Source organism: Prionailurus viverrinus, chromosome D4, assembly GCF_022837055.1.
Source record: "Prionailurus viverrinus isolate Anna chromosome D4, UM_Priviv_1.0, whole genome shotgun sequence".
Classification (NCBI taxonomy): domain Eukaryota; kingdom Metazoa; phylum Chordata; class Mammalia; order Carnivora; family Felidae; genus Prionailurus; species Prionailurus viverrinus.
The window spans coordinates 69,002,044-69,407,134 of NC_062573.1; the positions used below are offsets into that span (position 1 = coordinate 69,002,044).

Genomic DNA, 405,091 nt, shown 5'->3' on the forward strand with positions numbered 1-405,091 from the left:
ATACCAACATTCTGTGTATTGACAAATTTATGGATACATTTCATAATTTATGGAAGCATATGCTGCTTCATAGTACAATTTTAAAGTGTGGTACAAGACGTTTACTAACAGACCCAAATATGTTTAGTTTCTCTACAATAAGCCAAAAGTAGATAAAGCTACATGCAGTAAGTAATGTTTCAGTATGTTATCATATTTAGAAATTTAGATATTCTAATAAATTTCTATCATTTCACTTATGAAAATTTTAGCGTGTAAAGTTACCAAAAATATTTTGAAAGCTATTTTAAAGTAGACACATTGTCTTCATCATTGTTGAAAATTTCACGTATACATTTTAATCCCACTTATATCTACTTAATTCACTTCTTCTTAATCATATCGAGGTTACTTCTAAAAATTTCATGAGGCATTAAAGCCATCCTGTTATTTTTCTTGCTGGCAAGTTTTGTAAGAGATCACATGAACTCATTTGTCTAATAAACCAGGTAGAATGAAAGTTGTGTACCTGCATTATATCCACGGACAACTCTGAAGACAGACCTGATGAGGTAGCATAAGGCAAGCTGAGGGCAAACACAAGCTGGCAAACTGCACCCCCTCCCCCCCCAGCCTTCCGGGTGGGATATGCGTGACTTCCTCAGGCATTTGTGGTTGCCCTAAAGCTAAGAGGAGAAAACAAATGGTTAACTGATAGAGATCACATTCATACAGGTCAGAAGTCTCCATCAGTTTACAAATGTCTTAGTAAATGATAAGAAAAAGGCAGTCTTATCAATAGCCTAATCTCCAGAAACCTATAGACTCCGTTTTTTGGAGCCCCAACATGGCCGTCGCCTCCATAGTGATGTGGGGAATGAAGACAAGAAGTAAATGGCAGGTAAAATTAAATTTCTTTATAACCTGCAGCCCACTGACAAATACTTGAGGCAAAAGCAGAGTAGAACATCTTCCCAGGAACTCCCTACTGTCTTCATGTTAGTGCCTTACTAGAAGGAAAACCACCTTAGCTTCACAGGTATCTTACTGGTCCTCTTTAGCACATGGAAGTCCCTCTGGAGGCCTCCCTTTGCCTTTACCTCCCCCAACTCCATTGTACATAACCAGTCACTCTTCACAACTCCACGCAGCTCTGCCCACAGGTCCTGTCTCCATGTTTTCATAAAATCACCTTTTTGCACTGAAGGCGTCTCAAGAATTTATGGCCATCAGCTCCGGAGCCCCCCACCCCATTCCAAAACCCCATCAATACCCATTTCAATTAAACCAAATTAAAATAGCTTTTATTTACCAAATATATCCCCAGATTGCATGAACTTGCAAAACATTTGGGTGAGTTTCTGTATTCCTGAGTCTAGAAATGCTTAATTCATATAAGCAGTTTTTTCTGAGCCAATTAAATAGAGCTGATTCACAAATTAATTTTGGCAATACTATCTGGAGGTGGAAAATTATCACATCTACAACATACATAAATAGACATACACATAGATATAAACAGAGACCTTAGACCTAGCATTGTAACATTGTAACCATGAATCAGATATAGTAACATGAAACTCAGTACTTTATAAAAGAAACATTGGACCCAAATTGTGTTTCTAGCAGATGGAATGCTTTAAGTTTATTTATGGCTAACTCAGATGGCTAAAGCTTTTTTATCAAGATTTGTATGAAGGATACTTAAGGTTTTTTTTCTTTTTTTAAAAATTTGCCCAATTTCCAAATAGCTCCTTTTCCCTTCTGATGATTCTCATCATCTCCCTAAAGTCTTCATTTCAAAGAGATGGCTCTTGGCTCCTAGAGAAGATGGGGAGAGAAAATGTACATCTCACAAGCACAGGGAAAGTGTCCAAGTTTTCTCCAAAGAGTTTCAGATATATTTGTCTATTATCAGAACTCTAGAGTAATTGTGATTAATTTTTTTCCTTAGGTGCAGGACAATTCTATTTCTAATATTCCAATCTTATACAATATCTGTAAGCATTCTGAGATGAAGAGGGGAGGCTTTGGGATTGGTAAAGATAGATGGACTCTATATTGTTTCTAGAATTGCATTTCTAATGTTGTAAAGATTTGTAAGACAAAAGATAGTATTTCTAATTCCACAAGGAATTAGGTGAGCCTGAATGATACTCTGTAGCTGACCCACCAAGTACATTATCTTCAATTTGCCTCTTTACATCAATATGGGGGAAATTTTCCATTCCGATTAAGATGGCAATCAAAACATTCCTATGGGGGTGCCTGGGTGGCTCAGTCTGTGCCCGACTCTTGATTAGGGCTCACGTCATGATCCCAGGGTCATAGTATCAAGCCCTTTGTTGGGCTCTGTGGTGACAGCACAGAGTCTGCTTAAAATTCTCTCTGCTCTCTGCTCTACTCCCCTAATCATGTGCTCTCTCTAAAATTGAACACACACACACATTTTTAAATTTCTATGTCCAGGAACTTCAGGGTTAAATGCTGTATGCCTTTGTTTTATGTTTTTATTTTTTTAAGGCATTTTATGTATGTATGTATGTATGTATGTATAATAAATAACTGAGCTGTCAGCACAGAGCCTGACTCAGGCTTGAACTCATTGTGAGATCATGATCTGAGCAGAGATTAAGAGTCGGATGCATAAGAGACTGAGGCACCCAGGCACCTTTTTGTTTTGTTTTGGTTTTGGTTTTTAGAGACAATCATAAACAGACTCCACACCCAGTGTGGAGCCCTATTCGGGCTAGATGCGGGGCTTGATCTCACGACCATGAGATCATGACCTGAGCTGAAATCAAGAGTCCAGGCTCAACTGACTGAGCTACCCAGGTGCCCCTATGCAGCATGCCTTTGTAAAATGTATATAAAGTGATCAGCAAGAACCTTCGAATGCTCTCATTTTTGAGTGTGCAATCCAACCTTGGACCAATTCACTTTAGGGAGAAAAGACTATACTACTGTTTCTATCAGGCCCTGAACAGCAGCCTTAACGAATCCACTTCCTTAATCATTTGCAGGAGGGCCCGGGAGAAATTCTGGTCATCCATTTCCTCTGTGAGGGGAGTTTGCCCCAGAGGGCTGTCCGGCTTGTCTCATCACTGCAGTGTACAGGGGTGGGAAGAAGACCCCTGAACAGCCAATCCAGATCCCTGTGAGTGTGGTTGTGAATGGCCACTGATCTACTACTTCTCTAAATCTGGGAAAATCTTCTGAAGGCGGAGATGAAAAGGGCTTTGTAATTTCATTTTGTTAAGAAAGTTCTTAAGGCCAAAGGCTATATTCCTTCAAGTCCTCTTTTCAATTTGATCATCTGTAGATGTGTAAGGCAACTGTGTAGATTGAGAGATAAAATTTTTTTTTCATATATACAAGTTCGTCCCATTCAAAAGATCATCTGGCTATTGATGAGTAGAATCTTATATTAATCTCCATAGGGACTCAAACCAATAAGCCTTTTTATGGTTTAAGCGTGGATGCAAGAGGTGTCCCCTTTGAGCAGACAAGAGGCATCCAACCCTTTGTTGGAAATGATGCAGCCCTTACAAGATCTAGAAAGTTTGCTCTTAGAGTTGGCTTAAGACAGCAAAGACTTTGCTTGTCACAGGCGGTAAGAATGGTGCAGTGAAAGGGTATCTCTTGTTTCCCAGGAGAAAGTGAGACATCTCCAGTCCCGGACCTGCTAATCTAGGACACCAGACAGATACTACTGGAAAGGGACTCTTCTGGCACTGAGACAATGAAGGTTGAGGGGACAGGCCCCGTGTATACTGGGAACCCCTAAGACAAACTCCCCTGAGAATGGGCACAGTAGGATATGGAGAATGCTGCCTCTCACTTCATGTCTTGGATCCCCAGCCTGTTTGGCTGGCTGCCACATATAAAACCATACCTGCACGTTCCCTCCAGTGGAGACCAGAGAAAGTACTCTCATTGGTAAAAAAGCCAAGCTCTCAAGACATAGAACAAAGATGAAGGGAAAACCTCTGGCCTATGGTTCTCCTCCTCATGACAAATGACACAGAAGAAACAACAGAAAACAAAGACTGTCTCTGGGGGGAAAGGGATCAACAGAAAATAAGGGTACTCATAACGAGAATCTTTATAAGAGTCTCTATACACAAGGAACTGTTCATACAAATATTTTTTCCTGCTAATCTAAATTATTAAAGGATGGAAGAAGGTGAAATTTTCCCTTCCTGTCTCAGGCACAGAGAAAGAGCTAGGAGAGTAGACATTGGTTAGTATTCTTACCCTCTGCCAGCTTCTGCCAGTTTTTCAGGATACTTATCTGCAGGCTCCAGAGGGAGTGTGGTATCTCAGCAAGTCCCATCATGAGTAGCCAAACTGTAGGGGAGGAAAAATAATTTTCCCTTTCCCATTCTAGGTTCTTGGGTGGGATCCCACCCCTGTAATAAAAGACAGATTAACAGGAGAAAACCACACAGTTTAATAACATGTATAGCTCTTGTAAACATGGGAGAAACCCAGGAAAAGTAACTCCCTGAGATGGCCTAGGCTATCACCTTCAATACTTTTTTTCCCACATGAGAAATATGTTGGAGGTGGGAAGGCCAGTTATGGGAGGTTACCAGGAAAAGCATAGTAAGGCTGATATGCAGATTTAAATTGAGCTTCGTTTGCACTGATATGAGTTTGTGATTGGAAGTCATTCCTCTTTTCCTAATACATAGAGGGAGGCACCGTTACAAAAGAAGATTTTGCTTATTCCATTACAAAAGGTACCTTCTGCTTTTCCTGTCTGTTGTTGCTTAAAAATCCTTATGCCAAAGAGGCATATTTTGGGAGTGGCATATTCTACTCCCCTTCATGCTTCTTTTTGAGGTATTCTGTATTCATGTTGTGTTGGATTCCTTTAGTAGCTGGCCCAATAAAGCAGCAGCAGAATCACCCGGCAAGTGCAGAGTGCTTCAAATGGCAGGCCCGGTATGGTTTTGTTTCTGCTTTTTATTTGAAGGTGCAAACACACATACAAATACACACAAAATCACATCACTTAGGGATTGAAGGTGTGACACCTCCAGTCTGCAAAACCTACCCAGATAGTTCCATATGTTAAGGAACAATGTGTCAGCATTCCTGTAACTGAACTAAGCCTTTTTTTTCAGCCAGTTAAAAGGTTCTCATTCAGCTGGAACATTTCCTAGCGTGAAGCTTTTAAAGAACCGGAAGAGCAGGGGCACGAGGGTGACTCAGTTGGTTAAGTGTCCAACTCTTGATTTCAGCTCAGGTCATGATCTCATGGGCCATGAGATCGAACCCCCCATTGAGTTCTGTACTGACAGCGTGGAGCTTGCTTGGGATTCTCTCTCCCTCTCTGCCCGTCCCCTGCTCAGGTTCTCTCTTTCTCTCTCTCAAATAAACGTTAAAAAAATAAATAACTAAAAAACAGAAGAGCATTGATGCTGGAAAAGACAGGAATTACTCATAGAGCTAGTGATTCTACTATATAGCAATATTAAGTTTTAAAAACGAACTTGAGTCATTTCCCTCAAGAAATGACTGCTTTTGCATTCATTTTCGTGGACGCTGACAAAACATTAAAGATTAGCTGCAACAGTTGAAGGCCCAAGAAGAAAATAGCCAAGATAACTTTGTCCAGGAGACCAAAGAGATGGGGAAGTAGGTCTTAGGGATATCTAGGAACAAACAAAAAGCAGAGCAATAGGGAGGAGGGGAAACACACCATGCACTAAAGGTCAAGAACTGCTTCTGATAATTGGTTAACTTACAAAAAGTGCTCATGACAATCAGTAATCAAGGGAGTTAAACAATGCAGAATTTTGTTTAAACTCTTGCTAGCGTTATTATTAAATTTAACTTACCTTTGACTGACAAAGCATCCCAAAAAACGATGGGTTTCAATCACTTCTAGTAGCAGGAGGGCTAATAAATCATAACAAAAGGTAGTAACAACAAAGTATTTTATCAAGTCACGTAAAGGCTGAACTCTCCATAACTGAGGTAAATTAATCATCTCTGCCAACATTAATTCTGCAAGTAAAGAAATTCTCTCTTCGTCCTTCTAATGAGGCATTTGAAGTTTGATGAAGTGGAGAGGCACATTCTTGGTGCTTTGCTTAAGAATTTACGAAGTATTCAAATCTCTAGGAGCAGGCAGTGAGGCCCGAGGGATCTGTGGGCCACATGGGGAGAAGCAGTTCCCCTGCTTAGAGGGCATTTGGTAGAGGCCATACGACCTCCCCACAGGCAAAAGTCCCAGTGGACCCTGGAGAACGGCCGCATTTGCTGGTATTAGAACAAAGACACCAGAGTGCAGTGAAACCTGGCATTGGCTGTGTGTTGTGATTTGCCATAATCTCTGAACCTTTGTTGCTGCGCGATTGCACAATTTTTTTCTGGGGCAGCTGCCACCTGGCCATTGCTCAGTGAGACCCTCTCCCAAAGGGTTGGAGCAGGTGCATGCTACAGGGTTCTCAGAAGTGAGGGGTTTGGAAACACAGCCCCATCTGAGGCAAAATTTGGGAGGGAGGTGCCACCTGGCAGGCTGATGGCTTGGACACAGTCTAGAAGTGGGAACTAGATGGAAGCCTGAGACAAAGAAGGGGTGCTTAATTGTGGGTGGGTGAGAGTGCAGAGTTCCTGTGCCAGAAACTAGGAAGCTGGGTGAGGCCATTTTCACCTCTCCTGCACATGCACATACACGTGTATGGTGCCACACCAACTCGCCCCAGTAAGCTTTGCAGCTCCACCTAGTGGAGAATGGAGCCCTTATGCCAAGCCCCGCGCAACTGTGCCCTCCAAGCACATGCCCTAGAGGACCACCACATGTCTCTCCACCTGTTTATTGCATGGACTATAGAGTGCTTCATAGTTTGAATTCTAGGGAAAACTGGATGTAACTTCATTTGGGTTTCATTCTGTTTGCTTGCTGGTTCATCTATTCATTTTGTTCTGTTTTGCTTTCCTCTAAATTAGCTTTCTCTTTTTCTCCTGTATCCTTTTCTTGGATACAGAAGGAGAAAAAATTTTTATTTCCCTTTTTTTAAAATTCTTTTTAATTTTTTGTAAACTTATTTTTTATTCTATTTTACTTCATTTCACTTTCTTCTATTTTATTGTGTGTGTGTGTATACATATACACACACATATATATTTGAATACATTTTTTAATTATTAAACTTTTCTTTTGTTCCTTTTTTAATCCATTCTGTCAAGCTTTCAACAACCAGACTCAAACACACCTAGGATCTAGCTTCATTTGATTATTTGTGCTGTTTTTAACTAATTTTTCATTTTTATTATTTTCCTTCCTCGAATTCACCCCAAAAGAAAGAACAGGAAAAAATGAAAGCCAGGGGCTTAATCAACAAAGATATAAGCAAGATGTCTGAACTAGAATTTAGAATCATGATATTAAGAATACTAGCTGGGGTTGAAAAAAGCATAGAATCCCTTTCTGTGGACACAAAGGAAGTAAAATCCAGTCAAAATGAAACTAAAAATGCTATAACTGAGATGCAATCTTGAATGGATGTCTCACGGCAAGGATGGAAGCAGCAGAGCAGCAAACCAATGACATAGAAGACAAAATTAGGGAGGATAATGAAGCAGGGGAAAAGGGAGAAACTAAGGAAAAAGAGTACAAGAATTAGAAAACTCAGTGACTTATTAAAAAGGAACAACATCCAGATCATGGAGTCTGAGAAGATGAGGAGAGAGAAAAAGGGGTAGAAGGTTTACATGAACAAATTACAGTGGAAAACTCTCCTAATCTGGGGAAAGACACAGACACCAAAAATCGAAGAAGCACAAAGAACTCCCATTAGATTCAACAAAAATTGACCATCAACAAGGCATATAATAGTCAAATTCAAAAAATACTCAGGCAAGGAGAGAATCATGAAAGCAGCAAGGGAAAAAAGTCCTTAACCTATAAGGGAAGACAGATCAGGTTTGCAGCAGATCTATCCACAGAAACTTGGCAGGCCAGAAAGGAGTGGCAGGATGCATTCAAAGTGCTGAATAGGAAAAAAAAAAATGCAGCCAAGAATTCTTTATCTAGGAAGACTGTCATTCAAAATAGAAGAGAGAAAAACTTTCCTAGACAAACAAAAACTAAAGGAGGTTGTGACCACTAAAAAGAGCCACGCAAGAAATTTTAAGGGGGACTCCTTAAGGGAAGAAAAGATGAAACAAAAGAAAAAAGACCAAAAGCAACAAGGACTAGAAAGGACTAGAGAACACCACCAGAGACTCCAACTCTACTAGCAACACAATGGCAATAAATTCCTATCTTTCAGTACTCATTCTATACATCAATGCACTAAATGCTCCAGTCAAAAGACATAGGGTATCAGAACAGATGAGAAAACAAGATCCATCTATATGCCGTTTACAAGAGACCCATTTTAGACCTAAAGACACCTTCAGATTGAGAGTAAGGGGATGGAAAACCATCTATTATGCTAATGATGGCCCAAAGAAACCTGGAGTAGCCATACTTATATCAGACAAACTAGATATTTAAATAAAGACTGTAACAAAAGATGAAGAAGGGCATAATTAAGGGGTAAATCCATCATAATTAAGGGGTATATCCATCATAATTAAGGGGTATATCCACCAAGAAGATCTAACAATTACAAACATTTATGTCCCCCATGTGAAACACACAAATATGTAAATCAATCACAAACATAAAGGAACTCATTGATAATAATACTGTAACAGTAGAGGACTTCAACACCCCACTTACAACAATGGACAGATCATCTAAACAAAAACTCAACAAGGAAACAATGGCTTTGAATGACACACTGGACTGGATGGGCTTAATATATTCAGAACATTTTATCCTAAAGCAGAATACACATTCTTCTCGAGTGCACATGAAACACTGTCCAGAATAGATCACATACTGGGACACAAATCAGCCCTCGATGATTACAAAAACATTGAGATCATACCATGCATTATTTTCACACCACAATGCTATGAAACTCTAAATCAACCACAAGAAAAAATTTGGAAAGACCACAAATACTTGGAGATTAAAGAACATCCTACTAAAGAATGAAAGGGTTAACCAAGAAATTAAAGAAGAAATTAAAAAGTACACAGAAGACAATGAAAATGAAGATACCACAGCCTAAAACCTCTGGGATGCAGCAAAGGTGGTCCTAAGAGGAAAGTATATAGCAATCCAGGCCTTCTTAAAGAAGGAATAAAGGTTTCAAATACACAACCTAACCTTGCACCTTAAAGAGCTGGAAAAAGAAGAGCAAATAAAGCCCCAAACCAGCAGAAGATGGGGAATAATAAAGATTAGAGCAGAAATCAGTATCTAAATAAAAGAAAAAAACAACAACCATAGAACAGATAAACCAGGAGCTGGTTCTTTGAAAGAATTAACAAAATTGGTAGACCACTAGCCAGATTGATCAAAAAGGAAAGGACCCAAATAAAAGCACGAATGAAGGAGGAGAGATCACAACCAACACTGAAGAAATAAAAACAATACTTAGAGAATATAACGAGCGGTTATATGCCAATAAATTTGGCAATCTGAGAGAAATGGACAAATTCCTAGAAAAATATAAACTAACAAAACTGAAACAGGAAGAAACACAAAATTTGAACAGATCCAAAAGCAGTAAAGAAACTGAACTGGTAATAAAAAAAATCTTCCAAAAAACGAGAGTCCAGGCCTGGATATCTTTCCAGGGCAATTCTACCAAACATTTAAAGAAGAGTTAACACCTATTCTTTTGAAGCTGTTCCAAAAAAAAAAACAGAAATGGAAGGAAAACTTCAAACTCATTGTACGAGGCCAGCAGTACCTTGATTCCAAAACCAGACAAATACACCACTAAAAAGGAGAACTACACACCAATTTCCCTGATGGATATGGAGGCAAAAATTCTCAACAAGATACTAGCCAACCAGATCCAACAAAACATTAAAAGAATAATTTATCACGATCAAGTGGGATTTATACCTGGGATGCAGGGCTGATTCAATATCTGCAAATCAATCAATGTGATACATCACATTAATAAGAGAAAGAATAAGAACCACATGATCCTCTCAATAGATGCAGAAAAAGCATTTGACAGAATACAGCATCCTTTCTTGATAAAAACCCTCAAGAAAGTAGGAACAGAAGGAAGATCATAAAAAGCCATATATGAAAGACCCACCACTAATATCACCCTCAATGGGGAAAAAACAGAGCTTTACCCTTAAGGTCAGAAACGTGACAAAGATGTCTACTCTCACCACTATGTTATACAACATAGTGTTGGAAGTCCTAGCCTCATCAATCAGATGACACAAGAAATAAAAGGCATTCAAATCTATAAGGAGGAAGTCAAACTTTTGCTCTTTGCAGACGACATGATACTCTATGTGGAAAACCCAAAAGATTCTACCAAAAAACTGCTGGAATTTATCCATGAATTCAGCAAAGTCACAGGATAAAAAATAAATGCACAGAAATTGATTGTAATGCTATCCACCAATGATGCAGCAGAAAGAGAAATCAAGGAATTGATCCCATTTACAACTGTACTAAAAGCCATAAAATATGTAGGAATAAACCTAAAAAAAAAAGAAGTGAAAAATCTATACACTGAAAATTATAGAAAGTTTATTAAGGAAATTGAAGAAGACACAAAAAATGGAAAAAATATTCCATGCTCATGGATTGGAAGAACAAATATTGTTAAAATGTTAACACTACCCCAAACAATCTACATGTTCAACGCAATCCCTATCAAAATAACACCAGCATTCTTCACAGAACTGGAACAAACAAGCCTACAATTTGTATGGAACCAGAAAAGACCCCCAGTAGCCAAAGCAATCCTGAAAAACAAAACCAAAGCTGGAGGCATCACAATCGGGACTTAAGCTGTATTACAAAGCTGTAATCATCAAGACAGTATGGAACTGGCACAAAAACACTCAGATCAATGGAACAGAATAGAGAACCCAGAAATGGACCCACAAACGTATGGCCAACTAATCTTGGACAAAGCAGGAAAGAATACCCAATGGAATAAAGACAGTCTCTTTAACAAATGGTGCTGGGAGAACTGGACAGCAACATGCAGAAGAATGAAACTAGGCCACTTTCTTACACCATTCACAAAAATACACTCAAAATGGATAAAGGACCTGAATATGAGACAGGAAACCATCAAAACTCTAGAGGAGAAAGCAGGAAATAACCTCTTTGACCTCAGCCACAGCAATTTCTTACTTGACACATCTCCAAAGGCAAGAGAATTAAAAGCAAAAATGAACTATTGGGACCTCATCAAGATAAAAAGGTTGCACAAAGAAGGAAACAAAAGGCAACCAATGGAATAGGAGAAGATATTTGCAAATGACATATCAGATAAAGGGTTAGCATCTGAAATCTATAAAGAACTTATCAAACTCAACACCCCAAAAACAAAAAATCCAGTGAGGAAATGGGCAAAAGACATGAATAGACACTTCTCCAAAGAAGACATCTAGATGGCTAACAGACACATGAAAAAATGCTCAACATCACTCATCATCAGGGAAATAAAATCAAAACCACAATGAGATCCCACCTCACACCAGTCAGAATGGCTAAAATTAACAACTCAGGCAACAACAGATGTTGGTGAGGATATGGAGAAAGAAGAACCCCTTTGCACTGGTAGTGGGAATGCAAATTGGTGCAGCCATAGCCACTCTGGAAAATAGTATGGAGGTTCCTCAAAAAATTAAAAATAGAACTACCCTATGAGCCAGCAATTGCACTACTAGGTATTTATCCAAAGGGTATAGGAGTGCTGTTTTGAAGGGGCACATGCACCCCAATGTTTACAGCTGTGCTACTGACAACAGCCAAAGTATGGAAAGAGCCCATATGTTCATGGACATGAATGGCTGAAGATGGGGTATACATTTACAATGGAACATTACTTGGTAATCAAAAATAATGAAATCTTGCCCTTTGCAACAACATGGATGGAACTTGAGTGTATTATGTATGCTAAGGAAAATAAGTCAAGAGAATGACAAATATCATATAACTCCACTCATATGTGGAATTTAAGATACAAAAGAGATGAAGATAAGGGAAGAGAGCCAAAAATTGGGAGGGGAACAAAACATAAGAGACTCAAATACAGAGAACAAACTGAGGGCTGCAGGAGGGTTTTTGGGTGGGGGCATGGGTTAAATGGGCAAGCGGCATTACGGAGGATACTTGTTGAGCACTGGAGTGGTAAATGTAGGGGATGAATTAATGGATTCTGTTCCTGAAATCATTATTGCACTATATGCTAACTAACTTGGATATAAACTGAAAAAAAAAAAAAAAAAAAAGAACTTGCTAATTATTAACCATAACCCTTTAGTTCACAACAACCATGCTGGGGTGGAATGCTGTCTTTAACTGAAAAAACAGGACTTTGGGCAATCCATTATCCACATTTATTTAGGCCCCCAAAAGGGTGGAGTTTAGATAGGCAAGAACACTTACAGGTACTCTTTCTGGTTCTACTCAACAACTAAAAACAGAGACAGACTGAAGATCAGAAATCTTTGGGGGCGCCTGGGTGGCACAGTCGGTTAAGCGTCCGACTTCAGCCAGGTCACAATCTCGCGGTCCGGGAGTTAGAGCCCCGCGTCAGGCTCTGGGCTGATGGCTCAGAGCCTGGAGCCTGTTTCCGATTCTGTATCTCCCTATCTCTCTGCCCCTCCCCCATTCATGCTCTGTCTCTCTCTGTCCCAAAAATAAATAAACGTTGATAATTCTATATTTAAAAAAAAAATATTTGATTCAATTTATTTGAAAAAGTATACATACACTGAGCAGTCATCTGACCAAGAAATCTAATTCTACCAAGAGCAAAAAATAGTGGTTATTTAGAATAGAGTCATTGGTGAGCATGGCTAATCAATTTTCAGGAAAAAAAAAAAAAAAGACCAAGGTCAATTTCAAGAGGAAGAACTTCACTATACACATTTGTGTTTATAAATTGTCAGAATAAATAAAAAAAACAAGACAGAGACTGTAATAGGCAACTGGGTCAGACACCCACATAAGAGGTATAAGGAACACAAAAATGAAGGAAATATTGTGGTCATGCAGAAATAGATAAAAAATTAACATCATCAATAACCATGTTTTTATCAAAGAATGATAAGCCTATTCCAAAGAAGCACAGACTATTTGGTCAATACAAAAATTAGTAAGAAAGTATTTTTCAAGTGCACATTCCCTGAAAATTTCATTCTCATATGTAATATGCATAATCGCAGAGATGATCATTTTTTAAAAGTCTGTAACGATCTATTTGACCTTGAAAAAAGCCCTAGATACAACTTCTAAGTTTGTGATTGTGTATAAAACTATTGACACTGGGAACTTATCAATGTAATCTACATTTCTGAGTGGTTTTTAAGCCCCTCAGTTGAGAACTTTTGGGTACCCAATTGAACACTGACAAGTAAGGATGGAACACAGGGTCTGCTTTAAGTACACTTCTGATTATTAGATTTTTTTATTATATAACTTTCACAGGATTTCTTGTTACAGGACTCTACTAGGAGGTAAAGGTATCAGAGAAATACTTGATGGTGTTCAGTGACAGGGTTTTCAGATGGACAGATATCTATCATAGTGGATATTAAATTATAATACATATTAATTTGTATTGTATGAATAAAACCTTTAAGTATACACTCGTATCAACCTACAAAATGTGAAGTTATATGTCTTATGTAGCTCTTTGGGTACCAAAAGTATCAACTTGTTTTGAAAATGCTAGAATGCTTTAAAAAAAGAATGCATAATTCTAAAGTAAAACTTTTTTTTTTTCTAATGCCATGGAACAAGTTATTCTACAAAAGAGGAAATTTTTAAAAAGGTAAAAAAAGGAAGTAAAAGAAAAACGTTTCAATTAAAGAAACACAAAGGAGGCTTGCACAAGGTTAGGATCCAGCATCTTCACAGTCCATGTGCTGGCCTGCTTGTGGGATAATCCTGAATCAAGTACTACGGGACACCAATTATGGCAGAAAGAAAAGAAGCATGAGCAAAAGTCTGCATTAATAGCTGTATTGGCCAATGACCAAAACTATCGGGTACAAGAACCATCAAGGTTTTAACTTGATTTAGGCTAACTTGATTTAGCCTTAAGGCTAACTTGAATGCTCAGCATTAGCAGTAAGGTGTAATTTCAAAAGCGTATTTCAAAGGATTGGGTAGGAGGGTGAAGGGCCTGCTTTTAGGGTATGTATAGGAGCTACCGGTGATACTGGGTAGTAGCACCAAAGAAAATCAGATGGAAGAAATTTTGTCCTGAGCCACGCATAAGGAATGCAGGTTATCTACATTTTCTCCTTGAATTCTATAGAAATGAGGAAATCTAATTATTTTAGTCAGGTACACTGCATTAGCATTTGTACAGTACCCTCCAGAGCATGAGAAAGTGTGACCTATATATGAGCTCCCTTTTTAATTTTTTTTAACGTTTATTCATCTTTGAGAGACAGAGAGAGACACAGCATGAGCGGGAAAAGGGGCAAAGAGGGAGACACAGCATCCAAAGCAGGCTCCAGGCTCCAAGCTGTCAGCACAGAGCCCGACGTGGGGCTCGAACTCACGAACTGCGAGATCATGACCTGAGCTGAAGTCAGATGCGCAGCTACCCAGGAGCCCCTAAGCTTCCTGCTTTTAAGGGCCTCTACCACGTGTACAATGAATCACACCAAAGGCAGATAGAGCAAGTTCATAAAATTGGAGAATTTTTGTCCCCAGTCCTAGGGGGAAAGAGGTTGACTTATCTCTAAATGACAGCCTGTGGCATTTTTTGGGGTGCTGCTTGCAAATGTAACTTTTCTCTGCTTTTTCTGATACCTGAGGGAATCTGAAAGGTACACCAGGAAAGGAAAACATCTTACAAAAACCAAAACAAGAGCCAGCCTATCGTCTCACTCAAAACAAAATATAGTGATCACAATCTGAAGATTTCCTGAGTTGTGGATCTGCTGTTCCTTCTCTAAGGTCAGGCTCCACCCAATCCAGATTGTTCCAACTATTAGTAGATAGTCCATGCCTCCCACAGCAGTGGCTCTCAAGGTTTGTTTGCTTTTTAACTGCAATTCACAACAGGAAATAACATTTTATATCGTGACACACAGTATACATAAAGTAGGCAACATTTCAGGAAACGAAATTTAACTTTGTTATGTGCAATGTTCTCTTACTTTCATTTCTTTTAATTTTTTTTTCAACGTTTTTTATTTATTTTTGGGACAGGGAGAGACAGAGCATGAACGGGGGAGGGGCAGAGAGAGAGGGAGACACAGAATCAGAAACAGGCTCCAGGCTCTGAGCCGTCAGCCCAGAGCCCGACGCGGGGCTCGAACTCATGGACCACGAGATCGTAACCTGGCTGAAGTCAGACGCTTAACCGACTGTGCCACCCAGGCGCCCCTTAAAGGGGTTACTTTCATTTCTATTCCACTTTCAAATATGCTGGTCTTGAGGAGTCAAATTGCTTTTATGGCCCTCTAATCGATTAAGACCTACAGCTTGAGGAGCGGCGCCTGGGTGGCTCAGTCAGTTAAACGTCGGACTTTGGCTCAGGTCTGATCTCACCACTTTCGAGTTTGAGCCCCACACTGGGGTCTGTACTGACAGCTCAGAGCCCAGAGCTTGCTTCAGATTCTGTGTCTCCCTCTCTCTCTGACCCTCCCCTGTTCGCACTCTGTGTCCCTTTCAAATATAAACATTTTAAAAAAAAATTAAAGAAACAAAGACCTAGAGACTGAAAAAACACTGTTCTTGAAGATTTTAATTGATCTTGAGAAAAGGTAAAAAGCAATGGCCTTGGAACCCAAATGTCTCTGAGTTGTGTTGGCAGGAACATGAAAACATCCAGTTCCAAATGGCTACTTCTTTCTATCGTCCATGTATTCGGCTCACATTTTCTACTCCTACAGGCAAACTAGCCTAGTATCTTGTACCAATCTTTTTAATACAGGGGTCTTGGCTTGGCCTGAAAGATCACTTAACACTGGCAATTGATGACTGAATAACCAAGGTGCAGAAAATTGAGCACTGAGTAGGGTCTTTATTTTTTACTAGGTAGGAATAAAATACTAGCATATTTCTAAGGCAGAAGCTAGATGCATATATATTCACTGGGAAAATATTACTGTTAACTATCATCAGAAAAAATGAGAAAGATAATTATGATAGAAATGATAACAGAAGAAGAAATTCTTATTTATTTGGAGGCCATAGGACAGTTTTGTCATGGGTTAGGATTATGGAGGAGGATTTTCCAGGCCCGGACGGCCTACAGCAGATGATGATTATTTAGGGACCAGAAAATAACCTGGGCTGTATGAAACTGAACCTGGAGAAAATCCTAAGGTCTTCCTAACACCAGGGAAGAAGTAGCCGATACATACACAGTAACAGGGAAGCCACTGGAGAAGTGCACGTGCTCTTGGGTTCAGACAGTATTTTGTAAACGTGAAGAAATCACAAGCTGTTTCTTGTACCAGAAATCAAAGTTGCTATTTCTAATCATAGTGTTTTCAGCGGAGAGTTAGCAGGGAATAGACACTCTGCCTTGGGCTTTACACAACTACCACAGAGCAGAAAATATACTGTGCTAGAATTAAGGGGCTGGGGCTACAGCTAACAACACAGAGACATAATCCTCAGGATCTCATTGGGTAGTAGCCACCAAACAACTAAGAAGCTTCAAGTTTTCAAACAGAGTCATTCAGTGTTAAATATAATTCAGGGAAGATGATTTTCAAATACAGTTAAGATTCTGGACTCTCTAATATTCAAGAAAAAATAATATAGAATCAAACACATAATTGTAAAATGTTATGCTAAAAAGACGGACACGTTATGTAGTGATCTGCTGTTCTTTATTTAGATGAAGACAATCTTCTAAGACAAGTGATAAACCACTGCTCTTGTAATTGGGGGTCTTTCTACTCCAGAAACAAAGGCAGTGATAAGAGGTGCTGATGGGCAGACGACTACTGAAGAATAAGAAAAGATATCTGTAGGTCCTCATTGGTAAGGGAACAGAAACAACAGGCAGGCTGGCAGTGCATGTGTACTAGGTACAAGACCCATTCCCTGCTGCCCTCCAGAGGATCCTAGAAAAATATGTTTACTCTTTCACCGTGGGACACCCAAGAAGTTTTGCGCCTGTATGTTTTGAGAATGAAATCATGAAACTGTAGTATAACAGGGAAAGATAGGATAAAATAGGCAGAGAGAGAAAGGTTCGGACCCGAGCTCCCTGGATGGGGAAAAACACATTATTTTGGAAAAACGCTGGGAGTGTTTGACTACAGCAAACCCCCTCAGGTGTAAGGTCCCTCTTAAAAATGTAACAGACACACCTACTCCCCCTCAGATTCCCCCTCAGGAATTTGACATTCAAAATACCTAGCTAAACCATAAAACTTATGTTATACATGGGACAGTATGAACATTCTGACTCCTCACACAATGGAGTCGAGCCAATCAGGAATGGACAACCCAGCACCTAGAGTTGTCTAGTCACTAAGGGTAGAATCTGAGAAGGGACAAGGGGAAAGGGAAGGGGACGCTGACCAGAACCTTATGAAACAAGGACCCTTGACTATAGTCTGCAGGCATTTACTTTCGAATGTCCCCTCTCTGTAGAGAGAGCTTTCATACTATTCTTCCTTTCTGATCTCATATTCCAATAAACTTTGCCTGCTGCTCATTTTGTGTCCACCTCCTTGATTCTTCGAAGCGGCAAAACAACGAATCCCTGGTACTGAGATAAAAAATTCTGCAACAGTGGTAGGTAATGAGGTACTTTGTTAGTGGTCCTGAATGGAACTCCAGTAAAGCAACATTTCGGATGAGGACAATCTGATCAAAGTTTTCTGGCCACTACTCTTAGGCTTAATTCTAACGTAAAAGTGGAGGAGCTTGGCAACAGAGACAATGTGTATGTTACTTTGAAGAAAAGTCATCAAGGGAGCGAGCACACTCTACCATGGGATATGAAATCTGTCATCTTTTGATTCAATTTATATTCAGCAAAGAAAAAAACATACTGGGAGACTACTGATAATAAACAATGTGTTTTTATAATCAGAGGAAAATCAAAGTATTTAGTAGCAGGATAGGGTCAGGAAGAAATACAATTACAGTCTGGCATGCTGTTTATTTTAGCTTTTACAACAAAGCAAGGGTTTGAGGACCCTGAGGAGAATTTCACAATTATTACTATCCAGAGTCTCCAATCCCAGAAACAGTTTATATTCATTTCATGGCACATACGACATGCATCAAATACTCTGTATTATTCAGTAACGAAATAAGACACTGCATTGTTCTCTTCATGGTTCGCAGTCATGTATTCAACCCCTTTCACTTGAAAAAGTACATTCATATTATATTAATTTACAAGATCTTGGACAAAAACCAAGAACCCCCCCCCCATGACCTTATTTTTATTAATGTGCAGTCCATGATTTTTTTTCTGATGAGCTTTTAAAAGAGTGATTCTCATTTCAATAACTGTACAGAAAGCACAGCAGAAATTCCCAATCTTTTGCCAACAGAACAGGTAATTAACACTTTAGGGTACATATATTTACTTACAAGAAGGGCTGTCTGTTCTGAAGCATAACTCACATCTAAGATGGTGGGAATTTTATTTCATATTTCCAATGAATGGAGAGTTGTTATTTTAAGGCTTCAGGGATTTTCCTGTAAAGTCAGCAATGTTAAAAACGTGACTTGGGTAAACCGAGTAGATCCCATGAAGTTGGCTTGAGAAAGTATTTCTAAGGCTTCAAGCTTGAAGGGGTATTACTCAATCTGTATTATAGTATATTAAAAAATGTTTTTCATAGTCATGCTATGGAAGTATAATTCAAACCTATCCTTTATAAAAAAATAAGGAAAATAATACCAAAATATTTATCTGTAAAAAGAACTTCATGTTTCTAAAGAAACCACCACTAAAATTTTTGATACCGAGGCAATGTTTGATTTGATCATTTACCCATCACTGATTCAGGGAGTCTGAAGATAGAAGTTATAAACTTCATGACAGAAGTTTAAAATGTGAACTAGAAACATTAAATTTACCTCCACGTGGGGTGAAATATGGGCAATTTCTCTACACTGCAGAGAATTACTTGGAGCAAGTATTTAAGGTTCATCAAATAAATGTTTCTTTTGTAAAGTAATTAGAATTTTAACCATATGCATGATTCAAGTTAGAAGACCAAATGGATCTCCAATGAGTTGAAATATTTTAACCACCTGATTGTTTTACCTGATTGTAACTGATTTTTTTTTTTTTTATTTACTTGAAATTACTTCTGTACTGTACTTCCCAGACTGGTTTTGAAAGGTACAAGGTAGAAACTCTAATGATTTCTCGTTGTCTCTCTTCAGGCAGTATTCTCCATCAGAATCTCGGGGAAGGTTCTCTTGCTTCTTCTAGTTTCGTGAGGATCCACTGTTGTGGGGAAATAAACCAACATTTGCTTATTTCAAGAACTCGCAATGAAACTCAAAATGTAATCAATGTAAATCTAGAAGTTGGCTTTTACCCTAGCATCTTCTGGGGTCTTGAAGTTAATTATTTTTCCAAACTCTTTGGCATGAAATACAGACTTCACTCGTTCCTATAAACAGAATAACTTCATTAAAATGAAAATCCAGTTGCAGAAATATGATTTTAAAGTGCCACAGTTTTATAAATCTGTGCTTAAAGTGTCCACCTTACACAAATTATGTACCTAAAAAAACAAACATAAAAAAGCCAAGAATGAAGAATCCAAGAAGAATCAAACACAAATGGGGCAGGGAGGAGGGGGGGAAGGGCTAAATTCTAACATATCCATTATCGCTAAGCTTAAGTTACAAAGCTTTGAGATTTGAATTGCTAAAGTTCTGTAACTTAAGCTTAATGACAATGGATATGTTAGAATTTAGCTCTCCCCCCCCCATTTGTTTACTCAAAGGATGAGGAGATAAGTCTGGGAGCAGTGTTCCTCCTCCCCCCCCGCCCAAAAAGTTTCTCAGATAGTTCTTGATATATGGCCATGAAATCATGATGAGCTCAGCTAAAAAAAAATTATCTATATGTGTGTACATACATACACACGTATGTGTTGTATGGGGTGTGTGTTATGTATGTAACTTCTGACATTTTAAATTGGTCATATGCAATAAGAATGTAGCTTAAGCTTAATGTCCTCTGCTTTTTCTTTTTTTTTTTCTGATGGCCTCTACTTTTAACATTCTTTAGGCACTCTGTTCAATGTTTGTGGGGAGAGCTAATAATAGTGGATGGTAAGCATGAGAGAGTCAAACAGAAATAAAAGGATTATTCAGGAGGAGGGCAGTTTACTTCCATTAACTATAGGCAGAGCTACAGAAGAAGAAATGTGGGGGTCTCACAGGTTGAGCAATTTCTCTAAGTAGTTCAAACATCCATGTAAATACAGACTGCAGAAGAAATCAGATTCTTTTACTTAAAAAAAAAAAGGATATACACTGATAAAAGATTTCAAGGAAAAGTAGAAGGAAAAGAAACCAAGAAGGTAAGAAGAAGGTTATTTTTGGAGAGAGAAAAAGGTATGAAAAAAGCCAGGAAAGCAGTACAGGCTAGAGCAGAAGGTAATAGCCACTATCCATTACTTTGTATAATAAGGCCACAGGGCCTTTCATTTTCTGAGTGAATCAGAGAAATTCTCAATGTGTAAGTTGGTCTAAGATCCTCAAGAACAAGTAGCCGGTCTACTCTTGAGCTGTTCGTGTCTTTGGAACGAGTGGGAAGACTAGAGAAATGGTTTTCAATGGTTAAATACAAGGCCTAGGGGCAGTTCTGTTCTACAGACTAGCCAAGAAAACATCTGTTGTTTTTGCCTGCCTGTGTCTACTGCCCTTTCTTCCAGCAACAACTTTTTGTGAGTCTTTGGGTAACTACTTCTCACCTTCTCTCACTCCAAATACTTCAGATAGAGTTGACCCTTCCTTCTTGGTAGCATCATGGTGATCCCATGACCCTCACCTGGCCAACTGGCTCACACCCGCTCTCTGACCAAAGAGATTAGTTCAGGAATAGGCATGTGACCAAAGGTGGCCCAGTGAGACCCAGTGAGATGCTTTCATTCTGCTGAGCTAGTAGGATATAAACCTGGAACTTCTGCTGGCCGGCTTGACAATGAAGCCAACACTGAAGAAAGTAGGACCTAGAAGCAGGGGTGGTGAAGAAGGAGAGAATGGAGGAGAGGAAGGGAGAGAGAATAACCGCTAATGACACCATTGGAGCATATCTAAACTAGCAGATAAAGACCTAAGACTTTCAGTTACAGGAGCCAATTAAATTCCTCAAAGTCAAAATGCAACAAAAATAACAAAGAACAAAACTTACTTTGGTTGTGTCACTTACAATATTTCCTACGCGCACAGCCAATGCCGAAGTGCCCCCTACACATAGGTATCTGGTCAAATACCATGAAGCCAAATACCTTGTATTTCTTTGTATCACATATAATATGTAGTGCAATCTTTACAACTTACAATGTATAATGAGTCTCTGCTGATTTGCCAAAAGACAAGCAATTCATTTTATCTACATCCAAGTACCAGGCACTGTGCTAGTAATCAATGCAGAGTGAGAAATGGTATCTGCCTTCAAGATTATAACTGAATTGGGAAGATAATATCTATAAAAAGAAAAAGAACCACCAACAATGGTCTATTAGAGAGACAGAGAACTTTTTAAGTATCTTTTTGTAAGATTTTCAGGGAAAAACATTTTGTATGGAACTGCTGGAGATTCTGACGTATACAAATGGATTTCTCATTTGAGTGTCTTGGACAGCAGTGAGAAAGCGGGGTTCTGTTACTGAATAGAAAATGAAATCTCAGGAACACTGTTGTCCATGTATTAGCACATAAAGTATCACATTTTTTCTTGGCCTAGCTTTCTTTTCTTTAAACATGCATAAGACAGAAGGTGTCAAGGAAAACCATAGTAAGACAAAGCAATGTCTATAAAAGAGAAGGGAAAATTACAAAGGAGGACCATTTCAATTTATTATCTTCAGTTCCAAGTTTTCAAAAAAAAATCTATTCAACATACCTTTGCTTCAATGCGTAATCTTCTCCCATGAACAATGAAGGGCTCTTTAGTAAACTCATCAAAACTATACTGCCACTCACATGTAAGCTGTCCAAATGTTCCTTTTGTTACAAACAAGACACCGCTGGGGGGAAAAAAAGAACCTACTGTAGACATAAAGGCACTTATATCCAGTAATATAATAATAGCAAGATATACATTCATTGCAAGTGCACATAATGCAAACAGAGACTGTATTATGAGTCATAAATAACCTTAAGGAATTTAAAAGAACTGAAATCATACAAAGTATGTCCTCAGATCATAATGAAATTAAACTAGAAACCAGTAACAGAAACAATTATTTCTAAATGCTTAGAAATTAGCATACTTCTCAATAATCCATGAGTCAAACAATCTCAGAAGAAATTAGAAAATGTCTTGAACTGAATGAGAACTAAAATATAACACAACATAAAATTTGTGGGAGGTAGCTAAAGCAATGTTTTGTGGGAAATTGGTAGCACATAATACCTAAGTTAGAAAAAATGACGTACTTCTAAATTCAAATATGTAAGACGCTTTATACAAAATAAACTTACAGAGACTATTATTAACCAATATTTTGGAGAGCTTTTGTGTAACTAATGCTTTAGAATAAATGTTTTTATTACCAAAGCTCCATGCAATAGGCTTACCAACCTACCTCAGAAAGACGTTTTTAAAATTAATTCTTGTTTTCCCATTTTTGAGGGGGGGGGGGAAATCAAGAAATGAAAATGCATTGTCTATAATTCTATTTAATCCTTCATTCAAAGGCTTTTCTTCCCCAATTCTTTCTGGTTGAAACATCAACTCTAGGTGCAAGCAGATTATTTTTTTAAGTAATACATACTTAAAGTCAAGGGACTGCAATAAGGAAAAGAGCTGGCTCCCAGTTGGGACAACTAATCAGGATTTACATCTATCACTTCAATCTTCTGTCTCTGCTCCCCTTTCTCACCAATCCTGGATGACAGGTACTGGTGGAAAAAACTGACTGGTCCTCTCCTAGGTCCTCAACCACGTGAAAAGTCAAAGACAGGCTCATCTCGTAGTAGGTTCCTGGTACTCCCTTTCCTGACTCAAAGACCTGTTCTTCTTTTTTTAAGTAAGTAAGTAAGTAAGTAAGTAAGTAAGTAAGTAAGTAAGTTAGTTTAGTTAGTTTAGTTAGTTTAGTTAGTTTAGTTAGTTAGTTAGTTAGTTAGTGTATGTATGTATGTATGTATGTATGTATTTATTTGTTTGTTTGTTTGTTTATTTATTTATTTATTTATTTATTGAGACTGAGTGAGAGCAGGGGAGGGACCGAGAGAGGAGGAGATGGTGGATCCCAGGGAGGCTCCACTCTCAGCGCCAAACCCAACACCAGGCTTGATCCTTCAACTGTGAGATCATGACTTAAGGTGATATCAAGAGTTGGACACATAACCCACTGAGCCACCCAGGCGCCCCTCAAAGACACTTTAATTCTCAAATATGAAACGTGGAAATAAAGGAAATCCTAGGTACGAGTATTACCTTTCACTCAACTGCAACTAACTTCCCTTACTTTATCAGGGTTTATATGACTTCCTTTAAAGAGATCCATTATGTTGAAAAGTTTTTTAAATCTTGCAAACTAATCTGTAAATGGACTCTTGTTTAACTCTGATGAGTCATACAGTTTGCTTCGTCAGTGGGGGAGAGGGTTAATAAAAAGATGACTGAAAATCGCTAGAACAAGAATGCTTGAAGCATTGCCCCCCAATTATAAAAGTTTACTGACTTAGATGTAAAATTTAGTACATACCTATAAATGCTAAAGTAGTCCTTTACAAGTTAAGAAAGATCTCCATATGTTGATATGGAATAATCTTCAAGACATAGATCTTAAGCAAAAAATGAAAGTACAGAATGGTATGTGTAACAGATTCCCATTTATGTTAAGATACATATGCATGTATGCTTGTATAGGCAGAGAATACTTCAAGGAGGAAACAGGTAAAAATGGTGGCCTGAAGGACCGGGAAAAGAGGGACTGGTACCTAGGATGGAACGAAGATTAACTTTTACAAGTATACCTTCTAATACCACGTGGATTTTCTACTTTGTGTTACTTTTAAATAAGAAAATTAATTTAGTGTTGTAAATTCTAGACTCGGAAGTGGTTAGTATGAAAAACGTTAGAAATGACTGCTAAGTTCAACAGTGAATTTGAACTAACAGGTGCTAATACAACTTCACCCTTCTCAATAGTGAACGAAACCAGAGGTTTATTGACAATTTCTTTCAGTTAGCCATAACTTCTCCCCCTCAGTCACATTTCACTCTGTGCCATCCATCCAAAACCCCCGTCTTAATACTGCAGCAGCTGACTCTTTCCCGCAGTTTAACAGTAACTCCTGCAAAAACTAGCCCCTCTGAAGCTATGCTGCTGAGTAATTTTGCATGTACCTCTATCTACAGGTCTACTTGAGGATCTGGTTGGAGCTGGGAGTATCCACGAAAGAAATCACCTGTCTCCAGTGATGTATTTACTTATGTGACTGAATCTCTATGTATGCTAATGGAGAGATATCACTAGAAGACTTCTGGAGTAATCTGAAACTGTGCACTTTTTTCAGAGCGGGAAGAAATGGTACTGTGAGGACAGTTTTATGGGAATTTCTATATTATTCAAATTGGTTGAAAAAATACTAAAAAATTTACATTTGTGCATGGCTATGACTTATCTGCACTCATGCACAAAGGTGAATATAAATTTATGTAAGGTTTTCTGATGAGGCTTGTAGAGCAAGAGGACCAGAGTTAGCAGGAATCGGGGTGACTGTGTGCCAAAAATGGTGAACGTCAACTGCTTCCCTTCATGAGTGGCTCTCAGTTAACCTCTTACCAAATTACATTCAACAAAGTTACCTTTTAGTTATCATTAACATATCTGTTTTGTTGATCATGACATGGGTAAAATACTTATATTTTGCAAATCTTCCATTTTCCATGACCTAAAAAAAAGGTGAGAGAGAGTGAGAATTTCATTAGTATTTCTATTCTAATGCAAGTAATGAATGCATTGTGATCCTCTAAAAGCCATTTCTCAATGGGGGCAAATTATTAACATATTTATACAGTAAATACATCATATAATTGAATATTCAGAAAACTATTGCTGCTTCCTTTTTTAAAAGCACCTATTTGTACTGATTTATGCAAGATGACTCAATTGCAGCTATATCAATGTTTAATGCTGGATTTTTGGAAGATAATGTCATGACCTTACAGAGTTTAAATTGAACCTGTTATGGTTACTATTAAACTATCACATTCATTTTTTCTTAAAAAACATACTAGTATTTGATCACCTGTGTACAAAAACACATGTAAATGCTAACACATTGTAAACATATGTATCACATAAATTAGTATTGGCCCCATCTTGCATCTTCCCTGGAATTTTCCTATCTGCCTTACAAACATGCTTTTCTTTCCCAGTCTCGTAACTCATTCACAAATGAGGAGCAGAGTGTCTCTGGACAAACATGAACTGTGGGACCTAATTAGCATATACAACAACCTTTATTTTCAAGACTGTGGAAACACTGTCTATCCATGACATTGTCAACAATTCTTTGTCCCAGAAAATATAAAAATAATTATATAAATGAAATACACATCATTTTTAATTCTGTTCTAAATATCATTTACTCTGAGGACAGAGTTACTTTGGCTACTTAAAATATATTGTGGGCTAGCCTACTTTTTTTTTTTTTTTTTTTTACTTACTTCATTTTTTTATTACTTTTTAAGGGCAAACAGTGTAACTGTGACTAAGATCCCTCAAAAAGAGGTATGTTAAGAATTCAGCCAAAATGTCAGATTTCTTGAAGAAATCCAAAAGAGATAAAAAGATTTCAGAAAATTGTGTTCCATTAGGCTATGTCTAAAACTTAAAATTAAAAGCTAACAAGTGACTTCAAAATAATCTTAGGTCATATTCTAAGAAAATATAAAATATTAAAAAGTATCAAATTGCATAGGAAGAACAGAAATTTTTTGCAGATGACAGTATTGTCTGGAAAACCCAAGTATATAAACCCAGTAACTTTGTTTTATAAACACAGTATCAAATAGAAAAATGTAGGAAAAAAATTCTGTTTATCAGGATAATAAAAAATAAATATTTATGCATAAACTTAACAAATAACATGCAAAATTTATGTCATAAAAGCTATATCACTATTGAGGGGAATAACAGAAAACGTGAAAATGGAAATCCATGTCGTATTCTAGACAGAAAAATTCATTACAATAGTGATGTTATTCCCTTCCCCAACCCCAATTTTTACCACCCTGCCAAAACAATATGACCCCTGGATAGGGTGTATTAGTTTCTTCTGGGGAGAGAAAAGGAAGTGATTTGACAAAATTATACTAAAATTTCTCTAGGAGAAAAAGTGTTGATACCCAACAAATTGTAAAAGCTGAGTGAGAACTAAGCTAGCAGACATGAGCACAATTGGTGAAACGGTTAAGTGCTCACTGGCAGTAATACACAGATGGGTCAACAGAAAGAATACAGATTCCAGAAACTGACCAAAATGTACACTGGGACGTTATAAAATACTACATATCCAAAAACAGGGATACATAAAATCCAGATAGCATTTTAAATTACTGGGAGAAGCATGTTTATTAAATGGTGTTTCAGGTAACATGCTAGCTAAAGCTGGGTCCCCATTTCTCTCCATACCAAATCAATTCCAGGGGGCTCATGGATTTAGGCATACAAAATGAAACTATATAAGTACAAGAAAAAGTAACATTTTAATAACCTTAAAGTCAGACAACCTTAAATATAAAACACAAAGTCTATAAAACAATATAAAAAATTGTTAAGTACTCGGAAATTAAGCATTACTGGGTGGCAAAACAGTAAACAAACAGAACAAAGAAAAATAACATAAAGATTACAGAATAAACTGGGAAAATATCTGTCAATCCAGAGATATGGAGCTAATTTCATAACAGAGAATTCTAGGAATATGAACAATTCAACAGAAGAAAACTGAGTAAACCAATAGGAAAATGTGTTAAGTGCAACAGACCTGACCAATAAACATATGAGAATATGTTCAACAACTCAAAATCAAGAAAATGCCAATCAATTAAAAATACCCTTTAAGTGAGGAATTTGACTGCTAGGATTTATCTTATGCAAAACTATGCCAAGATATACATTATAGAATCTTCACAGTAATACTAAGTTAAAATCATACAGGGAACGGTTTAAATAAATTACAGTATAGCCATACAATGTGACATTATGTGGTCATGAAAGAAAAATGCAGATGTGCATAATGATATAGAAAGATGTGCAACATATATTAAATGAAGAGCAATTACATTGCTGGGAATGAACGGGGATAATAAAAACATACATGTACACTTATTTATATATTCACAAGACATATCTGGAAGGGTTGGTGATAACACACTACACTGTAATAGCACTTATCTCTGGGCTTGAAAAGGTTAATAGTGGGGGCAGAAGTGAAACTATGATTTTTAATTTTATACACTTTTCAGTTATTTTTTGTATTTGAAAAGAAATTAGCTTAAAGGTATTGTTTTCTTTTGTTCTGTATAACCAAGTTTAAATATCAAGAATTCAGGGGCACCTGGGTGGCTGAGTTAGTTAAGTGTCTGACTCTGGATTTCGGCTTAGCTCATGATCTCAAGGTTCCTGAGTTTAAGCCCCACACTGGGCTTTGTGCTTGCAGTGCGGAGCCTGCTTATGATTTTCTCATTCTCTCTCTCTCTGGCCCTCCCTTGCTCACTCTCTCTCAAAATAAACCTTAAAAAAAAAAAGGTTAAAAATCAAGAGTACACATGCTGATCTCAAGAATATCACCACTACTGTAAGTCAAGAGTCTATATGCCTCATTAATAGACCACAACCTTCGGGGCGCCTGGGTGGCGCAGTCGGTTAAGCGTCCGACTTCAGCCAGGTCATGATCTCGCAGTCCGGGAGTTCGAGCCCCGCGTCAGGCTCTGGGCTGATGGCTCAGAGCCTGGAGCCTGTTTCCCATTCTGTGTCTCCCTCTCTCTTTGCCCCTCCCCCGTTCATGCTCTGTCTCTCTCTGTCCCAAAAATAAATAAACGTTGAAAAAAAAAAAATAGACCACAACCTTCAAACAGCTTAAAAGCTATGGTTTACCTCTAGGTACCTAGCTTCTATTTTAATGTTTTAAATTTGGGCATTGTAGATGAGCCTGCTTCGCAATACTTTCCACTTTTCACACCCAACTTAAATAAAATGTAACCTGTGCATATAAGCAATTAAACCAATGTCAAACGTCACAGTAGCATCTGGTGGAAGTAAAAGCTAGAAATCCCCCCCAAAAGTCACTCATGCTATGTTTTCTGGAGCTCACCAAAAACCTTAGATGCAACACTTGAAAGACAAATGGACACGATTGTCATATAGCTGCCTATTTTCAACATACACTGAACTGTGCTGTTATCAGAATGGACATATTTGAATAAATATCAAAGATAAGTCCTTATATAGCAAAACTCATTACAAACAGGTGAAGACAGAAGAATAGGGAAACCAGTCCCATAGAAGCATGGAGTGAAAGAATATGATGGCTTATCAACCATCATCTTCCATCATGCCATAAAATCTACAAACATCATGCCTTTGGTTACAATTTCCTAATTATTTCACTTTATAAGTTTTCTATATATTTAGACTTTTACTTTTCATAGCATCATCATAAATCATTTCAGAAAAAAAAATTTTTTCAACCTAAAGCAAAGTTACTGTTCATCCAAACACGAACTTATATACACATGAAATAATGGAGAATCAGATAAGTGTCTTACCCACCTACTCTTCAAAGCAACCTCATATGTGATTAGCTAAGATTACAGTTAAGTGACTTGCTTGGGGTCATACTGTCAGTTGCAAAAGTGGGCTCAGAAAAGTGGTTTCTTCCCTTCTAGTTCCAGTGCTTTTCACTATACCATGATGTTTCCTCTTATGGTGCCAGTCACACATTTCCCATGGTACCTCAAAAGTGTCTTCAATATCCCTGATGCTGGATGTTGCTGAAGCAGGCTGCTAAAGCAGTGCAGGCAGGCTGATTTTTTTTTTTTTTAGGTTAGTAGGGTTCAAATAGTTCAGTGTTAATATCCTGTCTTCCTCTTTCCCAAACAGATATTACGTATCAATGTTTCTGCTGAAATAATTTGTGATACCCTTTAAAATAAATGAAGAACTACAAAACTAGGGTTAGGAATCACTATATAGAGCCTTTGCATAAAGACAAAAATTTGGCTGAAATCCAATAATTAGGCTGAAGTATCAAGTACATTAGCCAGTATGTTAGACATGTTAGCCTCATTTAACATGCGGTGTAAAATAAAAAAAAACAAATTTTGCCTTATTCATTAAAATACACATCATCATTTGAGAACACAAAGGAACTGTTACATATAACTGTCAAAATTTATAGATAATTAAAATGTATGGTTACTGGTAAAAGGGTTCTTTTTGCATTAGAAGAGGATGTAGACCTTAGTTTATTAGATACAAATAAATCCAAAGTGACTGCAAACCTAGAAATACACTGATGGTAGGAACCTATAAGATAGGGGCCCTCGGGGCACCTGGGTGGGGCACCTGGGTGGGGCACCACGACTGGGTGGTGCAGTCGGTTAAGCGTCCGACTTCAGCCAGGTCACAATCTTGCGGTCCGTGAGTTCGAGCCCCGAGTCAGGCTCTGGGCTGATGGCTCAGAGCCTGGAGCCTGTTTCCGATTCTGTGTCTCCCTCTCTCTCTGCCCCTCCCCCGTTCATGCTCTGTCTCTCTCTGTCTCAAAAATAAATAAATGTTAAAAAAAAAAAAAAAGATAGGGGCCCTCTACTAACATCCACATTTCATATCAGGTAATTCCAATACTTTAGAAAAAGAAGAGATGCTGAAAATTATACTGCTAACACGTTCAAGTCGTCCAAATGCTATGAATCAGCAAAGTTCTATAACAAAAATATTTCTGAAAAGAACAAAGCAAAATATGAAAACACAGATATGGGGAATAAATCACAAACATGGAAGGCTTTAAATCCCAAACAATCTAAAGTGCTAATATTCATGGGAGATTTACTTCAGGAAATTGGATAAAGGATAAGAACACACAGTTCAGCAAAACAAAACAAAACAAAACAAATCAAAAAACCCCCAAATCTGATCAGTACCTGGCTCTTTTGGAAGACCACACAGTCTCATGGAAGTATAAATGGTTTTTGTTGTTTTTTTTTTAAAAGACAGAAACATGAAGGATGAGAGGAAAATGAAATTCATCTAGATGATAAATAAAGAGTAAGAATGCTATCAGACAAGACAATCTACTGGACAACAAATAAACAGCTTTATACACTGGCTAATTTGAATAGTCAGCAGATGATGGGGAAAGAGGAAAGGCCTATTAACAGATTATACTAAAAAATTAAGCTTGTTTTTAAAAACAACAAAATGTAGGTAGGTAATCGTAAATTGAAATAGTAAAGGCTATCATTTCTCAATTATTTAAGAAATAGACAACTTGTTCAAAACAATCGTATCTTTAGAGAAAAATGTGATCAAGAAGCATAACTTTCCTAGAGTTATTGGATTAAAGGTTAGAGATAAAAACTGTTTTACTAATTCACTTCAAACATGAGAGATTTCAGGGCCCTAGCCAGGAAACACAAGGCATTCAACCATGCTTCATGATAAAATGTAGTGGAAATTCATTACCTCAAAGCTCAATAATTTCATATACCTAACACAATAAATGTAACCAACAGTGAAGGAGTGTTATTTGGCCTATTCTGTGAGGCAAGTTGATGTGAAAAAAAAAAAAAACAAAACAAAAAAAAAAAACCTTCAAATCTCAGTGACAGTCATCAAATCTGGTAAGGAATCAGGTCTTTCTGAATCTCCCATACCTCTGTCTCCTCCCAAGCTAATGAGCTATTCTGATTGTTAATCAAAAGGGTAAATTCTGCTAACAGTTTAGACCAGGAAGGAAAGTTGAGTATAACCCCGCCAACTTAAAAATCAAATCAAGTAAACTACAACTACCTTAAGAGATATGAACGATCATCAACTGGTTCAACTCAAAGACTGGAGAAAGGACAGAATTATGCTCATGACATAATTATGTGCATTGATAATAAAAGACCATTAAATTGGCCCTTCGAGAAGAAGGGCCAAAAATAATTTAAGTGGATAGTTACAAGTCTCTCTAAACACAGTTCCAGCAGAACCTCTGCTGAGCATCATTTATTGACCCATCATGCTATACATACTTAAGAACAACTTATTTTAAACATTTTAACATTTCTTTCAAAATAGTATGTAATTCAGAGCAGTCCAAATTACTGAGGATTGTTTTTATTGTTCATCAATTAGTGTGTGGAAATGGTTGTGATATTTTAATTACAGTATTCTATTAATGTTGAAAGGAAGAAAAAAGGTAAGATTTATTAATGCTTTTATCCTGATAAAAAGGAGACAAATGTAGAACATAAAATTTATATAATGATGACCAAAAACTAGCATCAACTGGTATTCACCTGGAATAATGAAAATACAAGGAGTTCTTACTATACACTGTACTAACAATCACATACATTACCTTACTTGTTTAAATCCTATCAACGCCACCAAGGTTACTATTATCTTGGTACTATGTTACCAACACCAAGGTACTGTTAACACCAATTGTTAAGTAGTAGAATTATCTCCATTTTATAGTTTGGAAATTGCGGCCAGGCAAGCAGACTAGAAGATTATAAAGCTAGTGAAAGGAAAAGCTGGAGCTGAATTCAGGTTTACTTGGTTCTAGAATCCAGGCCCTGAGCCACAAGATACTGCTACAGCTCAGATAATTTTTATTGTCAAAATGGGTTAGCCCAAAGAACTACATATAGTCCAGCAGATACAGTGAGCTGCCATTTTAACAGCTCACTGTAATCTGGATTCAGATATCCTACAAGCTGTGCCGTATCTCTTACAATGCTGCAGTGTCATATAATACCTAGGAATCATTATCTTCTTGGATGGTTGGGTATATCTTGTCTCTTTTGATTCCTACAGTTTCTTAGAGCCTTGCATTTAGTAAGCAGCTCAACAGCCAATAGGAATGAGACTGTGAAGATCTGACAGGACAGGGTTGGCCTCTAACATAGCTTTTGTTTTGTCCCCAATAACTAGAATAAAGTTCACTACGGTTATAATCTCAGAAAAGATGAACGGCAATGTTGACTACTCTCTTCAGACCTGTAATCTTAAGATCTAGAAGAGTGTCCAATACAAAACTAGTAAGAATTTAACAAAATACTTGTATGAATACATGACACTGTTTCTTCTTGGTATTCATATAACCTATACTACCAGATCATCTAGCAAAAATTCAATTACACGTATATAATTATACATTCACTTTTTTGGCAATTTTAAAATTTGAAATAGCCTGCCAATTCTATACAAGTTAACTTTACAAGAAACATGCAGCCTCCTATACTTATATATTCCACCACTGGAGCTTCATGAGATCTTTAACTGAAACAACTACCTCAGACTGGAAGTGCCACAAAATGCCTACTGTACATTTTTCTCCACACTGCTTCCTATAGGGTTCTTCACAGTGGTAATTTTTCACAGAAAATTTGACATTAAAATTCATTAGAGTCATCATCAAAAGTAACTGGGACATCCATTTCATTTGAATTTGTAACTAAAGACTGATAGAAAAAGTACACGGTGCTTCCTTCCATAGATGACATGAAAGTTTGTTTTTGGATGAATCAAAGTGGCCTCCAATTTAATTCTGCATGAAAATGAATTGCTTCATTTGGAAAGAGAACACCTTTCTTTCATAGGACATTTGGCCAATAAAAAATAGATTTTTCATAACTTATACCAATGTTTTCTAAGAACACTACTGTTAGAGCACACACTAAAAAAAGTCTCAAATGAGCTTTCCTAAGCTCAACTCATGCTGAGACTCTGGGTGCTGTCCACAGTAACCAGGGGAAGTCATATGAGGTAGAGCTCTAACACAGAAGTACAGAGGTCATGTACTGAGTTCCAGGTTACAATTTAGCACCTATAGCTAAAACAAAGGCTAAATAGCTTCTAAGCTAATAACTACTGCAAAGTTGAAGCTCTATTTGCACATCTTTGGGAAGAAGAGAGACTCCAGGTGAACCTACCTGAACATTTAAGGATTTATTTTAAAGTTAAATGTACTAAATTTTCTATTTTAATAGTATTTATCCTTGCCTAAAAGATTTAGAAATTGAATTGGTCTCATTCAGGTTACTGAATTAAAAAAGAATCAAAAAAATCATTTTATAATTGATACAAAGAAAAAACTCAAGTAGAATCATTACCTCCAGAAAAAGATATAATTTCAAAGTCTTATTCAAAAGGTATTGTTATGTAATACTGGAAGGTTCTAAGTGGAGTGAATTACTCTTCTGGTGCAAAATAAAGTCAGTGGGACTTACTACTAAATGTTGGAAAGAACAGGCCTTCTAAAATGATGTATCAAAGATTCTCTAAGAGACCTCCGCTAAATTGATAAATGATGTATCAGAATGTATCTAGGTTAATCTCCTTTCTCATAGGATCTGCTTTAGTTGAGGTGCTAAGAGCTCTAACTTGCCTAGATAACAGGATTTGGCTCTCTTCAGTTGTCTCATCCCATTCAGAAACTGGCTTCTGGAGGGGAAGAGTTACAAACTCAAGAGTAAAATCCAATAAGCATCTGTCTCCTGGTTCTTGTCCACTTACTCAAAATTTCAGATGAAGCCAGGAAGAGTGTTCAGCACTACTCTGGTGATCTGACTGCCTATGGTAAGCCCTTTCTTCCAGATCAGTTGTAATTCTCCTCCAGAGGTAAAGGGAAAGACCACGTCGGCTGAAGGCAGTTATCTTCCAATTGCTATTAGGGCAGTGTTTGAGGCTAATTATAAACATCTGTAATTTCTGAAAGAAAAGAAATATACAACAAACAAAAACAGCCTCCCTTCTACAACAACTCACATAATCGCAACTATGATATTAAGGTAAGAGATGTAAGAGATTCAAAGACAACACAGATAAAGGTTTAAAATATCTGAAAAGCCTAAGAGTATGCTACCCTTGTGGAATAACCCAGCTGACAACATTCCTACACGTGAAGGACATAAGGATCACACACACTCATTTTAAGAGGATGTTTATTTAAGGGATGGAAACTTTGTAAAAAGGTACAAACATGTTCAGTTAAAAAGAAAATAAAACTTCTATAACTACAAAAAATTATAAAAATTGAGAAAAGGTTCTGCTGGCTTTTATGTATTCTAGAAATAAAGACCAGTTTCCCACATTGGGGATTATTCCATGGATAGATCACTTTAATTTTTAGAAGTTAATAATTCTGCTTATAAAAATTTATAACATAACAGAAATTTATGTATTTGGATCACAATCACGTTAATAAAAAATTTAAAAAGGAAATATATCATAAATGGTGGGGAGATAGGATAATTTTTATTTCTGTAGTTTGACTTTTCTTCACTGAGCATGTACTACAGTTGCAAAGTAAAAAAAAAAATCTAATTTTTGAAAATTTTCTTATCAATGTTAGCTAGCTGATTCACAAGAGGAATTTAGCTTTTTCCATGGAAGTATGGGTCTATCAATTTTTTAATTCATAGAAATCCCAAGTTCTACATTCAGAAAAATCTTTGTAGACGTATAGTTAAGCATTTTCTACTCTAAATGATAATCTAAATGATAATTTAGAAAAACACAGCATACCCAATCAAGAATTACGTGTTTAGCTAAGTCTCTAACTATCCTTTGTTTTTCAAAAACACTGATACTGACTATACTATTTTGAACAAATATTTAAGCATCTCTAAGATTCAGAAAATGGCATAATGCAATTTAGCACATATCTTTGTTACCATTTCATTGCTTAGAATATACATATGTAATAAAAAGGCTATATTAAAAACCAACTTTACAAAGTTATTAGACATTTAATTTAAAGCTCATTTTAGAGGTACACTATTGCTCAATAATTACTAAATAAATTCATCACACTGAGATAATGGACATGAAAATGGTCTACTGCATTAAAACTAACCAACCACAAACTGCTACATGTGAAAATTTTAAATTATTCTAACTAGCTCCCTAATAGAGACCAATTTGAAATCATGTGTTTTATTCTTCTTGGATTCAGTACTTTCGATAATGTTTTACATAGTACTGTTTATACTCACTGCACTTCATGAATTCAAACATTCATCCACTGAAATTAAAGATTAAGTTAACAACCTAAACATTTTTAATCTCCATTTATCTCAAAGGTGCAGGGATAAATTAAAATTGACATTCTTTTTACATACCCATTACAATTACTTGCTATAAATGAATAATTTATGTATCTTATTTAGACCCCATAAGACCTTTAATGTTTTTTGACCATTATAAATTAATAATAAATTATACATTTGCAAGGAAATCTACAAAAACAAAACCAAAGGCTTGAAGGGGTAGTAGAAAAGTACTCAGTAACACTTCTGTTTGTCTCTGGTCCTCCTCCCATTACTATAGGATAGTATGATGCAAAATTTCACCACAGGGGTTAAATCAGACCAACTACTACAGCAGCTATTGTTCTTCAGGATATATGACCTTGGGATGTAAATACAGTATCATGTATTTCATGTTGAATATTGATGTCCTAGTCACAAATTACAATGGCTCTATTTGCAAATTTTAATAGCATCACTTTAAAATCAACACTTAACACTGATATGTTTTGAACAATTTCGAAATGTAAAATTTATAAAATCCAGATTATTTTAAATATGGAAACAAAGTGAAATTTATTTTTTTATAAGGAATATTGACAGCAATATTATTCTGGATTTACATTTGTTATATCCAATTCATCTTACTTCACTTATAGGCTGCTCTTATAAATTTATCCACGGTAAAGATGTCCACAATTTCAGGATTTTTATGAGTTTTTCTTCCTGCCAGTTTTCAATGTTACTCAAGTGTCAAGTAAATACAAAGGCAAAGAGAGAATGAGTGATGACTCCCTTAGAGATGATAGAAGAACCCCTCCTTTCCTTTTTCTATACATAAGCAGTGATCATATAGAAATTTAGAATATAAATAAAGGATATGGAAAGGTGTGGTACGACTTAATCTTTCAGATGTAGCTTTCTACACTTTCTCATTATAAAATACTTCCATTTTAAAATTCTAATTAATTATAAAGCCTCTAATAAGCATCTCATAAAAGTGCCAAAGTTGAACTTATTTTCTATATATTTGGTGAGGAGTAAGAAGATATTTTTGTTCATGTCCTATATTTCCAACATGAGCACATTGGTGTAAAGTAACAGAGGAATCTTCAATCTTGAATTTTTCTGTAATAAAAAGCAACTTTTTTTTACTGGAAAAATAGTATTGGTGGTCAAAGCAGCCTGAAAAGATTTTTCCCTGGGCATGAAAACAGAAAGAACAAGGGCAGTTATTCTGTTAAGAACATATTTCACTTCTAAGTATTAAAAATTTAAGAATGCTAAATCCTTAAGACTACATGAACTGCATGACAGCTTATTAGTTACTAGAATATGGTTTTAAATCATTGCACTGTTTAAGGGATCTTAAATAAATGTAACCCTGTCTACAATTTTCTTTTCATTAAAATGGCAAGGCAATGCTGAAATATCCAGAACTTTTCCCGATAAATTCTTACGAATCTTTATGAAACCTATACCATAGCATTAAGTGTCACAGACCAACCACAGGAAAGTCAGTAAATGCCTTGTAATCAAGAAGTTCAGTAGTTTTCCCATTTAGAAAGGCCCTGTGCCTCGCTGAAGTGTAAAAAGTCAATGAAGACATTTCCAGGCCTTTCCTAAGACATACGCAATACATAATAATAGGTTGTGCTCTTTCTAGCTCCTTGTAGAAGGAGTAGGTTTTGTTTGATTTTGGCCAGGGGTGAGAGACCAATGGCGATAAGACGGATTTACACCGTCTCTGATACAAGTCATGACTATTTTAATGGTCACTGTTCTCATGTATTTACTCATCCAAAAAGAGAAGAATACTATTTTGGTGAAAACAATAATTAAATTATTTGGCACTCACATATTTCTTAGTCCTAGTATATACAACCTTGATTTCTATTTAATTTAAATGAATGCTAGGCAGGTAGAAATTTCAAAAGACCTTATCATTTTTTAGCTTCTTTTTTTGTAAGCTCAATACTAAATAATTAAACTAGTCATTTTCTAAGAAATAGAACAATGATTTATAGAAAATCTTGGTAAACTTAAGAATCAGAAGAGATTCAGAAATGTTGAAAAAGTTGATTAAGCAATTATTTACTACAATCCAATTAATAGAAGCTCAATATAAACTGATTAACATAAGTCAAGGTAAACGTTTCTCTGTTGATCCAAAAACACAGCAGTCATAGGGATTACCATTTAACTAAAAAAGAATTAGAAGAGAGAGACAAGCAAACCGAGAAACAGACTCTTAACTATAGAGAACAAACTGATGGTTTACCAGAGGGGTGGTAGGTGGGGGGATGGGTGAAATAGGTGATGGGGATTAAGGAGTACACTTGTCCTGATAAGCACTGGGTAGTATAAAGAACTGGTGAATCACTATATTGTACACCTGAAACTAATACTATACTGTATGTTAATGAACTGGAATTGAAATAAAAACTAAAAAAAAATATATTACTACTAGTCATTCACCTTTAGACAATTTCTTTTGTACATCTAACTGAATAGTGAATTAGGACAAGATAGGGGTGCCTGGGTGGCTCAGTCAGTTAAGCATCTAATTCAGGCCACGATCTCAGTTTGGGAGTTTGAGCTCCACATCAGGCTCTCTGCTGTCAGTGAGGAGCCCGCTTGAGATCTTCTACCTCTCTCCACCCCTTCCCACTTGTTCACAAGTAGGCGTGCTCGCTTTCTCTCTTGAAAAAAAATTTTTTTTAAAAATGGGACAAAATCGTTCAAGTTGAAAATTAAAAAAAAAATACTATAAAAATACTATAAAAATTCTTCCAATATCCTGAATTAATCTGTAATATTTTATAATAGGGATATAGCATATGGATATTTAGGTTAACAAGTAAATATAATGGCTATAAAACCAACTTTGTTCCTTGTTTCACAAAAATATACATATAATGAAATAAAAAGTGAACCAAAGAACATTATTTTTCATTCTAAGACTACACATTATGTCACCACCTAACCATCCATGACAAATCATGAATGTTCCTTATGAGAGTGGTACAACCTATATGATTTTGGAATAGAACAACACATTCATGTTGAAGTTACATAAGTTTATTATTATTAAAAGAAATTTGACAAAAATACTTTTCAAATGCTAAATATAAAATATTGACTTGGTGTTCCTATTATTTTTCTTTTACACAATGGAATTATAGCCCAGAAAATTTACAGAGAATATTAGAAATGGCATTTTGCTAATAAGCAGATAATTTAAAAGAAAACTAGTGAACATTAAAGAAATATTTAAGTCTACCTTTAAATCGTAAAGACAAACTCTGCGTTTTATAAAGCCACAAAACATATACAAGCAAATGGTAGAAAATATAATATGCCCCACTTTGGATGTAAAATACATTTTTCTGTGCTTAATAATGCAATTACTTTGCTTTCTGAAAATGTGTAAAAACACATTTTCAAAGGAAAAAAGTACTTTCACTCCTTACAAATGGATATATAGGCATTAGGGTAGCAGTCATACAAAACATGTTAATGAAACATTCCAAATAAAATGACAAAGAACACATGAATTTAACATTTCAGATCTGACTCATCATCATCATCATCATCATCATCATCATCACTACTGCTACTGTGAGTCATGATCCACTCCCTGTAGACCTGAATTTTCTGTAAGCATGGTAAAGGAAAAAAAGAAGCACAAAGGTTAGTCAGGCATGGCAAAATGCTTGCAAACATGTAAAATTGTGAAATGTTCGAGTCAGAATGATTTTGAAGCAGACTTTTCAGATGAGTAGGGCAGTAATTATGGATATATTCCATAACTTAAGAGACCTAAGACTAATAAGTTCCACTGGTTGGTACACTCAATGGGTAAAATAATTCGGTAATACCAGTAAGGTATTTCGTGAATATATTAGAATTGTTATCCTATTTCTCTAGCAGGTAACTTGAACTGACTACCAGGAAGCACTGTAATATGGCACTTCCTTCTAGATGCAAAGGCATACAGAGTATTATTTTATATTTAATGATATTTTGATCCATATAATTTAGTGAACACCAGAGTACCTTTTTTTGGAGAATTAGAAAAAGAAAAATGAGGAACATTTCAAATATTAAACATTTTCGAAGGGCACCACTGTCAAGTCACTTAGATGAAATCTTGGCAGATGAGATTTTAAATCCTGTTTCTATGTCATCTACTTTTTTTCTATATACTGCCATTCATGGATTTTAAACAGTTTGCTAATAACAGACTTGTGATTAAAAAAGCACCATTACCACCAAACCAACAACCTGCTTCTTACACCTGTGAGAGATAATGCTAACCAAAAACATCCTAAGGCCTCTGGTGAATTCCTACAGGTGTTCCAGCTACTACTGTATTTATGCTCTTGCTGAAAAACAAGTAAAATGGCTGACAAGGATCGTGAGGTTTTAGTCCTTTAAATAGCTCTTTTAGCAATTAATACTAAGACTGGCCTACTAAAAATAATACACACCTTTAAAAACACACAGTCAAGAGTCCTGACCTTTAAACCCCAAAATTTAAAGCTTCAGTTAACAATTAATGAATGTATAAAATACATTTACTTGTCACTAAAATCAAGTTATCAGCTGTGAGAAATTTTTGGTATCTCATGTCTCTCTCCTTTTGTTATAATCTATTCCCTGATAATGAGGATGTATTTCTAAATTCTCCTCACTACTCACACTTCCTTCTTACTAAATTTATTAAAAATTTCTCAAGAAATATTTTTAGTTTTTCAATAGGTGATGACTAGGCACTCCAATAATATGTTAGTACTATGTTATTAACATAAGTTACTAATGTAAGGTACACGTTACTTCCCTAACAAGGGAAGGCAGCAACTGAATAGAAGTATATTTTTCAAATGTATTCACCGTAGGTGACTTCTGCACCATTTGCATCTTCCAAAGAATGATACACTGTCATTGCAGAGATTGTACGAAATGCCTTTTAGAGCACAACCTCTCACTAGATTGCCAGTTCTACCCCATATGCAATTATTTTGAGGCTTTAAAAACATTTTAAATACAGTATCACTTTATTAAATAATACACATTAACTCAATGGTCATGTTTTACTATATTAGATGGAAGCACCTTTTATTCAAAATGATATTCTCTACATGTAGTGGGTAAAATACTGAAGTTTTAAATATTTACCATGGTCATTTTCAACATGAAAATATTTAAAATATCAAGGCTATAAAGGAAGCACCATATCCCTACAGGTTATTATTACTACGAATATTTTCAAGTCTACTTAACATAACGACTCCTGGTTTGTTTTCAAACAAGTGATTTACTTTAGTACTCCACATCTAAACCACAGATGAAATAACTTGAAATCGGTATAACCTATTATGTATGCTACCTACACCATAATCCAAATTTTAAAAAGGACAATTTTCAAAGTAAGAAAAGTATCTAAACTGGTAAAATATTCTACCTTCAAATGGTCTACTGTTTCAAAAGCCAATTTTCCTTTCTAAAAGATGTTGGCTTTCGTGTGAACTGCTTATCAGATTCCACAGGTTTTAAATAGACTACACAAGCATAAGGCAGGAAGAAGGTCATGGCCACTTGAATATTTTCCAAAGAAAAGCCTAAGAAACTCAAGAATTCACAATAGCAGAAGTGATTTTTCCCTTATCCGTGCCCAAGTGGACAGGAGAATTGTATTAAAGCTACCAGTGGCTTGATATGCAGAGGGAGTCCCCTACACAGAAATGGTCTAACTGGTTAAGTAAGTACCACCAATTATGAGGGTACAAAAGGCATGATGGTTTGCAACAAATCTAGCAAATCCAGTACAGAACTAAGAATACCCTATAACGAGATCAGATTCACTAAAATCCTATACAAAAAGTTACCAATATGAAAGCTTTTCTTTGTATTCAAAATACTGAAACAGCTGTACGTAGTTTGTAAATTTTAAGACTAAAATCTACTGCTGGCTTTCACTTGCAAAGTCATGCATTAACTGTTTTCATATCAAACTTTTTGATGCCTGTAAAAAAGAAAAAAAAATCTTATAGTAAATAAACGTACATTAAAACCTAAGTAAACATAAAAAACTTCTAAACAGAATTAAGCAAAACATCTAAAGCCCAAATAACCTAATATATTGGAATCATTATATAGATACTTGTAATAAAGCAAACTTGACTAAATTAATCTTAGTGTGTAAGATACTTCTTCACCCACCTGTAACATTTGGTTGCCAGTCCCATCCCTCAACCTGTAAGGTCTGATAACTCCATCCTCATTAAAGAATCGAGGGGGTCGCAGGCTCTCCACTTCATCAGAACTCTCTGTAGCTCTACAGAGAACATATAGCTTGAGTATAAAAACTATTCAAATACTCTTAATGTACAATTTAAAATGCAACTACTGAAAAGAATGTTCTTTTGGATAAGACTCTCACATCACTCCTCTATTTTAAAATTTGTCTTTATGACACCAATAAATGTAAGTTCTCTAGAAAAATATAGACTTGAAGTTTGTTTACAGATTGTCTTGGACTTTCTTTGTACACAATAATCAGAGAATCAGCAAATGATGAGTACTGCTTTTTTCTTTTTTTCTCTGCTTTAAGGCTTTTAACTTCTTTTTCTTTTCATACAATACCGTTTGGTTCCTCCAATACAATGCTAAATATAAGAGGGGACTGTAGGCAACCTTGTCTCATTCTTAGCTTTAAAGGGAAAGCTTCTACTGAGTTTTCCATGAGGAACCAATATTAACAATAATTTTCTTTTTTAAAGGCACCTTTTGCCAAGCCAAGGAAGTTCATTTCCACTCTTAGTTAGCATATAGTTCTTGTTATTGTTTTGGAAAATTTTGAATGGGCAATGAATTTTAATTAAGAAATTCCTGTCTGGTCATTGCTGTGACCTTTGGTTAATCTCCTTCAATCTATTATTGCTATAAGTCAAATTACATGTATGTTGTTTAATGTTCAAATACCCTAACATATTCCTACTTGGGCTGATATGCATTGCTTGAAATACATACTTTGCTAAATCTGGTACTGTAATAATTTAACATTTTTGACTGTATGGACCTACATGAGAATGGTCCATTTGTTTGTTCACTCATTCAACAAATATTCAGAGATTCAATAAATATTAAGAACTTACTACATAACGTACCCATATATATAAAACACATACCATGGGGTAAATTCATCAGTTAAAAAGCAGATTGGCAGAATGGATAAAAAAAAGTTGATCCAACTAAATACTGTCCAAAAAAGATTCACTTTAGAATCACAGACACAAATAAGTTGAAAATAAAAGGATGGAAAAAGATATACCATGTAAACAGTAACTAAAAGAGAGGTGGAATAACCATATTAAGATCAGAAAATAATTAAACTTTAAACAAAAAATTCTCAGATACAAAGAACATTTTAGAAGAAAAGGGTTAATACATCAAGAAGATGTAAAAATTTTAAACATATAAGTACTTAACAAGAGAGTTCTCAAATACATGAAGCAAAAACTGGCAGAACTAAAAAGAGGAAAAAATCTACAATTATAGTTATTTTTGTATCCTACTTTCAGTAGTGAGTATCATATAGACAAAAGATCAACAAGGGAATAGAAGATATGAATAACACTATAATCTAACTAGACCTAACAGGCATCTATACAGAGAACACTTAATTCAACAATAGCAAACTACATATTCTTCTCAAGCACACACAGAATACTTTCTGGGACAGACCATGTTTTAGGCCATAAAACACATCTCAGTAAATATAAAAGTTATACTAAAACATGTAAAGTATGTTTTTTTCTGGCCACACAGAATAAAATTAGAAATCTATGAGAGAAGGAAATTTGAGAAATTCACAAATTTGTGGAAATTAAACAGCAGAAGCCTAAATAGTTAAAGGTCCAAGAAAAGTAACAAAGGAAAGTAATTACTTTGAGACAATTGAAAACAAAAACACAACAAACCAAAACTTATGGGATGTAGTGAAGACACTGCTCAGAAAGTAATTTATACTGTGAGTGCCCAACACTTAAAAAGAAGAAAGATCCCAAATCAATCATCTAACTTTACACCTTGAGAAACTAGAAAAAGAAGAGCAAACTAAGCCCAAAGCTAGCAGAATTTGGAGGGAAATAAGAAAAATTAGGGCAGAAAAAAAATTAGAGGAAAGAAAAATACAATAGAAAAACAATGGAGGGAGTCAATAAAACCAAAAATTGGTTCTTTGGTAAAGTCAACAAAAATGACAAACCATCAGACAAAGGAAAAAAGAGAGGGAACTTAAAATGACTGGAAAGAACAGACAATATGATTAAGACTTAAAGAGACTGAATGAGTAGTCAAAAAATTTACCAGAAATAAAGGTCAAATCCAAATGGCCTCACTGGTGAATTTTATCAAATGTTTGAAGAAAAATTAATGTAATTCTTCCACAAACTCATCTCAAAAAATGAAGAGAAGGGAATACTTCCTAATTATTCTAGGAAGACAGTACTACCCTAATAACAAAACCAGGCAAAGACATGACGAAAAAACTACAGGCCAATGTCCCTTGTAAATACATACGCAAAAAAACTCAAATAAAATTTTAGCAAACTAAATCTAGCAGCTCATAAAAAGGATTATACATCATGACCAAGTGGGATTTATCCCAGCTATGCAATGTTGGTTCAACGTATGAAAATCAATTAATGTAATACACTATATTAATAAAACAAAGGAAAAAGAAACAATGTCAATTTAATTATATTAGAAAAGCATTTGACAAAACCCAACATCCTTTCATGATAAAGGCACTCAAACTCAAAATAGAAAGGAACTTCTTCAACCTGATAAAGAATATCTACAAAAAAAGCCATGGCTCATATCATAGTTAATGGTGAAAGACCAAAAGCTTCTCTCTAAAATCAGGAGTAAGACAGGCATGACTGGTCTTGGTAATTCAACACTGTACTAGAGTTTTAGCCAAGGTAATTAAGCAAGAAGAAGAAACAATGGCATTCAGATTGGAAGGAAAAACTAAAACTACTTTTACTTTTATTTATTTAAAAAAAAATATTTTGGGGGGGGGTGAGGGGTAGAGAGACAGGGCGATACAGAATCTGAAGCAGGCTCCATGAGCCACCCAGGCGCCCCATACTACTTTTATTTCTACATGGCATGATATTATATATACGAAACCATAAATAATCCAACTATTAGGGGTGCCTGGGTGGCTCAGTGGGTTAAATGTCTGACTTCAGCTCAGACAGTGATCTCATGGTTTGTGAGTTCTAGCCCTGCATAGGGCTCTGTGTTGACAATGCAGAGCCTGCCTGGGATATTCATTCATTCATTCATTCATTCATTCATTCTCATTCTCTCTCTCTATCTCTCTCTCTCTCTCTCCCCCCCCCCCCACTTCTCTGCTCCCACTCTCTCTCAAAATAAATAAATAAACTTAAAAAAAAAAGAATCCAACTATTAGGGCTAACAAACAAGTTTCATAAGGTTGCAGAATAAAAGCTCAATATACAAAAACTAGTATTTCTATATACTAGCAATACAATCCAAAAATGAAATTAAAACATAACAGCATCAAAAAGAATGTAATACTTATGAATGAATTTACAAAAAGACACAGATATTGAAAACTACAAAACATCATTGAAAAAAAAATTAAAGACTGAAATTAATGGAAAGACATCCATTTTCATAGATTGGGGAGGCTTAATACTGTTAAGATGGCAATAATCTCCAAACTGATCTTGATTCAACACAATCACTATTCAAAATTCCAGCTATCCTTTTTTGCAGAAATTAACCATATGCTAACTGAAGTGACTCCGAATATCTAAATAATCTTGAAAAAGAAGAACAAAGTCAGAAGACTCATACTTACTGATTTCAAAGCTTACTTCACAGCTACAGCAATGCAGTGTGTTACTGCATTAAAGATATACATACAGATCAATGGGACAGAACTGAGAGTCTAAAAATAAACTCAAATTTATAGTCAACTGATATTGGACAAGAGCTTCAAGACCATTCAGTAGGGAAAATGTAGTCCTTTCAAAGACATGGTGTTGGGACAACTAGATTTGCACATGCAAAAGAATAAATATGGATCCAAACTCTCATCACATACAAAAATTTAAAAAGTTTTTTAAATGTTTTTTTAATTTATTTTTGAAGGAGAGAGAGACACAGCATGAGCAGGGGAGGAGCAGAGACAGAGAGAGGGAGGCAGGCTCCAGGCTCCGAGCAGTCAGCAAAAAGCCCGATGCGGGGCCTGAACCCACAAACTGTGAGATCATGACCTGAGCTGAAGTCAGACGCTCAGCCGACTGAGCCACCCAGGTGCCCCATCACATACAAAAATTTAAAAATTAAAATGAATCAAAGACCTGAACTTAAGAGGTAAAATTGTAACTCTGCTAGAAGAAAATATAGGTGTAAATCTTCATGACCTTGGACTAAGTAATGCTTTCTTAGGTATGAGAGCAAAAGCACAGCAACCCCAGAACATACAGAGAAATCAGACTTCATCAAAAAGCACCGGCAGAAAAGATAAAAGATAATACATAAATAGGAGAAAATGTGGTCTAGTTTCCAGAATATATAAAGAACTCTTACAGTTCAACAGTAAAAAGATAATCAGCTCAATTAAAAAATGTAAAAGATATTTTACATGAATAGACATTTCTTCAGGAAAGATATACAAATGGCAAATAAGCAAAATGATATGAATGTTCTATATCATTAAGAAATAGCAATCAAAACCACAATGAGATATTACTTTACACCCAATAGATTAGCTATTTAAAAAAAGCAAAATGGCCGAACTTTGGCAAGATGGCGGCGTAGGAGGACGCTGGGCTCACCGCGCGTCCTGCTGATCACTTAGATTCCACATACACCTGCCTAAATAACCCAGAAAAACGCCAGAGGATTAGCAGAACGGGGTCGCCGGAGCCAAGCGCGGACGAGAGGCCCACGGAAGAGGGTAGGAAGGGCGGCGAGGCGGTGCGCGCTCCACGCACTGGCGGGAGGGAGCCGGGGCGGAGGGGCGGCTCACCGGCCAAGCAGAGCCCCCGAGTCTGGCTTGCAAAAGCGGAGGGGCCGGGCGGACTGTGTTCCGACAGCAAGCGCGACTTAGCGTCTGGGAGGACATAAGTTAGCAGCTCTGCTCGGAAAGCGGGAAGGCCGGAGGACAAAGGGAGGGAGAGCTGCTGAGCCCCTGGACGACAGAGCTCAATTTGGCGGGGAACAAAGGCGCTCGCCAGTGCCATCTCCCCCGCCCATCCCCCAGCTGAAATCCCAAAGGGAACCAGTTCCTTCCAGGGAACTTGCTCGCTCCTCGCAAACACCCAACTCTGTGCTTCTGCGGAGCCAAACTTCCGGCAGCAGATCTGACTCCCTCCTGCTGCCACAGGGCCCCTCCTGAAGTGGATCACCTAAGGAGAAGCGATCTAAGCCTGCCCCTCCTGCCCCCGTGCACCTTGCCTACCCACCCCAGCTAATACGCCAGATCCCCAGCATCACAAGCCTGGCAGGGTGCAAGTAGCCCAGACGAGCCACACCACCCCACAGTGAATCCCGCCCCTAGGAGAGGGGAAGAGAAGGCACACACCAGTCTGACTGTGGCCCCAGCGGTGGGCTGGGGGCAGACATCAGGTCTGACTGCGGCCCCGCCCACCAACTCCAGTTATACACCACAGCACGGGGGGAAGTGCCCTGCAGGTCCTCACCACCCCAGGGACTATCCAAAATGACCAAGCAGAAGAATTCCCCTCAGAAGAATCTCCAGGAAATAACAACAGCTAATGAGCTGATCAAAAAGGATTTAAATAATATAACAGAAAGTGAATTTAGAATAATAGTCATAAAATTAATCGCTGGGCTTGAAAACAGTATAGAGGACAGCAGAGAATCTCTTGCTACAGAGATCAAGGGACTAAGGAACAGTCACGAGGAGCTGAAAAATGCTTTAAACGAAATGCATAACAAAATGGAAACCACCACAGCTCGGCTTGAAGAGGCAGAGGAGAGAATAGGTGAACTAGAAGATAAAGTTATGGAAAAAGAGGAAGCTGAGAAAAAGAGAGATAAAAAAATCCAGGAGTATGAGGGGAAAATTAGAGAACTAAGTGATACACTAAAAAGAAATAATATACGCATAATTGGTATCCCAGAGGAGGAAGAGAGAGGGAAAGGAGCTGAAGGGGTACTTGAAGAAATAATGGCTGAGAACTTCCCTGAACTGGGGAAGGAAAAAGGCATTGAAATCCAAGAGGCACAGAGAACTCCCTTCAGACGTAACTTGAATCGATCTTCTGCACGACATATCATAGTGAAACTGGCAAAATACAAGGATAAAGAGAAAATTCTGAAAGCAGCAAGGGGTAAACGTGCCCTCACATATAAAGGGAGACCTATAAGACTCGTGACTGATCTCTCTTTTGAAACTTGGCAGGCCAAAAAGAATTGGCACGAGATTTTCACGGTGCTGGACAGAAAAAATATGCAGCCGAGAATCCTTTATCCAGCAAGTCTGTCATTGAGAATAGAAGGAGAGATAAAGGTCTTCCCAAACAAACAAAAACTGAAGGAATTTGTCACCACTAAACCAGCCCTACAAGAGATCCTAAGGGGGACCTGTGAGACAAAGTACCAGAGGCATCACTACAAGCATAAAACATACAGACATCACAATGACTCTAAACCCGTATCTTTCAATAATAACACTGAATGTAAATGGATTAAATGTGCCAACTAAATAATTGATTAAACTTTCCCTGATAATAATAATGATAATAGTAACAATAATAATAAAGCTAGTAGTACACACTATCATTTTTGTTTTACGGCAGAAGACAATGGAGAAGAAGGAAGACTCAGAAAAACTAATTTTCTTATCAAAATAGAAGTTTCAGAGACTTTCTCGTTAATCATGAAGCAGTTACTGGGCAATAAGGTGACCTTAATTTTATTCATGTCAGCTCTGAAGATGATCAGGATGAGATCCAAACAGTACCGTGCACAGTAATGGTTCCTATTGATTCCAGAGTAAGGAAGAAATTCAAATTGCTAATTAGAAGACTGTTGAAGCATTATTTGTATCTTAAAGATTTATTACGTCTTAACCACCCCAAGAATAATTTTCTTTGTGACGTGGGCTTGTTTTTGTTTTGTTTTTGTTTTTGTTTTCAATCCAAGAAATGAAATAGCTAATGAAAAGGCTGACAGTATATGCTAGTGAAGTAACCTCACCAGACACTTGACTGACAGCCTCTATGTCCATCTTGGGCTATAGAGAACTCGCTGCTTCCCTTCCCTACCACCATCACCCACTGTTCTGAAGGATTTCCTAATCAGCTGTAGTTACTCAGAATTTTGTGCATGTTTGAGAGTAGAAGGTCAGATAAGGGCTCAAGAATTGTATGTATAAATGGTAATTCCTTTTGTTTTCTTTTTAAATTTTTTTTAACATTTATTTATTTTTTAGAGACAAAGAGAGAGAGACAGAGAGAGCATGAGTGGGGGAGGGACAGAGAGAGAGGGAGACAGAGAACCTGAAGCAGACTCCAGGCTTTCAGCTGTTAGCACAGAGCTCAGACTCACAAACCCCGAGATCATGACCTGAGCTGACGTTGGATGCTTAACTGACTGAGCCACCAGGTGCCCCTCCTTTTGTTTTCTTTTTAAATGGAAGTGTGGTTGATATACAATGTTACATTAGTTTCAATTGTATGACACAGTGATTCAACAATTCTATACATTATACAAAAAAAGAGAAATCTTACCATTTGTGACAACATGGATAGACCTAAAGGGTGTTATGCTAAGTGAAATTAAGCAGACAGAGATAGACAAAAAGTACATGATTTCACTTGTATGTGGAATTTAGAAATGGTAAATCTTTTTTTTTTATTTTTTTTTCAACGTTTATTTATTTTTGGGACAGAGAGAGACAGAGCATGAACGGGGGAGGGGCAGAGAGAGAGGGAGACACAGAATCGGAAACAGGCTCCAGGCTCCGAGCCATCAGCCCAGAGCCTGACGTGGGGCTCGAACTCACGGACCGCGAGATCGTGACCTGGCTGAAGTCGGACGCTTAACCGACTGAGCCACCCAGGCACCCCATAGAAATGGTAAATCTTGATGAATAAGTGGAAGTTTACACAAGGAAACAAAAGTTGATTTAGGCAAGAAAATTATTAATCTGAGGGAAGTAAAGACTTCTTTGATGTTACCAATGTGAAAGACTCTTGTGAAAAGGTCTGACTTTCAGGTTGGGATTAAGTTGGGAAGAATTGACATTTTAACAATCTTGATCCTTCCAATCCATTAGGATGGAATAGCTTTCCATTAATTCAGATCTGCTTTGATTTTTTTCATCAGTGTCATATGAAGAAAACCCCTATTTTTTATAATTTTCTGGATAAAAATTCCATAAATATTTTGTTAGATCTAATAGCTAAGTATTTAATTTTTCTGAGAGCAACTGTAAATAATGTTTAATTTCAAATTCTAATTCTTCATTGCTACTGTACATGACAGCAATGGACTTGTCTATCTTGTTTTGCAGTTTATAATCTTATTGTAGTAACTTTTTAGTTTAAGGAATTTTTTGTTGGTTTTTGGGGGGTTTCTGCATGAAGAATTTTATTTCTTCCTTCCTAATCTGAATACCTTTTATTTCCTTCTTTTCTTATTGCAGTATTGCAAATATAGTATGATGTTGAATAGCAGTGGTAAGAGACGAAATCCTTGCCATTTTCCCCCTCTTAGTAAACCACCCAGTTTCACAATTAAATATGTTAGCTGTGTATTTTATCTTTTTTAAAATCAAAGTCAGAATATTTCGCTCTATTCTTAGCTTGCTGAGAGTTCTTATCTTGGATTGTTGTTGAATATTATGAAATACTTTTTTTCATCTATTGATGTTATCACATGACTTTCCTTTCGTTTGTTGATATGGCAGATTACACTGATTCTCAAGTATTGAACCATCTTTATATACCTGGAATAAATCCCACTGGTCATGGTGTATACGATTGATATATATTGGTGGATTTTATTTACTAATACTTAGTTGAGGATTTTATAGCTTGTTCATGAAAGATACTGATGTGTTATTTTCCATTCTTGTAATATGTTTATCTAATTTTGTTATTAGGATAATCCTGCCCTCTTTGAAAGACTTACGAAGTTTTCCTCTGTTTCTATTTTCTGGAAGTGATTGTTAGAATTTGGTATCATTTCTTCCTTAAATACTTGGCAGAATTCAAGAGTAAAACCACGGTGGTCCCTAGAAGTTCTGCTTCACATGGTTATTAATTATTGATTTAATTTTTAATAGATATAGGTACATTAATAGTATCTATTTCTTCTTCTATTTAGTATTGCTAGTTTAGTATTGCTAGTATTGCTATTTAGACAAACTATAATTGCTAGTTTGTCTCTTTCAATAATTGGTCCATTTCATCTAAATTATCAAATTTGTGGGCATAATACTGTTTGTAATACTCCTTTATTATCCTTTTAATGTTCTGTTACAACATTGGTGACCCTCTATTTCATTTATGATAGTGGTAATTTGTTTCTTTTCCCGTGTTTTCTTGGTTAGCTTGGCTGGAAGCTTATTAAATTTATTAATCATTTCAAAGAAAATAAAAAATTAAAAAAAAAATTAAAAAAGCAAAATGGAAAATAACTAGTGTTAGAGAGGATATGGAGATATTAGAAACTTCTTCACTGTTGATGGGGATATAAAATAGTGCAGCTGCTGTGGAAAACAGTTTGGTAATTAATTCAGTAAGTTAAACACAGAGGTTATCAAACTGACCAAGCAATTCCATTTCTAAAGAAAAACTCAAGAGAACTCAAAGCATATATCCACATGAAAACTTAAAATGTTTTCAGCAGCACTGTTTGCAACAGAGTAAAAACAACCTAAATACCCATCAGCTGAGAAACAGATAACCAAAGGGAGTCTATCCATACAATGGCATATTTACTCATAAAAAGAAACGAAGGTCTCATTTATGCTACACGGATGAACCTTGAAACATCGTAATTTTAAGTGAAAGAATCCAGGCACACAGAGGCTACATACCGTATGATTCCATTTATATGAAATGTCCAGAAAGTGTAAATTTACTGACAGAAAGTAGAATAGTTGCCATTGGCTGAGAGGAAAGAGACATGATAACTGTTGACAAGTGCAGGGTTTTCTTTGGGGTGATTGAAAATGTTCTGGAAATAGTGCTGATAGTTGTACAACCTTGTGAATGCTAAAAGTTACCAATGCATACTTTAAGACGGCAATCTCTTATAGTGTGTGAATTATATCTCAATTTTAAATAGACTATATTTGGGTATTTAAAGTAGTATGAAAGATTTTGGGGGTCCATGGGAGGGAGGTAGATGGAGTTAGGAAAGGGCAACAGGAGGTATCTGTGTGGTGAACTACTTACTACCCTGACTGGTGGATACATGAACATAACACAGGTGATGAAACTGAATGGGATGAGGGCACACAGAAGCAAGTGAGTCCAAGTCATGGTGGGAAATCTGAATAAAATTGATGGATTGTATCAACATCGATATCCTGGCTGTGATGCTGTACTATGGATATGCAAAATGTTACTACTCTAAAATCTAGGAAAACATGTAGTGGCCTGGATGGTGGTTCTCAAAGAAATCATGCTAGATCCTTGAACTTCTGAATGCCATTTTACAGGGTCAAGTCTATGAGGATGAGGTGAATTTAAGGACTCTGAGATGAGGCGGTAGTCCTGGATTATCTGGGTGGGACACGTGTCATCACAGAAGAGACCCAGAGGGAGAGTAAGCATACAGAGGAGGAGGTGATACAAAGATGAAGGCAGAGGTTGGAATGATGTGGTCACAAGTCAAGAAATGCCTGCGGCCACCCGGAGGAAGAGGGAAGGTGCAAATTCTACCTTCCAGAGGGATTGCAGCCTTGCTGGCACCTTTAGTTCTGACTTCTGGCCTCCAGACCTATAAGAGGATGAATGTTTAGCATTTAAGCCACCAAGGTCGTGGTCATTTGTTACAGCAGCCAGAGTAAACACAGTACAGTGTACAAACAAGGGATCTCTCCACGTTATTTCCTACAATTGAATGTGACTCCACAGTTATCTCAATTAAAAAACAAAAACAAAGCAAAACTCCCACAGGTCAAGCAATGTTTTAAGTCATGTGGAAATAGACAAGAGCCACTGCATTCATAGAACTTACGTTCTACCAGGAGAGACAAGCAAGGTAAAATTTATAGTGTATTTAGTGATGGAAAGAGCTAAAGGGGGCGGGGGAATCAAGGAAGGAAGAGATATATGATGTATCTGGGGGCAGAATAGGGGATAAAATGAAACTTTAGGGTGGCCATGGCAAGGCCTCACTCACTGGGAAAGTAACTGTGGAATAAAGGAAGCAACCATGTAACAGAAGAAAGAGTATTCTAAGCAAAGGTTAAGGAGGGGGTACCATACCTCCATTGTAAGTTCCACACCAGTTTTTAGAACAAATTTCTAATACTCTTACATGATGCTGAATGGGGAAGTGAGGATTTCCCTTTCCTCTTAAACAACAGTACAGCTGGGATTGTTTGTGTCTTAGCTTTCGGAACACCGCCCTCTCGATTATCCCCCTTACTTTAAGGGCCATTCCTTTCCAGACTCCTTTGCTGGGTCCTCCTTAATTTTCCCAACTTCTCAGTGTTGGTATATCTAAAGCCAAGTCCTTGTATCTATTTTTTTTCCTCTTTTCTATTCTCATTCCCTAGGTGGTCTCATACAATCGCACAGCTTGAAACACCCATTACAGGCTCACGCATTTCAAATTTTTAACTCCAGCTTGCACCTTTCTCTTGAACTTCAGACTCTTATACTCAGCAGCTACCTGATGTCCCCATCTGGATGTCTAAGAGATAGTTTAGACTTAATGTATTCAAACAAACTTCTAATTCCCCCCTCCCCTAAGTGTAATGACAATATGGTATTTCCATCATTTCAGAAAAAAACTTTAGAATTATCCACAATGATTCTCTTTAATGGCCGACATCCAATCCTTTATGTAATCCTGTTGTCACTACGTTCAAAATACATGTAGAACATGATTCCTTCGTACGAACTTCTAGCCTATCCAGGCCTCACCACCACCACCTCACATCTGTATTACTGCAAAGGCCTCCTAAGTGTTTCACTGTGTCCCCCTGCAATTTACTGTCGATATATATAGAGATATATATCTATAGCAGCCAGCTCACATCATTTTTCTTGGCCAAAACCATCCAATGATTTCTTATATCAAGAAAAAGCCAAAGTCCTTACAGTGGCTTACCAACCCCATATGATCGGAACCCCTAGGCATTCTCTAATATCATCTTTTCCAACTCTCTCCTTGGATTCACTCTACTCTGAGCACACTGGTCTTGCTACTTCTCAAGCCAAGCATACTGCTGGCATCGGGGCTTCTTACTGGCAGTTCCTACTGCCTGGCACCTTCTCACATGGCTCACTCCCTTACTTCTTCAGTCTTTCCTCAAATTTAATCTTACCAGGGAAACTTCCCTGAATACCTTACTTACATTTAAGATGGCAACTTTCCTCCCTACCACTTGGGATGCTCTTATCTCTTTCACGGTTTTATTTTTTCCTCAAAGAATTTTTCACCATTTAGCATATTGTATATTTATCATATACGTATATAATAAATATTCACTTATTGCTTTCACAGCAGAATTAAGTCATATGAGGACAAGAACTTTGGCAATTATATTCGCTTCTGGTTTCTTGAGTGATTAAAAGTATCTAATTGATACATATCTATAGAAAATATATAGTATATCCTCTTCAAAAATAATATATTAAAATGCTTAATGCCAAATATTCACTTCTCAAATTGTAACTTATTCCTTTGTAAAGTTTATTTATTTGAGAGAGAGAGAGACAGAGACAGAGAGAGAGAACGAACCCCAAACAGGCTCCTTTCTTTCAGTAGAGAGCCCAGTGGAGGGCTCAATCTCATGAACCGTGAGATCATCACCTGAGTCAAAATCAAGGGTCAGATGCTTAACCAACTGAGCCACGCAGGTGCCTCTGCAACTTATTATTGTTAGTATTTTGGTTCCAATGTTGTTTCTATACAGTTCAATTAGATTTATTCACTCATTTATATTCTTTTATTTGATTCTCATAATCCACTTCTCATCTCTGGTTTTAATATCCTTCTTCTCAAGTATATTTTTAATAGTTCTTAGTCTTATTTTTATTAAAAATGTTTTATTTTGCCCTTAATCCTTAAAGGTAGCGCAGGTCAGTACAGATTACAAAGTTTTAGAAAAATGGAAGGTTATTCTAGCAACTTTGGGCATATACCTGCATAGCTGTTGATTTTGAATTATTTATGTTTCACTGAGTTTGAGCTTCTCTGATGACAACTTAATACATTCTATTTGTGAATCTAAAGTTATAAGGAGAAGAGACCTTTTTTCCCCTATCTTAATACTAAATTACAAAACCAGAAACACCCAATTATGGTAAACAGTAGGAAATACTAACTTAAGAGGAACAGTTAAAAAAACAAGAAAAAGGAGCAGCTCCATATAATGACAGTACTTACCTCAATAAAGCAGGAAGCAAGAAATAGACTAGGGAAATGTCCATATACCTACTTCCTGTTAGGTCTCATTAGCATGAATTTAATCCATTGTTGTATGGGTTACAAAGCTCTAGAACAGAGATAATAATGCAACTACCAAATTTCAATCTTAAGCTAAATTTAACTTGGAGCAAGAGAGGATGTTTTAAAATTATTTGCACAAATGAAGAAAAATAGAGGAAATGGATGTAATAGTTTCATAACAAAGTAAGACCATAAGGGGAGGGGGAACACAAGCTGAGTTTAAACCAGGAATATAAAATGCCATTCTTTATTTCTTAAAAGGAGAGAGAATATTGTATTTGCTAATTTTAGAACTAGCGTGCGTGTGTGGCATTACATTATTAATAATGCACCTCACTCAAGGCAACTGAAGAGCCTGCCTAACCTGCTCAGCCTTTCCTGACAAGGCTGCTGGGAATGAATGACCAATGACCAATAAAGGAGAACTCCATAAAGTTGAACTGATGCAAAGGCAACAACTTAAAAAGGAATTAGGAAATCATATGTAACTTGCCATACTGTAAGGTTCATAACTAAGTGCCTTGAGGCAAACAGCAGATTTATTTTATTTCTCATGGTTTAAGAGTTTTACTCCTATCTTCCGCCAAACAGAACCTACCTTTTTATTCCCTGAAATGTACTGCTAGCCATGTCTATGATGCCTCCAGTTGGCCTTGCCACTGCTCCAACTAAACCTTTCCCAACACCTTTGAAGAAACCAGCTGCTCCTTCTTTTTGAGCTCCTAGAAAGAGAAACAACAAAGGTTTAGGCAAGTGAATCATGAGAGAAAACAGAATCAATTTGTGAAAGACCTGGTAATACACATCACCTAAAAGAATATACTTGCCTTTGATTGGTTTTGTAACAATTCCTGTTATGCCACTTACGAAACCCTAGAGGAAAAGCACAATTAAAAATTTTTAATACTTTCAACATGATGCTTTGAAAAACCAAGTCTGGCTTACAAAAAAAAAAAAAAAAAAAAAAAAAAAAAAAAAAAAAGAGAGTTTTGCTCTCTAGATACTGTAAGAATCAACACACTGTCCACGTATTTTAGTTAAACAGAATGCTTTTGGAGGCTATGGACATATTTTATATAGGACACAACCCCCTGCTTCTCCGATATCTAAATAACACTTGAAGGAGTGCAAGTTAAATGTCTATTTAAAAAAAAAAAATTTTTTTTTGATGTTTTTTTTTGAGAGAGAAAGACAGACCGTGAGCAGGGGAGGGGAGGAGACAGAGGGGGAGACAGAATCTGAAACAGGCTCCAGGCTCCAAGCTGTCAGCACAGAGCCTGACGCGGGGCTCGAACTCATGGACCACGAGATCATGACCTGAGCCGAAGTTGGACATTCAGCCAACTAAGCCGCCCAGGCGCCCCAATGTCTATTTTCATATTCACAGAATGTGGCCTTATTTAATGGTCCCTGTTGTGTTTACAACCCTGGGAAATTTCTTACAGAAACTAAGCCTTTTCCTCCACGAGTGATGCCTTCTCTAAGACCCGCTGGTTGCTTATTCATGGCTTCTCTTCTCTTCTGTTGGTAGTCTTCATCCATAGTCATAGCTGCCACCCCTTTCGCCATAGCATTGGTGATTTTAGAGGCAGCACCAGCTAATCCACCTGGCAGGAATTATAATATTTTTAGTGAAAGCAAAGGAATCATTGCTTTAGCATAATCATGCCTGGTAGGCATTCTGTTTCTTACCGACAGCTCCACCAACTAGTGCCTTCAGTCCTAGGGCCATGCCCTCCACAAACTCTTCAGGACCCTGGATGGCTCCCTAAAGGGTCAAATAATAACAAAGAAGGTTATATTTTATTTTAAAGGTGAATTTGTTAATATAAATTAATATATGCCTAGAGGAAGTGACACCAGCAAAAAACTGAACATTATAACAGAATTCTCAGAGATACTTCACGACGTTGAAAGTAACAACAAGTTGATCCAAATGCAGGAATAGGACTATTCACCAAAGTGTACAAATGATGTTTTGCTCTGTAATGTAAGTTATGAGAACATAACCACAAACTACTCCTGATAATTTTTGTAAAAGAAATAATATCACTTTAATTCTTAATATTTCTTATGTTTTAAATTATACTGTACAATATAATAATACAGTAATAGTTTTACTTTTTGATTGCCCTCTCATTTAAAAGTGAAAGTAAGAGAGTTTTAAATGTTTTAACAGAAGATTTTAAGGGACACCAAACAATAATAATTTTTGCCACCGATTAACATTGCTGTGTACAGTGTCCACCTGCATAGTTATTTGTACTGTCCCCACAATTGTGCAAAGACTGCCTGTCTATGGTGATCTTCCTTCTACTATAGAGTGAAGTTTATTGACCTTTAATATTCCAAGAGAACACTTAAAATTCAATGTATCTTAGGAAAGTCTTAAGTTTAAATTTTTAGGGAAAAGGTAAACGTATCCCTCCAAAATTTTCCAGTATCTCTTACCATTGTTTGCTGCAAAATCATGTCCTTCTGTTGTGCCTCTCAAAATCTATTTACACACACACCTCAAGTTAACAATTGGATGCATTATTTATTCAAAGTATTAGTAATATGTTGCACAATGCAAGAATAACTATTTTATTACCTGGTAAGGTTCATAAAAAAATGCTTCCACACCTTCAGAAAATTCTCTAATCAAGCCAAAGGGATTTCCCAAAACTTCAAGCCCAAGAATGAGTACGTACATTTGCTTAATGGCCTGAAAATGAAATACAGACTTAATCAGATATTCAGGAAATTTTTTAAACTCAATGTTTTGTTTGTTTGTTTGCTTTTAGGTCAACACCCTCATCACCAATTTTAACACCTAAACTGTATCACCCTATTCATCACTAGTTTTGTTTTTAAAAAGTGATTTGGTGTTAGAGTTTTAGAAATAATATATTTACATAAAGCTTTAGAATATTCAAAATTCTTTCACTTTTACAACTATGTCTGATGGTTACTATTACCACCATCATTTTAGAGACTGGAACAACATGCAGACCAAATGATAACCTGGGTCACATAACAGGTAAATGGCAAAACTGGAATCTAAACCCACACATCTTGACTCAGGCTTAGTGATCTGTGCATGATAAGACAGCTGTCTCAGATGCTGTAAGTTATATCATAAGATACGGGAGTCTTTCTAAAGGTGGAAAAAAATCCATTAAAGTAATATATATAGCTGACTCAACAATACAATTACATTAAAAATAGCCTGTGTTCACCAGCTAGTTACTAATAAACAGTTTCCCTTGAAACTATTTTTTTAAGTAAGTTTGGTGAATTACTTAGTTAATATTTTATTTAAAAATGTCTTAAGTCCACAATGATCCAGAAGAGACCAGTCAGTGGAAAAACAACAACAGGAGGGCAAAAAATTGAAATGGTGATAGGGCTCAATTTCTTTCTACAATTCTGAGAAAAAAAGTTAAAAAATTTTGAACATGGCTGCTCACTTAGCCTTGTCACATCTACATGTAAGACACAAAATGTTTCACTATTTTATATTAATCTGTCCCTTTGTAAAATAATCTCAGACAAACCTGTTTTGAATAGTGTCTTATTACTTCAGATTGTAGTTCAGATGCTGTATGGAACTGATAGTTGAGTTGAAAAAATGCAAGCCTGAAAAACACATAAAGATGTGTGTGGGTACGTATCAAGGGAGAAGAGGGAGAGAGGTGAAGAGAATGCTTGTAATATTAACGAGTGGTTTCATTTTCTTTAGAATTTTTCTCCAAATCTTTCCTTTCAATACAGTCCTGTGCCAATCAGAAAATTTCCTCTTTCACATGTATCTCTGCTTATTCTTGTCAAAGAACATCTAAGAATCTTATGGAAGCTATGGATCTTAGCCTCAGAAAAGCCACCTACACATACTTTCACGTAATTTAGGGGATTCAGAGACCCTCTGAATTCCATTCATACATATAGACTCTATTACTCAACTCTGTCCTATCACGGCCCATAAAGCAAATGTCTGACACCTGAGACAAGTGGAGGAGGATGCTCAAGAATGGCCAGGGTTCAGTCGCTGCAGGTCCTGCCTGATCAACTGACAGGTGAGGAATCCAGGTCAGTTTACTTTTAACCTAGTCACAGCATATATCAGATCCATGACATGGGAAGCTCTGTGTTAGCAGGTAAGACAGCAGGGGGATTAGAGATTCTACCCTATTCCCAATGTCTTCAAACCTACGTTCTTTATGTCCTATGTTCTTTAATTCATTACCTAACTTTATCTGGATTTAGAATTGCATCTTGCTGGGATCACTGATTCTTACCGTTGTTCTTCATAATCTTTCTAGGTGCTACCTGAAAAGGTCCTTGTCATCTGAAATGTCCACTCAGGCTTCCTGTCTCTTTGGTCAGATATTCTGATAGCTTCCATGACTCCCACTAAAATGTAAATTCTTGGCTCCCTTCATTTCCGCTACCATGGCATTCATTTTGTTCTAGCCACATATGCTTTAAAGAGTCTTGATCCTATTAAATCTTGAAACCACATCTTTGAAGCACCATACCTTTGAGCACACACGGCTTCTTAGGAATCCTCCCCGAGGCCTGAAAGGCCTTATATAAAGCACAAACTTGTATGGCCTCTGTCTCTCTTTCTTAAGGAAATTATTTAATAATTATTCTGTTTCTTAACAGTTAGGGCCTGGCAGGTAATATGTTAAATTATATTCCATTTAACAGTAAAGACCGTATTTGCCTCTGATCTGCAATGTCCTTTACACACTTTTCACTTATAAAGTTTTTACATAAATATAAAATGGGCTTTTCGTCAATTTACAGATTTGAATATTACACATACTTAAAAACTACATCTTGTACATCTGTAAGAGTCGCACCAATACTCTTCAGCAGAAGATTTAAGGAATGAACCGCCATCAGTCCTTCCTGTTTTTCTGAATCTTTAGCTTCTTCTCTACCCGAACGCAGTGAAACACTTAAGTGCAACTAAAGAGATAAAGAGAGAAATATTTCAAGCACTATTTTCAAAATGACAATTTTAGCTTTTAAAATTCAATCTTATTTTAAATTTACTACACCATAAAGAAGATTTCAAAATTATCTAGATTATATCAAAATTATTATGTAAAAAGTAAAAGGAATTTAAAATTGAACACAATTCTTTTTAAATTTTAAATTCAGCAATACAGACTAATATGGCATTTAGGTTCAATCCGATTCTTTTGGTACACCTAGGAAAATAGTAATTTGTATATATCTTTAAATAATATTAATAATCTAGAAGTTGAGGTTGTTGAAATGACTCAAGTATCACCAAAAGTAAGTGTTTCAACTATTACAATTAAGTTAGCACATTGAAAACAGTTAAAACACACTTTCGTATCATATGCACATACACGGTATACATACATAGCTATACAATAATTTTCTTCAAGTATTATGTAATTCAGAAACTTTGTGTTAAGAACTTATATTTAGTTCCATTCAACTTCCAGTTTTTAAATCGAGGATACTTTATGAATTTAAAACTTAAAGACTATAGTTAATAATATTATAGTGCATTATTTGAAAGTTGCTAAGAGTAAATAAATCTTAAAAGTTCTCACACAAGAAAAACAAATTTTTAACATGTATGGTGATGGATGGTCATTTGACTTATTGTGGTGATCATTTCACAGCGTATATAAGTAATGAATCATCACCTTATACACCTGAAACTAATGTATGTTCTATGTCAATTATAATTCAATAAAAAAAATATACAATCATACACACAATTTTGAAAACTGTCATTAAGCATGTTAATAGAAAACTAAGGTAACATAATATTAGGTCAAGATATAAACACGTAAGTTCATGTTTTACGTGGGCCCAGTATTATTTCCACATGGTGAAAAATTGTTGTAAGTATAAATAAAAATTTTAAAGGATTGTTCCTTACTTTTTACTTTATTTACAGAATTTATATACTATTAGAGAACATAATTTACATGCTCACCTCTCCACACAGATCAAGTCAATTTGCTATTACCGAGATTATCAAGGATAATAAAAAAGAGACTTTTCTCCTACCTTGATGGGAGATATATGAAAGTATTCATAGAGACTGACTTGTGATGAATCTACTAATGAAGCTGTTTTATATTCTTCTTGGAAAGATTCTATATCTTTATGAAAAAGTTCAACCTATAAGAAACAAAAAGTATTAAAAACTTAAGGGATTCATCTGTACGAGTTCATACACTGCAGAACACTTCCTTATAACATCCAGATTCAACATTCCTTGTGATTGGAAAGTTACTACATCAAAAGGGAACCTAACACTTCTATTGTTAGTAAAGCTCTGTCCCTTCCTCACAAACTGATAAGCATATCTTCTATGTTTCCATCTAATCCATTAAAAACATTAAGCTTTTACTCTTGGGACTACAAAATTTATCCCAAAAAGCTACTATAATCCAACTCACCAATACTTTTTTTTATGTGATTTATTTTTGGGGGATGGGGGTGGGGGTGGGGCACCAGCCCGTGTCCGAGTAGAGGAGGGGCAGAGAGAGAGAAGAGAGAAAGAATTCCAAGCAGGCTTCACACTCAGTGCAGAGCCTGACACAGGGCTCAATCTTACAACCTTGAGATCATGACTTGAGCTGAAATCAAGAGTCAGACACTTAATGGATTGAGCCACCCAGGTGTCCCTCCATCAACACTTTCTTAGGAATATAGATTTCTTAAATATAATCACATTCCACTTGTAGCTTTTTGGTAAATACTGACATCTACAGAGGCCAGTAATATAAATCAAAAAGGGGACGGTCCTGCAAATGACGTTGCATAAAGTGATAATGGCTTTCATTTCTGATAATCGTTAATTCTCTTCCAAACACTCACAAATCTAAGTTACTTCTATGTGTTGAGAAATAGCCCAACATTCATATTTAACCCATCATTAAAAATATCAAAATGACAGCCTTATTAAAAGTTGAGTATCTGGAAACTACTTCTGGGATGACAGTGTGAGGGGATCTTTAGATCAGCTTCCCCAGTGAAACTGGTGAAATTTAAAAAAAGCAAAAAAACCCAAAAAAACCCCCACTTATTTAAGGCCTCTACGAATGAACCTAAGGGTATAAGCAAATTAAACATCTCTTCAAGAAAATCTACAAACATTTGGTAAGAAAAGTGAATCTGTGTTATCTGAACAAGGAATACTCTCTTAGTGCCCCCTCCTAGTTCAATAAGCCGTAACACCACTGTAGACTGCTATACTCAAAAACACAAAGCTCCCTTTCTGCCTAGTCTCCCTCAATGGTAGACTTTCCTCCTGGGAGGCATAAAGGTGTCAGCATTTCTCATCCTGCCCCCAGCTACCAGCGCTAATGTTACATTACAGGGATGGGAGAGCTTACATTCCCTGCCTGGCCTCTACTCATGGAACAAAGACTCTAATTGTGCGTAATGTCACTGAGAATACTGGGTTCTGATCACTCTTGTTCCTCCCCCAGCTCTGAAGCTCTGGTTCAGATTTTACCTGGGGTGTAGGGAGGAGGACAGCAAAGAAACTTTGAAATAGTTCCTAATCTTTTCCTGAAAAAATTGCCTTCAACTACAAGAGAGTGTGAAGCAGTTCAAGCGTAGGCTTTGGGAAACAGTGAATGTCATGGTGAAAGTCAATTAAACAGAAAACCATTGATTCAATGAAGATACAGCCTAAACTGTAGTCCTGTTAGTTTTCATGAGAGAAATGGGCAGAGACAGTTTAGAGGGGGTCTTCCCAGCCTCAGAACAAATATGATCTCCAGATCAATTCCTTCAAAAAACCCCTCAAGTTTGATTGGATTAGTCTGCAGAGCAATTTGTGGCCTAAGGTACTGTTGAAAAAAATAAAGCAATCAGCTGGCAATTGTGGAGTATATATAACAGCAGGGTGTGGTTGTGGAAAGAGAAGAAGGCCCAGCCCCAAAACCAGTTATTCCAGGATGACAGTGGGTGTTGCAAATCTTCACCTTTCTGAGCAACACCAAAAGCTGAACACCGCAGGGAAAGTCAGGGGTGTGGGTGGGATAGACTTCAATATAAAAATCTAGTCACTAAATGAATAAATAAGCTAGAAACAATAATAAACTATGGAGGAGAGGGCCCAGTAGCCAGTTTTTATAGTATATTACTTAAAATGTCCAGTTTCTAACCAAAAATTATGAGATATGCAAAGACATAGCAATGTATTAACCATACACTGGGAAAAAAGCAGGCAAAAGAAACTGCCTGTGAGATGTGACCAGATTGGATTAAAATACTTCAAAGTAACCACTGTAAACATGTTGAAAGAATTAAAGAAAACCATATTTAGGAAAGTAAATTATGATGACAATGTCTTATCAAATAGATTATATCAATACAGAAGGAGAAAGATTAAATTAAAAAGTCCTATGAGAAATTCTGGAATTGAAAACTGTAACAAATGGAAAATTCACTAGAACGAGGTAACAGTGGATTTGAGTTGATAGAAGGAATATAAATATTGTATGCTAAATTAGATGCACTGCTTCATTAGTGAACTTGAAGATAAAGTGTTACAGATTATGCAATCTGAAGAACAGAGAAAAAAGAGGAAAAATGAACAGTCTCGGAGAAATGTGGGGCACTGTTAAGCATACTAACATATACACTATGGGAGTATAAGGAGGAGGAGAGAGAAAAAAAGAAAAAAAAATATTTGAAGAAATAATAGCTGAATACTTTCTAAAATCACTGAAAAACACTACTAAACTATGTATCCAGGAAGCTAAATGAACTCCAGGTGCATAAACAGAAAGAAAGTCACAATAGATACATAATAGTAAAATTACTGAAAGTCAAAGACAAGGAGATAATCTTAAAAACAAGAACAGAAAAGCAACCCATTATATAAGAAGGATCCTGATAAGATGAATGGTTGACATCCTGGCAGAAAGGAGGCAAGAAGGGAGTGGGCTAACATATTCAAAGCACTAAATGAAAAAAAAAAAAAAAGCCAACCAATAATCCTATACACAGTATAGCTACCTTTCATAACAAAGGGACATAAAGACATTCCCAGATAAACAAAAACTGAGTTTACTGCTAGCAAGTGTGTCTTACAAGAAATACTAATGAGATTCCTCAGGCTGAAGGCAAGTGACCCCACGTAGTAATCAGAACTCAAATGAAAAAACAAACAAACAAACAACAGCCAGCACTGGTGTGAAGATGATTATGCAAGTATAAAAGATGGTAAAAATATATAATCTTTTCCTCTTCTTTTAATTCAAAAAGCAAATGACTAAATTACATATGTATAAAAAATCTGTTGGGCCGATGACAGACCAATATCCCATGAATGTAAACACAAAAATCCTCAACAAAATACTACCAAACCAAACAAATATTTTAAAAAATTATATATGTGGCCAAGTGGGATTCATCCCAGGTATAGAAGGTTGTTTTAACATCCAGTATAATATAATCAATACAACGAAAACCATACGATCATCCCAACAGATGCAGAAAAAACATATGACAAAATGTGACATACTTTCATGATAAACACTTAAACTGGCAATATTAGCGAACTCAACCAGATGAAGGGTTATCTGCAAAAAATCTACTGTTGATACCATAATTAATGGTGAAAAACTGAAAGCTTTCCCTTTAAGATCAGAAACAAAGCAAGGATGTCTGCTCTTGACACATCTATTCAATGCTGTACCTTGTACTAGAGGTTCTAGCAGGGCAATTAAGAAGAAACAAAAGTCATCCAGATTGGATCAGAAAGGAAGAAGTAAAACTATTCTCAAATGGCATGATCTTATATAAGGAAAACCCACAAAACAACTAGCAGAGCTAATAAATGAGTTCAGAAAGACTGCAGAATACAAGATCAGTATAAAAACATTAAGTGTATTTCCATACACTTGCAATAAACAAACCAAAATGAAATTAAGAAAACAATTTTGTTCATTCTATAAGAAAAGAAACATTCAATAATGAATATAACAAAAGCCAAATTTACACGCTGAAAATCATACAACGGTGTTGAAAGAAAGTAAATCTACATGAAATAGAAGACATTCAGTGTTTAAAGACTGTAAGACTCGGGGGTGCCTGGGTGGCTCAGTCAGTTAAGCGACCGACTTTGGCTCAGGTCATGATCTCACAACTTGTGAGTTCGAGCCCCGCATCAGGTTCTGTGCTAACAGCTCGGAGCCTGGAGCCTGCTTCAGATTCTGTGTCTCCCTCTCTCTCTGCCCCTCCCATGCTCATGCTCTGTCTAATAATAAATAAACATTAAAAAAAATTAAAAAAAAAAAAAGACTGCAAGACTTAATAATGTTAACGTGTCAAAACCCTAAGGCTAGTATACAGATTCAATGTAATCCCTGTCAAGCCCCCAGATGACTTCTCCAAAGAAATTGTCCAGCTCACTCTCAAATTCATACGGAATTGCAAAGGGACCCTAAATAGTCAAAACAATCTTGAAAAAGAAGAAAGTAGGAGGATTCATACTTTTCAATTTCAAAACTTACTACAAAACAGTAATAATCAGGACCGTGCAGTATTGGCACAAAGATGGACTTAGCAATGGAATAAAACCATCTATTTATGATCAACTGATTTTTGACAAGGGTACCAAGACCATTAATGAGGAAGGAATAGTCTTTCAACAAATGGTATTGGAACAATTGAAGAGCCAAATGCAAAAGACTGGTGATCCTGGACTCTTATACCACGTACAAAAATTAACTCAAAATATATGAAAGACCTGATTGTAAATAATGCTTAGAACATAGGGCTAAGTCTTTATTACCTTAATAATCTTGAATTTCACTAAGATGACACCAAAAACATGAGCAACAAGAGAATTCAGACTTCATTAATATTAAACTTTTGTACTTGAAAAGACATTAGGAAAGTAAAACACAACATACAGAATGAGTCAAAGTATTTGCAAATCATAGATCTGATATGGAACTCAGAATATATAAAGAACTTTTACAATTTTTTTTATGAAATTTATTGACGAATTGGTTTCCATACAACACCCAGTGCTCATCCCAAAAGGTGCCCTCCTCAATACCCATCACCCACCCTCCCCTCCCTCCCACGCCCCATCAACCCTCAGTTTGTTCTCAGTTTTTAACAGTCTCTTATGCTTTGGCTCTCTCCCATTCTAACCTCTTTTTTTTTTTTTTTCCTTCCCCTCCCCCATGGGTTCCTGTTGAGTTTCTCAGGATCCACATAAGAGTGAAACCATATGGTATCTGTCTTTCTCTGTATGGCTTATTTCACTTAGCATCACACTCTCCAGTTCCCTCCACGTTGCTACAAAAGGCCGTATTTCATTTTTTCTCATTGCCACGTAATATTCCATTGTGTATATAAACCACCATTTCTTTATCCATTCATCAGTTGATGGACATTTAGGCTCTTTCCATAATTTGGCTATCGTTGAGAGTGCTGCTGTGAACATTGGGGTACAAGTGGCCCTATGCATCAGTACTCCTGTATCCCTTGGATAAATTCCTAGCAGTGCTATTGCTGGGTCATAGGGTAGGTCTATTTTTAAGTTTCTGAGGAACCTCCACACTGCTTTCCAGAGCGGCTGCACCAATTTGCATTCCCACCAACAGTGCAAGAGGGTTCCCGTTTCTCCACATCCTCTCCAGCATCTATAGTGTCCTGATTTGAAGAACTTTTACAATTTGATAAGGAGCCAACCTATTTAATAACAGGCAAAAAATCTGAAAGACGTTTCTCCAAAGAAGATATGTAAATGATCAATCAACACATCAAAAGATGTTCAGTCATTACTCATCGGTATATGCAAATCAAAATTACAAAGTTATACTTCACATCTACTACGATGGCTAGAATTCAAAGGACAGATAATAACAAGTGTTGATGATGACACTGAAATTAGAATCATACATTTTATATGATTTTAACTTGTACACATATTCACAGCAGTATTATTCATAATAGCCTAAATGTGGAAACAGCACAAATGTCCCTACCTGATGAATGGATTAACAAAATGTGGCATATCCACAGAGCACTGGCTATATACAATATGGAATGCATCTATAACAACAGAGTATTCGTTGGCCAGAAGTACTGATAGATGCTACAACCTGAATGAACCTTGTCAACATCATGCTAAGTGAAAGAAGCCCCTCCCTTCCAAATAACTACGCAGTGGATGGTTCTATTAATATGAAATATCTAGAGTAAGAAAACCAACAGACTGAAAGTATATTATTAGTGGTTGTATGGGACTGGCATGGTTTCTTTTTGGGATGATGAAAATGTTCTGGAATGAGATAGTAACGCTGGCTGTACAATTCTGTAAATATATTAAAAGTCGCTGAACGGTACACTTTGATTAAAATATATGGTATGTGAACTATATCTCAATAAATTGCTATTAAAAGAAAAAAGTATATATTCTTTTACCCATATAATTTGTCTTATCTTCAGAATTCTTATGAAGACAGCTGAAAAAGAGATCATATATGATCTACTCTATCACTGTGATTTTATAGTCTTTCTATCAGTCACAAGTAACATACTACCTTTTATTTTTACCTTTTCCTTCGCAGAATATCCTGGTCACACCCAAATTTCTCAGTTACTAATTAAAACAAAAGTAACCCAGGAAAATAAAATAGGAAAAAACAGTGATGTGAACATGACTACTAGCTAGTCACTACTACTGGCTTAAAACATTTCCTCCTGTTTGCTAACACACCTTAAACAGGCTATTTTAACTTGTCTTACACGTCATCTACAATCTGAAAATGTGACTTCTACCACTTTACCCACCAGTGGATTAAAACCATATTAATACATCAAGAATTTATAATTGTTTAGTCTTCCTCTTCCCAAACCCTTCCCATCAATGCTATCATTTTAAGACTTACCTCTGTTTTTTCAGTCACTTCTGCTTCTGTCATAAGTTCTGCTAAAGCATAGACAAACCCAAGATCTAACCTGAGATCCATTTCTTGGATCAACACCTTGAAGTACCTATTATTACAAAGCAGAAAACATAAAATCATTGATTAAGTGCATTAAGAAAATTAGCTAGAAAAAAGCATTAGATAACTATTAGAATGTTGAAACTGATTTTCTAGATGAATAAAAAAAATCATGGCAACACATAACAGCAACAAACTCAAAATGTAAAAATGCCTATAGAGAAAAAACTGCAAGTAAATTGTGCTATACAGTCATACAGAATATTATACATTAGTGATAATAAACTCTACCTACACAGAAAATAAAATTTAGTAATAGTTGAATGAAAAAATCCAGTCCCCAAAAGTCTATGTTCAGTTTGAAAAAAATTTTTTTTAATTAGGAAAAAAAGGGAACACAAAGAAGAATATTTAAATACATATATTTAATAGAATTATATTTTAAAAAGGGATGAAGATAGTTCTTGGTTGATAGGGTGGAGAACACAAGAAATAGGAGAGTAAATACAGATGGATGTTTCTGTCAATGTTCTACTTCTTAGACTGGATAGTGACTTAATTTTAAGATACTATTTTCTTTCTTTTTTCTAAAATGATATGCAGTAATTAAAGAAAACCTATCAGAAAACAAATGATAAAGTAGCAAAATACTCACAGTTAATACCTAAGTATATTTCATTCACAGCCTCTGACTCTCCAAAATTATAAAATAGATTTTTCCTAATGATCTGTATAATTTAGTATTTTGCATTTAAACATTTGACTCATCTGAATTTTTTTTAAAAGAGTACAATTAGCTCACATATTTAAATCGAAACATTAAATAAACACACAAGAAACATATTAAGACACTTACTTAATACGTGAAATCTGGGAATGGCCTGCAGATCTCATAACAATACTGACATCTGTGAAGGGTTTTGGAGCTGCAGAAGTAATAAATAGGATTAATCCCACGATGCTTTAAGCGGAAGATAAGCACTTTCTTGCAATTTAATACACATTACAATGGAGACCTAAATTATTTACTAAATTATGAGTATCAATTAAAATTGCTATTTGCAAGATCCATTACAGTCTTAATTTCAGACTCTAGGATTTTTTTTAAGTTATCTGTATTCACTTTAAGGATAACTAATCCTTTAAATTAGTGAGTGAGAAGTACGCATTAGAATCACAAGGCAAACACTGTGAAAACACAGATTTCAGGGTCTCGTCCTGGACTTCTGGGTGGAGGGGCTTGGGCATGGACAATGGTCAAAAGCTTCCAAGAAGATTATGAATACCACCTTAGAGAGTTCAAAGCCAGTGGTGTGGAGGTAGGGGTTGGAAGGCAAGGGCAGGGGTAGCAAAGACAAAGTGAGGGTACGAGGGATAGAAAAGATAGAAGTGAAGGGGAAGAGAATGGAACAAAGGACTTGTCATCACACTGACTTGGAGAATACAGGACAGTTTTCATGGCTGGAAACCACTCTGAATTTAAATTCCTTCAAAATTTATTCAGAGATCCTACTGGTTTTTAGATCAGAGGTTTACAAACCAGCAATCCATTTTTTAAGTAATATTTCTAAATATTTAATGTTTCTAATTAATCTTTTCTTCAGAATTCAATATTGTGTTGACCTTGAGTACCTGTTGTTCCTTTTCCATGCTATTTAATTTTCTAATGATCCCATAGAAACTAAACTTGAGAATGGTTTCATTTCATATTTTTATAGTAAAATAAACCATACAGCTAATACAAACATTTTCATGGCAATTTAAAATACATACAAACCTGAATCCATGGTGACCGACTTGGGAGGTTTAATCGGATAAAACACAAAAGGAAATATAGCACCATGTATCTGGTTTTGGATCTATGAAAATAAAAAAAAACCAGGTTGGTATATTAACATGTTAATTACAGAACTTGACTAGAATAACAGGATTTAATAAGTAGAAGGAATCAGCAGTCTAGTTCAACACTGAAATCAAAGTACTAGAGTGACCATGGGAACACATTTGGTTTATTGCTATGTTCCTTATGAACACAATTTGAGTATCTTTTCAGACTCACCTGTATTCTGTAAATTTGAATTCTAAATGATGACTGATGTGCAGATGTGCTATATTCTACTTTTAATGCTGGAAGATAATTTCTTCGTATGGCTATTACATGTGGTTGCAGAATTTTCATGTTAGTGCCACTAGGTGTGAAGCGAACCTGAAAAACATGCCCCCCCCCAAAATACAATTTCTCTGAATTAATAAACTGATTAAAATCCGAAATTTGTACCAAAAACTTTAAGATAATATTAACTGAAGTAATAGGCTACATAGTTGATTAGATTAGACATTTGCAATTTGATTAGGTTTAGGTTGGATCTTTAAATACAATTCACAAAAAATATTCACTTTTTATTGTATCACTTTTTATATAAATTTACTAAAAAATGATAAAAAAAATTTAACAAGTAACTAAAATAACATATTCGCTTCTTAAAAGTATGAGTTGCTAATATAGACAACTTTCCCTTTAAAGCATTTTATATAAAGTATATATGGTATAATTGTTTTGTAAGGAAACCAGACTTTCCTTAAAAATTCACTAGTGAGGGGTGCCAGGGTGGTTCAGTCGGTTAGGAGTCCAACTCTTGGTTTTGGCTCAGGTCATGATCTCACAGTCAATTTGTGAGTTCTCTCCCTGCCCCTCCCGCATTCTCTCTCAAAATAAATAAATCAACTTAAAAAAAATCAAAAGTGATTCATCTATTTACAACAGGTACAAATTAAAACCGCACATCATTACTTAAAAATATTACCGGAATGTTAGTGTCCAACTCAATAACCTTATCTTCTGAAGGTGAAGATTCAGTATATTCCTTAAATTCTTTTTCTAACTTCTCAGTGTGCTTTATACTCATTGGCTTCCATCTTGCCTTCTTCTTGGGCTTTGTCTCCCAAACCACATCAGAACTTATATGAAAGCAAAAATCATGGTACTCATTTATAAACATTTCCATTGTAGCTGGTTTATTACATGAGTTCCAAAACTTTCAGTAAAATTTTACAATATCCTCAGTTATATGCAAACACACTACAAGTTTAAAAATACAAATTCATTCTATTACTACTTAGACTTTTACTAAGACACTATTCTAGGTGGTAGGGATATTATCAGTAAACATCTTTGCATACTGGAGCTTTATCGTAACTGAGTGACAGACAATAGTAAATATAATAAGTTAGAATATTTCAACTAGTAAGAGGTGAAATGCTTTTGAAAAAAGAGTAAGTAGACAGGGTGAGATGGATGTGGAGTACTGGGATATGCCAGTAGTAAAACAGCATGGTCACTGGGGCGTGTCACTGAGAAGATGAGACTTCAGCAACCTTACAGGAGGTAAGGGAATTATCCAGCAGACAACAGAGTAGAGCATTTCAGGGAGAGGGACCATTAAGAGTGGAAGATGAAATAAGACAGATGGTGGGAAGCCACGTAATATAAAGCCTTACAGATTATAGACTTTGAATGTAAAGCCTTGTAAGACACTGTAAAAACTTTGAGTTTTATTCTGAAATTAGGAAAGAATTGAAAGATTATGAGATCAGCCACATCATCTGACTTAAACTTTGTAAAGAATACAATGTGTGTTGGGACAGAGGGGGAAAGGATAGGAGTAAAGGTTAGAAGCTGGAAACTTGTTAGGAGTTTAATGGAATAAACCAGGAGAAAAATGGTGATGGCTCTACCTAGGGTGGAACAGTGAGGCAGTAAAAACTTGACCAGTCTGACGGACTCTGTGTCTATTTTGAAGGTAGAGTCAGCACAGAACTTGTAATTATTGTATTATTACATAGGTATGGGGTATATACAGAGAAGAATCAAAGATGATCCTGCAGCTTTTGACCTGAGCAACTAGAGGGAGGTAGTCATTGATTCCAATGGGGAAGGAGGTTTTCGTAAAAGGACATTAGGATTTAGGTTTTACACATATGAAGTTTAAAGAAGTCTCTTAGATGTAAGAGTAGCTATTTTGTGTCGGCAGTGGATATACAAGCGTGGAGTTCAGGACAAATGTCTGGTTAAAGATATACATATTGCTCAAATTTTTGGCATATATGTGGTATTTGAAACAGAGAAAAGGACTCATGTCTGAGAGCTTCAAGGCACCCAATATTAAGCAGTTGAGAAAACAAGGAATCAACACATGAGATGGAGAATTCTGGCAAAGAAAGAAAAACAAGGATGGGAAGGTATCCTGGAAGTCAAGTCAAAGAAAACTATCAAGAAGGGATCTGTGTGGCAGTCCTTTCTGTGCTTTAATAAAACCACATTTGGGGCGCCTGGGTGCTCAGTCCGTTAAGCGACTGAGTCTTGATTCCGGCTCATGTCATGATCTCACAATTCATGAGATGGAGCCCCATGTCAGACTCCAGGCTGACAGCGCAGAGACTGCTTGGGATTCTCTCTCTCTGCCCCTCCCCCATTTGCATTCCCTCCCTCTCTCTCAAAATAAATAAATGAAAAAAAAAGTTTTTAAACCACATTAATGAGAGAGAGAGAGAGAGAGAGAGAGAGAGAGAGAGAGAGAGAGAAAAGGGATCTCTGTGTTACAAACTTAAGCAACATGAGGACTGGGAATTACACTGGACCTGGCAATACATAGGTCTCTGGTGATCTTGACAAGATCAGTTTCATGGTGTGTTGAAAGTAAAATCCTGTTGGCAGTGGTTAAAAAAATGGGTAAAAAAACGAATTAGGAAATAATGAGTATATTACACTTTTTTTTTTTTTTTTTTTTTTACCAGATGACACTTTTGACAAGTTTGGCTATAAATGGAAAGCAAGAAATGCACAGTAGGTAGCAGGGAAAGTAGGCTCAAGAGAATTTTTTATTTTGAAGTAACTAATACTGATGGGAATAATCCAACAGAGACCCAAAAATTATTACATAGGAGAAAGAAGAGAATTGCTGGATCAATGCCTCAAGAAGGCAAAAAGAAACGGAAAAGAGTGCAAAGTTGAAAAATTTTTTAATAGTAGCACATGTATTAGTGTAATTACTGTGGAGAAGATGTTGGTATAGGACATGGGTAAGAAATGCTCATGGGTAGGAAGCTGTGATTTTTGGAGGGGTAGGTCGCTGGAAGTTTCCTTTTCATTAATTTTCTCAGTGAAATGGGATACAAAGCAGCAAGATGAGAGAGAGAATGGGGTTTTAAAACAAGACAAAGTGTGAAACAGTAATCTAAGAGAGCAGGGAACAAGTAATTTACTGAAAAATTGCTGAGAGACCTGTGTACAGAATAGAAACATTCTAAAGTTACTTCACCCTGTTTAAGTATGTAAGTTAATTAATAATTCTATCATTTCCCTCTAAAATTTGTATTCACTTAAACAGAATGGTAGGAATCATGTATTATCCCCCTTTGCATTCACACAATGTAGCATAGCACTTAACAAATAAACACATTTTGGGGGAATAAAAATTCTTAAGAAAATAGTTTTTAATATTCCTTTTTAAATGGCATGGATTCCATTCATTGAAAAATCAAGGGCATTTCTAGATGAATTTATATAGAAAAACAAATTTAAATCTGTACCAATTACCTTTAATGTATATGTTTATTTGAGAGTTTAAGTCAAGGTCAAAACTACACTTTCCTGCTGGAAATCTAGAAATGCTCTCAAAATCAGGCACTAATATATACAGATTAATTTTACTTGAGGTACTTATGAACAGGAATATTAAAGGAATAAAGGAAAGAATAAGTTTTACTCTAAAATGACTTACAGGGGAAATGATAAATTCAGTATCACTGTATTATATCTTAAAGTGTCAAGGTCAAATTAAAAAGTGATTGGCTTTATTCCTCCAACAACTATTTATGGAGGATCTATCCTGTATCTTACACTGTGGTGGGTGGTAATGGAAAATTAAATTCTTCCTTATGACATGTTACATAAGGTATACCTTTGATAAGCTGAATAAATATAACTTTTTGGAAAGGTGAGAGAATCATCAACATAATACAGGATTTATAAAAGTGATTTCTGATATATCTTTATCTCAAAAGGTAAAAAAAATAATCTCAAAAGCATGTTTACAAAGCTTTACATTATTTTAGATTTTACAGTCACCATTCTTATTAAGAACTAATCATTTAATTTTACCCAAATTTTAATGCATCTAACCTTGTAATGCCAATATAGGCTACTTCTTGCTTTGTGTAATTGTTGACGAGGGAAATTCCAACATCTTGTAAGGCCAACACAATTTCTTGCTCCGCTAACTCTGCTTTCTCACTTTCATATGTTGCTTTAAATACCCTTGGATCTTCAGTGAATAAAATAATGCGCTGTAAGCCTTCAAAGAATGAAACTAAATAAATGGTCTTTTTCCCCAAATTTATAGGTGTCATCATATCCTGAAACAAAACAACCAAAAAATAAAAAATTAGAGTTTGCTCTTAACAAACAGGAAATCTAGATTCTACAACTGAAAAATGAGAATGGTGACAGCAGCTCTTTCAAAGAACTGAATAAACTAAATGAATTAATATTGTGTAACATTTGGAAATTTACATAATTAAAATCATTTGATGTTAGCTCCTGTCATTATTATCATGAAGTTATTAATCAAGAAGATAGATCAACTATTCTTTGAACATCTTAATAAAATCTAACTAACTAGTCTTCCTTACAGGCTAATCAATAACAAAAAGTATTATTTTCTCTGCTTTAAGATTAATCAATGTGTTATATGTTAAAAAGTTGTTCAGTCAGAAATTTGTATTTCCTTACAGAGCTGAATGAAATAGGATAAAAAATGCCTGAGACTTCAGTTGCATGCTCTACAAAGCAGAGATATTCATCACAGGGTTAATTCTGCAGGAGGCCCTTATACATAAGCACTGTGTTGTTATCAGGGTCTTGAGGTTCAGTGACAAGATGAATACAGCAAATTCTAATAATTAACAGTGAGCCATGAATTTCTAGTCAGTATTCTAGTGAATATTCTGATTAACAGGAGATTTTAATATACAGTAGTCCCCCTCCTCTGTGGCTTTGCTTTCCACAGTTTCAGTTACCAGTGGTCAACCGTGTATTAGAAGCAGATGATTCTCCTTCTGACATATGGTCAGAAGGTCAATAGCAGTAATCTAATACTATGTTACACTGCCTACATCTTCCATTTCATTGTATCATGTATGTATTTTATCATCTCACATCATCATAAGAAGTGGAGCACAAGATATTTTGAGAGAGAGAGGGACCACATTCATATGACTTTTATTACAGTAAATAATGGTTTCATTTTACTAGTTTTTGTTGTTAATCTCTTACTGTGCTTAATTTGTAAATTAAATTTTGTCATAGGCATGTATGCCTAGGAAAAAGCATGGTTTATACAGGGTTTGGTATGAGCAGTGGTATCAAGCACCCACTGGGGGTCTTGGAATGTAATCCCCACAGATGGAGGGGGGGCAGAACACAGAGTATGTACACATTCATGTTATAATGCACTGATAGTAAAAACTGGAGTTACCATGAAGTCAATACTCAGGAAGAGTCCATCTACTTATAATACTTTCTAAAATAAAACATACAGCATTAAAACTACATTGAGAAATAAGAAAACTAATTTATTTCCAAATAATTCTGAAGTCCACATTTCCAAATTTTCTGTAGTGGGTTTCAGATATATCTTTATAAACTTTAGCTATCACTATGATATAAATATGCAAAAGTGCTAAAAGGTCAAATGAGATTATTTATATAAAAATACAGTATTGTTTCCTGAATAAATTCTAATACCCAGGAATAAAAAAATTAAAATTAGGTCAATTATAGGCAGACCTCTCAAATACATTAAACAAAAAACAAGGCAAAACAAAACAAAACCAAACCTACGCTGGACACAATAGAAACACATAAGATAATGGGAAAATGTATTAATATGCTAAGAGAAAATAACACTCAACCCAGAACTCCTTACTCAGCAAAAATATCCTTCAGTGAACATAAGAGCACAAAATAAAAATGCCTAGAGACAGTAACTACTACATTTTACCATCAACAAGTACTCACTCAAGGACATTCTACAGGAGGAATGAAATACTGACAAAAAGTGATTCAAGATGGATGTCTAAAGCAAGAAGAAAATGTTATGCAAATAAAATAGCACCTATTTGGAAGAAAGCATTTTATAAAATTCAAAATCCAATCATAAAAACCTTTAGTAAACAAAGAGTAGATGAGAATTTTTTTTTCATGTTCATTTTTATTTTTGAGAAAGAGAAAGCATGCACATGAGCAAGCAGGGGAAGGACAGAGACAGAAGGGGACAGAGGATCCAAAGCAGGGTGTGAGCTGACAACAGAGAGCCTGATGCAGAGTTTGAATTTATGAACTGTGAGATCATGATCTGAGCCAAAGTCAGACACTTAACCAACTGAACCACCGAGGTGCCCTGAGAAGTTCTTTTTAAACCTCTTATCAAACTGTCCTCCAAAAAAGGAAATACCAAATTTTGGTAAAGATTATATTTAAAGGTGAAATGTTGAAGGCATGTAATTTAAGGTAAGACAGAAGGCAAAAATATGTGCAAACACCACTTCAATAGTATACAAAGATCCTGGCCAGTCCAGTAAGGCAAAAAGAAATTAAAAATGAAAAGATTAAAAAAGGAAAAACAAAATCCTTGTTATTTGTGTATGACTGTCCATATAGAAAAATAAAAAACAAGTAATCAATATTAATAATTTAGTGAGTTTTCGGAATACAAAAATCAATACACAAAATGCCATGACATTCCCATACACTAACAAGTTTAATTTTGAAAAATTACTATAACTTACTGCCTTAGAAATTGATGAGCAGGTGGTCTTGGCCCAACCCTCTTGCTAAGAACAAGGGCTTTTTGCCAGACAAAATATAAAAAGGAAAACATGTCTGAAAAGACATAAAAGCTACCAAGGGAGTGAGAATTAAGACCTGCAAGAGAAGGAAAGGTAATCAAAATGAATTTTATATTTGGACTTGCTTTCTTAAAAAGTCAACTGCCATTTCTAAAAGTAGCAGCAGACACTAAGAAGTTAAAATCAGAAAAATACTGTGAAGCCTCATAGAAATGCAGAGACTAAAACTGGAGTACAGACACACCAAAAAAAAAAAAAAGAAAAGAAAAAAAAGGGGGTCAACAGCTTAGGCTTTTAGTTGAGGCCCCAGGGGCTATATTCTAGGCAGCAGGGGAAACTCAAAGTAAACCAGTCCTTTCAAGGACTGAAGACTAGATGCAAATCACTTCAACCCCCACTTAGAGTATGGTAATCTCCCCCTTGACTAGCCACCTGACAAAGGCAAAACCGTAGCTTCTCAAGAAAAAGCTAACACTGTACAGAGCCTTAAATTGTCTACGTCCAGCACACAGACAAAATTAAACATGCATAAAGAATAGATAGGAGTGAAAACTAAGAAAAAAGGAGAAAATTTAAAAGCATCCACAAGAGATCAACCAGATAGGCTTTCAAGTAGTTATGATTAACATAATCAAGGAATTATGTAACGAGATAGAGAATTTTGAAATAAAAAACTTCCACAGCAAAAATCCTAGAACTGATCATTTCAATGAATAAAATTAACTCAATGGATGACTTCAAGAGTCTAGACATCGCAAGAGAAGTACAAAGATAGGTTGGAAAAAATATCCATACTGAAGGTCAGAGACAAAAGGATGAAGCAATACACAATGTAACAAGGGAGATGGTAAAAAGGTCTAACATTTACATAATACTGGAGTCCTTAGGTGAAGAAAAAACAGAAAGGCCAACCTTGAAATCTGACATCCAGCAAAAATATCCCACCAAAAAAAAAGGGGGGGGGGGAGGGCCAAAATAAAGACATTTCCAGACAAATGAAACTGAAAGAGAATGTGTCAGCTGTTGACCTGCATTAGAAAAATACTCAAAAGAAGAAAAATGAACACAAATGGAAACATGGAGATATGGGTTGGAATGAAAAATCAAAAAAAGGAAAACATGAGTTAATTTAAATGGATTGTTAATAAATAAACTTTAAAAAAAGGAGCGGGGTAGAAGAAGCCTGGGTGGCTCAGTTGGTTAAACATCCAACTCCTTAACTCAGCTCAGGTCATGATCTCATGGTTTGTGCATTGATGGCACAAAGCCTGCTTGGGATTTTCTATCTCTGCCCCACCCCTGCTCATGCTCTTTCCCTTGATCTCTCTCAAAATAAACTTAAATAAATAAATAAATAACTGGACGGGGCACCTGGGTGGCTCAGTCAGTGGAGTGTCCAACTTTGGCTCAAGTCATGATGTTGTGGTTCAGGAGTTCAAGTCCCAAATCGGGCTCACCGCTGTCAGCCTGTCAGCACAGAGCCTGCTTCAGATCTTTTGTCCCTCTCTCTCCCCCTCCCCTGCTTGCACTCTCCCCAAATGATAGTAAATATTTAATTAATAAATAAATGGACTATTAATTGCAAAAAGCAATTAATAATACATCTTACAGTATTTAACACATATTTAGAAATAAAACACGTAAGAGTAATCTGTAAGACGATAGGAGGTAAATGGAGTAAGAGGTTTTTGTTTTTGTGTTTTTTTAAAGTGATTGAGTTAGAGAGAGACAGAGAGAGACCGAGAATGTGTGCATGCAAGTGAGGAGGGGAGGGGCAGAGAGAGGGAGAGACAGAATTCCAAGCAGGCTCCATGCTTAGTGCAGAGGTTGATGCGGGGCTCGAGTCTCAGGAACTGTGAGATCATGACCTGAGCTGAGATCAAGAGTCTGACGCTTAACCAAGTGAGCCACCCAGGCACCCTTGAAGTAAGAGTTTTAAAGTCCTCATGTTATTGGGAAACTGGTGCAAGTATTATTTTACAGCAGGTTTTACAAAGTCAAGAACGCATGTTGTGAGATCATAGGAAGCTATAGGTTTCTTTTAGTATGATGAGAACTATATGTTCCTTGCAGAACACCTGTAAGCTATGCTCATGGTCTGTTACAAGAGATACCCGCTATTGTGGAGTAGCATTTATAAGTCAAAAGTGGCTCATAACATACCCAAGTGAGCCTTGTTCTATCACAACAAAATGGTCATTTGAGCCAACCAAAGAGAATGCTTCCTAAACTGATGTGGAAAATGTCTGATGCTCCCAGCTGGCACACTGGGTCTCCTGGTCTGAATCCTTCGGAGTAGGTGGGGAGTTGCAAACTGTGGCCTATGATAGTTTTGTTAAGTTTAAATGTTTAAACCTAACAAAGATAGAATGGTAGGCATTGCAATATTATATACTAATGATGCATGACTAAATACTAAAATGATCAATCTACCAGGAAAATAGGACAATTCTAAATCTGTATCAACCTAATCACATACTTTCAAAATATAACAGCCATATTTAACAAAACAAGAAGATAAATGTATATATCCATGGAAGATTTTGAATACAACTCCACAGTAATGTACAAGCAAACACACACACACACAAACTAATGAGCTAGAAGATTTAGAAATTAATAGACTTGAACAAAATGACTTATACAGAACACTGTAACCAACCACAGGATACATATTCTTTTCAAATATACATGAAATAGTCACAAAAACTGACTACATGCTAGTCTTCAAAATCCATCTCAATAAATTTCAGAGGACTGAATCAGAGTGTGTTCTCAAATCACAGTGGAATTAAGTTAGAAATCAACAGACATTATTAGCAAGTTCCCATATTTTTAAAAATCAAGCAATGACCTAAGTAACCATGAAACCAAAATATAAAATATATTTTTGAAGCAAAATATTAAATATATATAAATGAAATTTAGGAAATTTTGAACTAAAGGACAGGAAATATAAAATACGTAAAAATTTGTGCAATAAAACTAATGCTGTTTTTGGAGGCAAATCTGGCATTTTTTTTTTTTTTTTTTTTTTTTTTGGGACAGAGAGAGACAGAGCATGAACGGGGGAGGGGCAGAGAGAGAGGGAGACACAGAATCGGAAACAGGCTCCAGGCTCTGAGCCATCAGCCCAGAGCCTGACGCGGGGCTCGAACTCACAGACCGCGAGATCATGACCTGGCTGAAGTCGGACGCTCAACCGACTGCGCCACCCAGGCACCCCAAATCTGGGATTTTAAGTGACTTCATATAAGAAGTGAAGAAAATCTGGGGCGGGGGGGGTGGCTGGGTGCCTCAGTCAATTCAATGTCCCACTTCGATTTCAGATCAGGTCATGATCCCAATGTTGTGGGATCCAGATTTGTTTGGGGATCCATGCTCAGTGTGCTTAAGATTCTCTCCTTCTCTTTCTCTCTCTCCTTCTGCACCTCTCCCCAGCTCATGCTCTCTCTTAAAAAACAAAAAAAAGCAGGAAAATCTGAAAAACAATGATCTAGGGGTCTGCTATGAACTCAACTGTGTCCCCTCCCGCCCCCAAATTCATGATATTGGAAGTCCTAACCTCCAAACTGACTCTATTGGATACAGGACCTTTTGGAGGTAAAGTTAAATGACATCATAAAGGAGGGGTTAGGGTTCTGATCTAACAGGATTAGTATCCCTATAAGAGACACCAGAGAGCTCACTCATTCTCTCCTCCACTATGTTGGGACACAGTGAGAAAGTCGTCATCCACAAGCCAAGAAGAGTCCTCACCAGCTTCACCAGAACCTCACCACATTGGCAGTGTGATCTCGGGCCTCAAGCCTCCTGAACTGTGGGAAATACATGTCTGTTGTTTAAGTCCCCCAGTCTAAGGTACCTTGTTAAGGCAGCACGAGCAGACTAATGGCTATCTATCCCAAGAATTTAAAAGAAATTTATCAAATTAAAACCAAAGAAAGATGAAAGAATATAATATAGATCAGAGAAGAAATTGGTGAAAATGAACAAAAATGTGCAACAGAGATCATCAAAAGAGCAAAACAATGGTTTTCTGATTAAAAAAAACCATAAGAATAAAATTGATAAATCCTAAGTAAAACTTATTGAGGAAAAAGGAATTAAAGCACAAATAATCTATACCAAGAATTAAAAAGAATCACTATAAAAAAAAGATAAAAAATGGGTGTTATAAAAATATTGTAATCAACAGATCAGAAAATCAGATGAAATAAAACACATTCTTAGAAAACCTCTAACTAAAATGACAGAAGCAGAAGTAGAAAACTGGATTGTCCTATATACAGTAACAATAGAGAATTCATAATTTAAAACCTTCCTACAAAAACAACTTCAGGCAGAGATGGCTTGGCTTCACTGGTGAATTCTAGCCAACATTCAAGGAACAAAGCATACGCATCTTACATACATTCATTGAGAAACATGCGCTTCCAAACATGTTTTAGATGTCTGCAAACTTTAACATCAAAATCTAGTACAGACAGTACTCTCTTGTGAATACAGGCAGAAGTAAAACATTAAAACATTAGCAAGCCAATTCCAGAAACGCAAGGTTAGTCTAATATTTAAAAAAATAACCACATAATTCATCCCCCCCCCCAAATATGATTAAGTCCAGTTATCTCTTTAAAGAAAAAAATTAAAAGCATAACAACTGATAAAAATTCAATACTCATGGGGCACCTGGGTGCTCAGTTGGTTGAGCATCCAACTCTTGATCTCGGCTCAGGTCATGACTCAACAGTTCATGAGTTCGAGCCCTGCATTGGGCTCTGCACTTTTGGTGTGGAGACAGCTTGGGATTCTGTCTCTCCTTCTCTCTGCCCCTCCCCCATTTGTCAGTGTGTGTGTGTGTGTGTGTGTGTGTGTGTGTGTGTGTGTGTGTGTTGTGTGTGTGTGTGTGTGGGGGGGGGCTCTCTCAAAATAAATGGATAACCTTTAAAAAATTTTCAATACTCATTCCTTCATACATACACTCACATATTTTTATAAACTAAGAATAGAAGGCAACTGCCTTAATTTGATACAGACTATTAAGCAAAACCAAGCCTATAATAAACGATTAATGATTCAGTTTTCCCTCTAAAATGAGAGTGAGATAACCTCTGGCCCATCGATAAGAAATAATAATCAGTGCTAAGAAAAAAGACATTGGAGTAGGTGTCAAATTAAGATGAATTTTGAAAGAGTAATAAAATTTTAATAAAAATTTCTGAAGGTCATTCAAAATGTTACTGGGAAATGTTTACACATAACGTTACCATTATAAAAAAAAAAAAACACTCAAAACCAAATTCTTCCATGGATCCCTCCCTAAATGATGCTCACAGAAGCCACACTGACCTAAAATGACTGTCATTACAGATAATGTATCTGTTCATGAGGCGAATGCTGAAAGCACCGACCCAACCCCAGTTTACCTTTTATAACATACCAGCGGCGAATAATGATGTAGACAAAATAGGACCCCTTCCGATCTTCAACATTTTTCATTAAAGTTTGAATGCTGCTTTTAAAATCTTTCGCAGTTTGTTGTTTTTTTTTTTTCAACGTTTATTTATTTTTGGGACAGAGAGAGAGCATGAACGGGGGAGGGGCAGAGAGAGAGGGAGACACAGAATCGGAAACAGGCTCCAGGCTCTGAGCCATCAGCCCAGAGCCTGACGCGGGGCTCGAACTCACGGACCGCGAGATCGTGACCTGGCTGAAGTCGGACGCTTAACCGACTGTGCCACCCAGGTGCCCCAGTTTGTTTAGAAGTACAGACACAAAACAGTCCTTAAAACTAGCAAGGCTGACAGAGAATACCTTTAAAAAAATTAAAAACAAACAAAAAAACAAAAAAGAAGGTTGCTGAGAACACCATAATACTCAACCCAATACGTACATCCTTTTGTGTTACTACACCGTGGCTTTTTCCACATATCCACGTCAGCCTTCTAGAGCCCACTGGATCAGCCCATGTATAAAATACTGCTTTTCCAGGAGGGAGGGAATCTTCTATTTCACTGAGAGAACTGCCAAAAATAGTAAAAATATGCATTAAGTGCAAATATATGAATATATAAAGAACCCAAAATAATTCTGACTCCAGTGAGATTTGTGATAGTTCTGATTAACAGTAGATTGAAATTTTTTCCTTATACAATGAAAAAGAAGTTTTCTAAGAAAATAATGAGAATATTCCAGGAAAAGATTTGTCTCACTTAGAAAATAAAGATTTTCACGTTTTTGAACCTTCTTTGTGAACTTTTGTTTTAACACAAATGAACTGTTGGAGAAAATTATTCCAACTATTACCTATACTAAATCTGAGAGAATTTAATTGGTACCTCTCCCCTAAGTACTGGTCATATTCTGGCAAAAACAAGACAGCTGAATTATTTTTTAAAAAATCTTATGACATGGCATGTAATTCTAAGAAATTCAATCAGCTCACAAAATGATTCCCAGAAAGAAAAAAAAAACTGGAAAAGTTACAAACCAAAGAAATAACATAATATAACTTTTCTGAGCTGAAGAAGGAGCTGATTCTGCAGGTTACGTGACTGGGCATTGCACAAAATTAATTAAAACAGAGTATCATCCCACACATCTTTGTAAAATGTTGAATTTTTAAGAAAATAGAGGGAAACCTGCGCACAAACATGGAGGAAAATCACAGTTACTCAGAAAGGAATAAAAATAAGACTGGTCTCACATTTTTCTCTAATGGTAAATGCCAGAAAACAATGAAGCAGTGTCTATACAATTTTGAGACAAGAGGTTAGGACTTAAAATTTCATGTCAAATTGTCATTAATTTTCAAGAATAAGGCATTCTCGAACAAGCAAGAGCATAACATTATTATCCACAAACCTTTTCTGAAAAACTAACTCTAAGACTTTTTCCAACCAAGCCAGGGATGGCTCAAAATAAAATCTGGGAATTGAGATGTAGGAGCACCTGACCGGCTCATTTGGAAAAGCGTCTGTCTGGCTCTTCGTCTCAGGGTCATGAGTTTGAGCCCCACATTGGATACATATACTTAAATAAATAAAACTTTAAAAAAAAGACTTGGGATGTAAAAATATTAAGCAACTAGTCAAATAAACTTGTCAAATGCCCCAAAAAAGCCCTGAATAAACACATTTTTATTTTTTATTTTTTTTTATTATTCTTTTTTTAAATTTTTTTTCAACGTTTATTTATTTTTGGGACAGAGAGAGACAGAGCATGAACAGGGGAGGGGCAGAGAGAGAGAGAGGGAGACACAGAATCGGAAACAGGCTCCAGGCTCTGAGCCATCAGCCCAGAGCCCGACGCGGGGCTCGAACTCCCGGACTGCGAGATCGTGACCTGGCTGAAGTCGGACGCTTAACCGACTGCGCCACCCAGGCGCCCCGAATAAACACATTTTTAAAAAACTAATCATTTCATATTAATTTCAGTCAAAAATTCCAAATTATATGCAGAAGAAACTGGGAATTTGGAAAGAGAAGCTGAAAATACAAAAGTATTCCATATTTTGATGGATAAATTAGAAGATATTGTTTCACTCTCAAAATTTAAAATGCACTGAAATCTTCAAGAGAAAAACAAAACAAAACATGTATTTTCCAAATCATCACGAGAAGAAAATAATCCATATAACAAAAAAATAGCAAGGAATCTTAATTTAGTTATTAGAAGGACTAGGGGCACCTGGGTGGCTCAGTCAGTTAAGCAGCCGATTTCGGCTCAGGTCATGATCTCACGGTCCATGGGTTTGAGCCCCGCGTCGGGCTCTGTGCTGATAGCTCAGAGCCTGGAGCCTGCTTCAGATTCTGTGTCTCCCTCTCTCTCTGACCCTCCCCCGTCCATGCTCTGTCTCTCTCTGTCTCAAAAATAAATAAACATTAAAAAAAATTTAAAAAAGAAGGACTACAAATGGGTTAAAGATCTTTATTAAAAAATTATAAAATTAGACAATAACCAAAATTCTCAGTAAAAGAGTATTTAGTTATAGTGCATCTAAATGATGGAATATTGTGCATTAAAAATGGTGTTTTAAAGCAAACTTACATGCTCACAATGCTAATAAAAACAAGAGATGCAGAAATACACAGATAATAAATACACAGATACACAGTAAAATAGTGTGTAAAGAAATGCATCAAAATGTTGACAGTGTTGGGATTTCAGGATCATGGTTTTCTTTTCACAATTTTTCTATGGAATTAAAAAAATTGACCGTTATAATTTTTATATGCAGGAAACAACCATAATAGTAACAACAAACAGCAAAGCCAAGAGAGGAAAAGCAGAGGAGACAAGTCTTATAGTTTTTGTTTGTTCCATGAAAAAAAAAATCAAATGTAAATGTAAACAGGATAAACTTAGTTTAAAATATTTAGAAATGCTTTTAATTCATACAAATTTTAATCTGTTTAACTCACTGAAGAATATTCTTTACAAAAAACTTCATCTCAAATTTACCTTAGATAGGAAATTGTAATTCAAAGAAAATAAAGTAACCACAGTCCTCAGAATGTTAACTACACATGCACAGGCACACAGTTTTAAACTCACAAGACAATGCAATGTGACAAATGCTTTAATCTACATATGTAAAAGTACAATTGAAAACTGGGTGCAGAGAAGCACTTGGGTGCCTCAGTTGGTTAAGCATCCGACTTTGGCCCAGGTCATGATCTCCTGGTTTGTGGGCTGGAGCCCCACATGGGGCTCTGTGCTGACAGCTCAGAGCCTGGAGACTAGATGTCAGATTCTGTGTCTCCCTCTCTCTCTGCCCCTCCCTTGCTTGTGAACTGTCTCTCTCTCAAAAAACAAATAAACATTAAAAAAAAATTAAAACAAACAAACAAACAAAAAACTGGGTGTACAGATTAAGGTAGTGAGGGAAGAGATCACCGGCAGTGAGAGTTTTTCTGGCAGAAAGGAGTACCAAAAAGGTGAAAACCTATGGAAAGGACCCAGGGGATTCAGGAAACAAAGACTTCAACTGGTCCTAAATATAGGGAAAGAGAAATGTTTAGAAAGGTAGCCTCGAAACAAATTTTACTGTAAAAGATATGGTAAGTCACAAAAAACTTTAAACAAGAGAGACAGGATTATATTTAGTATTTTTGGAAACCTACCTCTGGTGGCAAATGAGGGTTTAGTAGGGACAAGGCTACAGAGATGCAGATAAAAAAAATCTACTTGAATAAGAAATGTGGGAAGGCTGAGCGAGGATAATTAAGGGAAAGATTAGACAAGAGGAGATCTTTAAAAAATAGCTTAACTATGTGATTTATTAATTATGTGCTACTATTAATTATGAGACTATTAGAACTATTAGTTATTTGATAATTAGGAGAAGGTGGCAGCCTGAAGCTGAAGAGAAATCTATGTTGGAGTAAAGATTTGGGGATCACTGGCACACAGGACTCTGGATTCAATATTAAACCAAAGTCTGAGGTTCTTGATTTAATAACTACTTCAAATAATTCTAAGTTTAAATCCAGTGTTCATTACTGCAGATTATTAATTTCATAAATTTCCATGAAGACTGCAGTTTTTTTTAGCTATCAGAATTTCAATATAGGATCACTTACTTTTAAAATTACAACAGTGCAGTAGATAAGATTTCTAAACACTTTATATCTGAACTGGATAGAGATAATTGCAAGGGCAAAGCCACAGGACAAGCCTGAGAAGTCTCTATTCAGCTTCAGCCAGACTCAACCAGTTGTCAGAGAATTAAACTATGATGCCCTACATCGTTCACAGCATATAAGGAATTACTAACTTTGCTCCTGTGTATGGATCTAGAATGTTACCAGACATACACCATCCTTGAATGGATAAAGGAGATACTCAAGTCATTCTCTGTAGATTTTAATTCTATTAACACTGTATGGGCAAGGCTACTTGAGGGTACACGGATTGGAGGGCAAATGAGAAATTGTTTCTATTTCTTTTTGTCAGCTTTGATCAATCAAATATATATATTTTTAATAATGTGGATAATCATAAAAAAAAACAGGGTTCCTCTCTCTCAACTTCTTCCACAAATGAGAGAACTGATAGGGCAGGAGGAGTTCTAGATATTTGCCAGTCCAGTCTTGGGCTCTAGACTCAATGCTTATTTGATTTAATCAGTGGTTAGAAGCATACATTTAAGCAATGAAAGGAAAGCATAAGTGAACTCAAATATGGACCCACTGACAAGTGACAGCTGAAAACAAAAAAGCAGACAAAATGAATTTGAGAGCCTGGGACCAGTAAGAGAAACAAACAGCAAATTGAAACAAATGATACTAAGAGTAGTCTTGGAAAACCAAGATTTAAATCTAGTCTTTAAGAAGCTTAGAAATGTAGCAGTCCCTTCCCACACCCGTCAGCAAGAAGGTATCTACTGTTTGCAAAAATCAGACATTTCAATATTCACATTATGTTCATTAAAAATAAGAAAAATGTGGGGCGCCTGGGTGGCGCAGTCGGTTAAGCGTCCGACTTCAGCCAGGTCACGATCTCGCGGTCCGGGAGTTCGAGCCCCGCGTCGGGCTCTGGGCTGATGGCTCAGAGCCTGGAGCCTGTTTCCGATTCTGTGTCTCCCTCTCTCTCTGCCCCTCCCCCGTTCATGCTCTGTCTCTCTCTGTCCCAAAAATAAATAAAAACGTTGAAAAAAAAAATAAGAAAAATGTGAAAAACCAAGTTCTTGTGATAAACCCTGACATTTCTTCGCCAGATTCTACAATGACCAAATTTGCCATATTTGCTTCAGTTCTTACATTTTTCTTTTTTTGAAGCATTTGAAAGTAATTTATGCCACTAATCATCAGAGAAATGCAAATCAAAGCCACAGTGAGCTGTCACCTCACACCTATTAGAATGGTTATTATCAAAAAGACAAGAAAAGAAATTAAGTGCTGCTGCTGATGTGGAGAAGAGAACACTACTGTGCTGCTGGTGGGAATGTAAATTGGTGCAGCCGCTGTGGAAAATAGTATGAAGGTTCCTGAAAAAATTGAAAATGTAACTATATAATAAGATCTAGCTATTCCACTTCTGGGTATTTATCCAAAGGAAATAAAAACACTAATTCAAGAAGATACAGGCATCCCCATGTCACCACAACATTATTTACAATAGTCAAGACATGAAAACAATGTATGTGTCCATCGATGGATAGAGAAACTATGGTGTATAAATACAAAAGATTATTATTCATCCACAAAGAAGGAGGAAATCTTGCCATTTGTGACAACCTCGAGGGCATGATGTTAGGTGAAATAAGTCAGAGAAAGACAAATACTGTATTCATTTACGTAAGGGATCTAAAAAGCCAAAAACACAACCATTAAACAACAGAAAAATATAAACGTGTAGATAAAAAGAAAAGAGTGGTGGCTGTTAGGGGTGGGGATAGGGTGTGGATAAAGTAGGTGAAGGTGGTCAAAAGATGCCAACTTCCCAGTGGTAACACAGGTCATGGGATGGACTGCACAGCATGGAGACTACAGTTAGTAATACTGCATTGTACCTTTGAAGGTTGAGAAGAGAGTAAATTTATCAGGAGAAGAAATCAGAAGAAGTAAATCTCATCAGAAGAAAAAGAATTTGTAACTCCATGTGGTGATGGGTGTTAGCTAGACTCATTTGTACATATACAAATACTGTATCATGATGTTGTGTTCCTGAAACTAGTATCATGTATAGGTCAATTACACCACAATTAAAAAAAAGTAAATTATAGATATTATGTCAGTTTTACCCCTTTATATGCCAGTATACCTTTTTTTAAAAAATGAGAACCTTGTTTTACATAGCTGTAATGGCATTATCAGTGCTATGTTGTTAAGAAATCATCATAAAGTCACTGTGTGATAATCTTCTTACCTTTGGTTGTACTGAACAATGTCACTCTTGGTGTGATTTATTAACAGGAATGTAGCTGCTCCATCATGATAATCTGAAAATCTAATAACTGTAGAATGTTCAGCCAAATTAACCTCTGCTATAACACCTCCAAGCTAGCAAAAGAAAAAAGAAAATATTCTCTTATGTGACCATTTTCCAAAGAATATTAACCAATAACGTTTAATAAGACTAGTCATAACTTAATACACTTTTGATGATTAAGAAAGAAGTTCAGGATTCTCTACTGCATGTGTGGGAAACCAGGAACCATCAGTACATCAGTATGTACAGATGGGTCAAATTCCAGATGTGGTACATTATAGCATTCTGGGCACTCTAACTTCCGGCTTAACAATGAAATTGTTTTATGTCTCCGTTTCCTTTTAGTACTTTATCCTTTTACAAAAAAGCAATGTTTGTTCATTTTGGTGAAAGGGAAAAAAACTCAGACAAATAAAATTACTAGTAAGTATATAATAGCTTCTCTAATCACACACACATGTGTACACACACCACCCACCTCATCATCCAGACGCAATAAAATACAATTTTCTTGCTTGTTAAAATGTATCTTTTTGGGAGGGCCTTGATTTCTTTCAACTTGAACAAGCAGTGCATTAGAAGCATCCTCAGGCCAAAAGGGAATACACTAAAACATATATTACAAACATTTATTTTTCTTAAAAAGGTTTCATAATAAAGATTTCATCATTTTAATAAACCTATCAGAATAAACTTAAATCTCTTTCCACAATGCTCTGGCTGTTGCGTTGCTCGGCTAAACAGCCATCAACTGCCAACTTAGAGATGGGTCACCACCTCTGGGCACTGTGGATACAAGCAGTGAAGGGTGCTAAGTTGAAGAGGTATGGTAAGTGGAGGGTTGGCAAAGGGGCTTCAATGTGGTCCAGAGATCCGGAGGAGGGTTGAAAAGTCAGCATGTAAGCTGACCTGAGAAGCAAGTGATTGGCTTAAAACAAAGGGTACATTCAGTTCCTAAAAGTCATAATCAGGTTGTGCACACCATTTGGTAATTAAGCAGTAGCCAAAGTACACACAAAGGGTGAATCAGGTCATGTATGAATCCAAAGTCCTGGAAGTCAAATAAGAGTACAAAAGTAAAAGGGTTATCTGAGGTTTACATTAGGAAATAGGCTCAAAATCTTAAGGAACAACAGGGGCATCAGCGATCTGGAATCCAAACTAAAAACAAACAAGAGGCAAAGTACCGTGAGAGAAGACCAGACAACATGAGCAGAAACAAAAGAGCTGGAGGACAGACAAGGAGAACCAGCACTGTCTCAACTATTCTGTAAACCCTGTCCTTCTGTGATAAGCCCTAACCAGACTGATGACTTCACACATTTCAATGAGACTGTTCATGTGTCACACTCATCATCATGACATGACTTGCAGCAAAGCAGGCGAACCGGGATGTTAAAGCCAAGTGCATTAGCTTGTTAAGTCCATTTTATTCAACCCTAAAAATTAATTAATGGAACTAGACATGAGACAGGATTAAGGCTGTAAGAGGCTTAGAATGTTACCACCCAGGGCTTTTGCAACCTAGCAGGCACTTACATAGGAGAGTCAAAAGAGCAGCAATACTTCACCGAAGCGTATTTCCCATGAGGAACGGAGAAGACAAAAAATGATGCACTCTGAATATCCTCAAGCCTATTTTCTGGTAGACTTGGCTTAAAAATGTATGCTTTATGTTTACAAATAAACACCACATCTTTTTAAAGAGTTATGTGCTCAAAATCTTGAGATTAGAGCAAGTGCTAATGCACTTGTCTTTTGTAGTAGGAAAACAGTGATCTAAGTTAAGTTTAACAAATCAACATAGGTAATAACCATGAGCATGCATCTTAAGGTTGACCACTTTAGGCCATAATTATGATGTAAAAAATTTAAACTAACAAAAAAAAATTTATCTCAAGAAAAGCTGAAATTGAAAACAAAAAGAAACAAAGGGGGCACCTGGGTAGCTCAGTCAACTGAGCATCCAACTTCAACTCAGGTCATGATCTCATGGTTTGTGAGCTCCAGCCCCTCGTCGGCTTGCCACCGTCAGTGTAGAGGCTGCTTCGGATCCTCGGTCTCCCTCTCTCTCTGCCACCCCCCCCCCTCTCTCTCTCAAAAAATGAATAAACATTAAAAAAAAGAAACAAAGTAAAATAAAAAGTTAGGCAATTAATGTAAACATAAACTGAACAAAGAGGGTGTAAAAGTTAGGTTTTTAAAAAAGCTAAGACCCAACGATGTTTTCTGCAACAGACACACAAATCAAGACATAGAACTGCTGTAAGTAAAACTACGTAAGAAGCTACACCTAGAAAACATCTAAAGGACAACAAATCTGGAGTTGGTCATCTTAGCATCTAGACAGAAGGGCTCTACATCCAACAAATCAAGAACCTTAGACTTCATGAGCACATGTGAAACATCTGCAAAAATACATCATATATTCATTCAACAAATATTTGGCAAGAGCTGGTAATCACTGATCACTGCTCGGAACCTGCTAACTGCTCTTGATTTCACTCAGAGCAAAAGCTAAAACCTTTGGAATGGCTCAAGAAACTCTCCATGATTGCTCTTCACTCCTGTTACACCTTGTTCTCCACTACTTCCCCCTCTCCAGTCATATTGGCCTCTTTTGCTACTCCTCAAATATGCCAAAAATCCTTCCACTTTAGGGCATCTTCCCTGGCTGATCCTTCTGTCTCTAATGCTCTTTCCCAAGATACCCACACGGCTGAGGATTTCAGTTCCTGGCTAAAAACCTAGGTGCAATTTTGCAGGTCACACCATAGGCAATTACAAAGGCCTCATCTGGCAGGGCTACACTGCCCTCCTCTTGGCTGAGTAGGAGCACAGTCAGCATACAGCAGTATCAAGGACCCAGCCCTCACCTCCAGTCATGCACTTACACGTGTCGGAATTCCCACCTAAGTTCCCTTTATTCAGAGGCCTCTTTATATGGCCTGTGGCAGAGGCCTTTTTGAGGACCTCCCTCCAAGACCTCTCTATCAAGGACAGAGGGGGAAGCCTGCAGAGGCTTTCTCTCTCCTCTCAGTGTTCAGTACTTTTCTACTCTTAGCTCTTCCCCCCTTGTCATGGCTCATCCTCTAAGTCCATAAAAGTGTAAGAGCCTTTTGTTCCAGGCTCCCTTGACAGCCACGCGACCCCAAGGTCTGTGCTGATCCACCCGAACCCTGACCAATGCTGCTCCACACGGAAAGTGGAAGGGGGAGAGTGGGCACTTTCTCCAGGTTAGCCTCTTGCTTACACTATGGGAGGAAGTGACTAAGGGCTTGACAGTCATTCTCAGTTTGGCTTGCTGTCCTCCAGCTGCTCCAACACCCGGCAGCTCAGCTGAGCTCTTGGCAACTGCTACCTCCCACACTGCCTACATGTCTATTCAAATATGACCTCAATGAGTCCTATCCCTTGACCACCTTATATAAAACTATAGCCCACTGTGTTTGTTAGAACTCTTAATAATACTTCCTGTCTTATGCTCTGTCTTATTTTCTTTTCCCTGATTAGACTTTTCACCTTTAAACATACTATATATTTTACTGATTGATTATACCATTATTAATGTTTCTACATATCCCCAGTGAAATGAGGGACTTGTGGTTCTGTTAACAGATGTATCACAAGGCACATGAGAAATACCCACAGATATTCATTAATGAATGAACAGGCAGACTTCAAAAAAAGTGGAACTGCTCAAAGAAACATAATTATGCAAATAAAAACCTGAAAACTTAAATAGCAGTTTAGACACAGGAAAAGTAAAACGTTATTAAAGCTATACATTTAGAATTTATCTAGAATGCAGCAAAGAGAAATACATAGAAGGAAAATAGAAAAAAAATATATATAAAGAGATATGGAAGAGAGAATATGGAAGTCCAGAACATACTGATTAAAGGCCAAGAAGAAACCAATGGAAAAACAAAGGAGATGCAGTATTTAAAGAGAAAACAGTTGCAAATTTTACAGCAAGTACGAAATAGATCTACAAATCTCAGAGGAAAGCATCTCAAGCAGGACATATAAACGGAGCCCACACATGGACAAATGGTAGTATGACAGCAAAACAGCAAAGACAAAGATCATGAAGGCAACTGGGAAGAAAAATAACCTCCAAAGGAATAACAGAATCACAGCAGAACTTTCAACTATAGTGGAAGCCAGAAAATGGTGGAGTAAAATCTAGATATGTTGAGAAAAAACAGAATTCATTAGCAAGAGAAATTATCATAAAAGACGATGGTAAAAATGTTTATGGATAAACACAAACTAATGGCATTAGCTCCAAAACAAGCTCTAAAGGAAAATCTACAGAACATATGTCAGGAAGAATGGTCCCATCAAGATGGTTTGAAAGCAAAAAAGCAGAGTGAATAAAAACAGCAAATAATGTCTCTTAAATCCTAACAGATTTACAATAAAATTTCTTCAAAAGCAAAATATTCCATCAGGCAGTCTTTTTAGAAAGCTTTTATGCAGAGGTCTAATAGCTAAACATGGAACCGAATAAAAATTTCACTCCTAAGTTACTACCGTCTTCTTAAAATAACTGGCTTAGCTTACTCTATAAAGGCATTCTTAACAGCTTTATGGAAAGAACAAATCATTTCCTACTTTTCACTGCATTTATACTTTATCTAGTCTTCTTCTGTGTGCTTTCACTGTTTGGTTACTAGTTGTTAAATATCTACTTCCCTTATCAAGCAATACATTCCTAAATGACAAGGTTTGGTTTTTAAAAATTAGGTATCTAGAGCCTGGTACAAATAAAATGGAGTGTGGGGGGGCAAATTAAAAACTTACAGAGTGGTTTCAGGTATTTAACTTCAAGTAAAACTCAAAATCCAAAGAGGTACATTTTTGACATTCATCTACCCACCTGCTCTAAATCAAGAGAGAGCCATTTATCATTTCCCTCTTCAGCCACTGATATATGGTATTTGCTTTTGTTTTCAATCATATAAAGAGGGGTAAAAGTCACAATTCTGGTAATGTTAAAACTGCTGAGGTCTATAGTGACACCAACCTAAAGGGAAAAAACAGCATTTCAAAAACTGTTACATTACCACAACATCCTAATAAAAATTAAGTATTTGATAGATATAATTTACATACAAGTTTCTTGAGGAGCAAAGAATGAACTTACTTGATACTCCATTTTCAGGCCTTTACATTTAACAGCTCCATGACTCCCAACAGTATCAATTGAAAACTGATCTGACAATTCACTATCAGTTACCATAAGCTGAACCTAGAAAAAAATTTCCAAATACATTACAATTTAGATATCTTTAAAAATTCCTAGGTAAATTGATAAATTTTTTGCTTGTTAGCATAAATATTACATTAATGCACTAAACGTTTCTGCATACTAAAATCTAACATTTTAACCTCAAACATATAAATGTTATTCTAACCTGTTTCATAATGTTCTTCACAACTTTAAAAAAGGAGTGATAAATAGCTGAAGAAAAATGAAAGTTTAAAAAATCTTACATACCTTATTGTTATTAAAAAAATGCTTTGGTTGAAAAGAAAAAAGAATGGGTTTTTTGTAATTAGGTGGATGCTTTCGATGAATTCCATCTGCTTTATACTGTAACATTCGACCAGTTTTATTGACCATCCAATAAGGACTATGAAATGCCACAACGGTCTGGCCAATATTGTAAGTTACATGGATAGCAATATCTAAATCAGTCTTTTCTATTTCTGTAACACAGGTGAAATTGATGAAACTAATATCTTGTTGATTAGGTTTTATACAATATTCACTTTTCCAATCATGATTAAGATAGTCAAGTAATTTTAAATGTAGTCTGGCTTTATCCAACTGCGCAGTACAAATATGGGCTGACTGTCCTTCATTTAGAGTATAAACTCTGTGTTCAATCCCCTGTAATAAACAAAAATACAGTAAAATTTTAAATGTGTCAGAATAATATGCCAAAAACCTCTCTTTAATGATTGCAAATGGCATACACATAATGCTTCTGAAATACCTCTGTCAGAACAGGTCAGAAGACTTATATTTGACTTCTAACTCTGCCAAATGTGTAAGCTTCTATAAATTATTTAATCTGAGACTTGAATTATCATATTTATAAAATGGTCTAAACCCTCAACTTCAAAGAACTATGAGGATAAAATTAAATAACATAATAAAAAACTATGCTGAAATAAACATTATAAAGCACTATAATTAGTAAAACATTAAAAAAATCTTATCCACTAGTGATTTTAGTTTTGAAAACTACCAAATAATGAAAAATGAAAAAAATGATAGTAATCCAAAATAAGCAATCCTAACTAATTTCTATTTCTGCTTTTTAACAATCCCTCATCACCCATTTCCAATCACTGTTTATACTACACTTTACGTCTCAAAACTGTTCATTTCTCTCTGTCCACCCTTCCATGACCTTATTAGTTCATGTCTCTCGCTTTAGTCTCTTAACCGTTCTTGTCCCTTGTAATCCTCCCTCCATACCACAGCTAAATTCTCTTTTTAAAAGTTTATCATATCCTTTGGAAACTAGCAAACAAAATGTGATCCCCAAAAGTACCAAATTAAAAGTCTTTGAGAATGGAACACACATAGATAGTTCATCACCAGTTTTTCCATCATCTCTAACCTGATTCCTTAGTGTTGTTATAACAAAGGAATCTCTTAAAGATTTTTAATTACTTAAAGCAAAACTAATGCAAATTACTCATGTCTGACATCTTAGTTAATATTCCACAAAATAAGAACAGTAATGGTTGGTGGTGATGTGAGAGAGGTAAATAAATTGCAACCATAGGCCTGTCAGGCATTATGCTAAATCTTTTACAAGCATTATCTAATTTCATTTTCCCATATACCCATTATACAAGTTTTATTAATATCCCTATTTTATGGACTAGGACAAATGATATAAAAAGATAATACAACTTGCTTAAAGACATAAAGCTAGTAAATGAAAGAGGTAGGATTCAATCTCAAATCTATCTTACAGCAAAGTACAAATTGTTAACCACTATATTATCTGCCAACCATATGGAAGAGATATCCTTAAACCATAGATCTGTTAACTCTGCCCCCCCCAATTTATCAGACAAGTATAAACATATAGTAAATCGAACAATTATTAATAGACCACTACAAAAATAATTACTAGACTACAGTAAAGAACTACCTTCTTATATTTGATAAGCATGGCAAATAGAATGTTTACTTAAAAACTACACTGTTGGTGGAAATGCAAACTGGTGCAGCCACTGTGGAAAACAGTGTGGAGGTTCCTCAAAATTTAAAAATAGATCTACCCTATGACCCAGCAATAGCACTGCTAGGAATTTACCTAAGGGATACAGGAGTGCTGATGCGTAGGGGCACTTGTACCCCAATGTTTATAGCAGCCCTTTCAACAACAGCCAAATTATGGAAAGAGCCTAAATGTCCATCAACTGATGAATGGATAAAGAAATTGTGGTTTATATACACAACAGAATACTACGTGGCAATGAGAAAGAATGAAATCTGGCCTTCTGTAGCAACGTGGATAGAACTGGAGAGTGTGATGCTAAGTGAAATAAGCCATACAGAGAAAGACAGGTACCATAAGTTTTCACTCTTAGGTGGATCCTGAGAAACTTAACAGAAGACCATGGGGGAGGGGGAAGGAAAAAAAAAAAGAAAAGGTTAGAGAGGGAGGGAGCCAAAACACAAGAGACTCTTAAAAAGTGAGAACAAACTGAGGGCTGATGGAAAGTGGGAGGGAGGGAGGAGTAGGTGATAGGTATTGAGGAGGGCGCACCTGTTGGGATGAGCACTGGGTGTTGTACGGAAAACAATTTGACAATAAATTTCATATTAAAAAAAAAATGGAAAGATCCCTGTTATAACAAAAGAATCAGATGTAATCTGTTAAAACAAAAAGTACTTAAAAGAAAAAGCATCTTTATAGAGCATAATATTCTTTTTAGAAAACAAACATAAGAGGGGTGCCTGAGTGGCTCAGCTGGTTAAACATCCAACTCCTGCTCAGGTCATGATCTCCCGGTCCATGAGTTCAAGCCCCTCATGGAGTTCTGCGCTGATAGCTCAGAGCCTAGAGCTTGAGAGATTCTGCGCCTCCCTCCCTCTCTGCCCCTCCCCCACTCACATTAGTGCACACGTACGTGTGTGCATGCACTCTCTCAACAATAAAAACATAAAAAAAAGTTTAAAAACACTAGCATGAGAATAATATAATGTAGGCTGTTGTTTCTATTTGTCTAATATTTTAAGATGAATTCTCACACTTGTTTCAAAAGTTAGTGTCCATCTTTTAAACATAATAAATGAGATACACATGAAAGAAAAAGATTAAATATATATACACAGGCATACCTCAGAGATAATGCAAGTTCAGTTCCAGACCACAACAATAAACCAAATACCACAACAGAGCATGTCAAATAAGTTTCTTGGTTTCCCAATGCATATAAAAGTTATGTTTACACTATACCGTAGTTTATTAAGTATGCAATAGCATCATGTCTAGAACACCATGTACACACTTTAATGCTTTATTGCTAATAAACATTAGTTATCATTTGAGCTTCCAGCAAGTCATTATCACTGATCATAGATCATAACAATTAATAATGACAAGTCTGAAATGAAGTGAGCAAATATTGTGGGACAAATGGAGCCAAAAGACTTGCTTGACATAGGGTTGCCATGAACCTGAAATCTGTAAAAAAATGGTTTCTCTGAGAAGTGTGATAAAGTGAGGTATGCGTATATTCTAAACCTGAAATGATTATCTTCACCTGAACCACTACTTTCAGATGATGTAATTACAGGCAGTTTTTATTATCTTTTTTTCTGAATTTTCTAGTGTATATATATATATGTATATATATATATATATATATATACACACTATTTTCATAAATGATTTTAATTTTTTAATGTTCACTTTTGAGAGAATGGTATATCACATTTGTGCATGTAACATATTCAATTTAGCAGCCATATTTCTAAGGTAAATCATGGCAAAAACCCTCTTTTTATACAATATGATTGAAGCATTTCTTTTCCATTTGAAGGACAGCTGGACTGCCCATTCACCAGTACTATTAATTCGTATGAGAACATTTAAACATTGTTTTGTTGCTCATAATGTTAAATAACCAAAGCTACAAAATCAAAGACGGGAAGGCATTAAAAAAACTCTAGAATACCTCTATATAATAAGCAATTTTGTAAGGAAGAAGATTTCGGAGGAGGATAGGCGGCCACAAATGCATTATGTATGGTAAGTCCCAACCATCTTCTGAATACACAGAGAGAGATGCCAAATTATCTTTTTCTGGGACAACATTAATAATAAATGGTTTCTTAGCAGCGTTTGTAGATCTACATATCTTCTTTAGAAGAGTGCCTTCATTTTTTATAATTTCTTCAAAGTCAATTCTTTCACACACTTCATAGTCCTCATCTTCTGGCTTCAGAGAAAGAGGTGATCTGTGTAAAGGATTAAACAGTATGCTTTAAAATGCTTTAAAAGAAAACAAATTAAGTGATTACTACTTAGGAACAATAAAATTACATCACTCCCTGCTCTTGTAATAAATTTTTATATTTCCCATTCTTCTTAGAGATAGGTAAGATAGACCAATGAATGGATGTTTTCATAACTTTCTAAAACTTATCAAATTAACTGGCTCTTAAGAGGAGAATATTTTTCAGGGTACCTGGGTGGCTCAGGTGATTAAGAGTCTGACTCTTCATTTTGGCTCAGCTCATGATCTCAGTTTCTTGAGCTTGAGTCCCACATCAGGCTCTGCGCTGACTCTACAGTTAAAATTAAATCACTACCTTTTCAATGTTAATCACATGAAAGCTTTCAAATAGATACGTAATTGCTGAAACACTGGGCATAGTTGCGGAAATGGTTGCAAGAAAATCATATGATTAATCGTTATATTTAAACATCACATTCTGTTTACATTTGAACTATACTTTAGGCTTCATCATTTTTCAAACCTAACCTGCCCAAATATAAACACCTAAATGTTTCTGTACTTCTAAAACCAATCACCTGTAATTTGACACTATCCCTTGCAGATGAGCAACTTGTCCATACTATCTCCAGACCAGATTGTCTGAAACTCCAGTCCTGTAGTTTTAAATATCCAGCACACCCTTCTGTAATGATGTCTGATGATGACTTAAATTTGCTAGATTGAACCCTAAACTGTCCATACCACTTCTCAGTGTGTTCCTTTCAAGGAACTTCCAACTACTAGCACTCTGGACTATAAAATATTAGACTTTTCCATCTTCTTTGACATACACATAAATCTAATGATCTGTCAAGCCCATTATCAGATTTAACCTGTTTTATTTCTACATTCTCTATGACTTTTATTCTCTTTTCTAGTCTTTTAATACTTAAAAATAAAAACTTTAATTTTCTCTAAGTTAAACTAATGCCAATAAAGTCATCTGGATTATCAAAACCTTTATTGGACCTATTATTTACGAGACAGTAAAACTGGAAATAAACAAATGAATAAGTCATTCTTTACTCTTAAGAGATCCCAATCAGGTGGGGGATGTAATGTTAAAAGAAAACTACTGCATTGTGATAGGTACAAAAACCGTATGTACACAGCAGACTGAGGGCATGCGAGTGTGGTTAAGTCTTTCTAGACAGTTGCAGAGCATTTTCCAGAGGTGAAAATTTTGCCAAAATGCTTTGTTCTGAAGAAAAGACTTGAATTGGAGAAACACGCAAGGTTAAAGCAAAGTTTAAGAAATGAATAGGAAGAAAACACCAGAGAAAGATGATCAATGGTGAGAGGTTCTGAATGAGAAAAGCTGATGGGGTGAAAGGTCTTGAAACATTAGGGTACCAGATGTTCTCAGAGAAGAGGGAAGAAAAAGATGACATGAAAGATAAAGATGGGGCGCCTGGGTGGCTTAGTTGGTCAAACGTCTGACTCCTGAACTCGGCTCAGGTCATGATCTCACAATTTGTAACTATGAGCCCTGCATCGCCTCTGCGCTGATGGCACGGAGCCTGCTAGGGATTTCTGTCTCTCCCTCTCAAAATAAATAAACTTAAAAAAAAAAAAAGATTAAGATAAAATTTATATAAATGAGGGAGCAAGTACCTCAATGTAAACTTAAACAATGTTTCAAATGTTACATTACAACACGTATAGGACAATCAACTCCCAACTATTCCTTACAAACTCTGTGCTTTCAGGCCTCCTTACTTTTATTCACCCAATTCCTCCCACTTAACACTGCCCTTCCCTGCTAATCTGTAATTATATTTTATCTTTAATGCATGTATCTCGCACAGGAGTCCATCATTAAGACCTTCTTTGTTTTCTGTCGTTTTCTGCAACTCTTAATTGTTCTGTATCTCTACAACCCACTGTTTGCTTCCTTCTGTATTTACATAATGTATCAATCTCTCAAGGGTAGTAGCAATGCCCAACTCATCGCAGCATTCCACACCAGTGCCTTATACACAGCAAAACACTTGACATTTTTTAAATGAATTAAAGAATCAGTATATTTAAATTCTCCAGGGAGAGGTAGCCATTTGTTAAAGACCTCATAACTTAAATGTAAGTGTACCTTTGTTAAATATAAGACCTCAAAACTTAAATGTAACTGTACATCTCAGAATTAGATTAGACAAATACCTAATGTGAAATACAAGCTGGTTCATCACTAATAATTTTAATTAAGATTAATTTCCATTTGACAAGTTAATATTTTACTCCTGAACCAGAAAGTGTAAAAATACTCTAAAACACTTTTTATGGATAGAGTCACAAAATATACAGCAATCATTTATTAAAAATAAAGCAGAATGCCATTACCTTTTCTCATTCAAGGACAAAAGGAGTTGAAACTTTTTACAGAAATTTTTAAACATATCCTACATGCTATCTTTAGTCTCATAACCCACCCAAAATCTTTCCTAGAATAAGGTCAGATACTATGAACAACCATTTTGTTGTTCACTCAACAAGAGAACTCTTGCCCTCAGCAAGTCTGAACTAAGCAATAAAAGGCTCATTAGGGCTGAAGGTGTAAGCAATAAAATACTTTTTAGTAGCAGGTCTACTAACTGAAAATATGTGCCTAAACCTGCTAGATTGCTTTCTAAGCATTAGGGAGTCAATAGTGAACTTGGCATGGATCAGAAGGACTAGAGGAAGAGCGTGTTTTGGCACTGCTTGTAGTTTTGCCTCCACCCTTCCATAACGCAGGTCTGGGTCCAAGGCTAGCATGTGTTCTGAAATGGTACTTAGACAAACCATGATGATTATTCTCAGGAAAGTTCTACTTTCCAAGAGAGTTCAATACCCCTAAAAGAGATTATTTTTTAATTCCTGATTATATAAATATACTGAATATCTGTCCATTATGATATTAACCCTAAAATTCTAAGACTAATACATCATCAGCATCCTGTAAGAATTTTTACCTATAAAATTTTGTATCAGGTTTAATCTAATTTTTAATATTTAAGATCAATGTACCGCGTATCACAATTTATACTATAATTCTACCACTGAACAATACATAGGTAAAAAGATGAAATATTTTATGTTTCTAAAAGGATTTTTTAAAAATTCTATTCTAAAACATTTCAAAGGTAAAAATCTCTTCATAATAGTATATTTAAATCTAGAAGCTACCAATCGTGCTCAATTCATCATTTTGTAAAAATCATGAAAAAATGATATGGTTATGATGGCTATACTGTAAGCATGTAATAAATGTATTTACTAGTAAAAGCATAAGTAATTTACATGGTATAAATTAAACACATTACATTTTCCTTTAAAAAAATTTATAACACCTTTTAAGCACCCTGAAACTTAAATAAGGTAGACAAATTATTAACAGAACAGATTTGATTAAACTTTGATCACTTAAAGACAGATATCCCTACCAAATCAGAAACTAAAAATTCCATGGCACCTTAGAGCAAATAAAAAAGAAAGAAAAATCACCGGTAAGATGTTAATGGTATGTTGAATTCACTTCCAGGTGAAGCTGTTCCCAATGAAGTGTCCCCTTCATAAACAGAAAGTGGAATTGAAAAATGATTTTTAATCTGAGAAAGAAAAACAAATCATATTTAGCACCATTAATCTCAGAATTTAAAGACATTTAAAAAACATTCCATCAAAATATCCCAATAAAGAAACTAGTGGGAGATATTTATCTTTCTTATAGAAGTTAGAAAAGAAACAAACATGCTATTATTTATCCTAAAAATTACAAGGAAAGTTGCCACAGTTTTATAGAAAAAAATGTGTCAACAATAATACTTTAAAAATCCTCAAAAAAGGTCACAGGCTGGGTAATGTGTACTTTTGTAAATCACTGTTGTATGCTCCTGATTGGATAAGGTACTCTCTGAAGTGTATGGAGACTATCTCATCCAATAAGTAGCATACAACAATGGTATAAAAAGGTAACATCACTGAGATTACTATATGTTATCAGATAAACTTCCAAACACTTATATTTATCCTTGGGTTGGATAAAAACAAACTAGTCAGTAAAACCATTTTATTATAATCTTTCTAGATCTCTAGTAAAATTGTCCTATTAAAAAAAAAATAATAATACCCAGGGACACCTGGTGGCTCAGTTGGTTAAGCATCGGACTCCTGATTTTAGCTCAGGTCATAAGCTCATGGTTCACAAGTTTTGTGTTAACAGAGCCTGCTTGGAATTCTCTCTCTCTGCCCCACCGTTCTCTCCCACTCTCTCTCTCTCTCAAAATAAATAATAAAGAAACTTAAAAAAAATCATACCAAAACAGAAAACATACTGAGAACTAAGAATTGATAAATGGATAATCTTAACTACACTATGTTTTTTTCTTGGTAAATCATTGGCTCTATTTGAAGCAACAGGGATACCTTCAAATTTCTATAGTGTCTTCAAGAATTTTAAAATTAACGTATAACTATTTAAAAAATAAAAAAAAAATCAATAATAGGTAGAGCAGGACAACAGTCATCTTTTAAAACAGTTAACTATAAATAAAAACTGAAAGAGAAGAATTTCTGTTTTCAGCCATGGTGGAATAATAGGGACTATACAAACATTCCCAATGTAAACAACCAAAACACAGGAAAAAGAACCTACATTAAATAATGGTTTTCAGATACTGGGCAGCATATAGCACAGGAAAGAAAAAGAATAAAAAACAAACCACCAAATTATGCAGTAAGACTACCCCAGCTTGCTGCCTGCCTGAAGTTTTTAAGAATATTGTGGGGGGCAGAAAGAGAGGTCAAACAGAGCTCTGTCTGCTGAAGTCAAAGAGACAGATATGAGAATCTGGGGAAGCCAATGTGCCTTAAATGCACAGCACGTTGAGGAGCGAGTAATTGGAGAGGCAAGAGTTGCAGATTTAAGAGTGTCCCTATTGTCAAAATTTCACTTCATTACTGACTGGAACATGCACATGAACATGACTGAAACTACTGAAGGCTCAGTAAAGATCAACCTCCAACCCACCGTCAACGGGAGTTCTCTAAAGCAGCTCAGGCCTCCTCCCACAGCAGATCTGAGCAAACCTTGCTATGACCATGTGCCACAGTTGCACGTTCTCCTGTAGCAGGAGTCCATCCAAAGTGGTGTCACAACCCTGGCAGTGTGCAAGGAGACCCAACAAGGGCCAGCATCACTCCACAGTGACTCCTGTGATGGGAGAGGGGGAATAACCACACACAGCAGTTCAACTATGGCCTGAGCAATGGGCTAGGGGCAGACAATTGATCTGACTGCAGGCCTCACCTACCAATGAAAGCTTCTTGGGGACGGACTACAGTTCTGGCAAATACAGTCTGAACCAACTCAACCTCAAGGCAGCCCCAGACTGGACCACTAACAACACAGGAACTAAACCCTGCCCCCAACAGGCAAAGAGAGCCATCTCAGGCAACTGAATCAAAGGCAAACTCAGCTAAGCCACGATAGCAGGATATGTGCAACACACATAGGACACACATCTGAACTGCCACATTCTGGGGAACATGGGACATTACAGTGTAGGATGCTACAGAACCTCTTCTTCATAAAGCTATTACTTTCAGGAGCAGGAGATACACTTGACTTTCCTAACACATAGAAACAGACACAAAGAATTAGACAAAATGAGGAGACAGAGGAGTATGTCACAAATGAAAGAACATGAAAATCATGGTAAGAGACATAAAATAAAAATGGAGGTAAGATGCTTGATAGAGAATTTAAAGTAATGGTCATAAATATGCTCACTGGACTTGAGAAAAGTGAGGAGGGTCACAGTCAGACCCTCAAAAAAGTGACAGAAAACATTAAAAAGAAATCATCAGAGATGAGTAACTCAATAACTGAAGTTAAAAATAGTACACTAGAAGAAGCAGAAGAATTTATCAGTGATCTGGAGGACAGAGCAAAGGAAAGCAATCAAGCTGAAGAGGAGACAGAAAATAATAAAAAATGGGAATAAGGGAACTTATTGACATATATGATTATAAAGATCTAAGAGGAAAAGAGGAAAAAGGGGGCAAACATTTATTTGATGAAATTAATACCTGAAAACTGAGGAAGGACAAATCCAGATCCAGATGGTACAGAGAGAGCCCAACATAATCAACACAAGGAGGTCCACACCAAGACACAGTAATTAAAATGGGAAAAACTGTGATAAACAAACAATCTTAAAAGTAGCAAGAGAAAAAGGAAACAGTTACATACAAGGGAAACCGCATAAAGCTATCAGCTGATTTTTCAGCAGAAATTTTGCAGGCCACAGAAGAGTGGTGATATATTTAAAGCGCTGAAAGAATAAACCTGCAACTAAGAATACTCTATCCAGCAAGATTATCATTCAGAATAGAATGAGAGATTAAGAATTTCCCTGATTACTACGTGGCAATGAGAAAGAATGAAATATGGTCCTTTGTAGTAACGTGGACAGAACTGGAGAGTGTTATGATAAGTGAAATAAGCCATACAGAGAAAGACAGATACCATATGTTTTCACTCTTATGTGGATCCTGAGAAACTTAACAGAAACCCATGGGGGAGAGGAAGCGGGGGAGAAAAAAAAGAGGTTAGCGTGGGAGAGAGCCAAAGCATAAGAGACTCTTAAAAACTGAGAACAAACTGAGGGTTGATGGGGGGTGGGAGGGAGGGGAGGGTGGGTGATGGGTATTGAGGAGGGCACCTGTTGGGATGAGCACTGGGTGTTGTATGGAAACCAATTTGACAATAAATTTCATATATTGGGGAAAAAAAAGAATTTTCCTGATTAAAAAAAAAAAGTTAAAACGAATTCATCACCAGTACTCAGACTTACCAGAAATGTTATATGGGACTCCGAGTGGGAAAGAAAGACCATAAGGAAGAGTAAGAGCAGCACAAAAACAGTAAAATTAAGTGATTCGAAAATAATATAAAGTATGACTCACATACTTAAAACGTGGGAGGGGGAGACAAGAGTTAAAGCGCTTTTAAAATGAGTTCAAACTTAAGAGACTATCAACATAATATAGACTGATATATGCATAAGATGTCATAAATAAATTTAGTGGTAACTACAAATCAAAAACTGATAACGGATATGTAAAACATAAAGAGAAAGGAATCCAAGTATATCACTACAGAGAGAAGAGAAAAAAGGAAAATAGAAGGACTACAAAAACAACCATAAACCCATTAACAAAACTGCATTAAGTACATACCTATTAACTGCTTTGAATGTAACTAGACTAAATGCTGCAGTTAAAAGCCACATGGCAACAGAATGGATAAAACAGCAAGATCCATCCATATGTTACCTACAATAGATGTGTTTCACGCATGAAGACATATACAGAATGAAAATGAAAGGATGGAAAAGCATTTATCATGTAAATGGAAGTGAAAAGAAAACCAGGATAGCAACACTTACACTGGACAAAACAGACTTTAAAACAAAGACTGTAACAAGAGACAAAGAAAGACACTATATAATCGCACAGGGGAAAAGCCAACAAGATATAACTGTAAATAGTAATGCACCCAACATGGGAGAACCCAAATACATTAAGCACCTATTAACAAATATAAATTAAGCAATTGATAGTAATACTGTAATAGTTGGGGACCTTAACACCCCACTTACATCAATGGATAGATAATCCAAACAGAAAATCAAAAAGAAAATAGCAGCTGTGAATGACACATTGGAAGAGACAGATCTAACAGATATATTCAGAACATCCCATCATACAACAGCAGAATACACATTCTTTTCAAGTGCACATGAAACGTTCTCCAGAATATATCACACAGTGCCACAAAACAATATCAATGTCAATAAATTCACAAAGACTGAAATCATACCATGCATCTTTTCTGACCACAATGCCATGAAACTAATCAACCACAAGAAAAAATCTGGGAAAAATACAAATACTGGCAAAAAAAACAGACACTCAGATCAATGGAACAGAATAGAGAACCCAGAAATGGACCTACAAATGTCTGGCCAACTAATCTTTGACAAAGCAGGAAAGAATATCCAATGGAATAAAGACAGTCTCTTCAGCAAGTGGTGCTGGGAAAACTGGACAGCGACATGCTTTCTTATACCATACACAAAAATAAACTCAAAATGGATGAAAGACTAAATGTAAGACAGGAACCCATCAAAATCCTTGAGGATAAAGCAGGCAAAAACCTCTTTGATCTTGGCTGCAGCAACTTCTTTCTCAACATGTCTCCAGAGGCAAGGGAAACAAAAGCAAAAATGAACTACTGGGACTTCCAGCACAGTGAAGGAAACAATAAGCAAAACTAAAAGGCAAATGACGGAATGGAAGAAGATAATTTGCAAATGACCTATCAGATAAAAGGTTGGTATCCAAAATCTATAAGGAACTTATCAAACTCAACACCCAAAAAACAAATAATCCAGTGAAGAAATGGCAAAAGACATGAATAGACACTTCTCCAAAGAAGACATCCAGATGGCCAACTGATACATGAAAAAATGCTCAACATCACTCATCATCAGGGAAATACAACTCAAAACCACAATGAGATCCCACCTCACACCTGTCAGAATGGCTAACATTAACAACTCAAGTAACAACAGATGTTGGTGAGGATATGGAGAAAGAGGATCTCTTTTGCACTGCTGGTGGGAATGCAAACTGGGGCAGCCACTCTGGAAAACAGTATGGAGGTTCCTCAAAAACAAAAACAAAAAGAAAACAAAAAAAAAACTACCCTACAACCCAGCAATTGCACTACTATTTATCCAAGGGATACAGGTGTGCTGTTTCCAAGGGACACATGCACCCCAATGTTTATAGCAGCACTCTCAACTATAGCCAAAGTATGGAAACAACCCAAACATCCATCGATGGATGAATGGATAAAGAAGATGTGGTATATCTATACAATGGAGTATTACTCGGCAAACAAAAAGAATGAAATCTTGCCATTTGCAACTATGTGGATGGAACTAGAGGGTATTATGCTAAGTGAAATTAGTCAGAGAAAGACAAATATCATATGACTTCACTCATGTGAGGACTTTAAGACACAGAGCAGATGAACACAAGAGAAGGGAAGCAAAAATGATATAAAAACATGGAGGGGGACAAAACATAAGAGACTCTTAAATATGGAGAACAAACAGAGGGTTACTGAAGGGGTTGTGGGAAGGAGGATGGGCTAAATGGGTAGGGGGCATTAAGGAATCTACTCCCGATATCATTGTTGCACTATATGCTAACTAATTTGGATGTAAATTTAAAACAATAACAAATTTTTAAAAAAGAGAAATACATGAAGGTTAAATAACATGCTACTATAAACAATGAATAGGTCAACCAAGAAATCAAAGAAGAAATAAAAATCAACATGAGGACAAATAATAACAAAAACACAAAGGTCCAAAATCCTTGGGATGCAGCAAAAGCTGTTCTAAGAGGGAAGTTTATAGCAATACAGGCCTATTTCATGAAGCAAGACAAATCTCAAAAGAAAATGCAAGCTTATAGCAAAAAAAGCTACAAAAAGAACAAACAAAACCCCAAATGAGTGAAGGAAGGAAATTTAAAAAAAAAAAAGGAACCAATCAATGAGACCAGGAGCTGGTTCTTTGAAAATCCACAAAATCTGACTGTTAGGCAGACTTACCAAAAAAAAGAGGACTCAAATGAACAAAATCAGTAATGAAAGAAGAGAAACAACGACCAACACCTCAGAAGTACAAAGGATTATGAAGTACAAAGGATCATGAGAGAATATTATGAAAAATTCTATGCCAACACACTGGACAACTTAGGAGAAATGCATAAATTCCTAGAAACATATAACCTACTAAAACTGAAGCAGGAAGAAACAGAAAATTTGAATAGACCAATTACCACTATTGAAACTGAACCAGGAATTAAAAACACCCTAACAGGGCTCAGTCAGTTAAGCATCTGACTTCAGCCCAGGTCATGATCTCATGGTTTGTGGGTTCAATCCTGTGTCAGGCTCTGTGCTGACAGCTCAGAGCCTGGAGCCTGCTTCAGATTCTGTGTCTCTGTCGCTCTCTGCCCCACCCCCGCTCACATGTTTTTTCTCTCTCTCCTTCTCTCTCTCAACAATAAACATTTAAAAAAATTTTTTTTTATATGCTCCAAACAAGATGGCATCACAGGTCAATTCTACCATTTAAAGAAGAGTTAATACCAGTTCGTCTCAAACTATTCCAAAAAATAAAAGAGGAAATTAAATTTCCAAATGCATTCTATTACACCAGCATAACACTGAAACCAAAACCAGATAAAGACACAACAAAAAAGGGAACTGCAGGCCAATATCTCTGATGAACATAGATGCAAAAGTCCTGAACGAAATATTAGCAAACTGAATCCAATAATGCATGGCGAAAAATCATCTACTATGATCAGGTGGGATTCATTCTGGGGACACAAAAGTGGTTCAATATTCACAAACCAATCAAAGTGGTACATCACATCAATGAGAGAAAGGGTAAAAACGACATGATCATTTCAATATATGCAGAAAAAGTACTTGACAAAGTACAACATCCATTCCTGATAAAAACCCTCAACAAAGTTGGTTAAGAAGGAACATACCTCAACATAATAAAGCCCATACACGGGAAACCCACAGCTAATGTCATTTCAGTGGCAAATAACTGAAAGCTTTTCCCCAGGATCAGGAATAAGACAAGGATGCCCACACTTACTACTTTTATTCAACATAGTACTAGAAATCATAGCCATTGCAATCAAAGAAGATAAAGCTTTCACTATTTGCAGATGACATGATATTCTATATAAAAAACCGTAAAGACTCCAATGAAAAACTACTAGAATTGATAAATGAATTCAGTAATGTCACAGGATAAAAAAATCAATACACAGACATCTGTTGCATTTCTATTCACGAATAATGAAGTAGCAGAAAGAGAAATTACGAAAACAATTCCATTTATAATTGCACGAAAAATAATAAAATGCCTAGGAATAAACTTATAATCAAGGAGGTAAAAGGCCTGTGTTCTGAAAACTATAAAACACTGAAAGAAGAAATTGAAGATGACAAAAACGAATGGAAAGATACTCCCTACTCATGGACTAGGAGAAAACATATTGTTAAAATGCTGACGCTACCTAAAGCAATCTACAGATATAATGCAATCTGTATCAAAATACCAACAGCACAATGTATAGAACTAGAACAAATAACCTAAAATTGATACGGAACCACAAAAGATCTTGAGTAGCCACAGCACTTTCGAAAAAGAAAAAAACTAGAGCTATCACAATCACAGATTGCAAGATATACCAAAGCTGCAGTAATCCATGACAGTATAGTACTGGTACAAAAACAGACATGTAAGTCTATGGAACAGAAGAGAAAGCCAAGAAATAAACCCACAATTATATGGTCAATTAATCTATGACAAAAGAGGCAAGAATGTGCAATGGGGAAAGGACAGTCTCTTCAACAAATGGGTTGGGAAAACTGGCAAGCTACTTGCAAAAGAATGGAAGTGGACAGGGGCTCCTAAGTGGCTCAGTAGGTAGAGCACTGGACTCCTGATTTCAGCTCAGGTCATGATCGTGCAGTTCATGAGATTGAGCCCCATGCTGGGCGTGGAGCCTGCTTGGGATTCTCTCCCTCTCTGTGCCCATCACTGTACTCTCTCTCTCTCTCAAAATAAACAAACTCAAAAAAAATTAAAAATAAGGTAACCAGACCACTTTCTTACATCATACACAAAACTAAACTCAAAATGGATCAAAGACTTAAATGTGAGACTTGAAACCATAACAACCCTACAAGAGAGCATAGGCAAAAATTTCTTTGACATTGGCACTAGCGACATTTTTCTAGACTCCTGAGGCAAGGGAAACAAAAGCAAAACTAAAATAGTGAGACTACAGCAAAATAAAAAGTTTCTGCACAGCAAAGGAATCAGCCAACAAAACTAAAAGACAACCTAGTGAAGGGGAGAAGGTATTTGCAAACGACATAGCCAGTAATGGGTTAGTATCTAAAGTATATAAAGAACTTATACATCTTCAGAACAGAAATAAGCAAATAATCTAATTATAAAGTAGGCTGATGAGATGAAAAGATGTTATTCCAAAGAAAACATACGATGGCCAATAGACACATGAAAAGATGCCCAACATCACTAATCATCAGGGAAATGAAAATCAAAGCCACAATGAGATATCGCCTGACACCTGTGAGAATGGCTAAAATCAGAAACACAAGAAACAGTAAGTGTTGGCAAGAACGTAGAGAAGAAGAAACCCTTGTGCACTGTTAATGGAAACACAAACTGATGCAGCCTCTGTGGAGAACAGTATGAAGGTTTATCAAAAAATTAAAAATAGAATTACCACATTATCTGGTAATTCCACTACTATTTACCCAAAGAATATAGAAATACAAATTTGAAAAGATATATGCACCCCTATGTTTACTGTAGCATCATACAAGCGCCAAATTATGGTAGCAACTCACGTGTCCACCAATAGATGAATGGACAAAGAAGATGTGGTATATATAAACAATGTGACATTACTCGTCCATAAAAAATAAGGAAATCTTGTCATTTGCAACAACATTTATGGAGCTGCAGAATCTAAATGTTAAGTGAAATAAGTCAGATAAAGACAAATACCATATGATTTCACTCTTATGTGGAATTTAGGAAACAAAACAAAGAAAAAAAGAGAGACTCAAGTACAGGGAACAAACTGGTGGTTACCAGTGGTGAGGTGGGTGGGGGGATGGGTGAAATATATTTAAGATATTAAGAGTACACATATCATGATGAACACTAATATATAGAACTGTTGAATCACTATACTGAATCTAACCAATTGTAATTTAATACAATAATTAAAAAAATTCAATTCAACATATTAAGTATGTTTTAAAACACCTTTCACAGTAGGGGCCCCTGGGTGGCTCAGTTGGTGAAACATCCCACTTCAGCTCAGGGCGTGATCTCACAGTTCATGGGTTTGACCCCTGCATTAGGCTCTGAGCTATCAGCCTGGAGCCTGCTTTGGATTCTCTGTCTCCCTCTTTCTGCACCCCACCCCCACTTGCTTGCTCGCTCACGCACGCGTGCTCTCTCTCTCTCTCTCTCTCAAAAACAGACATAAAAAAAAAACCCTTTTAATAAACACAGAAAATCATTGGACAAAATCCAACATCCAGTTCTGACCAAAACTCAGTAAACTAGAAACATAAGGGAGCATTTTCAACCTAAGAAAGGTCATCTACAAGAAAGCGACTCAAAACTTAATGGTGAAAGAATGAATACTGCTAAGATTGAGAACCAGGCAAAAATATCTGCTTTCAGAACATCTATTCATACTGTACTGGAGGTTCTAGCCAGTGCAACAGGGAAGTAAAGGTAAAATAAAATAATACATATCCAGATTGGAAAGCAAAAAGGAAAAATCTTTATCTGCGGATATCAAAACTATATCTACGAAGAAGCTACTACAACAAGTGCATCTAGTGACATTACACAATATAGGTTAATATAAAAATTAGTGGTACTATCATGTGCTCGCTTCGGCAGCACATATACTAAAAATTAGTGGTACTATCAGCAATAAAAATCAGAAATATGTAAAAATACCAACTTAATCATAACTTTTCAATCAACATTGAAAACCTAAGTCTAAGATTTAAATGGAAATAGAATGGACTCAGAATAGCCAAAACAACTTTGAAAATGAACTAAGTAGGACAACTTGTACTACCTGATTTCAAGACTCAGGATAAAAAGGTAATGAAGACAATGTAATTGTGGCATAAAGATCAACAAATAGATCAATGAGATAGATGTTAGAGTTCTGAAATAAACCCCCAAAGTTATTGATGAGGGACCATAAGGCAAGCTGATGGCCAAGCACAAGCTAGCAGAGCTCCTCCCCCTCCCCCAGTGAGATATGTGTGATATTCCTCTGGCACTCCTGGCTGCCCAAGAACAAAGCAAAGAACAGAAAACACATGGTTAAACTTACAGAGTCTCCATCAGCTTACAAATATCTTAGCATAATTCCAAGAAAAGGGCAATCTTATCAATAGCCTAATGCCCAAGAACTCCCTACCGTCTTAATATTAATGTTTTGCTAAAGGGAAAAACAACCTTAGCAAAACAGCTAGGCCTCTAGCAACCTGTGAGTCTTTGGCATATGGAAAATCCTTTAAGAAACTTCCTCTTGACTCTAATTCCCCCAGGCCCATAGTATATAACCAGTTACTCTTCACAACCCCAGCACAGCTCTTTCTGCCCATGAGTCCTGTCCCCATGCTTTAATAAAATCACCTTTTGGCACCAACGATGTCTTTAAGAATGCTTTCTGGGCCATTAGTTCTGAACCCCATGATCGCCCCACTTCATCGATATGATCAATTTTTTTTTTTTTTTTTTTTTTTTTGCACAAAAGCACCAAGGCATTTAATGGAAAAAGGATAGTCTTGGTTGGAACAACTAAATAGCCACATGGCAAAACATAAACTTCAACCCTTACACCATATACAAAGATTCATTCAAAATGGTATTTGGAACATCCATTCAAAAGATTACTAATCAACAACAACATGTAACTGCATATAACATTAATACACAAAAGCTGATACATGCAAAATTATGCTGAGTGAAAGAAGTCCTATTCCTTTTTGTACTCTGTTTACATGAGCTTCTCTATGTGCAATACACAATGGGAACTTATCAGTGGATGCGTAAGAATGGAGAAGTAGGGAGAGAGGACTAACTTTTTGGGGTGATAAATATGCTCATTGTGATGACGGTTGCACAGATGTATTTTGTGCCCAAATTCATCAACTTTAAATATGTGATGTACATCAGTTTAACCTCAATAAAGATGTAAAAATTTTCCCTCACCATATTTTCTAATTAAAATCAAAGGACGTACACATACTACTACCAAGTCCAAAACAAAATATTGATGAGGCATTTAAAAGTAACAGTCCAAAAAGATTTTACAAAGAGTCCTAAAAAAAAGTTATGAGAAGTATTGAACAAAATCCTACCACTGTTCATACTAGAGTAGCACAATTACTGGCAATGATTCTTTTTTATATTAGTTATGATTTTACTGCAGTTTATATTCTTTTGGTATTAATTAGCTTTAGTTTTTTTATTAGCACACAAATGTGCATAATATGACCCCACAAAAAAAATGGATCATTTCGTACCTGCACTGGAGAACGAATTGTTACCTTCTTACTTCCTTCCACTCCATCGACTTGACAAACAATAGACCTTTCAACCCCAGACTCTCTGTGTCTTACGGTGTATAGTCGTCGTCCCACTTTTGTTAAGGGAATCTTATCAGCAGTAGAGTGGTTAGTGGGTGCTAAATGGAATATGTATGTTTGTAAGTTTTTATTATAAATCATCATATATTAATTTTAAGTAAGTGCTAAATACCAGATAGATCATTTTTTAATATCATGAATAATAATCACTGAAGTTTATATATAATAAGACTATAAAAAAAGAGAGATTTCTTTGTATAATCTACAATCAAGGGGTATTTTAAGAAGCCATGATACATTCCCAAAGCATTCATCTAAAACCTTCAAAGTATTTTACCAAAAAAAATTTTTTTTAATTGAAAAAAATTTTTCACTCAGTAGTTTAACCTAAGACAATAACATAAATGTTTTCAAACTAACTAACGAGACAAGTCATAAAATACAAGTGTACTGAATTGTGGTTTGTTGTCATCATAACCAGGGCCTAATACCTTTAGGCAGTCACTGGCGATTACCAAAAGTAGCTGTAAATTTTCAGTTTTTCATCATTCCAATAACGTGTGATACTTTATGGTGTCTAGGACTTGATTAAACAAAATTTTATACATACATACATTTTATTGGAGTATGACTTATATACCCCTCCAATTCTGTAAAAATGTTAGTTCAAAAACAAATGAGGTAAAAGCTAGAAGAACAATTAATTCACTGACAATGCTGGGTCTACAACTGAAACCTAGCCACCGTTAAGCATCATTTTCTGACTAAAAGCACTAGCCGTTAGTCTTAGTACCCCTCCCCCACATCTTAATTAATACTCTCCCTCCTCCATAATGATTTAAATGTCAGAGTCTCATAAAGGGGTGTGGGTGAGGTTTTGGGACTAATTAACTTTACAATGAATAAATATTATGACAATTAAATTTTTTTTTTAACTTTCATTTCTCATGAAAATGAGAATCAGAAAGGACAAAAAGAAAAACCTTCAACCTCAACAGGCAGAATATATAAACCATTTACAAACTCCAAAACCATTCCAGTGTGCCATTGTGAATTCAAACTCTATTTCTAATTCATTCAGCTGTAAAACTAGTGGAGTATTACTGAATTATACTAAATGTGGTTAAAGCAACAAATACCAACACCTACAGTCTGAAAAGCTGGGTTAAGGAACAGATCAAATCTTTTTCCTCCCCAGCATAGAAAAAGTGCTGAATTACCATGCCCTGGAAAATGCAGTGGACAAAGGAAGTCACAATTCACAATACAAATATATAGTGACAGTAAGCAACCAAAGTCCTGCAAAAGAAAAGGCAAAATTCCCAACCTATTTGGAAGATTAAAAAACCTGCAAAAACCACAAATATGTAAAATAGGAAATAAAAATGCAACTTAAAATAAAGACCCAGGAAGATAATTTATAACTTACTAAGAAGAATAAAGAAGAGTTTACTGCTTAGGCTGGTCATTGCATTGAAATGATCATTGTCTTTAGTTCCCACATAATCCATACTTAAACTCTCTTCATTTTTCAATACATAGGATCTTGCCAATGGAACATTGAGTACACTAAAAGAATCACTTGGTGAAACAGAGACCGGAAGTCCAAGAGAATTTAAAATCATAAATGGCGCTAGATCCCGTATGATGACAGCTGAAGCTCCAGTGGCGGCTTCTGTAAATGCCTATCAAGAAGAATTATCGTAAATAAAATGACATAAAATGACTAACAGAACACTAATGACCATAAGACAACTAAGTTAACAAGAAACTTCTTATTCAATTAACAAAAAGGGTTAGCTCAGACGACTACACCAACACTTAAGGTTTCAAATTTCTTTCCTTACCTTGGCTAAATTATTTAACATTACAAGGCCGCATTTGGATAACGTAATATTTAGTTGGTCTTTTGAATGGAAACTGATAACAGTTTTATATTCTGGCACTTTGTAATTTTCTTCTTCGGTATCTGACTCAACAATAGCCATTTTTGCTTTCTTTTTCATCTAAAATGATACACAAATTATAGAAATATAAGGAAATTTGTTCCTAGGAACACACATTACTCATTTTGCAAAGAAAAAAAAAAAAAAAAAAAACTAGACAAGTCCCAGTAATAACATTAGAGACAGCAAGTTTTTTCAATTCCATTCCCTTACTGGAATTACTTGGGTATCAGCCAACTAAGGTCTTACAGGACAGGGGCAATATTAGAGGAAAAATAGTTCTCATCCTCAGTGATAGTAAAATGGCAAGCACAATTCAAAAGGAAAAATACACACTAAAATTACTAAATGCGTGTGGCATCTGAATCAAAAGTAAAAGCACACACTTCGTAGCGCATGGGCACTCAGAGCAAGAGAAGTCATTTCGTTTACTGGTTATGGAATAAAGAATAGAAACCCAGGGATTTAGAAAGTCCCAACAACATTGCAGAATAGTGTCCTACAGCTCCTAAAAATCAATACCATCTACAAATTTTTAGGATTCACAGATCCACTGCCCACGTATCTTCTGATCTAAAAACCACCAAAGAAGTTCCTTTATCCAGTCCTTTATCTGAAAGATGTACAAAATAAGTGCAGTAATCTAATACAAAAAGTTGGACATGCTAAGCTAGTCACCTTTGTTGTTACATTAACTGGCTTTCAATCATTGAAAATCTGTCTGCAGGTGACAGAATCATTACTCAGAGGGAAGCCATACTAGAAATTATTCAGTCTCCTGTTTTGAAGCACAATTTCATCTAAAGGCCCTGATTCTTATGATTACATAAATGTATTGTAATATATCTGAAACAAATAATAGAATACTTTTTTCTATATATATGCACCCTTCAAAGGACAAAGGAAACACAGGGTAGACAACAACGTACAAGAAGATGCTAGAGGCATTGGACGTGGCAGTTCTGAGCTGGAAACCTGCAGCCAGAAATGCATCCCACCTCTTTCACTGAAGATACTACTTTAGGGAAGTCTCTTAAGCTCTCTAGTCTCAGTTCCTTCACATGTTAAAAAGGAGTTAAAAACTCTAACTTCAGAGGGGTGCTATAAGGGGTCAATCAAAAGTACATTGTTTAGAACAGTGTCTAGAACACAATAAAAGTTACATAATTATTTGTATTAACATAGGAGGCACTGGCCTTGGGGATGAAAATTACATTCACAGGTCCAACAGGGAAGCATGCGTCAAGGTTCATAATGAGAAAACTTGAACTTTGTTACTAAAATTCAAGTGTTTTGTGTGGTGTGGACATTCTCAATTTTGGAAAGAAAAATTTCAGACTTCCAATGTACCTTGATTCCAAGATTCCATGGTCTAAAATCCTCAGTCTGATCAATTTCTAAAGGTTCAAGCAAAGGCTCCCATACACCAAACATTTCATTGTAATAATGGACCTATAGAGAAAATCAAATTTTGAATAAGGCATTCTTATACTTTTGAAGGTGATCTTCCCTGTTTCCCACAACGATTTCTTTTGGCTATGTTATTTCTTTTTATGAAAACTGTTCCACATGCCATTTCTTGGTTTCCTGCACACACTCCCTCAGCACTTTCCTCACCTGGCTAACTTCAGAGTCTAGTCTTCACAATTTAATCCGCATAAAACTCTCTTTTAAGCATCTCTCCTTGACTTCCAGACTGGGCCAACGAGCAAAAACTGTGTCCATTTACCATGTATTAGTGACATTTTTAAACAGACCTGCCTACCTCCACTGATTTTTTTTGAAATCTCTTGATGAATAACCTACAATTCAGTAAGTGTTTATTTGAATTTTCAGAACTTCCTGGACATCCTAGATCATATGTTCTCTGCAAAATATACAGAATCTAGCCAGAATTTCAGAATCTGACATCTAGTCAGTCAGTTCTACCTTTATTAGTGTATATTTCTGTATGAACACACAAATAATAAATCAGCTTATAAACCTTCATGTTTATTGATATAAGCTAGAATATCCAATTAGTTTCTACTAGATATAAACTCATAATTAAAACCAAAATATCTTTGGGGATAATTCTCAGTAGATAAATTGTGAAGCAAAATATATGTTGTTTCAAAACAAGCATTTCCTTTATAATTAAAGTACTCTCACAAAAATTTCAAAGTCACTAAAGATAATGCATTCTATAGAAGTATAAGGTATATTCTTCTAATTCCTATTACTTTAACTTTTTTATTATATTTTGTTTTTAAGAGATAGACAAAGTGTGCAATTGGTGGGAGGGAAGGGGAGGGAAAGGGAGGGAGAATCTTAAGTAGGCTTTACACTCAGCATGGAATCCAGGGTTCAATCTCATGACCCTGGGATCAGGACATGAGTCAAATTCAAGAGTCCGATGCTCAACCATCAACCACCCGGCACCCCACTATTACTCTTTTAGAAGAGATTCAGAAATAATCTATTATCCTTTTAAAGGATAAAAGATATTCCATTCTTAAAAATAAGAATTTTGACTCTATTCAACATTACTAATGTATCACCTTTAAACTGATAAAATTCAACTGAAATATCCAAGTTAACTTTATATTTCAATAAAAGTAATATATGCATAAGAGCAACTATATCAAGGTCATAAATTTGTGTACTTTCTTCCAAAAGTATTGTGAGCCAACATCATCTTTACAATAAGCCTAATGAAAATATTTACATAATACTTCACAAATATTCCACATGCAGAACTATTTGTTATAGAATCTAGAAAAATACTACATATGCTTACTTCTAATTCAAGCTGACAGTATAGATTTATCAAGGAACTCCAGTTTTTGCCTTCCCCCGAAAAACGTGACTTTGCTAACAGCATAGGCACTGTTCTGTGACCAACTCCAGCCTCAAGAACTATAAAAATAGAATCAATGTTCACTCTTATGATCTCTCCTCTGAGAATCAATTCAGTTGTGGGAGCTTTGTTTTCAACTTCATTTGGTTCTTCAAGAAACCACATTTTTAAACTCTTAGTATCCTTCTTTTCCCATAAATGTGCTGTAGAAGAAGCAGTATCCTCGGGGATGGTTTCCTTAGATGTATAAAGTGCTGACGTTATGGTAATCACAGTATTTATGATAACTGGTGAAACCTAAGGGGAAAAATTAAAAGTAATGAAAAATCTACACATAACACTTTCAAAATTAGGTATTTAAAAAAATATTAGATAGACTCGAAGGATCATGAAGAATATTAAACTAACATCACTACCCAGAGAGTAGATATAATTTATTGCCTACAAAAATTTTATAATGATTTCAATTTTTAAAATACTTACATGAATCTTATAGATATTAATATTAAACTGATCAAGTGGAAGTTCAACTATATATACTATAGGAATGTTAGATGTTATCCACAGAAGGAGTCAAACACCAATAATAAAATATACAGCATTCGTTATAAAATGTGTATTAAATAATACATCACAAATAATGTGTCACATAAAAATATTTTCAGAAACACAGCTGCATTTTTGATTATTTAACAATTAAAAGGCAATATAATAATTGCTTACTTCTAGGTTTTACTAATTTTTTAAAGGGTGCATTAAAGATATGAACAACTGACTGCATTTTAACTTACCTTCAGTGTCAAGGATTTTACTGATATATCAATCACTTGTGGATTTGCACTTATTTGAGTAGCTTGATAGAATAAGTCACAGGGCTGCAAAACCTATGAGAGATAATTCAATCCCACCAAATTAACACTGTTCTAAAACGGTTTTATTTATAGATATTTCTAGTAATAGCTAAGTGAAATAAGTTAGTCAAAGTAACTTTTAAAAACGTGACCCAATAACACAATTATCTTTTATACCTATCATTTATATTAGAAATTATTAACAATAGCAACAATATTAATTAAACATAGTAAGTCAAAAGATACATTAAATATATGAAAGCCCCATAAAACCTGATTTTATATACTTTATTTTACTTACTACAATAAAATTTTTTCACGGTATTTTTTCATTATAAAATTGAAACAAAATTATATAGGAGAACTACCAAAGATGAAGAAATTATAAGTACATTAGATTTCCTAAATAAGTCTTAATGTAATTATAAATTAATTGAGCTTCCTTTAGGTGTGGTAGCAGAATTCTGCCCTCTAGCCCCCAAAGACTCAGGCTCCTCTCAAATGCATAATATATTCATTTACCTCCTAAGGTTTCTAATAGCCTCATCCCAGAAGTCTAAAATCTCATCATCTGTATCTTTTATCTTATCACACATGAATCTTCTCTGTATCTCTCACTGATTCAAAAATCCCCAAATCTCACCTCTTTTTATCTTTTTAGCTCAAGGTCTAAAATCTAAATTGGGTACAGGTACTGATGAAGTACATGGGTATAATCTATGAAGTATAACGGCACAGTTTCCCTTTTGTGGATCTGTGAAAGGAAGAGGAGTTATTTGCCCCCACCCTCCCAACACAGAATGGTGGGGCAGACATAGGGTAACAATTACAGATATTCTAGTTCAAATGGGGAAAATGAAAGGTACAAAGAAGTTACTAGCCCAACGTAGCTTTGAACTCCACCCAGGTCAATGAGTTTCTTGATTAGGTTTCAAAGCCTAGGATCAATTCTCTGTGGTGCTCATTTCTACCCTGAGAGTCATCCTTCCATTTCTAGAAAAGGTAGCATAAATTTGCAACTGAGTAGTTTTACCATCCTGCTTCTTGCCAGAATTTTGGAGATGCAAAGAGTCTCTCTTCATTTTGTTCTCTCTGTCCCTCTCAGTCCATCCTCACAGTGTTTCTATTAAAATACTTTTCTCAAGAACCCTGAGGGCATTCTGTAAATTTTGAGGTTTCATTGCATTAGACAAAAGCAACACCCACTGCTCTTTTTGAGATAATCATGGCCTCCTGTTGAAATGGCTAACAGGTGATACCTTTATAATTCCTAGACACTCTCTGTTTGAGAAGATCTGTGAAACACACATTAATCCTTCAAAATCTCTTGAAAGGGCCCTTCCTGTGTATGAACACTGTGTTTTTTTATCCTGAGATTTAGCAAAAGTTTATATACACAGTCTTTTCTCTATGCCACACTTTTGGGAGCTATTTCTGACTTTTAGCATCTTCTGCCATTTGAAAAGCTAAGGAATTATCAAAATCATAAAGTTCTGGTTCTTTTTAACTGTTCTTCCTCAATTTAAATTATCCCTCTGGTCTAGCATTTTACTATAAACAGTAAGAAAACAGGCAACATTGGGGCATCTGGGTGGCTCAGCCTGTTAAGCATCTGACTGCAGCTCAGGTCATGATCCTGTAGTTGGTGAGTTCAAGCTCCACGTTGGGCTCTGTGCTGTCAGCTCAGAGCCTGAAGCCTGCTTTGGATTCTGTGTCTCCCCCTCTCTCTGCCCTCCCCTCCTCCCTGCTTGTGTTCTTTTTCTCTCTCTCTCAAAAATCAATTAACAAATTAACATTAAAAAATGCAAAAAGAAAGCAGCCAACATCTTCAAATCAGGCATCTTAGAAATCTCCTTAGCTATATATATATATATATATATATATATCTCCATGTTTTCCACTCATAAGTTCTGCTTTCCAGACAACTACAAGACAGTTTTGCAAAGCTCTTTGTATTGTAACTCAAGCCATCCTTTCTGCTTCCAATAACATGTCTTTCACCTTCTTTGTAGGCCCTTTGGGCAGCATATTCCAAAAGAGTCTGTTCAACACACTTGAAGCTTTCTCTACCATTCTCCTTAAAATTCCTCCAGATTCTGCATGCTCCCCAGTTCCAAAGCTGCTACCACATTTTTTTTTTAATGCTTATTTTTGAGAGAGAGAAAGAGAGCGTGCACAGGCACCTGCACGGGAAACAAGAGACAGAAACAGAGGGAGATAGAGAAACCCAAGCAGGCTCCACACTGTCAGCACAGAGCCCAGTGCAGGGCTTATCTCACAAACCATGAGATCATGACCTGAGCCAAAATGAAGAGTCACACTGAGCCACCCAGGCACCCCTGCCACTCCCACATTTTATAGATTAACTGCTTGTTTCCTATTCCTGCATAACAAATTTCTACACACTTTGCAACTTAACACAAATTTATCATTTCCCTGTTTTCATGGGTTAGGAATCTTGATGAAATTAGGGGTCAGCCAGCCAGTTATGTCATCTGAAGGTGTGACCAGGTAAAGATTTTCTCCCAGACTCCTTCAGGTCGCTGGTAAAATTCCTGTCTTTTCGGCCCTATGACTGAGATCTCCATTTGCTGGCTGGCTGTTGGCCAGGGACTGCCTTCTACTCCTACTGTCACTCACAGGCTCTTGCCATGTTGCCTTCTCCCCAGTTTGCTCCTTTAAAGCCGACAGGAAAACATTATTCTGATGTTTCACATTTTAAAAATTAGGTTAGGCTCACCCAGAATCTCTCTTTGATTAACTCAAAGTTAACTAATTAGTGACTTAATTATAGTTATTAAATCTACCCACACTCAAGAGAAAACCATACTGGGCACATGCAACAGGGAATAGAAATCTTGGGGGCCATCTTAGAATTCTGCCTACACTAATAATGAAGAATAAGTCAGGAAGAAAAATTGACATCCTAAACAATTTCCCAAAGAAATCACATTAAAATCTACCACTATTCTAGGGGCACCTGGGTGGCTCCTTCAGTTACGTGTCTGACTCTTGGTTTTGGCTCAGGTCATAATCTAACGGTTTGTAAGTTTGAGCCCTGTGTTGGGCTCTGCGCTGACAATGTGGAGCCTGCTTGGGATTCTCTCCCTCCCTTCAGTGTCTGCCCAGCCCTCTCCCTACCTCTCTCTCTCTCTCAAAATAAACAAACACCAAAAAAAGAAAAACTACCACTATTCTAATAAAATCATTAGGAACAACTGGTACACGACTTTAACATTCAGTATATTACGTCTTTAAACTTCACAAACAGGAATGATAACATTACAATACATGATCCAAGATTTTCAATATAAAATTTGTGTTATCTCTTCATCTTAGGGAAGACAAAACAAAACCAAAAAAAAATACCATGATACATACATATACAAGTTTCTCTATAATTTGGAAATTTTTTAATAGCCCCTTCCCAAAATAAATACGAAGGTACATGTTGATCCTTGCCCAATTCCTTTATTTTCAAGTCTAGTTACTGAAGATTAAAAATGCAGCTGGTCAGTAACGGTAAAGGTGTTCATGCCAAAACATTACTGTCAAGTTGTCCACGATCCAGTCCATATAGATTAATTTAATGACGCAGAAACAGTTCTGAAAATGGAATTGTTTTCCTACTAGTATTTGTCTCCAACTATATCCACTGTGATTTCAGGGGTATTTCTATCATTTTTTTCTCTTTCCTACTTTCTCACCAAACTGCTCCCAGTCTTACACGAAAAGACTTTCCTGCTGCTACTGCTTCCCCTTTGAAGAAGCAATCTTGAGCTACACAACATCTACAAAAACCTGTAAGAGTTCACTATAAATTCTCCACTTTACAAACCTTATCTTGGTGGTGGGAAGGACTGCCCCACACTGAAGAACTGAATGACAAGAGAAAAAGGCAGAGTATAAGAGTACAGATGCTGGTGTGCGGGTAGGTGTGGGGTGGGAACTTGTGCTCTCTGGAACCCAGGTTCTCTGCATATGCTATCCCTTTACCCTGAAACATGCTCCTGTTGCAGGTGAATTAGATAATACCTACTCATCCTACAGGCATCAGCATAAAGGTCATTTCTGCTGAGAAGCCTCCCCCAGCTACTCTTCCAGGAGAGTTACAGGCTTTTATTATAGATTCCACGAAGGTACTTTTAACAAAACAGAAGAACAAATTAAAATAGTCTCCAATTTGGGGTATTTTTCCCACAAATGTAAGGCTCACATGCTATAGGAAAAACTATTAATGTTATTTATTATAAGAATAATAAAAACTATTATGCTTTTTTCAGCGGATAGTAGTAAGCACTCAATAAAACATCATATATGGGGCACCTGGGAGGCTCAGTTGGTTAAGTATCCAGCTCAGTTTCAGCTCAGGTCACGATCTTACAGTTCGTGAGTTCAAGCTCCACACCATGCTCTGCGCTGACAGTGATGGAACCTGCTTGAGTCTGTCTGTCTCTCTCTCTGCCTCTCCAGTGCTCTCTCTCAAAATAAAAAATTAAACTAAAAAAAATAAAACTCCACACTTATTCATGATTAAGATTCTTTCAAAATTAGATATGGAAAATTTTCAACATCTCAAGGTTGTATGTATAAATTCACAAGCAAATATTAAAATTATAGTAATATAGTAATAACTGAAAAATGGGAATGCAATGAGGATGAGTCATTATTGTCATTTAAGGAACAAAGAATGTTACTTTTGCAGGTAATTTTTAGAAAACCTAACATAATTAAAAATACTAGAATACGTAACAAGTTTAGTAAAGTTACAGAATAACACAAATTCACTTAAAAAAGCTGACAGCCCAGCCATAAAAAAGGATGAAATAGTGCTATTTACAATGAGGTGAAGAATATTATGCTAAGTGAGATAAGTCAGTCAGAGAAAGACAAATACCCTATGATTTCCTCATCTGTGGAATTTAAGAAACAAATGAGCAAAGGGAAAAAAAAGAGAGAGGGGGCAAACCAAGAAACAGATTCTTAACTGCAAAGAACAAACCAATGGTTAGCAGTGGGGAGGTGAGTTAAATAAGTGATGGGGATTAAGGAGTGCACTTGTGATGAGCATCGAGTGTTGTTGAAGTGTTGAATCACTACACTGTACCCCTGTAACAATATTACACTGTATGTTAACTAATTGGAATTTGAATAAAAACTTAAAAAAAACTTACAGACATTTGTTATGATATAAATTCAAAATCTGGATCATGATTTAGCTTTTATTACGATTTAGGAATTTATTCAAAAATTATAAAATCTTAATGGGTGAAATAAAGTCAGACAAATATAAATTTATACTCTACAAGGAGCAAAGATGAGAATATCCAATCTGTTAAAACTTCTAAAAATTTGGTGTTGTGTATCCCTTGAAAAGTAAATTCGCATTTAAAAAAATCCATGTAGGGGCGCCTGGGTGGCGCAGTCGGTTAAGCATCCGACTTCAGCCAGGTCACGATCTCGCGGTCCGGGAGTTCGAGCCCCGCGTCAGGCTCCGGGCTGATGGCTCGGAGCCTGGAGCCTGTTTCCGATTCTGTGTCTCCCTCTCTCTCTGCCCCTCCCCCGTTCATGCTCTGTCTCTCTCTGTCCCAAAAATAAAAAAATAAACGTTGAAATGTCTAGTGTTTCATTTAAAAAAAAAAAAAATCCATGTATACAGCATTTTTAAAAATCCATGTATACAGCACTTTACAAGGTTCATGAAGTTTTAATAAGCATCTATGGACCCCAATTAATATGATTAAGAAACTGGGATTTCTTAATCTGGGGCACCCTGGGGTGCCAGGGTGGCTCAGTTGGTTGGGCATCTGACTTTGGCTCAGGTCATGATCTTGTGGTTAGTGGGTTCGAGCCCTGTCTCAGGCTCTGTGATGACAGCTCAGAGCCTGGAGCCTGTGGTGGATTCTGTGTCTCCCTCTCTCTCTCTCTCTCTGCCCCTCTCCCACTCGTGCTCTCTCTCTCAAAAATGAATAAATGTTAAAAAAAATATATTAGATTAAGAAACTTTAATATTAAATAAATACAGTATCAATTAAAGTTCCACTAACTACAACTTATCCAAATGTATGTGGCCAAAACTGCTGGCTGGCCATAAATAATAAATACACTTTTCAAAATCCCCCCAAATCACAGAAGTTTCCCTTAAGACATGGTTACCCAGCTAAAGATCTCCTTTTCAATACTTTTTTTTTTTCCTTTTTAATGTTTACTGATTTTTGAGAGGGAGAGAGACAGAGTATGAGCAGGGGAGGAGCAGAGAGAGAGATACACAGATTCTGAAGCAGGCTCCAAGCTCTGGGCTGTCAGCACAGAGCCCGACATAGGGCGAGAACTCACAAACCATGAGATCATGCCCTGAGCCGAAGTTGGACACTTAAAAGACTGAGCCACCCAAGTGCCCCATCCTTTTCTATACTTCTGTTTCCATCTATGAAGGAAGCCACTTGTGGCAGAGTAGAAATCCATCTACAAGTTGAAAGTCATGTTAAAAACATCTGCTTGGAAGTATAAGCAAGCTACCAAGGTAACCCTGCAAAGTTCCCAAGGGGAAGAAAAAGGAGCAGAGGAGTTATCTCAAAATTTGGAGGTGATTTACCTTCTAATTATTTGTCAAATTAGTTATGTACTAAGCAGAAGGCTATTGCTAAGTAGAGTGGAGTGGTCAGCAATTTCTAAATGGTCAGCAGAATGGGACTAAGAGGAAAAAATCTATTTCCTTGAATAAGCAGATTAAATTACATCCTAGGAATAGCAGAACAAGATGGAAACAATCTTTTAAATGTGGTTAAGCCATGCTTTAGCTACTTTTTGGGAGGCACTGCTTGTTACAGCACCTAATTAACATCCTAACTAAGCACAGAATTTCATTCAGAGAAGTTGGCACTTCAGCAAAGTTCAAAATATCTGTGACTGATTTGCCAATTGAATGGACAAGGGATATTTCAAAATGAAAGAGGCCTTCAACTACCTCCACTGTGACCTTAGTCTGTACTTTCTAACTGATTAAGTTTTTCTTTACAGCTTATTACTTAACACGGGCAACAGACCCTATGGGCAAAGCATCCCCTGATGGGAGCTGAAACTACCCTTCAAGCAATAAGCACTGCCCTAAGCCAGCAAGACCCCATGTGACTGACCACAAGACAAAGGTCCACCTGACCTTTACTGCCCACCTGCTCACACCCACAAACCTTTGCCCCACATTTTTTTGAAGTTTATTGTTTTATTTTCAGAGAGAGTGTGCAAGCATATGTGCACCAATGCGCACTCAAGCAGGGGAGGGGCAGAGGAAAGGAGGAGAGAGAATCCTGAGCAGGCTCCTGCTGCCAACCCACAGCCTGACATGAGGCTCAATCCCACAGACCATGAGATCATGACCCGGGCTAAAATCAAGAGTCATATGCTCAACCAACTGAGCCATCCAGGCCCCCAACCCACATTCTCCTCGTATAAATCTAGACCCATTTTCGGTACTTTGGAGACAGTCTTTGAGATATTAGCCTGCTGTCTTCCCCGTGTTGGCCTCACTGAAATAAATTCCTTTCCTGTTTCACCACCACTGTCTCTCTGCCTTTGGATTCTGTCAGCAGCGATTGGCCAAACCTGGTCTATTTGGGACCCCAGGGCCAGGTGCTCTTGCCCCCCTGTACCCCAGCTACAAAAATACAAAGCTGATGACTTTAACAATGCCATAGCAAAATATCTGGGAAGACTGCTACTGGTGATACCTAGGAAGGCAGACAACGTACTCTGGAAAAAAACCTGACTTCAGCCAGACAGGCTTGGAATATTGAGAATGTTGCTCTGTATTAGCTCCTTCATTCTGCTGTCTGCAAAGTCCTATGAGAGACAGGAAACCACTGAGGAGACCCCGGCTCTAAAGAGGAGCCTCAGCGAGAGAGAAGACTGCACTCCTAGTCTTTCTCTAGCAATTTTTGTTAAAATCAAATATGGAACTAGCCCATGGCAAAAATAACAACAAAAATTAGATTACAGATGGTGCTTGTCCCCCCTGCCCACATCTATTAATTATTAAAGGAGCCTTTACTAAATCAGGATGGAGGCAGAATAGACAAAATATAAACATCAGTAAGTAAAACAGGAGTTTTCTACAGTGAGTGAATGAATGCATGCTTTGGTTATGGCTGCTTTTACCTGGAACTACCTAGATGTAAACTAAATGTTCAAGGAATGAAGGACTGCCAAAGAAACCATTATCTGTGATGCAAAACCCTCTTATTCAACTGCTGAGTAACCAACTCAGGAGGAAGCTGTGACAACTGTGGGGTTCCCCCAAAAAAGACAATAGCCACCTCAGAAGTGTCTACAGAGAATAATGGCAAAAAAAAAAAATTCTTTCAAAGGGGAAGGCCAGAGCCATCTGAGAAAAAGACAGCAATGCTCTTCCATGAGAGTAAAACGGAAGGCACAACACATGCTCTCCCAGGAACCGGACTCCACTATAGGAGCTGCAAGTTTTCGCATTCCCACTCAGAAGGATATGACAGTTGTTAAGGATAAGTGACTACCAAGTGTTCCCATTCTTTCTTTTTCTGAACCGCAACTACCCTGTCCTTACACCACAAGTATGTGGTATTTGTGTGTGTGGTGATGGAGTGCTTGCTGAAAAGCAATAGAGTATTTGTCTGTTAGTTAATAGATGGTCTAAAAGAGAGAAGTCACAGCAGACTGAAAAAAACTATCACCCAAAGATCCTGGACTTTGAACTTGTACCCCTTAAGGAAGAGATGGAGATGTTCTCTGGATGAGAAAAGACAACTATGAATTATACGTGTGGACACAGGAAAAAACCTCTGAGTGATCAATAGGGCAGGACCTCTAACTGTCACCTTGTATCTCCTTTTCTCTCCTACAGTAATAGAAGTTTCAGGTGAGCACACGGTAGCTCAGGAAAAAAGAGCACACACTCCAGTCCTTTTTGAAGAGAAGTGTGGTCCTACAACTAAGTTCAAGCTGGTAATAAAAGGAAAAACCACAGGATCAAGATGAAGTCACTTACTTATGCTAGGCTAAATTGGTAAACCAGGGCTTAATACCTAACCTAACTGCAGTTTCAACCTCCCCCCAAAATGTAGTCTTAATCAGGAAGTTTTTGGTCTGCACCAATGAGGTAATCTGTCATATGGACCCTTCTCCATCCCCAAAAGGAAGAGGAGTTAATCTACCCAACAAGCCTCTCTCTTTTAAAAAAATATGACCTTGTCTGAGACAATCCTTTCTTTTGCTAACAACTTCCCTGCTCCTTTCTCCTTCCTATTAAAAAAAAACCTTCCATTTTATATAACTCCTAGGAACTTCTTTCTATTTGCTAGATGGGATGCAGCCAAATGCATGAAATGTTTAATAAAGCCAATTATATCTTCAAATTTCCCTGGTTGGATTTTGTCTTTTAACAAGGCCAAACAGATGTAAATAGAAAAAATATATGTAAAATTTCTAAATTATAACATAAAAGAGAATCACCTTGCCCTCCAGTTGTTGTTTCCTCTCTTTTGTTAGTGGTGAGCCATCAGCCTTGCAAACTAAGAAAAGAAACTCACCTGTATCCTAATTGACATATATGTATTGACTTATCACAAAATTACAGTTAATGTTTCTATGTTGACTATTAAGAACATTTATGCTTCTACTACTCCTTGTAGAAGCCTACACAATTTGTGTTTTATACGAGTACTAGGAGTAATAGTTAACTTGAAAAAGATGTCTTTAGGGGCGACATCTATGGGTGGCTCAGTCAGTTGAGCGTCCAACTTCGGCTCAGGTCATGATCTCACGGTTTGTAAGTTCAAGCCCTGCGTAGGGCTCTGTGCTGACAGCTCGGAGCCTGGAGCCTGCTTCGGGTTCTGTGTCTCCTTCTCTCTCTGCCCCTTCCCCGCTCATGCTCTGTCTCTATCTCAGAAATAAATAAACATCAAAAAAAAAAAAAAAAAGAAAGAAAGAAAAAGATGTCTTTGAAGAAACGGACTTTCCTCAGTTATAAAGAGTGGACGGCCAAGAGGCTACCACAGAGTAAAACACAAATGTGAATATATATCGAAGCAAATGACTCAAGGGTCAAATAAATTACAGGGAAAAAAGAAAAAAAAATCTATCTGAGCAAAAGTGTCCAGATGGGAGAAAAAAATCAAAGATCAAAGATAATAAAACTGAAACAACATAGCAAATGACTGGTAGAAAGTCTCAAAGAGCTAAGAGCAGTGTGAAATTGACATGGTCAGAAAGCCAGAGTGAGGTCTCCTAGAAGCGTCCTGACGAAAACAACTTGTTGGTGAGACTATTCCCACAAATACATACAACACTGTGGAGCAACTGGGGAATGAAAAAGAGCTTCAAAGCTTGTGTAATAATAATCTAGACTAGGCTCTTCAAGAAAAAAGAAAGGTATTTTACAGAAAAAGGCTGAGAAGTACGTTAGTAGTTTTCTAAAGAGGCATATGGCTAAATCCGAAATAGTGTACAATTAAGCAGATAAGGAAAGAGTAAACTCACCGTAGTGATTCTGCCTTTTCTCTTGACTGGAAGAAATGGGCATGCTCTCACTTGAAGATCTTTAATGGCAGCAGTCATTGTACTGTTCTCACGGTCACCTTTCCAACAAATTTCACATTGTGTTGTAATGACTAAGGCAGGAGCATCACTTCGTGTCATATCAGCCACAAACACAATTTCAGGATTTTTAATAATAATATTAACTTCCCACTTCTCTTTTTCCTGTACAGGTACTAAATAGAAACAAAATAAGTTCACATTTTTTTTTAAATTTTTTTTTTCAACGTTTATTTATTTTTGGGACAGAGAGAGGCAGAGCATGAACGGGGGAGGGGCAGAGAGAGAGGGAGACACAGAATCGGAAACAGGCTCCAGGCTCTGAGCCATCAGCCCAGAGCCCGACGCGGGGCTCGAACTCACGGACCGCGAGATCGTGACCTGGCTGAAGTCGGACGCTTAACCGACTGCGCCACCCAGGCGCCCTTTTTTTTTTTTTTTTTAATAAGTTCACATTTTAAAATATTTCTAAATATTTGTTATACAGATTATTTATGGATAAACTTGTTACTTGTGAGAAAATGGTTTTTTCATTCCAAGGAAAAAAATACAAGAATCTTAGATCTCAAAGGAATCTACTGTAATTCTTTTAGTATAAAAGTTGAAGATGTATAGTCTTAAGAGCATTTTAAAATGTGGGGGAAAACCCCTTTCATGGCAGAGCTGGGAACTAACCCAATCTCTGACTCTCAACTTGGCACTCCTTCTGCTACACCACAATGAGCCACATATGTAAATGATAATGGAGAGCTGTAAAAATAACAAAAATAAAAGAGTACATTAAGTAAAAATACTGTCTTTAAATATGAAAAGGAATAGTTGGTTCATTATTCCTCCTGCTTGTTTTTGTCAAAAAAATTCTTTTAAATTACTGCCTGTAGAGAAGCATATTTGCTTATTCTAATATAGGTCCCTTAATTATTGAACCCAATATATATTTATATGTAGAAAAATACACAAACTGCACATCCTACAGGAAAACACATTTAAGTTTTTCACTTACCTCTGAAAAATATTTTACTTTATTAATTCACTTAGCCTCATCATCTAGACAGATAATCAAGGCAAGTGCTATTGTAGCATTTCAATAATACATATATTAACTATTTTAGCCAATAACTAACCTTCTTCCTTAGCAGTCCATGTTTGAACGCTGGTTTCTATAGCCGTGCCTGTGGTGAAGGCCTCAAGAAAGACGTTTGCAACTGTCAGCAGAAATTCTACACTGGCACAAATATACATTTCTTGAAGGACTAAATCAGTCACCAAACCATCTCTGACTTTCCTATACTTTACATCCATCATGTCCTTTTTGTCAAACCCAACTGTCAGTCCTATCATTCTGAAAAATACAATAACAATTCCTGTGAGTATCTTAAAAATAACCAAACACACCAATACAAGTCAAAAGACCTCTTATTCATTTTACTAACAGCAAACCAACATTCTGAAGTCATTTTTCTTGGGAAGATCACAAAGTACTCCAAATAACAGACTTAAGAACTTCTGGAGCACAACTGTTTCATAAACTAGTAAGTGTAACTTTAAGCAATTGGCAGAACTTAAATGTCTTCTCAATTTTTCATGTTTTCCCATTAGAACTTACAAAGATGAATAATAATTTAGGAAAAAAGAGATTCATTTAAAAAACGAGTTTAACTGCATTATTTCTTTTGAACCATTCCATCAACCATCCAGTAAGAACAGCACGTAACTGAACGAGGCCATTTGCAATGCTGAAAACCGTGACTCCACTAAATTGAAACTTTGAAGATCTTAGGATGTACCCAGAAAACAAACATGCAACTTTGGGATTAAGTTTTGTCAAACAATTCAAACATTTCTCAACGTTTATTTTTATTTTTTATTTTTGGGACAGAGAGAGACAGAGCATGAACGGGGGAGGGGCAGAGAGAGGGAGACACAGAATCGGAAACAGGCTCCAGGCTCTGAGCCATCAGCCCAGAGCCTGACGCGGGGCTCGAACTCACGGACCGTGAGATCGTGACCTGGCTGAAGTCGGACGCTTAACCGACTGCGCCACCCAGGCGCCCCAATTCAAACATTTCTCAAATAAAAACTAAGCACACTGTTACCTAGGAGTTGCCTTCTTGACATGAGGTCTTTTATCATCTAAAATACAGTTTTTTAATGAGAAGGAAGAAAATACTGAGTCATCTGTATACATCTTTGCAGTGCTTACAATATTCTCCAACTTAAATTCAGCAAGTTTCAGAGCAGGATCACGAACATCTGTAAAGGAAGTCTGTGGAAGAGGAAACCAATACACATTTTACAGAAAAACAAAGTCTAACACATTTTAAGATATGAACTACCACATTCTCTATCTCCACAGCGCATGCTAATGAAAGGCCAAAAAAGCCATTTAATTTAAAAACTCTTTTTTTTTTTTTTACATCACTACCTATAGGAAAGAAAACTTATCTTAAAAGGGCAATGGTTAAATTAATTTTGTTATTAAAATGAAATAATCAGTAACATTTTTCAGAGGAAAAGATAATCCAAAATACATATGAAATATTAACAACTTATTTTTTTAAATATTTTTAAAATGTTTACTTATTTTTGAGCAACAGAGACAGAGTGTGAGTGGGGGAGGGCAGAGAGAAAGAGGGAGACACAGCATCACAAGCAGGCCCCAGGCTCTGAGCTGTCAGCACACAGCCCAGTGCAGGGCTCCAAGTGAGGAAGTGCAAGCTCATAACCTGAGCCAAAGTCGAAGGCTCAACCAACTGAGCCACCCAAGCACCCCAAAAACTGTTACTTTAATAAGCACTCACATATCATTTTCATCAAGTGAGAAAATATTTTTTCTTCCTTAACTTACCTGCTCAGGACTTGGACTATATAGTACCATGGTGAGATAATCAGTTTTGAAACTCATATTTAGCGTTGTCTTAACTTGAGAGGCCTGTGAATGTATTTCTACCACAGCAGCTGTCACTACAGTTGTTCCTTGGAAAAATGAAAAGTTATTGGACAAAAAAGTTAAGAAAAGTAGAAGTCATTAAAACAGGCTTAAAATAGGCTTAAGAGAATTATCCACTAAACAGGTATAGTATAATGACATTCAAGAAAATAAAAAAAGATTAGAAAATTCAGATGCTGACCTCAGTAACTACTGGCTTAAGATTCTATCCATGCAGTAACTTGGAAATATTAAACACTGATGCTGTTTCCATTTTTGTAAAATGAGAATAACAGAACTAACCACTGGGTTTGTTTTCGGGATTAAGTAAAAGAGTATGTGTAAAATTCCTACTAGAATACCTGGCACCTAGTTTAATATTCAAACTTACTTCAAAAAACTAAAACCAAACAAGATCATCTTAAATGATGTTTAAAAAACTGTTCCACTGAAAAGAAGGAAACAAAATTCATTCTTTCCTGCATTTTACATTTTGAGCCAAGGCATTTATGTACATGGTATATATTAAATGGGCTTTTACTAAACGCACAGCTCTTGCTAATTCTCATTCTACCCAACCGCAGAGACAAGTACCACCACACTACATAACTTATTTTTAATGAAGTTAAAATTTACATCAGTGAAATACATAGATCTTAGCAGAACAATTCAATGAGATTTTATATATCCATGCCACAAACACTTCAATTAAGATACTGAAGATTTTTTACATCTTGGGTTAGGTTTACTCCTAGGTATTTTATGCTTCTTGGTGCAGTTGTGAATGGGATCAGTTTCTTTCTCTTTCTGTTGCTTCATTATTAGTGTAAAAGAATGCAACTGATTTCTGTACATTGATTTTGTATCCTGCGACTTTGCTGAATTCATGTATCAGCTCTAGCAGACTTTTGGTGGAGTCTATCGGATTTTCCATGTATAATATCATGTCATCTGCAAAAAGTGAAAGCTTAACCTCATCTTTGCCAATATATGTATGTTTTCACTCTTATGTAAATCCTGAGAAACTTAACAGAAGTCCATGGGGGAGGGGAAGAAAAAAAAAAGAGGTTAGAGAGGGAGAGAGGCAAAGCATAAGAGACTCTTAAAAACTGAGAACAAACTGAGGGTTGATGGGGGGTGGGAGGGGTGGGAAGGATGGGAGGGTGGGTGATGGATATCGAGGAGGGCACCTTTTGGGATGAGCACTGGGTGTTGTATGGAAACCAATTTGACAATAAATTTCATATTTAAAAATAAAATAAAAGTTTAATTATTTACAAAAAAAAGATACTGAAGATTTACATCATTCCAGAAAGCTCTCTTGTAACTCTTTCTAGCTAATCCTCAACCTCCCTACCATTCTAATTTTTAATCACCAAAGGTTAATTTTGTTTGTTTGTTCTGAAATTCTGCATAGTCATATTCAGAGTAAAACCTCTTTCCTGTTTGGCTTCCTTCAGTAAACATGTTTCAGAGTCATCCATACTGTTGCAAGGGTCATTCTTTCTTCTGCAGTCTATGAAAATGCATTCTACAGAAAATATAGTTTATCCATTCTAGGACTGATGAACATATGGGTTGTTTCCAGATTTAAGCTATTATGAATCAATCTGCTACAAATACTCCTGAATAAGTCATTTTGTAGATATATGCACTGATTTTGGAGTGGGTTAGGATAAATACTTAGACCCTAATTGTTTGTTACAAGGTAGATCTATGTCAACTGCCAAACTCTGTTGAAGTAGTTATAGTATTTCACATTCCCAACATTTTCCCAACTCATTCACATTCCCAAATCACATTATGTGCATCTCCGCTGTTTCATATTCTCATCAACATGTGGAGTTGTCAGTCTTTTAAAAACTGACTCATCTGGTGAGTTTTCCAGATAAATAACTATATTAGGACCTTTTCACCTGCTTACTGTACATTTAACGTATCCTCTCCTCTCCCATGTATCCAATTTTTTTGGTAATTCTTTTGGTTTTATTTTTAAAGTTCTTAATTTCAAGGAGTTATCAGGTATTCTAGATATGACAACATCATATACATGTATCATGAATATGTATCTCAGACTGAAGCCTCACTTTTCACAATCTGATACCATCTTTTGATAAGTATAAATTAAAAATGTTTATGAAGTGTCCTTTATAAAGTTTTCAGGATTAGTGTTCTATCTGCCTAAGAAATCTTTGGCTATCCCATGATGATGAAGGTATCCCATGTTGTCTTTTATAAGCTTAAAGTTTTAGCTTTCAAACATAGGTCTTTCATCCATCTCAAATTAATTTCTATATATGGTATAAAGGGACAAGGTTCAATTTTTCCTACATTTATCTAGTTGTGACAGCACCATTTGTTAAAACGTTTATCCTTTCCCTATTGACTAGTCTTCATTGAAATCAGTTGACTCTATCTGTGTGTTTTCTGGACTCCTGGGCTTTACTATTCCATTTATGTTATGCCAATAGCCATACTAACAAGATTTGTAGTTTATTCCATGTTTTGAAATTAGACAGTATAAATCTTTGTTCTTCTTTTGCAATATATATACATATATTTTTTTGCCCTTTGTTTTTCGGTTTTCTGGCTATGTGGTCAAAGGCATTTTTACTTCTTTCTACTCTTTAGACCTATTAATCCTTCTCCTGGCCTTATTACTCTATCAATGACTACCAATTAACCTGGTATGATGATTATGGACACTTCTAACTTGTGCCTACTTTACAGGGAAAAATTTAACACTTCAGCATTAAGTATGCCTTTTAAATATTTCTAGTTTTCTTCACAAACAGGTACAGAATTTTGTCAAATGCTTTCTTTGCATCTGCTGAGATATAATCTTTTTCTTCTTTGTTAATTTGGTGATTTACATTCATTGATTTTTGACTGTTAAAACCAACTTTGTTATTTTGGGCTAATTCTCACTTGGTCAAGGTGAAGTATCCTATATCCTTATTGTTGGATTCAGTATACTAATATGTTGTTTAAAATTTCCGTATCTGTGTTCATGAAGTATTTGGTGTGTGATTTCTTTAAATGCTTATTTATGCGGGGGGGGGGGGGGTAAAGAGGGGGGGGGAGAGGGAGAGAGGGAGAGAGAGAGAGAGAGAGAGAGAGAGAGAGAGAAATTTCCCAAGCAGGCTCCATGCTGTAAGCGCAGAGCCCAACATAGGGCTCAATCCCACAAACTCAAGATAATGATTTGAGCCAAAACCAAGAGTCAAACGCTTAACCAAATAAGCCACCAAGTACCCCGAGATTCTTTTCCTGAACTGGCTTTTTCTTTTCCTTGTTACCAGAGTAATGCTTGCTTTAAAAAATTGCTAAGGAAGTGATCCCCCTTCCTCTATTTTCCAGCAAAGTTTGTGTAACACTGGTATTATTTCTAACTCAAATATTTCAAAGAAATCACCACTGAAATTGAAATCCTTTAACAGACAGAGAGCTACTCAGATTTTTTATTTCTTCTTATGTCAGTTTTGGCAATTTTGTGTTTTCCAAGTAATTTCTCCATTTCAAACAAGTTGTAGAATCCAGTCACAAAATTATTCATAATATTTCCTCATTATCCTGGTAGTGATCTGCAGTATCTATCTAACTCTGATACTGCTAATTTTTTTTCTTTCTTTCTTCCATCCTAAGAGTTTATCGATTTCACTAGTTTTTTCCAATGAAAATAATCTCTGACTTGGCCAATTTTCTCTATTATTTACCTGGTTCTCTTCCACTGACTTCTACTCATACCTGTATTACTGCTCTCTTGTATTTACTTTGGGTTTAATTTGCTCTTTTCTACTTTCTTCAGGCAAAATATTTAATCTTTTAAACTCGTTTTTCCTAATCAAATCCTTTTCAGCTACAAAATTATTTCAGCACTGCTTTAGTTGCATCCCCAAATTTTGGTATGCTTTATGTTCATTATCTTCCCGTTTAAACACTTTTCTACTTTCCTTTGTCTTTTCTTTAAAAAAAAAAATTTTTTTTTTTAACGTTTATTCATTTTTGAGAGACAGAGGGAGACAGAGCATGAGCGGGGAAGGGGCAGACAGAGGGAGATACAGAATCTGAAGCAGGCTCCAGGCTCTGAGCCGTCAGCGCAGAGCCTGATGCAGGGCTCGAACTCACGAACTGCGAGATCATGACCTGAGCTGAAGTCAGACGCTCAACCGACTGAGCCACCCAGGAGCCCCGCATCTTTTCTTTTTTGACCCACAGGTTATTTGAAAAATGTTTAATGCCCAAGTATTTCAAGCTTCTCTGACATCCTACTTCTACTCATTTCTAATTTAATTCCATGTGGCCAGAAAATTTTATGGCCTCCCAGGATGGTCTATCCTTGTGAATATTCTAAGAGCCCTTTTAAAAGAAGTACATTCTGCAATTGTTGAATGTAGTATTATATTAATGTCAATTAGGTCAATTTTGTTAACAGTGTTCAAATGTTCTATATTCTTTCTGATTTTTGTCTATATTCTATTAATTACTAAGAGTGGTGTGCTAAATACACAACTATGATTCTGTATAGGGGTATTTCTTCCTTTTGTTTTGTCAATTTTTGTTGCAGACATTTTGGAACTCTGTTATTGGGTACAACAGATTTAAAGTTGTTAGAACATCCTTGCAAATTGGTTCCTTTACCATTATGAAAAGAAAAAAAAAGCATTTATGAGACAATCAGGAGAAAATGAAGCCTACCAGGATATTTTCATGGTTTATAGGGAGTATAGCCATTTTTTAGGGGTGACAATGTTACTCTGACTACATTTAAAAAGTAAAGTTCTGGGGCACCTGGGTGGCGCAGTCAGTTAAGCGTCCGACTTCAGCCAGGTCACGATCTCGCGGTCCGTGAGTTCGAGCCCCGCGTCAGGCTCTGGGCTGAGAGCTCAGAGCCTGGAGCCTGTTTCCGATTCTGTGTCTCCCTCTCTCTCTGCCCCTCCCCCGTTCATGCTCTGTCTCTCTCTGTCCCAAAAATAAATAAATAAACGTTGAAAAAAAAATTAAAAGTAAAGTTCTTACTGCTTAAAAACCAATTGAAGGTAGACCATCTAAGATTTTCTTTAAAGTCATTTAGTGGGATGGCAGTAGGGGGAAGAAAAAGCAGAGTTACAGCAGTAATAAAGACAGTCACATGATACTAGTTGTTGAAACTGGGTTGATGAGTACCTAAGAGTTGTTTACCTTATTCCTTCCACCTCAGTGTAGGCATAAATTTCAAGAAAATGATTAAAATAGTAATATATTCACATGTCTATTTTTTGTTTCATTTTGGACATGATCTTTACACTCCCCACTATTTTAAGTCCTTAACCACTTCCTCTATCCGTCCCATCTTCTTCTTTTCCTGCTTTGATCAGTTATATCTCCATTTCCATGTTAACAGAGTTAATAACATTTACATTCTTACTTACATAATTAAGTCTTCAATGTGTTAACTATGGCTATGTGGTAATTTTCAATGAAGAGAGTAATAGTATATTATTAACACTTCCTCTACTGCTATATCACAACTAGTTCATCTCTCAAAAAAGAAGACTCTTTTCTCATATTCTAACAGTGGCTCAAAATCATGCAAAATGTAAATCCACTTCACTTCTGGCCCAGACTGTATAGTAGAGGTATCTCCCTTCTTAAGAACCAAAAGCATGTCTTCCTTTCCAAATATCACCTATTTATCTAATTAAGCCCTCATTCTATACACTATATGAAATTCATGCTGTTTTTTCTTTTTTAAAAGACATTCTGCTATTTCTTACAATTTTTCTTAAGGCATTCTGAATTCCCCTTTAATGAAAACCAAGAACTTCCTAGCCCAATCAAACAGATAATTTGGGGATTCCTTTTCAATGTACTCCTGAGTAGGCCTATTGTTTTCAGATTCCCATGTTTTCCTTTTTCCTGGATTCCTTGTTTGTTTTGCTAGATTATATTTCAAAGTAATTTCTTGATGAATGAGAATGAAGTAAACTTTGAGCCACTAGAAATTTGAGAATTATTGTGTTTTCACATTTCAAGGTTTGATCATATATAGAATCCTAACTTCAAAATCATTTTTCTTAGATATAGGACTATAGTACTTCATTGTCTTTTATCATCCATCTACCCCATCCCATCCAGTTTTGTTCACGATAATCTGATTCCAGTAACTCTTTTTCCAAGCCCCTAATAAACAGCCTGCTTTTTTTCTGAAACTATAAATCTTACCTTTGTGGTTGTAACATTTCATAAAGATATGTGTGCATGGGCAGTCTTTGTTTATTCAATCTGCCTGACAGTTGTTATGTTTTTTTTATATCCAAGAATTTATTTCACTATTTATTTAGCTCTGGAGATTTTCTATTATTTCTTTCAAAGGTTCTTCTCTTTCATTTTCTCAGTTCTTCTCCTAACATACTTATTATTCTGGATTGCAACTTTTGACTAAAGGTCTTTTTTTTTTGAAGTTTATTTATTTTGATGGGGAGGTGAGGGAGGGGAGAGAACGAGTGAGCACGAGCAGGGGAGGGGCATAGAGAGAATCCCAAGCAGTCTCTGTACTGTCAGCACAGAGCACAATGTGAGGCTCCATCTCACAAACCATGAGATCATGACCTGAGCTGAGATCAAGAGTCAGATACTTAACCAAGTGAGCCACCCAGGCACCCCAAGGTAATTAAAGGTCTGTCCTTCTTAAGTTTTATCTCATTTTACATTTCTATGGTTTATTTTTCCTCAGTGTCATGGGAGCTGATTTTACATCAACTATATATTCCAACTCAGTACTTGTGTTTTAAATTCATGCTTAGTGCATTTTTTCTGTTTCAAAATTTCACCATATTTTTGGGTTCCAAGAACTCTTTCTTATCTTGAGATGGGGGCAGGTCGTGATGGTAGGATTCAGTTTCTATATTCTCAAAATCCTCTGATTATGAATTAGAGTTTGTTTTCTGTTTGTTTACATTCTATTCTGTTACCTCAATTATTTCTCTTTCACTCAGAAAATAGTTGTCATCTTTGTTTCCTTTATGCTTTGGTTCTTGCTATTTCCTTATTCTGACTATGAATATTTTAACAACAAAGGACTAGACTGGTTATACTACTCAATAAGGATAGAGTGTCCTATAATGTTATAAATGTAGGGTTGTTTTTGTGTTTCCCTGACTGGAAAAGTTGTGTATTATCTCAGGGCTTTGCAAGAGTGGATCTAGTGGACTAGTAGGTTCCATTTTGAGGTAGGTAGGTTTGAGGACACCCCAAAATGCCAGAATGTGAACTTTATTCTTGTGAAGCATATAATCATCCCAGCCCTATAAGACCCAGTCAGGTTCCACACAGCACATTAAATCCAACATTAGATGCAACTGAGTTATATTTCCCTCTGCTCTGCTCCACCTATCTATCTTGCAGATATCTGCTGAAATTCATCATTTATCAGTGACTGTTCTCTCTCAACATCCTAATATTTTGATACTAATATAAAATATCCCATCTGGGATATAGGCTGCACTAGGAATAAGGGAAAAGAGGAGGATGGTGAGAAAAACTGAAAAAAGGACATATAGGGCAGTAGGTATAACAAGAATAAATACTAACGAATTTTGTCACAACACGATTAGGAATTTTGATTCAAAGAAAAAAATCAACAGAGTGTCTACTAACAGACAATTTAGAGATACTCAATTTAGAGAACTTAGAAAAGATCTATAAATCTTGTTTTCCAAAAACTCAAACTAGAGAATGGAAAGAAGGATAAAAGACGAAAAGTAGGGGTTGGACATGGGGAGGGGAGGGCTAATCTGAAGTTAAGAACATACCTTCTAAATGGTGTGAAGCATTACTAGCTCCACTAGTAATACTATGTTCATCTTTTACTCCTGCAGGTGAGGCACCATAACCTTCTTCATACCATACATTGCCATGTAATGTCTTAAAAATAGTTGTTAAATCTTCTTGACTAAGAATGAACTGTGAAGAAAAGATTTGCTTATTTTAACATTACTACTTTACGTAGTTCAAAATTCTCTTCCACAGAAAAGCCAAGTGTTTCATTTCAATCCTCTACAAGCCAATTTTTTAATGCATTAGATATTTGTACTAACCGAATAATACTGAGTTTCCTAAATGACCATGTGGTTTTTAGTACCTTGTGAAATATGGAAATTAGATGTCAATTCCAATGAAATTATGAATAAAAGTTTTTTGTTAGGCATATACCAATTAACCTAATAATTTAAAACCTTTAAAATGAACTTTCACCTTTACCTAGATACTCTGCATTTTTTGGGTTACTAAGCACCTGTATTTACAAATGCAATTTAATCAAAAATACTGACTTGCATCATGAAAAATAGTTCAGTGTTTTACATGAATTATTTCCTTTGAACCTAACAAAAGTCCTCGGTATAAAAAATATATCCTGACTTTATATAAAAAGCTGAGGTTTAATGGTCAAATATGATACTTAAATCCACTTAAAGAACTCATGCAGTCACTCAAAACCCCATGTGTTGTGAATTTAGCCTAATATCACCAACGTAAGATCTGTATTGAAAACTGTTAATTCAATGTCAACTTGGCTAGGTCACAGTATCTAGATATTTGGTCCAATATTATCCAAGATATTACATATATGGTATGCATATAGAATATGTACCTCATGCACAGACCATCTATAAGTGCCCTGCTGCCTTCTGGGGCAGACCAACCAGTATGAAACTGGGTCTTCATGATCCACCTGAATAGTTAACAACTGTTACAGTCTACCTCAGGGGACCACATGTTTGACCCCTCATGAACCTCATTCTCTGTGTCAGGGAGAGGCTAAAATTGAGTCATCAAGAAGTCAGTCTACCACATCCAGACCAAGTGTAAACACACACACACACACACACACACACACACACACACACACACACCCTTTGATTATGTTTCTCTGAAGAACTGTAATACAATAGCAATTATGTAAAAAAAAAAAATCCCTTTGAGTTTTAAGTTGATATACTCAATCACCTCAAGGAAATAATTTTAACACCACACAATTTAACACTTTTGTTTGTACTAGGATTCCTTTGACTGTATTTCAAAGATGATATGCTAATCTAATGTTTTAAGATTAAGTCCATGTGTATCTTATTCATGCTATTTATGCTGTGCTTTTCTTTTTCATTTATTCATGACATCTTGTGTTTATTACATACCTGGCATTACAAAAATAGTATGTTCATATAAATTAATAAGCTGAAGTTAAATATGACCACTACATCTAAACCTCATCTTTCAATTAGTACATGTATATATCAAATGCCCCCCAAAATAGTGGTATTTGCAATCTTCACTCTTGAAAACAGCTCAGTGCAGGAAGTCAGAAGAATTACAAGGATTCCAGGACCGCTGGACTATGGCTCCTACATGTCAGGACAGGCTATCTTGCCACCCCCAGAAGTCCGAGAAGTCAAAAATCAGAGGCTGCAGTACTTAGTCTAGATGTATAACAGTAACTGATTTCAACCTTTCCCTGAACGAGGAGGGGTCAAACATGTGGACCCAGGGCCATATCTGCTACCTATTCAGGTGGATCAGGGTAGGGGAAGACCCAATTTCATCTGCCCTAGAAGGCAGCTGGGCCTTTACAGATGGTCTACAAAGGTTCATCTGAACATTCTGCATGGATCTTCCTAGAGAAGAATGGAACAAAATGGTGTCCCTGCTGCCCTCCAGAGATCTAACTAAGGCCACTCGCAAGATCTGTGCAGTAAGCTGGGTGAACCATGCTACTTAATGTTTTAAAAGTTTTGATCTGTTGTCTTATCAATACAGAGAGACTTCAATTTTCATCTTAAGAAAATACTTTCCATTTGTAACTTAGGGAGTCTATATGATCTTATACACTACGAGCATAAAGATTTTTCACTTGAGATGATCATGTTTTAAACTCGAAATGTATTTCTGAAATAAAAATCTGAAACCTTTAAAAATGATGATTTTCTCTTTTTGAATACAATTTTTATAGGGAAAAATAGAAAGGAAATTGGAGGAGGAAAGAGGATTTGTTAACTAGGTTTCTTAAAGTAACCTTCCAGACAGAGTATTTGTTGCCGTCACTTCAGCAAAGCATGTGATACAGTTGACTTCCATCCAGCCAAGAGGGAAAATACAAATTTTGGATAGTTATATTAGAGAGCTGTGAAGCACTATCAATCAACAGGGAAGTAAAGTTATGCAAATGACCCATTTGCCATTTTCATTATCAACCTCTTCCATTTCTTCTAGGACTTTCTCTAGGCTATTTCTTATGTTGTCACGGCTTTAAATACCATCTAGGTGCTGATGACTTTAAATTATTATTTCCAGCTTAGACTTCCCCACTAACTTCTAAATTAATATACCCAACTGACTACTCACCATATCTAATATTTGTTTTCTTTACAGAATTTACCACAACTTATAACTATTTTAGGTACATGCCTATGCACTTTTTAGAAGTTTAACTATCACACCTCTAGGTCACCATGACCACAGACCCTTGGAACTAGTTAGGTTCCACGAAGCCAACGACAATGCCATAGCTTCTTTGCCACTGTCTCCCCATATACAGCCTAAAACCTAACACAGAGTAGTCACTCAAATGTTTGCTGAATGAATGGAGAACATTCAATGAATTCTAATATAGCTACTATTACAACTTTGACAAAGTTGGTCAGTATGTAATATCTACAACCAAAATACCTTATGTTCCCAAGAAATATTTTTAACACACAAAATGGAAATAAATAAGCATCCAAAAAACTCACCTCCATGGGCTTTAGCTGAGCATTTACATTAAAACAAGGAACTTCCTGGTACCACTCCCAAGATAAATTTCGCTCAACAATCACCTCAAGATTTAATGGCAGTAGCAGATCCAGTACTTCCTGGTACGTATCATCAATAAATTGAGACCTGTAAGTAGAAATAAAATTATTTTGTTTCATATATACTCAGAGGAGTAAAAAATAATTTTTACCATTCTATATACAAATAGAAAAAAATCAGTAATTTGTGTATGAAGAGAATAAAATCTACCCAGCTCTCCAAGTCAAAATGACAGTACATCCCACTGTAAACATAGATGATTTTTTTTGAGCTCAAGTGTTCCATATTATAGAGAAATGTATTTTTAAAATATGATTTTACAATGTTAAAAAGTGCCAAAATATATGTTGGTATAGTAAACCCTTAAAATGAGAACTATCTCCATATGTTTTTAAAATTATTTTTAGTTAAAATTCCAGGATCATTAACATACAGGTATAAATACAATACAGGGATTCAACAATTCTATATATGACTCAGTACTCATCATTTTAAGTCTACTCTTAATCCCTTTTGCCCATTCCCCCATCCATCTCTAGTAACCATCAGTTTGTTCTCTACAGTTAAGAGTCTGGTTTTTTTCTTTGTTTCTTGAACTACAGGAGCGAAACCCTATGTGTTTGCCTTTTGCTGAATGACTTCACTTAGCATTTTCTCTTCTAGATTCATCCATGTTGTTGCAAATGGCAAGATTTCAGTATTTTTATGACCCATCTTCCACCATACACACACACACACACACACACACACACACACACACACACACCACTTCCTCTTTATTCATCAAATGATGTACATTTGAGCTGCTGCCTTAATTTGGCTATTATAAATAATGCTGCAATGAACATAAGTGTATCTTTTCAAATTCATTTTTCATATTGTTTGAGAAAATACCCAGCAGAATTACCAGATCATATGGTAATTCTTTAATTTTTTTTTAACATTTATTTATTTTTGAGACAGAGAGAGAGAGACAGAGCATGAACAGGGGAGGGTCAGAGAGAGGGAGACACAGAATCTGAAGCAGGCTCCAGGCTCTGAGCTGTCAGCACAGAGCCCGACGCGGGGCTAGAACTCACGGACCGCGAGATAATGACCTGAGCCGCTTAACCGACTGAGCCACCCAGGCGCCCCTCTTTAATTTTTTTAAATGAATCTCTATATTCTGTTTTTCACAGTGGCTATACCATTTTGCATTCCCACCAACAGTGGACAAAGGTTCCTTTTTCTCCACACTTTCACCAACACTGGTTGTTTCTCGTGTTTTTGATTGTTACCATTCTGACAGGTGTGTGGTGATATCTCAATATGGTTTTGATTTTCATTTCCCTGATAATGAGTGATGATGAGCATCTTTTCACGTGTCTGCTGGCCATCTGGATGTCTTCTTTGGAGAAATGTCTGTTCATCTCTTCAGCGAATTTTTTAAACTGTGTGTGAGAGTGTGTGTTGAGTTGTAGAAGTTCTTTATGTATTCTGAATAATAACCCCTTACCAGATGTGTCATTTGCAAATACCTTCTCCCATTCATAGCTGGTCTTTTGGCTTTCTTGATTGTTCGTTGGGAAGATTTTTATTTTGCTGTAGTCCCAATAATTTATTTTTGCTTTGGTTTCCCTTGTATGTAACTGTTTTTTCTTTCTGCTTTTAAGATTCTCTATCACTACTTTTTCTCCATTTTAATTACTATGTATCCTGGTGTGCGTCTCCTGGGGCCGATTTTGTTGGGGGCTCTCTGTGCATCCTGGATCTGGATTTCTGTTTCTTTCTCCAGATTTGGGAAGGTGTCAGCTATCATATCTACAAATTTTCTGTCACCTTTTTACTCTCTTCCCCTTCTGGGTTCCCTAGGATACAAATGTTATTACACTTCATGGTGTTACTGAGTTCCCTTAATCTACTTTCATTTTTCACTATTGTTTTGCTCTGCTTGATTGCTTTCCATTGCTCTGTCCTCCAGGTTGCTGACCCATACTCCTGCTTCCTCTAGTCTATTTACTCCTCATATATTTTAAACTTTAGTTATTGGGTTATTAATCTCTGATTTTTTAAATGTTTTCTTCCTCTTTATTAAGAGTCTCACTGAAGTACTCTCCTTTTTTCTCAAGTCCAGTGAGTATCTTCATGATCATTACTTTCAATGGCATGCTCTTTCAGGCATATCATCTCCATTCTGTTTAGCTTTTATGCTGTGATTTTATTCTATTCTTTCATTTGGGACTTACTCCTCCGTCTCTCCACTTTGTCTCTCTGTTTGTATGCATTAAGAAAGTCAGCTGTGGGGCACCTGGGTGGCTCAGTAGGTTGGACGTCAGGCTTCGGCTCAGGTCATGATCTCGTGATCACTGAGTTCAAGCTCTGCGTCGGGCTCTGTGCTGATGGCTTAGAGCCTGGAGCCTGTGTCTCCCTCTCTCTCTCTCTGCCCCTCCCCCCGACTCACACTGTCTCTTGGTCTCAAAAATAAACATTAAGAAAAAATTAAAAAAAAAAAAGTCAGCTGTGTCTCCTGCTCTTGAAAGTAGTGGCTTTATGAAGACAAGGTCCACATGGTGTCCGGCAGTGCAAGGTCCCCTGTTCATCAGAATGTGGTGCTTAAGGAGTGTCCTCTATGTGTTGTATGCCCTACTACTGCTGAGCTGTGTTTGCCTTCCATCCAGTTGCCTGAAATGGTGCTCTTTGCTTGTTGTGGGCAGAGTTTGGTACCTGTGTTGTTAGCGGTCCAGTATGGGGCCACCCTGGGGTTGAGGTGGGTCAGACCAAGTGTCTGGCAGAACAGTGGTAGCACTGAACCACAGGGGCCTCTCCCTGTGTTGTCCCCTGACAAGTTTTGTTAGTGGGTGGAGCCTGCAGTCGGACCAGATGTCTGTGCCTGGCCCACTGCTGAGGCCAGAGTTGAACTATGTGGTTATTTCCCCTATCCCCGTCACAGGAGTCACTTTGGAATGGGGCTGCCCCCCGCCTTCAGGGCTGCTTGCACAGTGGCAGACCTGTCCCACCTCTTTGGATGGACTCCTGCCAAGGGCACGCTGGAGGGGGCAGGTCCTCGGGAGAATGTGCGGGCAAAGTGCGTGGTGTCAGCAAGGTCTGTGCTCATCTGCTATGGGAGGGATCTCCAGCCAACCAGGAAAACTGCCCAGCGAGGATGATGGGGGTGGGTCTACAGAAGCGTGTGGCAACAGGACACACTATAAACAAGCTAGGTGGGGAGTGCTTGCACTGTGCTGGTTCCCACAGGTGCTCATGTATCTATCAGGGGAGGGTAAGGGCAATGGTCAGCTTTTCTGTTCTTGCGGATTCCCAAAAACTCCTATCCCTTCTGCACAAGACTTGAGGTTAGTAAATAAATCTCCTTCCTGTTTACCCTCAGTGTTTTTCAAACTGCTGCTTCTGTGCAAGGGGGCTGTTTGTTGTGCTGTCTCTTAGAGGGTGGGTACTCCATTTCCCATTGTGCCCTGGCTCTCCCAGAGCCGAACCTGAATTTTTAAAGTTCCAGGTATTAAGCCCACTGATAGTAAGAACTTGCTAAATTTACACCCCTGTGGTTTTCAAAGCCAAGTGTTATGGAAGATCCATCTTCCCGGTGCCTGTGGAGGTACCTGCTCCTTTCCCTTCTCCATGCCTACAGGTGTCCCGCCCTCCTACTGACAGCCTCATGGCTGAGTCTGGCTCCCCACTTTGTCTCCACCCTCTTTGACGTGGCCTCTTTTCTACATTTAGCTGTGGAGAGTCTGTTCTGCCAGTCTTCAGGTCTTTTTCTGGGTTATTTATACTGATGTGGGTATTATCTAAGGGTATCCATGAGACAAGGTGAACCCAGATCTTCCCCCTCTGCCTTCTTCTCTGGAAATTCCTCATATGCAATTTTAATAGGTGCATGTTATATGACTATAATATAGTCATATTTAACCTTCCATTGTTGAAAGTTATGTTGCTTTTATTTTTTCAGTATAAATAAATACTTGGATCAGTACTTTGTACCTATTTTTGATTAACTTTCTTGTTCTGGACAAACTGTAAGAAATTAACATTAATTGCTGTGTCAAAAGATTACCTCCTTAAAAACATTTGCCTTATCAGTGTTACTCAGTATCTGGGATAGATACTTTTCCTATGTGCTCCCACATTCTATTCTATATACTGTATTTTAATAGTTTATTGTCTTGTCTATAGTTTCAGTTAGAAATAAAAGCTTCATGATGGCGCCCCTGTGTGGCTCAGTTGGTTAAGCATCTGACTCAGGCGCAGGTCGGGATCTTGTGGTTCATGAGTTTGAGCCCCACATTGGGCTCTCTGCTGTCAGCATGGAGCCTGGAGCCTGCTTAGGATCCTCTGTCTCCCTCTCTCTCTGACCCTTCCCCGCTCATGCTCTGTCTCTCCCTCTCTCAAAAATAAACATTTAAAAAAATAAAGAATAAAATCTTCCTGAAAAAAGGGGACTACTTCATCTCAATCTACGCTGTATTGCCAGTCCTTGGCTTAGATAATTGCAGTACGTCATATGCTATACAATTATTTGCTGAAATAAGAAGACAGAGTGCCACTTTGTCTGACACCTTAGTTGGGAACACAGGTTTTGGAAGATCAACACTTCTCATGGATATGCACACGCAGAAATAACTGCAAAAGTGTCATGTTTATTGATTTTGGGGTTACATATAACTTTTAGCGAATGGGCAAGTTCACACATATGGTATCTAAGAATACTGCAGACTGACTGTATATGTATGTATGACTGTAATACACATACGTGCAGATGGTCAATTGCTGCTTACCTTTCTATTCTCTTTATTTTAATCATTGTAGTTTATAATACATTTTAGAAGTATTTAGTACAATTCTATATATTTTAGTAGTACCTCTAATGTTATGATGTCTCCATTCCCCGCCTCAAAATCAATGTATACAAACTGACATCTTTATAATATTAGATCGAGGAAAATATTCTCTCGACATTTATTCAAGAGTTCTTTCTGGTCATGGGTTAAGGTCTACAACTTTCCTTATAGAAGTACTATAAGTATCTTTGTAAAAATTTTACATTGTGATTAGTAGCTTTGCAACAAAATGATTTCAACACAGGTTGTCACAAAAATAAAATACTTATTTGTCTTTATGTGCTTTTCTATGAAGCTGAAACCAAACTGAATTTCCAAATATCAAGAACTTGAAAATTATTTCAGGGAAAACCTGTAACTGTATAACTGAGTAATTCTATTTCTAGAAATTCACTGCAGGAAATGAATTATCCTAACGACATGAGTAGGATGTCATGATAGGAATAATTGTAACGTTATTTATAACAGCAAAAAAACTCACAATCAAATTAACTTTTAAACAATAGGCAACTAATTTTTAACAGAATAAAATGAAGTATTTAGAAATAATTTTGTACTCAAAATAATATGGAAAAATATTTATAGCATACTGTTAAGGGAAAAAGTGTATTTATGATGCAAAATATATAATTCTTCTTTTACTTAACATATATGTGCAGAAATAATGAACTAGAAGAAACATACCAAACTATTAATAGTACTTACCTCTGGGTGGTCATATTTTTCTGTTCATCCTAATACCATTTTATGTTACGTCTTCAGTAAAAAGTTAACTCATTTTTGGACATAAAAATAAATATTTTTAATGCTCTAAAGATATTTAGTAAACTCTTTTCAAAGCAGATAATCATTTTGTAATATAGATTCACACCTGATTTACATGTACCATTTCTTGAAATCAGGCAAGATGTGATTTTAGATACATATTCCCTTTTAGTAAATTTAGACTTTTATACAGTTTAAAAGTTAATGAGCCATCTGAAGTTTAAAGTGTCTCTATGTATCTATAGCCTATTATTAAAATAAAAGTCTCTCACCTCAATATTTCCCTGTGATTTTTGAATTCCCTGGGCTTGGCCGAACAAATCTACATTTTCCAATGTCTTCACTAAATGTATCACTGTAACCGAAACCTGGCTTTCCATGGAGCTCTATTAAATAGGGGCCAATTTTTCTCCAACATCCTATTCATCTCAGCATTAAAAGACAGAAGTCATTTTCCTTAGTTTGTAATGATATTCAATTCTCACTCCTATCCTTTTAAGAATATCATCATCCAGACTTACCACTTTCTACTCTTGCTTTCCTGTATCAACTAGTCAGTGCTTATTTTTGAATACTTTAAGATTGATGAATTTCCAGTTTATAAACCTCTCTCTACATTCTTTTACTCTTTATGTACCCTCTTATCTTTGATTTCTTCTGTCTCCATTATCCATCAACAAGACTCTCAATATTTAAAAATCCTGTCCCACTTTAGTCACACCTGCTTGTTAAAAGTTCAGTCTTGCCTGAATCCGACACCAAATATCAAGTACTACATGAAAAAAATTATCATGTACTCTTAATTCATGGTTAACAATGTCAACAGAGTCCTCAACATTGTCTCAACATATCTTCCTGGAATGCCTCCCATCTCTCTGCCTGCCATTTCTTAGTCTCTTTTGAGAAATATATATGCCTTGTGTATTGGCATTCATCAGGATTCTGTCCCGTTATGTCCCACTCTACAAACTATGTGATATCACTTGTTCAGTGACTTTAATAGATAGCTAAATATTACTAAGGACACCCAAATCTGGAAGTCCAAACACTCTCCTAAAATCTACACACATACGTTCAAGTGCCTTCCAATCTTTTTCTATAGATCTCTATACCAAAGTCAGACAGCAACTTCCAAGTTACTTTACCCACGAGAGAACTCAATGTCTCCACTCAACTGTTTTTTCTGCATTGTTCTATCTTATCTCAGTGAACTGCATTATTACCAAATAACAAATTTTGTAAGCCAGCAATCTGGAGTCAAATTTCTCTCCTCAAACTCTGACATCCATTCAATAATCTCTTACTATATATTCTACTTTTTAAATTTCTCTTAACTGGCTAGTTCTCCACTACCTCACTTCCCTACCCTACACAGCATCACATATAATTCTTATGGAAATCACACCAGTAGTAAGTAAACCACTCTTTCAACCTCTAGTGTTGTCTCCTTTTGACCTGTTTTCTACAACCCTTCTAAAATCTAAGTGTGATCCCATTTTTGTGCATCAGCTCATTACTTTCATTAAAGAACAGCTACCTTGACAATGAAGTAGAAACTGTTTATTCATCCTTTGTAAAGATTGTGCATTATAATACGTCTTGTTCCCAGAAGAGTGCCTGGGATACACGAGGTGCTTAAATTTCTCCTTCCATCCAACATGAAATAATATAAACCGAATTTATCACACTGCCTGAAACAACTCATCCCCTTCACCAAAAAAAACTCACACAAAAAACATTTAAAAATGATTTTCAAGACACAGAACATCAGACAACAGTCACTCCTGAGAGATAAATTGTTTAGTCTTCCTGGCTACCTAAGGAGCATTTTTCAAATACTATGTAGGTTTTCAAAAAACTTGCGCAAGAGAAATTCTCAAAATTAGTATAGTTATAATAAAATAAAATCTCCCTGTAGATAGAAGACTCCGGATACCAAAACCTCTCATGTAAAAAGTCTGAAAAAGACTGCATTCTCCACAAATGTACCTAAGAAAAGCTTACCTGTATAGTCGCATTTCACTCAGCCTTATTGTTATCAAATCAATAATGGGTGGGGGGTTGCTCTGGCTCTCTGTTACTATATGGAATGTATTTGTCATTGTAATTAGCCCAAAATCAGCAACAAAAACATTTTCAGAAACTGGAGACTGTGGGATGACCACCACTGGGGCTTTGATGTTAACATCCAATGACATTCTAGAACTCCTCTGTGCCAGTTCTTTTACACCAGTAGCCGCCATTCCTGCTGCCTGAACAGTAGCCTCAGCCAAAGCTTGTTTAGCCGCTTGAAAATTATCTATAAAAGCCTAAAAGGTAACAGAATTTTATTATTAAGGTTACCATTAATGAATGTTAATGTTAAATGCACACTGATATTGATGATCTTACTTCCATGAGAAAAATTTTTTCTCGGTACAACCAAGCATTCTTTTATCCAAGTCTGGTTATCTGTACTAAATCTCAATATTCTCCACTGAAAACTGAGAAACAGTAAGATACAGATACAGAAACACAATAAAACAACAAAAATTTTGTCCCGGGGAAAAAAGTTAACATGTAGATATTGCAAGGTTTCAGTAATATACCTATTACCCTTATTAACATACTTTCCCTAATGGCTAAGCAATCACACTGTATTCTCCTATACAACCTCAAAGGACAGACAGCTTATTTAAGTTTGTAAACTACAAAGTAACTTGAAAAGTAATAAAATGTCAAGAACTCTGTAGTTTTTGAATTCTGACCTCTAGAAAAAATATTTCAGTGACATAAAATGTATCTAGAATTATACCTAATTTCCAAACAATTTGTTTTCAGTAGTTGTTTCCAAACAATTTATTTTCAGTAATTTTTTTTAAACAGAAGGGTTTTTTTTAGCTTATTTATTTTGAGAGAGGCAGAGCCAGGGTGCACAGGGGAGGGGCAGAGAGCAAGGGAGACAGAGAATACCAAGCAGGGTCTTCACTGCCAGTGCAGACATTGAAGCAGGGCTCGAACTAAGGAAACCAAGATCATAACCTGATGCTGAAACCAAGAGTGGGACACTCAACCAAGGCACCCAGGCACCCATATTTTCAGTAATTTAAGACTAAAAGGCCATCACAACAGGGCTCAGGGACATAATGAGGCTGAGTTATAAAGATAAATTAGAGGGGCTCCTGGGTGGCCCAGTCAGTTAAGCACCCAACTCTTGATTTCGGCTTAGGTCATGACCTCATGGTTCTTGAGAGACCAAGCCCCGTGCTGGGTTCTGTGCTGACCGTGCGGAGCCTGCTCAGGATTCTCTCTTTCTCTCTGTCCCTCCCTTGCTTGTGTCCTTTCTAACTAAATAAACTAACAAACTTAAAAAATAAATCAGAAAAAAAAAATTAGAACAGGAATGCTTGTTCATATTTACTATTTGAGTATGAAAACACACTACAAGCTACAGGAAAAATTGCACTGTAATCTCAAAAAGATCACAGGGGGGCCTGGGTGGCTTAATCACTTGAGTGTCTGACTTTGGCTCAGGTCATGATCTCATGGTTCGTGCGTTTGAGCCCCATGTCAGGCTATGTGCTGACAGTACAAGAGGCTGCTTGGGATTCTGTGTCTCCCTCTTTATCTCTGCCCCTCCCCAACTTGAATTCTCTCTCTCTCTCTCTCAAAAATAGATATTTAATCAAAAAAAGGTGCGCTTGGGTGGCTCAGTGCATCCCACTCTTGATTTCGGCTCAGATCATGATCTCACGATTTGTGTGTTCGAGCTCATAGGGCTCTGGGTTGACCGACTAGGATTCTCTGTCTCCTCTCTCTCTGCCTCTCCCCCACTCATGCTCACTCTTATTCTCAAAAATAAATAAACTTTAAAAAAATTTTAAAAAGATCACAAAAATAGCAACATTTATTTAGAATCAGGTAATTACCTAGTTTATACACCAAGATTTAAAGACAACATTTTTTAAAAAGTGAATACTGAAGTCCTAAAGACAGGTATGATACAGGAAAAAAATAACTAGGAAAAACAGAAAAAGAAATCAAACATCATACGGTGGTATCATATAGAGATTCATTCTAAAGCCTTTACACCCCAGATAGAACAGGCAATAGAAAACATAATTTCCATAATGATTACTTACATGAGACCAAAACAAACTTCAATCATAGAGTTTTTTTTTAATTAATTTATTTATTTTGAAAGAGACAGAGAGGCAGAGAGAGAATGGGAGAAAAAGAATCCCAAGCAGGTTCCACCCTGTCAGCACAGAGCCCAACAAGGGGCTCAAACCCACCAACTGTGAGATCCTGACCTGAGCCAAAAGCAATAGTTGGATGCTTAACTAAGCCACTTAGGCATCCTTATATTTAGTATTTTTATTTAGAGTTGGAAGTCAGGTAAAACAAAGACTTAAACCAATTATGTACGAAGAATTCAATGAACACATATAACAAATCCATGTATGGTTTACGTACGTACATTTAATACATTAATATGTATGCTTGAATTAACTGCACTATTCTCATATGAAAATGATATTATATAAATAAAACACTATGTATTTCAGCATTGATAAAAGATACCCAGAAAATTCTGAAAAATCAGGGGAAAAAAATCAAGTGAGGAATTACTGCTCTTCACCTAACACACAGCAAATAACTTCCAAATAGTAAGAAAAAATTAAAAAATCGATTAGTATACTTACCAATATAGAACATAGAAATTTTGTGACAAAAACTACTTCAATGCAACCAACAGTTAAAGTAACTTGAACATCAACCACGTTCATATCTGTGTATGCAGAACCAGCAGTTGCATCCACAAAAGAGACCATTTTGAAGCTGAAAACTTCTTTTCCAGTGATGTAAACGGCCTTAATGAGAGAAAATCCAACTATCAAAATCCACTTTTGAAATGTGTTTTCAGTACAAAAGTAAAGCACAAAATAATAAAATATACACACATATTTTGAAAATCTTTCAAGTATTCAAGCCAAGTACAAATAAAATAGTAATTCTAACACCTCTATTGGAACCTACACTGCAAGATTTTTCAATGTGGTGGTGGCAGCTCCCTTTGTGGGCCATGAAACCAACATAGTAGGTCTTCCCAACATTTTTTTTAGTGGGGAAAACAGAAGAAAAATGATCAGATCATACGAACATTCTCATTTAGTGTGTATATTTGGGTACTGAGAGTTGCCCAATGAACATACTCTTTGGTCACTGTAAAACGTATGAAAGACGCTGTACCTCTACAACTTAATGAAAACTACTTCTATTTTAAATATGTCAACAGGTTTTCCAGATCCTTCAAAAAGTCTCCTATATTTCTCTTCCTAATTTGCTTGTGACGGGTCATCTCAACTGCTGAACAAGACTTACGTACAGCAGTTTATTTACTTAAAATTTTTTTTTAATGTTTATTTATTTTTGATAGAGAGACAGAGCACAAGTGAGAGAGGGGCAGGGAGAGAGGGACACAGAATCCGAAGCAGGCTCCAGGCTCTGAGCCGTCAGCAAAGAGCCTGATGCGGGGCTCGAACTTGTCAACTGCGAGATCATGACCTGAGCCAAAGTCCGATGCTTAACCAACTAAGCTACCCAGGCGCCCCTACATACAGCAGTATGCTCTGCAATACTAGCGAAATCTCAAGCTCTGCAATACTAGAGAAAAATGGTGGAGAAAACAGCGCATGTGAATTGTCAAAAAAATTTTGTAAGCTGGACGTATCACCAACTAAACTTAGTTTATAGCTTTCCTGACCCTTCTAAATGCTGGAAGGTAGAAAGCTGAAGAGCCATCAACAAGCTAATGAATTCCAACATGGTACAAAGAAAACTTCAGGAACCAAAGATATTAAGGACCTCTGAAGGCTGAGGCGCAAGATGAGGCTGAACAAAGTCTACAGGAATTCTGCTTCTGCCCTGAATGTACAATGCTGGGCAGAGGTCCACTCCAAACCTTGGCAACAACAATAGCAGCAGCAGCAGCAGCAAAAACAACAACAAAGATCTAGATGACCTATAAAAATCACAACAGTGCTTAAAACCACTAGAAATCTGAGGCTACAAGCCAAGGAAGCAGCCCAAAATGTAAGGATAAAACAGTCCAGAAACAAAATCCCCCATCCTCAGCACAAGATAGAGCTGAAAGAATCTGAAGCAGTGGGTATAATGAAGGCAATCATATTAAACAAGAACACTCAAAGCCAACTCAACTCTCCGTTAAACTGACTCAACCTCCATGCTAACTGCCTGGCAGAAAAAAAGACCCGTTATCAGACATAAATACTATTCATTTCAGTATCTACTGTTCCATACATGATCTCTTACACTCAATCAATAAGTAAGATACACTGCAAAAAGCAAGGAAAAATAAAACCCATCAGGTGACATAGAAATCAAGAGAACCAGGTTTGCTCATAACACAAATATTGGAAATTTCACCCAGTGAATTTTAAGTTCCTATGATTAATACGGTAAATGCTTCTAGTAGAAAAAGTGGAAAATATGCAAGAACAGATGAATATCACCAAAGAAACAGATGAAGAAATGAGAATCTAAGAAAATATTAAAGATTAAAAAAAAAAACAGTAACAGAGATGAAGAATACCTTCAATGGGTTAATAAATAGATTCAAAAGAGCTAAGAATAAAAATCAGTGAACAGTTAAGCTATAAAAATAGCTTAACAGGGGCACCTGGGCAGCTCAGTCAGTTAAAGTATCCCACTCTTAATTTGGGCTCAGGTCATGATCTCACAGTTCATGAAATCAAGACCTGTGTAAGGCTCTGCACAAAGCCTGCTTGGGTTTCTCTCTCTCCTCCTCTCTGTCCCTTCCCCACACTGTCAAAATAAATAAAGAAACATTAAAAAAAAATAGCTTAACAGAAATCATCCAAACTAAAACAGGGGAAAAGAAGGGGAAAAAGTTGAACAGATGATTCAAAGGTTGTGAGACAATATCTAACAAGAATCTAGAAAGAATTTTTGGAATCCAAGAGGAGGAAGTACAAGGAGCAGATGAATAAGGGAGAGGAGGGGGAGGACAGAGAGAGACAGAGAGACAAAGGAACTATTTGAAAAGGTAATGAAAAATAACACACTTACATATTCCTAGAAGCACCATACACAAATCCTGAAAGAAGTCAGATAAAAATGAGAAACATGTATAAAGGAGCAAAGATACATTGATGACTTCTCATCAACACCATGTCTAAGAAAGAATGCTGGAGCTACATCTTTAAGAGTTTGAAATGGGGTGGGGGGGGTGGGGCGGGAACCCTGTCATCACAGAATTCTATACCCAGCAAAAACTTCAAATGGGAAATGAAAATGAAATGAAAGTGGGTTCTTTTCCAGTTCTCATTCCTCCTTGTGCCCTAAAGCTGAGAGAATTCATTACCAGCAAACTTGCACTATAAGAAATGAGTAGAAACAAAATAACAAGAAACTTGAAGCTACATGAAGAAATTAATTCCAGAAATGGCTAGAAGATAAAAAGAGCTTAAAAAAAAAACTGCTCTAAAGAAAATTGACTAAACCAAAATCAGTACGTATGTATTATAGATTTTCAGCATACACAATATCAAAACATATTATGGTAATACCATGAAAGACAATAAATAATTAGGGGTTGATAGTAGTATTGTAAGGTATACTACACATGAAGCAAAAACATTATTGGAAAGTAGACTATGATTGAAATTATGAATCGTAAGCCCAAGGGAAACTGTAAAATTAATGACAATCCAAAATCAGGTTAAATGTGGGGAGACAATACAATAAACAGAATAAAACAACTAGAAAACAGAAAACAATTAGAGAGAGAGCAAATTTTAAAGTTTATTATTTGAGAGAGCAGAGGGGAGAGGGGAAGAGAGGGAGAGAAGTCCAAACAGGATCAACGCTGTTAGCTCAATCCCATGACTGTGAGATGATGACCTGAGCTGAAATCAAAAGTCAGACGTTCAACTGACTGAGCTACCTAGGCACCCCAAGCGATAACAAATTTTAAACCAACTATATCATAATTGGATTTTTTTAATGGCCTAAACACAATTTAGAAGTCAGAGATTGTCAGACTGGATAAAAAAGCAAGATTGAAATATATGATGCCTCTAAAACACTCACTTTAAGTATAAAGACATAGACTAAAAGCTAAGACATAGAAAAAGATCTACCATGCAAACACTAATCATAGAAATCTGGAGTGGCTATATTACTACCAAAGCAAACTTCAAATTAAGGGTAATTACCGGGTTAAAGAGAGATATTACATAACACAAAGGTTCAATTCACCAAGGAAGTATAAAAGCTCTATGTAGAAGATCTCTGAAACAATGAAGCAAAAACTGAGGTAACCGAAAGGAGAAACAGACCAAGCCACAGTTGAAACTTCAACAACAGAAAATCAGTAGCCTGTAGAATTCTATCAACCAACCTAGTGCTCTGACATTTGTGGAACATTCAACCCAGCAACACCCAAACATACACATTAATCTCAAGTATACTTGGAACATTCACCAAAGTTGATGTTTTATGGTCCATAAAACAAACACCAACATGCTTAAAAGAACTAAAAAAGTTTTGGCTTAAGAGGGATATTTAAATTGGAAATCAGTAACAATAAGAGATCTGAAAGGAATCTCAAATATTTGGAGGTAAGAGGTGGGGAGTTAGGATGGAGAAGTAGGGGGACGGGGATTTCCCTCATCCCTTAAACACAGCTGTATGGAGGTCAGATCACTTGCAACACCCAGGAAATCTGGGCAGAAAGATTTCCACAGGTGGAGGGAGACAGCCTGGTGGATTCCGGGTGCGTGTATGTGAATTGGGACAGAGGAAACAGAGGAGGCATACAGGGGAGGGAACCCCTTCTGTGGAGAGATAAAAGGGAAAGCCAGAGAGGCTGTGGAATTGTGGTACTGACAAGGTAAAAAATCTCTCTGTGCAACTGTGGTATCGACAAGGTAAAAAAAAATCTCTCCGGACCACGGACTGAGGAACAAGAATTACAGAGAGTGCCAGTTTCTATTTTGCAACATCTTTAGGAGCTGAAGATCAGAGTTTTCAAAAGTGCTTGACTTTCTGCAGACTGAAGCTGCGACGTGCACGTGCCGAGGGTGGGGGGGTGGGGGGGGGAGGCGAAGGGAGCCAGGCCTGGGGCCGGGTAGCGATCTCAGGGGTGCACCGGGAGAGACAGTCCCCTTCCTCCAATACTGTGGGAAAAGAGTTTACTGCCTCCCCAAGGACAAAAGACCCTGTAGGCGCCAGCCAGAGGCCTTCTATCAGCAGGGTGGAGTGGGGCTACACCAGAACAGGGTCCGTAGGGTGCAGGGCCCTCTAAGACATTGGGTTTTGAATCCCAGCTGAGCGCCTCTGGCACTGGAGACTGTGGAGCAGGGCAAGCCCACCTCTGGCGCCACTACGTGAGGGCTGCCTGAGCGGTGTGGCTTGAGACCCCTGTCTGGGGAGGAGAGATTGGGGTGTCGCCATTTTTCCCCCATCACCAACAAGATAGGGCTTCAGGGAGCAGCACAGGGGCCCCCAGTGGAGGTGGGACCCCCCCTACACCAAACCCTCCCCCTCCGTGCCTGGCAACTGCGTATCTACCTAAGCAGAACGGACACTGACCAAACCAGAGGGCCTGTCTTCCAGACCAGCACAGCCATGGGTCTCAGGCACCAACAGACAACTGTTTTGTGGTTTTGTCTGTTTGTTTTTCTTTTCCTTTTTTCTTTTCTTTTCTCTTCTCTTTTCCTTTTGGAATCAGGTTCATAGTTTGAGTTGGTTTTTGGTCAATTCTTATTTTTTATATATATAAGTTTTTGTTTGTTTAATCAGGCATTTTTACTCTTTTCTCTTTATACCTTTTCTAGATCTCCTTCTTTATTTTCCTTTCTCTCTCCTTGAATTAAGCCTTATAGTTTTTTTGATTCTCCGCTTAAGTCTTTTTTTTTCCACCCCTTTCATTTTTCTCTTTATATGGGATCAGACTCCCCCTTCCTTTCCTTTTTTCCAGGGTTACTCCAGCAAACAATTCAAAGCACACCTGGTGGAAGGTCCCAACACTCCACAGATACAAGCAAGGCGGAGCTCTGCAGTGGACTGACCAGTGGGATAGAGCAGCCAAAACGCAATCACAGAGTGTACGCTCCACACTCCAAAAGCACTTCTGAAGGGCCAGGTCCTGGACAGCGTACAACACCTTTTTAATATAGTACTACTTGCAGGTGCAGGACACATAACAAGCTATTAAAACACATAAAAGACAGAAACCTAGCCAAAATGATGACACGGAAGAACTTTCCTCAAAAGGAGATCCAGGAAGAAACGTCAGCCAGAGAAATGCTCCAAACAGATATAAACAATATATCCGAACAAGAATTTAGAATAACAGTCGTTAAGACTAATAGCTGGGCTTGAAAAAAGCACAGAAGACAGCAGAGGCTCTACTGCTGCAGAGATCCAAGACCTAAGAAGTAGTCATGATGAATGAAGAAATGCTATAAATGAGATGCAAAATAAACTAGGTACAGTGACAGCAATTATGGAAGGAGAGAACAGAATAGGTGAAACAGAAAATACAATTATGGAAAATGATGAAGCTCAACAAAAAGAAGGGAAGGAAATCAAAACGTCTGGAGGTTAAACAACATATTTCTAAATAAACCATGGGTAAAGGAGAAAGTTGCAGGACAAAATAGAAAATATTTTGAATTGAATAAAAATAAACATATCAAAATTTCTAAGATACAACTAAAGCAGTGCTTAAAGGAAAATTTATAGCAGTAACTGCCTGCATTAGAAAAATGTCAAATCAGTAACCTAAGTTTCTACCTTAAGAAACTAGGAAAAGAAGAAATTAAATCCAAAGCGAGAAGGAAGAACATTAAAGAAAAAAAGAGAGAGAAGACATAAAAAAATTTAAATAAACAACACTCAATTGAACCAAAAGCTGATTCTTTGAAAAGAATGGATAAATCTCTAGTTAGACTGTTGAAGAGAAAATCAGAAAAGACAAAAATTAAAATCTCATATGCTAAGACAGAATCAGACTAAAAAGGTTATATACTGTAGTATTCCGTTTATTCAACATTCTGGAAATGGCAAAACAGTGACTCCTAGGTGCTAGGGTCGGGAGAAGGGATAACTACAAAGGGCAGGAGTAACCTTTGGGAGGTGATAGATATAATCTATTATCCTTAAGATGTTGGAAGTTACATAGCTGTAGGTGTTCAACAAAAATCAAGGAACTATATGCACTAAAAAGGCTAAATTTTACTGAATATAAAGTAAACCTGACTTCAAAAAGAAAAAAAAAATAGGGGGGGGGGGATGGAAACCAGTGAAGAATTCTATAAAAGGATTACTGAGGCCCTTTACGACCTCCCAAATGTGCCCAGCAGCTTGCTGCCACAAACCTTTTATAGTTGCTACTTCCTCTACATGGAATGCTCTTTCCACATTGACAACTGATTCAGATTTCACTCTGATGTTCAGAACAGGATTTCCTGATAATCCTAAAATGTTATTAGAATCTATCATATTATCCTACTTTATTGGTTTTCAAAGTACTTATTCTCCCTAACATAATTTTCTATTATTTACTGTTTATTATTTACCCCAGGAAACAGACTTTGCATCTTTCGCTGACCATAATATTCCAAATATTATTAATAAAAATACAGAATATCTTCCACAAGGCACCTGAGTGACCTTGTGACTATTCCCCTAAAGCCCAAGAAAATAATTTTGTTTAAGACAGAGTTTAGAGTAGAGAGGATACGGCATAAGACACACCAGGTGCAGAAAAGGGGTAAATAAAACTAAAAAATGGGTATTTTAAGCAAAAATCTGTAAACTGAAGAGGTCCCCAACATTCTTCAACCATTCTGGCTCCCAGAATTTAGACTGTTAGGCTTGTACTTACAGTACTTTTCTCAAAGGAAACTGACGTAAGAGGAAAAAAAGCCTTCACTCTCAATTTTTGAGGCGATAAAATTACTCTATCAGTGCCTCATCCACTCTTAGGTCTATCTGTCTAAATCCAACAATTAGAAATACTTATGTACCTACCATTCATAATAAGCAATAATAATTATTAAGGGGATAATTCTTGTAAACATTCACTTTTGAAACATTCTTCTATAAAGAAGACATAAGAAATTTACAATGAGATCTTATTTCATAAGAAAGTCAGATCAGCTAGAATCCCTTTCAGATTCTACGTTAGTTATGATACACAAAATTAACGGTCATCTATACAATGGTTCTCGGGTAAACAGAGGATGATGCTCCAGGACAGATTCAAAGAGTCTGAGAACTCCAGGTATCCTTTACCCAACTGCCCAAAAAGCTAAGAAGCTAAATACATTATTATACCCCAAACCCACTCAGGGCACAATAATTAGGAAGTTCTGATCTGAGGCAAATAGTTGTCCCTCTGCTTCCTAAACATGTGGAGTTACTGAACCAAGGCAGTTTATTTAAAAATCATGTACAGTATGGGTCGCCTGGGTGGCTCAGATGGTTAAGCGCTGGATTTGAGGTCAGGTCATGATCTCATGGTTCATGGGTTCGAGCCCCGCATTGGGCTGTTAACAGCTCAGAACCTGGAGCCTGTTTCAGATTCTGTGTCTCCCTCTCTTTCTGCCCCTCTCACTCCCCTCTCTTTCTGCACCTCCCCCACTCACACACACTCACTCTCTCTCTTTCTTAAAAATAAACATTAAAACATTTTTTTTTAAAAATTAGAAGTAAAATAAAAATCCTGTACACTAGAATCAAAGTGAAAGAATAGCAAGGGGAAATGGGGTGGGGCAAGGAGAAAGAAACTTTTCAGTTTGTAGCTTACGTTGAATTTTTAACCTCACAGATGCATTAGTTATAAAATTAAAAAGAAAAAAAGTAAATAACTTGGATTATGTTATCAGTTTCATTACTAATTATTTGTATGACTTTCAGTAGATGCCTTTATTTATGTGAGCTGTACTTTCTACACAGGGCAAATAAAACCAATAATCTTAAATGTGTTAGTACTTTGCTTTTTGTTTTTTGTTTTTTTTTTTTTTTTTAATAAAAGCAAAAGTAATACATTAAACCATGGCTTCTAGAAGATTTCTTGTTCCTTATTACTATGGACCACGCACCTTTAATGCTCTGGCACTCTTGTTATTTCACGCTAGCAAGCCACAATAAGGAAATATAAAGAGTAAGGATTTTCATTTAACATAAAAATCAGGTCATCACTGTATCTCATTGGTATTATTGCCACATTTTCCATTCACACTCCAGACTCCGACTTCCTGACTCAAGAATTAACTCAGCCTTTTCTGACCCTACTACTTGATGTTCTCTTCACTCCCTTAAATACACCCTCCTACCTATATGTTCCACTGTTCAACAATTACCTGTCCAACTCGACAATGGTATCTGGTCCAAGAACTTCACCACCTCACACCCAGTACTAACACCTATCCTTTCAACCACTAGCCATCGGGTTCAAAGGACTCTGTTAACATTGTGAACAGGTATACTATAGTAAGCACCCATGAAAATAAACTTAAATAATTTCATCTGCTCAGTCTGACTTCATATCCACTGCTGTTGAAATCTGAAATGCATCACAAGATTCACAGTATTTGAAGAGAAGAGCAAAAAGAAAAAAAAAATTGAAAAGGCATTTACTAATTGCCCTCCCCCAGTCTCCAAATATGTTTCAGAGTATGATATAAACTTCTTTATGAGATACTTAATCCTCATTTTACAAATAAAAAGCATCTGAGATTAGGTCACACAACCACTAGGGAACAGAGCTAAAATACAAACCCAATTAGGCCTAACTCCAAAACCTGTCAACTTAATAAGCCACACTGCTAAAATGCAGACAACTAATTTATACCTATGACCAACCTTAAAGGACACTCGTATTTAATGATGTACTATTATTTAAGAGAAACAAGTCCATACCTTTTTGTATAAAGCTGTTTTATCAGAATCCAAGACAATTATATTCCTTAGCTTTGCATTTATTTCAGTGGCTGAAGTCCTCATTATTATCTCAGAATCAAGCCCTAAGGAAATAAAAGGAGGAATGAAATGGCTGTTCATTTCATAGTTCTCATTTTTTTTTCTGAAATTTTATTACCTTCAATCTTAATTTCAGAAATGTTACGTTTCTGATCTTGAATAAAGATCTGTAAACAAGATAATTCTGCCAAAATCTGCAAGGTAATAATATCTTCGTTCTTGGGTAGTTTTAAAGCTGAAAAAAAAAAAAAAAAAAAAAAAAAATTATAAAACATAAGGAAAAACTTTCAGTAGTTACCTCACTACCCTTATAAAGTAATTGAAGTATAAGATAAATTAATAATACTAGAGGAAAACCTGATTTTCCATTCAATTGAAATTAAGATATTCCCTACTAAATTAGGAATTCTAAAAAAACAATCAAGCCTAATGAAAACAAAGCCAAACAAATCAAACAGACACAACCAAAAACTATTCCTACATGAGACTAACAATTTAGTTTCATCCTGGATGACACGAAAAAAAACTGTAGTTGCAATATCATGAATCATTTGAGACACAATGATTATGAGGTGGTATTTGTCATGGTCAAACCTGCAACTTTTCATTGCTTAAAAAATATGTGCTTAAAAAATACAGTCTGATAGGATTAAAATTTTCTTAGTTCTAAATTTCTAATCCAAAATTATGATATCAAATGCATGAATTTTAATTCAAATACTACTACTATATGATATTTGACTAAAAAGAGTGACATGATAAATAAAAACCGCATTTTCTCACTGGTAAATACTTTCTTTTGCTGTTATTTTCTAAAATTTACCTGGTACATAATAATCTTTCTAGATGCTAATTTAAGCAACAGAATTCTGGAGCCAATATTATATATAAGAAAACAAAGAAAAAGCTAAAATTTATTGATCTACATGGTAAAAAACCTTGAAGCTGAATTTCAAACGTACACATTTTTTTAATGACCTCTCCTTTGTCTTCAGTCTCCCCAACAGACACAGAGGCTCGTTTTTCTTCTAGTTGTGGGAGTACGTTATTAAAATAGTTTATTGTATTCAGAAGTGCTTCAGTATGTAAATGGATATCCAAAGAGGAAAAATTCACCTAAAGAACAAAGCTGATTTTAGTAACAGGTCAATAAATACCTGTCTGTTGCTCAGTATAAGGCACTATAATTTGTGGTAATAAGAATAAAATTCATGGGGCACCTGGATGGCTCAGTTGGTTAAGCTTTCAACTTTGACTTGGTTTCTGATCTCGCAGTTCATGAGTTCGAGAGTAGCATCGGGCTTTGCGCTGACAGCTCAGAGCCTGGAACCTACTTTCTGTTTTGCGTTTCCTTTGCTCTCTGCCCCTCCCCCACTAGTGTCTGCGCACATACACGCACTCTCTCTCTCTCTCAAAAATATTAAATATATCTAAAAAAGGAATAAAATTCATAATATTCCATTTTTATCCTCAAGGATTGTACAGTTCTAGTTATAAAACAATTTCCATAATATAGTTACTTAGAAATACAGTATCTAATTAAAAAATAAATTATTGTTCATTCATACCTTAATTAGTTGCACAACATTGTTGTAAGTACTTTTCAAATTAGGTAGATTCTTTTCTGCCTAACCAAAGAGAAAAAAGCAAATCCATTAGTATCTTATGAAGTCATATGTACATACAATTGTAACTAAGGTTCTTCCTAATTCTTTCCCTTTGTGAAAAAATTTGTGATAGAATTGTCTACCAAGTAGCCAAATACTGTGCATGATATCTTTAGATCTGGAATGCTTTTGTCAAAAAAAAGGCTATTTAACAATGCATAAACACCACCACAAACCCTAAAATATCTCCATCAATAGTAAAAAAAAAAAAAAAAAGTCTTAAAAGTGGTAAAATACTCTATCAGCATTGTTATTATAAAGTAATTATTAAATTAATGTGGCACTTACATAAAAATAGGTCAATGAAAACGCAGAATAAATCTTAAGTAGACCACAGTACATATAAAAACTTAATAAATGATGAAATCAAATGAAAGCCTCATCTCATATTGTATACCATATTAAATTCCATCAAGATTAAAAAGTTTGTTTTTGTTTTGTTTTGGTTTTTGGTTATCTGATGGAGGGAAAAAAGTCAAACTTCATGTCATTTCTACTTAGAACACAGGCCTGTTATTTTTCTATACGAAATGTTTAGAATTTCTATACGAAATGTTACTAAAGGATGACAAAACAAGAAAAGCTTACAGTTGTAGGAATTTTAGAAATCACGTTATAATGAAGATTAAACGAAACCTACCTAAATTTACAAAACTTGATTACAACATTTCAGAAGCACACTCACCACAGCAAGCATACAAATGGAAGTGCTTACCTTCACATACTCCAGTGTTAGCAGATCTTCCATCGTATTATCCAGCGTTGTAATCAAATAAACTGGTTTCTTGTTTTCATCTAAAAATAATGTTTTAAATTACTCTTTCACAGAAAAAACTTAGGGAAAGTCAATAGCAGCAACATTAATAAAATAGAACTGGAAAAGAAGAATTTCCTGTGGCAGTTCTGAGCCTTCAATTCTGTCTTACCCAAGTCAGATCCCTCCTCCTTTATTTTAAACTCTAAAGCTGTAGTTTCTCCCAATTTCCTTCCCTTCTCTTATGGCACAAGGTTCAACAATCTTACCCTTTTAAACCCAGATAGGAGGTAAGGTAAGAAGTAGCAATCAGTAAAAGAAAAAAACAGAGTTATTAGGACCAATGAAAGGACATGAAGAGAACTGCAGCCCTGAGCCACAGAAAAACCTAGAAAGAAAATGACAAGACTCCCTGGAAACCTATTGTCTTTAAGAAGACAGATCAGGTATGTGATGAGAAACTAAGTTCTTCTGTGTATTAGTTTAGATTAGAATAAATCCCCTGTAGTTAGTCTTCACTAGTTGTATTCTGGCTTCTGATTAAAACTTTGGAAAGTAAGTGGGAAAGCTGCCGTAGAGAACAGTATTTTGTATAAAGGCTATAAACTATCATCACCAAATTACTATGACTACTAGAAATTACCATCTAGATACTGGAAGAAAGAACTACAAATTAATCGTAAGACTTTTGAGGGAAAAAAGTAACATATTCCACAGACTCTTCCAGATTTAAAAGCTTATTAGCTATTAAGCCAACCTCCTACTGCACATGCTACTCACATTTCAATCTTTAAAAAGGTCCAATTTTTCTCACACGTTTATCCACAGAACTATTTACTGATCATTTATGAGAAACTGTGCGTGCTATTCACTTCTTCCCCCCCAACTAAAAAAAAAAAATTATAGAAATAGATGTAGTGACAACTGTGTATCAGTACCCCTGTGTGCTGGGGGGGTTTTCTTATCCTGTGGTTTTAGAAAAACAAAAAATCAACAGAATAATTTACAACTGCTAGAATACTTCTGGATTACTGGAGAACACTAAGGAAACTGGTTCACTTTTCTTTCCAATCACGAGAGCAAACTGTTTCTTGATGTAAAAAAGCCTAATAAGGTAAAACTCTGTATCTGCTAGGTATGATGGTTTTCTCAGCACAAGATAATCATAATAAAATCTACCACACTCCAGTTCTCAAGGGCTACAGAACAAGTGTAGAATAGGCAACTATAATGTATGAGTAAATCACATTCAGTGATTAAGGTTTCAGGCTGCCAATACTTTATTTGATTTCTCAAATACAAAGATCACATTCAATCCAGGGCTCGACAAAGGGGAGGGTAGTTTTCATGACAGTAGCTAACTGACAGCTTTGCCTGGGAGTAAGTTCCTAGAGATGACGACCTTAAATCCTTGATACGGATACAAGCATATCTTCTGGCTTTCTTAATTCCCATAGATAGATCTTGGGATCTATTAGATTCTAGGACTGATTCTTAGAACATTAGATTCTAGGACAGCCAAAGTACCAAAATACTTACTTTTATACACATGTAAGCAGAATACATTTTTTTAGAAGTGAGTTCTATACCTGTTCTGGGGCTTGAACTCACAACCCTGAGATCAAAAGTCACATGCTTGGGGTGCCTGACAGGCTCAGCTGGTTAAGCATCCAACTTCAGCTCAGATCATGATCTCGTAGGTTTGTGAGGTTGAGTCTTGCATTGGGCTCTGCACCGTCAGTGGAGGATTCTCTCTCTCTCTCTCTCTGCTCCTCCCCCCACTTGTGCACACACACTCTCTCAAAATAAACTTAAAAAGTCACATGTTCTACCAACTGAGCCAGCCAGATGCCCCAGATTTATATGGTCTCAAAAATAAATGTAAAGCTCTACTACTTTTAATTACAAAAATTTTAAGCCAACTTGTACTAATAATCAGTTTGGACATCAACGGTCTAAATACATCCATTAAAAGATGCAGGTTACCACAGTGGACCAAACAAACAAGACCCAGCTATATATTGTCCATAAGAAATAACACTGTAAATAAAAGACACATACAGATTTAAAGTAAATGGATGAGGAAACCATAGCATGTAAATACTAATTAAATGAAAAAAGGGATAGCTATGTTAATTTTCAGACAGAGCAGACTCCAAAGCAAGAAAAGTTATCAGGGGAAATGAAAGTTATTATATAATGATAAAGGGGCCAATTCTCCATGAATACATAACAATCCTTAAGCTGTATGCATCTTAACAACAAAGCATCAAAATATGTGAGGCAAAACACTGATAATACTGAAAGGAGAAACAGATGAACCCACTATCACAGTTAAGACTTCAACATTCCCCTACCAGAAATGGACAGATCCAGCAGACAAAAAAACCAGTAGGGACATAGTTGAAATCAGTAGTAGTACTATCAGTCAACTGGACACAATGGATATCTATAGATTACTTCCTCCATTACTTGCAGAATACACCTTCTTAAGCTCCCACAGACTGATCAGCAACATAGACAACATTCTGGGCCATAAAACACACCTTCCTAAATTCAAAAGATAAATAAAATAAAAACCACACAGTGTCTGCACTCAGACCACAATGGAGTTCAATTACAAATCAAATAATATATTTGGGGAATTCCAAAATATTTGGAGAATCAGCAACACTTCTCGTAACACATGAGTAAAAGAAGAAATCTCAAATTGAAAACATTAGAAACTGAGTATGAAAACACACCTCATCAAAATTTGGGACTAATAGTAAAAGCACTGCTTACAGGGAAATGTAACACTGAATGCATATGTTAGAAGATATAAAATCAATAATCTAAGCTTCCACCTTAGGAAAGTAGAAAAAGAAGATCAATTGATGTAAGCAAAAGGAAAGAAATAAAAATTAGATCAAAATCAGTGAAACTGAAAATAAAAAAGCTTTAGAAAAATTGAAGAAACCATAAAAGATTCTTTGAAAAGATCAATAAAATTTATAAGCCTCTAGCCAGGCTAACTAAGAAACCAAGAGGACACAGATTACTAGTATCAGAAGTAAAAGAGGAGAAATTATGGTATCATTAACTTAAAAGGATAATTTAAAAATACTATACACAACTCTGCCCACAAAAGTAGTAACTTAATGAAATGTACCAATTCCTTGAAAAATATAACCTGCCAAACTCACACAAGAATCAACAGACAACCTGAATAGGTTCATATCTATTAAAGAAATCAAGTCAATAATGAATAACCTAAAAAAGAAAACACCATGTCTAGAAGGGTTCACTGGTGAATTCTAATAAACATTTGAGAGAAAAATTGTAACAATTCTTTATAATCCCTTTCAGAGGATACAAACAGAAAGAAAGCTTGCTAACTCATTCTATGAAATCAGAATTACCCTAATACCAAAACCTTACAGCAAAGGCATTAGAAAAAAGAAAAAAAAAAAAAAAAAAAGGAAGAAAGAAAAGAAGGAAAACTACAGACTAGTAACTCTCTTTAAAATGTATATAAAACTGGAGAGTGTTATGCTAAGTGAAATAAGTCATACAGAGAAGGACAGATTCCATATGTTTTCACTCCTATGTGGATCCTGAGAAACTTAACAGAAGACCATGGGGGAGGGGAAGGAAAAAAAAAATGGTTAGAGAGGGAGGGAGCCAAAACAGAAGACTCCTAAAAACTGAGAACAAACTGAGGGTTTATGGGGGTGGGAGGGAGGCGTGGGTGAGTGATGGGTATTAAGGAGGGCACCTGTTGGGATGAGCACTGTTGGGGTGTTGTATGGAAACCAATTTGACAATAAATTTCATATTAAAAAAATTAATACAAAAATCTTCAACAAAGTACAGTATTAGTAAATTGAATCCAACAAAGTGTAAAAAAACAATATGCACCATGACCAAGTAAAGTTTATCCCAAACTTCAAGGCTAGCTCAACACTGGAAAATCAACTGATGTAATCACATCAACAGGCTTCACAAGAAAAATTACATGATCACATAAACAGATGCAGAAAAAGCATATGACCATATCCAATAAACATTCATGATAAAAACCCTCAGTAAACAGAAATAAGGAACTTCCTAACTTAAGAATATCTTCTAAAAACCTACAGCTAACTCCATGCTTAATTGTGAGAAACTCAAGGTTTTCACACTAAGGAACAAGGTAAGAGGTCCTTCCCTTTTTACTGATGTCAACATCATACTGTTAAGTGTCAGAAAATGCAGTGAAAGAAGAAATAAAAGGTATTTTCTTTTATTTCTGGGAAGGAAGGCATAAAATTGTCTTTGTTCACAAATGACATGATCATCTATGTAAAACTTTTGGAAGAATCAACATCAAAAAAACCCTCCTGGAACTAATAAGCCATTAGAGCAAAGTTGTAGGATACAAGGTTAATATACAAGTCAAAAGCTTTCCTATGTACCAAAACTGGATAACTAGAATTTGACATTAAAAACATAACACCAAAAACAAACAAACAGTACCATTTACATTAGTCTTTTCAACAAATGTTGATGGAACAAATGGACATCAACAGGAAAAGAAAATCTAGACATAGAGATTATACCCTTCACAAAAACCCTTCACAAAAATCAACTCAAAAAGGACCACAAATGTAAATGTAAAATGAAGAACTATAAAACTTCAAGAAGGGAGCATAGGAGAATATTTAGATACCCTTCATTCTGGCAATGACTTTTTAGATACAACATCTAAGGCATGATGCATGGGGAGAAAAAAAAAAAACCTCATAAAGGACTTCATTAAAATATTCTGTTCTGCTAAGGACAATGTCAGTAAAATGAAAAAAACTAGCCATAGATGAGGAGAAAATATTTGCAAAAGATACATATAAGGGACTGTTATCCAAAATATATAAGTAATTCTTAAAATTAATCAAGAAAAAACAAACAGCATTAAAACAACAGACCAAAGGGGCGCCTGGGTGGCTCGGTCGGTTAAGCATCTGACTTCGGCTCAGGTCATGATCTCACGGTCCGTGGGTTCGAGCCCCGCAGCAGGCTCTGTGCTGACAGCTCAGAGCCTGGAGCCTGTTTCCGATTCTGTGTCTCCCTCTCTCTGTGACCCTCCCCCGTTCATGCTCTGTCTCTCTCTGTCCCAAAAATAAATAAACGTTAAAAAAAAAATTTTTTTTTTTAAATTTTTTTTTTCAACGTTTATTTATTTTTGGGACAGAGAGAGACAGAGCATGAACGGGCGAGGGGCAGAGAGAGTGGGAAACACAGAATCGGAAACAGGCTCCAGGCTCTGAGCCGTCAGCCCAGAGCCTGACGCGGGGCTCGAACTCACGGACCGCGAGATCGTGACCTGGCTGAAGTCGGACGCTTAACCGACTGCGCCACCCAGGCGCCCCCCCAAAAAAATTTTTTTTTAATAAAAAAAAAATTAAAAAAAAAACAATAGACCAAAGACCTTAAGAGATACCTCACCAAAGAAGACACACAGAAGCAAAATCAACATAGGAAAAGATGCTCTACACATGTCTTTAAGGAACTGCAAAACAAAAACAAATATGGGCGCCTGGTTGGCTCAAACATCTGACTTCCACTTTGGCTCAGGCCATGATCTCATGGTTTGTGGGGGTTTGAGCCCTGCATTGGGCTGTGCTGACAACTCAGAGCCTGGAGCCTGCTTCGGATTCTGTGTCTCCCTTGCTCTTTGCCCCTCCCCCACTTGTGCTCTGTCTCTCTCTCTCAAAATTAAAATGTAAAAAAAAAAAATTTTTTTAAACAAACAAAAAAACCGCTGAGCTGCCCATTTCATACCTTACTGGAATGCTCAAAATCAAAGAGAGTAACACCAGGTGAAGATATGAAGCAACAGGAACTCTCATTCTTTGCAGATGAGAATCCTAAATGGTATGTCACTTTGGAAGAGAGCTGTATTGTTTCTCACAAAACATACTCTTAAACCATATGACCCAACGATTGTGTTCCGTGGTATTTATCTAGAGCAGTTGAAAACTTATGCCCACACAAAAATCCTCATACAGATGTTTATTGCACCTTTATTCAGAACTCTAAAAACTTATGTGTGAACCAAGATGTCCTTTATTAAGTGAATGGAAAAATAAACTGTGGTACATCATACAATGGAACATTATTCAGCACTGAAAAGAAGTGAGCTATCAAGTAATGAAAGGTTATGGAAATACTAACTTAAATACATATTACTAACTGAAAAAAAAGTCAGTCTGAAAAGCAAAATCCAGTATGATCCCAGGGATGTGACCTTTGGGGAAAAGGATAAAATATGGAAACAGTTAAAAGCTTGGTGGTTGCCAGGAGAAGGGGGAGGACAGAAAAGGATGAATAGGTGGAACACAGAGGATTTTTAGAGTAGTGGAACTGCATATGATAATATAATGCTGGATACATGTCGTTATATATGTGTCCAAAACCCTCAGAATGCACAGCACCAAGTTGAACCCTGATATAAACTATGGACTTTGTACTACATCAATGTAAGTTCATCAACTGCAACAAATTCCTCTGGTGGGGGATGTTTATAATGGGAGAGGTTTAGCATGTGAAAAGTACCTGAGGAAATCCATATACCATCTGCTGACTGTACTGTGATTCAAAAACTGCTCTAAAAATAGTCTATTAAAATTTACTGTAATTTCTACTCATATGATGTTCTTCTGCTACAAAGAAGTTTTATAAAATTAAAATTAACCTACTAAATTTTTTTTAGTTGAAACAAAAAATTTTTTGAGAGAGAGAGAGAGAGTGTGTGTGTGTGTGTGTGAGCGAGGGAGAGGGGCAGCGGGAGACAGAGAATCTTAAGCAGGCTCCATGATCGGCATAGAGCCCAATGTGGGGCTCAATCCCACGATCCTGGGATCATGATCTGAGCCAAAATCGAGAGTTGGACACTCAACTGACTGAGCCACCCCGGCACCCCAATCATTTCTCTTTCATAAACAGGGTATAATTCACATAGAACAATGCATTAGTCTCAGGTATAAAATATAATGATTCAATATCTGTAAGTCTAGTTAACATCTGTCCTCATACGTAATTACAATTTTTTTCTTGTAATGAGGACTTTCAAGATTATCTTAGCAGCTCTCCAATAGGCAATTAGGTATTGTTAACTATAGCCACTATGCTATACTTTGCATCCTACTGATTTTCTAACTACAAGTTTACATCTTTTGGACCCCCTTCACCCATGCCAACTACCACGCCACCCCACCCCCACCTCTGACAACCACTAATCTGTTCTATGTACCTATCAACTTGGATTGTTTGTAAAGATTCCACATATAAGTGAGATCAGATGGTATTTGTCTTTCTCGGACTTATTTCACTTAGCATAAGGCCCTCAAGGTCCATCCATGTTGTCACAAATGGCAAGATTTCATTCCTTTTTATAGCTGAATAGAATTTCATTGTGTATCTGTGTATGTATGTAAATAGGATATCTTCTTTATGCACTCATTCATTGATTGAACTTAGGCTGTTTCCATACCTTGGCTATTGTACATAGGGCTGCAGTGAACATCGGGTACCTTTCTCTTTTTGAGTTAGTGTTTTCATTTTCTTTGGGTAAATACTCAGAAGTGGAATTGCGAGCTCTATTTTAGATTTTTTGAGGAATGTACATGTGATCTTCCATAATGTCTGCACTAATTGGTAGTGCACAAGGATTTACTTTTCTCCACATCCTTGTCAACACTTGTTATTTCTTGGGGTTTTTTTGATAGCAGCCATACTGACAGGTGTGACGTCATATCTCACTGTGGTTTTAAGTGGCATTTCCCTGACAATCAGCAATATTCAGTATCTTTTCATGTACCTGTTAACCATCTGTATGTCTTCTTTGAGAAAAATGTTTTTTAGATCCTCTGTCCATTTTTTAAACTGAATTGGGTTTTGGTTATTGAGTTGCAAGAATTCTTTATGTATTTTGGGTATTAACCACTGATCAGATATGTGATTAGCATGTATCTTCTCCCATCCAGTCAGCTGCTTTTTCAATTTGTTGGTGGATTCCTTGGCTGTGGAGAAGCTTTTTGGCTTAATGTATTCCTACTTGTTTATTGTTGCCTTTGCTTTTGGAGTCAGATCAAAAAAAATCAACACAAGACTACTGTAAAGGCACTTACTGCCTACATTTTCTTCTAGGAGTTTTATGGTTTCAGGTTTTTTATTCAAGTCTTCAACTATCTTCAGTTAATTTTTGTGTATGGTATAAGATAGCAGTTTCATTCTTTTGCATGTGGCTGTCCAGTTTTCATAGCACCATTTATTGAAGAAACTATCCTTTCTTCATTTTATGTTCTTGACTCCTCTGTCATAAAGTAATGGACCATATGTTAATGGGTCTGTTTCTAGGTGCTTTTTGGTTCCATTGATTGGTGAGTGTGCTTTTATGTTGGTACCATAAAGTTTTGTTTTGCGTCAGTACCACAGATAGCTTTGTAATATATTTTGAAATCAAGGAACATCATGCCTCCAGTTTTGTTCTTCTTTCTCAAGACTGCTTTGGGTATTTGGGGTGTTTTGTGGTGACTGACAAATTTAGAATTCTTTTTTCTATTTCTGTGAAAATGACACTGGAGTTTTGATAGGGATTGTATTGAATCTGTAGATTGCTTTGAATAGTATGAACACTTTAATTGTATTAATAATTCTAAGCCATAAGGATGGACTATCTTTCCATTCATTTGTTTTAATTTCTTTCATCACTGTCTTACAGTTTTCAGTATACACATCTGTCACCTTCTTAAAGTTATTCTTATGTGTTTCATTCTTTTTGATGGAATTGCAAATGGGATTGTTTTATTTTTTCATTTGAGTAAATTTTCTTTTCAGAAAGTCATCATTCATTCCAGTTTGTTAACAAATGGGACTGTCTTCCTAACTTCTTTTTCTCATAGTATATAGAAACCCAACAGAATTTTGTGTTTTTCTATCCTACAACATCACTGAATTTATTGATTAGTTGTAGCCGTTTTTTTGGTGGAACCTTTAAGGTTTTCTAGATGTGATACCATGTCATCTGCAAACAGTTACAGTTTTACTACTTGGGTCAAAAAAGAATTACTGCAGATATTAACATTTTTTACTGGGTCAATAAATCCAAAGAAAAATTTTAAAAAATACCTTAAGACCAATGAGAACACAAAATACAACACACTAAAGTTTATGAAATGCAGCCAAAGTGTTTCTAAGAGGGCAGAGCACAGCAATATAGAGCACAGCAAAAACCTTTAGAAACAAGAAAATATTCAAATACACAATCTTACTTTACACCTCAAGGAACCAGATGAAGAACAAATGAAACCCCAAATTAGAAGGAAATAAAAGAGCAGAAATAAAGAAAATAGAGACTTAAAAAAAACTGAAAAGATCAATAAAACTAAGTGCTGGTTTCTTAAAGAGATAACCATATTCACAAACCTTTAGACTCATCAAAAAAAAAAAAAAAGAGAGAGAGAGAGAGAGGGCTCAAATAAAATCAGAGATGAAAAAGGAGACATGACAAATAAATGATAACCAAAGAAATACAAAGGATCCTAAGAGACTACTAAGAAAAACCCTAACACTAACAATTGGACATCTGAAAAGAAATAAACTCAGAGACTTAATAGAACTTCCTATACTTAATAATTAAGAAATAGAAAATACTAAGACCAATTACTTGTAACAACAAAAAAACAAAAAACGGAATCATTAATCAATAACCTCTGAACAGGGTTGCTTGGTGGCTCTGTCAGTTAAGCATCCAATTCTTGATTTCAGCTCAGATCATGATCTCACAGTTCATGGGATCAAGCCCTGCATTCGTCTCTGTGCTGACAGTGGGCAGCCTGCTTGGGATTCTTTCTCTCCCCCCTCTCTGCCCTTCCCCCCACATGCACACATGCTCTCTCTCAAAATAAATAAATAAACATTAAAAAACAAAAAAAACCTCCGAACAAACCAGACAGCTTAACAGATGAATATTATCAAACATTAAACAAAGTATTAATACTAATCTTTCTGAAGAAACACGTCAAAAGAAATAGGAGGAAACACTTCCAAACTCCTTTTACAAGTCCAGCATTGCCCTGGCAACAAATCCAGACAAATTTACCACAAGAAAATATTATTACAGGCCAATATTTTAGATGAACATAGATGCAAAGATCCTGAACAAAGTATAAGCAAAGCAAATTCAACAATACATTAAAAGGATCTTACACAATAATCAAGTAGGATTTATTCCAAGGATGGTTCAAAATCCAGAAATCCGTCAATGTGATATACCACATTAACAAAATGAAGGAGAAAAATCATATGATCTCCATGAATGAAGAAAAGCATTTGACAAAATTTATATAAAAACTTTCAACAAAGTGAGTATAGAGAGAACATACCTCAACATAATAAGGACCACATATAATAAGCCCACAGCTAACATATTTAATGATGGAAAGCTGAAAGCTTTTACTCTAAAATCAGGAACAAGACAAGGATGTCCACTCTAATCACCTTTATTCAATATAGTACTAGAAGTCCTAGCCAGAGCAATTACACAAGAAAAAGAAATAAAAGGCACTCACAATGGAAATAAATCATTTTCCTTAATCATTCCATCAACCACTGAGAATTATCTTAGAAAAATAAACCTAAAAATGTAAAGGAAGAAATATATATAACACCCTCTCTTAAATGCCTAAGACAATAAATGGAAATATCCAATGTATTATATAATTTATCCATTATGATTCTGGAAATAAAATGTTTATGTTAGACAAAATAATGCTATGTCCTGCTGCCCAAGGATGTCCATGCTATGTTTCCCTAAAACCTGAGAATACATTACCTTATACAGCAATAAAGACTCTGCAAAGGTGATTAAGGTAAAGAGAACATTATCCTGGACTGAAGCTATAGACACGACAACATGAGAACGATCTACCACCCTGCTCTGGTTCTGAAATACAGGGAACTATGTGCGTGTACTAGAGAGGCCCACAGGAGGTTGAGGCTAGCCCTCACCTAATAGGCAGAAGGAAACATATTTAAACCACATAGAAACGAATTTTGCCAACAACCGAACGAGCAAGGAAATGTATCCTCCCCTAGAGCCTCCAAAAAGGAACTCCTATTGGCACCCTGATTTTTACCTGTTGAGACTTATGTCAGACTTCTGATTAATAGAATTTTAAGATAATAAAATTCTGTTGTTGTAAGACACTCAGTCTGTGGTAAACTGTTACATTACCAACAGGAAATTAATTCAGCATTGTAGCAGGTAGATTAGGTAGATTTAAAATTAAACCAGGACTATTTTATTTTCCTTAATGAAAAAGAATTATCTTCATTTTCTCTTTGATCTACCTCTCTAGATTCCCAAGTACAAGATAAAAACTGAAGAGCAACTCATAACATAGTATTTCTTGGAGAATATTTTAACAAACATACTGATTTAAAGCCTAGAGAATTTAAAACTCTCCAGTAGGGAGTCAAACAATAAAGTTAATTTATTTATTTTAAAAAAATGAGACACTTACCAAAGTATTCTGGGCATTTTAAGCAGAACTCTTTCAAAAAGGCATTTGCTTTCAAATCAAATGTTCTAAGCTCAACATCTGTGCCCAGTCCTAAAACATCAATTTCTACCACAGGTAGTTCACAATCTCCAACAAGGTGATAAAACTGAATCAAAACCTGGAGAAGAAAGAAAAAAGGGAACTACCACCACCTAAAACAAAAAACTGTTTATGTCGATGGTGATTATATATGAATATGTAAGGTATATACATGATATATAGTTAAATTTCAGGGGAGACTTTACATACACATATACAAACATACTTATGCTATACAAATAATTATCTTTAATAAATGTACACTGATAACCATAATATCTAATCTAAACCCCTAACTTTTGATTAGGAAAATTATCTTCAAAAAAAGTGAAGGAAAAGTCACATAGCAACATCTGGATTCAGCTTACATAGGATGAAAACAGAATGCATATTAGTAATATGTGAACAGCAGAAATGACGAACTTAAATAAGCCATGTTAATTTTACCATGTACATACCTCTGGCACTTCAAATCTTATTTTATACTGAATCATATTTTTTGTATAATCTGGCTTTTGAAACTTTTTCTGTTGACAACTTTTAACTCCAGTGGGAGACTGAGGAGGCTCTTCCAAGGGACTACACAGTGCGTCAAAAAATTCTTCCTCTGAATCTAAAAATTACAGAACGCTATTTAAGTCAATAATCAAAATGATTGATTTAGCAACATTTTTATAATTTTTTGAAATAAATATGAATGCTAATATATTAAGGGTCTAAATGTTCCAGGGTCTAAACATCAAAAACTGAATGTAAAGAACATAGAGATTTTGTCTGAAAGAATACCATTTTTGACCAAAAAAAGTACAGAAAATATAAAATTCATCTTTAGCTTAATGAACATCACCTTTTAAAGTTATTAGTCTATGTAAAAATTTCAAAAGAAAATTTTATAGCAAATGCCAATGATTACACACATAATGAATTTTCAAACAAACACACTAAGATGCTCACTATATCTGGGTAACGAAACAGGACTTAGTTATAAAATCTACAATATTAAAAGCACACAGCAGGCCCTGAGATTTGGATGAAGAAACTGAAATCAATCACTATTGAATTCATGTGTGTGTGTGTGTGTGTGTGTGTGTGTGTGTGTGGACACATATATATGATAAAAAAATTTCTACAATTTGCCATTAAAAACAACTCCAAAACTAGTAAAACTATTAAAAGAAGATTTAAAGAAAACTAAAACCACCTGAAGTATGTCCCGAACAACCCAAGACTGGATTTAGGGCAGAATATCTCAAAAATAGCTCCTCCCTGCCCCATTTACCACAAAGAAAAACATTCTTTTAGAAAACCAAGGATTAAAACGGCAACTTCAGTTACTTACCATTTAGCAACTTTTAAAGCCTTAAAAACAGAGAAATACATTTGCTTTTCTTTCCAATGTGGCCAAGAAAAAGCAGATATCTGTTATCAAAATATTTACCAGTTTTCATATGTGAATGTAGTAGGTATTAAGTCTTGATTTTTTTGTTTAGTAACAAAAAAGGAAAATATAAAACTAAAATTTTACTATAACAAAACTCTCTAAATAATTAAGTAATATCATAAATTAGATATCAACAGCTTCACTAGGGCTCCTAGCTCAAAGGAGGATAAAAAGATTAACTTACTAGTAGACTTTGAGATTACAAGTTTAAATTTTACATACCAAAAAACCCCACGGCAAAAGCAACTTTAAGGAACACCCAAGTTCTAGTGTTTAAAGGAATTTTAGTGAAATTTCCAAAAAATGCATAAATATCTGCTATTGTTTGAAATTTTTAATATGGTCTCAAATGAAAATTATATTCCTAACACATTTTAATAAGAAAAACTTCCTAAAGCGGTTGCATTTTACCATCTTCGACACATGGAAGTTCCAAGAGAGGAAGCACTTTCTGTGAAATCTGTGATGTTCCCAAAGAAGTCGACCTTTGAATCTGGAAGAAAAGTAATTCACTGTTAATTAGCACAAAGATTTTTATTCCAAGTCCTAAGACAATTTTTACCTAAATAAATAAATAAATCTCCCTTCGAATTAATTAAGAAAAAAACCTAGTCTGAATTAGAAAAGTAAATAATAAAATTTGGTTTAAAGATGTGGTTTTACAATTTCAAGGCTAAATATAAACGGTCGAACTATTACATTAATTTTCTTGTTGACAGGCTTTGAGTAGAAAAAGATCTTAGATACAATGTTAATTCAACCTATCACTAAATAAATACATCTCAGAACATCCATGGGAAAAAAACTGTTCTTCATATTTTAAACCTACAGAGTTGAGAAACTTGCAGTTTTAAATTTTTGAAAGATCTTTAAATTGGCTTTTTTACTGCTATGAGAAATACAGCACACAAAAACATATAATACAGTTTAATAAAATAACAATAAAAGACATCCCTGAATCTTCTACCCAGGCCAAAAAATTAAGCGGTACTACAGAAGCATCTTTTGTGATCCTCCTTGATTATGTTCCCTACAACTGATCATGATTTCACTTTTAGTTACTTGTTTTCAACCTTCTATGAAAGATTCTCTAAATATAACACTGTTTATCAACTTCTTTCTAAACTGTATGAAAAGGAAATAATATCACATATGTTCCTGTGACATTCTTCAATAAAACAATCTTTAAATTTTATCCATATTGGTAGTTCATTCATTCTCACTGCTATACTATATTACACTGACAAATGACTACTTAATTGTCCACTACACTGTTGATATATATGTGTACTGTTTATAGATTTTTTGCTTTTATTCACAGTGCCACCATGAGCCTCCTTGAACAAGCCTCCAGATGCTCATGTGTAAGCTTTTCCACAGTGTATATATCAAAGAGTAGAACTGCATATATTCACTTTACTAAGTGTTACCAATCTGTTTTCACAAGTAGTTGTGACACATGAAACTAACATCAGCAGGTTAGATTTGGTATGGCTCCGTGGCCTCACAAATTCTTAGTGTTTTCAAACATTTAAAATTTTGGCAATCTTCCTGGAAATTTCACCATAGTTTTAATTAGAACTTCAAAAATGAGTTATAGTTATATATCATATCACAGGTTCATGAATTGGTTTGTTCTTCTCTGAATCCTACTCATTTGGGGAAAACATTGTTATTGAAACACATCCTACTCCCGAGGAGTATATAAATAAGTACTATATAAGGTTAAGTTTTCATAAAGAGAAAACATCCATGCACCCAAAATTCACATCCAGGAATAAAACATTACAATCATGCAGAAGCTTCCATCATGCTCCTCACAAGAATTAGGCATGAATCACTACCCCCAAAAGCAACAACTATGCAGTCCTAATTTCAATTCTGAATGTTCTGAAATTTTTTACATCTATATTAATGATCAAATGGCTTTGTTTTGCATTTTCCTGATGAGTAATAAAATTAAACACGTTTAATTTTTCACGTTTCTGCTCATTTTTTATGGGCTGTTCGTCTCCCTATATATTTTAGATGAAGTATTATGTACATTATACGTGTTACAAATATTTTTCTCAATTCCGCGGCTTACCTTTTTCATTTTTAACAGCTGTCTTTCAAAAAGTACAACATTTTAATTTTCATCAATTTATTTTTCTTATTTGCACTTTTTATCCCAAGATATCTTCACCTACCACAAACACTTAAAAGACTTTCTCTTATATGTTAAACTCTATACCTTTGGGCATTTACATTTATGTCAATGTTCCATTTCACATTAAATCCCATATACATTATTTTCTTTCCCACTTGGAAATCTAGTTATTTCAAAACCATTTATTGAAATGTCTACCATATTTCCCCTTATTAGGTTGGCATCTTTGTATGAAATCAAACATATATTAACTGTGGATTATATTGTGGATTTATGTCCAAACATTATTCTCCTTCATTGATCTGTATGTCTATTCTCATATGAAAATGACACTTTGTTTAATAAAGTAGCTATAAAATAATCCTTGAAATCAAGCATTAAAAAACCTCAACATTATTCTGATCCAAAAATTGTTTTGGCTAAAATTATGGAAGCAGCCCTGTGGTATGTATATGCAGTGCAATATTATTTAACCATAAAAAAAGAATGAAATCTTGCCATTTGTAGCAACATGACTAGATCTAGAGAGTATAGTGCTAAGTGAAATAAGCCAGAAAAAGACAAATACCAAATGATTTCACTCACATGTGGAATTTAAGAAACAAATGTACAAAGGAAAAACAAGACAAACCAAACAGCAGACTCTTACCTACAGAGAACAAACAGATGGTTAAAGTGGGGGGAATGGGGATGGGGGAAACAGGTGAAGGAGGTTAAGAGTACACATATCTTGATGAGCACTAGTGCTGAATCACTGAATTTTACACCAGAACAAATATAATGCTGTATGTTAACTATACTGGAGTTAAAATTAAAAATAAGAGTAAATAAAATGTTTTGGCTAATATGTGCCCTTTACATTCCACATATACTTTATAATTAGCTTGTTAATTTCTGGAAGAGATATCTGGTATTCTGATTGAGGATATGAGAAATCTCTAAGTTTGGAGAGAACTGCCATCTTAACAAGGTCAGGCCTCCAATCCTTGACTATGCCTATCATTCTACTGTTTAGGTTTTGATTTTTTTTTTTTTTTCAGAAATGTTTTGCAGTTTTAGGTTTACAGGTCTTGTACTTCTTTTGTTAAATTTTTCTGTGGGGCACCTAGGTGGCTCAGTCGGTTCAGTGTCCAACTCTTTTTTTTTCCCCAAAGTTTATTTATTTATTACGAGAAAGAGCACACGCAAGCAGGGAAGGAGCAAAGAGAGAGAGGGGGAGAGAGTAAATCCCAAGCAGGCTCTACACTGTTAGCATGGAGCCCCATGTGGGGCTCAATCTCAACCATGAGATCATGACCTGAGCACAAATCAAGAGTTAAATGCTTAAGTGACCGAGCCACCCAGGCACCCCCAGTGTCTGACATTTGATGTATAATTAATAAATAACTCAAAAGAAATAAACTCTCAAAATAAACTTAAAAGTTTTTTTTAAGAATTTAGCCTTTTTAATGTTATGAATGGAATAATTTTCATTTCATTTTTAGAAATGACTATTTACATTGACAATGTATCTTGCAAACTTATTAACCTTGCTTACTGTTACTAATGGTAGTTTTCTACATTCCTTAGGACTTTCTGCATGACTCATCATTTCAGCTGCAAATAAAGCTAGTTTTACTTTTTCTTTCCAATCTTGTCTTTATTTTTCTTGTTTTGTTGCAGAAGCTAGAGCATTCACACTATGAACCTGAATAGAAGTGATGAGAAAAGGCATTTCTTGAACTATTCTGTACCTTACAGGGAAAGCATTCAGTCTTTTTCAAATTAAGTATGATAATACCTATAGGTTTTTTCCTAGATGTCCCTTACACCAGATTGAAGAGACCCTCTTTTATTCCCCACTTAAGAGTTTTTATCATCAATAACTGTTGATTTTGTGAGAAATTTTTTCTCTTCTACTGAGATCATATACTTTTTCTCCTTTATTCCATGAATATAATTAACAGAATTGACTGATAAACCATTTTTGCATTCATAAGGTAAATGCATTTGGTTATAGTATATTATCCTTCTTACAATCATACTATTTCACTGTAATATTTGTTAAGGATTTTTGCATCTATGTTAATGAATATACATGTCTGTAGTTTTAATTTGTTATACTTCCTTTGTCTGATTACAATAGCAGGACAGTTTAATCTATGCAAGGAATCAAGGAAGCCTGGCCCATGCACAGATGAAATTAGCAGACACAGTTCAGGAGGAAGCAAGGCACTGGGCTTACTATTAAAGAAAAAAATTTTCTTAATGTCTCAAATATGCTCAGAAAGCTGATAAGAACCATGGAGAAAGAGCTAAAGGAAACCAGAATAATGATGTCACAACAAACAGAAAACACCAATGAAGAGACAGATTGTAAAAAGAACTCAAACATAAATTCTAGACCTGAAAGTACAACATAATAAATGAACAGGAGATATCATTATGGATCCTAAAGTTATCTGAAGGATACGGAAATGTTGGGAACAACTGTATTTCTACATATTCAACACCTTGGATAAAAGGAACAAATCCCTTAACATACTTAATCTTATAAAGCTTATGCAAGAACAAACTGATACTGTAAACAGTCCTGTAAAAATTAAATACAGTCTGAAAATCTTTCAATATATTCCAGGCACAGATGGCTTCACTGGTAAATTCCAACTTCTATAAGATAGAAATAGTATCAACTCTTTACAAATAATCTCATCAAACAGAGAAGGGGGAAACATTTTCCAGTTCATTTTATGAGGCTAGCCTTTCCCTGATATCATGAGTAAACACATAACAAGAAAAATATATAAACCAGTATCCTGTGTGAACATAAATACAAAAATCCTCAACAAAAAATTAGCCAATAAATCCAACAATATAAAAGGATAATATATCATGAACAAACAAGGTTTGTGTTAGGAATACAAGGCTAGGGGCATCTGGGTAGCTCAGTCGGTTGAGCATCTGACTTCGGCTCAGGTCATCGTCTCATGGTTCGTGGGTTCGAGCCCTGCATCAGGCTCTGTGCTAACAGCTCAGAGCCTGGAGCCTGCTTCGGATTCTGTGCCTCCTTCTCTCTCTGCCCCTCCCCTGCTCACACTATGTCTCTGTGTCTCAAAAAAAATAAAGTTAAAAAAAAAAAAAGGAATTCAAGGCTCGTTTAACATTCAACAATCAATGTCATTCATCATATTAACAGAATAAAGAAGAAAAAACTGTATGATTACAATAGATGCAGCAAAAGCGTTATATAAAATGCTACAAATACTCATGACACATAAAAAAAACAGTTAACTGGGAATAAAAGAGTACCTCCTCAACCTGGGAAATAACATGTAGGAAAAACTTACAGTAATTACCATACTTAATAAACTAAGACTAACTATACTCCTGCCACCTAGGTTCTGGGTAGTAGCAGCCGGACCCACTGAAACTGAGGAAGTGGCCCCACTCTCAGAAATCCAGGAGGAGGTTCAGCCTCCAAAACACATGCACCTCTACTGATCTCAGAATAGCCTTCTGAGATTGATTGGTAGTGGCACCTCTATTGATCTCAGAATAGCCTTCGGGGTTATTCTTTCCCCTTTTCTTGAAGAATAAAGCACACTCCCAGGTAGCTGGCTCTACTCTCCTGTCCCTTAGTATCCCTTAACTGCAAGGAGTTTTCTTCTTTTTGTCCTGACTCTCCTTTTTAGTTCAAGCTGGCAACACTTTAGCTGGTATAGCCCCATTTCCATTCCTGGATTCTGCTGAGATGGTGGATTAGATCCAAGAGTCACAACCTTAATCCTTCTCTCAAGTGTTTTGTGCACAACACCCTGGGTTTTCTCTCCGTAACACGCTTTTCCATATTTTGCAATAAGGATAGGCTGAGCATTTTCCAAATCTTTAACTTTGGTTTCCATTTTGCTTAAGAAATCCTTCTTAAAAATGTATTTCTTTTCTTGCATTTTACTACAGGCAATTAGGAAAAGACAAGACCATGTCTTGAACAGTCTGCTTAGAAATCTCCATTAAATATCCAAGTTCATCACTTATAAGTTCCACATTAGAAAACAATTCAGCCACATTCTTTGCCACTTTATAACAAGATCACCTTGCCACAAAAGTCTTTTCCCTCTCTACTCATTATCCAGTTCTAAAGCTGCTACCACATATTTGTTACCGCAACACCTCCCTTCCTGGTACCAAAAGCTGTGTTTGGTTGCTAGGGCTGCCATAACATAATTCCATGGACTTCATGGATAGTTCTAACAGAAATTTATTCTATCCCAGTTCTGGAAGCTGACAGGTCCAAGTTCAAGGTGTTGGCATAATTTGCTTTATCTGAGGCCTCTCTCCTAGGCTTGCAGATATCCATCATCTTCTTTTGTATGCTTACCAATGTATTTTCTTTTTTTTTTTTTTGGAAATTTATTGTCAAATTGGTTTCCATACAACACCCAGTGCTCATCCCAACAGGTACCCTCCTCAATGCCCATCACCCACTTTCCCCTCCCCCCCTATCCCCCATCAACCCTCAGTTTATTCTCAGTTTTTAAGAGTCTCTTATGGTTGGCCTCACTCCCTCCCTTTTTTTCCCCTTCCCTTCCCCCATGGTCTTCTGTTCAGTTTCTCAGAATCCACTTTAAGAGTGAAGATATATGGTATCTATCTTTCTCTGTATGACTTATTTCACCTAGCTTAACACTCTCCAGTTCCAACCACATTGCTACAAAAGGCCATATTTCATCTTTCTCATTGGCAAGTAGTATCTCATTGTGTATATAAACCACAATTACTTTAACCATTCATCAGTTGATGGACATTTAGGCTCTTTCCATAATTTGGCTATTGTTGAAAGTGCTGCTATAAACATTGGGGTACAAGTGCCCCTATGCATCAGCACTCCTGTATCTCTTGGGTAAATTACAAGCAGTGCTATTGCTGGGTCACAGGGTAGAACTATTTTTAACTTTTTGAGGAACCTCCACAGTGTTTTCCAGAGCGGCTGCACCAGTTTGCATTCCCACCAACAGTGTGAGAGGGTTCCCATTTCTCCACATCCTCGCCAGCATCTATAGACTCCTGATTTGTTCACTTTAGCCACTCTGACTGGCGTGAGGTGGTATCTCAGTGTGGTTTTGATTTGTATTTCCCTGATGAGGAGTGATGTTGAGCATCTTTTCAAGTGCCTGTTGGCCATCTGGATGTCTTCTCTAGAGAAGTCTATTCATGTTTTCTGCCCATTTCTTCACTGGGTTATTTGTTTTTCAGGTTTGGAGTTTGGTGAGTTCTTTACAGATTTTGGATACTAGCCCTTTGTCTGATATGTCTTTTGCAAATATCTTTTCCCATTCCATTGGTTGCCTTTTAGTTTTGCTGTTTCCTTTGCTGTGCAGAAGCTTTTTATCTTCATGAGGCCGCAAAAGTTCCTTTTTTGCTTTTAATTCCCTTGCCTTTGGGGATGTGTCGAGTAAGAGATTGCTACGGCTGAGGTCAGAGAGGTCTGTTCTTCTTTTCTCCTCTAGGGTTTTGATGGCTTCCTTTCTCATATTCAGGTCCTTTATCCATTTTGAGTTTATTTTTGTGAATGGTTTAAGAAAGTGGTCTAGTTTCAACCTTCTGCGTGTTGCTGTCCAGTTCTCCCAGCACCATTTGTTAAAGAGACTGTCTTTTTCCATTGGATATTCTTTCCTGCTTTGTCAAAGATGAGTTGGCCATACTTTTGTGGGTCCAATTCTGGGGTCTCTATTCTATTCCATTGGTCTTACGTGTCTGTTTTTGTGGCAATACGATGCTGTCTTGATGATTACAGCTTTGTAGTAGAGGCTAAAGCCTGGGATTGTGATGCCTCCCACTTCGGTCTTCCTTCTTCAATATTACTTTGGCTATTCGGGGTCTTTTGTGGTTCCACACAAATTTTAGGATTGCTTGTTCTAGCTTCGAGAAAAATGCTGCTGCAATTTTGACTGGGATTACATTGAATGTGTAGATTACTTTGGTAGTATTTTAACAATATTTATTCTTCCAATCCATGAGCACAGAATGTTTTTCCATTTCTTTATATCTTCTTCAATTTCCTTCATAAGCTTTCTATAGTTTTCAGCATACAGATTCTCTACATCTTTGGTTAAGTTTATTCCTAGGTATTTTATGATTCCTGGTACAGTTGTGAATGGGATCAGTTTGTCTTTCTGTTGCTTCACTATTAGTGTATAAGAATGCAACTGATTTCTGTACATTAATTTTGTATCCTGCAACTTTGCTGAATTCATATTATCAATTCTAGCAGACTTTTGGTGGAGTCTATCGGGTTTTTCATGTATAATATCATGTCATCTGCGAAAAGGGAAAGCTTGACTCCATCTTTGCCAATTTTGATGCCTTTGATTTCCTTCTGTTGTCTGATTGCTGATGCTAGAACTTCCAACACTATGTTAACAGCGGTGAGAGTGGACATCCCTGTCGTGTTCCTGATCTCAGGGGGAAAGCTGTCAGTTTTTCCCTATTGAGGATGATATTAGCTATGAGCTTTTCATAAATGGCTTTTATGATGTTTAAGTATGTTCCTTCTATTCGGACTTTCTCAAGGGTTTTTATTAAGAAAGGATGCTGTATTTTGTCAAATGCTTTTTCTGCATCGACTGACAGGATCATATGGTTTCTTTTATTAATGTGATGGATCACACTGATTGATCTGCAAATGTTGAACCAGCCCTGCATCCCAGGAATGAATCCCACTTGATCATGGTGAATAATTCTTTTTATATGCTCTTGAATTCGATTTGCTAGTATCTTACTGAGAATTTCTGCAACCATATTCATCAGGGATATTGACCTGTAGTTCTCTTTTTTTTTGCTGGGTCTCTGTCTGGTTTAGGAATCAAAGTAATGCTGGCTTCATAGAATGAGTCTGGAAGCTTTCCTTCCCTTTCTATTTTCTGGAACAGCTTGAGAAGGATAGGTATTATCTCTGCTTTAAATGTCTGGTAGAATTCCCCAGGGAAGCCATCTGGTCCTGGACTCTTATTTGTTGGGAGATTTTTGATAACTGATTCAATTTCTTTGCTGGTTATAGGTATGCTCAAGTTTTCTATTTCTTCCTATTTGAGTTTTGGAAGTGTGTGGGTGCTTAGGAATTTGTCCATTTCTTCCAGGTCGTCCAGTTTGTTGGCATATAATTTTCCTAGTATTTCCTGATAATTGCTTGTATTTCTGAGGGATTGGTTATAATAATTCCATTTTCATTCATGATTTTATCTATTTGGGTCATCTCCCTTTTCTTTTTGAGAAGCCTGGCTAGAGGTTTGTCAATTTTGTTTTTTCAAAAAACCAACTCTAGGAGTTGCGGCAAGATGGCGGCTTAGGAGGACGCTGGGCTCACCGCACGTCCTGCTGATCCCTTAGATTCCATCTACACCTGCCTAAATAACCCAGAAAACTGCCAGAGGATTAGCAGAACAGAGTCGCCGGAGCCAAACGCAGACGAGAGGCCCACGGAAGAGGGTAGGAAGGGCGGCGAGGCGGTGCGCGCCCCACGGACTGGCGGGAGGGAGCCGGGGCGGAGGGGCAGCTCGCCGGCCAAGCAGAGCCCCCGAGTCTGGCTTGCAAAAGCGGAGGGGCCGGGCGGACTGTGTTCCGACAGCAAGCGTGACTTAGCGTCTGGGAGGACATAAATTAACAGCTCTGCTCGGAAAGCGGGAAGGCTGGAGGACAAAGGGAGGGAGAGCTGCTGAGCCCCCTGACAACAGAGCTCAGTTTGGTGGGGAACAAAGGCGCTCGCTAGCGCCATTTCCCCCGCCCATCCCCAAGCCGAAATCCCAAAGGGAACCGGTTCCTGCCAGGGAACTTGCTCGCTCCGCGCAAACACCCAACTCTGCACTTCGGCGGAGCCAAACCTCCGGCAGCGGATCTGACTCCCTCCCGCTGCCACAGGGCCCCTCCTGAAGTGGATCACCTAAGGAGAAGCGATCTAAGCCTGCCCCTCCTCCCCCCGAGCACCTTGCCTACCCACCCCAGCTAATACGCCAGATCCCCAGCATCACAAGCCTGGCAGGGTGCAAGTAGCCCAGACGAGCCACACCACCCCACAGTGAATCCCGCCCCTAGGAGAGGGGAAGAGAAGGCACACACCAGTCTGACTGTGGCCCCAGGGGTGGGCTGGGGGCAGACATCAGGTCTGACTGCGGCCCCGCCCACCAACTCCAGTTATACACCACAGCACAGGGGAAGTGCCCTGCAGGTCCTCACCAGCCAGGGACTATCCAAAATGACCAAGCGGAAGAATTCCCCTCAGAAGAATCTCCAGGAAATAACAACAGCTAATGAGCTGATCAAAAAGGACTTAAATAACATAACAGAAAGTGAATTTAGAGTAATAGTCATAAAATTAATCGCTGGGCTTGAAAACAGTATACAGGACAGCAGAGAATCTCTTGCTACAGAGATCAAGGGACTAAGGAACAGTCACGAGGAGCTGAAAAACGCTTTAAACGAAATGCATAACAAAATGGAAACCACCACAGCTCGGCTTGAAGAGGCAGAGGAGAGAATAGGTGAACTAGAAGATAAAGTTATGGAAAAAGAGGAAGCTGAGAAAAAGAGAGATAAAAAAATCCAGGAGTATGAGGGGAAAATTAGAGAATTAAGTGATACACTAAAAAGAAATAATATACGCATAATTGGTATCCCAGAGGAGGAAGAGAGAGGGAAAGGTGCTGAAGGGGTACTTGAAGAAATAATAGCTGAGAACTTCCCTGAACTGGGGAAGGAAAAAGGCATTGAAATCCAAGAGGCACAGAGAACTCCCTTCAGACGTAACTTGAATCGATCTTCTGCACGACATATCATAGTGAAACTGGCAAAATACAAGGATAAAGAGAAAATTCTGAAAGCAGCAAGGGGTAAACGTGCCCTCACATATAAAGGGAGACCTATAAGACTCGTGACTGATCTCTCTTTTGAAACTTGGCAGGCCAGAAAGAATTGGCACGAGATTTTCAGGGTGCTAGACAGAAAAAATATGCAGCCAAGAATCCTTTATCCAGCAAGTCTGTCATTTAGAATAGAAGGAGAGATAAAGGTCTTCCCAAACAAACAAAAACTGAAGGAATTTGTCACCACTAAACCAGCCCTACAAGAGATCCTAAGGGGGACCCTGTGAGACAAAGTCCCAGAGACATCACTATAAGCATAAAACATACAGACATCACAATGACTCTAAACCCGTATCTTTCTATAATAACACTGAATGTAAATGGATTAAATGCGCCAACCAAAAGACATAGGGTATCAGAATGGATAAAAAAACAAGACCCATCTATTTGCTGTCTACAAGAGACTCATTTTAGACCTGAGGACACCTTTAGATTGAGAGTGAGGGGATGGAGAACTATTTATCATGCGACTGGAAGCCAAAAGAAAGCTGGAGTAGCCATACTTATATCAGACAAAGTAGACTTTAAATTAAAGGCTGTAAGAAGAGATGAAGAAGGACATTATATAATAGTTACAGGGTCTATCCATCAGGAAGAGCTAACAATTATAAATGTCTATGCACCGAATACCGGAGCCCCCAAATATATAAAACAATTACTCATAAACATAAGCAACCTTATTGATAAGAATGTGGTAATTGCAGGGGACTTTAATACACCACTTACAGAAATGGATAGATCATCTAGACACACGGTCAATAAAGAAACAAGGGCCCTGAATGAGACATTGGATCAGATGGACTTGACAGATATATTTAGAACTCTGCATCCCAAAGCAACAGAATATACTTTCTTCTCGAGTGCACATGGAACATTCTCCAAGATAGATCATATACTGGGTCACAAAACAGCCCTTCATAAGTTTACAAGAATTGAAATTATACCATGCTTACTTTCAGACCACAATGCTATGAAGCTTGAAATCAACCACAGAAAAAAGTCTGGAAAACCTCCAAAAGCATGGAGGTTAAAGAACACCCTACTAACGAATGAGTGGGTCAACCAGGCAATTAGAGAAGAAATTAAAAAATATATGGAAACAAACGAAAATGAAAATACAGCAATCCAAACGCTTTGGGACGCAGCAAAGGCAGTCCTGAGAGGAAAATACATTGCAATCCAGGCCTATCTCAAGAAACAAGAAAAATCCCAAATACAAAATCTAACAGCACACCTAAAGGAACTAGAAGCAGAACAGCAAAGGCAGCCTAAGCCCAGCAGAAGAAGAGAAATAATAAAGATCAGAGCAGAAACAAACAATATAGAAACTAAAAAAACTGTAGAGCAGATCAACGAAACCAAGAGTTGGTTTTTTGAAAAAATAAACAAAATTGACAAACCTCTAGCCAGGCTTCTCAAAAAGAAAAGGGAGATGACCCAAATAGATAAAATCATGAATGAAAATGGAATTATTACAACCAATCCCTCAGAGATACAAACAATTATCAGGGAATACTATGAAAACTTATATGCCAACAAATTGGACAACCTGGAAGAAATGGACAAATTCCTGAACACCCACACTCTTCCAAAACTCAATCAGGAGGAAATAGAAAGCTTGAACAGACCCATAACCAGCGAAGAAATTGAATCGGTTATCAAAAATCTCCCAACAAATAAGAGTCCAGGACCAGATGGCTTCCCAGGGGAGTTCTACCAGACGTTTAAAGCAGAGATAATACCTATCCTTCTCAAGCTATTCCAAGAAATAGAAAGGGAAGGAAAACTTCCAGACTCATTCTATGAAGCCAGTATTACTTTGATTCCTAAACCAGACAGAGACCCAGTAAAAAAAGAGAACTACAGGCCAATATCCCTGATGAATATGGATGCAAAAATTCTCAATAAGATACTAGCAAATCGAATTCAACGGCATATAAAAAGAATTATTCACCATGATCAAGTGGGATTCATTCCTGGGATGCAGGGCTGGTTCAACATTCGCAAATCAATCAACGTGATACATCACATTAACAAAAAAAGAGAGAAGAACCATATGAGCCTGTCAATCGATGCAGAAAAGGCCTTCGACAAAATCCAGCACCCTTTCTTAATAAAAACCCTTGAGAAAGTCGGGATAGAAGGAACATACTTAAAGATCATAAAAGCCATTTATGAAAAGCCCACAGCTAACATCATCCTCAACGGGGAAAAACTGAGAGCTTTTTCCCTGAGATCAGGAACACGACAAGGATGCCCACTCTCACCGCTGCTGTTTAACATAGTGCTGGAAGTTCTAGCATCAGCAATCAGACAACAAAAGGAAATCAAAGGCATCAAAATTGGCAAAGATGAAGTCAAGCTTTCGCTTTTTGCAGATGACATGATATTATCCATGGAAAATCCGATAGACTCCAGCAAAAGTCTGCTAGAACTGATACAGGAATTCAGCAAAGTTGCAGGATACAAAATCAATGTACAGAAATCAGTTGCATTCTTATACACTAACAATGAAGCAACAGAAAGACAAATAAAGAAACTGATCCCATTCACAATTGCACCAAGAAGCATAAAATACCTAGGAATAAATCTAACCAAAGATGTAAAGGATCTGTATGCTGAAAACTATAGAAAGCTTATGAAGGAAATTGAAGAAGATTTAAAGAAATGGAAAGACATTCCCTGCTCATGGATTGGAAAAATAAATATTGTCAAAATGTCAATACTACCCAAAGCTATCTACACATTCAATGCAATCCCAATCAAAATTGCACCAGCATTCTTCTCGAAACTAGAACAAGCAATCCTAAAATTCATATGGAACCACAAAAGGCCCCGAGTAGCCAAAGGAATTTTGAAGAAGAAGACCAAAGCAGGAGGCATCACAATCCCAGACTTTAGCCTCTACTACAAAGCTGTCATCATCAAGACAGCATGGTATTGGCACAAAAACAGACACATAGACCAATGGAATAGAATAGAAACCCCAGAACTAGACCCACAAACGTATGGCCAACTCATCTTTGACAAAGCAGGAAAGAACATCCAATGGAAAAAAGACAGCCTCTTTAACAAATGGTGCTGGGAGAACTGGACAGCAACATGCAGAAGGTTGAAACTAGACCACTTCCTCACACCATTCACAAAAATAAACTCAAAATGGATAAAGGACCTAAATGTGAGACAGGAAACCATCAAAACCTTAGAGGAGAAAGCAGGAAAAGACCTCTCTGACCTCAGCCGTAGCAATCTCTTACTCGACACATCCCCAAAGGCAAGGGAATTAAAAGCAAAAGTGAATTACTGGGACCTTATGAAGATAAAAAGCTTCTGCACAGCAAAGGAAACAACCAACAAAACTAAAAGGCAACCAACGGAATGGGAAAAGATATTCGCAAATGACATATCGGACAAAGGGCTAGTATCCAAAATCTATAAAGAGCTCACCAAACTCCACACCCGAAAAACAAATAACCCAGTGAAGAAATGGGCAGAAAACATGAATAGACACTTATCTAAAGAAGACATCCGGATGGCCAACAGGCACATGAAAAGATGCTCAACGTCGCTCCTTATCAGGGAAATACAAATCAAAACCACACTCAGGTGTCACCTCACGCCAGTCAGAGTGGCCAAAATGAACAAATCAGGAGACTATAGATGCTGGAGAGGATGTGGAGAAACGGGAACCCTCTTGCACTGTTGGTGGGAATGCAAACTGGTGCAGCCGCTCTGGAAAGCAGTGTGGAGGTTCCTCAGAAACTTAAAAATAGACCTACCCTATGACCCAGCAATAGCACTGCTAGGAATTTATCCAAGGGATACAGGAGCACTGGTGCATAGGGCCACTTGTACCCCAATGTTCATAGCAGCACTCTCAACAATAGCCAAATTATGGAAAGAGCCTAAATGTCCATCAACTGATGAATGGATAAAGAAACTGTGGTTTATATACACAATGGAATATTACGTGGCAATGAGAAAAAATGAAATATGGCCTTTTGTAGCAACGTGGATGGAACTGGAGAGTGTGATGCTAAGTGAAATAAGCCATACAGAGAAAGACAGATACCATATGGTTTCACTCTTATGTGGATCCTGAGAAACTTAACAGGAACCCATGGGGGAGGGGAAGGAAAAAAAAAAAAAAGAGGTTAGAATGGGAGAGAGCCAAAGCATAAGAGACTGTTAAAAACTGAGAACAAACTGAGGGTTGATGGGGGGTGGGAGGGAGGAGAGGGTGGGTGATGGGTATTGAGGAGGGCACCTTTTGGGATGAGCACTGGGTGTTGTATGGAAACCAATTTGTCAATAAATTTCAGAAAAAAAAAAATAAAGTTATGTTTGTGAAAAAAAAAAAAAAACAAAAACAAAAAACCAACTCTTGGTTTCATTGATCTGCTCTACAGTTTTTTTTAGATTCTATATTGTTTATTTCTGCTCTGATCTTTACTGTTTCTCTTCTTTTGCTGGGTTTGGGGTGTATTTGCTGTTCTGCTTCTATTTCTTTTAGGTGTGCTGTTAGATTCTGTATTTGGGATTTTTCTTGTTTCTTGAGCTAGGCCTGGATTGTGATGTATTTTCCTCTCAGGACTGTGTTTGCTGTATCCCAAAGTGTTTAGATTCTTGTATTTTCATTTTTATTTCTTTCCATATATTTTTAAATTTCTTCTCTAATTGCCTGGTTGGCCTATTCATTCTTTAGTAGGGTGTTCTTGAAACCTCCATGCTTTTGGAGGTTTTCCAGACTTTTTCCTGTGATTGATTTCAAGTTTCATAGCATTGTGGTCTGAAAGTGTGTGTAGTATGATCTCAATTCTTTTATACTTGTTAAGGGCTGTTTTGTGACCCAGTATGTGATCTTGGAGAATGTTCCATGTGCACTCAAGAAGAAAATATATTCTGTTGCTTTGGGATACAGAGTTCTAAATGTCAAGTCCATCTGATCCAATGTATCATTCAGGGCCCTTGTTTCTTTATTGATCCTGTGTCTAGATGATCTATCCATTGTTGTAAGCGGAGCGTTAAAGTCCCCCGAAATTACCACATTCTTATCAATAAGGTTGCTCAGGTTTCTGATTGTTTTATATATTTGGGGGCTCCCGTATTCGGCGCACAGACATTTAAAATTATTAGCTCTTCCCAATGGACAGACCCTACAATTATTATATAATACCCTTCTTCATCTCTTGTTACAGCCTTTAATTTAAAGTCTAGTTTGTCTGATATAAGTATGGCTACTCCAGCTTTCTTTTGAGTTCCAGTAGCATGATAGATAGTTCTCCATCCCCTCACTTTCAATCTGAAGGTGTCCTCAGGTCTAAAATGAGTCTCCTGTAGACAGCAAATAGATGGGTCTTGTTTTTTTTTTTTATCCATTCTGATACCCTATGTCTTTTTGTTTGTAAATTTAGTCCATTTGCATTCAGTGTTATTATTCAAAGATACGGGTTTAGAGTCATTGTGATGTCTGTAGGTTTCATGCTTGTAGTGATGTCTCTGGTATTTTGTGGTCCTTTCAACATTTCACTCACAGAGTCCCCCTTAGGATCTCTTATAGGGCTGGTTTAGTGGTGAATAATTCCTTCAGTTTTTGTCTGGGAAGACCTTTATCTCTCCTTCTATTCTGAATGACAGACTTGCTGGATAAAGGATTCTTGGCTGCACATTTTTTCTGTTCATCACATTGAAGATTTCCTGCCATTCCTTTCCGCCCTGCGGATAGGTCTGTCACTACTCTTATGAGTCTACCTTTGTAAGTTAGAGCCTGTTTATCGCCAGCTGCTTTCAGAATTTTCTCTTTATCCTTGTAGTTTGCCAGTTTCACTATGATATGTCATGGAGAAGATCGATTCAAGTTATGTCTGAAGGGAGTTCTCTGTGCCTCTTGGATTTCAATGCCTTTTTCCTTCCCCAGATCAGGGAAGTTCTCAGCTATGATTTGTTCAAGTATACCTTCAGCCCCTTTCTCTCTCTCTTCCTCTTCTGGAATTCCTATTATATGGATACTGTTCCGTTTGATTGCATCATTTAGTTCTCTAATTCTCCCCTCATACTCCTGGATTTTTTTATCTTTTTCTCAGCTTCCTCTTTTTCCATAATTTTATCTTCTAATTCACCTATTCTCTCCTCTGCCTCTTCGATCCGTGCTATGGCTGCCTCCATTTTACTTTGCACCTCATTTACACCATTTTTTAGCTCATGACTATTTCTTAGTCCCTTGATCTCTGTAGCAATAGATTCTCTGCTGTCCTCTATGCTTTTTTCAAGCCCAGCAATTAATTTTATGACTATTATTCTAAATTCTTGTTCCGTTATATTGCTTAAATCGGTTTTGATCAATTCGTTAGCTGTCGCTACTTCTTGGAGTTTCTTTTGAGGAGAATTCTTCCATTTCGTCATTTTGGATAGTACCTGGGGTAGCACGGAACTGCAAGGCACTTCCCCTGTGCTGTCTGGAGTAACTTGCATTGGTGGGCGGGGCCGCAATCAGACCTGATGTCTGCCCCCAGCCCACCGCTGGGGCCACAGTCAGACTGGTGTATACCTTATCTTCCCCGCTCCCAGGGGCAGGACTCACTGTGGAGTGGTGTGGCCCCTGTCTGGGCTACTGGCACACTGCCAGGCTTGGGGTGCTGCTTCGATGGGATCTGGGGTATTAGCCGAGGTGGATTCACAAGGTGCACAGGGGTAGGAGGGATAGGCTTTGCTCACTTTGCCACTGGTGGTCCCCTGCAGGAGGGGCCCTGCAGCACCGGGAGGGAAGTAGACCCTTGGGAGGGACAGATCCACAGAAGCACACTGTTGGTTGTTTGAGCGGTACAAGCAAATTTGGTGATGGGAACTGGTTCCCTTTGGAATTTCAGCTGGGGGATGGGAGAGGGAGATGGCGCTTAACCAGCGCCTTTGTTATCCGCCAAGCTGAGCTCTGTCTTCCAGGGCTCAACACCTCTCCCACCCAGTGTCCTCTCGCCCTCCCTGCTCTCTGAGGGCAGAGCTGTTGACTTTTAACATTCCAGATGTTAAGTCCCACAGGCTGTCAGAACTCACGAAGCCCCAACCCTCCGCTTTTCCAAGCCAGACTTCGGGCACTCTGCCTTGCCAGGTGGACTGCCCCTCCACCGCCCCTGCTCCCTCCCTCCAGTCCGTGTAGCCCGCACCACCTCTCTGCCCTTCCTACCCTCTTCTGTCGGCCTCTCGTCTACACCTGGCTCCAGAGAGTCCATTTTGCTAGTCTTCTGGCAGTTTTCTGGGTTATTCAGGCAGATGTAGGTGGAATCTGAGCAATCAGCAGGACAAGATGAGCCCAGCGTCCTCCTACGCTGCCATCTGCCCCTCTCCAGAGGTCCATCTTCTTGCTGTGTTCTCACTTGGCGTTTTCTCTGTGCACATGCACCAATGATGTCCTTTTCTGTGTCCCAAATTCCACTTCGTATAAATATGCCAGACCGAATGGATTAGGACCCACCCTAATGGCCTCATATTAACACTTTGAAGGCCTTATCTACAAATATAGTCACATTCTGAAGGAATAGGGTTAAGGTTTCAACATACGAATTCTGGGCGAACAAAAAATAACAAAATATGTGAAGCAAATGTATGTTTCAATTAAAGAATAAAATGGAAATACTTAAAGACTTAAATAAATGAAAAGATATATCATGCTAATAGAAAGATTCAATATTGTTAAAATGCCAATTCTTCCCAAATTGATAGTACAATAAAACCACTATCAAAATCACAGCAGAATTTTCTTGTGGAAATTGAAAAGCTGATTCTAAAAGTTACATGAAAAGGTTAAGAACTAGCTGGAACTATCTGGGAAAAACAAGCAATTCAGATGTCACACTATCTGATTTCAAGATTTACCACTGGTAACAGTATTGAAAAGAATAAAACACCTAGGAAAAAATTTAAACAAAGAGGTGAAAACATCTGTGTACTGGGAACTACAGAACCCTGATGAAAGAAACTCAAGATATAAAGAGATGGAAAGATTTCATGCTCAGGGATTGCAAACAGTAATATTAAGTTCATACTACTCTGGGGCGCCTGGGTGGCTCAGTCAGTTAAACATCTATCTTTTGGTTTCAGCTCAAGTCATGGTCTCACAGTTTTGGGTTTGAACCCTGCATCGGGCTCTGCATTCAAAGCAAAGAGTCCATTTGGGATTCTCTTTCTCTCTCCCTCTCTCTGCCCCTCCACCAACTCCTCTTCCTTTCTCTCAAAATAAATCAATATATCAACTTAAAAAAAAGTTCACACTACTCAAAGCAATCTTCACATTCAATGCAATCTCCATCAAAAGTCCAGAGGCATATTACACACTAATAGAGAAGAATAATGCTCACATTTATATGACCCCAAATGGCCAAAGCAATCTTGAGAAGAACAAAGCTGGAGGCATTATACTTCCTAATTTCAAAATCTACACAGAGCTATAGTAATCCAAACAGTATGGCACAAACATAAAAACAGAGCCATAGATCAATGCAACAGACATGAGAGGCCAGGAATAAACCTTTGCCTAATGACCAATTTTTCGAAAAGAAGTGAAGAATATACAAGGAAAGGACAGTTTCTTTCAACAAATGGTGCTGGGAAAACTGGACAGTCACAGGCAAAAGAATAAAACTGGACTCCTACCTTAGACACAAAATCAACTCAAAATGGATTGAAGACTTGAATGAAAAACCTGAAGCCATACGCTGCTAAAAGAAAACACAGGCAGGTAAGCTCCTTGATAGTCTTGGCAATGATTTTTTTAGATCTGATACCAAAGCAAAGGCAACAAAAGTGAAAATAAACATGTGGGACTAGCTCAAATTAAAAAGCTTCTGCACAGCAAAGGAAATGATCAACAAACAAAAGGCGATGAACTGAATGGGAGAAAATATATGCAAATAACATACCTGATACGGGATTAATATATAAAACATATAAAGAACTCATTCAACTCCACAAAACAAACAATCCAATTTTAAAATGGGCAGAGTAAATAAATGGACAGTTTTCCAAATTAGACATACAGATGGTCAGCAGACACATGAAAAGATGCTCAACATCACTAATGGAAGTGCAAATCAAAACCATGATGATTTATCACCTGACATGTCAGAATGGCTACCATCAAAAAGACGCACTACTGCACAGACCAGACTTCGCTTGAGGGCCATGCTCCACTTTCTCTGCAACTATGTCTGACAAACCCGGTATGGCTGTAATTGATCAGTTCAATAAGCTGAAACTGAAGAAGACAAACATACAAGAGAAATCCACTGCCTTCAAAACAAACAACTGAACAGGAGAAGCAAGCAGGTGAATCGTAATAAGGCATGTGCCGCCAATATGGACCGTACATTCTAGCAGCATTGCCTTATATTCCTTCTTGTGGCTGTTGAACTTTTTAAGATGTAAAGAGGTTGGATCAAGTTTAAATGACCATCCTGCCCCTTTTCACATCAAAGAATGGAGAACTACTGACAATGAAGGTGCCTGCCTCTCCCATCTGGAGAGGGAGATGCAAAGAACTTCCATGTTGGTGAAGAAAGAAGCTGGGTGGAACAGAAGTGAAATCTAAAGTAAAAACCAAGCTGGTCCAGCGTGTCCTATAGGCTGTAAAATGCAGTTTAATCAGAGTGCCATATTTTGTTTAAATCATTTTAACTATTGGAATGCACATTTTGTAAAATATGCAAATACAGCTTTAAAACCTGAAAAAAGAATAAAAGAACAATGGGTAAGAAGTATTGGAGATGACGTGGAGAAAAAGGAACTCCTATGCACCTGGTAGGAGTGTAAATTGGTGCAGCCACCACAGAAACAGTGGGAAGGTTCCTCAAAAAACTATGTGATCCAGCAATCTCACTTTCTCAGTTTTCCAAAAGAAATGAAAACAGGATGCCCAAGAGATATCTGCACTCCATGTTCACTGAGGTATTATTCACAATAGCCAAGATATGGGAAACTACCCAGTGTCCATCAAACAGATGAATGGATAAACACAAGGTGTGTGCGTAATGTAACATTATTCAACTCTGAGAGAGAAGGAAGGGAATCCTGCCATTATGACAGCATGAACAGACCTTGAGGGCAGTATGCTAAATGAAATAAGCTGGAAGGAGAAAGATACTGCCAAGTATCATTTATATGTGGAATTAACAACAAAAATGTCAGGCTCATGGCAACAGAGAATAGAGAAGTGGTTGCCAGAGGCTAAGGGGTAGAGGAAATAGGGAACAGCTAGTAAAAGGGTACAAACTTTCAGTTTTGAGAAGAATAAGGCTGAGGATCAAATGTAAAACACGGTGACTACTGTCGACAACCTGTACTGAGTAACAGAAGGCTGCTAAGAGAGTAGAACTTAATGTTCTCACCAAAAACAAGTATGTGAGGTAATGGATGTGTTCATTGACTATACAGGTGAAATGCTTTCACAACATACACATAGGTTAAACCACCACACTATACACATTAAAGATCGTATAATCTTATTAGTCAATTACACCTTAACAAAACAAATAAAAATTACAAAGAAAAAGAAATCTATTATAGGAAGTGAAAGGAACATCCAGCTTCAAGAGATGATGTTAGGACCTTTCAGACTCGTGACTGAAACTTTCTGAGACAAGCCAAACAAGCATCCATGAAGGGGTGATTCTTTGCTTAAAAAACTTTTCTTTACCTGACCTATGAAATCACTTCAATATTAAATTAAAACTCTTAGAAATGACCTAGTGTTTTGTACTCAACTTTCTTGACAAACTTGGAAAAAGCAGAAAATAGAGTCTCTACTGATTAGGACATCATTTATATAGAAAGAAGCATGAAAACAGCAAAAACAAAGCCAGCTGTTGGGCTGTAGATTCGTTTAAAGAAAGAGAGAAAGAAGAAAAGAAACCTGAATTTAAAGTTTGGCTCTGCATGCTAAAGGCTACAAACTTTATGATCTTAGCAAAGTATTTAGCTTTTCTAGAGTCTATTTCCTGGGCAAAATAATGACTGTTAACACTTAACTTGCTGAATTGTGGTAAGAGTTAAAGATAAAAATATACACGGGGCGCCTGGGTGGCGCAGTCGGTTAAGCATCCGACTTCAGCCAGGTCACAATCTCACGGTCCGGGAGTTCGAGCCCCGCGTCAGGCTCTGGGCTGATGGCTCAGAGCCTGGAGCCTGTTTCTGATTCTGTGTCTCCCTCTCTCTCTGCCCCTCCCCTGTTCATGCTCTCTCTCTCTGTCCCAAAAATAAATAAACGTTGAAAAAAAAAATTAAAAAAAATAAAAATAAAAAAGATAAAAATATACAGAAATATAGAGGTGGACTAGGGTTTGAACATAAATAACAGATGACCTGACATATAGTATTCCTTAGTCAAGCGTGTGGCCTGACACATAACAGAAACGCAGTAGAAGACATATTACATAGTTATTCTCTGCCTATTTTTATATATGCATTTGATTTTAAAAAGAACATCTAGTATAGATCCTATGTTTGATACCCTCTTGATATACAGATTAAGCCCAAGATATGGGAGACGGAGGAGTCCTCCCAGATATCAAAGATAATGAAGAATGAACCTAACATTTATCTAAGTACTTTCTCTAAAACTTAGAAATGTTTAGGAAGAAAAAACATGGGCGCCTGGGTGGATCAGTCAGTTAAGCGTCCAATTCTTGATCTCAGCTAAGGTCATGATCCCACAGTAATGGGACTGAGCCCCACACTGGGCTCCATGCTCAGCATGGAGCCTGTTTGGGACTCTCTCTCTCTCCCACCCTCTGCCCCTCTTCTGCTTATGCTCACTCTCTAAAAAATGAAAACAATATATAAGAAGCTAAAACTATAAAACTTCTAGACTATAACACAAGAAAAATCTTCTTGACCTTGTATTAGGCAAAAATTTTACAGACATAAAAAGTTTCATCAGTATTCTTTTATTCATGTTTCTTATATTCCATAAAAGTATATACTGATGAGGTGGATTTCATCAAAATGTAAAAACTCTGCTCTTCAAGAGATTGTTAACAAAAAGCTCAGCAAGAGATTATGAAAAAAAATATTACAAAGCACTACAGTTTTTAGGGAATGGGACAACATGTCAGCAAATTACCCTTACATGGTTTGATGAAGTTAAGTTCCTTGTACCATTTTTACAACTTTTCTCTAAGTTTGAAATTATTTCAAAAGGAAAAAGTTAAATGTGGAAATAATTTTTAAAAGAGAAAAACATGAACACTTATCTTCATTTTGAAGTTTTCTTCATAAGAGGTAAGGTACATAATATAAAACATACAAATCATAAAAGAAAACCTAATAACTGAATAGTTGAAAGTAAAAGCTTTGGCATGCCAAAAATAAATGAATCAGATAATAAACAAGGAAACAAATGTTCATAAAAGACAAATAGCAACAATTTCCTTAAGTGGAAAACCACAACGCAAAAGACATGAACACCAGTTTCCAAAAACAGAAAGTCAAACACCCAATAAACTTATGAACATAAGTCCTATGGTTACTTTTAAATGCAAATCAAAATCAAAATATAACGTTTTTTCATTTAATTGAATAAATTTTAAATTGTTAATACTTAAGACAAATGAGAACAGAGAAACACATTTACTGCTGGTGGGACTATAAATTAGTACTCAATTTAAAATTCGGCAAAGTTCATGAAAATGTAAAATTCACTGAGCAATGCCACTTGTAGGAATTTATCCAATGGATAAAAATACACAAAATATATGTATAAGGAAGTTGAAAACAACAAGTATTTTAACTGTGAGCACTCATGTGAATACCCATGAAAAGGGGATCATGTTAGGCAAAGAATGGTACGTTCACACAATTCAATACTATATGGCTATAAAAAAGAAAAAGGTAGATCTGTATGTGCTAACATGAAAATATCTCGAGGGTACATAATATATAATGGTGAAAAGAATACAAATTCAGAATGCTAAGCATAATAATGCAATTTAGGTAAATTTTAAGAACCTGAGAGAGTGTGTGTGTATATATATACACAGATATTTATACATAAGCATGCCACAGTACATGCCATAAACACTTCTGGACAAATACAGACATAGCGGTTAACAACGTTACCACCGAGGAGAGGGACTGCAAGCTGAAAAAGGGAAGAGAGGCAGACTTACCATGTAACTCTCTTTACTACATGCGCCTTTTACTCTTTCATCATTTTCTCTTTTAAGATATAATTTTTTTTTTAACTTTTTTTTAATGTTTGTTTATTTTTGAGACAGAGAGAGACACAGCATGAGCAGGGAAGGGGCAGACAGAGAGGGAGACACAGAATGTGAAGCAGGCTCCAGGCTCTGAGCTGTCAGCACAGAGCCCGACGCAGGGCTCCAACTCATAAACTGTGAGATCATGACCTGCGCCGAAGTCGGACGCTTAACCGAATGAGCCACCCAGGCGCCCCTTAAGATATAATTCTTAAAGGCTATTCAAAATGAATTAAATTGTTTTACCCAAAAAATTCTGGGACTCTTACAAATACTTTTTGTTGAGTTATTTTAATTTGTACTTTTATCAATTTTGCAAAAACATTACCTGAAATGGTTTGACAGGGGCATATGTTTCAGTTGCAGGTGTGGGTTTCGGAATGCTTTCGATCAATTCCAAAATCCCTTGCAGTTTTTTATCTGAGATTCGTAAAGAAATCAGTGGTAACTTTCCAAATATCTTGAATCTGTTTCAAAAAAACAGTAATCATTATAAGGCAAACTTCATTCTGACTTAAGTGCACTAAAAAGACAAATGTTCCCCTTGAAATATGCAAAAGTAATAAAATGCAATTTTAAGCTCTAAAAATTACCCACAGTCCATATGACATATTATTCCCTAACCTCCACCCAAATTTGTTTTGCCTCACTGACCAGTCTCACTAGGTAAACTAACTTCAATATTTTGCAGCCGCTTATTTTCTAATGTTATTATGTTTATTATCCCTCTACTATTTACCAAGGTCAGTTCACAATTACTAATTATTAATTATTTATTACATTACAGACACTAAGGAAAGCACTGAAATACATTATCATACATACTCACCACCTATATGGTAGACAACCTATTTTTGCTCTCTGCTACTTGTAAGTTCCCATATGCACAAAGTTCCTATCAGGAAACTAATGCTTACCAAGTTCAAGTAACTACTAAAAGAGATTATGTATCTAAAATCATGTTTAAAAGTCAGACGTGACTGAAGAAAAGTTACATGATCATAGTAAGTAGATGCATATGACAAAATCCAACACCTATCCATAATAAAAAACTTCCAGTGAACTAGATGAAAGGAGAGCTTCCTCAACTTGATAAAAAAGATCTTCAAAAAAATCTACAGCTATCATCATATTTAATGGTAAGAAACTCCAAGTTTTCCCCACTAAGATTAGGTACAAAGCAAAGATGTCTCTCTGATCACTCCTTTCAATACTGTACTAGAAGTCTTTGCCATGCAGTAAGACAACAAAATAAAAAGTATACAGATTGTGTTCACAGATGACATGATCATCTATACAGAAAATCTAAAAAGACTCCTACAGAACTAATAAGCCCTTATAACATGGTTGCAAAATACAAGGTTGGTATGCAGCAATCAATTGCTTTCCTACATACCAACAATGGACAAGTGGAATTTAAAAATTAAAAACAGGATCGCTTATATTAGCACCCAAAAAAGTAATACTTGGGTATAAATCTAACAAAATATATACAAGATCTATATTGGGGAAATTGTAAAACTTTGATGAGTGAAATCAGAAAGAAATGAAGAAATAAAAAGATATTCCAGTTTACTTATGGATATTAAAACTCAGGGCACCTGAGTGGTTCAGTCAGTCAAGCATCCGACTTCAGCTCAAGTCATGATCTCACCCATCATGGGTTTGGGCCCCACACATAAGGCTCTATGCTAACAGCTCAGAGCCTGGAGCCCGTTTTGGATTCTGTCTGTCATTCTCTCTCTCTCTCTCTCTCTCTCTCTCTCTCTCTCTCTCCCTCTCCCTCTCCCTCTCCCTCTCCCTCCCCCCCCCTCATGCTCTATCTCTCTCTCTCTCAAAAACAAACATTAAAGAATTTTTTTTAACTCAGTATTGTCAAGATGTTAGTTCTTCCCAAACTGATCTATGGATTCAATGCAATTAACATCAATATCCCAGCCAACCATTTAATAAATATTGACAAAATGACTCTAAGGAGAGGTAAAGGATCCAGAATAGTAAACATAATACTGAAGGAGAAGAACAAGGATGGGGGACTGACACTCCCAGACTTCAAGATTTACTATAAAGGTACAGTAAGACACTGATATTGGCAAAAGAAAAGACAAACAGATCACTGGAAGAGAATACAGAGCCTAGAAGTAGACTTCTATAAATAAAGTCCACCGATCTTTGACAAAGAAGTAAAGGCAATATAATGAAGCAAAGATATACTCTTCAAAAAAATATAACAGAGATAACTAGAAAAATGTGCTAAGGCTGATGTCCAAGAGATTACTGTCTTTTTCTTTTAGGATTTTTACAGTTTTAGGTCTCATAATTGAGTCTAACTCACTTGGAGCTTATTGTTGGGTATGGTATAAGAAAGTGGTTCAATTTCATTCTTTTGCACGTAGGTGTTCAGTTTCCTCAGCATATTTTTTGAAGTGACTGTCCTTTCCTCATTTTATATTCTTGCTTCCTTTGTTATGGAGTAATTGACCATTTAAGTATGGGTTTATTCCTGGGCACTCTATTCTGTTCCCTTGATCTATGTGTCTATTTCTGTGCCAGTACCATAGTGTTTTGATTATAGCTTTGAAGTATATCTTGAAAGCTGAGACTATGATACCTCCAGCTTTATTCTTCTTTTTCAGACTGCTTTGGCTATTCAGGGTCTTTTGTGGTTCCTTACAAATTTTATGATTATTTTTTCTAGTTCAGTGAAAAATGCCATTGATATTTTGTTAGGGATTGCTCTAAATCTGTAATTTGTTTTGTTGTATAGACATTTAATGATAGCAATTCTTCCAATCCATGAGCATGGAATTCTTTCTACATCTTGGTATCCTCATTTTCTTTCATCAATGATTATAGTTCTCAGAGTACAGGTCTTTCACTTCTTTGGTTATGTTTATTCTTAGGTATTTTATTCTTTTTGGTGCAACTGTGAATGAGATTGTTTTAATTTTTCTTTCTGCACTTTATTATTAGCATGTCAAAAGGCGACAGATTCCTATGTATTCATTTTATACCTACAAATTTACTGAATTCATTTACTCTAGTAATTTTTTTGGTGGAATCTTTAGGGTTTTGTGTGTAGTATCATGTGATTTGCAAATAAGGGTCACAGAAAAACTGATAGGAGATACCGAGATGTTTTATATACCTCTTACATGTACCCATGCCTTGCCTCCTTCATTAACAACATTCCCAACCAGAATGGTGTATGTTTGTTGAAACTAATGAAACTACACTGACAAATCAGAGTCACCAAAGTCCACAGTTTACATTACTCTTCACTCTTGGTGCTGTACATTCTGTGGGTTTGGTCAAATACATAATGACATGTATCAATCATATCATTTAGAGTGTATCATCTAGAGTATTTTCACTGCCCTAAAATCCTTTGTCCTTCGACTATTCATCCCTCCCCTGTCAGCTTCAAGTCCCAGCAAGCGCTTTTCTTTTCACCGTGTCCCTATTTTTGCCTTTTCCACAATGCCATCTAGTTAAAACTACACATTATGTAGCCCTTTCAGATTGGCATCTTTCACTTTGTAATACGCATTTAAGGTTCCTCCATGTCTTTTCACAACTTGATAGCTTATTTCCTTTTAGCACTGAACAATATTTCAGTGTTTCATATGGCACAGTTTATCTCTAACCTACTAAGTGACATCTTGGTTGCTTATAAGTTTGGGCTATAAAATTGAAATATAAAATTTAAGTGTATAAACTTTATGTAAAATTATGAATAAAGTTGCTACAAACATCTGTGTGCAGGTTTTTGTGGAGATGTTAAGTTTCAACTCCTTGAAACCTAAAACCTTAAAATCCTAAAAGACAAAATAGACCATAATCTCTTGGACATCAGCCTTAGCAACATTTTTCTAGACATTTCTCCTCAAGCAAGTGAAATAAAAGCATAACTCAACTACTGGACTACATCAAAATAAAAAGCTTCTGCACAGCAAAGGAAACCATCAACAAAATGGAAAGACAACCTACTGAACGGGAGAAGATATTTACAAATAATATATCCAATAAAAGGTTAATACCCAAAAGATATAAAGAATTTCTACAACTTAAAGCCAAAAAACCCAAAAAATCTGATTTAAAAAATGGGCACAGGCCCCGAATATTTTTCCAGTGAAGACATACAGATGGCCAACAGACATATAAAAATATGTTCATCACTAATCATGAGGAAAATGCAAATCAAAACCACAGTATCACCTTACACCTGCCAGAACAACTAGCATAAAAAAGACAAATAACAAGTGTTGCTGAGGATCTGGAGAAAAAGAAATTTTCATGCAACGTTGGCAGGAATGTAAATTTAGACAGCCATTATGGAAAACAGTATGAAGTTTCCCCAAAAAATTAAAAACAGAAACACAGTTGTTCTATGGGTGGTTATTTACCCAAAGAGAATGAAAACACTAATTTGAAAAAAATACATCCACCTTTATGTTTACTGTGGTATTATTTATAATAGCTGATAGAAGCATCCGAAAGGTCCATCAATAGATAAATGGATAAAGAAGATATATATACAATGGAATATTACTCCACCATACAAAAAAGAATGAGATCTTGCCATTTGCAACATGGGAGGACTAAGGGCATAACACTAAGTGAAATAAGTCAAAGATAAATACCATACAATTTCAGTTACACGCAGAATCTAAAAAACAAAAAAACAGACACACAAATACAGAGAATAAAGTGATGGTTGCCAGGGGGAGAGGGTTAGGGATGGGCAAGATGGGTGAAGGGGAGCGGGATGTATAGGCTTCCGGTTCTGGAATGACTAAGTCATGGGGATAAAAGGTATAGCAAAAGGAATATAGTCAAATGGTATTGTAATACTCTTGTACGGTGACAGAAAGTAGCTATACTTCTGGTGAGCATAGCACGTTTAGAGTTGTCAAATCGCTATGCTGTACACCTGAAACTAATGTAACCTTGTGTGTCAACGGCAACAATTTTTTCCGTGACTCTAAAACCGTTCTAAATAAAGTCTCTAAAATAATAATAGTTTAAAATGAGACGTATCAGGGGCGCCTGGGTGGCTCAGTCAGCTGAGTGTCCGACTTCGGCCCAGGTCATGATCTCACAGTTCATGAGCTCGAGCCCCGCGTCGGACTCTGTGCTGACACCTCGGAGCCTGGAGCCTGCTTTGGATTCTGTGTCTCCCTCTCTCTCTGCCCCTCCCCCGCTCATGCTCGGTCTCTCTCTCAAAAATAAACATTTAAAAAATTTTAAAAAAATAAAATGAGACTTATCAAAACGAGACTAAGTTTTTATTCACCATTTTTATCCCTCTATCTTTTCTAAAACTTAACTTTTTCAATTCATATGCATGGCTGCTAAGGTTATCAGTTTAAAAACATATCTGCATTTCCTGAGAAAATTAGAAGCTTTCTTTTACTTTAATAGCTGAAATATTTGTAATTAGTTCCATATATCCTAGTTTAACTTAGGTAACCATTATAAATCTGTCTCATTATTATAACTCAACTTTTCAATTTCTTTATATATACCAGGTGTACAAGCTGAAAATGGGGGCACCAAAATACTATGTACTAAATAGTAGAGGACTTCCTTTTTACTTGCCTTAAATGTTTTAAGATCAAATTTCAAAGGATGCTGCCTAATACTTTTACAGTTCCAGGGTTTTATCATATTCACTTCAGACTGCTCCAGCTTACTAAATTAAAATCAAATGCTTCTCAGATTTGTTCTTTCTAAATCATTTAGTTTCTGCCTCTTATTATTGTAGCTGTCCTTCTCTGATCCTAACCTATAGCAATTTTAGTATCATTAGAATACTCGTTCAAATGACCTTCCCAGTATCTTTTCCCTTGTACTGGTCATGTTTGACTACAATGCACTGGACTGGAAACTGGTAAAAGATGGCCAGGGGTTAACTCAGCCTGCTGCTTATTTTGATAAATTAAGTATTACTGACTGGAACACACCCGTGCCCATTCATTACGTATGGTTTACGGCGATGTTCACCCTAAAACAGCAGAGGTGAAGAGTTATGACTAACAATATGGAATTCAAGCCTAAAATATCTACTATCTGTGCATTTACAGAAACAATTTGCAACTGTTACATGCGACTTATCTCTCATGATCTTGCATTTCCTTTATCTATCTTTTTTTCTTTAAGTTTATTTATTTTTAGGAGAGACAAGGCATGTGCCCGCATGAGTGGGAGGAGGGGCAGAGAGAGAGAGGGGGAGAGAGAATCCCAAGCAGGATCCAGCACTGAGCATGGAGCCCAACATGGGGCTCGATCTCATGAACCCTGAGATTGTGACCTGAGCCAAAACTGAGTCTAAAACTTAACCGACTGAGCTACTCAGGTGCCCCAGATATAGGTTTTAATTGGTTATTTCGATTGTTTCTATGCTCTACATATTCCCTGCATTACAGGACATTAATTCTTCCTGATCATATACTGATAGAGCAACCCAACGCAAGTTCCTCAGCATAATATCAACTTCTTTTTCCTGGTACTCCCTAAATTTCTAGATTCAACCATACTTTAAAAAAAAATATTTCAACTAAGCTAAAAAGGAATCAATTCAAACTCATGTTTACAACAGAAAATCACATACATCTTTGTTTTTTACCACATACTGACAAACTTTACAAGAAATATTAAACAATAAATAGGCTGTGGGACATCTGGGGAAGAACTAGAGAACCTAAGCCTCGTATCTAATATCAGACTACACCTAGTGTTGGATTAGAAAAATCCACAATGTATAGAATGGCTTTTGTTCCTTCTTTCTTAAGCCAATTATTGACATCCCTCTGCCTTAAGACTCTCAGACTGTAGTTTGATTTCCTAGCAGAAGTCAAAGAGAACAAGATTCAGTACGCTACACAATGTTTGCTAGTAGACAGAGTCATTATATTTTAAAAAGCAACAAAGAAGAGTATGGGTCTCTCTTTCACACGACAGGAGCAGGTAAGTAATAGCAGTCACGTCCACAGCAGTAGGAAAAAGCCAGGCTATCACTACTTACCTCTTTCCCCCTATACTTCCTTTCAGACACAAATCCTGGGCACTACTGTAAGCGCATTCTCTTGTTGCCTCCCTTGTAACAATTCCCCTGGGACTGTTTGGTAGGCGTTAGATGTGTCTTTAGTTACATTATAAAATAGATTATCCGCCTGAGGTTTGCAAGGAAGAGGAAAAAGTACTGGCGAAAAGACAGGTGAAAGGACTGGTTACAGTCTAAAACTATTGAGGACTAAATCAGCTAACCAGTCCAGTTGAGTTCAACAGACTTCTCTACTTAGGATCCTGGGCCCAAAGTTTCAGCTAACAGTAAAATATAAAGATCTCATTAAAGATCAAGGTATTTATATGATAAATGTAAAATCAAGTATCACTTATAATCTGATTACAACTCCACTCTTTATTTTCTATGGGATTTAAGACAAATGCATAAAAATAATTATAAATCTACATTAATAAGTACACAATATATAAAGACGTAATATGCGACATCAGTAACATAAAATGGGAGGAGTAGAGCAGTGAGCAAGTAGAGTTTTTGTATACAATCGAAGTTAAGTTGGTATCAATTTTAAATGGATTGTTATAACCTTGTGATGCTTTATGTAATCTCCATAATAACAAATAATAAAATATCTATACAATATGCACACATGGAAAACAGAAGGGACTCAAACCATGTCACAACAAAAAAGTGAACTAAATGAAAATGAAGTCAGTAAGAAAGGAAATAAGCAACAAAAAAGTTGTAGAATATATGGGAAGCAAATCTCAAAATGACAAAGTCCTTCCCCATCAATATTTACTTTAAATGTACATGGTTTAAGCTTCTCAATCCAAGATCTAAATTTAAAGAATGGATTTAAAAAATGGGATCCAACTGTCTGCCAGAGACTCAGTTTAGATCCAAGAGCACCACTAGTTTAAAAGTGAAAAGAACAGAAAAAAATATCCCATGTAAATAATAAATATAAGAAATCAGAAACCCCAAAACCCTAAATTGTGAAGAAATACAAAACCTTAAGAGATCTATAACTAGTATGGAGATTGAATCAATCAGTAATCAAAACTCTCCCAATAATGAAATGTCCACGATCAGAAGATTTCACTAGTGAATTCTAGCTAACACTTAAAAGAATTAATACAAATTTTTCTCAAACTCTTCCAAAAATTAAAGAGAAAGGAACACTTCCAAGCTCATTTTTAGGCCAGCCTTTTTCTGATACCAAATCCAGACAAAGACACAGTAAAACTATAGACCAATATCCCTTATGACCACTGATGCAAAAATCCTCAACAAAATTCTAGCAAACAAAACTCAACAGTACATTAAGAGGATTATACAGCATGACTCAGGTTTTATTTCTAGGATGCGTGGATGGTTCAACATACGAAAATATATCATTGTAATACACCACATTAATAAAATAAAGGAAAAAATAAAAAAAGTATTTGAAAAAATTCCACACACTTCCATGATACAAACATCAAACAAATAAGGAATAGAAGAAAAAGAGAAAAAACTACTTCAATATAATCAAGGTCGTATATGAAAAAACTCATAGGTAACACACTCAGTGGTAAAAGAGCAAAAGCTTTTCCTCTTTGCTCAGGATAAAGGATGTCCACTTAAATCACTTCTTCTCAACACAGTACTGGAAATTCTAGCCATAGTAATTAGTCAAGACAAAGAAATAAAAAGCACCCAAATTGAAAACAAAGAGTAAAACTGCCTTTGCTCAAAAATGAACACGTAGGGGCGTCTGGGTGGCTCAGTCAGTTGAGCGTCCAACTTCGGCTCAGGTCATGATCTTGCAGTCTGTGAGTTCAAGCCCCGTGTCAGGCTCTGTGCTGACAGCTCAGAGCCTGCTTTGGATTCTGTGTCTCCCTCTCTCTCTGCCCCTCCCCCACTCGTGCTCTGTCTCTGTCAAAAATAAACATTAAAAAAAAATTATAAAAACGAACATGTAGAAAATCCTAATAGTTACATGCATGCACACACAAAGTTAGAAATAAACGAATTCAGCAAAGTTGCAGAATATTAAAATCAACTCAGAAAAATCAATTGCTATAGAGTAACAATAAATATAATCCAAAAAAGATATTAAGAAAATTCCATTTAGAACACCATCAAAAAAGAATAAACAACCAAGGAAGAAAAAGACAAACACTGACAACTACCAAAATGCTGCTTAAAGAAATTATAGAAGACACAAAGAAATGGAAAGACATCTCATGTTCATGGACTGGAAGATTTAATATCTTAAGATGTCATTACTCAAAGCAGTTACACATTCAATGCAATCCATATCAAAATCAAAATGACATCTTTTATAACAACAGAAAATCCACCCTATAATTCATATGGAATCTCAAAGGAGCCCAAATAGCCAAAATAATCTAGAAAATGAACAAAGCTGGATGATTCATACTCCTGATTTCAAAACTTACCACAAAGCTAACAGTAATCACAACAGTGTGGCTCTGGCATAAAGACAGAAATACAAAGGAAACAGAATGGAAAGCCCAGAAATAAATCCTCATATATATCATCAAATGGTTATTTTTCTTTTTTAATTTTTTTAACGTGTATTTAGTTTTGAGAGAGAGAGAGCATGTGTGAGCATGCGCGAGCAGGGAAGGCACAAAGAGACAGGGAGACACAGAATCCGAAGCAGGCTCCAGGCTCTGAGCTGTCAGCAAAGAGCCTGTTGTGGAGCTCGAACTCACAAACTGTTAAGATCATGACCTGAGCCAAAGTCAGAGGCCTAACTGACTGAGCCACTCAGGCACCCCTCAAATGTTTTTCGCCAAAAAACTCCAAGTGCATCAAAGACCTACATATGAAAGCTTCAAGTATAAAATATTTATAGAAAATACACAGAAGTTTCACGATGTTGAATTTCACACTGATTTCTTGGACATAACACCAAAAGCACAGGCAACAGATAAATGGGACCTTATCGAGTCAGTACTACCCGAAGCAATCTACATATTCAATGCAATCCCTATCAAGGTAACACCAGCATTCTTCACAGAACTTAAAAAAAAAAAAAAACCCTAAGACTTATATGGAACCAGAAAAGACCCTGAATAACCAAAGAAGTCCTGAAAAAGAAAACCAAAGCTGGAGGCATCATTAATTCCGGACTTCAAGCTATATTACAAAGCAGTAGTCATCGAGACAGTACGATACTGAGACAAGAACAGACACACAGATCATTGGAAAAGAAGAGAGAACCCAGCAATGCACCCAAAGACATATGGCCAACTAATCTTTGACAAAGCAGGAAAGAATATCCAATAGAAAAAAGATAGTCTCATCAGCAAATGGTGTTGGGAAAAGCAAACAGTGACATAGAGAAGAATGAACCTGGACCACTTTCTTACACCATACACAAAAATAAACTCAAAATGCATGAAAGACCTAAATGTAAGATAGGAAGCCCTCAAAATCCTAGAGGAGAAAACAGGCAACAACCTTTTTACCTCAGCCACAGCAATTTCTTACTTGCCATGTCTCCAGAGGCAAGGGAAACAAAAGCAAAAATGAACTATTGGGACCTCATCAAGATAAAAAGTTTCTGCAGGATGAAGGAAACCATCAGCAAAACTAAAAGGCAATGAACAGAATGGGAGAAGACATTTGCAAATGACACATCAGATAAGGGATTAGTATCTAAGACCTATTAAGAACTTACAAACTCGACACCCAAAAAACAATCCAGTGAAGAAATGGGTAAAAGACATCAATAGACACTTTTCCAAAGAAGACATCCAGATGGCTAACCAACACATGAAAAAATGCTCAACATCACTCATCACCAGGGAAATACAAATCAAAACCACAATGAGATCCCACCTCACACCTGTCAGCATGGGTGAAATTAACAACTCAGGAAACAATAGATGCTGGAGAGGATGCGGAGAAAGAGGAACCTCTTTGCATTGCTGGTGGGAATGCAAACTGGCACAGCCACTCTGGAAAATGGTATGGAGGTTTCTCACAAAATTTTGAAAAAAACAGAATTACCCTACGACCCAGCAACTGCCCTAGTAGGTATTTACCCAAAGGATACAGGAGTACTGATTCAAAGGGGCACATGCACCCCAACGTTTATAGCAGTGCTTTCGACCACAGCCAAAGTATGGAAAGAGCCCAAATGTCCATTGACTGATGAATGGATAAAGATGTGGTATACATACACAATGGAGTATTACTTGGCAATCAAAAAGAATGAAATCTTACCATTTGCAACAACATGGATGGAACTAGAGTGTATTATGCTAAGCAAAATAAGTCAGTCAAGAGAAAGACAAATAAATGATTTCAGTCATATGTGGAATTTAAGATACAAAACAGATGAACACAGGGGAAGGGATGCAAAAATAATATAAAAACAGCAAGGGAGATAAATCATAAGACTTTAAATACAAAAAATAAACTGAAAGTTGCTGGTAGGGTGTTGAGTGTGGGGAGGGGTAGTGATAAAAGGGTGAGGGGCATTAAGGAGGACACTTGTTAGGATTAGCATTGGGTGTTATATGTACGTGATAAATCACTGAATTCTATTCCTGAAATCATTATTACACTATATGTTAACTTGGATTTAAATTTAGAAAAAAATTGGACTTTATATTTACAACTTCTGAGCAAAGGACACTCTTAAAAGAGTGATACGTAAGGCAAGCCAATCCACAAAACAAAATATTTGCAAATCATCTCTCCAGTAAGGAGTTAGTATACAGAATGCATTTAAAAAAACAAAACAAAACAAATCCCAATTATAGATGGGCAAAAGACTTGAATAAACATTTCTCCAATGAAATGTATAAACTGCCAAGAAATACCTGATAATTACCTAATCAGTAATGAATAGAGAAATGCAACTCAAAACTATAATTTGATACTACTTCATACCTACTACAGGGGACAATTTTTAAAATAAGAAAAGTGCTGAAGAGGTGGGGAAATTGGAATCCTTGTGTACTGCTGGTGGAAAGATAAAATGGTATAGCTGCTATGGAAAACATAGGCCAGTTCCTCAAAAAATTAAAAACAGAATTATCATATGATCCAGCAATTCTACTTGTGGATATATACACAAAAAAAATTAGAGCAAGGACTTAAATAGTTCTCTATCAATCTTCACAGCATTGTGAATGTAACAGTATTGTTACCAGAGCCCAACTTCATTACAATGACCCAAATGTCCAGACGAACCAATAAATGTGATATGTATACATGCACAACAGAGTATTTTTCAGCCTTAAATGAAATTCTGACATATGCTACAACATGGATCAACCTTGAAGACGCTATGCTATGTGCAATAACTCAGACACAAAAGGGCAAATACTGCATGATTCCATTTATATAAGTTACCCAGAGTAACCAATTTATCAAGACGTAACATATAATGGTGATTGCCATAGGCTGGGGTATGGCGGAATGGGGCATTATTGTTTGACAAGTACTGAATTGCAGTGTGGGAAAATGACAAAGTTCTGGAGATGGATGGTGATGGTGGTCACCCAACAATGTGAATGTACTTAATGCCACTGAATTATACACTTAGAAAAGGTAAAATTTATGTTAATGTACATTTTACCACCAAAAAAAACCAACAACAATGAAATATGGTATCTCCTCAGCTAAGGAATTTCTAAGAAAATCTACAATCACATAAAACAGACAATACATACTTGGGCATCCTTATATCCATAAAAACCATGGCCTTAGCAAGTTCCACATTGAAGTGCATAGGTATCAAAATATGTTGTGTAGATACATTAAGTTTTCGAGCTTCTTTCCAATTATCACCTAATTGTGGAAAACAGTACATGTTTATTTAGCACATGTATAATTTGAAAAACACATTAAACCTAAAATTACTATGAATACTTTGTAGTCATACACTGCATGATATGGGAAATTCTTCCTATATCCAGACAATCTTAAAGCCACCTTCCCCAGTACATATAATCAACAGGTAAATTCTTTTCCCTTTCATCATTTTCCTTCTACTACTTCAAAGACTCTGTTTCAATATGAAGAAAATACTTACTAAAAACCAACAATATAGTTAGGGGCACCTAGATGGCTCAATTGGTTGACTCTGTGACTCTTGATTTTTGGTCAGGTCATGATCCTAGGGTCATAGGATCGAGCCCTGCATCAGGTTCCGTGCTTGGAGTCTGCTTGCGATTCATATTCCCTTCCCTCCCCACCCCTTTCTCTCTCTCTCCTCCCCCTCCCTCCCTCCTTCCTTCTGCCCCTCTTCCCAGCTTGCGTGCTCTAAAATTAAAAACGAAATACAAAAAAACCCAACAATATAGTTTAATCAAATCTGTGCATCCATTTACAGTTGCTACACCAACCAGACTACTTTACCCAAAAAACAACATGGCTCTAAGGCAATAATGAAAAAGGCAGAGAAAAGCACAGCTCTTTTCTGTCAATAAAAGCTACCAGTTATTCAAGATTTGTTAAGAGCTATTCTAGGCAATGTTTTAATTTTCACTTAATTCTCACAATGATATTTAATCATCCCACTTTAAAAAACAGATTCACAGGAATTTATTAACTTACTTATGGTCAAAGGCTAGTGTGTGATAAAATCTGAAATTTACATCCACATCTCCTAACATGAAATGTACGTGACAATGCATCCTCATTTATGTTACCTCATTTGAACCTAATCATTCCTTAGGTCCAATAAAGTTCCCAGTCAAGGAAAAACAAGCCAATGAATGATTAGATGTAAAGAAAGGTGGTAAAATGAACTCTTACAATTTTTTAAATTCCAACAGTATTGAGATATTTTCTTTACTTCTCAATTCACAGAAAATATTCAGAAGCATGTGATTCAGTATTTATCATGAAAGTTTATGACAATCACCTAAAGTAGCCCCAATGTCAAAAATATCTTGCTCAAAAAAGATTATTTAAGAAGAGTTAGTGCTTATCAAGAACAATTCCAAGGAATTCCAGTAATTTTCAGATAACAATGGAATACTTTAATTTTTTTTTTCAAAAAGCATGTCAATATTAAGTACGGTGCATGGACTTTAAAAATGACAAAAATGTAGCAAACATACCAAAATACTGTAATTTATTCCCTGAGAAAAATTTATGGATTTTCTATAAACAATTTATATTTGCCACCCACTACACTTCTGGGTTTCTTCTACACCAACTAGAATCTGACAAAAACAGAAATCAAGTTTATTATCTCAAAGCAGTTTTAGTTAAAAAAAAAAAAAATTAAAATGTACCAATACTATATAAATCAATACTTCTAATAACTACTATTTTGGGTTCTCACTGCTTCCTTTTTTATTAGTTAGCTCAGATAATTAAAATTTGACCATATACACACATATACAGATCTCTAGAACAGCCACCAATCCAATTCTGTTGAATTATCTAAATGTTTACTAACACCTAACACTCCATGGAATCATCAACAGTATGACCCTGTAGAAAGAGGGCTCAAATTAGTCTTGGATCTCTATCTACTTTAGTGGTTCTTTACAAGTGAATTTCTGGCTGCTGACTTTATCTTAAAACTAGATCTGGATCAGAGACTCCTGATTAGTACATCAGAGTGAACGGAGTAAAGGTATGCCTAGGATACCCTCCTCAGTCCTCCTAAGACCCTCCTCAGTCTCTATCTGGCTATTTAAGGCCTGGGTGGTCAGAGGCCCTAGATCGGTTGCCTCTGGCCTTGAGCAGCCTCTTGTGATTATTCTGTATAAAATAAATACTTTAAATACGTGCCAAGGTTTTCCAACCTGGTCCAAAGGATTTCTCCATCTCAGCACTACTGACATCTGGGCCAAATAAGTGTGTGTGTGGGGGGGGGGGGTGCTTTCCTCTACACTGTATGATGTTTAGTAGTAGCATCCCTGTCCTCCTCTCACTAGATGCTAGTAGTGCACCTACTCATCAGCAGTGACCACCAAAACATCTCCAGACTTTAATAATGTCTCTTGAGGGATAAAAACCAGGTACCTGAGATACTGGTCCTAGGCAATATCTACTATTACTTTAAAAAAAATTTTTTTTTAATGTTTATGTTTGAAAGAGAGAGACAGAATGTGAGCAGGTGAGGGGCAGAGAAACAGGGAGAGACAGAATGTGAAGCAGGCTCCAGGCTCTGAGCACAGAGCCTGACATGGGACTCAACCTCATGAGCTGTGAGATCATGACCTGAGCTGAAGTCAGCTTCCCAACTGACTGAGCCACCCAGGTGCCCCCTATGACCTTTTTAACCTTTTTTTAGATGTTTATTTATTTTGAGAGTGAGCGAGAGAGCAAGCAGGGGAGGGGCAGAGAGAGAGGAGAGAGAGAATTCCAAGCAGGCTCTGTGCTATCAGTACAGAGTCGGATGCAGGGCTTGAACTCACAAACCATGAGATCTTGACCTGAACGGAAATCAAGAGTGGGACATGCAACCGACTGAGCCACCCAGGTGCAACTACTATTACTTCTAATTCGAAAATATAAATGTTCTAATGTATTTGGGATGAAGGTCTTCAGAGAAACTGTCTAAAAACCTAATCATTGCCTCCAAATCAATCACTAAATAATCCATTATATACTTACCAACTGTGCTGTAAAGCAGCTGTATGCTTGTAAGCTGAACATCAAAGGAATCATAAGCTCTATGCATTATCTCTTCAAGTCTGGCCCCACCTTGTTTCATATCTGGTAACTCCAAACGACTTTTACTTGTCACCTTGAAGTTAATTTTAATAGTTTAGATGATGCAAAATACTTCAAAATTAAAATATAAATTTTTTATCTTTAAGACTATAACATGAAAATTTAATAAAAGATTTGTAAGTTGACATAAAAGGCTAATAGAAATGTCTTTATCTATGACATGTCTAACAAAAAGACCAGGTACAAAGTAAATTTTTACACATTAAGTTATATTTTTCAATTGCATATATTAACAGAGGAAAACCGAGCCAATCCTAGAGAATAAAACATTTAAAACTTTTTAAGATCTGACAAGAAGCCTTTTTATTAAAAACAAATTGAGACATGTGTAGCCTACAAAATGTTTCTATGGCATAATGACAGATATTTAGATACTTTTATAAGAAGAAGAATCCAGAATTAAGTATTAGAATAACTGAACTGTAGTCCCAACTTGGCCATTTATACGACCCCAACAATGTTATATTTGTACCACCCCCTTCTTAACGTACCATACACAATACGTTTTTCACTTAACCTTCTGAAAATCACTCTACTGCCATATATAAAGATCTTATACATTCATATGTATGTGTGTGTGTGTGTGTGTGTGTGTGTGTGTGTACTTACCTTAACATTTTCACCTCTATTTTATACAGCTCATGTGCCAGACTATCAAAACTGATTATCTCTGAAAGGTAGGTTAAGTAAATTGCCTAAGATCACAAAACTAGACACCTTACTCTTGATGTTATGCTCGTTCTACTATACTACACTACCCTCGAAACAATTCCATAACTAAACTATAAATAATTAAGTGTATAAAGCTTATTATAAATATAAATCCAGTAAACATGTACATAATTAATAACTCAAGAGTAAAAACATAGAATAAAGGACAATATCAAGGAAAGGCATATATTTGTTGGGTAGCCAGAAAGCATGCCAATATCATCCATCCCTCGTGAGTGTTTAAAATGTTACAGCTATTTAATCTACATTTAATGATCTACAGTAATGTGGTCTAAGAGAACTTTCTACAAGGATGGCATTATTATCTCTGTATTGACAGAATAGACACAAGTCACTTGTGACTATTTTAATTCTTGAATGTGACTCATATGACTAAAGAACTAATTTTTATGTTACTTAATTTTACTCATCATAAACAATCACATGTGGCCAATGGGTACCATAGAGAACCATGCAGATCTAGAAACACACACAAAATATTCTCTATTCAAAACTGCAGGAAAAAAACGTACATAGTTGGATGGAAAGGGAAATGACTTAGGTAAATGCAAAAAGAACATCTCTCAAATTAAGATTTAACAGAAGTACTAAAACATCAATATCTAAAGTTATACATGCAAAAAGTTTCAGAAGGATAAAGATGTATTTGATTATTTCCAGAACTCCCTCCCATCTGATATATTTCAGTCAAGTAGCAAATTTAAATTGAAAAGGAAAGCACTACTCTCAAATTCTGTAAACATAATTTTTTTTAATTTTTTTAAATGTTTTATTATTTATTTTTGAGAGAGAGAGAGAGAGAGAGTGTGTGAGCAGGGGAGGAGCAGAGAGAGTGGGAGAGACAGAATCTGAAGCAGCTCCAGGCTCTGATCTGTTGGCACAGAGCCCAACGTGGGGCTCGAACTCACCAACTATCTGAAGTTGGACACTTAACTGACTAAGCCACCTAGACGCCCCTATAAATATAATTTTTAGGTTTACTCCTCACCTGCAGATTTCAAATGATAATTTTGCTATTAGAAATGTAGGGAAACTACCTAATTAAATAAATCTTCACATTATTTACTAGAAAGGAAGAATTTTCAAATCCTAGAAGCTACCTAATTTAATAATCAATATAGCAAATCAAACTGTTTTAAAACAAAATACATTTTAAACAGGGAAACACCTTAAATGTCATAATATAAAACAAGTATTACTATATACCTTTAGATGACCAAGATCCAAAATAAGTAAATTTGACGTAGGGCTAAAAATTCCATCCTGTGGGATAATAACGTATGAAGCCTTCAAATCAATTTTGAGATCAAGAACTTTCTGTGTTTCAATAATATATAGTAGACCTGCAGAAAATTTGAACAGAAAATAATGTGAAATTAGTATTAATTTTAAAAATACTTTGAGCAAAATATTTTTAATATAAAATAAAAATATTTGTTAGTCAATGTGTGTGCATACTCACTCCTGATTAAACATAAGTGAGTACAAAATTGGACTGATTCCTCAAATAAATGTATTTGACCCACAAACTCCATTTGAGTAAAACCGGGTACATATAGATTTTTTTAAATTATGTTCTATGAAACATTTAATAAGCTTGGAACTGAAGTACAGAACTGACTCAAAGCACAGTTGTTAATTTTTCCCCCCCAAATGATCTGTATTCAAACACAGACAATGTGGTTTTACCGAGGTTTGTTTGCTGAGGCAGGTATGACAGTCTCACGAAGCAGCCAGAAGGGACAATCTAGCATTCAAGATACTCCATCTCCTGTTAAGCATTTCTCTACCCTCATTTCCATTTCTGTTTTAAGACTTCCTCATCCAATGTAATCTGTTTCATATATGCCTCATTCTACAAATCCAAGTCCCTAGATACTCCCTGCAAGCCTTACATGTCAAAAGAAAGGTTTCACTAAATGACCATATTTGTCAGAACGACCACATTTGACAAGGGTAACTACATACATGTGTGTGTTCTGTAAGCTGATCCCCCTACTTGACAAAAAAGGAAAAGATCTGAAAACCTTCACTCCTAAGAAAAAATGAAGACTACAAGAAACAAATCAGGTTATATAGGAAGAAGATAATAATAGAGGCTAATATAGGAAAAAAAAATCAAAAATGGAAGGGGGGAATGAATGAAGAACCAAAATATATAAAGCTCTTAGCAGGTAAGTCTCTTCCCAAATTAGTAAATTTTAACTTTCTGGAAAAATATTAAAAGTAATTTACTGATTTTTTTAAAATTCAAGAACATAGTAGCACCCCACTTTTTCATACGATTAGCATTTATTCTACATAATAATTAATACTATTTGTGTACAGAAGGAAACAGAATTAGAAGAATAGACTTCAAATTGTGAAGTCTGTTACCTTTCGATGGTAATATACTAAAGACCTCCACTTTCTAAAATATTTCCATAACATCTGAAGTTTATACAGTGGATATTTACTATTTTGGTAATTCTTTCCTAAGTAAAAAAAGCTTAGGAAAACAAATCTTAGGAAAAAAATGTCTACAAATCTGAAGGAATATGGTAAGTCTCCAACACAATGCATTCATATTTAACAATAACAAGTAATGGTTTCTACAATTAGGAAGAATCAATCAGAAAACAGGTCTGACCTTATGCTTATGAATTCTACTGAGTATGTATTATACTAATACACAGAATTTGAACTATAAATGGCATGTGAGATTTTAACAGTAGATGGGTAAATGCAAACCCTACAGCTTCTAGAATTAAGGTAATTAATTATCTGCAATCTAATATAAAACATACTCAGATGGAGAAAATCATGGGGAAAATGAGTAAAAACCAGAGAAGGCACTAATATGAAAAACATAATGCCCAGCTCTCCATGAAAAAGAAGTGAATAATGTATTCAAAATGCAATCGTAAAACTGAGAGGTAATGGAGCCTAATGATATGATGCTTAAACTAGTTAGACAGCTCTTGAAGGTCTCATCAAAACATGAAGTCAATTTTTTACTTTACTTGGCTAAAATCTTTTCTCTTAGGAGAAAGAAAAAACAGGAGAATCATATTAGCACATCTCATTTTTACCAACAAAGATAAAGTGAATACAAAGGAAAGGGTGGGAGAAAAATGACAATTTCATGTTATATTTTGTGACAGGCATAACTAAATGAATCCTGATTTCAATTAGAGATTTAATCCAGACTTAACAAAAATGGGGTTCTAAAGCTAACACTTTGACATTAAAATTGGAAACCACTCAAGTGAGAATTTCACCCAAGAATTAAAATGTCAAAAACAGCTAAAAAGCAGTCTATGCAATAATCTCAGATTTTGAAGAGACACTGACAACAGGAAAGATACTACCAAAAACAAAAATAAAACTTTTAAGAATCTATAGAAATGTCAGAAAGATTAAATGCCTGGTATATTTGGAGGGTGGGAGAGAGAGGAGGAGTTCATTGTTTCAAAGGCAGTTTTTAGTTATAGTCAGAACAGAAGTAACATTATGGAAGCAAAAACAAAACGAGCCTTCTTTGAATTATGTAAAGAAAATATGTGATTGAAAAACCAAAGAGCTCTGTTCCTGTGGTTTTTTTTTAATCCATCTGGCTCTTCAAAAATTACACTGAACCTGGAAAAGCACGATACAGTAAGACAACTTAAAACTCTTAACCGGTAAGATTTTGACTTAAGGGACACTTGGTAAAGTCACATCCCAGCTGCTGACATTAATCAATATTAACACTTTCCTAGAAATCACTGACAACTACAGAGGTCTTAGAAGACTGAAATGAAAAAATGCCAGATTATTTTTTTAATGTTTGATTTTTTGAGAGAGAGACAGAGAGAGTGCATGCAAGCAAGGGGAAGGGCAGAGAGAGGGAGAGAGAGAATCCCAAGGAGGCTCCGCAATGCTAGTGCAGAGCCTGATGCAGGGCTTGAACTCACAAACTTGAGATCATGACCGGAGTCAAAAATCAAGTTAGATGCTTAACTGACTACTAAGCCACCCAGGCGCTCTGCCCAGATTACTTTAGAAAGAAGAAAAATTTAATATCTTTTATTAATTGCTCAAGTGAATGTGGACCGTGAGAAAACTTTAAACACACAAATAAATGCAGGGCAAATAAAAAGGAAAGCACTCATCATTGGAAGCTAATAAGTTTCATAAAACAGGCATTCTATATTAACTAAACTTTCTCTAAGTTAAAAAAAAACTTTTTTAACGTTTATTTGTTTTTGAGACAGACAGAGCATGAATGGGGTAGGGGCAGAGTCCGAGGGAGACACAGAATCCAAAGCAGGCTCCAGGCTCTGAGCTGTAAGCACAGAATCCGATGCAGGGCTTGAACTCACAAACCATGAGATCCTGACCTGAGGTGAAATACACAGTCAGAGGCTTAACCAACTGAGCCACCCAGGTGTCCCTAAAAATGTATTTTTTTAATATATTTTAAAAATGGAATCTGTAGCTTAAAATCTTCCACAATGAAACCTCCAAGCCTATATGGTTTTACTGTTCAATTAGGCCAAATACTGAAGGAGGAAGTAACACCCAATCTTATAAAAACTCTCCGCAAGAATAAAACAAGAATTCTTATTTTCTGAGGCCAATATATTAATATCTGGAATTCCTTATCTGAAAGGAAAAAGACAGGTTTATTCCCTCATGAACAGAATTGCAAAAATCCTAACAAAATTTGCAATTAACTTGAGTGTGGTAATAAGTTTGACGTGAGTGTAAGAAATGATCGTTATATTTGATTTTAAATATAAAAGTACTAATTAGTTTAAACAAAACTGTTCTAATCCAGAAGCATAAATTTAAAGTACAGCTTACTAAAGTAAGTTAAACATGACTAAAAGTTAAGTATACAATATGCTGCTGCTGAATATAACAACATTAATACTGGCACTTACCTGTTGCTGTCTTGTCACGAAATTCTTCAAGTTTAATCAAAGTTGCTGAAGTGAGCTGTGCTAGATTTACCTCTTTTGGAGGTCTGAAAAATTCCACTATACTATTCACCGTTCTCTGTTAAAGTAAGTATCATTAACATTAGGCACAAACTCAAAGTAAACTGAAATGCATTAAAACTTAGGTATTTAAAAATGCTTACTGCATCATATATCATTTCTAAAGGTTCAGCTTCTATGATACACCTTTGAGCAGCAGTTTCATCTAACGGATTTATCTCAAATATAATTTGGAAGAGTGACGTAGCATCATCCAAGGAAGAAAGGAGGTGAGGTTTTGTTGAGTTATCTGGTAAGCCAGTGACATGAAATGAATCAATTTTGGTTTCAAATCTACATGAATAAAGATAGGACAAAAATTAGCTGTCAGTGCAGTTTTAAGGTATTTCAGAAACTGAAAATTAAAATTAATGAAAACAATTTCAGTTAGGATTTCCTGCTACTCCATTCCATTCATATCATAGAAAAATACACAACTATTCGATCTGAAATGACATAAATTAATTCACAAACAACTCTTCTCACATGTTGATTTCAACATAAAAAAGGCTATTTAAGGGTTAGGGGTTTAAAGTTCCCCATAAAAGGAGTTTGGAAGTTATCACTCAATACTAACAAGTAAAAGGCTGACCCAAGTCTTCTCGGATACGTAAGAGAAGGAATGACGCAACGTAAATCACTGCCCCCCAGACTGGAGAGACAGGTGAATACGGGGAGTCACAGAACACAGAACACAGACTCATGAAAGAAAACTACCCTGTACACCAGGGCCAAGGTTGGAAAACCTGAACTGTTTCATTCTCCTGAACTGCTGGAGATTCAGTGTGGACAATTCTGAGGTTAAAAACTCTAGGGGGACTCAGTCATAGGAGAGGGCCCAAAATATTTTAAGATACAACTCCAGGAATTAGACCAGGTTCCTACATAAATACTGGAGAAAAATCCCCTTGTGCTTCAGGCAACAGAAGCAGAAAAGAAATCCAGAGCACTGTGTTCTCAAAAAGGCACGCCCTATCGAGCAACTAGTTCCCCAGAGCCTAACCTGATGAGGTATTATCAGAGCCAAATGACCCAGCGAAGGGAAATACCCAACTCCAGTCAGGTCTACTATTCCATATGCAACAAGGGAAATACCCAATTCCAGCCAACTCTAGCTATCCTATCCCACCTAAGGCAGTAAGAAGGGAGGTACTGAGAAATATACATAAACATGTATGTGTATATGTTAGTGTTTATATGTATCTATTTACTGTATTTTTCACCCCGTACATCATGTCTATCAAGAAAAAATAATAATACTAAAAAGCAAAAAACACAATTTCAAGTGATAGTACAAGCATCAGAACCAGATAGGCAGGAATTCTAGAACTATTCAAAAACAACAATTAAGAAGCACCTGAGTGGCTCAGTCAGTTGAGGATCCAACTCTTGATTTCAGCTCAGGACGTGACCTCACCACCATGATCTCATGGTGCTGAGAGCCTGCTGGGTGTGAAGGCTGCTTGGGATTGTATCTCCCCCTCTGCCCCTCTACCCAGTTCGCATGCACATACGCACACACTCTCTCTAAAATAAAAATAAGTAGGGGCAGCTGGGTGGCTCAGTTGGTTAATCCAACTCCGGCTCAGGTCATGATCTCTCAGTTTGTGAGTTCGAGCCCCATGTCAGGCTCTGTGCTGACAGCTCAGAGCCTGGAGCCTGCTTCAGGTCTGTGTCTCCCCCTCTTTCTGCCCCTTCCCTGCTCACGGACTGTCTCTCTCTGTCTCTCAATAATAAATAAATATTTTTTAAGAATTTTTTAATAAAAATTAAAACAATTAATATGTTAAGGGGTCTAATGAATAAAGCAGACAGCATGCAAGAACAGATGAGCAATATAAGCAGAGAGATGGAAAGCCTGAGAAAGAACCTAAAATAAATATGAAAGATCAGTAACACTGTAATAAGAATGTCTTTAAATGGGCTTACCAGGAGACTAGAAACAGCTGATGAAATTAATCCCTGAACTAGAGAATGCATCAGTAGAACCATAAAAACAGAGATATCAAGAATAAAGACTAAAATAAAACAGTAACCAAGCACTATGCAACAAAAAAAGATGTACCATATGCACAAGAATACCAGAAGGAAAAGAAAAAGGTACAGAATACATATTTTAAAAAGAATGATGATTTCTACAAATTAATGTCAAACATTAAACCGTGGATCCAGAAAGCTCAGAGAAAAGCAGAATAAATGCAAAAGAGAAAAAACTACCCCTACACGTTTTCACACTACAAAAAAAAATCAAATATAAAGAAAAGACCCTGAAAGAAATAAAAGAAAAAAAAATACCTTACATATAGAGGAGCAAAGGTAAGAATTACATCTGCTTTGTTAGAAACCATAGAAGCAAAAAAAGTATAGTGAAAAATTTAAAGTGTTAAGAGAAAAAAAAACACAAACTTAGAATTCTGTACCCTATAAAATCCTCCTTCAAAAGTGAAGAGAAAATAAAAACTTTCTAAGACAAACAGAAATTGAAGGAAACTGTTGCAACTAGACTTGCCTTTTGAGAAATATTTAGAAGCTATATAGGAAGAAAGAAAAAATGTAAGTTAGAAACTCAGATCTACATAAAGAACTCAAGATTACAGAAGAAGGAAAAAGTAAAGGTAAAATAAAAACCTTTATTTTACTTATTTTATTGATCTAACAAATTAATATGTTCCAAATCACAGTAATAAGTTGGTTATGTATGCTTACGTGTATTTTATGTGTGTATATACGTATACTCTTACGCATGCTCATGTACAAGTGAAATGAGTAATAGTAATGATACCAGGGACTAGAAGAAGGAATACGGGTATTTTTGTTCTTATAAAGTACTCACACTACCCATGAAATACTATAGTGTTATTTGAAAGCTCACTTGGATCATTATTAATCTATATAGAAAACTCTAGGGGCAACCACAAAAAAAAATTAGAAAAAAAGTTATAACTTGATATGATAATAAAGGTGAGAAAACAAAATCATACAAAATATTCAATTAAACCACAAAGGCCAGAAAAGGCAAGAAAGACAAAAAAAGGAACAAGGGCATCAAACAAAAAACAGAACTATGGTAGATGTTAATGTTACAACAATGAGAAGACAAGCCACAGACTATGAAAAAATATTCACAAAAGACACATCTAATAAGAGTTATCCAAAATATACAAAGAACTCTTAAAACTAAAAAAACCCCAAACAACACAGTTTATAAAGGGGGCCAAAGCCTTAACAGACACCTCACCGAAGACAATGTACAGATGGCAAATAAGCACATGAGAAGATGCTCCACATCAGGTACAGCAAGGAAATGCAAATGGAAACAAAACAGATGCCAGGGCACCTTGGTGGCTTAGTTGGTTAAGCGTCTGATTCTTGATTTCAGGTCACTATCTCCCAGTCATGAGATAGAGCCCTGCATCACAGGGAGCCTGCTTAAGATTCTCTCTTCTCTCTGCCCCTCCCCCAGCTCATGCTCTGTCTCAAAAAACAAAAACAAAAACAAAAACAACCACAGATGCCACTACACACCAATTAGAATGGCCAAAATCTGAAACACTGACAACAACCAAATAAGGGCAAGGATGTAGGAACTCTCACACATTACTAGTGGGAATGCAAAATGGTACAGCCTGTGGAAAACCATGTGGTGGCAATTTCTTATAAAACTAATTTCTTACAAAACTAAACATACTCTTACCATACAATCCAGCAGTCATGCTTCTTGGGATTTACTCAAAAAAGTTGAAAACTTATATGAAAACCTGTACACAGATGTTTATAGCAACTTTATTTATAATTGCCAAAACTCTAAAGCAACCAACATGGGTTTCAGTAGGCGAATGGATAAATAAACTGTGATAGCCTGACAACACCATGTTCTTAAGCACTTCAACAAATGTACCACTGAGCCAAGAAAAGGCATGATGGAACCTTAAGTGCATATTAAGAAGTGAAAAGAAGTCAATCTGAGAAGGATACATAGTATATGATTCTAACTACACGCATGACATTCTGGAAAAGGCACAACTATGAACACAGTAAAAGATCAGAGGTTGAGGGATGGGGATGATGGATAGGGTGAACAGAGAATTTTTAGGGCAATGAAAATACTCTGTATGATCCCATAGTGATGGACACATCATTATATGTTTGTCCAAACCCACATAATGCACACTACCAAGAACGAGTGATAATATAAACTATGAACTTTGGGTAAGTATAATGGGCCACAAAGAAGAGAAAAATTGGGAGTAATGCTTAATGAGTACGGGGTTTCACTTTGTGGGGATTCTGTGACCAGACAGGGGAAGTGATTATTCAACATTATGAATATATTAAATCCCATTGAATTGTACTCTTTGGGGATGATTTTATGTCAATTTTACCTCAATAAGGAAAAGTTAATAAAACAAATTTACTGAATTAGTAAATGCATACATTACCAAAAAAAAATTCCTGAAATCACTAACCTACCAGGTAAAGATACTTGAAAAAGTAACCTAAGCCTAAAACAAGCAGAATAAAGAAAATATAAAGGTGAGAGGATAAATAAAATAGAGAATAGACAAATATAGGAAAACACAAAACCAAAGCTGTTTTTTTTTAAGGATCAACAAAATTTAGCTTAAGAAAGAAGAACAAAGACTCGAAAAAAATTAGGAGTAAAAAAAAAAAAAGACATTATGAGGTTTCACAGAAAGAAAAGGGGATTATGGTAATACCATAACCAACGACTTGCCAACAAATTAGATAGCTTAAATTAAGTGGACAAATTCCTTAAAAACTACCAAAACTGACTGGAAAAAAAAAAACCCCAGAATATCTAAATAGACCTAAGAACAAGATTAGATTAAGTTAATAATTAAAAACTTCCCACAAAGAAACGCTAAGGCCTCAGTGACATTACTGGTGAATTCTACCAGCAAACATCTAATGAAGAATCAATGCCAATTCTTTACAAACTATTCCAAGGATGAGGGAACATTTCCTAACTTATTATACAAGGACAGTATTGTCTTAATACAAAACAACAGACAAAGCAATCACAAGAAAACTACAGACTTATATTCTCTTATGAACAGACATAAAAATCCTCTCCAGCAAACCAAATCCAGCTGTATGTAGACAAAATTATACATATGCCCGAAAGAATACATGGTTATTTTATCCTCTGAAAATAATTTAAGGTAATAAACCATAAATCAAAAGAATAAAGAACAAAAACACCACGATCATCTCAATAGACACAGAAAATGCATTTGACACAATCTAACAACCTTCTGGGCCAAACAAAACTCAACAAACTAGTAATAGAAGGAAATTTCTCAAACTTGATAAAAGGCATCTATGAAAAATCCACACTTAACATCATATTTAAAAGAGTAAGCCATTCTTCCTAAGATAAACAACTAGAAAAGGATTCCCTTTCTGACCACTTTTCAACATAGCACTGAAGGTTCAAACAAGGACAATTAAGAAAGAAATTAAAGAAAAGGTATCCACATTGGAAATACAGATGTAAAACTATCTCTATTTTCAGATGCAATGCTCTTGAATGCAGAAAATCCCAAGGTATTCACTAAAAACTATTCAAATAAACAAGTTTATCAAGCTTGCAGGGTATATACAAGGTTGCAGGTCAATAAACAAAAATCAATTGTATTTCTACACTCTTGTAATAAAAAATCCAAAAGTGAAATTAAGAACATGATGCCACCTGTAATAGCATTGATGGGGTTCAGGACACGCAGCCCCCAAATATGGCACCTTGGCATAATGAATACTTCAAGTTGAAGGAGTTTGAGAAACAGCAGAAGCAGGAAGGTCACTCTGATATTCCCCTACCCTTACTTCCCTCAAACCCTCATATAACAGGTGCCCTCCCTATACCTAGAGCAAAGCAGCATCTTTCTCTCTAAAGACAAAGGTAAACCGAGAAGAATCCTAACAAATAGGGCTTGTTGAAGTTCCCCCAGTCAAGTATACTTACCTTACACTCCCTGACCTTTCAAGTCCTTCCCAATTGTCCACTCTTCATCAAAGCTAACATAGTCTAGTCTAACTGGTTCTTTGCATCTTCATTTCCTTATGAAAACTCTGATGTCAATTTAAAACTTACACAAAATAAATCTGTATGCTTCTCTCTTGTTAGTCTTCATCAGATTTAATTTTTAGATACAGCAAGGCACCCAAAAAGGGTTGAGGAACACTCTTCCCTTCCATACAGCATCAAAACCAATAAAATACATGAGAATATGCTTAATAAAAAAAGGTATAAAACTTGTAACTCTGAAACGTATAAAACACTGTTGAAATTAATGAAGATCTAAATAAATGGAAAGACATCCAATGTTCACGGGCTATAAGACAATACTGTTTAATGTCAGTACCTAAAACTGATCTACAGATTCAACACATTCATTAAATCTAACCTGAAATTTTTTGGCAGAAATGGACAAGAGCAGCTGAAAAGACACAAAGAAATTCAAGAAAATCAGAGGAGCAAGAAAAAGAAAAAGGAAACTGGGTGCATTACTGGCAGCAGATTAATATAGATGAATGGGAATAGTGTCTAGAAATAAAATCTTACATTTATGGTAAACTCATTTTGATGAAGATACCAAGATCATTCAATGGGGAAATAAGTTTTCCCAGTACATGATGATAGGACAAATGAGAGAAGAGAATGAAGTTGAACCCCAACCTCAAGCCATATACAAATGTTAACTCAAAATGCATCATAAACCGAAGAGATGAAGGTATAAAATTCTCACAAGAAAATAAAGGAATATATCTTTGTGTCCTTGAGTTATGCAAAGACTTCTTGAGTCTTTAATTCAACAAAAAATAAACTGGACTTCATCAAAACCCAAAATATCCAGCAAATAATACCATCAAAAATATGAAAACAGTAAATGAGAGAAAAGAACTAAAAAACTTTCATTTCATATGAGATTTTTTTCAGTAATACATACAGAACTCTTAAAACTCTCCCAACAAATAAGAGTCTGGGGCCAGATAGCTCTCCAGGGGAATTCTACCAAACATTTAAAGCTGTTCTTCCTCTGAAGCTGTTCTAAAAAATAGAAATGGAAGCAAAACTTCCAAACTCATTCTACCAGGCCTTGAGTTTAAAAGCAAAGATCCCACTAAAAAGGAGAACTACGGACCAATTTCCCTGATGAACATGGATGCAAAAATTCTCAACTAAATACTAGCAAACTGGATGCAGCAATATATTAAAATAATTCTTCATATTCCTGGGATGCAGAGCTGGTTCAGTATCTGCAAATTAATCAATGTGATACATCACATTAATAAAAGGAAGGATAAGAACCACGTGATCCTATCAGTAGATGCAGAAAAAGCATTTGACAGAATACAGCATTGTTTCTTGATAAAAACCCTCAATAAAGTAGGGATAGGAGGATCATACCTCAAGACCATAAAGGTCACATACAAAAGACCATCTTCAATGGGGAAAAACGGAGAGCTTTCCCCCTAAGGTCAGGAACACAACAAGGATGTCTACCCACACCACTGTTATTCAACATAGTACTGGAAGTCCAGCAATCAGACAACATAAAAAAACAAAAGGCATTCAAATCAGCAAGGAGGAAGTCCAACTTTGACTCTTTGCAGAAGACATGATACTCTATGTGGAAAACCCAAAAGATTCCACCAAAAACTGCTAGAATGGATACATGAATTCAGCAAAGTCACAGGACACAAAAATCAATGCACAGAAATCAGCTGCATTTCTATACACCAATAATGAAGCAGCAGAAAGAGAAATCAAGGAAATCAATCCCATTGACAATTGCACCAAAAACCATAAAATACCTAGGAATAAACCTAACCAAACAGGGGAAAAATCTATACACTGAAAACTGTAACAATTTTATGAAAGAAATTGAAGAAGACACAAAAAATGGAAAAAAATTCCATGCCCATAGATTGGAAGAACATTATTGTTAAAATATCAATACTACCCAAAGCAATCTACATAGTCAATGCAATCCCTATCAACATAACACCAGCATTCTTCACAGAACTAGAACAAACAAGCCTAAAATTTGTATGGAACCAGAAAAGACCCCCATTAGGCAAAGCAATCCTGAAAAACAAAACCAAAGCTGGAGGCATCACAATTCCGGACTTCAAGCTGTATTACAAAGCTGTAATCATCAAGACTGTATGGTACTGGCACAAAAACAGACACATAGATCATTGGAACAGAATAGAGAACCCAGAAATGGACCCACAGACATATGGCCAACTAATCTTGGACAAAGCAGGAAAGAATATCCAATGCAAAAAAAGTCTCTTCAGCAAGTGGTGCTGGGAAAACCGAAGAGTGACCATGCAGAAGAATGAACCTGGACCACTTTCTTACACCATACTCAAAGATAAACATAAAGGAATAAAGGATGAAAGACCTAAATGGATGAAAGACCTCAACATAAGACAGAAAGCCCTCAAAATCCTAGAGGAGAAAATAGGCCACAATCTCTTTGACCTCAGCTGCAGCAACTTCTGACTGGACATGTCTCCAGAGGCAAGGGAAACAAAAGCAAAAATGAACTATTGGGACCTCATCAAAATAAAAAGCTTCTGCATGGAGAAGGAAACCATCAGCAAAAAAGGCAACCAATGGAATGTGAGAAGATACCTGCAAATGACCTATCAGATAAGGGGTTAGTATCCAAAATCTATAAAGAACTTATCAAACTCAACACCCAAAAAAACAATCCAGTGAAGAAATAATCCAAAGACATGAATAGATACATTTCCAAAGACATCAGGATGGCTGACATATGAAAAAATGCTCAACACCATTCATCATCAGGGAAATACAGATCAAAACCAGAAAGAGATCCCACCTCACACCTGTCAGAATGGTTAAAAATTAACTCCGGCAACAACAGATGTTGGTAAGGATGTGGAGAAAGAGGAACCTTTTTGCACCGCTGGTGGGAATGCAAACTAGTGCAGCCACTCTGGAAAACAGTATGGAGGTTCCTCAAAAAATGAAAAATAGAACTAGCCCGTGACGCAGCAATTGCACTGCTAGGTATTTTACCAAGGGATACAGGGGTGCTGATTCAAAGGGGCACGTGCACCCCAATGTTTATAACAGCATTATCAGCAATAGCCAAAGTATGAAAAGAGCCCAAATGTCTATCCACTGATGACTAGATGAAGAAGATGTGGTATGTATACACACACACACACACACACAATGGAATAATTACTCAGCCATCGAAAAGAATGAACCCCTGCCATTTGCAACAACGTGGATGGAACTAGAGTGTATTATGCTAAGCGAAATAAGTCAGTCAGAGAAACATAACTATCGTATGACTTCACTCATGTGGAATTTAAGAAACAAAACAGATGAACATAAAGGATGGGAAGCAAAAATAATATCAAAACAGAGGGAGACAAACCTTAAGAGACTCTTAAATACAAAGAACTGTGGGTTGCTGGCAGGGTGTTGGATGAGGGGGCAGGGGGAAGGGCTGAAGGGGTGAGGGGCAGTAAGGAGGGTACTTGTTTTGATGAGCACTAGGTGTTATATGTAAGTGATGAATCACTAACTTCTATTCCTGAAATTATTACTACGCTCTATGTTAACTAACTTGGATTTAAGTTTTAAATAAATAATAAAAAATATTAAAATAGTTGCTAAGGGAAAAAAAAGAACTCTTAAAGCAGAATAATCAAAAGACAACCCAATTAATAATGGGCTATAACTTAATACACATTTCTCTAAAGAATATACAGAAACGGCTACCTGATCACACAAAAGGATGCTTAACATGATTAGCTATCAGGGAAATGCAAATCAAAACAACAGTGAGATACCAATTCACACCGGGTAGGATGGCTGTAATTCAAAGGAAGGTAAGCGTTGGCAAGGATGTAGATCAATTAGAAACTTCAGAACACTACTGATAGGAACGTAAAATGTGCAACTTCTTTGGAAGACAGTCTGGCAATTCCTTAAAAATTTAGACACAGAGTTACCGTATGAGGAAACACTTCTGCTCCGAAGTATGCACCTAAGAAAATTTAAAACCTATTGTCCGTATAAAATATTGCCAGTAAATATTCATAGCAACATTACTCATAATAACCAAAAAGTAGAAACAAGCCAAATATCCATCATTTGATGAATGGGCAAACAAAATGTAGTATATCCATATGATGGAATATTACTGGGCAATAGAAAAGGGAAAAAAAAAAACACTAATTCATGCTATACCACAGATGAACCTTGAAAATATGCGAAATGAAAAAAAGAAAAGAAAAATATGCTAAGTGAAAGGAGCTGGACAGAAAAGGCCATATAATTTATGATTTCATTCATTTGAAATGCCTCCAACAGACAAATTCTTAGAAATTACTTTTTGCCCTACACTGGGGAAAAGGGAGAATGAGGAGTGGCTAATAGGTGTAGGATTTCTCTTTTTGTTTTGTTTTTTTTTTAATTTTTTTTTTTAACGTTTATTTTTTTGAGACAGAGAGAGAGAATGAACAGGGGAGGGTCAGAGAAAGGGAGACACAGAATCCGAAACAGGCTCCAGGCTCTGAGCTGTCAGCACACAGCCCGACACGGGGCTCGAACTCACAGACCGCGAGATAATGACCTGAGCCGACCGAAGTCGGCCGCCCAACCGACTGAGCCACCCAGGTGCCCCTCTTTGTTTTTAAATTTTTTTAATGTTTATTTATTTTTGAGAGACAGTATGAGCAGTAGAGGGGCGGGAAGGCACAGAATCTGAACCAGGCTCGACGCTGGGCTTGAACTCACGAACCATGAGAACATGACCTGAGCTGAATGAAGTCAGATGCTTATCCAACTGAGCCACCCAGGCACCCCTAGGATTTCTTTTCTTTAGGGTGTTAAAATGTACTGGAAATAAGATAATGGTAATTGTTGCACAACTCTGTAAATATACCAATGTGAATTTCATGTAAGATACTAATGAGTTGTACACTTTAAACGAATGAATTGCATGGTATGTTAATTATATCTCTCAATAAAACTATTTTAAAAACAAAAGTAAAATAAAGACATATCCAGATAATAGCCAAATTGTTGATGCAGTTTTTGTATAGTGTGATTTGGACATTTTAGTATTATTCTTCAGTGTCCCTCTACTTTTCCTCAGCATAGAGTTTTCTATTGAACATGTGTTATTTTAATAATTCCAAAATGTAAGTTCGTAAAAATACATAAGGATACGTTAAACCACAGTAGTCTTTATAAAATACTGTTAGGTTGTGAATTTTTTTCTTGTAAGTAAAAGAAAAAGACTTACTTAATTGCTTGTGCTCCTGGTCTTTGCACGATCAAAGTGCTAAATTCTTCCACTACAATATCTAACAGTTCAGGTGTTTCTCGTTTTTCTCTTAGAACAATAGACATACTTTTCAAGTGAACAAAAAACTTCATGGCTTCAAACTAGAGTGTATTCAGAGGAATAAAATGAGAAGAAAACATATATGTAAATACAACAAATACTCTCATTCATATACTTTATTCTTTCCAATAACCAAAAAATACTTTAAAAACAACCCTTTATATATTAAATTAACATTTACATTATTAACATTAAAAAGTTAATTAACATTAGTTTAATAAACATAAGTTTAATTAACATTAAAAAGTAGGGGCAATTTTTATCCTTACCTTCGAAATTAAAATAAGGAATACTTACAGACCAAATATCAAAACAAGTCAGAAACCTACTTCTGAGATGATTAAAAACAGGTCTGTCTATCATTAAACTCTAAGGTATAAGGCAATAAAACATCTTACTGTTTTAGGCAAGGTTGGATCAACTGCTGTTTCACTGTAGCCAATTGCTTCATAGAGTAAAACTTTTTCTTCAGGTGTCAACATTTCTTCAAGAACTACAAATCATAAAGAAGTGTTTTTCATTCTTAACTGGTAAGATAAAACTAACCCATAATTTAGCTGCCTTTAACAAATGAAATGCAAATTTAACTCCTTTTATACTTTTAAGAAATTATAAAAAAAACTTTGTTAATTAAAAATTTAATGTTTATTTACTTTTGAGACAGCACGAGACAGAGTGCAAGCAGGAGAGGGGCAGAGAGAGAGGGAGACACAGAATCCGAAGCGGGCTCCAGGCTCCGAACTGTCAACACAAAGCCTGACATGGGGCTCGAATTCACAAACTATGAGATCATGACCCGAACCGAGGTTGGATGCTTAACTGACTGAGCCACTCAGGCACCCCTTTTTTAATTTAAAAAAAATAAATCATAACCCCTGAATGTCAGGATGGCATTGGCAATTTTAAAAGGATTAGTCCCCAAAAATATAAATTGCTAAATATATAAATTTAGCAATATAAATTTCTAAGTATTTGTATTAAGCTCACAAAAATGGCTAACAGTATTACACACTTAATGGCATTGTGCTGAGCAACACACTTAGCGTACAAAGTAGGTAGTATTAATATCATAATCTTCCCATTTTACAGATGACAAAATTGAGATTCAAAGAGTTTAAGTAATCAGCCTAGGATACACTGCTACTAAGTGATAGATCCAGGATATAAACTTAAGCCCCTAAATCTCCAAAGCTATGATCTTAAATATTTGGTAAGGAAACAAAAACCTTTCCAAAAACAATTTCAACAGAAATGTACAATGGCTTATACCATTTGCAAATTTTCACTTATTACTATCTATATGCATTTACTAAATCCTCTGAGCATAAAGTTCTTCTGTAAACTTTAAGGTAAAAAATTTATTTTTTATTTGACATATATATTTGCAATGTTATAAGAGTTTTATTGAGAGTAAGAATAAGTTACATGTGATATGTATGCATATTTTGCTGATTTCAATTAAAAAAATTTCTGCAAAACTTTATTTTCACACCTGATGATTAGCTACACTAAATTAATCTGATGATTAACTGCACTACTATAAAATGAAATGGACCTACTTCCAGGTTTAACATCTGGCTGTTCTTTACTTCTTGGTTCTGACCAAGTCCACAGCCAGCTAAACCATCCTTTATTATCCTCCGAATCTTTTGCTCCTTCTCTGTAAATCCTGTATCCAGCTTTCTTTACCTAAAATAAATTTTCAAATAAATGACAAATTATCCTTGTTTAGCAATCTAAATAAATAGAAATATGACACAAAACTTAACTATTCTAGTGAATAAATATAAACAACATACAAACTGACGACAAAACACAGTAACTGCAACATCAGCCAAACCTGAGAATGTAGGACTACCAGGTACGATCAGCCCTACTGTCTTACAAGTCACGGTGATCACACGACTCCCCCCAAAATTGGATTTTCACCTTCATATGAACTGAGTGTTTGATAAGCCAAATTATTTAGAAAGAATTTTTTCCCCATAGGACCTAATTTAAATGGATGGGGCAAAACATTAAATCAAGTTTTCTTATACTACAAGAGGCAAATGTGAACCCCTTCCAGGAAACAGCATATTATAGCACAACACTAATAACATGACTACATCTGTCAAATCTACACGGAATCTAGATTTACTTTTACTAATTGAAACATAATCTGGAATTACCTCAACTTCTGCCTGTTGTCTTGATATAGTTATATTAAATACATCCAAGATCTTTTCCAACTCCTAAAAATATAAACAAAAGTGTGTTTGAAATAACTTTATATACCTATATAAAGATTATAAAAATTATAAAATTGCATATATAATCTATCAAATTGCTGCACTAAAGCAAAAATGTAATAGGAAGCAGAAAATAGATCATCTATCAACATAATATTCCTGTTAAATTCTGAGACGCAGTGCTTATATATGGGTCAGCCTGGAAACTGTACTGATGGAATAACCTTAACAAAGAAACCATACATGTCATGCACACAGGTGTTACAACCTTGCATGATTCACAGACACATACTAAAAGGTATCATACAGGTACTGCTTAAAATGATTTTGGGGTTTTACTACAACAAGGGTAAACACATTAGTGTCACTTTCAACTAAAAGTTATAAATCCTTCATATTATATGCACAGTTGGTGCCATCTTTAATATAAAGCAAGTCGATCTGTATACATTTAAAACTTATTTTGAAATTCTACATTTTCCAAAGTTTTTCTGGCTACTGAAATAAACTGAGATAAGCTAAATATTTCATCATATCAATACATTTTTTCCATGATTGTTTTTAAGAATTTCATGCTAAAATCTTTTTATCCTCCCTAGGAGAAGCAAACATGACCTACTATTATCTAGAAAACAGCTTGACTCAGGATTCTACTATCCAGCAGACTTGTAGGATTCAGGTTAAGATCCAAAATAATAAGTAAGGAAATCTGTATCCATCCCAAAAGGCCTCTAAACCCAAGCATTCCTAATTAGTCTAAGTCTGCAGAAAGTGTCCCACCTCGAAATAAAAATAAAGCTCAGTCTTCAGGGAGCTCCTAATTGGAATCTGGCCTAGATTCAGAATGGTTAATTTCAAGAAGGTACCTTCCCTCAGTCTCCCTGAACTGAACTTTATCCCACAAAACAAGCCCATCTAGAATATACTATAATGCTAAAAGACTAGTATTTAGGGAGTTCTCAACACAGATAATGAAACAAAGTTGCTGGTTAAGACTAGAAATTCCACAAAGTTAAGACAAAGAAGGCTCTCTGTATGGGTAAAAAGTTCAGGAAAGTCCATACAAGAGATGGTACTTAAGTAGAGCTTTAAGAATGAGTAAAAGTGGGAGGGAGGGAGGGAGGGAGGGAGGGAGGGAGGGAGAGAGAGAGAGAGAGATGAGGAAAGGCAGATGGACTTGGCTACAAACGTAAGCATGGTATGTATAAAAGTCAAGAAATTGATTTAATTAACACCGTCAGATGTAACAGAGAAATGGAACAGTGACAGATAATGTAAGGCCTTGAAATAGAGACACAGAGAAGATTGGAATCAATGTAGCAAATGCTTTTTAGGCTTTTGAGGTTAAAAATGTCATAGTGTGAGACTTCAAATTACTATTTGCATGAACCCAGATCTCCGCAGATTCAGAATAGTCTCTAATTCCAACAGGTCACAGGAGAATATCACCAGAGCTCATATCACCCAAGTAAATTAAGAACAGGAGTATGAAAAAGTCTAAGTTAAAAGACAGAGTCAGGGGCGCCTGGGTGGCGCAGTCGGTTAAGCGTCCGACTTCAGCCAGGTCACGATCTCGCGGTCCGTGAGTTCGAGCCCCGCGTCGGGCTCTGGGCTGATGGCTCAGAGCCTGGAGCCTGTTTCCGATTCTGTGTCTCCCTCTCTCTCTGCCCCTCCCCCGTTCATGCTCTGTCTCTCTCTGTCCCAAAAATAAAATAAACGTTGAAAAAAAAAAAATTAAAAAAAAAAAAAAAAAGACAGAGTCAGTCAAAATTGAAGTAGGAAGTGTTAGTCACTAAAAACGGAGGAGTTATGTAGCATAAAATGTTCAACTTTTTTAACTGCTAACCTGCAAAGAGAGGAGAAGTTCACCAGTTGGCTTTTTAGTTGTTATCTTTTTTTTATACAGTTCTTTATACTGCTTCATTTTTTGCCTGTGTTCTCTAATATACTTCCATGACCACATCCGTAACCGGGGGCAGACATTTACTTCCAGAATACCATGTATAGCATAAGTCCACCTACAGTAAAACAACAAAAACAAAAACAAAACCCTACACTTAACACCCTCAAACCAACAGTAGGAAATAAAGTTACTTCCACTCCAAAACAACATATGTACCTATATAGTACACAGACTATCAAAATGGTGTACCGAGTATCTGATTTTTCCCAGCCCTATATAAGACTACATTATTAATCTTACCTCCTTCCAAAGTGGAAGTAAACAAAATCACTAAATTTTGTTACAAAAAATATAGCTCTACAGAAAAACTATGGAACTATTACTTGGCAAATAGCACTTTAGTCACCTGAATAGTAATTAAGAGTCAACTAAATTAAAAGTATTTCCAACTTCTAGAAACAGCAAGAGCTTAATAAGCGATTAAGACTTCTGAATTTAGAAACATTTTTTAATGTTTATTTTTTTTGGGGGGGAGGGGCAGAGAGAGAGAGGGAGACACAGAATCTGAAGTAGGATCCAGGCTCTCAGCTGTCAGCACAGAGCCCAACACAGGGCTCAAACTCACAAACAGTGAGATCACGACCTGAGCTGAAATCAGACGCTTAACCAACTGAGCCATCCAGGCACTCCAAGACTTTGGAATTTAGAAAGGGGTTATACTTCATAGACACACATAACCCGACTTTCAAGTTCAATTATATAGGCTTAAAGTATCTAATACTAAAATTTGGATTTTTTTTTTAAAAAAGATATTGCTAGACACAAACTAGGATATAGTTTTTAATAATCCCAAAACTATAGTTAATGAATGGTATTCTAGTATCTCCTTTTATAAATTTTCTTAGCATCCCTTGGGGCGCCTGGGTGGCTCAGTCGGTTAAGCGTCCGACTTCAGCTCAGGTCATGATCTCACACTCCATGAGTTTGAGCCCCGCATCGGGCTCTGTGCTGACAGCTCAGAGCCTAAAGCCTGCGTCAGATTCTGCATCTCCCCCTCTCTCTGCCCCTCCTCTGCTCATGCTCTGTTTCAAAAATAAATAAAAACATTAAAAAAAATTTTTTTTAATTTTCTTAGAATCCCTTAACTCAATTTAACATAATAAGCAAAAGCCATAAATCAGTTTCTATCTGTCCTTTAAGAATATCTTAAAAAGTTATTCTTAAAGTCAATAAATTCACTTTTATGCTAATATATTATAAATTTAAAAAATTAGATCAAGCAATTCTACTTCTGGGTATTTATGTGAAGGAAATGAAAACACTAGTACAAAAACATATGTACCCTGAGTATTCACTGTGGCATTAATAACAACAGTCAAGGGGCGCCTGGGTGGCGCAGTTAAGCGTCCGACTTCAGCCAGGTCACGATCTCGCGGTCCGTGAGTTCAAGCCCCGCATCAGGCTCTGGGCTGATGGCTCGGAGCCTGGAGCCTGTTTCCGATTCTGTGTCTCCCTCTCTCTGCCCCTCCCCCATTCATGCTCTGTCTATCTCTGTCCCAAAAATAAATAAACGTTGAAAAAAAAAAATTAAAAAAAAAAAAATAACAACAGTCAAAATATGGAAACAACCTAAGTGTCCACCAATGAATAAATGGATAAAGAAAATGTGATGTGTATGTATACACATATACATATGTGTATACATACACACCCACACACATGCAATGGAATATTATTCAGTGCTAAAAAGGAATGAATCTTGCTATTTGTGACAACATAGATGGACCTTGAGGACATTATGCTAAGTGAAATTAGACAAAGAACGATCAACACTGTATGATCTCACTTATATATGGTATCTCAAAAAACAAAAATAAAAAAACTGAGTTCATAAATACAGAGTACAGACTGCTAGATGACAGAGATGAGGCATAGGCAGTGGTTAAAATGGGTGAAGGGGATTAAAAGATCCAAACTTCCAGTTACAAAATAAGTCATGAGGATGTAATGTACCGCATGGTAACAATAGTTAATACTATACTGCATATTTGAAAGTTGCTAAGAGATCATAAAACTCTGAAGGAAAAAATTTTGTCATTTTATCTGGTGATGGAGGTTAACCAGACTTACTGTGGTCATCAGTTCACAATATATACAAATATTGAATCATTATAAACCTTAAACTAATGTAGTAAGTCAAATTATACCTCAATTAAAAAAAACTAAGCCATATTACCATTCTCTGGCATGATAGTGAAGAGGTACATCAGGTTTGAATTTCCTATATGGCAGATTTTGCGTCATCATATCAACTGACTCAAGAAGCTCCATAATGCTGAAATACTAAAGAATGAAAATATTAAGTCTATTAAATGTTTCAGATTTTGTGTTCAACTGTTTAAAAAGTTAAATGTTACTCTAAGACACTGTGGATTTCTGAAATACATTTAAAAATCTTAGTTCTGAAAAATAAACATTAAAAAGTATCTTAGTTCTGCTTTTATCAAATTATAACTCAATTCAAAATTTCATTTAAAAAAAAAATCACCTGTGGTTTATTAAATTCAATTGCTATCTCATGTAACTCAACTTCCAGGTTTATCTTGGGTGCAGAGAAGTCAAAATCTGATCGCCGATTCATCTGAAGTTTGGCATTAGCAGATATGGGGCGAAACACTGGAAAATAATGCAAATTACAAAAATTTTTTTTTATATATACCTCTTCTTTATTATTTTTTTAATATATGAAATTTATTGTCAAATTGGTTTCCATACAATACCCAGTGCTCATCCCAAAAGATGCCCTCTTCAATACCCATCACCCACCCTCTCCTCCCTCCCACCCCCCATTCAGCCCTCAGTTTGTTCTCATTTTTTAAGAGTCTCTTATGCTTTGGCTCTCTCTCACTCTAACTTTTTTTTTTCCTTCCCCTCCCCCATGGGTTCCTGTTAAGTTTCTCAGGATCCACATAAGAGTGAAAACATATGGTACCCTATGACCCAGCAGTAGCACTGCTAGAAATTTACCCAAGGGATACAGGAGTACTGATGCATAGGGGCACTTGTACCCCAATGTTTATAGCAGCACTCTCAACAACAGCCAAATTATGGAAAGAGCCTAAATGTCTATCAACTGATGAATGGATAAAGAAATTGTGGTTTATATACACAATGGAGTACTATGTGGCAATGAGAAAGAATGAAATATGGCCCTTTGCAGCCACGTGGACGGAACTGGAGAGTGTGATGCTAAGTGAAATAAGCCTTACAGAGAAAGGCAAATTTTAAAAATTTAAATTGAGTTATATTTCAAGAGTCTCTAAGTACTAAAGGGATGGAGTTGAAAATATTGATTTTCATTTCTTATACTCTTTCTACTTTCCCAGGTTTGCACACTGCTATAATTCGGTTAGATGAACTGTCAATTAAAAGATTCTTTTATCTTTTTCCTAACTATAATTTATATTTTCTTCTTTAAGTAAACAGACTAACTGAAATTCCCCTCAAAACACCAACATAACCCTTAAAGACAGGAACACTCTCTAAAAGGCAAAAATAGTGTAAAAAATGTTGACAAAAATACAGTTTTAAAAGAATTACATTCAAAATGCTAAGAGGAAAGAGATTTTATTTAAACACTGACTTCTATTACAGAACTATAATTTTTGAATTTCTGGTCAGTTTCTATGTATCCATCTGCCTCCTTTTGACTTGTAAAAGGAGATTTGAGAAGATGAGTGAGAGTTTACCCAGGATAACCTTCCTGGCTCGACCCATAATCTAAGACAGATTAAACTAAACCTTTTATATTTAGTATCAAAAAAGGATAACAATATTCTTGCAAAGGGAGGCCAGTGGTAGCTCCATCTATAGAGAGATCAACTATTAAATTATCAGCTAATCTGTGTAAGAACATAGTACATTCCTCTGATTTTAATCATCCCCAAGGCACAGCACTTAATGTTTTCACATTGACCATTCAAATGTACTCAACATATTATACTCAATTATATACATATGTTGAACTTGAATAAAACAAGAAGATATTCCACAATAGGAAACCGGTTAAATTCATCATGGTACATCCATACAATAAAATACCACACAGTGAAAAATAAGAAAAACTTATATATAAATGGAAGGATACGTACAAAGCAATAAACCACTAAAATGATTCCTCTCCCCCACCTTTCTCATGTTACATGGAAGACTACACAACTCCCATACCCTCCCTGGTTGCAATCTCTATCCATCCCTGGGTTACAATCTCTCCTACCTCTCTCTGATTTTAGCTCCTGGCAACTCTAATTTCCAAGTGATTTCCATATACAAATGCTCTTTCCAAAACCAAAGCCGCTCAGAACCTTGGACTCCTACCCCTTACTTCATCCACTAAACCTCATCATGCCCATAGCCCCGCCCTCTCCATAAATTCAGTCTCAAGCATCCAACTCTCCTACCGCCACCACGTACCTCTCTAGTATTCTGATACCAAACCTCCAGGTCCTGTGGAACCTAACACTCATTGATCCTATTCTTTCTCTGTCCTTCACCTCCGCCTCATGTCCTCAGTTCCCTCCCCACCCTATTAAAATTCTATGATCGGTTATGTTAATCATTGCCCTGCATTCACTCTTCATTCCTTTGTCCTTCTCACTTTTGTCAGTGATCAGGCAAAACCCTAATTCTGGATAAAACCCCTCACCATGTATTCTACACCTATAATCTACCACAGAAGTTGAACTTTATCAGGGAAAAAAAAATGACACAGTCACACAGATCGGCCTCACTATGTCATAAATCCCACAGTTCCTCAATGTTGTTGAGAAATCATACAACGTTTAGTCAAGGACAGGCCAAATCCACACCCACAGCATGTTTTTGCACAAGCAGTGAACTAGGAATGATTGTTACACTTTTACACGGTTGTTTAAAGGAAAAAAGAAAAATATGCGACAGAGGCTGTATACACATGGCCTTCAAACTGAAAAATACTTAATTTACTACATGGCCCTTAAAAAAAAAAAATTGCCCAACCCCTACCCTATCTCAGTGGCTCTCAAAATTTGGTATTAATCAAAATCACCAAGAAAGCCTATTAAAACAAAGATTGCCAAGGTTCACTCTCAGAGGTTCCGATTCAGTCTGTCTGGGATGAGCCCTAGGATTTACATTGCTAACAGGTTTCCAAGAAATACTGATGCTGCTAGTCTGAACTGCACTTTGAGAACACGGTTCTAGTCAATTCTCTCTCCCGTTAACCTACGTGGGTATTTCACAGCCTCTCCTCCCTCCAAAAACCTCCCAACACCTCACATATTAAGAAGTAAGAGCTCATCAAAGAAATTCCATAAACTATCACCATCTCTACTGCCCACCCAGTATCAGGACTTGTGTCTCACGCCTGAAATCTGTCTTACGATTGAACTAATCATGTTCTCTGTGTGGAAAAGCACTCCACTTGTGCATGAGATCCTATCCCCTTTTACCCACATCAATAAAGAAATTATCCCTTCTCTATCTTGCTTCATTTATTCATGTTCTACAGATGATTCTCATCTCAACCTATGAATAAGCTGTTGACTCTCCCATTAAATAAAAAAAAAAGCCTTCAGTCCTCCTTCCCTCTCCAACAGGTATGCCAATTATCAATTTATTATCTGTGAACTCTGAATTCATCCTTCATTGTCTATTCTAAAAACTAGACTTGGGCCCTTGAAATATTTTTTACCAGCTAGCGTAATACTAATCTTTATCAGTAGAGGGCGCCGGAGAGATACTGTAAGAGGAGTTATGTTTGCTGGTTCTAATGTGCTCATTCCACAGACTCCTGCACTGCCATGGTTTTTCCACCACCCAGCTCCCACAAAATGTCTCCTACAGAATTCTGCTCCTTCAGCGTCCCGCTCCTGTGGTATGACAGCAGCTCCTACACTATGACAGACTTCTTCAGCACCAGCCTCCTGAACTGCACGGCGACTAGCAGCAGCCAGCAAATTCTCCCAGCACCCTAATGCAGTTCTCCAGTGAAGTGCCTCCCACAGGACAAATCTCTATGAGAATCCATAAAGTTCCTGAGGGTGAATTTCCAACAAGTTTAGAGACTTTCCTGGCAATCGGTGCGCCCTGGTCACATAGATCTCTATGCTGAGGCAGGCAGACCCTCTTCTCTGGGCACTCCATCTTAGTCCTAGGGTAGGGGCAGTTCCTTCTACTATGCCTTTTTTTCTTTAGAGTTCTCTCTACTTGTTAGCGAATCCTTTGTGACTCCAACCCCCTGTTACAGTCATTTTTTATATTAAACTTCCCCTGCTCAAATTACTGTGTGGTTTCTCTCTCATCAGGTCCTGACTATCGCAGCGGGAAATGACAGCAGGGCAAAGGAGAATAAGTCAAACCTAAGTGACAGACAGGAGAATCATCAATACACATGACAAGAAATCGCATCTGTTCCTAATGTTTCCTTTGATGAAAATACTCTAGAAAATAAAACCAAAACCATGAAATGGATAGTTTAAGAGTGAAAACAAGACTCAACTTTAGGAAATTAATAAAGTATAATCATGAAGGTAGAAGAATACAGCAAAGAATCACTGAAGACATCAGACGACCAAAGCCAATAGTTACCCACTCACCAATCAGTATTTACTGAGTACCTACAGAGTACAGGAAATGCTACTCCTTTCAACTTGAAATTTTACTCATTTCTGAAAAGTACATGTTCATTTCAGAAAATTTGGAACCAAATGCAAGTATGGAGAAGAAAAGTTTTAAATACACATTTTAAAAATAGTAAGATTACACTACAGACTATGGCAGCTAGCCTTATTAAACTGTATTTGCCATTTAAAATGTCTTAACATTATAATTATTATGAATAGTCCTTCGAGATTTACCACATTTATTACATCCTCTCTCGGGACATTTTTCTTTCCTATAGTTTTGAAATATAGCAAAAAGTTCCCCAACAATGAAGGGCATTGAACAGATAGCTGTTTTATTTGTGCATATGTATTATAAATACCTTGACTTATATGACAAAATTAACATGAAACGTCACAGTGACATTAACAATGTTCATTAAAATTTATACCAATTACTTTAATTGTACTTATTTTATAAAATGTACTTACCAAAATCATAACCTTCTGGAACAATATTTTTATTGACAATACCATTCCTCAAGCTGTCCTATTAAAAGACAAACTGCTTTTATTTATATTCATGCCAACAGATCTTTATTCTACAAAATCCTACCATATGCAAAAAAAAAAAAGTTGAAAAACAATTTAAAAAATAAAAAACTCAAACTTAGGAGGACTTAGCTATGGAAAATATTAAACTGGTTAGACAATATCCCATTAAACTACTACTATTAAAGAATGTTCTAGGAACTATTTGAATATATGTGTGTTTTTATATATTTGTGTACAGACACATATATAAAATTTGACAAAATTCAACATCCATTTTTGATAAAGAATCTTAAGAAAGTGGGAATGAAGGAAATACACCTTAACATAAGAAAGGCCATATATGACAATCCCACAGCTAACATCATGCTCAATAGTTGAAACCTGAAAGCTTTTCCTCTAACATTAGGAACGAGACAAAGATGCCCACTACTCTTGCCACTTTTATTCAGCACAGAATTAGAAGTCCTAGCCAGAGCAATTAGGCAAGAAAAAGAATGTAAGGCACCCAAATTGAAAGGAAGAAGTAAAACTATCACTGTTTGTAGATGATATAACATTCTATATAGAAAACCCTACAGACTCCACCAAAAACTGTTAAAACTAATTAATTCAGTAAAATTGTAGGATACAAAATTAACATACAGAAATCTACTGCATTTCTACACACTAATAATGAAGTAGCAGAAAAAGAAATTGAGAAAACAATCCAATTTACAATTACATCAAAAGGAATAAAATACATAGGAATAAATTAAACCAAGGAAGCCAAAAACTTGTACACCAAAAACTGTAAGACACTGAAGAGACAAACTAAAGATACCAAAAAAAGGGACCATATTCCATGCTCCATATTTCAAGATACATTGTTAAAAAGTCCATACTAGCCAAAGCAATCTACAAATTCAATGCAATCCCTGTCAAATTTCCAATGGCATTATTCACAGAAATAGAATGATCCTAATATAAGTATGGAACCACAACAGACCTCAAAAACCAAAGTAATCTTGAGAAAGAACCTGGAGATATCACAAGCCTTGATTTCAAATTCTATTCAAAACTACAGTAATCAAAACAGTATGGTATTGGCATAAAAACGGACACACAGATTAATGGCATAGAATAAAGAGCCCAGAAATATATCCATGCATATGTATGGTCAATTAATTTCCACAAAGAAGCCAAAAATGTACAGTGGGGAAAGGAGAGTCTCTTCAATATGTGGTGTTTGGAAAACTGGACAGCCACATGCAAGAAAACGAAACTGGACCACTACCTTAGACCATACACAAAATTAACTCAAAATAGATTAAAGACCTGAAGCCATAAAAATCCTGAAAGAAAAGACAGGCAGTAAGTACCTTGACACTGGTCTTGCCGATGACATTTTGGACCTGACACCAAAAGAAAACTAAAGAAAAACAAGTGGATGGGAATGCAAGCTGGTGCAGCCACTCTGGAAAACAGTATGGAGGTTCCTCAGAAAACTAAAAATAGAACTACCCTACCACCCAGCAATGGCACAACTAGGCATTTATCCCCGGGATACAGGTGTGCTGTTTCAAAGGGACACATGCACCCCAATGTTTATAGTGTATGTATATATGTATGTGTGTATATATATATATATATATATATATATACACACACACACACACATACATAGTATATATATACAACATACAATTACTCGGCAATCAAAAAGAATGAAATCTTGCCATTTCCAACTACATGGAGGGAGCTAGAGGGTATTATGCTAAGTGAAATTAGTCAGAGAAAGACAAAAGTCATATGACTTCACTCATATGAGCACTTTATGAGACAAAACAGATGAACATAAGGGAAGGGAAACAAACATAATAGAAAAACAGGGAGAGACTCAAATATGGAGAACAAACTGAGGGTTACTGGAGGGGTTGTGGGCGGGGGGGGGGCTAAATGGGTAAGGGGCATTAAGGAATCTACTACTGAGATCATTGTTGCACTATATGCTAACTAATTTGGATGTAAACTTAAAAAAATTTTTTTTAATTTAAAAAAAAGAAAAAACAAACAAAAGTAAGTTGAACACATCAAACTAAAAAGATTCTACAAAGCAAAGGAAGCCATCAATATAATGAACAGGCAACCTACTGAAGAGGAGAAGATACATGCAAATCATTTATCAGATGAGTGGTCAATATGCAAAATATATGAAGAACTCCTACAACCCAATTTCAGAGAAATAATCCAATTAAAAAATGGGCAGAGGATTGGAAAAGACATTTTCCGGACAGATGGCCAACAGATACATGAAAAGGTACTCAACACCACTTATCATCAGGGGAATGCAAATCAAAAGCAACTAACACCTGTTAGAATGGTTATTAACTTTTTTCCAAAGTAGGCTCCATGCCCAGCATGGAGCCCAACACGGGGATGCTTAACTGGCAGAGGCACCCAGGTACCCTAAAACAGTTATTATCAAAAAAACAAGAAATAACACGTGTTGGCAAGGATGTGGAGAAAATTGAACTCTTACGCACTGTGGGTAGAAATATCAATAGATGCAACCCCTATAGAAAAGAGTATGGAGGGTCTTCAAAAAATTAAAAGGAGAACTACCATATGATCCAACAATTCCACTGCTGAACATTTATCCAAAGAAAAGAAAAACATGAGCTAGAAAAGATATGTGCACCTCCATGTTCACTGCATTAATTCCAATAGCTAAAATATGGAAAAGACCTACATGTCTATTGATAGATGAATGGATAAAGAAAATATAGTATAAATACACAGTGGAGTATCATTCAGCCATTAAAATGAAGGAAATCTTACCATCTGCAACATGGATGAACCTTGAGGCCTTATGCTAAGTGAAATAAGTCAGAGAGACATATACCCTATGACCTTACATGTAGAATGCTTAATAAAAATTAAAAATAAAAATGAAAAAAAAAGCCAAGCTCATACTCATGGGTACAGAGAACAGATTGGTGGTTGTCAGAGTGGGAAATATGCATAATGTGTAAACAGAATCAAAAGGTAAGAATTTCTTGTTATAAAAGAAGTCAGTTATGAGGATGTATGTAATGTACAATATGGCAACTATCGTTAGTAATATCATATTGTACATTTTTTTAAAGTTATTTTGAGATAGTGAGCAAACAATAGTGGGGGAAGGACAGAGAGACAGAGAGAGACAGAGAGAGGGAGGGAGAGAAAGAATCCCAAGTAGGCTCCATGCTCAGTGCTGAGTCCGACACAGGGCTTGATTCCACAAATTGGGAGATCATGACCTAAGCCAAAATTAAAAGTCGAACATTCAACAGACTGAGCCACCCAGGTGTCCCTCATATTGCATATTTTAAAGTTACTGAGAGAGTAAATCTTAAAAGTACTCATTAAAAGTTTTGAGATTAACTATGTATGGTAATGGATGTTAGACTTATTGTAATCATTTCACGTTATATACAAATGCTGAACCATTACCGTGCACACATGAAATTATGTATATATATGTAAATATAATTGTCAACTATACAAAATCGTCAATTATACAAAAAAATGGGTCTATACACATTTGTGTACAGGCACATATATATTCACATATTTCTGTAAATGCTGCTAATGGATTTTGTCTAGGAAAAAAGACCACAAACTACAGTATGTTAATAAATGACGATGAATAAAACCAAATGCAAAATATACTAACAAAAGCATATACACATATCCCAAAAAGATTTACTTACCAATGACTCATCATAATCATTAAGGTAAAACAACTGAGACTTCACATTCCAATAGGCAAAAAGGTTATCCAATCGGATTAACTGAAAATAAATCAAGTTTATTACACATCTCATTTTCTTTAAATGATAAACATACTCTATTTTCAGAAGTCTCAAATCACTGAATCATATAATCAAGTTAAGCAAGTAAAAACTCACACGAATCCTTAATAAAAGTCTTTATCAAGTCTACGGGTTGACAGGATATTTATTTTACCTTACGAAAGAGTTTCTCAGTTTCATCATGTAAACATGGAATCCAGAATTGATCAGTTGTCTGAAAATAAAAACAGTGAAAGTGTCATAACACATGAAATGGCTGATAAATTGTTATCAACATGCCCTTGACCAATTTCCCATGAAAATGTCCTTGAAAACCTTCAGTGAAAGGATATTAACCACAACAAAGTCTCTGTTTTCAAAGAGCTCAGTGGTGACTGAAAAAGCAAACAAGTCAACAGGCAATTACAAACAGGTAAGTGCCACCACAGAGGTTAAATACACAGTTCTCAGAATAATGTAGGAGCCTCAAACTCAGCGGGTAATGGAGAAAGTGATGACTAATACATGATATATGGATAGAAATTACTGATTTTAAGGGGTGCCTGGGTGGCTCAGTCAGTTCAGCACCCGACTTCAGCTCAGGTCATGATCTCACAGTTCGTGGGTTTGAGTCCTATGTCAGGCTCTGTGCTGACAGCTCACAGGGATTGGGATTCTGTGTCTCCAATTCTCTCTGCCCCCCTCCCTGCCCCCCACCCCCACTCCCACTCTCATTCAAAAATAAACATTAAAAAAAATTTAGAAATTATTGATTTTAAGGTTAGTAGGCAATATGATTCAGAGTAGGAAAACATGCAAATATACAACATGTTCAGGGAATTGAAGAAGCCCAGTATTGCCAGAGAACATAAAGCAAACAAAAGAGATGAAACCAGATGTTACCAGGGGTCAGATTAAAATAGATTAAAACGATTTTAAAACAACACTATTGACTTTATTCTAATAGCAATGAGAAGCCACTGAGGGCAATCAAGTGTTTAGATGCTTATTCTACAAAGATGGTTTTCATTTTCTGGTAGAGAACTGAACAGATGACAACAGTGACTTTCAAACTTCAGTGTGTATCAAAATCACCTGGAGGGCTTTCTAAACCCTAGATTGCTGGGCCCCCAGCTGAGTTTCTAACTAAACAGGTCTGCACTAGGGGACCAGTTTCTAAGGTCTCCCAAAGGGGATGGTCAAAACCGCTCTGTCACAGTTACCCATGACCCACATGTTGCCATACCCAATGTAATTCTCATCCTTATTTTTCAAACTAACAGCAGCATTTGACAGTTTATCCCACCCAACTTTAGTGAATAACTTTTAATTTGGCTTTTCTTTTTTTTGCTTGTAGTAGGTCCATGTTTTAAGAAGAAATTGTACACAAAAACTCAACGAATATAAAGCATGTAATGAAATACTACAGAGCAATTAAACTGAATTGAATTACATGTAGCAACACAAGTAAATATTAACACTGTGAAGAGAAAATGAAAATTTGTAGAAAAATCATATAAAGTATTTATGTAAACTTTTAAAAACCTACCGGTATTATACATTTCTAATTGACATATTATACCAAAGTTTAAAAATTTAGGATGTTTATCTCTGGGAGAAGGGTAAGAGTAGGAAACAGAAGGGTTTTAAACTTTATTCCTAACAGTTTATTCTTTAAAAGTATTCAAAATATAAACCAAATGACCGATTCCTCAACTGTCCACAACATTGATGCAACAATGTTTCATAATCCTCTATTTGCTCCCATACTTTAAAAATTCCTCAATTTGAAAAATCAGGAACCAAGTTTGCCACCATATTAATAATGGTGGTAAGAAAATGAGTGATTTCTTTGTTTTTCAAGATTTATCGGTTTCTGAAATAAACATTACTTTCATTTTGTATTTAAGAAATGGATTTTTTAAGGAAAAAATATCAAATATATTCTGAAAATAATAGGCCTTCATATTTTAAACTAAATTTGATCAAACATTTTTTGAAATGCTAAACTACCTACCCTGAATTCCAATCTACCTTATGCACTTTCTGTACCAATTCTACATAGACACCTATTTTTGATGCTAGCATACAAGAACACTAATAGCTTGATGAACTGCACAATATGGTTAAACTGCTTTTTAAACAAAGTACCTGCATGCTGAGATTTTGAAGGGAAATACCAAATGACAATGGATTGTCTCGATTTGTGATCTAAAGAGAAAAGAGCAAATTTTACTCAGATTTTTAGTGGTTAAACAAAATTACAGAAAAAGTTCATTTTCTGGAAAACATTCTTTTTCAAATACTCAAAAACATTTTACTACTTTTTAGAACAACCTTTATTCCTGTGTTTTTCCCAATATTAATTAAAATTTTAAGTATCAATGTATTAGTGTTGCACGATAATAAATCTTTGTATTTTTCAATGTATAAAAAACCAGTTTATCAAAAAACTGACCTCACAATAGTACTGTGAGAAGCCAATAATTATGCATTTTAGAGACATAGGATCTGAGATAAACAATCTAAATCTACCTCTACTGATTCCTAGACCAGTATAACTTCCAAGAGGCAAATATAAAGTATTCTAAAAATACGTGACTCGCCAACTACATAATGCCCAACTACCCAAGGTGACTGCAATAGAGGAAGACATTTTCCTTCATTATCTGATTTTTGAACATTTTAGCAAAGTGTAATCAAGGCATTAAACACTGCAAATTGAAACTATGATTACAAAACAGAAAGATCAGGTCACCTTCAGATCTGTGTCCCTCCACTTCCCGGCATTCAATAGGCTGGCCACAACAGAGCAGGTGTCAACAAACCATAAAGTATATATATGAAAACATAAAAATAAGTTTCACCTATTAAAATACTTACATCATCTTCATAACGAATATGGATGTTGGAAATTTTCACTTGAAGATTTTTTATGATCTGAGTAATTAATTTTTCTGTGAAAGTGTCCGGTTTCTCCACCTGATGTTTTTCTACAATAGCAAATACTTTTTTTTTTAACTCGAATGAAAAATACACTCTATAAATATCCATCCACATATGGAGGTAACATAAACATCACCATGTTAAAGAAAAAAATCTGTCTTTATAAACAGAACACTAAGAGCATCCTTTCCCAAAGTCTTCCACACCAAAGACTCAAAGGCAACCAAATACAAATAGTTTCAAAACCTACTTTTTCAATGAAACTAAAGCCAACTATTTAGAACTTCCTGCCATTAAATTTTACAACTATACCTGGGTCCATAAAGACCTGGAAAACAATGAAGATTATTTGGTAAGAATTCTAATAGGCCTAAATTAGAAAAGCCAGAAACAGTAACAAGGAATTGCCCTTAAAATTAGTGATACTATTACAAACTGTCTGTGGTTTGATGTATGAAATACTTGAATATGCTTCTTCTCCTGATGAATCCAGAACAGGAAGACAGGCAATCCTTTCTTCTTTCAAGGAAGAATTAAGGAAATGCATCATTTGTTTCATTTTCTAAAAAAGATATTAACTATCTCCAGTTTCAAAACTTTCCAGGGGAATAGAAAAAACAAAGTATTGGGGCGCCTGGGTGGCGCAGTCGGTTAAGCGTCCGGCTTCAGCCAGGTCACGATCTTGCGGTCCGTGAGTTCGAGCCCCGCGTCAGGCTCTGGGCTGATGGCTCAGAGCCTGGAGCCTGTTTCCAATTCTGTGTCTCCCTCTCTCTGCCCCTCCCCCATTCATGCTCTGTCTCTCTCTGTCCCAAAAATAAATAAACGTTAAAAAAAAAAATTTAAAAAAAAAAAAAGTATTGAAACTCCTAATTTCTTCCATTTTTAATTTATTTATTTTGAGAGAGAGATGGTGCAAGTAGGGGGGGGGGGAGAGAGAGAGAGAGAGAGAGAGAGAGAGAGAGAGAGAGAAGAGAAGAGAAGAGAAGAGGACAGAATCCCAACCCAAGCAGGCTCTGTGATACCAGCTGCAGAGCCTGACATAGGGCTTGAACTCATGAACCGTGAGATCATGACCTGAGCCAGAATCAAGAGTCGGTCACTTAAACGACTGAGTCACCCACCCAGCACACCACTAAGTCCTTTTTTAATATGCATTTGATAACCACAGGTTACTGTCCCTTTTTTCTCCATTTGAAAATGACAATGAAAACTATCTCATTTTCTATGTGTAGTCCTGTCTCACTGTACATACAGAGTATCTGTTTTTTCCTCTCATGACCCACTACTAATTCAACTGGCCAAGGAGGACAGGCTGATGAAGATAAATTTACATCAAATCCAAGTGTCAGTGAATAGCGGGTAAGTAAATATATTAAATATAAAAAGACTTTAGAATAAGTAAACAAAATAAAAGCTCTTTGAAGAAAGAGCATTTTAATCTTTGAATACGACACCACATCCTAATAAAATCCTTTATAAACCTATTCAGTCATTCAATTAAATGCTTAAATCTTTCTTTCCCTACCCAGTATTTCCTTCTGAATCCCTTAACCAACACAGATTCCATAATGTCTTATTTCACCAACATTTTCAACCCTTTTATTCCTTTTTGCTCATTTTCCTCTGTCAATAAAGCTCCAACCCTGAATAAAACCAACTTTCTACTTTTTATATCAACATGCTTAACCTTGCCAGTTGAGCACCAGAGAAAAACCACAACAGGACTGAAATTACTATAAATTAACTATCACCAACTTCATCCCAACAGCCACTTACTACATTTCTCCACTCAACTTGTTCACATGCTCTGGAACAACTAAGTCAAATTCTTTCTGATTCTCCTCAAAGGTCTAACAATCCTTCCATTGCTCTCTTTACTGTTAGATGACCTTGTCTCCAACTTTGGAAGAAACAGAAGTTCCTTTTCCGTAATCATCACTCAATGACCCATGACATGCATGACGTAAATAAAATGATTATTTCTTTAATTTACCTAATACCTCGTTAGGATCTGATAAATTCTTTGCTTCCTTAAACACACTTTTCCCATGAAATCATAATCTCCAAATTTCTTTCTACTTATCTGATGACTCTTTTTTTTATTATTTTTTTGGTGTTCATTTTTTTGAGAGAGAGAGAGAGACAGAGGATCCAAAGAAGGCTCTGCACTCACAGCAGAGAGCCCAATGTGGGGCTCGAACTCATAAATCGTTAGATCATGACCTGTGCCAAGTCAGACGCTCCACCGACTGAGCGACCCAGGTGCCCCTCATCACTCTTTCTTGATTTTTTTTTCTGTGTTCCTCTTTTACACCATCATTAAAGGTTACATTTCCTTAAGGCTCAGTCCTAGGACGACTTCTCCTCTCCTCTACTGCTGTTTCAGGGAATCTCATCCACACCATACACCTCAACTATCATTTCAATGCTGGTAACTCACAATTATATGTTAGATAGAGTAAAAGTGAGATATATTCAGAGAAATTGATACACTCAATAAACTATAAATAGGTCAGTATGTTTAGAACAAAAGAAGAGAAGAGAAAGGGATGGGGTCAGTAATAAGGCTGAAGAGGTAAATAGGATTCAAATCATATGAACTTTTACATATCACGCTGAAGAGTTTAAACTTCTACCTGATAACAATAAGCTATCACTAATGAATTTTAAGCATAAACGTTTCTAATTTTAGACCAATGTAAAAATAAGGACTTCTGATTAAACATGGTGGACTGTTATCCATTTTTCTACTTCTCAGTAAGACCTCATTAATGCAAAAGGGGAAAAATGGATAAATCCCCAAGGTCAAGAAAGAGTACAGGAAAAAAACAGGTAAGATATACCTTCAGTAGTCTGGAAACTAGAATGCAGATGGCCTTAACCTACTTAGCAGAGATGAAGAAATTCTTCTAAATACCTATAATAAATGGAGAGGCCAATAATAAAGATGAGTCAAAAGCCAGAATCCTGGGAAGATTCAGGAACTGGAGTCCTCAGAGAACATAAATGGCAGGGAGAGGATGATAATACAAGGATTGGCTTAAGTCTGGTGTAATTAGTAGTTAGACTTCCAGGTATCCTCCCTCCCTTAGTCCACACAGCCATACAACTATCCTTTTCCCATCCTAGTGAGAAGCAAGAATTTCTTCTGAAGAAAATACATGCAACAGACTGCAGACTCTAAAACCATGTACTTACAGATACAGGGAGATCCATCACATTGAAACCAGACACGTTAAGAAAAACTTCTATATAATAATCACCCTACATCCACCTACTATTGCCAAGAAAATAATAAAGTTGCACCAAAAAACATATGTAATCAGAGCATATATACTATTTGGCTCAGTAGTAAACATTTATATATAGCCATAATAACATAAACAATGAATACTGATTTAACCAAACATGCAATTATACTAGAAAGACAGAAAAATGGGTCAACCTTACAGTCCATAAAAGGAAGCCTCTCTATATAAATGATGTATAAGCATAATGAATCAAGTAATAGGGATGTGATCATCTTATATAGTAGCATGGAAGTAACCACAAAAACACTTTAAAACTTAAAAGTAGGGGCTCCTGAGTGGCTCAGTCAGTTGAGCATCCAACTTCAGCTCAGGTAAGATCTCACAGTTGGTGAGTTCGAGCCCCACGTCAGGAGCACTGCTGTCAGTGCAGAGCCCACGTGGGGTCCTCTGTCCCCCTCTCTGCCCCTCCTCCACTCACACTCTCAAAAGTAAATAAAAACATCAAACAAAACCCAAAAAACTTAAAAGCAGATCTATATGGAGCAGGTTTAGGGGCTGAGCCAGGAGACAGAATTTCTAAATTGTGGTACTAATATTACTTACTAACTTTTAAATCTATGTATATGTATTATTTTGAGAAGATGAAAATAATTTTTAAAAGGCAAAAGCCTAGGAGACTTAGTAAAGAAAGAATTGGAGAAGAGGAAAATGGCAGAGTAGAAAACACCAAGAATCTGTCTTCCTAGCTAGATAACTCAATAGGCAAAATGTGCCTAATGTAAAGATTCTGGAACTCCAGAATCTACTGAAGGCTTGCAACTTGCAACTTGCAGAGAAGGCTTGAATGTAAACTGCACTTCATTCACATCCACTTTAGCTCTTTACCATAGCAGCAGCTCACCCGGGCCCCTACCTATTCTCAGGCCTACTGCAGCCAGCCGTGCACACATTCCTGAAGCACCTTGCAACACTTGCAGGAACCAAGGTGGGAAGAAAGAACCCATCCTCCAAATATTTGGAGATTTGTGCTCTAATGGCTGGTTGCTGCTCCTGATCACAGAGAAGGGTGGTTGTGGTCACTGCACCTTTTTCAACTGTTGCAAGCCCCTCCCTCTCCAGCCAAAGTGACATCCAGGGCTTTTAAAGGACTCGCAACCTTTTTTGTTTTTGTCCCCCTTCATTGTCCTCTTCTCCCCATTTGTGAGCAAAACATTACAGACTAGGACATTCAAAACCAACTCCATATGCAGGGAAAATAAGAATGTGACCACACATGTTCAGGGAAAGGCATAGGCTTGGGCTCAGCAAAGTCCTGAGAATACCTTACATTTATACCTCAGACTGATCCTTGGACTAGGGGTAGCCTACAATAATGAAAAAGAAAAAAAAGCTTTAAAAAAAAAAGAAAAAAGAAAACAATGGGAATGGGGGTGAATCTCATTTCCACAGATATCACATTATTATATCCAAATATCTAGATTTTAAAAAGAATCACCAACGATACAAAGAAGCAGGAAGATATGGCCCGTTTAACAGACAAAAAATAAGTTAACAAAAACTATTCCTGAAGAAGATACGATGACAGACCTACTTTTTTTTTTTTTTTAGTTTACTTATTTTGAGAGAGTGAAAGTGGGGAGGGGCAGAGAAAAGAAGGATAGAGAATCCCAAGCAGGCTCTGCACCATCAGTGTGGAGCTGGACATGGGCACTGAACTCACAAACCATGAGATCATGACCTGAGCCAAAGTCCAGAAGCAACTGAGCCACTCAGGTGCCCCACTAGACAGACTTTAAAACAACTGTCACATAGATGCTCAAAGATCTAAAGGAAGATGTGGAGAACATCAAGAAAATAATGAATGAAAAAAATAGAAATATCTATAAAGAAAAAAAATTTAAAAAAAAATTCAGAAGCAGAAAAGTACCATAACTAAAAGGAAAAATTCATCATAGAGATTCAAAGGGAGACTGCAATAGACAAACCTGAAGACAGAACAACAACAAATTATTAAATTTGAGGAACAGAAAGAAATAAATTGAAGTGAACAGAGCCTAACAGACACCCAGGGGACACCAAGTGGACCAACACATGCACTGTGGGAGTCCCAGACGGAAAAAAGACAGAGAAAGGGTCAGAGAGAATATCTGAAGACATACTGGCTGAGGGACTCCCATGTGGCTTAGTCAGTAGAGTGTGCAACTCTTTATCTAGGGTTGTAAATTCGAGCCCCACACTTGGTGTTTAGAGGACTAAAGAATGAAAAATCTCAAAAAAATAAAAACTAAAAAATGAGAAATACTAGCCGCAAACTGGCCACATTTAAAGAAAGACATGATTATATTCACCCAGGGAACTCAAAGAACTCCAAGGAAGAACTCAAAGAGACCCAAGGATACAAATTATAAGCAAACGTTCAAAGACCAAAGATAAAAAGAGAATCTTGAAAACATCAAGAGAGAAGGTGCTCATCACATGGAAGGGATCGTTAATAATTTTATCAATAGATTTTTCATCAGAAAAAAGGCAGAAAGGCAATGGACCAAACTGCTCAAAGTGCTAAGAAAAAAAAATCTTTCAACCAAGAATTCTATATCCAGCAAAAATGCCCTTTAAGAGTGAGGGAGAAATAAAGACATTCCAAGATAAATAAAAGCTGAGTAAGACTGTCACCAGACCTTCCCTACACAATAACCAGAGATACTGCATGAAACAACAATGATCCCAACAAAAGATAACACATCTGCAATTATCAATTATCGTTACCATAACAGTGGTTTGTAACTCTACTTTTTGCATTCTACATGATTTGAGAGACCAATGTACTTATAAAAAAAACTTCTTAGTCTAAATGCTAGTATTATGGTAACTTTGCTTTGTAACTCAGCCTGTTGTTTTCTAATTATTTAAGATGCTAATCTATTCAAAATAGTTTGTTTTCGGCAACAATATATAAAGATGCAATTCTGTGACAACAGCAATTTAAAAAAGTGAGGAGGGAGATGTGAAAGAGTATAGTTTCTGTATGTTACTGAGGTTAAGCTAGTATAACTTAAAGTGTTCTAACTTAAGGATGTCAAAAATGTAATTCTCAGGGTATCCGTAGAGAAAATACCTACAGAATATGCACGAGATGAATGAAATAAGAATTTAAATTTTTTTTAACATTTATTTTTGAGACAGAGAGAGACAGAGCACGAACAGGGGAGGGTCAGAGAGAGGGAGACACAGAATCCAAAACAGGCTCCAGGCTCTGAGCTGTCAGCACAGAGCCCGACGCGGGGCTCGAACTCACGGGCTGTGAGATCATGACCTGAGCTGAAGTTGGCCACTTAACCGACTGAGCCACCCAGGCGCCCCGAAATAAAAATTTAAACATTTCATTATACAAAGTCAACCAAACTCAGAGAATAACGCAGTAAATGAGTGACAAATAAAGCACACAGAAAACAAATGGCAAAAGGACAGAAGTACGTCTGTTAAGTTATCAGTAATTATTCTAAAAGTATATGGATCTGGGGTGCCTGGGCGGCTCAGTCAGTTAAGCATCCAACTCTTGGTTTCAGTTCAAGTCCTGACCTTATGGGTTTGTGAGTTTGAGCCCCGCATCAGGCTTTGCAATGGCAGCTCAGGACATGCTTGGGATTCTTGCTCTCCCTCTCTTTCTCTCCGCCCCTCCCCTGCTCGTGTACATGCTCTTGCTCTCTCAAAGATAAACCATTAAAATATATGGTATATAATATATACCATATATTTTGTAACTATATGGTATATAATATGGTATATAATATACCAATATTATATATATATATACCATATACCAGTATATGGTATATAATATACCAATATTAGTTCATATTTATATTTGTACATATACACACATATACGTACATATGTATGTATATATATGGATATGGATTAAACAATCTACTCAAAAGACACAAACTGAATGGATTAAAACACAAGACCCACTGTTCTCTGGTCCATCTAAGACATTTTCCATGACAGAACGCATATTAGGACACAAATTAAGTCTAACTAGATTTAAAAATATAGGCATCATGCAAAGTGCCATCTTTGACCATATCAGAATAATGTCAGAAATAAAACACAGAAGTTGGGGTTCCTCAGAGAGCTCAGCAGTGGCTCTCTGCTGTGAGTGCAGAGCCTGCTTCAGATCCTCTGTCTCCCTCTCTCTGCTTCTCCCTAACTCACGTGCTCTCACTCAAAAATTAGCAAACGTTTAAAAAAATAAGAAAATGGAAGGAAAATTTAAAAACTCATGTATTTGTGGAAGTTAAACAAAATGCTGTTAAACCACCAATGGATCACAGAACAAGTCATAAGGGAAATTAGAAAACACTTAGATATATGAAAACAAAAACACAGCATACCAAAATTTATGGGACACAGCAAAAAAGTATTAAAATGGAAATTTATAGCTGTAAGAAAAAAACAAAAAGACCTCAGAAGAACCTAACTTTATAACTTAAACAATATGAAAATAATGGACAAACTATATCCACAGCTAACAGAAGGAAAGAAAAAATAAAGATTCAAGTAGAGATAAACTGAAGAATAGAAGACCAACTTGAAAAAAAAAAATCAAATGAAACCAAAAGTTGGGTTTTTTGAAAAGGTCAACAAAATTGAAAAATAGCTGAATGGACCAAGATAAAAAGAGTAAGGCTCAAATTACCAAAATTACAAATGAGAGTAGGTGTATTACTAAAGATTTTACAGAAACAAGGATTATACACATTATGTGAATAACTGTATCCTAACGAACTGGATTAACCAAATGAAATGGACAAATTCCTAGAACCACAATACGTACCAAGACAAAATTACAGAGATAGAAAATTTGAATAGATACATTATATATACACCCATATATATAAAATACATATATATAATATATATGTATATATAAAATATATATATACACACACATATAAAACTAGTAAAAAGATTGAATCAGTGATCAAAACTCCCCTAACAAAAGCCGTGGAACTGATTGCTTCTTTGGTGAATACTACCAAACACTTAAAACATCAATCCTCTTCAAACTTTTCAAAAACAAATTAAAGGGAATACTTCCAAACTCAATGTATGAGGTATTAATCTGCTACCAAAACCATACAACGATACTGCAAGAAAACTACAGATCAATATTCCTAATAAATACTGATGCAAATAATGAAATGCCAACAAACAAAATTCAAGAACACATTAAAAAAATTCAAGGGGCGCCTGGGTGGCTCAGTCGGTTAAGCTTCCGTCTTCGGCTAGGGCGTGATCTCACGGTCTGTGAGTTCAAGCCCCACGTGGGGCTCTGTGCTGACAGCTCAGTGCCTGGAACCTGCTTCAGATTCTGTGTCTCCCTCTCCCACTCACTCTCTCTCTCTCCAAGAAAAAAAAAAAAAAATGAATAAACATTAAAAAAAAAAGTGTTATAAAAAATTATATAGCATGACTCAATAGAATTTATTGCTGGAATGGAAAGATGGGTAGATATATAGGTCAACTTACCAAATAAATTTGCTAAAAATTACCAAATAAATCAAACATTTACCAAATAAATATATATGATCATCTCAATTGATGAAGAAAAACCATTTAACAAAACTCAAAATCCTTTTTTAATAACAACAATCAAAAAACTAGGACTAGAAGGAAACTACCTAACATAATAAAATTCATATACAAAAAGCCCACAGCAAACACCATACTTAATGGAAGGCTGAAAGCTTTTCCTTGAAAATCAGAAAGACAGCAAAAATGTCCAGTTTTGTCACTGTTATTCAACATACTACTAGAAGGTCTAGCCAGAGTATTCAGGCAAGAAACAAAAGTCATCCAAATCAAAAAATGAAGTAAAATCTCTGTTCACAGATAATATGATCTTATATGAAGAAAACTCTAAATACCTCACAAAACAACTATTGAAACTAACTCAGCAAAGTAGCAGGGTACAAAGTCAACACACACACACACAAAAAATCAATTGCATATCTCTAATCCCTAACAATGAAGAATTTGAGCAGGAAATTACAGAAACAATTCCTTTTACAATAGCATCAGAAAGAATAACTTAGGGATTAACATAACCAAGGAGGTGAAAGACTTGTACACTTTTAAAAAGATATTTTAAAAGACATAAATGGAAACATACCCAAGTTTATGGATTGGGAACCACTATTAGCATGTCAATGCTGCCCAAAAGCAATCTACCGATTCAAAGCAATCCCAATTATACTTTTCGCAGAAACAGAAAAATGCTCCTTAAATTCATAAGGAAACTCAAGGGACTCCCACAGAGGAAAACCAGTCTTGAAAAGGAAGAACAAAAGGTGAAAGACTTATACTTCCAGATTTCAAAATTTACAACACAACTACAGTAATCAAAACAGTGTGGTACTGCCATAAAGACAGACGAATAAAACAGAATACAGCACTCAGAATAAACCCTTGCATACACGGTCAAATGATTTTTGATAAGGGACCAAGACTACTCAATCAGGAATGGACAATAGTTTTAATAAACAACGTTGGGAAAACGGGATATGAAGAGAATGAACAAGAGAATGAAGTCAGACCTTGCTTATTGAAGAACATATAAAAAAACTAATTCAAAATGGATTTAAATTTAAGACCTAAAACTATAAAACTCTTAGAGGAAAACACAGGACAAAAGCTGCATGACACTGGATTTGGTGATGATTTTGCAATGATTTCTTGCATATCACACCAAGGCACAAGCAACAAAAGATGACAAAATGGGCTTCGTGGGAATTTAAACATTTTTTGCATTAAGACACTATCAACAGAATGGTTACACAAAGAATGGGAGAAAATTTGCAAATCGTGTATTTAGTGAAAGATTAACATGGAGAATATATAAAGAACTCGTAGCACCAAACAACAACCAAAGACAACCCAACTAAAAGATGGGCAGAAGACTCAAATAGACATTTCTCCAAAGAAGATATACAAATGGCCAATAAGCACATGAAAAGACACTAAAATACTAATCTTCAGGGAAATGCAAATCAAAACTACATGAGATACCACTTCATCCCCATTAGGATGCTACCATGAAGAAAAGATAAAACAAGCGTTGGCAAGGATGTGAAGGAATCAAAACCTTTGGGCATTGTTGGTGAAAATGCAGAATGGTACAAGTCCCTGTTGAAAACAGTATGGTGATTCCTCAACAAGTCAAAAATACAGTACAATTACCTATGATCCAGCAACTGCACTTGTGTGTATATACCCGAAAGAATTGAAAACAATGTCTCAAAGGAATACTTGTGCTCCCATGTTCAGAGCAGCTTTATTCACGACAGCTAAAGCACAGAAACGACCCAAGTGTCCGTAGATGGGTGAATGGGCAAGGCAAGTGTGGTATATACAAAAAATGGAATACTATTTAGCCTTAAAAGGGAAATTGTGACACGGGCTACAACATGGACAGATCTTGAAGAATCTGTGAAGTGAAATAAGCCAGTTAGAAAAAGACACGTTGTATAATTCCACTTACATGAAGTACTCAGAGTAGCCAAAATTTCAGAGACAAGAAAGTACAGTTGTGGTCGCCAGGGGTTCTAACTGAGGGGCGTGGAATGGGTGGATTGTCGTTTAATGGCTATAAAGTTTCAATTTTACAAGAAGAAAAGAGATATGAAATGGATGGTAGTAAGAGTTGTACAACATTCTAAATGTATTTAATACCAGCGAACTGTACACTTAAAAATGGTTAAGATGGTAAACTTTGTTACATGTGTGCTATAATAAAAAAAATATTTGAATAAAAAAAGACTGGGGACAGAGATAAACAACTACACAGGGTATGAAAATATTATTACAAGAAGTGTCACCAGAATTTGCATTAAATCTCCTTTAACGTTTTTACCTCTTTGTCAAAAGGTAAAATGTTTACTAGTGGGTTTTATTTTTTATCAAAAAAAAAATGAATAAATAACTAAATAAATGCAAGGCAAGGATAGTGGTGTAAGTATACATACATTTTTAAGATGCTTGGCTATTAAACAAAAGAGGAACAGAAGACAAATGATAACCAGGTTAGGAAGATCATTTTGTGTTTGAAGATAAGACCAGGTACAATGTATTTATAGGCTAAGGAGAAAGTTTTACTAGACAGAACAGAATACAAAAAATACAAAAGTCACCACCACACAAGTGGAAAGGAATTCGATTTCTGTGAGACAGCTCTTCCACTGAGAAAAGAAAGGGTTGAAATAATGAACTATTTGGTTTACGCTGAATAGGAAAGGATATGAAGCCAGAGGATAACCAAAAAGATTTGGGAAAACATAATTATATCAAACAACTAAGTATCTCTAAAAGATTAAGAACTGATATAAGGGGAATTTAGGAAAAAAAAAAAAAAAAGCTAGAAAACTAGGGTGGCTGGGTGGCTTAGTCAGTTAAGCATCTGACTTCAGCTCAGGTCATGATCCTGCAGTTCATGAGTTCAAGCCCTGCATCAGGTTCTGTGCTGACAGCACACAGACTGTTTTGGGTCCTCTGTCTCTCCCCCTCTTTGATTCTCTCTCCCCCTCTCTGACTCTCTTTCTCAAAAATAAACATTTTACAAAATAAAAATTTGTGGGCACCTGGCTGGCTCAGTCAGTTAAGCACTGGACTTTGGCTGAGGTCATGATCTCACAGTTTTTGAGTTCGAGCCCCACGTTGGGCTCTGTGCTGACAGCTCAGAGCCCAGAACCTGCTTCAGATTCTGTGTTTCCCTCTTGCTCTGTCCCTTTCCCACTCTCTCCCTCTGTCTCTCTCTCTCTCTCAAAAATAAGTAAACATTAAAAAAATGTTTTAATAACAATTTTAAAAATTAAAAAGCTACAAAACTAAGAAAATATACTTGATGAAATTAATTATTATAGCTAAAAACTAACCTTAGCCTTATAAGCTATGTGTATTATTTGTCAAACAGTAAGTTTAAGTAAAAATTTTATAATCATCATAAAAATAGACAAACCACATTAAAATTCCCCATGTAATAAGATTATCTCATATTTGTTAAATAATTTCAATGCCTCCAGAGAAAAATAATATTCCCATGTGATAAATATTTAGGTCTTCTCTCCTTTTCTTATTACCATTCCTATTTACTGTTTCCTTTACCTTGATCAGCTACTTTTTGTTTTGCTTCTTCTATTCGCTTAAGTTCATATTGCTTTGCCTCCAAGAGTTGTTTTTCTTCTTTTACAGGATCGTATTTTATTTCTACAGGAAGCACAGAAAAGAATAGTTAATTATCTTAAGTTTAAGTATACTCATTCCAAAACATACCCTTGAAAAATAATCACTAATACAAAGTCTGCAAAAGTCTAGAGTAAAAACCAATTTAATTTGAATTCCCAAATGCTAATTCAAACATAAAAATATCTGAAAATATTTACCAAAAGTATTTTGAATATCATTATGAGATATAAAGATTTTTCCATCCACAAATAAAAGTGCTTGAAGTTATAATGTTTAAAATTTGACTTACGAGAAGAAGGCACTATGAGTAAATAAATGTCTTCCAGGACAGCTTCAACTGGTTGAGTATACAGGTTTTTCCATGGAATTGTAAGATTAAGATTACCTATGTGAATTTTTTTTAAAAAGGACAAAAAATATTATTCATTCAGCCTGCATTTGCTGCCAGTCTATTTTCTGTCAGGCATTAGAAGAGATGGCAAGACAACAAGCTGAGTCACTTCACAGAAAGCTATTTTACAACCCAAAACAATACGCCTTTGTTGTGATCATCTGAAATTATGTGTATTAGTACTGTTGGAAAATCTAAATGCTATTCTAAAAATTTACAAGTTTCTATTTATGGCAATCTGCCTCAAACATAACAATACTCTTCTGCCATTAACCAACAATCCTTGATTATCGGAACTCTGATTTCCCCAATTCTTACTCCAAATCACTATAAGTATTCATAGTATACTGTCAAAAGGTAGATTATAAAATTGAAGATGTATTTTTCATATATATAGATGATATATATACAATATGTATGATTATCACCCTAAGCGTATGTGCGCACAGATTTCTATGATAATAATCAAAGACTGTGAACAAGATTAGAAAATTATTCAAACTATTCAAACATTCAAAATGTTTTACTATAATCCAATAGCAAAATATCCTTAAAACACTAGGGATATTAAACTAAAAAATATGATGTAAGGTATTCATTATACTGATTCTAGTCTTGTGTATTTAAAAAGTTTCCCTAATTGTTTTAAAATACTTTAAATATTTTAGAAAGCAGGAGTCTATTGATTTAGAAATAGTTGCCATGATTGGGAAGGGAAAAATTAATAACACGATGGCTGCATTAACTGGTAACTGGAGAAGGGGAAAAAAATCTACATAGATTTATCTCATTACATAAGGCCAAAATTCCATGTTTAAAAAAAACACAAAAACCCAAACTAGGACACCTGGGTGGCTCAGTCAGTTAAGGATCTGACTCTTGGTTTCGGCTCAGGTCATGATCTCTCACAGATTTTGAGCTGCAGTCCCCCCTCCAGCTCCACAATGACCTCGTGGAGGCTACTCATGATTCCCTCTCTCCCTGTCTCTCTGCTCCTCCCCTGCTTGCTCACTCTCTCTCTCAAAAAATAAACTTTAAACATAAATGAATAAATAAAATGAAACATTTAAAAAAAACCCCAAACTGAGAAAAAGATTTCATATTACAACATCAATCCAGGGAAAAAAGAAATAAACTGATTTCTAAAACAGGGATGACTTCCTAAGTTTTAAATCAGAGAAGACTGGGTCACCCGGGTAACTAAGCCGGTTGAGTGTCCCACTTCAGCTTAGGTCATGATCTCACAGTTCCTGAGTTCAAGCCCCACAGCGGGCTTGGTGCAGTCAGTGCAGAGCCTGCTACAGATCCTCTGTCCCCCTCTCTGTCTGCCCCTCTCCCACCCACATTCTCTCAAAACTGAATAAACATTAAAAAAAAAATCAGAGGAGACAGTGACCATTTCAAATTTGTGTACCATCCAAAATATAACCAGAATGAAATAAACCCATTAGAAAAAATAACAATTCCGACAAATCTGATACAATTTATAAATGTATCAGACTGCTAACACACATGTATCACATATATTAATAATCCAAAAAAGTAAATAAAAGAACAGACAACAGTGACAAAATAGCATTAATAATCAAAGAAATAGACACAAAGTTAATAATGTAGCACTTTCACCATTAAATCTTAAAAAAAAAAACCTTTTCCTCTCATTACCAGAAATTCTCATTTCTAAAAGTACAGATTTCTAGAAAATTTGTAATACACAAAAATATAAAACAAAGACAATTCCAAAAATCTTCCACATAAATACAACTGTTTTCAAAATAGCCATATATTTATATTTACTATATATGCAATTCCACATGCTAAATGCAGCAAACTCTGAAGGATCAATAAGATTAACAACACCCAGTAATAGCAAGGGGAAAATACGTTCCTTTAAAACTGATTATAATGCCGTACACTCATTTGGAAATGGGTACTTCCTTCACTCAACAAATTGTGTCCCTACTATATGCCAGGTATCGTACCAAGTGGTGAGAATAAACACTAAGAAACTTATTGTCTAGTAGAAAAAAATAAAATAATAATATTAGAGAATGACAGCTGCTAGGACACAGGTATGCAAACAACCTCAGAAACTAAGTTTCTGACTCATTCCGAGTCACGTTGCCTGGATGATCCAGACCCTACTCCTTACACCAGACATCCATGATTGGAAGACAGCAATAACTAGTCAGAAACCTAAGAAACAGAGACTGTTATGCTATTGAATTTAACACTGGCTCTCAACTCATTTTTAACACCTAGTATATGTATAATTTCATAGTTTTTAAACAAGGGATACATGGACCACACAGTATCTTTAAGTTACACTACTAAGCTCTACCCAGATGAAAACACATGATTTTCAATTAGTGCTCAGAAACATTAACAATATCACATTAAAGAGATACGAAGCATATCATTCTTACTGCAAGTCCAGCAAGGACATTCAAATAATAAGCACAGCTTACCTATATGACCAACTTTAACTTTAAATGGTACATCCAGTTGACTCTACAAAACATATATATACATATAACATATTAGTATATATACAGGCCAACAAAACAGAAGACTATTTTTTTCTTCCCACAATTACTTAAAGGGATTCAGTTAACTTGCACCTTCTCTTTACCATCAACATTTATTTAAATTTGTAAATACTTAATTGTCATATTACTCTCAACTCCTTAACATTCAGGGAGACTGATCATTTTTAAATAAATAGGGAGAAAGTTCTGCAGTAATAGAGAAGACCTAAGTTACCCTTACCAAAATCATACTGCTTTTATATTGTCTGAGGGGAAAATTAAGTGGGAAATTTTATCATCATCAGTTTGTCCTTACAGGGAGGTTAAAACTCCACTTTGCAAAAAACCTCAAAAGAATTTCTCCCCATCCAATGGGGAAAAGGGCAACCTTTTCAGTAAGTGGTGCTGAGAACACTGGACATCCACACCAAAGAGTGAAGTTAAGCCCTTACCTCATAACCATATATAAAAATTAATTCAAAATGGACATAAGACCTAAACACAAGAACTAAAACTACAAAACCCTTAGAAGAAAACATGTGGTAAAATCTTCTTGACATTAGATTTGGCAATGATTTCTTGAACAGCACACCAAAGACACAAACAACAAAAGAAAAAAAAAAAAGAGATGGATTAAATTTCACCAAGATTAAAAACTTTAGTGCATCAAAGGACACTATCAACAGAGGCATAAGGCAACACAAAGAATGGGGGTCAATTTTGCAAATCATGTATCTGATAAGGGAAAATATCAAGAATACATAAAGAAATGCAATTCAAACAAGCAAACAAAAACTTGACTAAAAAATCAGCAACTATTTTCAACAGACATATCCAAAGAACATATACAAATGGCCAATAAGCACATGAAAAAATGCTCAGCCTCACTAGTCATGAGGGAAATGCTAAGAGAAACCAAAATGAGATTCCACTTTATGTCTATTAGGAGGGGTATCATCAGAAAAGCAAAAACAGTGCCTAGCTGGCTCAGCTGGTAGAGCATGTGACTCTGATCTTGGGGTCGGGAGCTCCAGCCCCACCTTGGGGAGTAGACTGTACTTAAGGTAAAATGAAAAAAAAAAAAGAAAGATTTAAAAAGATAAGTAAATGTTAGCAAGGATGTGGAGAAAGTGGACACTATATGCATTGGTAGTAGGAATATAAGATGGCTCAACTAGTATGGAAAATGGAGTGGCAGTTCTTAAAAACATTAAACATAAAATTACCATAAAATCCAGCAATTCCACTGGTAGGCATTTACCCACAGGGATTGAAAAGAGGGAACTGAACAGACATGTGTATGCCAGTGTTACAGCAGCATTATTCACAAGAGCCAAAAGGCAGAAACAACTCAAGTGTCTATCAAGATATCAATGGATAAACAAAACGTGGCATAAAGATACGATGGAATATTACTCAGCCACAAAATGAAATGTTGGCCTGATAAACACAACAACAGACAAACCTCAGAGGAATTAGCTAAGTGAAATGTGTCAAACACGGCATGACAAACATGGCAGGATTTCACTCACGAGGTACAACAAGCAAATTCATAGAAGCAGAAAGTAGATTAAAGGTTAGCAAGGTCTACAAAGAGGAGGAATAGGGCATTATTTCTTAATTGTTATAGGATTCCCTTTGACCCAATGAAAAAGTTACAGAAAAAAAGATAGGGCTTAATGATTGTATAGCATCATGAATGTAATTAATACCACTGAATTCTATAGTAAAAAAAAAAAAAATCGTTACCATGGTATTAAAACTTGAAGACAACTGGAAAGATAAATTAACCATTTAAAATAAAATCATATAGAAAGAAAAAAATTGGAAGCATTTTTAAATGGGGAAAATTATACTGTGTGCTTTTAAAGGAGATTAAAAGTCTACTTTGTAAAATACACATTTTGCAAAAATTCTCTTTGAAAAATTTTCACAAGCTTGAATAATTTAAAATGACGAAGTAAATCAAAAAGTCTATATACAGTTAAATGCAGACATTACAAATTTTTTATACTCAAAACCTACCAGAGCATTTTCTTTAATTTCAAGATTCTTCAAGGCCACAGCTCCTAAAAAAACATTTAAGGAGTAAAATTAAAATATTAAAGTATTTTTCATTTTAAAAAGACATACTTTGGGGGGTTCCTAGATGGCTCAGTTAAGCATCCGACTCTTGGTTTCAGCTCAGGTCATGATTTCACAGTTCCTGAGTCCGAGCCCCTCCATCAGGCTCTGCGCTGACAGTGTGGAGCCCACTTGGATTCTCTGTCTCCCTCTCTCTCTCTCTCTCTCTCTCTGCACCTCCTCTGCTTGTGTGCACTCTCTCAAAATAAATTATTTTTAAACATTAAAAAATTAAAAAAATAAAAGGCATACTCAGGGCACTCAGGTGGCTCAGTCAGTTGAACATCCAACTGCCATTCAGATCATAATCTCACAGTTAGTGAGTTCAAGCCCCACATCAGGCTCACTGCTGTCAGCTCAGAGCCCACTTTGGATCCTCCGTCCCCCACTCTCTGCGCCTCCCCCACTCATGCTCTTTCCTCTCAAAAATGAATAAACATTTAAAAATAAATAAATAGGCATACTTCATTCTTTAAATTCCTAAAAACAGGGATGCCTGGGTGGCTCAGTCGGTTAAGTGTCCGACTTCAGCTCAGGTCATGATCTCACGGTTCGTGAGTTTGAGCCCCACATTGGGCTCTGTGCTGACAGCTCAGAGCTTGGAGCCTGCTTCGCATTCTGTGTCTCCCTCTCTCTCTGCCCCTCCCCCACTCATGCTCGCTCTCTCTCTCTCTCTCAAAAATAAATAAACGTTAAAAAAAAATTTTAATTCCTAAAAACATACAATCTTCCAAAAGTAAATCAGAAGTAAATAGAAAATTTGGACAAAGTGATTATAGTAAGGAAATTGAATCAGTAATCACACTCCCAAAAAGCAAAAGTCTATGGCTTATGGCTTCAAAGGTGAATTCTACTCAACCTCTCAAGAGTTAATACTATTCTTCTCCAACTATTCCAAAAATTTAAAAAGAAAGGAAAACTTCCAAATTCATTCTACCAGGCCAGCAATACCCTGATACCAAAAACAAAGACACTACAAAAAAAGAAAACCACAAGCCAATATTACTGATGAACACAGATACAGAAATCCTCAACAAAATATCAGCAAACTAAATCCAATGATACATTTAAAAAAAGCACTGACCCCATCGCTTCTCGGCCTTTTGGCTAAGATCAAGTGTAGTATCTGTTCTTATCAGTTTAAAAAATCACTGACCACAATTGAGCACGAGTTATTCCACCGATGCAAGAGTGGTTTAATATTTACAAATCAATCAGTGTGGTACCTCACATTAACAAAAGAGATAAAAGCCCAAGGATCACCTCAGTAAATGTAGAAAAAAATGTGTTGACAAAATCCAATATCCATCAACAATGAAAGATTTAGAGGGAATATACCTCAACATAATAATGGCCATATATCAAAAACCTACAAGCTAACTAACATCATACTCAACTAGCGAAAAACTAAGAGCTTTTCCTCTAAAACCAGGAACAAGGATCTCCACTCCTTTATTCAACATAGTACTGGAAGTCTTACTACTCAAGACAAGAAAAAGAAATAAAAGGCATTCACATTAGCAAGGAAGAAGTAAAACTTTCACTACTTGCAGAGGACATGATACTGTATATAGAAAACCCTAAAGACTGGGGTGCCTGGGTGGCTCAGTCGGTTGAGCATCCGACTTCAGCTCAGGTCATGATCTCACAGTCGGTGAGTTCAAGCCCCACGTCAGACTCTGTGCTGACAGCTCAGAGCCTGGAGCCTACTTCAGATTCTGTGTCTCCCTCTCTCTGACCCTCCCCAACTTGTGCTCTGTCTCAAAAATAAATAAAAACATTTTAAAAAATTAAAAAAGAAAACCCTAAAGACTAACAAAAAAAAAAAGTTAGAACTGATAAGTGAATTCAGTAAAGTTGCAGGATACAAAATTAATACACAGAAATCTGCATTTCTATACAGTATACAGTAATAACGAAGTAGCAGAAAGAAAAATTAACAATTCCATTTACAATCACCAAAAATAATAAAGTACATAAGAATACACCCAACCAAAAGGATGAAAGACCGATACTCTGAAAATTATAAAACCCTGATGAAAGAAAGAAAACACCAACAAATGGGAAAATAGTCCATGCTAATGGATTAGAAGACTATCATTAAAATCTCACTACAAAAAGCAATCTATAGGTTCAACACAATCCCTATAAAATTACTAAGAGCAGTTTTCAGAGAACTAAAACAAATAATCCTAACATTTGTATGGAACCAGAAAAAAGCCTGAATAGCCAAAGCAATCTTGAGAAAGAACAAAGCTGGGGGTATCACTATTGCAGATTTCAAGATATACTATCAAGTCGTAGTAGTCACAACAGCATGGTACTGACACAAAAATATACACATAGATCAATGGAACAGAATAGAGAGCCCAGAAATAAACCCACACTTACATGGTCAATTAATCTATGACAAAACAGTCAGGAATATACAATGGAGAGAAGACAACCTCTTCAACAGATTGTACTAGGAAAACTGGACAGCTACTGTAAAAGAATGAAACTGGACCACTTTATTGCAGCATAAAAGTAACTCAAAAGTAGATTAAAGACCTAAATGTGCAACCTGAAACCATAAAACTCCTGAAGAAACCACAGACTGTATTTTCTTTGACATCACCACAGAAAAATTTTCTAGATCTGTGTCCTAAGGCAAGGAAAACAAAAGCAAAAATAAATATCGGGACCACACCAAAATAAAGAGCTTTTCCACAGCAAAGGAAACCATCGGCAAAACAAAAACGCAACCTACTGAATTGGAAAAGATATTTTCAAAGGATATATCCAATAAAGGGTTAATATCCCTTTGGATAATATCCAAAGTTTGGTTAATATCCAAATTTTATGAAGAACTTCTACAACCCAACAGCAAAAACACTAATACTAATCTGATTTAAAATGGCAAAAGACCTGAAGAGACATTTTTTTCCAAAGAAGACATACAGATGACCAACAGACACATGAAAAGATGCTCATCACTCATCATCACAGAAATGCAAATCAAAACCACGAGATATCACCTCCCACCTGTCAGAAAGGCTAGAATCAAAAAGACAATAACAAGTGATGATGAGAATGTGAAGGAAAAGGAACCCTCATACACCGGAGGTAGGAATGTAAATTGGTGCAGCTGCTATGGAAAACAATATGGAGGTTCCTCAAAAAATTTAAAAAAGAGATACTATATGATCCAGTAATTCCACTAGTATTTACCCAAAAACACGAATTCAAAAAAAAAAATATGCAGCTCTATGTGTACTGCAGCATTATTTACAATAGCTAACATATGGAAGCAACCAAGCATCCATCAGATAAATGGATACACACACCCACACGCCTACACCCACACATACACACGAATATTACTCAGCCATAATAAAGAATGAGACCTTACCATTTGCAACAATACGGATGGAGCTACAGGGTATTATGCTAAGTGAAACAAGTGAGAAAAAGACAAATACCATGATGTCACTTACATGTGGAATCTAAAAAACAAACAAGTGAAACAAAAAAAACCAAGACTCTTAAATACAGAGAACAAATTGATGGCTGCTTGAGGAGAGGTAGGTCGGGGGGTGGGATGGGCAAAATAGGTGAAGGTGATTAAGTACAAACTTCCAGTTACAAAATAAGTAAGTCACAGAGATGAAGAGTACAACAAAGGGAATATAGTCAATAATGTTGCAAAAATGTTGTTTGATGACAGATGGTGGCTATGCTTACGGTGAACACTGAGTAATATACCGGACTGTTAAATCAATATACTGTACACCTGAAATTAAAATATCACTAAGATGATTTTATGTTGTATTTTACCACATTATTTTTAAGTGGTGGAGATGCAAAAGAAATAGTTTCTCAGGCAAACAAAACCTGATGGCATTTTTTGGCAGACCTCCCTTGCAAGAAATGTTAAAAGTTTTCACAGAGAAGGAAAATATAGGTCACAAACTCAGATCTGTAAGAGCATGAGAAAAGGAATAAAGGTAAAATTAAGCCTTTTATTTTCCTTAATGGGAAACTGTTCAAAATAATAATAGCAACAGTGCACTGGGTACATACAGCTTATGGATAAGTGAAATGAATGGCAAAAGCAAATGAGTACAATAATCCTATAAGGTGCCTCCGCTAGCTCTGAAGCAATATAGCTTTATTTGATTGGACTTTGATTAGTTTCATTTTTTGTCTGTTTGTTTATTGATTTAAGAGAGAGGGAAAGAATCTCAAGCAGTCTCCATGCTATAAGCTTGGGGACAGATGCAGGGCTCAAACTCACGAACCACAAGATCATGATCTGAGCCAAAATCAAGAGGTGGATGTTTAACTGACTGAGCCACCCAGGTGCTCCAGACTTAGATTAGTTTTAAATGTATATTGCAATCCCAAAGCATCCACTAAAATAATAATAATCAAATGAAAAATAAATAATAAATTTGGTAAGCCTGTGGTAAATAATAAATTTGGTATAATTAATATATTAGGAGAGGAAAAAAAAGGAAATCATAGAAAAGCTTAATTAAAACCAGAAGAGGCAGAAAAAAGAGGGGAAGATTTTAAAAAGCAAAGACATACATACAAGAAATAGAAAAGAGCTACAAATAGATAACCATCAACCCAACTATATCAATAATCACTTTAAATATAAATGGTCTGAATATACCAATGAAAAGACAAAACCCGACACAGTGGATAACAAAAACAAAACCTAACAATAAGATATCTGCAAGAAACCCACTCTAGACATAAAGGCATAAACAAATTAAAAGCAAAGAGACCTAATTAAAATTTGTAGAACATTTCTTCCAACAATAGCAGAATATCTATTCTTTTCTTTTTTAATTTTTTTAATGTTTATAAATTTCTGAGACAGAGACAGAGCATGAGCAGGGAGGGGCAGACAGAGGGGGAGACACAGAATCTGAAGCAGGCTCCAGGTTCTGAGCTGTCAGCACAGAGCCCGAAGCGGGGCTCAAACTCACGGGCCATGAGATCATGACCTGAGCCTAAGTCGGATGCTTAACCAACTGAGCCACCCAGGTGCCCCATATTCTTTTCAAGCTCACACAGAACATTCACCACAATAATCCAAACTCTGGTCCATAAAACATATCTTAACAAATTTAAAGGAATAAAAGTCTTACAAAATTTGCTTTCAGACAACAATGGACTTAAACTAGAAATCGGTCACAAAAAAAAAAAAAGGTAGACACTCCCAAAATACCTGCAGATTTGGCAAATACTAATTTAAAATAACACAGAAGTCAAAGAAGTCTCAAAAGAAACTGAAAAGTATCTTGAATCAAATGAAAATACAGCTCTCAAAATTTGACATGCAGCAAAAGGAGGGCTCAGAAATTTACATCACTGAAGGCATATATTAGAAAAGAAGAAAGATCTAAAATCAATACTCTGGCTTCCACCTTAGGAATCTAGGAAAAGAAGACCAAATGAAATCCTAAGTAAGCAGAAGAAAAGAAGAATTAGAGCAGAAATCAATGAAATTCAATACAGAAAAATCCAGAGAAAAACTAATGAAACCAAAAGATGGTTCTCTGAAAAGATCAACAAAATTGATAACACTCTAGCCAAGTTAACTATGAAAGAAAAGACACAAATTACTAGTATCACAAATGAAAGGAAGGGCCACCATTACTCATTCTATGGACAGTAAAAGGATAATACAGGAACGCAAACCTGCTCACAAAACTTGTAACAATCCCTCAAAAGATATATTCTAGCAAAACTCACACATGATAAAAAAGATACCCAAATAGGCCTGTATCTATTAAAGACATTGATTCAATACTTAATAATCTTTCAAAACTGAAAGCATAACGCCCAGATGGTTTCACTAACTTTCTAAACCAAACATTTAAGGAAAAAATGATACCAAGCCCCAACGAAATCTCCTCTAGCAAACAGAAGCAGAGGGAACACTTCCTAACTCACTTTATGAGTTCAGCATTACCCTAATACCAAAGCCAGATAAACACATTACAAGAAAAAAAGCTACAGACCACTATCTCTCATGAACACAGATGCAAAAATCAGCAAAGTACCAAATTAAATCCAACAATGTGTAAGAATAATTATATACCAAGACCAGGTGGAATTTATTCCAGGTATGAAAGACTCATTCAACATTCAAAAATCAATTAATATAATCCATTACATCAACAGGCTGAAGAAGAGACACCCTATGATCATATCAATAGAGAAAAACCAGTTTACAAAACCCAACACACATTCTTGGAGGAAAAAAACCACATTCAGCAAGCCAGAAATAGAGGTATAGGTATGTATGGTAGGAAAAAAAAAAAAAATCAGAATATTGGATGCCTCTGGAGATGGCCAAAAAAACTTTCGAGTGTGATGGATATTTCGTCATCTTGATCATGATGACTATTTCTCAAGTGCATACGTGTCAAATTTTACCAAACTATAGACTTTAAATATGTGCTTTTACTATGTCAGTTATGTTTCAATAAAGCTGTTAATACATAATTTGTGGTACCATCTAGATTACAGGAATATGGATGTAGACTGCAAAATCTTTTAATTCTGTATTTAACACTTTTCATATTAAATGTTCCCTTTCAGCTCTAACATTCTATAAAAGTTTCTCAGAATGTAAAGATAAAAATAGTATTTAAGGAATTATAATTGGTAATTACCACTAGATCTCAACAAACATCTGTTCAGCACTCCCAATATATTCCTTTCATAAAAGAATGACTCCTTCATATCAGGAATTGTGCCCTGAATCTTCATCATCCTACAGAGCAAATAGTATACTGGGGACATGTAGTAAGTGGCCACTGACCATTAAACTCTGTTATAAAGAGAAAACTGAGAAAGTAACATTTCAAAAATAAAATATCCAAGTTAGTTTTTAAAAAAAAGAAATCAGTTTCTAACGTTACATAACATTATCAGGCATAACAACCACCACCAAAAAAAAAAAAAAAACCTGCAAAATTTGAGTACTATTTTAGAGAAAACAAGAAAGAGTTCTATCATAAGCCATCTTTATTACTGCTTCTGCCTCTTGAGTTTCTAATACATTTGCCCTCAAAGTGCTTTTTTTTTTTTTTAACGTTTATTTATTTTTGAGACAGAGAGCGACACAGCATGAACGGGGGAGGGTCAGAGAGAGAGGGAGACACAGAATCTGAAACAGGCTCCAGGCTCTGAGCGGTCAGCACAGAGCCCGACGCGGGGCTCGAACTCATGGACTGCGAGATCATGACCCCAGCCAAAGTGGGACGCTTAACCGACTGAGCCACACAGGCGCCCTAAAGTGCTCTTAAAATGCACCTAGTTGTACATGACAATCCCATGACGTTTAAAAAAAAACAAAACAAAAAAGAAAAAGATTTCGGTGTCCTACTCCAGATAAAAGAATTATTAAGTCTGGAAAGCAGTTCAGAAATCTGTATGTCTAAGGAACACATATGGCTGATTCTGATGCAGCCTAGCTCTTGAAGGAAACACGAAATGCCAGCTTAGAAAAGGTGGGAGATGGGGCGCCTGGGTGGCTCAGTCGTTTAAGCGGCCGACTTTGGCTCAGGTCATGATCTCGCGGTCCGTGAGTTCGAGCCCCGCGTCAGGCTCTGTGCTGACAGCTCAGAGCCTGGAGCCTGTTTCAGATTCTGTGTCTCCCTCTCGCTGACCCTCCCCTGTTCATGCTCTCTCTCTGTCTCAAAAATAAATAAAACGTTTAAAAAAAAATTTTTTTTTAAAAAGGAAAGATGGGAGATTGGGGTGCCTGGGTGGCTCAGTCGGTTGAGCATCCGACTTCGGCTCAGGTCATCATCTCACCGGCTCCTGAGTTCGAGCCCCGTGTCGGGCTCTGTGCTGACGGCTCAGAGCCTGGACCCTGCTTCCGATTCTGTGTCTCCCTCTCTCTCTGCCCCTAACCCACTAGCATTCTGTCTCTGTCTCTCTCAAAAATAAATAACCATTTTAAAAAATGTTTTTTAAAAAGAGAAAAAAAAAGAAATGGTGGGAGATTAACGTCAGATCAATCAATGAAGTACTACCACCTACCTAAGTAAATGACATACAAAACGGTGGAGGATTAATAGCGGCGCATAAAATGTACTTTATCAACATCAAAATTCATCAGGAGTGTGAGATAAAGCTCAATTAATTCCTCTTTCTCCTTCATAAAACAGATGCTTCCAGCACTCAGTCTGCTTCCTGTAGGGCCCAGTATAGTAGCACTATTCTGCTACATTATAATTAAATACGTTTTTGGAAACTCTTCATTCATGTATAACCAAGTTTCTAAGGAAAAATGGATTCTCATTTCCAAAAAAAATTACCTCAGAAACATTTTCAAAGCACTACCCATTATTAGGTTTGAAATCATCCATCTAATTCCTGAACACTAACACTATTAATAGGCTAAGAGTGCAATTAGCTGGATTATTACACACACCCAGCAAAAGCATACATTTAAAACCAAACGTCCTTCTGACATTAGACCATAAAATATTAACTCCATAACCTTAACAATTTTCCTATGCATCTAGTTTCTATTATTGAAATTTTCAAATAACTTTTTGAAAGTTTATTAAAATTACTGCTTTTTAAATTCTCAAAGGAGGGAGGAGCGCCTGGGTGGCTCAGTCAGGCTCTGCGGTGACAGCTCAGAGCCTGCTTCAGATTCTGTGTCTCCATCTCTCTGCTCCTCTCCCTCTCATGCTCTCTCTCAAAAATAAACATTACAAACAATTTAAATAAATAAATAAATAATCAATCAATCAATCCTTGGAGAATTTAACAAAAAGCTCTTAAAGTTTCACTAGGGCACCTGGGTAGCTCAGACAGTTGAGCACCGGACTCTTGATGTGAGGTCCGGTCATGAACCTGGAACCATGCCCTGCATCACCCTCTGAACTGTGCATGAAGCCTGCTTAAGATTCTGATTCCGTCTACCAAGGCGCCTTGGCATTTCAGTAGGTTAAGCAACCAACTTGGTCTCAAGGCATGATCTCAGTTTGTGGGTTTGAGCCCTACATGATCAGATCCTGTATCTCCCTCTCTCTGCCCCTTCCCTGCTCATACTCTATCTCTCAAAAAATAAACATTAAAAAAAAAAAAAAAAGGATTCTGCCTCTCTCCCCATTTGCATGAGTTCCCTAAAAAATAAAATAAAGCTCTGCTTATCAAAATATAACCAACTTCTATATATAAAACACTGATATGTTGTTTTAAAATTTTTGTTAACACCAAAGTTAGAAGAATCACACTACCTGATTTCATGACTATTAGCTAGAGTTATCAAGACAAGAGTGGTATTGGTCAAAGGATGGACACACATATTATTCAAACAGATGACAATGCAAAAATAAACCCACGCAATATAAAGTCTATTTTTTTTTACAAAAGTGCAAAAATAATTCTATGAAGAAAGGATTTTTTCAGCAGATGGTACAATTGAACATTTGCATCCACATGCCAACAAATGAATGTCAACCTTCAACCTTGACAACTTTTACAAAAATGGATCCGAAATCTAAACATAAAATATAAAATTATAAATCTTGTATAAGAAAACATAGGAGAAAATCTTTGTGATTTCAGGGAAGGCTAAGATTTCATAGATACATCAAAAGCATGACTCATGAAAAGTTTCTGAAGTGGACTTGATAAAATTTTAAAACTTTGCTTTGCAAAAGACAGACTTGGAAGAGACTGGGAGAATACATTTTCAGATTTTCTTTCTGACAAAAGATTCATATATGTAACATGTAAAGAACTCTCAACACTTAACAATAAGAAAATACTTTGGAAAAGAGTTCAACAGTACTATAAAAAGTCTGAGTTACCCTATGACTCAGCAATTCCAGTCCTAGGCATATACTTGAGAAAATTTAGAACATATGCCCACAAAAAAACTTGCAAATGAAGGCTCACAGCATTACTCATAAAAACCAAAAAGAATAATTTATATGTCTATCAACTGATCAATGAATAAACAAAATGTGATACACCCATATAATGGAATATTATTCAGTCATAAAAATAAATAAAATGATACATCCTACAAAGATGACGCTTGAAAATATAAAGTTATGTGAAAAAGGCCAGAAACAAACAGCCATGTATGTTGCAGGATTACATTTAAGTGAAATGTCCAGAATTGGTGACTCCATAGAAAACATAAAGGAAATCAGAAGCTGCTGGAGTTGAGGTCGGGAAGTTCGGGACAGAATTTGAGAGTGATTGCTAATGGGCATGAGGCTTATTTTGGGGGTGTTGAAAAAGTTCTGGAATTAGTGTCGACAGTGGCACAATTTTGTGGCTATACTAAAAAACACTCAATTGTACATCTTAAAAGGGTAAATTTAAGATGAAAAGTAAAGCATAGGAAATGCAGTTAATAATACTGTAATAATGGAAGCACCTGGCTAGCTCATTCGGTAGAGCATGTGACTCTTCATCTGAGGGTCAGGAGTTCCAGCCCCATGTTGGGCATGGAGCCTACTTAAAAAAATAAAAAATAAAAAATAAAACCAAATAATACTTTAATAATATGGAAAGGTGACAGATGGTAACACTTATCATGGTGAGCATTACATAACCTTTAGAATTGTTGAATCACTGTTGTATACCTAAAACCAATTTAACATTGTGTGTCAGCTACATTAACATTTTTTAAATGGCATTTTAAAATACCATTTTTAAAATGCCACTTTAATGGGTACAGTGAATCTCAATAAAAAAGGAAAAAAAGCCAATTGAAAAGGAGCCAAAGATTTGAACACTTCACCAGTGAAACCACACAGACAGCAAAGAACATGAGAAGATGCTCAACATCTTTAATCACTAGATATGCAAATTAAAACCACCATACTTCAGCACTATATACCTAGTAAAATGGCTAAAAAAAAAAGTTTCTGAAATGTCAATGCTAAGTGCTAGTGAGGGTGTAAAGTCACTAAGCGTTGAGCAGTCAGTGCTACACTACACGGCTGGTGAGATTGCAAAATGGCACAGGCACTTTGAAAAGCGGCTTAGTTTCACGTAAATTAAATATTAACTTACCATAAGGCCTCACAACAATTGCGCTCTTCGGTAGTAACCCAAGGGAAATAAAAATTTATCTTCACACAAAAACCCGTACACGCATGTTTATTAGCAGCTCTATTCCTAATGGCTAGAAAGGGAAACCAGCAAACATAAACATTTGCAACACATTCCTACAATCAACTACTGCTCAAAAATACAGGAATGAAATACTGGTGCATGCAACACACGGATGGCTCTCTCAAATTCATTTTGTGTAAAAAGTGGAAGGAGTGAAATTCAGTAAAAACAGAAGACCCCTAAAGCTATCTACCACATAATTCCATTTATATGGCACTCAGGCAAAGACAAAACTGTAGGGATGGAAACAGATCAGTGGCTGCCAGGAGAAATGGAGGCTGGGAAGGGTGGACTGAAAAGGGGCAGCAGGGGGAACTTCGGTGTCCTGATGGAACTTTTTGGTATCACGATTGTGGCAGTGGATACATTCCTTAACACTGCGTCTGTCAAGAAAGGCAGAACTTTTACATCGCGAGTCAATTTTACCGCACCTAAATTTTAAACAAATTCATCCATAAATCACACTCGACACACACCTCCACAAACCTCTACGGCAACCCTCCACTACAATTCAAAACACACCACAAAATGTTTGCAAGGCTTCCCTTCTGAAGTGGGTGAAGGCAGATCGTATGATTTTCACTCGGCAAATGAGAAGAACAAATTCAACAGTCTTCACGTCTCCGATACTACCCGGAGATGCCGAGCTAGCGCTCACGTCCCTTCTCGGCGGAGGCTGGCTCTACCCGTGGTACCAGACACCAACAGCCCTAACAAGGTTCTCGCCACCAAAATAATTACCTACTCACACCCTTTCATAAAGGAGAAAACTCAAGATAAATGTCTTAGAAGGAGGCTGAAAGTGTGTGCATATTAACGATTAAAAAAAAAAAAAAAAGCCCTAACTTTGGCCCAAGAGATTCACTTGCTACGGAAAAGCAATCCAACTTACAACGGATGTTTAAAAAGGGGATAATACAAAAACAGATGGCAGCAGTAAAAAGGAGGCTCCAAATAAGGCAGCGCACCAGAGTAAGTGGATACAAAGTAAGGCTTCTGTCCTCCTCCTAACTCCCGGGTCAGGCTGTGAACTGGAAACACCTGACCAACCATTTGAGTTAATCGCGCCCAGGAGTTTCGCTTTCTGTTACCGGCAGGAGCCAAGCCAGCAACCGGGAATGCAGGTGGGGTGGCCAGGAACCGGGGCCGAGAAGACACCGCGGGTTAGCCACACGCCCGAGCTGGGGAAGGAAGAGGGCGTCTTCGGTCGCAGCGCCTTGCTTGCACGTGCGAGACAACGTGCGACTCTCCGTGCGCTCTCCCGAGCCTTCGCCACAACCCGCGGGGGTACAAAATGACAGGGATGGGAACAAGCCCCCCGGGCGTCTTGTGACCCCCCCCCCACACCCCCACGACCCGCGCAGCTGAAGCTCTACGGCGCGGGGCGACGGGCAGAAAAGGGCGCCTGGGAGCAATCGGTCTCCCGCACCCTCGGAATCCACCGCGGGCCCCCTCAACCGCCCGGCTCGGAAAAGGGGGACGTTACAGCCCGCACCCCGACCCCAACCCCCTCCTGCCAGAATACAAACAACTTGCGGGCAGAGGCCCTGGAACCGCCGCCTGGCTTTACGTAATTTAACCCCGAGGAGGGCGGCGGCAGGTGGTGGTGCCGAGCGAGCGAGGGGCCCGAGGCTCCAAAAACCAAAGGCCGGGAGGAAAACGAGATTGAGGGGGCGGCGGCGGTCTCGTTACCTCCCCAGATGCCCAGAGTGAGCTGGGACGTGTCCAGGTTCACCACATAGTCCCCCAAGAACCGGTTCAACACATCCACGACCACCGACTCGAACACCATTTTCCTCAGCCGCGGTGGACACGGCAGCCGCCCACCGCACTCCTTCGTCCAGCGCCTGGCCGCCCGAGACCGCTCGGTTCACCGGCTCCCGGGCGGCTCCCACTAGAGCTGCCCTACTGCCGGACGCACAGCCCCGCCGCGAGCCCTGCGAGGGGCGGAGGCGGCTGCTCGCTCCGCGCGTGCGCAGAGCCGACTCCAGGGCGGGGGCGGAGCGCGGCGCCGACCCGGGCACGCCTGCTAGAGAAGAGCAAGGGCGGCTGCGCGACCGCCTCTCTGACGCCTGCCGTTTCCTTGCAGAACCCGCCTCCTTTTACATGTTGGCCCCGCCTCTCCCCGTCGCCTGGCAACAGGATGAGCGGAGGCAGCTGCCAGTTTGTTCCCGACCCCGCCCTCGCCGGTCGACCCCGGGGCCGGCCCAGCGGCGGGGGGCGGGGTGGGGCGCGGCGGTTACACCTAGCAGGGAACGCCCCTCTCCCTACAGTGGAGACGACCCCACTCACGGACCGGTAGGACCTGCACCTAACCAAGGTGTGGGCAGATTCCAGCACTCTCGCGGTCAGGCTGGAGGCGTCGTAAGGGAAGGTCCCAAGGAGCTCTCCCACATTATTACAGGCTCCTGCGTCCGGCCAGCCTGTGTCTGGACGCGTGTAACTGCCCCGCCCCCTGCTCGGAGGGCAAGGCCACGACGCTCTAAGGGTGACTTAACATCCCTTGCTGCAAATAGTGCCAGAAAGTAGAAGGGCAGTGAAGAGTAAACTCGGTGCTGGAATGCCACGCCCCCCCCCCCTTCCCTGCATCTGACTTGGCACTCTTTTTTTTTGGTCCAGTTATTTACAGGGATCCTCCTTTCATCACCTGGAGTCCTTTGGGATTCAGAGTCAACCAGTTCAGAAACTGCGGAGCGCCCTCTAAGAAATACTGTGAGACCTAGACTCACCCCTTGAGCCTTACCGAATGACCCTAACTAAATAAAAAATGAGGACTCTTCTTTCATCCCCATCCCACCCCCATTTGGTCTTTTATAAGAAATACAGTCAAATGCCTGAGGTCACAGAGACGCCGGATGTGAAGTTTGGAGAACTATAATCACCACCCTCCTAAGGGGTTAAGATGTAGGAGTGAACTTGGAACTTTTTCTCTTTGCGTCCTGAACATGAAAGGGAAACCTCGCTAAAGTGGACTAGCAACGCTAAGAGAGGCTAGGGAGCCTTAGCACTCAATGTCAATTACAGGAAGAATTCTCAATTATAAGCCTAACAGAAGAATCTCAACAGGAAAGAATCATCAATTACAGGCCCCCAACCAGGGAAGAGGGACGTTGCATCTCCGGCAGGAAATCAACTACCCCTCAGCTGATAAGGGGTATTTTATCATCACCCTGAACTCTTCTCTCCAACTGACGTTTGTTCAAACCGGAAGTCATAAGATAATGCCCCCTGGCTTTTGTTTGTGGTCTTGCCTAGGGTTTTGGTTTTGCGGTAGCTTGCTTGTCCCATTTGCAATCCTCTACTGTTCCCAAATAAACCCATCTTTTGCTGGTAAAATAACTGGCAATTTTTAAGGGTAACAGTTTCACAAATAAATAATGCCTCTGACGACTTTCACTTAATTCCTGTACCATTTTAGTAACTTTTTGTACATAGTCACCCAATTTTTTTTAAGGTTAAGGTTTGCCTTTGCAAGTAGAATGCCTGGCAAAAAAAAAAAAAAAAAAACAAAACTGTAAAATCTTATTTTACATGAGTTGATAGATTATTTTCAGATAATTTCATATTTGAAGGGTCTTTATTATATAGTCACCAATTGAATCTCTTAATCTTAACAATAATGAAGCAAAGATATTAGGGATTGATCCAAGGTGATGTAACTAATGTTCTGCAGGAACAGAGCTGGAACCTGGCATTTGTGACTGACTCTGCTCTGCCACCCCACCTGATCCCCTTGCATTTGACTAACAACATTGGAAATATACTTCAGAATACTTGTATAAGTAAACTTATAAGGAAGGAAACTGATAAGAGGCCTAAATGCCCAGAAAAGGGAAAAGCCATAATGAGGTATTTTGCTACTGTAGCATTATTTAGAGGAAGCCAGATAGACAGTAGCTACAAATTCTGCTATTAAATCTAGCACCATAAATTTAAAGTACAGGAACTCCAGAACTCTGTCCAAAAATACATCTTAAATAGCTTGCAAACACTTCATGCTATAATCCAGGAAACACTTCTATAATCCAGGAAAAGCCTGTGGAATTGGATGAAGGGGGAGTGTGCTGCTGAAAATTTGGAACTATAAGCATTTCATTGCCAAAGAGAGCAATGAAAGAAACTCTGCCCAGAAAGTGTTAGAAACATGTAAGAAGATGCATAGTGTAACTCAAGTCTTATCTAGTGTTAGGTGCTGTATCATGAACATGCATTTCCTAATTACTAAAAGGTACATTTTGCAGTCAGTCCTCTTGTTCCTTAATCCATTTGAGGAAGCTTATAAGCAAAAATACAGTAATGTCATCATGTAAAAGATAAGTACACTCACTAAATCATTAAACCAAATATCTGCTGGACCTTGAAAAATAAGTCCAACGACTACCAAAAAAAAAAAAAAATGTTCCAAGTTTCAAATTTGGAAATAGTGTAAAGTGTTTTTCTTCTCCAGATCATAATTAAAATGCTATACTTCATTGTTTGATCATATTTTAAAAAATGTTTTTGAGTGAACCCTAACTGCAATATCATCCAACTTTACAATAAATCCCTAACTTTGCAAGTAGGATTTGCTCTTTTATGCTTAGTTTACATGCCACAGCTTTCCGTCTTTGAAGTTTGGCATGCTGGTAGTTATCTTGGACATTTTTTCCTTGTCATTAATTCCTCTGTCCACAAGTAAATATCATTTGTGTACTGTTTGTCCTGACCTCATTCCCCAAGCAAGGTTAGCATTGCGGTAGCATGCTAGGTGGCCAGATAACAAAGCCATTGAAGCAGACTACATTCCCAAACACATTCTGTTCCTGGAGGAATAGTTCTACAAGATGGTCATTTCACAGGAAAGCTTTTACGGAGTTAGCCTCAAAAAGCCCTGAGCTCCCACCTCAGATAATTGTTTAAAAATTATAAACAATTTTGGGTGCCTAGGTGGCTCAGTCAAGCTGTGCTGACAGCTCAGAGCCTGGAGCCTGCTTCGGATTCTGTGTCTCCCTCTCTCTCTCTGCCTCTCCTCTGCTCATTCTCTGTCTTTCAAATATGAATAAATTTTTTTTTAATTTAAAAAATTACAATTAAGAATTATTTCAACTTATGTTTTCCAAAGCCTTAAAAAAAAAAAAGAAAACAGAAATTTGTTGGAAAGGAGATATAAGTAAAAGGTTGAGAAATTTACAAGAGCCTTACTCAGGCAGTGTAGCTAAAAATGTAAATCAATACAATCTTTCTAAAAGGCAGTTTATAGGGACACCTGGGTGGCTCAGTCGGTTAAGCATCCGACTTCAGCTCAGGTCACGGTCTTGCGGTCCATGGGTTCGAGCCCCGCGTCGGCTCTGGGCTGATGACTCAGAGCCTGGAGCCTGCTTCCGATTCTGTCTCCCTCTCTCTCTGCCCCTCCGCCATTCATGCTCTGTCTCTCTCTATCTCAAAAATAAATAAACGTTAAAAAAAATTAAAAGGCAGTTTATAAACATCTACAAACTGATATATACATATTTTTGCTACATATGTATAATCATATGTACATATTCACATATGTAAATACATATATATAACTTTTGACTCAACAGTCCTGCTTCTAGCGATTTACTCTAAGAAAACATAAAAATTTAAAAAGCTGTCCCCACAAGAACATTCATTAAAGCATTATTTATAACAGCTAAAAGTTAGAAGAAGCTAAATATCAATAAGGAAGCTGGTTAAATGCACATGCACACGTGTACACACACACACACACACAGACACACAGACACATGTGCACACACACACAATGGGTTACTATGCAGGCTTTAAAAATGATAATGCACATCTGTGGAACTCAATAATATATGCTTGTAAGAAACAAGATACAGAGTAGCATCATACCAATAATATAAATTATAATCATATTTTAAGTGTGCAGAGAATATATGTATATAAATACACACATACACACACACACACACACACAGAAAGAAATGTATAAGTATGCCCACCGACTGTTAACAGTGATTACCTTTAGATGGTGAGACTTTGGTCGTGTGTATTGTCTCTGTTCTTTCAAGGTCTTTTTTTACAGGAAGCATGGATTTTTTTTTCCCCAAAACAAAAAAAAAGCTATTAATATTGTAAGATTACTACAAATGAAGTATAATAAGACTTTTCTTACCATGCTAATTGAAATGTTTTTAGTCTAAAGCAAATCAGCTTTGGAGATTGTGAAGCATGGAAACTGAATTTCATTACATTCAACTGTATGTCATACACTTGGAACATTAAAAAAGAAGATGTAAACTTAATTTGTTCCTCTAAATTGGTGGAGAGAGATGTATCAGAAATGGTATTATATTGTCTATTCTTTTATAATTCTTTGGGGAAATTGCTCTTCCAAAATTAGAGCCAACTGAAGTTTGTGAGCAAGTTCTCAACCCTGGTGGCAAATTGATATAAAGATTCATGTAAACTTTCAAAAGGTTGCCAAAAGACATGAATAGACATAAATATGGCAAAAAAGCACATTAAAATATGTTCAATATTATCAGCTATTGGGGCAATGAAAATGAAAAACATAAATGATATATATTACTATACATCAACCAGAATGGTAAAAAAAAAAAAAATGTGGTAACACCAAATGCTGGTGAGGATGTGGAAAAAAATGGATATATGTGCATTAGTTATGGGAATGTGAAATGGTATAGCTGTGCTCTGGACAATTTCTAAAACAAAACTAAACTAAATACGCACCTACCACATGAACCAGAAATTGTATTTCCAGACATTTATCCTAGATTTTTGCTCACACAAAATCTTGTACAAGAATGTTCATAGAACTTTAATTCATAATAGGCAAAAATCGGAAACGACTCAAAAGCCTTTCAACAAATGAATGGAAACAGACTGTATGTAGTATATCCGCACTGTGGAATACCACTCAGCAACAAAAAGGAATGCACTACCGATGCTATAAACAATCTGGATAAATCTCAGGGCATTATGCTGATTCCATTTACAAAATATTCTTGAAAGGACAAAGTTATAGAGATAGAAAGCAGATTAGCAGTTGCCAAAGGTTAGTATGGGATGGAGGGACAGGTGTGGCTACAAATGGTTTCCAGGGAGGAGCCCTGTGTTTACGGAGCACTTATGTATCTTGATTGTGTTAGTGGTCAAATAAAATCGCATAAAACTACATACACACACACACACACACACACATAAACACACACACAAATTAGAGCATAGAGCACAGGTGAAATGTGAATAAGCTCTCTGGACCTCTCAGTCTCAAATAGCCACTAGTCACACTATCTCATAGTCACCTTGGGATCTTCATGTCGTTCATCATTCTCTGAAATAATCCTCCTCATAAGGGATTTAAAGGTTCTGTCTCCAAGGCACCTCTATGGTTCAGTTGGTTAAACATCCAACTTCGGCTCAGGTCATGATCTCACAGCTTGTGAGTTCGAGCCCCACGTCGGGGTTTGTGCTGACAGTTCAGAGCCTGGAGCCCACTTCGGATTCTGTGTCTCTGTCTCTCTCTACCCCTCCCCCATTCGTGCTCTGCTCTATCTCTCTCTCTCAAAAAAAAAAAGATAAACATTAAAAAAATAATAAGATTCTGTCTCCCCCATCACTGCCACTTCTAGAACAGGAAGCTAATGTGTCTAGTTCACTGATGTATCCAAACGAGTGCTTGGTACACATACGTTTTTTATTTTGTTTCTCTTTTTGCTTTTTAGAGAGAGAGAGAAAGCATACGCAAGAGGGGCAGAGGGAGAGAGAGAATCTTAAGCAGGCTCCACACTCAGCATGGATCCTGATATGGAGCTCAATCCCACGACCCTGGGGTCATCATCTGAGTTGAAATCGAGAGTGGATGCTCAACCAACTGAGTCACCCAGGCACCCCCATATAGGTTTTTAATACATGTTTGTTGAAAGAATGAACAAATATTGGATATGAAGTCATGCCCAACTCTCACAACATTGAACATACCGCCAGAGAAGTAGATTAATACCCCCAAAAGCGTCTCAAGGAGAGACTATTCAGAGGGTTAAAAACAAACAAAAAACAAAGGCTGTGACTGTGAATGAAGATGCAGCCCCAGGAGAAGAGGCACGGGAACCTAGTCTTGCCCTCCCGCCCCCCCCCCCCCCCCCCCCACTGCTGTGCTTTGACAGGCAGATGCAGAGAGAGAAAGATGAGGCATGTGGAAGGCAAGACTCAAGACCCAGGATTAAGTTCCCATTGGCAGGGCTGAGGTGAATCCAGCGAGGACAACCTAATCTCAAAAGAGTATCCAGAAGAATCCTTTAAAAACTGTGTCACTTCTGGGGCACCTGGGTGGCTCAGTCAGTTAAGCATATGACTCTTGATTTCGGCTCAAGTCATGATCTCACGGTTCTGAGTTCGAGCCCTGCATCAGGCTCTGTAGTGATAGCGTGGAGCCTGCTTGGGATTCTCTTCTCTTCCTCTTTCTCTCTGCCCCTTGCCTGCTCATGTGAGCACACTTGTGCTCTCACTCTCTCTCTCTCTCTGTCTCTCAACATAAATAAACTTTCAACAAAGCAAAAGCCTGTGTCATTTCGTGCTCCAAAGCTGCTAAAGTACTGCTCACATCATCACGGGAATGGCCACAGCCCTCACAACGCCAGATAAGGCCCTACACAATTGGCCTGACACTCCACCCTACCCTTATCTGGAATGCACCTTCCTCTTGTATTTGCACAACTCTTGTCTTTGCTCTCCAACCATTTTCTCAGCCCTTCCCTGAACAGCCTGGTTAACACTGATACCCACCCCCACCCCTCAGCACTCTTCTGTTACCTTCCTTGCTTTATCTTTCCTCCGAGCACTTACCACCTGACACGCTATGCGTTTTTCACTTATTTATTTTTTGTCTATCTCTCCCCACTATAATGCATATAATACAACGTAAGCTACTCGAGGAGAAATTCTTATTAGCGTTTTGCTCATTGTTCTCTCCTCTGTGCCTGGAACAAGGCAGGCGCTCACATATACGTGGAAGGCAAGCGAGACATACCTGCCAAGTATTGAATTATTGCGCGTCGGCTCCAAACCCACCCTTCTATTTTGGGCTCTGGCGATGGGCGGACTCTGCCAGCCGCGCTCAGCTTCGGCAGCTGACTCCTGGCGGGGCTCTGCCAAGAGGGGGCGCTGGAGGGGCTAGAGGAGGAAGGACAGACCCGCTCCCTCTTGTTTGTTAACCTATAGAGTTGCCGCTCCGCTTCCTTTCCTTCGGATCCTCGCCCCCGCGACCCTCCTTCGCGCGGACGGCAGCTCTTCCTTACAGCCTCTGAATCTGACTTGCATTTTCTCTCTCTTGCACAATCAGCACCATCTCAGCATCTCAGACACACCGGAACCGACCTCGCGGTTCCCCCTCCGATGCCTGCTCCTCCTGTCTGGGAGCCGCGCAGCCCGGCGGATCCCGCCTTAGAGCCTCCGGTTCTATGTTTCCTTGTGTGTCCCTTTGCTCACTCAGCCCGCTTGGGGTTATGTCCGCTTCCTCCAGTAACTACGGCGGGGATGTGTTAAAGCTCCTTTTTCTTTTCTTTTCTTTTTTTTCTTTTTTTTACAGTAACCGATTTTGTACCTTGTTCATAGCGCTGTGTATGTTCTTTTTCTGTGGGGAACAGAGTCAGGACCTGCAGCTGAGTCCCTGCCGGCGGAGATGTTTGGCTGAGAGAGGGAGGCAGTATCATTAAAGGGAGTACAGGCAAATTGTGGGTGAGCAGGGAAGCCAGAGAGAGTATTAAGTGTCTGGATTGGCAACAACTGCCAGACCGTAAATAGTAATGAATTCAAGGATCAAGGGCTCGGATAATTTAGAACAGGTCAGCACACCCCAGTGTGAGGTGGGTCAAGAAAAAGGGGGCAGAAGGTAGGCTACCCATGTGAAGTGCTGGGGTCTGTCCTTAATAGTCTTATGTATGGCACAGGGGCAGTGAGGGGTAAGGTGGCTCACGACAAGCTGAATCCACTGATACCACCCCCCCCCCCCCCCCGTATTTAGTAAGTCCAGCCTCCCCACTCCTGAGCCAAACTTAATTGAGGCAGTATATGAAAGACCTCCCAGATGTGAACTCTCTGCCCATCTAGACTTCTGAATGTTGACTGTCTCTGTTTTGTTGCTTCTGTGAACCCTTCCCCAGAGCCTGGGCCACTTCAGTGTACGGTCCTAAGGCCAGACCCTGTCACTCTATGCTAACCTCTAAGTACATATTTATTTTTTTTTAAATTTTTTTCAACGTTTATTTATTTTTGGGACAGAGAGAGACAGAGCATGAACAGGGGAGGGGCAGAGAGAGAGGGAGACACAGAATCAGAAACAGGCTCCAGGCTCCCAGCCATCAGCCCAGAGCCTGACGCGGGGCTCGAACTCACGGACCGCGAGATCGTGACCTGGCTGAAGTCGGACGCTTAACCGACTGCGCCACCCAGGCGCCCCGAACCTCTAAGTACATATTTAACAACTGTTTACAAAAATATTTTCTAAGTTTATGTACTTCTATAAGTCTTGGCAAGATGTTCTATTACCAACACCATAGGCATGTATGTGGGGTTCTGAGAAAACAAATTTCTTGCTCCTTAGTCTGCATGCATATCCACATACAGACATGTGATGTAGCAGTTATAGTATGCTCCAGAAATTTAATAATAATATTGTCCATGTCATGTAATGATAGCTTATGTACTTTTTATATATATGCATACATATAATTCACATTATATATATCTATAGTTCACAGTATATATGTATAATTCACATTATGTATGTATAATTACATATATATATATCACATGTCTTATCACAAATGGAGCATTAGATTTTTAATAACAGCTACAAAAAAGACTGTTGGCACTTTTGAGCCTCATGTATACCAGAAGTGTTTTTATTTAAAATATTTTGTTTAATTCAACAATTGCTTATTAAGTAAAACCTGATAATGTCTAAAGTTTTCCGATGTTATGGGGCGCCTGGGTGGCGCAGTCGGTTGAGCGTCCGACTTCAGCCAGGTCACGATCTTGCGGTCCGTGAGTTCGAGCCCCGCGTCAGGCTCTGGGCTGATGGCTCGGAGCCTGGAGCCTGTTTCCAATTCTGTGTCTCCCTCTCTCTCTGCCCCTCCCCCGTTCATGCTCTGTCTCTCTCTGTCCCTAAAATAAAAACGTTGAAAAAAAAAATTAAAAAAAAAAAAAGTTTTCCGATGTTCACATTTTACAACACCTTAATTTCCAAAGAGCACTACATAATATTTCCAGAATCTCTTCCTTGAAAGTAATCATGGTATCTTTCTACTACTAATAAACGTAGTCTCCGTCAATTAGTTATCACATTTATACTGTTCTTATACACTGTGCTCATTATATCCAAGGAAATTGAGTCAGATGCACTAACTTGGTTTCATTAGTGTTAAATTAGCTAAGAGTCAGCTACCCATTCAAACTTTAGTTTTCCCTTAAAGGAAGTTAAAAGAGCACCACCTAGTGGAATTTTTGACGTAAGATCCTTCCAAATTGTCTCAAATTCAGTCCATTTTTAAATACAAATTTCCTTTTGAATAATAATGATTATAAATCAACTCATATATTTTCTAAAATAAATCCTAAACACATTTTCAACTAACCTTAAGATTAAAAATCAAAATCAATAATTCATTTATGACATTTTAACCACATATTTTAACTACTGAATCAGTTTTTCTCTCATTTAAGTATTACTGCATACTTACCTTTCTTTTTATGCAGATTTTATTTGCTTTTTATTTTTAATTAATTTTATCAGTTTCTTATTTTTCATGCAGCTTTATATCTTTTTAGAGGAGACATAATTGACTGCAATTTTATGTTACTGAATACAAATTTGGCTTTGTTTTTTTTACTACTTGTTAGTGGATCAATTCCTAAACACAGATAATGTCATTCTATTCACTGGCAATTCACTGGCATCCTGGAGCCTGCTAAAGATTCTGTGTCTCCCTCTCTCTCTCAAAAATAAATAAATGTTAAAAAATTTTAAATAAAGATTTAGATATAGAATTCCAACTTATCTGTTACTGGCTATGCCCAATACAGACTATTTGACTTTTTCCTAGTTGCATGAAATTCATCAATACATTTGATCTAAAAAAATAAACATGGTGACTGCTTTAGCTTGGGATGCTGATTTCATCACCAGACCAGAGGTCCTGTGAACAATGTGGGTAGCAAATGAAGTTTGTGTGTCTTTTCAATCCTGGGAACACATAAAACAAATGCATAAAAGTGGTCATGCAACCATATGGGCTGATGGGGATACAAGTTCATAGTTTCCAGTTGAGTTCTCTTTTCACATTTATTTCCTTATTCTATTATTTTTCTATTTTGTTCCTTTTAAGTCTCTGCTTATCAAATCTCCTAAATAATTGCTTTTCACATTAAGGTCTCTCTTCAAATACCACCTCATCAAAGAGGCTTTCCTTGACAATCCTACAAGAAATAGCAACATTGGGGCACCTGGGTGGCTCAGTTAAGCGACTGACTCTTGATTTTGGCTCAGGTCATGATCTCATGGTTTATGAGTTCGAGCCCCGCATCAGGCTCAGTGCTGACAGTGCGGAGACTTTTTGAGATTCTCTCTCTCCTTCTCTCTCTGCCCCTCCCAAATGAGTGTGCGCTCTCTCTCTCTCTATCAAAATTAAATAGATAAAAGAAAAAAAAATAGCACCATCCCTCTGCCCCTACCTCCATTCTGTGACGTTATTTCTATAACCTGCTTTCTTACAGTACTTACCTTACCTTTCATAATAAATATTTGTTTATTTTCTGTCTCTAATAGTTTCAACATCGGCTCCATTATTTTACCCATCTCTGTAGCTTGTTATTTAAATCTGTAGGACTCTGCCATTTGACTTCACATTCGGTTGTGTGACTTGCTTAAGCCAGTGAGATATTAGCAGATGTGAAGTGAGCAGAGCTAGACAAACACCTGCTCAGTTGGGCTACCTGTCTCCCTCGTGGAAACGAGAACACATCTGGACTGAGCTAGTAGAGGGTGAACAATACCTAGGGCAGTGATGTGTCACCAGGCTTGACCGAGTTGCCCCAACTGGCCTAGTTAAGCTACCTCTCAGCCTTGTGTTTTGGAAACGCTAACAATAGTGATTGTTTTTTAAGTCACTGCATTCGGGGATGGTTTGTTATATAGCAATAACTAATTCATACATCCTCCCTAGAAAGTCCCTGGGTGCAGGGAACTTCTATGTTTTCTTTATTGGTACATCCCTACCACCCAGCACTGTGCCTGGCAAGTTGCATAAATGAACCGGGGGAGGGTAGTTGGACCATATATTACAGCCTAAGTAATAGCTTTTATGATGGTCTATCTTTATATAGGGATAGATTCAATAACCTAGAGAGAAATGGAAGAAGCAATTCTCAAAAATAGAAGCAGGCAATCCCTGCACAGAGCTTGCTAGGACTGTAAGCAGGGGTGAGTCTCTGTGGGGTCGACACTCTGCTGGAGTGAGGATTCTGTTAAACTCAATCCAGGACCTTGTCTGGAGTTGTGCTTAATATAGGCCACCTCGGTGGCTCAGTTAGTTGAGCATCTGACTTCTACTCAGGTCGTGATCTCATGGTTCATGAGTTCCAGCCCCACATTGGGCTCGCTGCTGTCAGTGCAGAGTCCGTTTAGGATCCTCTGTGCCCCCCTCTCTGTCCCTCCCCTGGTCATGCTCTCTCTCAAAAATGGATAAGCATTTTTATTTTATTTTATTTTATTTTATTTTATTTTATTTTATTTTGGGAGAAAGAGGGTGCAAGTGGTGAGGGGTGGAGAGAGAGACAGAGAATCCCACAAGAGGCAGAAAGAGAGAAGTGGGGCTCACTTGAGGCTCGTGTTTTACCTGAAGCAGTGCTCTTGCTCACCCAAAGTGGGGCTCAAACTCACAGACTGTGAGATCATGATCTGAGCCAAAGTCAGATGCTTAACGACTAAACCACCTACGGGCTCAAAAATGAATACTCATTTAAGAAGGAAAAAACTCTATAAATTGGGCTTAACACTGGGCCAAAACACTCCATTCTTAGTAAATTATTCTAAAATAAATATATTATTTATTGAATTCTACCTCTGAGCCAGGCACTGTAGCAGGCATTTTACAAATATAATAAGATTTAATCCTTACAACAATTTTGTATGCAGATGTTAACTATCAAATTTTACAGGTGAGGAAACTAATGCACAGAAAATTTTAGCAGCAAGCCAGAGATCAAACAGTTGAAATAGGAGTTTATATATAAGTCCATCAGATTTTTAGAAAAATGCACGTCTATAAGAATAAAGATGTTGACTGTACAGTTTAAAATAGAGAAAAGCAGAAAATAGTGTTCATTATTCATTAATATGGAATATTATGTAAATTACATCCATTCAAGTAATCATATAAATTTTGAAAGGAAATGTATTTAAAATACATTGTTAAGTTAAAATGATTGGAAGAAAAACAGTATCATAATGATAGCTTTTTTTTTTTAGACACTTGCTACATACTGGGTGCATCACACATATTTATTCAACTCTCTAAGTATTTGCATACAAAATATTCTGGAAGGATTGGCACGATGGTTGACTCCAGGTGGTAGAATTAGGGATAATTTTTGAATCTTTGTTTAGTTTTTTTTTTAATAATTAAATTTATATCAATTGGCATGTATATATTTTGTAATCGGGGGAAAAAATACTTGAAAATGAGAAAGAAAAGAGAAAGTGAGAAAAAAAATCTTGTAAATTAAGAAACAGGTGGGGTTCATTCACATTGTTCTGATACACACACGAGCCAGGAGAGTGTGCTATACTTCCATCCTTCTAAATCTTCTATCTTTATAAATAGAGTGCTACAATTTCAAAAATGATCATCATATCTTTGTAGATTCCTTAATGAAGACTTTGTAGTCATGATTTAGTTCTCAAAGTGTTTGCAATATTTCAGAAGACCACCAAATGAAATAAAAGCAGGAGGTTTCTGATTTCTCTAATAGATTTGCACATGTAACTCAGGCGTCTTCATTTTCCTCCTTCCCAGAGCATGGACACAGCCGTGTTGTACGATGTAGGTTGTAATGGCAACCGAGCCCTCTCCTGCTGAATCACTATATCCCAGCACATCATTGCCCCCCTACCCATGGCAGGATCCTGGGTGGCTCCAGTTCTCTCTGAAGTAATTTGTTTGCCACAGTCCCTCATGTTGAACCCTTGTCACCTACCCCTTGCTTTGCCTGCCGTTGTCTGCAGGATGTAGTTTCTGGTGACAGGAATGTGTCTTTGAGGTACATGAGTGAGCCAGGAACTTGATATTACCATTCTTGACTTCACCACTATCAACCTGCTCACTTCAGGGAGGGCAGTGGAATTGTTGACAGTTTTCTCTCGGTGTGTCCTAGCCGCTGCTCTGTTCCATTACACACAAATGAATGAATGGTTAATTTCTTTTAGGCAAACAGATCCTTTCTTCTTCTTCCTTTTTCCTTCTTTCCTTCCCTTTTTTTGACAATAAAGTTCATTGTAAAATAAGTTATACTTGTCAAAAGTTACAAAATATAAAATTGAAATATATGCACATTCATGCATACACATATGCTTTTCCTTCTTTTATTTTTTACAGAGTTTTATTTTACTATGTCACAATATTAGTGTTCCTCCCACCTGTGTTTACCAGATTAGAACCGTAACAGTCTTCTGACATCACCCAGTTTCCTATCTGTTAAATCCACCGAGTGTTCATCTTCATTTTTCTTTGTTTTAGAATATTTTACCATTCTTCTTTCCGCTTTGTAATCTTGCTGATCTACTGATATTTTACATAAAGGAGGAAACCCAAGTGATATTTTTGGTGCAAAGATGGCGAGGAAACCGGAGTCATATGGAAACTTTTCCGTTCTTTTTTTTTTTTTAATTTTTAATGTTTATTTATTTTTGAGAGAGAGAAAGAGAGAGAACAAGCAAGCAGGGGAGGGGCAGAGAGAGAGAGACAGAATCTGAAGTAGGCTCCAGGCTCTGAGCTGTCAGCACAGACCCAACATGGGGCTTGAACCCACGAACCCTGAGGCCATGACCTGAGCTGCAGTCAGATGCTTAACCAACTGAGCCACCCAGGCGCCCTGGAAACTTTTCAGTTCTTTCTTTCTTTCTTCCTTTCTTTCTTTCTTTCTTTCTTTCTTTCTTTCTTTCTTTCTTTTTTTAAACATTTATTTATTTTTGAGAGACAGAGTGAGACAGAACACAAGCAGGGGAGGGGTAGAGAGAGGAGACACAGAATCTGAAGCAGCCTCCAGGCTCTGAGCAAGCAGTCAACACAGAGCCTGACACGGGCTCCAACCCAGGAACCTTGAGATCATGACCTGAGCCAAAGTTGGACGCTCAACTGACTGAGCCACCCAGGCACCCTGGAAACTTTTCAGTTCTAAGGGGAAGGTTCTAAATGTCAGAAGATACCAAAGCTCATGAAAAGATTTAATGATACCTCTGGAGCTGTTAGACGCATTGATGGGTTTATGCCTTCTATCTTCCCTGATGCTATTAGGTTGAGCCATATGATAGTGTTGGGTTTCCTAGGTAAGAAATAGTTGATTATTAGTGATCTCATATAGTTTGTTCTAAAGTAAGGAAATGTGAGTTGTATGGCAGAGTGAGGAAAGATGATCTTGAAAAGAATACAGAAGTGTTTCGGTGGGAAAAAAAAAAAACTTATTGATGTCTATAAATGTTAGTTAACATATATTCTCCTGAGGATAGGTTGCACATATCCAATCTTCCTTCTATTACTGCCAGGTATGTTGAGGTCCCCAGATCCTCAGAGAGCTAGTAAACTAGACTAATCTCTACTTTTTTTTTTTTAATTTTTTAACATTTATTTATTTTTGAGACAGAGAGAGACAGAGCATGAACGGGGGAGGGGCAGAGAGAGAGGGAGACACAGAATCGGAAGCAGGCTCCAGGCTCCGAGCCACCAGCCCAGAGCCCGACGCGGGGCTCGAACCCACGGACCGCGAGATCGTGACCTGAGCTGAAGTCGGACGCTCAACCGACTGCGCCACCCAGGCGCCCCGACTAATCTCCACTTTTAACGAATATTTACCAAGAACCAATTGTGTTAAGTTATACATCAATAATACAGACACACTTTTCCTTCAGGAAGCACCGAGTCTATGTGGAGGGAGGCACACAAGCAATTATGTCACAACATGTGCATGGCCATGATGGATGCGTGCAAACTGTGAAACAGAAGCCTAGGAGAAGGAACGCCTACGACTTTTGGGGTAATCAGGAAGGCTCCACAGGAGGGGATATGGGTTGACTTGGTTTGTGCGAAACAGAAATAAATAAGGATCTCTGCCATACCATTTTCACACAAGATGGTCGGCCAGATGGGGGCATTCTTCAACATTACAGACAACAAACACAGCTAATGTGGACAGAAGTTGTACTATGAGTGGGTAGAAGGGTAGGAGGGGATTGATCCCCACCAAAGGAGACACAAAAGGATATCCTGGAATTCCATCAGTGAAAGATCCTGCCCAGACAGGGGGGAAAACCTGCCTTCACAGTTAAGAAATCACTGGGGCGCCTGGGTGGCTCAGTCAGTTAAGCCTCTGACTTTGGCCCAGGTCATGATCTCATGGTGAGTGTGAGCCCTGCATCAGGCTCTGTGCTGACCGCTCAGAGCCTGGAGCCTGTTTCAGATTCTGTGTGTGTCTCTCTCTCTGCCCCTCCCTGGTGCGCTCGCTCGCTCTCTCTCTCTCTCTCTCTCTCTCACACACACACACACACACACACACACACACACAAATAAATAAATGTTAAAAAAAAAAAGTTAAATCACTTTGGATGTAAAAGTCAGGGACCTGGGGAAAAATGAAAGCAAGCTCTGTCTTGAGGTTCAGAGCTTAACTGAGCCCACTCAGGCACCTCTAGATTAAATGATTTTTTTTAAGTCTCGCTTGGTGAATATATCTCTCAGAAGTATTCAAGGGACTATCCTTTGGGGCTAAGGTTTTTTATCCCTGAAAAAAGAAAACCTTCCCGATGCCTTGAGCTTTCCTGGTACTCATTTCAGTCCCTTGTACTCTGCCTTTTATTCGGCTGTCTCGTCAGCCATCCGGGCTTCATGCTTGCATAGCCACTCCTATGATCCGAGCCCTATGAGATGTCTCAAAGTGTACTGGTCCCCATGTTGCTGATTTCACCACCCATCCATTATTCATTCCACAAATACATATTGCCACCACAGCTATGTAGGAGAAACGTTTGGATGTTCAGTGTTCAACTCACAGTCTCAGGGAGCATTTTCACTCAATTCTTAAAAAAAAAAATTACTTATTTTGAGAGAGAGAGAGAGAGAGAGAGCGAGCACGCAGCGGGGTAGGGACAGAGACAGAAGGAGAGAGAATCCCAAGCAGACTCTACACAGTCAGACCTGAGCTGAAATCAAGAGTCAGGCACTGAACCAACTGAGCCACCCAGGCACCCCTTCACTCAATTCTATGAAGTATATCATCTTTTCTTTAATCAAAATATATTTATTTATTTATTCTTAGGACTAGAATTTAGTGATTCATCCCTTACATATAACACCCAGTGCTCATCCCAGTCAGTGTCCTCCTTAATGCCCCTCATCCTTTAGCGCTTCCCCCCTCCCAACACCCACCAGCAACCTTCAGTTTGTTCTCTGAATTTAAGAGTCTCTTACGGTTTGTCTTCCTCTCTGTTTTTATATTGTTTTTGGTTCCCCTCCCTTAGGTTCGTCTGTTTTGTATCTTAAATTCCACATGTGAGTGAGATCATATGCTATTTGTCTTTTTTCTGACTTATTTCGCTTAGCGTAATACACTCTGGTTCCATCTATGTTGTTGCACATGGCAAGATTTCATTCTTTTTCATCGCCAAGTAATATTCCATTAAATATACATACCACATCTTTATCCATTCATCAGTTGATGGATATTTGGGCTCTTTTATACTTTGGCTATTGTCAACAGTGCTGCTATAAACACTGGGGTGCATGTGCCCCTTTGAATAAGCATTTTTGTATCCTTTGGATAAATACCTAGTAGTGCAATTGCTGGGTCAGGGTAGTTCTATTTTTAATTTTTTGAGGAACCTCCATACTGTTTTCCAGTATGAAGTATATTATCTTGACTACACTTAGGCAGAAGAGACATGTAATTGATATATTATAAAATTAGGAATCCTTACACATTTAACTTTTTTTTTTAAGTTTATCTATTTTGAGAGAGAGAGCATGAGCAGGGCAGGGGCAGAGAGAGAGGGAGAGAGAGAATCTCAAGCAGGCTTTGCGCTGTGAGCACAGAGCCCACTTGGGGCTCAATCCCATGAACTGTGAGATCCTGACCTGAGCCAAAATCAAGAGTTGGACACGTAACTGACTGAGCCACCCAGGCGCCCCACACATTTAACTTTTATACATTACTATATGTGTACTAAAAAGAACCAATAAAGATAAAACATGCTGTCAGAGTTATGATGATTTACATATATCTTAACCAATCTGGATATTCCTTTCTCAAGAATTTCATTCAAAATCATGTAAATTTGAGAAGGTGTTTGCACCCAGTTTGTAAAAAGGAACTCTATTTAACTGCGTTTATTTTTCAGTCTTACTAGAACCCAATCATTGTAAAGGATTGAATTATATGTATACTGTGTGTATTTACATATTTTAGTAAATGAATAATTTTGAAATTTCCCTTTTCAATACTGTGTAAGAAACTGGGTACTTAATCACGGTGAATTCGATCATAATTTCCTCTTCAATCTTGAAATTTCTATTTTCCCCAATGACCTACTTTAAAGGTTTACTTTCAGCATTACAGAAGCCATCAGTCTATGCAAGCAATTAAAGAGCGTTGCTGTGGGATCAGTGGAAACCACAGATATGTTCAGTTGCCCCCCTGTTAGGTCAATGCACTCACATGGATCTGTAATTAACACCCATATGGTGGGCAAGCTCACCTTGCTTTAAGAACAAGCTACTTCTGTTCGCTTTGATCTCAAAACTAATGAAAGTCAATAGTGATTTTTATCTTGATACCAGAATCATTAGGGCAGCAGGTCGGCAGAGCAGCTGAGAGCTTTGCAAAGACAGCCAGAGGGGTGCCATGCCAGCCACCACTGATGGGAGGTAAGGGACCTGTCAAGGATTAGGAAGGTCTTCCGGAAACTTCAAGGAGGCAGCAGGGAGGCGCCTGCCATGAGAAAAGATCTGCTCCGTTGTCCCTGGTTGCTTTCCATTACTGGTATCTATCTGCCTGAACACCTGCCCCTCCAAACACAGCACTTACAATAAGTTTTGTTTATCCACTCTTGTAGGCAATACTCTCTTCCCCTAACAGGGTGAATACAACGAATTATTACTCAGCCTGGCTGTTCACAGCCACTAATCCTAGTCATGGTGGAAACCTGCCCTACCTTTGATCCAAGAGCACACAGTGAAGGGTCAGAAGTGTTGTTAGTCCCAACTTATTAAGAAATGAAATAATGGTAAGAATACTACACAAAATTTAGAATACATGAATTACACCCTAATATGTAAATAGCCAGGAGGATGCTGTAAGGTACCTATCTGCTTCCTCTCAGGACCAAGATTCATTCATTCCCTCAACTTCTGATAGTTGCGGATGGTTCACAACTGAGCCCCACTCTGAGCACTGCCCTGGGCAGGACGGTGTTTCCCCCTGCAAGTTTAGGCCTCCCCTCCAGGGGCAGCTCACATCCAGTGACTGGCTAATGCGGGGATAAAAAGACTCAGCTCCCTTGTCATGACACAGCATAACACACGCAAGGCTGCCTCAGCTCCAGAACTTTTCAACAGATCCTGAGCACTCTGTTGGGACTGCTCTGCAGCTCAGCTCCTCTGCCTAATCCTGTTTCCTTCCCTCCTGCATGCAAATCTCCACCTCAAACTGTTTTCCAGCAAACGGACCTAAGACAGCACCTGCCCCAAGGAAGCCAATGGCATTCACCCAGGAGGACTTTATTGAGCTGATATCCATACCCTTTCTGTTCCTTTTACCCAGTAAACCCAGCTGATTAGAACACTCGGATACCAAGTATTAGAATCTCCTATATTGCTTGAAACACACAGCCTTCTCAGTCTCTCTCTCATTGGCCCAGTTTTGTCAAAGATGCGACATATCAGGTTTAGCTGCTTTTGACAGAAAACTCAAATAAGTGGCTTAAACAAGATCAAGTTTGATTTTTCTCTCCAGTAAAAGAAGACTACTGGGGACAGTCCAGAGCTGGGATGGTAGGTAGCTCTGTGGTTATCAGAGATTTAAGATTGTGCCATCTTTTTTCGTCATTATGTGGAGCCCCTGACCTCCAGCCTCGTGTTTACTCAGGATCCAAGCTAGCTGCTGAAGCTCCTGCCAACTTGTCTGCTGTCGAAAAAAAAGGGAAGGTGGAAAGGCAAAAAAAGTGATTTCCTTGTAGTGCCGTCGGCCATCTTGAAAAAAAGTTCCCGGAAGACTGGCCCATAAGCTTTGATACACATCTCAACGGTGATAACTATCTGCAAGAGGAAAGGGGAAGCATAAGTTTGAGTCAAGTCCATGACATCCCTGATAATATAGGTACCCGTTACTAACTGATGCAAGAGAGGGCAACCAGTAGGTTAAAATATCCTCTAGGTTAAAAGTATCCACTTTTAACCACATAGGTGATCGTGTGTGTGTGTGTGTGTGTGTGTGTATACATATATATATATATATATAGAGAGAGAGAGAGAGAGAGAGAGAGAGAGAGAGGATGTATATAGCAAGAATAATAAGTGACCTCTGACCTTCAGGCTCCTGCGCGGGGAGATAACAGGAAGTAGTGTCCCTGTGATGAGCAGGCCCTTCATCTAGTATGCCCCAGCCATAGGGGAACAGAGTAGAATTTTCCAGAAGGAGCTGGCAATCCAGACTTTTATGTGAATTTTCCTTATTTTAACATCAACACCCACATAAATATGTATCTAACCTCGTTTGCAATCTCTGATCAAGAAAAGCCAGTTTTCCTTGCGGCAACGTTTTAGGAAATGTCGTGCCGCGCAGCGGGAAACGGGCTTTATTGCTTTGCCTGAAGGTGAGGCAGGAGGAGCTTGAAAGGACGGTGCCGGCGACCAGATTCGTGGACCAGAGCAAATGCTTATACCCTGTGGGCAGGCAGCCCGTGAGCCACCTGGCTGTTATCTCCCCTCTGCCACTGAGAAGGGACTGGCTCTGAAGCTGGGGTGTACAGTATATTTTTACAAGCATAATTCTGGATAATTAATCCCTTCCTACCCTATAGAAATGCATCTCAATAACACATCAAAATCCCTCTACGCGTTTCTCCATTCCTTGCAACTTTCTCTTTTGACCAGCAGATGGCAGCAAATATTGACCAGATTTGGGCACTAGTTAACCTTCAGAATAAATGGGTTTTTTTCCATGCGTTTTCTTTGACTTGTGTCGCCGAAAACAATGAAAGTCATTTACATTTGCCTCGACTGTGACTCCTCACACTGAAAAGCAAGAAGGCAGTCCATTTCATACCTCATGTATCCTTTTGAAAGGGTCATCACAAAAGTCCAACTGTTTGAAATAGTGGAGCAAAGGTCTTAATTTATTCCTTGATAACACAGGGATATAACCTTTAATACATACCACTAAAAAGGATTACTTATCCAATCTTGACTCTGAGGGATACTTTTCATAAAAGAATATATATTAATGTTGCTAAGTAGAATACAATGACTTCAGGGCATAAACAAAATGGTAAATATTTACTGTTATTATTTTATGAATAACTCCCACCTTTGGCCAAATCTATCTTCTTTTAAATTCACTGCATCCTTTCAGTCACCTGGACTTGCAAGTAATGAGATAAACGTAGGAAAAGTTACTGAGAAAATCTCCTACGTGTCATTAAATTGACTTTTTTGTGATGTCATCTGTTGAAGACGAGCAAGGTAAATATTTTTCCATTTTTGTTATGTCAACAGTGAGGATGGAATAAAGAATGTTTTTGAGGAGAAAGGAAAACCACACTCAATAAAGTAATTCAGGCATTCAAGGGGATTTGGCGGGCGGAACAATTATTTTTGCAGTTAATGCTTCGAAGTTTGATATAATGTAAACTAACATCTCAATAACCTGTGGACCTACATGGCAAATGAGCAATCCGGACTGAGTTTAAAATAAGGAAAATTAGGGGCGTCTGGGTGGCGCAGTCGGTTAAGCGTCCGACTTCAGCCAGGTCACGATCTCGCGGTCCGGGAGTTCGAGCCCCGCGTCGGGCTCTGGGCTGATGGCTCAGAGCCTGGAGCCTGTTTCCGATTCTGTGTCTCCCTCTCTCTCTGCCCCTCCCCCGTTCATTCTCTGTCTCTCTCTGTCCCAAAAATAAATAAACGTTGAAAATAAAATAAAATAAAATAAAATAAGGAAAATTCACTAATGAGCATAATGGACTAAGGAGGCTATCTGACTTGAAAAATAGGAATTACCAGTGCCTGCAGATGTCAACAGGATTTACAAGTGAGTTTTTACGCTTATTAAGAAATGCAAAGAAACCAGAAGATGATCCTTAAAGGGGAGTACCTAGGAAGGTAACAGACTGAGAGATGCCTCTAAAAATAATCAAAATCTTTGCAAAGTTAAAAAAGAACTGATAAATGTGTTATGGGTTGCACCTTAGAATTACAGAATCCCAGAGGTCGAGTGTGGAAATTTTCCTAGAGTACCTTTCAGCCCTCCCAGAATTCTATGGATTCCTTTCTCTGTATCTTTGGACATGTTTATCTGGCCTTTGCCTGATGGTTTCCATTGATCCAGAGCTTTTGACATTTTGCTGTAAAGATTTTATTTTCAAACAGCTCTCCTTGTTGTAAATTTCCTTTTTTGCAGAGATCTGAAACTGGCTTCCCAGTAACATCTGCTCACTGGTTTTCCTCTGGAGAAATAGTTCTAAACATTTTTATTTGGGGTCACCGAAGGCTTTGTGAGATTTATTAATGGTATGGACTGTTATCATAGAAACATGCTTCCCTGAACTCATTCATGGAGTTCAGGTTAGAGCATCCGTCATTCTACAGGAAGGATAAAGCCATTTCTACACGTCGCTTCTTCAGATATTTAAAGCAGCATCATGTGCTGGCGAGGATGTGGAGAAACGGGAACCCTCTTGCACTGCTGCTGGGGATGCAAACTGGTGCAGCCGCTCTGGAAAACAGTGTGGAGGTGCCTCAGAAAATTGAAAATAGATCCACCCTCTGACCCAGCGATAGCACCGCTAGGAATTTACCCAAGGGATGCAGGAGTGCTGACGCATAGGGGCACTTGGACCCCAATGTTGATAGCAGCACTTTCAACAATAGCCAAACTATGGAAAGAGCCTAAATGTCCATCAATGGATGAATGGATAAAGAAATTGTGGTTTATATACACAATGGAGTACTATGTGGCAATGAGAAAGAAGGAAATCTGGCCTTTTGTAGCAAGTGGACGGGACTGGAGAGTGTTATGCTAAGTGAAATAAGTCATACAGGGACAGACAGATACCCTAAGTTTTCACTCTTAGGTGGATCCTGAGAAACTTAACAGAAGACCATGGGGAGGCGAAGCAGATAAAAAAAGGTTAGAGAGGGAGGGAGCCAAACCATAAGAGACTCTTAACAACTGAGAATAAACTGAGGGTTGATGGGGGGTGGGAGGGAGGGGAAAGTGGGTGGTGGGCACTGAGGAGGGCACCTGTTGGGATGAGCACGGGGCGTTGTATGGAAACTAATTTGACAATAAGGTTCATATTAAAAAATAATAAAACTAAAGTAAAAAAATAAAACAGCATCATGTTCTTTTTTTAATGTTTATTCATTTTTGAAAGAAAGAGAGAGAGAGAGAGAGAAAGAGAGACAGCATGAGTGGGGGACGGGCAGAGACAGAGGGAGACACAGAATCCCAAGCAGGCTCCAGGCTCTGAGCTGTCAGCACAGAGCCCGATGTGGGGCTCAAACCCACGAACCATGACACCATGACCTGAGCTAGAGGCAGACATTTAACTGACTGAGCCACCCAGGCGCCCCAATGTTTATTTCTTTTTGAGAGAGAGAGAGTGTGTGAGTGGGCAAGGGACAAAGAGAGAAGGGGGAGACACAGAATCCAAAGCAGGTTCTAGGTTCTGAGCTGTCAGCACACAGCCCAAGGCAGGGCTCAAACTCACAAACCACGAGGTCATGACCTGAACTGAAGTCAGACGCTTAACCGACTGAGCCACCCAGGTGCCCCGGCATCATGTTCTTCTTCAAACATCTTCACTAGTTCCTTCAGTTCCTTCCTTTCTTTCTCTGTCCCTTGATCCATTTTTTTTTTTTTAACAAGCATATGTTAAGCACCTATCCTGTGCCACAGTGTTAGACACTGGGGATCAGAAATGAAGAAGACATCTTTCCTGTCCTGGGGATCTCACAGCTTATTTGAGGGGACAGATGCGTACACAGAGGGATTAGGTCAAGAAAGAGACTGGAATCAAGCATGGGCCGCAGAGCTGGAGCCAGCCTAGAAGGAAATCCCAGCTCTGGCACGTAAGGAGTTCTGTCACCTTGGGGAAGATACTTAACCTCTTGGGGCCTCATTTGGTTCATAGGTAAAATAGGGACTCAATATACCATATTGCCCTTATTATTGTCATTTGCCAAGCAAGGAATCTGAACTTCATTATGTAGACTTCTGCAACTACCAGTCCTTTTAGAAGGGGAGTAGCAGGCATGGGTTTTTCCCCCCACTTTTATTTTAAATTTTTTTTGTCAACGTTTATTTATTTTTGGGACAGAGAGAGACAGAGCATGAACGGGGGAGGGGCAGAGAGAGAGGGAGACACAGAATCGGAAACAGGCTCCAGGCTCTGAGCCATCAGCCCAGAGCCTGACGCGGGGCTCGAACTCCCGGACCGCGAGATCGTGACCTGGCTGAAGTCGGACGCTTAACCGACTGCGCCATCCAGGCGCCCCCCCACTTTTATTTTAAGGCAAACTACCCTCCATGGGAATATGGTGAAAACACTGGAGAGAGGGAAGGAAGGGACACTAGACAGGAGACTTGCAGTCTAGAGGCAAGCATGCTGCGGACTGGGACTAAGGCGGGGGTCATAGGATGGAGAGATGTCAAAAGATAATTTCGAGGATAAATTACAGGACTTTGTGGTCACTTGATAGGAAGAAGGCAGAGTTAAGTAAGACTCACAAATTTCTACCTTGGAAGACTGGTTGGGTGGTAATTTTATTAACTGAGATTGTGATTATAGTGGAAGACACAGTGACAGATGATAATGAGTGGGTGTGTTAAGTGGAAGGTGCCTTGCAGATCCGTTAAATATTAGAGATATGGCTCTGGCATTTAAAACGGAAGCTTCCACTGGAAAGAATAGAATAGATTTGGAATATCCTTTTGTCCTTGGTAGTCAAAGTCATGAGAATGGATGAGCAGCTGGCCCACGAGGGCACACAGAGTGAAGAAAATGGCAGGCAACCAAGGAAAGAACTCCAGGAAACACTAGTGTTTAAAGGGAGCTGACGGGGGGGTGGTACATTTGGGTGGCTTGTTGGTTAATTGTCGGACTTCAGCTCAGGTCGTGGTCTCACGGTTCCTGAGATTGAGCCTTCTATCGGGCAGTCTGCTGCTAGCACAGAGCCCTCTCTAGATCCTCTGTCCTCCTCTCTCTCTGCCCCTCCCCTGCGTTCACAATCTCTATGTCTCTCAAACCTAAATGCATAAACTTTGAGAGAAGCTGAAGTCAATTGACTGTAAGCATTTGGAGAAGTAGAAGAATTTGGGCGGGGGGGGGGGCGTGTAAAAAAGCTTTCCCTCTTTAAAAAGAAATCTGCATACCCCACAAGCCTCAAGCATTCTGTTTATTGTTAATACTAATTTTCCCCCATAGAAATAGCTCACTGCCCATGCATCCTATACACTTGGATGTGTTTCTGTACTCTATGCTATGCTCTGTGGGTCTAGATGCCTATCTGTGCTCTAATGCCACACTGATTAATTACTCAGTTACAGAACATTCCAAACATCTTCCCTTCCTCTATTCCATGATAAATTTGAATTATTGTCATATTTCAGATGGCCAAAGCTGTTGCCACATTTTTGGGAATAGGTATCTTCTGAATTATGCGTACCAATGATTTAGAAATCCTTTCTCTGTGAAGTCACCTCTAAAATGAAATTAAAGAAAGAGTTAACATACCGTATGGTCCACTTTCTCTCTTTTCTCTTTTGATCTACATAAATCACATTCTCTTAGACAGTGATTCCCAAACCTGGCTGGGTATCAGAATCACCTGGGGAGCCTTTAAAAAATGTAAATTCCAGAGTCCCATCCCAGATGTACCGAACTGGATAGGATGAGGCATTTGGGGCCAAGAAATTGGTATATGCAATAAAATACTCCTAAGGTGATTGTGATGTGTTCAGTTCATGGACTGGGATTTGGGAATCCTTGATTAGGAAGTTCTGAGAACATTGATGAAAGACATCTTCAATAATTTTAGAGTACTGCTTTGCAATTAACTTTCAGAAAGCGAGCAATTTATTAATCTTACTGATTTTCTTCTTGGTACAAAACAATATATGTCATTATAAAGGTGTTAACATTGCAGAAATAAAAAGGAATGTAACCTAATTCCATAATTTCCTCCACAGCAGATAAAGAATACCAACAGTCTAGTGAATACTCTGATTTTTTTTTTCTGTCTGTATTTACTAGATTACTTTTTTCTTTAAAAAATGACTATCAAACTATGCTTTGGGAATCTAGAGTAAGAGTCCATTCTTGGAAGCCACGTTTATCTGGGTTCAGGACCTAGAATTGGCCCTTTCTAGCCTCCTTGGGCCAATGATTTAATTTCTCTGAGTCTCAAGTCTTCTTGGCTGTCAAATGCAGGTAAAAATACTACCTCACATCATAAAGTTCTTGTGAAAATTATTGGATAATGCTTATAAAAAGGCTTAGTACAACCTGCAAAAGAGTAAATATTAACTTTTTATTATGGTTGTTATGAGTAATACAATAACTGCTACCCTAAAGCTGCTAATATTACAGGCATCTTCATCTAATACATTAATCTAATACATTAATATAAGATTTTCTCTTTTTTTAAGTTCATGTATTTATTTTGAGAGGGGGGAGGGGCAGAGAGAGAGAGGGACAGAGAGCTCCCTCTCTTGTGCTGACAGCACAGAGCCTGATGCGGGGCTCGATTCCACATCCCTGGGATCATGACTTGAGTCAAAATCAGAGTCTGAACCTCAACTGATTGAGCCATCCAGGCACCCTTATAAGGTTTTCTTAATGCTTCGAGATTCATATATAGCATTTCACTATAGGGATATACAATAATTTATTTAACTAATGCCCTACTCATACACAGATTTTCCCACCCAACTTTTCATATTCATAAACAATTCTGCGGGGGATATCGGTATGCATATATCTTTTCACACTGGTATAGGTGTCTCCCCAGTAAAGGGAATTGTTGACTCAGTGAGTATGAATATGTTAATAAGGTTTTCTCCATTAGCTTCATACAGTTTATTTATTTATAAATAAATAAAACAATAAATCACTAGTGTAGGAGACTGTTTTCGCATCTCCTTGCCCAAACTAGATAATAATATTCTTTTAAATTTTTGCTAATGGGCTAGGCAAAATGATGCATCATGGTTACATTATTTTGCATTTATTTAATTATTAGAGACAGGAAGCACATAAAATAATGTATTCATGCTGCAGTTTTTTTATTTTGCTTAGTATTTTCCCACATGCCCCTGGTCAATTTTTTAAGAATTGTTCCCCCCTCTCCTACCTTATTCCTTTCATTCCTTTTTCTTCCTCTCACCTTCTGATTTTTCTCTCTCTCCTCGATTTGCCAATTGAATGATATTTTGTCAATATCATTTTCCATCTTCCTTTAATTTTTGGTGGTTTCTAGGTCCTTTTAATTAACATTCTTTTTGTTTCATTTGCATTCTCTAAACAGAAGACTCCAAACGCTTTCATCCTATATTAGTCAAGTCAGTGTTCTCTCTTTCCCTGACAGTCACAGGAAGAGTGTTGGAAGAGGGGAAGATGGCCAGTGTTGTAGCTTCCTCACTACCTGTTTGAAGTGGAAGACCTGGCTTGTTTTCTATTTCCTTCTTTTCCAAAATCCAGTTGTCTTCCGTAACATGTAATTGTTCCATTGGCTTTCCATATACTACCCAATTGCTGACAGAAAATGTCACCGCTTGAGTAAGTGCCAGTCGCAGTCAGTTATACCCTAAATCATCTGTGTTGGCATGCACAGGCTGGCAAATGTGTTATGTTTTGGTGAGATGAAAATTTGCTTCAGTCAACTGTGCTCACGTGGGATTTGACCTCAAATGAAATCACGCTGTTGTATGGTCTGAAGCAGGGGTGGCAATCAAATATTAAACAACCAGGATAGGGGCATCTGAGTGGTTCAGTCAGTTAAGTGTCTGACTTCAGCTCAGGTCATGATCTCGTGGTTCGTGAGTTCGAGCCCCACTTCGGGCTCTGCACTGACAGCCCAGAGCCTGAAGCCTTCTTTGGATTCTGTGTTTCTCTCTCTCTCTCTGTCCTCCCCAGCTCTCTCTCTCTCTCTCTCTCTCTCTCTCTCTCTCTCAAAAATAAACAAAGATTAAAGAAACATTTAAAAATTTTTTCAAAAAAAAAAAAAAAAAGAAACACAACAACCAGGATAGCATAAATATCCAAATGGTGTTTTCAGATATGTTACAATTATCGCACATCCTAACAACATAATGATCATAAACAGGATTCCATTCTTTTTATTCCAAACTCGCTACATTCTAATTTACCAAAGTTGTTTTTTTCCCTTTATTTCTCACAAAAATAATGAGGAAATATCCCCAAAGAAGCACAAAACATATTGATATAAATTTTATGTTAAATCAAAATCATCTGGTATTTATTCTGAAATTAATTTGCACCTTTAAGGTACATTTTCACATTTTCCAAGTTGAATTAAGTTAGTTCATATCTTAGGATTACAATGATTTCAAGAGCCTAAATCATTACAATAATAACTGACTGAAAAAAAAAAATTAGTGGCTTGTATCATTTAAGTTCAAATACCTAAAGCTTACCAAAGAAATTATTACCGTTACATTTAACTTTTAAAAAAATTTCTTTTTAAGTTTATTTATTTATTTTGAGAGAGAGAGAGAGAGAGAGAGAGAGAGGGCTCACACACAAGTTGGGGAGGGGCAGAGAGGAGAGACAGAATCCCAAGTAGACTCCACACCATCAGTGCAGAGCCTGATGAGGGGCTCAAATTGATGAATTGTGAGGTCATGACTTGAGCTGAGATCAAGATTGGACGCTTAACCAAGTGTGCTACCCAGACGCCCCCATTACTTTTAACCTTAAAGTGATAATGCCATAGTTAAAGTCAAAACTATATCCATGAACATAGTATACAGCCATTGAAATATGATTAGAAAAACTATGTAGAGACAAGGATATATTCATAACCATGTAAAGTGAATAAAGCACAACCTAAAAAATGGTTGCAGGCTTACATATAGAATCCAATGAAAATAGCTACTCTTTATTTTGGGGATTATATTTTGTTCATCCTGCTATTTTATTGGCGTCTCAATGAAAAATTCTTGTGTAATAAAGCTAAACAGTGGCTAAAGTCCAATGCTTATTCAGTAATTCAGCAGTTATGTCTAACATTCATTAAACAAAAAATCAGTAACAGTCACTTGACTAATGTTTATATTATGTAATTAATCTTCAGAATGTATTTATTCTCTGTATTCTTGATAATATTGGAAACTTGGTCCTGAATAGGTTTGGATAGAAGAAGGGTAATATTTAAAATATTTTAAAAATCATCAAAAAGCAGAACAGACCCTGTCACACTTGAGTATCAGGGCTTGAACACCCATGCTGGATATAAGTGAAAGTATGCTTTTAGAAACACGCTGGAGGGAACTCTGCTTTTTTGGACATCAACATAATTTGATGGACAACGCATTTGGTTTAGAAAAGAAGGCATAGGTTACAGTTCTAACTTTGCCAAATAATCCCTCTGAGTCTTATTTTCTATATCTATAAAAATATTCAAACAATGAAATAATAATTTGGGAAACACACAGTAAATTTTATAGCACAAGAGAACCCTTGATATCTTAATAGTCATTAATGACATCTTGATGTATTTTATTTCTTTGTTATAGACACAACTGGAAATTTTGTTTTTCTTAATTTAATATCACTTAACAAGTCCAGTAACTGAACTCTAAGTGATGGAGATTTCAGATGATATACACTGACTTAATCAATAATCTGTCCCTGTGAGTTATAAATGATGTTTGAAACTGCCAAATGTATAGTAAATTCTCTTCTTTTCATTGTAATAATCATATTTGTGTTCAGTGAAGTGAGAAGTATGAACCATATATATCGTCAGAAGGCTCAGAGCAAAGGCATACATTTCCTATGTTAAACATTCCAGGGCTGATTATAATTGACTGAACATTTACAAATAGTGGTGATGTTTTATAATCCTATTGAGTTTTGGTATTTTGCCCCCATTTCTATTTCACTTTTCTTTCTGCAATGCTCTCTGCTCCACTGTGTCACAATGGAGTTTCAATTAGTCTCCTAGGCCATTTGGCCTCACCTATGATATTTTGTTGGCATGTCAGCTATAGATTCTCTAGGGTTTTGAATACAGATAAAGAAGTTTTATATTACTTTTAAGCTTTGCATAGGCTTGAAAATCACCAGGAATTTATGCTATTTAAGTCAATGGTCAGCAGCTCAGGCAAAGTCTTCACAAAGATTGTTTGCACTTTAATAAGTGTTGCTCAAGACCAGAAAAGTTTATCTGCTTCTCTAGGTCTAACTCTGATTTCCCTCCAAGCGATCACTCACACCCCCTCCCCCCCCCTTCTTTTGCCGTGGCCCCTATCTATGAGTAAGAACTCTGTCTTGACCTCTTAGCTGGTCTTGGACCTTGCTTTTTGGTAGAAGCTCGTGGGGTGGATGCCCTTGCCAGGTTCACCCTGCTGGGAGTGGGAACTTGGCATTATGATCCTATATTTCTCTTGCCTACAAACTTGTCTGCTTGTTTATACAAAGGCTGTCCATCATTGAAGGCTTAGCTCAAGTCCTGACAGTTCTATGAAAATTCCCTCTCTTTACTGTATCAGCTCTCATTGATCTTTCCCATTTTGGACTTTTCCAATACCCACTTGCACTAGATCATAGAATGATTTTTTTTTTTAATTAACCTTAGAGGATGTTTGGTCAAATTATACCATGCAAGATTTCACTGTCCTATATTCCTCACCAAGCCTTAGTTGGGGGTAATTCTGCTGCTTGGGAAGGCAGCCATTCTATTTGCAGGAATAACCTAAATATCTCAGATAGCATTTTCTTCTCTAGACATTGGCTCTGAAATATTACCAATGACTGTGTATCAATTCACTTTAAGAAAATGTGAAAGAATTCCCAGGAGAGGTAAAATCCTGCTATTCAGAACATACCAGCTTGTCAGCTTTACGTAAAAAACAAACAAACAAACAAACAAACAAAAAACATGGCATAGAAGGAATCAGAATAAGGGAGGAGGTAGCTGTTTAATGAATGGATCATGGAAATCTTTGGGGTGAGGTCTCCTAGTGGAGGACAGTAGAGAGAAAAATGCCTGATATCTTATTCTTCAGAGGGTGAAACATCTACCTGGATAGATCTTGTTTTTCCTACTAAATATTTGATGATGATGATGATGATGATGATGATGATGGCGGTGGTGATGTATAAATGGGTTAAAGATGGCTCCTATATATTAATCCCTATAAAGTTTACTTCTTTGCAATAGTCTTGGACTGTGAGCTCAAAGCCTGCTGATGCCAAGATCAGTTTTTTACTCATCTAATTGCTTTAAGTATAATCCAAATAAACCAATTTTTAGCCATTTAGAGCCAGTTGCTTTGCATGCTCCACAAAACGACATCCAGAATCTGCTAGCAATAGCGTAAGACAAACCCTTCAACCATAAAAGACCACAGACTGCTGCTGCCCTTCAGAGCTCTCTGACCCAGAGGCTCCCTACCTTGCTGATGGGTAACATTGCCTGGACATGTGAGTCCCCTCTCTAATTCCCGGGTCTCCTGAGAATTCTCCGACCCTCTTTCCCTTTTGGTTAGTAGACCTACATTTCTGGAAGGTCTCTTCTGTGAGAGACTTCCTCTCTCATGCAAGCCCATTTAGTGCTGCCCAATAAAGCATGATGTGTAGTAATACCGTTTCGTGGTCCTGGCTTTTCCTTGATCAGCCCTAAAATTCTCAAACCCACCATGTCAGTATACATGGTAAAAGTTAAAGCAGTACAAAAGTTAGCTTCTTTTCCATCTCAGATCTCTAGTCACCCTCTCCAAAGGTAAAGATTACCAATATTTCTCGGACATACATCCAGAAACGTGCCATTTGCATATATGCATGTACCTGTTGTCTTAGTTTGCTAGGGCTGCCATAACAAAGAACCACAGACTGGGGGGCTTAAACAACAGGAAGTTCTTTTGTTAAAGTTCTGACGGCTAAAAGTCCAAGATTAAGGTATCAGCAGGTTTGGTTTCTCCTGTGGCCTCTCTCCTTGGCTCACAGATGGCCTCTCGCTGTGTCCTCACAGTTTCCTTTGTGCCTGTGCATCTCCTGTGTTTCTCTGTGTGTCCTAATCTCCTCTTTTTATAAAGACATCAGAAGGGTTGGATTAGGGCCCACCCTAACGGCCTCATTTTAACTTAATTACCCTTTTAAAAGGTCCTATCTCCAAATATACTCATATTCTGAGGTATTAGAGGTTAAGGTTTCAATATATGAGTTTGGGGGAACAAAATTCAGGCCATAACACACACACACACACACACACACACACACACACACACACACACGTATTTGGTTACCTTTAGGAAAATGATAATGAGTTCTACTATGCATATTGTCCTTTGCCTTTTGCATTTACCGTATGTTGATTGTCTTTTCATATCAACAAATAGAGCTACATCTACCTTATTCTTTTAATGGCTGCATAGTATTTCATCACCCAGAGGGTGTATTTTATTTATTCAGAACCCAATTGATGAGCAATTTGGCTGCTTCCACTTCTTATTTCTTTAACAAACAATGCTACCATCGTATCTTCAAAATTACTCTTTCTTTTATAAGTGGAGCGATAGCTGTAAGATAAACTTTTAGAGTGGAGACCGCTCAGTCAAGAGATGTGAATTTTCATTTGGATCCATGTTGTAAATCTCCCCACAAATGGAGAGTACCAGTTTGTACTCTCATCAACAGTAAATGTGAAAGTCCCCCAAACCCTTTTAGTGTTGCCATAATGAAACATTATCAAGTGTGTTCACCTTTGCTAATTGAGCCATTGACAATGGTATCTTCATATGATTTAATTTGACTTTCTTTCACTGAGAGCAGGGGTGGAACATCTTTTCATGTTCAAGGCTACTTGCATTTCTTGTAAACTGCCTGTTTAAGTCTTTTATTCACTTTTTCTCATTGGGTTTCTGGCCCTTTCCTTAGTGATTTATTTATCAGAGCTCTACATAAATGAAAGAAATAGGTTTTGTCATATATGGTTTTATAGGAAACGAGGTTGCAACATGGCCCTAGAACTGGTGGGTCTTCTTGAGCACCTTTCTAGGCAAACGGTTTCTAGAATGAAAGGATCTTAGTCATGGTGATGTGGGCACAGATAGGAATTTCTATCCCCATACCTTATAATCTCCTGCTATGACTCGGATAATACCAAAAAGCTGAGAAAATTCAGATAACGAACACATTTTGTTGATTTCATGTCGTGTACTTTCCAGAACTTTAATTTTTTTCTACTAACCACATGATTTAGCGAACCTAGTGCACAATTACAAATTAAATAATTTAGCTCATAACACACTTCCTTCTTAAAAATTAAAATCTCAATTTTAATCAGTATGCCTTCCTGGGAAGTGGAATATTATTCATGTTGATGGAATCAAAATTTCCGGATTATATCTCTAAACCTTATTGACCTGTTCCCTCACCTGAAAAGACTATATTCCTTCCCAAAGGGAATTGGCCATTTGGCCATGGAACATTTTTCCTTCCTGACATCATCTGAGTTTAAAATCCCTTTCCTTAGAGAAAGCTTGCTTGACACTTACTGATCCCCTAACCTGATGCAGACCATTTCCACTAGACCTCAAATTACTATATTCCTTCCTTAATAGCACTGAACCCAACAGGAAGTTATCTATGTATTTGTTTAGTGCATTGTCTGGTGTATATTAGATACTCAAGAAAAAGTTAAATATCTAACATACAAATTCCTTTGGGTTCTAACACTTTACAGTTTTATGAAATGTCAAAGTCTAGAGAAGCCATAGATATTTCTTTATCTTCTAATTCATGAGGTTACTGTAAATACTTTGCAGCAAAAACATGCATGTCTGGATAAAGTATGACCCTCCCTACTCATCTCCATCCATATTCTTGGGGAGACAAGTTATCGGACACATCTAGCCTCCTGTCCTGTTGATTCCATAAAACTCTCCTCCCTTTTGAACTCTCTACAACTCTTACCTTGTAACTTAGGTGTGCATAAAGTGTGAAAGAAGGCAATTAATACATCCAGAGCTCTACTCCAGAGTGTAGGAACAGGTTAAATGTCTTTTTTTTTTTTTTTTTATCATTGCAACAGACTTTACGATTGCAATAAAGATGTGAGTGGTTTCTTCAAAGATAAACATCTGAAACAGAGAGGCGGGTTACATTCTAATAGCCCGTGGCTGCTGTCAGAACTAATTTAATGCTCAGAGCTTTGTTGGCTGACCCGAGTCCTCTGAAGAAGTGAAGCACGCGACTGACAGCATCATGGCTGCCCAGAATCCACTCATTTATGTGAGGTGCTCTGTAGTGCTGCTCAATGAAGGCAAGAAGCCTGAACTTGGTAATTGAGAATGAATGTCAAGTAGAGTCAAGGCGCCTCAATTCATAAGGCTGATAACTCCTTCTGTGATTGCATTTCCATTTTTACAGCTGCTTCAGCGGCCAAGTTTGTCAACCCTGTGTGGGAAAGTATATACATCGTAGGACTCTTGGCACTGGCTGAGAAAAAGCCAGTGTTTTTTATTCATTTCTAAGGGCTGTGGAATTTCCCGACTATTATAGAGGTTGCATGTATAACATTTAGAGAGATAGAAAGAGAGGATTTTTTCAAAGACAAGAAACAAGGAAAAGAAAAGTGCTAATCTTTGTGCTACTATTCTAGCAGTCGCAAATTTCGGAAACTTTTGAGGGTGGCAATTTATTTCTTTGACAGGAAGAAACTTCTTTAAGGGAAATGAATACACAAATGATTAAAATGGTGAGGAACGAATTCAATTTCTAGAATGTTTTGGAACCATAGCTGTTTAAATAGAATAAAATACGTATTACCTTTAGTATAGAGCCTAGCCCCTCTTTCTGTAAAGAGCTAGAGAGTAGATATTTTATTTTTTGAAGTATTTAAAAAAAATACTTATTTTGGGGGCGAGCACAAGCGGGAGAGGGGCAGAGAGAGGGGACAGAGGATCAGAAGTGGGCTCCACGCTGACATACTGACAGCAGGGAGCCTGATGTGGGGCTTGAACTCATGAACTACGAGATCATGACCTGAACTGAAGTCATTTCATATTTTAGGCTTCGCAGGCCAGATGGTGTCTGTAGCAACTACACTATCCTGGCGTTGACTCCGAAAACAGCCATGGACACTGTGATAACGAGTGATTAGAATTTTCTGTCACTTTATGTGAGTCGACTGCCTTCTTGTCTCTCAAATTATATCCGAGCTTTACTTACGTTGGGAGGTTTTTAAAAGAGATTCAGGGTATAAACACCACATTGGGGAGAGTCCGTTTTTTCCTTATTGTTACAGAAATTGTCGTGGTTGGCAAATAATATGGAAATCAGCCAGGAACACTTATTGGTGAATGACTTATCTTTTTCCTGACTGTTGAAACCTGAGACTTCACTCTAGCGGTGGCGAAATTCAAAACAAAAACAAAACATTAGAGTTATTTTCACAAAGTCAATCTGGGTGCCCGCTTGGTAAAGCTGGAGCAGCTTTAATGGTGCCCCGTTAAAAAAAAAAAACAAACAAAACTTCCATTATGCACTGACTGCATACCATAGGATGGTAATGATGAGAAGCAGTCCCTGAATCGCGAGGTTGACTACGAAAAGGAATTCATACATACAGCGAATGCAAAATTGGACCTGATATTCTGGAGCAAATGTTACTTTTACCTCCTGAATTCTGATAGTTTAAGAAAGCAGCTACAGATTTGGGGCGTTTAATAATTCAGAAAATAATTTTGAGTGGCAGTGGATCGCTGCTACAGTTTTGTTTCGCTGCTATTCTTACAGCTTATCGAGCAAATGACAAAAGTCATATTTGCTTTCATAGTAATTAATGTGCTTTGGGAGGCCCAGCTAAAAGCGCACCAAGGGTTTGCATAAAAGTTTCAGGCATTTATTTACATATTTCCCAATCACAGAGTCAGCTTATTATCTAGGTTTTCCCCGGTAACAAATATCTTGATAATTGAGGAGGTCCTTGGTTTCTACTGGGATGTCGGGCATTGTCCAGGTGTCTGAGACTACTTAGCATTTCTATGCCACTTCAGAGATGCTTTCAGACTTTGGGTGGCTAACGAGCTGTGTTTTGTACAACACTAAGGATCTTAATCTGATCAAATGGTGGTGCTGAAAAGCTCCCTTGGCTTTTAATATGGTGATCTAATGCTAGGAAATTGCAGTCCCTTGTTATTATACATAGATCAAGACATTCCATTCTGGGCATGGACTGTCACCTCTGCAGACCTTATTCTCTTGCTGCAGATCAGAGAATCTCGGGGCCACAGGAGCAAGTTTAAATGTCTTTATTTCGTCTACAAGTTTCCCTTCCTTCCACTGCTACCCTGAACACATTTTAGTCCAAAGCACAGCCTTTCTTGAAAAAAGACAGATCATGTAGTTTTGATTGGAAATCACATTACTATTGGATAACTAAATAATTCCTTATGAATGACATGAACTAGATTTATTTTTAAGTGCTGTTTTGTTTAAATCTTTCCATTCACCTTAGCCCTTTTATATTCCTTACTTTAGATACTGGGACCAGTACACATTGATCATAGTGGGTCTTCATAGTCTTGATCAGAAAATACTCACGAGGGGGTGCCTGGGTGGCTCAATCGGTTAAGCGTCCGACTTCAGCTCAGGTCACAATCTCGCAGTTAGTGGGTTTGAGCCCCAAGTCAGGCTCTGCGCTGACAGCGCGGAGCTTGGACCCTGCTTTAAGATCTGTGTCTCCCTGCTCTCTCCACACCCCCCCCCCCAACTCTCTCTCAAAAATAAAATAAAACATTAAAAAAATTTTTTTTAAAGAAAATACTCATGAGTCCTCTGAATCTCACAAAACTTCGGTTAAATAGTCAGCATTTGCGAAGTCCCTGAAGCTGGCCCATTAACTTCTTTGGAGGTGTAACCCTTGCTCTGCCCATTCCTTCTAAGCATTTTTAGCAGTTCTTGTCATCAGGAATTTTTATTTTCAAGTCGGTGTCCTGCTTCTGGTCATGGCAAAAAACTGTTTCACTTTATCCATCACCCGGTTGATAAATACAATATCATACTTTATGTTAGCACAACAGCTGTAGGTTGGTTAGATTCAAGAAAGTCCTGTTAAATCAGATCATCATCATAAATATTGTCAATCTTCCTGAGAACCAGCTTACCCAAGAGTAGCTAAGTATGTCCTGATTGAAACAACTCAAATGCAGAGGTTCTTATCTGGGCTAGTTAATAAACTGGCTCCTCCCTTCCTCCAAAGCTTATTCTCTCTTTTGATCCTGTAGTAGATTTTTTGGTAATTAAAAAAAAAAAAAAACAACACGCAACTTTTTTGGTGTGTCAAATACAAAAGAGTGGTTTTTCTTAAAATAGAGCTAACCTTAGCATCTCTGAGAAATTAAATGGTTTTTTTGTCATTTCGTCATACAACTTAGATGGCTTGGGATTTTTTTTTAAACCCTCCTATTGTTAGTATTTAAATGTAAGCCTTCTCTTTTAGCATCCAAATATTACATTGCAACATTGATACAGTTAAATGTGAAATGAATAAGCAATCTCAGTTGTGACCTGGGTTCAATTATGTAGGTAAATCCTGGGCATCAAAGACAGGTTTTCTTTCTTTTCCTATTCTTCGAGGTGCTTTGTTTTGTTTTTCTATTACAAAGAGAAAGAGAACTTAAGTAAAAATTGGAGGTTCCTGCAGCTGTTAAAAGCTCTCTGAAGCCCATTGAGCAAGAACAGAGCTGTTGAATAATGCAGACAAGATAATGAACAGCAGACAAATGATCCCAGGAGGCTCCCCGCTGGGTAAAGGGAGTGTATACTTAGAGGCTAGATTTATTATCCTAACATCTTTCCTGGTGACCTCCAATTTATTGGAAATACCTGTGACATTTATAAGCTCTAGGTTCTCCCCCCTTCAACCAGAGGAAAACCCACATTTCTACTTCAGCTTCTTGAAGTCACATAGTGAAGTTTTAAAAACCCAAAACTTCCCCTTTGAAAGAAGAAACTGAGATTTAACTAATCGTGGAAAGAGAAAAGAACCAGAAATGCAGCATGGCTCCCTAGACTAAAGGAAAGCATTCTAGACGGAAGGCTTTCTTATTTACTAGAAATTACCAGTAAAGTTTACACTTTAAGTGCCTAGATTTGATAGTGCAGCACTTCAGAGATACAAGCTGTGCCCAGACAAATTTGAGCCATTTCCTAACAAAGACAAAATTGTGGGATATATGCTATTGTGAGATTATAAATCATCTTTGTTTTAAAATAAGCATTCTTGGGGCGCCTGGGTGGCGCAGTCGGTTAAGCGTCCGACTTCAGCCAGGTCACGATCTCACGGTCTGTGAGTTCGAGCCCCGCGTCAGGCTCTGGGCTGATGGCTCGGATCCTGGAGCCTGTTTCCGATTCTGTGTCTCCCTCTCCTTCTGCCCCTCCCCCGTTCATGCTCTGTCTCTCTCTGTCCCAAAAATAAATAAACGTTGAAAAAAAATTTTATAAATAAATAAATAAATAAATAAATAAATAAATAAATAAATAAATAAATAAATAAAATAAGCATTCTTGGGGCACCTGGCCTTAAGCGCCCGACTCTCAGTTTTGGCTCAGGTCGTGATCTCAGGATTCATAGGATAGAGCCCTGCGATGGGCTCTGAACTAGCTGTGTGGAGTCTGCTTGGGATTTTCTCTCTCCCTCTCTCTCTCTGCTTCTCCCCCACTCCCTCTCTCTCTCAAAATAGATAAACATTTTTACATTTTTTTAATGTTTATTTATTTTTGAGAGAGAGGGAGAGACAGACCGTGAGCAGGGGAGGGGCAGAGAGAGAGGGAGACACAGAATCCCAAGCAGGCTCCAGGTTCTGAGCTGTCAGCACAGAGCCCGACACGGGGCTCGAACTCACGGTTAGATCATGACCCAAGCCGAAGTCGGACGCTCAGCTGACTGAGCCACCCAGGCACCCCAAAATAGATAAACATTTTTAAAGAATGAGCATTCTTGGGGCGCCTGGGTGGCTTAGTCAGTTAAGCGTCCGACTTCGGCTCAGGTCATGATCCCGCGGTCCGTGAGTTCGAGCCCCGTGTCGGGCTCTGTGCTGACAGCTCAGAGCCTGGAGTCTGCTTCGGATTCTGTGTCTCCCTCTCTCTCTGACCCTCCCCTGTTCATGCTCTGTCTCTCTCTGTCTCAAAAATAAATAAATGTTAAAAAAATTTTTTTAAAAAAAGAATGAGCGTTCTTAAAGACAGTTCTTAATGCGTAACTTATTCTTTGAATGTAATTCATCAAATTTTTTTTTATACAATCTTACAGTCAAATTCAGCAAGAACTTTAGTTTGAGACTGAAGGAATCATTCCATAAAGAAGAAGAACAGTTTCCAAAGCCATGAGAAGTATAGTTTTGGGAACCTGGGAAACATCCTAATGAGCTCCTAAGATAACTGATCCTTTTTTTTTTTTTTTTTTTAATTCTACGTTACTGGTTTCTCAACTGCTTCTTAGGAAAAACAAACCAACACAACTCTATAACTTTAAACTTAGTTATCATGACCTCCCAGGCCAGTTCACCTTACTGAGGTTTTAGAGCTTAATACGTACTAATCAGGTGTACATTAATTTAAGATTGCAAAATTCTGAAGATCTTTGTTGTTTGAAAGGTATTACTCTAAGTGTTTTATTTATATTTGTATCCATGATTCCAGTCATATTAAGAAAAAAGTGGGAATTTTTAAGTGAGTGTGAAATGGCAATATTTAAATCATCAAAAATCTAGGGCACCTGGGTGGCTCAGTTTGTTAAGCATCTGACTTTGGCTCGGGTCATGATCTCATAGTTTGTGAGTTCGAGCCCTACATCGGGCTCTCTGCTGTCAGCACAGAGCCTGCTTCAGATCCTCTGTCCCCCTCTCTCTGCCCCTCTCCCACTCACATGTGCTCTGTCTCTCTCTCAAAATAAATAAGGATTTAAAAAAAAATCTTTTCTGGTGGAAGGGCATTTGTATATGCAAATAAATGAAATGGAAAGGTTTTGGTTTGCAAAAGAGATTGAACTGAATGAGATGAAATGTAAACTTGCAACAATTGAGTATTTTTCCCACCCACCTGAGAAGAAAATCATGGTGGGATCTTGCAGAAAGCTGTTGGAGGAGGTGGGATTTTTATTTAAATTCCAGTTAGTTAACATACAGTGTATGTATTAGTTTTGGGTGTAGAATTTAGTGATTCGACACTTACATACAACACTGGGTGTTCATCACGGCAACTGCTCATCTTAATCCCCATCACCTATTTCAGCTATCCCTCCCACCCACCTCCCCTCTGGCAACTATCAGTTTGTTCTCTGTGGTTAAGAGTCTGTTTCTTGGCTTCCCTCTCTTTTTTCCCCCCTAAGTTCATTTGTTTGGTTTCTTAAATTCCACATATAGGTGAAGTATGGTACTTGTCTTTTAATCTGACTTATTTCCCTTAGCATAATACTCTCTAGCTCCATCCACATCATTTTGAATGGCCAGATGTCATTGTTTTCCAGTATATATATACATCTTCTTTATCCATTCATCAGTTGATGGGCAGTTGGACTGTTTCCATAGTTTGGCTACTGTAAATAATGCTGCTATAAATATCGGGGTGCATGTATCCCTTTGAATTAATATGTTTGTACTTTTTGTATAAATACTTAGCAGTGTGATTACTGAGTTGTAGGGTAGTTCTATTCTTTTAAATATTTTTAATGTTTATTTATTTATTTTTGAGAGAGAGAGCACAAGTAGGGAAGGGGCAGAGAGAGAGACACAGAATGTGAAGCAGGCCTCCAGGCTCTGAGCTGTCAGCACAGAACCTGATGCGGGGCTTGAACTCCCGACCTGTTGAGATCATGACCTGGGCTGAAGCGGATGCTTAACTGATTGAGCCACCCGGGCACCCCAGCTAGTTCTTTTTTAACTTCTTGAGGAACCTCTAGACTGTTATCCAGAATGGCTGCACCAGTTTGCATTCTGGGGGAAAATTATTTATAACAATTAGATGAATAAACTTAGCAGAGCAGAGATAAGATGTGTTCCATTATACTGTGGTAAGTACTACAATAGCACCTAAGTGGCTTAAGTAAGTATATGGCTTTCAATGCCTAACGAATACCACAAACTAACTAAGGCCATGTCTATATGAATCCTTTTGTCCTTTCTTTTTCTTTCTTCTTTTGATTTTCATAATGATTGAATTATGACTCCTTGACCAGTTGATGTCTAATCATTTGAATCACGTTAATGAACTGATTGGATTGACTACTTGTGAGTGTCACTGAGGGTACCACAATAATTTCTGAATAGTCAAGCTAACAATGCACATAAATCCAACCATAGACATTGAGCAGCAAATTACATGAATAGATATAATTAAGCCTCTCAAGTATATTATTTATGGTGTGTATATTCCTGCTAATTAAATAAAATGGTAAAATAGAAAAAGTTAAATATGTGCTCAAGCTTATAAAGTTGTATAAACTCACTCATTCATTTATTCATCCTTCAGCAACATTTTAGCACCGACTGTGAACAGGCACTGTTTTAGACCACAGGGATTCTATGGTGAACAGATCCCTGCTCTCATGGAACCTATATTTTAGAGGGAGAAGGGATGATAAATATGTGCATATAAAACGGACATTCATTCATTCATTCAGTCAACAAACGTTTGTCACATAGCCCCTCCGTGCTGAGTATTGACGATAGAATGAAAAATAAAATAACATCACTGCTTTTGAGAAGTTCATAATCTGTTTGGGAAACAGGCAGTGAGACAAAAATAAATAAATACATTTACAATATGTTGTTAAAGCTGCATCTAAGATAAGACTTCCAGTTACATATGATAAAGTGAACATGTGTATTTATCTTACCACTTCTTGGTATCTCTAGAAAATGATAGTAAAAGAGGAAAGAATGCACAAACTCACAAGAGCAAAGAGAACAAGAGGGAAAAGATAGAAGAGAGAAGTTGTTTGACATTGAAGACAGGATAGACACTGGTGCTAAAAAGAGGCTAGATACCAGAGAAGGACTGAAATCTAAACTCATAGGAATGGAACCTCCCCAGAGCAGGCAAAGCCCAGCATGGAACTCTGGAAAGATCAGGCGATAGGAACATCTAATTGGATTGTGTGCCTTCTTATTGAGTTGTGAGAGTTCTTTGCATATTCTGGAAACAAGCCCTTGGTCAAGGAGTTTCATTTCCTTTAACTGTGTCTTTTGGGGAGCAGAGGTTTTTCATTTTGATGAGGTCCATTCCCATAAATTTTTTTCTCTTTTGTTCTTTGCTTCGTGTCACCAACCTAAGAAAGCTTTATGAATCTCAATGTTGCACACATTTTATCCTGTTTTTCCTGCATGTTTTATAGTTTTACTTCATATCCCTTAAAACCGGACTTCTTGTTACCGTCGCCACTAGCCTCACTTGAAATCGCCCAAACTGAGATGTAAATCTTGAAAATGTGAACGACGCGACAAAGAAAAGACTGAATATCTCATTGATATTTTTATACTGATTCCATATTGAGATGACAATATTTTTTTATACACTGGGTCAAATGTATAATGTTGATAAAATCAATTCACTTTATTTTAAAACTTTTTTTTTTAAATTTTTTTTTCAACGTTTATTTATTTTTGGGACAGAGAGAGACAGAGCATGAACGGGGGAGGGGCAGAGAGAGAGGGAGACACAGAATCGGAAACAGGCTCCAGGCTCCGAGCCATCAGCCCAGAGCCTGACGCGGGGCTCGAACTCAGGGACCGCGAGATCGTGACCTGGCTGAAGTCGGGGCTCGAACTCACGGACCGCGAGATCGTGACCTGGCTGAAGTCGGACGCTTAACCGACTGCGCCACCCAGGCGCCCCTATTTTAAAACTTTTTAAAAATGTGGACACGACACTTAAAATTACTTATGAGGCTCACATTTGTGGTACAAATTATTTTCTGTTGGGCGGGGCTGATTTAGACCCCCTTCCTTTCACTTATCACCTCATTTACTCTGGCCCGGTAGCCAGACAGCTATTCCTCTGCCATTCTGGCTGAAGGCAGCATGTTTTACAGCAAGGAGCTTGAATCAGAAAAGCTCTGGACTAGGAATATCAAGGCCAACTGTGAGCAGGAATAGCAGGGATCAAGGGGCCCCTGGGGGGCTCAGTCGGTTGAGCGCCGACTTCGGCTCAGGTCATGATCTCGCGGTCCGTGAGTTCGAGCCCCGCGTCGCGCTCTGTGCTGACAGCTCAGAGACTGGAGCCTGCTTCGGATTTTGTGTCTCCCTCTCTCGCTGCCCCTCCCCCATTCATGCTCTGTCTCTCTCCTTCAAAAATAAAGAAACATTAAAAAAAAATTTAGGGGTGCCTGAGTGGCTCAGTTAAGCATTCGACTCTTGGTTTCGGCTCATGTCGTAACCTCATGGCTTTGTAAGTTCAGCCCCACATAGGGCTCTGCACTGGCAGCACGGAGCCTGCTTGGGATCCTCTCTCTCTGCCGCTGTCTCTGGCTCTCTCAAAATAAATAAATAAACTTAAAACAATTTAAAAAAAGAAAACAGAGGGATCAAGAGAAACTTGACATAGAGAATAAAACCCCTTAATCCCTTTCTCATGCTAGATTTGTGAATGCTGGCATACAGATATCTTCCCCAATACAGAATGCTGGCGAGTTTTTGTCTGGGGAAACAGACCAGACCAAGGGAAAAAACTTAACATCTACTGATACTTGGGAGTCAAATCTGGCCAAGTCCTGATCACTGGTCAGAGAAACCCCAGGCCCCACACATCCACAGAGAAATTACAATTACCATTTTATATTTTCTTTTAAAAAAATGTTTATTATTTTTGAGAGAGAAAACAGAAGAGAACACGGGTGAGTAGGGGAGGGGCAGAGGTGGACAGAGGATCCAAAGTGGGCTCTGCGCTGACAGCACAGAGCCTGATGTGGGGCTTGAACTCACAAAAGGTGAGATCATGACCTGGGCTGAAACCAAGAGTCAGATGCTTAGCCAACTGAGCTATCCAGGTGCCCCTATAATTATCATTTTAGAGCCTCAGTCTGGACAGTGAGAGATCATCAGACAGTTGAGGAGAGCCTCCAAGTTGAAGCCAGATACTAAAATAAAAGGAAATAGCTAAAAAGAAATCAGAGGGCATAAAAAAAATCCTCTGGCAAAAGAGTATTAGAAGAACTCCATAATTATTTTCCTCAGAGAAATAAAAGATATTCCTTTTATGAAACAATAACAAAGCAAAGCATTCTGTCAGTAAGAATATTAAAATTAAGAGCCTGGGAGAGATTAAAAACTCAAAGAGTTTGAAGGTAAATCGAAGGAAATATTCTAGATGGGAAAACAAAGAGAGTAAAGAAAAAAAGCATCAGTCTATGTCGTCCAATATTACATATTTTTTTTAATTTTTATTTTTTATGTTTATTTTTGAGAGACAGAGAGAGAGCAGGGAAGGGGCAGAGATAGGGAGACAGAGGATCTGAAGCCGGCTCTGCACTGACAGCAGAGAGCCCGATGTGGGGCTCGAACTCACAAACCACAACGTCATGATCCAAGCTTAAGTCAGATGTTTAACTGACTGAGTCACCCAGGTGCCCCTACATAATTTTGAGGAGGTTCTTGAAAGAACAGAGAAAAAATATGTGATAAAATCATCAAAGAAGTACATTTTTAAATTCCTAGAACTGAAGAACATAAGTCCAGATTGAAAAGTCTATTGAAGGTTTATCACAGCAAATGAAAAAAGAGCCACCTATTCCACCTCAAACACATAATTGTGAAATTTCAGTACACTGGAAAAAGGAAATTCTGAAAGCTGTTGAATGTAACCAAACAAAAACACCTCACAAAGGATAAATTATTAGAATGTCATTGAATTTTACACTGCAACATTGGAAACTAGAAGACAATGGAGGAATACCTTGAAAATCCTGAGGAAAAATGGCCTCCAGTTTAGATTTCAATACCCAGAGAAACTATCCATCGGGTGAGAGGGTTACTGATACTAAGTGTTCCCCAAATTTATTCTCATGCATCCTTTCTCAGAAAGCTCTTAGAGGATTTTTGCCACTAAAAGAAGAAAGCAAACTAACAAACAATGAGTATAGGTTCAAAAAAAAAGGAGGATATAAGACATAGAAAGGTAAAAGGGATCTTCAGAATGATGGTGGAAGAAGATTCTCAGGATTACAACTGTGCAGCAGTCCTGAGTGGAGCAGAAAGAAAGTAAGCTCCAGAAGGGATATATTTCAGGGGGGAAAAAAAGATAACTATATATATTGATGTATTTGGGCATATCAAGAGATTTTTTTCTTGCTTTAGAAGTTTGTGGATGGGGGAGCCTGGGTGGCTCAGTCAGTTAGCATCCGACTTCGGCTCAGGTCATGTTCTCATGGTTTGTGAGTTCGAGCCCTGCGTTGAGCTCTCTACTGTCAGTGCAGAGCCTGCTTCTGTCGGCCCCTCTCTTGCCCCTCCCCAACTTGTGCACTCTCTCTCAAAAATAAATAAACATTCAAAAAAAGAAAGTTTGGAAACGAACTGATAATTGATTCATAGGAATGAACAAAATATGGACAGAAAATGGTGCAATCATTAAGTCTAGGGGGAAAAGTGTGCAAGATAGGAAAGGTAATCACAGTATTTGATGTACTCCACTGTGAACAATTTTCATGTAGTTATGATCATGTAAACAGAATATTTAATAAAACAGGGTTATATATAATTTGTTTAGATAGAGGAATAGAAGTATATGTATATGGGGACAGGGTGTGTAAATGAATCAAAATTTATAGGCTGTCAATAGATGTACCGAAAGACAAATATTAGAACAAAGAGTTAAAGGAATTGAAATGGTTATTAATGGAAAAGGCCGCCCATTACTGTGGTCCATACAAGTCAAATCCTGAGGCCCAGACTAGTATAATGGAGAAGGATGACTGAATCTATAAGAGCAAGAGAATATATCCAGTATAGAAAGTTCCAGAGAAAAATGGGAAAGATGATAAAAAATAAATAAATCATAACAAAAAGGAAAAGGAAATACTAAAATAATCAGAATTCTTAATTCTAGAGGACAAAATGATTGATAACAACTCCAGAATATAGTTTCTAGACTAGAAAACAGCTATTTTGTATGGTTAAAGAAAGACTGAGAATATAATGAAATGGGTTCTAACTCTGTAGATGAGATATGAAAATCTTTACCAGCATGACTTATTAAATAGTTGAAACATTCCTTGGAAAGGTGTTAGGCTCTTTGTCACGATACTGATAAATTTCTCTGAGAATTATTTAAATCTTTTTCCCTTTTGAAGGCAAGAGGAATGTACCAAATAACTCTTGCAGTTCCAAATTGTTTTCAATTTGTAGCCAAGTTGAGAATCATATTGTTTTTTAAAGGCATTTGTAACATCACTAGTTCTATTAGTTTCCTATTGCTATGTAACAAATTACCACAAACTTAGCGGCTTGAGACAACACAAATTCAGCAAGTCACAGTTTCCATAGATTAGGAGTTTGGGCATGGTTTATCCGGTCATCCATTCAGGGTTTCACAAGACTGCATTCAAGGTGTCAGATGGGCTGTATTCCCATTTGGAGGCTCAAGCGAGGAAGATTCTGCTTCCAACCTCATTCTGGTGTCACCAGAATTGATTTCCATATGGAGCCATGACTGAGGGTCCCCTCATTTTGCTAGCTGTTGGCTGGGGGCCACTTTCAGATCCTACAAGCTGACTCAGGCTCCTTGCCATGTGGCAAGGAGAATCACTCACTTGAGTCTGCTAGAACGGAGTCTGATGTAACATAACCATTGGAGGTTTACCCCATCACCATTGCCATACTCTGTTTGTTGGAAGCAGGTCACAAGTCCTATGTGCATTCAAGGGGAGGGGGTTACATGAAGGCCTGGATGCCAGCAGGTGGGAAATCAGTGGGGGCTCCTGTAGGGGTGTCTTCCAGAGAGATATATGAAAAATAGAGGCAAAGTTAACATTTGCTAAACCTTGGTGTGCAAACATGATGTTTAACATAATAGTTTCTCCATTCATATATATTTCAATTATTGATTTTATTTTTAAAGTTTATTTATTAATTTTAGACAGAAAGAGCTTGAGTGGGGGAGGGGCAGAGAGAGGGAGAATCCTAAGCAGGCTCTGCATGGCCAGTGCACAGAGCCCGACATGAAACCATGAGATCATAACCTGAGCCGAAATCAAGAGTCAGATGCTTAACTGACTGAGCCACCCAGGTGCTCCTATTTCAAATATTTTAAAGTCCAAGGTAGTTTATTGACAAACAACTCAGAAGTTCACTTTACTCTGTTTTCATCGTCTACTTGATGTACAAGTGAACGGAACCCAGTTCAATGGTTGCGCGTGGGGTCCATCTTATTTTGCATTCCCAGCATGGTGCCTGACTCAGAAGCTTAGCAGTGAATGACTGATGACCAAATGAATTCCCTAAAATGTTTCAAAACTCCCCAAATCACTTATATATCCACAAATTCTTCTCCAGCCAGACCTGCCATATCCTAACGACTGCTACTGTCATTCTGGTACAGAATAACAATAAAAATGAAAACTTATTGAGGGCTTACTCTGCCCCACGCACTGGTCAACGTGCTATGCTGTACCTGTTTTTAATATGTTCATTCTCACGCCAACGCTAAGAAGGTAATTACATGTTTTAAGAACCATGAGCTCCTCCAAACATCCTATGATGGTAAGTTTTATTGTCAGTAGGGCTGAGATTTAAACCTAACGTTTATCCTCTTACAACTTCCTTCGCATAAACAACTCACTTTTTTTTGTGTGTTTCCTTTTACAAGGCGGTGGATGCGTAGGCAAGTTCTATCGTTAACTTTAATTTTTTTTTTTCAACGTTTATTTATTTTTGGGACAGAGAGAGACAGAGCATGAACGGGGGAGGGGCAGAGAGAGAGGGAGACACAGAATCGGAAACAGGCTCCAGGCTCCGAGCCATCAGCCCAGAGCCCGACGCGGGGCTCGAACTCACGGACCGCGAGATCGTGACCTGGCTGAAGTCGGACGCTTAACCGACTGCGCCACCCAGGCGCCCCACTATCGTTAACTTTAAAACATCTTTTTTCCTTTGACCTCAGGTGTTCAACAGGTCTTGGCCCGTTGCACACAAAAAGTAGCCTTTTATGTTTAAAACAGGCATGATTATTTTATGCAGATCCTAAAATGTATTTATAAATAATCATGCATTCAAACATATGAAGTCATTTAGGACTGTAATTAGTCATTGTCAAGTCCCTGCAAACAGCAGGATTCTAATTGGAAAGCAGTGTTTGCCCTCCTTGTGCCTCAATGAAACTTTCAGAGAAGGACAGCATGTGCTTCTTAATCTGTTTTTCTAACAGCTAGTAGCAAATCAATGAAGATGAGGCTGGTGGGCATGATAAATTAATATGCACACTGACAACTTATAACCGCGCAATTGCTTGGGGAATTATCATGCGACTATCTCCAAGTCATTATATGTTTTAAATGATTTATCTCAATTTGTTAACAATACACCCCGAAAATGGAAATAAAAAGAGAGAAAATGCAAATAGCATGTTATACCAACTTTATGTTGAACGTATTAAGAGGTTGCCCTTTTAATGAAGAACTTAATGAATTAAGAGGTTTGTTATGAATAAGCATTCTTACTACTTGTTAAGTATTTGTCACCACCGACCTGTCATAGTTATTCTAATTATGATTAATATCTTATCTTGAATTCCATCTTCATTCACATTTCAGTAACAAATGTAACTTCTATTATATGATCAAGGTTCAGGAAAACAGGGTGATTTGCCTATGACCTTATATTTTATTCATTTTTACATTCATATTGAACAGATTTCTCTGAAAGTTAACCTTATGAATTTAAAAAATTTTTAAAGTGCGTTTTATCCTTGGCATGCTTTTCAACGCTTTACCCTGGTTCAAATCATGGTTGTGTACTCAAGACAAATGAAAAATCCTAACATTTTGATTACCCTCATGTATATCTAGAAGCTGCTACTTTGAGGCATTGTTTCAAAATATTTTCTGTCCGCTATGGGAAGAGTGGAAAGAATACTTTAATCTTAAGCATTGCTAATCTTCTCAATATGGAAGCACAGGTTGATGAAGTTCAGAAAATCATGCGTCAGAATGCATGCTCTGATGGTCTGATTTTTATTGTAGTCTCTATACTTAAAACGGGGCACATCATGGAGGGTTGTGTTGGCTTTTTTGTTTTAGTGGTTTACTATAATGCACAACCCATATCATACTATAAATTACATATCTCTTCCTTTTTAGTTCTTTCTTTTCTTCCTTTCATTCACTCCCCTCTTCCATTAACGTGCCATTCTTCTGCTTTATACCGTTTCTGTCCCCATTTCTTCCCTTTTAATTTCTTCTCCATCTTCATTATATTCCCTTCTCAGCAGCTCTCCTCCGTCCCCATGCCCTACAGACGCGCGCTCACCATTGCCCTCCTCCTCTTTGTATGTTTCTTCCCACCCTTTGCTCTCTAGCCCCGTTCACCTCCCTCTAGGGAGTTCTTGCGCTCCACCTGCGTAAAAGGCAGGCTACAAGCCATCTTTGCATTTGATTGTTGTGGTTTTAAAGAGTCCTCCATGTTTTACACTACCAGGTTTTAAAAGCTCTGGAAGGAAATAGGTTCTTTTCCTACCCTTTTATTAGACAAAGAGAGAGTCTCTACAGATGTATAAAAGTGTTACATTAACCAATAAGTTCTCTGGAATCACCATGAAAATTAAACCAATTAGTTTTGGGCGAATAAAAAAAAAAATAAGGATAATAGGAACAAGGGCCTATAAGACAACCGGATCATTTATCAAACATGAAGTCTGCTCTCCTAAGGGTGGGCTATCACTGAGGGGCAGTTTCTTTAGCAGGAAGAAGCTCTCTGGTCCCCAGAGCCACCGGATCCTTCTCAATCTCTGGTGTTGATGAGGAACACTGCACACACACATCATCGAGGCATTTGTAGTAAGCCAGGTAGCATGAGCGAAGTGTATGCAAATCAGAGAAATGAACCCTCTCCTGAGGTCTTCGAAATCACTCAATTCTTGAAGCAATTAGCAGATAGTCTATTTCCCCTTAAACTCGATGCATTTACATTTTCTTCATCATTTGAAGCATGCCTTCACACATTTCATGTTCTCCATTATAAGCAGAGATAAGTACTCTGCACTTATTGTGGAATCCAGTGGAATAAAGTCAAACACTCGTGGTATGCAATATTCTAATGCTGTAAAGATCTGATGAGTTTTCCCTTCAAAAAAATGCCACGAAACAGACTACATTTTAATTACATTTCCTCAGAGGTATCTGGGGGAAGGAGGGTCATGTGTTTTAGAGTGTTTAATGTACTTAAAAATTATATCTTCTAGCAGTCTCCAGTTCTGATTTAATAGGTCTGATCTTTTGAAATGAATCCTATATCATATTTATGATGATGTCTTATTCGAGAAATGAGGCTAAGTCTAATGAGAGGTGATTCCTTTGTGGAGAGTGACAATTACATCACTTGAACCAACACATTGCTAGCTATCTCTTCTCGCTGACGATAAACCAGTTGCTTTGGAAATAAATTTCATGGTCTTTTTTTAATTTAATGTTTTAATCTCTGGCTTTTGGTTGTCGTTTGTGAACAGGCCACATCTAACCTAGGTATGTACGCTCATAATCATGAAAAGCAAAGAGGGAACAAAATCGAAAGCCAGAGATAAACTAACATTTCTTATTCACCATCATTTTCAATTTCTCTAAACATCAAATCTTTCCTCTAACTTCAAATAAGTGAGCAGAACTAGTAAATATGGAACCTCTATTACATGGCAGACTGTGCCACAATTGATTTGCTTTTTTCAAATCCTTTTATTTCGTCCATAAATCCATCGTAGTAAGAGCTGATAAGTCCTGAAGAGGCTAACGTACCAAAGGCAAGGAAACATGGCAAGGTCCTACGTGCTTTGCGATCTTCCGGTAAATATTATAAAAATCTGATTTAATGGTGTGTAGTCCAGATTTTTGAGTGTTTAATACCTGAAAGATACCAAAAGCTAACTCTTTTGTCGAGGAACTAGTCAATGAATGATGTTGAGACACCTGGCCAGGCAAATGTAAATTTGGAAACTCAAAATCTTCATTTGATTTCTAATATTATTATACATTCTAGATGGACATGTTGAATCACAAAAACAAAAGTTGTTCCTCCTTGCTCCTTTGATTTAAAAAATGGGGTTTCTAAATTTTTTTTTAACGTTTATTTATTTTTGAGACAGAGAGAGACAGAGCATGAACGGGGGAGGGGCAGAGAGAGAGGGAGACACAGAATCGGAAGCAGGCTCCAGGCTCTGAGCCATCAGCCCAGAGCCCGATGCGGGGCTTGAACTCACAGACCGCGAGATTGTGACCTGAGCTGAAGTCGGATGCCTAACCGACTGAGCCACCCAGGCGCCCCTAAAAAATGGGGTTTCAAATCAAGGGGTTTTAAAAAATTTCTATGAAGATTTTAATAAAACTGTAGAAAACGTTAAGTAAAAGATTGCTTATATCTTGTGTAAGTAACAAACTAAACAGAAGGAGCCAGCCTCCTGAGTCACATGCCTACAAGATGGCTGTCATTGATGCTGGCCACAGAAAGATGTTAAAATGTTGGCCTGCTGTAAAATCAGATTCTCAAAGTGTGAGACCAACAGAATGTCCGCTGGAGTTTGGAAACACATTGAGAATGAACGTTTGGTAAAGGATTATAGTAAAACAGATCCAGCCAAGCCCTCCCCAAAACTATTTAATGATCTCTGAAGAAGTCATAAGGTACTTCATAAAAGATGAACTGACTAATCTCCTGATTGTTTGATATTATATATAGGTGGCAACAAAAACGATTATACTGGAAAAAAAAAAAAAAACCCAAACAATTCTTGTTTTGAAATCAGACTGCCTCAGAACTAAAAAAAATAAATTAAAAATTAAAAAAAATTAATTACAAAGTGCCACCAGAAAAATGGCAGCCACGTTAAACAGGACCTTTTCAAATTTCTTTGCTAAAACTGTGACTTGTTTGCGATTTACCCTTGACTTTCCAAGTTCAAATTAGCTCTGTGCTTTCAAACCGTTTGCCTTGAGAGAGAGGGGCTTAATTAGTGATGACATTTAATGTGCTTCAGAGTGTTTAAAAATCACAGACAATTTAGATAGAGTTGGCTTATGATGATGAAGTGCAAAGCACCTGACTGAAAGCAAGGTGGTCCACACAACAAGCCTGTACTTGTGGAGGAGATGGGCGTCATTGGGTCACCAGTGTCTAAATCCTACTGTTGCTAAGTATTCTGTGCTTACATGCCTTTGCTGGGAGGATGTGACCTTGACTAATATCCCTTTGGACTGACACCAGGCATTAGTGCAATGTGGCCTCTTGGTAAGAACAGAACTGTAAGTCAAAGTATATCTTACCTTTTGTTTTCTTCTTTTTAATTAAAGAGCCAAGACAATGGCTCCTTTTGGTAAATGAGAACATTGAAAATAAATTTTCCCTTATTAGAATGCAAATTTAGTTTAATTTTGTAGATCTCCAATTCAAAAGGTGAACTAGGATAACTGCAATCTCTTCAGTTTTGTTTTTATTACAAACCTTTCTCCCATAAGAATTGTATTTTTACCTATAAATTCTTCATTGCCCATTAAAATTTTTAATTTTAATAAATAAATAAATAAATAAATAAATAAATAAATAAATAAATATTTTTTAAATTTTTATTGAAGTAGAGTTGACACATCATGTTAGCTTCAGGTGTACAACATAGTAATTCAACAATCCTGTATACTATGAAATGCTTACTGTGGTAAGCATATTACAATATTACCGACAATATTCTCTAATGTCATATTCTCTGTACTTTTCATCGCCATGACTTATTTAAAGTATATCTTATTTTTGACTGCATTCAGGTTCACCACTGCATAAAAGAAACAAAGGATGCCCTGCAGACTGCAGGCAGTTCCAGAAGTGTTACTGGAAAAAGAAAACAGTAAAAAAAATATCTACTCTATCATGGGACAGAAAGATGCATTTCGTTTTTTAATGAATTTTATCTATGTACTTATTTCTACTGTATTTGAGTTCTCCTTTTAAAAAGTCTTGCATTTAGGGCCTCTGGGTGGCTCGGTCGGTTAAGTATCCAACTCTTGATTTCAGCTCAGGTCATGATCGCATGGTTTGCGAGTCAAGTCTTCCCTTGGACTCTGCCCTGACAGTGTGGAGTGGGCTTGGGATTCTCTCTCTCCCTCTCTCTTTGCCCCTCCCCTGCTCGTGTTCTCTGTCTCTGTCTCTCTCTTTCTCAAAATAAAGAAATAAACTTAAAAAAAGTCTTGCATTTGCATATCTGAAGCATGTACAATAATATGACTTGAAAATTTTTAAGTCCGTTTTATTTAAAAAAATGTTTTAAGCCCAAGACTTTTAAAAAAGAATTCAAATAAATTGCTGCATCAAAAGATAGAAACGTCATAACACACTGTTATATTCTCTCACACATAGTACTTATTTAGTTAGTCCTACTATTAATAACTTCTAATTTCGCTAATCAGGCTTATGGCTGTTTTGTTTTTAAATAACAGCATCTACTTAGCATAAAAGTAAATAGTACTGAACATATAATTTCAAATGAATACCTATTTTTCATATTCTTATGTTGAAGTAGTAAGTCAATGGGGATGAAAAGTACAACCTAGGGAATTTGAGTATACATATTTATTATATATTACGCTATCATGTAAAGATTTTTTTTTTAATCTGTGCATCTGTGCCCTGGGTTAGCTCTCTAAAAGCCTGCTTGCCCTCCTGGCCAGAATTCTTACATGTCAGTTCAGGTCTCCCAGAGAGCATGTCCCAAGACAGAGATAGAGGTGAAAGCAGCTTTCCCTTTTAGGACCTGGTCTTGGACATCACATATTGTCACTTCTGTCATCTGTTCCTTAGAAACAAGTCACTACATCTGGAAAAATTAGACTATTTTATAATAAGAGGAGTGTCAAATTGGAAATATGTTTTACAACTACCACCAGGGGCTCCTGGATGGCTCCGCTGGGTAAGTGTCCGATCTTGCTTTCAGCTCAGGTCATGATCTCATGGTTTGTGAGTTTGAGCCCTGTGTCGGGCTCTGTGCTGACATCACAGAGCCCGCTTGGGATTCTCTCTCCCCCCCTCTCTGGGCCTCCCCTGATTGCTCTCTCTCTCTCTCTCTCTCTCTCTCAAAATAAATAAACTTTAAATAAATAAATAAATAAATAAATAAATAAATAAATAAATAAATAAATCTACAACCAAATATGGAGAATTCAGTCATTCACACACGTTTGGTAGGCAAATGAGTGACATACTCTCTTTGGAGAGCAACTTGGAAATATCTATCAACATGAAAAGTAATTCTATTTCTAGGAGCTTAGGGTATGAATGTACTTGCAAAAACTGCTATATATACTCATTTTGGATTTCCCTACCCTACCCTGAGTTTTGAGTTTGGAAATATTCAAAACTACAGAAACTATTCTAGAAGACTAGACATGGACACAAATCACTTGACGCTCTTTTCATTGAGACCAAAGGTTTCTTTCCCCTTCCTTTGAATCTGGGCTATTGTGACTTCTTTAAACAAAAGAAAATGGCAGGTGTTACCCTGTAGCAGTTCTGGGCCTAGCTTTTAAGAGGGACTGGTTATTTCTGGTACAGTTTCTTGAGGCCCTGAGCCATCACATAAGTTCAACTACCATGATGGAAATACAATGCAGAGACACCTTGGGACTGTATGGAGAGGTAGAAGGTTCCAGCCAAATCCAGCCATTCATCCATCCCATCGAGGTACCAGGCATGGTTTGGAGTCTCTGGAACAGTCCACCCATCATTTGAAAGCCACAGAGGGATTCCAGGTGATGCCACACAGAGTAGAATGATAATCTATCCAAGCCCTTTCCAAATTGTAAAATAGAATGGCTATTTTTTTTTTAGCCAGTAAGGGTTGGATTTATGTGGTATGCAGCAATAAATAATCACGACAGCTCTATACCCTTTACCTGTATTCATCAACTGTCAATATTTTGCCACATTCGTGTGCTTTCTCTCTCTCTCTCTCTGTATCTCTCTCTCACACACGTACTGTCTCTCTTTCTCTCTCTCTTTTCCTGATTCATTTGAAAGTAACTTGCAAATGTCACGACACTTCACTTCGAAATACTTCAGCATGAATTTTCCTTCATAATCACAATACCATTATCATTCTCAGGATATTTAGGATGAATACAATATTATCTAATATATAGCTCACAACCAGATTTCATCAATTACTCCAATACTGTCTTTGTACAGCTTTTTAAAAAATCTAGAATCCAGGGTGCCTGGGTGGCTCAGTGGGTTAAGTGTCTGATGCTTGTTTTTGGCTCAGATCATGATCTCATGGTTTGTCAGTTTGAGCCCCATGTAGGGCTTTGCACTGATGGTGTGGAGCCTGCTTGGGATTCTCTCTTTCTCCCCTCTTTCTCTGCTATTCCCCCACTCACACACACGCTCTCTTGCTCTCTCTCAAAACAAATGAATGAACTTTAAAAAATAAATATAAATAAATAAAAATATTTCTAAAAAAAATCTAGATTTCCTTTAGGATTACACATAGCATTTAGTTGTCCTGTTTCTTTAGTCTCGTTTTGATCTAGTACAATCAGCTCCTGCCTTTTTTGTCTTTCATGTTACTGATACTTCTGAGGAGACCAGAGCAGTCACCTTGTAGAACATTCCACCATCTGGGTTTGTAAAATTATTTTTTCATGTATCTTAGGGCTAAACGTTTTTCATAAGACTACCCTATAGGGTGATATGCACTTTCCGTGATATCGTATGAGGAGACATACAGTGACAACTTGTCCCATCACTGATAACGCCAAATTTGATTATTTGATTCAGGCAATGTGCACGAGATTTCTCCATTGTAAAGATATATATATTTCCGTTTATAATTAATAGAGATTCTGTAGAATCATGCTTTGAGACTGTGTGAACATCCTATTCCCTGATGACCTTTCATCAAATTGTTTTTAACATTCATTCACGATCCTCGACACAATTATTATGTCGGTGGTTGCATAACGGTGGTTTGCTACTTCTGTATTTCCTTCTCCGTTTGCTAGATGTCATTCTTCTCTAAAGACGTTTTTAGCTCCTACATCTCCTTTTTGTTTATCACAGTAGACTCAAAGATCCTTCTTTTCTTTTTGCTTTATTGAGATATAATGGACAAAATGATAAGATATTTAAAGTGTATGATTGATGATTTGAAACAGGTATACATTGTGAAAAGACCCTCCCCTGTTTTTTTAAAGTTTATTTATTGATTTTGAGAGAGAGAGAGCATATGAGAAAGTGGGGGGAGGGGCAGAGAGAAAGGACGAGAGAGAATCCCAGGCAGGCTCCACACTGTTGGTGCAGAGCCTGATGTAGGGCGTGAACTCACAAACCATGAGATTAAGACCTGAGCTGAAATCAGATGCTTAACTGATAGAGCCACCCAGGTGCCCAAGACCCTCCTCTATTAAGTTAATTAACATTAATCATCACCTCACATATTTACCTTTTTCTTTTAAGTGAGAAGATTTAAATCCTCCCTTAGCAGGTTTCAATTATACAAGTGCACTGTTAGCCACTATAGTCACCATGTTATACATCAGATCCTCAAAATTTATTAATCTTATAGCTGAAGGTTTGTACCCTTTTACCAAACTGTCCCTATTTCCCCATCCCCCAGCCCATGGTAGTCACTTTTCTACTCTTTGTTTCTATAAGTTTTACTTTCATTAGTATTAGGTTATAGGTTCCACAATTAAGTGATACCATGCATTATTTGTTTTTCTCTGGCTCATTTCACCTGAAAAATACTCTATCGCTTTCTTCTGGCCTTCGTGCTTTCTGATGAGAAATATGCTATAATCCTTACTGTTTTTCCCTTGTAGGTATGATGTCATTTTTCTCTGGCTGCTTTAAAAAGTGGGGGGTTTTTTGGTCTTTAGTTATCAGGAATTTAATTATGATATGTCTTGTATAGACTTCTTTGGGTTCATCTCTTTGACAGTCACTCAAATTCTTGAATCTGTAGGTTTATGCCTCTTGCAAAATTTGCCAAGTTTTCAGCTGTTATTCCTGCAAGTACTTTTGCAGCCCTTCCCTCTTTCCCCTCTTCTTCCAGAATCTGATGACATGATGCTAGATCTTTTGTTTTAGTACTACAGGTCTTTGAGGCTTTGTTCTTCTTCTTCTTTTTTTTTTTTATAGTTTGTCTCTTTCTGTTTTTCAGAGCAGTTCCTATTGTTCTATCTTTCTGTCCACGGATTTGTTTTTCTTCTGCCCCCCATCCACTGAGCTTTTTATTCCAGTTAGTGTATTTTCATTTCTAAAGTACGCGTTCGGTTCTTCATATTTTCTAGTTCTTTGCAAAAGCTTTCTATCTTTCATTTGTTTTGATAGGTTTATAGTTGCTTGTTGAAGCATTTTTATCATGGCTGCTTTAAAAGATTTGCCAGATAATTCTGTCTCTATTGGCCTCTATTGATTACCTTTGCATACAGTTTGGGATTTTCCTGGCCCTTGGTATGATAAGTGATTTTTATGCAAAACCTGGGCATTTTCACCTTATGTTATAAGACTTGGGATCTTATTCACACCTTCTGTTCCAGCTGGCTTTCTCTGACACCACTCCATCACAGTGAAAGAGTGAGCTGCCTCATTACTGCCAAGTAGAAGCAGAAGCCCAGTTCCACTCAGCCTCAGTTGATACCTGAGTTGGAAGGATTCCTCATTACCGTCCTCAGGAGATGGGAGTTCTGGCCCTTCTGTGGTCCTCACTGCCACCACCGGGGAGGTGGCCCAATTACCGCTGGGCGGTGGGAAAAGTCTTGACCCTTCACTAGCATCCTCTGACGTTGCGCCATCTGGGAGAGAAGAAGCTCTACATTACTGCCACGTTGGGGTGGAAGTCCATGTTGCCCACTTGGTCTCCAGTGACACAGTGAGGGGTGGGGAAGGCTAGTTCCCAGCAGTGGGGATGAAAGCCGCAGCTCCCTATTTGGCCTTTTCTGATTCCATCGTGGCGAGTCAGTGAGATGCCTGTTGTAGCCCCACAAAGGTGGAAGTCCAAGCCTCCCACTCAGTCTTTGCTGGTGGGCGTAGGGACAGGTGAGTCTTCTCTGTGGTGCTTGGTTGAGGTAGGTGGTTATTGGCCAAGAGTTTGCATCTTTCAAGGCAACCCCTTTCATGGTCCTTTGATGAGAGAGAGCAGGCTTCACGGCACTTTTTTTTCATCTGTGCTCACTGGTGTTTCTCATTTCTTCTGCTCTAAGTCTGGGATGTATTAGGTAAAAAGAAAACCTGGGGGGTTCACCACTGTGCCATCCGTTGGGTCCCAAGCTCCCTAGCCATTCCGCCTTCTTCTCTTTACCTTTCAGAGTTTTTGTGTATTTGTTTAATACATAACATCCAGGGTTTTTAGTTGTATTTAGTGAGAGGAATGGGGAAAAGTATAGTTTGCTCTATATTCCTGGAAACAGAAGCTTACCCTAGTGTTGAATTTTATCAGAAGCTTTTTCTACATCTACAGATAAGATGTTTCTTTTTGACTTTTTGATGTATTGATTTGACCTAATGATATATAAACAAATCTTCTAAAATAAATACATAGTATCAGTTTTTTATCATAAATAGAGCTACCCTATGACCCAGCAATAGGTCTGCAATAGCACTGCTAGGAATTTACCCAAGGGATACAGGAGTGCTGACGCATAGGGGCACATGCACCCCAATGTTTATAGCAGCACTTTCAACAATAGCCAAATTATGGAAAGAGCCTAAATGTCCATCAACTGACAAATGGATAAAGAAGATGTGGTTTATATATACAATGGAATACTACTTGGCAGTGAGAAAGAATGAAATCTGGCCTTTTGTAGCAACGTGGACGGGACTGGAGAGTGTTATGCTAAGTGAAATAAGTCACACAGAGAAAGACAGATACTATATGTTTTCACTCATATGTGGATCCTGAGAAACTTAACAGAAGACAATGGGGGAGGGGAAGAAAAAAAAAGGTTGGAGAGGGGGAGAGCCAAACCATAAGAGACTCTTAAAAACTGAGAAGAAACTGAGGGTTGATGGGGGGTGGGAGGGTGGGGAGGGTGGATGATGGGTATTGAGGAGGGCACCTGTTGGGATGAGCACTGGGTGTTGTATGGAAACCAATTTGACAATAAATTTCATATTAAAAAAAATAAAAAAATAAATGTAGGTATTATAGGAATATGTGCATGCAAATTAGATACACTTTTAAAAAAGAAGACTGTGTATTGAAAATAATAATTACCATTTATGTAAAAAATAGTTTAAATGAAACATTATTCTCTAGTTCTTAGAAACATCATTGACATATATCTTAAAGAGGACTGTTTATTATCGGATTTTCAGAGACAACAATGCCCATTTTCTTCTTCTCCTCTTTTCCCTATCAGTTTAAAACTCAATTTAAAATTGAATTTACAAGAACGGTGCTCAGAATATTTTAATACTTGGTTTATTTTTACTTACATAAGGTCCTCGTTAAACTGGCAACCTGATTCTTGCAGTTGCTCAAGGCAGAAATCTTAGAGTTCTTGATCCTTCCTTTCTCTCTGCCTAATTATCTCTTTAGCTTTATATCCACGTATCTTGTTTTCCCTTCCTTTAGGCCCTCTCTGCCCCCTACCACCCCTGTTCCCAGCCCCCCATATAAAATAGAACTCCCACATCTTTCCCTTTCTTCCTTACTGTATCTTTTCAGTTATCCCTACCCGACATGTTCTGTATTTAGTTGTGTATCCAAACTGTAAGCTCTATCAGGACAGGGAGTTCATTTTGTTCACTCCTCTAGTCTAGGTCCCAGGACAACATCTAGCATGTTGTCGGGACTCAATAAATATTTGTTGAATGAGTGAATAGAGACAGTGGTGTATTAGTGACTTCAGTGAAGACTGGCTTGTCTTTGTGCTTTTCATTCTCATTTGGCATTCATATTTCTTAATATTGCTTCATCTTGATATTGCAAAGCCAAAGCGTATGCTTTAACACAGCAAATGAAGTCCCCGAATAAGAAAGGCCGACTCTCAGGTTTGGAACAAGCCACCAGAATAAAGGTTTGTCTCCACCTTGATACGGTATGTATCATGGACCATAATTATGGTACATCTTATGGATAGTATGCTAACGAAGGGCATGGCAAAGGACGCACGCAGAGTTTAATTGGAAATCACCACTGCACTTGAGTCCAACCTTTCTGCACAGAGCCATTCATCATGAGTGACAGCCAGGAGAAGGAGGAGAAGCAGCAGATTCTTCCACAGACCACTCTCCCGCTTGCTTGCCTCACCCCGTCATTCCGTTTACAGTCCTCTTTGTTGGCCGCAATCATTCCCAGAGGATGTCTTTATCACCATGGAAAAAACCCAAGTGACATCAGCAGCAGCACTTACAACTCTGCGCTCCGATCCAATAAGTAACGTGTGCTCAGTGCACGGGAGTGTTGAAGCAGCCCCTGATGTTATCAAGAACCAAACCCGGTCGGCAAGCTCCGGTCCTCCCTGTGAGCTGGTCAGACAAGCAGAAGCCCAGGCCTCACCCAGACCCGCATTTTAACACGATCTCCGGAAATTTATATAAATACTGAAATTGGAAGAACATTGGTCTATGAGTTCTGACTAATGTCTAAAGCCAGCGACTCTTTAGGACATGTTTTAAAACCCTCCTACCTCAAATACAATTCAACTAACGTGAGAAAACGAGGCTTTTCACTTCTCACCCAGGGGATGTAAGAGAAACAGAAGTTGAATTAACACACTGAATTGACCTACGTGGGTATGCAGTTTCTAAAGCTCTTACATGTAACTCTCACTTCATTTGCTGGAAGGTGCGTGTTATCATTACTGTTTTCAGTAGAGCATATTCATATTCAGGAAACTGGACTGACTTTCCTCAGGTGACTCAGCTAGTAAATGGTATAAAAATTGCCAGGACCAATTCTTAGACACCGCCCCCCAAACTCCAATCCAGTTCTCTTTTCTCTCATCATAAAATTGTCTCCCTTCTCTCCTTCCTTCCTTCCTTCCTTGGTAAAAGATGATATATAAGCACTCAAAGCACGTTCCCCCGTTTCCCATAACCGAATCCCACATTCATTTAATGCCGCACGGCACTGAAGCAATCTATTTTTGATGATTCTTTGCAAATCACTTATTTGCATCTATCTGAAAGGCCCCTCCCTCTTGTGAATGTTCATCGTTTGGTGAATGTTGTAAAGATAAAGACTAAGTATGTCTTTGGGATCAGCTAAAGGAGTGCTCAGCATTGCAGCAATCTGTAAAGAGATCCCTAGTTAAGTGCTACCATTTAGCTTTAAATTAGGCTCATGAATATTTTTACTGCTACAAAGAAAAAAAATGTAACATAATTTTGGGAGGAGGAATACATTGTAAGAATTTGAGAAGAGGGCCATACCCAGTAGTTTCCTAAAAAGGTCTTTCAAAGATACATGGGAAAGAAAGTATCCCTATTTGACTTAATGTGTGTTTGTGGTGGGGGTAGGGGTGGGGGTGGGGGGGACTGGGCGGGGGAGCTACAGAAGGTCATGCATATGTACACACACAATTTGATCCTAATACCCACTTAAACATCTTTCTTTGCAACACTTTGGGACCTACCCTATACATTTTAGCTGATGTCGTGGCAGGATCTGTGGAAGACTGACAATAACAGCATTGTTATTATAAACAGTTTGTTTATAATCTGTCTGATTATAAACAGATAGTTTTCCGTACGCAGAATCAGTTATTAAATTAGAGTATACTTAGATGAGCTCCAGAATATCATGAATACTTGTGCTTTTAAAGTCTTCTAGCAGATTCTTTGCTAAAAATAATTGAAGAGCTGAACGGTTTAAAAGCATTTAGTCTTCCACAAACCTCTCATTAAATGGCTGTTGGGGGGGGGCGGGTACACAAAATATTAAATGTAACAGATTTATAGTGTTTGTTTAGGTGCCTAAACCAGTTGTGTTTGGGAATCTGCAATCCGGTTTGGAGAAAACACGACTTGGGTAGTGTCTGTGCTCCCAACATGCCAGACGGCTGTAAGTTACAAAAGCAGGGCTCAAGAAATAACAGTTGACATTCTGTACCTGCACTAGTACGTCTCAAGGGTCCAAGCAATATGTATTGTCTATACATTGGGTACATCATGTGAATTCTCTACATGATCCATTTTTCCGTCAGCCATACTTCATCGGCAATCATTTAATTGAAAATTGGAGCACTATAGGAGGTTCATAGCTTATTGCCATTATTTAATATTTGTTTTATGACCAGCCAGGAAGGGGTTGTGGAAACCAGCAATTTTTCTCTTGGGGACTAGATACAATCAGAACCATCAACCCCAAGTATACATAAAACAGGATCTAAATCACATTTATCTCCCACCAGAGAACCAGAAACACAGTGACTATGTCTCCAGAATTAAAAATTAATAGCCATAAAAGGGACTATAAAAGAGGTGAAAAGGATGTAGGTTTTGTAACAATACACAAGGAGCACCTAGAGGACAATTTATTTGCGTTTTGGAGCTGGAAAGTTACCAAGACGGTCAATTCTGTTTAACAATTTTTAAAATGAAAAATGCTTGTTTGCAAAAACCAACTTGAATTCAGTTAAACTTTGTTGTGAAATGGAAGACCTTCAGTCTGAATTTCTTGTTCAACTGACAGTGAAAGGCAACCAGATAATTGCAAAATCTATTCTGTGATGCTTGAGTGCAATCTTATTGAAATAATATTATTTCAATAAGGGGTTGATGGTTCCGATTGTATCTAGTCCCCAATTCTGTGTTATTTGTAAAATCACATATTGACTCTTTCTAAGGGAAAATGTGCCTCGACCTTAAAATGAAACTAATGCAACCACAATATCTTCTAATTCATTTCATAATATGTTAGCACAAAGTCACTTATTTATCCACCTGGCATTACTTTTCACTACACTACATTTTTTAAAGAAACAAGGGTAGGAATTTTATCTGTTATATTTAATAGGACAGTTGGTACTCTGTGCTGGTAAAATTAATAGCATTTCACTGAATACAATTCCTTGTATGGCTGTAGATGAGAAGGATTATATTTTATATTTGTATATACTGTATTTACATTATGCATTTTCTAAGAATCTCAACACTTTGGGATCTTAACAAATGTCTGTTGAATGACTGACCATCATACATTCCTCTCCCAGACAAACGAACACAGTAGGATGAACTGCATACTATTTATCCACACTGGTTGATGATGAACGGGAGGAAAAAGAGATCAGATGTTTTCCAACATCCTAAATTTAAACCACGCAATATCTTTTTGCTATTAGAGGAACATGAAGTGGAGAGATCTAGGGGACAAGCTAGAGCCGGGTTGCAGCTTACCTCTGCCTAGAGGAACAAGAAGCCTCTTCTCACCTCAGCACAGATCTGATTACTTCAGGACAGTTGTCGTCACGTCTCCTACAAATTGCCTTTAGATATGTATTTTTCGGGACGCCTGGGTCACTCGGTTGAGCGTCCGACTCTTGGTTTCAGCCCAGGTCATGATCTCACGGTTCGTGAGTTCGAGCCCCACGTCAGGCTCTGCACTGTGGGCCCGGAGCCTGCTTGGGATTCTCTACCTGCCTGTCTCTCTCCCTCCCTCTCTCTCTCAAAAATAAATAAACTTACAAAAAATTCACTTCAAAAAAAAATTATATTTTTAATTTATAGGTCAAAGTGGCTGTCTTTAAAAAAAAAAAACAAATGAACCATTATAGCCGAATCTTTCTTGCCCCAGACAGGATTATTGGTCCTTAAAGAATTTTATAAAACCCATTTTACAAAGGTCAAGAATGTATCAGTATAAAGAAGACTTGGATGTGAAACCCAACTGTGTGGTTTATCGGCTGCCTATCTTTGGGAAAACTACAAAACCTCCACATGCCTCAGTTTCCTCATGAGAAAAATGTCAGTAGTTGTGAGGATTAAATGAGCTAATTCTTTGTTTTTTAAAATTTTTTTAACGCTCATTTATTTTTCAGAGACAGAGAGAGACAGACCACAAGCCCAGAGACAGAGGGAGACACAGGATCTGAAGCAGGCTCCAGGCTCTGAGCTGTCAGCACAGAGCCCGACGCTGGGCTTGAACTCACAGACCATAAGATCATGACCTGAGCCAAAGTCGGGAGCTTCACCGACTGAGCCACCCAGGTGCCCCAGAATGAGCTAAGTCTTATAAAGAACATACAATAGTGCCCTTCACATATAACACTTAATAAATGTTAACTATTATTACTATTTCTCCTGACTTTGTTTGGTTGCTCTTACTTTTAGTTGTACTTTTTTTTTTAAGATGGAAAAACACATAGTGAGACTTACTGTGATGCTTTGTTATGTTTTATTTGCAAAGACAACAATATTCAGAAAAATTTTCAAAATTCCTCATGCTAGCGCTATAACATAACTTTTTTGTTTGTATACATTTCCTTCCTTTTGTCTTATGCATGCATTCTTCTACGTAGGTGAAATTAACCCATTGTCAAAAAACAAATTTCCTGTTTGTATCCTGCTTTTTTTTCTGCTTGCCATAATCTCTATATATTTTATATTTCTATTGGCTTAGTAATACTTTTTTAATGGCTACATCATATTTCAGGCTTTCCACTTTTATGGATAATAGTATAATAGACAGTTTTGCTTTGTTGAAATATTTTCATAGTAAAAATTCTGAACAACAAACTGATAGTAATAACAACAACAACAAAAGCCACCACCTAGCCCTGTATTTCCATGGTGATTTCTGGTTAGAGATTTTTGTGTTCTTATGTTCTGTAGTCCTCCCTAACCCACACCCCACTTAGGACCAAAGGATCTTCACAGCAGTCTAGGAATGTGCCTGACAGGGCAGGGTAGTATTGAGGGTTGGAAGCAAGCAAATGTTGACATACTGGCTCTCTAAAAAATACAAACCCTATTCTGTAGCATTTGCCAATTTCTATGGTGTAAATATCTCCTCCATGACTGATTTGTAGCTACCAGTTGTGTTAACAATTGGCTTGTGAAATCCCTGAAAATTTAACTGGCTCTTGGGAGCTGGTATGAACTGGCTCCGACATAGCAGTGGACTTGAAGTTGAAGCCTTTTCAGATGTTTTACAACAAGGGTTTTCAATGGGCCAGCAACCTAACAGATCACACAGTTCATTCTAATACCTGTGCCTTTGCTACTCAAAATGTGGTCTCAGGACCAGCAGCTTCAGCATCACTAGGATGTTGGACAGGAAAGCAGAATCGAGGACCCTACCTGTGATATACTGAATCAGAATCTGCATTTTTACAAGATGCTAGAGTGATATGTGCACACACTAAAGTTTGAGAAGCACTGCTCTGCCTAGAACAGTGACTTACTACCTGCACCTGAGAGGACACCACGCTCACAGAGAGCTTATCCGTCCAGGGATATGCAGTCAGGTTAATGGTGTACTTGGGTTCAACTGCAAGAAAGCCAAAGTCTCTCAATTAAAGAAAATATTAAGAATTAATCTATTTACTGACTCCTTCTGAAGTGTGAAGGCTGATACCCTACTCACTTGACATCTGGTAATAAAATCACATATGTGAACCCTGCTTGAATTTATATTCATTCTAAATAATAAACACGTCATTGGCTGTGTCCCCCTCTACCATTGTTTCCTGAAATCAACTTTCTTTGTACCTGAATCCTTGACTCAGAGTCTGCTTCTGGGATGTGTCAGCTAAGATCCTGTCACGTAATCTGGGAGACACAAAGTGCTACTTTGGTCTGAGGAGGAGAAAAGACTGTCCAGCTGAGTGATCACTTGAGTAGACCCTCAGAAACCTACCAGGACTTCTAGAAGTGAGGATAAAAAAAAAAGAAGAAAGAGACTCTTAATTAAAGGAGAAGGGGGAACAGCCTACTGTATGCTCAGGAAATAAGGAGAAACATATGTTTAGGAAATCAGTGTTTATTTTAAAAAATACTTTAAAATTCAACCAAATATGTAATTTGGGTGTGGGGTTCCTCAAAGCCTGGTTTGTGGACTGGCAGTGGTCCTTGAACTGTTACCAGTCCCAAAAGGGAAGTACAAAAAGTGACAGAGACGGTCTAGAAATGTTTATAGCAGAGTGACATAATTGTGACACTTTTATTGTATTGAACAAAAATATCAGTCCACAGTGCACTGGGGTGGGGGTGGGCACCCTGGTTTTTCACTATAGATAGTTTGAGAAGCACAGCTCTATAGGCTTTAATCCCCAAAAAAGAAAAAAAAAATCTATCATCTGAGAACTAAGCTATAAAATGGTTTATATGATGAGTACTCAGAGGACTCTTCCTTTAGGAGTTTCCCCGAAAGAGATCGTGCTTGCCCAGACCTTACAGAAGGCACCGTATTAATATATTGAAGGAAGGAAATGTCAGTCTGGGAAGGGCTGACAGTTATATCAGCTAAAGAAAAGGAGCCCATCTATCTAACTTCAGTCCTAGAGGGAATCTCAGCCCCTGGCTTTTCCTCAGCCATTTGGGCAAGAATGGATCTTTGGAAGAGATCTGTAAAAATGCACCACATTTGTACGCACAGCTCCCCCAGGTCTGAATCCGCAACCATCAACCAACCATCTAATTTGGTTTCCCATGTAGATCATTCACATGGAGCCCTCTCTAGTCATGCAACATGAGTTACCTCGTCTATATCACAGGTATATTTCCCATGGTTTGGTTTTATACATCAGGCTTTGGAGTGCAAATAAAGTGAACTCCCCCCATAAAACACTGATCAAGTTTCGGAGTCTGGGTCTTGTAAATTCACTTACGGATGACGCTAGCTGTAAGGTCTCATGCTATATGGCCGACCCATCCTCCCCTGAGGTGGTCCCCTGTGCTGAGCCCATCCATCTGAAATGTCTACAAGAGGATGGGGTCTCAGTCATGGAAGGTACTGGGTACTAAGTCAACTTGTTTAATAAATACATTCAGATCTGTGGAAAACCAAAGAATAAAATATGTGCTAAAATGATCCATGGCCAGTCCCACGGACTGTCACTCAGGTTTTGGAACCTCTTGTCTCTTGCTCTGTGGATTCAATCAGATTCTCTATGTGAGGATGTCACTCCTAGAACATATTCAGATAAAAAAAATCTTGGGGCACCTGGGTGGCTCAATCAGTTAAATGTCTGACTCTTGATTTCGGCTCAGGTCATGATCTGGTGGCCATGAGATGAGCCCTGCCTTGGGCTCCGTGTTGGGCATGGAGGTGCTTAAGATTCTCTCTCTCCCTCTCCCTTTGCCCCTCCCCCACTTAGATGCACCTGAGGCATGCACTTGCAGTCTCTCAATAAATAAATAAATAAATAAATAAGATTAAAAAAATCTGTAATCGTAGCCAGTAATTATTAAGTGCTTATTATGTGCACAGCAATGGTGCCAATCATAGTACATAGTCTTATTGAATGTTCCCAGTAATGCTTTGAAATGAGAACTGTTATTTCCATTATGCAGAGGAGGGCACTGAGGAACAGAGAGATTAAGTAACTTGCCCAAGGTCACAAAGTTAGTAAGTATTGAGGGCAAGATTCAAACGCAGGCTCTCTGACGCAGCCTTGCTCTTGACCACTGTTCCATCCTGCTCTGCTTTTTGGTTTTCCAATACTTGTTTTCTCTATTGAATCAGAAAAACTGAGGATCATTAAAGTCTTTGTCTCAAGCAACCAAACCCAAATGGTAGGGAAAATGGAAACTCTGTCGTTTCAGAGTAGATCCATTCCGCTTGCTGGAACTGGAAGAATTCACTTTGCGATTTTCGTTCACATTCAAGGTGTTTGAGCGTCGGCTGCTAGAAAGCCTCAAGTCTAGGGGCTTCATCTAGGCGGCTATATCCACACGGGATTTTTAAAATTTTATACTCCCAGTTTCCTCACCTTTTTAGTTTTCTTTAAAATATTAAAAAAACTCCTAATGATAAAATACATCTTAAAATAGTATGAAACGGTTAAGGGAAAAATAAGAATATCCGTCTCTCCCATGTTCCCCACAATCCTATCCCATTTCTTAGTGTTAACATTACCAGTCGCTTACAGGTACGTCCATAAATGTTTCTAGGCATTCACAACTGACATTTTTTTGATAAGTATTACCACACTATATATGATACCCTATCTGTTTTTTTTTAACTCAACAACACATCTTCCACATAATTTCTACAAATGTATATAGATCTATCGAATGCTGCATTTCTTCATAGACACCTGTGTGGGACACTGGCAAAGCAGAGGCAGATAAAAGAAAGGAAGGAAAGGGAAAAAAAAGGAAGGAAAGGAAAAAGGAAAAAAGGAAAGGAGGAGGGAGGGAGGAAGTAAGGAAAGAACCAACTTTGATAAATTTATACAAAATGTGTTGCAAGATACTCTCACCATCTAAAAAAATCTAGAAAGAAGCTATTTTGATTTAGCACGAAAGGAGTTTTGAGTTTCATGGTTTAAATTTATTTTACGTTGGAATTATGCATTACGGGAACACCATAACATTTTCAATGGGGGGGTTTAAATTCCATAAACCATCTCTGAAGCTAAACTCATTATTTAAAAAAAAATTTTTAATGTTTATTTATTTTTGAGGAGAGAGAGAGAGAGAACAAGCAAGCAGGGGAGGGGCAGAGAGAGAGCCAGAATCTGAAGTAGGCTCCAGGCTCTGAGCTGTCAGCACAGCGCCCCTCGCGGGGCTCAGACTCACGGACCATGAGATCATGACCTGAGCCAAAGTCGGATGCTTAACCGCTAAACTCATTCTTTTTAATGGTCGCATCCATTTCACAGAAGTACCATATTTATTTAAGTCCCTATGAAGAGGCATGGACAAATTCACAATTTATGATTACAAACGACATCGCATGAATTTCTAGATCTGCATTTGTTTAGTTTTGCTTCCCTGTATTGCATACATCGATATAGATGCCTATAAATTTCTACAAGTCCAACCCTTTCATTTTATTCTGAGAGTTCCTTGGCAATTCAAACGCTTTCTGGAACAAAGAAGAGAAAACAGAATTTCATACAAGAGGATCACAGTATTAATTCAGGTTTTAGGTAGAGGAGACAGTCCCTTTCGTTGCTCTAAATTTTAACTTCAGGAAATCTTGTTGGGAGAACACAACAAATTTCCTTGTATGTGGTAGAAAAGGTTAGAGAGTCTTTCATACAGGTGTAGTTGGTGGAGTTTAGAATCTTCCAGAAAAGTCACCACTCACCAAATGATTTACCATTTTCAGCAGTAAATACTGCCATTACACACTCTTCAATTTGCATATTTTTTATTTGCACTCCACACAGTAGCCCATAGGTACTAAGAAACAAGGAAGAAAGGCAAGATTCCTCATTAGCGTTTTTTGTTTGTTTGTTTTTATTACAACAGTCCTGTTGAGATTCAGTGGCTTTTTCACTAGGATGTGATAGGGGCCATTAATTCGGAGCCCTGAGTAGTAAGACAGACTCAGAAATGAGAGTCCCTTTACTTTATTAAGAGATTCTTTTAAAAGTTCAGTGAACAGGACCCATTTTATTTGTGCTGCCTTATACTGAATTAAACTGCAGAACAAATACTCATGATGATGCAAAATCCTATTCTGTTTTACAAGCCAGCAACACTCTTTCCCTTGGAGAACATGCCAGTATATTAGGCAATTTGGACATACACATGAGGGCAGAATTTGGCTTGGAGTAATTAATTTCTAATTAATGATCTGAGGGTGAGTATAAATTGCACATGTGCAAATACGCTCATCTTTGAAAATTCACACCAAGCTTCCTTTGTAGACACTAGCCTGGCTGTGTAGAAAAGATACAGTGTTTGGATGGTAGAACTCAGAATTTCCACAGGTCACCATTTTTCTTAACGCCAAGACTTTGTTTTCCAGAACTCGAATCCATTTTATATTTAGTTCCATTTTTGAAACTGGACAGCCATGTTGGAACCCCACGTTTCCTGGAGAATCTGCTGTTTCCACAGGGCAAAGCCCCAGGTCCCTGATTGCCTTGTAAGGAGTGACTCCCCACGATTATTTAATCCTTAGTACACATAGTTTACCTGATTAGTCACCAATACAGCTAATGTAAGACAAATACTCATCCTGGGAGGAGAAAGTCTGTAACTTGAATAATGCCCAAGGGAATATGTATGACCTCACACCTCCAACCCAGACATTGTTTCACCCTACCCCACAACTTGTGAATTTCAATTATTTGTTCAGAAGGGCCATTCATAATTGCCTGGTGTAAGCCTGCCTTTAGGATGCAAAGCAGAAGACAATGAAAACGCTACCCTGCGAATTAGGGCAGCAGCACTTAAACATATAAATTAACTAGGCCTCTTTTCACATCGCCCCCTTTCTATTCTGAGAGGTTTCAGTCTGGTGACATCAAAGACAGGATTATGGGAGAAGATAAAAACTTGATCTAATGTCCATGTTTGAAGTCATGAAAGTCCTCCTCTCTCCATGGCAAAATAACCCTCTTCATAACACACACACAAAAACCAGGGTCCAGGTGCAAAGGGGTTGGGGGCGGGGTGAGGATGGGGGAAGGCCCCGGCTTCCCGAGGTTGTAGTAATAACTGGGTGTTAAAGCCCCACACTGCCAAATGTGCTAATAGATTGTTTGTAGGCCTGGGCGGGCTTTGTTCTGCAAATTAATATGTTAAGTCTTTCTTTTAAGCCCTTGTGATGTTGGGATGGTTCTTTAATGAGATTTTAACTGGGTTTCCCCTTACTGCCAGCAAAGACTAGAACAGAAATTTTTCTGAGGTGAAAGGAGAGTGATCTTTAACTTCATCCTCCTGAACAGACATTTCCTTTAATGTCATTCGTCAATCATATTTTTGGCCCCATAACAAACTGTGTTACTTGTGTCCACTGCGTCAATGGGACACGAAGCATATGCATTCACATTAACTAATAGGCTTAAAAATGTCCTCGGATCAGTTTCTTTGAGGGTGAAAGTTTGCAGGAGGAACGTATACTATAATTTGACGACATTCTCTTACTTGGGAATTCACAGAAACTGAGATGAATACAAACCTTGGCCCTTTAAAAATATATGCAGCTGCATTGCCCGGCGTTGCAGCCTGAAAGATTTATTTTCAAAACTCTGCAAGCTACAGCCCCATGACTTTTAAAGTCTTTAGTTCTTTAAGCACTAAATCAGCATTCAAGTGGCCGGTTAATCTCCCAAGGGCCAAAATGAAGTGCTCCGGCCTAGTTTAGGACACAGACTGACTGTTGGAAAACTCTTTCTTAGCACCAAACCTAGTAAGCACGGAATATAAACAGAGCAATTTTGGACAAAATTGCCGTACGAGCTTCCTTCTTCACTTTCTCCTTTTTTCTTACTCTGCAGACTTGTGCGCACTTGAATCAAAAGCCAGAAAAACGGATTTTATGGTGGGGAGGGAGGCAGCATGTATTATGACTTCGTCTGACACACTTAGTTGTTTAGTTTCAATAACTATGAAAAGCTCTTGGTTCCTCTGTATTCCCAGCCTCCTTGAGTGCAGGTGTCAGAGTCTTTCTTATTGCTTTTCATATACTATGATTGGGACAGCTCCAAAGGAAAAAGGCAGCCAGCCTATCATGGCAAGTACGTTCCATTCTGGACAATGGCTCTGCCTAACATTTGAAGAGGCCTTTAATCTCCTTATATTTATAAGTTTAACAGAAAAATTAAACCTCCTAGGTCTACCGAAAGGTCTCTGCTATGTGATAGTCGGCGTGGGTCTCACTGTTTTCTAGAAAAGACAGATTTAAAGAAGGAAACCAAAGGAGCCCAACAGCTTAGAAGTCTGAGCAGCTGATGACTTGCACCAGCCTCAGTGTTGCCTCCTTACACATGCCTCAGTTTTATGTTTTTATATTTACCTTATATGTTATTTGGTTAAATGGGATAAAGGTCAATTGCTTATTCTCTTGAAGAACATGTGTCAGCCTCCTAATTTCTATTTCCAAAGGCATTTAAAAAGTTATCCCATACAAAACTTGAAAACTCATGTAGAGAAGTTACAAAAATGGTCTACAATTAGTTTTTAGAATATAAGCCACATACTAGAAACTGGTAAAATAGACTCTTCTCTAAGGAATCTTGGTAAAGAAACTTTTGCTCAGGGCCAATATTCACAGATTTCTCTATCTTCAAAATCCTTTCTGTTCTGGAATGGTCCTCCAAGGTACAACCAGACCTATGTAATCTGTCTATTTTCCTCAAAACCCTCCAAAACATGAATTGCCATGCCTTGAATGTTGATTATCTCATGGCCTCAGGTAAATGCTCAGCCTTTGTAAACAATTCTGTTGGGAACCTGTGGCTGGGACGTGTCTCTATGCCCCATTGTTAAATCATAACCACGAGTCAGGCATTCTTTCCCAGACGACCCATTCGCTAGCATACACGCTCCCATGGTATTTCTTCTAGGCTTGGTACTTGACCTTTGCTATTCAGTGAGAACAAGAGAAGATAAAATATGAGTTTGCTATACTTCCTGAATCATTGGAATAGCTCTGAGGTGTACGAACTTGAACCAGAGTGACTTAGAGGAGAGCTTTGGGACTTCCTGATTATCATAGAGTTAGATCTTCCATTTGGGCACACACTTCCAGTCTGGTTCCGGGCGTTGTCGCTACTGTGTAAATTCTTGCAAGGTTAAAGTCAAAGCTTTTCATTTCCTGATGGGGTTCTGGAGAACTTGGTGGGTGATTTCTAGGACAATGAAGGAGGGAGCAACTCTAATTCTTTAAGAGGTCCTTGAAGGTCCTTGTAAGCACAGTAGTTCAGGTTGGCCCACCCTTCATGATGATGATGATGATGATGATGATGATGATGATGATGGTAATGACTCACATTTACAGTGATGATGGGGGTTGCTTGAAACGTTCTTCAATCAGGTCAGTTCTTGGGACAAGTCAGCGTGAAAGCGACTGATCATTTAACGTGTTCTCCATACCCTGCATTGCTGGTTATGCAGCTTTCACGCTCTCATTTCTCCAAGTTCCCAACCGATGAGAAGCTGAAAGACCATGTGACACACATTCCATGCCAGACATCTGGATGGAACTTAAGCAGAGAAACAGCAGTTATCATTAATAAGATCTGCCTAGCTAGCTGATTCTGTATGTTTTCTGTCTACTTCATCAGTCATTAAGGGAGAAGCATTGAAATATCCAACTATAACTGCAGAGCTATCTAACTAGCTATCTAGTAATGACATACTTTCAGTTATGTCATTTTCACTTGATGTATTTTGGGGTCTTATGCATTTGTTTTGAGTAACAGACGTTGGTTGTCTTAAGGTTTTATCATCAACGTTATTAGAAAAAGCAAACTCAAGCGTAGAAACCTTGACAAAGAGACTAATGTCAATTAGCAACTGATGATACTTGGTGCACCTGGGCGGCTCAGTTGGTTGAGGCTCAGACTCTTGGTTGAGACTCTGGTCACGGTCTTGTGATTCATGGGATGGAGCCCCACACTGAGGATGGGCTGGTAGTGCACAGCCTGCTTGGGATTCTCTTCTCTCTCTCTCTCTGACCCTCCCCTGCTCTTTCTCTCTCTCTCCCAAAAGAAATAAACATTAAAAAAAAAGAACCTGATAATCGTTATCAAAATCTAAACATCTTGTTTCTTTACAAGACTAAATATAGTGTGTGTGCATCTGTCTGCCTGCTCATGGGCACGAGGCACAGTCTTCTCCATTTGAGTAACAGTGGAAATAAAAGTTGCCAGAGATTCTCCTGCAGAAATGTGTGTGACTTCCACTGTTCCCATCAGTAAGAGGGGATACCTTTTCTATAACATCTAAAACATACAAAGCTATGAATCCATTTACTTCATTATAATCTTGCTGCAAAGGGATAAAATTGGATCTACACCTCACATTCTGCATTACTTGATATGTAAGAAAGGAGGGAAAAGAAGAATGCATATATGTAGTTCCTTAAGGTTGTAAAATAAAGCTCCAGAAAGACACATCAGAAATGAATAAAAATAGTTACCTATGGGAATAGAGGGGAGAGGGGTGGGAAGTGAGATTTCTCTTAAGTATATCTTTCAATATACTTTATTTTGCTGCCTTATTGAAGTATGATTGGCACACGAAAAGCCGTACATATCTAATATGTGCGGCTTGGTGAGTTTGGGCATAAGTACCCCTATGAAACCACCACCATCAAGGCCATAGACACAACCAAAACTTCCCAAAAGTCTCTTTCTACACCCTTCATGACAATGATGATGATGATAATGATGATGGCAATGATAATGTCTGTGTGATAAGAGGACTTAACACAAGATCTACCTTCTTAGCAAATTCTGAATATACAATACAGTATTGTAGCTATGAGCACCAGGCTATCTAGTAGAAATTCTATTTATCTTTCGTAACTGAAACTTTGTACCCTTTGATCATCATCTCCCCGCCTTCTATTCCCCCTAACCCCTGATAACCATTCTACTCTCTGCTTCTATGTATTGGACTATTTTAGGTTCTACATATAAATGCGATGATTCAGTACTTGTCTTTCCAAGTCTGGTTTACTTTATTCAGAGTAATGTCCTTCAGATCCATTGTGTTGTTGCAAATGGCAGGATTTCTTTCCTTTTTAAAGGCAGAATAATTTTCCATTGTATGTATATACTACATTTTTGTCTGAGAGAAAGAGAGAGAGAGAGAGCGTGCACGCGCAATGGAGGGGCAGAGGCAGAGGGGGAGTATCCTAAATAGGCTCTATGCCTAGCATGCAGCTCTACTCCAGGCTTGATCTCACGATGGTGATCCATGGCCTGAGCCAAAATCAAGAGTTGGAAGCTTAACTCCCTGAACCACCCAGGCACCCCGACACTACATTTTCTTTATCCATTCATCTGTTGATGAACATTTAGGTTGTTTCCATATCTTGGCATTGTGAATAATGTCGCAGTGAACATGGGAGGGTGGATTTCTCCTTAAGACCCTGCTTTCAATTCTTTTGCATGTATACACAAAAGTGTGATTGCTGGGTCATATGATAGCCCTGTTTTTAAATTTTAGGATCCTCCACACTATCGTCCATAAATGCTGTATCGCTGTACATTCCCACCAACAGACCAGGGTTCCCTTTTTTCCACGTCCTTACAAATGTCTCGTTCTCTTTTGCTTTTATAATAACGACCACCCTTACAGGTGTGAGATATTATCTCGTGGTTTTAATTTGCATTTCCCTGATGATTAATGATGTTGAGCACCTTTTCACATACCTGTTGGTCACAGGTATGTTTTCTTTGGAGAAATGTCTATTCAAGTCCTTTTCCCTTTTTAAAATGTATTTTGATGAAGTTTTTTTGTTGTTGTTGTCGTTCCGTTGTAGGAGTACTTTATATATTTTGATTATTAACCTCTTATCAGATACATGGTTTGCAAGTATTTTCTCTCATTCTACAGGTTGCCTTTTAATTTGCTGATTGTTTTCTTTGCTGTGGCATTTTAGTTTGATGTGTATTTTTGTCTAATTTTAAGTTTTGTTTATTTTTGCTTTTGTTGTTTGTGCTTTTGGTGTCATACCCCCAAAAATCATTCGTTGCCAATGCCAATGTCAAGGAGCTTTCCCTCTATGTGTTCTTTGAGGAGTTTTATTTAATGCTCACATTTAAGCATTCAATCCATTCTGAGTTGATTTTTCTTTAAGGTGTAAGATAGGGCTCCATTTCATTCTTCTGTGTGTGGTTACACAGTTTTCCCAACACCATTCATTGAAAACATTATCCTTTCCCCATTTGGCAATCTTGGTGCCCTCGTCAAAAATTAATTGTCCATATACGTGCAGATTTACTTCTGGGCTCTCTATTTTGTCCCATTTATCTAACGTCTATTTTTATGCCAACATCTTACTGCTTTCATTGCTATAGCTTTGTAATATAGTTTGAAATCAGGAGGTGTGATGTCTCTAGTTTTGTTCTTCTTGCTCAAGATTGTTTTGGCTATTTAGGGTCTTTTCTTAAATTCGGGATTCCATATAATCTCCTTACAAAAATAGGATTGTTTAACAGAGAGGGAGGCAAACCACAAGAGACTCTTCAATACCGAGCACAAACTGAGGGTTGATGGGGGTGGGAGGTTGGGAGTTGGTGGGGTGGAGAAAATGGATGATAGGTACTGATGAGGACAAGTGTTGGGATGAGCACTCGGTGTTGTATGTTAAGTGATGAATCATGGGAATCTACTCCTGAAGCCAAGACTACACTGTATGTTAGCTGACTTGACAATGAAAAAAAAAAAGGATTTTTTTCTATTTCTGTGAAAAATACCATTTGAATTTTTATAGAGATTGCACTGAATCTGTAGATAGCTTTGGGCAGTATGAACACTATTAATTCTTTCAATCCATGAGCATGGGGTATCTCTCCATTTATTTGTTTCTTCTTCACTTCATCAGTGTTTTATAGTTTTCAGGCTGAGCATCTTTTACCTCCTTGGTTAAATTTATTCCTAAGTATTTCACTCTTTTTGATGTTATTTTAAACGGGATTGTTTTCTTTCTTTTGCAAACGGTGCATGGTTACTGTATAGAAACAGAATTGATTTTTATATATTTGCTTTTGCTGTCTTTATCATTTCTAGCAGTTTTTTTGCTGGTATTTTAGGCTATTCTGTATATTATTCCATGTCAGCTGTGAACAGAGACATTTCTACTTTTCCCTTTCTGCTTTGGATGTCATTTATTTTCATTTCTTGACTGATGCCTCTGGCTAGAACTTCAGCACTACATTGAATAGAATTGGCAAGGGTGGACATCCTCGTATTGTTCCTGATCTTAGAGAAAAAGCTTTCAGCTTTTCATCATTGACTATGTTGTCAGGTGTGGATTGATCATATGTGGCCTTTATATGTTGAGATACATTCCTTCTATACCTAATTTGCTGAGAGCTTTTTTGTTTTTTAAGTTTCTTTCTTTAGAGAGATAAAGAGCATGAGCAGTGGAGGGGCAGAGAGAGAGAGAGGGAGAGGGAATCCCACGCAGGCTCCGCACTGTCAGTACAGAGCCTGATATGTGGCTTGAACTCAAAAACTTGAGACCATGATCTAAGCCAAAACCAAGAGTCAGACACTTAACCAACTGAGCCACTCAGGCGCCCCTGTTGAGAGTTTGAACAAATGTTGAATTTTGTCAAATTTTTTTTCTTCATCTGTTGAGGCGATCATACAATTTTTATCCTTCATTCTGTTAATGTAGTAATTCACATTTATTGATTTCCTTAATGTTGGATAATCTTTACATCCCAGGGGAAAAAATCCCACCTGGTCATAGTGTATGATCCTTTAACATATTGTTGAATTTAGTTTGCTAGTATTTGTTGAGGGTATTTGCATCTATGTTCATTTATCAGGGATATTGTCCTGTAATTTTCTTCTCTTGTAGTGTCCTCATCTGGCTTTGGTATAAGGGTAATGCTGGCCTTATAAATTGGGTTTGGCTGTGTTTCCTTCCACTTCAAGGTTTTGGAAGAATTTGATAAGGATGGACCTTAATTCTTTAAATGTTTTGTAGAATTCACTAGTAAAGGCATTCTGAGTCTGTGTACTTTACAAAAATTTTTTTAATGTTTATATTTGAGAGAGAGAGAGAGACAGACAGACAGACAGACAGAACATGAGGGGGGGAGGGGCAGAGAGAGAGGGAGACGCAGACTCTGAAGCAGGCTCCAGGCTCTGAGCTGTCAGTGCAGAGTCCGATGCGGGCTCGAACTCACAAACCATGAGATTGTGACCTGAGCCAAAGTCCAATGCATAGCCAACTGAGCCATCTAGGTGCCCCTTGAGTCTGTACACTTTTATTCTTAATTTAATAATTTTTAATTTTGGTAAAATACACATCACAGGAAATGTACCATCTGAGCCATTTTTAAATGTATAGTTCAGTAGTGTGAACTACATTCACATTGTTGTGCGTTCAGTCTTCAAAATTCTTCTCATCTTGAGAACTAAAACTGCATCTGTTAAGCAACTTTTCATTCTGTGCTTCCCCCAACCCCTGGCAACCATTATTCTTTCTCTATGATTTTTTTTTACTTTAGGTACCTCGTAGAAGTGGGATCATACAGTAGGTATCTTTTTGTGACTGGCTTATTTCACTTATCATAATGTCCTCAAGGTTCATCCATTCAGCATGTGGCAGAATTTCCTTCATCTTTAAGGCTGAATAATATTCTATTGTGTGAATGTACCACATTTTGTATCTCCATTCATCCATCAGTATGCACTTGGGTTCCTTCCACCTTTTGGCTCCTGTGAATAACACTACTTTAAACATGAGCGTACAAATTTCTGTTCGAGTTCTTGCTTTCAATTTTTTGGGGTATCTATCTTGTCATATACTTTAAATGTTGAACTCTATAAGTGTTCTTTTGATAAAAAGGTAAAAGCGGTCAAAAAGAAAAACCCTAGGGGCACCTGGGTGGCTCAGTCAGTTGAGCATCTGACTCTTGATCTTGGCTCAGGTCATGTTCCCAGGGTCGCGGGATCGAGCCCTGTGTCAGGCTCTGCACTGAGCGTGGAGCCTGCTTGAGATTCTCTCTCTCCCTCTGCCTCTCTCCCCTGCACTCTTTTTCCCTCTTCTAAAAGGGTATTATAATAATAATAAATAAATAAAAAGTTAAAAAAAAAAAGAAAAACTCTAAAATTGAAATCAATCCCCCCCCCCCCAGTTAAAAGCACACGATAAGTTGGTGTCATAACCACATGGAGAAAAATAATTATTTTAAACTTTTTACAGAAGAATGAAAGCCAGTCAATGGAGACGGAAGGGTAAACGGAAGGATCATCAATGGATTATAAAGCCATCAGATGAAAAGATGCAGTAGAAGAGTGTATTTTAAGGATGCCAAAGCGTAATCCCACAGATGCCTTGCTAATTTCAAGGAGAATGAAACATCTTTACAAAGGCAAGATCTCATCTTACATTAGAATAACACACCTGACATCATGTACCCCAAGCACAAAAGCATCACCTCTGAAATATTTCTGCCAAAACCTATTCAAACCCTCAAACCTTAAGTTTACAGCAACTATAAGGGCTAGAGGAACAGGTTAATGACTCCAAGTGTCAACAATCCAACACACACAGAATGTGGAACATTACACAAAAACTTCTCAGTATCTTCAAAAATGCTGGCATCACACACACACACAAAGGAGGGATAGGGAAAGTTTCTTCTAGAATAAAAAACCCTAATGAGATGCAACCAGCATATACGTTGTCTTAAACTGGTTTAGAAGAGATCAGTCATAGGAAACACGTTTGAAACAAATGGGAGAATTTGAATGTGGACTGCATATTATATGATATTAGGGTAATAGGTTTTTTTTTTAATTTTTTAACGTTTATGTATTTTTGAGACAGAGAGAGACAGAGCATGAACAGGGGAGGAGCAGAGAGAGAGGGAGACACAGAATCTGAAACAGGCTCCAGGCTCTGAGCTGTCAGCACAGAGCCCGACGCGGGGCTTGAACTCACGGACCGTGAGATCATGACCTGAGCCGAAGTCGGACGCTTAACCGACCAAGCCACCCAGGCGCCCCGAGGGTAATAGTTTTAATTTTCTTAGGTATGCTAAGCATATGTGATTATGTAAGAGAATGTTCTTATTCTTAGAAGATATACACTACAGTATTTAGTAGTGAAGGGTCGCTATAAATTCAAATATGCCAAAATATGTTAACAACTAGGTAGCAGGTATATGGGGGTTGAGTCTAAGTGAGGATGGGTCTATGGCTGTCCACTGCCCTATTTTTTCAAATGCTTTCATCTTCTCTGTATATTTATTTTTATAATATATGGTTGGAAAAGTAAAAGATCAAGTTTTGAGAATCAGCACAAAAAAACTATATAAAAGATGACCGGCAGAGGCTCCCCTAAAACTCCACATCAGGGGATTGTCTCAGTTGAGCTGTGAAGAGGGAATGCGAGACCCAGTGATGGATCTTCTTCCTCAAAAAAGAGACAGGATTCGGCGACTAAGTTTTAATTCTAGGCCCCCAAGCAAAAGTTTCAGAAAAGGACCTTTTAGCCTTTGCTAATTGTAAATGAATCAGCTCTCCAGGGGTGAGAAGGCCCCCTTTCTCTGCAGCACCCTCCCCCACTCCCCAGTGTTTATGCCTAGAGCAAGAATAAGATATTTTATAAAACAGAGAGGAGCTCTTGGAGAAGACGATATGGTTACTTAGTTGGTGGTGAGGAATACAACACTGGCATAATGGTAATCTGTGAAATGTCCAAAGACGATGAATCCTTTTTCCTTTATTGAGTGGAGTGGTTGGTAGAAAAGCGGTTAAGATAGTAGGCTGTGGAGTCAGACTGCCCGGGTTCAACACCGGACTGTGCCACATAGCCCCTGCGTGAAACAGGAACGACCGAAACCGTTTTTCAACCTCATGAACGAAGACAAGGCTAACACCCACCTCAGGGTCCTATGAGAACAAAAAATGATAAATACCACATATCAGCATTATTGGCACAATACCTAGCAAAGAGGAAGACCAAAAGTGTTACTGGTGATGCTGATAATGATCATTACTCACCAAAGGAAGTGAACAGTTAGGAGCAAGCTGAAAGGTAGACCCCTACTGGGGCTTCAAAACATCTATAGGCAAAAAGTAAATTTCTTGGCCACGCAGGAACTTAAATCAGGTTTACTGTGAATTTACCTATTTCCATGAGTTTCCTGGGAATTCTTTCAGCACACACCTGGCACCAGCTGTCCATCTCCAGATCCTAAGGGAAGCTGGGATCCAGAGCTAGCGAGAGCTAAGACCCACAACTGTTCTTTGTCACCATGGGAGAGAGGTGCTCTGTTTCACTAGCTTGGTGTCTAGAGTGCTGAAACGTAGAACCATTATTCAATTAGCTGCTGGCTGTTGGAAAACAAAAACTTACCTTAACTATGTTTTTTTAAATTTCTTGCCTGAGACACTATTTCAAATGTTTTGGGGTTCCTACCAGTTGAGATCTCACGTCACTGGCTATATACCAAGCACTCAAAGACACCACCTTAGCTTCTAAACTTACTTAACATATTTTAAAAAATTATAAGTGGCCATTGACACTCATATACTTCAGAGTCTGGTGAAGTTTTGTTTGAGGTGGAAATCAGCAAAAATTTTTGATGTACGGATTATCTTGAAATTTGAGACCTCTCTACTTGGCCATTGGCCTTTGAACTTCTGAAGATGTCTTTGGTAGATGACAACATCTATGGAGACCATAGATGATGAAATAAGACTTCTCCTTGTGAATAATATAAGAATTTAACACTTATATAAAAACCGACTTTTTAGGGGTGCCTGGGTGGCTCAGTCAGTTGAGAGTCTGACTTTGGCTCAGGTCGTGATCTCGCAGGTTCATGAGCTCAAGCCCCACGTCAGGCACTGTGCTGACAGCTCAGAGCCTGAAGTCTGCTTCGGATTCTTTGTCTCCCTCTCTCTCTGTCCCTCCCCCGCTTGTGCTCTGTCTCTCTCTGTCTCAAAAATAAATACACGCAAAAAAAATTTTTTTTAATTTAAAAAAACTTTTTAAACAAAGTTTTGTATCACCGAGAATGGTAATTCTGTGATTCTTAGACTAGGAAGGTCTGATTGTAAATGCAAATTGAGTAGGACAACCTCTTTATAATGGTCTTGCTAGAGAAAGAAGAGTCGTGTATGATAGAAACAATAGGAAAGCTGCTTTTTAAAAAATTACAAACAGTGCTAACACCAATACAATATAATTACTGTAAAATAGGTCGCTAATCTTGTACAAAATGTCCTTTCTTTTCAACAGCTATCGATTTAGAGTCATGCCTCTCTTAAGTGTCCTACATTAAACAAATGCTTTTGGTACAAACAGTGGTATCGGACGGTAGCCTTTAAAGTCTAGTTTTATGTTATACATACAGTTTTCTTTTGTCTGCTTTCATACCACAATCAGAAGGCTGCTGGTAAGTCTACTTCAAGAAGAGAAAGAAAACTTGTAAATAAATTTATTATATCATAGCTCTGGCCACAAATCCAGTAACACCCGTTTCAATGCATATACAGATAATTCCTAAGATTATACAACTTAATTTTGAAGATCTTCATAAGAAACTTTGACTATATTAGATTTGAAAGCCTTACATTCCAAACCAGGATGGATTAGCCCAGTTTCCCTTAATCTAAGCAACTGAAGAAAAAAACCCTTAAGATTGACATAGCTTTTGTTGTTGTTGTTGTTTTTGTTGTTTACTATAAAAGACAAATATTATAATAAAGTACTTATACATCAAATCTTGCCTTCTATATCTTTACTGTACTACAAATGCAGTGCTTAAAAAAATTCTATCAACTTAAGCCTGAAACTGTTTCCCAATGGGTGATTATAGTTCAATCACATAACTATGTGTTTTGTTCTCGAACTGCTACAGCTGATTTCTTCAAATTGTAGCTAGAAGTCTAAGCCTCTGCAACAATAGAGTCTCTGGTGATTTAAAAGCAGCGGTGAGGAAATTCAGCTGAATGTGCTTCTTTTTGGTATCAACAAAAAGTTTGTACTCAATGTCTGCCATTTTAGTCAACAAATGTATCTGAACTGATGATATAAAATCCATTCTAAGTCAAATAAGGATATTTTGCAACGCCAACCTCTTCAGAGTTTTCAGTTCCATAGTATTTCTATAGCTGTGGTGAGGTCTTAATTCAACATCCAGTCCTGAATGTTGGCAAAATCGCATTTGAGGGGGTGTCCCACATACATGTACAGTCTGTCCTATTCCTGCCCTAAAAACCTTACTGGTGTGGGAATGCAAGCTGGTGCATCCACTCTGGAAAACAGTATAGAGGTTCCTCAAAAAACTAAAAATAGAACTACCTACGACCCAGCCATTGCACTACTAGACATTTATCCACGGGATACAGGTGTGCTGTTTCGAAGGGACACATGCACCCCCATGTTTATAGAAGCACTATCGACAATAGCCAAAGTATGGCAAGAGCCCAAATGTCCATCCATGGATGAATGGATAAAGAAGGTGTGGTATATATATACAATGGAGTATTACTCGGCAATCAAAAAGAGTGAAATCTTGCCATTTGCAACTACGTGGATGGAACTGGAGGGTATCATGCTAAGTGAAATTAGTCAGAGAAAGACAAATACCATATGACTTCACTCATATGAGAACTTTAAGAGACAAAACAGATGAACATAAGGGAAGGGAAACAAAAATGATATAAAAACAGGGAGGGGGACAAAACAGAAGAGACTCATAAATATGGAGAACAAACAGAGGGTTACTGGAAGGGGTATGGGAGGGGGGATGGGCTAAATGGGTAAGGGGCACTAAGGAATCTACTTTTGAAGATATTGTTGCACTATATGCTAACTAATTTGGATGTAAATTAAAAAAAAACCCTATTGGTGTTCTGCAAGGCATGAAGAGCCCTTCACATATCTCCACTGGAGAAAATTACAAGTGCTTTCAGTCCATCTTCACTTACGGCAACTTTCTCTTCTTCTATGACATGTCCTACATAGGCAACAATGAGTTCTGGGATCGGAGGACTAGCATCGAACATTATATACCAGGACTGCAATGCAAGGGTAATCTTCAACAGGTAGTTACAGATGAGGTAAAATATGGTATTCTCCATAAATTTCTCAATCACTTGACTTCAAGCATTCTGAGCACCTTGAGTCGTGGCATTAGTTAGCTTCTAAGTTTAAGCCTTTCTTGAACATTGTCTTGTGCTGGCAAAGTTCAGGATTGGTCCTGGAATGGTATCTATCACTCCAAGAGCAAGGTGGCCATTTGTTTTTCTCTTTGTATGATTATTTAGCCTGGGCTGTGATTGTGGCTGTCTCTCCTATCTCTGGAGGGTTATTAAGAACCAGATGGGGCAAACATACTTCACCGATAAGTGTTTGAAAGGTTTTCAGGATGTCCTGATGAGAAATGTGGCTGGTATTTCTCAACCAAGGTCAGTTTCCTACTTTTGTCTGCCATTGGGGGTAACCAGCTCTGAGGCTCCAAGGGGAATTGTTATATCCCCAGCATGTCTGCACAGCTATTAATGGAAATATGACCCTAGAAATTTCACATTAGTGTTGCTATACATTTACATGTGTTATACATTTACATGTGTTACAATAACATGTGTTATTATATAGTACAGGTAGTTCATTGTTAAAAAAAAAATTATGTTGATAAGCAAACAGAAAATACCTCTCCTGAAAGCCTACTGCCCAGATATTGACATTGTAAATATTTATTATATATCCTCCCCAAATTTTCCAAATAAAAGTTGTCAAGTATTCTCATACTGTTCTATTACCTTCTTTTTCTATCAACGTTTCATGAACATCTGTGAAAAAAATGAACATGCATGATAATTTTCATGGCTATATCACATTTCCTTGGATCACAACTAATTATTAATAACTAAAATTAATGGGAGCTAATAGTCAAGTGTCTGATCAACTAATACATGGCTGTCTCCTTGAAGAAAGGGACTACTGTGCCTTCAGAGAAGTCCTGCCCCTCACTTTCCTGTGGCCACCTTCCCAATATTTATCAGGACTTTTGCCCATCTATCAGGTCACAATGGAAAAGATGCTCCCGAGGTTGGTTCCAGAAACTTTTGTCAAAATAAGACATAAAGTAACTATAAAATTAAACGATTTTATTTCGTTTCCTGTATTTTTGCCATCGTCAGTTATGCCCTGTTCAGTTGTCCAGTCAAGCTCTCCAGGAATATTCCGTGAGTACAAAACCAGAGCGTAGCACAAGGAATGCAATATCAATCACGCAAATGTCCCCAAGTTTGAACATGATTAGCAGAGAATCTGTTTCTTCGCCTTTACCAGCTTCTAGAGGCTACCCACATTCCCTGGCTCATGATCCCTTTTCTCCTTCTTCAAAGCCAGTGATATTGCATCCCTCTGCCTGTTATACAGTCACATCTTCTTCTGACCACAGCTGGTAACAGTTCTCTACTTTTAAGGACCCAACTGATTAGATAATCCAAAATAATCTCCCCATCTCACTCGATCACATCTGCAAGGTTGCTTTTGCCACATAAGGTAACATACTTACAGGTACCAGGAATTAGGACATAAACATCCGGGGGAACCATTATTCTGCCTACTATAATGGCCACCAAGAGCATGTAGCAGTAGCCAACAAAACGCTTGCTGTGTACCGTCCAGGGGGAAATTATTATACATACTTTCTTTTTATTATTATATTGCTATAGAATGATAACTGCTTTTATGAGATAAAACACGTAAAAGTAAGACTAGAGGTAATTATACCAAATGGAACTCAAAAGACGCGTGGAGGTGAAAGCGAATGATGTCACTGGTTTGGAGAACTGATAGGCACCTTGAAGAATTCCTTCCACATGAAATATTAATGTGTTTCTTTCTTCCGAAAGCTACTCTGCCTCAAGGCTTCAGGTATTTCTCCTGCTCAGGTCAACAACAGGAATTTTCAAAACTTCAGTGGGTTGAAAACGCAGATAAGTTTTTAGAAAGCATGCTGGTTGCTTGCTTGCTGATTTATTTATTTATTTATTTATTTATTTATTTATTTATTTATTTATTTATTTATTGCAACTGGGAATTTGGATTATTTACATTGCTTTAAAACTTGTTGCTTTCTTCCCTGCCTTGTGATTGACAACCCCTGCGGGGAAAACAACAAAAACTTGTATCACTGAAAAACTTCAGGAGAACAAGGACACTCTGGGTTCCAAAGGATCCTCATTGCCTCTTAACATGTAGTTTAGCTAATTTCCTTGAGATATAAAACTTGAATTAAAGACAAAAAGAAGAAGAAGAGAAAGTAAGTATGAACAAATGAGGATTTGCAGGGACCCAACTGAAGGTATAAGTTGCCCAGGTGCCTTTATTCGGCTAGTTTAATTTGTTCTGTATGTCACACAAAAACGTGGCTGTCACTTCCAAGTGACAAGTGTAACAGAGTGCTTTGTGAGAAACAACTACGTTATAAATAGTACTTTATGATAGAGTCGCACTGACAACTCATAGGTATCAAACAAAATATGCGGGTGGAAAAATGAACATCTTTTATTTTATTATTTATTTATTTAACGTTTATTCATTTTTGAGAGACAGAGACAGAGTGTGAGCGGGGAAGGGGCAGAGAGAGAGAGGGAGACACAGAGTCCGAAGCGGGCTCCAGGCTCCGAGCTGTCAGCACAGAGCCCGATGAGGGGCTCGAACTCCCAAACTGCGAGATCATGACCTGAGCCGAAGCTGGACACTCAACCGACTGAGTCGCCCAGGTGCCCCCAAAATTAACATCTTTTAAAAAACATACACTGGGGGCAGGAGGTAGCTTTGAACTCGATGGCGTGTCTGGCACTATCCCCGTTTTAGGGAACTCTAGGAGTTGCGTGGATTAGATCTTGGGAGGATGCATGCAGGGGGACTTCCAAGTAGTCTAAGACTCAGGTAGTCTAACACTCCTATCCGGAGGGGGAGTGGAACTTGAAACATTGCACTATTTTAGGATATTTTCTTATGGAGGAGCTCAACAAATTTTAGCTGAAGAGAAACCGAAATTTGCAATAGTCATCTTCCTGGTAGAAATGCAGCAGCTCAGGATGTTACAATGGCTTCGTCTGTCGTGGTTACAGGTACCCCCTTCGCTGCCAAGTATGAATAAGTTCCTAACAACTTTCTACTGCCTCTCACTCAACAGAGTTCTGTGCTATTTTCTCTGCTTCTCCCAATTTTTTGTATTCCTTCCTTCCCATTACAGTGGCCAGTGGCACATATGGGACTACTTCCTCTTTATGGATAATTCTCATCATTAGAAAGATTGCTGACCCTTTCACTGGTCATCAGATAATGGAGTTGGGGCGGGGGGTGGGGGTGGGAAGCCGATCCGGAGTGATTGCAGAAGTTGAGGAAGCCTCAAGCTGCTCTCTCATTCGGTGAGTATGTGTGATATCACATACAAGTGTGAGTAAACTTTGATAGCTTAGCTTCCACTAGAAAATGAACTTCCTAATTTGTCAATCAATAATCAACACTGTTGAATGCTTGCTATAAAACAAGATCACATACTAGGGCGCCTGAGTGGCTCAGTCGGTCCAACTTCGGCTCAGGTCATGATCTTGCAGTTCATGAGTTCAAGCCCCCGTCAGGCTCTGTGCTGACAGCTCAGAGCCTGCAGCCTGCTTCAAATTCTGTTTCCCACTCTCTCTGCCCCTCTCCTGCTCCCGCTCTGTACTCTCTGTCTCTCAAAAATAAATAAACATTAAAAAAATTTTTTTCAAGAGATCACATACTAAGCCCTCTGAAGTCTATAAAAATAAATAAGATGAGGGGAGGGGTGCCTGGCTGGCTCAGTCAATACAGCATGCTACTCTTCCTCCGGGGTCGTGAGTTTGAGCCCCATGTTGGGCATGGAGATTACTTACACAAATAAACAAATAAATAAGAGAAGGGGAAAGTACTGATCAGATTTGCAACGTAATAAGATTGTTTTAGCTGTATTTCAGAAGAAAGATTCTCGCCGGGAGAGAGAAGGGATTAACAGGGCATCGGTTTGGTTGTTTTAACAGAAGCCAAATAACCATGGCTTCCTTAAGACAGATTTATTTATTTCTCCCATAAAAGTTTGAGGTGGCAAACAGTCCAAGAGGATAGGGTTCCTTTTCTCTTGTGGTTCCTTCACACCCTAAGGTTTTCACTTGTAAGGTTGAACCCGACTCACCACTGTCTCATCACAATCCAGACTGCAGAAAGGCAAAAGGAGGACAAACATGTTTTTTTTTTTTTTTAAGACTGTGGTTCAGAAGGTGCACATGTCACTTCCATTCTCAGGCTATTGACCAGAACTTCCTTGGCCAGGTGACATGGTAGCTTGGTCATACGAGGCCGCCACGGAGGTTGGGAAATGTGGTCTCTAGCTGGGAGGCATGGTGTTCAATTCTAGGAAGAAGGGAATGTGGATATTGGATATAATTAGCCATCCCTGCTACACGAGACAAGACTGGAGGCGAAGAGATTAATTAAGAGACAATTAATGGCCTGGACTAGGCTACTGTCCACAATAACAAGAAAGATTTGAAGAGTATTTGGAAGGAAGAATTGACAGGACTTGGTAATTTATTGAACATGAGGGATAGACGAGAGTCAGGAGTAATTTATTCATTTCTTCAGTATGTATGTAATGAGTCCCTAGTGTGTGCCAAGCATCGCACGAGGTGCTAGATACTATTTGTGCCTTAAGGAACTTAGACACTGAAAGGTGACGTTCAGATTTGTATTAGAAATTACACTGCCATCCATTAAGATACAGAATACAGAAGAAAGAGCAGTTCGAGGGAAAGTGGCGAGTATGTGATAATCCTAATAAACCTGAGGTGCCTGTGGGACAATCAATTAGTGATTCAGGAGATGGTTGAATATTTGAGCCTGAACATCAACAGGGAAATTGGCGTCGAGATACTTATGCTCGGGGGACCATCAGCACAGGTGGTAATTTGCAGCCTACATGAGTAGTAAGTTTGCCCAAAGAGAAGGTCAAGAAAGAAGAGAGACTCAGACAGAACACACAAGCATTTGAGGAGACCATAATGGAGAAGGACTGATCAGAAGGTTTAAAGTAAAACTAGGTGAATCCAACATGATGAAAGCAAAGGGTCAGATTTAAGAAGTATCGAGTATCCCCAAGAGAGTCAATAAAGTGGAGGCCGAGCCTGGAGGATGGGAGAGGGAGAAGAGTAGGGAAGACACAGGACTGCAAGGGAGACATTTTGTTTTAACTTAAAGGTGGGAGCGAATTGAACATGTTTAAATGATGATGGGAGGCAGTCATACAGAAGAAAGCACTGGTGTTCCGGGAGAGAAAATCAAACTCCTGAAGGGGGTACTTGGGGTAGAAAATGGAGTTTATACAACAAGTAGCTTTATATGGATGGGGCCCTTTCCATCTTATGATCTGAGAAAATTAAGGGAGTGTAGGTATAGATTCAGATATGTTCACGCATTTGCACCAGAAAATGGAGGCCCCATCTGGAGTCTTCTTTTTGGCCTGTAGAAAGAAGCAAAATCATCTGCTGACAGCTACGGGGTGGGGAGATGGTGGGTTGGAAATTTAGGGACACTTACAAGAATTGCCTGATTGTAGGGAGGGAACCAATTGTGTGCAAGGACCATAGCACAAATTTATAGTTGCTTCAATGTTCTGACTGCTCTTGGTGAGGAGACATCTTCTCCAGTGGTATTCACAGCCTAGACAAAGTCCTGGAGGTGGTGGATGATGGGTCCAGGGTTAGATTTTGCTAGGCAGTCGTAACAAAAGAGCTGAAACACAAAACTTCAACCACATTGACAAGAATGTGGTTGAAATGATGGGCAGGGGAGGAAGGGAAGGTGGGAGGGGTGCTGCTGGGGAAAATGGAAGGAACATCAAAAATTGGTCTTGGAGAAGATATCTAAGAGAAGATAACTGAGTGTGAGTGTGACAGCTAGAGAAATAAAGGATTCTGGTCAGAGGCTGGCACAGTTTGGATTAATGCCAACATCCAGATCTGGAGAATCACACATTTTTACAGGATTCCAGAAGCTGGAGGTTTTATTGGTAATAAGAAAAAGCTTAGAGCATGGATGAAGTGACATCTGAACTGGGCCATAAGGAAAGGACAGGTTGGCAATAGATTAGATGGAAATAAGATGACGACTTTTATCTGAAAACAAATAGTACTGCTTCGGTCTGGATGGGCAAACTGGGTGCAGATTATGGAAGGAATAATAACATAACAACAACAGTCACGGATTGTTTTTCACGATGTGCCAGAAACACACGCCTCGGCCTTTTACACATCACAGAGGTTTCTTCCTGTCATCTCCACTTGAATTGCTCAAAAGAACTAAAATTCAACACATCGAAGAGTGAACTCTTGATCGTCCTCCCTTATCCCACACCTGATCTCCTTCCAGGGTTAATTTCAAGGATGGATGTACCATTAATCCAGGTAGGTAAGCCAAATTCTCAACACCTCCCTCTCCCTAGGAGAGGAACTATTCTCAACACCTCCCTCTCCCTAGTACACTAGGTCCCATCTGCAGTCAAGTCCTGCTGAGTTGACCTTTTAAATACCTTCCTCCGTCTTATCTTTTTTTCCACACCTCCTAAATCCAAACGATCATCATCCCTCCGTCAATGTACTCCCATGGCCTCTTGATGAGTCCCCTTGACATTACTCTTTACTTCCAATGGCTCCTTCTAACAGCAACCTGAGTGATCTTTTCAAGACACAACCAGACCATGTCATTCCTTTCATTTCAAACCAGAGATCTCCAGCGAGGTCCTGAGGTGTTGCTGTTTAACAATGATTAGATTCCTACATTTCTTCCAGCACCATGTTGTTCTACAGCATGATCTTAGGCAATTGCCTAATATGTCTTCCCTTAAGGTTTATTAATTGGAAAAAAAAAAACCCAGAACAAAACCGAACAAACCTTGCCCTGCTTTGAATAGAGAATGGGAGGAGCCACTAATAAAAGAATGGACAGGTGCTTTGAACGGAAAAGATACGAAGATGCTAGGTGGTTTATTGATGGGTGCCACAAAAATGCAGAATATAATTTCCTTTTCTTTGAAAGTTCTCAATACTTTAATGATAAAACTAGTAACTGCTGTATCCTGACACTTTGCTGGAGGTTCTGGTGGGTTTGAGACGCAAGTCGAATTGGTTAATTCCCCAAAACTTTTACACAATGTTCTTAGAAAAAAACTGTAACATTTTGACCTTGAGGTCTCAGACTAGAGCATAAAGAAAGGAATTTCTTCAAAATTACTTACAAAAGAGATGTTTTGTAGATAAATGGCGGTAAAATCAAACCATTTGGTAAGCATTAAAGGCTCTAGGGGTTTGGATACGTAGTTTTGAGCTACCTGTTGTTCTTGGGAATTTATTTCTGGGGAATATGACCTGTCTGGACCCACAGAGGCTCTCTCTAGTGAATATCAGCTTGATATAGGTCCACCTGGTATCTTCATTTGCTCCTCACCATGTACTCTTCATCCTTGTCTACCTTGCTCCCTCCCCCAGGAGGCTAATCTGTGTAGATTCACACAAACTGACTCCCTTGCCAATGGGTTCCTGTTGGATTTGGCCAGTGGGAAGCCTTTCTAGGAGACAGGAGAGAGAAAAAAGTGAGGTCAAGTATTTAATCCCTCTTCTCTCTCTGACCGCTGGCCTCAGGCTGGGCACTTCCCTCCATCCAAGGTCCTTACTCCCCCAAAGGTGGCTGCTCAACAAAACTCTCTCCTTCAGGCTTCTGGTAACCACTTCCTTCCCTTCAGGCCAGGGAGGGTGGTTAACAGTTCTGTTGCTACTAAACCCCAGGTTGGTGTATTATTCCTTGTGGTTCCCTTAAACTCCATATAAATGTCAAGTCCATTTAAAAATAAAACCTCCTCGGGAAGCCTGGGTGGCTCAGTCGGTTAAGCACCCGACTTCGGCTCAGGTCCTGATCTCACAGTTTGTGAGTTCAAGTCCTGCCTCTGGCTCTGTGCTGACAGCTCAGAGTCTGGAGTCTGCTTTGGGCTCTGTGTCTCCCTCTCGCTCTCTGCCCCTTCCCCACTCATGCTTTGTCTTTCTCTCTCTCAAAAATAAATACACATTAAAAATTTTTTTAAATAAATAAATAAACCCTTCTAATTACTTTAATTCAAATGTGTGATCTGTTTCTTATTGGACTTTCATTTGGCATTTCTATGCATTCTCCAAAGCACAAAAATTCAACTTTTGTTCCTGTTTGTTTTCAAATGATTGACAATGCCTTCTCTCCTATCATCTACTGAGCCACATTCAGAGAGCCAAGATACGAGCCAAAAATGACGTAAACTAAGAGATGACATTAAGGGTGGGGGTACCTGGAGATAAAAGTGGTCTTTGAAAGGGGGTGAGCATTCAGGTTAGGGTGGAATTCAAAGATTAAGGTCAATATATTCTAAAAATAAAATGTTTACATTTTGGAGAGATCTAGTTTGAGGTAGTATATAAAAATTCACATCCTTACTTTGTTTTCCATATTTTATTTTTTTTTAATTTTTTTTCAACGTTTATTTATTTTTGGGACAGAGAGAGACAGAGCATGAACGGAGGAGGGGCAGAGAGAGAGGGAGACACAGAATCAGAAACAGGCTCCAGGCTCTGAACCATCAGCCCAGAGCCCGACGCGGGGCTCGAACTCACGGACCGCGAGATCGTGACCTGGCTGAAGTCGGACGCTTAACCGACTGTGCCACCCAGGCGCCCCTGTTTTCCATATTTTAGAGACGTGGTATAGAATTGTCATTGAAGTATGAAGTTTGGAGTCCATCTTTCTAGTTACATTTTGATTTTGTCACTTACAAGCTATTTGACACTGGACACATTATTTAACTTTACTGCCTCAGACTCCTTATCCATTAAGTGAGCGTAATATTACTCTTTACTTTTTTTTAAGATTTTGTGAAGATTAAAGGAGTTAGTATATGGAAGTGCTTAGAATATTGCCCAACCCACAGTAAGTGCTCGGTAAATATTAACCATTACTATTTGAAGCCAGAATAAATGCTAGAGTTTACTGGGATTAACTCATGAGACAAAGAAATAAAGGCAGAGAGATCAAATTGCTTGGCCAAGGTCACAAAGCAAGGATCAATTTCAGGTTTGTTCAGTGATTTATTTGTGTAACAAATATTTATCTCACCAGTATGCTGCAAAAGTTCTGTTAATTTGGCCGACTCTATAAAAATGGTTACAGCCACAACGAGAACGAATCAAACAAACAGCAATAACAACAAACACAACCACAAAACAAAGGCTTGGCTCCCACCTGTTCAGCTGTCTCTCCCCCTTATCATGCCACCCCTGGGGCTACCTCACTGCCCACTTTGGATTTTATTAATTTCTTTTTCAACGTTTATTTATTTTTGGGACAGAGAGAGACAGAGCATGAACGGGGGAGGGGCAGAGTGAGAGGGAGACACAGAATCAGAAACAGGCTCCAGGCGCCGAGCCATCAGCCCAGAGCCTGACGCGGGGCTCGAACTCCCTGGACCGCGAGATCGTGACCTGGCTGAAATCGGACGCTTAACCGACTGCGCCACCCAGGCGCCCCATGGATTTTAATCAGTTCCTTGTCTAACATCCTTTGGAGAATCTACCTATATCACGTGCGGGGCTTAGGACAGTACGTTTGGTGCTTAGATCTTGGTTTTTGGCAGATATGCAAAAATGAAAAGGAGCAAGATATCTCCCCAGAGGCTCCACAGCTGCGCATGTGAAAGAGCACAAATCTCTCCAACTAAGATCTAGCAAAAAAAAAAAAAAAAAAAAGACAAAAAAAATTAAAATCCTCAAAGTAATTTATGCTCTAAGATTTCCCCCCAGATCTGCATTTTCTGAAAGTCTCAGATGGTATGCTGTGTGTGTGTGTGTATATATGTGTGTGTGTGTGTGTGTGTGTGTGTGTGTGTGTGTGCGCGCGCACGCGCGCGCGCTAATTTCATCCTCCTTGGTCAAACCATCTACTTTGGGGAGCGCAGAAGTCCTGTTGGTTGGAGACTTGTCTCTGCCACTGGGGAGAGCAACATCTTGGTAAATCCTCACTTAACTGTGAAGACAGCTGTAAGCCCTTTACATTCATAAGTGAAATTAAATTGCAGAATTCTGTAGGGTTTGATGCTACCCAAAGATTCCCCAAGTGCAAAGCTAATCCTTGAGTTTAAAAGTAGCAAATCTAAACGCTCCATTCCGGATAGATGATTCCCCTGCCTGCCATAGAGAAGGGTAGCAAGAGACTTAATCAAATAGTAAAACAAAACAAAATCCATAGATAAGTACGGTTGGGTCAGCATAGGACTGGAGGAAGTGCACAACTGAAGTAATCTTCCAGGGAATTTGCGTTTGAAGCAATACTTTAGAAGATTAAAAAGGATTAAATTTTTTTAACATTTTAAATTTGCAGTTAATAATCTTAATTAAAAAAAAAAACTGTTCAGCTTTGGGGAGGGAAGTTAGTATATTTTTCATGATCTGACCGGAGGTCAAAAGTCGGGTGTCAGTTCACTGGGCTAGCATTGTCGACTGGAGTTTTTGGTCCGCTCATTCTTCGTGTGCCTCAGTTTTTCCATTACTGGAAATAATGCATAATCTGTGCGTGATCTGCTTTTCACACAAGCACACCAGTTTCTTTACATAGCGGCAGTTTGAGATTATTAACATTCAATTTGAGTTATGACAATGAAGTTGGTATTTTAGAAACGCAACTATTGAGACGAATGGAGGATACCAACCATCCCTTCCTATTACTGGAAAAGACATTTAAAATTGTTTGCAGGTGGGGCACCTGAACTGGCTCAGTTGGTAGACTGTGTGACTCTTAATCTCCGTGTCGAGACTTCAAGCCCTGCATAGGCATAGAGATTACTTTTGAAAAAAAGAGATAAATGAAAATGAAATTGTTTTGGGGGGGAGGAATGCTGTTTGGAATACAAAACACTTTCTCCACATGCTCGGTAAGAAATGACAACAGTGAACAATTGAGCTTTAAGTCAGGGCGCCCGGGGTGGTTCAGTGGTTTCAGGTCAGGTCATGGATTTCAGAGTTTGTGAAGTCGAGCCCCGCCCCACCCCTCCGTGTTGGGCTCTGAGCTGACAGTAAGGAGCCTGCTGCTTTGGATTCTCTGTCTCCCTCTCTCTGCCCCTCCCCTGCTCACTCTCTCTCTCTCTCTCTCTCTCTCTCAAAAGAAATAAATAAACATTAAAAAAATTTTGAGCTTTAAGTTGACTTTTAGATGAGCGGATCTGTATTACTTGAGCACATGTCATGAGTCCTCTTGAAAATAAAATAGCACCCTGTGCAATTTGTTCTGTCATATGGTCCGTAAAGGAATCACCAAGTGTTGCCACGAACCCCTGAAATTTACGCATAATATTAACTCATACACAAAAATTTTCTTTAAATGTGGAAATGTGAAGATCCTCAGGTGTTACAGCATAAACCTCTGCCTTTTCACTGAAGTGAGGACCAGTTATCCTCACCGCCCCCCCCCCCCACCCCGCCCCACTCCCTTGATGCTTCTCTGAATATCATTACTTTTGGGTGGATCCATGGTTCTTAAAGCCACAGGGATTGAGGTCAGATTTCCCCCTCCACCAGACTCCCCTCTTTCTCTCCTACCCCTTCAGGGATGAGATCAGAAATGCTGACCTCACTTCAAAGGTCAAATGCAGATTTCTCTTCTCATAGATTTGCATTTTTCTAGCAAGGTTAAATGTGTGTTGTTCACCCTACATTAGGTTGTTAAGGATTCTTTCAAATACATTTTATGGTCTTACTGACAGGCTAGTCAGACTGCACACACTTGGTCTAGATACTTGAAGATGCATCTCAAGTTTCAGGAATTAGCTATTCCTGGAAAATTGAATTTCTTTTTTAGGAGATTGTACTGCATCATATTTCTGATTTGACTTTTTTAATATTATATTAGTATCGAAAACAAGAAAATTGTGTCAGGAGGCATTGCTTAAAGTACTAATACATCTCTGTTAAGCATCTTTTGTTTACTCCTGAAAATTTTCAACATAGGCTGGCTTTCATTAGCTTTGAGTTAGTTTTTAATTAAACATAGGGAGACTGAGGGCAAGCAAAGGATCTCTGGATAAAATCACCTTGTCCTCAATTAATATGAGGGGCTTTTTACATTGGGACTTTTTAATTTATTACTTTCTCTCTCTCTCTTCTTTTTTTAAGGTTTCATTTTTTATTATATCGTTTTAAGGCTTATTTATTTTGAGAGACAGAGACAGAGACAGAGCGCCAGTGGGGTAGGAGCAGAGAGAGAGGGAGACACAGAATCCGAAGCAGACTCCAGGCTCTGAGCTGTCAGCACGGAGCCCGACACTGGGCTCAAACCCACAGACGGCAAGATCATGACCTGAGCCGAAGTCGGACACTTAACCGACTGAGCCACGAGGTGCCCCAATGTTTTATTTATTTTTAAGTAAACTCTATACATGGGGCTCGAATTGATGATCTCGAGATCGAGAGTCACATGCTCTACTGACTAAGCCAGCCAGGTGCCCCAACTTTCTCTTTTATTCTATTAATTTTGGTCTCATGACTTTGAATGTCACCTGCTCTAGTTGGAGTTCTCCATAAAACTCACTGGGGCCCCTGGGTGGCTAAGTGTCTGACTTCGGCTCAGGTCATGATCTTGTGGTTTGTGAGTTCCAGCCCCATGTCAGGACTCTCTGCTGTCAGCACAGAGCCTGCTTCGGAGCCTCAGTCTCCCTCTCTTTCTGCCCTTCCCCTGCTCTTTCTATCGCAAATATAAATAAACATTAAAAAAAACTCACTGTTATAAAGAAATCAAGACATGAAATTAAAAGCTGTTTTATCATTAGGAAATCTGGGTGAGGTCTACACAAGGTCCCAGTTATGAGCGATTCGCCTGTGTGGTAGGCACAACAGTGGCTCCCCAAAATGCCCACAACCTAATCCACAGAATCTGCGAACGTTAACTTATATGGCAAAGGGGATTTTGCAAATGTGATTAAGTAAAAGATCTTGAGACGGAGAGATTATCCTGGAGGCCGTAAATACCATCATCATAAGTGTCCTTGTGAGAGGGAGGCAGAGGGAAATTTGCCTATGGAACAGGAGAAGGTGACGGGATAAAGGAAGCAGACTCTGAAGATGAAGGAAGGGGCCACAAACCAAATATAGGCGGCTACTAAAAATAGAAAAAGGTAAAGAAACGGATTCTCCACTCAGAGTCTCCAGAAGGAGCCAACTATGTCGAATGTTGATGTTAGCCCTGTGAAACTGATTTTGAACGTCTGACCTCCAGAACTGCATTGTGTTAAGCCACTAAGTGTATGGTAATCCGTTACAGGATCAGTAGAAAACAAATATTGCTGGCGTTAAGCATTTGCATTTGTATTTATACAAATAATTTTGTACTCTTATTTTAGATTCTTATCCACACTGATTATATCCACAATGACAAACATTACAAAAAATTAAACGGATATTTGGCTCTAGACTTCTGAATCTTGGCTTCAGTACGAATCATGATATGATATACATAGAGCCATCTATGATAAGATTCCTATATTTTAATCTTATTTAACTTCAAGGAGCAAACTAGTGTGGATGTCAAATGTTTCACTTTGATCTTTTACGGCAGAGAGTACTCAACATCCTAAAAATAACAGTATGTGGAGGGGACTGTTTTTCCCAGTGAGATGCTCTGAAAAAATTTCAATCTGTAAATTTCATTGAGACGTTTAGAAAGTTACCAACAACACAGCAGGCACTTCTGTGTCTGAGTTTCTGCCTAACTCTGCCTGGGGTCTTGTCTGGGGTGTATGTTAAGCTGTTTACTGACACATATAATCAAGATCTCAGGAATCTGGTCACTAGGAACTTGAACCCGATATTTATACATGTGCTGTAGTCTCCATGGAGCAACCTTCCAGCAGACGACCAAGGCAGACACTTCTCCCATTTCCTGTCCCATTTCCATACCAGCGAAGGTGCTGTTTGCCTCTCCGGTACCCTCTCCAGAACCCTCAGTCCAGAAGAGTGGCATCAACCCTTTCCTACACACAGCATCTTCCTCTTCACGGCCATCACCATCTCTACCCTCATCACGAACGTCTGCATTGCTAGTATTTGTGGCACACCTAACAGTTAACAAAGAGCTTTCATTTGCATGATCTCCTCGGGATGAAAACGAGCACCCTTTGGAGCCAGGTGAAGCTTCTGGGCACTTTATCTTGCAAGGGTTTTACAGAGGAACCAAGGCAACATCATCCTCCCCGCACACTGCCCCAGCACGCTGTGCCTTACATAAGGAGTGCTTGATCGATATGGAGCTACCATTTGTGAATGAGGCTACTACATCTCAGAGAAATTCCATACTTTTCCCGGTGTCAAAGCGGCAGAGAGGGAATTGCAGACCCTAGAACTCAGGTCCCCTCATCTACTAATTACATGAGGGACAAAAAATATATGTAGTGCCAGGTGTAAGCCCCTGGAAATGGTCGTCTCAGTTGAATAAGAGTTAGGGAGAGGATCAAAAGGAAGTGAGTCATCAGAAGGTACACACTCACAGGCCTTATCTCACCATATGTAAAGAAGAAAGAAGAAAGAAATTAAAATTGATGATATGCCAGCTTTAAACAAAATCAACATCATAATATTGTCACTGGATGTTGACCATTTGTTGTGGAAAAAGAGGAGGGGACTGTAGGTCATTTGTACTTTCTTTGTCCATTATTTTTCTCAGTGGGAAGCAGGAGTTAAGATTTCCTATCCTTTGTGAAACTAAAGACAGTTTCCCTTCTAGACCTTAGTTTTCCTCACCAGTGTTTTACACAGCTAACCCATCTCAGGTTGATACATATGTAAATTCACACAATTGTTCCTATTTGTAAAGGGAAAAGCTACTGTCAATAAAATGTGGCGAGTGCTCTTTTAAAGTCCTCAATCATTCGCAGCAAATGTGTTTAAACTGCTAAGGACCAAGGAAGGCATCTTGCTCCCTGTTGGAGACCCAATTCTACCTGGGTCATTGGGAAGCCAATAATCAGTTGGAATACAGAGGATGGAATTTAGGGCATTATATAGGAGGTTCCCTTGTTTCTACCAAAGATCTTAACTCAGATTGATTTGGGTTGATAAAGTTCCACAGTTCTAGGTGAAAGTGTTCATTGGATTGCTACCTCAACAACCCAATGAGGTAGACATTATTTGTGTATTTATTTTTGTTTGTTTTTTAGTTTATTTATTTTTATTTATTTTCAGAGAGAGAGGCAGAGGGAGAAAGAGAGAAAGAATCCCAAGCAGGCTCAATGCAGAGCCTGACAGGGGGCTCAATCTCACAACCCTGGAATCAAGACCTGAACTGAAATTAAGAGTCGGACCCTCAACCAACTGAGCCCCCCAACCCCACGTCCCTGAAGCTAACAAACTTAATAAAGCAGTATCACTTGAAGTTAAGAGTTGGGGCTTGAGTTTCATTGCCTTGAGTTCCAGTCCTGCTACAACCATTAACTAGCTGTGTAACCTTGGAAAGAAAGTTGACTCTCTGATCTTCAGTATCTTTATCAGTAAAATAGGGATGGGATTTGGACTAGACTTACTGCATTAGGTTATTCTGTGGATTAATGTTAGACCATAAATATTCAATCAATTATTAGCATTAAAGCACTTGAGGTAGTAAATTTTTAGATATGGGGTTCAAAGTTCAAGCCCTTCTTTCTCATTGTACCATGGTGCCTTTTGAATGATGTTCACAAAGACCACAATTTCTTATAGGGGGATGTCTAGGGTTAGAACTTTAAAATGATCTTTCTGGTTGATTTAAATCTGCTTCTGGAGCAAGTTGCCCATCTCCAGCTGGGACACCTGTTATGTCTTAAATTGAGCGCTCTCAATGGCTACAAGAACATGAGGTGGAGACCGTCAGCCTCACATAATTTCAGGTTGCAGGACATGGAATGGATATCAGGAGATACAAATCGAGTTGGACAAGAGAGAATTTGTCTCTTTAGAAGTCAGCTTCAAAGGAGACTAGCTAAATGTAATTCTGTTACACACACACACACATTTAGTACATACTGTGTGGAAAACACAGTGCAGTGAGGAATATGAAGACTTCCATAAGGTTGAAGTCCATGCTATTCTACAGGTTATTTTGGCAGGAGAGCTAGTCACACACCCAGCCTAAATCAAGGCACATTGGGCCATAGATCTGACAACATGCTCTAAGAATGAGGAAAAGGGAGATTAATAACAGCGACCAGAAGGGGCTCCTGGCTGGCTCAGTTCAGGTCATGATCCCAGAGTCATGGAATCGAGCCTCACATGAACTTTTCCACACTGAGCGTGGAACCTAAGATTCTTAATCTCTCTCTCTCTCCACCTCCCCTCACCCATCTCCCCCACTGGAGCTCTGTCTGAAAAAAAAAAAGTGAAAAAAAAAAGAATAACAGATCAGAGGAGGGTAGAGGAAATTGTTAAGACTTCTTGGAAAAAAGAAAGGAAATAGTGCGTTCCTACAATCAGTTAGGCACCATAATAGTTGGTTTTGAAGTTGGGTTTTGAAGGAAAGACAAAATTTGATAGTTGGATATAGAAGGAATTGAGAGCTAGCTTGAGAGAAATAGACCAAAAAAAAAAAAAAAAATACGTCTGGGGTGCAGAGAGCAGTTACGATTTATATGGCGCTTTGTTGGTCATCATCCTGGGTGAATCCACATTCTCACGGGGAACTTTCAATTACGGGTCAGTTTCAAGATTTGCCTTCTTGCCATGATATATTTCAAAATTTCATCATAAGTAATGTTCAAATCATTTCACAATTTTCCTTTTAATATGCTCCTAATACTTTCGAAACCAGGAAAAGTTACTTTTTAAGGAAATACTATATAATACCAAAATTAATTTTAAAGCCAGGAAATTGTTTCTATAAATATGGTTTTAAAATCAGCACGTGGCTTTGAAAAGTTGTAAGAAATATTGCCTGGATCTAGTGTTTTAAAAAAAATATTGTCCAAAACAATTTCCCCTTTTCAGCTGGCCTCCTTTATTAAATCATACTAATTTTTAGGAGCGTTTTTTTCCCCCCAATCTGTCTCCAGTTACTAAGAAACATTTCTCAATTGGTTTTGAAAATAGGAATTTCAATTCTGATTGTCAACAAACTGGATTTTATTTATTGGTTAAATTAAACCTAATTAGGTAGGTATTCTTTGTCCAGTTTTACAGATGTGAAAACCAAAACACACAGAGTTTCAGAGACTTTTCAAAGCAGTTGAACACTGTGGATGAGAGCAGGGTGTGAATTTGGCTGCCTTGAGACCCAATCGTGGCTCCTTCACAAAGTAGTTAAATGACCTTGGCCAAGTAGCTGAATCTCTCTCTCCTAGCCATTTAAGCTTACTAGGATTTAGTTATCTAAGGTTTTGTTGTTGTTGTTGTTGTTTAGAGCAGTTAGGCAGAGGGTCTCCACATTTGAATTTTGTTACGTCGGGGATGGTGAAATGTATTAACTCAATTATTCTTCCTCTTCAATGAATCTTTAAGAACTTCCCATAAGTCAAGTATTATATCAGCAGAGAAAAGACGATAAAAAAGATACCTTTAGAAACTTTCAAAGCTTCCACACAAATTAATATCAAGGCAGCCAAAAAGTAAGTAATGGGCCAACTTGTTTTCCAACTAATCTTGTGTGGACCCCACAATGCTGCAGTTTCTCTTGAGCTCCTCAAGAGCTATTTGGTTTCTAAAGCACTTGGATACTCTGTCAAAACTGCTATTTTGAAATTTATCTTTGCTGCTCTCATGAGAAAACTATACAGAAGTCCCCGAAGTGTGTTTATTCCAACTTGCTATCGTTTATGGGACATTCTTCGGGGCTTCAGGTCAGCCAGTATCTCTCCAGTGAAGAGCTCCAGCTTTGGCCACTCACGATTTACTTTTATTATCGTAACTAGTTTCAAAAGTCAATATCCTCATGTTACATCTATACGCAGAACTGTCAAATTCAGAAATTTCAAAAAACACTCTATATACCTTTGACCTACTCAATTAGTTTTGACCTTATATTTAATTGATTTGCTTTGCTCTCTAGCTTCCTACCTTCCCAGGATTTTTTGCTCTCTAGCCTCCTACCTTCCCTGGGTCGTTTTTCTTCCTTGACTCTTAGTGAAGGTCAAACAGAGCAGTCTAGAGTAGTCTCATCCTGGGGAATTAGCTCCTGGACAGGGTCTGGCACACTGAGATCTCAGAACTTACCTGCAAACCGATGCTGCTTTTCAGAGCCGCATTGCTATGAAGTCCTGCAGAGAGAACACAAGGTTGTGTTACTGTAAATACAGGACGTGTGTTAACAGTTTTATATATAATGTTTATTTATTTTTGAGAGAGAGAGAGAGAGCAGGGAGGGGCAGAGAGAGAAGGAGAGAGAGAATCTCAAGCAGGTTCTACACTGTCAGCACAGAGCCCAATGCAGGGCTCGAGCTCAGGAACCGTGAGATCATGGCCCGAGCGGAAATCAAGAGTCAGACGCTTAACCGACTGAGCCACCCAGGCGCCCCCAACAGTTTTATTTAAAACTTTTTTTAATGTTTATTTATTTTTGAGACAGAGTGAGATGGAGCACGGGTCGGGGAGGGGCAGAGAGAGAGGGAGACACAGAATCCGAAAGAGGCTCCAGGTTCTGAGCTGTCAGCACAGAACCCAATGCGGGGCTCCAACCCACAAACCGCGAGATCGTGACCTGAGTGGAAGCCCGACTGACGCTCAACCAACTGAGCCACCCAGGTGCCCCAGGCAACAGTTTTATTTTAAAAGAGTATTTTTTATCACTTCTAAAAGGAATACATTTTTCCTGTTTTTCTTAGTTGGTACATACTAGCAAATCTATGCCTATGCATATTGTTTCATATTATAAATTTGAACCTGAACATTCTCCTCCAAGCTACCTTGGACTTAATTTGTACATATCTTTGTCAGGGGAGACAAGCTTCTGCTTCAGACTGTCAGGTCCTTGTGGGCAGATGCATCAAAATCCAGTCAGGGGACAGAAAGTATTCCAGTTCTTTTCACAAGCAGAATTTAATGTAACGAATAGTTAACTGGATGTAAAGATGTTAACAGCTGAAGGCGGGGACAGAGAATTCTAAACTATCACAGATGTAGCAACTGCAGAAAGCAGCTTCCGCCCCTAGGCTGGAGAGTACAAAGGGAAGAAGTTGGAATTATTAACACTCAGAAACTCCGAGGTGATCCCCCATGAAGCTGAAGGTCAGAACCCAGAAAGCACCTGCTAACTGGTGCTGGGGTCTCTGAGATGGGGTGGGAAATGAGGTTGGTTCTTCAAAGGCTGGGAAAACTTCCAACTGGGTTCAGTTGCTGCTACAGGAAGACACTGCCAGGTGAAGAAGTTTTGGCTGCATGATGCTTCCAGGAATCACAAGCGGAAAGGGAACCCCTGAAGGAACAAGCAGAAAGGAGCAAATCCCTTTTCTTTTTTCCACCCTTGCTAACCGCCACCAGAGCCCCATATTACCAGGACCCAGTGTATAACCAGCGGGCAAAGCAAAAACGCGGTTTGCAAAGTCCCAGCTCCGGCATCATGGAGTTGGAAAGGGCACGCTTGGAGATGAGAGACAATAGGTTAATAGTTGGTGCAGTGGGGAACATATCTTACCATCAGCACCTGGCATAGTTCCTACATTACCATATTGAATAAATGCTTGTAGGATGAAGATGTGCAGATAGATTTAAAAAATGTGATTAAAATTTTTTTTCAATGTTTATTTATTTTTGAGAGACAGAGCACAAGCAGGGAAGGGGCAGAAAGAGAGGGAGACACAGAATCCACAGCAGGCTCCAGGCGCTGAGCCTTCAGCACAGAGCCTGACGTGGGGCTCGAACTCACGAACCGTGAGATCATGGCCTGAGCCAAAGTCGCATGCTTAACAGACTGAGCCACCCAGGAGCTCCAAAAAAAAAAAAAAAAAAAAAAAAAAAATGTGATTTTAATAGCTTAACATCTTAATTCCTCAGTCTTCATGTAGGAAAAGAAGTTGATAGACCACTTCCACGGTAGAAGGTGAAATCCCAATGGTTACAGTCTACAAAGAGAGAAACAGAATCAAATGGTCCCTCATTAAGAAGTTAGTGGGAATTGGGAGTGGTGGGAGTCGAATGAAGGGCAAAGTAAGTAGCCAGAGAGGAGGGGGAGATCAAAAAGACCCAGAGTCAAAACCAAGCAAACCGTAAGACTAGTCTGGATGGCAAAGACACCCAGTGAGAAATTCCTGGTAGAGAGACAGTAGAAACACTTTTAGAAATAATCAATATTTAAATTCAAGGAAGTAAGGTAAGCGCAAACCTTCTAGGCATTAGTATTTGCTCTCTGCCTTGCCAGGGACACCTGGAGTGTTTGCAAATAAAAGGGGCAGTGTGCTTTTACACTGAGATGATCCTCAAAGTAAACCAGGTCTCTGGGAGCTGGCCTTTTAAGTTAGACACAACTAAGAGCGACAATGCCTGTCTCCCTTCTATACATTCTAAAGCCACTGACTAAAAGTCCCCAGAGAATAGGGGTGAGAATCTGTCACAGGACATGCGAGGAGGCTGCGGAAAATTTCATGAACTCTCTCGGACCAGAGGGAACCCTAGCTCAAGTCCTGGTAACAGTTGTTTTGTTAGAATGCACAGCACTTGGGGCACCTGGGGGGCTCAGTCGATTGAGCGTCAGCCTCTTGATTTAGGCTCAGGTCGTGGTCTCCGGGGCTCTTGGGTTCAAGCCCCACATTGGCATCTGCTCACATGCGGAGCCTGCTTGGGATTCTCCCTCTCCTCTCTCTCTGCCCCTCCCCTGCTGGGGCTCTGTCTCCTTCAAAATAAATAAAAACAAAACAAAGAATGCACGCTATTTAGTGCCTCTGTCCTGAGAACCAAAGCATTTTTATAAGTATTTGGCTTGAATGGCTCCATTTTTAGGCAAGTGTGAGTTCACTAAATTCATGCATCATTTGAACATCTTCATGAACTCCATTCTGCAAGGTATAGATCTAAGCCTGCATACATATAAAACCTATCGGAACAGGGGCACCTGGGTGGCTCAGTAGGTTAAGTGCCTGACTTCGGCTCAGGTCATGAACTCACAGTTTGGGGTCCGAGCCCCACATCTGGCTCTGTGCTGACAGCTCAGAGCCTGGAGCCTGATTTGGATTCTGTGTCTCCCTCTCTCTGTACCCCTCCCCCATTCTCTCTCTCTCTCTTAAAAAATAAACATAAAAACATTTTTAAAAAGCTATCAGAGGGGCGCCTGGGTGGCGCAGTCGGTTAAGCGTCCGACTTCAGCCAGGTCACGATCTCGCAGTCCGGGAGTTCGAGCCCCGGCGTCAGGCTCTGGGCTGATGGCTCAGAGCCTGGAGCCTGTTTCCGATTCTGTGTCTCCCTCTCTCTCTGCCCCTCCCCCGTTCATGCTCTTTCTCTCTCTGTCCCAAAAATAAATAAATAAACATTGAAAAAAAAAAAAGCTATCAGAGTAAAATTCAGAATAAAGCCTATCTCCCCTATATAAAACAGTGGGCATAAAAATACCTCAGGGGGCGCCTGGGTGGCTCAGTCAGTTGAGTCTCCAACTCTCGGTTTCTGCTCAGGTCATGATCGTACGGTTCGTGAGTTTGAGCCCTGCTTTGGGCTCCATGCTGACAGTGCAGAGCCTGCTTGGGATTCTCTCTCCCCCCTCTCTTTCTGTCCCTCTCTCGCTCACGCTCACATGCTCTCTCTCTCAAAATAAACAAACTTAAAAAAAAATACCTATGACGCGTGAAGCATCATGGGAAAGCATGGTCTGCGAACATAATTGCACCACATTAAGGAAGTGAAGTAACAGTTCCTTAAACCCATCGGGTAAAATGCTTTTGTGAAGGGGTTGACTTATGATGTAAAGGGGAGAATAGAAGGAAGACCCCTGACTTCTAGCTCCGGTGTTTACTAACTTGCTTTTCAAGTAGCTGCTGCCTCAGCTGCCTCTGACGAAGTAAGAAGATTGCTGCTTTCCAATCTGACTATTCTGTCTTTATGTGACTTACAGCAGGGAGGCTCGAACTCTGGAGTTTTTCTGTTTCCCTTGTGCGTTATTATTTATTTTTTTTTTTAATTTGAGAGAGCGAGCACGCACCCAAATGGGGGAGAAGGGCAGACAGAGAGAGAAAGAGAGAGAATCTCAAGCAATCTCCACGCTGCATCCCACGACTGTGGGATCATGACTCCCGCTGAAATCAACAGGCCCCCTTCCCTCGAGCGTTAGTAGAAAATACTCAGACATCTGGGAAAGTGATGGGTAGATCTGATAGACACCAGGGAGTTTTTGAGAGAAAAAAGAGATCTCAACTCATGCCTTTTCTGTGATGTTCAAAGTTATTTGGGTATCTCTGATGGACTGAGATGGTTGTAACTGAGGTCAACTGATGGAAAACAAAACAAATCTCTGTTAGCACGGAACTTCTCCAGGGTGTGATCTGGGGCCCAGCAAAATCATTACCACCTGGTAGCTCATTAGAAATGTATAATCTCAGGCTCCGCTTCACACCTGCTGAATCAGAATCTTTGGAGGTGGGGCCCAGCGGAGGGGGGCCCAGGTGACTCACATGCGCCTCAAGTTTGAGAAGCAGCGTTAGCGGGTTGATTTGACTTTACAGATTTTTCTTTGTCAGGTGGGAGTAACCAGGCCTGAGTCAGCTTGGGGTCCCCTGGCAGGGGAGAAAAAAGATGTTTTCCAGTAATAACTGGGGTGAAAGTTAAACAGTTTTGTATATCGAAGACATAGGATGTTATTTTGTTCTCTAAGCTGGTAAAGCAAGATATATTTGATTATACTTTGGTTCTCTAACTCTCTTGGGTTAAAAACTCAGTCTCGTAATTTTAACAGTTTTAGTTCTCCGGTGTAACTTATTTAAAAAAAAAAAAACCCTAAATCTCAACGATCTGTGGCTATTTTGGGAGGTAATCAGGCTTCTGGCCTAACAGTTGAGGCCTGTTTAATCTTCTGAAAACGTGCATATTCTGGATAGTTACAGACTTGTATTTTTCATTAAAAAAAATTTAATCTTTACGCCCAACATGGGGCTCGAACTCACCACCCCAAGATCAAGATGCTCTACTGACTGAGCCATCCAGGCAACCCAGACTTTTGCGTTTTTTTTTTTTTTTGAGAAGAAACGATTTCAGTGTAAACAGGGAAGACAATGCAGTTTTACTTGGACTAGCACTAATAGTATCTAAAGCGTTCCTCTTGAAAACACTGGTATGACACAAAAATTTGCCAACTAGGAAAAAGGAAAATTACATTACTGTTCTGGAAAACTGTATCTTATTTTTCATTTGGGAGGAAATACCTAAGCTAGCAGAATGTATTTACTTAGCATTCATTATGTGCCTAGTTTTTTTTTTTAAATATAATTTATTGTCAAATTGGTTTTCATACAACACCCAGGGCTCATCCCAGCAAGTGCCCTCCTCCCTGCCCATCACCCACTTTCCCCTCTCCCCCACCCTCCATCTACCCTTAGTTTGTTCTCGGTCCTTAAGAACCTCTTATGGTTTGCCTCCCTCCCTATCTGCCTAGTATCAAAAAGAGTTTGAGGCTACCACAAAACTTCATGCAACGCGAAAGATGAAAACAGAGAACGCTGATAGGAAAGGCAACACAGGAACGTGAGATTTGGGGTGGCTGGCTGGCTGAGTCAGAAGAGCATTTGACTCTTGATCTTGGGGTTTTGAGTTTGAGCCCCATGATGGGTGTGTACAGATTATTAAAAGAGAAAGTGAGATATATTCTTTAGCAAGCCCTCTTTGTAATTTCAACCCTTTCACATTTTCCTATTCTAGCTTTATGGGACAGCAATTCTCACAAAACTCTCGGAGAGTCAAAACTTAAAGCGACAGCCTCCCACCAGAGGGGTCTGCAGTGAGAAGTCTTGTCAAAGGCACAGCAGGAAGACAGCAAGGTGTGTGGTTTCATCTTCTCTGCCACTCTTTGTCTTTAAAATCCATTTTAATCAGTCAGTTCTTCACCCCTCCCCCATATTTAGGGTGCTACATTAAAAAATAATAATTTAAATTTTGTTGAAATTGTAGTTGCACTGGCTGGATAGATCTTTAAGTAATCTTTCCCCTGGTTATAAGAGTAAAACATGACCAGGAGCACCTGGGTGGCTCATCATTAAGCGTCTGACTCTTGATTTCGGCTCAGGTCATGATCTCTCGGTTTTTGAGATTGAACCCCGCGTTGGGCTCTGCGCTGACAGTGCTGAGCCTGCTTGGGATTCTCTGTCTCTCCTTCTCTCTCTGCCTCCCCCCCCCCCCCGCCCCCGCTCCCCTGTGTGCGCATTCTCAATCTCTCCCTCTCTCAAGAATAAATAAATACACTTAAAAAATGGAAAAAAATATATAAAAGGAAAACATGATCAGTGTATGTAGACAATTCAAAACCACCTAGAACATGTGGAAAACAAGAAAATAAGATGACTTACGATTTCACCCATCTGAAGGTCGCACTGTTAATATTTGGTGCATAAACATTGTCTATATGAGTAAAATTTCATAAGCATTATTCGTGGTGGCTGCATGATATTGCATAATATATAAATAGCATAATATGTTTAAGCCTTTCCCTATGGGGATACAGGTTACATCCCTATAAAATAAGTTGCAAAACTTATGACAAAATTCATGTCACAGAATTCTCACCTGGGATAAATTCTTAGGCAGACTAAAGCCTCGTCTTTTTAGGCAATAAATGAGGCTGCCACTTAGTTCTTTAATGCCCTGTCCTCTCTAGCTAGGCAACATTTTTAAGAGAAGACGAATATTGTTTTTAAGCCAAGATCACTTCAGGTAAGTAGTGTTATAGGTGCATACATTGAAAAAATTGATTTATAGTTTCCTGAGAGAAAACTAATGCAGTATTAGGTCAGAAAACTGTGTATGTATATATAAATATAAATATGTATATATATATATATTTGGTTTGTCAGTATTAGATGGTTACATCTGCCTCTCTCTCTGCTTCTTTCCTCACTTCCTTCCTCTCTCCCTCCCCCAACCCCTTCCCCCCCCCCCCCTTTTTTCATCTGTGTGTTTCAGTGTTGTGGATCCTTTCTGGAATGAATCTATGAATCTAGTTCAGCTGGGCCTGGACTCCAGCTCTCCAGCTCCTTTCTTACTAAGCGTTCATCCGCGGTAACAGTAAAAACACGCTGTCTGTGAAGGTGCTGACAGGGGCTGGAGGTCACTCAGATGGGAAAGCTTATTTCAATGCGGTTTTTAAATGATGCCACAATATTGAGATCTGTGACTTACAAGCAAAGCTTGGGTGTCTCTTGCACACAAAAGACCTGTTCTTTGTGGCAGGAAAGACCTATTTGTATCAAACTAGGCATAATCAAAACGTCTTCTTAGCAGTAGTCTATTAAAAATGTTTTCATGCATCACCGGTTTAGCTTTTCTGAAATTTTTTGATAATTTCATAAAATCCTTTTTTAATAAGGCATTCTCTGCAGGGTTCTTCAGTCTAAAGAAATGTTACTATGATAATACAACTATAGTTCGCAGAAGCTTTATTTTCTGCTTAATGATATATGTGCATATCATGTGACTGTGTTGTAGATCATATGAATATATTATAGTTTAAGGCTCAGAATTTGAATTTCATGGACCATGCTAAAATTCAATAAAGCTACATTTGGATGCAAGGGGGAAAGAGCAACATATGGCTTAAATTTTCCTTAAAATACACGGGGGATAGTTAAGGGGGAAAAGTGCTTGGACAGAGTACATCTGGAGTTTTGCCAAACTCATACCATTTAAACAATGGTTTAAGACTGAATTGAAATCCCAAGCAGATCTCTTCAATCTCCCCCAAAGGGTATAAGGTAGCATTTCAGCTTTGACAGATAAAGTTAATGAAAATATTTTCAATGAGCAAAATGAAAATGTTGGACTTGAAGAAACCGTTTTGCTCTTTGGAATTCAAGGACTTCCCACCTCCACTTGAATCCTCACTTTGCCTTTTTAACTACAGAGAGGTTATCACTGGCTTTTGAAACTGTTTCTTTACTCTCTCATTTCCAATACCAACCCCACCCCACCCCCGCACTCCCCTCCCTTCCCCCGCTGAATCATAGGCACCCGGTCCCATTAACACGACTAGCACTTCAAACCCTTGCCACATCATGCAAGCCTGAATATGCCCCCAAACTACCCTTTCTGCCCATTTCATAGTCAGGTACCATGAAGAATGAGAATCCTTATCCAGTGGAGGAACCAAATCCCACTACAGTTTACCAGGATCTCTCTATGATTTTATGCATATCAGAAATGGCGAAATTGTCAGTGTATGGCATTTAAAGAAACCTGGTGGCTTTGAGAATCACTGTTTCTTCTCCTAAGGCATGCTGTGTCCATACTCTTCTGGAGTCTTTCTGTACCAGGGCCAAGCAGGCAAATGTCACCTTTGAGTCCCAGGAGGAGATGTGTTGATCACCTCCCAACACCCCCCCCCGCCCCCCCCCCCCCCCCCAGTGCAAAGATGCTTGGGGCTCAGCAGTACCACTTCCAGATAACTGGCTCTGATTCCTCTGGATGCTACCAGCCCTCCTCCCTGGCTGGACTAATGCCAGTCTACTTAAGGAGATAATTGACCACAAGCCAGCCTGACTGACAGGCTTCCTAAGTGCCAGATGCCAACTGTGCCCATCCTGGCCTCTGCAAGAGAGCCTGTTCTCAAGACTACAGCTAAAACAGGCTTGTCCTCCCTGGGCCCTTAGCTCTTGCCTCAGCTTCCCGAGCAAATATAATCAAATGGATGATTCCAAGTTGTTTTCCTCCCACCTATATTGCAAAGGTATCTACACCGAAATCTTCCTCTTCTCTCATTGCTTCTTCCCATCTTGCTTAGGGTGCCATGCATTCAGGTAAGTGGGACACAGGCTAAACAAACACATTCTTTTCTATCATCCTGGAAACCAGGAATGCAAGTTCACTTTCTCTCCCCTAGGACTTAGCATACTGGGAGTGATTTTATTAAATGCATGAACTGAAATGGTCATAAATTTTTAAGTGTCTCTGCTTGCCTCTCATTTCTACCTAGAATTTACTTTCCCTCTATCCCGACCTGTTGCTAGAGAGAGAATACTGTGAGATCAGGTGCAATCATGTACTCAGTGGAGAGAGTTACCAGAATATCACTATCAATTTATAATTAGCTTTAATAGTTCTCTATACACTTTGAGTATCACCAGGACAATACTTTTTTTTAATAGCTTGACCCCATACACATGTTTAAAATAAACACTGAATCAGGTTCCAATGTCTTTGAATAGATTTTTTTTTTTTTTTTTTTTTTTTTTGGCACATAGGTATGAAAATCTGATTCTGGTGATGAGCAGTTAGCTTCGGGGCTGGGGTCTTCCCAGTCCTGGTATCTCACAGATCTGCCCAGATTAATCTTGCCAGGTTCCTGGCGTGGGAATGGGGTGGTGGTTGCTTAAAGGGATTGCTTAAAGCCCCACACAAGCTAGTTACAGTTAGAATGTAGACCCCATCTTAGTTAAGACGGGTCTTCAGGATAGTATTGGTATCCAGGGCTTTAGTTGGGATCTCCCTCGTGATCAGAATTTTGGCAGACACCCCTCCATGTAAATTTTTTATTTACATGAATTTAATTCCCATGTTCTCCACTCTCAATGCCCTGCATTGCTTCCTTTGGGTTCCTGGATCTCCTCCTGGATAAAAACTTGAGTTGACTCATCTGTAAGTTCACTTTGCCTTCCCTTCTCCTTTCTCTCTTTGCTTCTAGCAAAAGCAAAACAAAACAGTGTTTTCCACCCAGAGGTAGGAGGGAACGTGACAAGAGGGTCAATTATTCATTCATTCCTTTCACTGTGGCCCACAGGCTCCTTTCTTCTCAGGAGGGGCTGCTCTCTGGGTGCTAAAGGACACTTTGGGCCACAGTCCTTTCCTGGAAGTGACCTTTCCTGGGCTCCGCTAAAAAGCACACTTTTGGGGCGGGTGGACAAGAAAGAAGCGGTATTCTTTTGAACAAACCCTTGGCATCTAGTGTCCCCCTTCTTGGAGCCAACTGACTCATCTAAACCAGGGGGTCCAAACCCAGGATGTCTAGGCACCAACTCACCCAGAGGAGAACGAAGAAGCCAGACTCCCAAGCCTTTCCAAATCTGTGACCCCCATGTCAGTGTCCCCTCTTCTTTTCTTTCAACAGCATCAGACTCGTGTAGAGGAAAACTGCAGAGAACCTTCCAGAGTCTCAAGTTGAAAGGATAGGGGATACACTGGAATTGTTTCAGCCCTCAAGGAGGCAGTGACCTAAGCCTGCTTCCCAGACCAAAACTAGCTGCACGCTTCGATCGATGCAAGTTATACATAAGGGATGTGTGGAAATACCTATTTGAAGATGTAGCCACCCCACCCCCCCCACCCCCCCCGCGCCCGCTCCCCGGCTCCGGTGTCATTACTTTGTGCAGGTCTTGTTGGCCCTTTTTCTGATGAAAGGTTAGAGGACGCTTCCGTTGGGCCTGGCTGGGCAGAGGGAAGTCGGTTCAAGACGGAGCCCTGTTCGAGGCTGGAGAGCAGAGAACCTGCGGCGGCTTTCCCGGCCCCAGATGGGTCGCCCTCACCCGGCCGGGCCGCCTGGCCAGCTCCCCGCGCAGCTCTGCGGCCGCTCCCGCCCGCAAGTTCCCTCCGGGGGTTGGAGGACTGCGGGGCCTCAGGCTCTAGCGGGCCTGGCGCTGGGCAGCTCCGGGCTCCAGGCTGCGGTCGCCTCCGCGGCCCCGCTCGCGGAGGACGCGGCCCGGAGCAGGTGCGCAACAGGTCTCCCAGGCCGCGGTGGCTGGGCCCGCGCTCCTCGTTTATGTGGGCCGCGGTGGCAGTGGCAGTGACCCGACTTCCCAGCCCCGGGTCGGCCCCCCAGACTTAAGGGCGCCTACCCAAGGGTACGGAGTCCCAGGCCGTGGCCCGCCCTCGGAGAGGCCCTCAGAAAAGGGAAAGGGTGTCGGGCGTTGGTGACGGTGTATTGATACGAACCTCAAGAGGGAACAAACAATTCACTGTTGCAAGTTTTTGCTAATCGGGTCTCCAGCACTGAGGTGGGCTAGAGCTCCGGAAACCAGGATCAGGATGGGTCGAATAGGAGGTAATTGCGCCAACGGATACAAGGAGCAGTGGAGGAAACATGTCCTTGCTGGCGGCTCTCCGTGAACTCACTCCTATGAAGCTTTGAAGTTAAGAAATAAAGGGAAGGGGGGAGGGTGTGTAAAGCCCCCTGACCGCCCAGTGGACACTCAAACTGCCGCCTCCTCTCTTGAGAAGCGAAACACCTTCACACCCGCAGCGGCAGATCCAGAGAGAAGCTTTAATGGAAAACACCGCGTACAACACTGGCAGACAGGAACTTGTCACAAAGTCACAACCCGAACGCGGCGCGGACGCAAGCCAAAGGTGACTCGGAGGTCAAGGGCAGCTGCCTCCTCCCTACCCGCCCCCCTTCGTTCCCAAAAGTTTGTTGCGAGTAAAGTGCTATTCCTGGGGCTCAAAAGGGGGGGAAGGGACGACAGCGCGGCAAGTTTCTTTTCCATTCGCGAACTGAAACTGAAGAATCTCGCCTAAAAGACGGACGCGCCCCATCAGCACGCAGAATACCAAATCGCAGAGCGCAAAACGGACGGGGTCATCCTCTCGCGTCCGTCCGGAGGCTGGAAGGAAACCGCCAGGAGACGCTCCTGGAAGCGTTAAGAGCAACTGTGTCGGGTGATGGGGCATTCTTGCATTCATGTTTAGAGGAACAAAATCCCTCGGTGCAAGTGATGTTTTTTCTTTAAAATCCCAAAGGGGACGGATCGTGGGAATTAACATTATTTTGGGGCTCCTAAACGGCCTCGTCCGATTGATACACAAACGAATTGCAGGTAGAAAGCTGCCTTCATTGTCTCTCTTTGGTTGTGTTTCCCCGAACTTTACTTTTGGAATCTGGGGCTTTGCTCTTTAAGCCGCTGCCATTCTGTTTTGTGCAAACTAATTGCTTTAGCCATTCCTTCTATCCTTCTCGACCCCGGGTCAGAGCCAAGAAACTGAACTGTTTCCCAAGATCCTTCGTGGAGTTCCCGCTGCCTCCCCAAAGCGACTTAAGTCATGACACTGTGTCCTCGCCCATTTAACTGACCAGGAAAATAACGATATGAAAACGCTCTCTCTTATCCTTCTTAAATAAAACGAGATTTCCTTAGCGAATAGCAGTTTTGTCTTGGATGTTCAGGAAAGGCCGCTGCCCGGGGTGAGAAACTTGGTGGCTGAGGTCTGTATTAAGCGTCATTCTCTGTTGGATTTCTCCCGGGGAGGTTGAACTCCACCAGCTTCTCCCCGGAATAGGGGTCTAAATCCATTTCCAATTTGCCAGCGACTGAAGCTTCCCCAAATTCCTTCGCTCCCTCCCCCCATAACTTATTAACTTCCAATATTAATCACAATAGAAAACTCTTACCTGAAAATTGGCTTTCATTAATCTGATTGTACAACATAGTATAAACACAGACACCATAAGTGTTATATTTATTCAACCACTGGAGAATCCACTTTCGGGTTTGTCCGTTCGAAGACCTTCCTTTGCCGCAAAGGCTCAGGCTCGCCAGCTCTGCCCAGCCTCAGGGCGCCCTCTCCCTCCCGGGCAGCCCAGGACCTGAGGGCAGGGAGTCCCTGCACGCTTTCGCCTCCCCCGCCCGCCAGGTCCCCTAGGAGTGCACCAGCACCGAGTGCAGGGAGCTGCCCTTGCTCTCTGCCGCAGTCGGGGCGGTGGGCTCCAGCAGGGAGGCGGCGGGAGAGGCCGCAGCCGCAGGGCACACGGTGGACGGCGCCGGCGGCGGCTGCTGCGCGGCCGCGGGGACAGTGAGCGTCGGAGGCAGCGCGGCCACCGGCGGCAGAGAGGGGGTGGGCTTGATGGGCACCGGCACGGCAGGCAGGCTCTGGCTTGCCGAATGGCACAGTGACCGGCACCCCGAAGGCCCCGTACTCCGGGCCCACGGGGACCCCCGCGGCGGCGGCGGCGGCGGCGGCCGCGGCCACCGAATCCATGACGCCCACGTGCGGCCACACGGAGCTGACGACGTTGCCGAGCTGACCGGGCACGGGGTAACCCAGGTGGTGCATGACCGACGCCAAGGGCAGCCCGCCGGCCTGCAGCACGCCCTTGTAGTCCCGGCTGATGATGTTCTCGATGGCGAACGGGTGCTTGAAGCCCGACGTGGACGCGGCCGCGGCCGCGGCGGCCGCGGCGGCGGAGCCCAACCCGTAGGGCGGGAACTGCGACAGGCGCCCCACGCTCCCCACCGCCGCGGCCGCCGCGGCCGCCGCGGCCGCCGCCACCGCCGCCGCCTCCTGCATCTTGCCCGGGTGGGACGGCGGCTGGGGCTGCGACTGCTGGGGCGGCTGCTGCGCGGGCTGCGACGAGAGGTGCGGCGGCGGCTGCGGGGCTGGAGGCGGCTGCTGATGGAAGTAATGCACCATGTGCGGCGGCGGCGGGGGCGGCGGCTGGGGCGGGTGGTGGTGGTGGTGGTGGTGCGCGGCCGCGTGGTGGTGGTGGTGGTGGTGGTGGTGGTGCGGGTGGTGCGGGTGGTGCGGGTGAAGGTGCCCTCCGGGCCCGGCGCCCCGGCGCGCCCTTGGTGCTTCCCGCGTGCAGGTGAGTGTGTTCGGCGCGCAGCACCTTGAAGCGCTTTCGGCGCCGCAGGAAGCTGCCGTTCTCGAACATGTCTCCGCAGTCGGGATGCAGCGCCCAGAAGCTGCCCTTGCCGGGCTGGTCCGGCCGCCGCGGATCTTGATGAAGCAGTCGTTGAAGGAGAGGTTGTGGCGCAGGCTGTTCTGCCAACGCTGCGTGTGCTCGCGGTAGTAGGGGAAGCGCTCCATGATGAACTTGTAGATGTCGCTCAGCGGCAGCATCTTCTCGGCGGAGTGGCTGGATGGCCATGGCGGTCAGCGAGATGTACGAGTAGGGCGGCTTTTGGTCGCTGTACGAGCTCTTCCCCGGCCGCGGCATCGCCCCCGGCGCCTCTACCGCCCTCCGGCCCCCGCTGGACGGCAGTGTGGCTCCGCACCCGGTAGCGGGGGCCTGGCGGTCTCCACTAACCCCCGCTCGGCCCGCCCAGCCTCGCCACCCCGCCCTCTCTGCCCCCAGACCCTCTCGCCGTCTCTCTCCTGCCTTCTGCCAGCTGCTTGGGGGGGCTCCGCGCCTGCCCTCCTGGGCCCGCTCAGCTCTCCGCCGCTCGCCAACTTCTGGCCGGACGGTGGCCGACCCGCGCGCAGAGTGGCGGGCGGGGCGCGCCAGCTCCCCGGCCACACTCTCTCGGCGCCTCCCCCCAGGTGGTCAGAGGCCGAGCGCCGGAGCCGGCGGCGGAGGCGTGGGCAGGGCAGGGTGCCCTTCCGGCCTCCTCTTGGCTTTTTTCTCGGTCCGAGGGAAGCCCGGGCCCAGCGGGCTGGGAGGAAGGACGGGACGGGCGGGACTCTGGCCCTTTAAATCCGAGTTGGCGCTCGTGCTCCCGGAGGCCGGGGCGGCGAGACTCCCAGCGCCCGGAGGCTGCCCCCCGGCCGGGCACCTAGCCAGCCCGCCCCGGAGTTGCGGTTTTCCTGGAGGGGAGAGGCGAGGTAAGGAGAAGGAAGCTCGGCTCTGGGCAGCCCGCGGCTCCCGGTTCTCCGGCGGCTCGCGGCGGAGCGGGGGAGAGAGCTGTAGGTGGTCGCTGGGGGCGGGGTGGGGGCGGGAAAGTTTGGTCTCTGCAGCAGCCCGCGCGCCGGGCTCCGCGGCGGGGCGGGGGCGCTGGACGCGGGGCGCGCGCTGCGGGCCCGAGGGGGCGGCTGCGAAGGCCCGGAGGATGCGAGGCCGGCCTCGGTCCGCTCAGCCGTCCGCGCCGCAGCTGCCGCCGCTCTCCCGGGCCAGTCTCGAGCTGGAGAGGAGGCGGCGGCGGCTGTGGCAGCGACGCGCTCTCCTGGCTGCGTTTTGTAATGGTCCCCGAGACGCCGGAGACCCCCGCGGCTCGCGCTTCGAGACTATCACATGACCGAGGCTGAGGGACTCTGCCGCCGCCGCGTCTCTCGCTGAAGAAGGGGCACGAAGGCGCCGCGCCGCGCCCCCGCCCCCTCCTCCACCTCTGTTCCGGCGCCCCCACCCGCAGCGTTCACCGCCCGCCGGGAGGGGCAGGGAGCGCAGGCTGTTCGCGGGGAGGGGTGCAGCGCCCGGTGCGGTCTCCGCTGCTGCACCCCACCAGCGTCGCGACGCCTGGCAATGGGGGGGACAGGACTCAGCTTCCTCTCTCCTCTCCTGCATCCCCCTTCTGTCCCCGCCCTTTCATTCTCCCCTTCCCACCTACCTGCTCTGAACTTCTTGTTCCTTACCCTACCTTTCTCCTGGACTGGCCATTCTCTGGGCCAAGTTCAGGGCACCGTGGCCTCAAGGTCTCTTCTCTGCAAGAAATCCCAATGCCCAGAGGGTTGGAGGGAAAAGCTAATGAGGAGGAGGAGAGCCAGGGGCATTTTCGTCAGATGCCAGCTTCATCACCATTTCCTTGCTCACGAACCGCAAGTGAGGCCCGGTGATCGGCGTCAGGTGACGGCTCTTCGCGTTCCAAGACCGCGGTCTGGAGGGAGAGAGAGACTGTAACGAGGACATTAGGATAGATAGATAGAGCTCGGTGGATTGAGGCCCCACCGCGCTTCTTAGGAGCAGGTGGATGGGACAGAGTGAGGCATTCTTCTGGGGGTGGTGACGTCTGAGTTGGGGCCAGAAGTTGAGAGCTCACACTGTCCCATCACCGGAGTGAGTCCTGACTGCGCGATCTTTGCGATTCTTAGTACGTTGAGGGGAAGCGAGATAATTAGGATTAAATAGGAGGTCAAAGTGATCAGTCCACAGGGCCCTAGTGTGTGTGACCTGTGAGAGAAAGCTGGGTGAGCCGCAGCGGGGAGGCCCCGGTGCCTGCAGGGGCCCAAGAAGCTGGTTCCTGCTCAGCACTCACCCGCACACCCGTAGGCGAATCCCAAATGACTGCAGGGAAGTTCTAGTCTGGTTTTGGCTGCCTTTGCTTTTTGGGAGGAAAAGCAGAGTTTAGGGGGAAAAATATACCTTCTTCCTGTCTCTGAGCCTCAATTTCATTATTTGTGAAATGAGATGTCTCAAGTTGGAAGTTTCACGGGTCCTTCCAGTTCTACCATTTGAGGAGAAAACAGCAATTAGGGACGGTGTCTCACTGGGTTTTTAATGTCTTCTTTTCCGTGCCTAAGCCCGAAGGCAGAAAGCTGTCGGCCCAAACTGCTTGGGAGATTTCTCCTTGCCGTCCAACCTCGGTGACAGCAGGTCCCCCGTTTTTAACTTCCGACTTTTGGTGAGCTGCCCCAGGGCAGGGCCAGAGGCTATCTGCCTGTCGGGTGCTTCCTCTGGTGGTAGGAGTGAGCCGAGTGGGGCAGATTGGTAATTTATCTTTAGTCGGGAGCTAGATTTCCAGCTAGTGCTATTTGACCAGTTTGTACTAGGCCGGCAGACGTTTTGGAACCCGCGTTAAGGCGAAGAGTGCAAGAGAACCCGCGGGGAAAAGAGCAGCCTCTTGGCCGGCCCTCAGAAGAGGAGGTGGTCACAGGGGAGTCTGCGTTGGCTGTCACTCCGTGCCGGGGTCTTTCCTCCCCCTATGGAGTTTCTGCGGGATGTTTAGTCCACTGAGGCAGTTTAAGGAGCCAAGCAGCAGCCGGCCTCCTGGGCACGCGAAGCCACGGAGGAATTCCGTGGATGCCTACAGTTAAAGCGAGAACTAAAGGCCGGGGAGGCCCCTTCTCCCTTGCCCGACATGGTGCGAGAACAGCCCAGTCCAGGCCCAAGAGCCGTGCAGAGGCCGCTGTCGGCAGCTCTTCAGGTCCTGCCCTTGCACGCAGAGCGGCCAAAGGCATCTTTTGTTGACGTCTTGTGAGAGTTTATTTACCGAGGGCTCCTGGAAAAGCAGCGCCTCCTGTTTGGGAGCAGCTCTGGGGCGTCCCCGTCGGGCCAGTGGGCTCCCTGCTGTCTGGGGACAAAGAGAGTGGACAGGCCCTACAAGCGCGCGGGGGGGGGGGGGCAAGCCTTAGGTGCGCGTAACCTGAACACTAAAGCCGCGAGCTGGGCGCTCACCGGGGTGAGCTCGTCCCAGACCCGGGTCACCACCTCGGGCTCGGTCCTGGAGGGCGCGAGCCAAGTGGCCAGCGCCTTCGGCCTCAGCGAGCCAACTGCGTTCAGCTGGCGGAGCGGTTCCGCGCCACCTGGACCAAGGCAGAGCCGCGAAGGTGGAGCGAAGCACCCCAAGCCTCGAGCCCCCGCGTGGCGGGTGGCCTGGGCAAGGGTAGAAAGTGCTTCCCGACACTGAGGCCCCAGCGGGCCGCCGCAGCCCGGGCTGCGGTTGCAGCGAAGAGCTCAGACCGGGAGCGCGGGACATGTGTCCATTTTCGAGGGGAGCCGGCTGCGGCCGCCGCAGAGTATTCTGGGGGATTCTCGGCGTGGCGCAGGGCCCGGCTGGCGAGCTCCGGCCGCGGTGGGGGTGCGCGCTCTCCTTCTCTTTCCCTCCTTCCCGCGAGGTTGATTTCATTCCGGCAAGTTTTGCAGTTTTTGCAGGCGTGCAGCAGCAGCGGAGGGGGCGGTACGCGCGCGCTCCAGCTGCCTGCAGACCCCCGTTCAAGGAAAACAGATCGTGTAACCACACTGGCACCAACCAGTCGGTTTCAAGTTTCCGCGAGTATTTTTTTTCTTTTTTCCTTCAAACAACCCCTACACTATACAAATATTGGCTGGCGCTGAGGACCCTGGCAGGCAGATCATTGCCCCGGGCTTAGTGTAATTATCTCAGGCGTATTTGGTTTACCCCTTAGGCAATTGTTGGCGACGCTTTGCTAGGAAGAGGGACTCCATGCAAGGTTTTATTGCGTTTAATTGGCTCTATGGAGGGGAGTAAAAATTTGCCAGAAAAAGATGTGGAACTTTAGGAGCGACTATTTATTCATTCTCTCCTTTCTATCTTTCCCCCCTCCCCCACCCCTGCCCCCCAGTCCCGGAAGGTCCCTCGCACTCCTCAGCCTGGATCTAGGCCAAGCGGTCCCAAAGCTTCGGAGGACAGCTGTGCCCAGCGTGAGGAGGAGCGCAGGTCGTCGACGGGGCTAAGACTGTGTTCAAGACTAGGATGAAGGTAAAGGTTCGTGTGTTCATCTCGCTTTTCACGGGCTCTCTTTACCCACTGACCTTTGACTTGGGGGAACGTTGCCTGGGTTAGTTACTTTCTTCACTGTTCAGGCCTTTTCACTGTCACCCCATCCGGCCTCTCGCCTGACCCCCCTGACTCCTCAGCCCATACCTTTCCCAGCCTCGAGGTGGAAGAGGGTGGAAGGAGGCGGGTCCTGAATTCAAGACACGTGGTTTCCAGCCTCAGCTCTGGCATCACCTCCAGTATAACCTGGAGGCGTCGTTTCCTTGGCTTTGGGCTTTATTTTCTTCTCCGGAAACGTGCCGGAGTCAGAACTGCGCCTTCCAAGGCTTGGCGCTCCAAGGAGCTGAGGTTGTGACCTGGATGGGCGGTGTGTCCGGGGCTCAGTCCTGGGAGTTTAGGACT

The 405,091-nt window shown here is 38.1% G+C and overlaps 2 protein-coding genes and 2 pseudogenes across 7 annotated transcripts; 2 read left to right on the forward strand and 2 right to left on the reverse strand.

Moving 5' to 3' along the window:
• Positions 1 to 18,098: 18,098 nt before the first annotated feature.
• On the reverse strand, positions 18,099 to 284,866 carry VPS13A (vacuolar protein sorting 13 homolog A). 6 transcript variants are annotated; one of them, XM_047829766.1, is made up of 72 exons: positions 284,607 to 284,866; positions 271,659 to 271,702; positions 269,574 to 269,616; positions 267,004 to 267,099; positions 266,634 to 266,735; positions 254,158 to 254,267; positions 253,426 to 253,485; positions 251,450 to 251,509; positions 251,194 to 251,274; positions 247,400 to 247,457; positions 242,815 to 242,942; positions 242,503 to 242,609; positions 240,210 to 240,381; positions 238,304 to 238,366; positions 237,692 to 237,821; positions 236,531 to 236,625; positions 236,031 to 236,173; positions 224,811 to 225,000; positions 224,611 to 224,725; positions 220,910 to 221,046; positions 218,852 to 218,984; positions 215,947 to 216,064; positions 203,546 to 203,684; positions 179,342 to 179,423; positions 177,948 to 178,102; positions 177,412 to 177,568; positions 165,830 to 165,909; positions 165,016 to 165,075; positions 164,410 to 164,563; positions 163,566 to 163,682; positions 163,388 to 163,491; positions 154,117 to 154,284; positions 151,436 to 151,740; positions 143,771 to 143,918; positions 140,795 to 140,945; positions 132,921 to 133,048; positions 132,169 to 132,338; positions 131,197 to 131,414; positions 130,016 to 130,248; positions 119,447 to 119,539; positions 118,596 to 118,952; positions 117,167 to 117,268; positions 115,718 to 115,876; positions 115,300 to 115,555; positions 113,808 to 113,968; positions 102,041 to 102,144; positions 98,237 to 98,519; positions 94,524 to 94,919; positions 94,170 to 94,274; positions 93,903 to 94,049; positions 89,496 to 89,624; positions 88,955 to 89,088; positions 82,977 to 83,106; positions 74,358 to 74,590; positions 70,981 to 71,134; positions 70,236 to 70,382; positions 69,954 to 70,035; positions 69,033 to 69,102; positions 68,120 to 68,225; positions 61,257 to 61,370; positions 60,025 to 60,170; positions 58,751 to 58,832; positions 57,805 to 57,918; positions 56,904 to 56,979; positions 56,655 to 56,818; positions 56,039 to 56,084; positions 55,810 to 55,933; positions 41,724 to 41,838; positions 25,056 to 25,141; positions 22,140 to 22,263; positions 19,597 to 19,671; positions 18,099 to 19,502 (listed from the first exon to the last, which is right to left on the reverse strand). In XM_047829766.1, exons 1-72 carry the CDS (start codon positions 284,704 to 284,706, stop codon positions 19,452 to 19,454), a joined length of 9,519 nt encoding a protein of 3,172 aa, XP_047685722.1. In that variant the 5' UTR covers positions 284,707 to 284,866; the 3' UTR covers positions 18,099 to 19,451. The 6 variants fall into 6 exon arrangements, 5 of the variants coding, with proteins under 5 accessions (XP_047685722.1, XP_047685728.1, XP_047685725.1 ...); XR_007146267.1 differs by lacking the exons at positions 18,099 to 19,502; positions 19,597 to 19,671; positions 22,140 to 22,263; positions 25,056 to 25,141 and adding exons at positions 39,067 to 39,155; positions 41,390 to 41,526; XM_047829767.1 differs by lacking the exons at positions 18,099 to 19,502; positions 19,597 to 19,671; positions 22,140 to 22,263; positions 25,056 to 25,141 and adding an exon at positions 38,185 to 39,155.
• LOC125150442 (thymosin beta-4-like) lies at positions 199,085 to 199,302 on the forward strand (annotated as a pseudogene).
• On the forward strand, positions 272,845 to 272,988 carry LOC125151060 (uncharacterized; annotated as a pseudogene).
• Positions 284,867 to 399,220: 114,354 nt separating the features above from the next.
• On the reverse strand, positions 399,221 to 400,518 carry FOXB2 (forkhead box B2). Its single transcript, XM_047829004.1, is given in 5 exon segments — positions 399,221 to 399,476; positions 399,478 to 400,133; positions 400,135 to 400,298; positions 400,301 to 400,436; positions 400,438 to 400,518. Coding segments are annotated over 5 exon segments (1,293 nt in total).
• Positions 400,519 to 405,091: the final 4,573 nt, after the last annotated feature.

Bases quoted from the DNA above. Each gene is read 5' to 3' on its own strand.
- VPS13A (XM_047829766.1), bottom strand. From the start codon at position 284,706: ATGGTGTTCGAGTCGGTGGTCGTGGATGTGTTGAACCGGTTCTTGGGG. The intron at 216,065-218,851 runs GTAAGTATATAA...TTCCACAATTAG, and splicing joins GCTGCTTTACAGCACAGTTG to GTGATAATTGGAAAGAAGCT. The intron at 130,249-131,196 runs GTTAGTTATTGG...GTTTCTATTTAG, and splicing joins ATGGACTGCTAAGGAAGAAG to TACCTGTACAGGAAAAAGAG.